This window comes from Vidua macroura, chromosome 3 (assembly GCF_024509145.1).
Source record: "Vidua macroura isolate BioBank_ID:100142 chromosome 3, ASM2450914v1, whole genome shotgun sequence".
Classification (NCBI taxonomy): Eukaryota; Metazoa; Chordata; class Aves; order Passeriformes; family Viduidae; genus Vidua; species Vidua macroura.
In genome coordinates this window covers 63,609,846-64,186,561 of record NC_071573.1, presented here as the reverse complement: position 1 = coordinate 64,186,561, position 576,716 = coordinate 63,609,846, and the positions used below count along the sequence as shown (strand labels likewise).

Sequence of the window (576,716 nt, the reverse complement as noted above, 5' to 3'; positions counted from 1 at the left end):
TGTGTGTGAAAGGGTGACATGAATGTTTACCAAAAGCTCACCTGCAGGTTGTACCAAGTAATCTGATCAGTGGCTGTAACCAAGTCAACAATGACAGATTTGTTATTGAATCTAGATGTTGGGGATCAAACAGTGCCAGAAATGGTGTGGTGATACTGTAGGATTAATGTCAGAAATCGCATCCAGCTTGCAACTGGAAGAGTCACATATATCATTATTGCATTAGGTATGACTTGAATTAAGCTTGCCCAGAGAACACTAAGAATAATACTGTACCAAGAAGTACCTATGGAACTGTTTATGAAACTACATATCAAGGGAAAAGTATCCTTCAGGAGGGGCTATGTTAAAGAGAAAAAAATTCCTGTGTGTCTTATCAAGAAGCATGATGTGGTACAAAGTGCCACGTCTAGAGATAAAATGTGTGATGCTGTGTGTGCCAGCAGGGATCCACGTCACACAGCAAGTAAAACAGACTTCCAGTGAGGAACTACAGAGTTATCTGACCATGTGGACAAAGCAGGTGCTAAAAAATATCAGGAAATGATAAATGGAAGTAATAGGAAATGCTTACTTGTTCGGTAGAAAATGAGCTCTAAACAAGATAAATAGTTAGAAAAACACACAGACAGACAGAAAAGTAAGCCAGGAGAGTAATAAGCCAGTGACAACTTTTCAAAGGCTGGATTTTCAGGAGCAGAAGACCATTCTTTATGAAACAAAACAAGGTAGTATTTCCAGTCAGATGAAAGCTGCAACTTGCTCTGAAAGAAAATTCAACAAGAGATTTTAAAGCTGGAGATACTAAAGTTTCCCATAACCACACATAAAAAGATGAAAACATGTCCCCACATTTGGCAAAGGAATTTTCTGAGTACCTTCACAGCACTGAATCCATCCTACAGCATCTCTCCCATCAGGATTTGAAGAAAATAGCTGATACTAACTTGGAAGGCACTCAGCTTCCTGAGCTGTAAACTGAACGAGACGTTTGGAAATCACAAACACACATACTTTGTGCAGCCAAACCAAACATTACCTGGTTTTCCAATGACATGAATTTGCAGTTATCCTGGCATAGGTAATGCTAGTATAATGAAAGAACTGAGATTTGTCATTCTACATCTCATCTGAAGTTGTGGTTCTCATCCATCTGATGCATGTGCTGGGATGTGTTCAAGGACAAATCTGATCACCTTCTCCTTTGGTATGCAAGTCTGAATATTGAATTCAAGAAACCCAAGGCACAGCTCATCACTGAAAGCTTTTCAGGCTTATATGTCATTCTCATATCTGCATTAAAAATGATTTAATGAACAATTTTGTTCCAGGACTGCATTCATACATTTTTAATAAAATGTACATTTATTCCAACCTTAGCATTCTTCAGCATTCTGTATTAATTAGGTACCAAAACTGAGGAATGTTTAGTGTCCTAACTCATCATTTGACTAAGCTTACTGGAAGTATTGGCTCAGTTATGAATTCATTATCTTTTATTCCCTACATATCTTGTGGTGCAAATTTCTATAGCAGTGAAATATGTCTGAATGCTTTGCTCCCAGTTAATGTGGTACTAATATAACAATGAAGTTCATTACATTTCCAGATACCTTTTTTGCTAACACAAAATTAATGTTTGAACTTGCTTGATAGAGTCCTGAAGTTATCTAAGTTTGGTTTGTTTGTTTGGTTTGTTTTTCCAAGTTAATACAGCAGTTAAGATATTTGTGTTGGCAATATTGACAGGTGAAATTTTTACTTTTGTCTATCATCTGCTTATGAGACACTGTTTTTTCTAAATCACAGATTAATTATTGCTACTTACAACTACACCTGTGGAAGTCCATCTGCCCCAACAGTAAGGGCTGCATAAAGGGTTGCAGAGAGGAAAGGAAAGCCCATCCAAATGCTGTCCCCAGGATGTGAATGCCCTCCTGACACCCATCCCCTCACAACATACATTTGAAGTGTTTTAAAGGCCAGAGCAAAGGCTATGCAGCTAAAAAAAGAGGACATTTTACCTTAGACTTTATACTAGTCTCCAAATAAAGAAATAAATTATTCTGTCAGTCTACAGTAGATAAGATTAAAAAAAAAAGGGGGGGGGGGCTAAATTGCAGCAATTGAGAGATAGGCCTGACATTGGGAAAAATGTACTGATTGGATAGTGAAACTCTGGGACAGATTGTCTAGAAAAGCTGTGGAGTGTCTGCTGCTGGAGGTTTTAAATGCCATTCAGACAAACATCCATCAGGATGGGGGAAAGATAAACTGAACAATCTCTTAAAATACCTTCTAGGTTTTTTGGGGGTTTTTTTGTGTTTTTTCTTTTTTTTTTTTTTTTTTTTTTTTTTTTTTGTGGTTTTTTTGGTTTTTTTTTTTTTTTTTTTTTGATTCTGTGAGTAGGCTTGTCATACTGAAGTATTTCTCTGATTAGGGTCTGATGCTATGCCTTGGCTCCTGTAAAGCTATTTATCCTTATGTTGTTAGAGACCTATGATGATGAATAAAAGACAGATGCCTAGTTTGTTCTCAGAAGCCAATTTTTCAGCCAGTTGGGATCTGGATTTGCAGCCAGATTTCCTACAGAGCTCAGTTCTAGAAGTTCTTTGTTTCAGATATAATGGGACTTTCTAGGTCAAGAACCCTGTCATTTTCTACAAATATGCTTAAGTAAAGAACTCCTGTCATGCTCCGAGACAGGGCTGCATTCCTATAACTCACCTAGTTACAGAATGAGATCTAAGCTGATCCTCAACTTCAAGTGGCTTCCACTGAGATTAAAACTGTGAAGATCTATTAGTTATTTGTAGTGAGAAAAGGTCATGAACGAGATATTTAAGGTTCTGGGAAGACCTTATAGCAGCCTTCCAGTACCTAAAGGGGGCCTGTAAGAGCTGGAGAGGGACTTTTCACAGGGGTTAAGGATTACTTTTCACAAGTGATAGAACAAGGGGTAATGGTGTTAGACTGAAAGAAGTGGGTTTAGATTAGGAAGAAATTCTCTCCTGTGAGGGTCATGAGACACTGGAACATGTTGCTCAGAGATGTCGTGGATGTCTCATCCGTAGAAATGTTCAAGGCCCATTTGGACAGGGCTTTGACCATCCTGATCTGGTGGGTGGCATCCCTGCCCATGGCATGAGAGTTGGAACTAGAGGATCTTTAAGATACCTTCTGACCCAAGTTATTCTATGTTTTTTAATCAGTTGCTAAGTCCCAGTTGTAGTATAGGAAGTTGTTAAGTCACAGCAGACTTCAAAGATTAAGTCACACTGAAGAAAGTATTTCAGGAGTCACAGAGCCTAACATTGGTTGATATTGTTCCTGAGGCTTCCACATTAAGTCACTCTGGAGGCACACTATGAACTGACAAAGATGCTTGTTCAGACAACCTATAGTTGTTCTTATGCTCTTAAAATGTTTGGCTGAAGTTTCTAAATTGATTCTGAAAATGGGACCTAGACTTTGAATTTAGCTGGTTTTGATTTACGTGCTTTTGACAAAATTGTATTTAGCATTTTTCAAAAGCTTCAAGGACACATTTAATATGTCCCTACAAAAACACTGCTGAAGAGGAGTGGATGTGAGTGTATACATTCCTGGTTATATGTACTTTCAAACATATTTCTCGGCTCTTTAGCTGTATCACAGCTACGTAAGACAAACTGTCTTAGAAATTTGATCCTAAGTGAACAACTGTCCTGAATGAATGCCCAGAGGAGGATGCTGAGGACAATGTTACTCTAAATCAAAGACAAAAGCAAGAACTGTCTAGGCTCTTAAACCAGTTCAGAGAAAGTGTGATACCAGTGTTAACTCTTAATAGAGTTATTTTCTTATCCACCAACATTTTTTTTTCTAAGTTTTATTTCTGCTTTCTATTTTTGTTCCTGAATCACTGGTCTATTGCTGATTTTAAGCAATTTAATTCTGAACGTGAGTTAAGATGTCTGATATCAAACACCTACACAAACACCTTTGTGCCTTATTTGTGTTTTAATTTTTATTTCAAATCAGGTACCTAACTGCAGTGCTTGTAGAATTGCGGAGCACTTGGATTTTAATTGTAGCAAATTCAGGCAAAAGAGACTATAAATGCCTCAAAGAAAAATAATAGTTTCTAAGTGCAAGTGAAAAGATGCTGAGATTTACATAATGGATTTAGTCAGACACCCCTACTGTTTTATAGAGGGAAAAGTGCATGTGCACAATAAATAAATTACAATCTGCCATCAGTAGGTTGCATCTAATTGCATTGATGGCTCCATTTTTCCCCTTATGATTAGGGTGGGGTAACATGTTGGAAAGCACATATTTTTTCATTATCCTATTTAATTGGTTTGATAAATCTGCTTATAGATGACAGAGTTTTTTATTGATTTTACCAAGTTACTTATATTTAAACCAGATCTTTAGTGTGTTTACATGCAAGATCTCAAAATACTGAAAAAAAAAAGTTATTGTTGTCTGTGGCTCAGATAGAACATGACCAATATCTTATTTTTCACCTACTCTGCCTTTGGGCTGCCTTGCTATGTGTGCTTTTCATAGTGTCCACCTCCTAAATCTACTCACTTTTAGTGGCTAAAGCACCTCCTTCCACCTCCACACTGTCCTCCACGAGGGTGTTTTGATCTATCTTCCAACAATTCATTGCCAAAATGGTTTTCTTAAAATGTTGTTCAAGTTCAGTGAAACTTAATATGGCAAAGTAAAATTTAGAAATTGTTACATTATTAAATCAATTTTTATGGAGACTGAACCTGTCTTTAAAAAGGAAGTGCATAGAAAATGGAGAGTTTTTGATGAATTTAATTTATTTGGCTTCAATATTTCTTTATCCTCTTCCCTCAAAGGTGTTTTTTGGACCTTTTTAAATTTTAAAAATGGTAAGAAGAATGCCTTAAATATGGCCAAAATGGGGAAAACAAAAAAAATGGAATGATAATGAAAGTTTCCAGATAAATTCTCTTTTTTTTTTTTTTTTTAATTAGGAACCTTTATTAATAGCCTTTCCTGTCAAAATTTTTAACATTTAATTTTGGCCAGCTTGCTCCTTTTGTCTATTCAGTGCATTTATGCTCTGGAATAAAGGAGAAAATCTAATACATGTGTTATGCTTTCATTTGCAAAACAAAACTAAAGCAGATTAAGGATTGTGTTACTAGAAGTCTGCATTAGGTTTGTACAGCCAGGTTTTGGTAGCAGGGGAGCTACAGGGATGGCTTCTGTGAGAAGCTGCCAGAAGCTTCCTCCATGTCCAGCCGAGCCAATGGCAGCCAGTTCCAGGATGGACGTGCTGCTGGCCAAGGCTGGGCCCATCAGAAATGGTGGTAACACCTCTGGGGTAACAGATGTAAACAAGAGAAAAAAAATTGTTGTGCAGATGTAGCTGTGGCCAGAGAAGAGCAGGGTGAGAATATGTGGGAGGAACAGCCCTGCAGACACCAAGGTCAGTGCAGAAGGAGGGGCAGGAGGTGCTCCAGGCACCAGAGCTGGGATTTCTCTGCAGCCCACGCAGCAGACCATGGTGGGGCAGCTGTGCCCCTGCAGCCCATGGAGTTCCACAGCGATGCAGAAATCCACCTGCAGCCCACGGAGGAGATCCACGCCAGAGCAGGTGGATGCTGAGAGGAGGCTGTGACCCCAAGGGAGGCCTGTGCTGGAGCAGGCTCTCCTGACAGAGAACTGCAGACACATGGAGAGAGGTGCCCATGCTGGAGCAGGTTTCCTGGCAGGACTTGTGATCCCATGGGGGACCCACACTGGAGCAGCCTGTCCTTGAAGGACTGCACCCCGTGGAAGAGTGACCCACGTTACTGCAGTTTGAGGAGGACTGTGCCTGTGGGATGGGCTCACACTGGAGTAGTTCGTGGGGAACTGTCTCCTGTGGGAGGAGACCCATGGGGAGGGGCAGGGGGAGGACTCCTCACCCTGAGCAGTGGCAGAAACAATGTGTGATGAACCGACCATAATCCCCATTCCCTGTCTCCCTGTGGCACTCGGGGAGGAGGTAGAACTGAGAAGGAGGGAAGGGTGCAGAGAAGGTCTTACTTTACTTCTCATTATCCTGCTCTGATTTTCTTAGCAATAAATTCAATTAATATCTCTAATTTGAGCCTGTTTTGCCCATGACAGTATTTGATGAGTGATCTCTCCTGGTCCTTATCTCAACTCATGAACCCTTTGTTATATTTTCTTTCCCCGTCCAGCTGTGGGGATGAGGGAGAAGTGGCTTTGGTGGATGTCTGGCGTTCAACCAGTGTGAACCCACTACAAGGTCACAGACAGGATATATTATGGACTTGATTTTGCCAGACACTGGAAGCCTGCGGCTTGCCTTGCACCAAGTGAATTTAAGGCACTTGTCACATGACCTACTCTTTTATTAGCTTAGTTGCAATGGAAAAGGCAGAGCAGAAGCATCAGAAATGGAAAATGATAGCAGGGAAAATCTGGCAGATTGTTCCACAGGGGTGATGGAAACTGCTGTTCTGAAAGGCTCTCTGTGGAGGCAATGTAGAGGAAGATAGTAAGAACAAAGGGAAATGAAGATTTCAGAATAATAGAAAATAATACAAAAAGTGCACAAACTATTTCTGGAGCAATAACTGCTCTAAGAAAAAGGTATCAACCCAGATGAATCACATCTACAAAAGGGGGGTAATTTAAAGTCATTTTATCAGACAAAGAGAAATAAGCATTTTTAGAGAGTGATTCAGTCCTTAGATAGATAGCATATCTTTCTCTCTTGTGAGACATCTCAAATCACATAATGAAATTAAGATTGAACAGAGCTGGGGCACAATGACTGGGCATTATTTGAGTGGTCCTTCCAAAAGTTTCTCCTTAAACTAGGACATGGGAAGTCTGATCCCAGCACAGGAACCTATAAAAAATCCAGTAAACCTGAAAAAACTCTCTTTAGCCTCCAAAAGAATGACAATTTTGCTACCGAAGCATTGCTCACTGCTTGGACCTTGCTCACTGCAGAGGGCTCCCTCCTGCTGCCAAGCACCTGGTGATGGCCTGCAGACCACGCAGGCTATCACTGAAATGTTTCCAGGAGCCCCCCTATTTGTCTGTGAACCCATCCTCTACTTTGTTCTGGTGCATTCTCCAGATATACCCTCTGAACGGAGCAGTGGCCTCAGTGCCTTTTCAGTAATTCAGCCCGTGTGCTCTGGCTTTGTCACCTTGGGAAAGGAGCCCAATACAGTACTAAAGAGCTGCCCTTCCCATAGGAAGGAGGAGGTGGAGGAGGTACATGTTGCAGGCTTGCCCGTGTTTGCCGTGTCTTTTGTGTAAGCTTGATTTTCACAGGTGCATTTGCATCGGGAAGGTCCAGTCCTACAGACAAAGGTCAAATGCTTTTCAGTGGAAACTTTTCCCAAAAGAGACTGCAGCATCAAACTTTCCTGCATGAAAAAAAGACATATTTCCTCAGGGAAATATTCTGCACAGAGAAGCAAGATATTGTTGCCCTTTGCAATATAAAGCAACTAAAGACATGCCTCCAAACACGAGGCCACAAAAGGAGGCTGCTTTATTTTGTTCCCAGACTTTTTGAGCTCACAGTGCTTCATGTTAGGAAATTCGATCTCAAGAGAGGATCGCTCGGAAAACCACCGCTTGATGAACAACATCTCGCTATTGTCACGCCCTCGAGACCGGACGCTTGGTCCGACTCCCGCGGGATGCTCCGTGGGGGCGTACGCGTGGCCCCGCTGACCCCGCAGCCTCCCGGCCACCGCCCCGCACCGGGCCACCACCATCTTCTTCCGCGCACCTCCGGCGCCGGCGGCAGCGGCGCAGCTCTGCAGACGCGCCCTGCTCCGCCGCCGGGAGCCCCGCACCCCGCGGGCTGCGCTGCGCTGCGCGGGGAGCGGCGGAGCGCCCGCCCCGCGCTGCCTCCGCGGCCGGGGGCGCAGCGCGGCGGGCGCGCCCCCGAGCGGGAGCGGGTGCGGGCCCGAGCGGGGGCGCGCGCAAGGCGGGGCCGCGCAGCGGGCAGCCCCGCGCCGGCTGGTGCCGTCTGCGAGCCGGGGCGGGGAGCGGAGGAGGGCGTGGGAGGGGGGGACGAGCATCCTCCAGGCCGAGGCTCCGTTTGGCTTTCCGGGCTCCGCGCCGGCGAGCGGGAGGCGCTTCGGCAGCAGTACCGGCGAAGTACCTGCGGATCGGCTTTCCTCCTCCTCACTGGCTTCTTTTAGTTTGGTGGCGGTGGTGCTTTTTTTTTTTTTTGTTTGTTTGTTTTTTTATTTTTTTCTCCTTCTTAACCCTTCCTCAAATTCAGGGAGACGCTTTTGAAGCGGGGTGAGCGCTGATCTTACGTAAATGGTGCTGCTTCGGGGAGGGCATCTCCCCTGCCAGCCCCGGGCCAGGGGAGCATCCTCGCCCTGCCTAGCGACCGGGTTCCTCGCTGCCGCCCTGCCCGAGATCCGCACCGGCAGTGGCACCGGCGGGGGCGGGCGGTGAGCAGCAGCCGGCAGCCCGCAGCCCCGTTCCCGGCGGGTTTCGGCGCCTCCGCGGACCGGCTGCGGGGATGATGCGGCGCGTTGGACCCCGCGGCGGGGAGGGCGCTATGTCAGAGAGATAACGCGCCTCCGCCAGCAGCCCGGGGGCAGTCTCGGTGCCAGCCCCGCCGGGACCCGGCTGCCTGGGAGCCGCTCGCATCTCGGCGGACGGACTGGCCGCGGCGGCGGGGCCGGGGAGCGGCGGGGCGAGGCCCGGCGCGGCGGGGGAGCGGCGGCCGGCCGTGCCGGGGCACCCCGCCTCCGGGGGCCAAGCGGCCGGGAGGCTGAGGAGCGCAGGCAGCAGAGCCGGGGAGAAGGAGGACGGCAGCGCCATGACTCATTTGCAGGCAGGTCTCTCCCCGGAGACTTTGGAGAAAGCCCGGCTGGAGCTGAACGAGAACCCCGACACCTTGCACCAGGACATCCAGGAGGTGCGGGACATGGTCATCACCCGGCCGGACATCGGCTTCCTCCGCACCGACGATGCCTTCATCCTGCGGTTTCTGCGGGCCAGGAAGTTTCAGCACTTCGAGGCGTTTCGCCTACTGGCCCAATACTTTGAATATCGCCAGCAGAACCTGGACATGTTTAAGAGCTTCAAGGCCACAGACCCGGGCATCAAGCAAGCGCTGAAGGATGGTTTCCCCGGCGGGCTGGCCAACCTGGACCACTACGGCAGGAAGATCCTCGTCCTTTTTGCTGCCAACTGGGACCAGAGCAGGTAAAAGCAGAGCCAACCGCCCACCTCAACCCCTTCTCCACCCGGGCAATGCGTGGGAAAGCGGTGCCAGAGCAGAGGGAGAGAGGGTGGGCAGCAGGGACACACCCGGCGCTGCTCACAGGGGGTTGGGCAGCAGCCTGGAGGGAGAGAATAAAGAAGAAATACGTTTTGTGGCTTAGGGCCCTTTCAACCAGTTCATCCATTGGGGTGTGAATTTTGGGAGGCAAGTAGACGCTGCTGGAGTTCTCAACTGTCTGCTAGGAGGTTGACACCCTTCTGCCTCCCCTGAGCCGAAGTGAGCTGGCACATAGATGATGTGCTTATCCCCCAGACAAAGGCTGGTTGCACTCTGGGCTGGTCTTCCTGTTTCAGCATACATAAAGCTGCTCAGGTTCCATGGGAGAAAGTGGGAGATGCTGTGTGTAGAACAGGAGTATCCATCATGGCTTTTGAGCTGAAAAGTTTGCCTGTGCAGGAAGCTGAGACTCTGAATCCTTTCCCTCAGATGAAGAAAGCGCTTCCTGAGCCACCTGAAAATGCCAGGATGGAAGCCTCTGTAACCACTTTCTCCACTCATGCTGCTCCCAATGTCAATTCTCTGCATAATAGGATCCAAATACACAAAGCTTTGATAGCAAATTGAAGACTAGTCTCTAGAACAGTTTCTGTTCTTTGTTTTTTTGGGACTATCTAAGCTGAAGATGCTTTAGTAGGGTGACTCAAGGGCTGTCTCCCATCAAGGCCCTTTTTAGCAATTGGTTTGATATTATGTCACACTGTTTATTCTAAATACATTGTGGGGGTGTCACACTCAGTTTCTTCTGCAGTCTAAAATTATATCCACAAAAATGACTTGATTTCAGTACATTTAAATTCTCTAAAACCTGTGTCTGTAAGCACTGCACTGTTTTCTTTGGCTCCCAACCTGAGTGTTTAAGAGTTTAAGATCTGATTTCTCAGTTTTTAGTGAGAAAACTTAGAATCTTGTAAGTTGCCATCCTTATTGCCATCAACATAGTGCTGAGTGCTCAGTGCAGATATCCTCAGCTCAGCTACTTTGAAACTTTGGGGGGACTCAAACAACTGTCAGTGTGGATAGAAAGGACAAAATCTGGGGGAGAGGCATGTTTAAGTTTGCCCTTTAGGTGTTTGTTTAGCTGTCCTCTTGCGGGCTGTGTGGATTGACAGCACAGGGAGCATTCCCACCCCTCCCTGCCCCGGCTGGTGTTACAGCTATGGACACGTCTCTGTCCACAGGGATGCTGGGCCACCTTGGCTTTCCTCTCCTTCAGACATGCCAGCCACACCCACACTGCCTATGGGACAAGTTTCCTCTCCCTTGTTAAGCCGTGAATCAAGGGTTGGGACTAGGAGAAAGCTGTCTGGCCCAAATCAAAACTGCCCACAGCCACAGTAATGACTAGAAAGGGTGGATGAGTATATGTAGAGCTGGGGCCAGCGTCCTTTTTCTGCTTTGCTTTTCTAGCAGATGGGGCATAAAAGCTGAGTGAAGAGCAGTGGTGATGAGGCTAAGGACTCACTGAGTGTGTTTCCATTCCCAGATAAGGACTTTCCTTGTTTCCCACATAAGGACCAGGTCAACTTTTAATTTTAAAAATGACTCCACAAGCTCTCAAAAATCCCTGAAGGAAGAATTAGCAAAGAAACACATGTTTAGGACTTTTATTAGGTTGTATGTCTACGATGAAGAAGTTCCCTTGTTAAAGGTAGCATGACCTACTGTATACTGTTGTTTCTTATTAATGGAAAAATCCTAAAGCTTTGTGTGACACTTGTCATATTACTTGACTTGATCCTAGTCAAAAGAATACCAAGAATTCAAGTGCAGAGATAAAGTAGCATTTAAAGTAATAATTGCCATGTAGAAAGAATAGGTTTATTTTCTTCTTGATTTTGAAGATGCTTATATTTAAAGTACATGAGCTCAGCTGACACAGCAATTGTGGTTTTTTCATGAACTCCTATTGGTATGATTAATATTATTTATGCCATGACACCAAAGTGGCTGGGGTACACTAGAGTACTTAATGGATGTGTTTGCAGTTGGGTGCCTACTGCTTTTGAGCACCTGCATGCTCATGGCATGCTTCTCTGCCTGAGCGAGGGATTTGTTTTCATGCAGACCACTCAGACAAAGCAGAGAGAGCTGAAGCCCAGCTGCGGGGAGTGGCTTGCTCCAAGGCACATGACAAGTCAGTGACACATCTGGGAATGGAGCTAGGTCACTTTCTTTTCTAATTAATTTAGTGCCTTCCATTATCTGATGCTCAGTGGCTGAACCTGGGGAGCATTGTGGAACTTATGCCTGGGCTGCTATGCAATATGTCTCAAGCTTATGCTTCAACTGACTTGAGATCTTGCAGTACATAACCCAGTGTTCCTCTTACAGTAACAATAGGAGGATTACTTATTGAAGCCTGTCTGGTTAGGCTCTTTTTGTGTGCTTCATAAACTAAGTTAATAGAGCACAGCAAGCCTCCACTTTTATCATATACGTGCAAATTAATATGGCCAGGATGTAACAATTAGGAAAAAAAAAAGTTCCAATTTGTTATTTAAATGAATGGCAGACATATTAGAGATGATTTATATAGCACTGTCAGCCTATGATTTACATAGTTCCAATTAGAAAGAAAAGTGTAGGAGGCAAAAAATTCCTGTGGTAAAACAAGCCTGTGTACTAGATGTTAAATCATTAAATTAAAACAGGGCCTGAAAATTGTACCAGATGTCCTGCCATCTGAACAACCCAATCAGACATGTATTTAAAACAAACAAACAAAAAAGGGAAGGTGAAAGATGATGCACTCAGTAGGCCAGCAGTTTTTCTGTGACCCAGGCTAACTCTCCACCCTGTCTTTTCTATGGGGAAAACGAAGGTCAGTGGCATTCCTGCCAGGAAGCTGGATAGCACTCAGGGAGGGATCAACCTTCCCTATTAGCTTCCAGATTGTTGATTCTTAACTACATTTGGTTTGTAGGTGTCTTTGTGCATTTGAAGACTCCCTTTTTCCTAATGTGTCGAGCTGGTGAAGTTCTTTTTCAGTTAATAGTGCACTTAACTTCAGCTCTCAGCTGCAAGGGATCTGTTGTCATGCATGGTCTTGCGTATGCTTCCTGGCACCTGGACACACAGTCCCCAGGAATATCAGTCCATTTTGATGCTATGTGTTTGAAACCTTATTAATTGTATCAGGTTTTTCCCTAGAAAGTGTATTAGAAAAGCAAAATGATACCTAGTTCTGTCAGTGTCACAGTGACCCAGTCAGCTCACACCATCCTCAGTGAATATGGAAATCCCCTGCACCTATTTACTGCTGATTCTGCTCTTGCATCAGACAGTTTACAGCAGGGCAAAGACGGAGTCCATGGCTTTGCTTTCAAAACTAGGTTTTCACATGCACAAGTGCTAGAAACTTTTCCCCCTGTTAAATGAAAATTCAACTTCTGTAGCTATGAGGAGGCTGGTCTGCTCCTCAGCTCACAATAAACAACAGGCAAGATGGCAAGGTATTTTTCAAACTGTGATGGAGGCAGTATGACAAAATAAATAGCAATGCTAACAGTAGTAACATATTAACAGTAAAAAACCCAACTGTTTAGCAGAGTCAGTTTTTGTTTGGAAGTTATATCTTCCAGATGATAACTATTAACTAGTGTAAACACTGTAATTTTTGCTACAGTTACTCCTGCTGACTGATGCTGTTTTATTTTTTCCTGGTTTTCCCCCAGGTATCCCTATCTGCCTATCATAACCTGTATTTGGACTGTAGGGGTTTTGGCTAGGGAGCTTTATGATCAATGTAAAATTTAGATCAGCTGAATCTTCATCTGTGGCTGTGACTGTTAGACACTGGGCTAATATGTGGCATAATGAATGGTATTAAATCTGAATCTTAAAGCTAATCTGGTAAAATACTTGAAACTATTTCTATTTTTTCCTTTGCATTTTTTGTAACAGTGGTGGTGCTTTTTTGTATTTAGAATAAGGTATCCTCAGGGCATGCTGCCACTATTGAAGCAGAATAGCCATAAGAGAACTTTCAATCCCCATCTTTTCAGCAATCAAATCTGTACCCAGACTGACAAATCAAGGAGATATGAGGCATCATTTCAAATTACTCCTTTGTGTATCTTGAGGGCTCTTGTTTTGGTGAAATTCTAAAAATATTGAGCCAGAACAGTACCTTAGAGATGGGATGATGGCTAAGAAACTTGACCAGCTTTCTCTTTTAAATCACAGTGACACAAGAGCTCATTTGACAGAAGCCTTTTCTTGTCCAAATGGTGAGGAGCTTAAAATACAGACTGTGCATTCTTTATGTGTTTCAGACCTTCAAGAGACATATGGCTCAAATTCAAGCAAAGGAGACTTACCATTTATCTATTCTAGTTCATATCCTGAGAGGCAGATTCATGCCATTCAATCCTAATTCTCAAAATTACTTCAAATTTCTTTCTTTTATGGAGGAGATGACAAACAGCCATAGAGATAGTAGGGCAACTCTGCTAAATCAGATTATCGGTTATACAGGGCAAAAGTGAATTGACTGGAACCAGACTCTGGTTGAACAGACGATATGGTTAATGCCACTCATCATCAAGAGCATAAAGTATTGAAAACAGCTGACACAGCTGAGTTTGACAGGAGAGATCTGTACCCTGCATTCTCCCTGTCTCTTCTCTTCGTGTTGGCCTGGTGGAGATCACAGTGTATGCATAGAAGAGGATGCGTAGACCACATAACTTAGAGGTAAAGGTGAAAGGTCCTGGTGAAGTATTGCCAAGAGTTGATAGCCATGTCTTCCAGACTGTTTTTCCCAGAAATCCTTGGAAATACTTTGAATCTGTCCATGTCCCACAAAAAAAAAAAAAAAAAACAAACCAAAAAAAACCAAACAAACAAACAAAAAAAACCTTTTCTTTTCTATAGAAGGGAAATTGCTGCCACTGTTAAATTACAAGACAGTGGGATACTCAGTAAATTGTTTGAGGTCTTCTGTTCTTGACAAATAAAGACCCCTCAAAATTTCCCTTGAAGGCTGTGTCACTTTTGGGGTAGAAATGGTAACTGTCCCAAAGCATTTGAAAGAATCACTGTCAGTGTAGCTGTTAACTTGTCGTACCTTCTCGGGCTCTATTACTTTCAAGTCAACCTGAACAAAAAATTTCAAGAGGTAGCAGAATATGTCTTGCACACCAGTAGCTGCTTCAGTCAATCTTGAACTAGGACTCACATAAAAAAGGAACATTAAGAGTGCATTATATATGTGATAACATATTTCCAGCATTTGTTACTCACATTAATAACAAGACTAAAAAACTTGTCCAAGTTTTCCATTGAATTAAGCATGGTTCTATAAATAGAAGGCATTAAATGCATTTAAATTAACTGTGAGTTTTTGATTATCCTAGCAATTAGTAATATCTTGCTAGCTACAATATGTCCCATATGAGTCTGTTTAAACAAGTGAATGCAACTGGATTTAGCCATAAATAAATTAGGATTTATTTATTCACAGCCTAACTTCAGGCTGCTACAGAACATGCACTGCAGCCAATTGGGCCCAGCACACCCTACATATCTGACAGCACTGGGGCAAGTCATTAGAAAACTGTTGCCAGGGTAAAATGAGTGGCTTGCTGTTCCTTAAGAACACGTTTTTACTTAGCACAGATTGGTAAGAACAAAACAGAACCATCTTTCCCTCTGACTGTACACCATAGTATTTTTTTCTTTTTTTTTTTTTTTTTTTCCTTCAAAGTAGAAAGGCAGTCAAAGCTGCCTAGGACCAAATATATTTCACACTCACTAGCTTGTCCTATTTTCCTCACTTTTGACTGGTCATATATCTGTATCGGTATGGAAAGTAATTTCAGTGTGGAACAGAAGTTTCAGCAACAAAATCCAGAGTAATTTTTTGCATCTTCTTTTTATATAGGATTTTGATTTCCCTAAAGTGCAGCTGGGGGTGGAGTGTATTTTATGTCAGAGCCTGTGCATCCTAGTGCTGGCACAAACAGTGGTAGCAGCGAGGTGAAATGTCGGACAACATGGGGCTGGAGTGGATAAAGATGAGTTTTTGCACAAATAACTCTGTGCTGTGTGAAAGCTTACGTGCAGTTTCTTCAAATATGTTTTTTTGCTTGAGCTGCTCAGCTGATATTTTCAATATTCAGCGTTTTGCATCACATAAGATTTCATCTATCACACCAGGTTTACATTTCTGGCTTGCCTTAGCACATGTTCAGAGTAAAAGCTGTTTTAAATACTCACTAATGGATTTGTCTTTCTGGTGTTTTGCACTGTACTTAAATAAAGTATTGAAACCAAGAGAAGAGATCCAGTACAGAACGAAGATAGCTCCTACCTTCAACTAATTGCCCTGAGGTGGGAAGCTTGATTGTTAGTGACATGTCCCCGTGTACTCCTGATGTAGCTTTTTAGACTTTTAAGAATACTTCAGGTACCTCCCTCTGGCAGAAAGTGTTCTTGCTTGCTTTTAGCTGAACCTGTTTTGTGCGGGGCTTCTCTCTTATTTTCAGTGAGTAAACATATATATTATTGTTATTGTGGACTGTATTTCTTACACTAGCAGACCTACAATTGGAGTTATGGTGGTGGTGAATATGCTACAGATTTGTGGAGACCCAGCCCTGTGACTGTTATCCCTGTGGCAGCTGAAATCCCATTCCCATTGCTGCCTGACAGTTTTCCCGTTGACTTGAATTAAACACATAATCCGGTGTATTTCTGTTTTTGTTGTATACATCTTGTATTGGACACTTAGGTATACATAAAAAAAGCACTTTTGGGTCAGTCTTAGAGACCTGACTGGCCTCATAAACAAAGAATCTTTATGTCTGGTGCACGAGATTTCTAGCAACCTTGTGCAGCTAGGAAGCTGTTAATCCAAGGCATGTGAAGTCTCCTTAAACTCCTTAGGGAGGACATTAGAGTTGTATATCTGGAACTTGGGACCCTTATTCTGGGACTGAATGTAGGGTTCTGCGTTGTGGAACCCTTCTGGAGAATGATATCTTTTGAATGGGACAACCTAAATGTCAGGTAGGGTTGAGGCTAATTTTAGAATTTGAATATTTTTAATGTTTATTCCTTGTATGAGCTGTGGTCAAAATTGTCCTCAGTCCAAGGCATTCCAAACTTCCTGTAAACCTTAGATCTCAGAAAAGGAAAGCATTAGAAAAGAGTTAAACCTCAGAAAAGTTCAAAGGAGTGAATATGAAAAATTTTATCCCTGTCAATCAAACAAAATTAAAAAAAGTATCTCTAAAATGAAGAGAAGAATTTTGTTTTTACAAAATTATTTTTTATGCTTCCCTTAGTGTTTTCTGGGGAAAATACGCTTTCTCCTTTTTTGATCCCTTTCCTATGAATGCATAATTGGGAAGGTCACTGAGTTTTAGTTGGCTAAATAAACAAAGATGGAAAGATGCGAGGAGTCAGCTACAACAGATTAATTTCATTTGTGTTATTTCCTTTTCCAAATATTTTCAAAATACAGTTATGTTCACAACAGAACAGTATACTCATTGTATTAAAGCAAGTTGAATTCAGTAGAATTTAATTTAATTTCTAAGTAGGCACACATGCTCTTTGTTGCATATGCAGAATGGTGAAGAATTCTCTAGGGACTCACAATTTTGAAAACTTCTATTTGATGCCATCATGGGAGACATTTAAAGGGCTTTGCTTAAAAATATCTGTACACTGAATATTTAATTCTTTAATTTCTGGAATATTTGTATTTCTGATATTTTCAGGCTTAACTTTCTAGTGCCTAATTTGATATTGTGGTGTGGACTGGCAAATTTATGTCTGTTTTGGTAACTGTTTATAAAATCCTAAAATGGTTTGGGTTGGAAGGGACCTCAAAGATCATCCAGTTCTAACTCTCCTGCCATCTGCAGGGGCACCTTCAGTAGATAAACATCTCAAAGGCCTAGTGTGTGTTACCTTCTACTTTTAAGATCCTTGACTAATCAGCCTTCTGTACTTGTGGATTTAAGAGAAAAAAATTACACAGAGAGTGGGATAAGGAGAGCATGTGGAAATCCCCAATTTATTTGGTAATTTTTAAATACCTATTATTTCATTTCCTTAGAAAAATATAGGAGGAAACTTTGGATCTACACTTCTGGTATTAGTCTCAGGTTTTGGTATCATTATGACTTCAGAAATTTGTGTAGAAGTTCTTATACAGACATGTAATTCCACATAAAGATACTAAGGCAGCTTAGGATACTATGGAAAAGTTCAAATTTGTTTTTGATGTGTTACATATTTGTAGTTTGTTCTGGCTGGCTGATGGTCTATGGGTACATAATCCTGCTCCAGAAGATGAGCTCAATGAGTTAAGCTTTTGAGGATTTCCCAGCTTTAGGCGCTCCTGAGGACACATTTGTGCTCTTTGATTTAAACTTTTGACAAAAGGAGAGTACTCAGAACTTCTCCACTTCTGTGGCTGTTGCTCTTTTCCTAACCAAATCTCCTCTTCGCATTCTCAGGTACACGCTGGTGGACATTCTGCGTGCCATACTTCTGTCTTTAGAAGCCATGATAGAAGATCCTGAGCTGCAAGTCAATGGATTTGTTTTGATTATAGACTGGAGCAACTTCACCTTCAAGCAGGCTTCCAAGCTCACACCAAGCATGCTTAGATTAGCCATAGAGGGCCTTCAGGTACCATTATTATTTTCTTTCCTTTCCTAATTCTTCTTCATTTTGTAGTTTATTACAAATCTAGGTTGATAAAAAAGACTGAAGCAAAACAAAATTCCAACAACTTATGAATAGCAAGGCTATTAACACCTTAACGTGTGGGTGTACAGGCAAGCTGCTTGTGACAAAAGTGTGAACTCAGCTAACTGCAGTAACTCCTGATGTGTAGGCTCCTTCCTTGCTATAGATATGAGGTAATTTTTTTTGTTCCAAAGTGACTGGCTTTCTGTAAATTCAGATGGTAGCTTCTGGAACAGGAAGTTAGAAGTAATCAGTTTATGTTGTAATTATGCACAGGGCTAATGAAATAGGGGTTGCTGCTGCCACACCAGGTTGGTTTTTTTTGTTGATTCTTTTGTAGACAGGCTCTACATCATTTGTCATGAAAGTGTGGGGCCCTGTGATTGGACACAGTTAGCTGAGACTATTTATTTACTCAAAGTTCAGCATGTGCTTGGCTATTTTTCTGGGTCAAGATTAATCTGAGCAGCTGCCTCTGGGATTGAGTATGCAGTGATTTAAATTCTTTTCATCTCATTTTAAATGCACTTTACATGGCACAGGCACATTGGTGAAAAGGATACTGCATTACTCGCATCTGTTGCCCATGGTATTTTATTCTTGTTAAAATGAGAAACTAAAATGGTTAAGGTAGTGGTTTTCTACACCAGCCTGAGTTGCCATGTTAAAAATATCTGTAATTCACTCCTGTGTCAGTGTGCCTTGCTTTTAGAAGGACATGTATTCCTCCTCTGTAATGTTTCTATCATATATACATTTTTATTACTCATAAAGCAAAATAACAGCCTTACTTTTGAACTTTTTTCACTGTGATAGTGTGATTTCTGAAGAAACTTGTATAGCAGTAATAGTAGAGTTTTAATCTAACTGATGAAATGGGTCAACTAGTATTCAGCCTGCTGTTGCACACAGAAGGGTAGTGACATGAGACAAAGATCTCAGTTCTCATTTTGTTGTGTTTCCCTATGCAACAGTGTGATTTCATCATCTTCACAACTACTTTAGAAGGCAGCAGAGAGACCTGTGCTCTAGAAGTACTGCATTTCCTTTTATTGCTTTCAAAGTTGCTTTCTTTTTTGTGCTTTTTTCAAAGTTAGCCATTGTTTTCTGCTTTAGAACGTGAGCAAATGCATCAGTAGTCTTTGTTTTCAAATGGTGGTGTTTCTTCTTGGGCATTATTCAGAGATTATTATTTTGAAGAGAGCTGCAGTGAATAATTGCGTCTGAAAATATGAGGGGTGACCTACCAAACTTCTGGTGGGCTCTAAGACTCAGCCTTCTCCTGCCATCGATTGGTTCATGACTGAATTGAGGAGAAGTCCTTTGGCTTCCTTAACTTACCCATGCCCCCAGCTTTGTAGTTTCGAATGTTCCAAGTCTGATGGTGGCCAGCACATAGTGGCACCATTTTGTGCCCAGTGCCTTCAGTGCTGTTTATTGCAGAGAGGCAAAAGTGGGCGTGAAATACTCCAGAAGAAAGAAGGAAAAGACAATTTAATGACTGCCTTTTATTTTGAAGGAAAATGCATAGCAAAAACATAATTCTGAATGATGTCAAAGTAAAAAGTGCTTAATCAGGTAGAATGAAAAAGAACAAGAAAAACTCTCACACACACTATTTATTTATGATCTTTGTAAATACTTTCTATTTAATCAGAGAAATGAAATTTACTTTGGCTTATAAGATTTAACAGGGCTCAAGATGCTGAACTTTACCATTTGGAGAATTTAAATATTTGTGTTGCTCAGGCAGAAGGGGACAGTGAGAGTGGGATTAGTGACCACTGAATTTGATGTTAACCAAATCCCTTTGCCTCCTGAATGAAATCTACTGAATTTGCCTTATATTTGCTTAGCTTCCATGGTGAGCAGAATACTCATTATGGTATGTACCAAAGACTTTGCAAGCGATGGCATTTTTTGGCTTTTCACAATGGCTTAATGTTTAGGAAATTTCTTTTGAAAGTAAGAGAAGTAAATATACAGTTTTCTACTCTATAGAAGAAGATGAGTTCTGGTATATCCTTTGCATATGTATTAAAAGGGAGTGTGAAAAGAATCATACCCTAAACTTACCTGTATAAATTAGGAAAACTTCCTAGGTAGCTGTTTCCAGGAAAAGAGACTTTTGATCGTGACACTTACAGGACAGTGATTGTCTGTAATCTGATGTGAAATTGTAGCATACCTATCCGCAACAGTACGCTACCAAACAATTGGTGCAGTGTAGGTCAGTGCTGTTTTGTAGGACAAATGGTTTTGCTAGACAAGAAGAAAACTTTATGTGAAGATGGGGGCACTCAGCCAGGACTCTTGATGCTCCAGTCCTAGCTCATACACTGGCTGCGTGCTTTTGGGAAAAAGGAGCAACACTCTTCCTTGCAGATGCTTGTGCCTACAGCACTCCTGTTGCTCCTCATCATTGAGAAGGAGGATTTGCACTTAGAGCTCCTACACCTTCCCCAGTGTGAAGTCAGAAGAAAAACATTTTTTGAGAGCTGGAACACGTGCCTCGACTTTACGACTTTGTGTTGACTCTCCCTACTGTATTCAATATGTGGATATTTGTGAGTTCCAGTCTTTAGGTGCCCACTTTTCCCCATTCATTGATTTCTGTAGCCAATCACTGATTTTGGGCTTGTGAAGAAGCTCATGGTATTTAGCAGCTGTGTTCCTGAAAGCAGGGACTGTTACAGCGTTGTGTGCTTCAATACCTCAGTGCCTGGTAAGGTCTCTTTCAAAAACTTTACAAAATTTTCCCTCCTTCACCAGAAATGGGTTGCAATCTGTGTGCTTCAGCTATTTTTCCCATAGAAGAGAGAACTTCTGAGAGCTCTGAAGAAAACCAGTCCTGAATTTCCATAGACAGTGATGAACTTTGAGCAAAAAACCTAAAATGTATCAGATGGTTTCTGTATAAGGAACAATTAAATTGTCTGTAATTCATCTGGATGGAAGAAAAAAAAACTGTAGAGGGAAAGTACAGAAATCTGTAAAAACATAGAAGCATTTAGCAGCTTGGAAAAGACCTCAGAGGCTTGGCAAATCCAACCTCCTCCTTAAAGCAAGATCCCTGATGAGGTCAGACCGGAATACAAAAAAGATCGTGGGTGGCTAGAGAGAGTGGACAAGTAGCAGATGTTGTTTGTTTTTTACATTTTAAGAAATTAGCATCATCAGGTGATGAGGTGGAGGAGGCCTGGCTCTTTGTAAGACACCTTTGTACAACATCTGGGTAACTTGTGGAACTCTGTGCCATGAGGAATTCTGGATGCTCAAATTTTAGCTGTTTAGGGAAAATGAAAAGAGAGATGAACTGAGGATTGGTAAATAGATAAAAATCAAGTCAAAGTTCAGAATTCCTTAGGCTGTACAAAGTTGGAGATGTGGTGGATGCTGAGTGGAAATATCACATATGTTATTCCAAGTTGTAGCTGCTCTAGGCTCTCTGTTTTGGCCTCTGTTAAGGACAGGATATAAGGCTAGGTGGACTTTTGGTATGGCATGATTAAGTCAAGTTTTGTTTATTCCACTCCTTTCTCCATTCTGAAAACCTGCTTTCTGTTTTACTGCTTCTGGCACTGCCCTGATCCTTGCTACCAAAACACCTAGCTGAGAACTCCTGTGAAGAAAGAGGGAGGAAGTTCTGGGTATGATTATTTTCTTTGTGATAGTCCTCTTTACATAAACCCCTATATGGATTTCTTTTTTTTTTTTAATTATCAACACAGCGATGTTTTCATAAGGCAGGTAAAAACTGTTTCAAGGACTGAAAATTCAATTTGAAAATTATATTGAAAGTTGTAATTATTAACTCAGACAGCTTTGGGGGTAATTATAATTGAGTTTTGCAAAATGGGACACTATAGGTATGCATGAATCACATTAACTGATTAACTGATATTTAGTATTCTAAAACCTGGGCCACTAATTCCTTCTTAAATATTGATTTCTATTTAGTGCATTATAGTAGTTGCGTGCATGACAGACTTTTTTCATGCATGTTTTCACTCGGGCAGGCTGTACATCTCAATGCTTTGTAAAAGTGTGTAGTTGACTGAATGTGAATGCTTCTCCTCTAGTTAAAAAGCTGCTGGAAAAGAGACGATACACATTTAAATGGGGAGCTGAGCATATGTGGACAGTCAGCATTGTTGCAGAAGACAGAAGACTCTTGCTTCTGGGAGAGGGGTGTTTGGGAGAAACAGTGACAGTGTTATGGGGGACAAAGCAGGTCTTTTAACTGTCTCCCTTTTTTTTTTTTTTTTTTTTTTTTTTGTAACAGAGGAAGGATTCATACGCTAAAACAAACTCAGTCATGTAAAAATGAAAGCAAACCAGAAAGTTAAATGAAGGCAGCATCCTTGCAGCTGCAATTACTTTCAGAAACATCTTTCACACAGCTGTTCTTGGGAGCTGTAAGAACAATATCCCCAACCAGATTTGCTGCAGCAGTGCAAGGGGGAAGTACCAGACACAGACCATGTACAGTCTGGTGATGAAAGTGACAAGACTTCCTACTCCCATTTTCTTTAAGTGTGAGCTCTATCAGTGTCTTGCAGGGAATCTTGCTGAACATCAGGGTTGGTTCAACAAGGAGACAGAGTGCTTAAATTTTGCCACCTGGTTCTGGACTACATCTATTCAACCAGCATGCTGCAGTGCCAAGGATTCCTGAGACAGGAACTTCCAGAGCTAAGGATGCCACTGGAAACAGTATCATGACTTCATATAATTACATGGTCACATGCTCCGTGCAGTGCATAATATTGTTAATAATGAGCTGAAGGAACAGTTTGTACTAGCAGTGAGCAGCAGTGCACTGCAAACCTCAAAATAGAGCTTGGAATTGAGCTCTTACTCAATGCTTGAATTCCCTACCATTTTTGAGAATAGGGTCCTGACACTTTGCATATTGCTTGACAGAATATTAAAAAGTAGCAGAATCAAGCTTTTAATGGGAGCATCTTCCATTTTCAGGAAGTCTAGTAAATAATTTCATTCAGTTTTTTTTTTTTTTTTTTTTAAATCAAAGAATTAAGTTGTTTGTAAATGCTAGGGTCCCCTGCACTCAGTACTTCCCAGAGAACAGAGAGACGTGCTTGTAAACAGCATAATTTCATACCAGTTCAACTCATGTTCTGTAGCAACAGCAGTTAAATGAGATCTTTTTCCTAAGAGCTTGTTATTTTCAAGAATTTGCTTACACTTGGTCTTCCTTACTTGTAAAAAGACCATAAAAAGGCTTAGCAGCAATTTACTCTGGAAATAGGGTGGAATGGAAGTGATTGTTATTTCTAGCTCCTCACCTGCTGTCTTGGATGGGCTTGACCTGCTGGGTGAGAAAGCTCGACCATAGCTCGAGTTCATCTACAAACAGGCATGTCTGTATAGACAGCCATTATTCAGTGTGGTCCCAGTTTTTAATCTGTTATCTGAAGACAGAATAATTAATTTCCTTGCTAGATTCTTTTATGATGCTCATAAAAAAAAATTGTTGAATGCCTTTGGACTGTTGATTTATATATTCTCACAAACACACTTTTAAGATTAGAGGATACCATAATCTTTTTTTTTCTTCTTATTTTTCTATCCCCAGTTGAGAATAATTTCACTGAAAGATTACTAATAAAGTGTTTTCTAATTTGGGGTGCCCACTGTGACAGGCTATGGTCTGATTTTCAGTCATGGTTTATATATTTGGAGTCCAGCTGACATTTATTTTTGATCAGGAGGATTCAAGACTTTAGTCTTGATCTTGAGCACCCAAGCTAGGAGTCTGAATTCTAGCATGGCTAAATTAAGAGCTTCTTATTAGATTCGCTTTGAATGCACATAGTGCCACGTGGGCTGCCACCTCTGAAACAAATGAGAAGAAGCAGCAAACTAAACTCTCCTTTCCCCCCAAGAAACTCTGCTCTGTGGCGTCTTATTGAAAACTGCAAGGAAGCTTAATGGAGTTAAATATCCACCCTCCAAACACTGCTGCTGGAGCTAGTGGAGTATCTGCCTGCAGTAGGTTGTCATCCTCCATGTGAACGTGAACAAAGACAGACAGAGGGCTCTTTGCCAGTGGTTAGCAGATATTTGCTGTAAGCAAGGCGTGATTAGTTGTGGGGAGCTTGGCTTTTGTTCAGACATTTTGATGGCACAGACTCTTCTGCTCATTCCTCCTGCCCTTTTTGCTCTGAGCAGGCTTTGCCACAGTCCTACTGTTTCCCCAGTTCCTCAACCCACTCCTGCTGATGTTGTCTTACTTTGTACTAGTCTTCACTGATGTGGTTTTTTGTCTCTATTCTGATGGCATCCTCCAAAACCTCAGTCACCACAGATGAGTGCATGACACATTAAGTTCATCTTAGACTCCTTAGGAAATTTCAGCCTTTTGTGATCTCACTGGCCAAATGCTCTCCACATCTGGCTTCCAATCACATTCAAACTTCCCATCTCCAAATCTTTTTGTAACCAGTGTTCCCATTGCTCTTCATAGCAGTCATGAAAGTAGTGCTGGAGAGCAAGTCCTGGTCTGTTCACATACCAAGTGAGTCCTTTTGACACCAGGCTGTTAAGGGAACTCTCCTTTTAGTTCCTCCCACCAGAGCTGGCCTGCTTGGTGCACATGACTTGTTGCTCATGGGGCCATGCAGGAGACATTGGGAGCTTCTGAGGATGTTACTGGAATGACATGGCATGATCTAGAAAAAGAAGAATTTTTTTAAAATCTGATGGTCTCTTTTACTCAACAAATTAAATGTGGTTAGTGTAGAAAGCAATGAAAATGCTCATAATTGACATTTTTCCATCAATTCTGTCAACAGAGAAAAACTATTGCAGAGTAAAATTATTGCATCTTGAGAGAAGGAAAATAGAAGAGGCTTGTACACGAAGGCTGCTTCTTTCTTGAGATTTTGCTGTTTTACTTCTCTTTATCAGGAAACTGAATCTATCTGCATTAACTAAAGAGAGTGACTAAATTGCTCTGATTATGCTCAGAAACTAATACAATACTAAGGTGACACAAACATGAAGGGCTTGTAGCATAAACTCAGTATAGGCAATTAATTCTTGTCACTGTGAATGACTTTCTGTTGTCTGGTAGACTACACTTCAACAACTATATGGTTATAACTATTCCTCAGCTTCAGAATATCTGTTTATTTTTGAAAGTGATTTTTCTCAGTCAAGGTCTAAATATTTCTCTTTTCTTCAGTATCTTAAGGCAATAAAGGGAATAAATAGTAGTATTCCTTGTAAGGTCACTTAGAAATCAAACTAATTTGTTGTAAATTGTAATGTTAGAGACAGAAGACATGTTTTAAGATCATAGTTCACCTTCCTGCTAAGGCAAGATTATCCTGTGCATTATATTTTCTAGTGCTTCTCACAGTTTAATTTAAAAGCTCGAAGGCAAGTCTGGCACATTCTTTGGAAACCTCTCTAAGACTTCTTGCTCTTCAGATTTCCTCTCGGCATTAGTCCTAATTTTTCTATTTCAAAATGTCAACTCCTATAAAACCCTTTGCTATTTCATTGTGTGCTGTTGGGCCCAAAGCAGGAATTGGTATGTGACTCTCAGTAACCCATAGAAAGGAATTGTTTTGATGCAGTACCTATCTGCAGCAGCAGTGATTTGGATTCAGGACCTCAAGAAGTTCCTCCTGACTTCTTTGGCACTGGAGATGTTGAGATGTGAAAATCAGCAGGATCCTCTTTATTTGGAGAGCCTAAATCTGTTTTTTTTTTTTTACAATGTTCAATTTACCTGTGTTATCAATCCATTTTATATACGCATCTTTCATGTTTACCTCAAAAGTACATACTGGATCATTTTGTAATTATTTTTTGAAACCAGTCTAACCTTTCTTTTCCATGATGCCAATAAATTCTCTGTGATCTTACTAGGCTGTGCAGTTGTCTTTATGTTAGTGTCTTCTGCACATGCTGCCCATGCATATAGGGCCTCTGCCAGCAAAGTCTTACAGTGCTCAATCCACAAAACAATACAATGTATTTTTTTTTGTGATTTTGGTTTATATTCCTTAGCAAGTGTTCACCTCCTTTGGCAATTATTTTTTATGAATCCAATTTGCCTTTGGTTATAAGCAAAATTTTGACTTTGCTTATAAGTGTTTACTGTGCAGGAAGAAAACTGCTGTCATTCACATGTTTAAAAAAACTGTGGGAAACTTCTCTGGGGGCAGCACCATAAAAAATGTGAAATTATATGGCTAGTAAAGGTTTCTCTCATCTCATGTTTCCTAATCATAAAACAATTTAGAAAATTCAATTTTTGTATGTTTCAATAGGCATAGCTGTTTAAATAAGTGATATTTTGGTGGTGATCTAAAGTGGTTTAGGAGCTGAAAGTTTAGATATATAATAAATGAAGAAAATTGTATTTCTGAAGAAAAAAAAAAGGTTCTCATGAATCCTTTATAGCTGTTAGAATCTTTTGGGATAGGGCTTCCTTTTTGAGAAGAGCTGGATTTCAACCCTTGGCCACTTCCACCTGCGAGAACATTATCTGGAAGGAGAAGCTGATTCTGCTGTGATTCAGGGGAGGGCAAATTATTTGACCAAAAGTTTAGATTAAATAGTATAGTATAAATTTAGAGCACTGCATCTTCTGGCTGAAGGCCACCGTACAAAGTATGAAGAACCCAGGGCAAATCATCAAGTACTGGTAGTCCTCCAGCATTCTCAGAAAGTCTTTGCAAGGTACAGCCAGTCCTCTGACATCTGCAGTGGATCTTTCTTCTCTTTATGCAGAAGCCCCATGGATTGTGCTCCAGACACAGTGAGTGCATGTAGAAACCTGGAGCATTCAGTAATTTAAGTGCAGTTATAAACCCAGCCTTTGCAATAGGGGTTTTCAACCTGCAGAAGAGTATATGGTGAAAATGTAGATTCATTTTGTGAGGAGATGGAAAATGTTTTGAAGGATAGTGCTTAACAGAGGGGAAAAAGAGGACACTAAGTATGTCAGGAGAAGACAGGATAATTATGAAAGGCTAGACCAAGGTGTTGGGCAGAAGACAGACCTAAAAACTGCCCTTCACTTTAGATTTTGAAATGTTTAAAAGTAGACAATTATGTCTCCTATTTTATGGTTGTTATCAATCTCATTGACTAAAATGTCATCTCTAAAACAAAATTTTAAAAGCTGTACTGACGTGCCATTGGAAAATAAAGATTAACATTTTTGAAATCAAAGCTGTCACACATCTGCTGCAGTAACTGACCTTTAGCATAGCACCAGATATTATCATTCCCCTCTAGTTTTAGTCAATGAGCACACCACCATTACATGGTGACTTTGACAGGCACCAAGCATGCCTTGAGACTGTGTTCTTCCTCAAATTCTTAATTCATTTTCCAGAAGAATTACACGGGTTAACTGCATACCTCCAGCAACATGTTTCCATTATGAGGGGATGCAGTTAAATAGTTGTGATTGATGAGGGATTATGTATCAGTGAGAAGCTGCCTAAGCCTCTTAACCACTTATTTTCTCATCCTTTATTTTTCAGTGGTTTGGAGATGTAGAACTGCAAGCAAGGTTTGACGTATGTTTTGGGCATTAGCTGGGATCCATTGGGTCATGCTTTTCAAAGTGTTTTGTTAGGAATATTGAACAATTGATTTTCTCTGGAAAACGCTAGGACGTCTTCATACCATTGCTATCAGTATGATCCAATTCTGTTCTCCACAGAAATTCAGCAGGAGTGCAATTTAATGAGACCAGTGAAAGGAATCTGACTGCTCTATTTATAGCACACTAATTGATCAGGGTAGCCACGTTAGGAGGAAACTTCAGAGAAAATCAATGCAGTATCAAATGAAAGTAGCACGCAAGCCTTTAAAGGCAGCTGTGTGAAAGCCAGTTAAAAATGAATTTATTTGAAGATCCATGGGAACATCTTGGACCATGTGTGTTCTTGCTTTAAGTTGTAGGAATGAAACCAAACTAAGCAGCGTCTTACATGCAAGGTAAGCCTTACTGTGTATTTTTTTCTTCATCCTCTTGAGACTCTGTCCCATTAAGTCTTCTTGGTGGATTGTTTTAATTTCATATGGGGACTGCAAATGTCTTCTTTTAAGAGCTCCCCTTTGACAACCTAATCCTGTTTTTGTCATGAGAATGACAGCCACACCGTGTAGGAGGACTGCAGAGCCTCTTGGCTGTCCAGCACTCAGGCACAGTTCCAGGTCTCATGGCTTTCACTTAAATGCAGGGAGAAGATGGTCTGTCTACCTCCATTCTCATTCCTGTCATCAAAATCCTTGTAATCATAGTAGGTACATGAAGTGTAACTGTTTGTACTCATTGCTAGTGTTTCTTAAATCTGTGTAATCAACCTTTGCTTCCTCCCCTAATTGCATTGTTTCCTTATGAAATCTGCTATAAGTCCTGAACAGCCCCTTATTCGCCATCCCTGAAAGTTCTGGGTTTGTGGCAGATATTCTCCTTTACTGGTTGTATCTCCATGCTGTGGACTGACTGCCCATCAGTACATTGCTTTTGGGCTGCTGTAGAAGAATGAAGCAAACAACAAACTACCATGAAGGAATTTTAGCAGTAACTTGATTCAGAAAGGAGAACATATGTACACTTTGGTTACTTTGAATGTGCTTTTTGTTCTTGTGTTGGTACGCAGACGGAAGTTTTACCTCTTCCCTAAAGGATGGCAAACATGACAATGATTACTAGCAAAGCTGTCCAGGCTGTCAGTGTGTCTCCTTTCCTTCAGTGCTTGAATGTGCTTGCAATTAAATAAATAAAAAAAAAAAATCTTGCTTCATTTTACAGCGTGTAGGATGCAGCATTTAGAATGCACATACTTTTTTCAGTAGAATTATTAAAGGCATGGCATCATGAAGTAGATGCATGAATAATTCTGTTTTTCTGCTGCTTCATAAGAAAGGAGTAAATAATCTACACCTTCCATGAACAGTTAATTTCTGTGGGCTAGTTTTATGTAGAACCAATAGCTAAGCATATTAATGGTGCTGCATCTCCTGTTCATTCAGTTTTGAGCATATGTAGTGGCATGGAGTTGTGGCTTGATTAGGTAGATGAATAATGTCAGAAATATTGTCAATTATCAATATGGTCTTCATCTTTCTTTAAGCCCTGACTGCGAATCCCGTTCCCAATGACATCAGCAGTTGCCGTGGTGAACTTTCATAAGCTAGTCTTTAATCTTTCATTAAATCACAGGCTAGGAAAGCAGACATGAAGACTGAGATGAAAAAATGTGCATCTGCAGCACTGCTGTCTCACTGAAAAACAGGAAAGCCACACTTCTGTGTTTTTGGAAAAGATAATTTGCTGCATTGGTGAGCACACTTTCTCAGCCAGTTACATTGTCTAAGCAACACCATGCAAGGAGACTTTGCAGAATGTAAACAGAGGTGGGATGTGTGGGGCTTGAGAGCAGCTGAAATCGAATATGACAGGGCCTGAATATGATGAATGACTCAGCTCTGTCATGTGCAAGGTTTGAGAATGGAGGTAAGGCTGGCAGGTTTAGGATGTGTTTTTCTTGCTACATTGGGCTTTAGCTGGACATTTCTTAGAGCGACGTGCTGCAAATTATTGTTCAGAAGGACACTGGGAATATCTCCATGTGCGCTAACCACACAGAGGTGATGTGTGAACTCGCACTCAGACTGACACATGGGAAAAAAAGAATGGGACAGAGGGCAGAGTACTTCAGGGCCCATGTGAAGCAGGGTGGGTCTTTTGAGAAACAACTCTGAGTTGGGAGGGCAAATGGAAACTGAGTGGTTACTGACAAGCCCCCAAGTGTTTGGTGTACTGAGCTGAGACTGGAAGAGTAGAAGTATCTGTGTTGTGAGGGACATAAAGGTGCAATATAAAGCTTTTGTTGTGGAACAGCTCCCCAAAATAGCACTTTGGGCCAAAATGTAGCTGTCTCATTCTGTGCTATTTTGTCTAATAGGAGAAAATTATTCCTCCCCATGAAGCTTAATGTGCTTATGTCATTACAGCGTTGTATCTCTAAGAATGCCATCACAGGAGCTGTTACTGGCACAGGTTTTCTTAGCAGCTCATTTGTGCCCAGGTCTTGGTCTACCAATGCAAACTCTGTCCCTGTTCTTTTTGTCCTAAATTAGTCCTTCCTTCTGTATGGGACCAGATGTTGAGCTGGTGTTTCCCTGCGTTTATTCACTCAGTGCCTGCTTTTGGGGAAAAAAAGTATAATCTCAATTTTTTTCCCCACAGTATAAATGGGAAGCCATTATTTTGCACTTTGCAAATGGAAAAAGAATGAAAGAGGCAGGGAACAGACCTACAATTGCTTTGTTCTATTTTGCAAATACAGTAATTGAAAAAAAAAATAGAAAAGCAGAATCTGGAGGATCTGGTTTGTTGGGGTTTTTTTTACACATTTTAAAGTTGAGATTGATTTCCTTTAAGGTTATGAAGTTTTGCTCACAAATCTTTTATGCTTTCCCCGAGGCTTTTTATTCCTGGATAGGTTTTTGACAATTTAAAGTTAGTCAGAAGAAGTACACTAAGCTGTAATTTATGTTGCTAGGCATTATTACCCAAGGCCCTGCCTTCTCCCACAGAGAAGCACACAGGTGAAACTGCAGAATAGAATTATCTTTGCCCAGGTTGCAAAAAGAGAAGTTGTCTGTGAGAGCACTCTGTCATGTTTTCCTACCAGCATCAAGTTCACACTTATGTCCTTGAAAAATATAATTTGCTCGGATGGCAGACTGTCACAGGGCCGGGACATAGGTTATTGCTGTGAGATGAGAGCCTTTTGGCATTCTTCTGAGTCACTGGCACCATCTGTCCCTCTTCCTGAGGTAGGGCCGGATGGAGTGAGTGCAGCCCTGGCGTGCTGTTCAGCTTTTTATTTGGCATTCCCGACCTTGCAGCAGTCACAGTCTGATGAGGGGGTTGGTTTGGGATGATTTGCTTTGTTCCATGTTCTGCAGCAAAGCCCGGGCATAATCTGCTTTGACTCACATATTGTATTGCAGGAGACATGCTTTGCTGCAAAGCAGATGGTTTCAAAGTGAATATTTTTGCTATTAGTGCATCACATTAGTCCAGGTGTTGTTTGCTTCTCTCGCCCCTCCTTGTTCAGAACCTTGATTTTCTTTCCAACATACAATAAAAACTTAGAAGGGAATTCAGTCAGAATTCACATAGATCACAATTCTGGTCACCCAAATAGTGTCAGCCTAGTTTCCCTTTTTGCTTCTATTAGGTGGATGATATGTTCCTGTCCTTTCTCTCTTGGGTTTGATCCTTTCAACATGGACTGAAATTCACAGCCCTGGGCTCATCAAACACATACTGGTTAAAAAACCCTCAACCCTTAGAATAACTTTTGGGCAGCACAAAATGTAGTGGTAGGATATTAAAGATAACAGGGTCAGGTTTCCCACAACATTGTATGTGGAAAGACGTGGTGTTGGTCTTGCAAACACTGTGGTGTTAGAGGAGAACAGGACTTTACAGAGAAACCCAGGGCTGTGAGTTTGCTGGCTGAGTTCATTATGAGGATTGCTGCAACGCTAGAAAAAATAAAAACTGAGTGAATTTGAGCTTAGTGCTGTTAGTGAGCTTTCAGACAAGTAGTAATGATGGGTGAGGCTTGGCAGTGGAAGACACGAGTTGAGGTTATATGTGTATTGACACAGGAATGACACTGAAATGCTCGTAGGAGAAGGGAGTTCTCTAGGGATGATGTTCAGTGTGAAGTGAGCAAGTAATAAGTGCTGGAGTCTGTGAGGGATGAGGTGAAAGGTGACCCACAGCACTGAAACCTGGGGAGGACAGTTTGCATGGATCAGGGAGACTGGGGAGAAGGCAGAGATAATGGCAGCAACTGTTTCTTGAGCAATAAATGTAAAATAGAAATGGGATGAACAGCAAGTTCTTTTAGAATGTAATGCATTTATATGTTAATGAGAAGGAACAGGAGGGGTGAAAATAGGAGCTGTCACTGCAAGAAAATATCATTGAGCATAGAGTAAGAGGAGTTGGTGCTAGAAAGTAAAATTTCTATGTTTTTCCCCAGGTAACAGGTGAGTGTGTTGAAGTTGGGAGATGTCCAGACTGTGAAGTGAGACTTGTGGATAGAGGCTCATATTTGTGTGTGCCATTTGTTTTTCTCTCATTTTTAGAGTCCTTAAATAGATCTAATTTCCCTTAGTGTTACATAACATTGAGTAAAACCTAGCTTTTCAATATCTTTAATTAGTTTTAACAACCAAATTTCTCATTAACACATTTAAAGTAATGAATGCAGCTCTCCATCCTTGCAGAAAAGGCTCAGTGGTTACCTGCAGTGATTGTGCAGGTGACTTCCACCAAAACTGATCCAAACCCTATTTCCTCTTGAGCTAGAGATAATGCTCCAGTGCAGGAGGTCCAAACTTTCCCATCCATGATGCTGGTGTCTTTCTGTGTCTTTATGTTTTCTTTTTATTTTCTGTGCCAATCTTCATGGTCCTGCAAGCTCTGGTGCAGCCTCCTGTGCTTCTGAAGCCCTGCAGCTTTGGAGAGTTGGCAGCGGTCACCTGTCCATGGAGATCATCAGAGTTGATGTCAATTTGATGTGGATTTAAACAAAGCTAGGCCTGCCAGGTTGGACAGAGAGTTACTTGCTTGAATTTCAGAATTTTGACTTCTGGTTTGATTTATGCTTCAGGCATAATTTCAGATCACTCATTTGAAGAGAAAATATCTTCCCTACCTGGCTGGAAGCCATATCCAGGGCAATGCAGTATGATCCTCACTGGGAATACTTTTAATCTGCAGAAATTGTAGATGATGCACACACTTATGCACATGCTTTGATAGTAAATAGCATCCATACTTGTTACTGTTTTGTGTAGTACTGAAAAGCACATGTCAGTATGATAGGTATGGATCAGGGAATAATTACAGCTTGTGTGGACTATTTAAAACTATATTCAGCCTACTGATCATGCAACAATGCCTCTATTTTATAAACTTTGTGCTCTATTGGAATAAGCATCTTAAGGTCTTTGCTCTGATGCTGAGTTATATTGATCTGTCAACACTTGTTTAACAATAGTTTTATAGAAAAGATAATAAATCTTTTGCAAACACATCTACATCTGTATTTATGTTAGTGTCAAAGAAAACCAACACAATGAGGGAGAGTTTTATTTCAAAAGTATAAAATGCTTGTAAATCCATTTTTTTTCTCTTTGAAGTGCAAAACCATGCAAAGGTCTTGATCATATTTTTTATTTACTATGAATTCAGCTTGTTTGTTAATCTAGCTCCTGTTCCCACTGGGGTTGTGCTGTCCACCCTGCTGATGATAGGGAACAAGTTGTTTTTATTATACACATATGAAGCATTCAGTAGATACTCAGTAGTGGAGAGCTGTTTTCAGACAGGTACGTTGTTCTGGAAAAGGAGAATCACATATCCCAGATGAGTTACTCTTTAAGACTATAAGAAATAGTTATTATCATCAACATTTACAACCCTGCATGTGGTTTTTATTTATTTTGGATTTATCAGTTGTGTACTCAGACAGGACTTGATTCTCATATGATGCAGAGTTCAGCTCCTCATAGGCAGTTACGTTGCTGTAACTGAGGTTCTCCAAAACCCCTGCATGCTCTCACTAGATCTGCTTATCTGTGAATGAGTTCTGGTGTCCTTCCCTTGTGACCGATATTCAGATCTGGGCTCTTCTCCCTCACTTTCTCCATTTACCAAGTGTCATTACTGATCCCAGGGTTCTTGTTTGAAACCTTTGAGTTACCCGCTGAACTAATTGGAATATGGACAGAATTAATTAATTATAACTTACCTTAAATGTAAATGACAATACATTTCTCAGTGATGTTGAAAAGGAACTGGGATGCTGAAGACCTGATGGCTAAGAAAGTAATAATGATATATGCTTTGCATGAAGAATTGTTTATATCTTGCAGCCATTTCTAGTCACCATTACACCTCTACAAAATATGGACAATAAAAATTTCAACAGGGATGATATGAACAGAAACATTGGTGTAATACCAATTTTTGTAAAAAAGAAGCTGTTCAATAGAGGTCACTGTAGTGGACAAAAACATCTCTCAGGACTCCTTATTGTGTATTTACACAGTAGACCTCATAGTGCTTGAGTAGCCACTCTGTTTAATTTATGGTATTTAAAAGGTTTAATCTATGTGATGAATAGAATTTTAAAAATCCATACCTAACATATGGAATTGAATATGTTTGTTTTGTATGAAGCATAATAATTTAAAGTTGCTTCATGTTTTCCTGAGTTTCTTGCTGAGTGTAACTATGTACTAATGAAACAGACATGCCCAGGGCTGCTTCCTTCTGCTATAGTGGCTGTGTCCTGACTATTATTATTTTTGTTAACCTAAGCATATAGCTACATTCAAAGGTCATTTTGGAAATGGTACTTGATTTCTGTTTACCTTCCAAATTGTTTGGGAGAGGGATGGTGGCTATAAATTACTCTAACAGTTTCACAGTGTAGATAATTGAGTTTCTCCTCCATGAATGTTTCTGGGCACTGTTAATTGTGCATTATAGATGCTGCTTGAGATTTTGTAGAATGTTACTTTGTGTATCTTGCTACTTCTTATGGTACATGTCATTAGGGAAAGGCCTGGCTCTGTAGTTAGAAATGATGGAGTACACCTGATACAATCAAACTACTGCAAGTCCACTGTGAGTTATATGTGAAGAACATTGCTTTGGAGATCTTTGGTGATCCTGCACTCACCCCTGCAGGCTGATGTAGCAGGATTGGAATGTCACAGAGTTAGTCAAACTCATCAGACCCATCTGCTATAAACTCTTATTCATAGTGATGACATGATCACATCGTATATCGGATAAGTTGTCGTGTCTGGTGTTTTCCCATTCTTGATGACACTTTGAGGCAGTGAAATGCTGCTGTAAAAATGCTGGAGTCAGCTGAAAGTATAGAGAGGATTTAGATAGGCAGAATGAGATTCCTTGAGTTGTTATATGACCAAGTCATTGAGGTTAATGCTTCTCTGTATACAATGGCACCATGGGACTTTATACAGCCAGAAATGGTCAAGAACCTTCATTACTTTTTTCCTGCTGAGAGCTGGCAGCTTCAGTGAGTACACCAACTGTTAGCTGTGCTGGAACTTTGAGGCAGAGTTGAGTCAGAGGAGAGGAACCAATTACTGAAGTGCCAACAACCATTGGGCATCACTTTGGGTTCCTCCTGGAGGTCATTCTTCATGGCCTCACTTTGCAGGTGAGTTCTCTCACAGTCACAGGACTGGGTGATGAAATTTGCAGCAGTGTGACAGCTTAAAATAACAGAGCAATCTGTTTGAATACTGAGGGTGTCTTAGGACACACAGGATTGTGCTTGTCTATGATTTATTTAATCACATAACTCTCCATATCAGATCTGCATGAAATTCAATTTCTTATCCTGGTGTAAGCTTGTGTTGTGTATGATCACAGCAAGTAACAGAATGATATCTGTTAGAATAGCTCCAAGATGCTGCATTCTTATCCACAGAAACAAAAGCTATAGTTCACAGAAACATTATAGCCTTTGACTCTAAAGCCTTTCAAAGAAGAATCACAAATTTTCCATAACAACTAAAATAAAATGTTTATGTAAAATATCTCCCTTCTAGAGATTTTTTTACTTGAAAAGTATCAAATGGGTCAAAATTGAAGTGTTTAATTTTGGGAAAGCTGCCAGCATTGAGTGGAGCATTCAGATACCTCACATCCCCATTTACCTCTAGGCTGTATCTGTTCCTGGCTCCAGGAGACACCGTTGTGCACTGTAGGAAAAAATATTTCAACCAAATAACATTGTCTTTGTAAGGAAATGGAAGCTTAGAGCACTCAAACTACAGCTCCTGGGGGACAGTAGCAATAGCTAGCAAGAATTCTAAAATAATTTCCCTGCTTTATTTTTTACATCTACCTTCCCTCCCTCCCTCCCTCCCTCCCTCCCTCCAGTGAACTCAAATTCTAAGGTAGCCTTTGCATTTTGTATACTGGCAGACGACTGCTGCATTCTTGTCACAGAACATTTAAATATTCATGCTGCCTTTAATTTTAGTGCTGAAAGACTGTAGTGGATACGATGATGCAGGAATTTGGGCTCGGAAAACGGAAGATTTTTTAATGCTTCAGCTACATGTGAAGGTTTATCAGCCAGACTCCAAAATGAGCAGAGCTGACTAAAGTACTGCTTTAAATTATCTATTTCAGTAAATACACAGCCAGGATCTTCAAATGGCTAAGCATACAGCTGGTGTCTGATGTACAGAATGTGGCTTGAAGTGTTGTTTATTCAGGATGAGAACAGGTATTATAGATCTCTAGTAATACATTGTACGCATATATACACATCAGCAAATTTCTTTGTCTGAATTGCCAAAACTAAGGTTAACAAAGAAACATGTTAAAAATCATCTTATGGTTATTCCAGCCTGGATTTAATTACATTTAAGGAAATTTAAGTGATTTATCTGCGTGTTTCTTATTTCCCTGTGTGCTGGCAGTAGGCAGCCTGTCCCCTCACTGCCAGCATCTGACTGATTAATTGGTCTCTTGCTTGATCTATTTTCCTTTTTGTTTATGTATAACTTGTTCTAGTGCTTTCCCTTTTTAATATGGTAACATCAAATTTGTTTACGGTCTGTGAACTAATGTGGATTAAAAGTCAAGCAGCAGCAGCAGCTCTAATACATAATTGATCTACCAGTAGGGCACAAGGAACTGATTCTTGTTCCTAGATAGGAAATGCGTTTTTTGTCCTATGCTGATAGCCTGAGTTCTTAAATTTATGTTAAAGTGAATAGACTACTGGAAATTGCCCAATTATCCATGTTAATAATTTTTAAGAGATTAAATTGCTGTTTGAGGCATAATGATTTTTATACACAGACACACATGCACTGTTTGACACGTTCCTTTTAGATTTCAATGCAGTTCTGTTCATCGGCAATTGAAGATGTCTTATGTCTAGAAAATGTGGTGCATTTTGAGTCTGTATCTGCATCCTGCTGTGACCCCGCACCTGGTAATACCTAACAGAAGATTTTACTTGCTTAAACTAGTTTTTGTACAGGTGCAAGAGCTCAACAACAGCATCCATTTGTGAAAGGATAGGTTGGAAGAGACTGTGTCTGCTTGTATTAGCATTGGCTCTGATTTTATTTCAGCTTGTCCTGTGTTGCTGAGGAATGACTCTTGACTGTTCAGTTAAGCGGAGGTAGAAGCTTGTTTACAGTTTAATGTTTAATGATATTCTCACTGAAGTGAGGAGTTTTGTATTTTCAGCCTCCTTCTGAGGTACACATGGTGGTCACAGCAGGGGACTTTACAGCCGTAGCCTGCACGACGTGGATGGCGGCTGCACGGCTGTGGCACTAATAGCGTGGATGTGCCGGACAGCACGGCACGATGCCCTGTGTGGTGCTGATGGATGGGAAGCAAGAGACAGCCAGCAGGGCGTCTCTGCCTTCCATTAAGTTCACTCACGCATGCCATATGCCATCATCCCTGTTCTGGGGATTTAATTCTCTGGGTAGCATCAACCACTAGCACTGGAGTGACAGGAGTAGAGGAAAACAGAAAATTTAAGCCATGCTGTAGAAGAGGGCTGCAAATCAGAATGTGGCTAAATCAGAGAAGTAGAATGGAAGGTGAGGGAGGGAGGATCTTTTTGTGTATATTCTTACACTTTCTGTAAAAAGTAGGTTACACTGGTCTAGTATATTGCATTGCACTTAAGATGCTACAATTTGAATAAAATTTTAGCAGTAGAGCAATAAACATTTTGCAATCTCTAGTTATAAACATCTGAAGATGTTACATATGCAAAAGCAGTATCTTTGTAAATAATGCTATATTTAGAAAAAAGACATACTTCCAAATGCAGCCACCCTTTGTAAGGTTGCTAGAGCTAAAAGTAGAGCAGCAAATTGTCAGTTTCAAAATGGAAATTGAACTTCTTTCCTAGAGGTGTGGTTAATGAATGGAGTTAATTTGACTGTTGCTGACTTTCCCTGGTCTGTGAACTGACCATGTTGTCCTCTGGCATTTCTGAAAAGGTGGGCTCACTAGTGGGTGCCAGAACTAGGGAAGCAGCTCATTCCCACCGTTTGGAAACTGAACTTGTACATCTTGTGCAGACAGCTTGGCAGTGGCTACATTTTCTAATTCTGTTTCAGAGAGTGTGATGCATGAAATTTCAGTGTTTGCAGGTAAGGTAAGCCTTTGTTTAGGTGGAGAAAGCCAAGCACATTTTTACAGTAACTTGTTAAGATGAGTGACCTCAGCCAAACCAAGAAGTTTGAGTAACTTACATAGTTTTTAATTGCCTTTGAGGAGTCTGTCCTCACACTGATTATGTCTGCTGCTGAGGAATTTCAAAAGTAGCACAGCTGTGGTAAGTGGTTTGAAAAATACCAGGTAAAAAGACTATTTAAGCTCAGTGATTTTATACTTTTCATCAATGTCTAATTTGTTTAGAATTATGTGCTCTTATATGGTTTCTTATGTTCAGAAGGAACATAAGTTTGTTCATTCAGTTTGTTCTCATGGCCTCTGATCCTGTCACTGGGCACCACTGAAAAGAATCTGGCTTCAGCTTCTTATACCCTCCCTTCAGGTGTTTATGTACATTGCTGAGATTCCCCTGAGTTTTCTCTCCTCCAGGAGAGAGTACAGACTTTCCCAGCTCTCTTAGTCTCTGTCCATATGAGAGATGCTCCAATCCCTGAGTCATCTTCCTGACCCTTTGCTGGACCGTGTCCAGTATGTCTCTGTCTGCTTTGTACTGGGAAGCCCAGCACTGGACCCCACGTTCCATACAGTTTCAGAGTTGAGTTCTTTTCTCTGTGGGTATCCATGTGATGTGAGCTGAGGCTACTGTTGTTTTCTCTTTTTGAGAATACATTCACATGGGTGTATGTATTAATTTTAGCAAGAAGACATGCACATTTCTGGTTTTGATCTCCCAATTCCTTGCACATGAATTTTCAAGAGCTTCAAAAGTGTGATTTTAGGAGAGATCCCACCATCACATTTCTTCATTACTGGCATATCCTGATAGCTCAGCAAACACATTAGCCTTGTCCTAGATATGTATGGTAAAACATGTAACTATTTTCCCAGTTGTTGTGAATCTCTGGTTTTTATTGGAAGATTTCCTCCTTAGAAAGGGTGTCTCTGTCCTCCAGAGACACCCATCCTTATATGGCTTTACAAAGACAGGGGGTTGATGTCTGAAGTTAGAATTCAGCAACAATGATTTATGGTCCTCTAGAGTAATAACTTGAATGACAGTTCTCCCTCAAACAATATTGAAATACCCTGGGCTCCCAGGCACATATTGCATGTGTGTACCACCAGCAGTTATTCAGGAGTGCAGAAGAAGAGGGAAGCTGAAATGCAGTTAGCATGTAGGAAATCACATTTTTTAAAGAACCTCTGTAAAGATAAAGTGTAGCTGAGCAGTTCAGACTAAGGCTTTCCTTAAAGCTGAAAGGCTGAAAGAAATCTTCATTCTGTACTATGACAAAGATATTGGAACACTTTTTGGAACTCGAATTAGATTTGTCCTGTGGGGAACTGACCTCTTGAAACTATGTATGCTGCATAGTTCATGATACCTCTACTCTTAATAAAATATAATACTTATTAATGGATCTCAAGTCAGTTATTCAATTTCCTCAGTAATTTAAAGCTTAATTATGCTGCATTCTAGATCTCAGTGGCTGTCCTCAGCTGATTTTTCTCAAATCACTATCACTCCAATTTTACGGTTTAGTTCAATTCTCAGGACTGTCATTTGCATGGAGTGACAGATTAAAATTGGATGGCTAAAATGATTATGGCTCTTAGTTCTCACTGCAGTGATGGAGATAGATTCCTCATAGTATGAGGAAACACATGGCTTATTAAATAACTCTTGAAACACTATAGTTTTCAGTTTATTGTATTGTTGTAAATTGAAACTTACAAAGGGCTAATCAAATTTTAATGCATCTTGTCTGAAACTGAGAGTTGCATTTTTGGAGGAGCTTTCAAAAATAAATTTGTAGGCACCGGTTTGAAGTTCTCCATTTCCAGGGGAGAAAAAGTGAATATTATGGTAGAAGAAATGGTATCTTTCAACTCAGTAATTTACTGGCACTGGATAGCTATACAGTGCTATTTGAAAACATGCATTTTTGCCTCTGTGCAGGATCTTTCTTCATCTTATCCATCAGCAGACCTGTGTGCCCCATTGCCTGGACAGGTTCAGATTAGCTTGCAAATTTTGACAGAAGTCAATCCTGAAAAACTGAAAATCCTTAGTCTGGGTCTGGTCCTAGGAAATTGTCAGCTGGAATGATACATGTAATTGCATGGAAGATATAGGATTTGGTGTTTATTTACTCTACTTGAGTTTAGGTCTGCACCTAAAATCAGTCTTGACATGTGACTGTAAAACATGGGTCCTCTGTGCAGGAATATGTTCTATTTCTCTTTCCCTACCTTCCTGTGAAAATTTTGAATAGAGGCTAGAGAAGGAACAAGATGAATGGTTTTCTCTTGTGGATCATAGTAGTATCTTGATATCTCTCCCTGAATTGCTTTTTAATTTAATCTCTTCAGCTCCTCACTTTTATCTTATTTCTATGGTTTCTGCCTTGCCTTGTTTCTTTCAATCCTCATCTTAACATTATCCTAAAATATCCCTTCATTCCCAGGTGCTGTTTAATCTACTCAAAGTGGTCAGGTACAAGGAAGGGGCATGGTATATGATAGCTACTAATGCTCCTCTTTGAAACGACCTCAGGCCTGTGGGAAGCTTTCTGCATGATGAAAAGCATCCTGACAGCAATCCTGTGGTCAGCAGTTTGGCAGAGACCAGGGGCTGTTTGGACAGTCTCACTGTCAAAAAGAGGGTGACTTCAGGACGGGGGTGGTAAAGCTGAGACGCTGGTGTGGCATTTCAGATCTTGCTATGCAGTCCCTGGCCAAAGACTTCTGCCTTCAGGAACTGGAGTATGGAATCCTTTATGGACAGTAATTTTCCACATTATTTTTATTCCACCAGTATTATGAAAGTATTGCTACTGTAATTGCACAGCAAATTGCAGTATAGTGTTTTTTTCTCTTTGTCTGTAACCTTAGTCTAATAAGACATTCACAAGCTGCCCGGAAAACAGACTTTTTTTTTTTTTCCCTATGGGAATTTCCATAGAAAAAAATCACCATCTGATAATTGTCTGTTATAAAGAATGATTTTATCATTTCAGAATAGAAGAACCTACTTCTACCCTCCTTCTTACTCTCTTTCTGGCTTTGCTTATTTGGAAAATAGCATCAGGCTGTAAAAATTTTTAGGTTCCTTTCCCTCTTTTTAATATCTCACATTCCAAATTAAGTGTTAGAAAAGAGGCAGTGCTGATAGTTGAAAACAGTATTGTCCTTGAAAAACAACATTTTAAATTTCTTCTTTAAAATTAAGGCCTTCATTTTCAAGGTTTAAACTAAACAAATAGGGCAAAAAACAATGTTCAAAACCTCAAGTTCCTGTCAAAATGAAGGAAAATTTCTAAAAGAATTTCCCAATTTCTAACGAAAACATTAAAAAAATAAGGTCAAAACCTATTGAAGGTAATTTGTGAATAAAGTAATTTCAAATTAAAATGAAGGTTCTACACAAAATACTTTCTTTATCAAGCCCACCTAATTAAAAATTGGAGTTATATAATCCCTTTATCCAAACAGTGAAAGCACAAAATCTATGTAGGTTTTAAATTTTATTATATTTGTATATAAACATGCAGACACATATGGTCAAATGACTTTTAAATCCCACCTAATTAATTTAAACAATATATAATTTTTATGAGTAGCATATTGAAATGAAAGGTGGAAGACTATTTAAAATTAGAACAGATACTTCAATAAAAAAACCAATAATCTCACTGCATGGATAACATCTCTCTTCTCATTTCATTGAACTTAATATATTACTATATGAGTTGTAAGATAAAATGACTAATAGAAATGAAAAGGACTGCCAAAAGTCAAATTGCTTCATTGGAAGCTTCTTAGCCAAATGACAACATCCAGTTCTAGATAATTAAATCTTATTTTGTAGGAATATCACTGAATGATGCAATTTGCCTTTAGGTACTGTGCTTTTGGTTGAACACAGTAACAAAAATTTATTTGGGCACTTTTTGTTTGTCTTAGAAATGGTTCAACATTGTATAATAAAAATGAAAAGCTCAAACTAGAAGAGAACAACATGTTGGTCTTCCAGAGGGAAATCACTAGTGCAGCTGTTCCAGGGGTCAAGCAAAATTTCACCACCTGAATCTTCTTTTTTGGATCTGAACCTTAAAAGAACCTTAACAGAGAGGTACAGAGGGAAGGTCTCCTGTTCTTAGACAAGCTGAAGCTTAGTTTCTTGAGAATTTACTAATTTTCTCAAAATTAGTTAGGATGCCAGTCTTGTTGCATGTTTGGTGATTCAAAGCTGTTGACCAGTTTCCAATCTTGTTGTGCTCCTGGTCAGCTTTCTCCCCTTTGTTTCGGTGTCAACATTATCCTTTGTTTTGAAAGGTTCTTTCCTCACCTGTTATTTATTCTCCCTGGTGTGTTTAGCATCTGTTTACTTAAAAAAAAATCCAACCCAAATTCTTTTAGATGCCAAATATTCACTTTCCATTCTCCTAGTCATCCAATCTCACCACTGGTTCCAGTCATGTCTTGAGCGTAGGTGATCAGTCTTGACATAAAAGTTTGTTTGTTTTGAGGCATTGCAAGTACTCATGTCATGGCTGGATGCTGGAAGTTTGGTATTAGGAATGCCTTGTTCTTTCCTACCTTTGGTGAGAGTTACAGTTTGGTAGCAAGACGGGTGTCCTTTCCTGATGTAGATGCCAGTGACTCTTTGTTCCACTGGTAGTTCACCTCTTGGATAATAAGGATGTGAACTAATCCTCCTAGTCAGAGCCTTTTCTTTACATGAGTTTCCATAGTCTTCTCTCTAACATGCTAAAAATGAAGTTTAGTTGTGATGCATTTTGTAGCAGACATTTCAGTTTCCTTCTAGTGGAGCTTTCCATTATAAAGATACCATTTTGGTTCATCATCATAATTTTTTTTTTTTCTCCCTGAAGTGCTTGGCTTTTCTGAAATGCTAAAGGAGGACTAATGTATTGTCTTGAGGAGTAAGTCTTAAATCACAGTTAAGATATTAATAATTTTGTATGCTTTCTTTGAACTTACAATTTTTGTTATGAAGATAGAGCTGTTGCAGTTTTGACTTTGTAACCTCTTGTTGTCTGCAGATGCAACAGCCTGAATTCATCAGAGCACTAAAGTGCAGCCTTAAGTAAAGGGTGTGAGTGTATTCATTATGTTTGTCTACACTGTTCTTTGAAGGATGTCTCTAGACTGTCTGCAAAAAGAATCTCACTGCACATAAGGACAGAAAACCCTCAAAAACAACCCCAGAGCACACATGCCCAAGCACTGTCTTGGTTTTAATATATGGCAAGACGTGTCCAGACTGTTTGCTGTAGATGTGTGGCATACTTTTAAGGCTCTGATGACAATGGGCTGCCAAAACACCTTTGGGCACACAGTGGTCACAGCAGTGTCTGAGACTAGATTTCTAAAAGCTGTGCAAACAAATTTGATTACAGTACTGAGTTCAGCTAGGAGGGCTGCTTCATTAAAAGTAGACTTCAGAGATGTGAATGTAGACAGGATTCTCAAGGAGTGAAGAATGTTGTGGCCTTTAAGAAGTTCTTTGATTTTTTGCATTTGTTAAAAATAAAATGATGGGTTACTTTTATGATAACAGTCCTGATACCATTAAGAAGACTCGCATTGATTTTCAATAGGAATTTGGCACTTTCTTCTCATAAGTACTCATAAGTTGAAAATGTCATACACTGGTTTTGCTGTCACTACCTGTGCTGTAAGAGTTCCTTAAGGCCAAAGTGGAGCAGGGGACCCTCTGTGAAACCCTGAGAGCTGGCTCAGGTGATGGCCGAGTACAGCACAGGGTGGAATGTGATGGCTGGCAAGTGTAAACCTGGCTTCTTAGTATATGCCAAGGGTGGTAGTAGGCAACAGCAGATGGGCCCTTGGAGAAAAAGGTTGTAAAGATAGACTGTATAAATTATGTTTGGCTGAGAGGTTAAAATTGCTGTGCTGTGAGTGCACAGAACCATTTCACAAGAGTTGAAAACCCAATTCTGGGACTGTTCTGCTATGCTGCCGGTGCACTGGTAGTCCCTCAGTGCTGCAGACAGTAGTCTAGGGGCATGCCTCTTCCTTGGCAGCCTACTGTTAATTGTCACTTGCAAGCCTCGTGTCATGGGGCCTGTGGTCTCTGATAATAACTGCTTGTCTGTGTCTATGGCATAGCCATGTCACAAACTGTGCTCATCAGAGAAAGGAAAAAGTTATGCTCTGCTGCTGAAACAGAGGTTACAGTGAATGTGAAGAAAAATCTACCCACTGTGTATACATAATTAGTTATTTTTTGCAGTTTGGTAATACCCCATCAGATTTATTACTTTTCCAGTCAGAAACACAGCTCACTTTACAGCTGATCTCCATTTCTTACTGTTTTCTGGCAAGAGATTCCTTTTACTTAGAATTCATGTGATTCATGGGTTACAGGCTCATCTGTTGAAGTACAGTATGTCTGCAGAGGCAGTTGTGACTGCCACCATGCTTGTAACCTAATCTACATAAATCCCCAGAAGAATCAGTGATTTGAAAGGAATTCCTACCTGCTGTTTGTGTAGGATGACCATCTGTCTGGCAAATCCCCATGTGGAAATCAGGTACATCTGAGAAGAGCAAGGCAACCTTCTGACACCTGTTTTCTCCAGCAGATATAGTTGCTTATTCTGCTGTTTTATTTTTTCAGAGGTACTTTTGAGATTTGCTTTGGGATCTACTTTCAGCAGCTTTGCACTGTGTACAATGGTCATTCTGACCAAATCACCCTTTTTCTTTTTTGGCACAAATTTTTGTTGGTCCTAATTACACCTTAGTAAGTGCTTCTGAATCTGTGCACCTTGGTTCAGTCACAGACTGATAATTACCTATCTTCTTTAGTTTCAGAAAATGCTTTCAGAATTTCTGAGAAACACTGTAACAAACTGGCTTTTAAGATCAAGTGGCATCTTCTATTTGAGGATCATTCCACATATATTCATGATCCTCCATGTAAATGGTTTCCAAGATGCAGGAAAAGATAATAGATGTGTCAAAGTGGTACTTTTTAAGGATAGTCCTTTTGTCTGCTGGAAATTTTATATCTTTAAACAGATACAGAGCATTCTGAGGCCACATTAGAATACAAATGCTGTTGGCACTCTGCTCTGAATCTGTGTTTGTACATGCCAGTGTGCCTATTGAGATCTTCTTATTCACAAATTGTCCTTAGTTTCTGTGTGACTCTCAGCTCTGCTGAGATTTGTGCAGCTTTAAGTATGTGCTCTTTTGTGCATGGTATGCAGCATGGAGCCCCTGATTTCTTTGCTGGAGAACCAGCTGTGATAATCCAAATAAACACAACCTTCTGTAGATGAATTGTATCTCCTGTAACTAAAGGTTAAGGTGTCATCCAGTGATTTATCCTTCCCAAATGGATTTGTTGGATCACTGTGATACAAACATAATTTACTACCATTTTTTGCGCATCGTAGCTGTATCCTCAGAATGGTGTTTGGGGATTTACAATACTGAACATGGTGAATTGTGTGTCAAATTATCAACCATCCTGTTTGATGTTTAGCTAGTGCTGACAGGAATTGTGCATTTAGCAGAAAGAGGCTTCTGCAGCAATCTTTTGATAGGATTGTTTTCTTTCAAAGCTGCTGTTAATCAAAAGTTTCTGGAGAAAAGCTGCAAAACATTGACTGTATTGACTTGTGCTCTGGCCAGCCAGATGTGAATAGTGTGTGTTGCGGCTGTCATCCTCCCTGTAAATTATTGTCAAGGTGCTGCCTCCTTGATGGAAAATCCAGCAAGCTGTTATAATTGGAAGGCAAGAGGTACCTTGCTGTAAAGAGCCTCTGGGTTAGGCGTGCCTGACAGGATGTGAATGGATTCTTCGAGAGGAGTAAGTGATTCGTGCTCCGTTATTCCCGTAGGTCTAAACACACTCACGGAACGAAAGAGGTTCTGTGGATATGCAGACAGTTGCACTTTTTCAAAGTTTATTCCTATCTGGAAACACTTAATAAAGATTTCCTTCCTGCAGTTTCTGCTTTCCTTTTGTGACAGTTCTTGATTGGCTGGAATAGTTTACAATTCTTTTCTTGGCCATTTTTTTGGTGTGTGCTGTATGACCCTATGCTTCAAGTGGTGCTTTGCAGATTACATCGAGGCTGCTGGGTGCTTCTACAGGTCCTCCTCTCTTGTCTCGAGAGGAGGCAAAATAGGTCTGTTAGCACAAACCACCATGTCAGACCATTTGATTGCCTCCTTTTGAGCCTTTGATCCCAGTGGCACAGACCTGAAGTTGCCTTTATTGCATCTACATAGGAGGAGGAAGAGAGGAGGAAGAGGAGGAGGTGTAGCTGGAAAGGTTGTCCTTGTTTGTTGCCTGTATAGTCAAATGGGAGCTGCTGCTGCTGCTGTGAGGAACCTGGTTGTGATCTAAGTGACTGCCATGGCTGCCTATGCTGTGTCACGTGTTGAATTAAGCTTCAAATGAAAGCCATTTATTTAGGAAATCTGTATAACTAGGAGAAGGTTCCTCACTGAGAAGGTTCTGACATAAGCCATGAAAACAAAAGGGGGCATGCATCAGCTGCACCTGTTTACACCTCTTTCCTCCTTCCTCAGTGGTGCAACTCTAGGAAACATAGAGCTGGCTTATTGCATTGTTTGTGCATATGATCAACCAGGCAAAGACAAAATGAGGACAACACAGGGAATTTGAAAATTGTATTCCAGGACAGAGTGGCTGCCCTCCTGAAACTGCCAAACCCTCCAGCATATTCTCTCGACTTAGAAATTGAAAATGCATATCAGAATCTTCTCCTAGTGAGTTATCTGCCCTTTGTGATTTTCAGCAAGTAAAAAAGTAAAGCCATTGCTTTAATACAGATATGCTATCCTTACATTTAAGTTCCCAGAAGGCCTCTGACTATGTGACAAGAATTACTGTCATGGATATTGGATAACGGTTTGTGCATAATGTTTAATGCAGTCTCAGTTTTATGAAATATGGATAATATTGGAGACATTTTGAATAGTAGTTTAGATTTATACTTTCTTTTTAAGGTGGAGACGAGGGACATTTTTAGCGCTCTTCAATGACATTGGAAGAGTTGAGATTGTTACTATTAAAAATGATTAAAATCCATAGAAGTGGAAAAGAGAAAAATACATTGCATAGATGGATTATGGGCAAATCATAAATGTTTAAAGCATTTCTGGAGGTTAGAAATGCTGTGTCTTTATTTGAATAGCAAAGCTATCTCAGCACACTTCCTCCACACTTACTCTGTAAGTGTAACTCTTACAAGGTGTGTTGCTCCTTGGTGTGAAAGGTTGGAACTCAACTGACAGGATGCATAATCTTTCTTCTTGTTAAAGGTTCATTATTAAGATGAAGGCATTCAGAAAAAAAAAAAAAGTATTAGATGATTAGATGCATGTGCTACATATGTTAAGAATCGGCTCAAATGGTATGTATTTGTTTTGTGATACACAGGACAGCTTTCCAGCTCGGTTTGGAGGAATACATTTCGTCAATCAGCCGTGGTATATCCATGCCCTCTACACAGTTATCCGGCCCTTTCTAAAGGAGAAGACACGAAAAAGGGTATTCTTCTTTTTAATTGTCCATTTCCTGGCAATTGTCATCAGCAGATGCATCATACTCTAATAAAGTAGATTAACAGCTTGCTATTGGTATAAAATGTTTAAATATATCTGTGTTGTAAAGGGTACCTTCAACTGTTTTAGAAACTTATACAACATTATCCTTTAAGGACACAGTCAGGCAGTACACTTAAATGTATTTTAAAATGTAAGCATACGCTTGCTCCTGGGAGTTATATAAAAAAATACTGCCAACATTACAGTTTCTATTAAGATTGTATTCAATTCAGTTCTGTTTAATTTCTGTTAAAATTATTTGTGTCTTTCTTTTAAAAACAGAGTTAGTGGCTACAAAGTCCTTTCCTAGTGTGCTTCCCTTGACATTAGCATGAGCTAAAATACCCAGCTGGCATCTACTAGTATTAGTTTGCAAATACTAATTTGAATGAAAACCAATAAAAGGGAATTTGTGTGCATGCATCTGTGCATAAGCATGAGCAGCCTCTGAGATGTTGCTGAATTTGTACCATTTGCATCAGTGCAATTAAATTAGAGCTTGGTGGTGACAGCGTATAGAATGATATTATTTCTGTAACAGGAAATTTGTCATTCAGGAAAACACAATCAACATCATGTACAATGGCACTACCAAGAACATGGTGATTTTTTTTTTTTTTTAATGGAATCAGCTCCCTAAGCTGCTCTGTATTTTTTCTCCTCAAACACACTCTGCAAGGCCACAATGATCCTTGGTGTTGAGCTGTTTTTTACTGACAGATTATGCTTGAGAGGCCTCTGGTATTTACAGATTTTGAACTATAGATCACAAAGCCTTTTATGTAATATCTGTTATAAATATGCAAATGAAGCCCCATTTTGCAGGATTCAGTTGCACTCTGTTGACTGCAGCTTCCGCAAAGAACATTGTAGTGCCAAATATGTCTGAGGCCTTTTCAACTCAAGTGCTGCATATGCATAACTAGGGAGTAAAGTGCAGCTCATGGGAGGATTACAGCATTAAAAATAAGTGACAAGGCAGTTGAACATGGAGGCTTATCAGTTAGCATCTAAATTTTTATTTAGAGACCTGAATCAATGGCTTATATTTTCAGAAATGCTGACTTTTTACAACTGTTTTTTTGCCAATACCAAATACCTATAAAAAGTAGTCAGGTGGTTAAATATTGATTTACAGTTCTAAACTTAGTGTCAAAATGTGAAAGTTATGACCTGCACATAAAATTTAAAATAAGCTTTAAAAAAAATTATTAGATGCAGGACAAATGATTGGGAAAAAAAACCCTCAAACCCAAGATAATTCTCTTTAGATTTTTTTATCAGGCTTATTATTTATCTGTTGCTTTTATCCTAAATTATTATGTATTTTTTTAATTTGTCATGTAGATTTGTAAGTGATAGTTTTATTGCGATAAATACAGTACTAGGCATATATAAAAACAACAGCTAAGAAGTGAAACACTTGGCTGTAAAGGCACCATAAATCAAATAACTTTCACCATTAATAAATGTTCTTTCACAAAGGATAAATTCCTTTCTGAGATGGATGAAAATCACTGGTTTTCCACGGTCATACTAGCTTTCCTGGGTCCACAGCTGACTGGGAGGTGGTCTGAAGTAAGCAATAAAATACAAGCATATATTTATGCTTTTTGAATTTAACTCTTATAAATCATACTAAGGGTATAGCTGCCCAGAGTAGTCCCTGCAAGATGAAGTGGAACATGAAAGATCTCTGAGGAGAAACATTAAAGTTAAACATAAACATAAATACAAGTATTTGCATCATGCCATACTAATATACAGATATATATGTGTAAAATATATATGAATATCAGTCTAGCAAAACATTGATGGAAAATATCAAATAGTCCATCAGCTATTCCATCAGTGTTGTCACAGGGATTATTTTACTGTTATTACTTACTTCATGTATTGTCAGGTATAAATGGCAGTTACTGGTATCACTAGATTAAGGAAGAAAATATTTCCAGCACTGTTATCATTACACTGCACAGTTTATCTTATTTATAGAACTCATGGCTGCATGCTGAAAGTCAATATATATTCCTTGTTGTATATGGTGAATATTATTTTTATTTACTTGTTATAATCTTAATTTCTTCACTTAATTCACAGAATTAGGGAGAGCAATTGACAAGAGATTAACAAGGCAGTTTGTCTATCGAATATTCTGTCCATCTAGCTACCAGATACCAGTTCTTACCCTCCCTAAGTCCCTTTCCCTGCACACATTTTAAGTTATATATGTTTTAATCACTTCGGAGATTTATGAACATAGTATGACCATGTTTAAGGCAGAGGTGATGTGTGTTTTCCTCTGTTAGCCCAACACAACCAGAATGTTTAAATTGTACAATATCCTCCTAATAATGATGATGTCATTTGGGCTTTGATGTTTTTTGGTGATACCCCTGTGTTTTTACCTGCATCCATACATACAGATATTCCTACATGGTAACAACCTCAACAGCCTGCATCAGCTCATACACCCTGAGATCCTGCCTTCAGAGTTTGGAGGAATGTTGCCCCCCTATGACATGGGGACGTGGGCAAGAACACTGCTTGACCATGAATACGATGATGACAGTGAATGCAATGCGGACTCCTACAACACTGCTGCGAAGGATATAGAAAAGGACCTCTCTCCCAAATCCATGAAAAGGTGAGTTAAAGGCGCTGTTGTCTTCTTGTATTGCCATAAGATTAACATTTGCCTTCTTCCTCCTTTATGAAGCTGTAGGTAGTTCAGTCTATTATATAGGAAGACAATTGTTTTTTTTCCCCCTTTCTTAAAAAGATCAGTGTTGATGAGAGACCATGCTGTGATTATTACACATGTGAGTTGTGAACTCAGTGCAGCTGATTATTTCTGTGGTGCCATATAGGTTGTGTACACAGCACTGTCTTTGGAATAAGCTGCTATCTCACCTCAGCCTACAGTACTTATTAGAGAAACAGTGCTAGCTAGAGTGAGCCTCCGTGCAGAGGGTAAATTTGGGCCAATTATCTTTCTGGGTGGTGATGTTAGCTCTTATCTTCCTCTATCTCATAGCCCACTGCCTGGTATCCACCAGCCTGTAAGTGCCAGGATATTTACGGCATCTGAACCATCAGTCACAGTGACTGCATGCCTGAGAAAATATGAGGAGAACCAGGACCAAAATCAGTGCCAATTGTTATACTCAAGTCTGGTAAACATTCTGGCATTCTGATATTCTTCTCTTTGAGAAGGTACAGTGTAATTGCTTGCTGCATTTTACCATTCAAAATAAAGTATAGGAAGAGCTTAGTTACTTCTCCAGTAGCTATGGAAGCAGTGAGGTCATTAACTTGGAAGGGGTGAATCTGATCCAAGCTTGCCAGGGCAGTAGGAGAGAAAAGGGCAAAGATTGCAACTGTGATAGAAATCGTAGCAGAAAGGGCAGCAGAAAGGGCAGCAAAAGTCAGAGTGCAGCTTATAAGGGACAGGCCTAGCAATGGATCAGAAAAGAACAAACAAGGCAGAAACCAATATATAAAGTCATTAAAATTAAGTTAGGATATGCTAGGCTGAGAACCCAGTTTCAGGAGACAGCATGTGATGCAGAAGGGAAAGAAACTCTGGCAACAGATCAAACAGCATGAAATATTTTCAGATTTCTCAGCCAGGAAGATGATTTTGGCTGGAAAATATTGCCTAGACTGGGAAGGACAGTGTGGTTTAAAAAGGAGATATTTTTGTGGAAACAGAGGAGAAAACATAAGATTGCTATAGGAAATAAAAAAAAAAAAAGAAAAAAAAAACCCAATAAAGTTTAAGGATTTTATGTTGAAAAAATCTTCACTTTATTGAAAGTAGGAAATATCAAAAAACTGGATAGGAATGAGCTAGGATAAGAAGTTAAAAAGGGTTCTGAAACGATATGACAGGGCTGCTGGAATGGCTGCAAACCTGGTCTAAAATTCCCAGTGAAGGAGCTTTGGCCATAAATTCCCAGAGCCTCCAAAATCCCCAATGCCCAGATATATAAAGCTAGAATTGTGTAACTAACACAATTAATGGAGAAAATGGGACAGAGAAAAAGAGCCAGGGGAGGGGAAAGGTGAGCAATACACTTATATATGATTTGTACATAATACAAGAATTATGAGACAATAGAGAAGCTGTCTTAGACACAAACATGGAATGAATGACCTGAAAAGCAGAAGTCTTTCTGCTGTAAAATGATGTTGTGAGAGTAAATAACTTCATCCAAGAGTGCAACAAAATAAAATATGAGAAGGCCCGTAATAAGCAGGAGCAGCCTGTTTGGATCAGAGTTTTCCAGATTGTCCTGGGCAAGCATACTATTAAGTGGAAGAACAGTGAGTTGACCAGATTCTTAATTATTTCTCAAATAATTTTTATTCTCATTTAACTTGTTCTTGAAAACTCTTTTAATACAGTATTACACTTCAGTATAAGCTTCAAATTGATATTCTTTCAGTCTGGGTGAACTAACTGAATAGGAGACCTAGTACAGAAAATAAACATGTTGAAATCTGTACCTATATAATATTATGCTAAAATTTCTTCACCTTCAATGCATTCCTTCTCAGTTAGCATGCCTCCAGCATCTGCTGGAATCCTTGTTCCCTGCTTCTGGACATAAAAATTACTAAGTAGACTTACTGTGCTAGTACTAAGACTGAAAGAAAGTCCCAAGACTTCAATGTACTAAGTGCACAGACTCTGTTAAAACACGAATAGAAAAGTTATGATAAAACAGATAAACTCAATTTCATTAATAATTAAATCTAACTTGTATTCAACAACTGATGGGTTGTTTCTCAGTTTCAACCCACAGTCTGTATGACATGTTAGTGCATAAGATTTTTAACATATAAAACCCCATGACTAAGGCGATGAAAAGTGCTTAGCTTAGAACAAATTTCTCAAGCATCTAGCAGCTCTCCAACAATTATCTTGTTTAACTTGGCTTGCCATTTTAAAATTAGTTTACTTCCTGAAATAATGTCTTTTTAAATCCAAACTGCTACTGAGAATTCATTCCTTTCTTCCCCCCCCCACCCAATTTCTTTTTGCCCCCAATGTGACCCACTGACATTCCTCCAGATCTCCTTGAATTTTTGGTGAATTGGATGACCTCATCTTGAAAGGAAGGTTCATTTGGGGGAGGATGATGGAGATAAGGAGGAATTAATGCCACCTTTAGCACAGACCTCTGGGGAGAAGTTGTTTATGTCATCTGGCAACACTGCAGCTGTCTCAGCAGTCAGGTTTGGCCTGTGGCTGTGCTCACCCATGGCTATCATCCTGAGGCACCCAACTGGAGACCTGCATCCTCCTCTCACCTAATCCAGCAGGGCAGGTGTCTGTGTTGATAAACTTTGCAGAGGAGGTGTGGTTTGGTTCCTCACCTCTGCAATGGGACTTCGTGATATAACTGTCGTATAACTCTGTCCCGCTGTGTTTTCTCAGCATGTATTCAGTAATGTCTGTAAATTTATCAGGGAGATGTAGGCAAAAGAGAAGGAGCTATAGACTTAAACAAATGTTTTTTTTCTTTTCATATACCTTCATTTGTGAATTGCTGCTGAATGGGATGAAGCATGACAGTAAATTTCTGTTTAAAACTGAGTGCAAACTATTTCTCCTTCTTCTTTAAGGCATTTGGGCATCTGAACCTACAAACCATAGATCAGGATTTCTGCAGTTCGATTTTCACATTTGCCTTGGCATTGGGGGTTTTGGAGGCCCTGGGAATTTTTGGCCAAAGCTTCCTCACTGGGAACTGGAGGCCAGGTTTGCAGCCATTCCAGCTCCCCTTCAATTTTCCCCAGATGAGAACTGGAAACCCTGTCTGCTCAGTCATTGGCAGCTGAGGAAAAGGCTCAGTTTTAGCAGTTACATCCAGTTGGCAAACCTTTGAAGTTAATTTGCTTCCACAGCAATTTTTATCATGATGAACTGGTTTTTCCATGCGTGCAGCTTCCCACCAGCAAATTTTCAATCGGCTTTGCATTGGCATGGTACCTTGTGAAGATTTCAAAAGAGGATTTTTAATTCAGTGGTTTAGTTTTCTGCCTGAGGAACTGACTAGTGTTCAGGATATGTATTATTGTACACTCATAATTTAAAAAGTTTAATTTATCCTTATCACAAGAGAGATGATCATATTTTTAAAGCTAATTTTCTTGATTTTAGTATTAGTATGAGAATAGAATAAATATTATTAGAAAATATCCTTGTGTCCAAAGTTTTTACCTAGGTTTTAAATCAGTTTCTTTTCTTGTGTTTTTGTAAGTCTTCCTTAGATTTTTTTTGAGAAGGACTTCATCAGCCTCATTCATTGGTTTCACTGGATGATGCCAGTTTATAAGAGGGGGGGATTGACTCCATATGCTTATCTTAGGAACGGTTAGAATTTGTAAAGGTTTTTCTCTGCACTGTAGACCTCTAAATGGGCAAATCTGTAGCAATGCTGCAGGTATAGTGTGCTTCCACTGATCAAAAATAAATGCCTGCATTGTAGAGATGTACACATGCTCTTTAGTCATCTCAAATCTTCTTTACAGAAGGAAAGAGAAGTAGGCATTTCCTGCATGAGATTTTTCTCACTAAAGGAAATATCTAACCAGGGTTGCATTTACTGTACCCCAGAAGTGTCTGCTTTTGGATGAGCTGAGACATGGCTGATGTGAGACCCCATCTTAACATTCCAGGCTTTGCTTAACAAAACAGGCTTTGTTTTCAATGGAACATTTTGATTTTGCTGGAGACTCAGTTTTCCTCTTTGTCTGTCACATATGGCTGTTGCAGGGCAGTGGTATCATATTATGCTTCTGGGCTGAATCAGAGAATCTAGAGAAATTTTACAATCATCACTGAATTTGCCCTGCCCTGTTCAGTTGAGCTGAAAAGGGGGTTTGACACATTTGTCTGCTGCTTCAGAAATCCTGCTAACCATGGCACTATTCCTAGGCTTGACTTAGGATCTCGACTGTTTAATTAAGTTGCTATTCAGAAAAGGAGCAACCTGTGCTTCCAGCTAACACATCCCGCTAATTGCAGTGTGTGATTAGCCAGCTGGGTGGCTGAATTGTACCTTCTTTGCCAGCCCACTGCTGTATAACCTTCTGGAGAGACCGTCAGTGCTTAAGTCACTACAGAGGACAGCTTAGTTTGCCCTGGTGTGTGGAGGATACTCCCTGCTTCACGATTTCACTGAAGAAAGGATCCACTTTATTCCACCTTTTGCTTCCATATTTACAGATCAACAGTAAGCCCTTTAAAGCCCTGTTATCCCTCCATGAAGGTATTTCCTGATGATTTGCAATGATCAGATGCTTGGATAATGCTGTACCCTTATTTTTAAACCCTGACAGAAATTAAAATAAACCAAAGAAAGCTGAGGTTTACCCTCATTTGTCTTGATCTAGAAATGTCAAATAAACATGTTCTCCCTCTGCAGGTCTCAGTCAGTTGTGGATCCTGGGGTGCTGAAACGCATGGATAAGAATGAAGAAGAAAACATGCAGCCTTTGCTTTCACTTGACTAACAGTTTTTGAGCACTGGACATGAACTGAGGTGGAAGGCACTGCCTCTCAGCAACAAGCAAATCATTGGGAAAGAGTGTAACAGCTGGAATTCTATTTACTCATGTTAATGTAGCATATTGGCAGCAGGTGTTACTATTCTGCCTGAATTCTGGAAGCCCTTTGGTGAAAAAGAAGTGGAGAAAAAAAAAGAAAATTAAATAAAAAAGAAAAAGAATCAATAATTTATTCTGTAAGTGCCAACTTGTTTGTAAATACAATATAATCCTCCAATTTTACTTTGTAAGTTATGGTAAACAAGTGCTATGGAAATGAGTGACTATTAAATATGTCAGTGAAGCGCACCATAAAAAAGAGAAGAAAACGTGTGTGTTCTCACATGCACACACATACACAGAGAGAAACATACTGAACAAAGAAAAATATCAAAGCAAATTAAGTGTTGTCCTTCCCATGGGAAGCCAACAAGTACATTGACTACTGTATTTTTTTCTGCAATGATCACATAGTGTGCTAAGATAAAGATGGAATATAAGTACTTGGGAGATGTTGTAATCAGTGCAATGTTTTCTAACTGTGGGAATTGGTTTCTCAAATAACACTGGGCTCTAGGATTGTTACTTAGCATAAACGATGTGCATTGTGAGAAAGATCACAGGTGAACTGGAACCAACCCTTGAATAGCTTTGTCATTTAGCTGTATGGGTCTCTGAGGTTTATTCCCTAACTTTTCATTTACACAGGTAACCTGGCTTGGTACCATAATCTGGGTGTTGTAATGTGGGATACATTGGAGTTACTTCTCTTTCATTTTGGGTGCATATCAAGAATTTTTCCAGAACTCTGTTCTCTCTTGGAGTGAGACATTAGTCCTCTAACTACACTGGAATAATCAGTATCTGAAAGTAAAGCCTGGCAGCAGAGGTTAGTCACTGAATCCTGTGCACTGGGAGACTGGATACATATATATATATATTTTTACCAATCTCTGACAAGCATACAAGGTGACATTGTTAGATAAGTATATTTCATTGAAGGTTTATACAAGAAATCATACCTATTCAATGTACTTAGATATATTATAGATTGTATATTGAGACACTGTCATTATTAATGTAGTAAAACTTTCCATAGATCAACAGCATCCCACTCCAAGCAAAGATTAATAGGAATAAGTTTTAGTCAAACATCTCAGTCTATAGTTTAGGACACCTTTGTTTTGGTTGTAGTGTAACTGTATATACTGAACATGTGCCATAATAGAGAAATACATTTTACCTCAAAAGGGCAACAGGTTTCACTAGGGATTGGGTAGATCAGCTGCAACATGGGGCTGTGTCATCTCTGTGTGCTGGCTGATGTGTGTGCAGCCTGTGGTGTGCTGAGGCGAGAATGTAATTTCTTATTAGGACTTAAATTGACAGTCAGAGTGAGATGACACACAGGGTGACCAGCAAGACATCTGAATAATTAGAGGTATTATAAGAGCATGTTCAGGCAGTGCAGGGATTAGTTAAGAAAACACTGACCCCACTGGAGGTGATAGTTCACAGCAACCCTGCCTCCTCAGTGCTGGAGTTCAAAACATTTCTTCTATCACTCCAGTGATCGGTGAAGTTTCCAAGTTACTGGTTGTAGGTCACCTCTTCTCATCCAGGATGATTACAGCTGTAAGATTTGGTAGGCTGAGATGGGTGAAGAGCAGAGAGTGAAGATTTGAAAGTCTGTCGTCTCGAGTTGAGCTGTAACTCTTGTGGTGGCAGCTTCAGCGTTTCTCAGGGCTGAGACGAACCTAACTCTTCCAGCATCACCCTTGATTAGCCCAGGCAACACACAGATAAAGCTTTCCTACTTCATAGGGCATTAGCAGCACTGATAAATAGTGTATGCCCTAATATGCCATCAGCTTGCAGGAACTTGTCTGAACAACTGATTGCCTTTCTGCTTTCCTAATTCTGTTTTCATGATATGTGTTAGGAAATGAAGAGAGCAAAGATATGGAGCCTGAACTTCTTATCAGTCTCTTCTACAAGTTGTCAGTAGTAGAAACTGTCCCTAATGCTACTTCTGCAGTTTGAGAGACTTGAAAAAATGATCAGTTCTTATATACTATTTTATTCAGTTCTATTTTTCACATTCCTTGTAAAATCATGCTGTATAAGTGAGATGTGTCTCCAGTATTTGCATAAGTGCCATTTTTGAATGTATGTTATATATTTCCACACTTCTGGTTAGTAGAATAGTATATTACCATGGTTATGATTTAAAAATTCTTAGCAGATAAAACTAAAGCATCAGTAGAAATTTTCTCCTTATAAGGGCTTCAGTATTTAGTCAGTACTCCACATTTATACAAGCTGTGACACAGTGGTGATCAAAATCTTCATGGATCCTTTTAGATACATGGGACAGACCAGTGTAAGACAGCAGAATGCTGATTTCAGAGTACACGACCTGTCTAATCACAAAATGCAAATCTGTTCCACTGTATGAAGCTTAAAATTTGTTTTGAAGCTTATAAATTTTTGCTTGAAAATCCTTTATTTGTGCACTTAACTGTAATTTATGTAATATTTTCTGATGTCTGATTTCAATTTTAAGGTAATGAGTATGAATACATTTTTCCAGAAAGTGAAAGTAGGATATATTATAATTTTGTGTAACTGGGACCTCATCTTTCAGCAAGAACAAAATTGCTTTTTCAATAACATCCTCTCTTTTAAAGAGTTGGGCTACAGGTCTTCTTGGCTGCAGCTTTTATTTCACTGAATCAAATTCTGACAGTGGTAATTGCAGTTGTGACATTGAAAAAGAATATGGAAATGGGTAAGAGAAATAAATATACTTTACCTGCTCTCACTATTCTTTGAAGGCATTTCTCTTTTACATATCAGGGTACATAAAGGGTTCCACCTTTCTTGTAGAAAATCTTTATAGGTAGTTAAATTTTTATTAGATGAATTTGGACTGAAAACTTTTTCCAATCTTTATTATCATAGGAATTGCTGTCTAATTTTTATAGCAGAATTGAAATGCTAAAAACAGAATGCACATGCTTGGGAGGAACTCTTAATTTCTTACCTTTCTTGTGTATTGGGTGGAATAAAACCTTGTTGTAATTATGCATGCTGATATGCATATAAAAATATCCTGCAATATAAGGAACTTAGTGGAGAAACTGCATATACCTGTCCAACTACATAAAAAAAAAAGGAGAATTAAAAAAAAAAGGGTAAAAATTGATAAGATCTAAAAATATCCTATTACATGATGACTTTTCCAAGACACAAATGCTTAAAAATATATGGAAAAATTATGGAAAATTCCATGACCAAAACCTTGTAATCAGAGATGTCAATAGACTCTTGGTTTTATAGCGACAGGTAATCAGGCCCACTAAGCTCCAACAAGTACACAGACTCCTTCCCAATAGTAATTAGTTGTAAAATAGTTTGAGATGTCTTTACAGAAATGTAAATTTACTGTATAGCATATTTAAGATGTTTTGCACTCTACAAACATGCTATGCCTACTCACAAACTGAAAACAGAATTAAAGAGGAGTAAAAAGGACCTCAGTAGGTCACTGATATGTGGAGGAGCAAATTCACTTTAATGTCGCTCTCAAATGTTTAGCTCAGTACCTTGCATGGAATGCTCTTTGTATTATTTAATCACAGTCACAGCCAAGCCTAAGCACATTACCTGACAAAATTGTAACCTGACAGTATTTTGTTGATGCCTTTTATTATTTTCCTGTTCCGTTTGGGAAATTAAAGTTTGTCAAGCATCATAAGAACTACCATTTAGCATTACTTGGAAAACACTTTGCAATAAGCTTTGGTCATATCCCTGTTATGATATTGTTTCTGTTATGATTATCAATGTATGTATTTGTCAAGTTTTTTGATAAAGTCATGTTTGAAAGAGCATGCAAGAGAGAAAAACCCAAAATCAATCAGGCTTCAGGATTTTATTTAGAATATTAAAATGGAATTTTAAGGGGAATTTGGATTTTATAATCTTTAATTGTGTCTGGGGAATGTCCTGCTGAGCTATTAGAAGTGTTGGGTTCCAAGAAAAATTTGGAAGGTAATTATCAATGTGAAAGACAACAGCAAAGGTCTCAAAGGATTGTACTGAAAAAAACATTTAAATCACATGGCTAGCTGGATCAGGTCCCTCTAAAGAAAGGTATTTTGCAAATGGCCTGTGAATGTGTACTTCTGGTGCTGAGAATAATTCTTTTGTCCACAAACTTCAGAACACTCTATGAAATTGAGAAAATAATAGTTATCCCATTTCTCAGGTAGTAAAACAGGAACACAGTGAGTTAGAGACATATCTCAATGGAAGAATTTTTTCTATATGGAAAAGATGATATTTGATCACTTTGACTGTAACAGGAAAAAAAAAAAATAACGTGTCTCTATTTTGTGTAAGAAGGTCTTGTTGATTCACTCATGTCTACTTTCTTTAGAACATTTTACCACGAGACCTTTGCAAACCAGGGGTGATCTGCTTTCCTATGGAGTTAAATCTGAGTGTACATTCAGCCATTTCTGCTGAGGAAGTGGCAAAAAGGGTGTATGTCCCTCGAATCAATTGCCTTTCTTCCCTGCCTGATTGTTGGGAAAAAAAGGTTGTTTAATCCAAAGACTTCCCCAAAAGGAAATTTGCCCCGTAATGAATTCTGTCAGGGACAAACCAAGATACTTATCTTCCATTAACTATACAAGGAACTTCAACATTTTGTTTAAAGGCATGCTTAGGTGACCTCAAATGAAAGTGCAAGCCAGGTAGATAGAATCTCATGTCCTGTATTGCCTTGTAACTTTGAATGACCCTGTGTCAAAAGTCTGTATTTAGCAGACTGACTTGGACATTCCCTTCAGTCTGCATTTCAACTTTCAGTTGTGTAGGAATTTTTTTTCCTATCAGCTTTTGGGATCTTAATTTGTTTCCTTCATAAGCGTCTGTTGGCACAAAATGACACTGACCCCTGTTGGATTGCACAATTTGCGAAGTAGTTTTTTTGTTAAAAAATAACAACTTATGCAGTGCTGGGCAGTGGTGAAGTTGAAACATGGGTGAGAAGTTCCCACTCTTTTGTCACTCCTCCTCTGGTGTTTTGTGTGTGTAAACTGCTTTGATTGATAAATGACACTTAACACTTGCATTATACGAATTTAAAAATAGAGAAAAAAGAAATTTCTGCAGTGAGTTCAAAATCTGAATTGATCAGCTACTGCTATGGAATCCAAAGCTGGGGGGGAGGAGGCACTGCAAACAGGTGAAATAGAGAGAACTCCAAAGGAAGATGCTGATAATTCCTTATGGTACACGTTTTGTTAAAATGTGGCCAAAATATTTTGTCTGCAGGGACTGTGGTCAGCCAGATCTGTTCTGTCTGAACCAGTGGCTCACAGTAAGTCCTCTCAAATAAAGGTATGACAAAGCTTCCTTTTGCAGAGAATTCACTTCCAGAGAATTGACATATCTGTCAATTTGCAGTAGACAAATGGCAGGAGTTAATTAGGATTTTTATTTGATATGGAAATGTGGCTGTGATTCCCTAAAGAGGCTGTCGCATCATCAGCAACAAACAGCAGTGCCTAAAGGCAGGCATCTCAAATCAGGTCCCTTGGTTAATAAAAATTTAAGAGTAGAAAAAATCAAGGGGAGAGATAATAGAAGATGATAAAACACAATAATTAAAAAATCAAAACAGAAAGAAGCAAGCTTGCAGTGGAAAGCTGTATGAATGGCAAAAATGATGTGATAGAATTTGCATTAACACTTCCAAAAAATTAATCAGTAGCCTGAGTCCCCCCACCTCTACATTATGAGCAGAGTTTCCATTTTTTCACATGGTCTACCATGTAGGGACACGATGGAGTTTCCCAAATCTTTAGAAAAGTAGTTGCCATGTAAAATGATAGGTGCTGTAGCTGAGCTTATGAACATGATTTAAGGGGTCAGAACACGACAGCAGAACGTGCTGTAGATGGGTCCCAGGATTATGAGAAATGCTATGTCCTACCTGGGTGAAGAAGTTGTGGAAGGAGAGAATGAAAGGAGCCCTACGGCTGTAAGGAAAGGTGGCAGGCCTAGGGAGGAAGCAACATTAGGGATTTGGAGTGAACTGGTTAACCATTTGAATTATGAGGGAGGCTTTCACCTGCTCAATAATATTAGAGAGGACTTACAAACCCCATGACGCATCTGTCATCAGGAAGGAGAGATAACATGTTTCTCGCTTTCCCACACAAACTCAGTTTCGATATATTTAAACCTGATGCATATGTTAAACCTGAAGTGCCTCTGCTGCTCCACAGTAGCTCCCAGGATGTGGGTATCATGTAGCATGCAGGAGCTGGAAGGGTCGAGCCCCCCAACCTGTCCATAGGAAGAGAAGGGAGGGATGTATTCTGCACAGCCCTGCTGCAGAGAAAATTCTGTGGGAGAATTCAGCCCTTGCTCGAGTTACTGCCTGCCTTGCCCTGACATCAGTATCAGCACCTACTCTGTGGAAAGCTGTGAGTGGAAGTGGTGTGGGAATCTCCCCTGCCAACTTCGGTGTCTTGTGCAAATTATGCAGCCTTCGAGCTGTTGCTGATGATCTGTGTCCTGTGTCTCTAAACAGTGCTGCTGGTGGTGTTAATTGCAGCCATTAGTCACTCTGAGCAGAGATGATTTAAAGGAAACCGACAACTTTAAGCATTACACTTAATGCCTAAGAATATTAAATTAGTGATTGTTACAAGTAATGCCTAAGATTATGATAACTTAAAGACTTCCAGGGTTTGGTTGCATTGTATCCTTGATGGGAAGTGTATAATCACTTTAAGTATGGTTGTCCCTGAGGTTCATGTGCATCTTTGATGCAGCAATGGTAGAAGGAATTAAATAGTAGAAAATGTCATTCTAAAGCTGTCAATATATTCAGAGGGGCACATTTAGATTGCTTGACACTATTACGAAAAATTGTTTTGCACTTTGCTAGTGTTCAACTTGAGAATAATGGCTCTTTAAAATCATTTGCTTCTCTAGCTCTTTCACCCTATGGATTTCTGTGTGAAATGTGTTCTGCAAAACATTCCCAGCTTTTCATCCCTTCTCCTACCCTCTTGTGTTCAACAGCATCCTGTCTTCTGTGTGTACTTTATTCTATGAATAACGGAAGAAAACTGTAAAAAAAAACTGAACACACTGAAAATCTGCAGAGTAGATCTTGAGGACCAGTATTTTAAACATGTCCCTTCTATAAATCTCTGGTTGACAGGATGAGATGGCAAGTGATACCAAGGCCAACCACATCATAAAGGAATACAAAATGAAAGAGTCTGGCTATAAGTGCAGATGACACAACTAACTCTTGTGATTTAAGATGTTACCTTCCCTGACTTTTAGTTGTCACTCTTCACATAGGAACTACTGCCCCAACTTTTAATCAACAACGTATTATGGAAGTACTCGTGTCCCAGTGAAGGCTGTGCACAAATTGCGGTAACTCTGTTGATTCTGCACTTATGCAAATACAAAAGCACTCACATAATCTATTAATACAGCTTTGTTATGAGAATAATGATTAACAGCTAGTCATGGTGACATCTAAAATTGCAGATTGGTAATCTGTGCCTTAAGGCTCTTGTGATCTGTAGTACTTGCATAGCAGTAACTACTGAATGATGTTCTTTTTGCATGCAGCAATCTACTTTGGAGCCTTATGGAAAATATTATAGCACCATATCAAAATTCAAAATTAAATTACAGGAGTAATTTACAAACAATGCTTATATCCTCAGGATAAAATTTGTTTTTCTCAGTTTAGTATTGTTAGGACTCAGGGGGTCTGAGATTTGTAAAGCCAGGACAAGTTTATTAATCATGTTCTTTCTCTGTAAAGTTTCAATAACTATTCTCTTTTCACAACTTGTTGTCACTTTGAATTTTATTCTTGGACCTAGTGAAATGGTTAATTTTGGTCTGTTGTGTTCTAGCCTAAAGTCTGAAGATGAAGCAATTTTGTGAAACATCACTCTTTATATTGTATATTTAAATATCATCAGTTCTCTGTGATCAATGGGCTGCTTTGGAGAGTGCTACTACTTTTAATCATCACTGGTTATTGAGGAAAAATGACATTCTGTTAAATAAAATATGACCAAATGAAAATTAAAATACATATATATTTTTCGTGTTTGTACATGGGAGTGTTTGTCTGGCTTCCTTGTGCTAAAACATATATGGAAGACATATTTTAACTGGATGAACTGCATTTTTTTTACCAAGGTATTGAAAGAAAAATACTGAGTGGTATGTCAGCATGAAAGTCTGGTAACACTGAATGTCTCTTTTCACCCATCAGTAAGTTTTAGAGGGTTAACATATTACACATTTACAATACCATTTTCAACTGTCACTTGGAAATCACTCATCTCAAAGGTGAAGATCACGTAGAGATGCAACACAAGAAAAGCTCGTTTCCCATGATAATTCCTACTCTCCTGCCTCTAAGCTTCGTCTGTAGTGTGTTCCATAGCTCCATCTCGTGTTCATTGACTTTTCTTTTGATGCCACACCAGGGAGAAGTGGTGTTAGCTCTTCACAGAGATGTGCCTTTCTTCAGGAAAACATTTCTGTTCTCAGGAGAGATTAACCAGCGTAGGATAGAGCAGGCTGTGTGGCATTGGAGCACTGCCTGCTGAATGAACATATTTCATTCTAGATTTTGTTTTTCCCATGGGAGGAGAGGCCCAGTAAATTACAGTAATGTGTTTATGTGCTTCTTTAATGTCATTTTTGTGGTATGCCTTGCTTTAGACATACGAACATTTATTCATCTCTTCTGTACATTTTCCGTATCTTTTCTTTGGTTTACACAGATTTAAAAAAAAAAAAATAGGCTGCAGTAGCTTCCTGTTTCACACATAATTTCAGTGGTGTATGCAGATGCATTCCTTATACCATCATGTTGAAAAAATGTTGATGATTTTTCATCTCTGTGGGAATATAGTCCCTCAGCTCCCAGGTGCTGCATGGCTGTACATAATATATAAGCTGTTGCTGCACAAGGGTGCATTTCATCATGACATATCTGTACAAGCTACATGCCACTACAGCTCTCTCTCTGCTGCCTTGGAAATCCCTCACTTGCATCCCTCTGACAGCAGAGTTGAAGCCCCTATAATAATGTGGTTTGCAATGCCTGTGTTCTGAGTTATAACCACTACCCATTTATATGTTGCCAGGTTGCTTTTCCCTGCAAACAATGTGATCCCAGTGTGTGCACCTTTGGAGTGTGTGTGTGGGGGTGTGTGTGTGTATGTCTGCTTATCTCACCCCACCTCCTATGCTGGACCCCCTTCCCTAATGTTGGTTTTCTGTGGGAGGAAGGCAGAGGCCTCAGAGCTGGCATCTTGTGTTGCCATGTGACAGCATGTTGTGACACGCTCAGGTTGCCTGGCTTTTATGTGCAGCTGGCTGGGGCATCCTGCAGTTCATGTGCGACTCCAGTACCTTTCGCTCCTACCAGGAGACCAGCCTGTGGGCTGGAGGATGGGGGAAAGACTGCCAGACCTGCCTTTATTCTGAAGGAGCTGGGAGGCAATGGGGACTTACACTGGGGCTACACAGACATTTTAGACATGTAGTACCATAAAACTAGGTAGGTGGGCAGAGGAATGCTTTTTGCTCCTTGTGGGCAGGAGTTCATACATGACCTCCAGTGAAAAGGAGAATGTCAGTGTGACTCCCATCAGTGTAGTGGCATAGCCAGGAGGATGTGCAGGAGTATGGGAGTTTTGTCTGTGGGGTTAATTACCTATCATGCTACCACAGCTCTGGTGCAGTCCAGAGTAGTGCTACAGTGATAAAGGGTAGAGGAGCAGATAGTGAAACTGGGAGCTGTGCTAATAGTTTCAATAGTACTGGCAGTGTTTATACAAATCTTTGTCTGTTGAGCACAATATAAAAAAGTAAGTGTTCACAAAGCCAAAAATTCTCTGTCTCGGTAGCAAATAAAGTATTTCATCGCATTGCCTGCATGATTCTTGGCAGTGCTGTTTTCATTCCCATGAGCTGAGTAGTGGGGAAAAACAGCCCTTGGCCTTGCAGACGTGTCCAGATGGTTGGCTAGTCAAAAGCCCTTCCAGTACCTGAACCCTGACCAACAGCATCCTTTCCCCTCTGGACAGATTACTGGGCTGTCAAGAAATCCTCTTCCCATCATCCATCAGTTTAACTGCTGAAACCCCTGGAGATTAGCAACTGAGAAAGTGTCTATGTAGCAAAAATATGTCAACATTGGTCAAAATGGAGGTAATATTTTTTTACACTATCAGTCTCTTCCATTCAGATATACATTATATTTACAGAAAAAAATTAATGAAAAAATATTATTTAAATATGACTGTTTAAATTTTATCTCCAGCAGTGGTGATAAGCTTATGGTTTGATAGCATTAATTTTCATTTCAGTCTCTGAAAATAAAAACATTTTTTAACAGACATGTAATTTCTTCCTCATGGAGAAATGAAGTAAAAATGAGACTGATTTTAACTATATCCCATTCCCAGAATCACCAAATAAAGTCTAACCCTGATGAAGAAGCAGTTGGGATGATGATCTTCATGAGTTTTTTTTTTTTTTTTTTTTTTTTAGATTTTGATGTATAAACCAAAATTTATAAAATTTGAATGTGAAATATGAAACCTCAAATACATTTCTAAATAAACACAATAGTGAAAAATAACGTGTTCAAAGCTTTACAATTGTTTTGTTTTATTTAATGTTTATACCCTTTTACAGTTCAGATCAAGAGACCACAAACCAAGAATATACCCTGAAATCTGAAAGTGCTCAGAATAAAGTATTAGGTACAACTGTGCATTATACTATCAACTGGATTTTTTCTATAAAGGCTCTAGATTATCATTATTAGATCCTTTTAATGCTCATATAGCAAAAACCTCAAGGAGAAACAAATTGCCTTGTTTGCAGAAAAATTAAAGAAAGGAAACATGGACCTGGCACATCACAAACTTATCTTTTTTGATTTAATTTCTTGTTCATGTGACTTTCTTTTCTTCTTTTAAAAACTGTAGCCATGGATCTCAGTTCATGTGCTGCATCAATTTCATGCACCCCTTTACATGCAGTCTAAACCACAATAGTCTCCTAAGTTGTTTTAGTGTCCTTAGAACCCTTTGACATATAGTGTCTTTTGAAAAAAAAATTACAGACTAAAGTTAATAATGAAATTATGATGCTGCACTCAGGAGAGTGTTTGAAAAAATGCTTACAAACTTACCTGTCAGATACACAGTCTCTTAAAGAGATGTGCTTTGCAGTCACTTTAGGGAATGAGGGTCTTCAACCTCCGAAATTAAAGACAAGGGAAAAGGAATATGTCTTCTAGTAATACAACTTTCTACATGAGCAGATACTGATTGTACAAGAGGGAACAGTTTAAAAGGAAAAGAGGAGAGATTTAAGTTAGATGTAAGGAAGAAATTCTTTACTCAGAGGGTGGTGAGGATGCTCCAACCCTGGAAGTGTTCAAGGCCAGGTTGGATGGGGCTCTGAGCAATCTGGTCTAGTGGGAGGTGTCCCTGCCCATGAGTTGCAACTAAATGATGTTTAAGGTTCCTTCTGATCCAAACCATTTTGTGATTTTAAGATTTAGCCTACTGATAGTTTCTCACTATGATAAAACTGCCTCATTATAAGAATTTAGTAAAATACAGAGGCAACTGCTATGCAGTGTGGGTTAATTAAAATTCAGTCATTAACTGAGATTGACCTGAAGTCACAATTCCTGTGAGTAACATCCTCTGCCACTTGATGTTTGGTGGAGAATCTTGCAGAGGTTTTCAGGGAAGCTGGGAATGTGACCTGGTATCATTGCTTTTCCCCCTCTTTTAAGTTCTCTCAAGTTCATTGCCTTTAAATTTCTCTGCTAATGTCCTGAATTATGAAAGGAAGCAGGTGGATCTACTACAGAGGAATTGCTTTAGTCTTCATTTATTGCTATTTTCCTGTCTTCCAATTTTATTGATGATGAGGTGATTTGACGCTGTTGAGCAGGACGGGAACAAAGAACTCCAGATCAGAAGGCAAAGAAAATGAACTCTCTCCTTTATTTCAAATGTACCGCTCTATATATAGAGAACATCGAGAAGACTAATTTCACTGGTCTTAGAGTAAAAACATGTCACACCATTGGTGTGCAGTGAATGATGCACAGAGGCAGAGCATATCTATAAACAATGTGAATAACAAGATAGATTAGAGAATTATTTACATTCTTTCCCAACTGTATCCCAGGCTGTTACCTGGTTAGAAAACCTTTCTTTTTCTTTCTGACTAAGCTGAGAATACCCACAGTGATTTTAGTGTGACGGTTTTTAATTTGTTCTGTTTTGTTTTGTTTTGTTTTGTTTTGTTTTTTTTGAAGGGGAGGGGATGAGTCCTTTTTTCTGTTTCAAAGTAATTCATCAAGTGATGTTTTCACAATACTGCAGCTACAAAAAATTATTTTTGACTGTCTATTCCTGCCAGTTTATTACTCAAATACTTTCTGGTTTTAATGATTAAATATAAGCACCTTAAAAATGCATAATGATGCCAATTTTCTGCCTAGTTTCCCTTTCCTAGAAGCACCTTAACAGTGCAATATAAAGCCCAAGATGACAGCAATTTACACCTCTGCAGAGACAATAAAATGCAAATAATGTGGTTTGTCTTGAATATTTTCTGCTGGAAAAAATTAATTTTATCCTGTTCTTTATTCTCACACATGGGGAAAAAAAAACACTAATAAGATGATCACTGTTTATTTATTTATTTAGTTACATTTTAAAGGTCAGGTAAGAATTTATCTACTACAAAAGGCTATCAGGGAAAGTTGTGTATTGGTTGGGCACCATATAATGAAAAGGCACCTGCCTGCTGCCTTTTACTGCTGCTTGTTTGCAGGGCGATATTTGTGGCTTTCAGACTGCAGAAGTAAGTTTGTGTTTGGCTGAAGTCATTAAATAATGAGGGGCCATAGAGACCAGTTACAACATAGCTCCTTGGTTTGCATTTCAGATATGGAAACCTCTTCTTTTTAAGTAGTGCTTTATAGGGTTTTAGTTTCCATGGGATTTTTGTCACATAGCTTCACTGAACAGAACTGCTGCACCTAGGGAGAAAAGTATCAGTGCCATCAGAGAACTAATTTTGGGAAGGCAGAGAATAAAACTGTCAGCTTTTTCATGCTGAGAGAGTTTCCCAAGGGACTTTTTATTTTGTGAGGAAAACTACCAGAAGCTAGTAGCAGTATTGGTATTGATTTTAATGTTCAAGTTTGCAGTCATTACTTACAAGAGCATTTCGATTCAAATGACATGACTTTGATTTTCCTTCTCAAAACGGCTTTGATTTTAAAATTGATTTTCTGTCTGTTTATAACCTATAACTAAAACAATGTATTTTTTTTAAAATCAAGCATGCTATTCTGATTATAAAGTGTTATCATGAATGATTAGCATTGCGCTTTTTAAAGGAAGTTTTGTTTTCATATACTTTTTGGTTTTGTGTCTAATTTGCCAAACTATCACAATTTCTCATGGAAGAGAAGATCTTAAATTGAATGTGCTCTGTGCTTGACTTCTGTCATATAAAGTCATAAGTCGCAAATATATATTGGTTCCTTTAACAAATGAACTGAAATAAGATCAAAGAGCCTAAGAGGACACTAAAAGTCACTTACTTCCTGATTTACTGAACTAGAAAAATAATCACGTCATTAACTCCCATCTTAAAATGCAAGACTAGTCTGCTGAAAAGTTTCGTTAATGCTTGCACCTGCTCTATAAATTTAAGCAACACACTGCTCAGCTTTATTGCCTCCATCCTCAGATAGTGAGGTCCATAATTCCAGGGCACAGATGATTAATGACACCCTATTTGGATTCCTGCATCTATGTGATGAGTCAGGCTGCACGGGACAGTTTTAAGCCTTTGAATTTTTCCTATCTTTCTCTATTTTCCTGAGTGAGACTGGTCAGAATTTGTCCAAGAAGCTCATTTCTACTGAAGATTTTGGATACAGCAAAGTGGAAACTGTAAAACATTTCAATGTCATCTACATTTTTGAAGTAATTTAAAAACAGTTTAAATAGGTTTATTTTGATAAAATTATTCCTTTGATGATGTGTTTGTTAAAACAGTGGCATAAAATACTTCTTCTTAAACTTGGATATTTTGTTGTGCTAAAACCTTTGGGATTTTTATAATTAGTTATAATATGAGGCAAGTAAAATTTCAAAATCCATGTATCTTATGAGCTAAATTTCCTTTTTAATCTTTTATTTGGATCAGCATCTCTTGTTTGCTGTAGGTGCCTTTCAGGAAGGTCATGATTTGATCAGAATGTGCCTCCAGTCCTTCAGAACCATCTTCATCCATTCAAAGGTTTGTTTATGTTTTTCTTTTCTATTCATCCCTCTCAAAGCCTCATCCTCTGTCACCTGATGACAGCCAAAGACCTCAACCTCAGATCTTCTGAGGTGCATATTAATAAATAACTTTGTGGCTCTGCATCTTTCTTTTCAAAATCCTACAATTCTGATATGGGTGTCAGAATCACTCTCTAATTTTTCACTTTCACATGTAAAAACCAGCAAATTTCTCAATACTATGGTAGACAAGGAGCCCATGTGTACCAAGGAAGCAAAAATAACCACAATGGGGAGGGGGAGGGGTAGATAAGAGAGAGGGAAAAGTGAAGATCTAGAGAAACAGTGATAACCAGGAACTAAAGCATTAGGATAAATAATGTCATGCTCAAAGTATTATTCCAGCATGTAATGGTTTCCTTTCCTTTCTGATCAGCTCTCAACTAAAAATCAATTTACTTTAGCAGAGAGCACAACATGTTATTTTGTTATTTATTAAAAAAAAATGTATTCTCTTTGCAGCATTGTTGACTACCATCAATAGTCAGTCTAGAAAGTACAGTATTGAGCTTGCTTGCACAGAGAGAATATAATAGAGCTAAAAATGTTTAATAGCAAGATAACAAAGATGATGTAATGGTATTTGCACATGAAGAGTAAATGCGCTAAGACAGTTCAGCCCTGAAAACAGCCAGTGGGGTTTGAAGTATAATAAAAGCCTAAAAACTCATGAGTAATTTGGAGAAACTGAATAGTCTTCTGGGTTTTTTTTTTCTTACATGAGCAAAGAGTCATCACACAAAATTATCAGGCTGCACATTCAGGATACATAAGAAAGAATGAGTCTTCATTCACCCTCTAATTAAAATATTTTCACCATTACCACAGAGCACTGTAGATGCTCAAAATATATATTATTTAAAAATATATTCATAAAAGGATTATTTATTTAAGTTCATTAAACACAAAAGGAGTATGTCCACTGTCTCAGAGAGATCTTGAGACACAGGGCTCCAAGTATTCTGACAGTTCACCAGGGGAGCATGCATTCCTGCTTGCAGCGCTCTCATATCTTTCCTGGGCATCAGCTGCTGCCCACTGTCAGAAACAGGACTAGGCAGACCTTTAGTCTTCCCCAGTATGGCTTTTCCTATGTTCACTAAAATAGCTTGTGTGCTACAGGTTTATTTAGTGTCCAACACTGTGATGGATTTGAGATTTGATGGTTGTAAGAGCTGTCCTCTTTTGGGATTCTTCAAAGACTGTTGTGCTGCAGGGGCTTGCTATCATTAAGATAGATGTGGTAAGTTCACATTACCTGACTTTAGACGTCTATATGTGAAGTAATCACCTGAATCCCTGCTCTGATCAGTGTAGAAGAGAATTCATGGTTATTGTCATCTCCCCTAGGAGATAAGCTGTGCACCATGAAACACAGAGCTCTCTGTAAGGGCAGCCAAGAGATTAACTCTCACTGCCCTTGACTGGCATCCACGTTGGAGAAAATGGGAGGGGAGAACTGGTAAGAAAGGGGGGACTAAGCAGAGAATTGTATTCTGGTTCTGCTTCCGCCCTCGTGGAGTACACTGCAAAAAAAAAGCAGGAAATGTGGCTTTTGAAATTTTTTTTCAAGGAGAGTGGTGTATTTTCTAAAACAAGAGTGCAAGGGCAAGTCAGCTGGAAAATCTGTCTGGCATACAGACTTCAACCAGTTTTGGGGTCCACAAAGATGTTAAAGACATCTTTTGTTATCCAGAAAGATCCTATTCTTCCTTTGTGAGTGTAACATGTCTGTAAAATATAAATTTGGCTAGAAAAATGTTAGTTGCCTGATTGTCATGTATTTTCTCCAAAATCCCAGTTCTATGATTCAGAATGATATCTAGGAATGAGAAAAATGCATTTAAATCACTCCTGCTCTAAAAAGCTGTATAATGGAAATGAAACTGCCTAAGAGTAATATCAGGCAGGAGGGATACACAGAGCAGAGCATCTGAAGTGTGGCACAAGGAAGAGTGGGCTGCTATTGCTTAGGTTCAGAGGAACAGGACTGTAGCTCCTGGTGGTTGAATTCATTCACAATAGAATTGTATCAGATGTATGACATATTATTTTGAGTATTCTGTGTTCAAGATAAAATAATCTGTCTTTCTGCCATATGGGAAGAAGTTTGTTACATCAATGTTTTTCCTATCACCAGTGAAATACAAGTTCCCAAATATCTGTGTCTATACTTACAATTATACCTGCACCTTTAACTCTCTATATATAATTTTCAAAGCTGAAAATCATTCTCTTGTTGATCTGCATCTGTAATAGGTCATTGTTTCTTCATGATGACACTTAAATTGCTCACCACTTCTCCTTCAGACAAATTAAATGTACCACAATGGAAGGTACTCCATCTGCACCCTCATCAATAAGGAGGGACAGCCACTTGTAAGACACCATTCATCCTATCCTAAAGCAGAAATCTTAGCTAGGGGAAGCTGCTGGTACAACTGGCAGGGGAGGCATAATGGGAATCTGAAACAGTCCAGGCACTGCATGGAGGCAGTCCACAGGAGGAGAGAATTGCTTCTTTAGAAGTTATTAAACAATGAAAGAAGCTGTTTTTATACCTTTTATGTGTAATTAAGAGGTAGGTCTCTAAAGGACAATTCTTGCTTAATAAAATGCACTTAATAAGGCTTGCATCATCAAAAAGGCCCTGCTGCACACACATCTGACCTCTCCTTCACCTCCTTCAGATGTATCAGCTCATGCTAGAAGTACTGCAATGTTCTCCAGCTGCTCTTCTGAGAGACAAGGCAAAAGGAATGGACTGTGACATGGCAGGAAACCTTTCTGCATTGATCTTTATTATGGTGAATATTCAAGTCCTCAGAAGTGTTAGTAATATGAGTTTAGGCTTCCTGAACAACTGATCTGCATGGTGATGGATCAATAAAAGACACTGCAGTGTCTCTTAACAAATTGTGCCTCTTTACATTCAACACATAATGAACATCAAACTAGCTTATGAGATGAGTGTATACTACAGTTTGACATTTTTCTTCTTTCCTTAAAAAAATAAAAAAAAAAATTACAAAAATCATAGAGTCCCGTGCTGGATCCATGGACTCATTGCCTATAAATCTGGAGAGTACTTCTTGTGTTGTCAGCTAAATCTCTTCCTTGAAAAAATCAGGCTCTATTCAAACAGCAATGGAGACTCAAAGACTTCTCTCAGAGGCTTCACTCTAAGGTCTCACCATCCTTTTGCCGAGGGGGTGTCATAACCCAGAGATCTACAGCTGTTTTAAGTGGAACAGTTGGAACTCACCACATGTTTAAATTTAAAATTACTCTATTTTTCATAGAGTGAAGGAAATCTTCAGAATAAGCAGTGCTTACTCATTTGAGATTGCAGTACCTGTAACTTGGCTGGGAGATCTCAATAACTCAGATCTTTACTCTGAGCAATGAATTTGTGTGTTTGAGCACTAGCTGAACATTAACTCATATGGGAACAGGGAGTGGAGACACAGCTCTGGTTCTCTGGACCTACTGGTCAGTAAAGGAAGGATTGTTATTTGCTGCTTGCAGCAGTCAGAAAAAAAAAAATGGTACTCACTTGTTCTGTAATTTAAAAAGACAACTAACCACATGTGGAGGATTTAAGGCAGGAAAAAAAGTAAAAGGGAAGTGAGAGAAGGGATGGCAGCAAAGTATTTCGTGTATTAGGATGTCTATCTTAATGTGTTTGTTGGAGCTTTATCCAATATTGGAAGCTGCTCTCAAATTTAATAGTTCTTTAAGTAGCCACCCACCCTTTGTCATGGGGTATTGCAAGCAGCCAGGGGCACTGCTTGCTGTGCAGACACAGGAAGCTGGAGATGGATGTGTATGGTTCTTCAAAAATTGCAGGCTGCATAATCACAGCCTATTGCTGGTGTGTCTGAGTTTGGCTATTTTTTCCTGAATTACTTTGGGCAGCATCAGAAAATTTGGGAGCCTGAAAACCAAGTGTGGCCTGACAGTATCCATCTCAGCAGGAATCAGAACTCTCTGTGGCCCAAATTTATTTCAGAATGGCAACTTGCTCCTCTTAATTTGAAAAATATCCCCTTCTTTCTGTCTTTCCATGAGCCGTCTGAGCTTGTAACACATGGAATAGCTCTTACTCTCTTGTACATCCTTATACTATGTTCTTCTGTCTCCAGCCATGGAATTGTCTATACATCTGAGTTCATGTTGTTTCATTACACAGTCACACTTCTGTGAAGTGTTAGATGGTAACAATGTTGGCTATAAAGGTTTGAAGGATATTTTCTTGCTTGTTTTGAGAATTCTGTGATAGGGCCACCTAAGAATAATGAATGAAATGGAAATGGTATCAGTAGCAGTTAAAAGGTAATTTAAAGAATTAACAGCAGGGAAAGATAATGCTGTACACAAACTACTTTATACATTTCAGACCTTCTTTTTAAATAGAAGCAGGTGGTAGCTTTCCTATTGTGAATCCAATGCCTTTTACTGGAAATCAATCACTCCTTCCATAGGAACCCATTAGAAACTTTAATAATAGCAATCTATTGCACTTCACTGATAGGTTTTCCAGCAGTCTAATCTTCTGGACTTGTGTTTACCAATGATTTAGGATGGCTGGCTTCTCTAAAATACATTAATTGGTTGTAGTCCTACTGTGTTTAAAGTCTTGCAAAAAGATGTTGTATATTGATCATAGTCTTCCTCTGGGATCCTGGGGAATCAGCCTGGGGTGATTTGGAGTTAGCTTGGTTTCATGCTAGAGGATAGGTGCATTATTCATTAAAAAAAAAAAAAAAAAAACAAACCAAAAAAACCAAAACAAACCAAAACAAAAAAAAAAAAAAAAACACAAATAAGCATCTGTAAATGTAAGGGAAGGAAGAATTTATGAGATATCATATTTAGGTGATTTTGGCACTTCAGACTGCAGCTTCAGGCCCTCCTTTGAGAAAGTCTGCATTATTTTCCCATCCCCTGTGAAACTGCAATCCTCTGCTTCACATCACGGTGTCTTGTATTGTGTCTCCAAAAGGGATTAGTGAGAAGAGCAGGCTAGAGCTTGGGTCTTCAGTTTGGATGGCATGGAGCTCTTTGAAGTGCTGGGAGGCTATAAAGGACAACTCAAAACATCTCTAGGAGTGGTAGACATTCTATTTCTAGCTATATCTTTAGCTTTCACTGTGATTATAACTTGCATGCAATTGTCTCTGTCTTTGGATGTGAAGACAAAGCACCCTTTCAGCTGGGTGGGGGAGGTCCTTCTCTCTGTCTGCTTTAGGAAGAGAACAAGAGTGTGTGCTTAGTGTGATGCATGTGTCTGCCCGCTCTCACGTATGGGCTGGCCAGGGGTCAAATTTCTTGTCTGATATAGGGATGACCTGAAGGAACCTTCCTGTCAAATCCAAGTGTATGAGAGAGAGTATAAGGACTGACCATGCTATTGTATTTGTCAAAATTTGATATTTCAATATTTAAGAAGGTATTTACTGAGTGTTTTAAATAATACTTATTCAAGCAGAAAAGCAGGTATATTTTGGATGAGTACCTAAAAGTTTTGAAGACAGTATTTGGGCATTGGGCATAAGTTCATTTAGTGGGAAAAAGGGTTCCAGTTAGTAGAGTAACAAAACTGATTTATCTAATATATTTATGCATGAGTCTGAAATGTTATTGTGAGCAGTCTAAACTAGTTAATTGGAAAGTTTTAACATCAAAAACCGTATTAGACATTTCTGTGTTTTCTAAGCAGCTCGAATCTTAATCTTCAGTAGCGCTGTGACTCCAAGGGTAGTAGATTTGTTTTCAATAAATTGTTATATTCTTAATCAACAATAGTAGTTTATATATGCCTATTTCAGCTATGTAATCTGATGAAAAGAAGATGTTGAGGATGGGGGAAGTTGTTTTTATCGCATAAATCTATAATGTGTTGTTTGTGTTGTTTATATTGTTTGTAGTAAGAAGAGAAACCTTGTGGGTCAAGATTTGTTATTGTTAGAAATCTTATTTGAAGATTTATAAAACTTTTATCTTATTGTTTTACTATATAAACATAAATATTTTTTAAAATATCAAGAATGTGATGGGTGTGCAAAGATATATTTTACTGAAAAAAAAAAACGTATTGTAGCAGTGCAACCTCCCTGTGCGGGGAATAGCGTGCTCTGACTCCATGTTGCAGAAGGCTAAATAAATTGCTTTTATTAAGCTAAATTATATTACATTAATACTATACTATATTATAACTATATCATACTAAAAAAGATACTAAAGAAAAACCCATGGCTGTCTCCAGACAGTCACGACACAGCTTTGACCCAACTGGCCAACCAATCCAAACAACCATCACTGGTGTCCAATTAGCAAATCACTCTTTGGTAAACAATCTCCATAACACATTCCACATATGCCAAAAAACAGGAGCAGCAAATAGAGGTAAGTATTGTTTTCTTCTTTCTCTGAGCTTTCTCACTGCGTCTCACAACTTCCCAGGAAAAATCCTGGGAGAGAGACTCATGTCTCTCTCTATTCAGAGAATGTGAATACCACAGCGTATCTGATTTATGCCTGTCTAAATGTCCAAAAACATGCAGCCATACATCAGGCCTCATTGGTGAGATAAATACTTGCATTTTTTTTTTGTAAGAATGAAGAAAGTTACCAGGCTGTGGGGCAGCATGGATATGGGGTTGAGTCTGCTGCTTCATCCTGCTGGGATGGGGCACTGGGCAGAGCTGATACCAAGTGTTAAGGAGCAGGGGCAGAGGGAAAGGGGCTGCACGCACAGCAATGCTTTGCTGCCCAGTGCTGACAGCACTGTGACACAGGGAAACAGGATGTGATGAGCAACTGACCGTGAGCAAGGTTGCTGCTTGTGTGTGAAGATAGTGGCAATTGTTGGAAATTTCTCTGCCAGTATTCATGTTGTTACCAGTGTCACATAACAAAGTACACGCTTGTCCCCAACCTTAGCTCCACTATTTGCATACTGACAGTGTCTTCATTAGCCCCCTTTCACCTCATCATCACTCTGGAATCTCATGCTCAGTTGCTAATTCTGTCTGGTTCTCACCAAGTCCCTGTTTCATATGCAGTATTTAGTTTCCAGGCCTGGTCCAGATGCTTTTGTCTAGAGATACTTGGCATTTAAAAAGATCATTTATTTGAGAGGGCCCAGACTGACAAGTTAGATGTCTACATCATTATTATCTGCTATTCTGACAATCGATGTGTCATCCACACATTTTACCAACAGTGATATTGTGTATTATTAGAGAGCATTAATAAAACATTATTGAATTAATCCCTGTACAGGGATCATCCTGTTAGAATATTCCTCACTTCAATATAACTCTCCATTGACAGCTGCATTTGGGCATCTGCCAATTAGTGTATTCTTAATCCATTTAATATGCTCTCTACCAATGTAAAAGAGACTAATTTTGTAATAAGACTCATATGTGGCACTAAATCAAACACCTCATGAAAGGCAGACTTTACAAATTACTTTTGTCAAACAAGTTAGAAATCTCAGAAAAGAAAATCATAGCTACAGTCATTTTGGGGATTAAGTTACAGAATCTGAATCAAAATATCTTTTAAAGAGAAAAGTACTAAAATATTTCTTTAGGGCTAATTTCACTGAGGGAATTTAGAATCATGAGTGTGACCTCTAACCCAGGTGCAGTCCACTTTCAGCTAAGTTCATGAAGAGTGAGCTGGTATAAGGTCTAGCATCTCCAGGAGAAGGAATAAAAATACCTTCTGTTCTTCTCTTTCTGCCAGTTTCCCCCTGAATACACCGCTCCTCAAATATGAGAGAGGTCTTAGTACACTGTGGTATTGGAAAAAAAAAAAGAGTGGGAGCTTGAGTGGCTATGCAGGCCCTCTGTTCCAGACATACTTAAAAAATACACAATGGCTCTTCCTTATCTTCTGAAAGAAGGATGGCAGAGCAGGACAAAAAAGAGGTGCAAAACAGGATAAAATGCCTAAATTCTTCCCTGCTCTCCTTCCTTCCATCTCTGTTTCTGAATGATTAGTTTAGATGTCTCCCAAGTCTGCCTTTGCACAATCCATTTTTGGACATCTGAAAGAATATCTGCACAGGTTGCTGTCTATCACTGTGCATGTGCAGCCCCCAGTCTAAGCCTGGCAAATGTAAGTTTCCACTGGTCAAGCTGTCATTTAGCACGGGACTTTGCTAGCATTAATATACTTTAATTCTTCAGAGGGAGCAACGTTATGTTGCACATGGCAGGTATTTGCCTTCCTGGCCCTACTGCCAGAAGTGAAAATAATGAGCTCTGGGGTCTTCAGCGTAAGGACAGGCTTTCAGTGCACTAAGGTTTTTGTGCCTCTAAGTATCATCATTTGGTAACAGAAGGAAAATCTACCTTGAAAGTGTAATATGAAATCATTCAAAATAACATCACGTTAAACATTTTTTTAACTTGCCTTAATTTAACATATGCCTACAAACTGAGAACAGTAGCTGCACCAATCTTATAAATTTTAATAAGCCAGAAACAACTCTTAGGACATTCCATACTAATAGTGATATTATGCAAAATAACCACATAGAAGGAAAATCATATAGACTTTTGGGAAACATAATATTCCGTCTTTCCAGATCTATCCTGACATCTATATCACAATTTTAAAATGCTATAATTCCCTTGTATATGGCATCAGTCAGTTTTATGATCTTTAAGGTAATTTTATTGTGCAGGTCTTCAAAGGTTTAGTGTGACTCTTGTCAGCCATTCCTTCAGATAATCATTGTTGCTAGAGAAGATGAGAGGAAATGGATTTAAATATCATGATCTTGACAAGTTGGAGAAATGGTCAGAAAATCTAGGTTGCAGTTCAACAAGCCTGAGAATAAACAGTGTACTTACATGAAAAAAGAACAGAACACAAGACAGGGAAAAGGCAGCTAGAAGTTCCCAAGGAAAGGATCGAGATATATCATGAGTAGAACCATATGGACCAAAGTCAACAGTCCAACATTGTCTATTTCTGACAGTAAACAACATTTCATACTTAGGAAAAAACTACAAGACACAGGAAGGACAGAATGCCACCTCTCCTGACATGCTCTGCACTTCTGGCACTTGAGATTAGAAGCTTAGTGGATGGACATCTCCAACATCATATTCTAGAATGCTTAAGTGCAACTTCCAAGTTTTATTCAGAAATCTCTGGACCTGTTATTATTTCTGCTATCCAAATCATCCTGTGGCAAAAGGTTTCATAGTTTAACTGTATCCCTCATAAAACTTGCTTCCTTTTGTTAATGTTAAACCTGCTGCCTATAATTTCATTTTATACCCTTTAACTTACATTTTATAAAAATAATATACCATACTTCTTATTCATGTTTTCTATTACTTTTTTTTGATTAAAAATAATTTTTAAAATTTTAAAATTAATTAAATTTTTAATTAAAAAATAATCCACATGTACTAATTGTTTTTATAACTATTATTGGGTACTGGGCTTACATTTCCAAAGAATTGTTCACAGGATCTCCATAGTCTCATTTTTGAGTCATAAAATCTTATTGCAAGCTGCTGCTATACATGCAGAATTACAATTACTTCATGAGACTTACTTTACATTTATTGTTTCCTCCTGAAATCTTTCCTGCTTTATTATGAGACTCTTCTTCAGCTATTTTCAGCCAGTTTAGCTGTGACTAACATGAATGTGAATGCCTGTACTGCACCCCAGGTACTAACCCATGTCTGAGTCAGGAGTGGATCTGTATACCTAAATCAGTTTGCCTATGTGCAGAGCCACTCACAATATAAGTAGGTATGTGTGCAGGTATCTGATTTGTGATTACCCACCTGACACTTATACATATATCAGGCATCCACAAAGATCTATATTTGCCTGTCACCAAAATTCTGGTCCCCAGTGAATTAAATGTCATCCTCATTAAAAACATAACTTGATGCTGAACAAGCATTAGATGTATGTAGTTCAATCCTTAGATGTATGTAGTTCAATCCTTAAATCCCAAAACTGAGAGAAAAGTCAGTTATAACTCTGCATGTTGGTGCTATTGATGTTGAATTGTTTTCAAAAAAATTAATTGATATCTCTGGAATGGAGTCTGTAAACTGATTAATGACCACATGAACATCATGGCCTGGACCTTGTAGTTTTTAGACAAGACTGAACTGGAAAGAAAAGTTGAAAAAAAAAGCTTAAAGGCAGTGCTGCCATGTGTTCTTTGTGGACAGCTGTGATTACCATTTGTTCAATTTTATAACTGTGAGAGAATTACTATAGAGCCTTCACCCAAAATGTTAAAGGTAAACACAAACCTGGGAAAATAATTTTCAAAATGTAGTGTTCCCAGTTAGGCATGAGTTAGCTGAATGCCTGACTGCACAACCAATTGGCACATTAAATTTGTCATGGTTTCTTATTCAGTTTGGGTAATTGTGCATGCAAATGAACAGGTACTCATATAACCTGTAATTTCCATAAGTAATTGACATATTTGCATGTGTAATTACTTTCTTTGAAACTGAAACTCAAATTTTGACTATCTTAATGTTCATCAAGAGCATGAGCTTTGGTCCTTTCAGCAGGAAATGAAGTTTTGTGATCCACTGACAAATTGAATTCACCTCAGAAAAGTGGAGAATTATCTCACCAACCTAGATAATCCTAAATGGTTGTCTTTCTGATTTAGGAAGGAGGGGTATCGGACTGCATCAGCAGTGATATGTGACAAGATCCTAGCTAAATGCAAACAACCAGATTCTAGATATAAAAGTATTATTCTTAGTAGCCATTAAGTCTCTAAAGGTTTTGTTTTGTTTTTTTTTTTGTTTGTTTGTTTGTTTGTTTGTTTGTTTTGGTTTGGTTTTTTTTTTTTTTCCAGAAAGAATAAAAATGGGAACAGTTGGTCAACTCATCAAAGCTTTCCAGACTAAATACCATATATATATGGTATATATACCATATATAGGCATCTATATATTAATGCAAAAAACTTAATCTCATCACTGCTGTGAAATAAGCAGCATAATAGAGATAACTCACGACTATAATAGGAACAAAAATTGGTATACTAAGGTCAGGGAGGACAAATAAGGGAGAAGCAAAAAGTATTGTCTTGCATATACAAGATAACGTACTTGGTAACTGAAAGTACAAAGTATATCCCAAAAGTCTCTGGTTAATAGCTAAAAAGAACAAGGAAGTAACACTGCAGGTATGTAGACAGATCTTCCCAATTGTCCTGGGTTGGCTATATGATGGGAGGGAGAGAAGGGAGAGAAGTAGTCTGAAAGACAAAGTAGGAGCTTAATGGCAGGTATGAAAAATGGTCAAAACAGAAACAGGATGAAATACTTGTTCTTTGAGACAGAATGTGGTGCGTGGTGGATCACAAGATAAACATAATGGGGTTGTGCAGCTGTGAACATCATGTCTGAGACATATTATCAGCAATGCAGCCCACATGTTTCTATTCCTCTCAGACCCCTGTTGCCAAGCTACATTGCTGTGGCTGTTACACTTTGAGAAAGGCATGAGAGAGTCCAGGAGAATCTCTAGAAAAGGTGGCCTTTGGGAAATACTGAAAAAACAGGATCTGGAGAAGACAGAATAGAAAATATTTGGGACAATGTAATAGAATTTAAGCATATGGAAGTGTGCTACAAAAAAAGAGAGGATAAATTGTTTTCCAAGCTTTTGGTAGATAAAGAAACAGTGATAAGGTTTGTTTTCATTAAGAAATGATCAATTTGGATATTAGGAAACGCTTCCTCCTTATAAAAGAAAATGACACTGCTAGTCATAGATTTGCTCTGTATGAGCAGGCATCTGCAGTGGTTGTAAAATCTTAACTGCTGGAGATATTAATAACAATTTCACCATATGTCTTTCATGAGTGACACAGGGATAATTGATCCTGCCAGAGCTGGGCTAAATAATATTCTCAGGGTTGTTCCCAACTGTTCATTACATAATGCTGCTATTTTCTAGTTGTATTTAGAATTATGTATTCTTAGTAATGGCATAGTCTTTAAAAAAAAACAGAATTGAAAAATTTTAATGAGTCAGCGGGATATAGTTTCGCAGTTACTCTGAGTAACTTTCGCAGTTACTCTTTCTCCTCTGGCCTCTTTATTTAGTGTCTGTTTCCAGAAAAAGAGTTACTTAGTGTCTTAATACGCTTGCCCCTTTGGAGGGTCCCTGAGGACAGTCTGCAGGTAATTTCAGTGTCCAAGAGAGAAACAGTCATGAAGGCTTTAGCCCTCTGAAATTTGGCTAATCCAAGCAGTCAGGGCTGTCAGGGTTGGATAATCCTCAAGGTCTCTCAAGAACAAAATGACTCTGACTTTCAGTCTATTTTTTGTCATTTCTTATCCTGACTTCAAGCTCTGAGTGTTTCTGGGAGGCAACTGTGGAAATGGTGCTAACCCCTGGACTCATATGCTGCATTTCTGATAGGAGCTCATTCTGGCTCTCATCCAAACACAGAGAAGCTGGAACAGGTACTGAGGAGGGAGCACAAGTCAATACTCATACAGGCAGAATCTTCTGTCTTTCTTGAAGTTGTATCCATAAAAGCCATAAGCAGTATCAGGCAAAAAGCTGGGAGAACACCAAAAATAAAAAATTTAATAAAACAGGTGTGACAGATTTTAATGATTACTTGATTTAATTATTTTTAATAATTTGGTTATTTTAATGAAGATTTCATAAAGAAAGTAATGAAGATTTATACTTCTGAATCCACTACCTCTGACTCAAATAAATAAGACTCTGCTTTGTCTTACAGCAAAACCTGCCTGGTATTGGTGAGTGAAAAGAGTCTGAGTGAAAGCAGGAAACAAAGGGGACTGGATCTAACAGGAGCAGCCAGTGAGCTTGGGTTAAGGTGTGTTGGCAGCTTGGAGGCATCCATCTCCATCCAATTCCTGGCAACTTACTTGAATGGCTGGTGTCCAGGGACCAGGCTGCCAGATAGGGCAGGCAGTGGTGATGAAGTTTGTGTTAGCAAACATGTTTGTATTCTGGATCTGCAGAAAGAGGTTTCTCTAGAACTGATAAAGAGGAACTCTGCTGAGTTAGGCAACAATGAATACCTGTCAGCCTGGTACATCACCTGGGCTCCCAGAGCCATACCTGCTGACCACTGTGTACCTGCAAGTTACATGCTGGGAGCAGTGACCCTTGAGAATGATGTGAGTCAGTGGAAATTAGAGGGGTTTGCCTCACTGAAGGCTGTCAGATCAAGTAGGTGTTAGTGTGACTCCTAATTTCCCAGTGATGCCTGTGTAGCAGACACAAACCAGGTTCCTTCATTGGAAGCTTGGCTGTGGCTACTGCTTCCTTTGGGAGAGGGGAAGGGAGGATGACACATTCACCATTTATATGGATAATAAAAAATACCTTTGCAAATTCAGATTCAAAGTCATAGCCATATTATTCTAGCTGTTTTTTCAAACTCTAAGGATCTCTGCACTATTAAATTATGTGTCATATATTAACACAAGCGCTCTCTTCAAAATATGAAGCAAAACAAACTGATATTTAAAACTCAGTTTTGTAATTTCTGTGGGAGAAAGATCTTTTTATTTGGTATGTTGGTATTTATTTGGTTTTATTTTAATACTGCTGTAAGACCCGTTTACAACTATCAGGATTTTTCCTTGTAAGTGCCTCTCTTCCCTGGGCTAAAGTAATTACATTTAAATGATGGTTTTCCTTTCAGAAACCTGCAGAAGGACAAATATTCACAATGCAGTGGTTTCATAGTAGTCAAATTTCAGTCTGACTTGCAGCAATCTTGATTGTTTAAGGAAGTGCTTAGAAGAAAATTGTTCTGAGCCTTTAGAAAACATAGGCAGATGCTGCTTTCATTTTAATATGGAGTTTAATATTTTCATTTTAACAAGGAGTTATTGCTATGAATTAAATTTACTCTTATGTCTCAATCTGTCATATGTATCTATATGTCCATGGCCAAATCCTGGGTCAGGTTTCTTGTCATTCAAAGAAGTGGCATAGTGTGTGACTCCTAAAATTTCTTAATAGTAGGCAGCAAAAAGAAGTAGGCTGGGAGGCTGCAGGTGGGAGGCATCTGGAAGTTTTCTTTAAAGGAAACCTTTACTTCGTTTTCTACAGAAGGATGTCAACAAGTGTCTGTCCAAAATACAAAGAAAGTAATATGATTGACTTAAAATTTAGAGCTTTGTTAATGAGAATTCTTCCGAGATTAAAGTGATGTAAAGCAGATCTACTAAAGGAAGTATTTTACTTACAAGCAGCTGATAAGAATTTTTGTACATTACATTTGTATAACTTGTGTAGCTGTAGATGTGATAGTAAGAACTTGAAGCAAGACTTTCTCTTCTGTCTTAATTTTGCTGGATTCAGGTTTCTATTAAAATGTTTCATTGATAGGATGGTTTTCTGAAGTCCTTTCTTCCTGACGTTATCAAAAGTTAAGGCAAATGGAAAAGATCACTGACCTTTGTATTATGGCTAAGGAACAGATGTCCTCTTTTTCTCTAAAATTGTTAAAACATTCCAGTTTGTAGGGGCCTACAATGATCATCAATTTATTTTTGATAAGAGGTTTCCTGCTATTCTAAAGTAGTGCATTAGCAATGACAGTGCCAGCTACTGGTGCAGGAGGTGTTGGTAAGGTTGATGTAGAGATAGATCGTGAAGCCCTGGAACAGGGGACCCAGGAAAACTTACATCTCTGTTACTGGAGAGATTAAAAAATAAGACATGTAAAAATCTGCTTGCAATAATTTAGGCACAGTTTATCTTATCTATTCAAGATTCCTTCCAGTTTAATTTTCTATTATTTATTGATTTTAACCACATATCTCAAGCTGTATTGTTTTCTTTCTTTTTGTTTGTTTGTTTAGTCTGGTTTTTTTTCTTTTGGTTATGGGTGGATTTTTAAAATTTTTGTTTATTTCTTTTAAGCTCCATCCCACAGAACGGTGAGAACGTTAGCTGTCAGTGAAAAAACTTAAGAGTAACTTCCTACCTTCAGAGAAAGGCTGGAATACTTGACTCCAAGATAGCCTGAGGACACAAGACAAGGAGGATTTAACAATAAAATTCAATTATCTGTTAATTTTGTTTAACAATAAAATTCAATTTTATTTAACAATAAAATTCAATTCCTCAGCAGAACTGAGGAACCCTACTTTCCTTTGGACTCTAGCACGGCATTTCTTGCTCCTCCACCATCATAATTCCAACTTTCTGTAACTACTCTGTGTTCCCTACCATTATACTGCCCATTTTCCTACAAGCCCTCCTCAGTTGGTCAGAATAGGAACTTTTTTTTCCTGACAGATCAAAAGGTGCTGATCTTCCTCAGGAACCCCATTTGCTAACCCCGTTTCTTTATAATGGTGCTTGGTCAAGCACCAATTGATCCAAAGCTGAGAAGGTGACTGCTGGCTGCTGCTGCTGTGGGGCAAGAAAGAGAAGTGCCAGTCAACCCCTGCCCTTCCACCACCTGGTGCACCTCTGGCACTCCACCTGACTCGTGGTTTTCCCTGCACTTGCAGGAACTTGGTGAGACCCCAGTACCTCTGTCAAAATGTGATTAATATTAGTTAATGTGCAACAGTGAATCTTGGAGACTGATAGACAGATAGAATGATGAAGTCTCAAATTAGATAAAATTAATCTTTACAGTTTTAAAGATATTGAAATTTTGGAAACCTGGGTCATGGTTTTTGAACCAATGGAATTGTCAGATCTGAACAAAATGTGCCTTGTAATAAACAACTCTACAATCTAGTATCTTGCAAGCCCTATCACTGGCTTCCTTAAATTAGTGTCTTTCTTTGCCAGGAATGTAATACCACTCTTTTATTTTAACCTTAGTGATGTGGAATTGTTCTGGTAAACTAATATATCTTTCTCTGGAATCGAGAAAACTACAAGTAGTTCCCAGTCACATGAAATAAATTATCTCAGAGGTGATAAAACATGTCCTGAAGGTCTGATTCAGAATTTAATCACCATAGAGCTTGATGTACTTGTACCAGAGGATGTTTTGGAAATATGCATATATATTTACACCACCTGCTCACAGGAAAGGACAAAACAAGCTGATACCTGGTTCTTGTTAGGACCAATTTGTTTTTTTCAGCTGATGTGGATTTTATTAAACCATGGTTTCAATTATTTTGTCCCTGAACATAGTGATTTTAAATATCATATTTGGAATTTAATAACCTGACTGCAGTTTAATAAGTGTAGAATCTTCTAAAATATTTTGTGTATGTAATATTGCTTTTGATAACTGTACTGAAAAAATACTGTATTATCACAAAAGACATACCTGAAATATTAATTTCCAGCATGATGTTAAATAATATGAAATGATGATGTTAAAGACTCAGAAACAATGCTCAGAAAATATTCAAATGTAATATTGCTGAAAGACACTCATTCAGATATTTTTTTTATTTCCCTGCCATGATTTAATGTGACAGGAAAGAAACCCCAAAGACTCCAAAACAGCATAAGTTCATGACTTTGCTGTGTTCACTTAACCACATCCAGTTAGAAAAACAGGTCTGGAAATCATAATTCTAAGACTTAAAATTGGAGGATTTTGGTACATTTGATGATGATCTGTTCTTTTTTGATTGCAAGTATAAAGTAGGAAATGGGCATGAAACAGACCTGTTATCAAAGACCAGCCTGAAAATCATATTTGAAGGCTGAGTGTACCAAAAATAGCATTTCTTCAATGTTCTGCTTTTTTCTGTAGTTAAAGCAGCAGTAAGTGATAGTGGCTTTGACTGCTGTACACTTATCTCTAACCTTATCTTGACTTTATATTCTCAGAAGTATTTGGTCACTTTCAGACCAGAAAAAAAGCTTAAATTCTTATTCATAGTGAGGTTAAGATTTACTGTTGCCACATTCTCTGTCACGTCTTCCTGGACAGGAGAAGTGGAATGAGCCCTGACATAGAGCACATGCCCTGGTGGAGTGGTGCTGTTGTACAGGTACCTCAGCAGCTCTCCTAGGAAGTTTGGTAATGTGGAAAGACAAAATCAGCTCTTTTTTAAGCATTGTCTCCTTTCAGTTCTACAGCAGTTGAAAATGTATTTCTCCCCTGGGGCCAGAGGGGCAGAGGTGTGGGGTGCCCAGGGAAGCTGTGTCAGCTCTGGTCTGGAGGTTTCCAGCCCCAAGGGGGTGCAGCCCCGAGCACCCCCTCCTGACCTCAGTGCTGAGCATACAGTAGCAGAGCTGGATCAGGAATATCCCAAGGTCCCATCCCAAAATCTGGCATCAGTTTCCTAAGCCATTGAACTGTAGTGTAAGGATGTATGATACTCAGAAAAAAGACTCCTAAAAAACATTTATACAAGAAAATTTCAATGACAGTATTTACCAGAATCACTTTTGTACCAGCTCTATCAATAATGGAAAAATTGTGTCCTGGGCAGAAGAAGAGGTGAGGGGTCTGCCTGAGCTAGACAGTATAGACTTGTTCAGCAGACAATTGAGAAGACTACAGTTCATGTCTTTCAGATGCTTCTTTTACAAATTATACCTTTGACAATGCAGACAAGTTCTCCATTCATGAGAAATGAATCCTGTGGTGACTTGTAGCAAAGTTGTTTAGTCAGGTGAATCTCCTCTTCTAGCCTCTTCCTCTGGGAGCCTTGTGAATGACTTTGCAAACTCAAATTTGCCTGCACAGAACACAAGTTGTCTTTAAAGCCTAACTGTTACTGCAAGTCATGGAGGTGTTCTTTGAAATATATTTGCATACCCTGCCAGCAATGATTTTCTCCACTGCAGAAAACCTGTGCAGATTAAGGAATTGTCTCTCACAAAGGAAGATTTCTGGCATTTTATCTATCCCTTTCATAAGGAAATGGGTCAAATAAAACTAATATATTTGAAAGAGAGTCAGTTTTTTAGGGACAGCTTGCATTTACTGATATTTGTGCATTCAGCAATTCATATTTGAACAGACATAGGGAAAAGCAAAATGATGGGCATGGCTAACCTGATCTCAGTGCAGAATTTTTAAAGGCTCTCTTCTCCTATCTTATTTTCCTCTGAAGCTATAAAATGATGGGTACTTTAAAAATAATTGTTGACATGAGCCTTTTGATTTTTCTTCACCACATCAACATATTATATAGGAACAAGTGTGTCAATATTGTGAGGAACGTTGCTCATTACAGAAAAGGATTCTTGTATCTGTATGGTTTCTTTTCATCACAGTAACATAGGATCGCTTTATCAGATGAAAACAGTGGCTCCTCACACCCTACAGCCTGACTGTTGCCCTAGCTTATATCTCAGGTTTTTTAAAAAACAAGGAAAAATTCCGTAATGCACCGAGGCTGTTGGGCAACTCTGGATCCCAGTTGGATATTGGCAGGATTTCTGACTGACCTCTTTACAAGACATGTTTCTACATCAAAAATTTTGTTATCTGTTACTTCAGAGGCATGATTGCTATTGTAATATAATTCACTCTTTTGTATAAATAAGACCATAATATTTGATGCAATATAAGGCACTTAAAAAAATCTACAAATCAATGTGAATCTGCAAGAGTTTTAATTAGGCACTAATGAGAGAGACCAGGAGTCATGATGCTTTTGCATAAAGAGAAAGACAGAAATATTAAATCCTTTCATTATTATTATATTGCTCCTTTCCTTCTAAAACATCCCATCATTTTAATCTCTGTTTCTCTGATACTTGGTCAGGTTCTTTTGTTTACAGCTAAGATCATAGGAGTATGCTGAATCAAAATAACATCTCTGCTGAAGGGGATATGAATGCATTATTGTTATGCTTCTGACCTTTTGCCAAGAACAAAAATACATACTCAAAGACAAAGAAGAACTGGATGTAGCATCAGGGTTTCTTATGTAAAGCTTCCAGTTTGCTGAAGCTGAAGATTTACACTTTTAATCACTATTGGACCACGTAAAAAATTTTGTCTGGTGTGCAGATGGAAGGCATCACTTCAACAGGCCTGTTTCTGTAGAAGCTGCAGCTACCATACTGTGAATGGATAGCTGATTAATCAGGAAGCTGGCTGGAAAGCAGTGTTTAGTTCTCTTTCCAGATCTCCCATAGACTTGCATGACCTTGGGTAAATCACCCTTTCTAGGTCCTTGAAGGAACATCTGCTGTTTTATGTGTTTCACAACTCCTGTGCAATGAGTAGGAAGCCATATAGATCAGCTTTTTATGACCTTGATAATGATTTACTGTGGTAGGAACTTAATTCAACACAGAGCAGGACCAAGGCTGGAATTTAGGCTAGGGGACTCACAGGGCAGTTATGGTTAGGAGGAAGCTCTTCAGGGGGTCTGGTACTACCTCCTACACAGAGCAGAACTGTTTTCCAAATTATATCATTTTACTCAGGAACTGACCAGAGAAATCTTGAAAATCTCTGAGGATGGATCTTACGCTGTATCTCTGGGCACCTGTTCTGGTGCTTACCATTCTGATGGTGGTTTTCTTTTTTTTTCCTCACTGGAAATTGTGATTGTAGTATCTGTGAGAAGACCCTGGTTTTGCCTTTTCTGTAACTGCATTTTAGGTTGTGGAAGATTGCAATTAGTCTTTACTCTTAGTCTTATCCATGCTGAAAAAAGCCCTTCTTCCTTCAGCATTTCCCCATGCAAGCCTTTAACCATGTGCCTGGCCCTTCTCTAGCCTGTCTGCCAGTCACACCTCTTTTACTGGGGTGGCAAAACAGGGGACAGGACAGCGCATACTTCAAAAAATGTCAAGAAGAGGGGAATAACCATTTTCCCCAGGTCCCTTACTGTATGCCTGTTAATGCAGCAAAGCATGCTGTTAGCCTTCTTCATTGCAGGGATGCACATCTGCCTCATATTTAACTTGTTTTCTAACATGTTTTGTCTGCAGAATCATTACCTAGCCAGCCAGTTGCTAGCCTGTACTGTTGCACTTCCTTTTTCTGTCCCAAGGCATTCAAAATTATCTTTGTTGAAGTTTAAATCTTTGATCCCAACTTTGAGCTAGTTTTTGGTCCAGCAAGTGATTTACCCATCTTGTAGTCTAGTCCATATTCAGTCTATATCCCCAGATTTTACAGTGCTTATTTTTAATTTGTTTTCTGTATTCCTAGTTCCATTGCTATAATTTAAAATTTTGCTCTCTGAGTGAATGACAGCAAAAACACACAGGGGAAGAAAGTTTTCCATTTTCATTTAGCAGTGAAGACGAGTGATTTTTGTGTCTGAATACACTATCAATCAGAAGCTGTTCTGGACAACGTCTATAGCATAAATATTGCAATGTTATTACAGGGACAGAGAAGTACTGAGTCAGGCTGACTGGGTAATAAATAATGCCCACCTTAGCTAGTGCCAGAAATCACTAATAAGGATGTTTCTGAAGATGGAAGAGGAGCGCTGTGCATCTGCACAGGAGGTCTGGTTCTGAGTACTTTAGCTATGAACATCCTGGCATGTCCTAAAGGCATCAGAATGATTATTTCACAAGTTACAAGTGGATGCCAAAGATTACCTGTCCCAGCTATCTCATTGACTGCTCCTTTGCTGCCCTCCCTCCCTGTAGGACAGTTACCATTTTGTGCAGGTTACTGATTGGGCATTAAAATTCCAGAGGAATAATCTTAGCAGGAGTCAGCATACTCAATTTCCTTGAATCAGGGATGTTGAAAAATTTTACATGCAGTTTATTAAATTTTGTTCTCATTAAATTAGAATTCTATTAAGCATATTTGATTCCTATTGCTATTTATCCTGCTTTCTCTGGAGTAAAGTATTTACTGGAGTCAAACATTAATGTTATCAATCAAATCAATTAACATTATTGACCAAATTTGCAGTGTTATTCCTACCATATATTTAATTCAGTAAGAGTTCTGACCTCAAGAATAGGTCAAACAAATTTAAAAGCAGTGGTCTGTTCACTCTAAATGGAAATTAAATACTTGATTTAACAGAGTAACTTCAACACTATATGCACAATTTTTGACCATATTTCTATTCCTCCATAATGGAAAAAGATTTTGTTTGAAGAGAACAATGAAGCACTTTTTCCCTTATGAAGGGAAGAACTTTAAAGAATCATGTTAGCAGAGAGAAATGGAATATGTAAAAGCAAAGCTGCCTGAAGGAAGAGGCCAAAGGAGACAACCATTAAGTAATTGGATTAACCTCTATTTGGCCCTTTTCAGCTGAGTGAGATTTATTTTGATAACATGTTGTTTGCTTTCTTCCAGGTTTGCACACAATGCAGCAGCCATTCTCAAAGACTGGAAAAGAAATTGAAGCATGCATCTCAGTAAAAGTCCCTGTCTGGATAATAAAATAATACATTTTTCAGTAACTTGAAATCTGGAACAAAATTGTTCCAGTAGCCATAACCTGAACGATACACAGATGGAAATATTTTTTACATAAAATTCTTTATAAATTGCATCTGCAGGGACAACCTCAGGAGGAAATGATAACTTCTTTCATTTTACTTGAAAATGGATTTAAGAATAATAATAATTTAAAAAATTTATTTTAAATTAGAATAAAGCATCACAGTCTAAAACTTTGCAAGTTGGAAGTTCAAAGCATCTTCGATTCAAATAAATTATATTTTGCATTAATTTAAAAAAATTTCACCAAGATCTAAAAAAATTTATTGTGCTTAGATCAACTATATTAAGCCTAATTTAGAAACAAAGTTATTTCCAAGCAGAAAAATGTAAGAGTTTTGTTAGAAAAGATCAAAATGGTTAATTTGGATGATTTTGAAAGTTAAAACTCAAATATTTTCTTGCAATATCTTAGCCTTCTCTATAGATATATAATATCTCTAACAAATATATGCATTTTATAGGAGCTGTAGGAATTGCTTATTTTTCTCAGAACCTCCATCCTAATTTGTCTAGTTTCTGCATATGTTGCTTGAGGAGAATTTCAGCAACGACATGGTGCATTTTCCATTTCTGTGGATGGGGTGTTATCAGCGTTTCCTTTGTCTTCTCTGAACATAGGTCTGGTGTGAGAGTGGTCCAGCCTGTGACCTTCAGCTGTATCCAGCCATAGCAACTGCATCTATTATTGAGATAAGGATGGGTTTGGGGCCAAGGGGAGGCTGACTGGTGTTTGATTTGAAAGGGATCAAAGCACTGCCTATGGAACAGATGGCAAAGAGAATATTGGGACTTTTGACTCAAAGCAGCAAATAGGAATGAAGCTAATTCTTTGCTGATATTAGAAAATCGGAGATCTACTGTGGAGGATGGGATCTAGTTTTTCTCCCTGTCCTTCACTCTCATTTAGTTGTGTGGTTTAGCTTATTTCTTTAGTCACACATTTAGTATCTATTACTTTGAGCTCAGACTTTGCAATGATTTTTATTAAGGACTATACTTTGCAACCATCTGGAGACTGAAAATATAACAGAATTTAAGTCTGTGCTCATTCAGAGCATATCTTTCTGGAGTCCACACACTAATGTTTCTGTATTTGTATTCTCCACACAGTAGGAACTAAATAGGATTTTGTTTAATTTGTTGGCATTGGACCAGCCTTTCTAAAGCATCTTCTGTTTCCTCAGGCCAGTCTGTTATTGTTGTGGTCAGGACAAGTGTTCCACTCCTTGCCTCTGAGCTTCCTAGTTGCCCACAGAGGGCACTGCAGTCAGCAGCCTTCCTGGCAGGATCCTGACTTCCGAGGTGGGTGTGACGATGGACATGATAAAGGAAGCACAACCTCTCTTCCGTGCTGAATGCATGGAATTCCTGATGCACTTTCACATGTTTCCACAAACTGCTACAAAGTGATAGTTTAAGGCTCAGGATCTTTGAAATAGTGTAAGGACAAGGAGTTTGCCAAACATTTTGTCCAAGCATTGAGAGTCAGAATTTATATTAAATTGTAACAGATAGTATCACGGTAATTACTGTCCCAATATCATGACTCCAGCATAAAATCCTTTTCATAAACCTATCAAACTTCATCTTAAAACCAGACAGTTGTTTTTGGTTTTTTTCCCTCCTAATAATATAACATCTGGAAGGGCTGGTTCAGAATCCTTATTCTAATGCTGTTTAAAGTTAATGACAGTGCCTTCTTTTGTTTTCCATAATGTATTGGTGGTTTTCTAGGCAGTTGTCCTCCTTAATGTTTCTTGAAGATTTTCTTCAAAAGCTCGAGTATTTAATACTGTTAGAAACTTTGTACATGACTGTTTATTTATATATTTTACAGTCCCATCCCTTTCATTGAGAAAATATTAATTTCATCTCATAAAATGCTTTGAATGAAAATGGTGTATTTTTCTCAGCTAAAAGCTTTCTGGTTGAGTTGCCTGGGATAGGATTTCCATGAGAAGATGCATTTCTGGATCTAAAAGATTATAACGTATCCAGAGGCTTATGCTTCCTTTGTGCTCTCACAGATTTAGGCATAACATTGAGCAAAGTCACTGAAATATGATAATATTTTTCCATTCTTCAGCTTTTTTGGTAACACTTTATCATCAGAAACTGTCACACTTTCTGATTTTACACTGATGATCCAATGCTGGACTAATTACAGAGTCTTCAAGGAACACAGAATGCAAACCAGAGAAAAAACATTGTTAGAAGCTAAGTTAAAGATTTACAATTCTTCTCCCTCAATTATTGTGCAGAATTTGAGCTCAGAAGAAACAAGGCAGTAAAAAATGTAACTAAAATTCCATAAATCTTACAAATAGTGCAGCTTCGTAAAATAAGATTTCCTATTGCAAAGTCACTGATAAGCCTGAAGGAAATTACACGGACCTATGTGAGCTTTGCCTTTTGTTAGAAATGTGGAGCAAGATCTGGGCTTAACTTGTAGAAAAAGTTACTATCTATGTGTTTAGTTATGAAGCAAAATCATATGTAACTTCCAATAGGAAAGACATATAAAGATATCTTTGAAACAACCTTTTTTCTACTGTCCTTATGTTCTGCATGGAAGTGCTTTGATATAGGACCAAGAACACAGAGATTTCCATCTCTCCAGTGGTTTCTTGCCTAATGCATTAGGGAATGAAAACATTTTAGACAAATATCAAGAGGAATTTTCTTAAGTTTGGGGATTTGACCAGACCTTTCACCCCAAAGGATCTTATTCATATTCTCACCATACCATTTTCACCCAGCAGAACCAAGAACTGGTGGTTCTTGTTTAGAGCCTTGTGCATCACCTTTTGCCTGGATGCCATTCTATCATTTCACTGCCCATCCTCTTTCATGTTTTCATCTGGAATAGGAATCACTGATGCTAAAGATATCTCATTTCCATCTAAATATGAAATATCTAGAAGGTACAGAATAATCTGCTGTCCTGAGCCTTATCAATAGAGGCAATGGGTCATTTCATCTGTTTCTGCCTTTGCTAGCATTCCAAAGCATGTCTCCACAAGAAAGTAAGGAACTGGAGGTTAAGAGTTGATAGTTTGATGCCAGGAAGCAGCACTGAATTGTTTGACTGTGGAATGATTTATAGGGAATGTATGAGTTTTCATGAGGAAAGTAGAAAGAATATTTTTTCTGGTAATGTTGTATATATAACACATTTTGGGAGAGAATAAAGCAGAGCAAAGTCCTTACTAAAAGTCTGAGAGGGTCTCACTGGAGAAAATTTGGGGTTTTTTTATCTCCCTCATCAGAAAAGCAAAAAAAAAAAAACTGTTCACCACTGGATGTCTCCACATTTCTCCACTATTTCAATGGATGTTTTCCACAATGTAGCCAGGACATTACTTGTTGAATTATTTATTTTCCTGTAGAGGATGTGAAGTCACAGTGACCCCAGTTTTCTCTTGTGAAACGCTCTTCACAAATAACTACTTTGAAAGTCAGTGCAGTACATAGGTGAGATGCCCTAGGTATGTTTAATTATTTAAGTTAACTTTCATCCTGTTTTTTCAGCAGTCTTAGCAATTTTAATATGCACTTTTAAGGGAGACTGTTACAAATGTATCATCTCTCTTTGCTCTGAATAAAGTGCTGTTTTCCCTCATTTTGAATTTTTTTTTTCTGATTTCGGGGAACGTAAAAGGAAAGGTTCATATCTTAGAGAACTCAAATTGGACTTGGCTTTAATTATAGCTAATAACTGAATAATGCGTTAGGAAAGATGTTGTGAAAACCCACTTAGGGGAAATTGACATGAAGTATGTGGCCATGGTGAATAAAAATGCTTTTCTAGTGATTTATTCCAATGACCAAATTGCTCTGCCCTCAGGAGCTGAAATCTAAACCACATAAACAAATTTTGGTGGCTTTTCAGCAAACAATATATAGGTTTTAATAGAGCAGGCAATGGATTCTGGGCCAATTATTATTTATTGTCATAATTCTAAATCTGAAGCAAAGATATATTTCATTTAGATCAGTTAGTATTTCAGATGAACAGCAGACATTGTTGTTAGGAGAAACAATGTAGCCCAAATAAGAAGCTAGTTGTTTAATGTTTGCTTTAAAATCTGCTTTTTTTTTACAGGGAACTGCATCAGTATTTTTTGCCTAGACACATTCTTTTGTGCATGTTTGCATAGCTGCATCATATGGATAACTATTCCGTCAAATGCCAGTCCTCATTCTCATGCTTTTTCATTTCAGAATTATTAGCTATCAGATCACAGTCTCTCTGTGAGCAGCCTTCTACTTTGTAGTCCTCAGTATCATTCCTTCCTGTTACTCCAGTCTTGAGGGTCATCTAGTTCTTTCCTATTATCCCTGAATTGATAATGTTATTCTTTATTAGGACTTATAAAAGTTTTATTATTACAGTCCTAGTTATTTTGTTCTCAACAATGTTCTTAGGAAATTAAATTAATTTTGCTGAAGAACTTTCTTCTGAAGCATCATTTCTGTAAATGTGCTCCCCAGCCTGGCATATTGATTTCCAATGTGTTACAAAAGGAATCTTTTTCACACATGAGAAGCAATTATAGTTTCATTTAATGTCTCATCAAAGTTCTTTCTACTAGAAAATTGAAGAAATTCAAGCCCCCCTAGCACTGAAGAGATCAGACATAAAATCAAGTATCTTTCCTGTTTGGATAAATTGTCTACATATTTTAAGACATCACAAGTTGAAACAATTACATGATCCTAGAAAAAATATTAACATTCAGCAGTGGTATCTAGGACTTAAAATTTAAATCACAGAGTGATTTATTCTAACATGTAATAACCAGAGATATCAGTGAGGAACTGAGAAACAAGTCTGTCACAGTTACAAGCAGCATAATATTTGAGAAATTTAAGAAGGCATCATGCTGCATAAACACTTTTCTATTATATAAAAAACATTATATACTATACAAGTTCTTCATAAAAGGTAGCAATTATATGTCACAGATGGGAGTCATTCCACTGCATAAAAATTTAAGAAAAGTGCCCTTTTAGTGCACAGATTTTGTGCTTTAGCCCTTCATTTTGAGATTTATCCTGGGGACAATTGCACGATGCTTTTGGATTGCAAAGAAAAAAATGTTTGGTTTCAGAACTTATAGTTAGAGGGGGCTTCATTCCAAATGAAATAGCTGGAAAATTAATAAAAGAAGAAACTGTGAATGTTTACCTGAATTTGACTGATAGGGACAAACCAATAAAGACATGAGAAAGGAGAATTGTACTTTCCTAATATGTTACAAGAATATATCCAGAGAAATTATTAATTTATTATTAATTAATAATTTTAAATTACTAATTATTAATTATTAATCCAGGCAGGCTATCTTGCTGTTTCCAGAGGTTTTAGAAAAAGGGAAGAGGACTCAAAGAGAACTATTGCTGTCCCAATGCTGATGCTTTCAACACAAGAAAAATTATTGTGGGATAAATCTGTTTCATTAACATATTCAGATATTTTAATTCCCCATCAAGAAATTACAATTTAAACACCAAATGATGTCTAATCAACAGGTTTTCTGATTTTTGCCAACTAGCTCCCACAAAGCATGATGACAAATTACTTCTTCTAAAATAAATTTCTTCATACTTTTGAAGCTTCTGTTCTAGTGAAAATTGTTCTGTGACAGGCAATAGTACCACTTCTATTGGCATTATTTCTCTGGCATTCCATAGATAGAAAATAATTGCTTGTTCAGGCAAATACCACACTGCTGATACTGACTGCACAGTACCAATATGATTCAGCATCTGTAGATGTTTTCTTTGATTTCAACTTTATATGGGGTTGTAAAAGTAATTAGTAGTTGGACTAAAGTCTGTGGGAGTTTTCTAAAATAACTATAAGTGTTTATATTTGGAAACTATTGGCTTGTAAATTATGAGATAGAGAAATCTTTTTTCTCCAGTTATTTCAGTGGGGTTATGCCACTTCCATGCTAGCAAAAGTCCACTTAATTAGCCTGTAGGAGTCATACCTAACATTTGTATTATTAGAACAATTATTTTTTTGTTATTTCAGAATAATTGTATTAAATTTAATTTGAAAAGTTCTTGTATTGTTTTAGTTTAGTCATTTATTTGGTTGCAGACTTCATAAATGCTTTTATTCAGATGGATTTAAATTCAACCTTGGAGTCTTTTCAAAATCAAAGTTTCTTGAAGAGAAAGTGAAATAAAGAGTCTCCTCCACAGAAACTGTTCTTTTTGCCACTCTTTACTAAATAAGGTTCAGGAGAATCAGGAGAGGAAATAATGGATATGAAATATTGTTAAAAAGCACCAATTAACAGGAATTGTTGCAAGAAAATATCTGAGGTGAAAGGCTTCTTTGACAAGTAGCAGAGTTGGTTTGGTTTACATAAATTAGAGGTTTGTAATTTATTTGCCATTAATTGACCAAATAAAAACAAAGAGAAGGTGGAATTAATTAATGCAGCTGGAAATTGGAAAATTACCAAATTTTACCTGCTATTTCATTACCTTTTTTGACAAAATATTATCATCCAAAGAGAGTTATACACAGGAGATAGCAATATGAAAACAATGAGGAAATAACAATATATTATTTAATCAAAAAATTTCCAGTTTGGTGCAGAAATATTACTAAACCACCAATCTGCAATTTTTATAGACAGAGCTTAAGTACTAGAAAGCTTGCCATAAAGCAGAATTGTATGAGCACTTCTTTGATATCAGTTTATTAAGGATCATTGATCAGACTTTATGACTGCTCATGACTGGTTTTTTTTCAGAGGAGTTTATTCTGAAATTGACTTTCTTCCAGCAAATGTCACAGGAAGTGGTGCGTAGGTGAAAGAGAAATGGCCTTATTGGTGCTTTTCTTGGTGCAAAAACATGTGGAGATGGGAACAGCAGTAAGCCATCCAAGTGGTGATGCACTTCAGAACATCTCCAACAGGGAGTGTCTTGAGCTCCTCTTAATTTGCTGGAAAAATGCAGTGTGCCATGGAGTAGGGTTGAAGGGCTCATGATATTGTGGGAGCAGGTTTGGCAGACATCTGAGACATGGAAAATCACAAGACTATGGAAGAGAACTACTGTCATGGAAGGAAATGGGGGTTACATTTATTCAGCTGCTGCAGAGCAACACTAGTTTTTGTCTCCTTTATTTAATTTGTTCATTCTGCATTAATAACACTGCTCTCCACTATGATCTTCAACAAATATCTTTACCTTTCTATTCCTTTGCTCTTATGTGTAATGATACTAACTTTCTTTCCATATTTTAGAGAAGCACACAATTAAAAAAAAATGTTATTAATCTGCTGAAGAACATGACTCCAGGTGAGTCTATTTAAAATAATAGGGCAGTGCAAAGCCTATTTTGGCGAGGATGTACCATGAAAATTTTGTATAGAGAGAATTAACTCCAATAATGTGTTGCTGAACTAGTGAAAAAGAAGGTTTGATTACAAAAATGTTTTGGAAAGAATCTTGGAGATGGTGGAGAATGGTAGGCCTTTTTAAGAAAGAAAAAATCTACTACAGTATGATAGGTTTAAGAACGGAGAAGAGTGGTACTGGAATGAGTCAATTAATTGCACAGTGTATATCAGACAGCAAATGTCAATGCAAAACCTAGGAAGTTTCAAAAAGCATGTAAATAGTCACACTGATTAATCATTGGTATTACTTTTTGAAAGGACTGGATTAGACCTTTGGATGTTTTGACAGTGATTCTTCATTCATCTTCATTCATCTACTTCTTACAAATCACAGGAATCACGTGTTTCAGACACTTATTTGCAGCTTGTATTTATTATTCTTTGGGAATATGTAAGGAACTTAATATAGGTAGCTAAGTTTGCCTAGGCTACCTCTCTAGTTCATGGGGAGTGATAAGCACTTTCAGAAGGTGATTCAGAGCAATCAGAATCAGTTTCTATCTTCATAGGCTCCAGTAAATGTTTATATATTAATGGAATAGATATACCCCAGTCAGGATGTATCTGGTGGGAGGGAATCACTGTAGTGTGGTAACTTATTTGTTGATGCACCAGAATATATCAAGGGGAAAAGTGGTACAGCTCTCAGATCACTTCTTAATATAGCTGTTCTCTAACGAAGAGAGAGTTGTGCTCTTAATAAAAAAGAGCCCAAGTGTTCCTGTGCCAGAGCTGTATGAGAAAAAACAGACTCAGGATCCCACTTCAGATTCTGTCAGGGCTTTCCTAATAGCATCTCATGAACACTTTGTTGAGATATATCGATCTTAATGAAAGCTGTTAGTTCAACACATTATATACACAGTATATATTCAGATGATCAGTCCTTTTCTTCTTTATGAAATCTCTTGTTCTATGATACATTTTTCATTAGGCAGTTGAGTCTAACATTAATTATGAGCCAGATTCTGAGGGAGAGTCAACAAAAACACCTGTCATGAATGAGCGCAGCTGAGCATTGACAGGCTGTTAAACATTTGGGATCTTTCCCCTGGGATTTCCCAACAGAAGGGTCAAATGCAGATGGACTTAGCTCTACCTTCACAGGGCTAAACCTGAAGACACTTCCCTCTGGGAGCATCAAGATGAATCAGAATCCAAAGTCGTTTCACCTTGGAGCCTGCTAAAAAGGTGCTTTCCTCATATAAATGAACATTCTTTTCCTGGTAGCATGTCAATGTTATTGGTCTTACAGAGGATACTGGGTTTTTGCTTAGTGCATTTCTGACATGTTGTAGTACCAGGAATTAAAATACTACTGTTAGTTTTGCTTTGGTATTTGTGTGGTCATTGGATGTATCCCTTGCAAGCACCTAATTAAAACAAATAAATCATGTCAAGGATCACCACATTTGCTTTACTCATGATTGCTTGCAATATAATGGAGGACAGACAACAAAGCTTCAGCAAAGGTCAGTGCACAAAATAGCCAGTGGTGAATACAACTATATTCATCCAAATGTCCCCTCTAGCTGGAAGTATTTTGCTGACAAATAACCCTGGGAGATATGAGGATACACCCTGATGAGTCAGAAATTGTCCTTGCCAAGCTCAAAGACCCAGTCAACTTTAAATATTAGGGAGAGGTGAACTTGTACAGAGTCAGCATGCACAGGAGAACCTTTTCTTAATAGTATACCATAAATTAATCACTTAATATTAGCAGATTACTGCTAGTCCAAGTATGTGGCTTTTGATTTAAATCAGCTTTTACTATGTCAGTACACATTCCAGGGCCAAACTGAGAGGTCTGACATAGTGCCTGCCCCATTGCCCCATAAACATGATAGGTGCTGAACTGTAAACCACATGTGTTCAACAGTGGAACAATTATAAATATTTATAGGCTTTCCACTAGAAGCTGGGAATTTGGCTATGCATAAAGATCTGTTAATTGCAGAAATACATGTGAAGGTCTTACTCCGCTACCCCATCTCTGGAACGTGCTAATTATGTGAGCTTTCAAACAGTCCTCCTGCAATCCCCACCTAGTGTTCTTAGGACAGACCACACTGCCCATCAGAGATGTTGCAAAGGGAGGTGGTGTATACATGTATGTGTGTGTTTATGCCTGTGTAGGATGCATGTGGAGACCTGAATATCTGTCACTGTCATACTCAGCAAGGCAAGTGTGACAGTATTTTATCCACTGAAAAAATAGAGATGGACTTTATACACAAAAATTTAAAACTAAAAAGTGCTGATGATAAAATCAAGAATGGCCAGCAGCATACTGGCTTATATAATGTTGGCTTTTTTCTTCAGGAAGTGATTTGGGAAAACTATTGCTGTCTCAGCTGGCTGCACTGTCATGTGGAAATAATGCTCAGCCAGTAGCAGACAGGTCTGGCTTGAAATCAGCTTTTAGCACTGAGTTCTGCTATCCCATTGCTGTTCCCTTAACCTCTACAGCAGTTTGATTATAAAATTTAGTCATGTGGCAATAACAAGTTCTCTGAACACCATGGTGTGGAAAATTAATGGTTAATTTTCAACAGATGTCTGATGATGGATTATTTTTGTCAGGACATGAATTGTTTTATTGGGTTCTGCTGTTCTGCTGTGCTCTTAGGCCTCATATCTCATTACTTCATCCTATACTTTTTATTTTCACAGCCATAAATTTGGTAAGTTGAAATACAAGGTATCAACTGCAGTCTATAATTTTACACATGAATGATTTTTGTGACTGATTTTACCTAATCTGCTAGATATATACAAATATCTATCTAGATCTCTTGTGGTTCTCTAGTTTGGTAGAGGGTTGTGCCTCTCTATTGCAGAATAGTTGGATGTTGTCAGTCTGTATGTTTGCAATCTGTGTGTTGGAAGTATTCAAGCATTTATTGCAGCTTCCAGGCCTGACATATGCAAAAGGCTACTGTATTTCAGTTAATGGCCATATTAAAATTAAGCCACTTGGGCACAGCCAGATTTTTGCGAAGAAGCTGTCTCTATGGAAAGAACTTTTAAAAGGGAACCAGATGTTTAATTCTGAATTATTTCAGAGAATAACAGAGTTTATTCTTAGTGTTTATTAATAAACACTGGTAACAAAGTACATGTTTCTTAAGAGTCAAGCAGCATTGCACATGTTCACTATACTGGAGTCAACAGTCTGCAGCACATTAGCCTTGCATTCTAAACCCCTGATATAAAGTGCCCCAGAGGTTTATTGAAAAACCACTACCAGAGAGATCTCCCATTTCCTTCAGAACTGCAGATCTTCAGAGCTCAGACACCTGTTCTAAAATAAACACCTAAGCAAGCGTACCCTCACAGGAAATCTGTGTTTTAGATCATTTGTGCAAGTACTAGTGGAAATTAACATTAAATTATACTTGCATTTCTTGACAAATTTTGAAGATAAGAAAAATTATACCAGGAAAAGATATGAATGTTTAGTGCACTTTTGCTTTATTTCATTCCTTTATAAAACAGCACAATTAAAGACATCCCAGTTTCAGTATTTCTTCTCTGATGAATGACAGTGTAGGCTTGGGCTCATCAGGTTGAAAAAAATTGTATGATTTTGGATTCAAGAGAATGCCATGAAATCAGGAGTATCATTAAGAACAACAGTAGGAAATGACTGTGCAATACCTTCTAGTACACAAATTAGGTCAAGCAAATGAACCTAACAAGTGGCAGGTGAAGACAAAATAAAGGCTATGATTCCTCACAGGACATGCTACTAAGCAGTGGAGCCCATTCACTCCTAAATGTTTTGGATGTTAATATTTTACAGAGTTTAAAAAGTGGTTAAACTCATGAAAGAAGAATTTGTTTAAAATTACTAATTAGAAAGAAAGCCTCAGTTCAGGAAAGTTATTTCTGATGTTTTTGATTTTCCAAGGAAAATACTATTATGCATCTACTTTATTCTTACTATTTCCTAGGCATCTTCTGCCATTGGACTAAGCAGAGCAAAAATATGTCTATTTTTCTATTTGGGTGGAAAAAGTTTCTAGTCTGGTTAAGTGGTTTTATTGCCCTAGTAGAGACTGTGCTTACTTTACCTCATCTTTGGTGTATACTGTGTGACTTTTTCATTTAGATTGTTAATTGTTCATGGAGTAGACAGGAGAATTGAAATCCTTCCGACTTCCCATCCCAGGTTATATCTCTCAATCTAGTTGACCCTTCTGGTGTAGCTAATGCAATGCAATGCACTGCAGAGTTACCCAACCTTCCAGGGTCCTAATCCACTCACTCACCTAACTTGCTCATAAACTTCAATACAACTATAACTTAACAAGTATGCAAAATGAACTCTGCCAAGCACTCCTTTGCTTTCAGTAGTTTAATGACATTAGGTGATGCTCCTTTCCCCTTTTTCATGTTTCATCTTTCCTGTGGGTTTATCCTAGCTTCATATCTGGAGAATGCTTGCAATTGCCAGGGAAACTAACAGGTTTCACCTCTTATCTCTCCTGACTGACTGGGCCACTCTTACAGCATTACAGTACTTGATTACAATTGTCTGCAAACATTGATAATTGTAATGGATAAGTGCTCTAATCTGAGAGTAATTTACTGTTTATACCATTTGCATGTACGTGGCTTTCAGAAGCTGAAATCTTCTGTAGCTGATAGCTGTGTACTATCAGAAGGCTGAACAGAAATTGCACAGTAGATGTTAATTAACTCCTGAGAACAACTTTTGTAAACTAATACTCCTTATTTACATATTAGTACAGGACAAAAAAAAAAAAAAGGAGTCATAAGAAGGTTATGTACAGGAAATAAATTATTCAGAATTTGAAAAAAGGCATGGCACAAAATACGATGTATTTGGTGTAGAGAATTCACTAGGGACATCTGAAGAGGCATTCAGTGTGATCATGGTGGCATGGAAAGTTACCTCAATCTGTTGAATAGCTAAGAGACTGAAGAAGAAGTTAGAATGTAGGAGTTAGTCCAGTTGGTGTGGGATGGACAGCCCCACCATATTTTAATAATATCGAAATAAAGACACATCTCATCATAGATGCCATGTTGGAAGGAGAATGTGGGGCGGTTAAAATGCTACTGTTGGCTAGATAGGACTTTCATTTCCCCATCAGAGAAAAAGGGAAAAAGTACTTTCAATTTAATTATTTAAATTGCCTTTTTTTTGTCTGTTGCACTCAGAGCAATTATGAATTTGGACATATCCTTGACTCACTGACTAGCTCTTTCTTAAAACATACATAAGGAGAAGAAACAACAGAAAGCCACATTTTAAGGACAAGATGATGAGAAATTTAAGCCCTGAACTTCACCCAGTGATAGAAGCACTTGTATGTGATGTGACCCCATTCAGTGGTGCTGCAATTCAGTAACTTGCAATGTGGGTCACTATTAACCCTTCATGTACATGGTGCTCTGAATGCACTCCATATGTGAAGTATTTATGAAGAACCTTAGCATAGCTATGTGTTATCGCAAAAATGAATATGCATATCAGTATCTACATGTTAAAATTTTGCATAATAAAGTCTTTTATCACATGCTAAATGAAGCAGACAGAGCATTCATAAATTATGTGTCAATTCCCTGTTTTTTATTAATAATTGCTGTCTCATTGGAACTGTTCCTTACCTAGAGCACAAACATGCCAAATGAAGTTTATTTTGATTTATTAATGAAGTCTTGCTAATTTGATTTTAGTTATAATTTTTCATTTAAGTGAACTTTTCACTGCTTTTATTAACAAATTATTGGTAAAAATAATTAGTAATAGAATTCCTTTAACAGTATTACAGTATATCTTTATTATACCTTAATCACTCAAAAAAGGTACCTGCAAAAAACCATTGCAACCACAAATGCATTTATGATGAATAACTGAATCACATTGTTTTGACTGCATTTTCATTATGATATTTTTTGTAAGACAAAAATTGCTGACACATGGAATCTTAGTAAAAATCCAAGTTTATCTACAAAGTGTGAAAAATGTTGAAAAAGATGAGGAAAAACCTGTAAATTAAGACAAAGATAAAACTTTTCAATTTTATTTTCCTATTTTCTCTTCATCAATGGGTTTACAACCTTTTTTACAGCTTTTTGTTCTGAAATGCTTAGAAGACTGTTATTAATATGCAGTTTTTCTGATGTAAAAATCTTTTATAATAGAAAGGTCATTTTATCTGATAGAACAGTATATTTGTATAGCTTGTTAAAAAATAATTCAAGAATATATTTAGTTACAGGCAAAACTGTGTGAATATGGTGTCCATGAATTCATGCTGTCACACTGGATGTATTGCAATGTCTCTGGACATTGCAATATCTTGTGTTGGGATGGTTATTCAATTCCATAGACCCATTTAGAGTTTGTGTATAAATATTATGTGACCTGACATCTGTCACTGTTGAGGCAGGATGGGAATAATGAAGATTCCAAGTCAGAAGGCGAGAAGAGAACATCATGCAGACCAATTTCATTGGTCTTAAAGTAAAAACATCTCACACCATTGGTGCGCTGTGAATGACGCATGGTGGCAGAACATATCTATAAACAATGTGAACAACAAGAGAGATAATGAATTATTTACATTCCTTTCGAACTCTTTCCCTGGCTCAGCCTGGTAGAAATATCTCCTTTTCTCTTTGACTGAACTGAGAATATCCACAGACGTAAATCTGTTTCTTTGAGGAAGCTGATTTCTTCAGACACATTCCAAATGTGCTTAAGAAACATTGACAACAATGTCAACAGTATAGTGAAATTGAGAGGTATAATGGCTTGTTCAGTACAATAATAAAAAATCCAGTTTGTTTTTTTTTTTGTGTGTTATTTATTAAAACTTAAGCATGCTGTGAGTATGTGTGCTGGTTTTGGCTGGGCTAGAATTAACTTTTTTCACAGTGGCTGGTATGAGGCTGTGTTTCGGATTTGTGCTGGACACTGGGTTTATAATGTAGAAATGTTTCTGGTTTTGCTGACCAGGGCTTACACAAGGCCAAGGCTTTTTCTAGTTTTCATACTGATACACCGGAGAGGGAAGTTAGGGATGCATGGAAGGCTGGGAGGAGACACAGTCAGGACAGATGACTGTGGACATTTGCACTGCATTGGGACTCCAACTGATCAAAGGAATATTTCAGACTATATGACATGATGCTTAGTATATAAAGTGGGGGAAAGCAGGGAAGTAATTCCTTGTTTTGCTTTGCTTGTATGGGCAGCTTTTGCTTTCTGTATTAAGCTGTCTTCATCTCATCCCAAGAGTTTCCCAGCTTTTACACTTCTGGTTCCTTCCCTGATGCTGCTCGTAGGGGAGTGAGCAAGTGGCTCCATGGGGCTTGGTTGCTGGCTGTGGTAAAACCATGGCAGTATGTGTGAGACCTTGGGTCCTGTGAGGGTCTTCAGTGCTCTCTATGTCCTGGAGCTTGATTTTTCCATGATAACCATGAAGCATCTCAAAAGGTTTTGACTATTTTACACTTTGTCAGAAATAGACTTGTAGATATGTGAAGGTATCAGACCAAAAAGGAAGGTATCTAATGAGTTTTATAGCCCTAAATTTTTCTTAAACCAGTTTTCATGTATCTAAGTCCTTCTTTATGGTTCAATAACTAGAATAATTACCTTCAAAGCTGTTGGATATAGAGAAATATATTATTTCTTTGTTCTCTACACATTCAGTATCAATTTAAGTGCTTCTGTTTTATCAGGATATTGAAGGATAGTCAAACAATTGTCTCTCCTTATAACAAAAAAAGGTGATATGTCTTCTGAGGTCCAGATTTCAGACTTCCTGTCCTTATAATTTTTCCATGCTCTTGATACCTCTTTGCCTATCTCAACATGATATATCTGAAAAAGTATGTGTTATTTTTTTTTGCTTTTTTTTTCTTTTTTTGCAAGATGAAGAGGAGAATTGGAGAGCTGTTCTACAGTGGGCATGGCACAGGTTTTTTTTTTTGTCTAAAAATAGATTTAGACAAAAAAAATACAGTGTTGGCACTCTATGTGTTACGATAGGTAGGGGTAAAGTATGTTCACTTTCATTAAAGATGTAGGAAGCACAGGACAACCATGTACTTAGAGCTCTAAATTTGTCATTCACTACAGGGTTGAGTCTGAAGAAATATCTTGCACTCTGGACAACTGATGAGCAAATATAGCTCAGTATGGGATTGCTCTCCCCAGCACCATTGTTGAGGAGCTCACCACCAGGGTAGGAGAGGTTCAGGGACAAATATTCTGTACTCATGTGGCAAGGGGCACACCTGACTCTAGTATTGCCTGACAGGCAGGTCCACTTCAAGGACATGACCTCCCATTAGTCTGAGGAGTGGAAATGTTCCAGTCAACTCTAGCAGTGCAAATTCAGGCTTTCAAGTTGAAAGGAAGGTGCCAAAGTTTTATGACTGAACTGAAACATTTTTGGCTATAGTGGTTTCATTGGTGTCCCTGCAAAGGAGAGAAATGGTGATTATGAAATGGGTGGTTTGAACCTCTGTAAATCCGAGACTACTGTAATAAGTCAAATGAAAAATAAACAAAACTCCTACACAGGTAGTATCAGTAAAAAAAGAAATGATTCTCTGTTTTTATAAGATCCAAAAAAAATCCAATAATCTTTATGTTCTACATAATTTTGTGGGAATGGGGAATGTCAGGGGATACTGTAAAAATATTTTTTTAGAGTTTGATCTGATTTATGTTCTTCTTGTTTGAATACCATCTGTGTATATTTCTGATTTTAGACTGTTTCTTACGTTATTTTCTTTTGTTCTTGAAGAGAAACAGGAGGGAAATGAAAAGAAATCTATTTTTTAAAAGATCAGGGTCTTCGCAGCCAGTTCTGATATTTGGGCTTGTGTGAGAGACTGGAATGTTAATGGTTGATGACTCAAACTATTGGCCACTTGCAAAAGCAACAGGTGCACAAGCTTTGACAAGATAAAGGAAGAGGCTAAAAATCCTGTAAGGTGGGACAGTGCTTTTATTGAGCCAAAGTCCGTCCTTACACAAGTGACTCAGCTCTGAAAACTCCCCTCCAGGGAAGTACCAGGACATTTATAGAACTGAAGGTATTCTCTTTTCTGATGGGCCATAATTGGCTCAACCATGCTGATGTAAGAGGCAGCTGTACTGTATTAGAAGATGTTATAAAACATCAAGGACTCTTCACTAGGTGAGAAGAAAAATACAATTACAAACTCTAGTGGAATCTCAGTTCACTAGGTGACATGGAATTAAAAGGGTAGAGGGAGTGAGAAGAGAAATTACACTAAGGTACCGAATCTGAAATTAATACTTTTCTTTTGGCATCTAATCCTGATGTAAATACACTGCATTGCACTTTTTTTTTTTTTTTTGTACATCAAGATTATTGCCATATACTAAAACCAAATCCATTTCCAGCTTTACTTCTAGTCACACAGTATCACAGAATCATAGGTGAGTCTTACATGGCTTTAGTCTTGTGAAAGTTACTGAGATCTGCTCTTAACAGCAAGGGAAAAAAGGCTTGTTCTTTTCATGGGTGATTCATCCCACCCCTCAGATTTTTATTTTAGATTAGGTGAACTCATCAGCAGTTACCAGTCTTTTTCATTGACTACAGACTTATCATTAAATGCCTTAGACTGGACACCTGACAAAACAGAGATAAAGTGAGACAAATCACATTCAGTGCCTTTTGAGTGATACAGTTTTGCATTCACTCTGAGATTTAGCTTTTCTTCTATATAGCTACATGTCTTCACTGTGACCAATTGGGAAATCAGAAATACAGCCTCAGAGCCTGCTCACAGTTTGTTCTATAGATTTATTTTCATAAAGACTGAAGTAACAGAAATATATAATACAGGTGGATTTTTTTTTTCATTCCTCTACAAATTAAAGCAGCTCCAAATGCAGAAGTTAGTACATTTGCAGGAATCTTCAACAACAGGATTTAATTTCTTTATGTTGGTGCTGCTCAACATTCCTGAAAGAGCAGTTGCGCCAGTGGGATTCACAAAGGTTTTACTACTGAAGTGAGATCTGACTTATCAGAAAGAAACTGAATTTATCCCACTGTTTTCAAAAATATCTGAAAATATGCCATATAGTTGAGTGTCTGAATGCAATAGTTTCAATGAAACACCTCAAATGCTGTTTTAGAAGCTGGTTAAATTTAAAGGTGCATATAATTTCTTGTCACTTCAGGTATTCCTTGCTACAGCAAGGAAAAGAATAAGGATATATAGACTAAGTCAACCATAGCACTTAGGCTAGAATGGGGGCTGTGAGGCAATTATCCTTGCTCCTAGGCAGGATCAGCTATTACAGTGTCTCTCTTGACATGTGTTTATCAAGCTTTTCCTTTAAGAGTTATGAAAATTCTGTGGGGTCTAAAAATTTCCCATTTATTAACCATTTTTACAACTAGACAGTGGTATCTAACATTTAACCAAAACCCTGAAGTATTTTTATTTTTTGCTTTGACAGTTGGAGCTAGGCAGAGAATCTAATGTGCTCATTTTCTTCTTTTTGTCCTTACACATCAGAATTTTAGCCAGCAGCCAGAATCACATTTCTGGAAGTAATACACCATGCAGATCACAAGAGTTAGAGCCTACTCTGCAGGAAACAAATATTGTTAGATATGAATATTTGTTCCACATAGAGAATTCCTAGTATTGTTATATGAGGTTTTACTTTTTAGCAACACAAAGGCAGAATTATTAAACCCAGGGCTGCTGTTTGCAAGAACAGATAGTGGTTAAAAAGACTGAGTTGGCTTCTATTCTGTCATGAGGGACTGGATGATGCAGGCAATGGAACAAATATTTCATAGAATCTTGTGGAAAGCTGAGATAGGAGCTGCAGGAACAGGAAAAGTTTTTATCAGGCTCTGCACTTCTCTTCCTGAGCTTAGATACTCATCTCATGGGATAGAAGTGAGTTTTTTTTTCTTTGACAAAGAAAGAACAGTTGCATTATCTATTTGTTCCAATATAAAAGAAATTAAGCATATGAAGAAGCCTTTGGACACATTAAAAGAACAGAAAAGAGCAAAATTAATTAATTTTGGTAAGGAGTTGGTTTTCTGTCAGACAAAATGATGAGATCTGGGGTCTTCTGTGTTCCTTTCTTGTACCAGTGAGAGTATAACAGAAATTATTTTCCATTGAAATTGAGTTGGGGAATAGAATTCATTACATTTTTTGTGTAATCCTACATATTTTTAAGTTTTTAAATTAGATGAGTTACTGTTTTGGTTTTGTCAGTTTTCAGATTAAAGCAAGTATTAACAAAATATTACACATTGGACTCCTGATAGTTAAAGATAAGGTGATTTTTTAGCTAAATTATCATTCTCATGGTATATAATAAATAATAAAATAATACATATTATTATTTTTATTATATGTTATTGAGATGTGTGCCAAACTCCATGCAAATATGTTGTAAATGATGGTTACAAATAACAACAATTAACAGAGGAACCAGACTAGAGGAGTTGAGGAGCACCCTACTTGTGTGCCTTGCTTGACATGAGCTAGGCTCTGACAGATTCATGAAGCAAATAATTCCCAGTCTTCACACACATGATGAAGCTCATTTCCATAAATACTTCCTAGACCATATATGGTGGGTAAGCAAATTAGTTGCCTGTGAAATGACAGCAGTTCAGGGCCCACGAAGAGCCAAGCTTTCCAGCACCTCACAGATGCAAGCCTCCATTGTCTAATATCCCACGCGTGATCATCAGTTTTCCAAAGAGCACTGGAATCACACTGCACAGAGGCATTTTTTTTCCCCAGAGGAACTAGCAGTCAAAATTTAGGGTGATGTATGTCCATCAGTATAGTACGGTACAGACATCTCAGTGTATTTGGGTGCTTGCCAGAAAACAGAGAATGAAGGAAGAGAATGCTTATTTTTTGGAGGGTCAGCAGATTCAGCTGCAGAGCTTGCAGATTTATGCTGGCTAGGCCAGATGATTTGATCAGGGATTGATATCCATCAAAGCTATTACAAAAAAAAAAAAAAAAACCACAAAAAACCAAAAAAAAACCAGACACAGCCTTCTTGTGGTTTGCAAGGGAAATGGCTTGAATTCCTGTTTTGAACATTAGAACTGGACATCCAAAGATAACCCTTCAGAAATACTTGCAAAATTGAATGCTACTGCCCCAGAGAGGAACAGAAAATTCTTGAGAGTAGTAAAGTCTAACTTTGTAGCAGTGACCTTATGGTTTCTTGGTTTCCATTACCTTCAAATCACCCAGAGCCTCATGTCCCTTGTGTCTTGACTTTGGTCTCATCTTTTTTCACTGTTCTCCTGATTCTCATTTCTTCCTGGGGTGAACAACTACTTGCAGATCTGATCTCTGAGAGAGAGAGAGAGAGAGAGAGGGAAGGAGTGGAAGAAGGTCTTTCTCAGGAAGGAGAGGTTCCACTAGCACGGTTGCACTCGCATTTGTGTCCTTAATCTCTCACTATTATGTGTGTGATTGTTGCATCCCGGGTTGGTTTAGTTAGGGTTTTGAATAATTGTTAGCTAGCTGGTTCTATATACCCCCATATCCCCCACAATGGTTCGCTCCGGGTCACTTACCATTGGTGCCTTCCCATGTCAGTCTTGTGGCCACCCCCTGTCCATTCCTGAGAGTTCTGTGTCTGTTACCCCATCCTTGTATTCCCATTCATCCCAGAACCCTGTACCCACCCCTGTTGTGTTCCCATTGGCTGCTGTGGTCCACATCACCCCCCGTTGCCTGTCCCCACTGGGCGAGGGGGATTTCCGACCCTGTCTGCCCGCCCCCTATAAAACCCCACGGTTCCTTTGTCTCGTTGCCATCTTGTCCACACAGGCGCTGGGGGACAGACGCCGCCCTCCACCGCGGCCATCACGTGGCAATAAACCTTCTCCAGCCAACTCCAGGGCAGGGTGTGCCATTCCTTCGCCTCTTCATCTCCCTTCGCCGGTTACAGAGCATGGCAGCCCACACCGGAGGCTCAACCCCAGAGCTCTGCAGACACACGGCAGCCCCGGATTCCCGGACGATACGCAGAGCCTAGCCGGGCTCCCCGAGCCGCCTGGGACCGGGGAGAACGTAACTCCGCATGTGATTTTCCACTCAATAGTTTTTCTTTGGGCGTTTTTTTCATAAGTTTAAAATTGGTTTCATAAACCAGTGCCTAGTTCGGCTGTTTTGGAAAACTTTCTATTAAGACAAAGTCAGTTTTCAAACTTTTAAATAGTTTAAGTTTGTTAATTTTTGTAGGAGGAGGGGTTGGGGAAGGCAGTCTAGGGTTGCCATGGGAAACAGCAGTTGTATGAGTTCTCCACCCCCTTTTGTAAGAGAATTGTACCCTCCCCCTGTCCTGTCAGTTATTGTTCAAGTCTGCCCCTTAGCCTAGAATCTTCTCTGTTCCACGTTTTCCCTTTGGTTCTTCCACCAAGAACACTCCTTTCCCTTTTCCCCACTGGTTAATGTTATATTTCCCCTCCCTTTAGCCTTCTCCCGATTGTACCCTCGAATGCTAAACCCTCCTACCCCTACGCAGTAAAAGAATCCTCACCCCGCCCTTCGAGGCTCTCGGAATCTGCCTCCCTTCTGCTTCGTTGTCTCCCTGTTTGCCCCTTCTGCGACCCTTCAATAAACGAGCAGGATTTCAGCAGCCCGAGTGTCCCTCCCGTTCTTCTGGTGGACCCTCAGATGTACCAGCTATCCGAGCTTCGTACCGAGTGGCTAAAAGCCCCCACGGCTTGGCAAATTTTAATATACAAACCTTAATTTTTAATGTACAAATATGTGCACATTTAATATGATCTAAGTTGTTGTCCCAACTAAACATCTCAGTACTCCAAAATTAAAAATATTTACAGCTTTTCCACTTTGTCATCTCCTGGAGAATAACAGTGATGGGGTTTATTTGAGTCTGTGTCTCTTGAAGTTTTTCTCAGTAGGAAAAATCTGATTTTCAAAATGAAATACAATAATGATTAGCATAGAGTCATCAATGCACTACATTGAAGTGATTTATTCAGATCTCTGCCTCAGGTGAGCCTTTACAGTTGCCAAAATCAAATTTCAAGAGTCACATATAACAGTAAATTGGTATAGGTTCATCAATGTTCATGGGAGAGCAGTAACATAAACCATTACTAAAGGGGCTGTAGTTGTTTGTGGAAAGAAGAGACAGGTCTCCATCACTGGAGACTGAAACCTCTTATAACTAAAGACAGCATGGGAGAAAGAGAGTGCTTAATCTACAAAACTTTCTTTAGTTTGGCTGAAACAGATTTTAAAGTGTTGCACTATATTTCAGCTTGAGTTATTATATATAACTCCATATAAAAGGCCACAGGTTAAAATATAAGGGCCTATTTCAGCTTTAAATTCCAGGATTTTACAAATGTGTGCTGAGAGAGTGTGCTTAGGTTTCTGCAAGGGCATGTCCATAGGACTCCAGGTGCCTTGCTGCATCCACACACACAGACATTTCTTCTCCTCAGTCTCTGTGTGCTTCTTTTGATGACTGTCAAAGTGCTGATAGCTAGCTAGGGTGTAGCTCCACTAAATGTATTTTTCAAGTGATACCTGTTAGAGCCATCAATAGGTAAGAAGTCAGACACAGTGTGAAAAGCATTCATTGCTGGCATCTCAGAAGATCGCACCTCTGTTGTGTATTTCTGGATTTAATTATTGTTTGCTATCTTTTAAAAACAAGGTTTAAAATGTGTAAAATTATTGGAAAAGGTCTTCCTTTGATCTCATTAAATGTATCAAGCAATTTAATTTGAATAATATTCTGTCACTTAAAAGTTTTGGTTAAGACATTTATATGACCAAAATAAAAGAGGGGTCTGATCTAAAAATGGATACCAGAATTTTCTCAAACTGAGAGTTCCACTACAAGCCTAAAGTCCTCAGCTCCATCCTACAACTGAGTTCTTTGCACCTTAGTTGATATTATTTATACAGCATACCAGTGTTAGAGAAAGAGTGTTAGAGAATGATTTTAACACTCTGACATATTTATTTATCTAAATAAAAGCAGAGAAATATATATATATTTGGAAGAAAAAGAATGACAATGATTGCATGTGATAAAAGACCCCTTCATAGCAGAGGTCTCAATATGAAGGGTGATTGCTGTCAAATGGGATCATACCCAATCTTGTTAACTGCTCTATTTCTGCAATTTTTTTTTAGGGAATTTGTCAAATACGTTGCAGAAATCCTTTTCACGGTAGTCTGCCAATCGCTCCCATCCATGACACAGCTGCCCACAAACAGATAAATTTGTAAAATATCCCCATGAAATGTGAAATGGTCTCCCGTACCTGGAATAATTCTAAAATATTCTTGCCCTTGATTACATTGACTTGTCATTTTCTCTAATTGTAATCCACTGAAACTGTAGGACATCAACAACATTCCTATCAGATGAAAATGTTAAACTATTTGTTCCTTTAAATCATTAACTTTTGGGCAAATTAGAGTCATGCTGCTGGCTTTATTTTCTGGAAGCTGAAGCACCCAGATGTTTCATTTTCATGACATTCAGCATTTAATAACCTCACTGTTACTGGTACTAATTTTCTAAATGCCTTTTCGGCTTTTGTTTTGAAAATAAACACATGACAAAATGACTTTGGTACTTCAATTTTCTCTCTAGTCTTTGGGGAAGATTCCAAAATAATTAGCTAAATGATCAATCAGTTTAAAAAAAGTGAATTCAGAGCTGGATCCAAATGTCCCTATAATCTATAGGATTCTATTCACTTCTATTACATCTGCCCAGAGATGATAAATCACTTGGCAAGGCATTAATAGGAAAAAACACTCTTGATAATAAACTAAAAAGGAGAATGATTTGTACGATTTAAACAGTAAAGGTCTTAAAATCTTAGAAAAATGAGTATTTTAGTTTTTATCTTCAACTTTTTTTTACATTTTTTGTGACTTTAAAAGAACTCTTGATGTTATTTGACTCATCACTCCAGCTCCTGCTCTAGTTTACTAATTTGATTTATCAGAGAACATGTCATTCCAGTTGGAATGTAGGTATGCTAGTATACCTATGTAATCACTTATGTGTAAGACAGCAGAACACTGTATTGACTTTCACACTCAAAAAAAGCCATCAAGCAGTAGTGATTTATTCACATTTTCTCAAGGCAGACTTATACACACTCATATCAAAGCAAAGGAGACTCAGCTGTTTTGGGGAAGGCTGGCTGCATGACTTTGGCAGGAAGATGCAGTTTAGAGAGGTGTATGGAAGGTTGTCATCAAGTTGTCTTCATGCCTTTTCTTCACTTCTTCACAAATGCTTCTTCTAAGCCCTAATTTTACAACATGATACTCAAGACTTCTCCTTTTCATTGTTTCTTTTCTAAAGGAAAAGAAACTCCACAGGAGCTGGATTGCATGATAAATGTGCATTTATATCTTTGTCATTCAGCTGGAAAGTATGCCTCGAGTATTAATGTTAGCAGCTTTATTTTCCCATTTCTTTGACAGGTTCAAAACCAAAAAGACCTCCATTTTGTAATACCTCTCTTTAGAATTAAAAAAGCAGGTGAATTAAATGTTTCTGTTACTCTTTATCATAACTAAGATTTTTCAGTTCAGTGATTCAGTTTCAAAGATTGCTTTTTCTTGTAGCTGGAGCTTAACATGGGATTAATGGAAGAACAAATTAAATTCTGAGCAAAATTTACCACAAAAAAATGAAAAAAAAAATCAAATTATGAAAGCAAATATCACACTTAACAGGAAGAAACTTCTTATTACCTCTGCTACTACCCAAATTCAGTGCTTTGCTGTTTCAGCCACCAGCAATACTATCTAATACAATTTTATTGATGACTGAGACAAACCCCAAAGGCTTAAGACATGGGCATGCTTGTTACCATTAGGTATTCTGAAAGAAAATTAATAGAACATTTCAGGTAAAATCAAATCTGGGAAGGAGTATGCCTGTTGGCAGAGTATACTTTAGAATTACAGAATGATAGAATGGTTAGGATTGGAAGGGACCTTAAAGATCATCTAGCTCCAACCCTCCTGCCATGGGCAGGGACACCTTCCACTAGATCAGGTATCTCAAAGTCCTGTCCAACCTGGCCTTGAACACCTCCACGGATGGAGAGTCCACAACTTCTCTGGGCAACCTGTTCCAGAGCCTCACCACCCTCACAGTAAAAACCTTCTCTCTAATGTCTAAACTAAACCCAACCTCCTCCAGCTTAAAGCCATTCTCTCTTGTCCTGTCACTACATGCTGTTATGAAAAGTCCTTCTTTAGCTCTCTTGCAGGCCCCCTTTAGATATTGGAAGACTGCTATTAGGTATCCCCGAAGCCTTCTCTTCTCCAGGCTGAACTGCCCCATCTCTCTCAGCCTGTCTTCATAGGAAATGTGCTCCAGCCCTGTGGTCAACTTAATGACTCCCTTCTGGACTTGCTCCAACATGTCAACTTCTTTCTTGTGTTGGGGTTCCCAGTCCTGAACACAGTACTCCAGGTGGGGTCTCACCAGAGAAGAATAGAGGGAGAAAATTAGCTCCTTCGATGTGCTGGCCATGCTGCTTTTGATGCAGCCCAGGATACAGATGGCTTTTTTCACTGCTAGCACACATTGCTGAGTCATGTCGAGCTTTTCATCTACCAGCAACCCTAAGTCCTTCTCCCCAGCACTAGTCTCTTTCCATTCTCTGCCCAGCCTAAAGTTGTTTTTGGGACTGCCCCAAACCAGGTGCAGGACTTCACACTTGGCATTGTTGAACTTCATCAGGATGACCTGGGCCCACCTCTCAAGCCTGACGAGGTCCCTCTGGGTGTTATTCCTTCCCTCCAGTGTGTTGACGGCATCACACACTTGGGTGTCGTCAGTGAACTCACTGAGAGTGCACTGAAACCCACTGTCCATGTTGCCAATAAAGATGTTAAAAAGCACCAGTCCCAATACTGATCCCTGGGGAACACCACTTGGCACCGCTTTCCATTTGGACATTGCACCACTGACTTCAACACTTTGAGCATGATCATCCAGCCAATTCTTTATCCACCCAGTGGCCCACTCATCAGATCCACGTCTCTCCATTTTAGAGACATAGATGTCATGTGGGACAGTGCCTTTGTTCAAGTCCAGGGAGATGATGCCTGTTGCCCTTCCCTCATCCACCACTGCTGTAACCCTATGGTAGAAGGCCAAGAAATTTGTCAGGCATGATTTGACTCTAGTGATGCCATGTTGGCTGTTACCAATCATCTCATTATTTTCCATGTGCCTTAGCACAGTTTCCAGGAGGAGCTGCTCCATGATCTTGCCAGACACTGAGGTGAGACTGACTGACCTGTCATTCCCTGGTTCTTCCTTATCTCCCTTTTTAAAAATGGGTATTATGTTTCCCCTTTTCCAGTCAGTGGGAACTCCACCAAATTGCCATGACTTCTCAAATATGTTGGATAGTGGCATAGCCACTTCCTCAGCCAGTTCTTTCAGTACCCATGGTTGTATCTTGTCAGGTCCCATGGACTTGTGCACCTTCAGGTTCCTTAAACGGTTTTGAACTCGGTCTTTTCCTGCAATGGGTGGAGAAGAAAAATGGAACAACTTAGGTTTTTCTTAATACAGAGCAAGAATCAAGCCAAAGGGAACATAGGAGCCACTATTTGAGCAAGAACATATTTTTTCCTTTGAGAATAAGGAACTCAGCCAAAGAAAAATGCTCAAAGTTTTAAACAAATTTTATCTAGTGAGTATTGGTAAAAGAACTGTGTAATAAAAGTGGTATCTGGAAAGTGCATTTTTTACAATACTTTTCCCTAAGGAAGCATTACTGAATGAATTGCTAGGCTTTTGGACCAGGCAAAATAAAATGTATTCTAAAAATGGTATTAATCTCCATCATAATAAAAGACAAAACTAAAAACTGAAGAAAACTCTTCTTCAGTGTGATAAGTATTTACCACATTAACTAACACGGTTCTTGAGATGTGAGGATTTCAGGACAAATTGTTGTGTGGAGTATGTATCACAAATGACATGCATACACAAAAATCCATAAACCTAGAGAAAATCCAAAAAATGTTAGGTTATTTCATTGTTTAATCAAATTACTAAGAATTCAGTGTTGGGAGGTGTACTCTGTTTTGCCCATAGGTGAATAATATGTATAATCCTTATGTATTTGGCTAATTGGGCATTTCTGGAGAGCTCCATTCGGGATAAATGGATAGTATGCAAGCTAGATATCTAATGACCTTTTCAGGTGTACAAATAATACATATTTTCAATTACCTTTGTAATTCTTCCTTCTGGAAAACTAAAAGATGGCAGAAATATCACTTCCTTTAAGATGAATATTTAGCAAATACTACTTTCATGTGTGGTTCCTGCCTAGGAACCCTCATAAAGCATTTTGTATTTCCTTTTATTTCATCATTTACCAGCCCCTCACATCTTCACTTTCAACACTGCTACTCATGTAATACTTTCAATTTTTTTCTTGGCTTCCGAAATCTTCAATCCCTGGAAAGAAGTGCTACAAATGGCACATAACTGAGGGCAATCAGATGCTGAATGTCTTAAGTTCAAAGCTTAAATGACCAGTGTTCTCCCTAAGGGAGTAAGTCTCTCATTTCTTACTATACTGAGTGGTGGAAGAAAAGTTTTGAGCTAGGAAAGGGCAAAGTGTTTCATCTGCTCTCCTGAGTGCCTGTGTCCTAGCACATAAAGACATGTCTCTAAAACTGTGCTTACTGCACTTCTATTATGTTGTCCTAGGGTATTTATCATAGCGAATTAGTCATCTAAACAAGACTACACTAAGCAGTCAGTTGCTTAACTGATAAAATAATCTAGCTGCAAAGTTCTAGAGTTGGGGATTGGCGGGATAAATTTTTGTGGCAATGTACAATTTACATATGTTCTGTATTGTGTTCTAAGTGGTGACCCCAAGTGTGGGACAAATAGCATTTTGTTGAGAAGGAGGAAGCTCATGAGTCAAGCTAAAGACTGGCAGAATGTTTACTAATTACTGTTGTGAACAAAGAAGACTTGGGGAAAATAAGCTCACAAAAATGTATAATTTAATTATTTGGATAGTGGGAAAAAGAAAGGCAAACAATAAATTAATCTTTCTCCCCCTTTCTCAAGCTTAAAGTCACTCCTTCACACCAGTCTCTGCCAGTAATGGTCGGCCCACAGTCGTTCCTCTTTACTGCTTTGTCCCTCTCAGACTTTCAGCCGCTCTGGCATGGGTGTTTCACAGGCTGTAGGGAAACCTCTGCCCTGGTTTGGAGCACCCCCTCTTCCTTCTCATCTTTTGATCTTGTTTTACCTTCTGCTTCTCACTCTTTTTGTTCCTCCTCTCTCTCTCTCTCTCTCTTTGTGGCATTTCCAAACCTTCCTTACAAATGCTTTCCCCGAGGCATTGCCATCATGGCAGCAGGGCTCAGCTGTGCCCTGAGCTGGGTGCCTTGGAGCTGTCTGGAACCAGCTGTGTCCAGCCCAGGGCTGCTCCTCACAGAGGTCACCCTGCAGCCCCCACCAGCACCTGGGCACCTGCAGTGTTGTGCTCCAGCACAGTTAATCACTAAAGAAGACTAAGTCTTCTAATCCAGACTTTTTGACCTTTTCCCTCACTCACTGGTGCTATAGAAATGAGCCATTGAGAAAAGCTCTGTTTTGCTGGAAGGTTTTAAAATGGATGAAACTGGACTCCAGCTGTGACATGGGTAGAAGTGTGAAACTGACCAGAGACTGAGGGCTGGGGATGGGGTCTGAGGGCTGCACCAGCAAAAGCGAACAGCTCTGGGTCAGGCAGCAGTGTAAAACTTGCCTCACTGGTCTTGCTGGAAATTGACCACTCCTATTGACTTCATCGGGATTTTAGCACCTCAGAGAAAATTGCACAGGCAAACTGCTGAGTGACACACCTCACGTGGGATGGCTCACCAGACTCTGCAGGGCAAAGGACTCTTGAAGCCCAGTGCAGAGCAGATCATCTGCCTTAACTACTGCTGATATAGGGAAGCCAGAGTTCCTGTGGGGTGTGGGAGTAGGGAATCTCACCATTTTTTGCACTCTCAGTTTCTTAGTGGCCATTTTAATTGTCTGAACTATTAACTTGTCATTGAAGATCACAGCTTTGTCTGTACTGGTTGTGCAGTTGTATTATAAATAAGGACTTTGATGAACATAAATGATTTGGTGTTAATAAAGTCCTACCTTGAATGAGTGGGGCAAACATTTAGCTTTCCATATGTCAGAGTGTAATCAATAAAGTGTGTAAGAAAACTGGCTAAGTATTGCTAAAAGCCCATTAGGAGTAAATACAATGCTGGATTAGCAATTTTTCCAGCCTAAATGCATCTTTATAATCAGAAGGTTTCTAAAGCTTGCAGAGGTAAACCCTTGTCCTGTACTTTTGAATTCACAGAACAACATATCACAGCCACTGAAGCAGGGTTTATATTTTTTATTTTCCAAAATGTATAACAATCAGCAAAAGTTTGTGCAATATTTCAGGCTATTTTGAGTAAAACCATGCAAACCAGGAAATTTTTTTAAGTTTCCACGTGAATTTAAAGAGAAAAATGCTTGCCTCTCTGAGAGTGAACCTGTATTTTCTGTTTTTCCAGGCAGTGACGTAGATTAGGAAACAAAATTAAATGACTGATTTACATCACTTATGCAATTATATTTACTGTCTATATTTCCAAAGCTTTCAGATATCTAACATTGAAACATACCTAATTGAAACATTATGGAAATGAGATCCAGAACAAATTCTTGTTATCTCCCATCTCATAGAGGAAGGAAGGATTAAGGCTAACTATAATGAAAACAAAATCCAAAAGAATATGAAAAAAAAAATAAAGGCTTGTAGTATATAATTTTTTGTTCTGATTATTTGCATTAGATAAAATCTTGAATTAACTGATTTTTCAGAAAGTTAAAATCTCAGTTTTAAGACAGCTTTCACAGTAAAAACCCAGGGCAATAACATCCATCATAATATATACAAAATGACAAATTGGGAAGGAAAAAGTTGCTGGAAATATAAAAAGAGATACCAAAAGAAAATTGAAGATCATTATTCTACAATCAAAAAATTCCCTGTTGGCAGTGTTATCTCCAGAGCAGATTTCACAGGGGTCTGTGGGGGCATTTACCATGAACACTCATATCTCATATCTATGGTGTGATTCTACATGGGAATAGCTACTTCTAGATCAGGACCTGTTCCTACCTCATTCTGGTCACCACTGCCTAAACTGCTTGTTGCAATGACAGCTTTTGCAGCACATGAGCTGTGCAATATCAGAGCACATTAAGACCAAGGATCCAGTTCACGTAAGGCCATGACCAGTAATCAGAAAATACCAACTGGACCCAGCAGTGTAACAACAAAGCTTTCTGAATTGCAGTAATCTGTCAAAGAATCAGTTGTCCAAAACTTACAAGTCAATTATTTGATTAAAGTAAGATGGATGGGCAGGGAAAGTGTAATAAGAGGGACGAGGCCAATGCTATCTTGGTCTATACTAAAAATAAAAAAGTGATATACATGCCAAAGTTTTTGGCATGTTCAGACTCTACAAGTAGTAAGTGTGCACAAAGAGGATCATGTTGCTTCAGCAGGCAACAACATAACTAAGGTTACTGCTGTATATTTCCCAGATTAAATGCAAAAAATATAGTAAGGAAATGCAAATAAATAGCAGCTTGCAAAAATGCATTATTTACATTGCCAGACATAGATTGGTGAGATGCCAATTTTCATTCATGTGCCTTTAAATGGATCAAATACCATCTTGTCTCTTTTTTAGGGCAAAAATTTCTTTATTTCTTCATAAATACACAAAAGAAGGTTGAGGACAAGACATCTGCTTTCAGTTCTACTGTAAGCCATTTACAGGAGTGTACTGTGAGGAAGTTTTTCATTTCATCTAGTAAAATGAGATACCTGGATTATTTCATGTGTTTATATTTCATTTTTTTCTGATTCTTTTTTTGTTTGGGTTTGGTTTTGGTTTTTGTTTTTGTTCACTGATCTGAGATAGCATAAAATTCACACAATTACTGCAAATTTGGGTTGCTTTAGCTTTGCAAATGGCATCTCACATCCTAGCTTTTCATCTGGCTTAAGCTAATAGCAAATTGTTGGCTGGTATATTGTCCATTTACATGGCTTTTGCTGCAAAACAATCTGATTGAGCCACAGAAGAAAAATGGAAGCACTATAATTACTTCAATTGTTTTTTCGGACCTCCATGTCAGTAAAACAGTGGTTTTCCTAACCTTTGCCAAGTGGTTTCACTTTCTCTTCTCACTTAGGGCCTTAGGAAGAGAAGAGCTTGTATTTCACCAACAGGCAGGGCAAACAGTCCCTTTACAGTTTCAGGTTAAATAGAAATATTCATCATTAACATGAGTGGAGTCAACTCACTGATCGTGTATTGACCTGCTCCAAGTAAGTGTGAGCTTCAGGCTACACTGGTCAATGACACATAAAAATAGCACCAGTCACAGAGCACATTTTCATGACTTAGTGAGGCATTTTCCTGTCAGCAATTTGATTGAACATTAAGAAGAAATGGTTTAGGATTGCAGCTAGTCTTGCAATCTTGCTGATATAAGAGCTACATTCAACCTTTCACTCCTTAGATAAGATTAAATGGAAAACAGACTCACTTCAATGCTGAGCATGTAGGTAAAGAAAAACAAGAACGAAAGAGGCATGAAAACACACGCACATGCTCACACACACAGTCATATCAATGCCTTGTTAGCATTGCAGCCTTTCCATGAGAAACTGGGCACTTTTACATTTCTATCTTTGTTAAACACCGTTCGTTACTGCTTGTTCTGCCGCTGCCCCATGGAAACATTTCCAGGTACATGCGTGCAAGTGGATCACGTTCTTGCAATGACAAGTACCACTGTAGCTACTGTGGACCTCAGCAGAAAGGATAAAGTGCAAAATGTCAGTGATCACAGGACTCAGTCTCTCTACTGCCCCGGTTTCCTTGTCTTTCTCTTGGAAGTCTTTGAGTGAGTCTTTTCTTCCTTGTTTGAAGGGGGATTAATAGGAAATTGCAGCCCAAATCCATTAGGTCCATTTAGGAAGACACATTGAAAGTAGCGTACAGGAGCTAGGAAAACAAGGAAGAGATGATTAATGCTTATGGTTTCCAAACTGGGGCCATGAGTCTATTCCATGTTCTTTCAAAAACATCTGTATTATTTCATTCCCAGTAAGTCAGTTATAACATCAAAAATCTCTAGTGTGATCACAAGCCAGGTTTCACATATCAACAAGATTTTAGCTAAAAAGCTTAATGAGAGATCTTGTAGCAGAAGATGAGAAATTAGGGACAATTTCATATTTAAATACATAATTTTTCTCAGAGTTATAGTCCTACTTCTCCCAGAATACTTGCATTTTGGGATAACTGAATGTAAGCCCCCAAAACTCACACATGTATTTTCTGGGTTTTATATTTCACAGTGACTTTCAGATACATTGAAGATTTCCAGAAAGACTCATATTTAATTCATATCTAACTCATATCTATTTTATTAGACTTCAGGTGAATTATCTTTTATTGCGAATAAAGGGATCATAAATAATTGTACCTATTTTCTGACCTTTCACAGTCATGGATGTTTTCTCCCTTTTAATTTTTGAGTACTATGCATGTAGTCATACTTTCCATCATGTTTTAAAAGCTTTCAAGAACACATACTTTAGCACAGATGGAATTGATCTAATTTGCTTCAAAAGCTGAGTTTTGCACTGTGAGATTAACATTGACAAGATTTTAAAAGATAACTATTAATCAGTTAGGTGTTTGGGAAAATGACTGGAGGAATGTTGGCATTGGAAACAAGTTAGTTTTCATTCAACTGATTTTCTGATGGCTTTTTCTTTCCCCTGCTGTTCATCCCATACTAAAAAAAAAAAAAAAAAAAAAAAAAAATTAGCTGTTCCCTGCTACAATTCTAAACTGAGATTAGGGACTCTAGGGCTCCCTGCATTATAAACTAGGGTGCAGGCTTTATTTATTGACTTCCAAGTCCCATTAAATCGTGGAAAACAGACCAGTGGGTCAGAAATGCTGATATATTTAACCCATTTGTATTATCCTCTGTGTTTTTTTGTCTGACTCATGCAAAGGTTAAGTTTTTTTTTTGTCTAAAAGCACACTTTAAAATAAAATTGGAAATTCGATCCTTCTGGATCTAATGACTTACTGCTTTTACTGCTTTTTCACTAAGTCTAAGAATGGAAATTATTTTTTCCCAAATTCTCAGTGTTTCTGTTTCTCTGTGAGATGGATCTCAGCTTTTTTTTTTTTTTTTTTTTTTTTTTTAATAAAACAGAGATAAAGCAACTCCCCCGATTAGAGTTCACAGCCCAAATGTATCAGACCAAGGTTCTCCTGTGAGGCTTGACAAGCCATGGACTGGGTAAATGTGCTAAGTCCTCCACCACTGACCTTTCTATGTACACACTTGGGCAGAACCAGAAAGTTTCTGAGATAAAATTTCAACAAACTGACTTTTTTCCATTCTTAATCTAAGGTAACTTTTATGAGTAAAATTAACTACAACCGATGTATTGCCACAAAACGCACTATGATTAAAACTGGTACTGTCCTACCAAAATACTTGGTCAGAGATTTTTCAATCAGATCTTTAAAAAAAACCCCACAAACACAAAATCCCCTAAAATTTAATCACAGTGGATGCAAGTTTGCCAAAGAGAATTCCTTAAAGGAAGAAAAATGCCAGTTACAAATTCACCTTTTACTGTTAAAGAGAAACTATTTCTATGTATTACTTTTATGGATACAAAAATGAAAATAAAAAAAGTCAATTACACTCTTCTTCATGAAGAAGGCAAGTAGGGCACCATGCACTTTCTAGCCCAAATAAATAAAAATAAATATTTTACTTGTGGGTAAAAACATTATTACCCCTCTTTGTTTTAAATGCTCTCAGAATGCAAAAATGTACCTCTTTTTCCTTCACGTGTATTTGCAAAGTTCTGTAAAAGACTAACATACACATACATACTTGCAAGTATTTTAAACATGGTTAGGTTATTTATGCATTGCAATTATAGCATGCCTGACACCACAGTGTTTTCCAGAGGTGTTACCTGATCATTATTCTAAAACCACTAGTAAAACCAGTTGCTGTAATCTTCTATTTGAAAACCTCATGTATAATCTATTGTTAAAAGCCACTAAATTCATGAAGGGGAAAGGAAAGGGCAAACTTTAAGATTTTTGCAGCTCAGCTATCTGCTACAAAATAATTATGTGGCCCATGATTCTAAATTGGAAAAAAAAAAGGAGAAATTAATTATTTTGAAAAATATTATCTAGGAATCATGTTTACTTGGAATGTATAATGCTAAATATCACTTTATAATTGTTTATTTGGAATATTAATGTTTTGTTGGGCTATTTCTATCTGCAGTGTTTGTGAAGTGATACCAATTTTTTGGCTGGTATGTACTCATGTTGATTTCAATATGGTGAAGTGATATTCAAATGTTTATATAGCATATTACTTATCATCTATCTTTAGAAAACATCAGAAAAATGTTGCATAAAGAGGAAGTTGAGGAGAAATTGGGATAATAGTAATGTTTTTTTGTTAAATTTTTCTGCTAATTGTTTTCATAAGAGTAATATAATTTGTTTCCAATTTGTGAAACTTTCAGTGCTGAAATTAGCTACAGGCTATATAGATATATATTTTTTTTGGCTTAGATCATCAAATACCCCCAAAACTCCCCAAAACTCTTGCCCAACAACAGGGTATTTTGTTTATTTCTCTGCCTGAAGAGTAGAAGCAAGATAGGATAAAGTGTGCAAATGGAACAGGAGTAAGAACAAGGAACTAGAAAAGGCAGGATATGTAAAACAAGTTTTAAGGTAAGGAGGAAAAAAGAATCATGCTTCTTCCAGGATGTGCTGGTTTTGGCTGGGGTAGATTTTGTTTCCTCTGTAGTAGGTAATATAGGACATTGTTTTGGATTTCTTCTGGAAGCAATGTTGGTAATTCAGGCATGGTTTAGTTCCTGCTGAGCAGGACTAACTCGATCAAGGCCTTTCTGCCTTTCACCCCACCCCACTAGAAAGGGGGCAGCGTGTGCACAAGGACTAGGGGGGGAACACAGCCAAGGCCGCTGACCCCAACTGACCATAGGAATTTTCCATATCGTATGGCATCGTGCTCAGCAGATACAGCTGGGGGAAGAAAGGAGGGGAGGACATTTGGAGTGGTGGCATTTGTTTTCACAAGCAATGGTCATGCATGGTGGAGCTTTATTTTCTTGCAGATGGTTGAATGCCCGCCTGTCTATGGAAAGGAGTGAATGAATTCCTTGCTTTGCTTTGCTTGAGCATGTGGCTTTTTGTTTTATCTATGACACTATCTTTATCTCAGCCCATGAGCTTTGGAAACAACTTTCTTGTTTTCTTTTCAACAATCTACAAATATGAAAAAAAGTTTGTATTAATAATTTTAAACTGGATTTTCCTTGGAATTAATCTGAAATATTTCATTCTGAAAAGTCGCCATTTTCTTCAAATGTTCTTTTGAGGGTTGGACAAACTAAAGGCACAATGCTTAATGATTTTATCTTAATACTAAGGCAATGTTTACACCTGATTTAAAACTTAAGCAAAATCACTTGATAAAAGACTGAACTATTTTTATGTATTGTAGAGTATGTGTGATCTAGTGGCTACACTTATAAGAGTACAAGATTTGATAAGCAAAGTGTTATGCTTCCAAATGTAGGTAGAGAAAGATGTAATTTTCAGGTTTTGAAAATAGTCAAACTATTAAAAAAGTATTTTTCTGATACCATCTTTGTAGATTGTGTCTTATTAATTCTCCCAGTGCAAAACTACTCACTTATAAATGCAAACTTCATCATCATTCTACAATGGAATGGATCCTTTATATTTTAGCTAATTAAAAAATCAGAGCTTTGAAATAGACATACTGCAAGTTTCCATATTTTCTGGTATCTCATAATTGGTTTTCGATGAATTTCATACTTTTTAAAAACTGAATTTTCTGTCTCTATCATATTCAAACGTTTTTAGGTAAAATAAAATCAGCTGCCCATATAGTAAATCTATACAGGATGAAATAGTTTCATTATTACACTTTTTATTATGGCTTCTTTACAATTTCTTTTTCATGTTACCCTTCTTAGGCTGCTTTATCTAGCAAACCTCAGCTGCAAACCATGCAGATAAGAAATTCATTCAGAAAATAACAACATTTTTGGAATTGTGTCTGCAACAGTGTTATGATACAAACCAAAGTCAAGAGAACAATTTGAATTTTGGCATGCAAATAAGAATACAAATACATCCCACACTGCTTTTGCAATTCCCACATTCAATATGAATGCAGAATGTGTCTTTTAAACTGAAGAGAGTTCTTACTTTTAATGTATTGTCTCATATCTTCAGAGCAAATGTTACCAATAAAGAAAAAGGAGGAATAGTAGGAGAAAAATGTGGTTTAACAGTAGACATATTAAATAGACATTATTATCAGCTTAAGCAGGAAAAAAAAAAAAAAGCTGTCTATCTGGGCTATACTTTTGTTTAGGATGTAATTTATGAGAATTAATATAATTACTTAAATTCCCCTTATGAGTGTTACTGAGGAAACAAAAAAGTCAGTGCTGGAAAATTGTCATAACACTTTTTTAACACATTAGAACCACTACCCTTAGGTTAGGAAATCTGGTACCTAAGATGAATTAATTTCTAAAAGGCTGGAGGAAGGGACATTTGCTTCTTTCTTGTTCACTTTGTGAAAGGAGCAGGAACTTTCTTTCCTCAAAAAAAAAAAAAAAAAAAAAAAAAAAAAAAAGAAAAAAAAAATTCCTTTAAGTAATTTTTGTTAGCATGCAAATCAGTCAGAGAGAGAACAGCCAAGATGAGTTCCAGAAAGAAAAGAAACAAACAGAACCCCCTGGATTTAAAGATTGTATGAAATTGTTTAGGGCTTATATAGTGGAAATGCTAAGTACCTTCCACAGTTACTCACTAAAGCATACAAATATTCAATGGAGCTTATTTGTGCTCTTGATCTCTTAAGTTATATGCATGCCACACAGAGGGCTGGGTTCAAGAAATGTGAGGAATATTGCAAGAGCACTATCCTGGTGCTTTCAATTCTTTATCAGAAAGGAGGAAAACATCCTAAAATAAAATTTAATAATCCTAAAGAGTATAAAGGTGTTCCTCTTCATGTATTACAATTATTAAAGTCTCCTTTCTATAAGGGTCACATAGCAGTTTTTAATGCAAGTTACCAAATTAAATATTCATTAAAAAGAAAATTCTTTTATCAATAACAGTTTGGTTATTAAGGGAAAATTACAGACAATGTGTGACAATTGTTTCCTAGTTTGAATCCAATTTCTTCACTCAGAGGCTGTCCTAATAGAAATAAACAATTCAAAACCCACAAAAATTCAGACAATCATAGCATTAGAAACTACTATTCGGTAAGCAATTACAAATAAAAGAAAACTTTAACTACTACACTCATTTACTTGTAACTGCTTCTCAGGAATGCACATGAAGTGCAAACGAATTTCAGCAATCAAAACTGAACCACACAACAGCAAAAAAATTTGTTCCAACTTGACTTGGTAAACAAAGATTTTTTTCACTTACTACAGGGTCAGGGAATAAAAGCAAGTACTTCCCCCCTTTCTCCCCTTCTTTTCCTGTCAGTCAATTTCAGCCCTGTTATGTAATATATCGGTAACATTACAGTATGACAAAGTGACCAGACAAAGCAACAGGGCAGATGGGGAAGGGAAGTCATGTGGAATCTTTTATAAATATCACAATATTTTGCCTTCACACTTGCTAAAAAGAAAAATGCAAGTCTTTGTGCTTAGTGGCCCTGTGCAACTTTTAATTATGTCTTAATTTAATCACATTTAATTAATTCTTATGTCTTCAATAGAAAAGTTGAATGCTGAGGGCCTCTGCAGGAGACCAAATACTGTTTTCTTAGGTTCACAACATGGCCCATAGGTACCTGCTATTCAAAACAAAATGTTTGGGTCAAAAATGATATTATTTATTTTTAAATAAATTCTTTTCGACTCCTTTCTTATTGATTATGCTACACAGTCATAGTACTGTAATTCTCAGAAATGTCAATGCTTAATGGGAAGAAGGATGGGAAAAAGAAGAGAAGAAAACATTTATATGTCCATTACAAATAAACAAGGAATACCGTTATCACTTCAATTCTATATATCTAAAAACATCCTCTTCAAATGACATTTTTCTAGCATTGTATAGATAATACATAGACAGGAAAAATAAAGCAATTATACTATGAGGATGCCTCTTTTGCATCTTATTTTGTGTCTTGAATAACAAAAGAAAATGTAGAATATTTGGAAAGTAGCTCCCAAAGCTACTTTCAAAGTGTCTGTGATGCAATGCAATTAATTGCATATGTTTGCAAAGACCATCCAAGTTTCCATATCCTTTTTATCAAGGGGTCTGTCAGATAATAAGTTATTTAATGAAAAAGGGCTAAAGATGTTTGAGGAACAGAATTAAATACTAGCAATAACATTGTTATGATAGCCATGAGAATTCAGATTCTCCTTAAGAGCTCTTTTTCAGGCATTGGGGGACTTCTCCAGCAAGGTCTGGAGAAAGTAAAATAGATTTATTCTACAGGAGTTAATATGTCTCTTCTCACAAATAATGAGAAACGGTGAGAAAAAAACACCCAGAAGATTGCTCCATATGGGTGTCTGTGGTCCCAGTTTGCCCCCAAATTTTGCTGAATACACAAAAGAAATCAGCTTTTATCAGTGTTTAAGTATGGAAAAAAAAAGTATCATTACAAAGTCAGTAGTACATGTCTCTAATAACACTTTCTTAGTATAAAATATCATGAAAATGTATCAAATCAATTGCATTAGAAGGGCACTCTCATTATAGTTAATGTCATTAGAGGGGAAAATATCACCACAGTAAAAATATATATAATATTAAAGGAACAGAACTGGTTAAGAACAGTTATGATCTGTCACTTGTCAAAGTCAGTTTTTGAAACATAACAACAAAGCTCATAGAATGTAATCTTTATTCTAAGAAAACCAATTCTGCAATTGAAGGTGAAATTTATTATTTTTGTCTTTTAGCTTGAGTGTGATAGATTACATCTAACAACCATTTAAGGAAAAAAAGTTGCATTTTGTTAACTGGCTCTTGCCTTGTCTAGTAAGAAGGCTAAATGGATAAGCTGTATATTTATGGAATATTGTTACATTCCATGTTATGGTCACTGCACACAAACCACGTAATTCTCCCAGAAATGTGTGAATATCCCCAAAGTGACATTCCCCCAAAAGTCATTAAAAAAATTCTTTTTGTTAGACAGTAAAACCATGCAAGATGTAACAGTGCAACACATATGTGGTAATGCAGACATTTCCAACAAAGCATAGCAATAATCAGAGCACACAGGCTTTACAATTTTGCTAGCATTGAGTTTTCAAAGGAGTCCAGTACTGGCATGATTTATTTTATTACTGAAACATAGGAGCAAATGGATGAATCATTCAAAAAATTATATATAAGAGAGACCAGAAGTTATTGAATTTTTTCACAGTACAACAGTAATACTAATAGTACAGTGGTTTTGGTGGGCAGCAAAATCGAATTGGATTCTCTTGCTATTGCTCAATAAACACTGACAGTGTCATGGTAGGACACACTGTGCGCTGGACATGAAATTTAGGCATGTTGACATGACATTGTCAACTTATTCCTATGTCCAGTACATTCAACAAAGGTAATTTCAACGTATTGCATGAAAATCATTGTTTCTAAATCTTTGTCATTCACTTAAAGATTGGTTTAAATTTTACATATAAACACATTTATGTGCACAAAAAAGGATAAAACCAAAGAAGAGGCAATCAGGGATCTTTTTATTTTAATAAGAAAGGATACCAAGTAACTGGATGTTAATACCATATATTTATTTCACTGTAAAGGCATGGGATAGAGAAAGGACGGGAGGAGAGGAGAAGAGAAGGGAGAAGAGGGAAACAGTGTATGATAAGGCAGTTAAGCAGCTAATGAAAGGGAAGTTGGTGTTTGAATGAATGATTTCTTCATTTCAGTTATCATTCTAACTGAAATCTTTATTAAATAAAGGTTTGGGGGCTTTTTGGATTTTGTGTAGCGTTATGTTCACACACATGTCTTCCTCAATGACAATACCTCTGCTGGGAACAGCAGGACTTCTTTTATGACAATAAAAGCTCAGTAAAGAGACAGTGATGAACTATCTGATAAACTTGAACTGCTGGCAAACCCTGGTAGAACCAAATTCACCCTGCTTAACAACAGGCACTGGAGGCACTACCTTCTGGATTTAGCTCTAGCCATGTGACATAAGGCTGAGAGGCAATTCAGATTCTGAAGGGATGAGTAACCCATTGGAGAAGTTCCTCTCTGATTTACCATGGAGAAAATAAGCTCTTTTCTAAGTGCTTAAGATTAGAAAAGATCAGATCTGTGCCTGTGTGCTACTTACAATGAAAAATGGAGCTAAATTAGAATGTTTTCTTCACCCTGAATTTGCACAGTTCTGGAAATAAGGAAAGACAGGAAGAAACTGTAGGAACTCAATAGGCTGTCTTCTTAAAATATTTCACAACATCTGCTGCCACTGATTTAAAAATTGTGTTACATAATTAGGATTTTTCCACTGGATTTCACTGCACTGACAATAGTCTGGGAACATGAACTCACTCCAATATCAGGAAGCCTGGTTTCAGCTGATAATTTTTTAAAAACAAAACCTATGCTGATGAAAAAATATGACAGCAATTACTTTCCTAGAGCTGAAGAGGGATTTGAAGAAATGGCCATTTGTCTGAAACAAAGATAAATAATCTCTGGCTCAGAGAAATGCTGAAGAATTACATTTTGTATATAACTTTACTTCCACAAAGTATGTAATGGGAATACATAATATGCACTTTTTTTCTCGTCTTGCAATGTGATTCAAGAAGATATGCCAGTCAAACTAAAGGGCAAAATGAACATAACAATGTTCACTAAGATACTAGATGTTTATGGGTTTTTTTTTTTGTGGCAAAATTGTTCAGAGACTTGTACAGACATATTTTTACTTCATTTGACTTGAAATAAATTTCATATATATTTACAAGTGTTTAGAGACTATTAGTTTAGTTTTAAAATGATGTTTTGACCCAGTTAAGGGGAAAAGAATGAACTCATTGTTAAACAGGCATAAATAACATTACTAATTGGATTCATTTTTCAAATTTAAGCAAAACAGCTTCTCTCTACTAGACCAAAACTGGTGTGCTAAATCATAAATTTTTTTCATAGTCTTTCTCCTTTTCCCATAGGCTGTGACTCTTGTATATTTTGTTTCACCAATCTGTCCTGCATTTATAGAAAACATAGGTGTTTCTTTAATAATTTGCTAGACAAATAAATTTTGGGATTAACATAAGAAAGAATCAATTAATAAGTTAATTGTAAAAAAGCCACAGCTTTTGATTACTTTGTGCATTTAAAAATTTTGCTTATCCTCCAATTGGCTTTTTTTTCCCCCAAATGTCCTTTATTTCTGGGATCACTCTCTGTGAGTTTTCCCTTAGTGTATTCTCTGGTAGAACTTTTTTCATCCTCTTTTGGTATAGAAAACCACTCCAAGCTCATGGGGCACATTATCAAGTGTAATGGGAGAGGTCTAATAATGTTTGCGGACCAACAGGGTAGACTTAGACACTTTGAGCAAGATTTAGGTTGAGTACCAGCGCCCACATTTGAAGTCATCTTCACCAAGCAGATCTTCAATGACAACAGGAAATATCTCTCCAGTGTAAACTGCAGAGCTCTCCAAATATTAAACTTAGTGCTGTGCATATGCATGAGCCAAAGGAGCCATCTCCATGCATTACTAGGTGTGCCTGGGAGCATAAAAATTAATCTGTAATTATTTTACCCAGTAACCATTTTGAAGTATTTTACATAAAGAGGTTTCTGAAACAGAAACAGACCTATCAAATAGATGTCTTGTCTATTCACCTCAGTACCAATGACTCTTGTATTGATGGATCTGGAATTGTGCAAAATTGAGAGGAACAAGCAGCTTGCACTCCACCTACATTATTTTGTAACTCAGAAGCCATAGTGCTCGGAAAATAGAAACTGTAAAACTGAGGCTTTCCAATTGAAGAGGGCTTTGAAAGAGTATCATCTTAACCCCTTTGAGATTGCACGATGACTACAAAGGTATAGAGGATCTATCATTGTCTCTATAATTTTAAAAGCAAAGTACCTACAGCTGCATTTTGTCAAGGGCCTGATGAAGGTGGCTTGGTTGTACTCAAAATATGTCTGGCAGACAGGAATTGAGATTCAATCTCAGTAATTTCCAATTGTGAAGAAATCTAGACAACAAACAAACTCAAGATAAGGTAATTAAATTACCAAATATAGCCAAAAGTAAAAAATAATTCAGGGCAAGGGATAGATGTTAAAGAATCTCGTGGAAAAAACCAAAGTGCTTGTAGATTTTCACTGTGAAGTTGTTTTGTTTTGAAAGATAAAACGTAAACCTTTGGGCATTTAAGTAAAATCTCTTGAATTCATAATTTAAATTATAATCTCACTATGCTGAGAGGTTATTTATAAACTCATCATTAACATAAAACCCAACATTTTGTTCTCCTTTTGATGTGTCTTTACAAATTTTGAGTTTTAAAACTTATTACAATTATTAGAAAATTTCCAGTGTCATTTAATCAGTTCCAGGACAGATCCTACAGTTTTCATTTTACCTAGTTACCAAAATTTGGCTGAAATTCCCACCTTGGATGTCTTTTTTACATAGAAAAATTGAGCAAGATTAATTCAAGGTACATTAAAAAGAGATTGATTAGTTCATATAAAATGTTGTGTAGATGTTCATTCAGAATTAAAGCAGCCTCAGTGAAAATTTCACCACAGGTTAAACTAAATAAAATCAAGGTCACCTTAGTTCTTAATAAATGACCACTGCAGCATTTAGCATGTGCTCTTTAAACATATGCATCTTCTATATGGGTAGTAATCCTCCATGTCTTCATTTAGACAAGCCTGATGAGATTTAGTCTCCAAGTATTTGCTTAAAAGCCAGCTTCAGGATAATGGAATGACTAATAGCAAATTGTTGGAAGGCCTACATATACAGGCTTGGTCCTCACAATTCTGACCAATATGAAATGTTGAGACATTCCTGTATATCCACAGAATGGAGGATGTTCTACATGGACTGTCCTGCAAGCATCCTTAGTGCACAGTTCATCCCGCTCTAATGCTGAATTCTTGTACTGGAGTGTGATGAAAATCTTAATGAGAAAAACCTACAGAGACACAGGTCTTGTAAATAAATGAGAATAGATCTTTTACAAGAAATTCTGAAACTTCTCAGAGTGTTAGTTCCTTCTAATGATATTCTAGCAAACAGCAGACTTTCTTATGTCCAGAAAACAACAACATAAATATTAATGATTTATTGCTGAATTCTGGTGTGAAAATTCTTGTCAGTACAAGTTCATGCAGCTGAATTTCTGGAAGAAGCTGCTGAGAGTATATCAGAACCATCATACATCTGAGACACAGAGACTGGGAGGCAATAGAATAGAGAATATAGTATATGCAGTTCATCACCTGTCTATAGGTGAGAGCTATCTGCACTGCAGAGATGAAGTTTTGCCTTCTCTTTTGACTATTCTGCAATATTTTTAAAGTTGTTCAATGCATCTATATTATAGAATATTACCAGTATTTGTGCTTAATGAATTTGACAAAACGTACTACTCCAAAACGATGAAAAAGATAATTTTTTACTCTAAAGTCTTCAAATGCTCCATAACCAAGGAAAAAAATGAAGTTATCTTATTCTTTTTGAAAATAATTATATATGGGAAAAATCTCACACATTGCACTGCTGACAAGTTTACGTTTCCTCAGCACTGATGGAATCTCCTTCATAGTGTCCCAAATGGCTGTCATATCAAACCTTACATCAAACAAAACCTTCTGCTTTTGCAGATTTGGAAATCATCTTTTCTTTGGAAAATATATTACTAGACAGAAAGGGCAAAGCACTGAAACAACCTCAGTAATAAACCAATTCCCACATGCTTATAATACATATAATGAATTCATTCCCCGTAGTTGTTAAGGTTTTCATGTGGTGATTAATATGTGGCATTGAATATATATTGATACAATGATGAAATGATTGCTCTTTATGCTAGAAAATGTTTGAGAATAGGTATTGTATTTGAGAATATCTATCATTGCAGAAGTATATGAAAAATCTAGCTGAGGTGCTTTTCCTTCCATAAAAGTTCTTGCATAGTGTGTTCATATAAGCAGTGTTCCAACTCTGCTTAATGTTAATTTCAGTTTTCACAAAAGTACAAGTTCCTTAATTAAGCAGTAAGTATAACAGTTCTCACATCAAAGGTAAGTTTCAAACCTCTAATAATGTGTAAGGGTAGATGCATAAATTATGTGCCTATTTATGACACACCTACAAGGAAGTTATCATGACTAGTTTGGTTTCACTTGACCTTGAGAGTAATCCACACTTTTTTCTAATTTAAAAAAAACCCTAAAAAAAAAAAAACAACACAAAAACAAAACAAAAAAAAAACCCAAAAAAACAAAACAAAAAAAAACCCCCAAAAAACCACAAAACCCCAAAACATGTGAGAATAGTATCTGTTTAATCAGTTCTCACTTTTCATGCTCTTGCAACACAGTTTCTCTTTATTTCTGCCACATTTGCACATCTGTGGGCAGTAAAAACATCAACCCCTTCAACTAACTTTATTATAAATGCAATATACATCAGTTCCAAAGTTTTCATTCAAGAGGGCAGTTGGAAGGTATTAGGATAAATAAAATGAACTTTTGATCCATTTAGATTTTCTTTCTCTGATGTTAGCTTTGAAAAACCTATAACATGTATAAGTGTACAGCTGTTCATATAAAGATTATGGCAGATAATCCTCACTAGAAAGTTGAATTTTTACGCTCCTTAAATTTCATTCCAAAAGTCAAAAAAATTGCTTCTGTGTGCTTGCAAATACATTTGTTATAAGATAGAAATAAAAATGAAGTTCCAAGAATTCCCTTTTTTATTGCTGTTGGTAAATTTCAGTCTCAGTACAGGTGTCAACTGTGACATTTAGGAGAGAAAAAAGAAGAGGAAAGCACTCTAATTAATTGCTTGCAGATCTACAGGAGAGTGAAATTTAGTGTCTACTCTACATCGCACCATTATTTATGAAAGGTAGAGTCGTGCTTAAAATTCTGTTCAAATGTGGTGCATTCTAAAATTGCAGCTATATGCAGCTTTTAAAATTGCTTAATCTTCTTTATCTGATTGCTTTTTAATATCAGGGAAAGGTTGAAGAGTTCTGAGCAAAATCTAAGAACATGGGAATCTATTCAGCTTTTGAAGGCTGAATGAAGATTTTCTATTTAGAGTTTTAGATTAGCTCAGAATGTGTAAGTCCTTTTCTACTTTCATTTATCAGAAAAATAAAGTTAGTGTTCAGGGAACTGGGGAAAAATACAGGCTTAATCTGCAAACAGAACAGGTGAAAGTTATCAAGTTCCAATTCAAGTATACATCACCTAGAACTTGGTCTAAACGGTTAAATTCTCAATTTGAGCAAATACCGAAAAACAACATCCAAAAGAGTTGCTTTGATGTTCTTCTGGAAACCTTTCATCCATTGTCTGAAAACTAAGTATTCTTTTTGGTGGACAATGAGTATTTTAAAACCACTTACATAGTAAGTTCTGTTTGCAAAGCAGTTATGAAGAACTGATTTTGCACAGAACTGCTTATGATCTGAGAAACATCCAGTCGAGAATAATTGCCCAGTGACAACATAAAACTGAATTAAACAATCATCATAAGTGATGTAAATGAAAGTCACAGAAACAGTTTTTGAATGACGCAAACTTTGTAGGAGAGTGGTAGGCAAGAGAAAGTCCAGCTAGCGAAAATGTTTAGAACATTTTTGTTTTACACTAAATTTGAGATTTTGATGCATAGAAGAATTCTTTTCTCTCATGGCAAAATATTTGGTTTAATGTACTGATTATATATTGTGATTAGCACTTTCTGATCTATAAAAAATTCTGTGTTAATTAAATAGCAATACATGGCATGGATTCTGCCTTCTGTATCTGTCAGTTGATAACAAAATAATCAAGAGGAATAAAAGTCTATATATGACTCCATATCTCTGTGTTCCTGATTAAAGAAAATAAGATGAAAAAAGTAAAGCTGTTCTTTTTTGTAAATGTAGTTGCCCTTATAAAATAAAGTGAGCCATGTGTGCAAATACTTTCATATAATACACATGGTAATAAATGCAAATTTTATTTAGCACTCAATTTGTACTCTCCCTTCCTTGAAAACAGAGTGTTCTGCACTTGTTTTATACTTAGGTATCTTTTTTACTTTTCTATGATTTAAAGTTTCTACATATGGATAAACAGATATTTCTAAATAAATAGGTACATATAACTGCACATATGTTACACATTTTATATCATGATTGTAGGACTCTAAATTATTGTACTTACAGTAAAGAAGTCAAAAAAGCATATAAAACAAAGTAGTCTGGATAATTACAAGTGAAATACTTTCACCAGTAGCTTAAGACTACAAAGTTGCATTAGGAGGAACCATATTCACATATATAGCTCATATTTTCTGTGTAAACCAGTTAGATGTCAGGTGAGATTAAAGACTTTGATCCTTGTCTGTCATGAATTAATGCAGTTTCACTGAAGTCATAGCTATTAATTTAATTTATATTGGTCAAGAATCTGGAACATATATTTCCTTTTGCTGTAAACTAGTAAAAACATGATTACACAATGGAGGGAGATTTTCTCCTGAGATGCCCATCTTTATTTACCATTTTTGATGGAGTTGAGTCAGATTGTGATGGGAGACAATATTTATTAATGCGACAGAAAACAAATTGAACATGTTTCTCCCCATGTGACTTTGTTACAGAAAAGATTTTCTATGAGGAGAAAATACTGCAATATTAATTAGAGACCTCTTGTTTTATAAGGTAATCAGACAAATATATGTTTAAAATCTAGAAAGGTGATAAAGCAATACCATTTCAGCAATTCATTCTTCACAGGAACAAGATTTATGGTTTTGATTTGCCTGGCTTGTCTCACATCTTGTTTCATAGACTTGAATTAGAAATGTGAAAATATTGCAAGTGTGATGTCCCTTAAAAAAAAAGAAAACACCCAAAACAAACCAAACAAAACCAAACAACAAGCTACAACTTTCCTGAATCCTTTACAATAAAGAAAAATCGTGTACCTGATGTCAGGTTTTGATGTCGTGGATCTTCTTTTACTGGTGGGACACATTAAAAAACATAGATAATAAATTAATCTACAGTTTCAGGTCAAAATGCTGAAATAAATTTTAATAAGAAACATGTTTGTTTCTTGGAATAATCTCTCAGATAAGAATTTCTATAAACCATATATTTTTTTAAAGCCTGACTCTCCTAGTAAATAATTTAAACAGATACATTTTCTGTCCAGTATAACCATATAAGCAAACTGCATCTAGACAGTAGTTTAGTAAACTGGCACCAGCGCCATTGCTATCCTTTGAGGTTTGAGATTTCAGTGTGCAAATTTTATATGCAAGTCTTTGCATTTAACCAATATAGAGAAGATATTTATGTCTTCAATCACTTACCTAATAAAATACTGTAATTTATTGCTATTAATTATCTTTAGAGGTATAACAGAAAGCATTTCTCTATTTGCATATTACTGTGAAGAAACAATCAAGGCAGTGCTGTGGCCAAGAGGTTAGCCAGAATATGGGTGATCACGAAATCTGTCTTGTGTGCAAAAAAGGGCTTCTTGTGTAGTTATTGTGTATCAGTGAAGTTATTTTAAGGAATGAAGCGGGTGACCTAAGGCACCAGAGAAGCTACGGAGATGAACTTTGCACTACCTCTTTAGGGAGCACAAGAGCAGACTGGGTGGGGCCTGCTAATCCTGGGCTGCAGTGCTGGGGGCTGGACAGGTCCCTGCTGTGCCAGCCAGGGAGGGTCACAGGCAGGGCACCGCTGCAGCCAGACTGGATGTGCTGATGTAATCCTTGATACTCCTACGCAAAGGATGCACCACACATTCAATTACTGGGGATTTATGTACAATTTCATCATTTTGGTTTACTTGCATGTATGTAGAAAGACTAAAAAAGCTCCTCTTTCTAATCCCATAAAATCCCCCAAACCTGAATGTTTGCATTTTTATTGCTGTTTGCAGAGATTTTCATCCCTGTATTACCTTTAGTTTTTTCATCTTTCAGCTGTTTCTTCGCAGTTGCTTTTTCTACAAAGAAAAAGTAGCACAGTTAAAACTCGGTAAACTGACTGTTGAATAGATCTTACCTAGAGTTTTCAAGTAAAATTCTTTGAGAATTCTTTGAGAATTAACACAGATATTTTAGGGGTTGCCTCAAACAAATTGCAAACATGCATTGCCTCAAACATGCAAATTTGCAATCTCATACTATTTTTATTGTGATCTTCTATATATATATGAACACATAGAATAAATTCCTACCTTCTTTTTCCTTAGTTGTCTTTGGTTTTTTTGTGACTAGAAAGATTTGCAAAGAAATAATGTTAAGCAACAGATATCAGAAATACAGGGCTTTTACAGTGAGTACATTGTGTAAAGATTCACTGGTAATTTCCCTGGAAGAATTACTGTGGTAAATGTGTCTCATAGCATGTTTACAATGTCTGTAATATTGCAACAGTGCCTGCTACGCTTAGTGGCACTAGAAGTTCTGGGCTTTGTGTAGAGTGGTTAGAAATTGTTTGAATATTGCTGATTGCAGAGTAGTTTAGAAAAATCCTGATAAAGACTTTAGCACTTGAATTCTGCAATTCCTTAACTACTGCCAGATTTACCTATTTGTTTGTTGCCAAAATACACTAGGGAAGGACTCTGCCTATTGCTTGCTTCTTACTCTCTTTCCCAGAGTGATCTCAAACATATGAAAGAAACAAACAAATAAAAATCCCCAGCATATGGAGCTAGAGGGACCTTTAGAACTGCCATATGTGATCATTCAGAAGTCCTGCAGCAATAGCTTGTGATTTATTTTATTGGGAGGGTGTTTTTCCTAGTCTACATTCTCTTAGAGCATGTGCTGTTTCCTTTTCCACATCCTTTTTCCCCAGCTGCAAACGCATTTGGTCTGTGACTCCATTCAACCAATCAAGGCAGATTGAAATTAAGCAAAGTATATAACTTCAGGCACCTGAGCCCATTTCAGTATTCACTGTTGACTACAGCAGAAAAATAGCTGGCTGCCTTCAAATGGTTCATTTGCACTTTGCATCATCCAACCAGTCTTTCAGGGAGGATCACCTGTGTCTAGCTCACCAAAACTTGCTGCAGAAGGTGAACAGTGAAAATCACATAATCAGATGGAAAGAAGAGCCTACGGCAGCGACATCTGTAGCTGCAGTGCTGTCACTTGACCCATGCTGCTTTACGGTATCACTGTTCTTTGCTGATGAGCAACATGCATTAATCAACACTGGTATGCTCATTAGTTCTTTCCATGAGGCATACTAGAAAAATGCAATATTTACCTGATGTTGGGATTTCAGCTGTTGGCTCTCCAGGAAAACCAGTAATGAAGAGAAAGGGGGCGGGGAAGGGAAGGAAAAGAACAAGAATTTCAGTATCATGTTTCTTCAGGGCAAGCAACCATTTAAACAGATCCTCCCTTTCATCTGCAACTTTTCTGCAGGGTGTTAATTTACAAACAAATGTGCCTTAACAATGGGCGTGTATGTAGAGTTTCACACTGACAGCTAAGAGTCTCACTCTGATGTACTATAATCCAGCATATAATGATTCCTGCAAATGCAAACACTGTGCCAACCAAAGCTTTCCAGCAAACAAATATTTAAACAGACTCATTTTTAAGTGTGCCTTTAAGGTTATAGCTGACTATGCTATTTTCCAAAAAAATGTATTCAGTTTAATTGTTACCTCTCTTTTCTTATCATCCACCCTTCCCAACCAAAGACTGACACTGACCTTGACTAGCTGGCATTGACCCCTAAGTGTTTCTTCCACACTAGCAGTTTCACTTGCCTTTTAAGAATAAAATCTCTTGGGAGATTTTGACCTAGCACAAGAGAAGCATATTATAATACCTAAGACAATTGATGAAAATTGGTCCATCCAATGGATAGAAATTCTCTGGTGTAAATCATCATCATTCATTTTAAATCAAAGAAATTAATTACATTGTAACTTTTAATCCAAGAATTTTTACCCATCACTACTTCATTAGTCCCAGTTTTATGTGAGAATACAATTTGAAAGAAAAAAGAAAGCCTCTTTTCCTTAGAGCAGGACAAAAAAGGAATAAGATCACAAAACATTTAAGGGTATTTCTTTGACTGAGCTATCTCTGTACTTTCTTCCTGCTGAGATTTTGCTTCAGATGAACATGAGCTCACACCAAAGTGAAAATGTTTCAGTCAATGCTTTTTCCAAAGGAAGGCTGAGCAATTAAGCATCACTTTTCCCTAAAGCATCCCAGGAAACTTTCACTCAAGTCTTGGCCCATAAGGAGACCTGTAAATGTCAGTGCTCAATGCTTAGGCACCACAGGCATTCAACAAAGGCCAGTTTTGCTGCTATTAAATGCTAGCATGCTAAAGTCCTTTAATATTTACCTTTTTGCTTATGATCTTACTCATAGCTTCTTAAAGATGACACATTACTGCATTGTGACCCATGGAATAATTAATACGATTTTTCATTTTCAGAAGAAAAAAATAAGATTTTTTCTGAGGTACTAAATCTAGGAAAGAGTTTCATGCTCTGACTTCTTAACTGAGGGATTTGGATGGGCCCAGTTACATGCATTTACCCTAATATAGGATTAATTTATTTCCTTGGACAGTCAGGTATGGGAAGACTGTTGACCTGAAGGGCAGTAGGTTTGACCCTCTGTTGTATGAAATGTAAGGGCCATTTCCCCTTGTCAATGCATCAACAAACTTCCACTTACTCTGAGAACATTGGGACATATATTACTCCTGTTATGGGGCTTTTATGATAAACCTAAGTGGGAATATAATTTGCCAATTCTTAGGGTAATTTTTAAATATCAGCCTATCTGTTCTTCCTCTTGACTGCAAATTACAGTTTGGTATTCCTGCATGTGTAAGATCTGCCAGCAGCTTTGTTTTCTGTTCAAGGTAATGTCTCACAACTTGTGATTCTTTAATCAGTATGCAGGGAGTTAATTCTGTTTCATTACACATTCAAGTTTGATGTATGGTCAATGGCTGTCAAAGACTCTGCTGTACACTAAAACAGAAAGAGTGAAAAATAAGATGATTTACTAATTGCTTTTAAAATTGAGTGAGTGGCTGTGTGGTGTATACTTGCCTGCCAGGTTAGATCATGGCAGCAAGTTACTACTATGAAATTGTCTGTGTCATTAATTTGGGTAGTTTTCAAACTCAGACTTATCTTTCTGCTTATACCTGCATTCCCTAATGATCCAATTTCTTTACTAACTTAAACCACATTTGCTTTTACAGTAAGACTGAACAAGATACAATGTGTGAATGAATTCAGCCCAGGATAAATATATTAATTTATTTTACATTCCACTGGACCTGAACTCCAAAATCAGTGGGTATTTCATATCCATTGCTACATCTTATACTGAATTGCACAAAAGCTACATGGCTTGTATGGTAAGTACACTGTACATCTGGCTAAGAAATACATGAAGCAAAGCTATATAAACCTCTATAACTAAAGAAGGCAGTGATCCAACTAAGTGTTCTCCTTTAAGTGGAGAAAATAAATTTAAAATAGATAGCTCTGGTGTTTAAAATCTTAAGCTTGATCTATTCAAGGATGGTTTACTCAAAAAGGGGCACTGTATAGAGAATTACTTTTGTAAATGACCATAGGTCTTCTTGTTCCTGTTTTTTCCTTCTTTTTTTTTTTTTTTTTTTAAAGGCACTGTTAGCTTTTTAAATATTTTCAAGCAGCAGAATATAAACTCAAGAATGTGGTACAAACATCCCCCTGCAAAGGTCATTATTCCTTATAATGAATAATATTATTATAATAATATTCCTTATTATTATAAGGCTGGCTATTCCTTATATTCACAATATACCAGGGTAATGTAGCTCTTGATAAAAAAGCATTGTAGACAGTGATTTTTGTGAGGAAAGCATAAGGAATTAGTCACTTAAATCTGTGATGAGCCTCTAACAGTACTGAGTGCCATCAGTGGGTCTCTCAGATAAATCACTGCAGGAGACATTATAGTAATGTCAGTAAACAGATCCAGAGAAAACAAGACTGAACAAAAGTGATTAATAGAATTAAATAGAACAAAATTTTCTTAAAATACTGGCAAAAATGGAAATAAGCCCGTGGATAGCTTCACTGAGAGTAATAATTTTGCAATAATAACTTGAAAATGGAACATCGCAGTTCAGGGCTGAAGGAGATCCTTCAGTGTAAGCACATTACTGCGGTGTTTGCTTTTGTTCTTCCCGGCTGCACGCATTCCAGATGCCTTGTGCTCACACTTTCACTTTACATCTGGGGTTCAGAGTAACACTGTTTTCCTACAGGTGTGTAAGAGCAGGTATTCATCCTCTCTAACTTTAAGCACCTAGCACAGGTGACTGGTCTAGGACGTTTAAGTGAATCATTTTGCTTTGCCTTGTCGTCAGCTTACTTTCCACCAGAATAACACATGGTTTGGTCTTGATGTGCCAGGCACAGCACCAAAAAACCCCCACAGATCCTGTGCTAAAGAAGCAACAACTAATTAATCTTTGAAGGTCCATGCTTCAGCATTTTCACAATTCAAAGCACGCAGTACAAACACTGTCCTTCTAATTCTTGTCTGACCAAGAATCTATGCCACAATAAGCATAGATCCCAATCTTCATCTGTTCAGAAGCCTTCCTTAAAAATGACCTTATAAAGGACCTTATCCCATGAATTCAGTGGAAGTTTTTGCAGTGTGACTAAATCCCCTTGAATCCTCCTTAAAACTAATCTAAATTAGAAATATTTGATTCTATTCTTTAATTTAGGTTTTTTATTAAAAAAAGCTTTTATTGGAACAAGGCCAACAACGTGCTTAGTGAATTAATGATGTAAGTAATTTCCAAATGGTAAAAAAATTAAGGAAAAGGTTGTCTAATTCAGTTATGCTACATGCTATTTTCTTGTTTTCAGTAATCAGTATATTTGCATAAATATAAATTATACATCTACACTCATCTAAACCCACCAGAATATCAGTTTTGCTACCTGTAATTTATGTTATTTTTTAGAGAGCAAAAATTGCAAACAGTTGACTCTTGCATCTTCACAATATTGCATTATAAATGTGCTTGATTTTGTTGTGTTTGGCTGTCAGTAAGCAGAGAGAATACAAGGGTGTCTGTAGTACAAGCAAGAAAATAGCATTATCTAACATGACAAAATTGCAAAAATGCAAATTTAGAGAACATGCATCTGAAAAGAAGGCTTATATTCCATAAGAAATAAGTCATTACACGTACTTGCAGTGTTTTTCGGTTTCACTGGGAAGTAAAAAGAGGAAAGAAAAATCGTCAAAGCAGTCAGGTTTGGCATAATATTGTTATGGCAGAGAATGGCTTTATTTGTTCTATATGTTTCCACATATCAAACCACAATTTTACTGATCTCACAGTAATTAATAACAATATAATAAGGAATGATATTAGTAGGGGTGCTCTCATTTACTGTAATTGTTTTGCTAGAGTTAAGGATGACTAATATTAACAATAAATATTTTAAATCTTCACTTATTTCCTTTCATGAAGAAACCTGGAGCAGACATTTTTTAAACCTGTGATGATAGTCTACAGTGAAACTGAGGAATGCTCCTTCCTATACCAGCATCAATTTTGCTCTGTCATGTGCAAGTGCAACTGTGCATGAGCTGTGACAGCAGAGACATATACCACAGATTATGGATAGTGCCAGATTAAGATCTAAATCCCATATCATATGATGCCTGCAATGGATGAAAATTTAAGTATTGCTCATCCTGGGAGGTTAACTGTTTTGTGAAGTCCAAATAAAAGGCAGACCCCCACAAATAATTAGCAAAATGGAACCATTTAAAGTAAGCAGTTTCAGAAAGCAGTTCAAAGTCTTTGGTGACATATGCCTTTGACATCAATGGAATTACAGAGGCAGAAATTTGACCTTTGATGTGTACATATATCTATATCTTAAAATGACGAGCAACATTACAAGAATGTACTGTGCTGTTCAGTTTGTGGTACGGCATGTCAGGGTCATTCTATACATCAAAATAGATTACAGGACAACGGTTTTGACATTTGTCATATGCAATTGTATTTCACTATTTCTTTAAATAAAATTTTCAAAACAAATATGAAAAATAAAATGCAGGAGTACTTACCTGGTTTTGTAAGGGGGACATCTTTTTCATGTCTAACTGCTTCATGTTCTAAACAAAAAACAACAGAATAACAAAATTGCCATCATGTTTCTAAGTTACATTTTTCTTTTTTTTTTTGTAAGAAGGATTGCAAGTATGTTTTTCAGAATTAAACATTTCCCTTCTCTTGTTTCATGCTGTTATTTTGAAAAAGAAACCCATAAATGAAGGGTTATTAAAAGATTATCCACTGAGGGATCTGCCAGAAAATAGCAAAGTTCATATAGTACTGCACACACCTTCCCAAATATAGCTACTATTAATGCTACTTAGAGGCATGCACGTGTCTTAAGGAAGAAGTAAGTTACTAGGGTCTTATGTCATTTCTGAAATGTAATTTTTATCTATTTTCAAATTTGATTATTGGAAAGAAGAGTACAGACTAAACTCATTCAGAGCAACCATTCACTCATCCTTTGTTCTTGATTCAGATATACTTGAGTGGAATTCCCAAAGTCTTAGACACATACTATTACATACAAATAAATTATATTTAGGTGTGGAAAATGCATCTTATCTCCACATGTCTGCTTCCTCACCCTTCCTCCTATCTTTCTACTTCATAATTATTACTGAAAAAAATTATAATTTATGTTATGCTGCTGGAAATAGAAAAGTTGAAGAAGCTTTTTTTTTTTTCAAATAGGTCTAGCAAACAAAAATCAGACTTAGAAAAAAAAAACCACCCCACAGATGTCATAGCACAGTAGCAGCTATGTGATGGAAGCTGGGGCCAAAATATATTTTATGGCTGTGGAATCAATGGACAGCTCTGCTGGCCTTGTTTCCAGGTGGTGTTCCCACAGCTCAAGGACTGTGCATCACTTTTCTTTTGAGAAATGAGGACCCAAAAGCATGCTGTAAAGTGGAAAGTGCTGAAAATGTGAATGGTATCTGAAAAAAGGGCAGTATGCCTCAGCCTTTCTGCTACTCAGATGAATAATTGAACTCCTAGTAATTGTGATTTCAGGTGGGGAGACAAGTTGAGAAATGCTGAGATGAAGACATCATATGGAATTTCAAATGGGAAATGCTTTTCTGAAGCATGAATGAAAAATTAGTTCAGTGAAGAGTGATTAATTTCCCATATCTGGACTTTTTTTGATAATTAGATTATTTGGGCAATTAATGGCAGTTTTAATTATTATTATTGTAGTTAAATCTGCATTCTGAAGGTGTCAAAGGTGTAGAAAATCAACGAGCAGGCTGTGTGGTAAGTTAAGGTATTGACTCTCTTGAGTCCTTTTTGACTGAGAAGAATTCAGGATGCAGTTATATTAAATTAATTTCTATTTTTCTTTTTTTAGCTTAGCAGGAACATTTATTCAATCCAGGTGATTTTTAATAGTGATTTTAAAAGACTTGTAACTCCTATATGAATTTTTGTTGATGGGTCTTTTGATATGGGAAGCGTAGAATGAATTCACTCCTGCACTGAAGCAATTGGTTTTGTCAAATGAGCTTTTAAATAGCAATGACAACACATTATGTTAAATGAAAGGAATGGGAGACATGGTGATAAAGACTCTATAATTTTAAGCAAAACTAGAAATTGCCAAGGGCATGCTCTCTTATGTTAAAGTAAAAAAGGATACACATATCCAACAATTTTAAAGGAATTTTTCTGATTAAGGAAAGAATAACATACTTGCTGGCTTTGCCTGGGCTACAGAAGACAAAAGAGGTAAAATTGTAATAGTTAGATACATAAAGAAGAAAAAATATACTCTTTTCCCCCCTTTCTTTTTAACATTCAAGCATTTTATCAGAGTTAGTCCTCACTTGTTCTTAGCTTCCCCTACTTGTGCAGGGATGCACAGCATTTGAACCCCTAAAGTTTAGACAGCTTTGTGTTGACTGCCAGTGATGATGAGAATGTTATAATTCCTTGTCTGACTCTTCACAGCTTCTAGAACATGCATTCTTACATGATTTTTTTTTCCTGTCAGCATTACATTAAAAAATCTTAATCACAGATAAAACCCAAAGATTTAGAGTATAGTCCCAAAATCATTTTCTCCATAGGAATGATCCAAAGTCCTAATCCATCTGGTAATTTATCCTCATATTTGGGATCCTTTCAGAGGTCTGATTTACAGCTATACCTCATTTCATTAGCCCAGCTCTGGCTAATGAGAGGTTGGAACAAGCAGCTAAGGAGCTGAAAGGCCTTGACCTGTCTTCATCATTGGAAAGACAATTCTTAGTAGAAACTGAAATTTCCACTCTGCTGGTTTTGCTTTGTTATCAGTTACATATTTCAAAACACTGTAAAAAATAATGCAATGCAAATGTACTGCACTAGATGAGTGCTGAATAGCGTTTAATGCCCCCCCCCCGCCATCAATCAGGAGAGAATGGAGGGAATCACTTATCCTTACCTGACTTCTCAGTGGGAGTAGTCTTTTGTTGTTTCATTTTCTCCTCTGTATCATGAAAGCAGCATTAAGATCATAATGTGTTAGCATAGGTTCATATAATTGGATAAATATTTCTATAGGTGATATTATACATATGGTTCACAATGACAAAATAAATGCCTGTCTACAGCATAATTATCCCATTATAGCACTGCAAAACAGCATGTAGGCATTATGAGTTCTGACTGCAAGGTGAGATCATGTTCATGGAAAAAGTAAATTACTGTAGCTAATGTCTCAGCTGCTGGAAAACAGCCGCATACCCTTCAGCGTCTTTCAGGCAGGCACTCAGGTGGAGGCCATCCTATTCCTGCATCCATTACATCTTTGCCAACAGCACCTGCCTGAGTGTCTAAGTCCAGCAGTTTGGTATTTTGGTATTAAACAACACTAAGAACTTCTAGATGCCCTCTAGAACTTTAGAGACTGCCTAACTACAAACGTAGGTGGGGGTATCCACCTATGTCTGCACTCTGAAGATGAAAAAGATATAGAGACGCCCAAGCACACAAGAGCTCACAGAGGGAACATGGGACAATCTGAAATGGCAGTCCATGCCACCTGCTACTGGACAAGCCTACCTAGACCTAGCTGGGCATCTGTCACAAGACCTTGGAGCAGCCTTGAACTTCTGCTAATCTTGTGGTAAAAACTGCCCAAGCCCACATGCTCTTGAGCTGCCTGTGTTTTTGCTCAGCACAATTCTCAGATAATGTGGACTCATGTCAACATCGGCCACCAGACTTGAACTTCCTCTTTGACTAAATTGGTGGGATTACACCTTCTAATCAAGTGGGGTTTGTTTTACCTTCCCAACATCCCAGTCAGGTGGAAACTGGGATGTTTGTGTTCAGATTTCTACTCTGCCCAGTTTGGTTGATTTTAAATTCACCCTACCTCATCCTTTTGTATCTCTACTCCATTTTATGTCTTTTTCCATAATTAAATTCAAGCTCCTCTCCTAACCTCTACCTTTCAACAATCATATACATTCCTAAATTCTTCTTAAATGTGCTTAAGACATGGTCAGACTGTATTTGCCATTCCTCTTGCTGAAAGCAGTTTGCAGCCATCCACCTCTGGAACCTTCCTTTCCACTAAGACCTCTGGAAGGCATCAGATCAAAGCTGACAATGACTGTGTGGAGATCAGGTTGGGCAGATATCTCTTGGTCCCCTTCTCTTGCTTGTTTGGTCTGTTTCTGGAAGAAAATCAGTACTGATGGGGTCAAATATAGGGAGGGATAAAGTTCTCCAGTTACTAATATTTTCTATTATTTGGAAATTAAACATAGCTCTTCATTGCTATGCTTTTCATTTGTTTTCTGGTATGTGTTGATTTAATTTCTCTTAATTTGTATTAAGTTTAGGGCACTTTTATCGCCCTTATTCAGGTATTGTTACTGTCAGTTTCTTATGAAAGCTGTGAATTAAAATCTCATCTCCATGCTGTGAATGTCTGTGGAACTAGAAATGTTTTATAGCACAACTAGCAGCTTGAAGATGCAACTTATTGAGTGAAAGTGTCTTTTTTTCTGCTGTTAGAGGAGCTTTAACATATAATAGTGCATTTCACTAATTTAGACTGGGACATTAAACTTTCTATATACCAACACAGAAGAAAACCTGGTATGCTGCCTTTAAACAAAGGCCCTGTAACATACCCTGGATTGACATGTAAAAATAAAAAAGCTTCTCTTTCTTTGGATATAATCCTGACTCTTTTGAACACTAAATAAGATATTTTTCCTTTCCTAATTCTGTTGAGAATGTACAGCAATATTTTCTTTGTAACTCTGGGATAACAAGTCTGTGAGGAAATAAGGAAATAAGTTTGTGAGTGGATGGCAAATCTGATTCATTTGGAAGTAGGGGCAGTGTTTCTTCCCAGAATGAATTTATCTTGAAAATTGGACAGGCATGTGGATTTGCATTCATCTGGGAATGAACACAGTAATTCTTTCGTATACATTCATCTACCTATTCTGCAACCTAACCACTAAGCAAATATTGGTCTGCTGATTCTGCTGGAGAACACTCTGATTCCACTGGAGAACACCCTGGCAGAATTATAGGTGGTGGCTGCTTGGCTTTTTCTCTGAGTTTCCAGCCACTGGTTGTAGCCAGAAGGGAAACTGAAGGAGTAGAATATCCAGACTTAAGGAGAACAGTCTCTATAAGGGAATACACTTCAAGACATCAGGAAGCTTCATAAAATTGATCTGTTCACCACATTCAATATGAGGAAAAGCAGAAAAAAAACCATATGATGAGGATAAAACATATTATTTTGCCAAGAACAGAAGTAATATTTCTAATTTTTCATGTATTCTTTTTTTACCATGGGGAGTCTTTCAAATAAAAAATTAAACAATTTTGAGGACTTCATAAAGCTATAAAGAGTAAAAAATAAATGTTATGAATATTTAAAAAAAATACTGATTTTGAGTAAGCCCAAAGTTTAAAATTCTGAAATCTTCCATTGAAGGGAATTTATTTGCTCTGCAGGGTTCCAGTTTTGTAGCCCTACAAGCATTAATATTAATTTTTCCTCTGATGTACCTAATTTAAATGGAAAAAATAAGGCTGTAAAATTTTCTCTGTGTATTGCAGGCAGTTGCAGCAGAATTACATCAGGAATGAATTCCCTTGCTTTGCTTTCTTTCACTGACATACACAAAACACTCTAATTTAAACTTTTCTCTATGGGATCAATATATTTTCTGAAATTCCGTAGTATTTCATGTGATAGTTGTAAGTCTGATGGCAGGAGGCATAAGAAAAATGGTTTGAAGCTGCACTGAATCAAGGTGAAAAAGGAGGCCACTGTTTTGTACAGAATGAAGCTTTTATAATTCAAGCTGTTAGCTCAAGAGCACTCCTTGGCACACAGCAGGCAGAAGCACTATTACCACCAGTGCCTGCAGATTAATACTTCCAGTCATGAAGTGAAACTCAAAACAGCCACTGTTCTCCAAAGCAACCATTTATCATCTGAGAATAGAGATTTTATGCTAAAGGAAATTTAGCAAGCATTTTCCTATTTTTTTTCCCTTCAAGCACCTAAATACCAAGGGCTTGGGCTCTGGAGTGTACTGTAGTATGAGAGAGTAAAATCCTAATCAGTCCAATATACTGGTTTGTGACACAGCGCTCTGATGTTTGAGAATGCCCTACCAAGACAATTTATTTTGCTGCTGCTATGTGGACGAGATTGGGCAAATTGTGCAGCAGGACTGATTTCATTTAGCAGGAAAGGTGAGTGGTCATGTCACCCATCCAGGCAACCCACTTTCTGGCTACCACTGTGGCCACCAAGCTTGGCTTCCTTGTTCCTGCCTTGGCTGAATTCACCTAATGCCTAGTGCATTAGCTAGCATTCTGCTAGCTGTTAATACACAAAAAGTGATCAATAAGTTAAATAAAAAGCTTGGCTTATATGACTTAGAAAGAAGAAGAGAAATATTTTTTCCCTATTGACTCAAAACCAATACATCTTTACTAAATCAGATCCTTGAGGCTTCCAGAAACCTGAAAATGACTATGAAAGTATTTAACTTACAAGGTAGAATATTGTACATTAGAAAAATGAATGAGAAAAGTACTAAATACAGAGGATAAATTTATTTCTTAAAAAAAATAGGAAACAAAAAATGAAATAAAGCCTGCTTGCTTACTGTTGAACACATAAGGTTTAAATGGTTTATTTAATCACTTATTCATGAGCACTTCATTTCAACGTGAAGTTCAAACAGCAGCACTTCCAGCAAAGGTCAATGGGATATGGATACTTGCTTTCTAGGCCCCACTAATTCTGGACTGGGGACTCGAAAACTACTTAGGAGTGATGGTAAGCTGAGCATCAATAGCTGAGTTTTCTGTGAGGTTTCCCTCTTAGTCTTGGTAATTCACACCAGACCCAGCTGTGGATCCTTGAGTACCTTCCTCCTCAAAAAACATGATTAGAACAGAGCTCTGATTTGAAAGGGGGACCCTTTGTCCTGCTCACTGCAGCCAGCTATTACTTACAGTTTACCTGAGTACACAGTCAGTCCAGGATTAGTATTGCTATTCTTAGTGCAGCTCCTGCTACTTTTGAGTTTCAAGAGCTGGAGGCTGACTCTACTGCAGAGTGTGTACTCAATGAGATTGTAGCTTCTCCTTTTTGGGGGGACCACACTCACTTAATGTAATAACTAATTTACTGAAAGGGTTGAGAAGGGTTAATTCCCAGTGCACATCTTTGATGTAGTGCAGGGCATTAAAGCACTCCTTCCTCACACTCTGGGAAATGGGTTTTGCTAATGCTTTTTACTACACCAGTGAGAAAAGTCACAAGAACAGTCAAAAACTGACAGCCAAATCCTTTCAGTTAAATGTCACCCTCATTTTTGTTCCTCTCCAAGACACTGAAAAAACCCAATGGCACAAAGCAAAACATCTGTGCCTAGCTCAAGGAAGTGTCCAAGTTTTGCAGACCACACATATCTTTATGAAGTGGATCTGGCTGTATATGGAGGTTACTTTACCAAACCTACCTTGCTTAGTCTGAGAGACAGCTTTTTCACGTTTGACACGTTCATGCTCTGAAAATAAGAACCCCTACATTAGAAGGCTTTTTAATTTTTAGAAGATTTTAAAAATAAAAGATTCTCATTGTAGTTTTAAAAGATGACTTTGCATTACATATTCCCACTAGACTTGTGAAGAATTTTTTGATACCTATAATTCTCAAGAAACAATGTTTAACTATTTTTTTCCCTATAAAATTAAAATAATGAAAATTATTTTTAAACTTTTTAATGTGGTTTAATTATTTTCTGTGGATTTTTAGAAATAGAATAGAATTTCTAAAATGATTAATTGCTTCTAGTATTAATTGTGATTGCTATCACTGATCTTCTGTATAGAAAATTTCTCCTTGATGTTTAATACAGAAATGATGGCAGTTTTTATTACAATAGAAGTGGGATTTTCTTGTGAAGAATGACAAATAAATGTTCAATACCCTGCATAAAGGAAAAGGAAAAAAAGCTTTCCATGTTTTTCTTTGTCCTGGATTTGGCTGGACTAGAAATAATTTTCTTCATGTTAGCTGGTATGGGGATCCCATAAATATATTGTGAGGCACTAACAATAATGGGTATTATTCCATATTACAATATAATGTGCATGCAATTTTGTGCTGTTTAAAAACAGTGTGCTATCCAAATCCCAACATTATGAGACAGAAAATATTTCAGAGGAATGTTAAAAGTATGTTTAATTCTGATGTGTAGCTGTGAAGTCTAAGCTGTGCACGAGGTGAGCATTGCAGCATACCAAGAAATAAACCTCTAAAACTTGGACCAGAGGCCTGGCCAGAAAATTGCAGGGACCTTTCTCCATCTGTGGTCCCCTTGATTGTTTCCCAGTGCAAAGCTGTCATGGAGACAAAGGGCATAGGTGGGTCTCAGCTGAATTGGAAAACAGTTTCCATGCAACCTGGAACCTGTCAAACACACCTGGTCCTGCATTAACAGAAAGAGCCATTGAAAACCAGTCTCACAAGTCAAAGTGTTGTGTGGGTTTGCGCTGATGAATTCCACCGTAAGCTGCTAAAACTTTGCAAAAATAAGGAAACACCTTCCTTCTGAAAGTTAAAATAACAATATTCTATATTGCCTTGGTACTTACTGTGTTCATGTGGGTTCTCTGAGGAAGCTAGAAGTAAACAAAAAGGCTTATTTTAATATTTTTGTAGCTGTGATGCAGAATTTAGTTCATTTCTTAGTGACATTTTAGACATAAAATTTCAGTGAAATCTGTATTGAAGTGTGCAATGGTTACACTGTCCACCCCAGATTAATAAATGGGACACTTAGCTAAGGAACACAGGCACCCTGGATTTCTCATTTAGCTAATATTTGGTATAAACACCCCTGGAAGGCTCTGCACCTCTTCTGAGGGCTGAGTCACCCTCACTAAACACTGACTGTATACCAAACCTAGGGAAACTACCTAGCTAAGTAAGGTGCTTAGGTTACTTAGTGCCCACTAAGAGACAGGGCAAATTCAGACCATAAGGTGCCTACTAGACAAAGACAGAAAATGAATTTTAGTTTGAGTGAGGAAACAACATCTAGGGCAGTCTAAAGATGACAGTCCCTGACAATGGCACCTGCTCTATGAGGACAATGATTTCAGATGGCTTCACTGATAACTCCAAGAAGCAGAAGGACATTTGAAAATGTTCACTAACTTCATTAGGCCACTTCTAAACAAAAGAATTTAATTGCTGCAACTTCTAAAGTTTGTGCCATTTCATTTTCTGCATTTTTCTGGAAAAAAAAACATCCCAGATGAAATAAAACTGAAAACCAAATTAATATTTTCCATGGATGTTAAGACAACATTCCTCAGGTAAACAGAGAGCTTGGCAGCTGTACCCAATACCATTATTGGTTCTGCAGAAGGAAGTGAAATGTCAAGAACTAGCCCTCCAGCTGGATTTTTCTTCTTGACTTTTGCTACACAGCTGTTGTTTTCAAGAGAAAAAAGGCTCTACCACCTGCATGTCTTCTGTGTGTGAGAGAGAGTAATCCCAGAGAGAGATGTGGCAGGGCAGGGGCAGGGGATGAGCTGCCTTTGCAGCCCCTGCAGCACAAGCATAAAACTGCTGCTGTGAGCTCCCAGGCTGTGATTCACTGAACTCCTGAGCTCACCAGCTCCCACTTGGGACAAAAACTGCTGTGCATGTGGGTTTCTGTTTCACTTGTTTTCCCTGCAGTATAAAATCCACTCCCATTTTATATCTGGTCTCTAATCCAAGTTATTGTTGTGCATTTAAGGAAACAGCAACTGGAGATAACGTACAGAACAAAGTGAAAAAAATTCAGAACATTTTTGTGGGTAATAAAGAGTAAAGATACAAAGTAAGTGTATATGCTTGCTCTGAACTGAGGAATCAGAAATAGGAGTTCAAAAGAAAAACAAATGTCCTAGGACAAAGCCACATTTGTTATTTTTATGTGTGTGAGTAAATATTTTTGTAAATTTAGGCTCATTTAACACCGTAAAACCAACCAAAATGTAGTTCCCTAAGCATCATAAGCTGAGGCAAATTCTATTGCAATTGATTTTCCGTGAAATATGTCAGAAATTTGTAGAGGAAATTTATTTTTTATTGTGCCAAAAGACATAGTGAGATATGTTCAGGAAATATGAATTTCAATTTTCAAAAAGGAATTTCAAAGCAAATATTTAAATCAAATCTGAATATTAAACCATTAGCTAATATAATGACTTACATAACTAATACAGACTATTGTGTCATATAACTCTTTCAGTAATCATCCAAAATAATCAGAGCTAGCAATGAACAGTGTTAATTTAAAGACTCTCTACTGACACTGCTTAGCAATTTTTACAAACAAACTTTTGTAATAAAATCCTTATCTAGGATCTGTCTAAAATCAAAACAAAACCATTACTCCTTAACTTTCCAGTGAAGCCAATACAGTTATTTCCCCTTTTATGCTGGTAAATATCAATCACAGAGAATATTTAAAGCAATAGGAACTTAGCTAAAATCTGGCCCCTGAAGTTTGTGAAAGTATCTCTGTTGTCCTTTTCCATCTTTTCTGTGGAGGCCTCAATTAGGCAAACTTGTATAATGTTGGCATCAAGACAGATTGAAGACTGAGATTACTGCTATCTGTGCTTTGCCTGAAAGTCCATCTTCCTTATTTCTGGCATAAAACTCAGAGATATTTCTACCAGATATTTTGATGAAATAATGTAGATATTCTAAAGTTAAAAGTCTCTAGAGTGTTGGTTATTCTAAAAAAAAAATCTATATTTTTTTCTATAAAAAAAGCCAAAATGAAACACCAAGGTAAAATTTTGAAATGGTATTAGGGCCATAAAAATAAACCTGTATATTTTGCTAACTGTGATTTCATTCAATTCACTATTAATGTTATCCTTCTTCTGTGTCATTATCTCATTAAAAAATGCAACTCAAATGATGTACAGACTAAGCAGAAAGTTAAAAAATGAAATCCCAAGACCATTAGATTAATTTTTACAGTAACACAATTATCTATAACATGGATACCTTGATTTTTTTTCTACTTAGTGAAAATGGCAAGACAATAGTCCAGGTCAGACTCTGCAAAGTGTGTAATGATATATGTAATTTAGCCTAAAGGGTGAGAAATTAAAAGCTATGTTATGCAGCTCTGGGAATCACATACACTTCATGTAGTATCTTGCACTGAAAGTGCAAACAAGCAATTTTGTTTTGGCCATTGATGGCGAGAGGGTGTTGAGCTAAATCAACTCCTGGTCTCATTTCAAATAGTTGTTCTGATGTCATTAGCTAACAGGACTACCTGCTGGGTAAAAAAGTACTTATTCACAATGGTAGAAAATTCAGTCCTAAGTAAGTGTTCTGTCTTCATTTATTTAATACTTAAATTGTGCTAGACGAGGTCAGATTTGAATAGAATGAAAACAGTTGGATTTTTGATGATGTATTTGAAGCTACATAAGAACTAGAACAATGAAATTATATGGTTCTACTCTCAACAAAAATTTGCAATGTCTTTTCTGCCATTCTAAATTAAACTTGGAAAACAGGCTTCATAGATTTCTTGCTGGTTTTCACTTCAATTTTTTTTTTGCTTGCCTGCTACTCTGAAGGCCGCAAAGGTATTAATTATATATAGAATATTTTTGTAAATTAGATTCTGATATGGGTTCAGAAATGAAATTCTGCACTTTATTGAACCATAAATTGGTAAGGCTAAAAGCAGAATGTGCTTTTTGATTATAACGTCTATTTTCCATTTATAGTAACAAGGTAACAGTTATTTGCCATTCAGACAGCAAATACATTTGTGAGTGTGCACATTCTGTAAGAAAAGAATATGTTGTGCAGGAAATAAAAGCTATGCCAGAAGTACTTGTTTTAGTTAAGAAAAACAGAATGATAACACATGCAGTAGCTGGGGAAAATTATTTCCAATTAGATAGTAACAGGTGTATTATAAATAAGAAATTTACTTTCCATTAGAAAAATTAAGAGCCTGGTTTATTTCCCATTAAAGCCAGCACAGAGACTCTTTGCCATGTTTTGAACTGGACATTGTATGAATACACACACATAGTGTTAATCTGTAACTACATTACAGGCCAAAAGAGAGATCAAGATCAACAGGAATCTTCTAATAGAATTATCAATATTTGAATTGTATACCTTCCAGTTTATGAATCATGACAAAGGTAAAATTTGATTTTCCTATTTAATATGAGTTCATTCTACCTGAACTATGGGCAAACAAACTATTTGTCCTTTAGACAAATTAGTGGACATTTCTCCCAGATTTAAGTTTCAAGAACATAAGAGACCACATCATTGTGCATAATTTAAATAAGACAGTTTTGGTCTAGTTAGGTCAAAGTTTTTCAAACTGTAAAGCAACTCTATTATAAAGAAGTCAAACAGAATAAAATACATTCCTTACATGTCTCAGATAATAAGGTCAGAAAAAAGGGGGATTATTAGGGCTTACCACTCTGTTAAGGAGCAGTTCCCTACATTTGTGAAGTTGTTGTCTTTACTCTTTGTCATTCAAAGAAGTCAAATGTTCGCATATGTTTTTTAGATCGGCAGACCTGATCTGTCATATCTGCCTGTGTCTCACTCAAGTTCTTCTGGCTAAATGAACAGCTGGCAGACTGTGTTGCAAAGCCAGCCTACCGAGCATATGTCTAAAAAAGTGACTCAAAAACCAGATTAGCTGCAGCAGGATTCCTGGAAAGAAAATGGCTTGTGCTCCTCCTGACCTCTGCTCTACATTAAAAAATTGCCTTGACAGAGTATGACCAAGAGTTACCCCATGCTGAGTCAAAATAAAGAAAGCAAGAATTGTGTGGTGGTGGCACAAATAGGGGAAGTTGGTATACGATTAAAATACACTGCATGCTGTAAAAGCCTTGTCCTCACAGGATCTCTCAATTCCCTACAGCATCCATTTTACATTTCTGGCTTGCCTTAAACCTAGAATTTTCCAGGAGATTTGTCCAGATTTCTAAACATTAAGGAAATATGATACCACATTAACATATCTGTAGGGAAGCAGAGAGCTTGATCTTCTTTCTCCTACTCTTGGTCTAGGAATGCTCCTCTGAGTCTGTGCATCTCCACAGATTTCCTTGGATCACTCTATCAGCAGTGGCTGAAGGATGATAATAGGATAAATTGTTAAGACAAACCCTCCTAAAATGCCATGGTTTTCAATTATTATTAATACTTAACCACTGATATTAGAGCCTGTATGGTATTCACTTGCAACAGACTGATCTTCCTATTGCCATTTTCCACTAAAAAAAGCTATCAGGCTGCTCTCACAGTTCTTTCAGCTTTATTTTCTTTACCAGAGCAGCCTAGCCCAAGATATTTATCTGCTTTCCTAGAGCTGTCGTGTTTGTGTCCTTGCTGTTTGGTTTGTTTTATACCTCAGGGCTACATATTGAAAAATGAGCTGACTCTTGGTTTTGGAGGATTTTGTTGACGTTGTCTAGAGCAACTTGTTTTTTAAGACTTTTTTTTATAACCGGCAGTTCAAGAGTACTTTATATAACAGGGAAAACCAAAAAGTAATAGAGAGGAGGGAAGGTAAAAACTTTATAATGGTGTAAATATACTACAAGTAGCAAAGAAGTAGAGACATTTCCAACATTTTTAAATGACTTTTAATAAGAGGAATTGCTTCAGCTTCAATCTGAGATGCATGCCTTTAGGAATCATTAGTAATGATCCCAATCTTTCTCTCTTTCCCAAAGTCACTTAAACAATAGAAATGCTCTGGGAAATGTAAGTTGTTGAAACAGCAATCTTGCATGATGGCACTGAAAACTAATATCTTTAAAGTACTCTAAGTCCTAATATCCCAGGAGGACAAATCTTCCATCGACAGAGCTGGAAAGAATAAAATTTCAGTCAAATGTAGATGAGGTACATCTGCTGCATTAATGTATTTCATCTTTAGGCACGTGTGGTGAAAGACCTGAAGAGCTTCCTCTCAATATCATCCTCAGCTTCTGACGTTTTCATGTGCTGTTCCCTGAAACTGTGGGATGGGAACATAGAGATGAGGGAGAGTATGCTAACAAACTTTCACTTTTAGAAATATCAGTTTTACATTTGCATATAGCTACGGCAAAACACAGTGGAGCTTGGGTTGTCTTTATTGCAACATGAATTACTGACTCGCAAAGGGCAACTAAGTGAAATCAGGCAGGCTGAAGTTTATAGGACGTTAGAATGATTTTTCAGAATATAGATGTTAGTTTATGCAAAAAAATGTTCACCACTCTATATAAAAAAATTGGAGCCAAAAGTAGCACCTCTTGCTGATGTTAATATTTGTTATAATTTAACCTTCAGTCATAATGCCTGTTATTTGTGAAAGCTGGCAAACTAACCCCCTTGGGTCCAGATTCCATACAAATACTTTGAAAAGGAACTTTTTAGCTGAGGTCCTTCTTATCTATGACTGGATTTGTAAAAGTATAATAATGGCTGAAAATATATTTACATATGTTATTAAATAAATGTGAAATGATAATAAACAAGATAAGATGACTATGGAAATCTAGAAAAAAAAGAATTTTGGAGGAGAGATTAGTTGATATAAGGAGTGGAGAACAATAAAAATTAATTGGCTTTTGAAAAAATGGGCTTTTCCCAGTGGGCTACTCAAATTAACATGGTGATTAAAGCAAAGGGCTAATGACTAACTTCTAGAGGCATAACACACTGAACCATCTTTGTTCCTCATGAAATGCTGCTGATCACTGCTTTTGCTTTAATTACGGCTCCAAAAGTACATTTCTGCAAATGATGTCTGCATAGGTAAGAAAAAGAAAGATAGATTGACACTAGAAGAACTATTCATTCTGGAATTGCATCTGAATAGAATAATTCTGAGCTTTTATTTGCACACATCTTTGTGCAGAGCAATATAGTATTAGCTTATCCCACGGGGAAATTTTTAGCCAATTAAACATGTGTTATGTGGAGACACAGGTGTTCAAGCAGATTATGCCTACTGACAGATGTGAGTATTTCTGACATGATGCCAATATATATGTGTTACATCTAACTTACAGTAACAACACAGGCCACCAATTACACAGAACACTCTTTCTTCAGAAATCCCAGCTGTTTCATAATCATTGAAACACTAGTTTAACTAACTCCTGTTTTTGGTAGCAGGGGCTGATTAAATTACTGTTGTACTTTAATGCAACTAAGAACAATTAACACAAGTTGTAATCGTAACTGCAATTGAAATGCTATGCGAGGTCTATCAGTATGAATCATTTTGCAGGTTTGTTCTTATATAAGACTTAAAAGAGTGTAATCTCAATTTTACCTTGAATAGATTACAAAGTTGTAACCAATTGTCAAGATTTTTTGGTTAAATCCTACTAAAAATAAAAGTATCAGCATTTTTTTGAAAAAAACATGGATGCAAGGTAGCATCATTAGTTTTATGTTCCAACTATGAGTACACAGAGGTGTTAGGTAGATAAACATGGAGATTTCACCTTACTGTTAAAATGTCTAGATTAAATATTTGCATTAGATCCTCCATCTAAGTATAATAAGAGTGGATATTCAATCAGTTTTTAAGATCTACAAATGACCTGCTCCTTCTCCCTTCTCTTTCAATGTCAGATTCTTAAGAGAGGAAAAGTTGTAAATTAGCAACAAACAATCCTAATATTCATTGACATTTGCTTTCTGTTCTTGTTACTAAACCTAAACTATGTTCCCTGTTATAATTAAGTGAGAAATAGAAATATCTCCAGAGGGATAAGTAATTGCATTCTGACACAGATACAAGACAGATGAAACACTCTTTGCAGATGCTTATTTCTCTCTATCAGCCCTAAACTGAGACTAGGATGAACAGTTTCAATGTAGATTTAAAATTTTAGACATCTAAATTTGCATGAGGTAAAGTTTCTTAATGATTACATTAACCTGAGTATCTAAAAAATTTCTTAAAATTTATGAATTCAGTGAATAGTCATGATTTTGAGACAGTCATTCTTCTACCTGCTTATATTGAATGGGTCATGTCTTATCCCACTGAAGTATCTGCAACATGGGAAGTTCTGTCCATCACTAAACAGAGGTTGTGCAGATCGTTAAGTCTCACACAACCCTGTAAAATGGACATAAATTATTTATGCCCCTAAGATAGTTGAGACAAGGCAAACAGAGGTCAAGCAAATTTAACAGTTGACCAATGTAATCTTTTCAGATAATTTTCTTTATTTAATATAAATTAGCTGTTCATCAATATTCCTTGAAAATGCTGGGGACTTGTTATATTAGCATGGGAAATCAAAGCTCACCACTGCATGGGTAGCCATCTATCAAATTGAAAACAGCTTTAGTCAGGAGTGGATTTCCATTGAAAAACATCTTGTTTGCAGTTCAAGATTTCTGTAGAGTGTTCTTCAGTAAAATCACTTTATTTAACTCTTAATCTGATGCAGGATGACAATATTAACTACAGTTCGGAAGATCCTTTGGGCTCCATCTTGTGGCTATTTCAGTGATTGTTACCTTTGAGAGAGCTGCCTGCCTTCAGCAGTCAAAATATCACTAATAGTTTCAACAGCATATTAGCATATGGCTGTATTTATTATTTTCTAGTATATAATACAGAATTTTGGACCCTATTTAAAAAAAATTGTTTTTAAAGTATTTATAATGATTTGGGGTTTTTTAATTCCTTTGTTTAGGACTAAAAGTCCTATTAAGAGGCTGTGTAACACACTTTGCAGTTATAGAATCAGATAATCTACCTTCTTATCCTTTGACTCTTGTTAGAAAATGGCAAAATGAAGCTGTTATTCATCTTGAACCAGTGGCATCTGCAGCTGAGCAGAAATCCCATGCTACCATGGCCATTTGCTTTATGAATAAGATGGCTGACTTTCAATTTTTCTGGTCAATTACAAAACTAAGCAGTTCTGAAATCCCCCCGTTTTGTTTTGTTTTGTTTTTTTTTTTTTCAGTTTGGAAAGCATCTTGATTTTTATGTATATTGAAAAGGGATGCCAGTGTGCCTTGGCCAGTTTATTCCACATCCTGTATGAAGAACAGCAGTTTCCAAGCCATACAGTACCATTACAAGGAGTACTAGAAGGAAATTGTTCTTTACTGAATTGAGATGTGCTCTCAGAAGCAAGGCAGAGTTTGTTCTCTGTCTCCTGGTCATTAGCTCCAAGTAGGCTGGAGAAACCAACTCCCTGGCAGCTCAGGTTTATGAGTCACTTTCAACAGTGAGAGTGTTCTTACACATACTTGTGTTAGTTAATGAGCAACCACAGGGATTGTGTCACGGTTGAATCCTGTTTGGTCCACTAGAAACACAGATGTGAAGAATCTTTACAAAACAAGACTGTCTGACAGCGACTGGAGAGATAAATCACTACTCTTACTTGCTTGACATCCCCAACTCAGTCCATGTCCTCTATAGTCAGAAATAAACAGGGTATGGGAAGCATGAATTGAAATAAGAAGTTCCACTTTATGCAGAACTAGGAAAACTTAAAGTTTTCTTTGATCTGGCTCTATTCCAAACAAGGATTTTTGTAACCCTCTGTAGTTATAAAACATTTTTGAAATATGAAAATACTCTTTTGGTTTATAAAAAAGTAATTACTAATATTTCTTTCATTTAAAAATAGCAATTAAATGTGAAAAAATGCTGAAATATTTCAGCATGTTACATTTCTGTTTACTGTTTTCTGGGGATGCCCTGGAAATTATGGGATTTGTATCAGTTTACCAACCCCTGGGTCTATTTTAATCAGTTTGATTCCTTGCTCACATGCTTTGAATTATTAGCAAGGGTTAAAAATTATTCTCTACTGGCAGCCAGATTTGCTCTTGGGAAATTTAGGAAGTGCCGTCCTCATGCAAAGGTTTTCTGCCTCTTGCCCTTTTGGAATTGACAACATTTACACATTTCTGTGACAGCTTCTCTATCCCACACATGTTGAAAGAAGGCATAACATGATGCTGGAAGGTAAAGCTGCCCATTTTCTAGGACTTTGGTCACAAAGTCCTAGAGACCTAACCTTTGAAAGAGAAATAGTGAATGCCTAAATTTAATGCATTAATTGTGCCTCAAGGTTCCTGTTAGTATTGGAGAAATCAGCACAATATGTAATTTTTCTCCATCTTAATTTTGTTCTTTTCTGTCTCTTGCCAGCTCCTTCAAGTCTGATTTATGCTATGCACAGAATGTACCATTGACTGAACGCATCATTCCATCTTCTTCTCTTTTATGATGCCTTGTCACTCTGTATGGCTCATTATTCTTGTTTTTCTAGATGAGGGATGTATTTGAATAGGACAAAATAATTGGAGAAAGCTTCATGTAGAGTACAGTGTCTGTGTGCTGTATGACTAATGTGAGAAATGGTAAAGTGCAGTTTGAACTGTGCATGTCATTTTAGAGCGCTGCCTGGCTACTTCTATTATTTTTGCAGCTGTGCAAAAAATACTGTATCCTTAAGCAAAACCAGTGAACATTACCCTTTTTTATTGCCAGTCAGAGGAATACACATGCAGCCTAGAGCAATTTCTTATGATAACAGAATAAGCAGAAATAAATAAAACCTTCTCATATTTGGAGTTAGCTAGTAGCATGCAGTATTTTCCATGTGGGACCTGCAGAGAAGGGGAAGCTAGATGAGAAAGCATAGCAACTAAAGCATGGCATGTTCATTTTTTGGAAGAGGCCTTATTACTTCTCTTCAGTTTTTCAGTTTAGCACATATCTACTAAAGGCAGGAACATCACTGAACTAGTTTGTCTTAGTCACTGGAAGATTTCATTTTTCTGGCATTTTTTTTTCACTAGAATCACTACCTTCCTTGCTGACAATGTTGGTTATGATCTCAGAAAACCAGAGGGTGGTTTAATCAAAAAAATAAATAAAGGGATGATAATCATAAGAATGACTAAAACTGAATTTCAGTTCATACTTCCATGTTTCTGTGAAATAGGTTGGTGGTAATCAGCAGGATGAGATACAGCCTGATCCAGGTGCATGAAAGCAGCCTACACATACTTGTTGCAAAATCCTTTCAACTAAGAAATCAAAGGAAATATTTTTAAGCAAAAGAAATATAGAAAAGAAAATGAAATGGGAAAATCAATCTAACTTCAAAGACTGTTCATGAAAAATGCACTTTTCCATCAATTTTGTTGGGGAAGATTATGGTTAAGGGGGAAGAAAATCCTACCTGGTGAAAAATGAGCACTAGGTATTTAAAACAAATTCCCTTGGTGTTCTGTAAAAGAATGGGCCCATAACCTGACAAGGGTGAGAGAAGTAGCACCCTTAACAATTACCTCATTCTTTTCTTTCCATCGAGGATGTAGCAGTTCATGTTTTTGAGCTCAGCAGACATTTTGATATTTGAAAACCAATGGCTCTATGAGTAGCTGCCAGTTTTCTGATTCTCCCTGCTTCATGTCCTACCTTTCACGCCTCAGTTGTTGCAAATTAATCCTTGGACAAAATGTCCTGCTTGATACCTATTAAGCATGGTTGTTTTTGATAACTGAAATTAATTTTATTGTTCTGTTAAAGACATGAAGTGAAATTTTGGCTTCAGTGGAGTGAATGGGAATTTTGCCACTAACATCAACACAGCCAAGATTTCACTCATGAGCTGATAAAACAGTTGAGACTATAATTTTTTTTTTCCAGTTCAGTTAACAGCTCTGTACAGGGATAACAGAAAAAAATAATAAATTAGTAGGATTGAAAATGTCTTAATGTATAGACAGTAAAGGATGGCTCCATTGTTCAATTATGTGAATCACAGACTTTCCAAATGACAAAAGACATGCCCTACACTCCCCCCACCAAATCTCCCATCAATAAAAAAGAGCTATTTTTTTTTCTCATTGAATAAAAAAAATTTCTCAAATAATCCTGAGAAATATATGGATATGTTCTGAAAATATTCCCATTGCTCTATTTGGTAAGAAAGACAAGATTTATAAGCCCGATACTCAATAAAGTTGAATAGGCTAAAAAAAAAAATCACCTCAGTGCAAATAGCATTATTCAAATATTATTATTCAAATAGCATTATTTTTTGCTACTTGAATAAAATCAGAAAATTAGGAAATAAAGGTTTTAACTCAGCAAATCTTATTCCAAAAGACAACACTATAAATAGATATTTAGGGTCTGATAAATACATTCTATTTATCTTTAAATAAAAGTAATACTTTAGGTTCTGATTTAGGGCAATTTTTCCCACTAATCTGTTAAAATATCAGAGAATGACTTCAGCAAAGGTTACATGCAAGCTCCATATATATGTGAAAAGAGGAAATTAAATGTGCCTAGAAAAGCAACTTCTGCAAAGAGCAAGCAGCCAGGTCAGCATGCATGGTGCACTGCAAATTTTGTTCTCTTTGACAAATCCTAATGTGGTAACAAAGGCCTTTCATTTTCCTCCCAGCCAGAATGATGAAGTGTCTGGTACTGGTCTGTATTGGCCTGTTTTAGAAAGGAGCTACCAACAGTGGAAGTGACAACAGTGTTATCACAGCAGGAGCAGATAAAGTTGGCTGATGGTAGCACACGAGGTGCTGTATGTCATCACAACGCTGTATATCATTGCAATTGTATCACTGAACGAAAGAAATGTTTCTCACAGCAGTCACAGCCTGAAAGACCTTTCAGTTAAGGGAAAAAGATTGATTTACCTTTCTTCTCCCCCTCCTTTTTCACTGCAGCTGAAATAGAAACAAAAATACAGTGTTTTCAAAATTGAAGTTAATAGCAGTATCAGTAAAAATAATTCAAACACCTATATGAGCCTTTGTGTACATATATCAAACCACACATATATTGTGCAATAAAGGAATAAATTTTTTTGCCAGATGAAGAAACTGAAGCATTTCCTGACAGACACCCAGCTCTGCTATTGATGAGAGCTTATTCCAGCTTTCTACATTCTCACACATAAATTTAGTCTTCCTCCTAGACATTGGTAATGGGAGAGAGTCATAGAGTGAGTATTTCAAAATCAACAGTGAAGGAGTGTGGCGGCTACTTGCCACGACCTCAAGCAGTCGAGAAGCGCCGGCGAGCACTGCCCGTGTGAGGCCGGGTGGCCACCACGTGAGAGGGCACTCCAGGGAAACGGCGTCTGCCTCCCTGGTAGTGCTGAGCGCTGCGGCGTGGGTAACGCAGCTTTGGTAGCGTCACACGCTGAGAGGAGACGAAGAGACGAGAGAAGGACACTTGTTTGTGAGCCCAAAGAGTCTTTATTCCCCCAGGCGTGGTGGGAACAGAATGCTCTCAGAGAGGATGCAGTGACAAAATGCCCGAGAACAAAGAATGACAACAGGTTAAGTAGGGGGTGGAAACCTGGCTCGCCCAATGGGGACAAACGATAGAGAAATGTCATCAACTATAACAACCAATGGTAACATAACAGAGGTGGGTACAGAGTCCTGGGACAAATAGAAAGCCTAAGGTGGGGTGATTGATACAGAACTTTCATGAAGAGGCTGGGGGTGGTCACAAGATTGACACTCAACAGGGAGTGAAAAACCTTGACTGACGGGACTAAATAAGGAGAAAACAGGAGAGGTGAGAAGATTGACAGGTAACTGTGGATCCAGGTGGTGGGAATTCCCGGGGTAAACAACTTGGAACAAACCACTGTGAGGGGAAAAATAGGGGAGTACAAGGAACAAACATAACTAACATTAATAAAACACTTGACTAAATCAACCCAACCTACAACAAAGGAGGAGGATAGATTGAAATGGCAAGGCATAAAGGGGTAAGAGGAGTATAGAGAAAAGTTATGAGACATCATCGGTTTAAGAGAAATGTGTGCTTTTTTGCTATTAGAAATTGTAGTATTAAAATGGAGAAGAGACTGGAAGAAAACTGATACTTTAAAATTTAACCCAAATTTTAACAACCTGGAATTAGCTTCTCAGTGGAAGGTGTGATGTGTGCCCAATATTCCAACTCTAGAGACAGAATAAAAGTCCCCTAAACTCAGCACAGTATTCCAATAAAACCTTTCATACATCTACAGTGAGTGCTGTGAAATCATAACACAATTTTACTAAAAAGGATGAGGTGGCTAAAATGAGAGTTACCTGCATTTACAGATGACTGCCACAACTCTGACAGAGATGAGCCAAGCTTATTCTTAAATCTGTTCAAAATCCATGCACTACCCATTCCCCAGCGCACATTTATAGGACTGAAACTTCTAAAAATGTAGTTACAGATGTCACTTTATTTTGAAATGTCTCTTAGAAGCAGTCTTAGTAAGCCTCTGCCTTAGGCTAGCATTTGCAGGCAAAAGAAGAGAGAGGAATTAAGATTCAGAGCCTGTACTTCCCAGAAAAGGGTGTTCAGCACCCAGCTGCTGATATGAATGGATCTGCTGTGGCTCTGGAACTGGAAATGAAACAAGCAGAAGTGTAACTCTGCCCTTTATTGGATAATGTGCCCTGGTACAGGACAGAAATCAAGGATAATGAGGTCAGGAGAGGATAGACACTCCCTAGCAGTTTCAAATGTTTGCATTTTGTGTGCTGATCTCTGTCTCTTCAGTGTTCTTAAAGTGAGAAATCATTTTACTTCAAACTGTTTGTACATTTGGATAAAACGGATTAAGAAGGAACTGGTTGAACCTTGAATTACTAAAATGCAATTTATCAATGGCCTGTGGCAAAAATATTCTGATTTCAAAGATTTTTCATGTTTTCTACTACTTACCCTCCTTTGAGAATTAGATAAATTTTAAGCATCTCAAGAATGTGCTCAAAATAAAAGGTTTTGTGACTAGAATTGGTGAAAACCTGGCACAAGGTTTCTGAGATCTGGCCCTCTTTGCAATCACTTCCCTTTTTTAGGTAAAATGTGTATCAAAGCTGTGCTGTGCACATTTCACAAACTCTGGTTACAGAAGATTGAGTAGTTTTTACCCCCAGAGACTGCTACAGGAGTCTCAATGGCTTTTGAAAGGCATACTTATATAGCCACTTGAGGTGTGTTGAAGTGACTCCCAAATCAACAGAAACCCCAAATATTGAGCCTCTGGGAAGGGCTTATAGGTGAATGTGCAGTGCACCTCTGGGCTCCTCCTGACTTCTGTGCTGCTGCCTTATAGGATGTGGCTCAGCGTGCTTCTGCTCCCCAGGCAGAGCTGGGCCCCTCCAGGCCTGCAACCGCACTTACGGCTGGCCAGCTTCTGTTATCATGCTGTTATATCCTGTTGGGACATCTGCTGGAATTTTCACCTTGGCCACAGTCTTTCTGATGGAATGTACTGTAAATACTCAACAAATCTCATGAGACAGAAGAGGCCTCATTCCGACCACAGTAGCCAGTAGCATTGCTCTGGTCAAATCCTGCTACTCAAACGTAAAATGATAAGGAATAAATGAAAAAGAGCAGAAAGCTGTCCTTTACATTGCTCTTTCAGAAATTGAGCAATGTGTCTGAATTTGAAAAGCAGCAAAGGAACTTGGTTTGCTGTTGATAAAAAGCCATATTACCTGCTCAATAATGTATGGTAGCTAGGGAGGGAAGGGCATGAAACGGAGAACTAGAAAATGTGGTGCTCCAATGTAAGAGACACTCTTGGCCATGTGCTTTTTACCCTGATTATTTTGAGAAAGAATAAATTTTGGAGTCAACTTGCTTTGCTCTGTACTGAAAAGACTTGTAGTTCTTGAATTAGGAATTTGTACACACAAAGCTATTCAAAGAGGACTCTATTAGCAGCCTTAAATCACAGTCTGTTTTTTCTAGGCCTATCCAAATCCAATCATAATTTTTCAGTTAATATAGATAGATGGTATACAAAGCAAAACACATTTATCAAGAATATACACACAATTTTCTGGAATTACAAATCTAGATTGACAACTATTCCAGAAACCAGAAATGAGCATCGTCATATTTTAGGTTTTGTGAATAGGTTAAAAAAATCATTACAAGCGATGGAGGACCTTGTTCAATTTTTTTTTTATGTAAGATGGGAAAAGAAAGGTAAATTCCAGTGGTGAAAAGGTCAGAAAACTGTGATAATGCAGTATTTTCAAGGAGGAAAAAAAATGTCAAGTTTAAGATTGTTCTATTTGGACTTTTATCAGAAACTTGAACCTTGATCACCAGCAGTCCTTCAATCTCACACATAGTGGTGCTTTCAAAGGACTTTTTTTCTGAGCTGTTGAGCAAACACAAACCTTTCCAAAATGTGACGATATCTTGAAAGCAGCCAAAGTCTTGAAAACACTGGTTCCTACTCAAAAGCAGTCCTTTCTATAGAGCTTTATGACCCAGCAATAGCCAGAAACAGATATTTAGTCTAAATACTGTCATAGAAGTGTCTTCTACAAATTCTCCCTTTATTTTCTTATAAGAAGCAATTGGTTTCCATCCTGAAACAGAAAGTTTAACTTTATTTTTAAATGTTCAATTATTAATTATGAAAACTACATTTCCATACAGATATCCAGTTCCTCTGTGTCATTTTTAAAGAGCCCTTGACATAGATTTGTGATTTTCAGTCTTATCATGATCATACTAATTAATCTCAGAGGAAATTTTGAATCTATCCTATTTCACTTTGTATGAGAGTTTTGTTGTTTTTCCTAGCCCACTCCAGTGCCACATTATCATGTAAGGGTTTTGTACACAACACTCTAGACAAGATGCAGCTTTGATTTATGCAATAGCTTAGAATATTATATGCCTTTTTCCTAATGCATTTGCATATGGAAGAAAGTTTTTCACAGACTTGTCTGCAGCAATACTTAGGTACTTTCTTGAATTTACATAGTGAATTTAGAGATAAATACTTTAATATTTTTCCCTCCACTACATATTTAATTCTATTTATTGACACTAAATTTTCTTTGACATTGTGCTGTCTGTTGACCTCGTAAATTCAATGTATCACAGCCCCTTCTGATCCTGAATTCTTTAACTGATTTTGTCATCTGAAAATTTCATTACATTGCTATTTCTATCTTATCCTATTAATTAAGGAATATAACATGAATCCAGACATGGAATCATAAGCAATTTTTCTGTAAACAAGCTGCAAGATGAAAATTAATCAATTGTTCTCTGATTCCTAACCAGATATTTATTTTCTTTAATCCTGTAGGTCTTAGGCAGCAGCTTCTTGGCTTCTGCAGTAATTCTTATAATGAAACTTTATAGAGGTCTATTTAAACCATTAAATAAATGCTGTGCTTATTACTTTATTAATATATTGGAAACACTAAGACATAGTTTCCATTTCTAGATACAATGCAAGCTGGAACTCCATGTTTTCCCAGATATTTGGTTTTGTTCTTAATTTAATTATGAATTCACCGAATTTCTGACAGGTTTTTAATTTCTGAATAACTCTGGAGTAACTTAAATGTATTTTCCCTGATATGGTAACTGTTTTGTCTGAAAGTAATTGAAGTTTTAACTAAGTTCTTATATTTATTTTACTTAGAAACATGTAAGCTGTGGGGAAACAAGATCAAATGCAAACTCATCCCATGAGTCAGGTACTCTGTGATAACTGTTCATATGCATGCTGTTATGCTGAAGTGAAAACCACCTCATGTAGACAGCTACAGCAAAGCTTCTGGCATTCACTGAGTTGATACTGTCGTTGCCCATCTCACCATAAATTGTCCATCTGTTCATAGCTTGAGAAGAAGATACTGTTTTAAAATATTTAAGAGCCATATAAAGTGATGTTTCTCTCAGACCTTCCTAGAAGATATTTTCTTTCCCTCTTTCAGTCTTTTTGAGTTCAGAATTTCTCTTATTCATGTCAAGTGAAATCTTACTCATGTTAAGAAACTGCAGTTAAAAGAACCAGTATAGTGAGTATCAGAGAGGAGAATTTAGCCTTTAAATTGGCTGGAGCATCTGTTATTTAGAATGATTCTCATTCAGTAGCAGGAGAAACCCTTTTTCTCCTCTGGTCCAGATTTTAATGAACAGTTTTGGAGAAATAACCTCTTATTCAATTATATTCATGCATTATCACTAATGGGCAAGAATGATGTTACAGTTGAACTCCCTCATAACCTGCCTATCCCTTTTGCCTTAATTTGTAAGACATAGCTGCTGACCTACTAAGAAAAAAACTATTCGATAACCACCAAAAAGTTTACAGTGTTTTTCTCTTTATTACCAGCAATGCCTTAATGAGAATACACAAGGATATTGTCTAGAAGGAAAGTGTACAAACTAGGAGTTGAAATACTCACACTGTATGGATTATTAACCCCATGTGCTGGATCTGGCTACGATAGGATTAATTTTTACAATAGTCAGAAGGGAGCATAGCCAGGACTCAGAGGTAATTCTATACCACCTCACATAATTTTCTGGGGATTTTCTGGGGAGGTAGAGATGGATTCCAGGTTGGGTAGGTGGTGGACAGAGAGGTCAGTTTTTGGGGTTTCTGCAGGGAACATTCACATGTGAATCACTTGCTTTTCTTCTTGTACACTCTGCTATTAATATAATTGCTCTTATTGTTCATTGTCTTATTTCATTGCTGTTTCCAGCAAATTGTTCTTATTTCAACTCACAATCTGTACCTTTTGGGCTTCCAATTCTCCTCCCCAGCCTGCCACAGTGGCAGAGTGAAGGGAAAGTGACTGAGCAGTGCGTGGTTTGGAGTGTTCCAGTGGGAACACTAAATTGAGGAATGCCATTCCTAAATCACCACAGTCGTCTCTCTGTAAAGTCACATGGTAGAAGTGGCAAAAGTGTGGTAACATTCCTGAGCAAGTTCCCTTTGACTGTGTATGGAGCCTGGTCCAGTACAATTGGGGCCATAAATCCAGAGAGACTGTGACACACTTGAGAACTTGTGCGAACCTCATGAAGTTCAACAAGGCCAAGCACAAGATCCCGCACATGGACTGAGGCAATCCCAAGCACAAGTACAGACTAGGCAGAGAACGGATTGAGAAAGCCCAAAGGACAGCTATCTGGGGATGTTGGTGGACAAGAAGTTCAACATGACCCAGCAATGTGCATTCACAGCCCAGAAATCAAACCCTCTTCCGGGCTGCATCAGAAGCAGTTGGGCCAGCAGGGCAAGGGAGGAGATTCTGTCCTACTCTGGTGAGATCTGAACTGCAGTTCGGATTCTGGGGGCCACAACTTGAGAAGGACATGAAGAATTCCAGTGAATCTAAAGGAGGCCATGAATATGATCAGAAGGCTGGAGCATCTGTGCTATATAGACAGGTGGAGAGAATTTGGTTTGTTTGGCCTGGAGAAGAGAATTTTTTGGGGACACCCTCTAGCAGCCTCAGGTAGCTGAAGGAGCATACAAGAAAGATGGAGAAACACTCTTTACAAGAATGTATAGTGACTGAACAAGGGGAAAGGGTTTCTAACTGAAAGGGAGTAGGTTTAGATTAGATATTAGGAAGAATTTTTTTACTGTGAGGGTGATGAGACTCTGGAATAAGTTGCTCAGAGAAATTTATTGATGTCATCTCTGGTCATCTCTGATTGCCCAGAGATGACCCATCCCTGGAAGAGTTCAAAGTCAGGTTGGATAGGGCTTTAAGAAACTTGATCTTGTTTGATGTGTCCCTGCCCTTGGCAGGGTGAGTAGAACTAGATGACCCTTCCTCATTTAAACTATTCTATAAGTCTATAAGAAAAATGGCAATAAAACAGAATAAGCCTGATTCTATCAGCTCTTGAGAAGCAGATTATCGCAGTCAGAGAGAATCCTTGTTTCTGATCTAAAATAATATGTGAAACAATAATATTATGCATCAAGATTTATTGAATAAACATGAGAAAAAAATAGACTAATTTCTGGGCCTCTCACTTCAAGGAGGACACTGAAGTGCTGGAGTGTGTCCAGAGAAGGTCAATGAAGCTGTTGAAGGATCTGCAGCCCAAGTCTTATGAGGAGCAGGTGAGGGAGCTGGGGGTGTTTAGCCTGGAGGAAAGGAGGCTCAGGAGAGACCTTACTGCTCCCTACAACTGCCTGAAATGGGGGTGTAGGCAGGTGAGGGTCAATCTCTTCTGCCAGGCAACCAGTGCCAGAACAAGAGGCCATAGCCTCAAACTGCACCAGGGGAGGTTCAGGTTGGACATCAGGAGGAATTCTTCACAGGAAGGGTTACTAAGCACTGGAATGGACTTCCCAGTGTGTTGAAGTCACCATTCCTGGGGGTGTTCAAAAAACAACTGGAAATGGCACTTAGTGCCATGGTCTAGTTGACAATGAAGTGTTTTGTCTAAGGTTGGATTCAATAATCTTGGACACCTTTTCCAGCATAAATAAGTCTATGAGTCTGTGATTTTGTGATTCAGAGGACTTTTCAGGATGCAATTATGGGGTTCTGGTTGTAGTAGCATGTAGCAGTCCCTAACTCCAGGAAATATCTGAAGTATCTGTAGATATACTTTCATTTACAAACCTGTTTTTACTACCAAAAGTGTATTTCTACATACCTATGCAGGTGAATATTATTCAGCTTGAATATTTTCCTTAAGGAAAAGTAATAAAAAAATCAAGTGTCAAGCCATGAGGACAACTTCACATTTTGTAGTTTGCCATAAAACATACTTTATATAACCTACTTTTTGCAATTAAAATTTTAACTCCCTTTTCTAATTTGGTGTGCATTCATATTATGTATGTTACTTCTGTTCTTTTTTTCCTTATTTTCTAGCGTCTGTTGAAGAATATTTACAGAGAAGTGCTGACTCAAAATGGGAATTTTATGCCTGCTGTTATGACTCAGTCTTGGTTATATATGTGTCATTATGTTAGTCTGACTTTTAAAGCTCTGGTATTTTCTTGAAGTATTTCTTACCGACAGTGTGAAGCAATGATGTTATGCAATGGATGGGTCATTTGAACAGGCTGATACTGAGATTTTTGCATACCAAATCTATCTACATTTTAGTTCTCTATTAGTTCTCTCATATTAGTTCTCTATTTTATATAATAATTCTACATTGAATTTCTGTGAATTTGGTTTTCACATTACAGAAATGTATTTATCCTAACAAAATAAGTTACACTGAGGCCACTTCTGTTACTGCAATTTACACTAGATTTGACAGATTTCTGTAAAGTAGCAAGTGCTAATACAAACACTGCTATTTTTCAAGGCATTTTTGGTTGGCTAGTTTAACCTGAGATGTCTTCTGAGGAAGCACCCTATGCACTGTCAGTTGGCTAAAAAAACCAAAGTGCTCATAAAGGTGACCTCCTCTCACACTTGGTTACAGGGCAATGGCCACAAAATTTCTGGAATACTTTTCCCCAGAGAGGCTTTTCCCAAACTGTCTGTCTGATGTATGTGGCATGTCACTTATCATTGTTAAGAAAGAGAGGGTTAGTGATGTGCAGCATCCCACTTGAATGCTTAAAGCCACTTTACGCATTGGGGTTACACTCTTCTGACAAAATGTCAATGTCTTGTCATGCATAGTCAGTGTCACTTGAGTTAGTTGTATTTGCTTTTGGAAGTGTTGCACTTGTTTGAATCCCAGAAGCTAAGAAATAGCATATCTGTCACATGAAACAGAAAAGACAGAAAGAACTTTTAAAAACCTGCAGCCATTGAGCTGAACTGCCTCCAAAGGAAGATTGTATAAGATTTGCTGTATCACTAACTTTGATGACTAGCAAATTACTAAATCCTGTTGTTGACATAAAAGTGGTGTCACTATGTATGAGTATATAACCTGAGATCTTCCCATCCAAGCTCAACTTTCCTACTCAACTTGTTTCCTACTCAACTTTTCTGTTGCAGTCCTGCTTCAGGGCCTTGAAGGATCTATAGTCCTGCTCACTCAGCAGACCTAAGATACACAAGACTTAGAAGGCAGTTGGCCCAATTGTGTGTCTGACAGAATCCAATCCAAATATTTTAAGTTCTTATAGAGTCAGCTAGAATCAAAGAGAAATGCCTACTTCAGGTGTGAGATATCATTTGTTCTCAGTGAGCTGTGCAAGGCATCAAGTACATCCACAGATGACATACAAGGTTGTATTCAATCCAGTAGGAATAACTGAAGTGGGTAGTGCTCATCTTGCTTGGGAAGCTGGTAAAGGCTGTGCAAACCCAGGGCTATGAGTCCATTGCTCATCCAAATATCCTGCTGTATATATAAAACCAATCAATTCTACTTCAGACTTCACACACACTTTAGCAGAACAATCATAGGTGTCTCTGTTGCATCCCGGAGTTTGGGTTTAGATTAGGGTTTTTAATTTATGTTAAAATAAGTCAAGTTCTGTAATCCCGCGTTTCCCCCGCGTTGTTCCCGCCCGCGGTTTCTGCCCCCATGTTGCCTGCTGCCGGCTCTTACCCCTGTGCTGCTCCTGTAACCACCCTGCCGTCCGGCCCTGGGAAACCCCGTGCTAGCCACACGATCCCGTTCAGCCCGCTCTGGCTCGGTGCCCGCCCCTGCGGGGCTCTCTGGTTGGTCGCGGTTGCTGACATCATCGCCACGGCAGCCGCCCCTATTGGGCGGCAGGCCGTGGATCCTCTCGCCCCGCCCCTCTATAAAGCCTTATCCCGCCGGCAGTCAGACGCCATTTTCTCCCATGCGAGTGCCGGGAGCGGTCGCGTCTTTCCATCGACCCGCGCCATACGTGACCAATAAACCGTTCCTGCCAAGCACGGAGTAAATGGACAAATTCCTTCCTCTTTGCCGGATCCCTACCGCACGGTAACAGCGGTTGGCCAGCCCACGCGCCCGAGACACGGAGCCGTGTCCGGGAACCCGCGGCAGCAAACCCCGGCAGCACGTGGAAGCTACGCCACAGCCGGGCTCCCAAGAGCCGCGTGCCGCCGGGGAGAGCAAAAACCCACGCCGCAATTGGCGCCCGAACGTGGTGCCGAGGCCAGCGCTGAGCTGATCGCGTGGACGGAGGTTCACCGCGGAGCTCCAGGAACAGCGCCGGGAGCCGCCGCCGCCGGCCAGGGGCCGCGCTGCCGCCAAGGGGGGAGCGCCGCCGCCAAGCCAGAGTGGGCAGCGATCCGCGCCAGACCACAGCTCCGTGCCGGACGGAAACCGAGAGCAGGGGCTCTCCAAAGTACGTCAGTGAAGTCTCCGTCGCCCACGAGGGACCAGACAGTGTGTCCCGCGTGGGACAGGAAGTGCAAACTTTCGCAGCCAGGAGGGCAGAAGAAAGAACACTTCCCGGGACTCCCGGACCCTGGTAGCAGCTTTTCTTTGCAGAGACTTCAGTCTGGTAAGTATTAGTCGTGGAAACGTGTCCAGCTAATACGGGGAGGGCTGGCCGTGTTCCCGAGGTTGGGACGTGCAGCGCGCAGCACGAACGGCAGCCGCTGGAGTCGCCTGCGTTTTTTTGCTTTTTTTTCCTCTTTTTTACTGCCCCAGGGGTGAGGTGGTTTGGGTGGAAGAAGCATGGGGACCGTGCTATCTGCCCAACAAAAGGAATTTTATTCCCAAGTTAAGGAAATCCTTTTGGTGAAGGGCCGATACCCAAAAAGTTTAGTTAAGAAATTTGTCCGGTGGTTGTTCTTTGCTTTCCCCCGTCTGTCTACCGAGGACGCGCGCAAACCAGAATTTTGGGAGCAAGTGGGAAAAAGGCTAGCAGAGGGGATCGGTAGGGATCCCTCCATAGATGACTGCTTCCCTAAATTCCATTTGCTGATCACAGATGTAGTAAAATCAGACCCCGCGCGAAACTCGGTTGGGGAAAGGAAAGAACCATCCGGAAAATCTGTTACTCCCTCTGAATCTGTTTCCCCATCCCCTTCTCCTACCCCTTCTTCCCGTAACCTGGGTGGGCGAGGGGGGGCACCCCGTCAGTCTGAGACGCAGGGCAGCTCCACAAACGTGGACCGTGCGCCTGGCTCCCCCAAGCCACCCCGGCGTCCCTGCCTTAGCGAGATCGGTCGATTCGCTGAGGCCACGACCCTAAACCCCTTTTCCAATCCCTTGTTCCCAGTTGAAAATCCCAGTTTCGGCGCTACCCCGCGCAGTTCTGTTTCTTTAAATCCCTTTCTTTGTTCCTCTGAGGAGGCCGAGGCCACGTGGTCGATCCCTTTGTCTTCCCAAGATGGAGGGCGGCCACATGGCAGGGTCTCTTCTTCCCACAACCCCTTTCTGTTCTTTGTTCCCGGTGTCCCCGCCTTTGACCCAACCCCCACCTGCCTCCCTGTGGGCGTGGGCGCCGCCCCCTCGGGAGTTCAGGTTGCTCCCTCACCCATTGTTCCCCCTCGAATGGGTGTTCCCTCCAGTCCTTTGCATGTCGTCCCTGCTGAGTCATCGACTCCGCCCTCCTCCACCGGGGAGAGCTCTGCCATCTCCACCCCGCTGCCTGAGGGAGGCAGCCCCCGTCCTATTGCCCGTACCCTGTCCCCATCTTCCCATGGGTCCCGGAGATCCGGGCGGGAGGGAAGAGGGGGGAGGGAGGAGCGGGAACCCCTACCCCCATCTTCCCATGGGCCCCGGAGAGCCGGGCGGGAGGGAAGAGGAGAGGGGGGGGGACGGGAACCCCTACCTCCAAGTTCCCATGGGCCCCAGACGTCTGGGCGGGAGGGAAAAGGAGAGGGGGGGGAATCGGAGCCTCTGCCTCTGCAGTCCCAGGGTTCCCGGAGACCCGGGAGGGAGGGAAGCAGGGGGATGTGGGTTTCTGAGCATTTTCCAGATTCCGTGGAATGGGTCGAGCCGACAGATGAGAGGCATGTAGAGGGATCAGAGGTTCAGGACAAGTTTGTCCTGGAAGCGGCATCCATGAACACTGCTGCCTTGGATGCCGTGCCTCCAAAGAACGCTGGTCCGAAGCAGCCTCCAGCAAGACGCCAGTGCTTCCACTGCAATCAAAGAGGACATTTTGTGGTTCAATGTCCGTTTCTGGGCAGGGCACCCCCAGGGACAGTGGGAGGGGGGAGAGGGGGGGAGGGAGATCCCATTCCCCCAAAAAACTGAAGAAACAACGCGCACCTGCCTCGCGTGAAGATAAAAGTAAGGCAGGCCACAGCACCTTAAGGAGAGCTGTGAGTTACCAAGTAACTGTGCAGGTGGTAGTTCAGAACATCGGGGTGCCTTTGAGCGTGGCAGATGACCCCACCAATCGGGGGGTTGCATCAAACCGCAGGCGACGCAAAAGAAAAAAGGACCCTACAATCTCTTTAAAAAATGTTTTCCCCAAAGCCCCAGTCTGTGTGTGTCCCAAATCCCCATGTTTGTAATAAAGTTGTTTCCTAGTTTCCCTATCCCTAAACACCCTGAAAAGAACCAACCCCAGCACCATCTCCAGGCCCTCTCCACCTGCGTAGCAGTCACCGCAGTTGCAGCACCAGAAGAAGCTGGGAGAAGAGGCCACCGCTTGAGAGACTGAATCAACACCACTGCTTTCTTTTTATATTTTATTAAGCGGGGAGATGTTGCATCCCGGAGTTTGGGTTTAGATTAGGGTTTTTAATTTATGTTAAAATAAGTCAAGTTCTGTAATCCCGCGTTTCCCCCGCGTTGTTCCCGCCCGCGGTTTCTGCCCCCATGTTGCCTGCTGCCGGCTCTTACCCCTGTGCTGCTCCTGTAACCACCCTGCCGTCCGGCCCTGGGAAACCCCGTGCTAGCCACACGATCCCGTTCAGCCCGCTCTGGCTCGGTGCCCGCCCCTGCGGGGCTCTCTGGTTGGTCGCGGTTGCTGACATCATCGCCACGGCAGCCGCCCCTATTGGGCGGCAGGCCGTGGATCCTCTCGCCCCGCCCCTCTATAAAGCCTTATCCCGCCGGCAGTCAGACGCCATTTTCTCCCATGCGAGTGCCGGGAGCGGTCGCGTCTTTCCATCGACCCGCGCCATACGTGACCAATAAACCGTTCCTGCCAAGCACGGAGTAAATGGACAAATTCCTTCCTCTTTGCCGGATCCCTACCGCACGGTAACAGCGGTTGGCCAGCCCACGCGCCCGAGACACGGAGCCGTGTCCGGGAACCCGCGGCAGCAAACCCCGGCAGCACGTGGAAGCTACGCCACAGCCGGGCTCCCAAGAGCCGCGTGCCGCCGGGGAGAGCAAAAACCCACGCCGCATGTCTCTAATGTGATCTTAAACTTCAGTAGAGTTAAACTCAGCATAATTCACACTAAACATTCAAATCTTCATTCTTGTGTTTTGACAAGCAGGAAACTATAAGACTGTAAGACAACACAACATCGATTTTTATGTTTCTTACAGTGTTTTAATCTATAGGTCAAAAAGTTAGGCCATGTAGAAAAAATCTGCCTGAAATGAAAGTTCATTTCTGAACATACCTCATACTTTCTACTGCTATACCATAAGAAAAATCTTGCATATGTTCTATCAGCTACTACAGGAATAGGACTTTTACTATAAAGAAAAGAAAGATTGTAGAGTTGATAATTTCTGGGTAGTAACTTTCCTTTTCAAATATATTGAGCTTCATGTGCAGCCAGTGGAAGTCTACAGTGTTTAATTAAACATGTCCTTTCTTGAAATAATTCAGTTTTGGAATTTGACAGGAGCTCTTATTCACCAGTTGTTTCACTGTCTGATCAAACTGAGTAAATGAAGTCCTTTTTAAATACTTATTCTTTTTATAGTTGAGTGGGTGTTTGACACTTCACTGAAGCTAATTCATTAGCATTGCAATTAAAACATTTTTACAGACATGTATTTCTTCTTTACAATTCTTGATCTTTTGAAGTAAATAGGATTTTATTCTCATTATTACTTAAATAAATCAATCTTCCAACCAGAAATATTTATGAGAAGAATTAGAGAAGAAACTCAATGATAAGGTCAAGAGTCAAATGCTTAAGGGTCTAATTAATGTTTAACTGTTCATTAACTATGTTGCATGGACATTTTTGCAAGAACCTAACAGGAAGACCATAGGCCTTGCTTGCCTCAAGCTTGAAATAATAAACCAAGTTCTATTAAACCAATAATCAATATATAAAAATCTGCCCATACTTAGAATCATAAAATTAAAATTGTAAAAGATCTTTAAGATCAAGTCCAAGTGTAGTCTAGCACCATCATAGTTTTTTTGCTGCTAAACCATGTCCTCAAATGCCATATCCATAAATTTTTAATACTTCCAAGAAAGATGACTCCACCACTTATCTGGATGGCCTCTTTCAACATTTTCCAACTCTTTCTGTGAAGGGTTATTGCTCCCTGTTGGCTAAAGTAAACCAAATGGAATGATACAATGATGTGTCCCTATTTTTTCTAATGCCCTGGACCTTGATCTGACAATTCAGGTTCATCTACTTTGACTACTAAAAGGAGTTTCAGACTCTTTAAGCCCTAGTTCATTTTCACAGAAATATAAAAAGGTTTGGGTTGGAAGGAACTTTAAAGATAACCTAGTTCCAACCCCCCTCCCATGGCAGCAGGGACATCTTCGAGTAGGTCACATAAATCAGAGCCCCATCTGACCTGGCCTTGAACACTTCCAGGGGTGGATCCACAACTTCTCTAGGCAACCTATTCACCAACCTCACAGTAAAAAAATTCTCCCCATATCTAATCTAAACCTACACTCTTTCGGTTTGAAGCCATCCCCCCTTGTGCTGTCACTACATGTTCTTGTAAATAGTCTCATTCCATCTTCCTTGAAGACTCCTGTAAGGTACTGGAAGGCCACAATTAGGTCACACCAAAGCCTTCTCTGCTCCAAGCTGAAGAAACCCAATTTGCTCAGCTTTTCCTCATAGGAGAGGTGCTCTATCCCTCTAATTATCTTGGCGGCCTCCTCTGGATTTGTTCCAGCAGGTCCATGTCCTTCCTGTGCTGGGGACCCAAGAGTTGGATGCAGTGCTGCAGGTGAGGTCTCACCAGAGCAGAGCAGAGGGAAAGAATCACCTCCTGTGACCAGCTGGCCACACTGCTTTCGATGCAGCCCAGGATACAACTGGCTCTCTTGCCTGCAAGAGCATATTGATGGCTCATGTCCAGCCTCTCATTCACCAGCACCCCCAAGTCCTTCTTGACAGGGCTACTCTCAATAGCACTTTTTTTTTGCTAGCACTTAAGGCTTTACTTTGATTCTGAATGATACAACTCTACAAAGTAATAGCTGATTTCTGCTATTCTGCTATACACTAGGTGAAATAGCTGCACTAAAAAACTTGCAAATGTTGTCTTTCATAAGTTTGTCAGAGAAAATATTGTCTCAATATTTCTAGTGTTCCTTAGGGAAACTCTAAAATAGGAAGCAGTATTATTCAGTTATCTGAAACACTTTTCAAAACCAACTGGAAGATTTCAAGATAGACTACTACATTCCTATGACTGTTATTAGCTAACAAGATATTACATATTTTTATCCATGTTGAATTATTTACACATTTAACTTGAACAACTGTTTTATAATGAAAAAGTGGCATTTAGTCCACATATGCAAATAGGATAAAAGTAAACTAAGTTTTGTTTGAATTTGTTTGATATGAATAAATAAACTTGAACACAGCTGGTTAATTATAATTACAGTGCCTAAATATGCCTAGTATTTGAGATGTATTACAAATTGTAACTGATTTTTATTTGATGGCTAGTTCTGATATTTCAATATAAGAAGAGAGAGAAAAGTGCAATCAAACAATATGTAGAAGTAAAATGCAATCTGAAATTACTAATTTAAATAGAAAGAATGAGACACAATCAAGAAAAAAGAAACTAGTTCCTTTTGACTTTAGGGTCTATAAAATACCATGGCTACAACTTGCTTGTATAGCCTCATATACACCTGTCACTTGTTCAATCAGGTAAAAAGAATGTTCAGCAGCAAAGGATGCCATTCAAGGATATTTAGAAATAGCAAACCAAAGAAACTAGGATTTAATTTGTGACTCCTGGCACAATGGATTTATTTTCTCAAGTGAAACTTATGTTAAGGCTCAGTTCAATTTGGGATTGTTACCTTTTTCCTTAGGATTAGTTGAAGCCTTAATATCTTTTCGTTTTGAAGAGTCTGAAAAAGAAATCAAACACCAAAATGAAAGGAGAAAATTAGCAACATAAACATACACTGTGCTCATTGGTACTGTAACAAATGTGCATAACACCAGATCAGCCAAATGCATGAAAGAGATGTATTAAGAATTAGAATTTCCATTTAATTCAATAAAAGGCACAAACAAAAGTTGAAAGCAAACCAAAAATAATTCCCACTAAATTTGCTGGCAAAATTTCTGCAGGTCAAACCATGCACTCATTCCTATGCAGCCTATCATTTCAGCCTGTCATGTGCATTCAGTAGCAGCTCTGTTTCTAATTCACTCAGAACAGACTAGCACTCCCACTGCAATATTGGCTGTGCAGGTCAGACAGCAGTTAAAGAACACCACAATAAGAAGTGTTACGACTTTATTATTTCTGAATCATGTCAGACACTGCTCCTTTCAATATATCAGATCTTTTAAATGAGAAGAATCTAGGTTTGGTCCCTTTTCACCAATAGCCTGTAATTCAAAATATATCAAAACTGCACTGAGATACCAGCAGAAGACTTGTTATTTGCCAGCCACATAATTATAAGACATTACCTTTTTCCTTTAAGGCTGTTGGAGGCTTCACATCTTTTCTTTTTCCACTCTCTAGAAAGAAACATTTAACATTTATCACAAGTCAGGTTAGGGAAATAAGATGACACTTGAATAGAAAGCAAGTCAAACAATTTGATATGTGGAGAGCAATGGAGATGTGATAATTAAATGGATTTAACAGCATGGAAATAAAGAACAGGACAAAAAAACAAGGTCATCCATTCATCTTTCTAGTCTTGGATATGCAAAATAATAAGCCTTCAAAATGTCATTAGTTTCTCTGAATCTAAGGAAACTGTGGAGCCCTCTCTCATGCAGGCAATGAAGAATTACTTAAAAAGAAGAAAGAAATTCTACAGAGCAGTTAGCATCAATGATTTTTTCTTTTGCTGAACCCAAATAAAAATTAATCCACATTGATACAATTGAAATATTAGGAATACTCCTCTTAAAAGCCAGAGGCTGCTAACAAAGGTAAGTGGGAGTTTTTTATTCAAGAATGACAAAAGGACCAGCTACTCATTCAGGACTCCAATACTCTTTTAATATTGAAGAGGCCATATGGATATTGCCTGTGAACAAAATTTCACTTCCTGTGTATATATAGCCTTTTAAAATGACAAGCACACTGTCTGTAAAAGAAGAGCAGTGCTCATGTACAAATGTACATTCATATATTTTATGTCAAAATTAATAGTTCAGGGACTTAATTGTATCTTTAATTTTTTTTCTTCAGTATATGACAAAGTATTAAAGGAGATGAGAAAAAAAAAAAACAAAACTGATATTCTAGTTCTCCCTTTCTAGTAACTGACAAGACAGAAATCAAGGACAAAAAAACCAAACCAACCAACCAAACAAATCCCCCAAAAGCCCCTCCAAAATTCAGGAGTTAGCTAAGCACAAATAAAGGAAAACTATGATCTTCTTCTGGTGCTCAGATGAGCCACAGGGACTGAGAGCAGTGGCATAGAGGAGAATTCTCAGCCACAAGGGATGCCCTGGCTTCATATCCTACAGTTTTACAAGGAATAACATTCCTTGCAGAAGTGTGTCATTTTGTTCTATATCTATTCAGCAGCCATAATCTGGACTGCATCAAATATGTCCAGCTTCCAAAAAATGGAACTTTGTAACAATTTGGACTTCAGGTATGCTGTTCCAGCTCAGGAACTAGGCACAGTACTGATAGCCTTTGCTGTTTAAATTTTTCAGCTGTTTCAGTATTCTCCAGAGAGTGTTCGATACACATTGTGTTGCTGCAACTAGAGTTTGCTCCAAATAGATGCTATCAAGCAACCCATGACACCTGTGAGAACAGTTAGCAGTGGTCTTGCAGCTGAAATGACTAGAGACAGAGATGTATGTGCCTGCATTGCCAACAAATTAAGAAAAAATCTTGTCATATCAGTCACCCTCAAACACCTGGATGTGACAGTAGCCTCAGTCAGTTTCATTCTCAGACACCCACATTCCTGAGCTGTAGCCACATGAACCAGAATTAGTCTAGTTCCCTTCAGTAATGTTCCCACTAAGGGATTCAGACAACTCGTTTTTGACAGACTAACATCTAAAACTGGTATAAAAACAAATTTTATTATTTTCCCCAAGATGTAAATTCAAATATCCGTATTTAAAAGAAGACCAGATGATTTCTAGGGATCCTACTGGGATCTGTACAGCACAAATATTATTAAAAACAATATGATGGCTAAAATAATCTAAACAGGAACCAAGATGGGTTTGGTTTTCCACACTTCTATATACCTACTCAAGAGCTCTTTCTAGACTGAAAAATTGTTCTGATATTCAGGTCTGGATTTCTTAACTTCTTCACTTACCTTTTTCTCTTATGCTCTCTGAATTCTTGGGATTTTTTCCTTTCAGGGAATCTGTAGGAAGAAAATTATGTTTTTGAGACTTAGAAGACAAGAGTAAAAGAAAAGTCAAAGAAAAGTCAAGAAATATTTAAAAACCAAGACTAAAATTGTGAACATAAATAGATCTTGACCTCTCTTTATATCCTCTCTAGAGACTCTCTCATATTTTTAAGGTGCAATAACATTAGTAGCAAAAGCAAGAATAGAAATTGCTTTTGGCAACTGTCTGTAAAGACCACATAGAAGAGAGAAATTCAAAAGAGGGAAATGCAGGCAATAACACAAGATTAGGAATTCTTTGAGTCTTATCCAAAACTTCATGAAGACAATTTCTGCTTTCTCTGTCTGAAGACTATATCTTTTGCCTCAGTCCTTCAGGGAATATGCATTCAGGGTCAGCAAGCACAGGAAAAGCATACACTATATTGTGTAAATAACTAATGTTTAAATATTTTTTTCAAGCCACAGTCTCTTGACATCTTAAGTGTTTTTATCAGGGAAATTTGGAGAAAATATTTTTTTCCAAAGTGAAGAAATAATTAGATAGGCTTTTGAATGTATGCGGTTTGACTGAGAGAATATCACAGCCTGCAGAATACTAAATCGACCCAGCTGCATTCCATCTGACAGGATATAGCATCTAAGCATATAGGAAAAAAGCATGCCATTTATTCCAACTGAAAGTAAATCAAATCTTCAGTAAAACAGAAAAAGCTAAAAGAAGTTCCTTTACAAACTAATTTTAACTCTGAACATCCTCCTGGCTGCAATGGTACCAGGAAGTGATCCCACTTATCCATCTGGATTTAAGTGTGAGTTGTAAAAGAAAAAAATCACTTCCAGGGTGGCTGGAGCTCTTGGATAAACCATGCTGCACAGGGATAGGTTATGAAATTAGGAGCCTGATCTTCACTGCAGCAGGTGGACTCTTCTTCATGGGACTGAGAGAAAATTTCTAGTGTGAAGCCTGAAACCCTTTGAGGTAGCCTCTGTGTTGAGTATATTAAAAGACTTGAGGCAACAGCTGCCCCACTTGATCACTTTACTCTGGGCACACTGGTGATCTCAGTGATCAGCAGCCACTCTTGCAGCCACAGCCACAAATCTTTGGTCTTGTGGATTTTGTGCCATATGCCCATGCTGTTTTTTTGCCATCCATGTAGCAGATCTCTCTCAGATTTCCTATAATATGTAGCTCCTAAAGAAGGTTCAGCACTTTTGAGTCTTACAACTTTTGGATGCAACTCAGTGCAGGACACTTTACATGGTGCACCAAGTTCCCCACTCATTGAGCCAAGGACACAGAGATCACCAGGTCTGCTTTTCTTCCAGGGAGCAGGTTTTCATTTTCAGAAATTTAAACAGCTACTCACTGATGACTTTTCAAACTTCTGCTATCAACTGACCCCTTTATTGCTGGTCACAGAAGAGAAAAAAATAAAGCTGGGTCAATGCTTTCCTTCCACATTCTGCTCTGGGGGTGAAGCTGGGTCAGGTTAGGAAGATGGCATAGAATGATGAAGCAGCAGCAGTGTGTGCTATCCTCAGGATAAAGATATAGTTCTCATGCAAATGACAATGATGACAGATAAATAAATGGAAATAGACAGAAATGTGAACTGCTACTACTCACAATATAGCTCCATATTTAAGGAGAAAAAAGTGTGTTACAAGTTAAGAAAAAAATGTCACAGGTAAGATATTATTTCATGTTACTTTTGCTTTAAAGGAAATGTAAGTACATTGCGTAACAAGTATAAATCAGCTCATTTGTTTCTTTAATGACAGTATACTATAACACATATGGCAAGAAAGAAATACACACTACTGACTTATTTTCCCTATCAACCTGTGCGTAAAAATAAATAAGTTTAGTATCCACACATATCTGCCATAAGAAAATATTCAAGGACATCCCAAAACATGTCAAATGCAAAGAAGAAGAAAAAAATCATTTGTATGGAAAATAAATCATGGAACACAGAGTGAGAAGGAATTTATGTTATCTATACAGGATAAATGCTGTCAATAACTCAGCACAATGCAAATATCTAACAAAAACCCATTGAGGAGTTATATATGAAATATTACAAACTTTTAGTGCCACTGTTACACCCTCTGGATGAATGAAGTTCTACTCTGGTTAGCTGGGTAAGATACCTACCGAAAAACCATGTGACGAGTTATAACTTAGAGTTTCATTAGCCTCAAGTTATGCTTACACCAACAGAAAATCACTTTTTATATTTGTGAGTACAAATGGGCTTCTTTACTCGTCTTTATTGCAGGGAAGAGCTGAAAAGCCAGTTATAAATTCAGACAGAGTCTTGAGATGTCCTGTATCACTAAGGAGTGGAAAACATATTGTTCCAGTGCTCTCTTTTAACTACTCTCAATAAAATTAGGCTCCAAGACTGAAGACATTTTATTCACCTCATAAAATAGATAAAGTAACTTTGTAGGGTTATGATCTATAGAGTATCTCAGCAACAACTCCAAATTCAGGGATTTATTTTTCCTTTTTCTGCTTTAAATAAAACCACTATGCTTCAGTTTGTGAAAAATAGCCTGCTTCGGGATAAGGTTTTTGGTCTGGACATCATCCTTGTTCAATCAAACTTAGCCCATCCTTCAAAGGGAATGAGGTGTGATGATACCTCTTTTATTGCATAAGGTGCCAGACACACATTAATCACCACAAGTATTTAACACTTCACCTGGAAGTGTTCCTTTATTTAGTTTACATGAATACTAACAAGCTCCCAAGATACATAAATAGGAAGTATATGCAGTCTTAAAAATCCTTACTTTCCTGTGTACTTTGATATATTTGTATTTTCCAGAAAGATCCACTTTAAGAAAAAAATTGCAAAACACCAAGTTGGAAAGAGTAAAAAAACCTGTGACCTGGTCAATAACATTTACAGAGGCCCACTCATGAGGCTTGAAGAGGTCATGGAGAGGGGAAGGAATGGCATGCAAACAGGCTTTGATTAATTTATGAACCACAGTTTGGGCAGATATGATGACTGAAATGGGGGACAAATAATGTGAAATATACGTTTATGCAGCAGAGTAATCCACAATGCAATAAGAAAATACACAACTAAGAAAGGCACCAAGGTTTCTAGAAGTTTCTCCCCACAGCTTTGTAAGTTGCCCCTATAGTCTTTGATGTTGGTATATTTTCAGCTGAGCTCTGCAGCTCACTAATTAGCATCCTCGTTTTTAGGCACAGGCACAGAATTATGCCAGTTTGATGCCTATTATGGGAAACAGTGATGGCTGAATCAGTAAGAGCTCTCAGGATCTGAGGGACAGGCTCAGCTGGGCTGTATATCAGTGCTACTGCAGGGGGTCAGGAACCTGTGATGTCTTTACAGATATATTCAGCAGCTAGTTTTCAGCTGTATTGACATTTAAAAGAAATTCCTACCTGCTCTTTTCTGAAGGTTGGGTGGAGAAAGTCTAGCCTCCTTCGTCATGTTAGAAGGACCTGTAATTACTAATTACTAACAACTTAGTAATTGAAGTTGTTGATAAGTGAAACATGAGCATAAGAGACAAAAAGCAGTGCTGTGGCCACTCTCAAAAAAGGACACACTATGGAAACTTTTTCAGTGCTGGCAAACCACTATCCATGTGCTCTAAAGAATGTCTTATCAAAGAGAAAAAAGTTTTCGGTCTTCTCTCTTTTTTTCTCCTCTCCCTGCCTCCCTGTAATCCTTTGAAAGGAGCAGCAGGCTGAATACATGTGCTCCATGCAGGGCTAGAGGGGGCAGAGTTGTCACTCAAGTGCTTCTTTTAATTTTCCAGCACAACACCATCAAGCAGACACAGATTATAGGCAGTCTTTGGAGAGGGCCACAGGACCCCATAGAGTTTGGATATACAGTTCTGGTCCAGATAACTAAGCTTGTGTAAATGCGGCACGTGTACATTAGGAGTAGAACACACACAGAAGCACAATATATGCACCATAGAATTTGCAGATTGTCATAGTTTAATTTAAATTTTTGAACAAAGAAATGAGTGAATGAAAATAGCTTCTAGGATTTTGAAAATATGTCTAGCAATAAATTATTCCTCCTTTGCTGTATATGTTTTTGTCATCTTTCAATACTGCTTGAATTTATCTCTTCATTCAGTTCTTTGAAATTGTATAGAATGACTGTAACTTGAAATAATTATAGACTAAAGTCTACATATTTCAGACCACATCTATCTATATATAGCTATAGACATAATGGTTATAGACTATAACTTAGAATAAATATTAACTTGACTATGGTAGATCTTTTTATTCTGAAGTTGTCAAATAAGACTTATTCATAAGCAACTTCTTCCAAATAAAGTTATTTCTAGAAAGGAAGGAAGAAATAAGATGTGTAAAAAGCACCCAATAAAACAATTGATGAAAGGAAATTTAACTGAGTTAACCATCTACTCTGATCAAATTGCCAAAAAAACCCCAAAAACCAGGAATACAAGAAAGATTCAGACCAGCTCTCATGTTGCAGATGGTTGACTGGATGAATCTCTGGGGTTTTAGCTATAACTTTTAAAGAGTATAGAAAGCATATTTCCCACTCATGTGCTCATAAACCTTTCTTTCTTCCTAATTTGTTCACATATTTGTGAAAGATTCACTTCAGAATTTCTTAACTGGCCCTTATTAAAGACTTGTCATTGTTCAGACCTTCTTTGCAAGGTACTTAACTATTCCACAGAGTGGTTTATGATACTGATGTAATTAATTTTGAGAACTCTGAACTTTAATTCTCAATATATTCTATTTATATTCCCCCCCACCTTTTTAATGCTGTAGATCCTGTAGAATATTTTAACTAATTTAATTTTGATAGGTTAAGATTTATAATGGAAAGATCGATAATGATTGCTTAAAAAATTCGCATCTTCATTCTAGTTTGTGTGGTTTTAGCGAGTCCAATATTTTATTATGCATTCTTACCTTTTTCTTTCAAAGATGTAGGATTCTTCCCTTCCTTTTCTTTAGCATTTTCTGTAAAAAATAATTTATTAATCTTCAAGCTAAGGTGTTAAATGGTTAACATCTAATGCCTCTAGGATAATGATTGATTGAATGATTGGTGGTTTCCAACTGACACAAGATACCAATTAAATGTGTAGCACAAAATTAATTTTCATCAGTTTTAGCATGCTCACAAAAAGAAACAACAAATTTTCTTAAATTTGATGAAAGAACAAAGATCACTCAAAACTTATTTCACTTTGCAGCTCATAATAAATGTTAACAAGTGTTCCTAAATTCTGAGTTTAGCCTTCTAAATTTTCATAACCAGTGCTCTCTTTGCACTTCTAATTCAGGTAATGCAAATTAAGTTGCATCATAAATTCACTGAAATAGTATTATGGTTATAAATTCCTAACTAAATCATACTTTAAAAACTGAAATGCAATGCATTCCAAGTTGGTTTTTTTTCTTTTTTTTTTTTTTTTTTTTTTTGAATGCACATAGATCTTACAGTTATATACAAATTCGTCTTGCCACATTACCTTTATTTTTTGTGGCAGCTGGAGATTTCAGTTCTTTCTCTTTTCCAGGATCTGTAAAAGAATCAGTTACACCAATAAAGTGACAGTCAGAAGCCACAACTGAGTGAAGTAATGAGATTTAACCAGAGGAGAGAATGAAGCATATAGATTGCGCAAGAGACTAAAAGTATACATTGGAAGGCATGGTTAAAGTTGAGTTATTGGAAGTTTTGTACAAAATTCACCGGGTATCATTCAGAAAGTTCAGTGCACAAAATGTGTTTTGTAGATTAACTATTGTAGATTTAATTAAAAAATTTGCAAACTTCAGCTTGTATGAGACAAGGACAGTTTTTCAGTGTTCTTAACCAGAAAGGTCAAAACTGATGCTTTGCCAAGTTTGACTCATTGGAGCTGACTGTGGCCTACTTCCCTCATCTGGGATTGCCCATTCTTGCTGAGCAAGGCCAAGGGTCTTCTTATTGGATCTATTCTTTTCTAAAGGCCTGAAAATGCTGATGCTGATCAAAGTGAGTGAACAACACAGCAGTGACAAATAGGGGGTGAAGAGATGCTTTCATCCTGCCTACAGACAGGTAGAGAAGATGGCTAGGCCACACTAGCCTTCCTCAAGGAAGGGTAGTCCCCTGAAAAAAGCATAAGAAATAATTTGCATCAGATAGAAAACAGAACATTTTCAGACAAAATGTGAGATCATTATTCTGGACTGATGAAAGATCTCCAAAGCTTTCGACCACAAAATTAAAAAGGCAGGCAAGACTGTCCCAAAACAGTAAATTCAAAAAGATCAGAGACTTGGATTTTGACTTCCTGCATTTTAAGTAATTTAATCACCTAACTGCTGCTTAAATTGTATTATACATGTCATCTGAGAAATGCTAATAGGTGTTTTCTGGAAAAACTTAAAAGTACTAGGTTCTCCATCACATATGAAGCAAAAATTCCTTCTATTGAAACACTCAGCAGCAATTCAGTGCCAGGAAGAAGTCAAGACTCCTGATGAGGAGGAGTTTGTGTTTAGGAGATGGAGGTTGTGTTTAGTAGATAGATATGAAAATTGCATAAGCTACAGTAGGTAGTTTTGGTGGTAATTGTTTGCTGCCTTAATGACACACAGTTCACAAATTGTGTCTTTTATTATAAAAGCAGAGACTGTGTCCAATAGCAATTTATCTTGATATCAATAAAGCTTCTTGTTCATGTCTTAGTATTTGTCTCTGACTAAGACAAACTGAGGTGCTGGGGAATCTGATTTGAGGGAATCCATAAATAATAACTTTTTATTTATGGTAGAAATAGCCGTCAAGTGGAAAAACCTAATTTGCTGTTGACATTGAAAGACCTCTTCTGTTGGGACTGATATCAAGAGATAAATTTTTCATTATTTTTCTCCTTCTACACTGTGTTTCTAAAAAGGCAATACTAGATACTTCCATACAGTATAAATTTAAAGGAGAAGACTTGGGAAAGAAATCTGTTGAACAAGGTCAAAAATGCAATTTTATTGAAATAAAGCTGTCTCTTCTATTCCTCATTACATCTCAGACATCTGCTTCAGAAACTGCTCCAGCTTTCCTGCTTTGATCTTCATGTTTTATACTCACCAATTTATTATTCAGGCCCTTATTTTCAAAATGAGAAAATACACAAATTTACTGCAGACATCTGTAGGCATATTTGGTGGACATATTCAGACATATTCATAGTTCTAATAACAAAACAATTTTTTAAATATTAAGTTAATCACAGAAGACTCTGCAAAGAGAAATAAAATTCAGTGGGAAGACTGAAAAACATTTTCTTCTATGCTCGTGCGTAATGAAAAATTCCCATGAGGTTCATGTTCAGTGCAATAGTGTCTACAAACAAATGAAGCTGAAGACAGAGCTTCAGCCAAAATAAGTAATTTAAAGCATGTCATAAAGCCTTTACTTTCAGAAGCCCACCAGTAAGAAATTAAAGCTGTTGTACACCTCCTTTATTAAGAGCACAGTTACTCAAACTCTTGTGGAAGATGTTACTTTAATAAGTAAAACTATAGCTTACTTCCTTGTTTCATCTTTGGTTTATCTGGAGAAAGAGAAGGGAAAGGAAACAAAAAATGAAAAGAGAAAAGTAAAAGGAAAGGTTAGAATACATGTTCACATGGGAAATTTTTTAAAATATAATCAACTACTGAAAATGTATTTAAATGCATGTTGACCCTAAGTGCTTAAATGTATCTTGAACCTCCACTGTTTCTTGACAGAGTATGTGAATAAAGTTCATGGTTCCCACCTTTTGCCTTTCATGCATGCACAAAGAACATGAAACCCCCATGTCTGATATGATCTTCTTTAACTGATGGCAATTCTCCTTTCTTAGTCCTATTGGATACCACCAGCAAAAAAAAAAAAAAAAGTTTATCATCTCTTTTAAATATTAATTCTCAGTAACAGGCATTAACTTGCTGGAAACTATCTGATATTTGCTCATGACATTTTTCAAACAAATAGAGATAAGTGCCTTCTTGCTCATCTTCTAACAGTAACAAATATTATCTGTAGTTTGGCTTTATAACTAATAAAAGACCATTGAACTGAGTTGTTGCTACAATCTTTCAGCCCATTTCCAGATGTGGGGGTTTGAGGTCAAAGCTGCAACAATCACTAAAACCTTTATCAAAAACAATGAAGTTATGTAGTGATTGCTAAGTACATCCAGCCTATAACACTCCAGATTTTCCTGCAAGTCTTCTTATACTGTTTTTTGTAGATTGCAAGTCCCAGTTTTGACCAGGACTAAATCCCTCTACTTTCTGAAATGTGTTCTGATGCAAATTCTGTGAATAATATAAGCACATGGTAATATTCAGAAAGCATCCAGAAAGGTTTTTTTTGGCTTGTTTGTCTTTGACTGATCAATGTGTTGGCAGCAGCTCCAAACATATAGGGTACAGAAATGAGAAGCAGAGGGAATTGCTGTGTGAAAGTGTTTGTGCTCACTTCTGTGCATCAGAGGAACTGAGCTGCTGCCAGCACTGGGAAGTAGCTGCAGAAATAGTTGTGACAGACATTACATGTTGCTCTTATTCCTTTGACTTGGAGAGACTAGATAGTGCTGGCATGGGGAGACAGTGCTGCTGCTGCTGCCTGCTGTCATGGGAAACAGTTTGCCGCCCTTTTGAGTTCCTTGGGTATCACAACCTGTGGTTTAGAAAACCCTGCTCCATGCCAGCCATGTGAAACTATAGTTTGTACTGCTCAGTCTGCGCTCTTTATGACACAGTTAAAATGTTTGGCAGATAAAATCCCAGCTAATGGTGGTACATTGGAGAAAGGATAAATCTTACAGCAACCACACACCTCATTGCTGCATGAGGCAGACAAAAAGAGAGGAAGCAGTGTAGATGTCTAGAGGAGCACTTGTGTGGCAATGGAAAATAATGTGAAGATACCCAGCCTAACAATGCCTGAAATCTAGGCCAAGGCCCACCTAATTATAACATTTTCCATGACAACTACCAAGCAGCTGACAGCTGCTGCAGGGTGTCTGTGCTGGCTTCAGTAATCGGAGTAAAGCTGAAGCTGAGAGACTGGAGAAAAGGAAGGGATAATAGCTCGACTGACCAAAGCTACACCAGTAAATATGTCTTACACCTTATACTAAGTGCTACTGGCAAGGTCATCATCAGGACTCTAGCTGCCAGTTTGAGATTGAGTAAGTACAAAAATCACCTCAATCACATAGAGGAAGCCTGAGATGATAAGCTTTGGGCATTTAGACACCCTTTTTATTACTTTACTTCTTACCCTGCTAACCTAAAAAAGAATGGATTGAGTTTAACAAGTGTACAAGAAGCAAGTATGCAGGATATAATGCTGAAGGTAACAATAATAAAAACAATAATAATAATAAATAATATAAATGTATATAATAGGAAAAGACACATCTTTAGATGGTTTAAAGCATCAATCCTCTTTTTGTGTTCACTCAGTGGCTTGAGTTTTGTTTTGGCCTTAGTGTAGACCATTCCTTGGTATTCCTGCTGTTGTTGGCTTGGGACACTGGATATAGGCTTTGTGTCCCTCTGAACAATGTGCCATTCATACCTGGTTCTTGCAGCCTTTCTTCTGGTGTTCCCACTCAGGCATTCCCACTCATGCCTTATCCATACCAATCCTAAGATTTTTGTGAAAAATTTCTACAAGGTCTGGTCTCAAAAGTTTTTGCGATTCTCTGCAGTGGACCTTTGTGGCTCTTCATGGGGCTGATGTTTCATCTGGGACAAGAAGGGTGGCTGAGCTGCCTTCGGAGAGCCTCTGCCCCTTTACTTCATTGGAAGTTACTCTCTTGGAGTAGCAAAGGCTAATCCCTGTCCAGGCTACAGGGGCAGGAAGCCTCTTGCAAGATCAGTAGAACACTAAGTCCCAGCACAGAACCTTTCATCTGAAGTGGGCAGCCATCTACCTGAAGCTTTTTGTTGGGGTGGTAGTTTTGTGGAAGTGGGACAATGCCAGTTTTATAATGGTAATTCCCTGTTGCTCTGACAAACACAGTAGAACTCTGAAAAAATACTGGTGAACCAACAGATTAAAAGGTTGCTGTCATCCAGCTCTCTGAATCTGAGGTTATTGTTTCTGTGCCATTGTGTTTTAAGAGAGATAACACCAACATGTTTTTTTCTTTTTACCTTGCACTGCTGCCTTTGTTGCTTTTCCTTCTTTTTTTTCAAGTCCTGCTGCAAATAAAAGATATGGTTTAAGTAAGATTTTTAGTCAGAGGTGTTGCTATGTCAAACAAAGTTCTTCTTAAATGCTTACATGTTATTTTCAGTCAGAAGTTTTCAAAGATTTCCAATAATGAGATTCCCCCCAAGATATGAATACATAATAGGTAATTTTTATCTGTCTGAAAGAAAAGCAATTTCTTTTTTTTTATTTTCTTTCAGAAAATAAATAGTAGGTCTGATCAAACAGAAGATGGGGCTGCCCAGTGCAGGGGGCTTGGAAGTAGATGGTCTTTAAGGTCCCTTCCAACCCAAACCATTACATTATTCTGTGATGTCAAGTGAAACAGGGGATAAACTGCAGCACATCTTCTGTAATGGAGAAGAGAGCAAAGCAAGCAGATCTTTACCTTGCCCAGCCATTTGAGAGTTCCCCAAGCAAGCATGGTTTTCTGTTTGCACCAGCAGAAACTTCCACTCTGCACCCCTGACACAGCAAAACATTGCCCCATATTCTCAGCTTTAAGCACATAGTTAGTCTCAGTGAAGGTAGCAGGCCACAAATGCACTGTATGTTATGGCATATAACTTGATCCTTCTGAATACTGAGATTTCTGTGGGCAAGCAAGAAGTGTGGATCAGACCATTTGTGAATCAGAGCTGCTTAACCTTTACTGACACCAGGGGAAGCAGCTGTAGCAGCCCAAGCCAGGATGCATGGACATATCCAATTGCTTATTCACAAGCTTGGCAAACACAGTTTGTAAATTCATTTACACATATTGGGAGACAAGGGATATTAAGGATGAAACTATCTAAGAAGAGGTGGTGCAAGAAGGGGTACCATTAGATTTTGCTCACATTAATATGGGTATCTTTTATAGTTTCTGACAATTTACCCTGCAGGTTTGGTGATGTACAAGATTATCTCTTTAGGACAACATATATATTTCTTATTTCATTGAATTATTTGGGGTTAAATATTGTAAATCTATAAATATACATGTTTAGCTGTAAGTGGCACTTCCAACACTTCTGTTAAATCAAGTTTTTGTGGCCATAATTTGCAATTATTACGATAAATAAAATCCTTGCTTTAATTTAAAAGGCTATTGTCTTACAGTGTTTGAGACAAAAAATGTGGCATTAAGAAAATAAGCTTCACTCTCATTATTTGAAAGTAATGTAAAGAACAAACAATTAGCATAAGTGGCAGGATGTAAAGTGGACAGTGAAAATTAATTTCTATCTGATGAGTATAGAAAATATCTGCTGCTTCAGGGTTATTAGTACATATAGCAACCTCTTAGTTTGTTATTTCACCCTGTCATTTTATTAGAACAAATCACAATTGAAAATTAAGAGTCTGGCTTTTAGAGAGAAAGTAAATTCCGAGGGTCATGTTCTGTTATCATTATTTATCCTGAGAATGTCAGGGAATTCAAAGGACCTATGAAGTGCCTCCATGTGTGCTCACTGCTTGCCTGCTTCCTGGACTGCAAGTCTGGCCCCAGGGGTGCCACCAGGACATGCTTTCAAGAGCATTCTGGAACTGCTGGGCATGATGGCTCAAGCAGATCAGCTCAGTTAATAAGCTATGGCCTGTCTGCAAGGTCTGCTAGTGGGCTGGTGGCCAAAGGAATGATCTTCTGCTTCCAGATTCCCTGAATTTGAGATTCAGTGAAAAGTCAGGTATCAATAGATGAACTGCTTCATGTTGAGTGGGATGAACCCACTCACAGGCATCAATTACTCCCTTCTGTGTGAGCACATGTTTGTGAGCAAGCTCCATGTAAATAGTGAAATATTGCACTTCTGCACCTCAGTTACCTCAGGGAACTTATTTTATTGAAGATAATCTTCAATTTTCCTGAAAATAAAATCTAGGTTGAAAATATATCTGACTCAATCCTCAAGGATAGAAATGGAATACTCCCTTTTTTTTCTAAGTACCTAATTTTTTATTGGTGTTCATGGACACAGAGAAAGCCAAAAAGAACCAAAGACCCTTAATATTTATTGTAGACCTCTGCTATTGTCATCCATATTACCTGGGCCCAGATCAGCAGTACTACTTATACTAACCATGGATTAGATTCTGATAAGCCAAGATGAATCTGAGCATTGAGCCCTGCCACTGAGCAAATCAATATCACAGTGCTTCTAAAATGCTTATTGAAGTGGTCAATATCTTGAAGAATAAGCCTATTTGAATATGGAAAGAAATATATGAAAAGGGACACCAGAAACCTGTCCCATACTCATTTCAAAATATATTTTTCACATTAGAACTGCAAAAGCAGCTATGACAAGAGTTAAATGAGTTATTGAGAACTATTATTTTCTTCAAAGCATTTTTATCCTTTTTAGCTGAAATGAAAGGAATTTTGGTTTGTAAAATTTCTGAAAGCCAGAATACTAATGGAATAAAAGGGTTTTTTTTGTTTTTTTTTTTTTTTTTTTTTTTTTTTTTGTTTTTGTTTTTTTTTTTTTTTTTGTTTTTTTTTTGTTTTTTTTTTTATACTGAACTGCAGGCTAGAAGAGCAGTGCAGCTTTCTGAGAAAATGAGGTGTTTAGTCATCAAATGTATGTGCTGGTGGTAGACCGAGAGTGTGGTTATCATGGAGGTACCATCCATTCCTTGAGAAACATCGAGGCTGCTATAACAACCAGTTATAGATATATTAACAGTATTCTGGCTTTCATCGCATTCAGTAATACAACACCACTTCCATGAGTGAGTGCTTGTAGAGAAGAACTTGCTGAGACAGAACAGAGCTCCAGTAACTTTTGGGAACTGCCAAGTAATATCATCCAGACATGGCAGAGAAGTATCTGGGAGGACAAACAGGGCATTCTATTATTCCCTTTGCTTTTTCAGAAGAGAGGCATGAGCTACTTTGGTGATGCTGAGAGATCTTTTATCATCAAGGTAATAGTTGTCACTTTGAAAAGTTTGTCACTTTTTACCCATCCATGTAGAGTCAGTGTTTGGAATAAGATTCAGAAGGTTTGGTTGTCTCTGTTTCTATCAGAATAGAGACAAGATTTCTGAGTAGGTCAAGATGTCATCTCTTCCACTGGGCATTTTCAAAGTTCTTGCCACTTCTGAATGGCAGCCTGAAAGATGATCTTTTTGTGAAAAATGATCCTGTTCCAGGTATTCCCTATTTGAAAAGTTGATCTTTTAGCCATATGACTTAGGTAATATGAATGCTGTAATACATTATAATTTTCTCCTCTGTAGAATGGCAGGCATTAAAAAAATAAAGAAATACAACCCTCCATCCCAAACCAAACCCACAAAAACTCCTGCATGAAATAATACAAAAAAAAAAATGAAGGTAAAATCAGGAATTCATCAGGGATTTATATTTTCAGTACAATATAGTTTCAAAAAATAGATTAAACAAATGGAGAAATACTCCCACATCTATTTTGTCATTTCTCAGCAAAATTATTGACAAGTTGGCATAATGTAAATCAAATGAGCAATTTACTTTATAATTGTTTCTCTGATTCCATCATAAACTCTTAGGAAACAAATGAGAGCAGATTCAGCAGATATTATTTTATGCTGAAAGTGGCCAGGAGAGCAATTCATCAGACAAATATTTGTGCAGTCTCAATAGTTGTAGGCTACAATCAAATTTGTCAGAATATTCTTATCCCAAAAGAGACAGGTTGCATAACTAGCATCAACATCAAAAATATGCATTCTAAAATGTCACTGATTTTATAGCTATTTTGAGATATTTGCCCAGTGTGATGGAAGACTGAAAAAAATCATTCCCACTGGAAACAAAAAACATTTCACTCACTGAACCCTGAGGTCAGAGGCTCCTTATTGTGACATCACAAAACTGAAGAAATCATTAACCTAAGAAGTGTATGTTATGGTTTAGGAACTGTTCTGTTATATGGAGAAATTTTTAAAAATTCATTCTCTAGTGGCTTGTGAGAAAATGCAAAAAAGCTCCATGTGCATTTGATAGTTCATAAGAAGTACAGGGTAGTGGGAATGTCCCACACCTCCTTCTATGCCAGCAGATTGATTTTGTTTAATTACCAAAGAAGATAATTTCATCAAAAGCCTTGTTTTTTTCAGAACAGAATTGTTTGCCTTCCATGAATATGCTAAAAAAATTTTACATTTGCCAACACCTACTGAATACTGAAAATCACATTCTGTCCAGAGAGCTGCTAAGTCTCTAAGGACTAACAGGAGAAAAATGAGAAACAAAAAAATAAATAGCAACAATGTAGAACAAAGAAATATGGATTGAAAAGATATTATTTTCTTGAGACTTAAAGAAAGGTTAAACACTACTTAATGACTACTATTAAACACTACTGCAGACAAGAATTTGTCTGCATCACAAAAGAATATAGAAGAAAATAACAGCATTCCTCTGTGATCCTTGCTAAGTGGCAAAAAGAACAGCTGTAACATTTTCATTTAAATATGATTTTCCCCCTGGGGTACAGGCTATGTTTGAGTTTCAAAATTAGCAACGTAAAGTTAAATTTAGATGACATGCTAACAAGAAATTTTTAAGAAATCAACAATTTCCCCAGAGTTAAAATCAGCTAATTTTTATTTAATGAGGAATAAAGCAAAGTTGTCATTATTTATACACTGGGGAACAATTTCAGGTTCAATATTACGTTGATCCTATAGTAAAACTAAGATGGCTGAGGCCAACACCTTCAGTTATGAGACTGTTCTTTTGACAACAGAAATAACAGAATTATTCCTATATTATATAATGGAAACCCATTGTTTCTACTTATCCTTAATTAACTGAACTACCTAAGACTTTTTTTTTTCTTCCTATTTGTCTGAAAGGGAATGCTTATAAAAGTATGGTGGTCATTGACATGAATAAACATGGACTACAAATGAAGGGCAGTTTGTAACCTGACATTCAATTTTCCATTTTTGTTTAAGTTACAGCTGAAATCTGTAATGTTTTTGAGGGCAATTTGGAGCTAGTAACTTACACTGTATGTCTGTAAAAACCAGACACTGATGTGAAACAATTAAATATTTGCTGTATTTGCTCAGCTTGAATTTACGTCCTTGATGTTTCTCACCAGCCCCAGTTCCCTGTGCCTTGTGGAAAGGAGGAACCTTGGAGCAAGCATTGATGATCTCACACCTCCTACCTCCTGCCATCAACAGTTCACGTATGAAAGGCAGGCAAAACCTGTTACACCAAACCTCCCTGCAAAACTCCCTAGACTCCTTAAAGAAAACAACTGTTCAGTCACTGGGTTTGTCCTGCAGTTAGAATGGCAAAAAGAGAAATATTGCTTTGTGTCATGCCTCTGTAGAAGATTGGTTACTTCTCCTTTCTGACTGTCACAAAAGCCTTATGGCTTGAGTTAGGGTTAGAAACTGAATTTCAGATTGTTGGAGAATTACAGTTAGTCCATGGAAAATTTGAGGAAAAGATGCCTGCTTTGAGATGCTGCAAGGAAGACACCATTATAATTTAAAAAGCTGTCTGTTTCAAATAAATCATACTGTTAAAAGTTTTTTTCACAAGCAGCTTTCTTTTCATTACAGTAAAGCTAACAGCAGCATTCTTCCATTTCAATTTTCAAAACCAATCAAATTATTCACCTTTTGACTTTGGAGTTTCTACAGCTGCTGTAAAATAAAACATTCACAGAAACAAATTGCATAAAAGAATACAGGAATAAAAATTGATCCTAACACCTCTTCCCTTTATCAATATGCTACTTATCTATGCAGAGCAGGATTTCATTTTTATGTAGACAAAAACTGACACACACGTGTGTTGCTTGTTTAGATAGTCTCATGGCAGATGACTAATTAACCTGCAGATTAAAAGCAGCGGGCGGAAAACAAGGCCAATGGGTAAGTTATATATGGAGCTTCAATAGCTCTGCTATTTTCAAGTGTGAGGATGAGACAAGGAGTAAAATAGGCTCCAGAATGAGCATATATTAAACATAGGTGGGAGGTATGCAATAGAAATGTTTTTTTAACAATCTCAGTGGTTTGCAGGAGCTAGAAATTTTTGCACTTTTTTTTTTGTTTTGAGTTTATTGAAACTTCTAGAATTGATACAGAGGAGGATCCAGTTTCAAAACTCTTCCTCTATATAAGTTTTCTCAGTTTCATTTATTTACTACTCTTCACAATTGCATTAACTTAATGCAAATTAATTGAACTACCACATATCTCTTTTTTTTTATTATTCACACCACTTTGAAGCACTGTGACAGGCTTTTATGTTATAGAAAAGGACAGATACATTTTTCTGCAAATTGACTTTCTACTGTAGGTATTTCTTGCTCTGAATTTGCATCTGAGAAAATAGAGTCATCTGATGAATGAGTCATCAAGCTTGGCTATGAAAGGAAAAAATCTTTATGCTCTCCCAAATTTGGATAAGCTGGAGAAGTGGGTTCCACATGGGAACAAGAGCACCTTGCTGCAACAATAAAATGCATGGGTGCTTGGCATAAAAAAAAAAAAAAATTAAACAGCCTACTTTTCTACTTTTTTTTTCTACCCTCCACATTCTGAACCTTGAATTTTGTGTTTGTTTCTTCATCCATTTACTGTAACTTTCTTTGAAAAGAGAAAGCTCTTAAAAGATAAAATAAAAAATTATATCCCTCTTGTTCTTCTCAGCATTTAATTAGATCTCAGTTCCAGAAGACCGAATGGTTGCTCCACATCCATTCAATTGCTTAAGTAACTTTAATAAAACCAGCAAAATTATATTAATGGCTTCATTTTTTTAATCCCTCTACATAACCCTGTCTCAACTGATAATCAAACCAGATAAATGAGACTCTAAAACTTACAATCTTTTACAGGACTTACCATGCACTTTTGCTTCTTTCTTTGTTGTTTTGCCTGTAAAAACAAATTTTAAAAAGTATAAAATATTAATGATTAATATTAATTATGACACTAATTAATTTAAAATATTATAATTTTTTAAAAGTAAGATAAAAAGGAGAGAATATTCACCAGGTTCCATTATTTTTTCTTTTTTATGTGTTTCTGGAAAAGAAAAAAAAAGTGTACATTTGGTTTCTTGTAATGCTTTGTTTGATTACCTTGGACAATCATCTTTCATGTTACTATTGGCCATTGGATGTGACACATTCCTATAGACTCTCAGTTCAGTGAGTCCTTCCCTGCTTTCCAGTATGTCAAAATAAAGCCTTTATATTTCTAATCAATCTCTTCAGTGGTTTTCACACTGGATACACAGGGTCAGATTAGCTGTTAATAAGGGAGAGCAAAGGATTCAACTTTTATAATAAGTTTCTAAAAGGAAACCATAAAAACGTACGTAAAAACATCTGCAGTTTTGCTTCAGGGTGGTTTAAATGGAGGTCTGCAACCCAACTATATGTGCTTGAGGACAACTACTTTTTAATGGTAGTTTCTGTAATACCTCTTTCTGTGCTGCAAGAATGTGCTTTAACGCCCCCTCACAGAAGGAGCAGGGCAGCCTGTCACAGATAGAGACTGAACAACATCTAGCAGCCAGTGCTGACATTCACAGTAGCAAAAAAAAAAAAAAAAAAAAAAAAAAAAAAAAAAAAAAAAAAAAAAAAAAAAAAGTTAAGCTTTTTCCATCTGCAGATGCTTTTAAACAGCATATGGAAAGGCTGTGCTGTGCAAGTTTGGATCCACACAGGAACATTTCCTAAATTCAAGAGTATCTGAGCTGACTGATCACAAGATAGATCATAGAATCATCAAATCATAGAATATCCTGAGCTAGAAGGGATATTATTGAGCTCTAACTCAGGATATTCTATGATTCACAAGGATCATTGGGTCTGCTCCTGTCTCTCCACAGCATAATGCCAAGAGTCACACCATGTGCCTGAGAGAATCACCCACATGCTTCTTGAACTCTGTCAGGCTTGGTGCTGTGACCATTTCCCTGGGGACCCTGTTTCAGTGCCCAACCATCCTCTGGGTGAAGAACCTTTTCCTGACATCCAGCCTAAACCTCTCCTGATTCAGCTTCAGGCCATTCCCTCAGGTCCTGTCACTGGTCAGCACAAAGAAGAGATCAGTGTCTGCTAGTGTTTCCCCTCAAGAGGAAGTTGCAGACAGCAATGAGGTCTACCTACAGTCTCCTCTTCTCAAGGCTGCACAAGCCAAGTAATTTCATCCACTCCTCATATAACTTCTCCATGAGACACTTAAGTATCTTCACAGTCCTCCTCTGGATGCTCCCTAATAACTTTATATCCTCATATTGTGGTGTTCAAAACTGCACACAGGACTCAAGGTGAATACTTTTAAATACAAGCTCATTGCTTACCGCTATCCAATGACTGTATTTTCTCCAGGATTATTACAGGTTATATTTATATTAAAGCTGTGGTATAGAGCTGAGCAACATTAATGTTTAAACAGCTTCCACTCTAGAATCAAGACATAAAGTTCAGTGTTCAAAGTGGTTCTGAATGTTGTATCCTCACTAAAAGCAACCTTATTCACAGATGTGACCTATCACTCAATTGAATAAGAAAAAGGAAATAAGAACTGCCAACATAAAATTAAATATACTTATAAACAACATTAATATGAATAATATTTCCATTAAACATTAATTTGTAATCAATGCTAATACTGACTGCACAGTGGGCAAATAAAAGATATATAGTTCATGGAAAGCTATAAAAATTAATATTTGAAAGGACAAATTGATCTTGAATATTAAAAACCCCACAATTGTTAAGTTTTAAACAAAATATGTCATTACTCCATATTCCCACCCCAAAAAAGCTTGCATTGAACAATACATTTCCATTCTATCTGAAATAAAATACTCCTTTTTCTCTGAGTTTTTAAATCTCTCTGAAGAGTCATCTTTTATATATTTTAAAGAAAAATGTAGTTTCCAAAATAAAGCTTTGAGCCAAGTTCTACAAGCAAAAAGTTATTTTTCTTTTTTTTTTTTTTTTTCCAAACCATTTATGGAATTACATTACAACTTCAAAAACTATATCTTTGAGCCAGAATGTACATTTTAAAGCATCAAGATTAATTGACTGAAATAATGAACTTTAATATAGGCTCAATATAATCTTAATATAGTTATATAAAGAACATTTTAATGTATTGCTTTCATAACAAATGTTAAAAATATTGTAGGCTCTTTAAAGACACATTTTATATGAGAAATGAAGTTTTAGTGGAAATGATGGAGCAGGTTTATGTTGTCAAAAGAAAAGAGTAATGGTTGTGATTTTCCCCACAATGTGAAAAAGTGATGGAAGTAGAGAGCAAGGTGGTGTTTATTGCCTGGTCTTGATGGCATCCTACCCTGGGTTGCAATTCTAGTACAGGTCAAGGAGGAAAAATATACCTAAAACTGAGAGGACAAAAGTTTGGGACTCAATGGCTTGGCCACCTCAATGCTCTTAATCATGGCAACATCTGCAGCTTTGGTTTTGTGTAGCCTGAGTGCTCTTCAGACTCTGCACTTGCAGATATTTTAGGACTCGTTCTGGAAATTATAATTTTCACTGGTATTGTAGGGGTTTCTGTTTGTTGCTCAGGACAGCTTCATGGAAACTAAAGGAAATGTAATTCAGTCTTTAGTGGTTCTGAGGCAATTATTTTTCTCTTTCATTTTAAGATCTCTCAGCTCTCAGGAGATCAGGGAACAGAATGATCCTAGCAACACTCAAGTCAGTGTTTTGGCAAAGTATAAAATAATCCATTTATTTAGCTTTATTTCACATTTTTGTCTCTAAACTGCAAACATTAGGCAAGGCCTATAGAGCTTCTTTCATAATAGTTTTATTTCCAGAAGCATATGAAATAAAATCCTTTTCCATGAGAAAATGTAAAAAAATGAATAACATAGAATTTGACATCAAGCATTTCTGGGAAATCTGACATGATATGAGATACCAGGTGATTCATGTCTTGATATTTGAATGGAATGAACTGAAAACTTTTATTACACCAGCCATAAACTGCAGGAAATTTCAGACCTAGGTCTTCCCTGTTTGCTAAAAGTTATCGTTCCTTGATCTCAATGTCTTATTCTTTACTTTTGTTTGTACTTTCAAGTAGTTAGTGTGACACATGAAAGGATATTGCCATCTCTAAACAGATCAGACATTTGCCATGGGATTTGTCATTATTTTTATGTTTAACCTTTTTTGCATGTATATGAGACAGTACAGCATATTTTTATTCAGGGGAGTTTTGCTGGTAATATAGTATTTTTCTACCCTGAATGGAATTGAGATTTGATTTAGTTTGACATTTTACCATCTTTATTTTGTCTTATGCTTTAAACAAATGGCTTTTATTTTTTTATGAAAACTGGCAAAGTTATGTATAAGTTGCTCATAAAACCATACAAATGTGCTTTTTTGCTTCATTACTAGTGACATATTCCTAGGCAATTCAGAGTAGGTGGGAGAGAGAAGAAAACCTGAACCTGCCTCTGTAGCTCTTCCCTAAGCCACATTATTCCCTAAAGCAAAAACAGCACTGAAAAGCATCTAGGCTGGCAAATTTGCTGAGGTGTATTTTAATCTTTAGTACCAGAGTAGACAGTCACAAAGTGTGACCCTCTGCTACCTGACAGGAAAGAACAGTTGATTTCCTGTCATAATTTATATAGGTATGTGCACACATGTATGAGTATTTGTGTGCACCTGTTATTTCCTAATTCAGATAAAGCATTCATGTCCAAGAATGGTTCAGGAAAAGAAAAATTCTATTGGGAATGACACATATTGGAAAAGTTGAAATAAATGGCATTTCAAGTGGATATGCTGTTGTGTGGGATGCACCACATGTTAATTAATGAATACCATTTTATTTGCACTCAGTAGCTGAGTGCTTTCTGTAATGTTGTTTATCTTTTACCACAAATATTTCAGTGAAACCTACTGTTGTCATAGTCTATGCAGTGTCTTAGGTACTTAAGTCCATAGCAGAAAGTTAGTTTGGTCTTATAGTTTTGTAATCTTGGTTTTATAGGCTATACATAAAACTTCTTGGAACTTCATATCATGTTGGTTAAATAAAACCAAATGAGACAGAGTGGTAAAGCTTTTCTGTGGTAAAAGTGCTAAAAAGTAGTAAAGTTATCCTGTCATTAAGAATATTGTGAACATAAGCATTTAGATAAAGACGAGATCCCTTTAGTCCCTTCTGCTGAAGGGAAATGTTGCAATATATGTTCAGTCACGTAGTTAGACCTGAGATAATCCACATGAGAAAGTCTTGCATCAAACTAGATTTTTCCTGTTCTCCTGTTCCCAAGGCGTATGTGTTTTCCTATATTTCACTGCTATTCTTATTTTCTTGTTCATTGTAGAAAATCTCACCACTGTTTTATGCTTTGATTTATAAAGATCATGAACTGTACAAATACATTTCTTTCTGAAATAAGAACACACCTCTTACATCGTGAAATCATGCCACAAATATACTCACTCCTCTATATATGATCATCTTTTGAGGAGGGCAAAAGTTTTCCTGATAGATTTTTATGAAGAAAAGGAAAGCAGGTTACAGTTCTTTGTATCTTTTTCAGAAATCTGCTACCTTGTTGGGAAATATCTGATAAAAATTTTGTGCAAAAAAAAAAAAAGAAAGAAAAACCTGGATGAAATGCAACTGCGTTCAGTTCCATCTCTTTGGTCTGAGGCTTTTCTTCACAGGCAGAAAGCAATGGCATCAATACTGTCCATCATAAATTGTAGATATAATATGAGAATATATGTTACAGAAGAGTCTAATCCATACCACTGCTCCCCTGCAAATCAAGTGGCATTTTCATAATGATCACAATGAACTGGATGAGGCCCATTTATTTCCATTATCGCAAAATGAAGTTGGTACCACTTCCAGAACATTATTACCTGGAAAGATAATTATATCCGTAGTGTATGCGATAGTCTGGATTCAACAAAGCTTAAGCATGCCCTTGAATGCTTGGCTAGGTGACCCACCTGGTGCAGGCAGGAAAGGCTGTGGATGTTGTCTGTTTGGACTTCAACAAGGCCTTTGACACTGTCTCGCACAGCATGCTCCTGGAAAAGCTGGCAGCCCACAGCTTGAACAGGAGCAGTCTTCGCTGGGTTAGGAACTGGCTGGATGGCCAGGCCCAGAGAGTGGTGGTGAACAGTGCTGCATCCAGCTGGGGAGAGTCACCAGCGGTGTCCCTCAGGGGTCTGTGCTGGGGCCAGTTCTGTTCAATGTTTTTATTGATTACATGGATGAGGGAATTGAGTCTTTCATTAGTAAATTTACAGATGACACTAAGCTGGGAGCATGTGTTGATCTGTTGGAAGGTAGGAGGGCTCTGCAGAGGGTTCTGAAACAGTTGGATGAATGGGCAGAGTCCCATAAGACGAAGTTCAATAAATCCAAGTACCGAGTTCTGCATTTTGGCCACAATAATGCCCTGCAGTGTTATAGGCTGGGGATGATGTGGCTGGACAGTGCCCAGGCAGAAAGAGGCCTGGGGGTTCTGGTCAACAGCCGGCTGAACCTGAGCCAGCAGTGTGCCCTGGTGGCCAAGAAGGCCAGTGGCATCCTGGCCTGTATCAGGAATAGTGTGGCCAGCAGGAGCAGGAAGATCATTCTTCCCCTGTACCTGGCACTGGTGAGGCCACACCTTGAGTGCTGTGTCCAGTTCTGGGCCCCTCAGTTTGGGAAGGACGTTGAGATGTTTGAGCGTGTCCAGAGGAGGCAACGAGGCTGGTGAGGGGCTTGGAACACAAGCCCTGTGAGGAACAACTGAGGGAGTTGGGGGTGTTTAGCCTGGAGAAAAGGAGACTCAGGGGTGACCTTATCACTCTCTACAACTCCCTGAAGGGTGATGGTAGTCAGGTGGGGTTTGGCGTCTTTCTCCAGGCAGCAACTGACAGAACCAGAGGACACAAGCTGCGTCAAGGGAAATATAGGTTGGACATTAGGAAAACGTTTTTATGGAAAGGATGATAAAGTACTGGAATGGTCTGCCAGGAGAGGTGGCAGAGTCACCATCCCTGGATGTGTTTAAAAAAAATTGGATGTGGCACTCAGTGCCATGGTCTAGATGAGGTGTTAGGGGATGGGTTGGAGTTGATGATCTTGAAGGCCTCTTCCAACCTAGTCATTCTGTGAATTCTGTGATTCTGTGAACTCAAGATTGAGTTAAAGATATGTTAAATCTTTGTTGAAATTGGGCCCAATTCTAGGCAAAAGTGCACTCAAATAATTAAACAAATTCAGGGCTATGAAAGTTTGCCAGCCTCAGAACAAAGCACCTTAAAATGACTTTTCTGTAAAGAGTGGACACTTATATAATCCTTTTAGCTCTGATTTTTTAATTGCACTTAATTTGACACTCTTTTATTGATATTATTTTTACTTTCATGTATGAATAAAAAAAAATTGTAGTTTACTTGCTCCCCCTGCCTTGCTCTTAAAGTAGTGCTGTCTTTGTATTAGCAATACAAAAGTACTTTGATGCATAGCAAATATCTGGTGACAAAAAAAAAGAAACAAGACTGCATTTACAGTACAAGTGTCTTCACACACACTGTGATCTGAAAGGAAGTACTGGAAATTATTTTAACTCTATATTATCTTGAAAGAGAGAATACACTAAGGAAAGTATAAATGCAAAATAATGTGCCAAGCTATGAGACTCGGAATTTCAACATCCTAACAAAAGTAGGAAAAAATATAATGGATTTTAGGCCATTTACTCAAAAACATTTTAAAAATTGGTGAATTAAAACTGGATTTCAGATTAGAAAGCTTAGTGTAAAATAAGCTATTTCATGCTCTATTTAAATAAATCCTACGTATAAAGAATTCATGGTTGTAAAGTTAAGTCTTCTAACATCAGAAAATTCTTCCCCTTACAGGGTGTCATCTATTGTGACATAAGTAAAGAATTCATTTTTCCTTTCCCATTCACAGTCAGATAATGGCTCAGCTTACATAATCCTGTGGACAATTTAAGACATCATGTTCTGTAATATTTTCTCGAACTTCAACTGAGATGAAAATGTCAGTGGGTTGAAATGATTTGTGGAATACATCTCCATCCATGTAATAGATTCTTGTAAATATTAAGTGGCTAAGTGATGGACTACTGCACCAGCAACAAGATTTTAGCTGCTGAGGGTGCAGTGCATTCCTGGCGTACCACAAGCAGAGTCAGCTCTGAGGCTTCAATAAAGCCAAGTGGAAGCACCCTGGGACAAACAGTTGAGGACCAAAACTCAGTTTCTCCTTCCTTCGGCATATTGCTGAGGATTGAGCTCAGATAATCTCCATCTACTGTACAAAAACAGGCAAGACTGGAGCCATCCCATTGAAACCAGAAAGAAAATTACTAAGTCAGAGAAGATACGATATTTAACTTCCCGAAAATCTAAGGTGGGACAGAGGAAGAATTATGCTAAAATGGACTGAAAAGAAAGCTTTGGTGATTCAGAAGGACTGCAGAATGATCCTGGATCTAAATTCAAAGATCCTGAGCAGCAGTATTAATACAGGTAGGGCTTCATTATTTTGTTTAGTGCTGCATAAACACCTGCTATCTGAGTGAAGATATATTTTGTATAAAAATAAACTGCAAAGCTTGTCCTTCTGCATTCAGTAAGTTACCTCTAACATTTGTCGCCAAAAAGATAGTCTGTAAACCCGGAATATAAACCAGGAATAGCTGTGCTTATGTTCTGAAAAAGTCTGAGAGGGTTACCTTTAGGAAACAGAAAATTGAACTGTCTACTCCAGCTACCAGAATAATTTTCTTGGTAACATAGTACGACAGAAATACATGCAGAGATGCTTTCACCAGGTGCAATGGCTGCTTATGAAGAGAAATTTCAGGGCACACAGAGGCCCTCAGACATAAAATCCTGAAGAGAATGCAGGATGGAAAACTTTATAATGTCCCTACAGAGAGAGAAAGAGACAGGCACCTTTTCCTTTCTCCAAAAGTACTTACAGGGGGTGTAAACTTGACCCTGATTTTCAAAGTCTCTCCTCTTGGACTGTCTACACACATCTACACAAGATGAGAATACATAGTTTGATGGATGATGCAGAGAGTGTGGGGCTATGACTAAAATACATCCCTGACATGTGACTTGAGACTTGAATCTGAGAAACCTGACAAAAAATCCATTATAAGTTTGCTTGTTCCACTGTGTTGCTAAATTATGCAATATAATTGCTGAATTTTATTAATCTTCTGTAAAATATGGTTTTAGCTTTCTATATACCTGTGTCCTACATGTGATAATTAAAAGATAATCAATAATCCAGCTCCTTGACAAATTTTTTCTACATTTCAGACATACCTACTGTGCCATAAACTTCTGGGTTTTTTTCCTTTTTATGTAGATTAAAACTGGTTAGACCTCATGGCAATAGCTTTCCTGCTGCCATTTTAGTTACAATCATTTATCTTGAACCAAGAGTTAAAATAACCTCCCTGCTAAGTAAATAGTGCCCATTGCCAGTAAAACCAGTAGTGCTTCCTTCTTTGACAGAGTGATCTGAACCTATACAACCCATCCTCTAACCAAGTTTTTCAGTATAGCCTGCATTCCAATATTCTATACTTACTCCATGGACCTATTTCTTACATAATTTCATACAAAATGTCCTCTTTCTGCTTCTTACAAACAGTGAAAAGATTGGTGGCATAATAAAGTAATAGTAGTTCTGGTACAACTGGCAGTCACTTTGGGAGATTGGATGCAGCTGACACCTGAGCACTTAAAATTAGCTATTGTCTGTCATATTTTACTTTATTCTTTCTGGATCCAGACTAAATTTTATTGATTTTCAAGGAGGAAATTGTGCTTAAAAGTAGTTTCTGTTATGAACTCAAATCAAGTGATGAAAAAGATTTTTTTTTGCACGTCTGTGGAGAGGAAGATGAGAAAAATTAGGCATTAAAACCCAGTAATTAGGCAGTTAAGTGACGGTACAAAATCTGTTAAACATACTGTAAAATTAATTAAAAATTTCAAGACCATTCCAGCGAAATTCTAAGCAGCAATTAGGATTTAATTTTTGCAGTGTTGAAAAGAGTTAGAACTGGTTTTCAAATCAGGCAAATTATCAGGGGAAAGCACTGTCACTGGTGCTTAGAGAAGGTGCAGGAGTCTTGCCTATGAAAGGAGGCCATCTCCTGAGAGGGACTCAGAGATGAGCTGTTCCCATCCCTCTCCCTAGCTACAGGAGTGCCACAAACCAGTGGCACTGAGGCTCCTCACTGCCTGCAGGGGAATACAGTCAGCCTCTGGCTAATTTAGCTGGAAATGCTCACTGCATGGTTTCATTGAGTCTCTGCTCCATCTCCTGTCCTGCACCTCCATGCATTAGCTTTTCCCACAGTGACAAAACAGACCCAGCAAACTCACTAAACCGAGGTGTGATGGCTCTGCCCCACCGGCAGCTGGAACATTCATCCAGCAGAATTAACTACAGCTACAGGGCATGAGAAGGATTGAGGTGTGAGGGTCCAGAGGGATGGCAATAAGAGGCAGATTTCCCTCCTAGCGCCCTCTCCTGACAAAAGATGTCAGGATGAGGCATCTACTCACCACCTACACCCCTGGCTCTGAGAAACTCTTCAGAGAGAGTCTGCTGGGCCCAGCACAAGGGGTGCCTGAGGAAATCCTGTGGAAGAAAACGGTGCCACTCCTCAGGGTAAAAGGACAGACTGATATTTTGTAAGGGTAGGTCACTCTCAGACTTGTTCTGCTGGCACAGCTGGGCAACAATGCACTGTGCAGAAAAAAAAAGAGGGAATGCCTGCAAGATTTAAAATGGGAACAACATAAAACAGAGTTACTGAGGAAGACGTGTAACAAAATATCTTCAACTCTGATTTCTCCCCTTAGAACAGCATCACTTGCATATATCTACTAAACTGTTCTGCTTTACAGCCAAATACTGGGATCTCAAGCCCAGTTTTCGATGACAGAGAGGTGATTTTTTCCAAATAGAGAAATCCGGTAATGTTTGAAAATAGCCACTTTCAAAATTAAGTGATGGAAATTTATTGAGACTGGTTTCCTAGAGCAACTGTCAGCTTGCAGATCCAGAAGTTTTTATAGACTTCCAAACTCCATATTCACTTTCTTTGCTTTCTCTGTATACATGTAGGGAGATTAAAATAGTGTGTTGAATTAGGCAGGGATTTCTCAACCAGTGACATTAAGATCAGGAACATATGTGGTGTAGATACACTGTGAGATGACCAGCTGTGCTCTCAGTCTGTTCAATCTGTTAAGAGGAGTAAACCTTGAGCTTTAGGCATTCTTGGGTACAGGTTGTGATGTAATAAGAAATGTGTAAGAAAATGAAATATGAAATTGGATAATGTATTTAATTTACTGTGCTAATAGGCAGCAGTCTACTTATGATGTTGCCAAACAAGCATATTTAATATTTTGCTATGGTGAGTTATTTTGGTGGTAAATTAATTTTCAGAGAACTGGAGGGGAAACTAAAATGTAGAACTCAGAACCTATTGCTCTTTACAATTTTTAAGGCAAACTAGATATTTTGAAATGTGTCAGAACAGACAAACTTGTTTTATTTTTTCATAAGAAGCCATGCCAGTTTTCCTCCTTTCTTTTCCTTAAGCAGATTACTGTCATCGCCATTCTTGCCAACAAGCAGACTCATTCGAATATTTTTCAAACATGAACACAAATATTGGATGCAAGCAGGTGGAATGAATTAATTATAAGCATATGGTTCTAACATAATTTCTACAGAGTACTGTTGAGACTTCTAAGGGTCTAGCTATACAACACACTCTGGCATCAAAGCTGCTTTAAGAAATTATCAGTGACATGAATGTAAATGTTTGTGGAGCCAGACTCATTGACAGGCTGAACACCCTGCCACACACACATTCCTAGCACAGCTTTCAGCTGTAAGCCATGGCAATGGGATGGTTTACACTGCTCCCCCTGTTGTGTTAGCAGAGATGAACGTGGTGTCAAACAAACACAGCAGGTAGGGATGGGGAGCACTGGTGGGGAAATGGTGCTTTCCCAGGCCAGTGTCACACAGTGACAGCCACACAATTTGTGCTGCAATAGCCCACATCCTCTGTGATTCCAGGCTGTGAGTCCTGTGGTAGAGACAACTGCAGGTGTTCCTGGCTTGCACTGATCCTTGACCAATTCCCACTCACCCCTACTGATGAAAGTTATTACTTCCTTTTTCAGTGGAGGAGAGCTCTGAAATAGACTACTGAAACAGCCTGAATTAGAAAAAGATAGCCAGAAAACAATCTTAAAGGAAAAAAAAAGAAAAGCTATCTTAGATCCATTCGGGGGAATCAGCTGGAGGCAAGAAGCAGCAGAGGTAGTGTGGGCTGGCCACTGCTGGGATGCCAGCACCAGGCACAGCTCAATGGCACAGTCTGGTGCAGCACCAGCTATCCTGCTTTAGACTAGAATAATATTATGGTTTTATACTCTCCACATTTTCATATTGGAATTCCTGAGGGGTTTTTTGATAGTTAATATAAAATGTAGTCAAACTACAAATATAATGACTATTCAGGTTGTTATTCATTATATTGGGTTTTCTTTAATTAAGCAGATATGAGATGTGGCATTTTTGAAGATGGCTATGAAGCAGATGGGATCATAAATAAATAAAAATTATTAGATTTTTACAATCCCATCTAACTTCAGATAGGAATTTATGCCATTATTTGTTTAAAAAAAGTTTGCTTGTCTTTTCAGTGCATATTTATGATTATCCAAGAGCTCAATTTTGACAACCTACTATGACATCAGCATGTTGAAATACCAGATCCCCTTCTCAAAGGACTCAAATACAGATTCATATGGAAACTAGTTTCTGTAAATATTGCTTTTAAAATCAGACTTTACATTCAGATTATTTTTTTTATCTCAAGCCCTGCAGAATGGCTCAATATGGCACCTCATAGCTGCCATGGGAAGACAAGAAGCAAACATAATGTTAGAAATCAGTGGTAAATACTTTTTTCTTAGCAAATATTTCACATACGAATTATCACAATGATTTAGAGCAAAACAGACCAAAAATCACCCTGACAGCTAACAAAAACCACTGGCTCATGTGCAATCCAGCAGATGGTGCTATGATGTAATAAACTGGCTCAAGAGTACAAGAAATACACTGCATGCAAATTTTTTTTTTTCCCTACCTGGTGCTGCTGCCTTTTTGATGGCTGGGTTGGCTGCAGGAGCTTTTGCTGGCTCTTAAAAAAAGTAAAAAAAAAAAAAAAAAGAAACCATTTATTGCAAAGCATTATATTTTAAAAACCCTACAGAAATCTGAGGAAAGGCTTCCAGTGAGGAAGACTGTAACAAATTTTTTTAACTGAAGAATTAAACAAAGAGATTACCTAAAGGGAGAAGGGCTGAGTTGTCTTCAATAAATTCAAAGGCAGCAACAGAATTACCAGCTGAAGGGCTAGTAAGCTCTGGTTGTTAGGCATTGAATCCCCTCTTTCAGCTTTTTCTGCTCATTTGTTCAATATCTATTGGCAAAGCAGAGGAAAGAAGGCACGTAGGGGTTTCAGCATGGCCTTGCCCCTCAGGCAGCAGCTGTGTGCTGGGAGCCTCTGCATCTGATCTTGCAGCTAGGAGAGCAGAAGGTCCTGGACCAGCCTCTGGCAGCTGTTGAGGATTCACTCTTGTGAATTCAGTAGTGTTACCTCAGGGGATCCCACAACTATTCACAGTGTCATCCTTTCCCCTAATCTGAAACTGGCCCTGGTTAGAAGAGGTGAAATTGGTCTGCTTTTGCAAAGTACATCCATTGAGTTGGCTATACCAGGAATCTCCCTCCATCCTGAAGAATGGAGGAGCATTATGAGAATGACTTCATTTTTGATACTGCAATTGAAAGAGCAATTGCTGTATTCTCTTAGCAGAGAAACAAGCCTTCTCCAGCCATTTACCTGTTCTTGGTCTTTTCAAGAAGCATTTGCATTATCCTGTCTTTGTTTGTAGAGCATGTCCTTGCAGAATGAAGGGCCTAATGACTAATGGTGTGTGCATCCCCATTTGAGGAATCTTAGCCCCATGTAGAAGAACCTAAGTAACCTACTAGATTTATTCACTCTTTATTACTATTTAGTAATTGCTTTTATCCTCAGGAACTACCAAAACAACCTGTACTTACACCACAATAGTTTAACAAAACTGCACCAATGGTCATAAAATATTTTTTTGTATCAACTAGAAGGTTCTTTAAATTAAAATTCACGTTTTCATATCTTGAGAGGAAATAACTAATCATTTTAATCACAAGCTGAATTACAGAATGCCAAAAAATGTTAGTTAATCCTGCACATCTGTCACTGTATTATTATAAGGAAAAAGAACATGGCTAAATCAGGAATGTAATTTTGAGTCCTTCCCCTCCAGTCTTTTGAGAAGTTCATAAAAGATGCATCAGATTGTCTTGTGAAACGGAATGAAAACAAAATATAGTTTACATGTGCAATGTGGATTGCATTATTTCCATCCATTTAAAAGCCTGCAGCTGATAATTATATCCTAACTTAGTTATTATCACAGCGTTGTAATTATCTGGGGTGCTCACCCTTCCTTCAGGCAAATTTGTAGGAGACCTTGAAGAAGAATTTACTTAGTATCCCTTTTCTGAGTGCCTGTTTTTGCAGAAGAGCTCCAACACACATGTTCTACAAGTGTCAAATGGACCTAACATGAAATAGCAGGACTCTTTCATTTATCCCCTTCTGAGCTCTCAGCTAGAGTATGCTTGACATTGAATTTTTAAAAGTTTTTTTCATAACATCTGTGAAAACAAGCTAAGGTTTCTTTGTGTTATACAAAGATTTTGATTTTGATTTTAAATATTTAATTTTGAAAAAAAATAAAATTAAGGATATGTTTGACTAAAAATTTCTGTAATTTATATAACTTTTATATAACTTTTTAATAGCATTGAAACAAAAGTGCCCAAAGTTTAAACTGCCTTTGCAAGCATACAATTTCCAGTTTGCTATTCACAAATTATTTAAGTGCTAATGATTCTGCATCTTTACATCAATTACTTTCAGCTGCAAATTCCGATCTGCAAATTTCTCTCTTGTGATGGAGATGGGAAGTTTTGCTATGACAGCTGCTGTGGAATTCTCCAACTAAAGGAATCACAGAATGGTTTGGGTTGGAAGGGAACTTAAAGATTATCTCGTTCCAAACCCCGTGCCAGGCAGGGACACCTTCCATGAGATCAGGTTGCTTAAAGCTCCATCCAGCCTGGTCTTGAACACTTCCATGGAGGGGACATGCACAGTTCTCTGTGTAACCTGTTCCAGCACGTCACCATCGTCACAGTGAAGAATTTCTTCCTAATATCCAATCTAAACCTACTCTCAGTTTAAAGCCATTAGGTCTTGTCCTGTCATTGCACACCCTTGTGAGAAGTCCCTCTCCAGCTCTCCTGTAGTTTCCATTTAGGCACTCGAAGGCTGCTCTGAGGAATTATGTGTGCAAATTAATAGGTCCTTTAAGACCTGCTTGAAAACAGGTTCTTATTTTACTAACAGGTCATTACTTGTAGAGTAAGTCTATGAAATGTTTTGTTAGATATTTCTGCAAAATTTGCAGAATAAGAACCCAAAGTATAATTTTTTTTTTCATTGCCAAAAGGAATCTCTTAATAAATGGCTGCAAAACTGAGGATGGCAGGAGACTGTTCTGCTATAGGTCACACATGGAAATGAGAGTCAGTGCACTCGTTAATTGTGAATTTGAATCAGATTTTGAAGCCCCATATTTTTCCTAATTTTTCTTATATACTGTACTATCAGAACAGAATGATGAGCAGATGAAGTCTTACCAATGATACTGTCTTACTGTCCTTACTGTGTTGAGGCATTGATTGCAAATTTGCAGAAAAGAAAGACGTAGCTCTTCTCTTTTAAATGATACCAAGCTTTCAGAGCATTTTTTAGCTATTTTTTCAGAGGAGCACAATTCCCATCTCTCTTCAGCCACAGAAGTTTCTCGGTTGGAACCAGAGCTACCTAGACAGGTGGGGCCCTTGTTTTGCATTTGTGAAGATAAATTTGATGTTCCTCAGCATGTTCAACTCTGAGCCTTCTCAGCCAATTTATGAAAATTGCTGCCACTGAGATCACATTCAGCTGAGACCTCAATTTGACATTTCCTCCCCTATGAAACCTTTGTTTTTGAAGACAGTGGTAGGAAAGAGGGGAAGGCAAAACTGTCAGTCACAAAGAGGAGTGTGCACTTAGAATTAGGATAAGAATGGATTAAGAAAGTAGGAGGCAGCTGAAGTCTAAACATATCATTTTTCAATTATAAATGGTGTAGCTACTTTCTTCTTTGTATTTTCAGTAACTTAATAACTATTCTTTTTGGATTACTGAAATGAACTTTTGAAACTGCATGTCATATAAAAGAGATAGTAGTTTCTTACTTTTGAGTTCTTTGGACACAGCAGCTTCTTTTTTATCTGTAAGAGAAAAAAAAAACAAACACATATGCATAAAAACATAGTAAGGATAAAGGTGGACAGAAAACTGTAGTGTGTGCTTTAGAGGTGAAACAGCTTATTTGCTATAAAGTGCATTGGAATGATACAGTGATTCATTCCACTTCTGTTTGTTCCATGGTACAGTGGCACTAATTGTACCCCAAGTGTAAATATGGGAAAGCCTGTGTGACCCTGAACACTCTTGTTCAATTTTGGCACGGTAATCTGTGGGGTTCATCTGTGCGTGGCTGAGTTACCATGGCTTACGTGCAGCAGCTGAGCTATGGCTGCTCACCATGTGCATGTGGTCAGGCTGCAGAAACACAAGGGAGGATGTGCTCGTGAGGAAAGGCGCTCTCTTCCTGCAGTTGTGGACAATCACACAACTGAGGCCTACTTTAGATGATTTTCCACTTAACTTCTATTGAACTTAGAGGGACTCAGCCCTACATATGGTCCATGGAAGAGCAGGCAAAATTCATCCCTGGTTGACTTGAATAAAATTGAAATTACTTAGCTGAATCAATATGCAGCGTGGCCAAGCAATCTACCAGAAAGATTTTAACTAGGCTGTTCAGTCTCACTTAAGGTTGGATTTTTGGGCAACCTTTTTGCAGGACTTTTTTTTTCTGATGGCTGAGAGATTTGGAATTTTTACTGAGGTGATATAAGTGTGCAGAAATACGTAGAGATAGCTTCTCTCTCTGTTATAATTTTTGGTGCTATTCTACCTCAGGGCTTTTAGCTGGGTAAAAAATCATCCTTTTTTAGAAACATTCTTGGTGCTTCACATACCTGTTTCACTAGTCTCACCTGCACAACCAAGAAATTACTCATGGGGATCTTGTGAGACAGGAACAAAAGCATGCATAGAGCAGCCGTAGAAGGTACTCCCCTGGATGGTTACGTGGAAATTAACATCCTCTCTAATTAACTATAGTGTTTCTGGAATGTAGGCAGGATAATTGTTATGTCCACAACATATATGAATGATAAATGAATTGTGCTCTTAAACACTTATATAAGAAATACTTCAGGGCAGAAACTGTCAAATTAAATTCCTTGCAAATCCAAGACTATCCCATTACTGCTAATAATACAAATATGCTTCTTTTTCTGTTGCTTTCTAAATTGCTGTGAAGAAGTTGATATGAGATAAGGTAATGCAAATGACTGCCAAGTAGTCTAATAATCTTGAAAAATTTGGAAGAAAATATATTTCTGCTTGGGTAATGTGTTGCTCTGAACTGAAATATTTCTGGGTTAATCCTCTGCTTCCACTAACTCTCTGTGAAAGCATGTTCTGCAGGCATTACTTCAAAGTATGATAATTACCACATTTAGATGAAATTAATCATGAAGCAGCTTCCAGTCATGTTATCTGGCTAAAGAGCCTATTGAAGCCTTCAAGAAGTGCCTATTAGTTGCCAGATATGGAAATTTTGAAAGGTATATATTGCAGTGATATGAATCATTTATCACAATAATCTTCCATTGCTGGAGGTTATAAAAAAATAAATAAATTGACACCATCATTTACAATAACAGACTGGATCTAAATAAAGCCTTCAAGTTCTTTATTTCCTTTTTTCATATAAGTTGCCATTTATTAGGGCAATATACTTTCATATATTTTAAACCCATAATTTATTTTGAATGAATCAATGTGTTTTCCCATCATCTGAAATATATAACATAGAGTAAATATAGTAAATATAGTAAATAGCTGGACAATTTTTCCAGTAAGAAAATCTTATAATTTGGGGGGTTTGTGTATTTTTTTTGTTTGTTTTTAAAGTGCAGAAAAATTACCAATACTTGATTCCAACAGCACATATTAATATGAAAGTATAAATAGTGTTAGGATATTCTTTTCAAGCCAAGGTCTCACATTTGATTTCTTAAGCCATATTTATCCAGCTAGGCTGGAGTGATTTACAGAAAATTGTCCAGAGCAGGTTTTGTAGGACCTTGAACCATGGAAATACCTTTGAAGGTATATAGCATTTACATCTACACAGTTCAATGAAATAAAACACCTAGTTGCAAAGAAATTAAGAACTGGTAGATCTTACAGAAGGAAGGAAAGCTGATCAGGACTTCTGAAGCCCCTAAATATGGTTACCTGCCGTAAGGCACAATTAACACATAGCTTATCAACTCAATGGAAAACACCAAAAATGACTTGGCCAATGAGTTATACTGCTGCAATTTGAGACAGTGAGAAATTTGTCTCATTCATTTTTCCTTTGCACAGGTCTAGGGTTTAACTTTTAAGCTATGAGAGTGTGGCTGCGCACGTGGCTTATATACAATCAGGTTTTAATATTCATTATGTATTTTTCTTAAAAACAACAGCAATATGTTCTCTTGCTTCTTGGTGGGTATTTTTTTCATGTTAGTTAAGAAGAAGAATTTCCAAAAAAACCCAATTTCTTCAGAAAATTCTGAAGACACATTTGATATTTAGGTTTTCTTAAAGGGCTCCTGTAAACCACCAAATACTTTGCAACTCAAATATTTGGGTACCTCTGACAACTCTATCCATTTCCTTTCCTTGAAAAAAACTGCAACGAACTTTAAAAGGCTAAGCTGATAAAATAATTCATCATCTGTGGAACACTGTAAAACACCCTTTTCTTTTTACAGTTATTCTCCAGAGGTATTTGAAGACAATTGTATTCTGGTCTATATTCTCAAAAAGTAAGCATGCTTGTACAAGCTCTCCTCAGGTGAATGAACAGGTTTTTCTTTTATTGACTCTTAGTCTTTAGTGAAAGATTAAAGTATGGTAATACTTAAAAAATTATTTTATTAAAAACCACCAAATATTTAAAAAATATGATCTTTGTTCTTATCTCTACAGGCTAAAACGATCAATTTTGAATTCAAACTAGGAACTAGCATTTGGCAGCGGGCACAGATGTATCTCAGTAGAACAGCAAAGCTGTATTTTATTTTTTTGCCTCTTTTTAGCACGTAGCTCGATCTTTTCCTCAGGACTCGATCAGCATTCGTTTGAAGTAAACTACCAGTACACAGTAACTACAAATGACATCTAAACTACACATGGGGCAAGAAAAAAAATCCCTCTAAGCTTATATAGTGCCTTTCATGGCAGTGAGTCCCTAGGAGGTTGGTAATAAGCTATTAGACAAGGATGCCCCAGTGCACTGGTACAGTTTGGTTGTTTGAGTTTAAACAAACTTCCAAAATGGAATATTTCAAACACTGCTATGAAGTGAATTCCAGATCTCAGCTTCACAAAACTTTTACACCTTTTTAACAATGGATTTATAATACAGTGTACATTGTACATTTCAGAACAGGAGATCTGCTCCATGCAACCTATAATTTTGATAACTAAAAGGAAGTTCTGGGAAATAAATGGATCTCAAATTGTACTCTCTTGAAAGGCTTCTCTGTGTCTTTTTTCCTAGAAATCTCCCATTTAAACATACCTAGGGGTATTAAAAAGACCTTAAAGTATTATTCAGATAAATGAGTATTTCAGAGACAGTATATTGATAACTTGGATAATGATGCACCATGTTAAAATAGCAGCTAAAACCCTTCTAATTAGAAAAATTCTTGAATATATTGTATCTAACACAACCTTTCTATTTGGAAGCTTACAAAAGAACATGTCAGTAATATCAAATTTGCAAACAGAAACTAATTTCAACATCAGTGGGCAACCACAGTGTCCAAGTTGAATGGTAGATAATATCCCAATCAAACATGCTGAAACCCAATAGATTCTTCTGCTGTTGGTCTGGACTAAGCACCAAGACCCTGGAGGATTACCAGATGCCTCTGGAAGATATGATTCACTGAATCAAAAACTAAAGAAAAAATTAAAATGTTAAGCAGTTACTGAAGAAGGAATTCTCACCCAAAACCTCAGCTAACATGTTCAACTTTGTATGTGATGATCACATGCTAGAATGTACTTAATCAAATCGCACTGACTGGCTAATAGTCTACATATACCCACAGAAAATAGGTTGTGTAGCAGCATGTAGCTACAGTGACGAGTGTGATCCAGGGACAAGGGTATTCTTGATTATTCTTCTTTTTTATTCCCCCCATGCCCCATCCTATGCCGGGGGGAGCAGAGGGACAGAGTCTCAGGAGCCCGAGCAAAGCCCAAAGGACCTAGAGCCGAGAGGCAGAGAGAGCAGAGAGAGAGGCACGCCCAGGGCCGTGGGTTTTATCAGGTGTCCCATGGGAGGAGTCTTAAAATCAGATTACAGGCTCCTCAGAACGGGAAGGCTCCACAAGGTTGTGTGATGAAAATTCCTCACACAACATGACCATAGTTCTCCAAGCAGAATGTTCCTAATGAGATTCACACAAATCTTTTCTCATTGGTATTCAATTCATCTCGTGATTAAAAGTAAGAGAATAAAAAGAGAAGATGGCAGAAAAATGAACAGGAACTTCAAGAATCAGAAGGAATTGTGTTGAAAATAAAAATTATATTTTCCAGTGCTTTGAAGTCAAAACTGTGTTGGTTTTTCAGAAATAAAACCAAAAACTCCTGTCTGTTATTACCAAAAAAGCACAGTCAATCAAGTGCATGCTTTGGGAGCTTGGTTCTGGCTTTGCAAGTACAATGCAACAGCAGAGTTTTCATGACATTGCATCTTAGAAGTATGACAGCTAAGGTTCCCTTTGTTGCCCTGAGCAAGGGTTCACATGACTGGAAATAAAAATGATAGCAGGTGGCATCTGATGGCTGCGAACTTCCATCATGTGAATGGAAAACATAATTAAAGTCGCCTAGAGACCAGTCTCACTACTGTCTGCTCCCAATCTAGCAGATGTACCAGAATTTAGAAACAATTTATTAAGTGGCACAATTTGCAGCTAATGTGATTTACAGTGGTAAAAGAGGAACACACCCCAGATAGCTGAGCATTTTTCAAAATGAACTGCTGTTGACTATATATAGTAATTAAACAAGAATTGTCAAACTTTCTATTCAAATATATTGTGGTTTAACTTTTTTTTTCATTTACCTGGAGTTCGTAAAACTAATTCCACAATATAGAATTGATTTCAATTAATATTCCAACAATTCTGAGAAGTGTTCATTCCTGAAATGCCTTTAAGAATTTCTTACTAAGATGCGTTTTAATTTATATTATTTTTGGTAGTTTAATTTTTCACTAATTACATGGCATTACTGAAGTAATCTTTACCTTACCACATCTAAAAGCTTTTCAGAGTATTTTTAAATTTTGATTTCAGTCACTTCTGAAACAGCAGATGCCCACATATAGGGGTGTTATATCAAAGTAATTACATCTTTCTGGTGTAATGTCTCCATTTTACGATAAGGAGTTTAAAAATTTTTAAGAATTCTTCTTCTTAGTAGACTTAAAATCTATGAAGACTCTATCAAAACTGCTTATGCTAATCTAGGATTACATTTTTAATATGACCGAACCCCTAAAATTTGACAACATAAAAGAGCTATTTAGAAATATCAACATTTCTCCCACATGAAAAGTTCTGTGTTTGGACCTTGATTTTGTTCCCTGTCTTAATCACTGAGCATGATATTGCCATATGCTCTGTGACAACTTCTGGCAAAAACTCTTGCCTTTCCAAAATTACATTTCTTGGTGGGCATGAGAAAGACATCTTATTTCGCCAATGAGGCTGAAGTTGTGCACAAGGGAAAGCAAGGTACAGTGCCACTACTGCTTCAGAGCTGTTCCTGACCCATTACACAACAACAATAAACTCTCTGACCAGAGTTTAGCTATCTTGCTTTGAGAATAATGGAAATGACAGGAAAATTCACTGTCAGAGAACAGTAAGCCTTGAATCCCAGACTACAGGTTTTGCATTTCTATCTTTTGCCTGCAGAGATTTCCACATGCAAAAAAAAAAAAGGGAAACTGCAGATAATGCTATTATAACTGGGCAAATAGGCAGATGCAAAGCTTCTCGGTGTTAAAATCAAATTTCCTCAAGCAACATGAGGCTCAACTATAAGACAGAAATTTAAAAATGAACTGATAACCTATGCAGTATGTAAAGATGATTGAATAATGTAGAAAAAGGAAATTTTAGAAAAATAAAATTCCTCTGTTTGTTGTTGATTACAATGGAAAAGTGGTGATAGTACTCATAAATGTAGACAGACCATTTTCACTGAAGCAGGAAAAAACATGCAAAACTTTCCATTCATTCTCTGAGAAGGGTATCTTTTCACCTCAGCATTGTCTGTATTTCCTCTCCACTCAGAGTAACAGGCTTTTTGATAGTTTCTAAATTTCTTTGATGTCTCCAAGTCCCTTCTGATCACCAGCCCTTGGAGGTGTTATTTCCTCTGCAGTGTCTCTTCACATCACCATTTGCAAGGCAGCTCTATACTCTGTGCAGCCAATAAGTGCCTGCAAGCCCTGGGCACCAGAGCATCAGAAGCAAATAGTAGCCTAAAGCCCCAGAGCTTTTCAGAAAGTGCTTTGGCAATGCACATAAATGAAATACTAAATGTTATCTCAAACAGATTTCCCAAGATCATTAAAAAGGTTTGCTCAATAGAGCAAAAAATAAAGCAAGTAGAGGAGGGATGTGAGCAGACAAGTGATTCAGTTACAGTAAGAAAAAACCTGCACTTTGGGAATGGCCAATTTCAAGTATAACAGTGGTTCATGGTTGCACTAATTGGTGATTTCTCCTTTCTACTTTGTAATTCCTGGAATTAATTCAGTCTCTCGTACTGTAGAGCAGGTAGAAACTTGTCCATGTTAAATACATGCTCACACATGAACAGTATCCTGGTTTGTACCAGAAATCCTGTGGCCAGACAGACTAGGGCATGGATCATCTCCCTGTACTTGATACAGGTGAGGCTGCACCTCGAATCCTCTCTTCAATTTTGGGCCCTTCACTTCTTAAAAATCACTGAGGGACTGGGATGAGTCCAAAGAAGGGCAATGAAGCTGGTGAAGGGTCTGAATCACAAGCCCTGTGAGGACCAGCTGAAGGAGTAGGGGTTGTTTAACCTTGAGAAAAGGAGGCTCTGGGGGGACCTTGTCACTCTCTCTACAATTACATGAAAGGAGGTTGTAGCAAGATGGGGATTGGCTTTTTCTCCCAGGTAATTAGCAGTAGGACAAGAGGAAATGGCTTCACATTGTACCAGAGGATGTTTAGATTGGATATTAGGGAAAATTCCTTTGCAAAAAAGAATGCTCAAGCATTTGAAGAGGCTGCCCAGGGAAATGGTTGAGTCATCATTCCTGGGGATATTTAAAGTGTATGTGTGTTCACTTGGAGACATGGTTTAGTGGTGGATTTCACAGTGATGGGTTTAAGGTTGGACTCATTAAGCTTAAAGGTCTTTTACAGCCTAAAAGGTGTTCATCAGGCATGGTTTAAAAACGGAAAACTCAGGAGCATGATATGAGATTGCAGTCATCCACACACAGGAAGCTGTAAGTACAGCTAATTACAGAAACTGCAGCACTTTTGAGAAAATGTAGTGTTTTTTTATGTAGCAAATGTGAGTAATAACATTACTTCCTAAAAACTTAGGAATCAGATATTTCCCTAGAATAACCTGTCATTTGAATTAGTGTATATATTATCAGAGATGAGAATTTTCTTGAGCATTTTTTATCTTTCCTTGAAAGAGCTGGAGGATGCACTCTAAGCTTTTATTAATAAAGCTCAGCAGCAATACTGTTTGAATGATTCAGAAGAGAATTTTGTGTTAGAATGGGCTTTGTTAAGTGCATGTATGCTATGCATCCTTGTGATATCTCTTTCTGTACTCAACACATTTCCATTTGTTTCTGTCTGTTGGATAGATAGATGTACAGATGGCATCTATAGGCATTATCACTAAGAAGAAGATATTTTCTTATCTCTGAACACAGATGCTGTCAACATTCTCACTCTTTGAGAAGGGAAATCTTAAATAAAGAAATGTCCATCCATTCATCTTTATAGGTGACACAATACTCTAATTACACTCTAGTAAGTGAGGCAGAATCTATGAGAAAGCAACTTCATGCAGAACATACTGCAATCAAGCTAAAAATCAATGCTTTTCTAACCACAGTTATGTATGGCTCTTCTGTTAAAGAACATTTTCCTATTCTATTTTCCTAATCATTCAATAATACTTTATTTGACTTAGTCTCTCAGAGTTACATATAGCAAACCACAAAATTGGCTCGGCTTCTTGGAAAACAGGTCAGGAGAACAAGCACAGCCATTGGAACATTTACTGAAAGGATCATAGCTAAAAGTGAAAGTTAAAGGCTTATATTTTAAGTCAGAAATACTTCTGATCTATGAACCTTTATAAGGGAAAGGCACACAAGAGACTGAAGTATACTTTCAGTTCAGTGACATGAATGTCTTTATCTAATATGTACTCATCAAAACTCAGTAAAATCTTTTAAAGCTTTATTTTAAGGTCAAGGGAAAAATATTTTTTTCTTTTTAAGTGTAAAGCAAAATAAAAGAAAGAAAATCATCCTGATCTCAGACTCTGAAGATTCCTCCTGACTAACAGTGAGTCAAGCCATGAACTTGTCTATTTAGCAACAGAAGAAAATAACACTGCATAGTTATGTCATTTCAAACTGGTAGATGTATCTGTGCACGGACATTTAACATAGAATAATTATCCCAAATATCAGGCCTGCCGACTCAGATACACATCTTATTTTGAGGGCATAGAACAGTTTTCCTTCATTAAAGAGATTTACTTTGTATTGTTTGAGGCATAGGCATATTCTAATCCTGTTATTTCTGGATGTGACTGGAAAAATAAACATTACATTAATCCCCAAACAGCATAAAAGAGTTGAGGAAATAAATTAGATTCTTTAATTAAAGCTATGCCACCCAGCTGCTTGCACAGCACAGGTAGTTCTTTCTACATACCTGGAAGTCCAAAGGCAAACTGTCTATTTGGTTACCTGTATGGGCTTTAGATTATTTATCACTTTCATGCTTGATTATTTCTAGCATCATATCTCCCCAAAAAGTTCTTTATGTGATTAACAGTACACTGTCAGAAGAGGTTTCCTGTCAGATACTAAATTACTCCTCTGCTTTGCTCAAGGAAGGTTCTCTTGCCAACTCATCAAAAAGTGAGTGGTAGTTCAAACCAAAGCCTCCTCCCTTTTATCTGTATTTATTAAAGGATTGACATTTCTAACTCTTCGTCAACCAGATCTTACCAAAATCATTCACCATTTGCCGCTCTCACATCTCTCCCTACTTTGTGTAGTCCAAGATGGAAAAGAACAAACACAAAACATCAGATCTGGATGGAGAAATACTCTGTGTTGACTTGGAAGCATTCAACTCCTGATACTCAGCAAAAGAGCCACTGAAATGTGCATTGCATTTATTCATCTGCTACTAACATTTCATGGGCAGGGCAGCTGCCGCAGACAGTGAGACCTTTTTCTGTGCTGGAGACCTCTTTGCATGACATATTGGAGGGGTAGGGGGGATGAAAAGTAAATAAAAGTATTGCCAATATGGAAATTACAGGGGAAAATACCGTTGCTATTCCCTGGATGGAACCTGGTCAACATATCCAACCTCCCTCACACAATACAATCTGAGTGGGACCAAACAGAGGGTAAGAGTGGAGTGGAGACTGCAGCCAGATTCTGTCAAAACCCTTGCACAGGAGGGAACTCGGTGGTAGTTTAGTGGATTAGTCACATAAGAGCTGAAAACCAAGAGAGATTAAGGAGGAAGACCTGCTGTTAAACTCTGGTATAATAGCTTTCCTTGGACTGATGCATGTCTCAAGATTATCTCAGATACTATACTGAGATACCCACCACCAAGGTACCACCACCCCTCAATGAGTAAAGGTAAAGATCCATGACTAAACTCACTTGAGCTCTGCCTGAATGTATATAAATAATACAAAAGTAAATTAAGAATCAGCAGAAGTTAGGGAAGACTCCATCATAACTTCTGGGCTCAGTCGTTGGCCTGAGCCTTTTGTCTCCCCCACAGGGGCGCATATTGGGTAAGAGCTGTGTTCAATGCATGCTGAATGATCATCTCCTTAGTACATTGCTTTGAATACATTTTTGCAGTCAGTCACTATCACTGCCAATCCTTCAAACTAAACCTGTCACAATTTTATTAATAGAGTGCTATTCTGTGAACTGTTAATGTGAGTCCTTAATGGGTGCTAGCAATCACTGGCAGAGGTAATGATGTGGAGATCCAGGATGGGGGGGGGGTCTCTCTGTTTGGCTTGTGACCCTGAACAAATCAGTCCAAGCACCCTTTGATCTGGCAAAATGCTCACTGAAGAGTCCCCATAATGGGACACTGACAGGGTGCTGAGCACAAGGGTCTCAGTTTTCCTGGGTTGCGGACAGACTAATCAAACATTAAGTGTTTAAGAAAGGCTCCCCTTTTCACACGACAATGAGCAAGGATGGGAAAGGATCAATTTCCACTAAAGCTGATTCCTAGTAAAGTAAGCAGGAGGTGAGTCTTCCACCTGAGAGTCACCACATCAATTGCAATGGAGAGTCAATCTTAAGACTGAGTCAGTTCTTATTGTGAGGTGAAGGAGACACAAGGGGAAGGCAGGAAAAAACTTGTTTCTAACTCTTTATCTCTTTGCATTTCATCTAATTTCTATCTTTTGAACATTGAAAGAGAAGCATGTCCTGGAAAGGTACAAGCGTTTGGTTTTGTTCTGGTATAGATTAATGTTACCATTCCCAGTTGAAAAACTCTTTCCATAGGTAAAAGGGCACAGAAATGCCATGGTGACTTTGCAGCCTCTGTACTTTTTATAAAAGCAGAAGAGGTGTTTAGGAGCTCAGTTCTCACAGAAAATCAATGGGAGTTGTAAGTCTGGCCTTCCATGATGTGTTTGTACATCCACCAGGATATATATGCCGCATCTTTAGGCATGCTTTGAAATCATGTTGTCAGTCACTGATGATGATGGAGCATAGAATTCAAAGTCCACTGAGTGCTTTGAAGTTTCAGTGTGGGACATGTTTGAGCTGCCTTTTGTGCTAACAACAAGTCACATGGAGACCATGGGAATTTCCTTTCTGCTGTGTTTGCATATCTATTCTCCCAGATTTTTTTCCATTCTCCCTCACTGTGAACCTGTTTTTATTCTTCTGTTTTTATCTGTTCGGGGAGATACAATTTGATTTTTACTAAATAGCCATATCTGTCTTGAGGATTTCTGGAAATGTCAATTAGGAAAGCAGGCTTTTCTATTTTCCATGGAAGACTAAATACTTAGAGGATGACTACCAGTCATGTGTTCAGCTTAAAAAGGCTTATAAAAGTAATGCAGAAAGGAATTTCTGTTTTTGCAATGAACATGCAAGGCAGTTGTGTCCAGCTGCATTCCTGCATTGACTCTTCATTACATTCTCTTTTAGCTTATTATGTATATCTCTGAGGGTATACCTCTGTAATGCTCAAGGCTAGAACACACCATCAGGCTCTCTAGTCTGATATTTTGTTGTCAGAGACTCCTATATTTCAGCTAGGCACCTGTTCAGCTGATGTGTATTTTTCATTAGGTAAACAATCATCTTCTGCAGACACCAGGGAAAGCAATATCCACTCTGTGCAGTGGGTAGTTTATCACTCTTAGTGTTAAGAACATGTACCTCATTTTCAGTCAGGATTCAGTTAGCTTCAGCTCCCAGTCATTCATTCTTGTTTAACTGTCCCTACTATGTTAAAGGGAGCTATTGTAGCTGGAATCCTTTTTTTTTTTCTTTTTCTGCAAAAGTACTTAGTGTCCACAATAACCAAGTCACCTCTTTCTGAAAAGATGAACTGAATACTTTATTCTTCTATTAAAAAAACCCCAAAATTCCATACTTTCTAAATAACTCAAGTGACTTTCTTTTTTTGTTCTTCCTTCAATTTTACATGCAATTTCCAGTCTCTTCAGTGCTTTTTATACAGGTGATGTGTGGCCATGGTCAGTGTTCCCTGTTACAAGATTTATAATTTCATGTCTGTATGAAAAAGTATCAACCTCAATTTTGCATTCACCTTATCAGTAATAAAGCTACCTTGCAGATGTAAATGTAAGTGCCAATATAACATGAGACAGTAGGGAACTGGGCCCTGAGGTTAGAAAGACTATATTTGGGTGTCAAAAGAGAACATAACTCTGAGTAATGGGATAAAATTAAGCAAGGGAAAATTTAGGCAGACTGGAATGGAATACTTCTTAACTGCGAGATCTGTGAGATTGTAGAATAATCTTCTGTGGGAATTGATGGAGGCCCAGTTACTTCAGACATTTAGTACTACACTGGTTAAAGCACTTGAAAATATTCTGTAAGGAATTATCCTACATTGCCAGAAGGAAGGATTAGATGACCTAGTAGGTCATTTCCATCTCTTCTTTCTGTGATTTTGTTGTACAAAGCCCCACAAACAGGAAATTGTTATCAAAGTTAAGAGATGACCCTAACCCCTGTTTGTGTAAGAGAAAAAAGAATAAATTGCATCACTTGCTGGTAACTGTGCAGGAATCCTAATCCAGCATTTCTGTGGGTTGGTAAATGCTACCAGTGCTGATGGCTGCATGCATAGTTTGTGAAAGCAGAAGCATCTACTAATGAAAAAATGCCAGGAAACTGCCAGTGAATTTTATGAATAAGATGCTGGAGAAAAGCAGTCGGAAGGAAAAAATCAGAATGGGCCTGACATGCAGAATAGGGTCATGAGCAAGTTATTAGTCAGGAATGGATTGGCCTGTAGTAGAGAAAATGAAACCTGAAGCTGCAGTCATCCATCTGGGAAAACTAGGTGCTTTTGTGTATGGGCATTGATTCATATAATGATATTACCAATTGGAATCATAATTAAGATGAAATCAGAGCCAGGGGCTTTGCTAAAGGCTGTATAAACCCACACCAAGCTAAACCTCTGCAAAAATGTATAGATGGATGAGCAGTCTAGCAGAGAAAACTGTTAAAAGAATATTGATAAGAAACAACTTAGAGGAGGATCACACAGTTCTAAGGTCCTTAAGTTCCTCCTTTGTTTTGTGTGTGTGCTTTAATGTGGTTTGTTCCTAAACCAGCTTTCAGCTCATAACACACTGTGTTTCCTTAATTATTGCTCTTATACATTCGTCTGCATGAGGAATCACAAAGCAACTCATTGATTATTCTTTCTGTTGCTTAATTTTTTACATTTGTCTCTTCTAATCTTTCTAAATTTAGCTGCAAATAAATGCAAACTGTAGGTTCCTGTACTGGGTTCAGCTGGGAGGGAGAAGTTAATTTCCTTCATAGCAGCTTGTATGATGCTGTGGTTTGGATTTGCTAGCAAATTTGAGTTTTGGCTATTGCCAAGCAGTGCTTGCACAGCATCAGAGCTTTTTCTTTTTCCCACTCTGTGCCTACTGGGAGCTGGGAAAAGGTTGGGAGAGGACACAGCTGGAACATCTGAACCAAATTACAGGGAATACCTCTGTATCTGGTGTATTCCCTACCATATAATGCCATGCTCAGCAAAAACAATTGAGAGTAGAGGAAGAATAGGGGACGGGTGTCCTCTGCTTCAACTGGCTGAGTTGATTCATTAATCTCTCTTTGTCTCAACCCAGGAGTTTTCTCACTTTTGCTCTTCCTGTTCTCCTCCCCTTCATGTTGATAAGAGGGGAGTGAATGAGTAGCTGTTTGGGTGTTTAGCAGCTGGCCAGGGTCAACTCAATACAGTGTCTTCATTAAAAATAAAAAGATAAAAAAAGAGTCAGATAGGGTTCTACCACTCAAAACTCCTACCTTCTGCTTGCTGTAGCAGCCATTCTGAAAACACATCTGGTCAATCCAAAATGTGTGCACTTTTATGTGCACTCCAGTTCCTAAGTAACTCAGTTTTTTACCTTTTCCTCAGAATTTGTTTAATAAGAAAGAAAATTAGTGAATAAAAATGTTTCATTTTCTGTATGTGACTAATCACTTTCAAAATACCTTCGACTCTCTTGTTTTGATTTCACAATTCCATTTTTTCCTTGTACACAACCTAAATTGTGACAGCCTCTACATCTCATTGGCTGTTGCAGATCTTACATTGTGGCCTCCTCTGAAACACACATCATCCTCCCATCTGCTGACATGTGTCGTGTGACATCTCTCAGACAAGGGAACATGAGACACATCACAGTGTCCAAGCTGGGCTGCTTAACGTTGTCAGACACTCAGCTGCAAATATACTCCTGGCACTGGGCAGGGTAGGGTGAGGAGTTTCAAACTCTGCTCTTGAGAGGGAACAGAGATGTCTTCCTATAAATGTCTTCCTACAGCCTATTTGCTCATCAGGAAAAACCTAGAATCAACATTTGTATCCCCAGCGAAACATTTAATCTATTGCAGTTAGATCTGCCCAAAGCTTTTCAGGATGTGTGGTATGCATCTACTTCTCTAGATCAGTGGGTTAGCCATGCACCTTTTTTTCCCTAATTATAACTTTTGTCATAAGATATATTTTAATTAAATTTTACTTCTCTGGCATTACTGAAAGTATTTACATTCCAAAATTATTCTTCAAAGAATAGTGTTACATTTAGATGACATTCTAACATGTTTCTAGCCATGAAAGCAGTAGGATAAGCAGCATGGGGAGGTAAGTAGTAGGTTCATCATTACTTCAGCAAACTCTTTTTAAATAGCCATATTTGAAAGCAAACAACAAAAAACCACTCAGGCATATGGATTGCAAGAAAAAGATAATTTGCCACCAGGTGTCAGTAGTGGTTCTTTTATTGTAATTGAAGGCTTAATATCAAGACTGAAAAGGTAGAAGCTGAGACAAGATAATCACAAAATTAAATGCATTTTTAAAATTGCTGTTCAGAACAGGAATTTAAAAATGATCAAAGGAATTTCTCTTCCTGCCTGTATAGAGGGCAATAATAAAGAAGATACTATTGGTGTATAAAATTGTCTTTTTCCTCAATTTCCTACTGAACCATTGTGGGTTTGTTTTCAAATTGCAAGGACTGTCCTTTAAAGAAAATGCATCCATGATCAACCCATGCAAAAGTTTGCTGGCACATGGTCAGTCATGTTTGCTCGTGTCTGGTCACTTCCACTCTGCTCTACCTACTACTAACATTCTTCCTCCAAGAAGACAGACTTAAAGATAGATTTTCTTGCCGTCTCGATCTCACTGGGCAACAGAGTAGCAAGAATAAGCTGGTTATTTCAGTTTTGTGGCAGTCATAAGATACTGTTTTCAATTTTTATGTCCAAGATAAACTTTTAGTTTGCTTCTTTCCTGACTGCAGAGAGACTTCACTTGGTTGTTATAGTGCCATAATTAAAATGTACCTTGGTGTCTGTAATTTTAAGCCCCCAGAGACTTTTCCTATTCAAGAGGCAAAGATTTACTGTGGTACCTAAAGAGAGAAATCACCACTCCCCTCCTCTGCTAACACTGCCTGGTGTGAAACATATGACACAGTATCACGCGTCATAGATATATCCTTACCATATAAATATCTTTATCAATGATCTGGATGAAAGGATCAAGTGCCCCTCAGTCAACTTTTTGGACAATACCAAGTTGGGCAGGAGTGTTGGTCTGCTGGAGGGCGGGAAAGTTCTGGAGAGGGATTTGGGCAGATTGAATTGATGGGCCGAGGCCAATTGTATGAGGTTCAACAAGGCCAAGTGACAGGTCCTGCACCTGGGTCACAACAACCCCATGCAGTACTACAGGCTGTTGGAAGAGTGGCTGGAAAACTGACTGACAGTAAAGTACATGGGGATATTGGTTGACAGCCAGCTGAAAGTAAGCCAGCAGTGTGTCCAGCTGGCCAAGAAGGCTGATGGCATCCTGACCTGCATCAACAATAGTATGGCCAGCAAGACTAGAGAAGAGATTGTCCCTCTATACTTGGCATTGCTGAGGCCATACCTTGAAACCTCTATTCAGTTTTGGGTCCCTCACTTCAAGAAAGTCATTGAGGTACTGAAGTGTATCCAGAGAAGAGAGACAGAGCTGGTGAAGGGTCTGGACCACAAACCTTATGAGTGGCTGAGGGAGCTTGTGTTGTTTAGCTTGGAGAAGAGGAGGCTTAAGGTAGGACCTTATTCCTCTCTACAACTACCTGAAAGGAGGTTGCAGTGAGGCAGGTGTTCGTCTCTTCTCCCAGATATCAAGCAATAAGACAGGAGGGAATGGACTCAAGCTGTTTAGGGGAGGTTTTGATTGGATATTGTGAAAAATTTCTTCACCGAAAGGGTTGTCAAGCCCTGGAGCTGGCCTCCCAGGGAAATGGTTGAGTCAACAGCTCTGAAGGTATTGAAAAGATTTTCAAATGTGTAGGGATACGGTTTAGGGTGACTTGGCAGTGCTATATCAATAGTCGGACTCAACAATCTTAAAGGTCCTTCCCAACCTAAATGATTCTGTGATTGTGTGGTAGATACAAAAAATGGGTATGCAACCACTGCAAGCTAGTTCCTTTATTTATGGAGTGGCTCCAATGCTCATTTGTAGGGACTTGTATGCTCTGTTGAGAGCATGCACACACGAACACAACAAAATGGAAGTCAGATCATGAACTGGGACAAGTAGATCTGAACACCAGAACTGCTAAGGGAGGTACCTAAGTGTGGTGGCCTTTAAATATTCGTCACTGAGGTCAGAACCAAGGGATTCTTGAACACTAGTCCTGCTGATAAGGCTTTATGATTTTAGCAAAATCATTTTCTTCCTAGACATCAGTTGCATTGTCTGATGGCTCTGGTTAATCACAAGGGAAATAGTGAAAGTGTACAAAAATTTGGGATCTTTAATCCAGCTAGCACTGGTTTAGCTTTCAGAAGATATGTATAAACAGAAGATAAATATGTGGATAACTGGCCTGGATTTCATGTCTGTACCTGAATTTCCTCATGGAAAGTGGAGAAAAAGACATTGATGATTTTCCTAAAGCAATTATAAGATTTGTTACCAAAAAAATGCAAATATAACAGGAAGATCATTAATGACAGTTGAAACAGAATTTTAGGTAGGAAATGGTGTGATGATTCACGCTGATTATCATTATTGCTTGATAAACTCATTTTAGCAATGTGATTTGTTTTGAGAACCAAAACAAAGTGGGAAAGGAATTTGCAACAAAGACAAAGGCTGATGTGAATATATTTTCTAGGAAAGCTGATTCAAGAAGGAGCAGGGAAGTTCCAGACTCTGTGAAAGGGACCATCAGGAAAAAATCTGCAAGTAAACTATTAGTACTTGAAAGCACCAGTCTCTGTATATTCATTTTCATGTAGGGTTGGACACCAAAGCTTTAACACAGAGGATCCCTTTTCTCAGTCAGGTTGCAGACTGGAGCCCCCTGGGCTGATGTGTCCCAAGCACGATGACAAACTTTGGGAGAGCCTGCCAAAAGCTTATATCTGTTGAGGTGTAGCAAACACCTTAAAGGGGATTTGGAAATGCAGCTCCTTCTCTATCCAGAGTAGCACTGGATAGATTTTTGTAAAAGGTTTTGAAGTCTGACTCTGCCAGACCCTTGTGTCCAATGATTATGTTTTTTTAAGTTAGACCTCTAAGTTTGTAACAATGGAATTATCTATTTTTCAGGACAATTAACACAATGCTTTTATATGAGCTGAAGGTCAGAGGATTAATGTGGTTTTATCTACAAAGCACTTTTAAAAGCTAATTAAGAATCATCCAGTTTGCTCTGTACTAAAGACTGAGAACATTTCATATTAGATGACTCTTGATCCTCTGCAGCAGCAGAGAGGAGGGAGGGAGAGAGAGAGAGAGTGAAATGGGAGAGAATTGGAGAAAGAGTGAGCTGGCATGCAAATAAATATATCACAGGGATGCAGTTAATGAATAACAATAATAAAACCTCCATTCTGGTAGCAGTAGAGATAAAATTGTCTCTTGGACCAAAGGACCAATCTAAAATATTAATCTGAAAATATATTCAGTATTTGCAATTACAAGCATTCCTTGTTAGAGCAAGAGAGATGGAGAGGAATATAGAGAGGTGCTTCTCTCAGAACATTATTTTAGAGATGTTTTTATCACTTAGTGCTTTCAGAGCACTCCTTCCTCTCTCTCTCTCGAGCCTGACAGCTTGTACATGTCACCATTCCTCTATAGGGAATGCCTGGTTAACGGGCCTCCAGCCAGACATGAGTCTTCTGGGAGAAAGCATGCAAGGGTATGGAGCAGTGGTGGGACTTGGGTGTCAGGAGGACCTCGGAGCAGAAGGAGCTGCCCACTGGTGTGGGGATGAGTGTGGGTGGCAGTGAGAAGGCAGTTTGCCATGAAAACACCTTGGCTTCATGGATTGCAAAGGTCAGGGGAAGCGAAATGCGACACAAACCAGAGACATTCAGAGGCAATGCAAGAGTTTGAAAATCAGGGTGAGGAGTTTATTTTCAATGCAATGGCCTCTGCCTAGCCTTTTAAAGGGAAAAGGTAAGAAAACTGGAAACTGTTCTTTGCTTTTGGATACTTATGTATTCTGCTGATTCAACTGCTCAGAGGTTGATTTTCTGTGTCTGCCCAAATTATGTAAAGACATCGAGGTACCTCATTCCAAAACTGGGGTATGCACTACTATTCCGTTGATCAAATATGTCAATTATTTCAGGCTTAAAACATATTAGGGATAACAGTGGGTACTGCCAATGGTAGAAAGTGCACATACATTCAAAAAACAAGCTGAAAGAGGAATAACAGCAACACGTGTAGCTGGAATACATTATGAATTGCCATCCTCTTAGACAAAGGCTAGTAAACTCCAAAAATGCAGCAACCTACAGAGCTAATAAAAGGGATAGAAATGTGCAGATAACTTGGTTTGTCTAATCTGTGTCTTTCTAGCATTGGTAGGATGACTCACTGGATTTAGCAATTGCTTGTGAAGATGAACATATTAATAACTTTATGCTGCAGCTCTGCCATAAAATGTAATCTTTTACAATTCTGTATTCTCAAGTGAAATACAAGCTTAGAACCAGAATGAAATTATGAAAGATATTTGAATTGTTAGATTATGTTCTTTATAAACCTGTGTTTATACATTAAAATATGCAACTTAACTAGGAAAAGAATATTCGCTTTCATCTCTATCCCTTCTTCAGTGTGTACAGCTCCCTACTATAAAAGTCATATTTAAATATGGGGCTACCAAGATAGTTTTCCCCGGTAATCTGTGCATTTTTGTATTTTCCCAAACATAAATTACTATTTTTCTTCCCATACATAAACACTTGAATAAGAAAACTTATGCAGTCCACATATGATTCAGTGGCAAAAAAAAAACCCGGTTGCTTATTGAAATTTGCATATGTAAATCACAATATTAGTAAACAATGGGATATAGATCTTTTCAGCTTTTGATAACATTCAGTAGATTTAAATAATTAGAAAAGAGAGAACAAGGCTTGCCTTGACAACATAGCAAATATAGCCCTGAATAGTTACATCCTATTTTGAACCTTTCTCCGTGGTTTTAGGCATTGCACTAATCTACAGAAATGTTAATCTGAATACTTGAGGGCTTGTAGAATGTTATATAGAAAGTGACAGATAAAGCATCAATTGGAATCAGTGTGTCTAGGTATTCAGATGGTGACCAACCACTATACTGAGCATTTTGTTTCTCCTTGATTTTAATGAGACAGTTTTGCAGGCTGTGTCACTTACTTGAGACACTTTTGCATTTCTGCATTAAATATACTTGCAGATTTACTGAAGTAACGGAATAAAAACACAGCAGTTTTAGTGTAGACAAGATCCAAATTGCTAATTTCTAATCTTACTGAAATATTTATATTTTTATGCATGAAACAATCAATTAGGTTTAGGATATTCACTAACTTAAACTTTTAAAAAATTCTTTTCTGGGAATGAGTAAAAAGTCAGAAAATAACCATCTATTTTCTCCCACACTTAGTGGTTTTATATGGCAATATTTCCGTTTATTACTTAAAATGTTCTGTATGTATAAAATAATTAATGGAAAAATATATACTCTCTGTTCAGTCTTTGCCATGTAGCTTTTGAAATTAGTTATGCTCTTGATAGATTTAGTGTATGAGGGAAGGCCGTGTTTGTAATTTATTTGTAAATGTATTTATATTTACAAATGTATTATATTTGTAAAAATCCCAAGATAACAGAACAGAAAATTGCATGTATTATATATACATATAATATAATATAATATAATATAATATAATATAATATAATGTAATGTAATGTAATGTAATATAATATAATATAATATAATATAATATAATATAATATACAGTATATATCTATATATACACTGTAATACATATCTATCTATCTATCTATCTATCTATCTATTTATCTATCTATATCTCCACTTGGATTCTTGAATGATAATGAACTACATACACCCTTATCTCAAATGCTTAAAACTTGAAAGTGATTACACTAAATAGTCAGATATCATTGCAGAGAAAGTCAGAGTTCAATTTCTTACCTGCTTTTTTAATTTCAGGGACAGCTGTCTTCTCATGAGCTTTCTCCTTTTTTCCTGTTTTTTCTAAGATTTAATTAAAGAGAGTGATTTGATGTGGTAGAACTCTGAATCATACACTCAAATATGCAGTCAACCAAGTCCTGGTGGGCACATACTGAAAAAAATAAGCCTTATTTGGGAGTTCAGATATTCCCTTATAGCACTTGCACCCAACTGGCCACAGAGCAATCAGCTGAAAATGAAAATTAATCAGTATGCATCAACTATGGATGATTTGGACCCTTAATAATTCATCAAAAGTTAGGCAAAAATCATCAGTGCATGAATGTGGCAGCTTTTAGCTTAAATTCCAGTAGCAATGAGATCATTAAAAAATAATGAATGACTTAAATATTTCGCATGAAGCAACACCTTAGTGGAATTTAGATGTATTCTGAGAATAATATGATTGGAATATTATTTAGATGGACATCATGACTTTGCAGTTTGGTCACTGTAAGTTTCAATTGTGATCTGTAAAATAAATAGATCTACCCCACCTTCAGAAACTGATGTACCATGAATGGAGTGCTATCTTCCCTGAGCTTTGTGTATTGTAGTATAACTATGTTCTGTTATATATGGGCTCCATTAAATTGTTTAAAAAGCCCATAGATGGCCACCAAACAGGACATTTCATTTGTCAGAAAATGAGTGTAGGTAATATTGGATGCTGAACACATTGAATACATTAGACACTAGATACAGAAGAAGTGGAAACATGCAGATAGTGACTGAGCAACTAAGAGAAGGACAACACAGCTAGAAGTATAGGATTAGCCTAACAGAAAACAATGGGAAATGAGGCAGAAGTGTGAGTAAAAGCTGAGTGAGGCCAGTAAGAAATGTTTCCAAACCATACCTTTCATCTTAGTTTCAGTCATAGTCTTCTTTTCATCACTCTTTTTCTTCTCCTCTTTTCTCTCTAGAAATAGAAATTGAAGTTCAGATGGCTATTTTACACAGAAACACAGAAACAACCATGTATGTATTTATGTATGTATGCGTGTATATATGTATGTATAAATGTATTTGGGATGGGGCATCCACTAACTGCAATATGTTCAAGATTTGATAAGCTGGTCACTTATTGCCAGCAGCTCAGAAGTACAGCTTAATACCCAGAGAGTGAATGTGGTGCTAAGGATAAAACTGGAACAAACTTTCACACCAGATTATTACTTAAATATTAATTCAAAGAACTATGCCCATTAACCTGGTGTAACTAAGAGTTTATTGTGGTGACTCAATAGCCATTCACCTGCTCTGTTTCTTTTGTAAGACCTGACTGAATAATAACAAAACTTGTACATGGTACTTGGGAACACGTGTAGAATGCCATGCAGAGCCTGCCTATATAATATACCTTTATAAAACTTTTTATTAATTGTATCTTTGAAATAGTCATTACAGGTCTTCTGTTATTCATGGAGAGTTGTTGTTAAAGCACCATCTACAAAACAACATGACATTATTTCAAAAGCATCTGCCTCTATTTTGGCAGTTATTAGGGCAACAGTAGAAATAAGGAGAATCTTTTTTCCTTTTTTAAAACAAGCTTAAACAATTTAGTTACATATTTCATGAATGTTTTGAATTAGAAAATTGAGAGTTTGGTAAAGGATATAAGAAAGTTATGTTTCTTATTTTTCCTTTGGGAAATGAATTCCCTTTTTGATGGGAAAGAATACAAGAGTACAAGACTAGCTAATCTAAGTTATTTTTTAATTGTTCATCTATGAAAAGCTAAATTTGTTACTTTCAGTTTGTGCTGCACGGCTTTAGGTATTGATACCCAAATATAGTTAGTGAAACTATAGTTTTCTTTTTGTGATCTTTTACTGTTACAAATGTGGATAAGTAACCAAGATTTATTATCTTCCAAAAGATAGAATCATAAGACTTTAAGCAAGAGTCTTTTATTTAATTGAAAATAGCTAAGGTATAGGAATATTTTAAAATCCAAGAAACAAATATACTCCTGTCCCTTGCACAAAACTAACATGAAGATAAAGGAAAAAAACAAAACAAAAACTAACTTACTTTTCACTTCTCTAGGTACCACAATAGACTTTTCTTCTGCATGGAAAAAATATATACAAAGAGGGGGAAAAAAATTAAAATTTGTAGAACATTTTACCTAAACTAAAAGATATATGTGTGTTTGATTTTTGAAAAAATGAAAATTTACTGGGTTTATAGAGTACCTGAATTCCAAAGTCTGTCCATACTGATTTCATTAATAAAGTTATTTTGCCTGTTGTGGAGGTAATGTATTTATCAATATTCAGCGTCTCCTCAAATTATACTTTTGCTGATTTTCTGGCAATTCATTTTTATATTAAGCATAATATAGATGTATTCCACTTCTTTCTTGTTTTAAACAGATTTATTCAATGTGATTCTCTTGTTATTGTCTTCAGAAAATTCTCACATTTATAGAATGTTTCTCTGAGTTTTACATGCTTAATTCTTCCTTCTGAAACTGAGCAATACACTACACTTCGAGCTACAAATTCCTCTTGTTGTGAGGTTTCTTAGGTATGTGTAGAGCATCAGAGTAGTGCTCATCCTACACTAACTTGTTTAGAATTTCATATTCTTGTATACTTTAATATTCTTCTTGTTATTGCCTATCTCTCTCTCTCCCTGACACATTTCTCCAGAGACTTGTGCTAGGGATTGTACCTGTCTGGTTGAAATGGAAGTCTCTTCACCTTCAGATTTCAGAAAAGCTGTTCCACAGCTCCACTTTCCTGTACCACCTATGACTCTTCAGTGGATTATTTCCACATGTAATGTATATCTCCTCTAATTTCTAAAACGTAGTTTAATTATTTGCATACTCTGCCTGAATTAATCAAAACTGTTAAATATATTAAGTGTGTGTCATTTACTGACAGAAAAGAGCTTCCTTCTGTCTTCCTTCCATGACACTTTACTCATAGTAATTAGATGTTGAAGTGCTGCTTGGACTTCTGTAATGTCCATTTTTTTTGGAGTACTTCAGTTCTGATGAGTTAGATTGATTTTTTCGGTTCCTTAAATTTCTGGTGCTAGGTGACACACGAGAATAATTTGTAAGCCCAAGGTCCTTACAACAAGATTCTCTTTAATCCAAGACCATTTCTTCCTTTGAACTTGTAGCATTTTGCATGCCTCTGGGGCCCAGAAAAACCACATGAAATCTGCCTTAATTTGCATAGCAAGGTTCAGAGCTGTATGCATCTTGAAAACCACAAGCTGAGGCATTGAGCTTTGCGAAGTGAAGCTTTGTATGGAAGATGTACAGGAGGTGGCAGGGATGTTGACTGCCAATAACCTAAGCAAAGATGATGACATCCCTGGCTGCAGAATCTTCATTGCCAAATCATTCCACCAATTAAACCCACTGACATAATTTTCTTCCTTCAAGCTCTCAAGTTGCATTATTCAGTGTCCAGGTAACTTTGAGATGTCTATATTTATTATGAAATTTCTGGGGGATGATTACATAGAAGTATTAAAGGACTGTGACCCCTATTTCCCAATTATGCTGCCTAATGCAAGATAAGCATTCTTGCTCAAATCTGAGAAAAACAGTCACTGAGCTTCCATTCACATCTCATCTCCATCTAGCCCCACTGTTGCCCCTAACAGCTACCAATGAGAGAAATTTCTGTAAATGAGAATGATGGACTTTGTAAATGGGTATTATGGAAAGAGCTATTTATGACTTAAAGAAGTAATCCCATTTCTTGAATAAATTTATTTCCTCTCAATTTGAGCAGCTCACATTTAGAATGTCGGATATTAAGTGTATATTTAACACCAGCAAAATTTGTTATTTCTGAAGCAGTAAATGTAGTGGGCTCTATGCAGATATGTACACAACTAATTTAAGAGGCAGAGCAAATAATTATTAGGAATTTAGGCAGGTCTTTTGCACTGTGAAATATGAACCCCATCTGTTAATTGAAGCACTTACTTTTTTTAGTAAGTTACAAAACTACAAAGGGCCAACTGCATAAAGAGGGATCCTAATATGCACAAATTTTGGGTTACTCAAGGAAACACAAGGTGCTTTGGAGGATTTGGCATTGACTACAATATGAAATTCAAGTGCAATTATTGTTATTGCTACTGTTTCTTAATTAACAGGATTGCTGCCCACCAGCAGCATTAGTCCTGAGCCATGCTTCATGGACAGTGTAAGACACATACAAAAAGACCTCACCTTTAAAAGCCTGCAATATATTTACAAGAATGAAATAAGGATATATGCAGCTGGAAGGCTACATGACAGAATCAGTCAGCAAAGCCAGCAATGAACTTTTCATTTAGTCATTTTTTTTCTGTAGACTCTTATACTTTATGTAGTATAAGAAGTAGTCTAGTGAACATGAGTATTGCAAATTAAAGCAGTGATGAATGGGACATTCAGGTAAAAAACTAATTCTTTGGTGAAAAATAAAAAGAAACAGCATAGAATAATTTTCTTGCAAAGTGGCTGGATTGAACAGAACAGACCTTGAAGGAAAGTAACCTCTGAGATGGAATTATTTATTTTTTAATAAGGGATGAAGGACCAAGGTCGGTAGAAATGCAAGTAAGATTCAACAAAGACCAAGAAATGGGGTGTTTCAATCTGAATTTCCTCCACCCATCTTGACAACACCTTGTCTTTTTGTTATTCTCTTAGGAGAGCAGCTAATTCTTGGACGATGGTGGGAGGGGAGATAACAGAAGCACGCTAACAATGCAGCACTTGAAATCAGGCCTGGTAAGACCAGCGTGCTACTCTGCCAGTGCTGAGTGGAATCTAAATTTAGGGATGCACATGAGTTACGGGGCATTGTGTCACAGGAATGCTGCACAGGAACTGGAAGAAGAAGGTGCTCTTAGAGCTTCTTTACCATACTGCTCCAGATGGCCCATGTTCCTATGGAAAGTCTGATTCTGGAAGGAATTGTCAGCTCATCCTATCCTGTCTGAGAAACTGAGGTAAGCAGGGAAGGAAAATATAGCCACAGATTCCTTCTGGTAGAGAGGCATGCATATAGCAAACACTAGCCAGTGGGACTGAATGCCAGAAGTTTGGAGATGTTTGGGTTCACATTAGCTTTCTAAAGTTCAGATCCTTATATGAGGCTTATCTGCATTTATCCTGACCCTCTTGTCAGGAAACCTAAGGAGGAGAGCTCCTATGGGAGACTTGGGATATTTATTGCCCGACTGTGAAATGCTACAACTTTTCTTGCCTACAGATTCTAGTCCTGGTACAACTCAGGAGCAGTAGAGACACATGTATACTCATTGACATACAAAATAGAACAAAGCAAACATTAATTCAGCTTTTCCTGAGAAACCATAATTCAGACTGAACACAGTGACTTCATTTAGGATAAGACCTAATTTCATTTTTGTCCAAGCAGCTCTGTACACCTTAAGCTGTCATTGGCATAATTTTAAAAGACCATTCAAGCAAAACACAAGCTGCCTTTTAAATTTTTTTTTCCTTATTAATTTTGAAGGGATTAAATTTCTTTGTTTTACTTGGTGACTGAAATCCTTTCTCTGCTGGACTCAATAAAAGTTTTGCTGTTGATTTCAGTGAGAGTTTGATATCCTTTTAAATATTAGAATAAATCATTACATTTCAGTTTTTGATGATATTTATTTTCTTTCCCCTTGGCCTGTTGCGTAGGGTAGAGACTGACAATGACTGGTCAGTTGCACTTTTGGTTCTAAACAATTTAACATCCATTCACAAAATAGAATCCCCTAAGAGTTACAAAATTTTTATAAACAATGCAAGGAGATAGTTCTGGTTAGTTTAGGATGTCATGGAAACTCATATCTTTAAGATTAAATCTAAATTTCAACTAAAAATTGACCTTAGCTGTCTCTTTGAAAAAAAAAAAAAATCTCTTTCTGGGGTAAGAGAGTCCTTGTTGGTCAGGTTACTTTCTCTATGAGAAATAATTCTGTTTTGATTCAGCCAAACTACTGAAAGGCCAAGAAAGATCAAATAGTATTAATCTAAAGTTCCTAAAGTTCTTAGAATTGCTTCTGTTCACACAGGAACACAAAGAAGTCCATGCACACATGCACATACGTGCTCACTCTAACTTACAGGTGAGTGCTTAGGCCAAAATGAAGTGCATTTATTTGCAAAGCTCTGTTTAAATGACACCACCATTTTTTTTCTGCAAAAAAAGGAAATACAATTCCTTTTCATATTGAGCAAATGAAAGACTCTTGGGGCACGCAGATCACTGGAGATATAGCACATCCTGAAGGCCTAGGCAATCTCTCCAGCTCGACTCTGCTTTTTTTGAAACTGCTTCACTGTTTTTAAATCCCAGTCTGAAACACTATTTGGCAGCTGTGAAGATTACTTATGGAGATATTTTTGAAGTCTGCAGAATCTATGCAATAGAAATACCATGCTTGAAATTCCTAATGCTTTCATGTGACCTTCATAAACGTTTCTTATTTCTTCCTGTAGTGATTGTAGACTCCTTTTTCATGGCTCTGTTGCATTAAGCACCAGAACTCTTTGTTAATAGCATGGGCCATATGTTGCCCTCACTAAACAGCACAGTGTAGAGCAAAGGAATAAAACCACAAGAGAGATGAAGCCAGAGTAGGCATGGCAAGTCAAAAAAGAGGCCAGGACAACTTCCCTGACAAGACCAGCAACAGAAACTCTACTGGACAATGGTCTACAGTAAATATGATGCAAACCTGATTATGGTGAATACTTAAATTTCCAGGGGAGCACTGATTTTTTTATGGTACAACCATTACTAGTGAGAGCCAAACCAACACAGCTAAGATATCTTGGCTAGCCTTCTTGATCCTTGTGACTGACATTCCTACTGGACAACAGGAATCAATGTTAGGACCAATTCTGTTACCAGCACTGGGAAGGGTTTTGCTGATATTTTTTATGCAGCATGCTTTTGGGCAAGCATGTCTGAGCTTTAATAATGGGATGATGAGGTTATGCAGGACCTCTTTGTAAGAGTTTCTGTTTTCTTTCCAAAGAAACATGGGAGTTTTCCCTTTGGAAGCCCAGATTAACTTAATTCCAGTAAGTGCTTTCCATTTGCAGCTGCAACATATGCAAAAGACTATTGTTTTTCTATAACATTTAAAAAGCACTATGAAAAGTTAAAATAATATTCCGAGGTATTTGTTTGTGTTTTATTGGGTAAACTTTGGTGAATATTTATTTTTAAATGCATACGCTAACATTTTAAATTGTATTATTATAAATGATGAGAAAATATAATAAAATGTCTAATCAAAATATACATATCTTTATACATATTTTTTCTTACTCTAATAAGCTTTTTTCTCATGTCTGTTTAACTTTTTGAATTTTATGATAGAATAGAAGTAGTACAGAAGAGCCTCATGTCATTAAGGAAAATGTCAAGGGCTTTGTGAAACAGTGAAGATTTAGGGTATTTTCATTTCTGCTAAATCATTAGAATTTACTGCTTAAATGTCTAATTTAAATCATTAAATAGTTCACTTTGAAATCCTTTTCATATTATTTCAAAGGTTTACTGTCTTCAGTAGAGACTCATGGAGATATAAGGCCCATATTTCTCAAAAAAAATCTTGTTATGCTGTAAATACAGCAATGCATTAAAGCTAACTAAACTGTTCATCTCTTAACCTAGATTAAACCTAACCATTGTACTATGATCTTTCTAATAGAAATATTTTTGGTTTTTTCTGTTTTTATTCTCCCTTGGATTAAAATTTATCAGAAAAATGGATTTTCATCCACAACTCATGTCAATATTACCAAGAATATTCTAAATGCGGAGAAAATTTTCAAAATTGTGCGTTTTTTAAAGGGTTCTGTTGTGTCTTGAATCATGATCTCTCACTGAAAGGAGTTTTTAAAGGTAATTGATTCTATAGTATAGAAGAAAAACAGAGTTTTTTAATAGAACAGAGTTTTTTTATAGAACAATCCATGTACAGAAGAGAAGGCAGACATTGACAGACTGTACAGAAGAAGATTGATTTGTACAAGATTTATACACTCCTGTACATCAAGGGAGCTTTGTTAAAATTTGTATTGACTTCAGTAATTTAGATATTCTTGGTTATATCCCTTAATGCTCATGAACAGAGATATAGGCTAGAAATTCTTTTTAAGACTGTCAGATAATTTACATTCTATATTAGCAACACAGATGCAGTTGCCAATTAAACCTCCTCAGGAGTTTTGTGGGAAGTTAAACACATTTCATAACAACTCTCTTTACTACATTCTGTAAAACTTGTAATTAGAGGATTCAATGACCTAGAGAAAATACTCTTTGTCCTCATAGATCCTCTGAAGATGTTATAGATTTTTTTTTTTCTCCTAACTTATTATCACAGATACCATCAAGATGACAAGGAATGGCCACTATACTTCAGTCAAGGAAGGGGGGATATTTCAGAGCTTGTCATGAATCATTAACAGATCAGAATGGTAATGTTGATGACTCTTCCTTGATAAATGCTCTCCCACTCAAAGATACAGGAACAGACTTTTAGGACAATATGACTTGGAAAATCATACTCAGATACAATGCTGTTCAAATGTTTTTTGTCATACAGTGCTCTCCAAAGTGGTAAAAAGCATAGGTCTGCTTGAGATCATATAACATATACATTAAGATTCTTTCCACCAGGAGAAGGATTTTGATAGAGGCTTCTCACAAAGGTGCTGTGATTTTGTGAGAAGGCAAAGACATGCTATTCTGGAACAATTAACATGAAGATTCACCAATAAGTAGCTAATCCTAGTTACTAGCTGATCTTAGTTTTTACACTGTTATCAAGTTATCATATGTTATTAAGTTACACTAAGTTTTTACACTCTGTCTAACTGCAGAGTCTTCCTGAGTGATTACCCTGCCATGTCAGAGAGGGAAACATGAGAGGACTATCAGAAAGAAAAGTCCTTTTCATGTGAATGTAGAAATGGAGGAAAGTAAAAGCTGTGTGAGCCGAGCAAAAATTCAAGACCTAAGAGAGAGAATCACAGAGAAGCAGTATACACTGCAGATAAGTTTTAGTATGTCAGTGAATAACAAAATAAAAGAAATCTAGAGTTAAAAGTGGTGTGGAAGACTACAGCCAAGGAAGAAGAAGGATATTAAAGTCAAAGTTCAGATAGCCATGGAGAACTGATCTGTTCAAATTACTGGTGACACCAGTGTCCTGACATGGCAGCATCAGTGTCACCCAAGCTGAGAACACTGCTTCCAAGTACTTGTGGAAGCTCCATAAAAAGATAAGATAAAGAATTTAAAATTAGTTCTTTAGTTCCTAGTTTACCAAACAAGGTTTCCAAACTTGAAATACAAGTAGATGTTATATATCAATGCCTTTATCTTCACAAATTCCTTTACTTTCTTTCTCTTGTTCACTGTTACAGAATCCTATATTTTGTTTTATTATTCTCTGCTGCTCGTGATCTGAAAATTCAAACTCTTCATTGAAGTTTTAAGGTAAGATCTTTAAAAAAGCCAACCAACCATGAAATAGGAAAGCAATGATCTGTTCTTTTCTTCTGACCAGATTAGTACAAAACATTTTGCTTTTAGACCAGGACATATCTGAAAATTTCAATTCATACACACACTTCAATGCAGTTTATTGCTTACTACTAGAATCTAGTGTACAAATTGAGATTGTCTTAAATTATTACCCCTTTTCTAAAAGATTTACTATGGAGCTGAAGGAAGAGAAAAAGGCAATGTCAACGGGAAAAAATGTGACATTTAATATATAATAACAATATGCTCTTTTTCTACGGCCTCAAGAATTCAGCAGAGCATAATTTCTACAGGACATTGGATACTATCCAGGAAAAGCATTCCATTGGAAGGTATCAAATACTCTAAAAAACTTTAGAGGTATGTGGCACATATACACCACTATTTCACTATTACATTTATCAGAAAACAAGAATGGTCCAAGATTACCTAAGGCAGCAGTGGCAAAATAGAGCGATACTGAAAACCTGTCAATCTAGAAAGAGTACGATCCTTTCAGCCTTCACCAGCTGCATCATTACATATATAATGTCTGAATATCATTGAGTTGGAAAGCCTAGGGTGTAAGTAGATTGGTTTCATAAATTTTCTGTGTGATAAACATTCTGTTACTTCCTACAGTTTTACCTTTTTTTCAGAGCTGGTTTTCTCTGTCAAAGGCTAAGCCAGTCTTTGATGTTATATAAAGTATATTTTTTCAATTAAAAAATGCTTCTATCTGTTCTCTATTCTGACAACTTATGATACTATTTTCAACTATATTTATAAGAAGAATCTTTTGCTTCAATCTGTCCCTTCTCCTGATCAGTGATATTTAGTGATGTACCAGTCAAAAAGGTATCTAAGCACTAAGAAGTCACATGCAGATGTATCTTCAACTATTTTAAAGATTTAAATTTGTCTGCCTACTCCTCTTTTTTCCATTCTGACATTTTGCCAAATATTTTCATAAATTACTTTTTTTTCCTCTAGGGCTGAAATAAAGCTACAGGGTTTAGGGTTCCTCAAGGCACTGTGGCATATTTTCTCATATATGGAAAACACAGAATAGTACAACATAACAGCTTTTCATGATAATATTTTACAAATAATTCTGCCTTCTTAATGTCCCTCAAATCTCTTGCATGAAAAGTATTGTATCCTAGTGACTGGCCTTGAGCCTTAAAGGGAATTTAGTTATATGGTTCTGAGCAGATAATCTCCCTAAAATTTGTTTGCCAAATAGGTGTCTAATTCACAGTCCCAATTACCTGAATTGCATGCATAAATGAGCTAATGAAACAGACAAATGTGTAACTGGTCATAAACAGTAATTTCTATGTGCAATTGCAGTAATTGCATGCTCCTCATGATTTTGAAAATCAAGAATCTAATGTTAATTTGATGCTAGTTCATCTTGTGTAACAGTTATATTTAAAGATTAAGTTTATCATTCAGCAAATGTGTCACCTTGTTCTATTATGTCTTTTTTACATTATGGTTAATTGACAGATAACGGAGTTTAACATTACAGGGATTTCTTTCTGCTGATAAGCAGGGTTCAAACATTTTCCTAAAATAAGCAAGAGTGCAAATCTATTTCTATACTGTCTCAAAATAACCACAATTTTATACTCCTTTAAACAACATGTTTAAAAAGAAATAATCATTTGACTAACAAGATTTTTGGGGAAAGACATAATAATTCACATAATTATTTTTATCCAAATATTCTAATTCACAATAATCACATTACAGAAATATCTAGTTAATGTAACACTTTGTTTTGGTCATGGGTCCTGGCAAAACCTAAGTCTCATTTTCTGTTTTCAAATGCAGGAAATCTTGTAGCTCTTGTTACCTACTCTCTGCCACCCCATCTGTTCTTCACTTAGACTGCAATTGCTTTCTGGGTAACATAGAACTAAGACCTCTATGAGAGAAATTAGCAAGTGCCATGGCGTGACTGAAGGACTCAAGTATCATATGAAAACTGCTACATAATTACACTAAAAGACTCAGATGTTTTGTACTCTTAAACTGTATGGTGTAAAGACCAAGAAGATATATTGCAGTTGTCGCTCTAAGTCATCACACATAGTTCATTTTAAAATTAAAATGAGCATTTCAATCACTTTACTGTAATGATCAGACTATAAACAATATAATTCAATTGCAGGGATTATGTTTTAGTCTTCTGAACATAAAATCTGACTTTATTTTTCTTTCAGTGGTTTTAACAATAGCACTAGCGTTGATAAATGCAGAGCCAGAAATATTACATTCATTATTACAAATAAGGCACAGAAAAATTACTGAATAACAATAGCTGAAAGAATAATCCAAAGTATATTAAGAGGATAATGTTGATTATGTTTATAGTTAGATAGCAAGTTATGGCTGAATGCCATTCAAAGCATTTTACATATTAGGCCTCAATCCCATAATCTGTTTCACTCAGGAAATCCCCCAAGCCATCTGTGAGATTACTGTAAGGAACATTTAGGTTTTGTCATGCATATGTCACTATGTCATTCCTGTCCCAGGCCTAGTAATGTGATCACTTTTGTAATATAGGTTATATTTACAAAAAAAACCAAAAAAAACAAAACCCAAAAAAACCCAAAAAAACCCAAAAAAACAAAAAAAAAAAAAAACCCAAAAAATTAAAAAACATCAATTAGAACAAACAGTCAAGTTAATAACTAGAAGCCAATAAAAGTGGAAAAAACTCAAACTTGCCTTCAATAGCTGCTGGTTTCTTTCTTGGACTGTGTTCTAGAAGAAGACGAGGTGGTGCGAATTCCTTATGTCCTGCACCTAAGAAAACAGATTATAAAGCATAGAAATGTATTCACCAACAGGCTGAGCAGTTTCCCTGGGAGGCTGAGATCCCTTCAAAATGGTTCATGTTAAAAATATTACTGTGTGCATAAAAGCTAATATCTTTCAGACACTGTAAGAAGGAAACATATTTCTCAAAAAATAGAGTAATTTATTTTTAAGAGTCACATTTGAAACCAATGAAGTCCAAATGACTCAAACATATGCTGAAATGCTACAGTTCTGTTTTTCTTCCTGATACTCAAAAGATAATAATAATACTATAATAATAAGGTGGCATACTCATGATGTCTCTTCTACAACAAAGCCTTATTTTCTTCTGTCAAACAAATGATCTTCAGTTGCTCCCTAAAGTCCACTTAATGAGCTCCTGGAAACACCAGTAAAAATTATGATGTTTCTCATCCTTAAGGCTTATTCTTAATTAGCCAATACCAACCAGGTCATGCACTGCAAACACTGATGAGGTTCTGATTCCAGCTGCTGACTAAAACACCTCTGCTCTCTCAGTGTTCAGATGGGACTTTCTGTACTGTCTTAGCCAATGTGCAGATATCTTGTTTTGTACAAAACACTTTTCATTTCTCCACAGATTCATGAACATATTTAATGTACTATTACATATAATGTAATATTACTTATGCTTATTTTCTAGTTTATAACATATTTGCAATCTCCTTATTTCCTTTTATTTCACTGGCATTTAATCTCAGTAGCTATCCTATCACTGTCATTCGGAAAGTGCATTTTTTTGTGACCTAAGAAATAAAATAAATAGTTAAATATAATATTGATTCAGTCATATGCACCAGCATACATTCACTACACCAAAGTCCACATGCAAACAGACTGTTAAAGCTCAGCTCCAGCTGCACATCAGAAACTCAAAGCCATGCCTTATGCTTGATGATAGACTCAGAAAAGAAATTAAGGTTTTAGTGGGCCTTGGAAACTGCAGCATCTTACTTACCCCTCTCGTTTTGCAAAGGTGTGTATACTCATGGGAAATGCATGAGAAAAACATCATCTTGAAGGCAGCAGTGGGATTTTAGCATCGTGGACTTAATGTTATTGCATCTAATCAACATATGTACAATTGCAGGCACATAATTTGCAAGCATGTAATTCAGTTCATCCAGTAATTTGTATAAAATATTAAACATAGAGCTGCTCAAACTTGACATGTGCCTGAGTCACTGACAAAATGTTAATACATTGATAAAAGCAATGTATTGAAGGTGTTTTGTAACAAATGGTAATAATCCTACATTTTCCATGTATTTCCTGTCTTGGCAATAAACCCAAGTGGATATTTACCAATATTATCACAGAATAACTATAGCCTTAACATGAATGTTAGGCAAACTTCAGGAATCCAGATATTTAGCCATGATTTTCCAAATGCTTTATGTCTGGAAAAAAAAAATCTTGAAGTTGCAAAATGAAATAATGAGCTGCTGATTACATTTGTTGCCAACCAGAATAGAAAAGTTATATTCATAAACATGTCAACACACAGAAACTGAAGCAATTGAATTTCCAGTTCAGAATGAAAAGAAAAAACAACATAGCAATTAATGAAGAATGGGTAATCTTATTTTTCCTTCTACATTTGATCAAAGTCCTAGAATAAACATTAGGGGTTTTTTTCCCTTTTTTATTCGCTGGTTTTTTTTTCCTTTCCAGAACTAGACCACCTATTCCCCAGTTAGAAAAAGTGGTAATTTTTATAACTTGGACAAATATTTTGTGAAAAAGGATAAAGGGCAGTGGCTCAGAATGTTGAGTAGATGAGTAATGATGAAGGATAGTCAATAATTTGGACTGCAGAGTGGTATCTACAGTGTGGGGCAATGATCTAACTCCTCTAGGTCAAATTATAGGCTGGCCCCATTATCTCCCGGTGCTTTGCTGTGGCAGCAGTTTTCTAATGATAGCACCAGTGTGCGCATAATGCCAGTATGATACCACTTATTGCTAATGACTTGTCAAGTTCTATTTTATAGCTTTACAAGTTTTAAGCAAATAATTTATTTCATGCATTTGCATTTCATGCAAATTGACCACATGATCCAATATGAGAGTGTTTTAAGTTTAAGCTTCATAGATCAAAACCTTTCCCTTAGGCTAAAATGTTTGTTCTGAGCAGGTTCCCATCTACTCTGATAAAAGGCTTCTTTAATGTTTTCATGTCTTATTAAATGTCTCTCTATTCACTTTGATGGGAATGTAAAGGACAGTAAATGAATAAATATTTTATCATTCTTTTGATGAAATATGTTAAAGGGGATAACCTAAGTCAAATTTCTTTTCTTTTCCTTCTTCTCTCCTCTTTAAGTTATAAAGCACAAGTGTTTTTCTGTAGTACAGACAACTTATAAATAGAAATGAGGAATTGGCTTCAACAGATCACACCATTCATACTAATGATGTCTACTATTTTGACTCTGGCAGTGGCCAGTTGGACACATATCTATGATGTAAATGAGAGAAAGGTAGGATGTATTTAATGCTCTCAGTGGACAATCAGATTGGTCCATGAATTACGAGAAGTTGTTTTCCAGATTACCACTATTATTGCTGGACATACACTTATCTCACAGCTTTAAAAAAAATGCAGCCACAAAAAGCACTGCAAAATTATTTGCTTTTCTTTTCCAACATAGCCTTCATTCTACTGCTACTAGATAAGCCACTAAGGTTTATTTAAGCTGTTTAAAAAAAGAAAAAAAAAAAAAAAAGTAAGTTTTGATTTCTCCAAAAGATGTAATTGCAAGCACAAAAATGTCCATGCATTTGTATGCCAGTCTATCCCTAGAGTTGATCCACATGTCCATGTGTCATCTGTCCATGCAGTTGTGCTATAGGTATCTCCTTCATATATGATATTTTAAAAAGCTGACAACAAATTACATCTGATGACAACTGAAAGAGTGAAATATATTTGATTTAAGCTCATGGGAATGATCTCACAAGGAGAAAAAGTGTCACATTAAGACATGAGTACCTTCCTCCACAGCCTGAAAGGAAAGAGGCTGCTAGGATGAGTAGAAGGTTTAGGACTCTAACTAGTTAACACGAATACTTCACTGAAAATGAGCTACAGTCCTCAAGCTCTGTGAAACTTCTGTCATCAGTGTTTATTAAATTGCTGGAGATGTCTTGAAGAAATTAATCCTGGCTTGGTTTATTAATATTTTAGATTTTTTTATTGCATCATAAGGAATACAAGACAAACTTTAATTACCTTAGTTTTCTCAATCTAGGAAATGTCTTTCTACATGTGCCAAAATGTGATGTTTGAATATTGTGTATAAATTGATTTGTTATGATAATATCAAATTATGTGAGTTTTCTTTCTTTCCTGATCTTCTGAGTTCAACTTGTCTGCAGCGACCTTAATAAAGTGTCTAAATATATCTTTCTAGATACAAAGAGAAAATATTTGTAAAATGTATTATTATTATTATTATTATTATTATTATTATTATTATTATTATTATACTGGCATTTCAGACTGATGAATATTCCAATTGAATATGGAGAGAAATAATGCCATCACAGAGTGCAATATATGGAAATACCATTCCTATGGCTGTTCATTTCCTCATATCCATATACCAGTTCCTTGAACAGCAGGAATTCTATGGTCCAACAGCACCAATACCTTGTTACAGTTTCTCAGTGCAGAAAAATGTCTTCAGATAAATCTCATTCTGCTCGGATATGACATCATTCTCTAGTGATGGTAAAAATAATTCAAATAAAGTAATTGTCTTTGCAGAGTCATTTGTTATGAAAAGTAAATTCCAATCAAATGTTTAAAGAATGTTGGAACAAGGCATGGATCAGCAGAATGAGGCAAGACTGCCAAATAAGGTTTTAAAGGGCTGAAAACGTAATGGAGTGCAACCCTTTTGCCCAGGCTTCCCATTTTGAGGTGTAAGTTGCTACAAGTTAAAGGTGAATCTTTCCCCAGCTTTCAGTCATTACTCTCCAGACATTAGGCTGTGACTGTTCTGGGGAAGGGTTTCTCTGGTTAGTATGTGTGCATGAAAGGAGCAAACTGTTTTTTTCACTAAGAAAGAACAGCTGAGGATCAAGAGGTGAGATTATGTAACTGTACTGAATAATGCAAATGCTCATTTTCTGGAATGTATTATTTGAAATAAAATACTGATGCCCCATATAGGCATTCTTTCCTAAGGAACACACTGTGACAAGGATTTCATGCACACTGGCAATTAAATGGGGCCTGGAAACATTACTGGGCTCTGGAATTCAGATATACATATCCTGCAACATGTTTTTGGATAGCCTCTGACAACTTTGACTTGTGCCAAGCCGCAGTGTGTCAAAAAATTCATTGGCTCAATTCAGGAATTGGTAGGGGCCAGGGACCACTCCCAAAAGATAGCTGAGATACATCCAACCCATTTTGACCTTGAGGAAGTGTACTGGATGTGGATCTCTCTATGAGAGAAAAAATCACATTCAGAGGGAGAACACTTGAGTTTGATTTAGTAATCTAGATGTGGCCACATAACAAAATTATGTCAAATGGGGAAAAAACATTCTAAACAGGGTTTTAATGACCTATTTTGAACAGATTTTTGGCAGGGGAGGATGGAATTAATGGATAATAAAATTAGACTTTTAAGAAAGTATATTTTAGTAGCCAACATATATTTCAGTTTTTTAACTGCATTCATGAGGTGGCTCTTTATTAAATGGTTAATTGCCCAACATTAAGTGAAACTCTGATTTTGCATAAGGTTGATGCTATTACTTAAGAAAAACCTATGCTACAGTTTATGCAGTGATTCCCAGTAGCAATGCAATCTTTTAAATTTTAGTATTGTCACACTGACTATCAGCCAGTTTCTTCTGCAATGCATAAGAAAGGAAGAAAAGGAGAGATTACATGGATAATGACAAATCTATCTAGCTGTGTTCCACTATATCTGTGTATTTGAAATCCATTAACAATGACACAAATAATTTTGGATCTCTACATAGAGTCTAACTTACGAGTAAAGCACATTATTGTGAGATACTCCCTCAACACACAGGCAATGAAACCAGGCCAATACAAATAACAGACTAACAACCTTGGGAGTCCATCCATCTCTTAGGCTGAAAGCAAGCACATATAGGTTAAAATTGAGGGTGTAGGAACGAAGGATGCAGACTGATATTCTAAATGCTCTTTTGAAAGGGAGTAAGGGGAAGGATTGAATTTCTCTTCTCAAGGCACTAAACAGTAAGTACCAGCAACTTGGTAGACTTCTATTTTTAATGCATAAAGATTTGAGTTAATCCTTTGTCGTTGATAATGGATTCCTATATATGTTTATGTAGTAATAATATAATATATGCTATATACATGTGCATGCATTAACATATAAATATATATCAATATTTATTTAGAACAAATCAGAGAAAGGTTAGGGTTCAAAGGGACCTTGAAGATCATCTATTTCCAAATTCCTTCTATGTTTTAGTGATGTTTCTGAACAGAAAATACTTGATTTGGCAATTAAACAGGTGTGAGAATCATTGTTGCAGACTCCTGGAGGTTGTGTGAACATCAGTTGCTGTGTTTTCACTCAGACACCAAATCCAATTAAAGTCACAGCTGGGAATTTGTTTGATATATTTTTTCTTTTCAGTGCATTTGTATCTCACACAATGCAAGTGTGCATAACAAGTGTACAAATGAGGTAGGCAAGAGAGGCACGGGTAGAACTATTGGTGTTCTGGGTTTTTTTTTCCTGTTTTAAGTTAAAGCAGATACTATGGGTCCAAAAATGCATGCAATGTATTTTAATTGCATGACAGAGTTTTCAGTTTAATCTATTTACAAAAATATATCTGTGACAACTCTCTTACATAGATTTTTTACCATGAAATCCCTCTTTAGCTCAATCCATATTTGTGAAAAATGTTCTAATTTTTATGTTTGTAAGACTGAAGTCATTAAGGAGTTAAAAGCTAAGCATCAACAGTTTTGTCATTATACGTTAAGTAAGAAGTCACATAGCCTTTCTTGACATTAAAATAAAATAGAATTGGAAAAACTGAAAATTGAATTTGCTGCCTTCACTTTCTCTCATTATTTATCACGGGCAGTTAGCAGGTAAAAATAAACCTACATGTTATGTCTAGAAATATCAAAAGATGGATCTCAAAGAGATCCTTCTTCAAAAAACTAAGTACCAGGACAGTGGAAATTATAGATTATTGTGTGGTAATGATGGGTTATTATATGCATAGTGCAGTACAAAAGGACTGTAAAAGCAGATTTTAAAATGAAAAGACATATTCAGTCTTTCTCTCTCTCTCCCCAAATAACCTTTAATAAATTGGTATCATATACAGTGACCCTTAGCGCAATTAACATGAATATCAGAAGTTGGCATAGATGGTTTTTTTTCACAATATGAAATATCCAATTAAAACAGAAAAGAAAACACTGTAACTATATACTTGCAGCTAACAATTAAACAGAACAGAGGGACCTTATAAGCTGTTATGACGAAAAGTAATAGACACTGACTATATGCCATGTGAGCACTGCTTAGTAATGTATGTTCTTTGCATTTGGTTTATCTGTACATATCATTGTTTCAATCCTTAGTCCAACTACATCTAGGAAACATTCAGAGTTCATGTCAGAAAAGCTTAAGTGATTGCTGCAAGAATAAGAATACTTTATGTTGTCTTCAAGAAAGAGTGCATATGCCAGTTTTTACAAAACAAAAACAGCCTAACATGGATCAAATCAAATTACAGATAAAATTACAAATTGTGATAATCTCTCACAATTACAGGTATTTGTATATAATAAATATATTTAATATAGAAATCACTGGAAGTCAAACTAAATCCAAGTATCTCTGTCCCCAAGCCACAAAGTTTTTCATATCTCTGAGTATTTTTGCTAGAATGAGACAAACAAGGATTATGTTACCTGTCTTGTGTATACTTGACAATCACTTAAGACAGTGAATCCATAGCCATTTTTCAGAAGTTAGAATTTCAGTAATGCAGTTGGAAGTTAGAGGAAAAAGAACTGAGAGGTTTTACTAGATCAAATATCAGAAGAGGACCCAAAGGTGCAGAGGTATGGGCTCCTAACTCCTGTTTATTCACTTCCATTGAAATCACTGGGAGCTAAGTTCCATAGCTATAGTTATAAAAAATACTGGAAAAAAACCTGCAAAACTGGAGATACTCATTATTTTAAACCAATAAAGCTTTGGTAGCTACTGATTCTTCTTTCCCTTTAGTTTTGCCAGGGAAGATGCTCTATCCTTTAAAGAAGTTATTTTTAGAATAAAGGGTCCTGGGATTCACTGTTATGAGTTTTAACCTTTGTGCTCAAGGCATCCTCCATGATTTTTGAGTAAATGACTTAATTTACCATGTCTTTCCATTGAACATATAAATGGATCTAACAGAAATTAAAAAAAAAAAAAAAATTGAACATTGTAAGTATACGGCAACTAAAAATTCCAAATCTTAAATTCCGTCAAAGTGGAAGCTCTAAGGCTGAGCTTTTGTTCTTATGGAAAAATTTTTTAGGTCTCTTTTCTTTGACTCATTTGGATATGGAATATCTTCAACATTTATTCAAGAAAATATTTCGCTCTCCGTTTCTTCTTCTCCCCTTTCATTCACTCCCAAAATACTATAGCACCTGGAATGCATTTTTTTTCCAAGTGGCACCACTGTTTTCTTGATTGCATCAACAGCTGCTCCTGATAATACAATTTAGAATTTTATCGAAAACTTGTCATTTCAAGTCTTCATTTGAACAAAATTCTTGCTTGCACATTTGCAGCATATTTCTTGAATGTAGGCTGACTCACTACCAGACATTAAAAAGTTAACTTTCAGACAGTTATATCTAGATAAGTCACCCAAGGGATCCATTTATAGTCAATGGAGAGAAATTGGTACCTTCAAAGGGTGATTCATCTTTTCTATCTTAGGCATCTTTCTTAGGATGAAATTGTCCTCTGGAGGCCTCCATTTCATACCACTAGCTATAAAGACAGCTAAAGGTTAAAGCTGGGCAATTAACTTTTGGGTATCCAAGTGAGGTGCAATGAATTGCAAACATTTTATTTTGCAGTTGTCCATAAAGATGATGCTTCATGCCACCAAAATATTCCAGGACAAAAAGAGCCATGCATGGTTTTTCACACTGTAAATACTGTTGGTAACACATTGCTCCGCAAAACTTATATGCTCACCAAAAATTATATGAATGAATCTCACATACAGGAAGAATTTTGTTTTTAAGCCTAACTAAATAAAAAACAAAAAAAAACCACCAAAAAAAACCCCCAACCCCCCAAAAAAAAAAAAAAAAAAAAAAACAAACAAAAAAATCCTAAAAAATTGTTTAGGTATAATGTGTGTGGGCACTGAATATCTTTTGAAATCTCTGTAATTTACTTTGTCAGATAATACTGGGTGTATTGAAGGACAAAGTGAAACAATAGGAAGGAAGGTGAATTGTCAGAGGGAGGAAAAGAGGTTCCTGATGAAATAAAAATAAAGAAGTTTTGACTCATTATAGATATATGTAATAAGTTACATGTCTTTTTGACAGGGCAGATACATGCAGGAAGAAAGCTGACATCAAAAGAAAGATGCACCTGAAGAAAGAACGATGAAAGGAATGGATCTGCCACAGCTTACAGTCCCAATGGCTGCAGATGAGATGCATATGTAGGTGGGCATAAAAAAAGGCAGGGAGACCATGTGTTGCTGAGGCCAAAGCTGAACAATCTTCTTTCTGCTGCATTTCATGTTCTCAGACCAGAAGAGGTCTGAGACTGCTAAGCTGAAACACTTAATGATGGAATGTATCTTGTAAAAGTATTTGTAGATCATTTCTATGCTCTTTTTATCTATGTGATATGGTAAACTGGTACCATTACTGTTATTGCAAGTGAGTCTTCTCATTTTACAGCAGAGACAGCATAGAATTCTATTCTGGGATGAGAAGAGTAATTTCTAGTTTCATAATAGAGATATAGGGTATTATTTTTTAACAAAAAATGCAGGAGAAAACTGGAAGCCCTTCAGAGCACATCTTTTCCTTCTTCATGATGCTTCAGTGTATTCAGCATCAGGAGGTGTTTAAAGGCATATTGCATAGATGTCAGCTATTTTCCTTGTCGTTAAAGTTGAGAGACATTCAGTGTATGGTGGCTAACTTCCCTAAGAATTTTCAGAATTATATTCTAAAGATAACAGATTCATTAGCTCACTTATAATTTTAGAGTTATATAACCTGGGCTTATAAAACTGACTGAAGGAGGAGATTGTGGGTTATCGTGTTTCATCAAAGGCAAATGCTCACTTGCAACCCATGTAGGATTACTGCTTTATTGAAATGGTTGGCATTTAAGATGCCGTTGGCCATCTTGTTTAGTTTAAGCAACTCTACAATGGAGCCTTGCCTCCAACTTACTCTGACAACTTCCCTGTATTCATTCCAAGTGGCATGACCCTACTTCCATCTGCTATGCATTTCCTGCATACACTTGAGTAATGATAGGAGTTCATCCATGAAAGTCTCTTGCCCTCTTTGGTTTCTTATTCATTGGGCTGCATTATTTTTGAGCCTGGAGGAAGTGATCTTCAAATTTCAACCAGGTCTCTTGGACCCCTCTTCCCACCAGATCTGTTGTTGTGGGATTCTTCCAAGAAGATCCCTAAAGAGGCTAGTCATATGTCCTGAAATCCATGGTTGCAATCTTCCTTGCTGCCCTGCTTCTTCCCTGCCCATTGCAGAACGCCACAATCTCATGGTCACTGTGGCCAAGGCAGCCCCCCAACCTTCACATCTCTGACAAGGCCTTCCCTGTTTGTCACTATGAGGCAACCACCACACCATTCCTTGTGGGATCCTCCACTACCTCTGTCAGGAAGCTGTCATCAATTTACAGGAGCTTCCTGGACTGTTTGTGCCTCACTGTGTTACTTCTCCAATAGATATCAGGGTAGTTACCTCCCAAGAATCTGTGCCTGTGACTTTGAGGCTGCTTCAAGCTGCCTGTAGAATGCTTACATTTTTAACTTACTTTTTGATCAATTATGACAATGAGTCATTAAATACAATTACTATTTTACAAAGTCCCTTGCTAAACTTATTTTTACCTTTTAAATAGGAAACTACTTGTTTACTATTAGCTGTTTAGGATGTCTGTTTTGGCATTTAACTTTTGCATTTATTTTCTAAATAGCTTACTTTTCAAAACTAAAGTAGTTGAGTCTTTTGATGATCCTCCATTGAAATCACCCTTCATTTGAAACTTGTTTACTGAACTATGTGAAATATTTTTAATACTAAATAATAGCAATAAACATAATGCAATTATGAGAATAATTTTGTTACTCTAATTTCTCTGCCTTCACATCTTAAATTGGTTTGTTTCCATTAAAATCGAAGATTTAGACTAATTTCCATCAGCAAAGGTTTGTGGCTTTCTGTTGTATCTCATAATTTTGTCCCTCAGAAAAAGAACTATCAAAGAAAGACATCCATTCCTTTCTTCAGAAGCAGGATACCACACATTCCCTTTGTAGGTGTTTCCAAGAGAGTGAGTGGTTTGAAATTTTTTGGCCAAGTTACAATGAAGTGCCATAAGAGTGTTGACAGATGCAGCTTCATGTGCCAGCATCTGGCTCTGATTCACAGTAGGATGATATAAACTGGGAATAACGGGTAGCTGTTTTGCCTCTGTGGGATGGTGTTAGGATTGTATGCTGATAACATTCCCTTTGAGAGATCAATGTCATTTCAGAGTTTGACAAAATAGACAGGTTTTGGGGTGGGGGAGGCAGTCATAGGCAAGAGTGTTGTTAAAATGGGATCAGTGGATATCGTCTCATATTTTCTTATAGCTGAATAGAAGTTTAAAGAAGCAATATTTAACTCTAAATGACAGATAATTTTTATTGTAATAATTGCACATTAATAAATTAATTAGAAAACTTTTTAATAACTCAAGCTTAATTTTCAGTTTCTCATACGTGTATTTAAAATTACTGTTCATGAATTCTTTCCTTTCAAGCTCTTTGAAAAGTATTGAAAACTCTCCCAGGATATTACTAGAGAAATAAATAGTTCTTTCATTCAATCATCGCCATTTTTGCCATCCACAAAAACAAATGGGTTGGCAAGGGTTTCATCATGTGAACAGAGTTTTGATAAACTGATGGACAATTTACTGTCATCTCTGAAGAAGAATCCAGACGAGTCTTTTCAAATTTTGGGGTACAATATTTCCCTCAGTAGGCAGTAAAAAAGTAAAAAGTTTAAAAAGTAAAACTGGAAACATCTCACTGCCTCCCATGTTTTTCTCTAGTGTTTCTCTTAAACAAATATCTGGCTTGCTTGTTTTCTACTACTGGGGACAGCGCTATTGAGTAGCTCGCACCAGAAAGCATCTCTCCATATGAAAAAAAATAATATACCTTTAGCATTTATTCTCAAATTTGAAAGCCCATAACTCGGTTGAAAATTTTTCATGCTGAATTTTTCCAAACAGCAAGCTAATAATATGCTTTCTTATTTATTATGACTGATTTTTATTTATTTTTCTAATTGCGCTTCATTAAATATATCCCCAGGGAAACTATATCAAAGTTGTCCCCACGTAAATGTAATGTAATAAGTCGAAATGTTACTCCTGTCATTGAGATATCCACAACACATCCTCGTCTAATCAAGTAGGAGTGACACTTAAAAATAGTTCAAGAGCCTAAAGCGTTTTGCTATCTGGACAGCGGAGGGCAAGTGTTTAGTTCCAGTGATACAGCCCACCCATGGCAAATACAGGCATTTTTACTTTCAAAGTTTGTCTTTATTGTTCTAGGGGTTTTTTTGTTTGCTTGTTTGACTGGTTGGGTTTTTTTTCACAGTAATATAGTCCATGATCTTTCAATACTGATGTACCTTTATACCAGTATCTCCAAATTTTTTTGAAATTAAATGGCAAGTATCATACTGATAGTCTTGAAAAGTCTCTTGCCATATTGTGTAATACAGTAGTCCCTTCTCTTTGACAGAATATTTCTTGACAATGAGGAAGAGGTAAACCTTGGAAGAAAATTGTAGACATGAAGGATTTTCAGTCTACACTTTCCAGGACCAAGCAGTCTGTAAGATTCCCCATGGATACTCATCACAATTTGCCTTAATTTTTTGACTCTTCATGTTTGTCGGTGGTGGGAGTGGGTGGTGGGGGGGTGGGGGATATGGTGTTTATGAGCATATGTGCAAAAGGTGAGGCTTCAATTATTATTTTAATGAGAAGGTGGGATGACTGTTTGACCCTATGGGATACTCTTTTGCAATGTACACATGCCAAAAATCCTGGTGAATTTCTCCAAGTCATATATTTTTTTCAACCGTATAAGATAAGTAAAATTGTCTACAACACATTGGTTTTCATATTGGCTTTGAGACACTGGCATGGAAATGCACAATAAACATGAGGGTACGTTGATGAAAGGAACTGTTATGGCCACATTCCTTTACAGTCTAGCTGTTATTGGAAACAGCTATGTAGTCGTACAAGCTCCATAGGGCAATCATGTGCTTCAGTGCTAAGGTTTTAGAAAGTCCAAATTGTGAATAATACCACATCTGTGTTCCCACTGTATTTGTTGTGAATTAAGCAACTGTAAAAATCATCCAGTAGTGAGTTGGGTCTACTGTGAAATGCAAGTGGTTTAGCCAAAACCAGAACAGAGTAAAACTATGCATGCAAAATAAACTTCTAAGTGATTAAGAAGACAATAAATGTTGTCTACTTGTGATGTGATTTTGTTTTCTTTTTAATAACGAAAACAAAATCACATCACAAGTAGACAACATGCCTGTGAGAAAAAAAAATGCATTTCATGACTAAATACCCAAGACATGCTTATCACTCTTAATTCAGCATGCAAAACGTGCTGAGGTGCCATGCAGAAAGACAGACATGCAAGAATCCAGTTTCAGTAGTTGCAAAACAAAAAAGACATTTCATCAGAACAGCTCCTTGATCTGCTGGACTAGTGACTGGCAAGCATTGCAAGGAAAGAAGGGGAAGAGTAGGAAAACAGGCTTATGGCACAGGGGCAATAAAATAGAGTAGATCCAGTTAATTTAGAGCAGCAGCATGTGCTCTCTGCTGAAAGACTGACCAATTAGTGCCCCTGAAATCTCTCGACATGGGTGGGGGTTTCAAAATCTCTAACATCAACAAAATAGTTATGAAAACAAGTTTTAAAATTTCTACTAAAAATGAATAATAATAAATTTTCTCCTACCAATAAAGAAATAAACTATGAATAAGAACATTTGGAATACTACTGAGGACAAAATACAATAATATTAAAAAAAAATAAATTATCAAATACATGGAATAGACTATATTGATTAAACTATATGTCAGTGACCTCCTGCATCAAAAATGTTGTCTTGAACTTAAGAAATACCATTAGTAAAATAACGGTACCAATCAGAACTAATCTTCTTAAATAATCAAGCTTTCCACCTAAGGTTTTAATCTTTATAAAGAAAACTTGGAAAACTAATCCTGAAAGAAATACATATTAATTCTTCCTTCACAGGCAGACAAAAGGAGTACAAAGCAGTTTGGGCAGAGTGATTTGGTAATGTTGAGACAGCACTGCCTTTCCTGAGCAACTGTAGTCCAGGGACAAATAGGACCAGAAAATCTATGAAAGGTGGTTCAGCAGTTCCTCTGAGAAATTGCCATTTATCATTTATTAGCATGTTAGACAGAAGGAAAAAAAAATATTTTTAAGGCCCATTTCTCAAGAGATAAAATCAGAAAGCAGTTTTTTATACTGTGTGCAGTAGGCCTTAAGTGGCATACCTATAAATATATCAGTAGAACCCAACCGGTCACTGTTGCAGTCATGATATTCATGGGAAGGACTTCTGGATTAGAAAAAATTATTTTATGGCTAAAACTCCACTGTTATCATTGTAAATAGCTGAGAGCCTCAAATACTTCCCTTTCATAAAAATTAAAATATATGTCTTAGAAGTTATTTCATATTGATACAATTATTGTGTTTTAAAGGAGGACATCCATGAAATTTGTAAGTATTAAGGACAAATACTAACCAGTGGAACAAGAAAACCAGCTAATGCTGCATGAAGCATCTTAGCAAAAAATTCTTCTTTATATGGCTTCCTTGAATTCCCTGTGTACATTTCATTCATTTTTTATAGCTAGACTGCAGTGTCATGATGAAACTTTGAGCAGGTGACAAATATTTCAGCTTCAATTGTTGAAATCAACATAAGAGCATTAACTGACCTCCAACAGCTCGATGTGACTGACAAAATGTATTATTTGATATATTTTAAGAAGTGTATTTATTAATGAAACTTAAGGAACTGAGCTTTACTTTTAATGTTAATTGTTTGAGCACTATAAAATGCCATATTAAGTGGATTACTTTTTTATAAAATCTTTCTTAAAATTTATAGAAAAATAAGAAAAACCCTAATCTTAGAAGAATATATATGATTTTTTATACAAAAGTATAAATATATAAATATATAAAGTATATACTTTTTATACAAAAGTACTTTGTAAGAAAAAATGCTGAATGATATTACTAATAACAACATTGTAAATTTTGCCTAAGGAATCTGAAATTGATGCTTGATGCAATAAATCACAAAAAATCCCAATATGTCTATGCAAAGGAATTTTCTATGACAATTTTTTTTTCTCCTTCACAAATGGTAATGTTGAGATTGATAGAAATCATTCCTTGTTTGAAAGAATTGCAGTGTCAAGGTGACTGTAATTTAATTCCTCAGCTGATTTGCACTCAGAACTCTTTTTGGGACAAAGTTCTTTACTATAAAATATATAGATAGATAAAAAGATAAAACATACCAGATTGTAAATCTAATTGGATATTAGGGTTATTAAAGGGTGTTTTCCCCACATTTACCTATTCAGTAAAATGAATTACAGTATTGCTTCTGTTCACAAAAGGACAGTGTAAAATGAGCACTTTGCCTGAGAATAACAGTAACAAACTAATCGAGTACTGTTTGGTGGCACTCTTCTCAATGATTTCCATAAATCAAGGCTGATCATACCTGACCTCTACTTTGCTTCTCAGAAACACTGAGTAGTGTTTCTGGAGTCTGGATGTTCCAGCATTGCCTTTCACAGCTGGTGGGTTGACTAAAGCTTGTTTTGAAGGCAATGCTTTTTTTTTTTTCCCTCCACAAAAATGCATTTGGCTTCAGCACAACAACCATCTGCAGCATTTAACTTCAGGGCTCAACAAGTGACTTGAGAGGTTAAAAAGCAGTCACTTTACAGGTGCAGCCCCAGGTGGGCTTTGAGAGAGTTCTAAGGGGTAGTACTTTTCCACTTCACCTAAAAATTAGATTATTTAAGTTACTTTAAGACGTATTTCCTCTTTTTGGAGCCTAAACCTGACACCCTAGAGCTTCATTCACTTGTAAGGCCATCTGATCTTTAATTTGTGGTTTCTTACCACAAGTCTGTCATAGCACACTGGTATGACACAAGACAAACACTGGAAGGGAAGAGTCATGTCCTTTATCTCCTGAAATTCAAGTCACTACAGACTTCGTTCTCTATTTCACTGCTCCCCTTCATGGTTTTCCCAGTTTCCTTGTAGCTGGAAAAGTCAAAACTGAAAAAAACCAAACTGTCCCTTCATACAGCATGTCTGCTCTGCCTCAGGAGAGGGTCACACAGGCCAGGGAGCCTCCCGCGAAAAAAGGCCTTTTTTGCTGCTGCTTGTAAATGTCAGGAGAACTGTAAAAAAGATCTTGAAGATCTCCATGAAAGTATTTCTTATGTGAATTGTTGATGGTACAGCTGTGTAAATCCAGAAACTAAGTCATTCACATTGGTACAGGGTGTTATTTTTTATATCAAAGCATGACTGAGTCTCTGGAAGTTTTGGCTAATCATTCTCCTCCTCTGAGTCCAAAGCAGTCCCTCTGTTTATAACTGGTTGTCTTTAGAAGTCCTAGAGGAGATGCAGTATTTTGTTCTCTTTTAATGGAACCCTCTCCCTGCTGAATCCCAAGCTTGTTCATTTTCTCTCTACAAAAATCTGTGTCCTCCCTCTCTCCTTTGTGAGATTCTTTCTTTCTCAGCTACATCCTTAGGACTTCCCAGTTCTGTCTGAGCCTGGGCATGTCAAGAGAGGATGTAAGCCACAAGGCAGAGATAAGAAAAAACCAACCAATTCAGAGGTGTACCAGTGGAGAACTTGTTGAGCAAATAACTGAACAAACAAAGCTGGTAAGGTTTAGAGTGTCCTTAAATATTCTCTCCTTAACTCTTCTCATGAATATTATTGATTTTCATTCCTAGGGTTATGTCTCTTTACAGTATGTCTAGACTTCAGCAGGAAGAGTATTTATTAAATAAGGTCAGTGTCTACTGACTTAATATTATGAGATGATGCTCAGTCATCATCAGTAGCTCTATCTGCTTTTTTCAGTGAGGAATTAAGTGTCTGTGTTAGAACAGATTAGCATGGAGATGTGGGAAGAGAGAAGATAAAGCACAGAAATGGTGGATCAGCTAAGGTATTTTATATACTAACAACAATGGAAGTTCTATTTTTGAAGCATTTTGGAGTTAAGCCCTGCTATTTGTGGAGAAAAAAAAAAACAACAAACCAAATAATAAGCTATTAACAATAAGCTCCTTCCTCTTGCATCTCAGCCAAAAGAAGCATGGAAAATTTCAGCAACTTCTACAGCCTTCCATTGACTCTACTTTTAACATAACCTTGATTTTAATTCATGCATTGTAGACAGAAAATTAGAAGCTTTAAGAAAACAGCCATTAGCTCTTATGCTTTATTAAAACTATTTGCACACTCTGTTGCTCTTGTGAGACCTTTCAATAATAAAAATCCACACTTTTAATACATAAAGGAGCAAAAACTTGCAGGGAAACAGAATATTAGAACAGAGTTCAACGATATAGGAAAGTACCTGGATAAAAATCCCCTTGCGCAAACATGTCAATCACATAGCGACAGAATGCATATTGATCTACCAGAGCAAAAAGGAAAAGAAGAGTAATGAAGAAAGTAAATTTAGAATGTCATTTGTATTTAACAGTGAAGATAAAGTGTGGCAGTGCAAAGACGTCTCAGTAGCCTTTTCATATGTAGTCTTATTATATATTTGTGTTTTTTTCCTGACCTTCAAGTGGTTCACATTTAGAAAGCGACAATTTGTTGCCCAGATCTAATTCAAAACCTCTAGCCAAGAACTGTAGAGCTTCCAGTGTCCCAGAGCTACCACCTCATTTGCTGGGCCAGCTTTTCTTGGCATATATCCTAACCCCATGCACAAGTACAGTGCAAACTGCTGCCTGGCTACAGGTCTCATAGACTTTTCATCATCCATGAAGATCAATTTCACAGACAGCTGATAGAAAATTTTAAAAAAGGGTTTTATATCGCTGTGTTTTTTAATATGTTTTTACCTGTATAATAAATATGTATATTTAGTGAATGGTCATATAAAGAGAACTTTGTGTACTTACACTCACATAGCAACAAGATTTTCCACAGAATTCTACTGTTTCACAATAGAATCATTTTCCAAACACTAATCTTTACAAATACATATGTATATATTAATTTTGTGTATATACATACATACATACATATATATATATATATACACACATTTTTTTAAGCTACACTACTCAGAAATTAAGCCTTCTGAATCTAAATAAAATGCTGATTCCAGAAGTGTTGATTGTCTATTGATTTCTCCTATACATAAACAGAGCTGGAGAGCTTAATAAAAATTTCTAACATTAAGAATGGTGAGGAAAAGTTATCAGCTTTAACTGGGCACAGAAGAATTTCAATATTACTGTATTCTTCATCAGGCCAGAAAAAACATCTTGTTGCCCCAGTGGACTTTAAGGGGCATTTGAAAGCTAATGTTGATGTCTAAATGCCAGTTCTGGTTAGCTAAGTTAATTCTCAGTTGTCCTTGACTGAAGCATATTCATCCATCTGTCCAAGTCTCTTCTAGCACAGTTCCTACACTGCAGAAGTTACATCTCTTCCTCTCTCCACCTCCTTTGGCATCCCTGTCCTACTCACAAAGCTGCTTGTTGGCCCATTGCCAACTCTACAATAAAATTATGCTGGCTTTGGAATAAGTAAAGTTTTAAAAATGGCATTACTGTTACATTTAAGTGAAAACTGTAATTCCCAAGTATTTGACACTTGTTATATTATTGACTTTCATACATAGGTCACTGCTACATCAGTATCACTTGATGCTGAGGCATTTATGTTGTCTGATACAGCAGTCCTTGAATGAAGAGCTACACCTTTCAAGTCATTATTTCCTATGCAGATGTAGAAATTAGAAAAAGGTTTACCAACTCAACAAATATCCAAACATTTTTTCTAGTTGATAGAAGCCTAGGCAGCTGTTTTGTGTTAGTGAGATAGCAAGGGCAATACTAGTCAGGATTGTAGAGTCTGGGGCATAACTTTCAGCATGTACTCAGGGCTGTGGCTGTAAATATTTCCATTAAAACCCTGAATGAATATTAATAATAATTTTTACTTTCATATTTGGGAATTCAATTTTATCATTCTGGCTGACTCCAACTTTTTATTCCTTCCTTAAGGCTATGGTATCTGCCCTAAGTCTATATGATAATTTTAAAAAAAAAAAAAAACAAACCAAAAAACAGTGTGTGTGTGAGAAAACACATACAGATCTGTTTTCTTAAGCCCACCTAAAGCTACTGAAACAAGCAAAGTGTTTGCACTGACTTTGACACTGTTGCAATAGTGCCTCAGTGAGTATTGATAAATAAAATGAAGCAATGCCAAGACTTTAGCCCAGAAAACAAATGGCAGGGCACAGTTCTTGCTCAAAAAGCTGCTTTTCTTAGTTCTCTTTTGCCAAAAAAAGCTGCCCCTATCCTTGCTGCCTGTTGAGAAGATTTCCTGGACCATCTGGGACACTGTACAAAAGACTGCTAGAGGATACAGAACAAAACTATGGCAGGGGACAACACACTATGTGGACAGTCCCAGGGCAGAGCACAAGCCTGTGCTGGTTCTATCTGAGTTGTGATATAGACATAGCCTGAGGCCCTAGAATCACACCATTTCATTGATATTAAAAGAATCCATTCTTTAAACTATTCTTCTGGTTTATTTGTGGGCTGTAGTAGTATACACCACAAATAAACCAGACTATGTGGCTGATTTTTGTTTATCTGTTTTGTGTGGCTGTTGTGGGGGCCTTTTTTGTGGGTTTATTTTGTTTTGTGGAAATGTAATTTGAATAAACTTTTTTAAAAAAGCCTTAATCTTGATTGTACCTCAGAAATAAGATTTTGTATTAATTTCTCCTCATATTATGTCTTTAGCAACTCTACTTAAATATGGGATTTATAAAAGAAATTGAAGGCAGAATGTAAAACTCTAAATAATAAAAATATAACTTCCATATGGCATAGCAAGGTGCACTGTAACATCCTATTTAAGTTCATAGGAATGCTACCAATCAATAAAGATTGAAATCTAAGGAATTTTAAACGACCATGATTTTTCAATTGCCTCTTCATGGCTAAAAATCCATTTTGATCTAAAGTCCCTTATTAAAAGGAGAATTTCACACTTTAGTTATCACCTATAACTCTATAATGATAGCACAAATATCCATATAAGTACTAAAAGATCACATCAAAATTTAGGACTAAATTCTTACTGATAAAAATACTCATAGATGTTTTTGTCATTGGACTTAATGTGATGTACCCAGGAAGATGACCTATCCTTTTTAATTTTAATTTCAGTATGAAATGATGCAAAAACTCTTGTGTGATCACTGCTGTATTTTTTATGGTTTCAGATAAGCTGGCAGAACTACTCCCTTGAGCAAGTAAAAATTGCAGGATCAGGAAATCTCTGCAAAACTGCATTGATTTTAAAATTATGTTCACCTTGGGTCACAGTGGGACTGAAATATAAAAATGAATTTTTTTAGAGTATCCAGCTGGGCAGCAGTGGTTTATGGTGGGAAAAGGAAGCATGACAGTAGGAAATGCAGCTTTCACTAGATGTGCGTAGCCCTGTCTCCAGTGATAAAGGCAAGAGGCTCCTTCCTTCCTCCACTCCATCTGCTTATTCTCATTTTCACCTGCTGTGATTCCATGCACAGTCACTGGGTCACACTCTAAAGCAGCCTTGTAAAGTGATCTGTTAATGTTTGATGTCAAAGTGGATCATTTTGCTAATATTTATCAGCTTAAGTTGCTGGGAAACCCACAAAAATCCCAACAAACAAAAACCCACTACTATTCTATTGGTCTCTGTAATCTTTGATCCCTACTTAAAATATTTTGTTGTTATCTGCACAGCATTTCTTTTTGAGAGCTTTATCCTGAACAGTATGGAGCAGATCCCACTGTGCACTGAAACTCTGCCAGAGCAAACAAAAAATTGAAAGATATTTTCACCTCCCAAGCAAACTGAACAATTTGCTGAACTTTGTCCTTGATCACAGCAATCAGTGTGATAGATGCTGCTTTGATTCCATGCCTCAAGGTCCCAATATATCAAGTGAAAGACAAAATTAACTGGAATACAAATAAATGTTAAAAAATACTAGTTCAGCATACTGTGTATGTCAGAAAGTGGGCTATGTCTCAAACTCTCAGTTTTCTAGAAAAGTATAATTTAGGCAACTCCTAAGGGGTCCAGAGCAATGGTTATGAAAGTCTGAGAGAATCTGATCAGGCAGACTCAGATATCCAGGCAGGGATGGCTTCTTTGATGTTTAGGCACAGCAATTTATCTGTGGTTAACAGCTGAAAGGATCAGATAGGCTCACTATGCAACGCTGAGCCGCCTCTTTCAATGTCAGAATAATCCCGTGGCTGCAGTGTGGCAGTTCCTACAGAGAGCCAGGTCCTGCTGCCTTCATTCATACAAAATTGTACTTAGTGCCATGGAAATGCCACAGGGAAATCAGGGAACCAGTCTGTGCAGCCTGGGAGTAGAAGAACCCAGGATTACTCTGACAAAGTGGAACATGTAGTTAACACCTTATTAACTATATGGTGTTGATGCATGTTGATTCTTTGTTTTATCACTTAATTTCTTCCTTACACTAGAGTAATAGCATTTCTTTCCTTTTTGGAAGAAATCTGGAAGTTGTTCACATTAAATTATAACAGGCAGGTATGTCGCTATGTTGTACAATACTTGACAACCTGACAGTGCCTCATACAATATGATGTTAGATAAACTACTACATTCCTTTTACACTGTTGCTACTATCATTATGGTTACAGAGGACATATGCAGATGTAGAAATAAACCTAAATTCACAATAAGTCATTGGACAGTCTGAATTTTCAAAAATAACTCTGCTTGCAATCTACTACATTAGATGCTACTGAGCAAATCCATGAAGTCTCAGATCTATCTGAAGAGAAATTGGTCCTTGGTAAAGAAGAATTTAAATTAAAATGAAACTTTAGCCATGACAAACTTCTAGATCCTTCTGAATATATACATTAAACTTATTTCATTTTCTGTAATCACGTCCTAGCAGTGTGAGGTTCATGTGGAATTTATTTGTACTGCACTTTTGCTTTTCATGGGTGCACTTTGGTCCTTGACAGATTTAACTCCATTCTCTCTCCTTCTTCCCTACTACCTTTTTAGGATCTTCGTCTGCTTCCTCCTCGTTTTGTTTACCTTTCTTGTCCGATTTAGTTACAGTCTGAAGAGCTTTCTCCTCCTTAACTTTCGTTTTGGCTTTTATTAACCCAGTTTCTGTTGTTTTTGTCTCTGCCTGCTTGACCTTCTCTGCCGTCTTTGCTTCTCCTTTTCCATCCTTCACTTCCTTTTTAACTTTTGCTTCCACTTTAGTGCTCTTTACTTTCTTCTCCTCTGCAGGTAATAAAGAAAAAGCTTTCAGTGTCATTCTCTGCCCCCAACATAACATTTAGTGCCATTTACTTTATACTATGCTATTAATAATGAGCATTTCATTAATAACAGCTTGGTAAGATCTGATGAAAACTATAATCCCCTCAAACCAGGCAGAATTAAACAGAAATATGAGATCCAAAGAGGTTTTATCTTCAGTGCTATACCACGAACTTGGCTGATGCTAAATATAATAGAATATGGCAAATAATATTAAGTGTTTCTAATATGATAGTTTTTCTGGTATAAACTAGGGATAAAATGTTGGTTATTAAGCAAACAAATATGGGAGGTACTATATGTACAAGTTTAGACTTCAGAGTTAAACTCTGTTGTAAGCTGGAAAAATAATGTGTGGTTATTTTTAAGGGTTGCTTTCATGAATTGATTCTCAGTCTCAGTCCAAGAAGTTTTGAGTTTTTGAGTCTGAATCTATACCAGTTCTTGGGGCTGAAAGTGTCTGAGACCAATTCATGAGATGCCCTTCAGCAGAGTGAGGAGGCTTCCAAGGAGAATTATTATTGATACTGTAAATATCAGTAACTGAAGCTACACAAGAGTTTGATGAGACCCAAAGCATTCTTTCTGCTTTTATGTGTCAGCAACTTTTTCTCACCTGAGACATGCATGCTTCCAGTATGTGTGTTTCTAGTTCACCCCAGTGGAAAATCCAATAGTAGTATAAACTACCACTGGATATGTTTTACCTGTTTAGTGCAAAGTTCATACTCCCATTTTCTTCATAGATCTAAATGTCTCCATCCTTGAGGCAAAACTTGTCTGCTACCAAATTTATGTTTTCTGTAAGGTTCAAGACTTCTATTTCTGTTAAATCACTGAGATGATTAAACTGATTTTATCAATATGTAAACTGGAATATCTAACTATTGCAAACCAGAATTCAGATATTTATATAAGAGCATTACTACTCCCAGACAAAACCAGGTATTGCTGGCTAATGGAGAATTAATTTCCTTAACTAGTTATGAAAACATATGTCAGATCACTTTACAGGTAGGCTTCATTGTTTTTCAGTGAAATGGTGTTTCATACTTTTATTTTCAATTTGAAATTTCAACAGATTTTGAAAAGGATCAAACATAGAATTAACCCCTGGATGTTCTACAAATATTTTAATTCTGATTATATATTAATTTCATTTTAGTTTCATGCAGCTGATTTTTCACACACATTTACAGTCTCTGCTTGAATAAAATAAAGTTTATGCATTTCAATGTCAATTTAGGTTAAAAGGCTGTAGTATAGATAAATAGATACCTTTGGGAGGAGTTTTCTTTTCAGCTTTTTCATGTCTTTCAGGTGCATCTTTTTGAGTTACTAGAAATAAGAACAACTGTGTATTAGGGAAAAATCTCACAAAGAGCAAGAAAATATTGCCAAAACACAACATAATCATTGGAAATTTCACATTTCCTTATGATTCCTGTTTTTCAGTTTTCAAAATTGTTTTCAGATTCATATAGCAGGGTAAAAAACTTCAAAATATCTGTTTAGGCTCCTTTACCAGAAGACAAGTGAGTCACACAGATCTGAAGCTTACTAGGGAATATTTTTACTACATATTCCAGATGAAACAAACTTGCTCATGTCAAGTGCTGAGCACGGGTTTGGCTTTATGCTCCAGCCAACAGGAAGCCATGTGGCTGTATTTGTCTTACAGAAAGGTGTTTTTCTTAGCTTGGGCTCATTGTCGACAAACACAGCCATAAGTCCGGTGTTCACTTCAGAGCCCAGCTTGAGTGAGTTCATGTCTGCATAAGATACACTGTGTAAACACACACACAACTGTGTTCCAGAAAGACTGTTAAAATTTTATGCAGACCTCTATCTTTGCCCTCCTGGTCACCATCCAGACGGAATACCAGAACAAACCAGCCTTGAGAATTAATTACACTTCTTTCAGCTGATAACTACATAAGAGCAACATCCTCTCTAACTGAATTACATCCTGGAATTCCAGCCTGTACAAGACTTGATACTTAGACTTGGTTTTATTTTTTTAAGATGTTTTTAGATGATGTGTTTGGAAAACACTCATATCACTGAGGCTTTCTGGAGCCTTTATCAGAGTCTGAAGAATTACCTTGAGTCTTTGCAATGAGCATAAAGAAAAACTGCTGACTCTGTGGGAAGTAGCCACACAGTTTTCAGTATGTCCATTCCCCAGAACTGGCCAGAACTTGAACATTTTCATTTCCTAGGGACTACAAGTGGTTGAAACAGGCCCTCAGCACTGCTGGTAGCTAATCCAGTTTAGAGCAGACCCCTGAGGAAAGGGAGGTGGGCCTGGCAACAGGAAGCTCAGCAACACACTGCTGGCAGAAAAGCACCTTTGGACATGCTGAGGAAAACTGTCCTGATGCCCCGATGCCATAGGGGCTCATGGCAGGGAAACTACCCAAGAGAGGGCAGCATGGCTATGTCACACTGCAGCCACAAAGCTTCACAGCTGCAGTGTCCAAATTCTTCGTAAAATTTTCCAGCCAGTGGCTGGAGTAATGGCTGCTATTAAACACATTAAGGCTCTGAGTGATTATTTGGTTAGCTAGCACAAGATAAATGGGTAAAGAGGCTGGCTGCTTATTAAGACTATCTCAGTGATTCTTGGAAGTTATTTACTTTTCAAGTCAACACAGACACTATGGGCATTTATTTTCTCTGGCTTACTTCATCATTATTTCATTTTATGAAAAAAATCCCACACATTCAAGCTATACACTGAAAGTAGAAAAAAATGAATAATATCCCTGTAAAAGAGAGACTGGACAATGGCTACCCTTCAAAGATCTTTAAGGCTTTAAGTCTTCATTCTGATTTTTTTTCTTCACTTTTACTTTCTGTTTTGCATTTCTTCTATGGTCAAGTCAAACAAAAGAGTGATTTGTATATTTACATCCATATTGTCTGAACATATTCAAATTAAACCTCGTTAATTCATGCATCTCAACATCATGGGATTAATCTCAATGCCATAACAAACTGGCGTGAATATATGTTGCATACTATTTCTTCAAGAGTCAACTGAGGAAAATAAGAAGAGACTGAAACTGAACTTCATTATAGAAATATCTGCCACAGAGAAATAGCTAACCTCAGAGAAAAACAATCAAATGCCAAGCAATAATTAATGTTAGTCTTTAAAAAATGGCATAATAGAGCAGAGCAAGGTATTAGATTTTTAAATTTCCCTGTCCAAACCATAGCCAAAGATGGAATTATCAGTTAAAAGAATAGTGAAATTCACCCCTCACACACCCATGACATTGCTTCAGAATATATATGATAATTATTAGATATGTAAATCTTAACCAAAGCCACTGCTGCCATAGAAGACAGTGCAAATCATATACTGAAATTAAATGTTATTGAAAAAAATAAAGGCAAGAAAATGAAATTCTATTTTTGGATATGACGGAAGATCCAGACTGAGAGATAGTAAATACTCTTGTACTAGGTCTGCATCAGGTTGAAAACTAATACATAAGAGAAAACCTTCTTTGCAAGCAAATTGCTGAATCCCTTTGTGGAAAAAAAGGCATCAGGGAATGCAAAAAAAATTGTCATAGGTTTTATTCTTTGACTGCATAAGAATGATTTGTAATAAACTCTGTGCATCAAAACAGGAGAGTAAAGCAAGAAAAATATGCTGAGCAAGACTTCACTCAGGCTGATCAAGACCTGCTCAAGCAAAAGGGACAACACTCAAAAAATGTTCAACATGAACTAGAAGAGCTTTGTACTTTAAATACTTATCTCCACACTCTCCCAAGATTTCAAGCACTTAAATTGTACAACTCTTGATGATGATCCACAATACCTTTAGACGGTGCTTTCTTTTCTTGTTTTTCTGGCTTTTCAGGTTTCTCTTTGTGAACAGCTAGAAATAAAACCAATAATCTTAATGGTCATTAAAAAAAAAAAGTTGCATTTAAATGAGAAAAAGGACCAAGAAACACAAGTAGGCACCATGGTTTGCATGGTATGCAAAGAATGAGAAAGATTGATTCAACTGCTGCTGTTTGTTGTTGATGCCAAGACAAGGGATTGGAACTTTCAAAAACTTATCTGCCATCACTGAGGCCTTTGCCATTGGCTGGAGGAGCAGCAGCCTTTCTAGCTCCAGTGTAATCCCATGAAAGAAGATAGTTAAGAAGAGTCATACTTATTTTTATTGGTTTTTTTTCTTTCTTTAATATATTTATGTCCTATAATTTATTGATTTATTTTGGTTTATTGTTATTTTTTAGCTTTCTTGTTTATTACTTTGGTTAATTTCTGAAGGATTTTCTGAACTCCACAGAACAACTAACAGTTTTTCCAGCCATGAATGATTAAGCACTATAATTAATTACAAATCTAATTGCAGTGACATTATAACTAATGTTCTTTGGGGCTTTTTGTTTGCTTTTAATTTCCACCTTACAAATTGAAATTAACTGCTCTGTAGTGCCTAGATTTCTGGCTCAGGTTTCAGAAACCTGAGTTGTGCGGTAGTCACTGAGTGGTGGGTAATCTGAAATATTCTCTTGTGTGGGCTCTGATTTGCTAATTTTTGGGGATTAATGTGTGCGCAGTAACTTGTCCATGGATGTGCAGAACTGATATATGCATGGGCTGATGTGCCCTGAGCTGACCTACAGGAATCATGTGTATGAAAACACACAGTTCCCTGTTTGAGCACAACGTATGAGATTATCCTAGGAACACAAAAATGTATGCATAAGCATGGAGCTGGTGTTTAAAAAGAAAAACAGTGCTAGATACCTATTTATTGCAAGTAACTATTGAAAAGAATTAGCCCTGGCTTATTCAGTGGCTATACAATGGCTCTATGCAGTATTTTATTTAAAATGCTTTTTTTTTCCACGTGACCTTCCTGATTACCTCTGTGAAAGGGCTGTCAGGTGCCTTTTTCTTGGATGACCATAGTGTCTTAGCAACCATTCTTATTGCAAGTGTTAGAAGTACTCAGTGATTATTATAAGATTACACTAATCCAGAGTACATAATATATTATTTCCCTTCCCCAGAAAAAACCAAACCAACAAAAAACATGCAGAAGGAATATTAAATGCTACTTAGCGTGTAAGGCTGCAAACTTTTTTATGATTTCATTATTTTTATTAATAATATTTCATAACTCTTTTTCTCCAATCAAGGGGATACATAAATGGAAATTGAGTGGAGAATTAGCTTTCAGGTACCTCCTAATGTAAAATAAATTCTGACATTAAATGATTACCTGCATGCCTTTCCTTTTTTTCAGGTTTTTCTTGTCTTTCCAGTTTGTCTTTACTTGTCACTAGGAAAGAAAGAAAAATAAAAAAATTTTTAAAAAAGTGGAAAAAAATTAAGAATTCAAAACAATTTCACCAAGATAAGCCCTAGGATGCTAAGTGGCAGAGTGTGTTACTGCTGAGCTGCCCCGTGCATATTTTTACATTGTACATCATACTACAGGGATGTGAGCAGGCAGCTCTGGCTAACGAGTTACTGCCATGGTAACATACCTCAGCTGTTTGCTGCATAACATCATCTCTTGCAATTGGCTGTCAATTCCAAAAGAATTCAAGAAAATTGTTGGTTACTAAGGCACAGCTCACAGTAAATGCTGCTGCCTGCGACAGGACGAGGGCTTCACCTTGGCCACCCCATACTCTGTCAGACCCAGATTGTAAAAACCCTGGAATCAATCTCGGAGCATAAGAGAATCACATGTGCAAATGATACATCTGTGACTTGCCAGCTGGCTTGAAAGGGTAACCAGTAATGGATATGGATGGTTAGTAATGGATACAGACACAGTCATGGACACTAGCTGAGATCAGTCCCTGGCAATGATGGTCCCAGAACCATAATTAGATACCCAGTATGTGCAAAGTAAAACTAACATTATGACAGTGGAAACTGCATTTTGCTATCCACTCATTCACAGAACATTTTCCACTCATTTTTCTTAGGATTTTACACCTTAACATTCCAGAAAATGAAAAATAAGTGTGCAAGTTTTAGAGCACTTCTGAAAGAACAGCTGTGAAAATGCAAGGCTAGCTTAAGTCTAACTCCTGTGGAGATTTCATCCAAGTTTAGTAAAACGCCTTTTGTCTAACATGAGGAGATAAGAAACTTTTGTTACAGTACCATGAATTCCATATGCAACTGGATGCAAAAGAAAAGTGGTAGGCAATATTCAGGCTTCTAAATTTTTAAGAAATATATTGATGAAATACATGAGAATATGGATGACATCTCTGACTGAGACACTGCTAAGTGACTGAGACACTTCTAATTACTCTCCGTGTCATTAAATAACTTTCTTAAACTTCATTCCAGATGTTGATTATAGATTAGAATAGGATGCTATTTATACTCTCCATTATCTCAATATTGAAAAGGCAATGTGTTTAATGTAGACAATAAGCAGCAAAAATACAGGGATGCAGTCTCTAGAGTCTCCCAGTCCCACTATAATGAAATGGACCTTAGAAAGACACACATTCATAGTTTTGAAATTTAATGTACAGTCTGAAAGTAATGTTTATTAGCACTGTGAATAGAGAGAATGCTCTATACACAGTAGTGCTTCCATAGCAGTTTTGGCAAGACTTCACAAAATAAAACTAATAGTTCACTTCAAGAAACAATACCACTAGGTAGACAGAATATTAATAGGATTTATGGCAAGCTAAGAAAGTATAATTGTCATTTTTTTTACTGGCTGAGTTTGCCTGGGATAATTTTTTCTTTGTTCTAAGAAACTTAATAAAGCATTAAATATTGTTCTCCTGTGAAATCAAGTTGAAGAGTTCCACAGGTTTTCCATATTATAGCAGAAGTCTTAAAGATAAATTCATGTTTTAATATGGGACATTATTTCCTTTGCTTTGTCATTTTTCCAAACCCCAGAAAAAATTTCCCACATTATCAGCATTCTGTTTTCTACTAATAAATATTCATTCTAACAGGCACCCCAATTTATATGCCTGCCATTAACTTCTAAAATCAGTCTTGTTAGCTCAAGGCATTTTGAATTACTTCTGTGAAGTGGAAAAGCTCCAATCAGAGACTGTTAGAAAGGCCTAGTCAAGCGCAGCTTTCAGGAGGTTCATCTTCACTCGTGTTCTTGGCCTGAATAAGTCTGCTGTGGCTGGATATTCAGTCTTCCCTTTTCTTTTTTTGGTATTTTATTATCATTGGCCTGTTTGCTCTTCCAGAATGTTTTTCTTCCTCCAGCCCAAGACTTCATTAGCCATAAGTGAGTGCAAAAGACATGTTCTCAGAAGAATTAAAAGTGTTTTGACAAGTAGGTGCACTCCACCAAAATTCCAATTTGCTAAAATATCCTCACGAAAAGAAAACAAGATGGTGGCTCTTGTAACCCAGAGCTAACTCATGAGACTCATGAGTTGTGGGTGGAGAGTAAGCAGTATCCTGATTTTGACTCCTACAAAAGATCTGTAATTTGTTGTTGGCATACACCACCAGGAAATTATAAAATTCTCTCTAAAACCTCTCCCCAGTGTCTCTGAAATTAATCTGGAGGAATTTATTTTTCTTTCTTTTTTTTTTTTTTTTTTTTCCTAATTTTTTTTTTTTTTAGCAGATTTCCATAGGAGAATGTCTACAGGGACCATTTCCAGTATGCTATAATTTACTAATTACATTTTGGTGTGAAGCATTCTCAAGAGCAAATAATATGCTTGGATTTATTCAAGAAGAATAAAAAGCACACCTATTTGTGTTCTGGGCATTTTTTACATAACTTACAAGTACAATAAAGACTCATTAATTAATACCTGAATATAATTTCAGCTTTTCAGTACAATGATGAATTCAAATTGTTTTTAAAAACCTTATTTTCCTTCCAGCTGGCTTTCATAACACCTCCTCCATCCTTAAACATTATTGGGATCTACAAGAACAGTCTAAGAGTCAATAGATTAGACTATTTTGAATCACTGATAAAAAGGCAAGGAATATCAAAAGCTGAATACATACCCTTTGGGGGTTCCTTCCTCTCAATTTTTTCTTGTTTTTCAGGTTTGTCTCTGTGTGTTGCTACAAATAATAAGCAAATAAATAAACTCCAGCTCACAATAAATCTGTAATCTAGATGTATTAATCACACTTATTATCGCATGAAAGTGATCAAGGAAAAGCATTCATAAACCCAAATAATGGATTTTAGCTCTGAGTCACAGGTACTTGATGATGTATAGACCTTCTGAATATTAACATTTAATTCCAGGTCCAAGAGAAATATTTTCCTTGAATAAACCTTCAGATATCAGACTATATTTTTCTGAAAGAAGTGATTATTCAGCAACCTCAATCTAATATGTCCTTTCTCTTTTGGTCCCATTACACAACCACTCTGACTCTAGGATTTCTGACAGAGGAAATTATTTTCAGCCCTTGACAGCATTGCTTTCTATTCTTAACAAAAAACCAGCCAGCATACTGCTTTCTATGCTATTTTGTTCTTTATTTTTAGCTGTCACTTCCGTCACAGGATGGATTAACAAGAAAACATCTCTTTTAATCAGAGTGTAACCTCAGGAAGAGCAGCTGTTCAAAACACAACCAACTCCATGCCCTGCAAGAGGCAGGCAAACATGAGTCCTTATAGACTCCGTTGCCCACCTAGGTTTCAGACCATGTTATGAAGTGGTTCAATCCCACATACTAATGATTTCATTCTTAGTAAACCCTACTACTAAAAGACTAGCATTTTTCAATTTCAGGGAAATATTTTTTTTCTTTTCTGTACCCAGGCTTCTGGGAAAAAGAAAAACAAATTCTGATTAGAAGACAGTGAGCTTTATAAGCAAGCACATTATGCTTTTGTATCCATTCATTTCACCAGCTTTCCAGTGAATGACATTTCACAAAAGTGCAAGCATTTTTTTGTTGGCTGAGTGTTTCCACATTAAAAAGCAGGTTGTAGTCATTAAGAAAAATCATTCAGAACATTCAGTAACTTCATTATGTCTTATATGTGTTTGGATTATCCAAAACTCATTTTCAGCCATAACAAGTAAATTACTGTGTTAACAAATGGCCATACAGTTAAAAAAGATTGAAGAGAGATATTTCAAAGCCTTTAAAGAATGTGGACAGCAAATTTACACTAAAAAAACCAGACTGTGAAGAAAACAGCAGCACCAGCAATGTATTATTGAATGAATTACATACTGCGACTCATTCAGATACTTTAGAACATCTAGGAGCATACCAAAAAAAAATCATTCTCCAAACTCAATATTTTTTGCAGAAATTGTAGCATGCTTTACATCTTGCATTTGTATTAGCAGATGGTGGCTCTATACAAAACACTTTTGTCAGTTTTGGCTGGACCAACAGCAGAGTTTTGCAAACAATGGCTCTGTGATGGTCAATGTGAGTGAAACATGAGCTTCTGCACATTCAGACAAAAGCTTTTGTAGTCTCTATGCCAAAAAATACAGCTGAACTATGCAGAACAGATTGATAATCAGAAAGCTTGTTTTTATCCACAGGACATCTTACTCATGTACTCTTACGAGAGATTATTGTGGATTTTAAAAAAATTATTGTAGTTTTTCCATAACAATTCCTTATTTCATGATTTGAGAAAAAAAAAATAACAACAACAACAAGAAAAAAACCAAAAAAACCCAAAAGAAATCAAAACAAACAAAACTCATACCCACACAGCAAACCCATAAAATGAGCCTTGATCAATACTAACTGAATTGAATGTCAGTAGAACTGAAAATGGACAAAAAAAAAATCTAATTTAAATTTGTTTCACATCCTCAAAATTATGCAAACAGCAAAAATGCAAGGAAATACTATCTGTGTGGATTACAACTTAAACATGAAGAAGGGATCAGTTGGCCCCTTCTTGAGAAAGAAAAGTAACTTGATGTATCTGGGCAGGGAGCCTGGAATGTGGATAAGCAGAGACCAGGCTGGCATAAGCATAAGCTATTTTTCTCTTCCCAATTATAGGCTGAAGGTGATCTCTGCTTAGTTTGAGAGCCTTATCCTGTGTGTTGATATCCCCATAGCCTCAGAGGTTGCTAATCTCAGATTGTAATGTTTATCATTACCTCTTATGGGCACTGTCAGAGCTATGGCTTCCCTTATTTGGGAAGGGCAGGTGCTGCCAAAAATTAAAGTGTTCATGTTTCAGGGCTGTGATCATTGGCCATTTTTGACTCTTCAGTCACCAACAAAATCCACGGAAACTTTTGTTCTGACAAATCTAAATCTGGTATTTCTTAACATATTAACTCTCCCCTGAGATATTTTCATGTTCAACTTCATATGTAGCTATAAAAGCTCTATAATAAAAAATACATCACTGCCTACAGATCTTTTCCATATTTTGCCACTTGGATATATTTTTCTTTTTCAAGGGCTTAACACATGCCCTTTCTCAAGCCCACAATTCTAGGTGAAAGTATTCAATTTTAGAATTAGCCAGGCTGGCCATACTGCCATGTTTCTGTGAAAAAAAAATTAGAGTTGATTGGATTTTCTTTTCCATATTAAAAAAAAAAAAAAAAAAAAAGGTTGAAAAGAGCACAAGCATACAAAAGTGTTTTTAAGGCTACTTACTGTTCAGCTGAAAAATGCTGAAATTAAAACTGTTCATTCAATTTGAATTCAACTATTTTACTAGCTTTATGATATATTTTGTAATTAAAATATCACCTCTTTTATTACTTTTTGTACTAGGATGCTGGTGACATCCATAAGAGAAAATAATAACTATACTTAAAAACCAAGTAGATTTTTATGGCAATTGTGGAAGCTAAAATTTTTCTGCAAATTTAAAAGAAATTTTCTTGGACTTCCTTGCAAATACCAAAAAGTCATAAGCTCAGACTTAAGTGTTATTAATATTGGAAAAAAATATAACACCCCAACCTAATTTTCACTAACCTAGATTTTGGAAATTGCTGAAACATTTTTGCATGTCTTTGGATGAAAATTCAGCCTGAGGCAAAAACATGAACATGGGAAATCTCATCCTAAGTGACTGGAGTGTGATAAATTTATAAATAATCTAAAATAGAAGCTTATAATGGAAAATTTTAAGGAAATTTAACAATGTATTCCAGACTTAATATTGCTATCTACTTCACAGAGAAATAAAAATAAGAATATTGCTATCTACTTCACAGAAAAATTAAAATAAGAAGCATTGCATATATGTGGAAGGATTTTCCTAATTTCAATCATCATCACAGATTTTATTTGCATCAAATTGAAGACATGGTGAAGGGGGACGTGGTTTAGTTTTTCTTGGATAAAATTCTCCAACAAAGACATTCCACCTTCCAAAACAGAAAGAGTGAAAAGAAGAGGTGTAGTAAGGCGCTACTTCTGTACCTGAGAGAAGCAAAAATATTTTCTAGCTGAATAAGTCTTAAGTCTGCTGCTTAGTACAAAGCCAGGTGATGAGTGCAGTAAGCATGAAGCAGAGATTGCTTGCTCCAGCTAACAGACTAAGTGCTTGTCTACAGAGCTGCACTCTCAGGAAAGTTAAGATAAATGAACTAATACAATGAAGTTAGAGTGCATTAGTCAGAGAGCATTAAATCTCTGCCGAGATGCTTTCATTCGGAAGCAAAGCAACTTTAGATGGCTACAACTTAATTCTTCCTGAAGGAACACTGAAAAAAAAGGGGTTGGTCTGGAGAGGGGCATACACTCCCAAGTCCAAATACATAATTTAAGGAAACTGCAGCTATGTTGCCATCTGTACCATGTTCTCCAGTTTAAAGTTAATACAGGCATAGTTGTAGCCGTACCCTGAGAAATCAGACTAGACAGAGTTGTCTGTGTACAAAATATGCCTTTTAACTTATTAACTTGGTGAAATTATGTGCGGCTCTAGAACACTAGGATTTGTATGGTTTAGCTCTATTTATATATTTAGCTGTCTCAAATACTTTGTCTTCCAGCTACAGCAAATTAACCATCATTACATTGTTTTCTTTCATACCTCATCCCAACAGCAATGTATTAGTGAAGTGATTTTGGGAAAAGCCACACAGTAAATAAATGTTTTCCCATTCCTTCTCAATGCCTGTTTTAATTAGAGCTATTTCCCAGAAAGACAGGGCAATTCATTTCACTGGTGACATCAGTTTTCCATCAAAATCAGAAATTGTCATTGAACCTTCCATTAAATAGAACTTCTGTATTTACATATACTTTTATCTCTATATTTTTAGTATTGTTCTTATTTATTGTCAAAACAATGCATAATTAACTCTTATTGATAGTAATAGTACTAAAAATTATATTGCCTATTTCTTAAACAGGCTCCAGCAGTGACTCAGAGTCCTGCAAAATCTGTCTAGAACACAATATCTAGATGCTCAGGAGAGTTGAGTACAGAAAGACAATCAATCCCTTGTGCCTCTGCTGGCTGATGAAGCTCCTGGTCATGCAGTCCAGGTGCCACTGCACTTGTGAAATTACTAATATCTCAAAAAACAAATTGGAAAGACCTTAATATGTAGTGAATTTGTGCTTATGTGTATGCGTTATCATGAAATAATTTGATTTCAGGGCTCTTAAGCATGACCAATGGCTTTGTGAAATTATTTCTCAGAGTATTTCTTCTTTCCAGGATTAAATTTGTTACAATAATTGAAATAGACATTATTGCTAGTAGTCTATCAAAATATTTAATTAAAAGCAAATTTTAGGGTACCAGTTGCCTGGTTTTCAATACTGTTTGAATCTTTTAATTTCAGACACTTCCATCTGGGATTTTTATTCATTATAACCGTTCCTCATGTTTCACTTCAATCTTTCAAAAATTAGGCTTATAGATTGAACTCCCTTGTAAACTGTGGGACTTGTACTCAGAGGATTTGACTATTCAAAAATATAATTAAATTATTTTTAAAACTCTAGTGTTCCCACATGTTGGGCAGAAGACAGAAATGTTTTTTTCCATTTCCTACTATTAAAAATATTAATTTTACTTCTGGATTTTTTTTTTCTGTTAAAAACAATAAAAGACTTTATTTGTATGTATTTCCTGAAAGTACTTTAGGAGGTAACAGTAAAATTCCCTAAGGATTCATGCCTTTATTACACTGTAGACAGAGGCCAGACAGAAAGTTTTCTTGTCATTGTACCTCCTGTGTACAAGTTGCATTGTTGGGATAAAACATAAAAGCAAAATAGAGAAAAAAATTTGTTTTGTGCTTTAGCAACTGATTGTATAACTAGAGACAGTATTATCAGGCACATAAATAATGGAACTTAACTAATGACACCTGAACACTTTTTTTTTTGGCATCTTACAATTTCTTTGTAATAATTTCTGCAATGTTTGTATTGTTTTGTGTAAAGAAATGCACTTTTGTATAGATGAAATGGTACACAAGAGGCTGTTTTTGGTCAAGATTGCAACATCATTTGTGTTTTTAGATTACTTTGCTTCAAAACACCTTAATTGGGATCCTTGCTAATGGATCTGAGTTCATTATTGCCTGGCTTTCCCACTGGTACCCTAAAAAATTCATTTTGATAAAACATGACTTATTAAGTAGTTGGGAAACAGTTCTAGGCAGTCCAGATGACCTGATTAGCACAAAACTGGGGCTGAAAAATACTATAAAAACATTTTACAGAGGTGTAAAATACTATAAAAGCACACTAAGAATACATATAGAAATGAATATAATTGCATGAGGGAGGGTGTATGTGTATACACAATGTTTTTAATAAGCCTCCTTTCTGCTTCCTGCTGCCACTATCAAGCTGAGCACCGGTGTGTTAGAGGGATGCTCATGAAGTTTTATGTGGCCCAGCCTTTGTGGAGGAGCTCTGTTAGGCAAAAAAATCCTTCAGATATCCCAGAAAACACCTTTGTTTATATGACCTTTGAAAACCAGTCCAAACCAGTTCCTCTGTGCATTTTTGGAAAGTGCCAGTTATAGGAGAATAAACAGTCTGAAAAAGAGCAGGTTCTTAAAATGGAAGTTTTTCTTATCTCTGATACACACCTGGCTCACTCTTAGCTATGACTTCCTAACTTGGATGGCACCCACTGGCCTATAAATTTGCTTTTTTCCTTGCCCAAAACACTTCATGCCTTTTTCACCAGAGGAAGTTCATCAACACTCAACTTTCTTGCACCTTTACTAGAAAAAAAGATTTCTGGAAAAGTTTGGGCAGGAGAATCTTATTATGAATGTGCATTTTCCATCTAGCTACACAAGCATAAAATTACTTTTTTTTTTTTTGTTAATGCTAAGGTATACATAAATTTTTGATCATTTGCAGTCTGTGCCAACTGATCTTTGAATGCTTCGATGATACAACAGCAGTAGTTAACCAAGTTAACAAACAAAAATTATGTAGTTAACAAAGACACTGTATGTTACACAAATATATGTGGGAAAACAGACAAAACAATCAGTTACCTTTCACTGGTGCTCGTTTTTCAGGTTTCTCTGTTTTCTGTTTTTGAATTTCTGAAGAAAAAAGTGCAATGCAAATTTGTAAATATGAAAATAATTTTCACAGAAAAAATATCAGATGCATTCTCATATTAAAAAAATAATTTTAAAGTGCTTAAAATATTACAGCTGAACCATGGCTTTATCACCTGCATAGTCAGAGTTATATACAATATAGTTCAATTTTATATATATATATATAGGCAATATATGTGGATAAAAATCACAACATTAAGTGTCTTTAATAATTATTCTGTTTTTAATTGAGACATACAACTACTTCTAAAGGCAAGATTAGGTTTTGTTGATCTGTAATAGCTATACAGAAACACATGTTGGTCATGATTCAGAAAAACATGATTTACTAAACATTTTTTGTATTTATCTTGAGTTGTTTACCAAGATTAGCATTTTATGTTTTCCAAATTACCTTTGGAAGGAAAAAATGCTATTTTCACTACATTTTCTAAAAAAAATTTAAAGCTCACATACTGAATTGGTATCTCCAACACACAATAAAGGTAGACTCAATGCTCTATACAAACTACAGAGATAAAAAGTTCCCAGGTTAGGGATTGTGGTCTCGGAGAATGACTCATTTTGATCATGCTGTACATCAAAAACTGAGAACTGTCTTCTTAGAGGAGGAAGGGGTACAGTATTTATCTGCCTTTGCTATGCCATTCCTTTTGAACGAAATTTTTCAGCTGTAATATTGATATTAAATTGCTGCTATATACCTCCACATAAATTTTTTTCCTACTTTCCTTATTGTGTCAAAACCAGGATAATATAAAAAAGGTAAAATTTTGAATTTTTGAAAAAGCAAACTGAAATTAAATCAAATGTGCATAGCCCTCTTTGCACACAGTTGTAGAAATTCAAAGAGCATTTATTATAGCTGTGCAATAAAGTCATTAGGACTATACAGAGTGCCTGGATTATCATATTATGCACATATTTCCTGCAGTAGGAAACCACTCTAAAATGAAATTTGTATGAAATTTGTTTTTGACAAAAGCAAAAGCAAATCTCTCTAGACTCTGTAGGAGATGCCTTCTTGTGTGTCAGTGTTACCTGTGGTCTGCAGGGTCTAAATTGCAAGAATACTGACCCCAAAATTAATCCAACAGAGGAAAAGATATGCTTATTGCATCTCAAGTCTAAGAAGCTACTCAAATGCCTATTGAAGACAATGGAAATATTTCACTTACAACCTTAATAATTTTCTCAGGATACATATTGCCAAAGAAATCGGGTAGGAAACGGAATTTTCCCGCCCCAGATATTTACATAAGTCCTTGAAAATAATGCAGAATGTTTTTATTGTATAGTATTTGGTATCTGAAATAATTATTGTGTGTGGTTTGCAAAAACAAAACTATTCTATGACATCGGGCTATATTGTCTTCAGATAGAGAGAATATTATTTCACTGTGATAAAGAGCAACAAAAGGTAAAATACATCATTGTTAACCACTAATGTATGGAAACATAACTGAGCTAATTATATGATGTCATTAGGCTAAAATAATTTTTTATTCACTTCTCATCTTGCTCTTTTCAGTCTGGGTGTGCAGTTCATTTATAGTTCTATAAACCTCAAAGGGTGAGAATAGGAAGAAATATACTCTACTGATTTACTGTATTTCAGCTGAGCCTGGATTATTTTTCTTTCAAATATGTGAGGATATTTTATTTCTATCGACTGAGAGAATCCTGTTGCTGGATTTTCGAACTTTTCCCACTTGTTTCGCTTAAATGGCTACATGGTCTAGTTTAGGTAGCATAAGTGGTAGGAATAGTGCAAGACAGGAACAGATGGAAGATTGCTCCCTAATTCTGGGCACATCTGAGCAGTTTTCCATGCCACTGTTCCAGACTGCCTCCAAACACTGACTCAGGGGACGTAAAGAAAGCTGAGTCACTTCCTCTGCATTGCAACATTCAGTGGAGCCATATCTCACCCAGTTCTACCAGTCACCCTACATACAGAGATGAATATGAATAAATCATATTCTTCAGTGAGAGTCACATAGACACATATTCCTTGCTTGCTTTAAAATGCCTCACTCTGCTGCATTTCTACAATATATTGCATGTCTCACTACAGAAAACAGGCCTATTTTTTTGAAAAAACAAGTATAAAATAATAATAAATCTTTGTTATTAAAAAAAAAGTTTTAAAATTACTTTTGATTTAGGCAAATTACTGCTAGTTTGACTGCAAAATATCCATGGAATAATGGCTCTAGATCTGGCTATTTAGATCAGGTTCACACTGTATCAGCAGTGAAGCTTGCTTCAAATAAATATTCCAGTAAGTTGCACAAAAAGATACCTTTTTAGACAGCCACACTGAGAATCTCATCTAATTTTCTGCTACAATTAGGATACCACACATGACAAAGAAACATACACAATATGCATTGTGTATATATATATATGTATTATACTAGAAGTGAAGTACATTTTCTTAACACACAAGTGTGTGTATATATACTTTTACACACTGCAAAGTGTCCCATCATTAAGGTCTCTTCACAAACTTCCCATTACAGCCTGAACCATCATAAAAAATTGCAGCCTGAATCACATAGATTCTGACACATTACATCCCAACCTTTCCCAGTACAAATAAATCTAGTCTTAATAGAAGCTAAACTGAATCAATCTACAAAACAGAAAATAGTAACTATTTGTTAACTTCAAAGTATTTAAAATCAGGAAACACATTAGATTATTGGAAACTTTTTGTTGTTTTATGAGAGTTCTGATACTCACCTGCTTCATCTTTTATGACAAATAGCTTTAATTTTGTAGTAATCACATCATATCTTATTGCTGAGTTGACAAAGTGGTTATAATATCATAGAGGACTTACATGGCCAGTTTAAAGTATGTAATTCATCTCTATCAATGTGATACATTGTTAATAAATCTTAAATATTACAAATTCATGTTTAGAAAAATGACAGAATCAAGCAGCAGCAAGGATAATCTTTGTCACCACAGCAACCATTCGGATTCTTTATGAGATGACAGCACAGTTTATTAAATTATTGTAAGGGAGAAGGTATTTTAAAAGCCGTATTTCATTGTTTGTTTTCTTAAATTATTAGGCAGACATGAAAAATTATCCTTCCCCTTGTGTTGCTTGGGTTTTGAATAGATAATTATTTCCATAAATATGGACACTGCTTGATGCTAATTTCTCTAGAGCTCGGATCTTGTGCAAATATACAGAACATACAGGGTGATTATTTTAAATAGGTCCAAGAAAGAAACTTAGGAATCTTCTCACTGACCATGTCAAGATGCTGAAAGGAGACACACTCAACTATATTGCTGTCAGGCTGATTTATCTGCATCCTGTTGACCCAAAACAGACCTTACCAATCAGCTGAGGATCAGTATTGCAGGAAGCTTTACTGGAAATCCCTGCTGAACAAGAGTGTCTGGGCAGCAGCTTCCCCACCCCTCATGCAGCTAATTTTCATTAACAGTAATTGACAGTGTCTAACAAGAGCGCAGCACTGGCTGTGCACTCCAGCTCTAAGATCAGGATGGGAGAAAATAATTTCAGTCCTTTGAATCTGTGTGAACTAATGGGTCAGCACTGTGCAGGTTTATATCAGTGTGAATGAAGAGCACATGTTAGGGCATGAGGAGATTCTCCTGGCTCCTGGTTCCCTTCTTTGTCTGCCTTTGTGTTTCTGATTTTGATTTTTTGTTATGTCCTTTTTTATAACATAGTAAAATTGATAGCATTATTCTCAGCTATTTTAATTTTATTGTGTTAGAATAGCATTCATGAGCCTTAGCCTACATGAATTACTTTAGGTACCACATGGAGCTATGACATGATATAAATATCTCATCTCTGTAACACAGGAGTTCAAACTTAGAGGGATGCATTTCTTCTCTTACTGAGAAAGCACAGCCTTCCATCTTGCTTCATTAGAGGATAAAATGGTGAGTAGCATTCTGGCATTGTTGAAACAGCACCTATACCTCACCCTTCACTGAGTTTCCATCTTATAGATGAAATATACCTTTAAAAGGATCCCCAAAACCATATTAAAAACGTCCATGATATAAAGAGACAAAGTGAGGAAAAAAAAGAGTCCCCATTTGAAACACAAGAATGCTTTACCCAAGGTAACCCAGAAAGTCAGCAAAAGAACTGGGGGTTTACCTCTGAACCTGACATTCAACATTACCATCCACGCTTAAAGCCAACCTGTTTCTACTTAAATACTGCAGTGAAGAAAGAATGTAGTTCTAATATATCTAGTGTTTTAAAGGTATAATTGAGCAGATGGAATTTTCTATGAAATAAGAATAGATTTTTTTTCCTAAAAAATTTTACCAGCTGGTCATCTTTTTCATCAGCTGTTACAGGTAACACAGCCATATACACCTTCAGTGCTTTGACATTCCCTCTACAAAAGAGATTACAAACAACTAAACGTGAAAAGGAAAATTAGTCCAACTCAGAGTCTGATGAGCCAGAGGTCAATAATTTGCTCTTGAGCAGTTAAAATCCTTACAGCTATTGCCAGCAATTTAGTGGGGATATATCCTTGCTAGTTTATCAGGACTAATTGGTAGCAGGCAGCTGATTATCCTGAAGAGTTGGTGGAAAGAGATCCTGAGGGCAAGGCCAGAATGAGTGGTGTTAAGAGCTTTAGAAGATGGGAGAGATGTAATTTCTAATGTGTTTTTAGATCCTGTCTGTGTGAAGAATTGTAGCCAACTCTCTTGCTGTTGGTATCCTCAGGAGAAATTTACAATTGTGCAGCTGATGTCTATTTTTAATCTAGATAGTACCAGCTGGTGAGGGTGACAGTTATCCTTGCGGGGCCAGGAGGAGAAGAAAGGAAGCTGTGCATTAGAGTAACTTCTATCTGACTACTAATACATCAAGGAGCTGTGTCTACAGGCAGAAACACCCACAGGAAAACCAAAAAGCACCTTGCAAGAGGAAAAAAAAGCGCAGGGACAGAAAAAAAAAAAAAAAAAAAAAAAAAAAAAAAAAAAAAAAAAAAAAAAAAAAGCAAGCAGGAAATATTCAGTTGGGGAATTAAGTTGTGCCCATATCCAAGAACCAAAGACAGTGTCACAGAAGGCCTTAAATACCAGCATTCAGTGTTGGAAAGTCTGAGTGACATGTATGGCTTATCCAGGTGACTTCCCCACCAGCTTGCTAGGAGCACAGTCTTATCCCCAGTGTTTTCTGAGATCCCTCCCTGTTCTGGGGACTCAAAGCAACTTCAGGCTGGGGTACATCATAACTTTTCCTGAAGCCATGCATCATAAGAGCTTTCTTGAAAATGCAACAGGGGACAAATTGCTCCTATCAATGAAAATGCTGAACAGTTTGTATGCTCATCCACAACATGAGGAGCTAGAGCACAGTGCCTGTTAATTATTATTTCAGAATTTTTTAACCACCTTTTTGGAAATTACAACTACAAGTTACAATGAGAATAAAGGTTTCTGGGAAGGGAAGGGAAGGGAAGGGAAGGGAAGGGAAGGGAAGGGAAGGGAAGGGAAGAGAAGGGAAGGGAAGGGAAGGGAAGGGAAGGGAAGGGAAGGGAAGGACCATGTCAAGTTCCATTTGCCTTGTTAAACTGAGGATTTCCTTTCCACCAAAACCTAAATAATAATTTTTTATTATTATTATTATTATTATCATTATCATTATCATTATCATTATCATTTTATTTCTCCTCTGGTAAGGTTTCCATTTGAAACATAAAAGCAATATCTTATCAGAAAGGTTTTTACAAGGAGGGAGGTACTTGCAATTATCTTTGACTAATTGTCCTGTAAGCAGCACTGGCATTCTTCAGGGAGCTCATATGCAGACTTTTTATGGTGGAATTTTAATAACTGGGCTTTTGAAAGAACTGAAAGTGGAAGATATTAAAAGTTTTCGATCCTAAACATTTTAACATAAAGTTAAGTTTTATTCTTAATATATATAAAGATGTTAAGGCTGTGTTTTTCATTCCCAGACAGCAGTCCTATGCCTTTAGGTTCTAAAATCAAAAAAGGAGTGCTGCTTTCACTTTGATTAAAATCAAAAATCAAAAGACAGACCACTTCTTAACTCAAACAAATCGGAGATAGAGTCATGATCAAAACCAGTGGAACATGAAACTGTCTTGGCATGTTTGTCCTTATGGATGCCAGTCTGTAAAGATGTTATTGGTCCAGTGGTAAATGATATTTTTCATAGCCAGTTTTATCAGTCTGCATTTAATTGGGTGTAATTTTCTAAAGAAAAAATGCAGGCAAGGCCTGTAGACCTCTTAGAGTAAAATTATGTATACAACTATACCTATAATCTCTAATCTTGATTTGCATCAAAGAAATCTTTTTCCGTATGAATCTATTTAATTGTTGTTTGGCTGGGTCTTTTGGTTTTCTTTCTTTGTTTCTGAAAGGTGTTAAAAATACAATAAAAAGAGATCACAGACTCAGTTACTCTACCAAGATTTCAAAAACAAGAAATCTGCAGATTCTACCTTACCATATTAGTCTGTAAATAGTCATTCCTTGACAAATTCAATCACTTTTGGATCCAATCGATTTTATTTTAGGGGTTTGGCATGCAGAAGAGAGAAGTTTCTGTGGGTCATGAGCATGGGCTCCATTTGCTACATCCTCTCCTTGGCACAGCAGTAGCTGTGAAGGGATCTGAGTTCACTCAGAAATATGCAAACCCCCCAGTTTTGATGCTGTGGGTTTAACTGAGTTTTGGAAAAGTTGTTCATTTTCCAGGTCAGGCACAGCAGACTCCAGCCAGTGGGATCTGCTTAATACCCTCTCATCTGGGTGAGAACCTTCCCCTCCATTACTGGGGCACAAATTAAGATTTCCATGAAGATTGCATGGATATCTTCACCTAAGGTTTTCCCTAATTTAAGAGGATAACTTCAACAGTTGCAAAACTCTCTTCTACACTTCTGTCCAGGGTCCCTACTAGCCTTGTGGCCCAAACCTCTCTCTTTCTCTTCTAAAATATAGCTGGTAAGTTTGTATTGAAAAGTTTCAGGTCAAGCTGAAAACAAATCACTATTCTGGAAAAGACAAAAGAACTATAATTGAACATCTCTGTACCCTTGTGGTGCAATGCCTTTTTTCATCTGAGTAATATGGAAAATATTTTCTTTCTTTTATAAAATGCTATTTTATGGTGGATATGCAATTGTTGTATTGATCGATGTAAGTAAAACCAGATGAAATTGTTAAAAGAACATTAATAATGGAAATGGATGCCACAAAAATGAAATGCAAAATATACATATCTGGAAAAGCAGTTTAACATCTGAGAATTGAACCAATCAATGATTTCCATCTTTTAACACAGAGTGTACTTTACACAAAGATATGCAAAATGTTTTATAGTAAAGTGTAACCTAGGGAAACAGCAAAAGCCTTTTAGTGAGATCTTTAATAGCAACTCATGTACAGAGAAGTGAACATTACCATAGAGGAACATAAAAGAAACTGAATTCAGAAGGCATTATCAGTACAAATAGGTATATACTTTAGGGATGAATGGAACTGTGTAATTATTTTTTAAGACACATATATGACAACTACACTGGTAACACAGTTTTCAGGTTGCTCTTATGGTATTCTGAATTTATTTTCTCTAGTTCATTTCCAAACTGTCTGTAGCCTTGTATTCACAAGAAGTTGTAGATGGATTACTACCATGCAAACACTATGTCCCTTCACTAGGGAAAATGTTTGGAGTATGGAGAGCCCCCTTGGGAAATTATAACTATTTTTTTAACAGTTCTGATACACTTCCTGGGGCATTTGCACTGGTCACTCACACAGCAATAAGGACTTCTGTCCAATCCACTGAGTCAGCTGGGCTTTTGATCTAATCCTACATTCTTAGGTACTTATAGTTAAAAACTGTCTGACACATATGATAAATTGTAGGACTAATAACTTGTTCACTTGATCACTGCACCAAAAAACTATGCAGGAAATTGTCTGGTCTGAGAACCCTTCCTATTGGGAGCACTTTCTTTGTTAGCACAGATCAATACCCAGTTCTGAACAAGCCAATAGACTGTGCTGAATAAATTCTGACTGACCTAAGCTTGGGGTGGAGAAGGGGTTAATAGGAGTGGGTGTTTGGCATCAGGCCTGGGGGAACTATACCTTGGCCAGAGCTGCTGAGGGTGAGTCAGTGTAACTGACAATCCCCTTAGAAGCTGACATGTCTTTTAAGAGCATTATGTGTCTTCAGAATATTAATAACCAGCCTAATACTCTGGCAATGATACTCTCGTTTGAACTGAAGACAGATGGATAAGGTGCTTCACCAAAAGTTTATTTGTCTTTTACATAATTTCTTGCGACCTTTAACAGAAATTTCTAGTCTGTGTTGGCTTTTTGTCATAATTTATGATTTTTTAAATCACATTTTCCTAAGAAAAAAAGTAAAAAACCATATTTTTCTGTCTCACATATAGACTAACTCACAGAAAATTAGAGATCCATCTCTACCTGAAGGAAATGTTTCTTTTGATTGTAGGTAAGACTGATCTTATGCCAATAATAAAACTTTTTGATAATACAGAGATGGATAACTGTCAAAATGGTGCTTTATATCTTTCTTGCTTTTTAATTGAATAGTATTTATAGAAATTAAAATTATTTGCAGTTTAATAAAGACCTTTTCAGGCATGTTTTTCAGTGTTGAAGTGTTTGTACTTCTTTACTATTTACACATCTTTATTTCTAATTTTGTGTTTTCTCAACTCTTTTCCAAACTCACAACTGAGGCCAGTAGTGTCCACAAAACAAACAAACAAACCCCACTTTCTTTTTTATAGCAATAATTTCTAGGAAAAACATCCAAGCATACAGCTCTCAAATAATAGAATGTGTCTCTAAAGGTAAAACTAACCCTGAAAAAATGAAGAAAGAATTATAGAAAAAAATTGAAGCTAAAAGCAAATTCGGCCTGAAAGAAAGAATTAAACTTCTCTGTCATTTGTGAAAGCACTCAATAGTTTTTGTATGTTGAGAATATGCATTTTCAAAGACTGCAAATTCCCCTCGAGAATAATCTTTCACTATGTCCACTGAAGAATACTGCTTTGCCAGACAATATTAAATGTTCATTCTTTTCAAATTATTGAAGATAAATATTAGTGATAAGTCTTGGACTGGCAAAAATAATTGCAATAAAAAAAAGGTGCTTGAGAGATATTTTCATATCTTCAAAGGATTCTGAAACTGATATTAATCCCATTGCCTGTGGAAGTCCATTGTCATTACTTGTACTTCTATTATCTTTGCTTTTAATTTACATCCCTAGGAAAGTGATCTTTGCCCTCTTTGGGATCATAATTATGATTAGACTTTTCCTCTTTCATGGCTAGACAATGTCCTTGCCACTCCTCTTGAGTTTTTTTCCAATATACAATTGTGTTGTGCAGTCTTATTTTTCAGTTACTATATTCCATTATTAAGTAAATTTTGCACAAACATTTTAGCATTCAAAAAAGCCGCTAGAGTGAAGGCTTGTCCATTCAACAAAAACAGACATGGAGATTTTTCAAAAATTCTCATTCTATTCATGAATACCACAATAACTGTGAGTTAGATCCAATACAAATGCTTAAATATCAGGCACAGCAACCATAGTGCACATTTCCGGAGTGAAATTGAGAGAGATTTTCCCTAACAATGTGAAAAAACATAAATCTGTTCATATTCTGGAGACAGCAGTAGTGTACTGTGCAATCTCACTGGTATTTTTTTTTTCTTGTTTAGAATGTTCAAATGCCAGTGTCACCTAAAGAAGGATCCTGCATAAAGCTATAGATAAAATTACTGCTCAGAGTAGAAGGGGTTTTGATGCAGAAATGGCCCTTTACAGGTAGGCAGAAAAAACTCCATAACCAAAAAATTTGGTTCTAATTTTATGAATAAAACTAACATTTTGACACCCAAAAATCCCCAGATCTATTTGTATAAATGGTCCTCTTTTGGGTCCAGCCCTAACAGCAGCAACATGGAAAAATCACCAATTCTGTGTCTTATTTTGTTTTGTTTTGTTTTAGAAAGCTTTTCTTCCGGAAGACTTATTTATGGACCATGTAAATGACAGCACAAATTAGTCGAGAAAAGCTACATGGAGAGATCTGCACCTTGTGCTCAGGGGAATAGATTGTGATTTTTGTGAGTGCTACCTGCAGGAGCTCACCTGAGCCCCCAGCTCACCTCCCAGGGCTCTGCCTTCTGTGCTCATGAGCTACAGCTCTGGGAGAGAATTTTACTGTGCCTAAACAGAAAAACTGTTCACTAGACTACACCACAGAGCACTCAGAAAACGTCTGACAAGCCTTAGACTCTGGCAATTAAGCTTCTTGATGTTTATATAGTTTTAAGAGAAGTCTGCAGAGAGACAGGAACAGCTCTGAGGGGCTGAGAGGCGCCAGTCACTGAGGAGACACATGCAGTACTCTGCACTGGCATTTCCAAGGGACTCATGGCTTCAGGCCACATATGTTGTATTTCTGTATCTCAGTAAAAGAGGTGACAAAATCAAGTATAAACAAGGCCAGATCCTGGCTGCCAGAATGAAATGGAGACCTCCAGTGACCTGGAGATGGTAAGTTATTTGAGGATGTTGCTATGTGAAAGCTTATGGCATTACTTATGACAGAAAGGAGCACTATCTTCAGCAAGCACAGTCAAGAGAAAGTGTTTTGCAGGTAGACAAGGATGAGAATGCTTATACTCTAAAAGACAGAGGGAAAATCTTGAGCACACATCTAGGAAGTGGAAAAGCCCACTCAAAATTTGTTTTACTCTTCTGGAAGGTGAAGCATGTTTGAATTTGGGCCTTTTCACATCTGTGTGGCTGCATTATCCTGTAAGGTACCAGATCTGGAGAAATCACCAGGTTCTTGTCCATTTCCTTTATACCAAAGATAGAAGACCCTCTCAGGATTAATGTGCAGAACCAGGAGCTTTGCATAGTGAGGAAAACACTCCCAATTGGCAGTTAGATACTCAGCTCCTTGGATGGAGCAATTTTAGGTCCAAACAACTATACAGTAACTTCCTATTGCTTATAATTTAGGCAGCCTTGAGCTTGTTTAGATGGCTTCTCCAAATTCTGTTTCTACATCTTTCTGTCTCAATGCAATGGGTAAGGCCTATGTCACTGATTTCCAGAGAAGAACGGATTGCAACGTGGAGCGTGGTGCTGTCCATAATGTTTTTATGGATTATGCCTTCCTAGCCATGCAGTAACAGCACTTTCAGCCTAGCCCCTATCCTGGTCTGTGGTGAGAAGACATATTCCACCCACGTACATCCTTGCCAACAATGTGCTACAGCTTCAGGCTCTGTGCACCTTCTGTAAAATTAAAAATGCACCTGTCTCTATGGGAAAAGAGACAGAGCTGAAGGTTTTACAGTGCTTACAGATGAAATAAAGAGAGGGAATCTTTTCCTACACTCTCTGTAAGTTTTCCTAACATGAGTCGTTGTCAATAGAAAGATAACCTGCTCCTGGTCTTCAAGCCTATTAATTCCTTGGGTTACAGATTGAGACTGACAGATTGTTTCATTAAATAGAAGCCTGATCCCATTCCATTTAACTTCAGAGAAAACTGGATTGTAATCTCAGAAGCAACTGGGGTGATAGATTCTTCAATATGGGCATTTTCCCCTTGAGAAGTTGATGGATGCCAAATTCAGTTCACATAGGGCTGCTTACAAATCCTACTATTCTTGAGCTTTGCTCAATATGGAGAAAAAATATGCCCTAGTTTTGAAAAGATTTACATTCTATCATCAGTAATTCCAGCCTTATAATACATTTGCATTTTGATTTAACAGAAGTTGAATGTAAGTTTTATGTTTCAGCAAAACAATTTCAATATCAATAAAGATTGTAATATAAATCCTACTTCCTTCACTTGTCTGCTTTAAAAATTCAGTGATAACTGAGTAATTTTTTCAAAAGATTAGGACGAAGTCCTAATTTAGAGGCCTGTGTTGGCTTCAGGTAAAATGCTTGACGGTACCTCATAATTATTTCTCACTAAATATACTTTCCATATTATTATTCCTGAACTTCATTTCTATACAGACATACATATAACTCCTTTGCATTAACAGAAGTCCCACAAGCATGACAAGTATAAAAATGACATTTCTATAATTCTATTTTTATATGAAAATTTTTCAGATTTTCTGTAATAATTAAATAATAACAAATGATGAAATAGTAAAGTAATAATGAAACAGTAAAGAATCCTTACAAATTCTTACAACAAACAGCTCAGTAAATATTATTAATTGTGGTTTGCATTTAAGGGGTTTGCTAGAGCACAACTGAAAAAGTTAGTAGACTGACAATGTAACTATTGTCAGAATTTATATCACAGATATACAGATAATTCTTAAAAAGATTACAAAATATTTTCCCTCTATTATTAAGCAACTGACCAACCTTTTTTCAGGGAAGGTTCCACTTCACCTAAACCAAGAGAAAAAAACAGGTGTCAGAGAAAAGATTAAAAAAAATCCAAACCAACAAAACCTAAACAAAACCAAAACAAACCAAAACAGAAACAATAAAAAAACCAAAACCAAAACCCAAACAACTCACAAAAAAACAAAAACAAAAAAACAACACATTTTTTCATGTTGGCTCATTTTATTTAAAAAAAAAAATTTTTCTTCTTTATATGCTAAATGACAAGCATCTATTCTGAGATTCTGGATTTTTCATTAAAAATCTAACTTGCCATAGAGTTTTGGGTAGATAAATTCAAGGTGCAGTAGTAACTAAGGAAAAATCCAAATCTCTATTTGTGCTTCTGAATATTAGCTTGTGACTACAATTAAAATTTTCCTTTACTTTATGCTTGTTTCCACATTTTAAGGAAAGGCTCACTGGTACTTTTAAAATTCCAAATAAAGTACATATCAAATTTAACAAGATTGTAAATCTAGCAATGCTTCCAGTGAAACCCAAGGCAAAAAATAATCTATTTCAGTGTAACTATAAGCACTTGATTGCTGTGATATGTTATTGCATCTCCATGTAAGACACGGAATTTCAAGGAGTGATCCTGGCCAGTGTGCAGCCTCAGCTGCACTGCCTACAGCGCAGAGTGGGCAGGGTGCTCAAAGCACTTAATTTTTATGATATAGTGCAGTAAGGCCACTGCCTGTTCACACTCCGGGTTGATGATGAAATTCCACTTAGGCAAAACACTGCTAGACCTAATGTTTCCAAATCTAGTGAACATCTGGTCTCGAATTTTTGTCTGTCAAGTATTTTATGACTTTTCCTACTGCCATTAGCAGTTAGACACTCGAGTGTTTGAAAATTTGCACGTGCTTTGGGAGCTAAGAAATGTTAAAAACTCACACTGATAAAATTTTACCAAGCTCTCTATTTTTTATCTTTTCTGTTTGTCAACCTTAGGAGAGACTGGCTTTCTGCTAGTTATAAATCATATCTCAGAATAGGATGCCCAATTCACAGACTCACATGTAGCAGCCTATCTATTAGCATTCATATACGACGATAATATAAAAAGCTCATGCACATATTTAAAAGGTAAACACTGGGTAATATCTCAGGTTTCTGAACAAATGGGTAGCAGTCAGTTTCAGTACATGTCACATTTTAATTATATTCTAGTGTAGCCAAATGGAATATAGAATAAACTACCGTGAAATGAAGATGTCACTCCTAAACTTATCGCTTGTCAGAATGACCAATATGATGTGACGTGATGATCCACTACTGACTGTGATCAGTCTCTGTCCATACAGGGGAACTATTATTTTTTTTTTGTTTTGTTTTGTTTTGTTTTGTTTTGGTATGGTGTTTTGTTTTTTATTAACAGAAGGAGAGTATTTTCCGAAATCAAAATATTAGTAAGTTACTTTCATTTGTCTGATTATGTCAGATGAAGAATTGTACCATAATGGTAAAATAATTTCTAGTAAACTGAATTATTTGCAACATGCCATCCAAAATCATGTAAGTTCAGTTGAAATGTTATATATTTTTTTCATTTCAATATATTGCCCCATTATCAATATGTCAAATTGAAAAAAGTTCTAAATTTCTTGATGTATCTTGTATATTTTCCAGGGTTCTTTAGATTCTTGCTGATTAAAAGAAAGTAGCTGTTTTCATTCTCTGAAGCAATATCCTGATGCGTATTTTGGTTGTGGCTTTGAAGTCGTATATAAATTAGTGTTCTTTTCTTCGAGATGTACTAATGGTAATATTTAATTCTGACAGCTTTTCTGTAATAGTACATTAAACATGAGATGAAAGCTAACAAAGAGACCAATTTACTGATTGGAATAGCCAGTGGATGCTTTATTAGCAACAATCTTCACTTTTCCTTTCTGTTTGACCTTATTGTCTGTGATGTTAAAAGCCGAGTAAGCCTTTTTAATGCATGTAAAACAGCAGTTAGCGCAGTTACAGAAGTCTTTACATTACAAATACCTTCATCACTGTCATCATCATCACTCCATACGATGTCAGACAGTAAAGAAAAAAAGCCATAAATCCAATCAGAAGACTCTTCCAGTGTCTCATGAATGATTCTCAGTGGTTCTGTGCTGAGCTTGTGAACAGATCTTCCTGAGTGCAGAGTTTAAAACAAAAGCGATTTGAAAAAAGAACCCAAACCAAACAACTCCTTCAGTAATAAAAGTTCATTTTATACAGGACTAATTATACTACCTCTTTTAGCAGAAACAAGGATTGTGAATGTTAATTTTTATTATTCAAGCATTTGAGGACAGCTCTCCTTCCTGTGGAAGGCTGGTATATACTGTATCTTACTGCACTTGCTGTTCACAGAGTGATTAAGGACCTAGTGTAAAATTTGGTTTGATGATGTACTCCAAGTTCTGGCTCTCCTTCTGGGGCTTGGCTGAGCAAAATATAAATACAGATTTCATTCTAATATTCTTCATTTTAGATAATCACTTCATTTCAGTTTTTAACCTGACTCAGATCCCCTGCCTCTTGATGCCCATCTAGGATTCAGTCCCACTCATGTCGTATCTCCCCACTGAGCTCCTTCATTCACACAAGTCCTGGTTGAAGAAATTGGTGAGCCTCGGGTCTCGGGTTAGCTGCTCAGACAGGTCACATCATTGTCATGGACCACACATACAGGATGGGAGGAAGAAAGCTATGCATACTCAGGCCAAAACTAACATGAGTTCAGAATAAACAGGGATACAAATCCAGATAGTGGCACAGAGACAGCTGCTTTCAAACACATACCCCTGTGATTCTGGTTCTTCTCTCACAACTTTTCTAGAATTTCTTTCACATATACGTGTGCACATGTGCATACTTGTTCTGATCTCACTGCCCCTGTAGACAAGCAAATTGGGAAACAAGGAAGCTGTGCAGTTTCATGTCCTTCACCTTCCTGGAACCTCTGATGGAAGTGAGACTTCTGCTGCCCACTGTATCCACACCCAGGCAGTGCAGCCATCAGTGGGTTATACCGGTACTCCCTTAAAGGTTTTTCCAATTTGGATTTCACCAGATTTCTCTGTACCTTACACACTACTTCAGAGGGACTTTCCCATCTCTGACAGGCTTCTTCTTGTGACCATTCTGTGCAGCAATTTTCTACTTTCTTGAACTTTGTACCAAACATTGCTTAGGAAGGGGTAAAAGCCTCCTTCAGTCTACAATTCTGCCCACTATACTTGAAACTGCAGATTGAGTCATTGCCTGGTCTGTGCAAAGCTTTCGCACAAATACAAACAACTGAAGGTAGACTACAAATTTGATTTGAATTTTTGGCCTAGTGTTGCTCCTAGGAGTTTTGATAGAAATATGTATCCTGAATTTAACATTCTCAAGATGGGAACCATACCTCTGTTGTAAGTAAATATTTTAGTAGGAAGCTAAAGACAAGTCTCTTCAGAACTACTTCTGATTGCAGTGTTCTGACTCACATGGCAAATCTCAGCATTAATCAGATACAGTCTCACATGGACTTGCAGGCTAAAAATCATGCAAGGTGCAGGCTTAAAGTAACTTCTTCAGTGACAGCAGTATGAACCGCTATTTTCTTAAAGCGTTGTAACAAAACTTAGATGTAGCTTTATTTGAAATATAAATGCATCACTATGCATGTTCATGTTATTTCTAATTAATTATTCTGAAACACAAGAGACCAGGCTTTCTATTGGTTTGCATCTGCTTGTTGATAATGCAGACCAAAGAAATATTATAGTTAATATTTTGTGAATATTGTATTATAGTATATGCTGCTGAACAATCAGACACATCAAATAAATTAACGGTGTGACATGATGCAATGACAGAGTTGTAAAGAAATTAATTTAGTGCACTACTGTGCACACTATTTTATTCAGAAAGATTGAGTAGTAAACCACCAAATATTTACTTTGTTTAGCATGACACTTATTTGCATTGTCTTCATGCATTGAGATGTAGAGATTTAATTTTTTTCAAGTGATTTGCCACAAATTGTCTTCTCAAGCGTTAACCAGAATAAGGAATGCCTACGCTTAGGCTCTTAAAAAGTAAATTTGTGACCTGACCCCGATGTAATTTACACTTTATTCTAATCTAGAGGTGCAGGTGCTAAGGAGTCAAAGTGGACTAATAGAACAGGCATGGCCAGAGGTGTCTTAGCATAATCAAGATTTTGATTCACAAGCAGGGATGGTTTAACTTTGGACAGCTGCCTTGATTTTTGTTGTGGCTATCCACCCTCCTATTACCCACTGGTTGCTTAGGGAGGGCTCAGTTGCTTTTACAGCCACAGATTTTTTACAGCTGCAAGGACTACAGCTATAAACTAAACAAGAATTGGTATCAATTTATTTTAATATACTGGTCTATCAACTAGCAGTTTAAGAACTGTTTCTGCTTCACAGGTAGCAGAGCTGTCCCCCCAGGCAGGCAAGGGAAATGCTCAGAGAAGTGCAAGATCAAGAGCAGAGGAAATTATTCCAACCACCCCAAGGCAAGCCATCTTTGCTGATGAATCAGTCTTCAACATCATATCCTGGTCTTTAATTCATAACATCTTCATACCACACTCTGAAAAGGGATTAGAAATTATAAGTGTCCAGAGGCAAAATTGTGTATCCAGTCATGCCTATGCTAACGGGCACAAGTTGCAAATCCTGTTTAACATAGAAAGTTTAGAAAAATCAGTTTGGAGCTGTGTAGAGAACACTTTATTGGTATTTGCAAAATGAAATTTTGTATTCAAAAAGTTACTGTGAGCTCACTTGAGGTCTGATGCAAGTGGCACAAACCTGGAAAATTTTGTCCTCTTGCACAGATCTTCTGTTTAACTTGTGTTGTATTTCCAACGATTTTAAGAGTAGTGCTAATAGTAATGATATGTTCTAGAATTCTTAAGAACACCACACCAAGTAATGCTGAAGTGAAAATTAAGACTGATTAAATCCATGATTTTAATTTTCCCAACAACTTTGACAACACCAGGTGCTACAAGCTCTCTAGTAGAATGAAATATAAAGGAAATGAAACAATTCTGGTGTTAACAAGTACAGAGAAGGATTCAATTTGCCTCACATGTATGCAAAGAGAGACAACCATTTCCAGAAGATTTGCATACTCTTGCTTCATGAGTGAAGCTGAAAGAATGCAGATTTTCATAACAAAGTGTAAGCTTCATATTTTTTAATTTAGAGATGTCCAGCAATTGAAAGTATGATGAGATTTTTTTACAATAATCTTGTAGTCAACATATTTGACTGGATTAGCAGTCTTCTATCCAACTTCCTATTTCTTAGCAAATCTTAGGAGACTAATTATTTTAAAAGTAAGCTCACAATATATTTCCTTTGCTAACATATGGTGTGTAATATCGAATTTGTAACTAATCTACAGCTATAATTAATATTATTATAGATTAATATAATTGATCTGAACTGTAATTATTACATCATATACCACATAAAATCCATTGCTCTGGAAGTAGAGGGGGCAGGATTTTGCATTTGAACTTTAAAGAGGCTATTTCTCAGAATATTTCTCAGATAGATACAGACTTGTGAAGTTTAAGCTTTTGTTTAACTTTTAAATAGGGATTGAGCTAACTTTTTAGTCTTAGATAAAATAGTAAACAATTAATAAATGCCTGTTGAAGGAGGGGAAATGAAGTAAATGGTTACTTAGGAGGTTAAATTTGGACATGAAACATACAATTAATATTGAAGAATTTAGTTGACACTATGTAATTACCTTTAATCACAGTTTAAATTCAGATTATTCTATTTAGTGAAATATACCTGGAAGGATACTTAATCCCTGGTGTTCCTAAACTACCTGAAAAGCCAGTGCAGAAAGACATTGCAACCTTCAGAAGGCAAGTGTCTCTCTTTCCTCTGAAATCTGTTTTAGGGCTACATTAATTCATTTCCAAAGATACCCACTCCTTTCCATTGACTAGAAAGGAAGTCTGAAAAATTAGCATGGGCATGTCACCTTAATTTCCTATTGCTGAGGTATGTGACATGGACCCTGCTAGTGATGCTGTTTCAGATTCAAATCCTTCTTGTTATTGTACACTGGCTAAGCACTTAGATTTGTAACTTTACATTCATAATTAATGCCAGGTCTATACAACTATTCCCCTTGATAAATTATTTACATTCCAGAACAGCACTGATTCTACAAAAATGCATTGCCAGAATGTTTTGTTTGTCAAAGTATTTTATTACCTGGTATAGTTTAAGAGATGTTTTTCAGATCAGTAAAAATTCCTCTTTCCACAGCATGTCACTGCTGTGAACATAGTAACAGTTTTGTTGTTTTGTTTTCAGAGGAAACATCAGAATTGCAGAATCTTCTGGAAAATGATGACATTTAGAAGAGTTAAAGCTGACAGAGGAGGAATTCCAATCAAATGGAAGGAATTTGTATACTACCTTTCAAAGAAATCTTATTCTAGGACAACGTAATTGAGTTTGATTGGAGAATGTTTGTTAGTTGTTGGAGATATCTGGAAGATTATTTGGATTTTCTGCACTAAACACATGCAAATATATTTAAAATAATTATTTAAGAAATAGTTTATTAAAATGTGTTATTGGTATTAAATACGTCTAAAAAAAATCCCTGAGTAATTTGAAACACCACAGCAAGTGCTACGATTCTTTGTGGCTCTCTAGCATTACTGGTACAGAAACAGTAATTTGATTAAAAATGTGAGAACAGTCCTGAACAATTAATTTCTTTATTTCTGAAGTCTCTCTGGTTCACAATCTTAATTCCAAATGATTTTAAAATCAAATTTTTAATCTTTATGGTAATTAATAGCTCACATTTAACACAACTCCTTGAAACTAGGCAATGAGAAAGACCTCAAGTCCTGCAATTGGCATTAGGCATGTTCTTGGTAACAAGAAGATAGAAGGCAATTTTCATGAAATGACTAAGTATTTTTGAACAGAAAACCCCTTTTCTTCATCAGGACTGATAATGCATACTTTAAAAGTGATGTTTGGATACAAGAATTGAGTAATCACATGGTATAATTTGCTGTAGCCACTCGAGAAAATTTGGTTATGTTTAATAGTCTGTGTTATTTATTTCTGTGAAGTGCATAACAAAAAGTGACTAATTGATTATCTGTGCAAATCACTTCAGTCATTATTCACATCTTAGTAACTCTGCCAGAAATGTAGTTTCCTATCAATCTTTTTTGCTTGTCAAATGGTTAAATGTATACTCAAAGCTCAACCTCTGTTAAGGTGGCCTTTTTTTTTTTTAATGAATTGCAGCAAATTGGTTAATAATCCTTGGATTTTCATCAATTACATATTTTGACTCCAGTGAATTGAATGCAATTAAGTTACAAATGATAGTAATTATCTGGTGCAAAGATTGATCTATGAGATATAAACTACTTCATTGACATTGACAAGGTACAGCTGATGAAGACAGAATTTCTGTTGTCCTTGATACAATACAAAAGCCTAACACTAGATTGTGGTAATAAAACATCTTCTATTCTTAGTAAAATATTCTACTATAAATATAGAGACCTATATTTTAATTTGAAAGTTTATATATTTGTAAGTTTCTTTATTTCTACTCTTTGATCTTTTGAAAAGTAGCATCTAAAATACTAAACTCAATATACACATAGTCTTCTATTAGTACCATTCCAGTTTATCAACATAACTGTTCTTACGTCTTACATTTCTATTTCATAGACTAACATTTTTGTCAAGCTTATAGCTCTAAGCCATAAACAGTTAAAACTCTGGTTGGTACCACTGAATTATTAGTATAAAAATACTAATTGAAGTTTTAATTATATTACATATAAAAACTGTCCAAAAAGTGCAGAGTCAACTTTCTCAGTAATGTCCATTTAATAAGTACATATATTGTAAATATTAACAGCCTGTGGCTGTCTCTTTCTAATATCAACCTTAGATAATTATATTGAGGTCAAGTTCATAGAGAAAACCTCACCTGAAAGTGAAGAAAGAAGCAGTTATAACTAGAATCACTTGCCAAAATTTAGAAAGAAATTCACAAACTCTCACCAAGTAATTGAGTAATTTCAGGTCCATTTGATATAGCCCTACATGTGGATCGGAGTGTATGTTTAGGGTGGGCTTTAAGTGTAGTTTATATGACTTGATTTGATAACAGCTGGAAGGTTTTGATTTGATAGTTCAGATTTTCATTAAGTGGTGTTTTCTGAAACATATTTTATCTAAAATATTTTGAAACTTTATTTTTTCTCATTCTATGGGTTCAGTTCTCTGACTAGGAACACAGATCTTTAGATCTGTAAGGGCATCTGTAATGCCCTTTAAAGGGCATCATAAGTGTAAAATTAATACCTCAGTTTGACACCATTTCCTGAGACTCTCCTGGCTGGGGGCATCTCTTAGCTGTCAGATCTACGTCAAGCATGACGAGAAAATGAGGCATAGGCTGCTGCAAGCCCCAGCCAGGTGGAGTTTGGGTTAGCTGAGAAGCAGTGTTGCCATGTGCTGGCTTCTGCTCGTGCCCATGCTTTGTTATCATCCACACACATATTCAGAACACTGCAGGCAGAAGGTCTTTACCAGGAGGGAAACAGGGATCATCGCAATGCTGTGAATAGGTGGCTATACCTGATGGCAACAGCATGAACCCCAGAAAGGTCAATAAAAAAAACAAAGAAACACCATTAGCAATAATGAATGTTCTCAGCTGTCTCTTGGCTAAAGGAAGCACTTAAGGAGTGAAGTGAGGAGTTGTTTAATCTCTATGGGGCTCCTGTTATGTTGCAGAAATTTGAGTTCATTAAAAAGAGAAACAGTATGCTCTAGATGTAAGATAATACAGTGTGAATGACAGCAAGGTAAAAACGTGGTCAAACAAAGCACAGTATTTTCACAAGTGACAAACAAATTCTATTGCTGAAAAGAATATATTACATATAGGTGATTCTAGTTGAGTTACTTCAATTTCTTCAACAGAAAATAACCAAAGAATTGCATCACTGCAATTGTTACTGGAATGAATTACTGGTTTGATTTGTTTGTTTAAAATTAGAAATTTCACAGATACCATTATGCACTGCAAATTTGCTTTGTATTTTGTGTCCCATGAAGCGTATTTAAACATGAATTCTCCTATTAGATTTTTCCCTATACATTGAGACAGTTTCTGGAATTTCATATTTTCAACTGCATAACCTTGCAAAGTTTGATCTATCAAAATTTATCATCTTTTATACACTGAACCTTTTGGGATGAAAGCAGCACATGCAATACTGCAATAGTTCATAGACTGACATTCTTTTCAGTATAAACTCATTTTCTAGGAGTTTATAACTCAACTATGAAATCCGCTGCAGACTGAAACATAAGAAACCAGATGTCGTCTGAGCAGCCCTTCTTTAAATAGAAATCGGGCTTAAATCCCTTTAAAGGATTTTTTCATAGAAGACAGAAAAAATGTTTTGTAGGTTTTAGGTACATTAATTGAAGTCTTATATAATTCAATTAAGAACTTCATTAAGAACTTTGAAACAGATAGGATGTTCAATCATGCTTTGAATTGACATTTATAAATATGATATAAAATATATTTCAGAGTAGGAGGTTTGTCTAAGGCTTTGCATGTTTGAAAAAGAGAAAAAATTATATTAAGTTCCATTAAGTTTGCTGGTTGTTTAAACTAATCCAGAAGTTCATTCTTTTTCCTGACTAAATACAAATATATTTTCAGTTTAAAAACTGGTGTATATATAGTCATAAAGCACAAAAACAAAAATAGGTACACCCTTCTTTTTGCAGTCTTAAAATTTTCCAGTGAACATTAGCCCAACAGGGTGACTACAGCGAGATGATACTGCAGAGGAAGAATGTATGTGCATATGCCTTATAATTATTATATACTCCCCAAGGCCAGACAAAATCCATCCGTGACTGCAAGGCACTAATAAAAATGACCACAGGTTCAGGCAAGGAAATGATGACTTCAGACCGTGTTATTCAGAAGCTAGTATGGGAAGCACCACAACATTTGGCCAGATTTTTTGCATTAACTTAAAAGATTAGAGATATATAATTAAAGAAAGCATCTGACTGGATGGGAGCTCCATGCACTGTTAACTCTCCATTCCTAAAGGCATTACCTCCACAAAGGTCTGACTTTGTTACAGGTCTCTAAAAAGCCTCTTTATTTGAGCAAAACAAATTAGCCCCAACAAAGAGCATACCTATGGGATTTTTCTACTTATCAAAACAACATAGCAAGCTCGTTCTACTAAGTGCGTCTACTAAGTGTGTTTTCTATATGTTCACCTATATTATTTTGTAGGTAATTTTGGGTTTCATAGATTGGGTGAGGCTTCATTAGGTTTGATTTAGTCTGGCCTTTAGGTGACTGGCTAAATCACTGTCAATTTACTCTGAATTTTGAACACTCTGGATCCGAAATTAGGGGGATGTTAATTAGCTGTAATTGGTCACAGAGATGGCAGGGAATTTTGAATGCTCTATTAGCCCATTAGCAAATATAGATTCCTGGGCAATCAAGGACTAAAATAATCTTAAATTATTGAGTTGCATTTACCAATTAAAATGTATAATCCAGTTATGTGTTCAAGAAATGCATGAAATACATTCATTAATTATGAAGCCTGTTAAAAAGGTGAGTTTTCTAACACAAAGGGTGGAAGTAATGAACTGTTGCAAAGCACACATAAAGCCAAAATTAACTTTTTTCATTTCTGAAAATATATTAGATTTTTCAATGTGATATACCACTTATTCCATATTCATCACACTGTACTGCATGAGATTTTTGGTTTCTTCTCTCAAGCTTTTGCAATGCATGTCACCTTCATACCACATTCGAAATATTTCAGTCATGTTCATAGTTGTTCATAACTGTACAATACAGCATGATAGGAATGCAAGCTTTCATTTGATTCCTCAAAGGAATGAGCATAATGCACTAAAGCACAACACTGAAAAATTTAATTTCCTTCTTCTGGGTAGATAGAACAGGAGTGAAACTTTCAGTACAGATCTAATTCTTGTCTCATACTTTCCTTGAAATCAGCTGTTAAAGCTAATGCTAATTTGTGGATTCTATCCATGTCCTAACTTCTGAACAAACTGACACATAACCACCCAGGAAGCAAAGCTTTACACATGCAAACTGTGACACAGGGCCCCCATGTTATATTTTATGTCATAACCAGCACCTCCTGAATAGTACAGAGTGCTATAGAGTTTACAGCCATCATGTTCTGGAGGTGTAAAAATACACAAAACTGTGTCTAAAATCTTGCTGTGAGCAGAGCTTGAATTAGTGTAATCTAAATTCACTTACCTAAACCCTAAGTGTTAAGCTCCCTCAGCCTCCCTCAGTTCTATAAGGTACTTTACAAATGCTGAATAAAGAGAGCCAGCAAAAAGTAATTTACCACATCTACTTTAGGATGAAACTAAACATCTCTTTTTCATATCATTCCAGGACAAACGTCATCTTATATAAATTGTCAAAATTTCACAAACTTGATAGTTTACTTTTAAAAAGATGTGAAACCATAGCAATCAAGAAGTAAAATCTAAGGGTTGGCACTCTAATCGCAGATGGTAGTGTGAAGTTCATACTGATAAATTAAAACAAAATATAAGAGCTAAAATACTTATACTGATAATTTATGTATTTTTGGAATTATTTGCCTTTCAGGTAATGAGAGTAAAATTGTTAATTATTGAAGAAAAAGAAAGCTCAGGTTCAAGTTTAAAGTACTTTCTACTTAGCTCGTGTAGTGTTTTTACTGAGCTCCATGAACCTCTGTGTACTCTAGGCAACTCTTCATCTAGGGGATTGCACTTCCTGTATTTTCCAGAGGTTAGTGGCTCTGTAGTGCAATCAGGGGAAAAAAATCCATTTCTGTTCCTCAGCCACACAGTTCCCTGACTGGTTTACCAGGTCAGCCTGCTCCTGCTTTCTGTTGCGCTCACTCCTGTGCAGCGCAATCACTGCTACAGCTCTGCTATGGAGGCGGTCATTTCTTGCACAGAAACTTAGTGAGAGTCCCTGTGGGAGCCCCTAGATCAGAATCCTCTGTCGGCTCTTTAACTGCCCTTCAAAAATCTTCAGGCTGCTCCTCAGTCACCCTCCTGTCTCCTCTAGGCTGAGTTCAGCTCTCTCAACCTGCCTCATTCATATGCTGTCCATACTTTCTGAACTTGAACTTCATGGAACTTCAGGTAGAGAAATGGGAAAGAAATTGAATGCACTGGCTTATGAAAGGCAAGTGTTCTTTGAGGAAAAAGTGTTCTTTGAGGTTTTTTTTTCTGTGTTTTATGGATTTAAAAAGCACACAGATGAATATAATTTCTTTGGCATCTCTCATGTGCATTTGAAAACTAGAAAATTAATTTTAATCATGCTTGCAAAACTAAATTTACAGTCCCAAATTTAACTATTTGCTCTTTTTTTGTAGGTCTGGTTTTTCAAGAACAATATCAAACCCAAGACAAAAAAATACTGGGTTTTAATCATTTTAAAAAATCATCTGGGTTTTAGATTTAAGGAGCCACTTAGAAATTTGTCCCAAATTCTACTTCCTATATGAAAAGGAGGCATTACTTCCACTGTAGGCAAACTGTCCAAAAGTGAAAATCATTCTTGTATCAATAATGCCAGCTACATGATTCCATGTACAGTCTTCAGTTATTTCCATGGTACTTTTACAAATCACTGGGTTTAGCGCAAAAAAAAAATCAGTAAGAAATCAGGAGTGGAAACCTATGGGTTAGGATAACAGCTATGCAACTATTCTTATATGTATGTAAATACAGAAAACAGTCTTATAAATCCTGGTCTAAAGAAGTACAGCAGTTCCTTCTCTTAATGTTTGACTATCAAGACCTGATTTGAATGCTGGCTTAATTAATCACTTAGGAACAGAAATATTGCTGGGAAGGAAAAGAAACAAACTCATGAGCTCTAAATACTGAAGTATCTTTCAGAGACCTTCACAAAATAAAAACTCACCCTGCAGATTAAATTTAACATTGTTTGATTTCTACATCTTGGTCTGAAAATGGCAGTTTCCATCAACATTTTTGAGTTTTAAGCTCATTTAACCAATACAATGTGAACAGAATTCCATCTGCTTAGAAAGTTTCCTTCAGACTCTGGTACAGATACAGATTCTTATTGCTTAGCATTAACCTGACTTGTTTATTGAGCATGTGTGACCTTATAGCAAGCTCAGAAATTTCTGAGTTTAAGAGTTTAGTCTGTTATGCCCTGGTTCTTGACTGTTCATTGAAAACATATTAAGAACTTGATTAACTTGACTGATTGATTGACTGATTAATATTTAATATGGAAAACTGAAGTTGAATATAACAGTTTCTCTTAGTTTGTCTCTCTGTTGTAGCATCAAGTGTTTGGTGTCCAAACTAAAATCTGATGCTTATTTTGGAAGGATGTCTCAAAAATAACTTTATGTTTTCCTGGTACTGCAGAGATGTCCTTGTGAAAACAAAGACAGATGAGAAGAAAATTTAAGAAAGTTTTGTGGTACATTTTCTCCACCTTTCAAGCTCTGTGATGTCTATTGATCCAGGATTTGTTGTTTTCTTTCAAGATCTATATGTGTTTCAAAAGCTTTCTAAGTAAATCTTGAAGTCAATATTGATATATAACAGGACAAAAAAAATCTATGAATTTATCAGTAAACTAATAAAGTCCAGGAAATTTACTCCAAAACATCAACTCAATTTCTTTTGAATTAAAAGGCTGAAGTCCGAATTTCAATTCCTAGTTAATTATTGTGACAGATGCGATAACTTTAGGGCTGGAGTTCTCATTTAAGGAAGACAAGGGTCCTAATAATTTGTTTTCTGATTCACATACATTTCCCAAGTGTTAACAGCTGTTAGCCTCACAAAGGTTTTACTGCTGAATGCTTGCTGAACACTACATATCCTTTACATACATAGGTAGTTAATTTATTTTCCATTATATATCATTGCCAGATAAAGGCATAAATATTCTATTTCTTTTTATTTGCTGCTCTTTTTTTATGTTCCTCAATTAGAATCACAGTCCTTGTACTGTGATCACAGTCCTACTTCATCTTCATCTTTGTCCCCTGTAACCAATATGTACCATAAAGCTTGATCTTGTTCATTTATCTAGTCAAGTCTTAAAACTAGGCTAGATTATTGAAGACAAGGGTGTGCCTTAGCTAATATTAAGAATCTGGTCCTCTGTACTTATGGTTTTTGAAGATCAGTTTTAAGGTTAGCATGTTCTTTTAAATTTTTCTGATCACTGAACTGTGTAAGCAAATATCAGAATACTCAAGGCAACTATTAAAGACTATATTTTTAAAAATATGAATTAATGCTAATTTAATTTTTCTAGAAAAAAATTATATAGAAATTGGAAAACAAAAATCTGACCTTACATGCTCATATTTTATGTTACTATCAACATATTCATTTTCCAGGATGAGGATGAGCTGCAAAATGGAGAGACTTAAACTATAAAGGTGTATGTGGTGTAAACAAATGTGTTCTGACATTTCTTATAATATTTTCTCTCTTGGTAAACTCAGCAGAGACACTGTGCTGTCCCCAAGGAGGTGAGCAACAGGCATATTTCTGTAATAGATCCTTCTTAATAAATTTTTAAATTTGAATATACAAGGTGTCAAACAGAATATGCTAAGTTTTACCTGCTAAGTCTTTGTAATCCACCAAGTCAAACATTACAATAGCTACTGCTGACCAGGTAACAATCAGAGCAACAACAAGAAGCCATGCTGCTGGTGAGCTGAATGTTGTCACGAGGTCTTCTGTCACTGATTTCTTGCCCACTTTCATGGATGATGAAGGAACGGATCCGTTCTTACCATCTATTATTGTTGTGGTTGTAGACATGTGTCCTGTACAAACAGACAAAACAGAGGAAAACAGTGTAACTTGGAGCCTTAAAGCCAAGAATATGAATGCTGTTTTGAAACTGTTTTGTCGTCAGAATGTTTAAAATAAGTATAAATGTTGTATTGCTAAAAAGAGGTTCTTGGACTTTCTGGAAGAAATAGTCACAACCAGCCTCTTTTATTATATGACATTTTTGAGTCTGCCACAAATAGCTACAGGCCTAGGAGAGTGATTGATGAAAGCATAAAATATTATTACCCTCCAAAGGATTGTCTTGTTATGGGCTGTAGGCCAGATTCTCAGGTGATGTGATTAAGTGAACTTCCATTGACTTTAATGGAGCTAATGCATCTATGCCACTTGAGGTTTGGCTGGAATTCTGCTGTGAAGGACATATCAGTAGCAGTTGAAATATATATACTTCATTTAATCTAACAGAAACACAAATGTTTTCCATGTCCAGGATCCTTAAAAGTTGTTAACAAGATTGTAGTTGATTTTTAAATACCTTTTTTTTGTGGAATTTTCACTTAATGAAATAATCTCCTAAGAAATAAGAGTTACATTGCCAAAGCAGACTTGATTCCAAAAGCATAGGTTTGGTAATAAAAAGCTGGTAGGAAGTTGAATGTTACTTAGCTAAGGGACCAGCTGACAGTAGTAATGGACAGTAACAGTAGTGACTTTACCTACTTCATCCTGAGGTATTAAAAATGCTAATTCTGGACACAAACCAAAATTATGGTAACTGAAACCTAACTGTATTTGAAAGCTCTCAATCTGCTTCATAAAATACATTTTGATAACCTAAACACTCTAGGGAGGTAATTTTTTTTCCCATTATATACAATAAACAATAGTAAAAGTACTCCGAACACCACAGTTCAAATTAGTAGAAAACCACAGTATCTCCACTTAGTTTACAATATCTTCTTGTATGTTACAGTTCAAATCTTCAAAGATATACTGCATGTGTTCTTGGTCTGGTTGTTGACATCAACTTGCATAAATTAATTCCAGTGATTTAAGAGACCCTTGCCCATACAGACATCTAAAATTTCAAGGAATCAGGTGACACCTGGTTTGTGCAGATCTTTGCTTTTTGCTTGCTGTTCACTTGTCACGGTTGATACAACCTATAAAAATGATATTTTCTGTGTGACAGAGTTGCTCTATATGAAGGTAAGCAGATTCAATTTCACTTTTGACATAGAAAATGATAAATAGGCACTGAGAAACTTTTGCTGGAGCTAAGGTAGAGGCTGTTGAAGACTTTCCAATATTTACCATCACAACGTCTATTTAGACTCTCTTTGAGAATCACAACATTTATATTCTTAAGGAAATAAATGAAGAAAGGATTAAATCATTAATATTACCATATGTACATACATTTTTCCTTCTTATTTTGCCTAAACAAATCTTCTGATCCTTATGCTAATGAATACTGGTTTTGTTCCTTTCCTGTAGAATGTTAAAACAATGTCCTGACGTGATAATGAAATGCCCCTTTATTCATCTGACAAAACCATATAAAATTGGGAAGGATAATTTTGGCGGAAGAGGTTCCCTAATTCTTAACCTGTCATACCTGTTGAGTTTTCAAATTCACATCCTAATCTGTTATAGAATTCTTTATTTTTTTATTTTATTATGTAGTGCATTGTATTAATGAGTAGTTGCCTTAGCTCTGCCTTTTAATTTTGCTTCTGCACAAGCATCAGTGCCTTACTTCCAGCCCTGAAAAACTGCTCTGCTACACAGCAGAGTTGTAAAAGCAAAACAAGATTGGCATATTACATGTTTTTTGTTACTTATTTGAAATTTATTCTTATTTATAGAATATTTATTCTGCTTATAAATAATGTTTATCTCCTAGGATAGAATGTATACAATTTTTTATAAAACCATCACTGCTTCCATTGCTCCAAACAAAAATTTTAGATCAAACAATTCACAGCAGGAGGAAAGTCTGTCAAATGACAACTAAGAATAAAGATCAGCTTCCTAAGTCAAATTCAAAATCAATAGCATATTGTTATCCTACTGCATACACGATGCAAGTAATTTGTGCATGTAACAGGTCATAAATGACACATTATGCATTTTTTCCCCTTGGGGATATCAGTCAGAGTTTATGGTGTGTAAGAGAGAATAGAAAGGTACTGTCTCATCTTGACAAATCTGATTAGTACCACAGCATGTCTTCAAGGACATCCTAGTGGCAGATATTTGCAGTTATAATACAAACAATCAAAACTCTATGTGTGTATACAGATACAGACTTATAATTACCAGTCAAAGGATCATTCTTCTAGGTTTGTTGCTATGTAACAATAGTTCCTTACTATTTAATATACCTAACTTTTCAAACTCAGACCACTTTGCGTCTGCTTTGGTGAAGAAAATAGTAACTGGTGATTTATCAATCAGAGCAATGCTGCAGAGACAGAGCTCAAGTATGCTAGAAGGTTATCTATGACAAGCTTTTGGCTATTGATGTAGTCCAGTCAGATTTCCCTTTAAAAACTCAGGATGTTATACAATAAAATCGCTGTTGTGGCATTCATTAAAGTGTGAGTGAACAGCTATTAATTCAAATTTGACTGGAAGTCAAGCTAGGAAAATACTGTTATACTGCTGGACGTTCCTGATACAGGTGCTTGCAGTGTGATTCAGGGGCCTAAGAAAAATCTCCAGTGTTGTTTTACATTATCAAAAACATCCTCACAGGACTGGCAGGCAAAATCTACAGGACAGTAACTTTGGAACTGCCTTAAAAAAAAAAAAAAAACAAAACCAAAACAGACAGGTTGCCCTAAAGCAAATAGAAATTAGATTTTTATGTCCCTAGATACCTATATAAACAAAATTGACTGGAGGATTTTATCTGATGACTCCTGAGAAAGACATTGTTTGCTGCTACATAATCTCATGTTAGTTGGATTGTACATTCATCATCATTTCATGACTCCAAAATGAAGAGGCAGTAATACTGAGATGATCTCCCTCTCTCCACAAGCATTCTATTATTGTACTACCCAAGGTGTTATCCTCTTGCTTTTCTCTGCCTCTTTCTTGCTTTTGGGCATCTAGATGCTCTGTTCATTTCTGTCCACCTTCTACCAGTTCTAACTTTCCCTGCAAGCCTTCAGTGATAATATTTATGAAGCTAAACAGAGAAAAAGGGGATGTATACACTATGTTTTCATTAGTTCAGTCAGCAGTGGTTTTCCTTTTTCTCAGAAAAGTGCCAAAGTTAGGCAGAACTCCTGCCCAAGAGGTCAGTGAGGCTTTGGGTGCCCAGTGAGGGACTGAGAAAGACAGGCATTTTTTGTTGCTTTGAAATCACCTATGGAGCCTATTGAGTTCTACATTTACAAGCAGGTTAAAATCAGATTGCTGAAATTTTCTAGGTATCCTTGCCATCCATATAATAAACATTTTCTCTCTCAAGACAAATTTCTGTGTCTGTATTACAACCAGCCTGAATCCAAGTCAGTTTGCTTTTGATGAGCACTGCAGTGGATCAGGAGATTCATGAGCAGATCAGTTGTCCCTCCTCTGGGAGAGGCAACATCCATCACAGGAGTGGAGGGTGCAGCTGAAGGCTGCTACAATTTCAGCCATCCAATTTTAATCCACCGCCACATGTCTGCTAGAGCCTCTTGGCACTTTGGGTTGTGATTGGTATTGATTTTCAATGAGGACGGGAACTTTAAAAGTTATATATATATATTTCTATAAAAAGATTACTCCAGGGATATATACCTCTGACTGCACATCACAATTTCTCATGCACACAGGACTGCCCCATCAGGTCGCAAATGTCATCTTTACATCAACAGATTGATTTGCTAAATTCCAAACAGCTAAAACTTCGAGATTCTTACTATTCCTCTGGTTTCAGAGTTGTCACTTAGAATACAATCTGAAGACCCATAAGGTCCTGTAAGTATAAACAAACCTTGACAATTGGTGACTTTGAGGAGAACACCGTGTGACTTTCAGAATCCAGAGTGAGCTTGTAGTCCTGGCAGCTTAGGTAAAATACCCTTTGTATTTGTGGGCTGAGGCATTATCTCCTTAAAACTTAATAAGGATAGGAGTCCATGGTTAAGGATGGGGACTTGATTTTACAGTTCAACTGCTACACCTTCTACTACTCTAGTAGAAAAATGAAACAAAACAAAACTAAACATCCAAAATGAATAAATAAACCGATTCTGCTCAGACTCATTCAGGTGAAAAGAGTAATTTTCTGTATTTATGTCACTTCGTAACTATTTTATGTATAACAATCTTATTCTGCCAATAGGACAAAAAAAAATAAGTAAAATATTTAATGAGCAATGCCTTTTTAAGGCTATGCATATTAAAAGCAGAGGGCTAGTCACAATACTAAAAAAAAGAGGTTGTTCACTTTTAAATAATAATATTGTTGCTAGGGCAATGCAGTTGGGATGTGAGAAACCTCAGTGCAGTCTGCTCTAAATGAGAGAGCTGGTAGATTTTGATATGTCTGTTGTACTCCCCAGATGAGCACTCCAGTAAATAGGCTATAGAGTGTTCTGGATTCAGGTCATTAATGGCTTCTGTTTGACCTATCCCACTTCACTTAGAATATTTAAATACTAATTAAGGAAGCAGGAAAGGGAAAAAATGGCTGTATAAATCAACAGTGTATGTTAAGCACCAGCTCAAGCCTTGGGCTTTAACATGGTGACCTTATCAACCCAGTGCTGTTGGGATCAGGCAGACAGGAGCCTCAGCCTAGAGTAAGTAGGGTACCACAGGGAGAAGAGGACAAGGGATTAGAACCCTTCAGTGAAGAAGTGGGCAATGGATATAAGATAATCTGCTGCATTTTTTTCAAGCTCAGCACATCGCGCTTAGTGGGTCCACAGACATGCAGGCATCACAATAATCACTCTTTCCCCACGTGAGAAAAAGAATTTCCACCACAAGAAAGGATTACACCTACACCTTATGCCTGACTGTGACATCCTCCTATTTCAATATCTCTGCTAGGGTTTCTTCTTCCTTGGCTTATATGAACACAAAGGAAAAGACAGAATTATTTCTGTGGTCAGTAATTAGTACCTTACAATAAAATATTAGTAATAATATTTTTTCCTTAAGCAACCTAATGACTTTTTTCATGCTTTTTGTCTTGTTTATATATTTATGTGAAAACAAAATGCTGAGCAGAGAGAAGAGAGACCTTCAAGACCCACTGCATGCACTGAACAGAGAGCCTCTATCATCTTATCTGGCCAGCATCAGGGACCAAAAATGCAGATACTGGACAACAACCAAGAGAGTGCAGAATATTTCAGAAGAGAAAGAGCAAGAGCACTGCAGCTGTTAAAAACTTTTGATCTCCTCCAAATAATGCTAAAGGATGCAATTAAAGTGGATTTAAAACTATTTTCTATGGAAGATCTGTAGCCCTGGCAAACTTCAATAGGTTAGAAACTCAGCTAGATCCACTAACACAGATCACGATTTCTATTGGACATACATGGAAATATCCATACAAGACTTTTTCTAACACAGAGAAGGAGATAGAAACAGGGAAAGACAGCTTAAGTAGGCAAATTGAGCTTATCTTTGAAAGCTCCTCTCTCTCACTGTTATCTGCGACAGACTGTGAGTAGGACAAGGATCCACAGTGCAGCCCAAAAATGGGGGATGGGCAGCTAGTGTAGGTCTTCTGAGCATGGATAAGCTTCTACAAACTTTTGAGCAGAAATGTGAAAATTTAAAGAAAAGCTAGTTTATTTAGAGATGCAGCAGAAATCTTTTCTTGAAATTACAGACATTCAGCAATTTCTTCTCTTTTGTGTCAAATTATATCTCTGTATATATGACTGAGCAAAGGCCACTGGAATGCCTAAATGGAAAAATAAATAAAGGAGTTTCACAACTGATACCAGAATTTACACACTTTTAAATTCATTACACAATGTACCAAAGTGTTGCTTTACTGTTTATATAATTAAAGTGCAAAGAGAAAAACCCTCTCAACACCTGTGTATATTCACAACTTCTCAGACTTTAAGGTAGTTTTGCTGCAGACTAGAGGCTTAGAAAGCTGTGTGTGGGACTGTATATGAGAGAACATATGCATGTTTATCAGTGACTGATAGTTATAAAAATGTAATAATCTTTATGAAATGTGGAAAGCAGGGCTAGAGATTATGCAGCAACCAATTCTACATGACAAAAGAAATAGAATAGAGTTTATGGAATATGGAGAAGATGGTGTATGAAAATTAGCTGAATGATTGGATTCAGAAAAGGCACTTATAATTATTATGGTGGTTGGTGCTCTGTATGTTTTTAATTTCCTTTTCTGTTATTATATCTGTATTGGTTTTATTTTTGATCAATACAGAACATCTGATAATTTCAGGAAGTAGATAGTATTAATCTTTCTATTCATTGTCCAAGAAATTATGTACACCAATCTTTTCATTTCATCGATTTCAATAAGCAGCTTTTAAAAGAAGAGATACATTCTATCAAGCTGTTTTCATTATCAAGTCCAAAGAAACTGTGTACTTCATACAGTATCAGTAAATAATACTAATAGCACTAATACTAATACTAATACTACTGCTATGGGGTGAAAACTAGAAACTCTTAATGCTGTCACTAACATGTGACATATATTTTGGGATGGTAATAATTGCAGTTGCTTAGGGTACTGTGGTGGGTTAACCCTGACTGGATGCTAGGTGCTCCCCAAAGCCATAATACTCCTCTCCTTCCCTGGACAGAGGATAGAAAATGTAAGAAAAGGCTCATGGGTTGAGATAGGAACAGGAAGAAAACAGGCACCAGTTATCACCATGGGCAAAACAGACTGGACTTAGGGAAATTAGTTGAATCAATCAGAATTGGCAATCAGAAATATAATTTAAATCTTTCAACTACTCCTTTAATTTAATTTCAAATTTTCTCTGCATCCTCCCTGCAGAGGTGCAGGGGGAGAGGGAATGGGGGTTGTGGTCAGTCAGTTCATTACATCTTGTATCTGCCACATTTTTCCTCAGAGGGAGGATTCACACTCTTCCCCTTCTCCAGCATGGAGTCTCTCCCATAGAAGACAATCCTCCGTGAACTTCTCCAGTTTGAGGCCTTCCCATGGGCTGTAGTTCTTCACAAACGGCTCTAGGGTGGGACCCTTCTCTGGGGTGCAGTCCTTCAGGAAAAGGCTGCTCCAACACTGATTCCCCAGAGGGTCGCACTTCTGCCAGGAGCTTGCTCCAGCATGGGATTCCCATGGGTTCACAGCCTCCTGTGGGCACACACCTGCTTTGGTGTGGAGTTTCCAGGGGCTGCAGGTGAAGATATGCTCCCCTGTAGGACTGCAGGGAGCCAGCCTGCCTTACCATGGGCTGCACCTTGGGCTGCAGGTGTCTGGGGCACCTTCTCCTTCACTGACCTTGCAGTCTGCAGAGCTGTTCCTCTCACTTATTCTCTCTCCTCTCTCTGGCTGAAGTTTTTTTTTTATTATTATTATTATTTCTCCTCTTCTTAAATCTTTTATCTCAGAGGCCTTACTCTCATCATGATGGAATCAGTTTTTGCCAGTGGTGGGTCTATCTTGGGGCCATCAGATATTTGGTCTATCAAACATGGGGGAAGCTTTTGGCAACTTCATCCAGGAACCACCTCTGTATCCTCCTCCACTACCAAAATCTTTCCATGAAAACAGATACAGTAAACTCCTACAGGCTATGTGGAAAAAAGTAAAGGATCTCAGTAGAAAATACCTAATACTAACTGAAAGCATCCATAGCTGTACGATCAGAAAATTGCTTTTCAGTGTTGTACAACCAGGCTGCACTAGGGACTGGACAATTACATGTAAGGAATAAAGACTCTTCAATATGAAGATAAAATCTATGACTCAGGAATTTTCTTTATTTCATTTCCCTGAATACTGAGCAAGTATATTGGCAGGGCAGAGTCTAAGCATTTAAAACAAAACTTTTTCCTCAATAGTGGCTGCTGAAAAAGACAAGATACTTTCAAACCTTCATTTTTCATCTGCTAAAATTATTTGAATGCATGTATCTAATGTTTTTTTTTTTTTGTTTTTTTTTTTCCTGAGGGTACCTGCAAAGATTGCCTTAAAAAAACTTCTATATATATAAAAGACTGGTTGTACCGCATGTAAGAAGTTGACATATGTGCCATGCAGATTCAAATGATAGATTTGGACCTTTGCTGTACAGAAGGAGTCAGAATTCCCTGAGGGCAATCTGGACTTCACCTCCCTACTGATCAAGGAGAGAAATTCAAGCAGTAGCAATAGAGCATGGTTTGTCTAGAAAATCTCAGAGAATGGAATGGGGTAGTAGGGAAGAAATTCTGGGAAGCACAGCTGGGAAAATCAATTTGTTCTAGCAACCACTGTAACTGATAAAAAAGATCACTGGAAGATTTTGGAAAGGGAGAAAAAATATATATAACTGCAAAAAGGTCTCTTCGCTCCTGCAGGAAAGAAACTTGATTTTTCAGGAATGCATCACTGGGCCCTGTTGCAGAAATATGAATACTAGCTATTGCTTGTTCTAGAATAGGCCAAGATATGAAATATAGAATTAGATAAATTACATATGAAGATCCACCTATTTGTACAGATGTCCTTGAGAACTTCAAGGAGGGGAAGTGAAAACCAGTTTCAGCCAGACTTAAATTACACTGTGCTTTAAAATACAATCAGCAGTAAAATAAGTTAACTCCCTCTCAGCTGATATACTTTTTGTCTTCAGAGGGCCTGGTTAGGTCAGCAGATATCTGAAGGATTTAGGTGTCCACATCCCATTGAAAGTTCATACAAAATGAACCCTAAATCACACTAAAAGTTGAACTTCAGAGATTTGGAGCTGACTTTTCATCTTTCCTTACATGTTTGAATTTCATACTCTAGTAGAGCATTGATTGACGCTTCAAATTAAGCAGAAGAAATCTTGTCTCATAACTTAGCAAGGAAGTGTGAAAATGTCTTCACTCCAAAATTACTTCTAAAGAACATTAGACTGATATGAGCTTTAACCTTCTCCTCTGTGGGATTGTTTCCTGTGTGCATATGCATTTCAGCATGTTTTTTACATTATTCTTATTATTCAAGTACCTCAGACAAAAAAAACATTAGCAGTAATTAAAAGTTCTTCTGTGCGGTTAGTCTTATATGACTGATTGTATTGTGAATGTATCTGCAATAATTCATACCTGAAATTATTTTAGAAATAATAGTAAGGAAAGAACTGAGGACCAGGTTTAAAAGATGATGTTTTATTCCCAGTTTTATTGGGAAATTTTAGAGATTTTAATTACAACTATATCACTTTTTGCAATAATTTCCTGAGATATTAACAGGCCACAGGAATGAATAATAATAAAAATAGGATAAATTATTTTATAAAATCAAAACTGGAGGATGTGCAGTTGATAACAGGAGAAATGTAATTTACTGCAGTTTAAACTAGATACTAAGATATGGAAAAGGGACACTGGGCTACTTCCTTTCCAAAAAGCACCAGATTTCACCTTTTCATGATCTGAAAGTTGGAAATTTACATTTTTCTCTTTTAAGTATCTCTTCAGTTTGATATGTTTTTTACATTGTCTTAGAAATGTGATTATTTTAAAAATCAAATGTTTCATTTCCAGCTTCTCAGTATGCAGATGAGATAAGAATGCAACTGAATACTGAACACTCAATCCTAAACTAGCAGCAGCCTGAAAAACCATTATTTGTTTGGTTCCACATCTGATTTTTTTTATTGATCGGTAGTAATACCTTCCTTTCTTTGGAAATAAATTGGTGCTCTGAAACAGTAAAAAGTTTTACCTTCCTGTTCATCTTAGCAATCTGACATTTCAGAAAGAGATGCCAAAGGGTTATTTAGACACACTTCTGAGTTGATATAAGCTGAGAGGTACATCTTATCTTTTAAAATGTCAAAATGAAAGTTGGAGAAAAATGATTGCCATTTATCTCTAAATAGCAGTAGACTTTCTGAAGCAAGAGCACTGTGTGCAGTCCCCTTGTTATTAGATTTTGGAAACTCAACTCTACACATCCTTGAAATATTCAGAAGGGATTAGAAAAAAAAAATTGACTTTTCTTTATTGTTGAAAAAAAAAATCTGTTCTCATCTGCAAAATTATGACAGTCCTAATAAATAATGAAACTTACTAGAATAAATAGTAGGTTCCACACACTTATCTTCACTCTGGACAAGTCTACCAGTATAAAGAAACTCTATAAAGACAATTCCAGCTCTATGCTTCCTCTGATGGAAGGATTTTCTCTCAATTTTCTCCCAAATAAATGTATTGAGTAATATATTTAATATGATGATTTGCTTGATTTCTTTTATTCCAAGCTAACATGACTGTGAAGGTTGGAACAATTTTATATGTCTTAAAGTACTGGCATTTACAGATTCTAAAAACAAAATTAGTTCTAACAATAATTAGTTATACTCTCTGCAAGTTATGGTGCAAGTCTGAGAAGTCTTCTATATGGAGCTACCGAGTCACTACAGCACTCAAATATGGAGTTCAACACATGTATAGTTCGAATGCATATGCTCATAAGTCATATTGAAGAAACTTGGTTGCAGGTCATTTACCAGAGACAGAAGATGAAGGTAAAAAACCAGAAATGGTTAGTTATATAGTACATATATATACATACAGAGAGAGAGAGAGAGAGAGAGAGAGAGAGAGAGAGAGAGAGAGAGAGAGAGAAAACAAGATTTTTTGAAGTCTACCTGAGGAAAAACCAAAATTCCTTCAGTAACTGTATCTGTTCTCTCCATGCTTCCTTCTGACAGCCCAAATCAATCTGCAGAATGAGGTCATGACCAGGTTTTAGAAATTGTTAGCAACACCTGAGTTTTAGCCACTAGTGAATTAACAACAAATGAGTCTATTAACGAATCTGTCCTGTACCCGTACCTAAGTCCAGAGAACATATAATATTGATGATTTGCACACTGTTACATTCCAAAAAAGAAAAAAAGCAAGAGAGTTCCTTAGAAACATAATGAAGAGCCTAAAGGTTGGTTTAGGGACTCGTGTCTGTGACCTGGATATCAGGTCCCAAACCCGTTTATTATAAGGGAATAGAGATTAACCATTTGAGTCTTCCTATCATACCTCTTCCAACCTCTGCAGAGTAGACAAGATGTTATAATAAAGACCTGAACAGACCACATAAATATGAAATTTGGGTCTCTAACTTATCCCAGTGATAAATGCAAGAAGTGATTACCTGGCTACATTATCTGGCTCCAGAAATTGAGCCAATATTTATAATAATTGCTAGAAATATTCCCCATTAGGAAGTGAGATATCCATGTGGCATTTAAAATAAAATTTGAAATTACTGGAAAGTCTGGATTAAAATCTATGCACAAGTAAGTACAGTTCCACACCTCTCTACTCCTACTTGGCAAAAGAAACTATGGAATGCAAATTCAGCTTTAGGGTGTCTGTTATGAAGTTTTCTTGCAAAAACGAGTGCTTGAAAAGGAGCACTTTGATGTGTGCACTTAAAAAGGCTATTTGTTTCATTTCCAAACTATGAGTGAAGTTCCAATTTCTATGTCAACTCTAACTTGAAATGCCATCCAAGTTGTATGATAGCCATGGGAATATGCATGGAACATATCAAGAAATGCAAGTTTATTAAAGTACCTTTTTTTCTGGTGTATATTATAGGGCAGGATATTCTCTTTGCTTAGTCTTTTCTAGTGTATGATAATGGTTTTATAAAACTTCTGTGATTGACAGAGAAAGAATTAGCAGAGTTATGAACTGATTATTACAGCTCAAGGTTTTCCTGTTTCCTACAAAAGATGCTAGCTCATTTTTCCTTCTGACAGAGTAGATACAAATTAATTTTTTTCAAATATATATGCCATAACACTCAGTATTATTAATCTTCATATAAAGAAATGAAAAAAAAATAGATTTTTTTACTGAGCAAAACTTGTGAATAGTACTACATAACAAATTCCTAACGTTGTGAATATATCCATTTTTCAGTATAAATTTGCTGAATTATAAAATAAAAAAATAGCTTTTTCTCTGTGTCTTTGAAAACATAAAAATTTATCCATATAAAAGATATAATCAAGGAGGATGTTTTTAGTATGGGATTTAGGCCTCAGGAGAGGAAAAAAAAATTAGATCCATGGTTTAGCTGTTAGGTGTCTCAGAGAAGTGCCATCTTAATTTTGAAAATTATTCACATGAAATTTTTACTTGTAGGCTAACAGTCCTTTAAACTTTATTAACAGTCCTTATTCAGTGACTGATAAAATAAAAATATTCTCTCAATGAAAAGATTCCTAAAGCAGAAGATGAGTTATTTTAAAAATATATCCATATTGACTGTGTCTAAAATATTTCTTTACCCTACTTACATTAAGCTCCTAAATACATAACCCAAACCAGGAAGAATATATTAATTATAAGCTTATGTGAAGTAAAAATTATTGTTACTGAGAGACATATTTGTAAAATTGTCTTAGTATAACGTTCCAAATTCTAGAAAAGAAATTGAGAGTACATATTCTTGGGCAGAGCATAGAATCAGAGACTCCTTTAGGTTGGAAAAGATTTTTAAGATTATCCAAAGCTCAGCCATTAAGTCTGAGGACTGCCAGGGCCATCACTAGACTGTGTTCCCCAATACCACATCTTTTAAAGACCTCCAGGAATGGTGACTCCACCATTTCTCTGGGCAACCTGTTCCAGTATTTAACCTCTCTTTCCATGAAGAAATTTTTTCCTAATATCCAGCCTAAATCTCATCTGGCAAAGCTTAAGGCCATTTCCTCTCATCCCATTGCTTGTTACTTGGGAGAAGAGACCAAACCCCATCTGGTTACAGCCTCCTTTCAGGTGATTGTAAGGAGCAATAAGGTCTCCCCTGAGCCTCCTTTTCTCCAGGCTAAATAACCTCCAGTTCCCTCAGATGCTCATAAGGGTTGTGATCTAGAGTCTTCAACAGCATAGAATTTTGCAAATTTATCAATAATTTTAATTGACTCTCATTGCACTTTTCTAATCAACATTGGCATAAAACAGAAAAAAAAGTGTTGAAATGTCTGAGTTCCTCTTTCTGGGCAACTCTCTGCCCTATGTATGGATGAGGAATCCATTTCCTTATATTTTTGGAATGTGAATTTTTCTGAAGTTCATAGCTTTTGCAATTCCTGTGACTGCTTTATAATGTTGGACATAGGGTTCAGCCTAATTTGGCAGTGGAAGACTAATTAACATGTAAGAAGACTTCAGCAGAGCAGTCCTCAGAACACAGTGATACATCTTAGAAGAGAAGAAGACTTTTCCACTTGTTTTAATGACATGATCAGTCCCAAAAGCTTTCATAATGTTAAAGCTTTGCCTCAGTACGGTTCAAAAGATTTTATTTCAAGTTTAAAAAAAAGCCACCATCTTGAGGAGGCCCCTCAATGTTATTATTGCTAACTGGAACTGAAAGTGAGCTACATCAAGGAAAAATTTTGACCTGGTTGGAATGATAGTTTCCTTATTACCTCCCATGGATTCTAAATCAACTAATCTTTAGCATCTGCTGTAAACATGCACAAAGTCATCACAAAAACATTCAGCCATTCTTCACGAGCTGTAACACCTCCCCACATTCTCTGTAGAGCAGATCCATATAGCTCCAGTATTCCTAGCCCACAGTAACAGCAGGTGCTGCAAAGTTTCCACCCAGCTTGAGCTCCTTGCGTGAACATAAGACACTTGCAGGACCTCTGTAATGTTCCTGGCATCTTGCCTTGACCTTTGTTATTTTCTGCTTTGCTCTCTGACTGTTGGTGGGATAGGGGAAGAAAAGAACAAAGTTGCGTACCTGTGCCTGAAGTTCAATCATGAAAAGGTTATTTATGCATCTTTGTCTTAATTTTGTCCCAATGGTTTCCATCTGACAGAAAATACCTTTTGTTTCATACAGATGAAATAGAGATGGTATTTTTTTCCAAACAACCTACCCTGTGTTCACAAGTTTTCTAATTATGCTCAAACATGTCCATATAAACGCAATGTTCTCTTATTTACTAAATCTTCACATAGTCTCAAGTCATATTCAAATAGTGGATTCCTATTTTGTGTATTTTTATAGATTTTCAAATTTGGATTTAGTTGCCCCTAGTCTTCTAATATTTATCTTCCCTCTAGATCACACTCTTTGCAAGGCCATATTATTTCATTCTGAAAAAAGACAATGGGGATCTCCTAACTTCTGGCTTACTGCTTCTCTATGCTAAACATAACACAGGCTTCCCATGAGTATAGTTGTCTTCTTCAGGTTTATTTTAAGCTTTATCTATACATTCAGCATATGTATAAAGTTTCTTGAACATTTCCAGCTTGGATTTTAAGAATACCTAAGCTACTGCTACCTTCTAATTTCAGGAAACTTTCAAGCAATTCTCTGATATGTCTTTAGTATTAGTACAGCAGTTTCAACTCATAACTTTGCCAGTATAATGAAAAGACATAGAGATATCCTCTGCAGCAGAAGTTGATGGTCCTTTCTAAATTTTTAATAAAGCTTTTGCGAGTGACTTAGTTATTCTGCTTACATGTTTGCAAGATTTTGCTGGCTATTATATTCTAGTCAAAGGCCTATTCATCATCTAACCTTTCTTTATTAATTTCCTTTTCTATTATTTCAAAGAGTGCAGCTTCAACTGTAATAATGTAAGAGCCAGTAAATAAAAAATGCATGCTTTCACAACTATTGAAAATTAACAGTTACTTTACAGTCAATATTTCAGCTTTACAGCTTACTTTTGCTATATTCTTATGGTCATGTAACTGCTAATCTTCCTCTCACTAACACAATCTATGCCCCCAGACCTACAATACATTCACAATGCTATTGAACTCTTATGGTGGAAGACAAGAAAACGCACAAGTAATACATCTTAGAAGAGAACACATCAGTGATGCATCTTAGAAGAGAAGAAGATCTTTCCACTTGTTTTAATGACATGATCAGTCCCAAAAGCTTTCATAATGTTAAAGTTTTGCCTCAGTACAGTTCAAAAGATTTTCTTTGTTTGTTTGGTTGGTTTGTTTGTTTGGTTGGGGATATTTTGTTTGTTTAAGATAATGCTTTGTTTAGACCTTAAGCCAAGGATCATGTAGGAATTGTGAAATAAACTGTATAGGATGATCTTAAAGAACTTTACTTACATACCGCACAGCATCCTGTGCACTCCTCAGGACCTGAACAGGCAGGGTATTTCTGGCAGGTAAGTGGAGAAAAGCTAAAGTGTCTTTATGGTTCTTACATAATTGGAAACTGTGACAATAAGAGATCAGTCTCACATACAGCTGAGCCTGAACAACAGTCCAGATCAACAGCTGGTTTTTATTCATCTTGCTGATCAGGGCAGGAGCAGTATTAAGAGACATCTATGAGGTATGTGTTATAAGAGAGAACTGTAGCATTTTCCCTGACCCCAAATAGGCAGGCTTAGGTATGTGGTCTTCACTCCATTTGCAAATGTTCAGACCTGGAGCACTACAACATAAAAAGTCTCTTTGGTATTTACTCTTCAGAGGGTGCCATTCCCTAACAAACCACTATACAAATGGACATTAGACATCAAGGGCTTGTTAAAGTCACCATTCCCATGATCAAGTATTGAAAATATTGATAACAAGCCTGCATGTATGAAAAAGAGTAAAATCTATTTGTCATGGAGAAATATTGGCATGATTTGTACCATTTCTGTATTTCTGTCCAAACTGATCCTTCAATTCACACCACCTTTAGTCAGGAGCTACTTTTTTTTTCAGAAAGAAGTATAGATTAAAAAGAATTAGAGCGCTGAAGCATTTGCAGATTCATATAATGGATATTTTAGCAGGTAAGTTTTATACAGAATAAATTCTGATGATATCTTCAGAAGCATACAAGCCATTAAAATGATATTTGTAGAAGAGATCCACAGAAAATTAATAGTCTGTATGTTTGGAAGTTCACATTATTAATATCTATGTCCAAAAAAAGTGTTCATTAAATTCTGGTTTTAAAATCACTGAACAATAAAATAATTTACTATTTCCTTATCTTCCCGCTTCATCACCCTGGCATTTAAGTAAGTTGTAAAGCTAAAACAAAAGTTATGTTTCTTCAACCAAAAGTAAATCAGAAAAGTACTAAAAGTTAATAAAAGACTCAAAATATGTGCTTTTTCATATAGAATACATACTCTTCTTTTTCAGCTGATGAGACACCACTACAGTTCTAGTTCTATTCAAAGTGATTCAATCACTCTGAGAATAAAAGGTAATATTTCTATATTTAATGTGGCAGGAAACCTTGGTTCTTTCAATTACAATAATGAAAGGCATGAAAGAAAGATTGAAAGCCAACACAGATAATCCTGACTGTGGCTGAAAACAGGTGAATCTTTTCCAAAACCAAATACAGAGTTTTAGCAAATTTCATGCAGACAACATTCATTAAAGGCCCATGTAAGTGGGCCAATCTACTTTTTGAAGACTTATATAATTAGACAAAGTGAAATTATTCTCTACAAAACCTTAAAGACAACAAGGATGTTGTTAGTAATAGCGACAAAAGGCTATTTCAAAGGCATTGACTGGAAATATTCAATGAGTTGGCAAATGTAAAAGAGTTTACAGTAAACATTAAAAGTGGAATAAAAATAGGACTAAGATAGGGAAAAGCTTTGAATGTTATCTTCAAGAATTGGAGTATAGAGAATGTATTCTGTGAAAGCTGAATATATTAGCTGAGTTTTCATTCCCACTAACTTGAACCAGTTCAATCTATGGGAAGGTGGGTCTCACTCGTATATTCCTTAAATAAAAGAAATAAAGAAATAAAAAGGAAAGTTGTTTCAGTGAGGAAACTACTGAGACAACTACTATATTAAAATGTACTTTGAAAAATACACTGGAGTTTCTGAAGTTTACAATATGCTTCTACAACCTAAACTTTAAGACCGGGTGCAGTTCTTTAGTGAAGTGTACAAAGTCTGAAGATTTTAACATCTTCATTTCTCTGTCTGCAGAATACACAGCATATTCTGATTTCAAGTGTGTTAATGTAGCTTATGCTTAATTTATATTTACTTAAGTAAAGTATACCCTAAAAGAGAAGGGGCTTTGGTATTGCTTACATTCAGAGGGAGCAGGAAGAGAAGAGAAGAGAAGAGAAGAGAAGAGAAGAGAAGAGAAGAGAAGAGAAGAGAAGAGAAGAGAAGAGAAGAGAAGAGAAGAGAAGAGAAGAGAAGAGAAGAGAAGAGAAGAGAAGAGAAGAGAAGAGAAGAGAAGAGAAGAGAAGAGAAGAGAAGAGAAGAGAAGAGAAGAGAACATTGAGTACAACCGGAACTTCACAGGCTTTTGTAAACATTCAATTTTTTAGCACACTTTATATATTTTCTTTCTTTTGATACCTATTTTTGTGCAAAAGAAGAAACCTATTGGTGTGGTTTTTTTTGAGTTGGTTGCTTGTTTGTTTGTTTGTTTGTTTTTGCAGATTGGAGATTGATTTCCATATTACATAGCAAACTACAAACTGCTCACCAGGCAACTGAGAAAATGAGTTGTCAGGGTGGGAAGAAAATACAGAGAATGTTTTAAGGATTTACAAGCTTTTATTTCACTACTTTCTACTTTTAACACAGGGACCTAATATAATCATAACTATTTCTTATGTCCTGTGTATCCACAAGATCCAGAATTCAGACTCCTGCAGAATTTTTTTGCAGACATTGTACGGGACAAGAGGAAAGGTTTCCCTTCCTGCTTATTTGCATAATGATGGAAAAACAGAGAGATGTGGAATTGGCTAAAAATTAGATTTCTGGGCTAGAAAACAGACACATGTTATAAGGTGCTTTTTTGTTCTTAGTTAAATAGTTTCACCTGAAGAACAGCTGCTTCCTCCAGTGGGACAGACACTAGAATTGCTCCAATGCAACCAATGTACATCTGTTTTCAAAAGAAGATGTAATTCATATCTGCCTACCTGAGCATTTTCAGGGGAAGATGGAGCATCTGGAAGTTAAAATTGTATTCACATTTGAGAAATGCCAAGAATATGTAAACAGCTTGATGAAAGAACAGAGGGGAAAGTGGCAGAGTCTGCAGATACAAGGAATAAATACAACTTCATATTTGCAAATAAATATTCTGCATTCACAGCTCTGAATGTCTCAGTACTATAGAGAAAACAATGGAGAGTTAGTTAAAATTTTAGATGACGTTTACATATTTAAGGCAAATTTCTGCTATACTGAAAAATTATTTCAGAATATGAAGGTTTCTGATATTTGATAATAAACTCAAAAACACTATGACTACAAGAACTAAAAAGTACTGTGCTGCCTGTTGTGCTTGAAGTAGCACTGATTTGAGGTAGCAGAACTAAGATTTAATAGACAAGGTGATTAATGGGAGTACAAGAGTTGGGGAAAGTGAGGCATGAAGGTGGGTTGGGGAGGTGTGTGCCTGTGGGGAGCACCAGCTCAGCTGCCCGCTTCCTTGCACCTGGGGACATGGGACCACCGCAGCCATCCAGCGCTGGAAGGAGAGGCATCCCACTGCAAATGGCTCTGGCAGGGAGTAGTGAGGAATCTCATAGGTCCTGAAGCCTACCAGATGTGGTCATCTCCAGGAGAATGAAGAGTGGAGTAATCACTTTTCTTCTTCTTCGTGTTACTCATGTAAAAAGCCCAGTCATTGAGCAGAAAATGTAAAGCATGATTTAGATATCAGAACAGAGCAAGCAAGCACTAAAAATATTCTCCAGAATTTAATCACAGAATCATTTAGGGTTAAGATCTCTAAGATCATCGAGTTCAAAACTTTGACTGATCACCACCTTGCCAACTAGACCATGGCACTGGTTGCCATGTCCAGTTGTTTCTTGAACACTTCCAGGGATAGACTCCCTGGGCAGTCCATTCCAATGTATCACAATCCCTTTCAATGAAGAACTTATCCTGAAGTCAAGCCTGTACCTCCCTTGGTGCAGCTAGCTAGAGTCTATCTCCTCTTGTCCTATCACTTGTTGCCTGGGAGAAGAGGCATCTCCCCATCTCACTACAACCTCCTTTCAGGAAGAGAGAGATAAGATCTCCCCAGAACCTCCTTTTCTCCAGGCAAGGGAGGGTGCTTTTGTATAGTTGTGTAGTTTAATATTCACTTTAGTAGCACATTGAAGCTTAAAATAATTACCAAAAGGATTTTATTCCATAAAATATTAAGGAAATCAAAGAATCTTTAAATTATTTTAGGATTCTAGTGTAGAGACTGTTTCCAGCTGCATGAAGTAAAGTCATTAGACCAATGTAGCCCTGACCTTTTTGTTTTCCACAGGGGAAAAAAAATAGATCCAGTGCCACTTTATAGTCCTGACAGCCTCCACAGATGTGGTGTTATTTCTGATCTATACTTAGAATGATATACTGCAGAGTGGATAGCAACACTGTTGTAAAAGTTAGTTTTACAACTGATTAACTTTCCCTTTTGTGAAACTGCCCTTAGCATTCACAGTATGAAATGTATTTGCCTATCCTGATTGATGAATTAAACAAAGGCAAATATATGCTGAAGAGGAGTTTTCTACTAATTAGTTTTTAAGACAAAATCCTAACTCACATCACTGTTTTTGCTGTATAGTTAAAATTATCTTAATTCATTAACTCTAGCAAACTTTCTGATTCCCCTTCCCGATGCACTAATATCTGCATATGCACACTTTTATTCACATTTAATTTTAATTTTAATTTTAAGTGTATGCTGAAACCTCATCAATATTTGTAGCTAAACTTGCCAAGATTTCCTGAAACTGCATTTGCATATATCTGTAGATGTTTTCCATATAATTTCCAAAGTTCCTTTCTTTCCAGAGTAACATTACATAGTGACCTAGCAAAATTTCCCTTGTGACTGTTCTTACATGAGCTCTGTATAAAGAAAACAACACATCCTTGGACACTTCTGGTTCAGTAGGAACTTGCAGGCAAAATACAATCAAGTTGTATTACAAAATCTATGGATATCTCCCTTGTGATAAATGAAAGGAATAGGCATGGAACCGTGTCTCTGGGCAGAGGGACACACTGCACTTATGTCTGGAAGGAGAAGAAAGGGAGAGAGTAAGCTGGGAGAATTTTCACTTCTACTTATCTGGAAATTCATCACTTCATCTGGTTTGCTAACAGTGGAGTACAGCATTACATTCTCTGGAGCATTTCACTTGGCTTCTATGGAATCAATACAAAATCACAATGTTAGAACAAGAGATGCATTTTAGGATAAATATATCTCACATTCTGCTTGAGCATCTAATAATAGGGCAGCTCTTTTTTTTGCTGGGAAAAAAAAATGCTGGTATTTAGTTTTAAGTTGTTGTGCCTCTTACTAAAGTTAAAATTTTATCAAGCATATTTACTGATTAAAAACAAAAAGAAAAGGTTTTTGTGCCCTTCCATCTTTGAATCAGCAAAAACTCATGTTCTCAAAATTCCCTTTCTACTGAAAAATAACATCTTCATCAACTTAATAAAGTGTGAGATAAATGTAGATTAAAGTAGTAGTGGTTCTGCTCCAACTCACAGGATGCAGTTAGCCATCTAGTCATGTAGCTGTCCCAGGCAGGTGGGGTTCACATTCAACCTCTACCACAGATTTTTTGTTATAATAGTGTTATACCAACATTCCTGGTAAAAAAAAAAAAAAAAACAAACCAAAAAACAAACAAAAAAAAGGCCAAAAACAAACAACCAAAAAAACCCCAACAAACTAAATCAACAGTAAATATGTAAAAGGGTGAGTCTAACTTTGGATGTCTCTCTGTAAAATGCTCACATTTTCTACTCCTATCATGATGGTGATGCAAAAAGCTTCTAGGAAAAAGAGTTTTAACGTTTTCCTTAGAAAAAGCCATTTAAATGATACTAAATTTATGTTGTAGTTAGAGTTTAAATATTGGGATTACAAACTATTTAATGTATATAACCTGAACTGTACCTTATACATGAGTTATCACCTCTTTGGAGTGTTAAGGTGAATCCTACACCAGATGTGTTCATGTACTAATACAGCTGACTTCATTAAGAGTTGCACGGATAGACCTGAAGTCAAAATTAAGGTCCTACATGCTATAGGAGGAAAAGGTCAATGCAAAATAAGGACCTTAACATTTGAATAGATGTATTAAATTATGCTTCTAAAAACAGTAAAATAGTTACCAGAAAACTATATCTATGGTAATTGTGTCAGCTGTGAATAGCCTCTCAGCAAAGACTGGAATAAGATTTAGCCTTCCTGACATGCACAGAGAACCACAACTTAAATCTACATAATGGAATATAGGAAAAAATTGAGTTGATTTACATACCAAAAGAGGCTACAAAGGCTTATATTCATTGTGCCTTTGACAATTTGACTCCAGGCAAAGGTACAGAGATACTTTTGAAGTTGTGAGAACATAAGCACATACAGGGAGTAGCAGGTCTTTACTCATTACATATTTGTAAAGGATTTTTTAAAACTATTTTTGAAGATAGAAAGAGGAGACTTCTCCAGTGAGAAAGTTTTTCTGTGCCTGGCATTTAAAGGTTTCCTTTCTTATGGTAAATGCCTTTGCATGGCACCAAGCAGAACTTCTAGACCAGATACAAGATCATATTGTGCTCTCAGACTTATTCTAAAAGAAGGTCAAATCTGCCCCAGGACCCAAGTGAGGCTTATTTGACACTTAAAGCCACAGCTTTTTCATTCTGATTTGTAAGGAGAAAGCTCAGCTCTGACTATGATTTTGAGCAACTGAACTGATTTGAGTGAAAGTATAACATAGGTAAGTTTTAGCATATGGACCATTTGGAATAAAAAAATAAAATTATTTTAAAAATATCACTACCTCCTGTGGGTTTTTTTTTTTTTTTTTCTATTTAGCCTCCTCTACATTGCATGACCTGTTTTGTTAGTTCATCTCTTTTACTCAAAATACAGTGAGTCTGAAGAATAGTGTAGCTACTTACAGTGTGCTTTATGATGTTTGTCTCATTATGTTATACGTTTAGAGGAGGGGGGCAAAAAAAGTATCAGAAGCTATGAAGAAAAGGACAGAACATGGAACAGAACAAGATCTGTCAGCAGTGTCCTCTGGTATTTTTGCTACCTATTGGTGTCACTATCTCTACCATTAGTCAAAGATTTCATAGCCATATACTTCCTTCACAATTCCCGAAATAGACTTTCTTACATAAATCAAGTGTGCTATAGGCACATATTAGGAAAAAAAACAGAAGCTAAATCTTGCTGGTCCGTTTTGACCACATAGAGCTTAAATACACTCCCACTCAGGAATCTAAAGTCTGAATGGTTTGTTCCAATGCACTGAAGCAAGACATACTATATAAAGGTACAGGGATATGACTAAAATATTAAATAATTAAAAAAAATGTTTAAAGTTGATAAAAGAACATGATGGTGGGATAATATGGATAATAAGCACTGCTGGTTGTCCATAGCTTTAAGCTAAGTGTTTATATGCAGTGAGTTTATATCTTCTTGCTTATCTGCTTCATGTACTCTATGACCACTCTGGTCTGCCAATGTAAAGCAGCAGGGATATGAAGCCCGTCTGTCTCTGCAACTTCTCTTCGACCATACCTTTGCTTTGCTTTTAAATCAGTAAAAAAACTGTGTTCCTCTTTTACACCTCTCTGAAGACATTTCAGTATTACTGCTCAACAATACTCCTTTTTAAGACCCACTAAAATGAGGCTGCAGTGGGGGAATATAGGCAGGGAACATATTTGCTGGTGCTTTTTGAATCATAAACGAAAGTTTTCTATAAATGTCATTTTAAAAAATGCCCTTTAAAATTAAAAATGAATTTAAGAAAACCTGTGCTAAGGACCACACTTTCATAATACTACAATTTTCCATTACTATTTATAGAAATCACACTTATTTAAACAAACAAACAAACAAAAAAGCTATGATCAAGTCATTACACTTGTGAAAAGAGTTAAAGAAATCACTGAATTGTTGGAAATCACTGGCTAAGCAGATGGAGTCAAATTAAGGCAGCCTTTTTTTGAGAGTATAGCCTGCTTGCAAATGCAAAGAATCTGTTCCTAATTTCAATTTATTTTACTATTTGAACTCAATTATTATCTTATTTATATCAAGGACTAATAAGGATAAAAAAAAAAGTGGGAATTTTCCTTCCTTAACCTTTGAATAAATGTAATGTTTGAATAAACATTTTATGAAAGAAAATGAGCTCTCTCAGTTATATATTCTTATAGGATGCAGGCGCCAAGAACCTAAATTAGAAATAGCGCCATATTTGTTTAATAAATCATTTAACTTATCAAGAGAGCTTGTATTTAAAATGGACTTTTCTATTTAACCTATTTCTATTATCTAAGTATGTAAATATACACATATAAACAATTTTTAAATAGCTGGGTTTGTATCATTTTAATTGAATTAAAATTTCCATCCTAATGAAGCTTGACAGAAACCACAAGTAAAAATGCAACCATTATCTAGCAAAAGAGAAATGCACCATTTACCATTCTCCAGCATTAAAAAACAACAACAGCAAACAAAACCCAGTATGAAAAAGCTGAGAATCTAGATAAATTACTCCCAAACTATAGAATTTTTTATTAGACAGATATTTAGGTTATATTTCTCTCTAAAAGGCACAAATTTATTGAGAAGGGCTGTATTTGGTTGCCATATTAGTCTCTTTTAGGAAAAAGAATGACAGATGACATTTGCAAAAAACTTGAAAATTGCTGTTTTGAAACCCAGGTTTCCTGTTTGTTGATTTAAATAATGATTAAAATTGATGATCTAAAAGTCTTTTCAAACATTTGGATTTAAAGCAATTTACTCTCTACTACTGTAATATGGTTTACCTGGTAAAATGAGCAGTTTGCACTAGTTCAATCTTCTTAAATAGAGAAGAAACCAGTGACTGTCAGCATCAGAAAGGAAAAAGTTTTTCACTTCTGTAAATGGATGAGCTGCGCCAAATGGGGTAACTCTGATTTGTTTCTCACTCCTCAGTATGTCCTGAACTGAAGCCAGGCCTGTATTATGAAATGTTTTAAAGTAAAACAATTTCTGCTTTCCAGAACTCAGCAGTAAAAAGAGAATAAATCTACCTCTTACTCCATATTTATATTGCAGGCAATGGGTGAAAGAACTCAAACTATTTCTAGACTAGATTTTTTTGCATTGTTTAGGTCTCTGAAACTGTAGGTTTTGATTTCTGAGAATGCAAGTAGTTGCACAGATTTCATTTTTAGGTCAGTGGTAACTATTTTCCCAATAGCTTGAAAACGCTAGCAGGATTTGCAAAACATTTCTCATTATATAAGTAACGTTAAAATATGTTCCAAATACTTAAGATCACAAGGTTCTTTGTGATCTTTCAAAAAAAAAAAAAAAAAAAGTGAATAAATATTCAGACCTACAGTCCTGCCCACAACAGGAGCTAACTGTACACACACAGTTTTAGCCTGTCGTGTACTAACACTATGCATTAGCTTGACCCTCTGGTTTATAGGTTTGCTCTGATGCCCAGAGCTAAACCTCTGACTCTCTAAGGGGCTACCTAAGGTAATGAATTGTATATAAGTGCTGCCTTGTACCAACTGAAGGCACATAAATGCTTTATGGGCTCTGAGTAGCATTGTCCACAAATTCTTAAACCTAAAAGTGAAGCTAACCAATCTGGCCTGATGCTTGCCTCAACAGGCTATAAGAAAACATCAAGGATGAAGCCAAACCAGCACACTTGTACAGGCCCACAGTCACAGGGGAATATAATTTTTAAGGAATTTCAGTAAGAATTTGGAGCTTCTGTTCCCCACAATGACTTTTTCACAGGCAGGCCTAGGTTTTCTGACTTTTTTTTTACTTTGTGTAATTAGGCTATTGGTTTTACCTGGTTGTTCTGAACAAGAGCAGACAATTCTTTCAAAAAAAATCATAGCTAAAATTGTTGTATTTTCTATACCCTACTCTAATAGGTACACTATCTTCTTCCTTATCAACATTGAAAGGTAGAAAAAGAAGACATCTTTCCATTTTGAAAATTTGCTAGGTGTAAATAGATTTGATATAAACATCCTAGCTCCAAGCATAAACAGCAGTAAGAAAGGAGGGTAATAAACACCTCTTATGCCTTTAGCCATCAAAATAAATAATCTAATCCAATTTATTCATCTAGGTCCCTGTTGCAGTCAGCACAACTGGCACATCTAGCAGCAACTCCTGAATTACCCTGAGAAGTAGCTATCTGCCTCTTGCTTCTAGTGTGCCTTCATTAAACATTTTGCCAATTGAATACCTCTTTTAGCTTCTGACCATCACACTCATGAAATAATTGGGATTTTACCCTCTGGCTCTTGTGTGTTGTTTCTCATACATTAGTAGTTTCATGTCTGTTAATCTTCAAGCATACACATCTTTTTGCCTTTTGAAATGGTTTACATCTTAAAACTTTTCATAGTTATCCAATAGCTTGAGAAAAGGGCTGAAATGCAGAAGCTAATTTTGATTTTATCACTGACAAGCTGTGTGTATCCTTGGGGCTAGCCTGTCTCCTTGCAGCCTGCTCCCAGACAGAGGAAATATGTAGTTGCACAGCTCTCAGCAGCAAAATAAGGACCAAACTGTGACTCATTGTCACATTTCTATTTGACTCCTGCTTCTCTCTTGCTCCACTGGGGAAATAAGTTGTGGCAGACAAACAGCTGGCACAGAAACCTTGTCTTTCTCCTCTCCTCACCTTCCTGGATTAGATCAGTGCACAGTCTCCAGAGCATTGCAGCAAGCAGAGCTGAGTCTCTGTTCATTCTTCCCTACGTGGGAGGATAAAGTGTCAGGGGATGCCCATCAGCCTTGCACTGTGACCTGCAGGAGATTGGACTAGAAAGGACCAGCTATAGGGCTGGTGCTGGAGCTGTTGTGCACATACAGATTAAGCTGTACATTGGCAGAAGCCATTTCTCAGAGGTGTCAGCCTTTTTCTGTTCGTGTTTCAGTGGTGGCAGCTCCAACTACATCTGCCACTGAGTCCAGTGTTCCTGTGTTCACAGACACAGTGGAGTAGCATAGTTTGAGATCCATGGCTTTTTAGACAAAGTCTTAAGTGGACTGCAGAAAAGATCCTGGCTGCTACAAGAATACTCAGTAACTACTTAAATGTAATAATAACAAGAGCAATAATTAGTATTCACTGCACTAATATGACTAATACTAATATTAATATTAGATCCTGAGAGTATAGCAAAGGCAGAGTATTTAGTCTCTGTACTGAGTCTTTGTACTTTTTTTTTAATACAATTTTAAGGATTTCCACTTTTTAATAGGACATTTCTGTGATTGCAATGACGTGTAATATGAGAATGCTGAAGATAATCCTTTGGAATCTTCTCCTTAATACTTGACAGCTAGAGACATAGGTCCTGCCAACTTTCTAAGGACATTTATGAATTGCTGTCTTCAGGGATCTCATTTTGTCTTTCACAGTGTACATTTCACCAGTATTTCTGCAACTAACAATTTGTAGCTGTGTAAAAGAATAAGTAGCACATGTGGGTTTTGGTACAAGTAGACACTGCAGGGTAATTGCTTATTGGCTATATATTTAAGTTACTTAATCTCACTGTCATTATCATGCTGTTGACCTGAAAGATATCCCCATTGCTTCTGTTCATCTCCAAACAGATCGTTGTCCTGACACAGGCTGCCAGAAAGAGAACCCTGAGATGTGCACCAGCACATCCTGCCAGGCCTGGGCCGTCTCTCTAAACCAGCAACCACACTGTCCATGGCAGTGCCGGCATTGCTGCTGTGCCCTGCTCTCTGATGTGTCAGCATGGTACCCCAAAAGGCAAGGAGCCCAAGTGTCTGGCTCTGTGACTGACAGTGGAAAAAAAAGTTATAAATACCTGTTGCAAGGAGCAAGTGGTTTAGTCTGAGCAAAGTCATGAAGAGCCCAGCAAATCACGGGCTCGGAGGTAGGATGGAAAATGAAATAAATTGTGTGAAGTAACAGGTAGTTGAATTGTTTTTTGTTTATCCAAACTATATGTTGCTGAAGTTTATATCTAAACTTTCAGACTGTGAGTGCTAGTACTAGCCCCAGAGGAAAACAAACTGCAGTGAAATATTAGCTCCAGGCTGAATTCTTACTTTTTGCCATAAATAAAATTTCCATCTTGTGGATACAGTGTTTAAAAATCAGTCAATCACCACAAGTGCATTCGAAGTACATGAAAACAAAATAAAACTAAGCCAAACATAACTAAACTAATTATATCATTTATTTCCCTGTCACGTGGAAGGTCAGCTTACTGGGGATCTGATGCCTCTTATCATCTAAGTCTATGCTCTGTACAAAAAGTCCCACAGAAGACACACACTGTTACAGCTGTAAAAACACTCCTGTAAAAACACTATACAAACAAAATAAAACATTTTCAGACTCTGATTTCTTTCATTCTGTGGCATTTTATTTCATTCTAGAATCTTTAATTTTTCTTTTTTTAATAAGCTAAATGACTGAAAAGTCAAACTGGTTGTAAAGTCTTATATTTTTTGCAATTAATTTTGGATCAAAAATCTCACTATTTTGGTTATTTCACAAATTTGCTTCAAAACAGCTACAAAATAACCAATGTTTCCAACAAACCTAGTTAAGAACATCTGAAAAAACGAGTGTTAGTATTTGGGTTAGGGCTGTCAGGCTGAGCCACCTGTTTTGGCAGTATTTGCAGCCAGAAGTAAATTATAGATCAGTCCAACTGCTGATTAAAAAATCACATTGCCTCCATGATGTGGCTAACCAGACATCAAGCAAGGATTCTGCTAGTTGATGTAGTCCTAACATCAGCCCTTAAGAAGGAAAAGGATCACCTTCTAATAGCACTTAATGCAGATCCTTTTACAAGTATGAACAATAAAAAATGGGAAATGAAAACTACATCTTTCATGCACTGAAATAACACATAACCTTGAGAAACAGAATAAAGTAACTCTCAGAAGATTGTTTAAAAAGTATTTTTTTGTATTTTTGTCATTATTAAATTGGGATAAACAGTGCAAATAAAAGTTGTAGTGAAATTCAACTAAAATAATCAGTATTAAAGAAGGTTGCTTTTTAAATATATCCTCCCCTCTGACTTCAGCTGATAAAATATTGTTATGCATCTAAAATGTTATTTAAATATGAATAGTCAGGAAATACTAAAGTACATTAAACATTCACATTTTACAATATGTATTTATTGGTTAAAGCAATTGCCTTTCATTTTTGCAGGCCAACATCTGGCATATTTATTTCAACACAATTTTCACTGACTCCCTTAGAAGTCTACCTAAATAAGGATAGCAGAGGGGTTTTTTTACCTTTTACCCTTCAGTAACTTCATGTACAGTTCAAAAATACTCTGTGTTCCCTATGGAAAAATCAGGGCCAACAAATGAAGCTATTCTGACTCTGGTAAATCTCTGATTATAAGGGACTACCAAAGCTTTTTCTGAGCAAAGGCTTGAGAATAGAACACCCTGAACTTCAGGCATTCTCTGTTTCTATCACTCTAACGGAGCTAAATAATGGTGTTCTGCAAAGGAAACTAAGGTTATTTTTAGAGGTATACACAGAGCTTGCTTCAGTAACTTGCAAAAACTCAGCCTACAGGAGTAAAAAAGTAAAAAAAAAAAAAAAAAAAAAAAGCAAAAAAGCAAAAACAGGAAAGAAAAATAAAATGGAATCCTGGAGTGAAAATATTATTTGCTAAGAACAACAAATTATTTTGACATGCCAGTTCAATTATACTGCTAAAGCACATATCATTTTTGGTTAATTATATTTGAAAAGAGTTACTGTACCTTCTGCTGTTATCTCGGCCATGATGATGGTAAGGGATACTCTGTTTAAAAGGTCAAGATTTACTGTGGCAGCTTAGATAATACTTCTGGGTTGCTGACTCTTGCAGGAGTTGCAGAATGAGAAGGAGTGAAGTCCTCTGCTTTTTCTAATTGTGTTCCTTCTTCTTTTATGCTCCCTGAAATGTCTGTTTCCTCTGCAGACCTGGCCTCCTAGAACAATCCAAGGCCTTCCAGAGGCAACACTTAAAGCTCAGTCTAAAGTATCAGCTTCTAACAAAAATAGCCATGCCTCAGAGTGAACCTTCAGCACGTTTTTCTAATATCCTTGGAACTATGCACATCACAAATAAAATGTAAAAAATCGCAGTTCTAAACAGGACAGGAATGCATAGAGAGGAAACAAAAATCAAAAGAACTGGGAAAGAACTGTTCAATGCTCCTACAGCCTTGCTAGCATAATTGCAGTTCTTTGGGGGGTATGTCAGGAAACATGAAATATAGAGTTCAAAGTAACCTTATCCATCCTAGTACAACTTTATTCTTAGCACACTCAGTGCTTAGCACATTCTTCCTGGCCTTATATGGCTTGGGGAGGGTCAATGAAGCTCACCGCTGACTAAGGGGGAGGGTAAATTTAGGTGATTTTCTCCACTTCGACTCTTAGTTGCAATTCAGAACCAATTAAGACACCACTTTAAACCAATAAAATTGGCTTGGATTTTTTTTTTTTTTGGTCCTTTTCTGATGTGCTGCAATTATCACACATACCTGTGAAGTTCATCTAAGTATTACAGAACACTGCTAAAAATTTTAATAATAATATTTTATATAGTCTAGATACGTGAAGGCAATATGCAAAAATATTAATTAGACCAGATTTGTTTTTCTGTTTCTGATTTATGGAAATATTTAAGTAGCTCAAAAATTCTGGGATTTTTAGAAATACTTTATAAAACTGAAAACAAATAGATTCTTAAAGCATTTAGAGAAATTAAAATATTAACAATTCAAATAAGAATAATTATTTTAAAACCTGAGCAATCTTTTCCTTGCACTGCTTACAATTCCACAGCTGTAGAATTATGTATGTGGTCAATGGCTTGAAAATGAAAGTAGCAGAAAAGTGCCCTCAAGCCAGCATACCTTTACATAAATGTCATCGTCACATGAAACCAGAAACCATCTTAAACTGCTCTTGCTAGTGAACCTATAGTCACCTTGTCTCTGCTACATGAGTCGGCATTTACACTTCTCATCTTCCCCCAGGAGATATAAGCACCTGGCTCTCTGGCAAAGTCTGGGGAAAGGAATCTATTTATCCAATGCACAAGATGGAGAAGCAAAGGTTCATTAAGCAGCAAAATCACCACCAGGTTTTTTCTCTTCCCTCTACTCTTAACACACTTCATACCTGCCACCTGTCTGAAAATGGTAGCTTTTTCTAGCCAAAGCTTGCAATCAGTGCTTGAGCCCCTTTCTTCTTTAGCTCTGCTGACGAAATGTTCTGCACTGACAGGTTTTGATTACTTGATGCTAGGTACTCAGTGTTTTTCTGATCATTCCTCTAGCTCTCTGTTTGCTCCTTTAGCCTGTTCTTCAGTAGATCCTCCTCACTAAGACTAATAAAGAGATTTTATATAAAACCTTATTTCTTCAAAAATACTCTTTCATGAGTACCAGAACAGTCTGAGGAGTCACATTCACATATCAACAAAACAGCTGCCCAGGTCAGTGGTAGGTAAAGGATGATACTAAGGCAAATCCCTTGTTCTTCTTAAATATATCTCTTCTGCTGAAGCAGTTCCATTTTATATGAACAGTTAAATATTTGGGGTCACCTATGTTTTGACAGCTTTACTACTTTCTTGAGAAGTCAGATTATCTGAATACCTGAAACAGAGCTAATCAATCCTGAGAAGTCAGGATTATTTTCACTTGTATTCCTATTCAAATTGAATAAAATAGTAAAGTCTTCATTTTGGAATGTGGGGAGAGAGATAAATGGGGAAAAAAAAATGTCTGAATCTTTTCTTGTTTTATGTAGCAAGATCCTGAGACTGTGGACTATACCCAGATATAGGTGTTTGTATAACTATTTGTGCATGATTGCCTGTCCCTCACCATTTTACATTTCAGCTCCTACCACCTGCCCTCCTTCCTCCATGCCTTACTCCCTTGTTACTATTTATGCTTACCCTCAATCATGGGCTCTTATTCTGAAATCAAAATATAAGAGCAGGAGAATTGAGAGAATCCAATTTGAAACCAATTTTCCACAACATCAGCCCAGTGGCCAGAGAGAGAAGTGGTTGGTACCATCTGCATCCCTTGTATGCACAAAATATTCATTCTGGGAAGCAAGTTAAAGATGACATATGTAACAATATCTTACATATATAAGTGTGGCTTTAGGCAACTGTATGGGAAGTTACACAGTTGCTCCCTTTAAGGAGGAAAAAGCCAAGGGATCTGGGTGCCATATTTACTAGAGATAATCACAGCCTTTGTGGAAATACACAGAATTAAAATAAAACAAGGTGTGTGTATGTGCATATATGTTCAATCTGAAAAACAGACATTGCCATCTGGAAATTATAAAGAATGTCACATTTATTCTTTAGAAGTCTAAGCAGCCAAAAATCTGAATTTTTTTTAGGGCAAGTTTGAAGTTTTTGTAAAAATCTAAACTTTAGCTCCTGATTCGATTTAGGAGTTTCTTTTAAACTAATCTGTAAAACTCACAGTATGCAGAAACTGCAAAATTTATACGAATCTTCATGCAACAAAGTAAACATATTTTCCTGACCTAGTTTACATGTTGAACATTTCATTTTAGTGGGAACCTTTTCTGCCTAACCTGACCAGAAATATTCTTTTGTAAGACGTCCTTTCTCTCTCCTTGCTTCTCAAACAACATGGACACTGAAAAATCTAAAACTCCTTTGGTTCTTGTGAGTGATATCTAAACCTGACACACACAGGTTTCCCATAATTTCTTCTGATTATGATTTGGGCACAATGAGAAAATGCTCCTGCCTCAAGTTAGTGATAGATATTCTGCTCCTACTCACAGGGTAAATGAACTGTCCTGGGATCAGTTCTCACATTCAGTGGTGGGAAGGGAGGGAGGGAAGTGTAGAAACAGCTACAGCCTCACACCAGATTCCTCTGATACACAAGTCTGTGTTAGACAAAATAAAATGACAGTTCTCTTTTCTCTATAATTGCCTGGATAGGGAAAAAATTAACAATACTAGGAAGAGGGGAGAAGGATGTACTATATGCTGCTGCTAATGTCTGCATGTAACCATGTGCCTTGAAGTCAGATAATGCATATTTACTTAGGGCTCTAACTGATGGAACAAAGTAAAGCAATTATTTGAGCAATTTTTTTTAGGAAAATGCCAGAGGTTTACTATTTGTCGGTTTCTAATGCAAACTCCTGCTTATTAGTGAAAAGTTTGGTTGTTCATATAATCAAAGTAGGAATATACAAATACATTATAAACTCATTTTTGGGTTGTCTTGATGATATTATTAAAAAGGGAATTAGGAGAGACAACAGTTCACATGAATTATGAGGTAAAGACAGGAGAGACTTTGATACTGATATAAGAAAATATTGGAGGAATTGAGTATAATAGTCATTCAACAAGAAAATGCAGGACAATATTTGAGGTGTCTGCTAACATGTTACTGATGAATTCCCAGAGTTTAGTCCTGCTGAGAATCAAACTATTAATAATAAAAGAGTTTTGTATCCCAGTGCATGCCCAGCAGCACAGCTGGGTCAAGGAAAGGAAACTTAACTTTAACTCTGATACACCCAATTATATCCCCAGATCAGATGGGGTATGTTGTTATCAGAAACACCCAGCAATCAACTGATAAGAACTAAATATAGGATGAAAGTATAATGCCAAGGAGAGGGTGAATGGTACTGAATCTAGTGAGTAACAAAGACATAAGCAGAAGCAAATATAGGTTAGAGTGATGTCTGCCAACTGAGCTTTGATGTGCATATGCAGCTGGTTTCCCCCGAAACAGACTTTTACTTTTCACACTTTATTTTTGTTTAGGAATACTGTTACTTCTAGATGAGATTTTCATTCAGCCCCACTGGTAACACCGTGTTTTCCAGTATGAATAGGAACACACATTCTGGTGCCTTTGAAGACTGGATCAGTCAAAGATGTAGCTTTGACTTTCTATGGACCGTTAGACAACTGTCAAGTAATTTTTTTCCATGAGTGATTGATGTTTCATAATTCATGGTTGCAAGATTTTTGGAGTCAACATGACAAAAATATAGACATATTCTGGATATTCTGAAGCACACACAAAATACAAAACAAAGCAAGACCTTGGTATCACATCTGATCTAGGTTAAGTCTTGGCATATGTATGTTTGTCTCATAAATCAATTTGCACCATTTTTCAGATAATTGCATACACAGAACATTTAAACAAGTTTTTATTCAATGTAGGAGACAGTAGTTTGAACTCCATAGTAGATCATTTAATGTGAACTACTGATGGACAGATAAGGAGCTCTGTCCCTGTAGGCTGACTGGTCTGAATGCAAATCAGCATCTGCCTGGGGACAGCTGACAAGCTACATGGGGGTCACATCACCTTGGCACTCTGAGCTCATTAAAGGACACTTCCAAAGCTATATGGTAGAAACACAGCAGGTACAAAAGAAAATATCTGTGATAGTGACTATTCCGCTGACCCATGGATGATGTCCCTATTAGTCATTGCACTGCAAAACTGCTGAAGTAGCTTCAGTCAAGGTGTGCAAATAATGAACATTTTCTAACAACCAAGAAGACCAACTGATTATAAAACTACTTCCAGGAAGCAAGATCATCCTACTTAGTCTTCTTACAAGATGGCCAAATAGGCAGTCTATGGCAGGAAATCAGACTAAAGCAGCCCTCTGCTTTAACTATATAAATTATATTATATCACTATATAATAAAAATTATGTTATATTACTATATTAGTTATATAACTTGCATTACTATAAGCTAGGTTCAGGGAGGTCATTTATTGCAGCATGTCAAGGTAGACTGCATTTGGATGACCTTTAGCAGTTCCATGTTATAGGCTTTTCCTTTTCCTTTGATTATCCTTGCTATTCTTACTGAGTATTGTTTTATTAGCACCTGCGGCTTTACTTTCACATCTAGAAAATCACACAGAAGCTGTGTCACAGACAAGTTCTATGACACTGAAAAAGAAATATCTGGAGCTGATCCTTTTTAAGAAACAATTGCAAAAAGTACACTATAAGAGTCTTTTTCTTCAGGACTATCTCTATCCAAGCTTGACCATGGACAGAACATAAAAAGTTGCCAAAAGATTATTAGAGATGGGGATTGGCTCTGACACAACATGAATTACCACTGTCAAGTACTGATTGAGAGCTGTTCAAATATATCAAAGTATTTGGTGTCGGGTCAAAGCAAAGAAAGGTGACTTCAGTTCCCATGACTTTCCTTGAGAACAGGAATTTTCTGAAAAAATTCACTGACTTTCAAAAAAAATTATTTGAAACCAAGTTTTTATGTTGAAAGAACTAGACTCAGAAATATATCACACAGAAATACCTAGACAAAGAGCAAAGTTGCTCCTGAATTTCAAATTTCAAACTCAGCTCCAAATTCCCAGTAATAAATTTTAAATTTGTCTTCGCATCTTGGACTTATGAAATGTTTCAGTAGAAATTTACATTTAGTGGTTTGGTTTTTTCCAGATATGACCATAGTCAGGCACGTTGCCAAAAACAGATGGAGAGAAAGAAAATTTAGAACAAAAGTCTGATGTGAAAAGACAAAGACAGAGAAATATTTTCATGCCAAGTCTTGAGGAAAAAAACATGGAGTAAAAGTATCTTCAGTAATGTGAACCCTTTTTGGGATGCTTTAAACTATTTGCTCAGTCTGACCTTCACAACCAAGGGGAAATCTCATCTTCCTTTCTATTTAATGGCTTATTCTTCTGCTTGATATGGTACCTTATTTACCATATGGTCTTAGACACTCAGGCTAGACTGGACCTCCCCTAGTCACATTGCCAAAATATTTGCCTTGTAAATAAACCCAAAGTGTCAGAAGGTCCATCTGGATTTTGGCACTTTCATACTTTTCTGAGAGTTGACACTCAGTATCTAGGCACAGTGAATTAAAAACCATTTTCAAGCACTTTTTTCCCTGGACATTACTGTGTGCAATACAGCTGCAGGTCTAAGAGTGGTTTTGCCAAGAGTTTGTGTGTCCTGTGTTTTGTGTTTGTTTGGGTTTTTTTGAATGTCAGGTTTTTCTGCTATTCCCAGGTCCCTGTTTGCCCAGGGACATCAGGACCTGCTTTAGTTATGCATTTCCACATATACGATAGATATCAGCTCCTGGCAGTGGATAAATCATTTTCTAATGAAATAAAAATCCTGCAGATGAATTAACTCTATGTGCCACAGTCACCCAGCCAGCAGTACAGAAACATATGACGCAAAATGCTGAAGAAGAAATTGAATCTGTTATTTGTCACAAATATACAGAGAGACAGATAGAGAACAAAGGAGAAAAATATAAAGCAGTCAAAGTATTTCAGCAATTACCATCTCTAAGAAAGACATTACATGAAAGAAACCAGATTTATAAAAAAGTTTGTTTCTACAACAGCCATAATTTTTCTTTGTAATTCCTCTTTCTTTCTCCTACATTCTAGTCTCAGTCTTGGAGACATCAAAGCTGGAATTGCAGATGAAGAATCCACTTTATTATTATTACTACTATTATTTATTATTATTATTATTATTATTATCATCATCATCATCATCACTATTTAAAAAGAAAATCTAATCTGGGAGCTTTTTCATTAGGCAATTTAGCTTCTCTACAGAGTAGAAGTGGAAGACATGAATTAGTAAATTCAACCTTGTCAATGCTGACAGCTGTGACTGCACTGAAAGAAGTATGTCTAAAAATTAAAGGATCTTTTAAAAGGAAAAATAATTTTGAGCATTGATGTCTTTACAACTCATCAGAGCACATATATATTAATTTTCCTTCAATAATACACCACCATTTGTCATTGTCAATCAATTTAGATTCCTGCCCAAGCTCCAACTCATGTCCATAGTCAACTTCCTAAGGCAAACCAAAAAGAATATTTTTCTGCAAAGCATTTACTGAAAAGAATTGCTAGGTCTTTCTTTCTCGTGTCCAGTCACCCTGAAAGAGCAGAACATAAATAGACCAAATGTAGAGGACTACAATGATCCTTAAAGGACAGTTACACCATTTCTTTTCCCAAATTCCCAGTTTAAATGAAAATAAAAGCATTACCCCAGAGGCACAAAGTAGAAGATCCTCAGCTGCGTTCCCAGAACTCAGAAGGCAAGGCAAGGGCATTGGGGACTTTTGGAAGCTCTCAGACGCATTCCCAGGGCCTGAGGAAAGCGTGCAGCGCTGGTACAACTGGCACAAAGTGCAGCTGCCAAGGAGCTGTTGGCAGGTGTTCCCTGTGGGGTGAAGGGCCCGTGGAGCCAGAGCCGGCAGGGCAGCACGTCGAGCTCTTGTGCAACCGTAAAACAATCCAGACAGGGACGCAAATATTTTATGGAGGATCTGGCTTCCAGTATAAGGGCTTGTGCTTGAGATAATTTTGTGGGTCTGGGAAGTAATTAGAACAATACTTGTGGTTTTTTTTATATTCATAGGCAGTCTGTGAAGTGGACATTTGACTAAAATCCTATCTTTTATGCCTTATACCATAAAGATTTTTCTCTCTGGTCACCTCTGCTTCTTGCACGTTCCTCAGCTCCCTGGAAAGTTCAGGGTTTTGCACAAATTCGTGTCAGGAAAAAGGTTTTGTGAAGAAAATGTAGCCTGAATATCTGGATTGTGCTTCACCTAATGATGTTGCCTTATGATCAACAAGGAAAAATCATGTTTCTTGTTACAGTAGAACAGACAATTGAAAAGGGGTTTTGGTTTTGTTGTTTTGTGGTTTTGTGCATTTTTTTCCTTAAGAGAGGGAAAGTAGTTAGGTTTCTAGTCAATCTCTGAGGAAGGCTGACATAACAATACTTCTATTTTCCACATTTTCAGAGTAACCACAAAAAAATGTTATCTGTTCTACAAATAAGAACCAGAGCATGACAGCTGAATGGGGCAAACCTTTGGTTCAGCTGCAGAAATAACAAAGGCCACACAACATCAGATACACAAACACAGGACTGAAAATACAATCCACCAGAACACGCATTTTGCGCAATCAACCAGAACATACATTTTTCACACATCACCAAACTTGAGCTAATGCTCAAAATCATGTTTGTGACCCATATTCAGCAAAAGGTGCCTGACAGAAATGTGGGTGTTAGCCCAACAGCCATGGGAAGCTTCTGCAGAGGCAGAAGACTGCAAGTAGTGAGTTTTTCATGCTACAAGCAGAGTTATGGTCCCAGTTCCCCTATGTTCTCTGAGCTGACAAACCTGCTCTGTAAATAATGCCATCCCACTTCCTTTACAGCATTTGTCAAATGAGTCCTTCTTACCCTCATTCTCCCCACCAGTAAATTTTGGTTTTAGTTAAAAAAAACCCCAACTTTTCATTTGTCACAGTAGTACTCTGACAGCAACAGGCAAACACTTCTGGCAGACTAAATCCTAATGGTCTTTTTAAATTACTGAGTAATATTTCCAGTTTTCCACTCCATACTAACACCAGTGGATTGGAACAGAAATTTACTCTTGCTCTTTTCCTCCTAAAAGACTGACATCAGTGCATAACAGAAAGAGAAAAAAACTCTTTTACATTGTCTGAGTAGACAATATCTATCAACCCTTTTATTGGAGTCAAAAACTGTGGAGAATCAGGCACTTAAATCTGGTGGTCCTGAAGTAAATTCATGTCTTGGACGATCTGGGTGTTTTTTGAGGGGTTAATTTAAACACACCTGTCACTCTTAAGAACAAAGCAGTTGGAGTATATTAATATTCTGCTGAATTATTTAAAAGATATGACTAATGCTTCATGTACCATAAGACTGTTATCTGCAAAAATAACATCTGTGTCAGTCATTGCTGAGTGGTTAGGATTTTGTCACTGGCATTTATCAGTGTTTCTGAGTCCTTAATGGGAAGGATTCTGCCAGGTTACCAGCTGTCCTGCACCTTCAGGTGTAAAACCCAAACTACAGGCTCTTCCACATTGCCTATTTTCATCAGGGATGAATAAGAGTAAAATTTGGAATCTCCTTCACTAGGAAAATCTCATAAACTTTCTGATAAACTAAAGACTGGAGTAGATATGTTAGACAGTCTGGTGTAATATAAGCATTCTTTAAAGAAGGTAAAAAATGATCCCACGCATTTTTTTTTACCTGAGTCCTGGGAAAGAGCAATATTATCTGATGCAATAGTTCAGGGGGCTGAACTGAATACAAGCTACTAACAAAAAAGACTTCTCATCACAGTCCTGTGTCAGTGATATTGTGTCTTCAGATATGTATAAAACTTTCTTCAGTTGCCCACCAGAAATGAACCATCACTAAGAAGAAAAAAGAGCAAACACAACATTTAATTTATGGTACAACATACCCTTCCCCCTTTCCCCTCTGTGATATCAGACGAAAAATATTTGGCTGTGCAAGTTATTTCTGATAATTATCTGGAAGAAGCTTTCTGTTAGTTGTTGATCATGCATTGCGGTAGAGGTTCTGTCACCAAAGAACCTCTTTCTCACCCATTTTGATCAATTAAAGGCCAATTTTCAGAGTTTTCAAAGATCTCAGCTAAAGGAAGTGAGAACTGTGAGAATTTTCAAAACCAAAATTGATTATGTTATGTACTTTATTGCTTGTATATTTGCATTGTATATGCAATCAATAATTGTAAACATAAGTATTTAATTGAAAATATGCATATGCCATGATTATACTGAAAGATAATTTTATTGAGTTATTGAAAGTTTTGCAGTCACTTGATCAGTTGTCCTTCATCAAATGCACAACATAGCTGGGAATTTGAGGCAGGTTATGGAAAGAATGTGTGAATGAATGAATGAATGAATGGTAGCCACACATTTTATTCCTTTATTATTTGCTATTCTCAATGTAACAGGGCATATAATATCAGTTATATTTCCTTACAAACCTTGTGGTCCACTTTTATTTATTTATTTATAAAATAATCTTGTCATACACTCCACGAAGATGAAACCTTATTTCCATAACTGAGAGTATTAAGATATTGTCTCTCAGATTTTATTTTAATTTTGTAAACTTTTCTGGTTTGCTTTATTCTTCTTTGGAATACATTGTATTGGATACACTGTACAAAATCCAGTAGTTTGTGATTTGAGTGTTATCTAGTAGTCTCACACAGTGGTAGCAGCCTACCTCATCATAGTGACAGGTTATGTAAATCCCAGGACAAAATACTGTAAAATTCTGGACTCAAAGAGTTCCATCAGTGGTCCAGATGTAAAGCTATAGAGAGGCCCAGCTTGAACAGTAGCAGTGTTGTGGTACTTGTGTCTAAACATGCTTGAATGCAGGGGTCTACTGCTATAGCACCAGCTGCGGGAGGCACAGCTAAGTGGTTACCTTGATTTTTAGATTATGCTACCCTTCACCAGAGGAAGTATTAGACATAAGCATGCCTTTGGGAAACTAAAAAGATATGGGAACATTAAATAATTTACAAACTAAATGTTCTGATCCAGGTGCATACTGATGCCCTGGTCATGAGAACTATTTTCTGACAAATTTTCAGATTGGGCAGCAATTTATGTCCACAACTCTAAAGAAGAGGTTAAGAGCCTTACTTGAATGTGTCTCTCTTAGTTGTTACAAATTTTGCATTTCCATTAGCATTATTTCAGTTGTGCCACAGGCAAATAAATTGAAACATTAAGATGTGAAATCTAAATTATTATTTAACAAATTTGTGCAAGAATCTGGATCCCAGTGTAACAATTTTACATCTGTGATTGCCTCCTGTGCCTGTTGCTCAACATTACAATAGTATAGGGAGTATTCATCTGTCATTATTAAAAAAGAAACAAATAAGAACTATTAAAATGTACACTCAGCATGAGAATTTTAAATACTTTGACACATTTTTGAAAAAAAAAACCCCACACTTAGATGCTATTTTTCAAATAATTAACATTATTAATGCACCACTAAAAAGATTATTTGCATGATTTTTAGGATATATAATTAACACAGTGATTTGTATGAACACTTTAGTCTTGAAAGGGTTTTAAAAGGATCTCCTTTCAAATCAAGCTTCTATTTTTACAGTCACAACCAATAAGGCAAAATTAAATACATACGCCTTGCTCTTTATACTGTTCATACTTATGTTACACAGAGACTGAGTGTATTTTGAGGCTGTTTAGAAGGAACCACTGGTGAGAGAAATACTGTGCTTCAGCCTTCTGACAGCCACACAATGTAGTGTCATTGAGGTGGAAGAATTCCAGTGGCAATTGAAATTTTACTCGTTGTTACAGAAGATAATGACTTCTCACACCTTATGATTTCAGAGACAATTCCCAGCACTTTGTACCTGCTAAATTCAGAAAAAAAGAACCAAACTTGGCTGCATAAACAAGTATGTTTAGAAAGTGTGAATGCCAAAATTCAAAATCAAAAGGACATTATATGCAAAATAAGGGTGGCAGATGTACTATTCTCTTATCCTTCCTGACTTGAAAATAGAAAAAAATAATCAAAATTTGAAGTTTTCTGTGTTATGCACACATCCCCTTAAAGATAATATAGGGTTAGAGCCCTGGTGATCTCAATGAGCCAAAGCAAGCTTTTAACAACAAAAATCCCCTCATTTTCTTTGATTTTTTTATCTTTGGTTGCTGTGCAATTAATACACTAATTTTGCAAAGAGAGAAAATTCTGAAGAATCTCCTAACATAAAAGGGAGAAAATCTAAGACAGGAATTCAGCACAGTATTAAAACCTGCCAATGAAATACCAAAAAACCCAGAAATAAGAAAATTATGACACTTGATGTGAGCAGACTTGTGTATTTCTTCTGCTGTTAGAAAAATCATTCTTCAGCCAAAATGTCAGCTCATTGGTTAGATTGTATCAATATACTGCAGCTGTTTTACAGATCAATATCTACTTTACATTCCCTTCCTGGCAAATTTTAAAACTGTCACTATGTTTTGGGGAGTCAGAAACTCTACTATCACTGCACTTGATGACTTGTCAGCTGAAGGCTTGGCTTTTTATTGCAAAACCAGGTACACACATACTTGATTGCAAAGAATTACTTTGAAAGTTATTTATAAAATGACAGCCTCTTTTCTCTCTCATTTCCCTGCGGAAAACTTTGCATTCACAAATTGGATCTTTTGTCTTCCAGATTTTCAAACATTTCCTGAATCTTTGCAATGTCAGATTGATTCTGTCACTGAGTTTGAGGTGAAGTTAGGCACTTCTTGATAGCCTTGTTTCACTATACTATCTCAAAGTCCTTATTAAAAATATTTTAAATTTATCATTTGTTCCTTCAGCTTTAGAGATCTTCTGCCACAAAAGAAGCACTGAAACAAAATATTTCCCTGGTATTTTTCACACATCTACTGTCCTCTTACAGTTTGCATACACTGCAAGGACACACAGTCATTCTGCCCTGCAGACCTGCTCCCTCTGTTCCCATCAGATTTTGCCCTTACTCACCTTGGAACACCAGTCCCACCAATGATAATCCAAACCAGTGAACACTATGAGACTGCTATCATTTTGAGCCCCACTGCTCCAGTGAAAGCTCTCTACCACCCCAACAATTCTATTCCTTAGCTCTATGGAACTGAGGTGGCTACATGGGCTGATGAATAGAAATGGATCACTTTGTGTTGCAAGGACCATCAGAAATGAGCTGTACAATTGCCATGTTGTAGTTGCTTAGACTGGAGATGACCAGCACAACACAAAATATCTCCAAGTCTATCAGTAGTTAGGCTAAGCTGACTTTTTATTGGAGAAGAAGAAAATCATTATCCTAATGCAGTTCTTTTAGTCTCTATCACCAAAAATTCTGCTTCAAACATGGGCCAGACAAAGGTAGAACCAGCCACAGGCCTTTTGTTCCCTTGTGAGTCTCCAGGTACTGTTTCTAACCACATGGAACGACACCTGTTACTTGAAGCAGGGTTTTTTTGTTATTTTAATACACTATATCAGGGAACTTAGAAGCAGCTGCTGACAAACATCTTCCCTCTGAATGCACCCAGCACCATGGAGAGAGCTGGCAGCTCCCCCTTTATGTTTATAGTGGTCTCACATAATGCCAATAGCTTCTTTGATGACTGCAAAATCTCCAGTAACTGTAGATATATATCCAAGCTTACAGTCTGCAGATGTAAGGTTGAATATAAGCACCAGTCAAAATCAAAACCCACTAAATACCTTATGCCTTGATTTCAATGTTTGTCCCATTTTGCAAAACAAAATTATGGAGCTGATAATCACATCCATCCTTTGAGACCTTCACTGTCTTTGCACACCTACCTACTTCCAGCTGACTTGACAGCTGGAGACAGTGACATCAGTGTTTGTACTCTTTCCATTTTAGGGATTCAGCTCACTCATCTCAGTTCTCCCTGCCAAATCTCCTTAAGGATCAGAATTCAGGTGCAAGATATGGACATCTCTGTATTTCAAATTTGAGCCTAAAGTGGAGACTAAAAACTAAATAAAGGACAAAGCCAATGGTTAAAATTTACTGAAGAAGGAAAGATTTATTATTCTGAACAAAGTATTGGAGCACTGATAGTGGTGGATAGTATCGAAAAATTCCATGGGAAAGCTTATTTATAACACCTCTAATTGAATGTACAAAGTTATACTGGTTTTCCATTGCAAAGACTTGAATACAGTCTAGTTACAGCAAACTATAACAGTGCATATCAGGACCAAAGGGACCTGGGAAACTACTTCTGCTCTCACTCTAGGGAGCTGAAATATATCAGGTTTTAACTCTATTGTGAATGAGCAGTGATATCAGTTTACCCATATCAACTAGTGTAACCAGTGGTTTGGAAAGAGAGAAAAAGGTTTTCATGAGAATTGTGATAAATAGAAATATTCCCTTCCAAAATAGTCCTGAGATTTTATCCTTCATTTAAGCCTTTTCTCAGGACTCCAGACTCTTACATGTAGTTTACAGTTTACCGCTGACTCAAATTATCCTTGTGGCTCAGAGCATATTGAAGGTGCCTCTATTATTGACAAGGTTCCTTTTTTAAGTTTATTAATTATTTTGGTAGCTTATCTATTACTGAAATCACTGAAGATATCATCTTGACATGCATTTCTTTGCACCAAGATATAATGAGTTAATGAATCAATTTGCTTCTGCTGTATTTCTGTCTAAAGTAAAAGTATGTAATCTCTGTCTCTGTCTCTGTCTCTGTCTCTCTCTCTCTCCCCATCTCTCTCTTTGCTTTATATATGGATGAACCTCTTGGCTGAAAACTGTTTTGGGGTATCTGAAAACTGAATAAAAATAATTCTACTAATTTTCACTGACTAAAAACTAAATCATAATATTCTCCTACCTAGTATCCACATTTATATTATATATATATAATGATAAATATTATTTTTATTGTAACTACTACTGCAACTAAAACAGATTTTAAAAGTTACATGGAATGAAAAGGAAAGTTTGAAAGCAGAGGATTAGTTTTTAGCAGTTTCTTGGCAGGTCTCTATGGAACAACTCAAACCTAAACACCCTAAAGGGATTCAGAGTTTAGTGACCTTGTATTGCTCCTAACCTGAATTCAAAAAGACAGTGCTTAGTGTTTAGTGTTTCAGTAGAAAGGCGGGTTTCAATACGCTGCAACCAAGCCCTTATTTCTATATCTGACCTCTCAGGAAATATGAGAGAAGTAGCAGGGGGAATAGACAGTTGAAGCCCCCAGAAATGCAGTTTTAGAATGCAGTGGGAGATATCAACAGGAAATTTAATAACAGGAAGCAAAGGGAATTAATTTTGGAGGGAAGTTGCTATATCCTCCATCTGCACTGCCATTGAAGAAAACCATTTTGAAGTTTTTTTCTACAGACACCCTATTCCCAGAGGTTCAGTGAACACTTTCTAGGAAACAGCACTTGATAGGGTCAGTAAAAGGTGAAGGGTTTACAGTGCCTGAAATACAGTAAGAGTGTCTAAATGTCACTTCTTAAGTCAACCCTTTTGCATCCTGAGTTAGACTCTTAATTTTTATTCCATTGGTGATTTCTTATGGTTTTTTTTTTCCTAGTAGCATAAGATAACAGCTCGAGTAATAAGAAATTAATTCTTCATGTGTTAGTGACAACCAGATGTTCTGTCCTAGACAGGTAGAAGAATAGCAATGGCAGATATGAAAAAAATATCTCCTTAGAACTTCAAGCACCCTGATCCTTCTTGTTCTGCATAAGTATATCTATTCCCTGTAGAGACTTTTATCATGTGTAAGGCAAAAATAGTAGGAAATACTTTCTGTCACATTCACTAAAATATATTTTAAATGTATTTGAACCTGGAAACTTTGAAAGAGTGGTTACTTTTTTGGTAGGCAAGAACAATAGGTATAAACTACAGAATTTTTGTTATCTTTTCCCCACAAATATTATCAGAACTGCATTTTTTGCATAGATAATGGTTGATCTATAATTTTTATTATAACTATAGCTTCAAGTCTGTAAGAACTTTGACCTTATAACTCAGAGGAACAGTCTAAAGAAAAGGTAAAACATGAAAAACAAGAATGAATATTTTGCCATGAATAAGCCAAATATTTCTACTAGGTCTTTTCAGTGCTCCAAATTGAGAATATTTCAGTACTGAACATTTCTTCCATGATCAAAGTAGACATTTTTCGTTTGCGGCTCAAGACTAGAATGTTGTAAATATGTCAGTATCTTAAGTGTCTGCATTCACTCACACTGGAAAAGGGATTGTATAGCTCACTATTTTTTCTCCCTGCCAACTCATTCCACAGTACACTGGTACAAAGAGTTTTTGTGGATATGGAGTTTTGCCAAAGTGGTCATTAATGGCCATCATCATGTGCCCACTGTCCTATACACAGGCTAGAGAAAAAGAGGAAAGGATTTCCACCTCCCTCTCACACTTATGCAGTACAGCCAGTGACCAAGCCCTTTTTAAAAAAGTCAGCCTATATGAGACATGTTAAAGATCCTCAGAGAATGGCATATCTGCAAAAAAAAAAACTTTATTTCTCATTTTTGAGCCAGAGTAGGACAAATTGTAACTTACAGTGGTAAGAACTGCGGAAGAATGGGAGGATCCTTGATATTAAGGGGTTCCTGCCAACCCCACGACAGAAGGAAACTACTCAATTTTTAAAATATTGATGTTGCCTGACCTTCCATTTGGAATCAGGATCAGGATCCAGGGAGTGCTACAGGAGCCTCAGAAGGGATGATTTCTCTCCTTAGCAATCTACTATGCATCGTTAAAGAGGTAGTACATATAAAGTCTTTCCATGTATGGAATTAATGATTGAATGCCCAGTTTTGAACATGACTAAAAATCCTTATTGAGATGCCTAGCAACTCTATTTCCAGTTGCATACTAATTTGGAGATTTGTAATAGCTAATAATAACACCCTGATTACCTTTGACACTCTTATAAGATACCACAAAATGGTGCTTTTCTCACTTCCAGTGGACCCCACCATGGGCACTGGGATAGCCAAGATCAATCACATGCCTGCCATTCTCCATCTGTCTCTGTCCTCAAAATACCTCAGGACTGCTGCAAAGTTTGCAAAGAGCCTTCTTGTTTCTGTTTTCCTTAGTTTCTGAATCACAGGACCTGGAATTTTCATAGCCTTTATGCATCACTAATGTCAGTCTTTATCTCAAGATCAGGGAATCAAAGTGCAGGTTAGCTCATGTCAAATAGACAAGATTTAATATTCTTCTCTTTATTTCTTATTTTTTTATCTTTTTTTTTTTTTTTCATTTAATAGATATATGAAATCATATTCACAGAGTGGAATTTACCATTTTTGTCAAAAATTTCTTATATTTGATTAGTATGGTGTTATTTTCTATATATTCAATGATCAGTTACCATTATATAAAACCAAATAAAATAGCAGAAAAAGCAGATATAAATCTTGAAAAGGTAGAAAAATGTCTAAATAACAATAAATAAAAGAAATTGAAAAATAACTTCTAGAAAACTTCCTTAAATTTAAAAAACGGGGAAAAAAAAAGGAAAAATTATCAATCAATGGCATACAACAGGGAGTTTGATTATAACATGATGATAATTCCCCCAGGCCTTCGCAGCAGTATTCAATCCAAGTTATAAATAACATCACAGTAAATGCTAACGGCTGAGTTACCCATTCATTTTCCATGTTATCACTGTGAAGATTTAAGGGATACATTCTGGACAATGTTCATTGTGCCTGTCTTGCAAAATGAGCAGAATTCCAGATAGAAAGCTAAACAATTGATTTTAGAGAGGAAAAGCATTCCTGATTTTTTTAACAAATCTTGAAATAAAAGGAATTATTATGGAAAAATCTCACACCTTCTTTCATATACAGAGTGTAAAAATGTATTTTCACCTCTGAATCATGTGTACGAGAATGCCAGAACTCTAATAATAGTCATCATATTTCCATTAGTGTTTATATTTTCTATTTAAATTACTGAACACTGTGTGGCAGATGGAAAGAATACAGATTAAAAATGTGTTAACAGTAACTCATCATGCATTCTATAAGCTTTGGGAATTCTTGAATCAAGAAAAAATCATGAGCTTTTAATCAGTTTACAGAAAGTGATAGGAGTAGGTAAAGGTTATTAATAGCTGAAGGAAATAAGAAACATTTGCAGTCAAATAAGCAGATTGCAGAGAGGGTTTTGTACACAAACTATATTTTAGTAGTTTTCAACGGTGTATATTTTCACCCTCAAATTCAAATTAATTTAAGTTACAAAGTAAGGCAGACATAAATACATTCTGGGAAGGCATCATTACAAACTGAAACTCCTTAGAGGACCAGCATACCATGTGTCATCCAACTTGACATATTCTTGTTAATATGCACTTTCGGTAGATTTCAGAGGCAATATTTGACAGGGTCCAGATATCCTGTTCTAATCTTTCAACTGGCACCTTAGGCATGGAGATGTGAAAGGTAGCCTGGTTTATTTGTTTGAAGTTTCTTCTTTCAGCAAAGATACCAGAAGAAACTACTTCTTCCTGTTATAAAACTACAATTTTGGTCCAGAATAAAAGTGCACTCAGAACAAAAGTCCAGCCAGAAAAAAATGCTTCTACATAGCTCTATGCAACTGATGAAGACATTTTTCAGGAGCTGATCTTTGATGATCCTTGTGGGTCACTTCCAACCAGGATATTCCATGACATGATTTTCATATTCCTTGTCAATATATAATTCTCAATGTTCATGATTAACAAAAAAGAAAGTATAGAAAGCATGCAAACCTTGGCCATGATTTATATCTCTGTTATAGGATGGGCTTTGTTTGTGGTTCTTACAGCTCTGTGTCATGAAATAACTTTATTGCTGCTATTTCCAGGCATAAGAAACAAAACCACAGAGAGAAAAATATATTTACCAAGATCATCAATTATCCAACACCATAATTTGGAATATAAACCAGATTTCTTGGGTCTCAAGTCTCCACACTGTTTCTAATTTTTTTTCGCCTCTATACTCTTCAAGAAGCACACAATACAAATACTTTTTCGTCTATGGCTCAAATTATCTAATAAAAACTATGTACATTTGCTATTTTGTTGTAGTGCAAAGCTTGTCATAGGATCAAATCCACTTAAAGATCATTTCTATTTCTGTTTTTTATCAAAACACATGCTTATATTCTATGGTAAGTTAAAAAAAAAAAAGCAATTCAAAAATATTCAGAAAACAAATTGAAATAATCACAGGGAAAACATAATTTCCTGTTGCAAAGACATCCACTTATCTTCAGATATTCTTCTTCTAGTCTTATGCCAGATGTGAATTTGGCGTGCACGCCCTTGCATACAGCCCTATTGCAACATTAATCAAGTGATTAAGAGAGCTGTTCATTAGTACATCCTTTTACTGATCACTGTGACACATTAGTCATAGATAAAATGAAAATCAGAGGCTTGCTTCAAAAACTGTATTGTCATTTCCACTGCAATGACAACTTCTGCCTTTCAGTCCGCAAGAGTGGAATTGCACTATATAATCTGGCCTAGTAACACTTCCATCTCTGTCTAAAGGCTGTTCTATTCCAGAGCAATAGTGTTTCTTTTCAAAAAGAAAAGAAAGAGAGAAAGAGAGAAGGAAGGAAAGGAAGGAAAGGAAGGAAAGGAAGGAAAGGAAGGAAAGGAAGGAAAGGAAGTAAAGGAAGGAGGGAAGTTGCAGAAGGAAGTTGCGGAAGGAAGTTGCGGAAGGAAGTTGCGGAAGTTGCGGAAGGAAGGAAGGGAGAAAAAGAAAAAGAAAGAAAGAAAGAAAGAAAGAAAGAAAGAAAGAAAGAAAGAAAGAAAGAAAGAAAGAAAGAAAGAAAGAAAGAAAGAAAGAAAGAAAGAAAGAAAGAAAGAAAGAAAGAAAGAAAGAAAGAAAGAAAGAAAGAAAGAAAGAAAGAAAGAAAGAAAGAAAGAAAGAAAGAAAGAAAGAAAGAAAGAAAGAAAGAAAGAAAGAAAGAAAGAAAGAAAGAAAGAAAGAAAGAAAGAAAGAAAGAAAGAAAGAAAGAAAGAAAGAAAGAAAGAAAGAAAGAAAGAAAGAAAGAAAGAAAGAAAGAAAGAAAGAAAGAAGACAAAAAATGCAAATGGATTTTTAAAAATTATTTTTAAGTAATTCTTGAATTGAGGGAAATATTTGTTGTTAATAATCAGCCAGATACCTCCTCCATCACTGGTAAAATTGATCTAAATTCTTAAAAGAGCCCTATGCTACAGTTTTCATTTTCCTACATTTGCTGACTAATTTATGCAAATCACTGAGGACAATAGATATGAGGAACTGAGTGGTTTTTTTGAGTGGATTCCAGTAAGAAATGGACTTCATAGAGTGATTGGTGCTATTAATAGTCAGAAATAAAGTATTTGTATTACCAAACACCAATTTTTGAGCTATAAGTGAAAAATACCAGCAGTTTCCAATAACACAAAGACAAATTATACAAAACCTAATCCTTTGATGAATGACATATTACTTCAGATTTTTAAAATTCAGAAGTCTGTAAAGTCCATCCCCTCTTCCCAGACACCTTCGGCTTCATACTATACCAACATGGTTCATCATATAATGACAGAAGCCATTTAGGTATTCACCTGCAGTCATGATTTTGGCATTTTGGAGCATATTGACCAAGCGTTTGGAGCTCAACAACCCCACAAGTGACCTTTGTGTCCTTCTCAAGGATCACCTCACAGCCAGTGACTAGTTCCCTAGGGTGGATCTGTGACTATTGCAGTGCTGACATCTACAGAAATCAGATTCAGCATGACAATGGAAGGGTGGCCAATATTAATCCTTAAAAGGTGTGTTCAAGGAAGAAATTTTAGTAGCTGAAAGCAGAAGCTTTTTTTTTTTCTTCTTGTACAATTAGCTAGACAGCTCAGACACCAGTGGAAAAAAAAAAAAAAAAAAAAAAAAAAAAGATTGAGTTTTTTGTCCAAAATTGGATATGATCTAATCTAAGGAGTATGCCACATTCCTTCAAGAGAGAAGCAGACCTTTCAATTTTGAATCAGCGTGGGGGCCTAATTGAACAGACTAATCTTTCCCCACAATCTTTCCCCAACTCAAATTTGTAAGATAAATGGATTTGTAAATAGATGTTCATTCCACCAAGAAAAGATAGATTCCAAGATTGCTATTAAAGAAGTGACATTTATTATTACAGTCTAATTGCTGCACATTCACAATGCCATAAAAGTGTGAAAGGGTGTGCTGTTACTTTTAACTGGCAAGTGTGCTTTGATGTTAAATACATGGAACTATAGGGGATGAAAGAGTTATAGTGAAATTCAACAACTGTAGCATTACATGTAAGCTTTGAGAAAAACAGAAACATACAACTCTGTTACTGACAGGTAATCAAAATACTGACTACTCTTCACAATTGTTGTAAAAAGGGATTTTTTTAAAAAAAAGTTTGTTTTTTTTTAATATAATATGTACTGCTTCTTTGAAGATGACACAAAAAACCAAGGAGAAGCCAGAAGAATGAAAAGTATTAACAAAAATCATATTTAGTCTCTTGTAAATCCTCTTGTCTCCAAAAAAATGAAGGATAGCCCTGCATTTTATTATAGGTTTTATCAGTAGATTCAGATCCAGAGCTGTGACTTAGACCTGAAAATCTTAGGCTGAAAATGAAAGACGCACTTTACTAATAAACATGTAGCAATTATCATGAAATTAAGTTCATTCCACATTTTAGCTAATCACCATGGAAACCTATATTCATTGGCGCCTAATTGGAAATGTTCCTGACCTGGAAAACACTGTAGGCTTAAGACTGCATAATTTCTTATTTAAGTAATTGTACTATTCTATGTTTGTGACAGTACACCCTGAAAATTTTGGCAATAATCCCAGAGAAAAATCTTTTTCTGAGAAGCCTGCTTCTTGCAAGTATTTTTCACAATCTAGTGGGACTTCTGCCCTAGAAAGTGGCTTCATCAAGCCACTTCTACTGTTTGTGACATTAATACCTGAATACCCAGTCATAGGTGTTACAGAAGGCTTCTGTCCTAGTAACTCCAAACTGAAAAGTCATAAAAATAATAATGAAGGTTATGTCTTTCTGTCGGAAAGAAAACTGTGGTGCCATGACAGCATTAGGAAAACTCCTGCAAAAAAATTGTTCTTCAGGGATTATTCAGCTTGCCATAACACAGTAGAGAAGAAAGAGTACAGACTGGAAAAAACCACCCTATGTAAAGGAAATTTTAGCTAAGAGTCATGCCACTAGACTGAACTCCAGAGTACTGCTACATTACAGAGGTACTGGTGTCAGAACCAGCTGTTTATGAATCAGTTCTGGTTCATCTACAACCACACTGTTTGATTACCATGCAAATTCTTCCCAAGCTGTTAACAAAAGCATTTTTAAATGCATTTCTTTCATCCATTACTGTCTTCATGAAGTAAAAATTAAGCCTTGTTAAGCAGTTAAAAAAAAGGGCACAAAGCACTTCAAACTATTGGAGATAGTTCTGGGTTCTTTTTCTTTCCATGAATAGAAATATTTAGCAAACTAAACTCTGTTTTCTGCTAGAAAATTAATTAAATGATGAGTCAAAAGAACATATTCCTCAAAATTACAAATCAAAATTACAAAGCTGAAATGTAATGTGATTGTGTGTGAAAGCCATGATCTTCAGACGGAACATAATATATCTATCTCTTTTTCAAACACATCATCAAGTAAATAAAGTAAGAAATACACAACTCTTTTTAATTTTCAGGAGGCTAAGACTCGGTCTTGCATATTGGTAGGATATTGTGCGATGAAGACATTGGTTTGAATTTTCTCTGTGTACAATCAACTTTCTAGATTTAGTGGGGAGCATGGAGAAGTAATGCAACTCTTTTAACATTTTGTGAAGGTTTTTTTGGATCAGCTACAACAAAGGTGTGGAAGCACAGAAAACACACATTTACTCTTTCTATTCTTCTCCTGGTTTGGACTTTGTCTCTCGCTCTCATCACATACATCCTACTCACTGCCTTCTGTATTTCATGCTCATGACCTGCTGAGTATGTACTCCTATTTTTGCTATGCACACTGCTGGCTACAAAGAGTCCCATTATCATCAGGTTATTTGCAATATACATTTAATTCTCTCTTTTTCTTACAGTGAAAATTGCCTCAGGTTCATGTTCAATCTTTGCTGGTTTTGCCTACTGGTGGTGCTGCTGCCTCAGGTTAGATATCACCAAGTCCTGGGTATCCAGGTCCCTGAAATGCAGTGCAGTCTCTTCTGTGTTAAATGCTGCTGTGGAAAGCTGCTCCCATCCCTTGTCCCTTCCACTTATGACTGCAACTTTCTGCTGTCACTCTTGGCCTGTTTTTTCCCCTATTCCTTCCACTTTCTCAAGGAATAATCAGCATATAATCCCATCAGACTCTATGAGCATGAGATGATAAAATGGGGAACCCATTTTCCTATTAAGACCATGGTCTACAATTGTCATATGAGAAGTTAATGTTCTTTTTCTAAAAAAGTGTTCATTGCAATACTCATTGCACTACACTCGGTACTTGTTTGCTAAATTTGAGTTTTTGTCAGGGTTTTATGATCTCAATAGCTAAAAGACCAAATAGTTCTTATTTGTTCTTTCAGGGAAGCAGCTTCCTGTTGGCTGTGAAAATCTTACATTTGAGACGTGTTTAATTGATTTAAGTGCTTTATGTATCTGTTACAGTGACTTTAAAACCTTTCAAGCCTTTGGAACCATTCCCATGAGACATCATGGCCCAAAACATTAATTTATCTGGCATTTAGAAAACCTTTAAATTTTGTTTTAACAAACTTTGAAGTTTTGATACAGCTGATAACTGACGTTTGGGAGCATAAATGTTCCCTTGCTCTTCTCCTCAGAGCGTTACGAATAACCAGTCTTCAAATAAGTAAATGCATTCATTAATTTTATTAATGTGTCTCTCTCTCTGAATAGAGTTCCTTTTCTCTTGAAAATGCTTGTCAAACTTTGAAGTTTCCTGTTATCCTAACATTTAAAGCATTCAGAGTACTGTTAGCTTTTGCCAAAGTATTCTTCCCAAGTCTTTGTATTGCCCTCAAATCAGCCATTTCACTCCTGTAAATACTTACACAATGAATAAATGCACATATAATGCAGTTGTGTTACAAAATGAGCATTTTTTGAGACTATGGTTTTAATTCTTGTTCTCAATCATCTATTCTTGTAAATTGAACTCTAGAATGTAAATTAGAGCACATATATTTTAATTCTAATGGCTCTCTTAATGTTTACATGACTACCAGTATCTTCCTTTCTTTATGTGTTGCTCTGTTAGGATGGCAAAGGGATGGCAAAGTGATAACTGGGAAATAAGGGGTGTTTTGTAATTCAGCTGTGTAGAAAATGAACGCAAGAAGTCAGAATTAGAATTCATTTATCAAAAAGCAAAAAAAAAAATCACTTGGCGTAAAAATAATAATAAATATTTATTATTATGTTCATTGTTAACAGCAGACTAATAGACTTTGTTTTGTTAATTTATATAGAAGAAATAAATAAAGGGCTGGTTCCTAAAAGGTGTTTGTTGTCAATTCTTTCCCAGAAAAGCAATGATTGAGAGACTCTCCTATGAGGTATGAGAGAAAGATTTTCACTAATTTAAACAGTAAAGCTCAGACTGGGATAACCAGGAATAATATAGGAAGTTTTCAGTTTTCATGTCCTATGTAATATGACCAAGTACTTTAATATTCATCTAATTCATTTAATATTCATCTAATTGTGGACAAAATGACCAGCTGTGTCATTGCCTTTCTTATTTTAAAAGCCAACAGAAATATTCAGCTTACATCATTCACCATCTTGGAATGCTCTTCCCATTGGAAATAGCTGAGCACGAACTTGTTTTGGAGACCTTGTTCTTGTGCTGGAGCAGCTTTTAGAGGTTATCTGCAAATGGGAAGGCTTCTCATTGAAATTTAACTTTTTGAGACTAAATACACCATTAAAAAAACAGTGAAAAGTTAATTGAGTCAAAAGTAATACTTATGAAAGGAAACAGCTCCATGTGTTCCAGAATATATCCTTCTTTATACTTCCTTCTAGTGTTTAATCTTTCTGAGAGTCTTGGTTTAGGAATGGTGTTCCTAGTTCAGTGTTCCGACTGAAACATTCCAAACTATGTGCCATTCACTCATTACTCCCTCACTCTCCTCCTGAGGCTGCTGGAAAGAAGAATTGAAGACACAAAAGACAGAAATTATGGGTTGAGATAAGAACAATTTACTGGAAACAGTAGTGAAACAAAAATGAAACAGTAACAGCAACAATATTTGTAAAAGGGTGTAGAAGAAAAGTAAAGCATTCTCCTTGCAAATATTCTGTCACTTAATCAGAATTCTGCAATTGTTCAAGGGTATACTTCCAAACCATTGGTGAGAATAGCCCTTCAAAAGCTGGCCTGTTTTCTCCCACCTTTCATGCCACTCATGACTATTCACCCTCGGGGCAGACCTCTGAATTACGTTTCTAGAAATCTCTGTCCGGAATCTAAATGCGGAGTTGACTGTATCTTGACTCTAAACCTGGTCCAGACCATATTGAGAATATGTAGCACATATAGCAACAGCGTGCCTACCTTAACATCCAAAGGGAATTTGGAATTCTCAAAAGCTGCTGTAACAGATCTGAAGGAGAAAAAGGGTGAGAAAAGCTGGGGAAAATCATCCTCCCTTGTTCTCTCCATAGACTGGGTATGGTTATTAATAGATGTCAAAAGGTAGCACCCAAAGAAAGGGTAGGAGAGCAACACTGAATACACATCCCAAATGACCCTCACTGGCCTTGATGTTCTCATGTCATAAAGTTCTCATGTCGTAATCTGATATGACATAGTACAGCAACATAGCAATCCTGACCGCTCTCCCTGCTCTGAAAAATAGCACAGCTTTGGTTCCATGCTGTATATATGGAAACATATATAGGGCTGTGTACCACAACCACTCGAACAGTCCAAGCATTGTGACCAGTGTCTTTGGTCATAACACAACACATGCTTAGATCAAATATTTTCCAGCCCTCTCACCGGGCAAACCTGTTGTTAATCTTAACACTTCATATCCCACACTGGGTGCCAAATAAGGTGGTTGTGGATTAGGAATGGTGTCCCCAATTTAGTGTTCTCACTAAAACACTTCAAACCATGTGCAGTGTGCTCAATCCCCCCTCTCTGTCCTTGTTCCCCTGTGGCGGGATGGAGAGGACAATTGAAGGCACAAAAGATAAAGGTCATGAGTTGAGATAGGAACAATTTACTGAAAACAGCAATAAAATAAGAAACAAATCATAACAGCAACAATATTAATGGAAGTGTGTAAAAGAAAGGAAAACAATTCACACAGGAAAAAAGCTCACTACGTGAGAACCTTCAATTCCTGAACCACTGCCACACTACCCCTGACCTGAAGAGAGTAAGGACATAAGGTGACATAGAATAACTTCTGTGTCCTAGCCATGCCCAATCCTGACTACTGCTAAAATATACCATCTTGTCTGGAACCAGGACATTGAGCATAACTGAGCTTGATTTATGTTAGAAATGTGTTTTCAAATAATGAAACTTTCTTAAAATCAAAATTTTAATTCCAGAAATTGGTTCTGGGGATAAAAAGTTGCTGTGTGAACAAAACACATGTGCATCCAGCTAAGGTAAGCCCTGTCTTTTATGGTGGACAAAGAAATGCAGACAGAGGGATTGAAATCACTGTACTTTTTAAGAGAGGGATTAATTTTAAATCCTACAAGTAAGAGACAAGAGAAAAGACATATTAATAGAATTCTGAAAGCAGAGAGGGGATGGCAATTTCAAAATCTTAAAATACCCATTTTATAAGGTGAATTTATATCCATCCTGTTATTAAAGTCTTTTAATGGCTTATTTTTTTCTTCTCTAAAAATGTGTTTAGGAGCTTGGACAGTACAATGAAAGGTGTTAACAGAAAACCTAGAAAAATATAGTGGTGCTGCACTAATTCAGATGGAATAGGTTGACTGGACTTTACAAAGTTGTTCTCGTAACACTTGCTTTATAATACTGTGAACAGTTAAGTAAAGTTCAGAATCTGAGTGTCATGACAATAAATACTATCCAAAATTTTTTTAACCTTTATTAAACATAGAGAAATAACCAGAGAAAACAGTTAAGCTTTATGACATATAAGGAACTAAAAAAGGCTCATTTTAAACAACATTTTTCCCATTACTTTGTTCTTTTGCTCTAAAGCTTTTAGAAATAGACTTATATCTAGCTTCTGGATGGTAATAGCTGTCCATTTGGGATAGAAAAAAAAAAGGAAAAGCACATTAAAATAAGATTGTTCTTGCAGTCTGTATCCTTCAGAACAAAAGAGGAGAAGCAGAAGCAATGGGAAGATACAAAGAGCAGTAAAAAAGAAGGAAAATTCAGATTCTGTTTCTAACTTTCACTTTTGAATTATAGACTAGATTTAGATTATAACTACTTTTTAAACTACGATGAAAGGCATGCTCTCCTTTTGGCTGATCTGAAGAGGACATATTACTGCTTTGGACTTGCATAATCCAGGGCAAGACTCAAGTCCTGCACTGGGGCTTCCTTTCCCTATTTGTCTTTGGCAAGGTGTCTGAGGATATGTAAGTTTATTTGCCCATAATGAGAAGAGGTGATCCAGTGGCCTGGACAGAGGTCATACGGTTCTAATCCACCCTTCAGAAAGTTGATGTGAACCTTCTGTAATAGGAAGGCTCCTCCAAATTATTAGTACACTTGGATACACAAAGAGCTGGGAGGTTGCCTTAGCTAATCCACAACGTTCATCCCCCCACCAGACAGATGTCCTTTTCTGTTCACAGCTGTGCTGCCTGAAGAAGATCCTTTTGTCAGCCAGAAAAGGTTGACACATTTGCTCACTAGATAGTCTCTGTGTGGGGTTAATAAAACCACCATCACCAGCAGGATATTTCTTCAGAAGTGTCTAGGAGATGAAGCTGGTATGTTTAGGACATTTTTCACATCTCAGTCTGAAAGTTTTGTGTGTTACAGTGAAACCCCAAAAAACTTGGGTGTGGGACCCTGGGGAGTGTATCTCACTTCTTTCAGTAAAGAAGTTTGGTGGGATTATCTTGTCCTCTTATTTCTTTTTTTTTTTTAATCCACCAAATGCAGCAATTTTTTGTCCCACACTTGTCATACTCCTGTGTGCCAGACATGAATTTGGCACAGTTCTTTGTGGATAGTTTTGTCTGTATTTTTTGTTTGTGTGTCTCTGGGTTTTGGTTGGGATTTGTTTGTTTGTTTGTTTGGAAGAAAATAACAGCTTCACACAGTCAGTATAATACTGGCTTAAAAATCTCTGTATAAGGTGAATTTAGAGAACCATAGATTTTGCATAGTAACCCAATTGCAATAATTGCACTGACAAACCAAAGCCATTAATTGAAGAACATGTCAGAAGACAATTGTAATGAGGTTAAATGCTTCTGACAAAAGTGAATCCTTTTATCATATGACATAACTTGGGAAAAAAATGTCAATCCACATTATGTTCCATGGCTGTAACATTATTCTTCATAGACTCGGACATGTGCAAGTGAGTTATATCAGAAGTTGCATAATACTGATCTTTTTACCCCTGAGACTATTGCAAATGTCTATCATTAAGGCAGCTACAGCTAGCCAGTCAATGTCAATCAAAGTCTGTAAGGCATTTTACAAATCAGTCCCTACTGATATATAATGATATATGAATTAAAAGCAGGAGAGGGAGCCATTTTTCATTGTAACAGCTAAGCTTACGATTAGCCTATTTAGGTACTTTTTCTGTATGTGCCATGTGTATGCCATGCATATATTATTACTCAGTGCATTTTAATTAAATAACACAAATGCTGGAAGGAGCTAACACTAAACCAGAAATTTTGTTTAAATATGCTATATGTATGGAGGTAGGAGGAAAATAACATTTCTTTCTTTATTCTTAACTTCATTTTACCTTCATCATTTGCTTCACATTTCTTCACACACACACAGAGACTTAAGTTATAACCAAAGCCTTTTTGACAATACTTTAGGGCTACATTTGGAGATTTAAAAAAAAAAAAAAAATTGGGTAGAGAAAGTCCAGAACAGAAATATCTACCTCGCTCCTGTGGGTTAGCTTAAATCTCATTATGATAATTGATTTACTCCCACATTTTACCAAAGAAGCTGAAATGAGAAGCTAATCCACACTTTTCAAACAATTCCTTGGGGTTACTGTTGCACTCCTGTAGTAAACCTAGCTGAAAGTATGCTCCTTTTAGCTGTGTTTGTGTACCCCAAAACAAAAACACATGGTCAATTTCCTCTTCAGGATATTTGACAGAGGACAATGGAGCAGAAGAGAAGTTGGAAAGATATTCTTGCAACTGTACTGTAGCTTCTCTACTCTCTGTCTAGGCATCCCCCAAAGCATAAAACATCAACTCAGCATCTGGCTTATAAGCTACAAGAACAACAAATTGATGCTGTGTCAGGAGCTGCTTTGCTCTAGTTAGATTAGAAAATTTTAATTATTTTAATTATTCTTTATTGTAGTAGATTTTAAGTAGGGAGGTATCTTAATTTATCTTATTTTCTAAAATGTATCTCTTTCATGTATAATATTTTCTGTCAGAACAGTAATCCTACCAAGATTGTTGTAGAGTTATTCTCATGCTACATGATGATTTTTGCATATCAGATCTTAAGTATGTCAGACATTGATTTGTCATTTGTCATTTGTTTGACCTCTTGTACTCAGAGAATATGATGGTTCCATTAATTAACACTTAGATGTTTATGAATTTTAAAATTATATAATACCACAAAGAATAAGATTATTTTCAAGGAACAAGAATAAAGAAAATTTTAAAAAATAGAAGGAAATTACACATTTCATATAACTGTCAAATAGTTGCACAGATCTGCTAGAGTACAGAAGAATAATCACAAGTAAAAGATAGAATTGTAGAAATTCTCTTTTTAGAATATTTCCATTCCATTCTTGCCACATATTGTGTTTTGAATCTTCAAAAACAGTCAAAGGATTTACACATTAAAGTCCTCCTGGAAGTGTCTTTGAAAGTCCTCCCTAGGAGAACAGCCTGGAAGGAATTTTGTACAAGGAGTAATTAGGAGCTATGGTGTACCTGCAAGCTGAGCCAATGCAGAATAACACCATCTGTGTAGCAGCTCTCATTCTGCATAGGAGTTAGTCCCATAATGTCACCTTTCTTCACTCATTAATCTGATTGTCCTCATTCCACACTTTACCTACTCCTGTGTATTCATCTACAGAGAGAAAACTTGGACTCAACTGATTGCATCAGTTTTTTTTTTCTTATATTTATTTTTAAATTTTTATTTTTATTTTTATTTTATTATTTTATTTATTATTTATTATTTTTATTCTAGTCTCTTTTTTTGTTCATTGAAAATTCATTTAATGAGAATTAAGCTGTTTACTAACTCTTCATGAAGTGACATTATTTGTTTAATTGTAATATCCTGCTACCAGTTCTTCACATAAAGCTGAATGTTGCATGAGTGTGATGGAGCACAGGTGCTACGGTGTACCAACTGACCAGAAAAGGTAGAAATAAAGGCAAAAAATAAAGGCAAAAAAAGGATTCACAGGGATTTCTAAAGCCATGGAACACTACAGAGTAATATGTAGAACAAAAAGAGACAAAAGAATCAATATAAGTCAAACTCTTTTGGGGAAGGTAATTTAAAATGTTTTACAGCTGTGATCTACCATCACTCTAGAGAATTCTGTACTGTTAATAAAATAAGGGCAAAATTCCTGAAAGACTTTACACGAGATCTTATTTTATGGATATAAATTAAGAATAAATGCTATTAAAATCAAGAGTTTGAGAAGAGAGTTAACTGTTCACTCACAGGGTAAATACAAGAAAGAAGTACAAGTGATTTACAGTGAAGGACAGAACTGACATAAAACAAATTATTGTACAATGGTGAGGAATTAATTCAGGCTGGAAATTAGAAGCTATCTAATGATCCTGAGAGCTGGTTCCAAAAGGCTCAGCATGTGACCCAGAAAAAGAATCCATTTTATTCTGCAATGTGAGAAACTTATGATGGTAGTTGCACGATAGTTAGGTATTTGGAACTGGGAAAAAACAAACCAAACCAGGAGCAAACACCTTCTGTCAACTGTTTGGTTGACCCGCTACTTATCTTTACATACTTAAACTTTAAATAGCAATTATCTTCTCACTTTACTTTTGGACACTGCAAAGGAGAATCCAAATCAAATGCAGCTCACATGGTAGAAATAATAACTGAGTAACATTGAGGTTTAAAGAGGGCTATTTAGTGAAAAGATTAAATTATGATAGTGTCTGCCATAGAAAATTTCAGTAAATATGTCAGAGCCAGATGAGTTCAGAATCAGTAAGAAGAGGCTCAATTATGACCAACTTATTAGGTAGAAATGACCCAAGTGTGTAATTTCTGAAAGAGATAAAATTAGAGAAAAAATGGGAAATAGCATTTTGGAAAAAAAAGAGAACTTAGAATTCACTCAAACCAAACATTTTCTTTTTCTTTTTTTTTTCTCCAAGAGAAACAGTGCAGTTTAACTCCTTACTTTTCAAGCATCAAATTATCCTAGGTGTTTCTCGAGATCAGATTTACATAAAAACATTGGTGCAGTAGAATTTATTAGGGCCAAATAACAAGAACCACATAATGAGAAATAGCTCTTTGAAAATTAATGTTTTAGGGGGCCTTTACTATTTGTTTTTTTAATCTAATGTTTTAGATCCATGTAGAAGGAAGAGATTATTATCATGCGACTGTCCTGTTTGATTCGTACTATCTCAATTAGATTAATACATGCTGTAACACAGACACTTGTAAAAATAATTGCTTGGTAAAACAGGGCTATCATGGATATAAACATTCCAGTCATCTTGATGCAATTCAAAGATTTTTGCTAATGAATGACTTGAACAAAATTCTGGGTTTGGCTCACACTCTGTGATAACAACTTAGAAATTGGGTTATATTGTTATGCAACTTATTTAGTAGGCTTACAAAACTAGCTAAAGCTATACAACAATGATTACCCTGCAAGTGTAAAGTTTTTATAGTCCTGTTTCCAAACTCAAATATCTGGGTAAAGTTTCCATTTCTACAAAGCAAATATAAGTAAATGAATAAGAACTGCCTCAGAACATGATCCCATGGGTGGTTGGGGACAGTTTCTTCTTTGGAGTCATTAACCTGAACCTTCATGGCAGACATTTGACTTAAATTCATCAATATCCTTGAAATATTCAGCATTTTTGTCTAAGATATATGTATTTGATTAAGACTAACAATAATATACATTAACAGGACATCTTCCAAAACAGTGACATGGAGAGTCACTTTGAAAATTTTTATTCTTCTCTGCCTAAAGCATATTTGAACTGCCTAAAAATTAGTGAGAAAATTGTTCAATTACACTGAGACTCTAAGGAAAAAACAAATGTTTTTCTCTGTATATAGAGGTTTCCTTCAACAAATGGTAATGTAATATTAAATGGAGAATTGTCATGACATGTTCTTTAACTGGTATTTAAAATTATATTATTCTCTTCAGCATCAACTCAGACTTTATTATAAATAGTGCTTAAGAATCAAAGTCAGCCTTTGATTGAACACTTTTCCTTTTCACTGAAGTGGACATTAATCACATGGATTCCTGAGCTACACTTGTCATTTATAAGCTTTTCTGATGTCTTCTATGCAGCTTTGATAATAATCTTAACCAGACCCCATCTTCAGACTCTTGTGAGACTGGATCTAGAAACACACCAAAAGACTATTACTGCTAAATTATACTATCAGGTATAATTTAGCTAATAAATTATAATTTATTAGTCATGTAATGAGATTAAAAACCCAATTTCCTCATAGACCAGTATTGTGACTTCAGTCATGTTGAATATATAGAATTTCCTTTTCATATCAACTGTCTTAACACAACCAAATGTATATTTCTGAAGTTTAAGATTTTACTGGATGGCTCAACTAGCTTCATAATACAGGAAAAAAAAAAATCCATGGAATTACTTGTATATTATGGAATTATCTCCCAATCCAGGAAGAGATTGGTTGATATGGCTGCTGCCTGTGAAAGCAGCTGGCTTCTTCAGCATCTGATTATTGTAGTATATTAAGTGGCAACACCCAATCACAAGAATTAAAAAAAAAAAAAAAAAAAAAAAAAAAAAAGCATAGGCAGCAATAAGGAAAGCATTAAAGCATTACTTATTTGAATATTCCTGTCTCTACATTCCTCTTTTTGTAATGTTTCAGCTACTGGGCTCAGCCAGACATACTTTATAGGACTTGATGCAAAATAAATTCTATGCTTCTACTTTAGATAAGCTCAGGTTGATGCCATGACATTTATTTTCACTTGTAAACAGACGTAGCATGATTCATTCATATCTATTTCGCTCAGCAGTTTCTTGCTTTTTTTTTTTTTTTAACCATGAAACTGGAAGGAAAAAAGGAAAATTAGGGATTATCTGTATTCAGGACTACTATATTCTTAATATGGAAACAAATTATTCACTGCTAGCATCGACCCATCTCTTAAGTAACTTTTGCATACTGTCCTAAGAATATGGTCAATTTTTCTTCAGATAATTTTATGGACCAAATAAGCCATTGGAAATAAAAATGCAATGTAAACATATAAAGCATATAAACATATAAAAAATAAACTTTAATTCATAATGGACTTAGACAAAGATGATGGACCCTTTTTTTCCCCCTGCTCCAGAACTAAAACAGAAGATGTTTTCTTTCTTTGGTGCACAAGTCATTATTTGTGCTTGTGTGATGTCAACTTGCTCTACTTTTGCAAGAATTTTCAGGTTCAGCTACAAAGACTTTCAGAAGGAATCAGTTGTTTCCAAGGCCAAAGCTGCAGCTGAAGAAGTTCCAACTCATTATCTATATTTACATTCTATTCTGTCTGGAAATGTATTTTTATAAATTTCCAGCCTTGCTGTGTTTCTTTCAAAGTCAAAAATGTGTTTCAATTGACTTCATTGTGAAAAAATTATCCTTGTAGTTTTTAAGGGATAACTCGACGTCACAGGATCATAGATTCACAGAATAGCCCAGTCTAGAAGGGACCTCAGAGACTATCAAGTCCAGCCTTCCATGGGAAAGGCAGAGGAAGCCTAGATGAGAACAATTAATTCCTTTCCCCTGTTAGCCTGCTTAGATATGCCTCATTGTCTATTCATTTTTTTTATTTAATGTCATTTTATTTTGTTTTATTTTATTTCTAAAAGTTTCACATCTAGAAAAGACCTGCAGTCTTGCAGAGGATGGATGGTTATGGACATAAGAGTGATGTTCTCTCAGAGAAATATCTTTTATGCATATATTCTGAGACTTACATTTGAAATGCAATCCAGCAGCCAGTAAATGTATGTAGGAGCTCTTTTGTAAGACACAGGGTGAAATCCTACTTCTCTTAATCAGGTAGAACCCTTCCAAACTAAAGGACCTGACTATTAACTCTGCTTTGAAATGGAAAACTTGGCGGGCAGAAGATTTCACCACTTAAAAGAACAAGGTATACTGATATCAGTTATCTTGGAATTCAGTTGGCTTTCTTGCTGCAAAGGTTGTACTAAATATAGAAATGATTTTGAGCTGAGGACAAAAACCGAAAAAAATCTGCAGAAAATTGTGGTCTAGAAAAGGCTTTTTGCTTGTGAAACTTCTCACGTATTAGAAATTAAATAGATGCTTAATTAAGGTGAAATTCCACTTATTTACAGGAATTTTTTGTTAGACCAAAATCTCGTGATTTAGGAGAACAATGGTTGCCAGATTTGGCTGATTTGTACTGTGAGTCAGAAAGAACAAAAAAAGAAACATTATTCCTTTTTTCCACAGTCATTCTCACACAGTCTTTCCCTCCCAGCTTAAGAGCATTAGTTCAAGAAGCAGAGAAAGAAAAGGAAAGCAAGCATTCATCTAAAACAAATTTCAATATGTTTTTTGGCCAAAAAACAGGTTAATATTTTTGGCAACTTGCATTTTTCCCTCTGCAGCTGGAATTCAGCGGCTCATAGCTGTCTGCCAAAGCAGATGCATAATCTAGGCCACTGCCTCACAACAGCTTTTGTGAGTGTTGTTAAAAGAGGCACTTTCTAGATAAATACTGTGAGAATCTTAAAATTAGAGAGTGTGAATAAAAAGGACAGAACTCACTTGTCCGGGTTGGAGCAGAAGAAACAGCTGGTTGCAGAATTTAGGTGTAGAGATAGTTTCTCATTTGTAATAAATACATATTATTATTTCCTCACTAGCTACCCATAAAATAAAGATCAGCCTGGTAGTTCCAATTCTGAGGATGATCTATTGATGAAATCAAGCATTTTTTACAATATTCTATCAATATGAATGCAATCATTATGTGATCTTGAATATGAGAAAAATTAAATCACCCTAAAGTTTTCTTGCTCACATTCCTAAATCTTTTTCTGTCAGAGTATTGATTTTATAACTTTCTTTTTAAATAGATTTACAGTGTGGACATGATACTTTTCACTCCCCTCTTTGATTTTCTATTTGCTTCCCTCTCTTTTTCTGTCTGTCTTCACACACACATATGCATGCATTTATCTATCTATTCAAGAAAATACTGAGAAATGTCCTCCTATTTTTGAACTGGGTGGAAATGAATGCTTTGTACTGAGGATTTGGGACTGTCATTTACTCAGATATCTTCTTTGAAAGCACACTCTGGTAAACCGAAACCATTCAACTCATCAGTTTCAGTAATGCTCTGTCCAAATCTAGTAGTTCTATGGAGCTGATTAAAATCTCCTTCAAATCAGAAAAAACTTGTGAACTTGTAATCTGTTACATACAATTAAAACAGTCCTGCATTTTGTTCTCTACCTCTGGAGGCCATCTTTTCTCAAAGTAGGAGCAGCTTTAGAGAAGGTGGTTCAGGGCAAGGTTTCATAGCCTCTCTGGGAAAACAATTCCAGAGTTTGATTGCACTCACTCTGATGTTGCTCTTTCTATTACCTATTGAGAGTTTCCCCTGCTGTAACCTGGGACTTGTCCTTTCATAGCTGTCTTCCAAGAATAGTCTGGCTCCTTTGTTTTCTGCACACTCCCATTAGATGTTGAAAGACTAAAAACCCCATTCAGAACACAGTTCTCTCAACCTCCTCTCATATGTCATGTGCTCCAGTCTTTAATCATCACAGTGGTTCTCAGCTGAATTTACTCCAATTAGTCAAAGTCTTTTTGGCAGCAGTGCTGTGTTGGAAAGCCCATCATGAAGAAAGCCCCTGAGGGTAGGCGTCACAAGTATTGTTTCTTTCTCTTCCACAAGCCAACCATTCTTCTTTGTGTTCCAGCTTATGGGATGTATTTTTAAATAGAAATATTTCACACCCAGAAGTAGTCTTTCCTCTGCATAGTGCAGTTCCCAAGCTGATACCTTTTCCTGGTACCAAAACAGTTAAAGATGTTGATACAAATAGGTCCATCTAGCACCTTATTAGTCTGAGTGTCTGCAAAACAGTGAAGTTGGTTAGAGCTTCCTAATTAGGCCTGGTTTCTTATGGAGTAGCCTTTTTTCTTTTTTTTTTTTTTTTTTCCTCTATTAATTCCCAGGCTTCTGAAGAAATGGTTACAGAAGCTTCATGAGCTGATCAGTCATGTCAAACTTCACTGATTCTCCATTAGGTCAGTTCAGGTGCATTTATACCACAAAAGGTGGATCTCTGATTTCTGCACTGTCCAACAGTCATTTTCTGTAGATACATGGATTCACATACTGTGTATGTATCCATCCATCCATCCATCCAATGGTCTATATAGTACAGTTAATCTAGATGTAAAAATCCACTAACACAAAAAACTCCCAATCTAAACCACAGAATTACTTCTTTGTGGCCATTAATGGTGAAATAAGCAGTACATTAGATGTGAATTAAACATGACTTCCATACCAGCTGATGCAAGGAAGACCTTGGCATCTACTTTGTTGTGCTTTTCATGCTAAAATATTAATTCTGTTTAGACATGGCGTGTGGAATGACTCTGAGACTTTATTCTAAAACAGGCAGTATTGTCTAAAAGCTTCCCTAACTAATAACTATTTTTGACATCAATTGTGGAAAATAATCAATATGCTTTAATGCAATATCCTCTCAAAAAAAATAGTTAAACACACATACTACTACATCATGAATAAAGGCATCAGGAGAGGAGAGGAGAGGAGAGGAGAGGAGAGGAGAGGAGAGGAGAGGAGAGGAGAGGAGAGGAGAGGAGAGGAGAGGAGAGGAGAGGAGAGGAGAGGAGAGGAGAGGAGAGGAGAGGAGAGGAGAGGAGAGGAGAGGAGAGGAGAGGAGAGGAGAGGAGAGGAGAGGAGAGGAGAGGAGAGGAGAGGAGAGGAGAGGAGAGGAGAGGAGAGGAGAGGAGAGGAGAGGAGAGGAGAGGAGAGGAGAGGCTTTTTGCTCACTAGCTAATCACCAAAGTTATCAGGGAAGAAATCAGAAAGTCTTGAGCATGTATTCGGTAAATCTTAACTATGTGTAAGAGTTAGCCAAATTCATGGCTGCATTCATCAAGCTCATCAAGCTCCTTTCTCAAGAAGCACTTTAATGAACATATTGTAGTTCACATTGTTTTAAGAAAAAAAAGAAAAATAACTATAGTGAACTACAGTGGGCATCATTTTATGTTTTTATATTCCTGCCATGAAGATATGTGTTCCTTTTGTACTGCCTGACACATGTATCCCTGAAGCAATAGCCACATGAGGTCACTGTTGTTCATACATGAGTCATAAGCTCAAATCACTAAATTTTCAATTGGCTGAAACCAAGATGTGTGACTGAAAAATAAAGTTGGCTGTACTATACGTTAACAAAAATCTATGTTTTTGAGAATTTATTAACATGGGAAATACTAAATACAAACATTATATGCATAAAATATAAATTTGTGGCAAAGTACATTTCTCTCTCAGGATTTTTTATTGAGGTGCACGGAGAGAAATTTCTGCTCCTTGTTTTTCTCTTGTGGAATGTGTTTAGAGAATTGTTTACTTAGAATGAGCGCTTAGTTGGATCATAGTAGATTGTTTGGGCCTGATGGCCAATCGGATCTACCTGTGTTTAGGCTCTGGAGAGCAGGGTTACGAGTTATGAGTTAGTTAGATATGATAGTTAGAGAAAGTAGCATGTAGTATTTAGTACCCTCTTTTATATACTATATTAATGTATTATATTATAATTATAATAAAGAAATCATTCAGCCTTCTGAAATGGAGTTAGACATCATCATTCTTCCCATTGGGTTTGCCAACATCTACAACATAAAATAACATTAATCATTTCTTTGCATTTGAAAACCAGTTAAAAATTATCTCATAATGGCTGAAAAGAGCATGGGCGTTATCAACTATATCTTCTAGAACTTTCTCTGAGGTAGTTATTCAGTTGTGCTGGCATAATAGCATAAAAATTTCAAGAGACTTGGAACTTTGTAATTATATAATTGCTTATCTTTAATGAGAATTTTTTTTCTTTCTGCTTTTATATGTAAAGTTTATTGTCTTCAGAAGCATAAAAATGCAAAAAATTTAAATATTACAAACCATGTGAGATGGTCTGGCATTAGATAAGCAAGCTATTAGACAAGCATTGTTACAGCAAACCTGTGCACTGAACTGCAGCGCAAAGCCATCCTAGCTCTGAATTTGCTTACAAGTTTTTTGTCGATCCTTAAAACATATTATACCTATTATGCTGATAGACCCTCTCTGAATGATTCATCCATTCATGTGATTATATCAGCATACATTATCATAGCAACTTCTCTCAAAAGATTACATAGCATATATGATGAATTCAGTGTTATGAGATTTCAGAGAGAGTACATTTCTTTTTTGTTGAGTTCTTCTCATAAAAGAATAAAGTGTCATATTCACCAGTGCTATATAGTCATGAAATTAAAAACCTTATCACGATCAAAATCATCAAGAGAATAGAACAGAAATAGCAATCAAAAATGTCAGCTGAATTTGAAGAACTGCATAATTAAAATCTTACTCCCCAAACTGAATCAAAGTCACATTTGTATGCTGAGATTCTTTCAGGGAGGTGGATTTTTTTATGCTGGTGTATTTATCAGCATGCATTTGGATGCAAAAGCACGATTTGTTCTACTAATAAAATAAAAGATAACTTTAAAAGTTGATTAGTTTTTGCTACATCTTTTATCAAATTACCATGCATATTAACTTCTACATCTGAGCATTAAAAACCCTCACTACATAATGCAATAAAAGATTGCTTTAATGGAACACTAACACAGTAAAATAAACCCATATATGTGCTCAACAATTCTTGCATTTAGTTTTTCATCTGTAAGCAGGTGAGTAAATAAAAATCCTCATATTATCCAATTATTTCATACCTTTGGATTCCCATATGGGATTTTAGAAATCACAGAGAAAACTTAAACATTAAATGTGTTCATCTTCAGCAAAAGAGCAACAAAACAATGAGTCTTGGACAACAGAGCCTTCCCTCCTTTCCTGGCGGGAAAAGTGTGTCAATACAGGACATTATCCCCAGTTTCTATTGTCAGTATGTAGCCTTAAAACAAGAAAAAAAATGTTCTCATAATTAAATAATCATTAGATTAAACTCTACAGCTGATCTGACTACACATAATATAACCTCCATGTTTATAGAAACAAAACATGGTATAATTACAAAATATAATTAACTATACTAATTAAGCTATAAAATAACAATAACTCTCAGTAAGTATATGACTACAATTTGCTGCTTAACTCAATTAATTCATGACCGTAAAGGAAGGCTAAAAGAACTAGATGCAGGAGTGAAAGAGTTCATCCAGCCTCAGAAGTCAACTAAATTTTGAAAATCTCTCTGAATAATTGGTGACTGACCAGTAGCGGCAGCATGTGCAGCAGATGGTTGTTCTGCGGTGAGAATGGGTATGAGTGTGCATGGCTGCAAACAACATTCCCCATAGCTAGGGGCCCTTCTGTGATCTGAAAGGACAAGTAAAGTTTTACCTCAAAATTTGTTAGCAGGATCCACACAACGGCAGTTCAACTAGCTCTTAAAGAGGAGTCAGATAATTACCCACTGAAATGTCTGATTGACAAGGAAGCAACAGCTGGGTGTTTTCACTTGCAGAGCACAATACATATAATTACTTAATGCTATGATAGTGCCATAAGGTAAGAAGAAAGGAACCTGTTTCACTCCCTAGACTCAGATCCCTACCATGGGACAAATTAATACTTTTATTTTGGCTCTTATGACCAAAGGGATCTTGATACATTGTACTAAAAATTGTCTTAATGAATCCAACCTTTTGAACCATACCATCTGTCAATTGTTGTAAAAGATAAATATACAAGAGATATTTTCAAGAACAAGTCATATGACAAAAAATTCAATTTAATGTTTCTTAGTTGTTTATGAGAAAAACATCTAGTGAGTCCCTTCTTTCTTTTGCTATCTTTTTTTTTCTAATAAAGTATTTCTGCCTAAGCAAGGAAATGAAGATACCTTCTGCTACCTTGCCTTTACTCAGTAATCAAAACCCTTACTGAAATAATTTATCATAGTGTTAGGAGCATATTTTTGAGTGAAATCCCCTCAAGATATTGGGAACACATCACTGGGTTCCCCATGAAAAAGTATTTTTTTACTAGAAATACAAATTATTGCACCAACTACTACTCCACCTAAAAATTCAGCTACCCAGGGGACTATTTTCATCACTGAATGTAAGTGTCCAATGTGTCACTCCAGCAGATGATGATGGGGCAGGTGGAGGGCTCTTATATTCATTTATTTCAAGTGAGATTTAATTTATTCTCCACCTGGTCTTTCACTGAGAACTTCTCTCCCTTGCCTTTATAACCCACTCCATTAGGGTGTCTGGCAAGTCAGTGAAGAGGACAGAGGGTAACATAGTTTTGTGTGAGTCATATGCTGGTAATAGTCTGAGCTATTTTACCGTCTAAAGTAGCACAGCTCTTTCATCTCACAGGTAGTTTTACTACTGCTGGTTAAAGGTTTAAAGGAATGTATGGACCAGTCTATTTTAGGGGCAGCTGACACACAGTCAGAAACTACATTGGGAAAATTTCTGTCCAGTGAGATTCAAACATTATTTAGAAGCAGCAAGCAAAAAAATCCTTTCACCACAACCCTGTGATCTCAAATGTAGCTTTTAAAAATGTATCTCTATAGCTTGTGATTTATAAGATCAATTTGGTAGTATTCTTTAGAAAATCTTTTGATATTTCATAGTTTTAGTTGTTCAAGATTACATTTATAAGAGAAAAATTAACACAGTCTGTTTCACCCATAACTCCTTCATATGAATCCATAAATTTAAACATATGTATTATATATTTTGCCTTCCAAATTCACCATCCATCCCCAGAGATGTAAAGATCACTGCTGACATACACAAATCAGAATGCGAAGTCATTCAGAAGTCTATCAGAAGGTAATAGTAATAATAACAATAATAATACCATTATAATCATAATTAACCTTGTGTATAATATTAATATGAAGTAAAACTGTTTGTTCCAACTGTTATGTAGATTTTTGAAGAGCTTACTCTCTGTACAGAAGTTTCTTCTTCCATACCATGGAATCCAAGTTTAAGAGCCACAAAGGCACCCCCTGTCTGATCACCTATCACTACCATATCCACAACTCATATGTATCTTTTCTTTAGTTTAGTCTTTTAATCTCCATTTTACCAAGATTCTGGAGACATGTAAATAGACAATTACTTATCATCAAGGCATTTTTGAAATAATTTTTTACTTGTGAAATGTGTGTGTGCACACATTTTTTTTTTTCTTTTTTAATAAATAAGGTCACAGAATAACTTAGATTGGGAGATGTTTCTGGAGGTCAACTTGTTCAGCCCTCCTTGCTCAAGGCAGACATACATTCACTAATTAGGCTGGAAATAGCAAGCAATTTATTTATATTAGCATGAGGACAGCTGTGGAAATGAAGCACTTTTGTGAGAAAATAATCTGGTACTGTGCAATTTTATACAATAAAGAACACCATATCTCAGCTTTCTAATATATATACATTTCTCTTTCCTCAGCTGTATATATACATACATCCCACATATAAAGATAAAAACATGGAATTTGGAAAGATAAAGAAAAGAATGTATATATATATATATATGAGAAATTGCATTTGTAAAAAGTATATTCTTATATGAAATGTTATAAAATAATACTCTTTTCCTCATGAAATAGGGGCAAATCCACAGACCCTACTAAGAGATATAAAAGGGGTCAGAAAACCACTTGTCTTTTACTTAGACCAACCTTTTCAAACAGAAGTATCATAAAATGGAGCCTGGACACAAGATGTGACATTTTGAGAACACATCAGCTGCCCCTCAGTGCATTCTGTACGAGTTTAACAAGTCAGGCTAACCTGGGTGACAACTAACTAAGACCCTGCTAATGAGGCTGTAAAAATTGGTATCCTTAGAGATTTCTAATTACTGACCTCTACTGCTCTTTGGTCATTATACAGGGAGATATGTCCCTGTGTGAAAGCTTGAATGTTTGAAATAGATTTTCCAGAGCATAGCTTTCTGTAGTAAATAGAAAACAAATGTAGTTAATCATGCAGATATCAGCAAAACATGGTACATTATGCCTTTGTGTTCATGCAGAAAGAAAATGTGTCTGATGTAGATGTTTAGATTTACAATAGTTTAATAGAACCAATATTTGGCATATTCAAATACCAGACTACAAACAAATGTGCTGTCACTCTGAAAGCTTTCATATGGTTGCAATTTTCAAATTAGCAAAATGAAAGTTATCTAAAAGGCAACATATTGTTATACTCTAATGGGCCACTATGGCATAACTTATTTAGTCATCTGTTCCAGCTTAAAATCAATTTCTCCAGATTTTGGATTCAGAATCCCCATAGAGTTTTTACAATTTGGCTACTCCTTTCTCTTTTTTCTGGGCTATACTATAGGAGCATGTATACCACAAGACTTGGCAATACATCTATGGAAATGTATTGCCAAGTCCATTGTTTAGGTATTTTTTTACTGAACTCATCACCCCTAGTGCACCAACAGTGTAATGCAAAGGCTCCCTTGTCATAGTTATCACTGCATACTGGAATGCAACAAGACTGATCTGAGCCTATTCACAGAGAAAATATCTGATCTCAGCACACAGGGAGAAGCTGAATGAGGCCAGATTGCAGCCAATTGACCTGAAAGGAAAACATCCAAGCTCCCATATTAGTTCCATTGATGCCCTACAGACTGAAAGGCATTTATATTTGTGATAATTTCCCTGTGCTTTTTCTCCAGACATTTTGTTTTCCTAGTTTAAAGAAGAGAACATGAAAAAGGTTGCCATCTTTATTCCATATACATAACCCTAACTCAGAAATGTTGTTTTCCCAAATTCAGGCATCTTTCCCTGACCCAAACTTTAACTGCCCACAATGTAAATGTCCATATATGAAACTGTTGTTTTAAACAAACTGGCTTTATTGTCAAAGAAAACAAATCTGTGTAGTCAACACAGAGTTTAGTTGAGAAAGTAAATGCATCTATAGCTTCCCTTCATTGTTATTACCAGATCTCTGTTGACTACAGAGATACTGCATGATGATTTTTCAGATGATTTCTAGAATTACTTCAATTTTAATAATGACACCATTGCTCAGTGTAGCTCAGTGTTTTCATCTGGAAAAAGAATTGAAAATCTGATCTTTTTCCTCTGAATTTTCTCTGAAGAGTTGTTTCTTTCAAGCATCAGATATTTTACTCCTACATATCCAAGTGACTCTCAGATTTCATTTGGATCTTCCTTTACAAAATAAGAGTATACACAAGTGAGGAGGTAAAGTTCTCATCCATGAAACTCAGTGATAACCACAACTAGAATATTAGACTCAATTTCATCTTGGAGTTCTAGGCTGCTATCTGTTGAAAGATTGGCATCTGTGTGCACACACACTGGATTAGGTTCCAGATTTAGATTCTTTTACAATTTTGGGGAGAAAAAACAGAATTCTGAATTAAATTGGGCATTTATACTGGTCAGATTTTTCAGTGCTGATGAATGATCTAGGTGTCAAATGCATACTGCATTTGATCTGTCACTTTTCTTGGTGACTTTTATCCAAAGCTGCTAAAAAACTTTAAAAGATTCTTCTCAGACCTGCCTTAATTTTTTTTTTCAATCTAATCCTAGTATAGAGATTTCTGGAATTAGTCATTTGAAGTAACCGGAAGAGGAGTAATTATGTCCCATGTTAATGAATGCTCTTTACATAAGTCAAGCAAATATTTGTTCCCCTTCAAAATGCAGTGCACTTTCTCCTAGATCATGAATATGCCATTTATTCCCCTTATTCTAAGATTTTATTTTAGAAAGAAAACCAAAAAGATTTATCACTGATTCAGTAAGAGCCATCTCAGTAATCTTAGCTGTGCATAGGTAACCTTTTCATTTCATGGTTATATGACTTTTATAAAATCATCATATAATTTTATATCTCTTTCTTTTGTTTTAAAAGTAATTATATCATAACCATTAAGAAAAAATAAAACACAACTGTGATTATACTCAAGATATTTTCACATTATTTAGGTAGGGTTTGTTGTCCCTTATATAAAATTCTAGTTGAAATCCAGCACAGTTCTCAGGATAGAGTTGGAGATTTAGACTTTTTTGCTTCCAAGACTGTATATTTAATAATACTATGATAAAATACACCAAAATTATTTGGAACAGGAACCAGAAGATGGAAGTATCTTCTCTCCCAGGTAAGGACTCTTTTCAGTGGTTTGCTACAACTGGTTTCCCCTTTCTCCCATATCTCTGCAGGATGTCCCATTTTTACCACGAACATGAGAAACCTTTTACTACTGTGGTTTAACTGGTGATTACGAGAGTTTCCTTGACAACAGAGCAGTGCATAGCTGCTTCTCCAGATTAGTCTCAAAAGACTTAGCAGCTACAAGCAAAATACAAAATTATGTGATTAACAGAGGTGAAAAAGTTTATTTAGCCAGACTATATACAAGAGACATGAAATCACATTTTCCTCATTGGCTCACACTTTATAAGACATCAATGACCAATTATGCCTTCCTAAATGAAATTCATAAAAGACAAATTGCAGAAGGACATTTTTTGATTGCTTGTTTCCATTTTCATATACCAACTGAAGACTGAGGAAATGGCTATTAGCAAATCTTTGTAGTATTTCCTGTTGATTTTTTATTTGTATGAAAGATCTAAGAAACTGCTGCTCATAACTGTATTTTGTAATCTGTACAGAAACTGCCTCTTTCAGACATTTTATTGAGGCTCTTTTTTGAGGCTATCAGTGCTCTGTTCTGGAGGTATGGCATTGAAAAGGAAAAATCTTGATTATCACCCCAGGTTGTTCCCTCTGGTTACCAACATTTACACAGAGCAGACCTGTGAAATCTTCAGATAATAAGAGTGAAGCAAGACTTTTCAGTGTGCTGTCTCACCTCAACTTGCAGCTCCCTAAAGCACTCATAAATACACAGGCATGACCTAGTGACTTCTCTGGGGTGCTTCTCTGCTGTCTTCTGCGGCACAGCATGTGGAGCCCTGAGGCCTGCAGCATGCTGGTTGGTATTGCTTGGAATGCATCAGAGAGCCCATCTGGAAAGTGCACTCATTTCTTTTGCAGAGAAACTGGAACATGTGTGGAAGTGTGGGGAGAAGAAAAGTTTGGAGAAGAGGTGGCACATGGTCTTCTCTTGTCTCATCAGGATGACCTGAAGCATCTATGCTTGGGCTTTTCTTTCTACAAATCAGTACTCCATACCTGAGTCATAATGCAGCATTCATGACTCATACCTCGTCTTTCATTTCTTTCTGCAAATGGAAACCTTAAAGCTTTTAAATATGTACTTCATGATTGACCTGAGAATTAAAAACTTGGAAGATCCAGATGCATCCTTTGTTACATTGCTGTTGTGTATTGTACCATGCTGTTTGCTACGTTTTCCTTTCCTACATTAAATCTTTTAATCTTATCTAACTATAAGCAATGTATCACACAAAATGCACTTTTATTCATTATGCCAACAAATACAATGAAAATACTTCCCAGTTTGGAACACAGAGCATGTATCACGTCTCGTGACCATATAACAGCAGCACACTACATATAAACAAGAAAATAAAATCCCTTGGCAATGTATCAGTCATCATGTACCAGCTCTCTCTCAAGACAGTATAACATAAAATTGCTTAATAATCACCTGCTTCTTTTTTTTTTCCAATTAATAAGCCATACCTAAAAGTTCTCTATTAAGATATAATGTAATCCTCCAAAATTTTCCCATCATGACTCAAGGAAACATCTGAGAATCTTGTGAAAAGAGGTTTTGGCCTATTTGAACAGGAGCATGTTTCTTTAATATATCTCTTAGCAGCCACGGATGAAGGAAGTTTAGAAGCAATCAAAAGAAGATTCCAGTGCCTGTATGTTCTTTGACCCAATCTGTTGGAAGCATAAAAATCGCTGTTCAAGACTGCAGTTTTTGGAAAATACAGGCAACTGGGTGTACTGTGGGGTAATTTTCTGAGATGTTAGAAATCTTCACATTGCCTGTATTACCATATGAATAGAGGGAACACTCTTAAAGATAAATATAATGTTTATAGACATTTATATGTCAGGTCAAATGGAAAAATTATTCTCTTTCATTGAGAGATAATGATTACTTCTTATGACTAAATTTTATAGTGCTGCATTATTTACAAAGCTTTGAGCAGACATTAAAATAGTCATTACCAAGGGGAGGATTCTCCTTTCATTCTGTCTATGTTCTTTCACATAAAAGAACATATTGCAAATGTAAACACACTTTGAGCTGAATATTTACAGTATTTTTAACACTCTTTCTGGCATCTTTCTGACAGATGACTAGCTGTGATATAAGAAAAATGTTTTTGTGACAATTATTTTGTGTGCTTTTTAGCGAGATTTTCTTCTGATACATGTGCTGTCAGAATGCACATGCACAACATATTTATGCTCTGTTGACCACCCAGATTTAAGGTATACCAGCTGAATATAGGAAAATGGATGCAGTCGATCTCAAATGTCTATGAATCTCAGCTCTGCCAAGTGAAGAAATCCAGGTAGATTTCTAATATTTACAGCTTGACTGTTCTGTGTTTCTGTTCTCTCACCTGTATCTATTTACTCCATTTGCATGAACAAGAAGGAAAAAAAGAATCATACACAGGCTATTATCACAGGCAGGATTAGGATCTTCAGTACAGGTGAGGTACACCCTTTCAAGTCTGGACCTCCCTTGAATAGCTCCGAAAGACAGCTTCTCTGAGACCCAGTTTTATACTCATTTCTCTCTGCAGCCCTAGAATCCATACGTGGAACAGGCTAACAGCAAATGTTAGCCTATACAACCAAGAAGGCACTTTTCCCCTCTGCTGGTTGCTCATCTGATCTAATAAAAAAGCCTGTGAACCAAGGAAAACCAGATGCTAGCTGCTATCTCTGTGCAGCTGCAGATGGGTTAGCCCAGAAACTGAGCTCACCAGTGCAGAGCTACTTTCTGCTTCCCAGCACATGAAGGCAAAACTCTTAATCAGAAGTTTCAGTTGGCTGCAATGTTGTTAGAAATTGCGTGGGCCCGCATGAAAAGAATAATTATGACTGAAAAGGGTTGTAAGGGTGAGCTCCACACATCTGTAAAATGCAAAAAAGAAGGCCTTACTCCTTTGCAAAAGCCACAGCCCACAGGGGAGCAGATTATTGCTGTGCAATTGATGTATCCATAAGCCGATTGCGTGGTGTGCGGGGTGGATGTGCAGAGATATGAGGGAGGGAAGGAAAGCCTCTGGTCTTACAGGCTGACTGTGCCTCTGGTGGGGAGCAGTTCTTAAAACTGTCCCACAATGCTGACTGAGATGGTGACTGCCATATGTGTGCTCTAAAAAGATCACCTTGAATGAATCATCCAAAATAAATGTATCAAGAAGAGATAAAGCAGACAAATGTGGGGGAAAATAAATTCAACTCATACAGGCTGGTGTTAAAAAAAAAATAGTAACACTGATCATATTCCTTTATTTGTGATGATTTGCATTATCCCAGTCAGCTCTATCCACTCCTAGAATCTTGTTTGATGAAATGAAAACCGCTTTAGTAATATAGTTTGCAGAGGGCATGGGGAACAAGATTGTTTATTCTTATGTTATAACTTTATTATGCTGCATATTTACAGGAGAAGTTGCTTACTGTAAGAAGAAAAATGAAGGTTTACAGCTTGGGTATTCACTTCTGACATTTGGGTTTTTTCACTTAGGTTTCATTTCCCATTTCAATCTTAGATAATTAAAAAAGAAAGCTACATATAGAATCAAGAATCAAGTTGAAGATTCACTTGACATCACCTCTGGCAATGTCAAAACCTGCATGACTGAAGTATCTTCATTTCTCAATTGTTTCCAATATATTTTGATCAAATTGATATAATCAACAGACAGCAGAAGTGGGAAGAATATCCAGTATCTCTGAGTCTTCCTCTCTTTTAGCCTGTAGACAGATGTTGAATGTGCAGCTTATGTAATTTTTCCCCCCCAGTGCTGTTCGAGCAATAACCAGACTACTCTGACTAATGTTCTGAGAATCAAGAAAAACAAATAAGTGGGAAAGAAAGCCCCAGGACTAGCAGAAAAGATCAATTTGAGAGTTTCCTGCTGGAATTATCTGCAAATGAAGCTTGGAGTTCTTAAGAAACTTTGGGGTATGGAAGGGATTTTAGCAAGTGAAGAAAGAACTTCCGTGAAGCAAAGAAAGCTCGGTGGCAGAAGCAAGACCTAGAGGCGGTGAGACCAAAGAGAAAGTGAGTCAATATGTGAACAAAGAACACATTCAAGAGTATCAGGGAGTAAAACAACCAAAGGAAAAGTGACGAAGAAAGAAAGAAGAGGAACAGGAATACAATGTAATTGGAGACTACAGTTTTACTCTGGATGATTTATTTATGTGAAATCTTCCTAACATGTATTGAAAGATTACTCCAGGCTGGTTAAACCTTCTTAGGCAAAATAATCCTGAGAAATAAACTGAAGGGGAGATTTATTTTGGCCTTTTACTGAATATAATGGTAGAAATGGTACTGAACTCTTGCCCTCAGAAATAAAGTCTTTTACATTATTTACCCTCTTATTCACTGTGGTATTCACTATCATCTACTGCTCTGTTTCTTGGGGGTCAGTAAAAACAAGAATGCTTTTGCATTATTTCCACAACTATAGAAAAAAAGGTAGCAAAATTAGCATTTTCTCAAAAGTCATCAAGTCAAATTTAGTCTACCTCTGTGTGCTTCTAGAATAGGTGCATGGGATAGTAATACCCAGTAGCTGGCTGGAGGGATAGATGGGAAACACATGGGAGGAGCATATGTATTGTTAGGTGAGGGCATAAACTGAAATGTACCACATGAACTTCAATAACAAAGAAGAAACAATACACATATTTTCCTAAATGCAAAAATAGAGATGAGTGTTTTGCATCCACGTAGCAAATAAAATAGGTCTCTCAAGCAGGAAGGGTTTGCCCAGAGATAAAGAAACACCCTGGACCATCAGTAAAAGACACATGGAGAAGGGAGCAACAACAAATCTTAAATAAAAAGTTACAAAACATACAGAAAAGCATAGGAACAACAACAATAAAACCCCAGATTTGGTGGCTGTAGGAATTGACAAATCCTTCTCATTCAAATCTAACCTCAAGGCAGAACATGAAAAATTGGTAAGAGCATTAATTGGAAGAAAACTGAGAGAGCTGACATCTGCCACGGCTAAAAAAAAATGAAATTAAATACCTTTGAAATACTCAGTGAATTTAAGAGCAACTGAAAAACTCTGCAATAAATCTTAACAGGATGCACAAAATAGGAGCATAAAGAACACAGTTTTTAATGGCCTAGCCTATTTAATGTCATTTCTTAAATGCCCAAATGTATTAAACATTTTATGATACGGTTAAAGGCCCAATCTCTGTCCTGAAGAATTCCATTTATATTTAAAGCACAGCTTAGGAAAAAAAAAAAGCATTTTACAAAAAGAATTGGAATTGGTAGTTTCAGACTACACTGTTCAGCTGTTTGCTTGTTGAGCTTACAGGTGTCTCAGTAGTATTTGAAACCTATATTTCCTGTTGGAAAAAACATATCAGAGATTAATTTTAAATAAAGATTTAAAGAAGGAGAAGATAATGAAATGTGTGAGAGAGAACAAAATAAACCCTAAATTTCTAAAAATAATCAGATAATATTACTTCTAAATAATCTTCAGCACAATAACATCTTGCTATCATCTCCACATATTAAATCTATCTCAAATCTCTGTATCAGCTATATAGTTAAAGAAAATCACCGTTCATGAAAAATAAATAGAAAGGATCATCTTTAAGTAAATAGAAATTGGTTTGCTGTTATCCAAATGCTGAGACACAAATTGTGACATTGCTATTTGATAAACATTTTAAGCCAGTCAGCAAAACTTGATCCATTAAAGAAAGCCCTTTCCTGACTCTTTGTGAATTAGGTTAACCACAGAGCTGGAAGCTCCTCTTGTGCTGTTTGCTTTCCAGGCACAGGAGAGGAGCACCATAAGAGAGACCTCTTTGCTTATATCTTCCCTGTTAACAATGCCGAGGATTTCTGCCTAAGAGCCAGAAGGACCTGAAAATTCAGATGGCCACCCCTGCTTTCCCCCAGTACAGAAGGGAAGTGTGTAGAAGTAAAGGTATTTCTCCTGCCTCTGTGCCTCTGACCAGGGAACTTTCAGCAGCCAACCCTGCCACACCAGGGCTGGGGCAAGGATTATCAAGGGCCCCAGTCTCACCTGCAAGATTGCTGTCTGGCTCTCCAGCACACTTCCCCATCCACCCAGCCTGCACAGGGGAGGGCTTTTGGAAACCTGAATTTCTTCTCAGCTCTGATTTACAGCCTGGTTCCATGCAGAGTTGTACAATGTCTCTGGGAAGGCGCTCCATCGTGGGGGATTGAGAGGGTAAAAACAGGAATTCCTTCCACTGATCTTACTACTAGCATACTACTAAATATAATGGGAAATTAAATCCTAAGACTTGTGAGTGATGTCAATCATGGTTAAAGAAGATGACAGATTCTGGAAAAATTCATACTGCCTATCTTTGACAGCACTCTGCACTTGCTGTTGTAAATTCACTTTTTTCCTCTTGACATACATTGCATTGGGAACTTCCACTGCAGATTTTACCAAGTCGCAAGGCACCAGAGCCCTTTTGCAAGTGTTGTCTGAGAAGAACAAACCAATAACAAGAGGGAATGATGGAGGGATGAGGGGAAGAGAAACATCAAATGTAGCAAAAAATGAAGAAACTTAGAACAAAATTAATCAAAAATCCAAAGGATACGAGAAATAAAAAAAACTTTAATTGCCTATATTGCAAGGCTAGGAGCCTTTTCAGTAAACAAGAGCTGGAATGGCTCATTTATGAGCATGAATTTTTCCTAGTTGGCATTACTGAAACTTGATTGGGTGATCTGCATGACTGGAATACTGAAATCACTGGCTGTAATCTATTTAGGAAAGAAAAAGGGGAGAAAGAGTGCAAAAAGACACTTCATGTCAAAAATGGCTCTTACTAAATGCTGACAGTGTAGAAGTGACAAATATTGGAAGTTTGGGGTGACTATTTAACTGGCAAAGTACAAAATACCAGCTGGGATTGGCTGCAAGTTACCATATCATAGTAGGACACCCCAGGCTCAGGTGAGCACCTGTCTATAGTGAAGGAGAGCTAAATGGCCGTGTAATCACAGGAACCTCAGCCTGAGTGACATATGCTGAAGAAATTATGATGCTAATTGTTAATATTCTTCTAGAATTCAAAGTTATAGGTAAAAATTTCTAACACATTACTAGGTAAAAATCATGATTGTATTAGTACAAATTCTTAGATTTGATTTTTGCACAGAAAACAAAACCGAGTCAGCAGTGATCCTGTATTGCTTTTAATGGGTTGATTTCAATGAATTGATGGCAATTAAGGACCATATTAAATGGAAGGGGAGGGAAATAGGTATCACAACATAATGAGCCTACGTAGAAGTAGGAACCAGAGAAAATAGATAAAGAAAACAAAAGTAAAAGAATACACAATCATTTAATAATGGACCTCACCAGATTCAAGTAAAACAAAATTAATCAATTACAAAATTGAAAAGGCAGTAAGACTTGCCATGGTTGCTAAGGTCAATAAGAAGAGAGACTATTTGGGTTTTTTAAAAAGGATATTAAAAGCAAATAAAAGAGAAGAAAAATATTGGTTCTGCACTAGCAGATGGGAAATACAAAATAAAGGATAATAATGCAGACAAATCATGTGTGCTCAGTGCATAGCCCCATTCTCTGTTTAGGAGGGGAGAAAGTAGAAATTTTATCATAAGGTAAGGCTGAAGTATTTTCTATTCCAGTGGTCACTCCAGAGAATTAAAAGGCAGTTAATAACAGCACACATTTCCAAATAAAAAGATCCAGGTAATTTTCATTGAAAAGTTTTAGAAAAATCAGGTAAAGAAATTCTCTGAACCATTAACGTTGATTCTCAATAAGAATTCTGGAGCACCAGAAAAGCCCCAGTGAAAAGGAGGAAAGCTAATGTTGTGCCACTATTTTAAGGGGTAAATGAGAAGACTTGTCAGTCTAACACTGATTGGAGGAAAATTGATATAAGACTCCAATGATATAACAGCTGATATAAGACTCAATAAAGAATTAAAGGTGGATTATTAAGGCTGATCATCAATAATAATTAATGCTGATCAACATGAGTGTATGGACAACAGACCTTATCAAATTAACTTGATGGCTTTTACTGATGAGATTACAAGTTTGGATGATGATGGTAACCATATTGGTTCAAAAACTTTTGATTTTTTCAGCTCATATTGATGACCATTTAACGAGGAAAACTAGAAGGATGGAAATTCAAAATAGAGCATATTAAATTAGCAAAAAATCTAGCTAATGATACATCTCAAATTAGAAATTTAAATGGAAAACAACTTCTGAACAAGTCAATAGCACCTTGTACCTAGCTATCATTTTAAATATTTCAACATAAAAGGAAAAACAAAGCAAATTGCTATCAATAGAGTTTGAAGATAAAAAGATAGCTTCAGTGGCATATGGGGAAGAGGACTGGTTGTTTTATGTAACTTGGGTAACTTGGCAAGCTGAACATAAAGAAACATTTATCTGAGCAGGGGAGAACACAAAGTCCTATAGCCAGGAAAAGGCATAGCAATTCAGAGGGAATCCATGGAGAAGCCTATCTCAGGAAACAGAACTGAGAAGGAGCTCTAGAGGGCAGAGGAGATGAACAAGATGGACAGGACATTTCATGAGGATGATGAAAGCAAATCTGAGGCTTTTTGCATTTGAAAATGCTGCATTCCTTAATAACATACTGTGTTCACTTCCACAACCTGAATTTCGAGAAAATATTGAACCGCTAGAGAGGATTAAAAAAAAAAAAAATAAAAAAAATCAGTGCAGATGATTGCAGGACTGAAAAATCTACCTGGTAGTATAATGCACGGGGAGACCAAGGTCTTTATCTTATCAGAAAGGAGATTATATATTAAAATGGCAACAGTCAAGACAAGCTTAGAGAGAGAAGAAAAGAACCTTTTTGATTTCTAAAGGGAACCTTTTAGTGTTACTGTTAGAAGTTGAGCAAGAAGCAGTTCTTTAAAAATAAGGTTTAGACTAGAGATAAAATGTAATTTTTGGATATTATTTCTTCTACTGTATCTTCAGGATTTATTACAGAATGCTTTATGTAGTTCTTGTTTTTAGAAAATTCTAAATAATATCTGGAACAGTATTTCCCAAATTTAGTTCAATCAGAAATCAGCCCAAGGAATTCCTATCACCTGTTGCAGAAGGCCAGTCTGGGTAAACAAAGGGACTCCATTTCACCTAGAAAGCCATTAAAACGTTATAAACAAACATAACTCGGGTTATTCTCTCTCTGATGTGTCATGTGAGTTACAAGGCCACCTATGATCTCAGGAAAACAATAGGGTTTTCCAAGATCGGAGTCCAGAAGAGATCATTAGACCTGCTGCATGCCTTTTCCTTCTTGCAGCTCACTCTTCATGAAGCCCATTGATTCCCTGCGGGGCAAAGAGAGACCGCGTTAGGCACGGCTGCCTCCGGTACCGTGGTATCCACGCCGGTTTCCTCCGTCCCTCGGCGGCCTGAGCGGGGCGGTGCCGGCAGGGCAGGGCAGGGCAGGTGGGAGCGCTGCGGGCTGGGAATCTGCGCATCCACAGCTATCCGCAAGAGCGGCCGGCGACGGGCGCCGTGTCTGTGCATGAACGTAGTGCCCTCTCTTGACGGGTTTCAGTTTACAAAGAATATCAAGGCTCGGCTGCAGCTGGACGCTACTAGAGCTCTTCCAACTGCTCAGAGCTTTGGAGATTGTCAGTACGACGGTTCATTCTACTTCTTCTATTTGCTCGTCAAATCTCCTCCTTGAATACAAGCCATAATTTTACCCCTCTCTCCATTTTTCTCCATTTCAAAGACCATAGTCACACTTCTGTCACAGAAGAAAGCATCCTTCTGTTTGTCAAACGTCAGGATTTTAGTTTCACTGGCAATCAAAATATTTGCTGAAAACAGAACCTGTTTATTTCAGAATTAAAATATGTTAAAATAATTTGTTAAATAGATTACATTAAATACAAGCTTGATAGATGAAAATTAGATTTGACAGTGACTTAAGGAAAAAAACAACTTTCAATAATATTTATAGCAGAATGCTTAAAAATATAATTTTAATGGATATGTATCCATGATTTCATAGAATAAAGGAACCAAACAAACAAAACAAAAACAAAAACAAAAACAAAAAAACACCAAAAAAACCCCAAACCAAACCAAAACAAAACAACAATGGTCACAAAGAATAATCTGACCTCCTCACTGGCCAATTTTAAATGTGAGAAGAAATTCCAATGCCATGAAAATGACTTCTCCCTTGTGTTACCTTGCCCTAGGCAAAATGAGAACACATTTATTTTCCAGATGAGGTATATAAGAAGCAGAATGTTTAATCGACTTGCTAAAGGTTACACAAGTTTATAGGAGACAGATAAGAAAAATCTACTGTGTGGATGTCCAAAGTACCTAACATATGAAGTGTTTCAAATTTCTGTATGCAGATCTACTGAAATGTAGGATCAATAATATTAAATTAACTATACAATGCTTTAATGTCCACAAGTGAGAAAACATTGACTAAAAATAAAGCAGTGATAGCATTATTAGACTATTTTTTTCCCCAGAAAGACTAATAAGTGCACAGAAAATTACAGTGTTAGTTAAGAAAAACATTGTACAAACTGTGTCCACAGAGGCAATGATAAGCCTTCAGGTCGACAATTTTGTTAACCATGATCCTTTGTGAAGCAAGAAAACATGGCAAGGAATTCCTCCTCCCCTCCGATTCCTATTTTTTCCTATTGTCCCACAGAAGGTGGAACAGTATGAAAAATGCCAAAGCTATTGCATCCTTAATGTCTCTCCAGCCCGGAAAACAAACTCAGCAGCAAGGATGCAGTGGCAGCACTTGGCTGCTATTGATCTGTGGCCCCAGAACAGGGTTTTTGCCACTTGTGGTGTGCTGCAGCTGGTGGCCCAGGAAGGTCAGACACCCTTGGACACTATTCTGCTAATCTCTGGTCTTACCCTGTGCTGCATCCCACTGTGCTGAGCACCTGGGTTCAGCACCCTCCAGATAGGTTCAGCCTTCATCCTCATATATAATTCACTATGATTTTCCACCAGTATTCATAATGGCAGGTATGTGATGGCTGCATTGCCTATGAAGTCAGTATATGACAGAGTGCCAGGGACACATCATTCTCTTCTTCAATCTAACAGCTTGCTGAGCTTTCCCATCCTATTCCCTTCTCATTTTGAAAACTGGCTTGCCCTTTGCCTGCACATGAGAAGGGAGATTGCTACTACCATTACTTCATCCACTCATTACCAGAAATAAAACGCCCAGAAAATTCCCTTACTGGGTAGTATTGCTAAGTAAATGACACATCACATTATTTCCAAAATCTAGTCACTTAGAATCAGTCAAGAAACTGAATACATTAAATGAATGGATTATCCTTATTACTGTTATTACTTACATCTCATCTAAGGTATGGATATTGTTGAATAAGAAAATAAAATCTTATTCTTTTCTTCACACCAGTTCCAGAGACCCTATATTTCTCTCCATAAGGGAAAGGGAGACTGTTTCTATTCCCAGTAGCCAGAGTGCATGACATGCCCTCAGATCTCCAGCACAGGTTGGTAGGAATAACAGGTTTTGGAAATAGGAGCCAGGGACTTTTTCATTTTTGTAGAAGCTATGATGTATCACTAGGCTTTCAACTTCTATTTTTCATGTCATTCATTAAATGATGCCCCACCTAATTTATCTCACCCTCTAGCTAGTTGTTGTCTGGTGACTTTTACAAGTCTTAAATTCATGCCTGAAAGGGATAACACTGCTCTTCTCATTCAGTTAAAACAAAGACTTACTTAGAAAATGTACACATTTAAACCCACTTAATGTTTCAAATATCATTATTTTCAGTAGCAACTGCTTCTTAGTTAAATGGTTTTTCAGGCATCAGACTATTATATGACAGATGATTTTGTCACTATGCAAAATGTGAAACCTGTAATCAACTTGTTATGGCATTTCACAAAAGTATGTGACAGTAAAATAAGTAAACTGTCATTTGGGCAATCAAGTCTTGAAATCCTGCAGGAGGTAAAAAAAAGTACCTGACATTCAATCTTCATGGTAGAGATGATGTTCAAAAGAATCGTTTAATACTGCTACAGTCTTAGAGGTTTGAATAGAATTTTTATTGCAGTGTGCTTAAGCCTGCAATAATTTTGTATTATGTTTTAATCACTTATTATTTCTCCCTTAATTGATTCTTTCCTCGGAAAGTCAACATGCACGTCACACAGCAAGGTGTGTCTGTTAACAAGGTGTTGGTTAAATTGAAACAATATTTTCCCTTTACTATTGATGACAACATTATCAATTACAAAGCATTTTCAGACTGGTTTATATGAGAATGGATGCAGTAGGTAGGAGCCCATGCTGATTTACTGGCACCAGGGACAGCCTGGGGAGGTGGTGCTGGCAGCAGCAAGCTCCTACATGGCTGGAACACTTGGGATGATGCGCTGCTGAACCCACACTGTCCTGGCTTAACGGATGTCACCTGAAAGTTTTATTAAAGTAAAGGGATACAGAAGCTACGATCCATAAGCCACTAGTGGCCCTTCCTGCCGGTCTGTTTGGCCTGTGGCTTGTTCTCCCAAGTCCTTGTTCTCTTCTGTGGCTGCTGGTTTGATGCAGCAGGCTGGCAGCTGCAGCCCTCCTTGGGCTTCCCTTTTGCCCAGGTGCTCCCCCAGGCTCAGGGAAGGAGCAGGCTAGGGTTAGGCTTCAAACCAGTTAGTAACTCCTGTCAAATCACGGGGAAGGCACTCTAGGGGACACGGGTTTCACCATTATGCTGCTAAAAAGGGTGTTCCCCTCTCGTCTCCGAAGAGCAGACATCCTGAGTGTACAGGCACTAGCAATGAGCTCCTATAACTGGAAGTGTAAAATGAATCTGTAACCGCCTGTTTCCAGTCATTAGTCCACAGACTTTGGAACTGACCTCCTCCTGGAAATGAGTTATAGAAATAGGAATAAAATTCCACTTGATTGAAAAGACTGAAGGGAAACAGGGAAACCTATTTTTATCTGGCTTTTTTTGTTTGGTTTGGTTTGGCTTTTTTTTTTTTTTTTTTTTTTTTTTTTTTGTTTGTTTGTTTGTTTTTTGGGTTTTTTTTACCTCTTTATGATTACAAATCAACTGGTGAAAGCACTGTAACCTACAAGTTAATGTTTTGCATGGAATAACCTTCAGCGAAGAGCACTGCACAGCCTGCCTTCGAAGAAAATTGGTTTTGTTATGACAAAGTTATGAACGATTGAAAATTACTCACTGAGCACACATAAGAGGCCTTTTGTTAAGTCTAAGTAGGAATGAAAAAAAAAAGCATTGCTGTGTGTACACAGCTGATTGTGCTGCATGCTGAAGCTGCAGGGCCCCAAGAACAAGCTCAGACTGGACTCAAAAAGGCCTTGACCTAAGCATTTGACCCAACGAGAGCTCAATCCTGTGGTTCACTTCGAGTCCTCTTGATAAAAGAGATTAAACAGATAAAAGTGACATGGAGAAAGGAAGTTTGTGTGGACAGATAAGCCACAGACAAGGGGGAAGTGGATAACAGCACAGAAATAGACACATTTACTTTAAAGGTACTTAGGAGAAGGCAAACAAGTTGAGATTCTTACTACAATGCAAAGGTATAGGAGAAGGTGTTGAGAAGACAAAAGATCAGGGAGCTTTGGGAAACTGTTAGAGTCCATGGAGATTGTAATTTTGGACTCTTCCACTACTGCCCATGTTTTCCTTAGGAAACCTCCCACTGTAATGAACAACCAGATCAGTTATGGGCACAGACAGAAAACTGTTTGCTTCCTCACAAGAGTCCAAATGAGTACAAATTGCCCTTTCTGTTAGCTTCCCAGCTCCCAATCTCAGATAATGAGATACACTGTTCTTGCCACTGCCATGTGCTATAGGATGACCCTGTTTGAGCAGGGAAGTTGGACCAGATGACCCACTGTAGTCCATTCCAACTCTACCCATTCTGTGATCCGGTAAGTGTAAGCATGATACGCTGAAGAAGTCAAGAAAGACTGTGTGAGTTCAGAGCTACCTGAACTATTCTCTGCCACTTGTTGGACATCTCTGCTTTCTAAGCCTCAGTTGTTACACAGCTTTATTTGTTCTCAGCTATGGCTATCCCTAGTAGTTGCCTCCTTAATCCTGAATATGTCCACTGTGTTTGGTATTCCCCATGCCCAGTGATTTGACTGGTCCACACTGTGTCTGACAGCATAGAGGCTGACAATCAGAATAATGTACTTACGGAGCAGAAGACAAACACTGACACTTTTGTGTGTGTTTTGCTTCCCTGTGGAGTGATCATTACAAGAATTTTAGGAGTCATAACCACTCATTTGACAGTTTGCCAATTATTTTCACAAACTTGCTTATAAAGTGAGAGCAAGCTACATGGGGTTCTAAGCTCCCAGAGACCTTCCAGTTTTACAGGATATTTCCGCTGCAAACAGATATCCACATGAGCTCAGGAAACCCAGTGATGTTCCTCAAGTTCATAATTGTTGACATCTTGGATAAAACTACTTTTGTTTAATGAGCAGCTCAGTAAGAGTGACCTGGTCCAAATGCAATATCAGTCAAGGTGGTTGGGGATGACACAGCAATTAACAACCTTTGGAGGCTGATTGACACACCAGATCTTGACACATAATTTCCTACCAACTTGATGTATTCTGAACGCTTTTAACAACAGAGGAAGGCCGCATCAAGTCACTAAGTGCAAACGCTCCTCATCGTAATTGTGGGTAGAACCAGTTCCCTGACACCAATTAATATTTTTTTTTTCTAAATAGGACCAGTCTTGTCCTTCTTTTCCTGCCCTCACCCTCTAGCCCATATCCTCTGTCTCGGACCTCTCCCAGCGTTCTAGGTCAGACTCTTTTGATCTGCCTCCGCCCGTGAGCTCTGCTCAGGGTGGGAGTGACCCCGGTGCTGCGGGCAGGTGGGGGCCGGCGTGTCCCCGGCGGTCCCGGGGAGCTCTCCCCGGTGCCGGCTGCAGCGGAGGAAGCGCGGCTGGGGCGGCTTCCCCTGCACCGCCGCCCGCTGCCCGCCAGGCGGCAGCAGCGCGTGCCGCCGCGGAGCTGCGGCCGCGCCGGCTCCGCTCCGCGCCCGCGGCCGGGCCCCGCTCTGCTGCCCTGCCGTGACCGCGGGCCGGGCCGTGCCCCGCCGCCGCACAGGCACAGGCACAGGCACAGTCCCTCCGGCAGGGTGCGGCGGCAGGGCTGCGGCGGGCGCCGCGCGGTCCGGATGAGCTCCGCGCGGGGTGGGCGCGGAGGTGTCCCGCCGAGACAAAGGCGCCCAGGAAGCTGCAGCCGCGGTCGCCGCGCCCGCGCAGACAAAGCGGAGGCGCCCTCCGACGCTGCGCCGTCTCTCCGCGCCCTCCCGCGGCGGAGCCCCCAGGAGAGGGGTTCCCACAGCTGGGGCTGCCTGAGCCCTACCGGGAGGAGGAGGATGAGGAGGAGGAGGAAGGCGGGCGGGGGTGCAGCTATGCCGTGGGCAGTAGGGAAGCCGCTCTGCGAGCGTGAACCGAGCTTAGCGCCGCCGCCTGCCTCGCCTCCCCGTCCGTCCGTCCCTCCCTCCCTTCTCCCCTCCTCCCCCCGCCTCCCCCCGCCGCAGACGGCTGCGAGCCCGGATGGTTTGCGAGCGGAGTTGAGGGGGCAAACTTTGAAGCCCAGATGCCTCTGGGGCTGCGCGGCAGAGCGCGGCTGCTCCTGCAGGCACCTGCCGCCGCCCTCCCCCCGGCGCTGCCGCCCTCCGCGGGGGCGGCCGGCCCCGCTGCCCGCGACCGCCGAGGCGGCGGGCGCTGCGGCCGCGGCTGAGGGCGGGCGGGCGGCGGGCGCGCCCCCATGCGGGTCCCGGGCTGGGGAGCGCCGGCGGCAGGCGGGAGCCGGGCGGCGGCCGGGCGGTGCTCTCCCGCCGCCTGAGTGGGCGCGGCGCGGGACGGCGGCGCGGGGTGCCGGGAGCCATGGGCTATTGCAGCGGCCGGTGCACGCTGGTGGCCGTGTGCGGCGCGCAGCTGGTGAGTGGCGGCGGGGGCGGCCCGCGGAGGAGGGGGGGAAGGAAGGCGGGAGAGGAGGGGGCGGCGGGGCGGCTCCCCCGCTGCCCGGAGTGGGGGCTCGGGGAGGGGCAGGGTGGGAAGGCAGCGCCCGCGCTTTGGGCGAGGAGGGGCCGGGGGGGCCGGGGTCGGGATGCGAGCGAGGCGGCAGGGTGGGAAATAGGGGCTGTGTTACAGGTAGTTTGGTGGGCACTCTGCCGGGGAGGCTGCGGTGGGCGCACGACGGAGTTAATAAACTCGGGCAGTTCTCCCGAGCTTTGAGTCAAGTTGGTACCTGGTTTCCTTTGACTGGCCCCGTGTAAGGCAGAGACGCGTGTCAGGGGTGATGCGCAGCTTGCAAACAGTTTGCCATACAGGTGTGTGTCTGTGTGAAGTTGTCACGCCTGAGCTGTTCTGCAGATGTGTATTTTTTTTTTTTTTTCTTTCAGACTTGTTGTCCAGTGTATTTTAACACTGTATCATTATGTTGCTACAGAACTCAGCCATATATTTATATTTACCTTTGAAAGAGACATGTGGCAGCACTTGTAAGCTCAGCTACCAGTGAAACTAGATTGAGTTTAAAAAGTAGGCACTGAGATACAATAACAAAGAAGCTGCCTAAAAATAGATCTGCTTAGCAAGATGGTTAGGCTGTGCAATTGTATTGTGGCACTTTGAAAGAGACTGGGGTTAAAGTTAAGGAACTCATATCCCTTTCTGTAATGTATAGAATGGGTTATTTCATTGTTGTGGAATCAGATACATGATGTAAGAATTCCTGTAGATTTGGATGCAATGACATACAGATAAAAACTTATCAATGGAATATGCCCCATTTCTCATTCTCATTGTATTGAATGTTCATGTGCTGGCAGAACAGTTGCTGGAAGCACCTTTGTTAAGCAGTTAACCTCATGGCAAAAATGAAATATTTCATGGTACTCCATCCCTCTACCTCTTAGTGAATAGTTTTGCTGAGAAAGTGTAAGTCAGTGTCAATAGCAACCAGCATTGTTGCCAATTTCTTTCCTCGAGGCAGGTACTAAGAGAACTACAAAAGAAGAAAAAGAATAGATTTCAGGAATCAAATCAGTAAAACAGTACGTAAGAAAGAAAGATGTGTTAGCAGGCAGAAATTCGAAATGTCTGTGATCTTTTCATCAGTTGTCATCAATCCTTAATAATTTTGTATTTTGTATTTTGGAAAACGTTTTATTTGTATTTGCTGTTCCCTACCTAAGTTATTTAATTCTTTGTAACTGGATGTATCTTATCAGACATGATTTATTCATGTATATTGTCTAAGAAGGCATCTTGAATTGTAGTAATAGAGTGAATCTTGAGTGGAATGATAGGAATGTAGCCTTTTCCAGCAATTTGGAAACATAAAATTAATGACTAAAGTTCTTCAGATCCATTTAGGTTTCAGAAGCATAGTTTTATTTTCCACCAAAGGGGACAAAAATGGTTTAAATTGTGCCTCTTACAGAGTTGTTGGTTTTTTTTTTTTAATGCATTTAACAACCAGGAGGTCGTGATGACTATAGAATGTGCTAGGATGTTAAATTGTTGTTTTTTTTTTTTGAAAGTCTGTGAAGGAAAGCATATTTGCTAACTCATGGTGACAAAAAACCATGCAGAACTCATGAAAACATCAACAGAAATTCCCTGTAGGAATGTATCAGCAGGTGAACGAGCAGGTAAGCTGAAGCAGAGCTGTAGCATTACTTTCTACATGAAGCTTCCTACAAGTGATTGTAACCTAGAGGGTCAAATAAACATATTTTTAAAAAATAAATACTGTTTTCTGGAGTAGCTTAAGGAAATTTTTAGAGAATCATAAACTGAAAGACAGCTTGAAAATTTTTATTGAGCAAGAAAAGGATGTGCTAACAGCAATGAAAACTTCTGAATCACACTTGGCCTGTGTCATGACATTTAGATAGGTTAAAAGCAGGAGTAATCATATAAATGAGAAAAAGGAGATGGAATGGAAAAAACACATTTTATTAAAATCACGTGTCATATTCCTTTATGTGCCACATACCATCAGATGGGAATAGGTTATGAGTTTTAAGTCAAGGAGATTTAATTCTCCTCAGTAGGCCCATGGGTGATTAGTTGGTTGTCAGTACTGTTTTAGATGAAGACTACTTAAAGGAGCAAATGCTGTCAAGATTCATCCTGAAATTATCAGCCACGTTAATGAAGATGCAAGTCAAAAATAAAGGATCTAGTAGTTAGTCTCCTCTGGCCTGAGGAGATGGGTGTGGGAAGCATTTCCACACTGATAACTATACTTTAAAAAGAAGTGTAAAACTTGAAGACTATGTGTTACTGGTACCTGGGATACAGTTTTAAAATGGTCATATTTGAGTAGAAAATATACTTTTGTTTTGGGGAAAAAAAGTTGGTAAGAAGAAAAGTTTCTTTCTTTTTTTTAATGTAAATATCTTCTTCCATCTCTACAAACCTACAGTGTGGTGATCTAATTGGTCTTTGTAGGCACTGCACAATAAACTGTATTGTGGAATACTGCAGTTCATTAGAGAGGCTGTTGCATATTGTACATACATAAATGATGTAGATGTCACAAATGGGTAAAAAAGGGGGTTGTTTCAAATACTGGTGCAGGAGTAGAGCTGCAATAGCTTGAGAGACCCAGAATTATTTTCATAAATGCATTGTAAGTGTTCATAGTTAAGGCAACATACTGTATACCATCAGATTATCAGAAACCTCAAGGAACGTTTCTGCTCTCAAGGGCATACTGATCATTGCTCTCTGCTTATTAACATACATATACCTGACTGTTTGTGCTCTCATTTGTACTATGGAAAACAACCTTTGACAGCTCATTTTCCTCTGCATTTGTAGCCAATGAGAAAAATTAGCAGCAAGTAAAAGCTAATTTTGCTCATGTTAGGAGCAAGGCATTGCCTTCTGTATACAAAATTAGTTATCTCTCTCTCTCCATATATATATATATATAAAGATACCACTTTTGGTCTCTTTTGCTCACTTCCCTTCTGAAGAGAACCCTCAGCAGAGGGGCTCTGGTGGTTTTTGTTGTATGGTAACTATACTGGTTGCAATAAAAGACTTCTCTGCTATTTCATTTTGTCCTTTAAACCTCTTTATTTTTGGGTGTTTCCTTTTCTAGTAATAACTTGCATCAGTAGCACTAATGTATTGTTGCCTAGTCTTTTTAATAGCAAGAGCAGCAAAGGTGAAACTGTCAAGATTATTTTGCTTTCTGGAAGTTTTCAAGAGCCCCACAGAAACCAGTTTGAAACTTTCTTCTTTCCCATTGTTACTGATTGGGAAAACTTGGAGCATGACAAAACAAGAAAAAGTACAGCATGTTTTCAACTTAGAAGGTCTCCCCTCCAAGTGCAGTGATGAGGAAGGACAGTATTTCATAAGGAAACTTTAAGTCCCTAGTAATCATTGCCTTATTGTTTCTCACCATCAGACAAAGATGCTATACTCCCAAGGCAAATTAAATAACAGATAATTCAGCTTTTACACTCCCTTCTCTCAGTTTCCATCTGAATTTGCTGAACTCATTTATCTAAATATTTCTGTAAAATTTGCCCATTCTGCCTGTTTTTCTTTTCTTCCTATTTTCTTAAGTAAACTATATTGCTGTTCAGATACTCCAACTAAGTATCAAAAGCCATACAAAATTTGTAAAGAAGCCATATATATTTGCAAAGGGTCCGTTAGTGATTGTGAGGTACTCGACCTGTTGCTCTAAAGAAGTAAGTATCATAATGTACATACATTATCTGAATCTCTGTAAACTTGTATCTTTCACAAACACCATGATGCTTGTAGAATCTCTCCTTCCACTTGCTAACACTTCACAGTTGGGGCTATGAGCGCACTGAGACACAAGCTCATGGTGACTCTTTCTGAACTCAGTATACTGTTACAGGTCTGGCTGAAGCCACTGTCCAAATCTGTCGTGCTGGCCAAGCAGAACGAAAAAGATACCCAGATTTGGTTGGTTTGCTAAGAGGCCAACTCTTTTGAGCTAATGAAAAAAATGATCAAAATGCAAATGGTTTGTATTGTCCTTGTTCTGTGCTTTTCCACAAATGAATAATGTTAATTAAGAGAAAATTAAAATACTTTGTTTCAAAAACTGTTTCAGCTGAGGAAATTTCTATACTTAACTATGAGACTGGTGTCCATAAACACATACTTAATTGCTTGTTGGACATGGAGATAAATATTTGAACTGCAGCAAGTAGAGTGGTGGAACATAGGAAATGAATTACATACAAACTAGTATGGAAAGAAGTATCTACTATATTTCTTCCATGACAAGAGGTGTCACAAGACATAATCAATATTGCACATTTAATATAAGACTAAAGAGTTCCTTGTACTCTTCCAATTCTCCCTTGCATTATTAAAAATTGGCGCATGTAACTGAAGAGAACAGAGCATGATACTTGAGGTAAAAGTCTGCCTTAGTCTTGGTAAAGTTTAGTCTTGTAAAGTTTAGGTTTGCCTTTTTAAAATATGAATAGCGAACATTCTTATGCTCATTCAAACACTTCAGGAATGGTGATCATGACAGGCTCTAGTCTATATCACAAAGCTACAAGTTTTAATACAGTTTAATATAATGAATATCCTTACTTGGAGAAAACCTCATGTTTTAACAGTTTTGAGGTTTAATTCTCAGAACTTTCCGAGAGTGAAGTTTGCCGGATTAGAGCTCAGCTCCCACTGAGAGCAAAGCAAAGGCAATCATAGTGGATATTCTTTAGAATTAGCTATCCTGAAGTATTATGCAATAAAGTACATATTTTTGTTAATATAGGGTCTTACACCATGCATAGTGTCAGGGTACTTAGCCATAGTACACCAGACTACATAACTAGTGAACGTAGAATGTCTTTTTTTTTTTTTTTTTCATTTTTGTTAAAGTGAAACAGTAGTGAAATTTTGTGACTTTGTTTTTAATTGCTGGGTTTGGGGAAGAGGTTTTTTTTCATTTTGCATGTATGTTTTGATTGTGTTTCATTGTGACTGCTGCCAATGGTTTTCTATAGAAGCTTTAGGAGAGAAGTGTCTGCAGTGGAAAATTCTGATGACATGTACATGTTCCTACATTTTCTGCTAGCAAAAGGGAAATGAAAAACGTGGGCTTTACACGTGGAATGGGAAGTGATGTTATTGCACTTAGCCTGTGGATCTGTAGTTTTATCAATCTGCAAAGACTAGAAAGAATTGGTTTCAGTTTTGGGTAATGCTTAAGTGCTACTTTTGAAATTGTGACTATGTCAACAAGTTGTCCCTGTCCCTTCTTTAATGTCCTGCTTTCTTTTCCTCCTTTAAAGTTGCTTTGTTTCAATTTTGATAGGAAAGCGAAAGTTTCATTGTATCCAAAAACCTGTGGTCCTACTAGCAATGAAAAGGAAACAGTCTGTGAATAGCAGACTTTCAGGAGATGTGTGTTTGAGAGCTATTGTATAACACTAAGGAGTAGATTTTGAGGTGTTGCTGGAAGACAAACCAGAAACTTGATTATGAATTCAGAGAGCTAACATCTCTTGTCATGAGAAAGCATACAGCAATGTTTTTAAGTTTGTGAGACCTTTGTAGAAAAATAAGCACTTTTAAAAAAAATTCTTCTTTTGAGATAAAATACCAAGGATTCATAACCAAACTTTTTTTTGTTCCTTATAACTTGAACTCAAAAGGGGTGATGAATGCAAAAAATGGATGCCTGAGGTAACAGTTCATTGTATAATTTAATTTTAGTGGCTTGACATTTGCTATGAATGGGACAGTATTATTTTTTGTAGAAGCGTAAATGAATAATAATGATGAGTAACTGGTTATGCACTTCAAGAAAAGTGGGGTGTGTTAAGTTACAGGGGTAAAAGATTTAAGACCAGCTGGATAACAGTTTTAGTTCACTGCATTTTGAAGCTCCTTTAGAGTTCAGTTAGCAGACGCAACGTTTTCATACCGTATTGTTTGGTAGGAAGGAAAGGTTTAAATAGATTGAGAGAAGTTGATTGAACAACCTGGTTACGGGCACCTAGAATATCTAACAAAGTTACTCTTTTTGTATAGCCATGGGGAAAATTTGTGACAGTAAGAATTAGTTTCATATTGACAGAGACTTGAGCTAGCACCTTGAACAATGAGTGGTGTTGGGTTTTTTTGTTTGTTTGTTTTGCTTTATTTTATTTTTCTGTTGCTTTATAAAAAGCACTAAGTAAGCATTTTAAAAATATACCGAAGGTTCCCTCTAGTCAGTTTCTAGTCAGTGAAGGGAAATATCTCATTTTGTAGTTAACAGCAAGAACAGGCTCTGTGGTTGAAAACAGAAACATAATATTTTAAGTTGGTAGTGATTACTGTCCCAAGCTGGACCGTGAGAATGTACACAGTGCAAAGTGCAGCAGATAAGGTGTGAAAACAAGTACTTGATTAGTTCCAGAAATTAATCTAAATCCATATGGGTTCTTCTCAATACTTTGGTGCATTTGATGACACAGATGTCAACATCCAGTTTCATTTACCATGACATTTTTAGAAACTCCCCTGAGCTTAGGGAGTGGTGAGATTCAGGCTGTGTTTGCTCTGGAGGCTGATGTCAGTGAACTATTTGTGCAGCCGAATACACTCCAAACTTCAGTTTTGGTCCCATGGTCCCACTGAGCTCAAGAGATTATCCCAGGTGTAAAATGTCAAAAGAGACAACAGATTCCTGTGGTCTTTTGTAAAAGGTATTTCAGAAATTTTGAATTTTTACAGGATTTAATTTAAGGTTCTGAATTCAAATGATATTTTATGGAGAATAATAATAGTGACTATTTTCAGATTTGGATGAGGACAAGACTGTTGATGATCTGACTAAATCAGAATAATCTCTCTAGGCTTCCCTGCAATCAGAAGAGGGAGTCCATCAGGGGATAGGTCAGAGTACCTAATGTTGTTTCTTGGCTTAAACTGACCATTAGAGTTGTGCCTTAAGTAAAGTGGTATTACAAATAACGTAGGCTTTTTGGGAGTGGGAGAGAGAAGAATCACAGACCCATTGTATGATGTTAGTCATTCACAGTACTTATTTTTTACATTTTCCTTACTCTTGCATTTTGACTTGTTATTTTGGTGAGGAATGTTTGATTTTAAGGACAACTGTGATCTACAGATTGAGCAATGCTGTTTTGGAAAGGTGTTTGTTTCTTCATTGACTGTCAAGAGAAACTAAGGACCTTGCTTCCACTGGAACAATGTCAGCCTTTGTGCATCCTCCCTTATGATCCCCTAAAATATGATGCTAAAATCACATGGATAAAACCAATTTATGCTCACTTTGGGGTTTGGATGATTTTTCTGTAGCTTCCTACAGGAGTGAAGAAGACAGGAAGCATTGTAAATAACATGTGATCAAAAAGAGCGTGCTGAAAATGTAATAACTTTAAAGAATCAGATAGTTTATTATCATCCAGATTAGTCTTCATTTATTTGTTTTATCATGGTGGGTGAAAGTGAGGGACTGTTGAGTGCTACCTGACTTGTAAAGTAGAATGGGTGCAATAGTTGAAATTACATTTTCTTGCCCCTGTTGCAAAACAAACATTTCACAGTTCATCATTTTATGTCCTCTCCCCAGTTGTACATGTACCAGCTGGATGGCATCTGAGAACCATTTAAGCATTTTATCATTCTATAACCCTCTGATGGAAATGACATTTAGAAGAAAATTACTGATTTCTGTGTTCACTAAAGAGTAAACATGCATAGCTAATGGTTCTATTCACCACAGATCATACTTATGCATTTTTAATAAAAACTTGATTTTAATTCATACATAACTTATGAGAAATGTTTATCAGTTTGGAGATCTGCTGAATGTTTACATGTATCTGGATACCTTGAAAATATCGCTCACTGATGCTTGGATTAAGGTGAATCTTTACAGACAGCTTGGGTCTTTGCTGCCTGTGGAATGACGTAAAGTATTTAGGAAATGCTGATTATTATACTGATTGCTGAAAACAGTAAAAAGCCCCATTTATTTTACGTAAATGAATCTCGTATTTTCCTATGCTGTTTGAACAAATAGGTTTCTAGTATTAGAGTTTGGGGTGGCAGTGTGTGTGGTGTGTGGGGGCTGTTCTTCCTTTTTTTTTTTTTTTTTTATTTGGGATGTTAGGCAGAATCTCTGGTAGAAGGTCACCAGTTACATGTAACTGGCAAGTTACCAGTTGTGTGAATGGGAATAAGAAAAGTCTGTCATATTCTATATTCATACTGTAACAGATTGAGTACTGATTTTCTCTTCACCCTTCTTTTCTTATGAAGGATTTCTCATTAGTGGAGTTTTTTACAGAAAGCAGCATGTGAGGTTAATTCTGTTATTTCTAAGATGTATGTTGAAATGATGATGCCTGTCATGTTTATACATTACATCACCTTTCAGAAATCAAAAAAATACGGCAAAATTTGCAGATAGTGGAAGAGAGACTCATGATATCTCATTCAATCCTGTAATGAACAGGCTCTGAACCACCTTCTGGAAGTGGCTGCCTGTTTTCATCGACTGTATAGGCCTCTCTTCTGCATGCACCTTTATTAACTTCATTATACAGTTAAGCCTGCTTATTTTTGATGATATCTTTGTACTAAAGAAGATTAGATAGACTGCCAAACTCTTTTTTTAGAATTCAAGCAGAACATAATTGAGTGATGCATAACATTTCTTCTGGATGAATGGAAGTCATGCTAGAGGCCTAGAACAAGGGTCAGAAGGTTGCCCTTGTTCACCTTGAGTAGCATTTACTGTCACTCTGAGTAATGCTGCAGTAGTGAATTAAATTGGTGTACAAGAACAAGATAGTATTAAGAGCTAGAGGGTCTTGAATCTAAGGTACTGACTAATATTTGTGTAAGAAAGCTTAGCTGTCTTAGGAAATTATGTCCTTCCTCTCCAGGTGACTCATAGTATGGGTCAATTTACTAATTAAAAATTCCTTTAAACTTCTTCATAGACAGACTAGTAATTGGCCCTCAACAAGTATATTCTTGTTTGAAGATAAAAAGCTTTTGTGAGGAGAGGAAGATAGATGCTGCGATGCTGCTTTAGAACAATGCATGTCTCTTTGAAAAGCCATTCTTCAATTATTAAACAAAATGTAAAGTTTGCAAATTTTTGCCATGACGGACAATGGCTTAGCATTTTTCATTATATTCTGGTCACAGTCTTTGTGGCAGGGTGTTCTATTACAGAGCACAGAAACAAAAGGAAAAAAAAAAACCCATTGTGTGTCATTGCTGCCTTCACAAAGCCAGAAATACGTTAAACTCAAGGTACTGTTCATTGTGCTCTTGAGCCACTAGTGACAAAGGTGCTGTAAGTACCACTGGATATGAGGGAGTCATATGTCATTACATCACTGTTCAAATTGGCAGAGCAAATAGCATTAAAATAAATTAAAACATTAGTGGCTAAAGGAATGCAAAACAGTAAGAGGCTTGTCTGAATAAAATACAATATAGAATTTAGATATTATTTTTGTCATAAGTTATAAAGTTGATTTTACCTTTTCCCTGTCTTTTCTTTTTAATTTACCTTTAAGTTATTGTCCACACCCATTTCATGCCTTCGAGGCCAGTTAGCTTTTATTTTCTTTGAGACTTGAAGCAGTCACAGGCAGTGACAGCAGCTTGGTAACAAGCCAGATGATGGCACTGGTTGTGTTAACATAAGATATGGGCTTCAGTATCCTGAAAACAGAGTTCACTTTCTTGGATTTTATCAGATGGGCTTTCCTGAGCGTGGAGCTGGCAGTAAATTTGGTACTTCTAGAAGGAAGCTCACAATAAATTGGAGTTGGATGCAGTGTTCAGCAATATTCCTAATAATACCTGTTTCTAATACTGGCAATGTTTCAGACTGTTTAGAAGGCCTACTGTCTGGTACAATATTTTTTTGTTTTTTCTTTCTTTTTTGTAAATGAAAGCCATAACGCAGTGGTGGGGGTCATAGTAGCAGGTACAGAAGTAAAGTTATTGGCTTCAGCAACTGGAAGAAATGTCTCTTGTGCAACGTGCTAAACTGTGCTGTTTCAGATGCATAATAAAAGTTATTTATGGACACCAATAAAGTGGTATCTGTTGTATAATATCACAGATAGGCATAAGGATAATAACAAAAGGCAGCTGGTTTAGTAAGCTCTATTTGCTGCAGAAATGTGCTGTTCTTTGTGAACTGAAATAAAAAAACCCATGGGAGAATGTTGGGGTTTTTTTCCTGCTTCCTGGCATTTGCAATCATTATTGCTTTGCAGTGTGCTTTTAAAGAAAATTATGTGGGTCCCATATCAGTATTATATTTGTCATGACTAGCACCTTATTAGAGGACAGCTGCTCTTCTCTGCCTAGCACATGTATGTAACTACCACTGATGATAATAGAAGTTGTAAGTATAATCCTCCTCTTCATTTCACCATTTCATCACGGGGGATGCTGAAGTTCTCATGGTTTCAGTTAAATAACGTAGATATAAAGCCAGGAATGAAATAGTGACAGATCTGCAACTATTCAGTCGCTTGTTCAGAGTTCATTGTCTGTAAGGAGGTTTTGAACTTCCAGCAATTATTAGCTGGCCTTTTTAACAAGGTGAATAAGAAAGGCACTGTCCAAATGCACAACATCTGAGTCTTTCAATGCATGCTGAGTGTCTTCACTAGAAGGCCAGGTATTCAGGACCGCATCAGCCCAAGAGCAGTCCGAGGAAGCTTGGTGTGCTGGAGATATTTCCAACTTGTAAGCATTTTGTGGTATCTCCTCGGTCTCTCTTTAATCCAATCAGGATTAAAAGAAAAGGAGTGACCAGCAGGTTTTTCCAAAGTTACTCAGATGCTGTAATGATGCTTTGGCTGCTGTCACTTCTGCTGAGAAATGGACTGAATTGGAACAAAGAACATAGGAATGGCACAGTGCCATCATAATGCTGTTAAGAACTAATGTAAACTCAGCTGGAGAAAACCATTTGCAGTGAACAGCAAGGTTTATTGACCATGGCAAGCCCAAGAACATATTCTCAAGAACTACCTCTTGGCATTTTAGCTGTTGTAATGTGCTGCATATGTAAATCTGTAAGCACTTGCTTCTCTCGGCTCAGAGCTGCCTGGTGGGCAACCCAGACTGGTCAAGGAATGTAAACACATGCCTCTATGTTCATGAAAGTTTCTTTTTTGTTTTTTGCTTGCTTTTCAATAATTGAGTAAATTGGAAATTCTGCACTACTTGGGGTAACTAATTAGATTTCTTGGTAAGCACAAGCCCTGACTTTTTTTGGAAGGTGAAAATTATTCATCTTGAAACTGCAGCATCTATTCCAGACAGTTTCCTTACTAATTTCAGATAAGATACAAAGCTACAGTGATGAATGGATTGAACAGTTAATATTTGACATTTCCTTTTATACTTATGCCATTTAAAATTAGCTGACTTTTGACAAACTGCTAGTACGTTTTTATATGAATTAGAAAACCTAGACTTACAGTAAGTTCATTGCTACCTGTCATTTTGAGCTCTCTGGAAAATGGCTGTACTAAAGGTTCCAGCTGCTTTGATGTTCAGCATGAGTACAATGATACTAAATTGGGTGAAGCTGTTGACTCCCTTGAAAGCAGAGGCCCTGCAGAGAGACCTCTATGAATTAGAGGGCTGGGCACTCACCAACCATATGAAGTTTAACAAGTACAAGTGCCAAATTCTGAACCTGGGATGGGGCAACCCTGGATATATGTACAGGGTGGGGAATGAGACACTGAAGAGCAGCCCCACAGAAAGGGAGCTGGGGTCCTGGTCAGTGGCAAGTTGAGCATGAGTCAGCAGTGCCCTGGCATCCAGGAGGGCCAAGCTTATCCTGGGGTGTATCAGGTACATCATTGCCAGCCTGTCCAGGGAACAGATTGTCCCACTCTGCTCTGCACTGGGGTGGCCTCACCTTGAATATTGTATTTTTGGCACTACAGTATAAGAAGGATATAAATCAATTAGAGAGCATCCAAAGGAGGGCAACAAAGATGGGGAAGGGCCTTGAGGTGCGGCCGTATGAGGAGGTCACTTGGTCTATTCAGCCTGGAGGAAACTGAGGGGAGACCTCACAGCAGCTTCCTTGTGAGGGAAGGAGGAGGACCAGGCACTGATCTCTCCTGTGGTGACCAATGACAGGACCAAAGGGAAAGGCATGAAGCTGTGTGTCAGTAGTAAACTTCAAAAACTTTATTAACTTTTTTTTTGTATGAGATATATTTAAGAATGAAAGCTGGTGATACCAACAGGTGCCAGAGGAGCACTTCAGAACAGCCCTCTGTGAAGTTTGGAAGGTATGTCTCTCATAACAAGATGCCAACCTCATTTTTTTTGCCTCTATGGATTTCATGAGAACATGACTCTAATCTCTGCACCCTCGACCCACCTGCACAATTTAGGACAAGATTTTTTTCTGCTCTCATAGATGTCTCCCTGTGTTGGTAGTGCCCTGTAGTGTGACATACTGAATGTCTTCCATGTAAGCTGTGAATGGTCGCATCCAGGGGACCAAGCCATGCTGGCACCCTTCATACCTCAGTGCAACGATAGCCACTGAAAGTTTGTGCTTGTGCAGAAGCCTGAGACTCTTGCACTGGATTGTCTTTGGTCTTCTTTAGCAGTGTGTTGTAGCTTAGAGCTTTTATCCCATTTATCTTGAAGATGTGAAATTTGTTAAGGAGTGTGCTGAGACATGCTTGCTGAGCGAAGGAATGATTAATCTTCCTGGAGTGTTTCCATATAAAGCGTCAAATTACATTTATGAGGAACCTCTACATCATAGCCATCCTAGGACTTATATAAGGTCACTATACAAACACAGCCACCAAAATCTCTTTAGAACATCAAATTTGATAGAGATAAAATGTGCTTAGTGAATTTTTTTTAAAGGTCAAAAAGGTAAAGATCATGTATTTACTTCAATTGAAATTCAGCAGGTCTTAGGTTAAAGTGAGGGATAACAAAATAAATCTCTAGAATTATGTTATACTTAGACAGAATATTGATCAATAATTGTCTCAGCAGGAGCTGATGGTGAGCTGAAAATTTGTTTACAAATTTATGTAAATATTTCTGATTGGCACATCTTGTGCATAGTTGAACGTAGGTTTACCCTATATTTTTGTTCCATACTTTGTCTCCACATTAATGCTTTAGGAATGTTAGACTATAATAATTTTTTATTAAAAGCATGTTAGAAAATTCTGCAGTGTGAAAAAATAAATATTTGCATGGACATTATTAGCTTACTAATTTCTTGAAGAAGAATGTTTTACACTGTAGTGGTTTTAATGGATACCCCACAGACTGAGTACTGCTACTATAAGGAAGTTGCCCTTGGAAAGGGAAGCATTTTCAAAATGATCGGTAGGAAGATGTGTCTGTAGAGTCCTTCTAAGGAGAGTATTCATACTTGAAATATTTCATGCACGTATTTTCTAAAACTTTTCTTCTTGTGTCTACACAGTCTCCCTATGCTTGTAGAAGTAATACAAGGTGCTTCCTTCCTATTTAGGGTGGGTAATCACAGTCTTTCACTAGTCAACTAGTATAATATTAAAGTAAGTATTTCTAGTGCACCTTATTGGAGATCTGTGTCATTTTCTGTACTGCTTGCTTTATTTGCTGCCATACTCTCCCATGCATGCAAGCACCTGAGAGGAATTCCCTCCAGGTACCTACCTCAGTGCCTAGGCTACCTTTCAGGATGGTGGAGGCAGGCAGGGTCCTCTATGAGGTGAATTCAGTACTCTTTGTTAACATGTAGAAACTTAGGTGCTTTAAATCATGCTCTGAAAGAGCAAGTATCTCCATGAACTTGGTATAGAATATTGAGTAATAAATTAGGTGTTTGGAATCCACAGAATACTTGTGCTTTTTCTGCTCCCATGCACATTTGATGTATACTTGGTGCTGAATATAAAATAAGTTAAAATATGGATATTTTTTTCTTTTTTTTTTTTCCCTTTCTCTTTACCCCCTTTTATATTTCACAGAATCACAGAATGGTTGGGGTTGAAGGGATCTCTGGAGATGATCTCTCCATCTGCATAGTCCAACCTTCCTGCTAAAGCAGCCTCACCTAGAGCAGCTTGCACAGGATCATATTCAGGCCAGGTTTCATAATTTCTCTGGACTGCCTGTTCCAGTGCTCTGACACCCTCAAAATAAAGAAGTTTTTCTTCATGTTCAGGTGGAGCTTCATATATTTCAGTTTGTTCATGTTTCCCCTTGTCCTGTCACTGGGCACCACTGAAAAGAGTCAGGCCCCATCTTCTTGACAAGCACGTGCTTTGCCATCACCAAATTTTTTAGCTATATTATCTCCTTGTGGATCTGCAGAATACATCAAGGGAAAAAAAAAAAAAGAGGCTATTTCACTATTTCTCGAGGTTTACTCATGCAATAAGATGGATGTAAATTAATTGTAAACAGGAAAACTGTAAAACAGTTAATAAAGTTCATCTCCTCATAATGGTGTTTGAGTCTCTGCTTTCCAAGAGCTGACATGCACTAACGAGTATGTGACTGTGATTTTTTTTCATACCTTCTTTTTGTGACCATTCATATATTTTCACTACTCAAGTCCTACTTGTTTTACTTCCTTGAAATGTCTTAGAAGGAAGAAAATTTGCATGGAGCCACTTCTTAGTTGGTATATTTATATATTAGCTTGCCTTCTGCTGCTGCCATGAGCTATAAGCTAAGCTATATAAACAGCAAGGATTGCTTACTTAGTAGCTACTAATAAACATGAAGTATTTCTGGATGGAATCACTCTTTCTGATTCTTTCATAGGTTACTGAGTCTGCATGAATTTTCTTGATTGCAGTCAGTCAGTGATCTAGTTGGTGACAAGGCAATGTGTAGCCAAATACACCCATCTGTAAATATCAGTTCTATTGCAGCATGCCAGAAGAAAAAGAGGTAGAGCTGTTTCCCCCAAATACTGCACATCTTGAGGAAATGCACCTTTAGTGAAAGAAGATCCCTTGATAATAACTGAATGAAATGACAGTAAGGCTTATTGAGTTCAAGAAGTGCAGGTAGGAAAATAAGAACTGGTTTCTGCTATAGTAACAGCTACCATGGGATAAGGGAGTGAAGGAATGGGGAGAAGAGACAGAGGGAAGAGAAAAGAAAGAAAATACATAATCAATGGGACTAGGTTTTATTTGGGGAATTTGTTCTCAGAGGGGTTTCTTTCCCCTAGACGAACCTCTTTTTACACTGGTCTGAAATCAAAAAGGACAACAGTTTTTCAGGGATTCGTGGTTCAGATGAGATAAAGAGGTTGAAGGAAGCAAGTCAGTTTGAAATATTTATTCAATGTAAGTATATACATACAGGAAATGTATGTTTATGTGTTTATCTAACAGCAAAAAATATGTATGTCTCAGTGATGTGGGAAGATGTCATACTTGACATTGAATAAATGTTTTAAGCAGTGATGTGTCAGGTACTGCAGGTGTACTGCAGTGCATACATGATGACACTGAATGTGTCATAGAATTGAGTTACGAAGAAAAACTCATAACTTTACCACTTGAGCTGGGAAATCTGGCTTCTGGGGAAAAGTAGATGAAGCTTAGGCACAGGCAGATTCTTAATATCTTGAATAGAGGGTGCATATAAGCAGTGGATTACATATCCATTTTCAGCTCAGTGTTGCAACAAAGGAGACAGCAGCTTAAGAAAATATGCCTGGATGAAGTCACAGCTCTGAATGTGTGTGCTGTGCATTTTTAAAATAGAATCCTGTTGAATTGAATAGAATCATAATCTCCTACGCTGCATGGGTGGTACTCAAGACTTTAGGGGAATGGATGATAAGTCTGATACTAATGGAAGTCTATTAGAAAGAGATATGAATTTATCTTGCATGTGTCATGGGTGAATTTGTCTTTAGCAGACCTACAAGTTGAGAAAATGATAAATGTTTCATATTTATGTCATTGAATTAAATGGGAAAGGTCCTTCATTCAGCCACTTCCTACTATTATTATCAGTGTTGGACTGCTAATTTGGGAGAAAAAGGAAGGAGAATGGAAGAAAAAAAAATAACCTGGGTGATGAGTGAAGATGTCAAGACTCAGGGCCATTCTGGGAACGCAGAAATATAGAACTGCTCTTCAGAAGTGATATAATCTCCAGGAGCAAACACAGATGGAGGGCTTTTGCTGCTGGATCTTGCTGACCAGGGATCTCTGGACATTCTTTAGAGGCATTACGTCTGCAGTCTGGTGAAAGGAGAGGTTTGTTGGTAGAGGGATGGACAAGCTATTGCGTGCCCACCGAGTTGGCTTTATTATGCCAGTAACCAGTATTGCTGTCCATCAGAAATTATGTTCCTTTTGGTGGAGAAATACCCTGCATTTCTGTTAATTCCAATCACCCATGGCTTATTCACCTAATGGAGAAATCAATTCAGGTATTTGAGCAGTGGGGGTAGAAAAGCACCATACTTTTAGCTTATGTGTCCTATCAGCAAGCATACAAAATTAAACTTCATTTTGTAAAAAAAAAAAAACCATAAAAGTACTTAGCGCAGGAGTGTAAAAGTTGTGATAAAATCTGTGGGTTACATTGAATGTATTTAGAAACTCTACTAAAATTTAAGCTTCAGCTCAGATTTTACAATAAAGGAATCAACATAAGTTAGGCACCCTGTGTAATGTCAATTAGACACTTTTATTTAAAAATTGTATAAATGTTGATTTTTAAAGCCTGCACAAACAAGACACATGGTAGAGGAAAGAATGGATTACAGTTGAACAACTATGGTATTTTTAAGGCTACCCACAGTGAGGGAGCATTTGGCTAAGACAAGGTAATAGTTTGCAGGTTTCTTCTACTTAGGAAACCTGCTCTTTTTTGCTTTTTCACTCACTTATCTTACAAAAACATAAAATAAATGTCCTTTTCCATTTTTCCTTTCACTATTTGTCAAGCAGTACATGCTTTATAGTTGCTGAATGTATAATAATTAATGTTATTTTGATTTTGTGGGAAGGTTAATTCTGGCTGTATCAGCTTTTAATGTTGCTTTTTCCTAACTTGATTTCAGTACTCCTTTAAATGTATTTATGTTTATTTCCTGGAGTTTATCAATCATCTCCAAAAAAATTTTGATCAAAATTTAAGTATGCACTAAACTCCCTTGAAGCTTTAGTGGTATCATACTGATGCACCTAGGCTAGATCATTTCCCCTTAATTCTCTTTCCTATACTTGTCCTTACTTACTTTATCTTCTACTCAGACCTAAAGATTGGATACTTTCCTGCTTTAGCTACTTGGTAAGCTAAGAAATAATCAGTATAGAGGAAGCTGTTTAGATCAGTTCCATGGATGTGCCTTAGGTCCTAACATGGGCTGCTTGCTTGGTTTGTCTGCTGTGAACAGGGCATGCAGAGCAGGCAGAAGTACTCCTGGGTCATTTTGAGGGTGTGGAAGGCTTCTCATTCCCCTTCCTGGCTGTGTTTAAGTGACCACCCACTGCACACATTAGGTGCCTACATGGGGTTAAGATCCACACTTGCAACCTGTGCTTGAGTAAGGAACTGAGGTTGCTCTGTCATCCCCGAGATGATGCTTGGTCCACGACACAGTGTGTCTGAAAAAGGAATAGTGGTAGCTGTAGGGCTGCCCAGTTTCCACATAGTAAATGACTTGTTTGTGTGCACAAGAAAAAAAATATCTGTTTGTTTGCCCTCCTGAGAAGTTGGGAGCTGAAGCCTTCATTTCTCAGTCCTTTTCAGAGTGAGTAGCCTTGCCAGCAGCCCAGGACCAATGGGAACTATCCAGCTCTTACTCAGTTTAGACCAAGAGCAAGACAGAGAAAGAAGATGCCTGAGCTCCCTCTATGTAAAATGGAAGAATTCCCTAAAGAAATGTACATGGACTCAGCTCTTTGGACCACTCTACTAATTTTCTGTGATAGAGTTATAAGATGCATAAACAGTATTAAAAGCAGATCTCTACTGGGAATTTGTTTAGTGTGGTATAGAGTCAGGTAGAAGTAATCTTAGTCATTCACCCAGAGTCATGACATCAAGAAGAACTGGATCTGAGTCCTTAACCCTTGATGCTTTCCCTTTCAGGACTGATCTTATTTAATTTCTTCTTCAGTAAAGTGGTTCAAAGATTAGCTACATTAATCATCTCCGTTACCAAAAGAGTAGATTTAAGCTCCAGGACAAAAGCCTCTGTATGAAGAGAAAGGTCTTATTAAAATATCAGCTAAAGTCCTTGGAAGATACCTTATAAAGACTACTGTTGCTACAACACCGAGTTGCTTTGTCAGAGAAAGCAAGATTATGGTAAAAAGATCAAGCTTAACTTTTTTTGGTTTTGTTTTCGTTTTTTTTTTTCCTTGCACTCTAAATTATGGGTTTTTTCTATCTTCATCAGTAGTTATCTAAAAAAAGCTTCACAAGGGGGAAATATCTAGCTTTCTTCTGCTTGGTTACTGCTCATGGTCTGATTTTATTCAGGGAGACATTAAGTCAGTTACTTTATGTTCTGTGTGCCTAGGAGAAATACTGAATAGGTTTGCACATGGACAGGGTGATAATTGTCATAACATTGCTCCTTTCTGTTCATGCTCTTAGCTTTGCACCCTTCGTGCAGGGCAGTGCTGTGAGTATGTCACCTGCCACAGACTTTGTGAGAGTCCTTCAGATGTGGAATGCCACACAGGAGGGGCTGGTGGCAGCACCCAGAGCACCATCACTCCTTGCCAGAATATGGCCTTCTGCCTTTGAGTATCCCTCTATGGCTGTTTTCTTTCTCCTTACAGCAATGTCCAGACCTGATGAAAATACTCTGATGTTGGAATTAAGATTTTTTTTTTTTTAGAGTCATCTTTCCTAGGTCTTCTTTTAAATGTAGCTAGACAGTGTTTTGCACAGAATTGTGTTTTTGTTTACCATTGTCCCATATTTTACATTATTCTTATGGCTTCCTCCCAGCTTCAGGAATTCTATGATTCTATCCCTGGTGTCCCACAGACAGAGCTGAGCAGTTAATTTGCTGACCCATCCTACTCTTTAACTGTACTTTGAATCTGAGGTAGAAAAAGGACGTGGTTTATTTCTTGTCTACCCATCTGATTGCTTTGTTTTAATCTTACTGCTGTCTGCCAGACAGAAAAGGGAAAAAACGAAAACACCACCAACACCACAAGAAAAACCCCAAACCCTTACTGTTGAAATGTATCTCTTTATGACCTACAGTCTTCCTAAGTACAGTTCTGGTACTGTCAGATGGGTGTTGTGCTTTCTGGTCTTATCAATGGTCAGTGATCTTCATATTTCCTCTGTCTTAATCCAGGCAAGTGTGCTTTCAGCAGACCAGTTCTGAGTTTGTGAAAGCAAGACTCAAGTTTTTAAAAGCTGCCTCTGTTTTCAGTGACTCAAATCTGCTAAAATTTAAATATAAAATGGACACCTGAATTCTGACAGCTTTGAAATTCTTAGTTTATGGAGTCTCTATAGCTAAAGTAACAGTCCATGAAGCCTGACAATTGATTAAAGGAAATTATTGGTAGCCACCATTATGGTTTTGTTTTCATTGGTAATAACATTAGTGTAGTAGCTTTGCTGTCTTGCCTCTGTTTTTCATCCAAACTACCAGTAATAAAAAGTATGATTACTTCATTTGGAAATGTGCTGCTTGCTATAATTCCTGTAATCACGTCTGTTTTATTTTCTTTTTCTTGTCTTAGTTTTACTTCTTTTATTATACAAATAAAAAATCATCAGAAGATGATGTTTGCCATTTGTAAAACTTAGGCTGCATCTTATTTTGGCAAACACCTCAATCAGGGATCTTTTCCAGTTTTGATTTTTTATTTTACTTCCCATTGCTCACCTATATTAGCATTTGTAAATATTGTCAAAAAAAAAGAAGAAATGTGGTAGAAAACAGTTTCCTGGCTACTTTTAAATTTCTTCCTTTTTACTTCTATACCATCTCCCAATAAAATTTCGGAGCATATATGGCTGACTTCCTTTTCTATATGAAGGGATTAAATACTGTGTTAAATGTTATTTGTAGAAACATATGGGTAATTATATGCGTGACAGATGCTATCTCAGTATCTTTAAAATATATTCTTATCGGATTGTTTATTCATGTACTAGTTATTCTCTCTTCAAGGAACACTGATAAATAATAATATATGGATGCCAGTTGCCGACCAAAGTATCTCTATCACTCTCCCTCCTTCCCTGGACAGGGGAGAGAAAATATAACAGAAAACTTGTCAATTGAGATCAGGACAGGATGAGATCACTCACCAGTTACTGTCATAAGCAAAACAGACTGGCTTGGGGAAATTAGTTAAATTTATTACCAATAAAATCAGAGTAGGATAATGAGAAATAAAAAGCAAATCCTAAAACCACTTTTTTCCCAACCTTTCCTTCTTCCAAGACTCACAAATTCTCTACTTCCTCCCTCCCTGTTGTGGCACAGCAGGACAGGAACTGGTGGTTGCATTTGGTTCATCACATGTTGTCTCTGCTGGTCCTTCCTCTACAGGGAGAGGACTCCTCACTCTTCCCCTGCTCCAGTGAGAGGCCCCTCCCATGGGAGGCAGTCCTCCACCAACTTCTCCAACATGAGTCCTTCCCACAGGCTGCAGTTCTTCACAAGCTGTACCAGTGGGCCCCTTCTGTGGGGTGCAGTCCTTCAGGGCCTCAGGCCCCCTGCTCCAGTGGGGATGTCCTTTGGGACCACAAGTCCTTCCAGCAAGCCTGCTCTGTTGTGGGCTTCTCTCTCCATGGGTCCGCAAGTCCTGCCAAGAGCCTGTTCCAATAAGGGTTTCTACAGTCACAGCCTCCTTTGGGCACTGCTGGGGTTCTCCAGGGACTGCTTCACTCCAGGGACTGCACTGCTCTGCTGCCCCATGGATCCATGGGCTGCCAGGGCACAGCTGCTTCACCATAGTATGTGCCATGGGCTGCAGGGGAATCTCTGCTCTGGTGCTTGGAGCACCTCCTTCCTCTTCTTCATGGATCTTGGAGTCTGCAGAGTTGTTGGCCTCACATGTTCTCTCTCTCTCTAGTCAAAGTTGCTCAGGTTTTGTTTTATTTTTTTATTTTCCCCCTTCTTAAGTACAGTATCTCAGAGGCACCACCCCTGCTACTGATAACTGGTTGGAAAGCAAAAGGATCCTTTGCCCTTCATGGCGCCTTATCTTTTGCAGCCTACTACATGAAAGGTTTGTGGCAAACAATAAAGTATTAAGGACATGCTTTTATAGATTTGAAAAATTTCTTAAGCACTGTAGTTTGCTGCCAGTGATGATGCCTGCTGAGATGGAAGTTCAGATGATAGCAGTCTTGAAAACAGAGCTGAGAAGGTGACTTGGCTTTGAAGTGGTCATCCTTTAACTAAAGGTTGAGGGAACAAGTCACCATGCCTGTTCATTTTAGAAATCTGTTCACAAGGGCCAGCCTGTTATCACTAAGCTCTATGGTAGTGTAAAATGGCTTTGTTTTACTACCATATATGTGATGTAGTAACTGACATGTAGAGTTTAACCTCTGAGGGCCAATCTAGAAAAGTATAAGTTTCTGTTGCTCACAAACACTCTCGCTCTTGTTGTATATGTATACTCTCACAGTGCATTGCATCTTCAGACTCTTTCACAATGCTAATCTAACTCATTACAATATTTAAAGGACAGCTGTCTCTCTGCATTTCATATGAACTGCAAACCTAAAGTTGCAACATTGATTAAGCTGTAATAAATAATTGTACTGAATTTTGGTGTCAATTGATTTCTAAATGCAAAATAGTTGTCTGAGAATTTTTTTCTTCAACATTATTTTCAAGGCGCAGAAATAAATACTGTTGGAATGATCAAAGTGAATCACTCATGTTTTCCAATTTAAACAAGTATTTTGAAATGCTCATTACTAAGCTATATGTGAATTTGGTCTGGTGTATTAACTTTCGAAAAATATACAGGCATGTTTAATCTAGAGCAACAGTGATCAAATCTGCAGCTATTCTGGTAGTGAAACACAGTCTGGGTTAACACCTTTATTTTGGGCTAATCAGTCTATCTATTTCAAGGAATTTCTCAGAGTGTTCAGATTTTAATTAAAGATTTAATTAAAGATAAAAATTGCAATTGATAGAATTAATTTTAATATTTACTTTATTCTTCACCACCTAATATATGTGTTTGCTTCACCTAAATGTATGCTTAGCTTCAAATATTTTTGGTGTTTCATTTATTCTTTGACTTTGACCTAGAAATTGTAGCACATACTCTAAAAGTTATAATTGATTAATATTGTATTCTTTTCCATTACAACTCTTCTTTAAATAGTGCTTCAATATTCTTACCAAATTATTATATACTGTTCTTAAAATATTTTTCTCAATGGTTGAAGTGATATTCAGGAAAAATTTACTTATAAATTACATCTCAGACTTAAAAGATGGCAGAACACAGAGGACAAAAAGAAGAAAAAAGTGATTCCTCAATTTTGCTCTTCTATCAAAGGTAGTTTTCAAATTTATTATTAACAAGTGCTAACTGTTAAAAAATGTAACTGCAAAAAAATTTAGATTTTTTTTATTACTTTTATTTTCCCTAACAAGATTCTGACTTGAAAAGGTAGCCAGAGCTTTTGATAAATAGGGATACAAGAATAACAGAATTCTGAAGCAATTATCCGGGATTCTGTCTGATTATTTTGGCTCTCATTATTTTTTAAAGGCAATTTTTATCCACCTACTTTTAGTATGTTCTAAATATGTGCTGAGAACTGTGTGATCATATGTTAAAGACAATATCATTATGTATTTTAATGGTGTATCATAATCTCTGAATATTAAATCTGCAGAGGATGCCTCTTGACATTTTTCTAAAATTTGCATGTGTATTTTCTTCAGACTTTCTTATCAATTTTTTAGATTTTTAAAATTATTATTATTATTATTATTATTATTACTATTATTATTATTAAGTGCACACTACATGTTATGCACTGACCACTGACATGAAATTCTTCCATTTCAACCCCTGTTAGCTGTTAGTGGGGTGTGCAGAGTCTGTTACAGCTGTTGTGTGCTGTTTGTCTTCCCTCACGTCAGTCATTTGTAGTGTCTAGTGCCTGCAGAGTGCTCTGTGGTTGGGTTTCACAGCTGTGTGCTGGCAACTGAGGAGCACTGAAACATGCAAGATGTACGGTTTCATTGATTCTGGGTTATGCAGAGATGTCCATCCACAGCCAAATGATACTTCCTGTGAAACATGGAGTTTGACTATGGAGCTGTAAGTCTTCAGCATTACCTGCTCTCAGCAGGCAGTTAAGGGTCCTTTTGTCAAAATGTCCTACCTCCAGAAACAGCTGCTCAAAATAGCCAGTTCTTGCCACTGATGACATGCTCTGTTCATTCTTCTGGCTGTCATATGATCTACTATTAGTAACCTTATAACCTCTCATATGAACTGAGGGGTTTAGTGGAAACTTGGGATGGGAAAGAAAACTTCAATTTCCTGGATAGGCTTTAATATTAGTTATGATTTCAATTTCCAGAGTTTCAGCATCTTCAGGGTCTAGAACAGTGCTCAGTGTATTGCAAACATGCTGGAGGACAGCAGGACTTCAACACCAGCATCTCCTGTGACATCATGAGACTTACAGTATCTGTACCATGTATCCTGCCTCATACTGCACCAAATGTCTCCCACCTTCATCTCTCTGTGCTGCACAGGGTGTCATTTTCCCCTTCCCACTTCTGTACTAGGTTTGTCCACGTCCCATCTGTTGTATCCTTGCAACCCACCTACTCTTAACTCACTCGCTTTCCTAACTTGGCCCCCTTAAAATAAAAAGGCAAAGATCTCTGCTCCAGTATATGGTTCAATATTAGAAGTGATAAAGTATGATGTCTCTCTCTCCTAGTATCAATTTAGTCTATCTGGACCACAGAATCGAGCCCTTTTTCATACCTCACTGTATCTGTTCTTCTTTTTCTACTTTCCCCATTTCCACCCACCATGATCCTCCCCATTCTTCCAGGCCTCCTTCTTCATTTCAGTCCTGCCTCATTTTTCTTCTTACAGCTTTTTTTCTTCCCCGTTCCTTGTTCTGCTTTGTGGGTGTCAGGCTGCCTCTTCCTTCATTTGGTATCATTTGGCATGACTGAAAGCAAGTTAAAACAACATTTTATTGCATTGACACAGAAAAAAACCCAAGAGGATTGAAGTCAGGTGGTGCTGTCATCTGTCAACCTCTTCTGGATATTGCTCTTCTACCTCAGAGACACATTTGAAGCAGTTCCTGATATTCATTGTACGTAGGCACATCAGGTGGGATGTGTGTTGTAAAGATCCTGGTACTGTTTCAAGTGAGGTCTGACATCCTCCCTAGATTATCAGCTCATGTATGGAAGAAAGATGTGGCTATTGGAGCAGAAACCATGTCGGGAGTCCAACTTTTCCTCATAAATCAACAGCCTTGGAGTGAAAAATGCCTGATGTCTAATGTGATAATGCTGTTGTAAATGAAGAAGGTTTGACTGGTGAGACCAATGGTGATTTGGAAGCAAGAGTAATTTCTCATGTGTACTTGTAATCTCTGGCATGTGATTTTGTTCAGTATATGAGATGTGGTTCTTTAAAATACAAAACAAACATGAACTTAAACTGTTAAACTTCTAATTGCATAATTAAATTTTGGAGAAAAATGTAATTATTGGAATGTATTTTCATCTGACTTTACAAACTGTAAGGCAACATTCCAGTCCACATTTTGAAATTATTACTTTGTCACTTTCTAAATAAGACAAATGTAAATTTTTAAAGAGTGTGTATTGAATTCTGGTGCTTCCTATGTTTCTGACAGAGTGATTAATAAAATCACTGTGTGATGTTACATCACACAGGCTTGAATAACATCTTTTGGAAGATTACTTCATTCTTACTCAAAATGAAAATACCTCTGTGTGCCTTAATGTACACCTTATTCACAGAACCTCATACTATTTGTTCTATTCATTCTTGACTGCAAAAACCTCTGGTTGCACTAAAGAAATGGGAATAACGCTGGATTTTCTAAGATACTGGAAGTCAGACCAACATCTGTTAATGGATGGGAGTGATAGACATAGCAAGTATTTGTCATGGTCCCTGGCAGTTTCCAAGTCAGAGGGGGGAGGTGCTTAAACGCGGCTGAGGCCAAGGGAAGTCACAAGGGGTGTGTCCGTAGTGGGGGTGAGCCATATGCTATGGGGTCCCCATCTGACTGGAGCTTCACTGGTACTGGTGGAATTAAGGTTGATTCATGAAGCGGCTACTGAGTTCCTGAGGGTGCTGTTGCTGAACCAATCCTGACATTGTCTGAGGTACCCCCTCAATAGCATAACAGATACACAAAGGTAGTTCAGTCTCACTGTTAAAGTGATTGGTTTGAATTCTGGGCGAAGAAGATCCTGAGTCCAAAATTTCATCAGCAGGCCCAAGGTCTGCAGTCATGGTCCCTTCCATGAGTCACTCAGCGGTTTAAGCAGCTGTGGAATTGCAGAGCAATGGCCACAGGCAATACCGCAGCTGTCACGCTACCTGAATATCATGAATTCATTAATCACAATGTTTGTCGTAATGTGATTGTCCCTGATCTGGAGATGTGTAGTTGCCTGCAAGATTGTCAGGACTGCACTTTGACTCCCCGTGGAAATAGTTTTTATTTACTGTATAATTAATTGGTAAGTTAAACAGCTGAATAATACAAGGCCTGACATTAAGTTTGATGCTGGTTTTCTGGCAGCCCTTCAGGGCAGTGCTCTTCCTCTGAGCCTTCCTAGAGTAATTAAATATCATTAATCCTTTGAAGAACTTCCCAGGTAGGAAGGAAAGGAAAGAGAACAGTGGGAGCAGGGAAGATTCAGGAGAAACAGAGCAGAGTGAGAGTCCTTAGCGTGGGGAAAGGGGGAAAGTGGGGACAGGATAGGGACAGTATTTGGGGCAGCTGGAGGTAGTTAACACAGCTCTTTCACAAGAAGCTGAGAGCAGCTAAAGATTTCAAGTGATTAAAAAGCACAAGCAAGTTCTGGATGCATTATAGTATGCTCTGTATATTTAAAATCACATCCCTTTGTCTTTCTGGTACCCTTTTTTTGGTAGATATACTTGTAAGCATTAGAAAAATGTTTTAGGAGGTTGAATGACCATGTTTTCAGATGTGGCCATTGCTTTCAGATAGCTCAGTTTTAAATGTATGACTTTAAATACACCAGGATGTAATTTCACTGGGGTTTATAGCCACAGTTTCTGTTTTCTGTACTCTGAATTTTGGATGCAGCAGTTGATTTTAAACCACAGATTTACTTGGTGGGATCCATGAAGTTGTTGTTCCCTTGCAAAATTACTGGCCCAAAATGAACTTCCAGTCCCCGGATGATGGCATTAGGAAAAAACACTAGTTTTTGAATGAATGTAATATGTGCATTTTATTCAATTCTGAGAGAAAGTAAAAGAAATATACTTCAAGAAGAGGATATGATGTTAATTTGCATCACTGAAAGTTTGTTCTAGTGGAATTTACAAGTTCCTTATGAGACTGTCATTTATAGAAATTAAAAAGTATTTTGTGGCTTACTTATTAAGTAAGTTAAGAATAACAGCTTTGCAGTTTTCATTGAGAGTCATTGATAATAACAAGAGTAGAAATTTACTCTTCACTGAATGTCTATGTAATTCAGGCTTTTTTCCCTCTCAGCAGGGATAAAAAGGAAGGCAATGGGTGGCACAGGATGTATTGAATTAAGAAGTTAGAAGTACAGAAGTGAGTGTGGAATGGACCTTAGGGCAACAATCAGAAAGCATTCAAAGAACAAGTATGTTGATGAGTTTATATCTAAAAGGTAGGTATTTGTAGACAGATAGATTAGATGAGGGATCAGATACTGGAGCTCATGGATTTACACGAGGTAATTTCTAGCAGAGAGGGCTCACTATTCCTTTGGGGGTCTGTTTTGCTGCTATTCTCCAATGCTATCTCTGATCATTTACAGTGAATATTATTGGCAACATGTGGCAATCCTGACAAGGATCTGGTTATAATTTTATGATAATGTGCATTTTCTGTAGCTTGCTGTTGTCATTCTTCATATGTCTGTTTAAAGTGCCTGATTTTTGCTGCGAGCGTAAGTGCTTGAAGCTAAATTGGGGCTGACTGCTGCCACTGCTGAGGGTGGGAGGGCCACAGAGCAGAACATTGCAGCTTTTGACCTGAAAACATGCTGAGCATGATCTCCTCAGGGAGCCAGAGCTAAAGGTCTGTGGTGCCCCGAGCACAGAGTGCCGCAGCTCTGGCATATATGGCATATATGTCTTTGTGCCTTGCTGGGTGTGATCCAGAGTAGGGGGTGGAAGGACCCTTTACTACATCTTGGGTTTTTTAAACTTTGTTACCTTCTTTTCACTGCTCTGATGGAACATCAGTGAAATGCTGTACCATTTATTTACAATGCTGTATGTATTCATTAGATGTGCAGAATAAAGTAGATATACAGTGAGTCTGCAGGGAAAAAAATAATCAGGGAATCAATAGCTGGAGAAGCACTGCTATTAGGCTGTCAGCTGTTCTCAGCAGAGTATGGCAAAGCAAACTTCAGCCAAGTGACCTAGAAAGACGGATGCTTTATCAAGGAGTCAGCCTGCTTCTCAGGCGATAAAGTATTGCAAGTGAACGGTCAGTGGCTCTGTTGCTGACCTGTGTGCTCGCATGCTCTGTTGCAGATTCTGCTCTTGCCCTGCCTTTGCTAAAAAAACCACATAAACTCTTACAGCTCACATGCACAGGAAAGAAGTTATTTCACTGGAACAATTTTTATTTAAGTTGGCCTTTTCCGTATCTTTCCATAAAACCATCAAGGTTTTTGCTAGTGTGCCAGCAGGTAGGCTGAGGCTGCAGTCTGCTGTGCTGACCAGGGTTATAGCTGTCTGATTCACTGAGGTATCTTGACTGTCTGTATCCTTCTGCTACCTTCCTTACATGCCATATGCTGTTTGCTTCATTTACTATCATACACTGTGTTTTAATTGTGCAGAGTCCTGAGATCTAACATGGATTTTACATACTACAAAAACACCGCTATTACCACCACTATTACTTCCTTATATTGGAGTTGATGTAATCATCTCTCTGTCTGAAACTAAATTTTCAAAGCAACACTGTAGTATTTAATACTTTGAAATTAGGCTGCTTTCAAAGCTCTTACATCATACAATCACTAATCCTGAAGCATTGCTAGCACTAAAAATGGGAAGGAAAATATTTCAGGTATCTTTATCAGGCTATGGATTCTCCTAGCTCATCACTTCTGTTGATTTTCAAGCACAATAGCAATTCTTAGATCCTTTAGAAATTCAGACATGGGGCTAATTCCAGCAGGAGAACACACTTTTCACAGTATAAGCCATTACCAGTCAAAATGCTTTGATGATGTAAAAACTGGAGCCTGCTTTGTCCCCAGCCTACTGGCTAGTGCTCTCAGGATCTCAGCAGCACCTGCAGTCTTCTGAACACATGCATTCTTTTCCAAAATATATGATTGTGTTCAAAAATACATGAGTGCTGTGCCACACTATTTTCTACTGACCTGCTTTGAGTAGTAGGCATGGTTTATCTTGAACACTCCAGAGGCCTGCTGGAAGGACTATAATGCAATTAATTAACTAAAAGAAATATAATGATGAGTAAAGAACAAGATGTTGCATGTGCATCTCCCAGCTTCATAATGTGGGCAATCTGAGTTTAAAAACATATTTAATATATTCTTTTTTCTTGGTATTTAATTTTCCCTATTTCTTCACCTGACTCCAGAAAGCTCATAATTGAGAAACATAAGGAGGCCCACATGTTCATCAGTACTACTGAAGACGCATGATTTATAGCAGGAGAAAGGAGTTATGCTAAGTGCAGATCAACTGCTACTGGTCACCAGGGTTTTGGAGATACAGCATCAATGGTACAAAGGGACTCAGAATTCACTTTAATGCTTTTCAAGTAGCACTTGAACAGTAAGAAAACTAACTGGTGAAACATTTTTGCTCTGTAACACAAGAGTGTAATCAATAGTGTAATGCACACATATAGATGTATAGGTGCATAGAAACACCTATCTGTGGGCACATGGATCTGGGAAGTTCCAATATCAAAGCAAACCAAAAGAGACAGAATAAATTTTGACATGAAACCATTGCACATTGCTTTCTTTGGCTTATTATTTCTGCTCTGACTGGTTAGTGATAACGCCTTGCCAGATTGCATATGTCAGACCTTCAACCCAGGCTCTTTGATCAGCTTATGATGATATTCTCCTTCTCCCCACCTACCCTTATGCTTCTGGATATCAGCAAGTCTGTAATATTTTTCTTTTAAATTTGACATTTGAGCATTTTCACATTGACAGTTTGTTTTTATGTTGCAAGAATGGATGTTTTTGCCCCCTTTTTGGCTTTTTGGGGTTTTATTTAATTACTACCCTTGACTAGCCTAGCCAGCTTGTTTCTAGCAGATTAGTTCCTTATCTGCCAAGATAAAGGCAATCAAAAGTATGCAGAACTTCTCTGTACAAACTGGATTATTATTACATCAAGCTCTCACTTTCTGTTTTATAAAAGATTTACTTCCATAGCTGATTTACTTCCACAGCCTTTTGCTTCCTTCCCTCCCTCCTCCTGCATTTCCAATCTTGTTTGTGGGACAGACAGGCTTACTGGGGGAAAAAAAAATCCTGTCCTTCACTGCCCTTTAAAATTAATTCCCTGTAGTCTGCAAATGGCAGAAGCAAAAAGTACTTATATTAAAATCTGTCGCCCTGTGGGTTCTGATGATTTTAGAAATCTGTTCAATGCACAATCCTGGAAAACCGTTGTGTCATCCTCCTGGGCATCAACCTTTTACAGATTTGTTTACTACTTTTCAGAGTGGAAACTTAAACAAGGATCAAGTGAAATCCTTAGAAAGTTGGTGATCTCTTCATTAATACATTTAAAGCCTTTGGGCTGGCCTACATAGTTATCTGTTCTACTCATGTGTTTGCAGTTTCAGAGACATTTTGTGAAATTTCTAAACGAGGAAGATTATATTACTAATATGTTGGGGTTTTGTTCAGTTTGGTTGGTTGGTTTGTTTGTTTATTTGTTTTTCATGGAAGCTTTTAGCTCTGTAGAATGTCACCTAGTTTATTAGCTTCTGGTAAAATAACTGCAAATATCTCTGTTTTTCAGTCTCTCTTATTCTTTATATATTCTTCCTTTGATTCCTGCATCTGGTGTGTGAATGTTTGGTTTTCATGTGGTTTTCAGACACTTGTCCTTTTAAATTATTTAAAAACTGTATTTCCACATTGTCTTTTCTGGATATTTATTTAAATTCTTATTCCAGTAGAATGTCACATTGTCTTACCTGAAGCCAGATAGCATCTTTTGGGGTTGTTTGGGGGTTTTGCTGATTTGTTTGTTTCGTTTTGGGGGCAGGTCAGATTGTTGGCTCTTGTGCTCTTACTACTGTTTGTGATGATACTCCTATCACTGGACTACAATAAAATCTTTAAGCAGGCTTACCGTGGAAGCATTTTTTGTTGTTTTCTGTCCTCATGTACTACAGACAAGAAGAGATACTATGATTTGTTCTGTTTTCTCTTTGCACAGAGACACTGGAATGAAGGATTACATTCAGGGTAATATGAATTTCCTGGTTGTTTTGTAACAAGATTAAGGGAAGGGGTGGGGGAAGGCCAATCTACCTACTCCAGCTAATGACTATCTCATACCCACCGTTAGTGGAAAAGAACGTAACATGGAGAGCAGCGGTTGAGCTGGTGAGGTGACTGGTATTCTTGGGAAGTTGTTTGATATTTGGAGAGCTCCCCCATGAAGAAGACGAAAGGCAAATTATTTTTCTCATAATATGAAACTTATGGTATAGGAAATTGTTCTGCCACTCAGTGTTTCACTGATGGAGTAATTAATTTTCATCTTGGTTGTTTACCCCTTCAGTGCCATGGCACAGGATTGTGTGTGTGACTCCCATGAGTTGTGATTTGCAGGGGCTCAGAAGCTGCTCTGTGATGCTCTCCCTTGGTCCTTATGTGTGACCTGGTCACCTGAAAGCAGAGCTGCATAAAGAAGCTGACTTACCCCAAGGTGCCATTTGTACCTCACAGAGAAGCAGAGATGTGGCAGTGGCGATAAGAGTTATCCACATCTTACAAACTATCTCCTTTGGCTCCCTGAGGTGTAAGGTCTGACTGTTATCTCCTGCCTGGATAAATATTTTGGTATGAGTCTTGAAGGCAGGGGGCTTGGGGCCCCTTCTTAAATGTGTATCATAGCTAGCACCATTTGATTCTGTCATTTTCCTCTGGCTGCAACTTTTCAAGAGGCACAACTTTTTGATCAGACCAACCAATTGCCAGAAATAAACCAGATCAACACCTTAGTTTTGTGTCCTTAATTAAAAATAAAATCCTCAGACCCTGAGTGATTTGAAACATCAAGAACAAAGGAGTCAGAAAAGTTAATTACCAAGAAGGGCATGCATAGACTAAGATGGGAGACAGATTGTGTGCATATGTATGTATTACTTTTGTTGTTTTTTTTTTTTTTTTTTTCTTCTCTCTAATGGAGGTAATAAAGAAGCTAAGATGAAGTTTAGTAGCTGACAGGATGAGTGAGGAAATGTGTGGATTTTGTCACTGCCATTTTAAGACTGAAATCTAGGAAAAAGGTAACTGACAAGTTACAAAATGTTAGCATCTCAGTGTAATGTGGTTGATAATTTAAACATACACATTTAAAGGTTCTGATCCATAATAAAGTTGAAATACGAAAATGTGAAGTTCGGCATTTTCTCCCTATTAGATTTTCCTCTCGAGGGATTATATTTTAGAAAGCAAAGGTGTAATTATGACATCAAATTTATTATTTTAGTTTCCATACTTAAATTATTTGTCATTCCAAAGTAAATGGCTATCACAGAGAATTCTGTATTGAACTCATGTGTTTTAGCTTTAATTAAACTTTTGTTATGTTTTGCTTTCGACTTTTGATTGTGGTAATTTATAATTTATCTGCTCTATGATAATCCATATCCACTAAGAATAATATTCTTCTTAATTAAACATGGATGGATGGATGGATGGATGGATGGATGGATGGATGGGTGGTGCTTTCTTACTTCTCAGTGAGAGCACCTATAGGATATGTCTGAAATGCAGATGCCTTTAAAATACAGGTAAATGTAATTTAACTGATGAAGTTACTAGCTACTCCTAACACCTGTGAAAATAGTCTCCCTCCAGACTGTTTTAATGTCAGCTTGCTATTTGGGACTAATTGTGAACATGTGATTATCATCATATATTATGTAGTACAAGAAAATAAGGACAAGGTATACAAGGTTGATTGAGTTGATAGCCTGAAATTACTTACTCTTCAATTTTGTTTTGTCACTTTCTTTTTTCATATATTTACAATTTATATAAATAACCTATGTCTGTGTTTCCTTTGGCTTGGTATTCCAGACAGAAAAAGAGAACATAAAATCTTTGCATGAGAGGAATAATTTTCTTTTCCAGAGGAAAGGAAATTGGTTAAAGTAGATAACATAGAAAAGCCAATTTTCTGAAAAGACCATAGTCACTTGCAAACGGCCCACAGGTATTCTACCTTTGTTAAGTATGAAGAGTATAAATGCTTCATCTGGTTTTGGGTGTGTGCACATTTGTCAAAGCCTGTGTCTGAGTCTTCACTGAACTTTGGATCCAACACAAAGTGGTGGAAATAGTCTGTGTTGGCCATCTAAAAGCGTAATTCTTCCTCTGTGTGCAAATCTAGACACATGGTGTTACTGATGGTGGAAGAATGTACATAAAACTCATTGTTTAATAGCATGAGTTGCACCTGGGATGCACCTGGTTGTGTGTATAGACTGGGGAACAAGATGCTGGAAAGGGACCTGGGGTTCTGGTCAGTGGCAAGTTGAGCATGAGTCAGCAGTGCCCTGGCAGCCAGGAGGGCCAAGCGTGTCCTGGGGTGCATCAGGCACAGCATGGCCAGACAGGCAAGGGAGGGGATCGTCCTGCTCTGCTCTGCACTGGGGCAGCCTCACCTTGAATATTGTATTTTTGGCACCATAGTATAAGAATAATAAACCTATTAGAGAGCATCCAAAGTAGGGCAACAAAGGGAAAGCTGTACAAGGACGGTCAGCGGTCACTTGGTTTGTTTGGCCTGGAGAAGGAGGCTGAGGGGAGACCTCATTGCAGCTACAACTTCTTTGTGAGGGGAAGAGGTGGGGCAGGCACCGATCTCTCCTCTGTGGCGACCAGTGACAGGACCCAAGGAAATGGCTTGAAGATGTGTCAGAGAAGGTTTAGATGGAATATTAGAAAAATCACAGCCTGACAGAGTTAAGAGTTTGGACAGCGCTCTCAGGCATGTGGTGTGATCATTGCAATGGTGCTGTGCAGGGCTAAGAGTTGGACTTGATGATCCTTGTGGGTCCCTTCCAACTCAAGATATTCAATGATTCTATGATTCTATGAATAAGACCATCACTTTATTGACAGTCAAACTACTTTCTGAAATAACTATAATAAAACAAAGTATAAAACCACTTCTCTGTGTTACTTCTATGCTGTGAGTGAACACTCCTATGCTGTGAGTGTTGAATTTTATGTAGTTCTCACTTGAAAAGCAATTCTCTGAAAATTACATAACAAGGTTCCATTTTGTTTCATCTTTTTGCCTCTCATAAGTGCACACTTTACAAGTAAAGCCGTATTTTTTTAAAATGCATCTTTAACTGTCTCCCAGCATATCTGGGACTGAGGACTGCAATTCTGACCACTAGTTTATATTACTAGAAGGTTTTCCAGGTGAATCATGTTCAGGGCCTTTATATTTGCACCAGATCAGAGTTAGCAAGCTGTCCTATTGACTCAGGAATGAAAAGCTCCAGTTTGTGCTGTCTGTGTTAGCTTGGGAGGTTTCATAGGACTAAAGTGCAGCTTTCATTTTCATATTGGTTGACTGTATACTGCGCTAGTGCATGTGATATGTAATACTATGCTTCACCTTGCTTCTGCAGTAGTATTTCTTTAACAATTCCCAGTGAAGAGCTGTGGCCTGCCTTATGGCCAGTTTTCTGCCAAAAACTGGGCTGGGGTCATTGCAACTGATTCCTCCCTGAAAAAGGCCTCAAGAAGCTTGAAGATATTGGTAGAATGATTGTGCTGGAGGAGTTTAGTAAAGAGACTGCAGAAAATGATAGGATGATGAGAAAGACAGAGTAAAGGCAGATGTCTTTCCAGAATTCATGGGGCTGAACTGTGGTGCAGACTGCAGTTTGTTGCTAGAGAGAGCAGTCATGATGCTGACTACTTAAGCAGAATGGACCTGTTGAGTAAGGACAACTTTCCCACAATCAGTTTTTAAAGGTATTTAAATGCCGGCCTACTACTGATTTCACTGAGTTAAATGCTTAAATAACACCATTATTTAACACACATTGATATATTTGCTGTCTTGTGTGTTACTGTTATCTGCAAAGGCATCTAAATGGTGGGAAGAGCTGTGCAAAATAAAAGATACACTGAAAGAGAATATCCTCATTTATTATAAAAATGACCTTTGGAAAATAAATAATATATTAAAAAAATTGCTGTCAAGGTAGTATGACCTACTACATCCATGCTAGACACCAATTTAAACAGAAATTCTGGTTAAATTGCATTTTATTACCGACGAGAATTTTAGTCCTACTTCTCCTTGTGTATTTGTCAAGCAGGAATGTAGAACTGACAGTATTACTAAATGGCAGAGAATTTTGTTGTTATGCATCAGTGTCCTGGCTAGAATTCTACGTTCTCCATCAATCCTTGTTTTCAGGATATTATAGATTATATGTGGTTGTTACAGGGTTCTGTTATTTAATGGCATATGGTAATTATAACACACTATCTGATGTGACGGTAGGCACATGCATTTGTGTTGTGCATTAAACACCACTACTGCCTGACATTTTAGGTCTCTCAGCATCTGGAATGCACATGTTGCTATTCAATGTCTTAAATTAATGTGATGCTATCCTAAGTAGGTGTTCATTTGAATGTCATTACTTTAATTGGTCTGCATAGACTTCTGTCAAAATTGTTAAGGCTATTGTAATGTTGCAGAGAAGCAGTAGGTTGAATGTGCTGCTTGTAACCTGTGACTGTAAATGTGTTCCTAAGCAATTTCCAAAGAACTATTGTGTTGGAAGTTTAGGTAGAAGTATACTATGATCACCAAAGTACCTGAATTATTTTAAGGCCAAATGACCCATAATTTAATCATTAATTGTTGTTAAGAAAAAAGTGGGGAAATCTTTTTTTTTTTACTCATATGAAGATTAAACTGAATTCTCCCCAGTATGTGTGGTAGTATTTGCAAGTTAAAAGGACGTCTTTGATCCCAAACCCCAGTTGTTCTAGGAGCATGTCACTCATGTTTTCTTCAGGATTTTTCTGTGTTCCTATAAAACATGAAATTTTCTCTTCAGCTGGTAAACAGGCTTTTGTTGTTTTATGAATATGAAAAATGATAGTTTAATTAGAATATAAAATATGAAGAAAGGAACAGAAATGCTGTTTATTTTATTTATATTTAATATAGATTAAATTATTCTTAACTGAATAATTTGTCACTTTTACAGCATGAAATGTACAAGCATGTATAAGAAGCTTTTTGTCTGATGTAAATTGTTTGCAAATGGTTTTCTGAAGGCATGTGAGTGATGAGTATCAACTCTAAATTGCTTATCTGCCTTATTTGTCTTCAGCAAAGGACAAATACATGGTCAGTCCCATTCTTAATGGATGGTGTTCTTTTTTTTACTCTGTGTTTTACCCATGAACCACCGTGTCAAGCTAATACAAATTCAGTTTCAGGGCATATTCCATCTATATGATACAGTCTCCTAAATCCTCAAATTCAAATTTCTACATAAGGCAGGGATTAAGCAGGCTGGTTTTGCAGCCAAAGTTTCTGTTTGACCAAGGTAGAGCAGCTGTCTCTCTGGACATGGAAATGTGCTTCACAGACAGGGAAATGAGTCCAAGACATAGGTCTCCATGAATACAAATATTGGGGTTCCCAGTTTATTCAGCTAAAAGCATCAAGCTATTTAATTCTTTACCAATTCTTTACCATTTGGCACATCTGAAATGCAGAATGTATTTAACTTAAAATATTAGACTTTAATATCTAAAATATTCAACTGACATCTTACTATGTCATCACTGCATATAAACACAGACTGTAACTGTGATTTTTAAGTCTGTCTGTTCTGTAGCTGGTAGTCCTTAGTGGCTGTAAAGGAGTTATAATCATGTAAAAAATTTGATTAAGGATTTTTTTTTTTTGAAAACTACATGTACTTTTTTAGATTGCCCATAATGGCTCCAGTGTGTAAACATGTAATTATGGAGTTTTCTTAAATGCTTACTATTTACTCAATAGGCCGTGAGGGCTACAGAAGAAGCTCTTTATTGCTTTGCAGATCATTGAACTTATAGACTGCATAATAGCTCCTTTGAAGTCAACATGTGCTGTTTTAATGTGGGTGCTGTGTGGAGTCCACATGCCCACATCTCATTTTAAAGAAAGAATAGTAAAATGATCTTCTCTTAATAGAAAAAGCAGTTGCTTCACACTATGGGAGGCTTCAAATGTTGTTTTGGATTACAGAAACCCTTACTGATTTAGGCAGATAGGGTTTAGGTTTTTGTTAGGTATTTTGTGATTTTTTTTTTTCAGGCTGTAATGACCCCAGTTCAACATTTTTGCAGCTAAATATGACTAACTGAATATAGAACTTCATGAAAGAAAAGATTTACATGATTTAACATTTGGAACATGAATAAAGCCCTGCAGAGAGACCTTGACAAAGTAGAGGGCTGGGCAATCACCAACCATATGAAGTTTAAAAAGGGCGAAGTGCTGGATTCTGCCCTTGGGATGGGGCAACCCTGGTTGTGTTTATAGACTGGGGAATGAGAGGCTGGAGAGCAGCCCCATGGAAAAGGACCTGGGAGTCCTGGTCAGTTGCAAGTTGAACATGAGTCAGCAGTGTCCTGGCAGGCAGGAGGGCCAAGCTTGTCCTGGGGTTCATCAGGCACAGCATTGCAGCCAGGCAAGGGAGGGGATTGTTCTTCTCTGCTCTTCACTAGGGCGCCCTCATCTAAAGTTGTGTGCAGTTTTGGGTGCCACAATATGAAAAAAAATACATTAAGCTATTGGACAGTGTCCAAAGGAGGGTCACGAAGTGTGGCAACAACGAAGCTGTTGAAGGGTCTGGAGGAGAAGCCTTATGAGGTGTGGCTGAGTACACCCTTCAGCTTTGAGAAGAGGAGGTTGAGGGGAGACCTCATTACAGTCTTCAACATTCTCATGAGGGGAAGCAGAGGGGCAGGTGCCAATTTCTTCATTCCTGTGACCAGTGACAGGACTTGAGGAAACAGCATGAAGCTGAAGTGGGGGAGCTTTAGGTTGGATGTCAGGCAAAGGTTTTTCACCCAGAGGGTGGTTGGGCACTAGAACAGACTCCCCAGGGAAGTGATCACAGCACCAAGCCTGACAGAGTTCAACAAGCTTTTGCACAATGCTCTCAGACACTCTTGAGGTGTCCTGTGCAGGGCTAGGAGCTGGACTATGATGATCCTTGTGTGTCCCTTCAAACTCAGCATATTCTATGATTTTATGATAATCTTTAGGAATCTGGTTCTATTAGGCTTTCAAGTGCTGATAGGGGAAGGTTGCCAAACTGGGGATCAGAAAGGACAGGAATGGTATTGGGAGGGAGTCTGTTTTGCCTGCAGTTACTGGTAATAGTCAACACTGTTTTTCTTCCATTTAACTTCCCAGTTTCAGTTCTGGACCTGATCACTGAGGTGCCTGACATGCAAAGAACTAGGACTGTGTTCTTAATAAGCCTCTTTCACCTCTTTCTAGGCCAGAGGTGAACAGGGAGAGGGCAGGACCAATTTTCTTCATTAACAGGGGAGAGAAATGCTGTGTAGATATGTAGAAAAAACTAAGCATCAAGAAGGACCATGTTTGAAGCACTTGCCAAAGTGGAGGGAGAATCTAGCTGGCAGTCCATGTTGGGGAAGAAAAGCATCTGGCAGGTGGTGTGGAGACAAGAATGGGAGAAATGTTTTGTTAATTCTTCAGAAGTCACAGTATGGTTTCTGTGTTCTAAAAGCTGGCAGCAAATAGAAGTTAGTTTAAAGAAGTTATTTCTCCAGTAAAAAGGGGAGAAAATGCACAATATTGTGAAGACCTCAGTAGTGCTCCTGAGCAGTGTGGGAGCAGAAGATCAAAGCTTCCATTTTCATTGTTTCATATAAGTTCTCTTATATTTAATTAGCTACATACAGATGTACAAGAAATTATGTCTGAAGAGTAAAAGTGATAAAAATTCAGAGTCTTGCAAGACTAATGAGCTAAAAACAGCATATATTCTGGTGACTGAGAAGAGGGTATTGTTCTGTTCTTTAATAAGAGCTTATGTCTACCAAGTGCCTGAAAGCAAAATCAAACTCCATCACAAACCAAAGCTTTTTGCAAGGAAAAGAGATGGGTCATTTCAATGAGCATATTGCAAATATCTGAATTTCATGTGCAAGTTCAAAGAAAAATGTTTCTCACAAATGAGGAATGGATGAATTTGGAGAGTTACTGTGGCTAAATAAGAAAGCTAGCATTCAAGTTGGAGAATTTAATTAAGAGTTCTTGAACTGCAACAATCTGTTAAGATGTTTGAGATGAGTGTGTTGCATATGAAGAGTTTGCTGTAATTTCAGCATGGATGTCAAAGTTAGATACAGCACCATCAATTGGGAATAACAATACTGTCAGACTTTATGTATGCCTTTCATTTTGCTTTTACGATGTAATGATGTTTCGTTAGCTGACTAATTTGTTGATGTTCCATTGTATAAAAAAGACCATTAGATGCACCAACATAAAAACCTTTTCTATAAGTCATCCACAGAAGAGTTAATTAAAAGGCAACATTGTAAATATCTGATTGGTTTCTAATCCAGTTTGTAGTTTGTTACTAGTGGCACTAATGGGCATTGACTTGGTAGAGATGAATAATGTTCCATCTCTTCTCAGCTCTTGAACAGGCCTTTTCCAGAACCATCAAAACAGCCACAAGCTGCACTGATTGAAACCTTTACTGAAACTATTGCATTACATCAGGCTCTTACAGTCTAGAGCTTTACAGAATTACCCTCTTTAAAAATGTGTAACATAATCATCTATGCAAAAAAAATAAAAAGAAAATAAATAAAAGAAGACAGATCCTCCTATATTCAGCTTGGGGGTTTTCCCTCCTAAAATGAAATGAAAGTCACTGAAAGAGGTAAAAAAATGACATCTTAGTTATCAGAATTCTAACTCTCTTAGGGACAGGTTGGTAGACAAATTCATATCTTTCAAGATGATAACCTTCATTCGGAAGAGCATTGTTACAAAGATTTTGTGAAGAGAGGATAGAGAAAAAACAAAATATCCCTTTCCCTAGGAAGTGGCATGTGAAATAGGGCTGCATATTTAAAGATGACCCATCAAAATAAAATTGCTTACCGGTGCAATGGAGGATGAAAAAGCAAATTGTTCTTTGGAAGTGTCTGTCCAGTTCAGGCTTCTGTCTTACGTTGAAATTAATTGTCCACAGGATGAACCTGTTTGTTTCCACTCATCACAGGCAGCATGGAATTTCTAGTTCAGATATAACCAAATTATTTATAGGGTTTTGAAGTCAGATGACACAGTTTTCACCATGACTTTGTTAACTATGAAAGCCCTTGTGTGTCACTTTCATTCATTGTATATTGAATGTATTGCTCAGAAATCTCCGTAATCTTGTGCACAGCAACTTTTAGAAGTTAATTCTATTGCTCTTTGTAAGGCAAACAAAGAAAGTCATTGTGTGTTCAATATGAAGCCTACTGTGTCAAAGTAAGCAACATTTCAAAATGTCTCTCAGTAGAACATACATCAGCAGAAAGTGTATGGAAAACCTTTCATCCTAGCAATGTACATTTTGCTAATCTGTTGTTCATTCCAAGACTGATTCTTCCTTCAACTGCATGGATAAAATCATACTCTGTACCCCATGTCCAAACTCTGTTAATAATCCCCTATTGTTTTGTAAACACCTCCAATAAAAGAGATGAAGTTGTATTTCTAGTATCACTTAAATCAATCCCTCTTTAGAATGTCTGTTTGAGGATTCTCTGTTAAAAAATACAACAAAAAAATAACCTGTGCAGGAAGCTCACATTCAAAGTCCTCAGGCTGCACCTAGTTTCAAAATACTTTTGTTTCTGTACTCCTGTAGCATATGAAAACACCAAAACTACCTCTAAATTCTTCAACTGTGAAGTCCTGTGTCATTTTACTAAATGAATTTTTTTTTCAGAGGGAAAAAAACTTCTCTTAGACATAATCTTTGCTATCTACAGCTCTAGAAGCAGACAGATGAAACACCCTTTGCAGTGCACTTCTTAAAAAAATGTCATGGGGAAGGTTCATCGATCAGGGAACGCAGGTGGCCTGGAAAGTGCCAGGTCAGTGGACAGCACCTGAAGGAGAGCTGGGACTGGAGCTCTCCTTGGAACAAGTGGTCATCCTACGCCACAGGGGACCGCAGGAAAATGCTGGAGATGTGTAGGTAGAGCTGCACATGTTGAGAGTGTGGGTGATTCAGTCAGACTGACATGGTGGGAAGAGGGACTGTCATTAAGCATGCCAAATGGTCAGAGCTGTGTAAGCTGGAGACATTACTGACATTCCTGCTTCTTGTTCATACATTCCCCTGCCTCTACTCTGTATCTCTTCATCCATTCCTCTCCTACAGCAGGCAAGCAGAGAATGGATTGAAAGAAGCGGTTGAGGAGGGTCAGTAATTTCACAGAGTTGAGATTCAGCATAACAATGAGTCACTACATTTTATACAAGCGAAGTCTGAAGAAATTTTCTTCTTTGGGCTGTGCACTAAGAATTGCTGAGGTGATTCTGTTTCCATTCTGCCATGAGCTCAAACTTGTGGATTTTGTATAATACAGGGTAGTTTGTGTTCATTCTTATTTTACTTTAAGAGTTAGTGATCATTACTTTATTCTTTCTCTGATTCATCCTTGCCTTTCCAGACCTATTGATTTTGAAAATGGCAGCACGCTACTGAGCTCCAGCCATACATCAGATTTGTTTCTCCCTGTTCATGAATTACAATCGTATGACTCACCCAGAGCTGCCAAGAAGATAATTGAATCAAGTCACCATTAGCTTCTGGAGTATAATTCTCATCAGCACATATTGGAAGTTTTATGAACTTACTTAAAATGCAAGACAAAGAAATCTGAACCTGTTCACAAAATACTGAGATTAAACCCAGTCCCCAGTAAATTAAAAAAAAAAAAAAATTAATCAGCATCTTCACGTGCTTTGAGAGTCTTGAGGGAAAAGACATGAAGTATGGATTGGTTAAAAAGGAGGAAGAACCGGGCTTCTAGTCACATTTGGAAGGCATTTTGGAATTGCCATTAATGGTATCTGTGTGTCTCAGGATCACCTGCAAAACTAACAATGCAATTTTCTACACTGGGGAAGAAATAGTGATGAAGACTTTGTAGAAAGAGTTAGTCCCTTCTCTGAGTACTTGGCTAGGAATGAAAAAGGGAGAGATTTGTAAAATGTTACTTTATAAACCAGACTATGTGAATGAAGGGTTGTGAATTCCTGCAATGGGTCCAGCAGCTCTGACTAGGTAATAAGTGGTGGCTTGGGAGTATCATCAATAAATCTGTGCAGACCTTTTCTGTCAAAATGTTTTTTTCAGAAAAAAGCCTTTTTTTTTTTTTTTTTCTGACAAAAAAGCTTTGTCATAATTACATTTTTGGTGAAATTTGTAGAGTGAACTATATACAAGCACCCATACTGTCATACCAAGATACATCTTCCTGGGGTAGCTTGTGCTGAAACATTCCATAGAAGATGGAACTCAGGTTAGTGCCTCTGCTGTGCTTAATTTAAAGCTTGGACTCACAGGTGTCAAGAAGGTGTGCAGATCTCAAGATTATTTTCTGCTCAGTATTTTTGCCTTAGTTTATTTTAAGATTTTGGGTTAGTTCCCATGCTGGTAGAAAGATTTTGAAACCTTGATAGTTTTGTGGAGTAAAGCTCTGCTTCTCTCTCATTCTATATTTGCCAGCTGGTGTACAGCAGAGTGATCCCAAGGCTGTACATGTAATTTGCCAGTTGAAAAGACACATTTCAGCAGTCCTTCTCTTCCCCTGTGCCACCTGGAACCAAGGGACTGCACCGTATTTGCCAACACTTGTGTTAATGCTCTTGAAGAGGCATGCAATTTTGTTAATTGTGTTTTGAGATTGTATGAGACAGAAAGAAGTTGTAAATACTATTGAAGTTAAGAAAATGATTATTAAAAAGAAGAGCAAGGGGTGGTGATATCATTCAATTTGACAGTGGAATAGCAATTTGCTTTTGAGCAGTGTACTAGAATGGTTGTATCATTTTGGCTCAGGGAGGTGACAGTTCAGTTCCATACATGGTGTAATGGGGCATAGGCACATTTGAAAAGGTTGCTTAATTTATTGGTATACTTTAACAAGTTTGTCAAGAAGCTCCAGAGCTTGGAGTAGGGAAGAGTTGCTAAATAGTGAACTTTTGACAGAAAGCTTGCACAATGTTGCTGAGCAGCACACAGAACCCTATCTTCATATTTTCCACCTGAAAATTTTTTAAATATTCTGGGGCAGCCACAGTGTTTTTGTTGAGGTTTGTTTTTCAGTTCTTTTCTAAAAGTGATCTGTAAAAACAAGATAGAAAAGTTGAATGTTGTGGCCTTAATCTTCCACTAGCAATATGTAGAAATGGAACTATTACAATTAACAAGCCACATAAATCTACCACTAAGGTGCATTCTGGTCTGCATTATCTTACCAAAATTCCTGTCATTAAACTGGAATGAGTTTTGTCCTTACACTGTTTCAAGTAGGACTTGAGTGACTCATAAGCTTTGTAGTCATTCTCTGCAAGATTTGCTTTTGCCTCCAGCAGACAACAGAGCACAAGTTAGATAGATAGAAAGATAGATGGATAGATAGATAGATAGATAGATAGATAGATAGATAGATAGATAACCTAAACAGGAACATATGAAAATGCTATTTTGTAAGTTTTATGTTGAGTTCTTAGTCTTCAGGTTGGCAGAGATCAGATTATCATATGTGCAAGACATCTAGAGAAAGAGCTAGTTGACTTCTGACTGATCATGCCAGAATGTATTTCTTTAGGACCCTTTATTCGATTTCATCTCATCTATTTTCTCTATCTTTGTTATATCTACAGTAGAATTTATTAAGAAGTCTACAACTTTTTACTTTCTTTTTTTTTCTCTTTATATGTGTGGCACATTCAATCATGAATATTTTTAAAATAAAAAAATAAATTATATTATTCCAGTGAAATATGAAAATTTCTATTCTCTTCTTGTTTTAAAGTTTACATTTCTTTTTCTTCACAGATCTCTTATCCTTTCAAACCTCTCAGAATTTTACAATAAAACATTTATGTACAGAGAAAGGAAAACACCCAAGCTCCCAAAACTTCAATAAAATTTTACAGAAGGTTCAATTAACATCACCCAAGCTCTCCTTTAATAGGCTTCAGTTAATCCACGCGATCCAAAAGACATTAGTGTGCCCAGTGTCTGGAAAAAACATCTTCTGCTTTTGGGAACGTGGTTGTACCAATCATTAAGCATTTTCTATTGAAAGAAAAGCATCATGTTTTAAAATCTCATAGTCTGAACATGCTGCCAGTAGTCATAATAGGATTTCACCCTCTTCCTCAACTATTCATCTCTGTAATTAGGACTGGGTTTTAAAACTAAATGATTGGGTTTGGCAAATGTTTCAAATCACGGGAGCTGTAAGGTCAAATAACTTTATCCTGATGGGAAAACATGGTATCAAAACCAGTAGACAGCCATCCAAGTGCTAGTTAGACTGCTCACACGGGAATTCAGGTGAAATTCTTGAGCCACATAAAATCACATCTGATGACTGCTGAGCTTAACACTGCTGTGGGAATTATGGCACAAACCTCAGCAAGAGCGTTAGATGGGCACTAGTACAGCAGCCTCCAAGTCAGAGGGAAGGAGATGTGTTAAAAAAGGATCTCTGTGGAACAAATACAGACTTCTGAAAAAACACAAGATTATGTGTCCAAACAGATGATGGCTATTATAGAAGACACAGCTGGGACAAAACCTGTGCCTTATTACTGATACTGAATATCCTATGAGAAAATGCTGCTCTTTTAAAACATAATTAGGAGCAAACACTTTAAGCTGCTGTGTTACTCAGAACTAAAATGATCTAGTGAGATATCATATATATTATGCAAGGAGTTTAATAAAAATTTCATAAAAATTTGTGTAACTTGGCAAGAGAATTTTTCCCAAATGGAAGGAAAGATTATCCTCTAATCATTATTAAAAAAAATAAAATTGAAATAAACACAGGATACATTCAGGAACTGCGCAGCATATCTTAATAGACTATTACAAGGGAGAGGTTATATGTCATATATTTAGAACAATTATACCTGAGAAAACAAAGGAATGCCTTTCTAGCTCACATTTCATCTGTTCTGGGTCAAACCTGACTAGTATTTGTGAATTGCTCTAAGCATAAGAGGGACTAATGGCTTTAAGCAGAAATAGGATAGATTTAGATTGGATTTTAGGAAGAAATTCTTGACTGTGAGCAGGGTGAGGCACTGGAAAAGTTGCTCAGAGAAGTAGTGAATGCCCATCCTGGAAATGTTCAAGGCCAGGCTGGATGGGGCTCTCAGCATCCTGGACAAGTAGAAGGTCTCCCTACCTATGTCAGGGGGGTTGAAATTAGAGTGTCTTTAAAAGTCCCTTCTAAACCAAACCAAACCTTTCTATGGTTCTGTGTATCTGTGATTCTAAGGGTCATTTCTGGGGAATACTAAAACCAGACTGAGTTGCTAATTTGAAAACAGACAGGCATTTTCACTAGGAAAATAAGATGATGAAAAATCTTGTGAAGATGGTGTGAATTTGACATATAGAGTGAGCTGCTTCTGATTCCCAAAAATAGTGGTTCTTCTCTTAAGAGATTGTACCCTCCATTTCCAGAGTGATTTTATACCACCAAGGAATTAAAAAAGGGCCAAATCCATGAACTATACAGAGAACACTAAAATGACATTATTCATTAAGACTGTATTTTTTTTTCTCTTTACATATTTCAAATAATTGCGTGGAATTTATTTTCTTAAGAGCTCAATAAATTAAATATAACCCACCTACACCATAATGACATAAAAATATGACATAAACATAACATGATAGAAATTCATCTTGTTAGTGTATCTCATCATATTGTCTAAAAGCAGCAGCAATATAAAAGATAAATTTAGGGTGTATTAAACATTGAATGGTTCAACAGATATTGCATGCATATGCCAAAAGAACATATATTCTTCACTGTTTGTGATATGTATATTTTAGTGCATGCTGTTGAAATATTTGTAAAAGTTCCAATATACATTTGTCAGACTGAAAACTTTACTGTGTGGACTTTTCCCTGGGAATTTTGTTACATTAAAAAAAAAAAAAAAACAACCGAACCGGGATATCCAGCTGGTATTTCAGCAGTAGCTAATGAAACAGGCATAAAGTATCAAGCATAAAACCAAACTGTTAAAGAGCACCTGTGTAGTCAGTAACTTCCTGCTATCTTCTTGTCAGGAAAAAATAATACAGAAATGCTGATTATTTTTTTTCTAGTTTTGAAGTAATTTGTTTTGTTCAATTATTCTGTCCATTACACTAACACAGGATCTCAGTTATTTTTCTTGGTTAATTACTGCTTCAGAATGGACAAGTGGTTAGCATAAAATATATGCTTGATCCAGAGAGGTGATTTAGCAATAAATCTGATTTTTTTTTTCCAGTGACAGAACAATAGGTATCTTTCAAAAGCTACTGTGATAAACGCTTTCTATGGCCTTTCCAGAAATGCTTCTTCTTTCAATTTTTGGAAATCATTTTCAGGACGGATTTAAACAGAACTTTAACTACCAAGGAGAACATGTTCATTTGAAAGCTCCCAGAGCTGTCTGTGAGGCTGTATTTTCTCTGCAAAATACTGTGCTTGAAATCCCTACAGATTCTTTAACTTTTCTCCTTCAGAAGCGAAAAAGAATGATAAATTCTTGTTTTCAAGACAAATCAGCAGAATATCTCTGCAGCTCCATACAGACACCTGAGATCATCTCATGCTTGTCTAACCATGCTGCATGGTTTGCAGCAGGATATAACTAATTTTTTGGTCACCATTACACTGGAAGTAGATAAATGCAGATGTTGAAACAGAGGTCAGTCCACAGCAGTACACTGCTATAAGTATGTAACAAAGCTGCTTTCTTGCCATGCCCATCTTGACTGTTTTCATCGCTGTGACTCGCTTCCTTCTCCTCCCCCCAGTAACTTCCCTTAGATTCATGCACAGAAATAAATTTCTACTGTTAATATTCTCTCCACATCTATGTTCAACTATTTGTGCATATGTGAATTTGAGAGTTTGACTTCCATAAAATTCTGCTAATAATGTGCATTAGCAATCCATTAGCCTTAATCATCTGTTTAGCCCAATATGGGTTTCCATTAGCACCCTTATGGAAACTAAAATGGAAAAATAATTTCCTCATGAAAGACAGAAAAGGAAAGATTCAGAGAGATGAGTTCTTTCATGATCTGTACATATCTCTGATCAGCCAGCTGGAAAGGCATGATCATTGAAAAAGTTTGGATTGCAGACTACTCAACGCTGTTTTCCCACAAGACTCTGTAGGTGTTTCATTCTTTGCTTCCAAAATGATTTTTCGTAGGTACTCATGACGTGAGGACATTATTAGTAACACATCAGCCACTAGTTTAATTCTCTAAATTCTTTCATAGTTAATCACCAAGTGAGTTATGATGGTTGAAGGTGAATCAGAAATTTCCTGCAAGAGAAGAATTTACCAGTCTTTCAAAGGGCTTGGATATTTTTGCCTTTTCGTGTTCAGACAGTGTTTTTTTCCCTTTAATTTCTTAAGTATTTTAAGTTTCTTCTCTATATTCTTACTACTGTTAATCTTTTCTGTGCAGGTTATAACTCTCCATGATATTGCAGGCTATTTGTAAGGAGAAAGATTGCAGGGCTGTAACATGAAATTGTCAAGGATCTACTGGTACTAGTGTTTTGCCCTCCTTTAAGTCATTATGATTTTTTGTCTCATTTGGTTTTCATTAATGTTCTTAAAATATCTACCATAGGCTACAACTAAGAGTCAAGAAAATTGCACTTGAGGTTTGGGTGTACCGTGGGCCTCATGATTGACCATATTATCTAATGCCCTATGTGGCTGTTTATGAATCTCTGAGAGAAAAAAAAAATATTTTTTTCCCAAATTTAGTTAATTTTGAGATTTTTAAATTAAAGTGCAGACAAAACCTTGATGCCTTAACTAGTAATTTTCAGCCACTTTTTTGAATGTATTATTCTCTGTGTAAGAAGAAACATGTCATATATATATATACATATATATAAGAAGATGACATTTTATAGAATCCCGAGTAAATACAAAATATTTTAAAAAATCAGGAAATGTAGGCAACTTATTACATGGCTTTATTTTTCTCACTTCTCTAATTTTTAGTTTTTCCTCTTCAGTGAGGATAGATTAGGGAAATTATGTAGTCAGTTCTGGTATGGCTTCAAAAAGTAATACCAAACATTAGCATCATGATAAAAATGTCTGGAAAGGGATTACTACTTTGCTAGAAGAAATAGAAGTAGTTACTTCTTGGTCATTAGGCTTTAGTTCCAAGGGAGAGTACTATGTAGGTAGTAACGATAGAAACTTTGTCATCTATCTGTGGGTTGCTCTGGGTGTGTTTGCATTTGGATATATTTTACTCCTTGGGGTTTTTTGATGCATACTTTATGAAATGAATAACATAATCTAACATACATCAAATTAATAGCATAATTTAGCATACATCCTTGCCTTTATCTCCATGGGGAAGTTGGAATTCAATGGAAATGTTACATAGACAATGCTGAAATAAAGCAGCTGATGCTGGTAGAAACAAAAGCAATCTTTTCTATTTTTTTTTTTTCCAGGTGAAATTACTGGTACTGAAATAACACTTCAGCAATAAAACATAAAAGTGATATACAGTGGGAGATCATTAAAAAGTATCCTGTCACTTGAATCAGACCATGTATTGTAATGCAGATTATACTGATTTGCTGCAAGTTTCACATTAAAACTAGACTTTCTATCAACTGAGCACAAGTACTAAAACTCTTTGAATTACAGTGGCAAGCAGCAGGGTAGTTGGTACAACGTCTCTCTTACCAAAACTTGAGATCATAAGGATATTAGCAGGAGGTTTTCAGTCTTTTTCTGAAAGCTTAATAAATTATTAACTGAGTCTGTTTCTACTATTTGCACTATTGCTGCTGGATAGTTTTCTTAAAAAGAGCAGTGAGGTGCTGTGCTTTTATTTTTGTTGTAAAGTAAAATATTGTTCATGTTGTTCTTTTCAAAGATTAAAAGATATTATCTCAGGTAGAAGCAAGATACCCTTTCCCAAGATCTAAATTTAAATCTTCCGTGTTATGGTTCCCTGCGACTACCAAGGCTGTAAGAACATTCCTTGTTGGTTTTTGAAAATGTCCTAACTTTATCAATTTTCCCTTTGGTAGATACTGAATCCCACAGCTTAGAAGGATATGAGCAAGAATAGGAAAAACCATTACAGAAGGCATGCTAGGACTGTAGATGAGGCTGCTGGAAATATTCTCTAAAATCATCTGTGTTGACATTTGAAAGTACCAAATCCAATAATGAACTTTTCAAAGTTAGTCTGATTGGTCTGAGTCATGCAAAATAGAGATTTCCTCCCTTTTAGGTGCTGTGATTCCTCATTTATGAACTGAAACCTGTGGAAGTACAGACCATCCCTCTTTTCATGACGAGTCAGAAAAGGTTTTGGGAACATCTATGGTGGTTATGTCCTGCTTTAGGGAGCTGAGGGACAAATTACTAAATAAATCTACTTCTGGAAAAGGTAAATAGCAAGAAACCATGTTAAAGTTTCTTTAGGTTGCCCTCCTAGCAAAAAGGAACCTGATGGTCACAGAAACAATCTCTGTGTGCAAGAAGTAGCCTTGAGCCAGAGCAGAGATTGCAATGCTGTGTGAATCTGCTTACAGCCCCTAAAAGGTGAGCTACATCAAAGACTCAGCTTAGGGAAGCAGAGACAATTAAAGAGAGAATGAATCGAGGGCTGTACTGAGCACCACTTTGGCAGCCTTTGGCAAGGAGAGGTCAGTTGTTGAGGACCACAGGAAGCAGAGCTTCAGGCAGAGCAGGCACACCCCCCACTGACTTCTGCTGCTGAGGACAAGATCTCAGCCTGTGTGAGTGTGCTGGAGTACAAAGTACTGGTGATTCAGTGCTCATCTTGTCTTGTCAGCTCCTCCTCTGTCACAAAAATCAGATATCTGAGAGCTGGTACCAGGAAATGGAAAAAGACCAGAATTTCTCGGTAGCTGCTGGTGATACCTTTGAGGATCAACCAGTACCACTAAAAACTACTGTACATTTTCATCAGTTTTCAAAGAAATTCCATTTAGTTTCTACTTTGCCTTGATGTATCATTTCAGATCTGTCAGATTCTGTCTCACATTAGATCTGACTTTGATAATATTATTTCACCATTACTTTTCCTGACTTTTCAACTAAAGAAAAGGAATGCCTTGTGATTTCATTTTTTTGCTTGATTTCATATTCTAGAGCAGGCTTGCTGTGTATTCATGTATTCTTGCTGTTACTGAGTTTAACCCTAATAGAAGAGTAGCCTTTCAGGTTGCATGTCCCTATAGGAGAAGAGATACAACATGAACAACTGCTTTCCTTCCCTAGCATTACTTTGTCAGCATACTTACCTTCCATCTCAAGGAGCCCTATTTAATAATGGTAAATAGCTCTTTCTCAAAGATTTGTTTCATCTTGGGAAATTTTGCTGTGCCTGTTGTGATGGTACAAAGTTACAGAGATGGGAATTTTCTTGTGGTATTTTCTTAACTGGGTTTTGGACCCAGTTTGCTATCTTCTGTCAAATAAACTTATGCATAGGAAACATGCTGCAGGCAGTTCAAATCATCCTACCTAGCCTTAAGTACCAATTTCTGTTAGTTCCTGTCAAAATTCTACCTTTTGTGATTTTGGAAGGATTCTTATATTAAAAATGTAGCTGAGCTCTACCCCCATATTGTGACAAACCTTCAGCTGAATGTGTATTGCTTTATATTTACATGGTGATTTTGCATGATTTTGTGGATTTCTAAAGAGAAGGAGGGGAGATTTCTGACCAGGTGCAAGTCTAAGAGCCTTTCAGCATTGTTAAATTGCTGATATTTCAGTACAGGTTACTGAACACTAAAAAGTGTTGAAATTGAAAGACAGTTCAAAAAGATTACAGGAAATGCATAATCTAAATTGCAGACCTTAAGGTAAGAGGTTTGTTCTTTAGTGGTGTTGGTTTTTGTGACTATAATGACATCCATGAGATTATGTATTTTATAAGTCTTTTCACCTGAACAGCCTTTCCTTTTAGATAATGCAGTTTCATGCAGACACAAAGAAGAGAGAATTAATACTATTTAAAAATAAAATTTTTGATTTTGACTTGTCCTCTCATCGGTGATATTCTGTGTCTCTGTTTCACATTGGTTTTATTTTTTCTGATGTTCAAAATTGCTAAATAAATGTTGTAGCTCTTGCCTGATTTTACTATGTTGGTGTCTTTTCCAAATGTTAGATTTTCAGCACACTATGGGATCATGCCAAAAGTAATCATTGCTTTTTTCAGTGTTAAGATCACAGATTTGAATTAATTGCTGTTGTGTTATTTATTACTGTCTTTTAGAAGACTTAGTAATATATTTGTATCATGTCATAGCACTTCTGGAGTAGAGCTAAATTAATGGCAAATTTGTGGAAGAGAGCTAACTGCCAAGAGATCTAGCTGGCAGGAGAAACCACTGAAGGTATCAGTCTGAGTTACAGCTCCAGTGTGGTCTGTTCAATATGGAGTTCATACAGAGCAGACTTAGATGTGCCAGTACCACAAGTGACATTAGGGGTTGTTGTAATTCTTTGATATTCAAAAAGGGCAACTTGATTTGTACAGTTACAGGTTATAAATTCATTTTTTAATCAATGTAATCTGTGTTTCAACTCTCACCCCTGATAGCACTGAACAGTATGAGAAAGAAGCTCATATTTTAGATTCAGGTTTTCTTGCACCATATTTCTATCAGCTGGGGTCACACTTTCCATCTTTTCAGACATGTAAATGAAGATTTTTTTCACCCACCAATTACTAAAAGCTAATCATCTCATCCCAAGAGGCTCATTCACTTCTTTTACCCAATGGAGAAAAGCATCAAGTAATGGCAAACATCTCATGTCCTTATGATGAAATGAAACACATTTCATATGTGCCTATTTCTCTCATTGATTAGAGAAGATTAATTAGACTAGAGCTCAGCTAGTCTTAGCTAACCTATCACTGTTTAATTTAGACAGAATCATTGTATTCTTGATCCCTACTTCCAAGTTCATAATTTGTCACTGAAGGTTTTTAGAAGAGTTGAACCAAATTGCAGGGATGCTTATTTAAATAAACCCCCAAAAATTCCATTTGACCAGGAACTGAAAAACATTTCCTTAGCTACAGGATAGGCAGGCCCAACATTAGAACTCTTCCTTAAAAATGTATGGTTAAGTTCTGGAAGTAGTGTTTGACCAATCTTGAAATTGCAAGAACTTCACCATATTACTGTAAGATCATGTTACTAAAGTGAGAGAACTGAAAGGAAGGGTTAAAGGAAAACCAAAACACTTAATGTGGGTTAGCTGTTGGGATACCTTAGATTCAAAATAGATGTAGGGATCCTGCGTAGGCTGGAAACACACCCAATAAGAAAGAAGGATGAGAACCATCATGCATGATGTTCATGCGTGATGACCAATATCTCACTTATTAATTATCCTTTAATAAAAGAGATTTTGTACTTCTTTTATTCTTTCATGGAGATAACTCAAAGCATGTGAAGATAGAGAGCTTTGTCAAAAGATTAATCACCAAGCAGTAGTTTTGCTCATGTGATAGCCTCCAAAATATTTCTAATTAATAAAATGAAGTATACAGCTTAGCAGCTAAGGGTGGAGGCACTAAAGCTCTCTACAGATGAAACCTATACTGAGAAAAAAATTAAGCAGCTTATTGTAGACTTGTACATATTTTTGAAAAGGTAGAGGTATGATAAGTGTGAAAGTCACAGTACCTTTCCTAAATTATTCTGACAGTTAAAAATGATCGACCCTAAGAAATCCAGGCTTGCTTATTTGTTGACTAGCTAAGCTTAGGATGTTCTTTTACTTGGGAGTCATAAAACAATCTGCACATTGATAAATGGGTAGTGCATTTTCACAGTTGTTTTCTATATATAAACAAGCAAAGTCTTGTTAAAATATGGCAATAGCAGCACCAAAGTTTTATAATGACTTTTTTTTTTCTGCATTCCACAGCTCTTTTCTTTCAGCAATTGTGTACCACATTGCTTAGTTACATGGAGAGGAAAATCTTTGGGTTTTTTATATCTTAAGTAGACATAATTTCATTTGATATTCCACCTGTACTAGAAATTTCCCTTTCAAGCATTAACCCTAGGAAGCTTTCCTACTTCTGTCATATTGGAGTTCCTTCTTCAGCTTTTTTTCATGTAGAATATACTTTTAATATTGACAGAAACCCAACTGCAAAAATGTTCTCACCTTCAATTAAAAAAAAAAAATACCCAAAAATCCTGAACCCCAAAACAAACAACACACAAAGAACAAACCTAAAACATCAACTGAGCAAAACCATGGAAAACCATTGATGTTTAGAAGGTTTTCATGTCGTGACTTCTGGATTGCTTGCCAAGAGGCTGGCATGTTCTACTGGGGATTTCAGTAGGCAGCCACAACCAAAAATTTAATTGACAGCCAAAGAATCAATCTAGTCAGCTTCATTTGTGTTTAGGAGTTGGTATAGAAGATACCTGTACAAGCTTAGGGAATTCTACAACTTTCCTTGTTTGTTATCTACCATGCAAATACTTTGTAGTTCATCTTCCTTGTCTTGCCAGTGTTGCATTGTTGGTGTCAGTAGCAAGGTCAACCCGAATTGAAAGTTCAACAGAAAAATGTGTGAACAAAAGTATAAGAATTCCTGCCTAGCAAAACAATCCAGCATAAGCATATTGGCAAGCTCTGTATGACATGAGCTGGGATGAAGCTTCATGCAAAGCTGAAGTATGTCTCGTTTGGTGAGCGGCAGTAGTTAGTTATTGTCTCATTTGCTGAAAGTGTTTTGAAGTGCAGCCTTAATCATAAAAGCAATATTAATGTTTTGTGACAAATGTGGAGTTGAGTGAATGTTTATTTACTTTTCAGGACACACAAAGAAGCTGTGTAAGTGGCTATTATTTATCCCAAGGGTCTCAAAAGTTACAGCAATCACAGGAAAGCAAAAACCAGGAAAGTGCTAGATGGAAAAGGCAGAAGCAGTTTCAACATTCCTCTAGTATTTCCTATCATTCCTTTCAGTTCTCTGTTGCTTTCTTTTTTTAGCCTCTTTCAGCTTTTCAGTGATATCTCTGTACCCATACCTGGTAATTTCTAGCAATATTTCCTCATTCTTTTGCTTTCAATATGCCCTGTTTCAGTAGAGACAGTACAGATTGCTTAGTTTTGGGATGGAACTTCAAGCATGACAACTGGCACAATTTAAACTCTATTATTGAGCTGCCTCCTTTATGAAGTATATCACCTATAAAAGAACTAAAGAATATATGAGAGGGTACTGATTATTATTATTATTTATTCACTTGGTTTATTATTTCATAGGCACCCTTCTGTGCCATTCAGAAAGCAGCTGTCAGACTAAATAAAAATACATGATAAGGAAGCCCTCATCTTTTTAATTGATATTAATCTAGTTGCATCCAACCATAAAATGCTCACCATTGATGATATGGCAAATAATGTGACTGCAATTAGTTAGCAATTCAATGTGCCTTTCAGAAAACAGTCTCCAAACCTTCCTGAAAATAACTCTCTTCTGCCAAAAATGATTTTTTTTTCTTTGAGACATATGCAGCTACTAGGTTTTAGAGTCTCATCAGATCTGTATTCTGAAATTTTTTATGCTCTTTCTGAAGTTAATGTAGAAACCTTGGTAGGTGAGGCAATGGATGCTGTTTTCAAAGGGGAATAAATAGCAGTGAATATAGATAAATATCCTCGCTTATAGAAGCTCTTCTGAAAACATTACTGGGGAATGTTTACACCCTTTCTTTTTATCTTATGCCAGTCTGACAAATGGATTTTCCTGAAGAGTGATATTCCCTGTAGAGCTAAGTAACTTGTTTCACATTATTTTAAATGTAACATTCCCATGATTTTAAGATAGTCTTCTGTTTGTGTTTCTATTTTTTTTAAATATTTTCTGTTAAAAGGAACATTTTATTACAATTATTCACTAAATTTTAAGCCACAAAGGGTAATCAGGCCATTAGCGCACTACATGACATACCTAAGTGATTCTGGAACATCCTTTGGTAAAGTCTTCTTCTGTGCTTCTGGCTAAAGATGTCAGGATTTAAGTATCCTCAGTCACTGTGCAACTCTACAGAAGTTATTTGATCTGGATGACCACAGATTATTTATTGTATATTTTGCTATATTCAGGAGAGAAATAAAAAACAAACCCTAGAATATAGCAACAAAACTAAGATTAAAAGCTACAGCTGAGAAAAGCCCTGAGGTAGGTAGAGTGTGACTACTTCTGGTTAGCTTTCTTCTGTTTCCCCACCAATCCACCACCTACCTTTCTGTGGTGCAAACAGCCTTGTCATTGCTGTTGACATGGTAAACAATGGTTTATAATTTCCAAGCTGGTGCATCTGGATTTAGATTGTTGGATGACTATCATTACCCTTATTCCTTTTTTTTTTCACCTGAGTCACTTTGATTGATGGGAATCATAGTGAAACATGAAGGCAAAACTGTCATTCACCTGTTGTGGCAGTTGATGGGCCCCTCCCAAGCTCTTACTGAAGGGTCAAATGAAATTGTTCCCTTTTCCCTTAAAATTTTTATTTTACTGTGCTTGAGGTACTAGTCTGAAATGAGACATTCCACAAAATAACTCAGACACGCGCTTCTCAGTGCATGTAAAGATTAATCCTGGTTTTACAGCTGGTTCCCTATCTCCCATCAGGTTCTAACAGACCAGCTGCAGCTGATTCCCCTGGTGGGTTTTAAAAGCCTGATATATTTTAAGCTGGTAGAGGAGTTTGGCTTCTGGTTATCTCTTGGCTTTTGTGCATGTTCAAGGCACCTTCCTTACCCAGCATGTTTCTGGGGCAGTCTGGCACTTGAAGTAACCCCACTGCTGAAATTTTGCTGCTGCATTGACTGGTGTACTTGAAAGTCTGCTTATTTACTGATTCTGCCTTGACTGAAGATGATTTCTTCCCTGCTCTCATAAGGGGGAAATACCATTTGATTATTGCTTAATCTCAGTTAATTTATGTGGTAGCATATCTCTACTACAACAAGATTTAGAATTTTTACTGGGAAACTCTAGGATCTTTTTTCATCAATAAGCTTTTGCAGCAGAGTGAATAAATTTCATATTCTCAGCACCCTCGAAGATTTCTTGAGCTCCTGGTTTCTGGTTCCTCTAAAATCATGTAATGGTGTTCTGTTGAATCAACTAAACATGGTTTAGTCTATGTATTTCTTCTTAGTTGTCATTAACTTAATTGTGGTTATGCGTGTAAGAGAATATAAGACTTCCCTTGATTTGCTAAATTTATCTTTATGGAGACATGCATGACCTTTATTAATGTGGTACTTTTGCACATTTTTCCTTTTCAAGAAGTTTCTTTGAAAGTAAAGTTACAGGTGTAATATATTACTGTGGCTAGGCATAATGAGATATCACTTTAAGAAAAAATTATTTTTAGTTGTCACCTAATGATCCCTACCTTTAATTTAAGTACTCTCTATGGAATAACATGAGAATATTTTTGTCTGAAGGCTATTTCTATTAGGTATATTAAAATTATGTGTAATTTATATAAGTTAGCTTCTCTCTTTAATAACTGTTTTTGCCTATAGGATTTTCAGCACTTTTACATACTTCTTAAAATTATTGATTCATTTGATCAATCCTGATCAATTCCTCTGAATCCTCTGGAAGTCGGAGATAATTAAAAATATTTGAAAGTGTTTGTTTACTTCAATGATCTTTTGAACTATAGAATGAATACAGCACTTATGCAAGAAAAAAAAAATCAGATTATGAATGTAATGAGGATTAAGTGCTTCTAAAAGGCAAGTAATGGATAGCCACAGCATGACTTCTTAACACCAATGGATGAGTGTAACCAACAGCTTCATTTCTCTGTTTTCAGCAGTTGAAAGCAATGAGATACTTTCCATCTTTTGTGTAATAGTGTCCTTGGGCAGAAAAAAGAAAACATGAAAATGGAAGATATTTTAAATCTAAAAGCATGAGTTTTCACTAGGTCAGTGAAACTTTAGCACAAAATTGACTGTTGTGACTCCATATAGCGTGTATTTAAGGGCTCAAAAGTGTGAAACCTTACGGCTTTTTTTTTTTTTTTTTTTTCCTTTGAGATGTAAATAAAAGCTGTTCTCTAATTCATTTGGGCATTGGTTTTTGTTTAGTTTTGTTTTGGGTTTCTTGAATATATTGGGGGATTCTGGGTGGGGAGAGTTGGGGTTTTTTCCCCTGTAGGAATAGTAATAGATGTGAAAGAGTATTTTTTATTTTGTAAAGCAGAGCTCCTTCCCTGTCCTGCATGACCCTTAGTGTCAATTCAATGACCTATTTTGTGTTACTTATGTGGACTAAAAATGTGAAGAAAGAAGCTACAATGTAAGATTTACATTAGAATGTTTCCTTTTCAGCTAAATTCCCACGTTTGCACAGATGAAAAAACATCTCTTTCTGAGGACAAGTGAAAGGACCAGAATGTTGATTTTATTGGAGTAACTGCTCTAGTTGAAGTCAAAAGTATTTGATTTTTGAATTTTTTTTTTTTTTTTTTTTTTTTTTTTTTTGTGGATTCCAGTACTGTGTATTTATTTTAGATTCATTTGACACTTTAAAGAGCACCCATCTGAGGTTGGAAATGCCTTTGACATTTATGGGAAATACAACTGTATTTTAAGCAATTGTTAATTTTTTTTTTTCCATAATTATAGAGGCTAGGACTCAGCAAAGCATGTATATAACTAAAATCACACACTTAAATGCTCTGATGAATAGGACAGCTTGGCTATGTCATGGCAGTAAGGGAGAATGAAATGGAAAGGCCATGGTCTCTTCTCTGTTTGAGTCAATCTGCCTGGGCACAGACACCAGAAATTGGATATATTTTGCTATGTTGATGTGGGGCTAGCAGAGCCAGATTTTCCTTCTCTTAGAACTCCGCCAGAGAAATGTGAAGAGACACATGGCAGAAACACATCAGCCTGCAGCAGATCCTGGGACACTATGGTATCTGGTGAAAATGAGAGAACAGAAAGAGGAAGTGAAGATCTAATGTGATTTGTGAGAGCTAAGCAGCTGACCCTAATCAGGGAATGGCAAAGGCTATCCTTATCCTTACCTTAAGCATTGCTCAAACAAATGCAGAGTTAGAGTATTCAAAAGATAAGAAAATGAGTGTCACTTAATTTTTTTTTTCTTCCCTGTTTGATTCATTGGGAAGAGACTGTGCACTCTAGTTGAATTGATGGATTCTTGAGACCAGTTTACTGCTTCAACAGCCTTTGTTCCAGTAGTCACGCTTAGATGAATGGCCTAACAAAAAAAGGGGAGAAAAAAATTTCCCAGTAATATTCCCTGTAGATCTTGGATTTTCTTAGTGACCTACATATCTTTTTTTCCACTACTTTATGCTTTTATTATATATATATGAACATGGGAATTCTGGTCTCTTCCTAAATAAGAAGCAAAACAGTAAATGTACTGTTATAAGTGTCATGTTGCAGCTGTGTGAGGGATTAAAGTGAGGTATAGGATCACCTAAATTATAATTTTTAAGGAGAAAAGCACAAGTAGCATTGTTTTAAATTGCAGCTGAAAACAGTGAGCTGAAGTTCTTAAAACTAGCAGCTCTGTATTCACTTCAAGCTTTAGTTTATGAAAAGCACATTCTGAATTGTCAGTTGCAATCACTAAATAAAGCTTGTCATCTGAAAAGCGAGGAATCCACAGATTAATGTCACACCTGTAAGGTAATGGAGCCTTCCAGCATATGCTGTCCAAACAGGTGTTGGGTCCCAGCTCTGACCACTTTTAGTCTAGGGGAGGTCAGGGCTGAAGCAGATGGCTTCTGCTGAATAACTCAGCTAAGCACAGGATGTGTCACAGTGACCCCCAGACTACAGATAAATATGCATCCATGTGGGAGGCTGACATTTGGTTTGGTGCCTCTAACCGGTCTCTGTAGAAAAATAAATAGCTCTACAATTAAAGAAGGGAAAAGAAAAAGTGACTATAGGATTATGTTCTCATTTTGTTGAGAAAATTTTAGGTCACAGAATCCTACAGTAGAGCTGTAGTCCTCCTTGACAGAAAGGAACCCTTTTCAATTTTGTATCTTTTGAAGGCATGTTTTTAGTACAAAGTTTTGCAGGCTTTTAATAATATATTCAGCTTTAGCCTTTTCAAGGAGGAGGAAATAGTGCAGGCTATCCTCAGTTTATAACATCTTACAAAAGAAAGAAGAACCAAAAGAAAGAAGTGCCTGTCAGGGATCCTTCATATAATTTTCTGTGGGAATTTCATGACTGAAGATTGCATCAGAGCTGATCAGTTCCTATTGTGTAATTCTACCTACCCTTCATGTGTGCAGAAACAAAAATTGATATTGAAATTCCAGCATGATTCCTAGAAGTTCATTAAAATGGAGTAACCAATACCTCTAAAATGATAGTGCAAGTAGTTTGTGTTGATCTGTCACATTGCCAGAAATGTTTCTTAGGAATTAACATAGTGTGTGCCACTATGGGCTGAGGCAGACAATAAGGATATATAGTCATGGTGGGAAAGAAAGATATATTACTAAGTATTGGAAACAATAAAACAAGAACTTAAAAGAATTATATTGCCTTCACTGTCGTCTTAGAACAAAGACTTTGATAAGGGACAGCCACAGATAATATTGAGGTTTGGTCATGATCTACTCATCCAAAAATGTAATATAGGAAAGGATTTGAGAAATGGGACTGGGAGCTCTTCAAAGATTCTATAGCTAGAGAAAAATCTGAATGAAAAATAATTATTTGACCTAAAAAACAGAAGTGCATTAAAAATAATAATGTCCCAAATTGGGATAAAGATTCAAAATTTTTTAGTCTTTTCCACAATATTAGAGTGTTCTTGGTTTGAAATAGAATGAAATAATTCTGTAATATTACTTCAGTTTTTTGTATTATTGCATCACTATAGATAAATTCCCCCACATGCCAAATGGTATTTTAAATCAAAAATGGAACTTTTCAGTCTAAGAAATTAGAAGTAAGATTCTTAGTTACTTTCTGGAGTTTTGAATGTCAAAAGCTGTCTTCAAAAAACAGCCCTTTTCTTTGAAATAAAATGTTTTCTAAAGATATTATGTAGCATCCTAGCTAGATTTGCAAACTTTAGTGTTTTGGAATGAAGCTTTTCTACCTTCATCTTAAAAGACACAGTAGACTGGCTTTATCAGGAAACTCTGCCTCAGGTATTAGTACAACACTTTAATTTGTTAGAAAGCTTAAGGGAACAGGTAACAACTCAAGCAAAGAATCTGAGATGCAGAAAAGTAAATACTGTATACCAAGAAACAAATTCTGAAAATGAATTAGAGAGATAAGAATTCTTGTACTAGAAATTTTGTATCTCCAGGCTTTTTTAAGTTCAATAAATATAGACAGATGCAGCTTCAATAGTATTGATATTAATAAATGAAGACAACTGTATTCAAGTACACTGAAAGCCTGAAAGTTATTCCCTTCCTTAAAGAAGATATTGACAAGGAAGAAGAAAAGCCTGCAGTTTTTTAAATACCTTGAAATGTTGAGGAGACTCCAGGCACTGCATTTCCATTGTTCATTTAATGAAATAAGCTATTGCCTACACATCCATTAGAACATAAAATAGAAATAACATCTTAATTGTTAGGCAGAGTACTAAATAGCATAGTAGAAGCTGGAACAAAGTGAGGGGTTGACTTAGAAGTTTCATTCTTATGTCAACACTTATTGCCACATGGCAATAAGTGTTGACATAACACAAAACTATTAACACAAAACTATTTCTTAGCAGTGTTTATGCTTGCATTATTTTTACCCTTTTTCTTCATCTCCTTGGTTCTGTTGGTTTGGTTTTTTTGGGGGTTTTTTTGGTTTTTTTTTGGTTTTTTTTTTTTTTTTTTTTTTTTTTTTCTGACAGTGCTGTAAGTACTCTTTTGTATGGCTTCATCACTTTCCTGCTGACATTATCTGCTGTTGGAAGTTCGTATGGCGGGAATTATGCATGTTTTCAAGGAGTCACATTGTATAGTATTTATCTAAAGATGTGGAAGATGTAAGCTAATCCCTCCCTGAAAATGTAGCTCTTTAGGTCCCTAAAATAGTCTGTATAACAGACAACTGAAAATCCTTCAGAGAGAAGGAAAAAAGAAGAGTAGAAATATGTTATTCCATTATATAGAATTGACAGTGGCTCCTACCTAATTTTTGCAAGGAATGTGCTTGTGAAAGTTGCTAAATAGGAAATTAAGCCCAAGCAGAGGAAGACATTTATAATGAACTGTCTGTAGTGATACAGACATTTCCTCTGTTTTCTGACAACTTAGTCTCAGTTGTTTCTTTCCTGGAGATCTGGCCACACCTATTATTTCAAGTGAACAACCCAAAACCACTGAAGGTGAAAAGCTCTTGAAACAGAAAAAATTCAAGGCTTATTGGTCATATTTCTTACCCCTCGCAGCCTACTGTGATTGTTGAGTGAGTTCTGTCCTGCTGTGATTCCAGCAACTTTCATCACCTCTCTGAGGAACAGCAAATTCTGCATTGCCTCTTCTGAACCTCTGTGAAACCTCTGTGTATCTTTTTTTATCATCAGCTCTGAGGTCTGGCTTTGAGGCTGTTCCCTGCTTGTTTTAGGAGCCTCTTAATCTCTGTTTTTGCTGGATGCCCCTAGCTTACTGTGTATTCTGCCTCCTCTATGCTGCAGTCAAACACATCACTTCAGGATCCTCATCTACTCCCAGCTGAGAGGCCCCACACCCCTTCTCAGCAGAGAATATGCAGTGTACATGCCGCAACTGGCAAATGCATAAATCAGGAGGGGTGCCTTTAATCAGCCTCCCATTGGCCATCTCAGCAATGGGTTAACATGACAACACTGCAGGCAGCTGCACTGTAAGTTTGAGAAGCCAGGTGGTACCAGGAGTCAGAATGGTTGTGAGGAGAATTCTGAAGTGGAGTTACAGCCTCTTGTTCAGCCCAGAATTTAAGAAGAGGTGGAAAGACAGAGTTAATAATAACAAAAAATTAAAGAGACAGATCTGACCTTATGAAAGTCTGTTTCTTCTTTGTAATACAAATATAATATTGTTTGTTTTAAAGGTGTTTGGCAGTCATTCCTGTGGATTTATTGAGTATGGGAGGCAAAGCCCCCTGTTTTAGGAAATGGTGGATGATGAATAGCTGCTTCCAGGTAAAATCTTCAGTCCTCAGATGACAGCAGAAAAGACCAGAATGATGTGCAGAATCCATCACTTGGTGATATGCTTCTATTAAATAAACAGAATGGTTCACCTCTCTTTTAAACATAGCATCTAATAAAATAACTGAAAAGCATCTAAATGTTTCTAAGTTTGATTGCTCGTTAATACTGATAAAAGCTTGGGATAAAAAAAAAAAAAAAAGAATAAAACACTGAAAAAGAGTATTTAGACCATTATAGAATAAAGCAATGTGTGATGAAAAAGAGATTTGGAATGAACAAATTTACAGTTGACCAAAGTATGGCTGCCACCTGTCCTTCAAGTAAAGGAGAATGCATCTTCTCAGTGCTGTTACATTGGACTAATGTACCAAGGACTACAAGACTAAATGATGACATCTGAGTCATTTGGCATATATAAAATAGACATTGAAATAAGTCACTGTCTTGGGGCAAATATATCTTTGAAAACAAATGATTCTGGCTCAGCATTTATTCTTGTTTAGTTCTTTGTGCCCACCTCTGTTCCGTAGCTGGTTATAAAAAGGCATGAGTGTGTGTGCCCCACACATGCTGTGTAGATAAAGCAGAGGCACATGATTCACAAAACAGCAAAGGGACTTAGTGACTTTGTAAAAATCAATGTGAAAGTGAGTGGGTCATTTTTAGCCATTTGACAGTTCTGACTTTGTAAGTGGGTCACAGCATTGTAATATTAACGTATTACAATGAACTTAATTACATGCAAGAGCAGGATTGTAAGGAAAGGATTTTAACTGTAGCTTCAGGATGTGCAGAGTTCTATGAGCAGAAAAACAGATGATTGATATCCTTTCTTTTTTTCTTTTGTAAAGGAGCCAAAATCATTTCATCCAAAATTGTTTTACTTGGATGTATAGACTGCAGATACCATTTTATAATCCTTAATCTTAATGGTTAAGTGGAGGGTGTCTTGTTGAGTTTATGCATGTATAGTTGGTTTTGCTTTCTGAAAAGCAGATGGAAGTAATTTGAGAGAAAGAAGATTACAGAGAGAACCTGACCTGGACTTCACTCAAACCCACAAACCTTGTGGAGAAGATAAAATCTGTGCTTTGAAAGATCTTGCTTTAAAATACAAATCTTTCTCCCACATTGATGTCAGCAATGAAGAGCTTATTTCACAGAGGTTTCTGCTTTTAATTGTAGAGCGCTACATCAAATTCCAGAAGATAAATGAACATGGAATGAATTTGTATTGGCTCTGTCAGTAACTAATCTGACATCAGCATTTTAGCTTGTGGACAAAAGCAGCTTTGAGATCAGGAGAAGATTGCGTAAGAGTCTTTTCTTTGTGTTTAATTTAAATGTTAAATTTCTATCAGCTCAAGCACTGTTATTAGTTTAAAAAAAAAAAAAAAAAAAAAAAAAGGAAGAAGAAAAGAAGCTGATGTTTGCTTATTTTCCAGAATGTGCACACATGCTGTTTTACTCAGACCTTTACAAGCTGCTGTTGGCTAGCCATACACTCCCGAGGCTGTTTTATTATTGTTCACTCTTTCTACAGAAAACAAAATACAGCAACTTATGCCATGACATTTTGTGACATTTCCAGATATGAACATCTGGGAAGTTTAGTGTGACAGTGACAGCAAAGCTGACAATGATTTTCCAGTGCCATATACAGCCTGGGCATCTGCAGTCATTGCCATTTTATTTTCCTCTCCCTCCCTCCCTCCCTCTCTCCTTCTCCCACCTAAATGCTTAATGCAGCCTTTCTGTGTTTTGGCCTTGAAGATAGAATAATATCCCACATTTATTTCAAAGCTGTACATAGAACATTGTACATCAAGTGCATCACAAATTGGTTCAGAGCAAAAGGGAAGAGCTTTCCAGCTAGCAAGAGGAAGCGCAGCTGCACAAGTTGCTCTAATTGCAGACATTGGGTGGATTTTATCATCAGATGTCTACTCTGCATAAAATCGAAGTTAAACAGCTAAACATTAATTACTTCTATTATTACATTTATATATTGAGATAAAAGGGGGGGAAACCCAACAACCTACACATCTTGGGTAGTAAGCCAAAGCAAGAGAAGGGGGAGGGGGGGGAAAGGAAGAAAAAAATGCTGAATAGTTGTTGCATTTGAAATGAAAAATATCTTGTTTCTATGACGAAAGGTGCACTGGAAGAAGGTAACATTTAATAAATGACACAAAGTACAGCACTAATATGGTTAGTTAGTAAAATAATGTAAAACAAATAAACGTACATTGTAACTATCTAAAGGAATTGCTGTAGCCTAATGGTGTGAGGCACAAACACTTAGTCAACATGTTCTTATGTCAACTTCATTTTCAACTTATACTATTTATTTGCTTTTTTCTGGTCTCTTAGACGTCTACAGAAATTGTGTTTTCTAAGGAATATTCTCCCTGTTGCTTTGAGAGACAATACTGAGTAGCATTACTAAGAACAAGAATTACATAATCTATCTAGTGTGTTGCAACATTTTCAGCCACAAGGCCCTGTTAAAGCCTCAAAAAATTGTAACAACAAGCCTTTAAAACTGTATACTATCTTTTAAAGATAATTTCAAGGAGTAATAAATAAATAACTCCCTATCTTAAAAAAATATTCAAATGGAAGATTTAGTATCCACTGAGCGTTTTATGCTGTACAAAGCTGTACTTCAGTACAGGGCAACAGCAAAATCATTTACCTGTAATTATTGACAGTGGAGTCACTGTTCCTGGAGGTTGATGTGGCACTTAGTGTCATGGTCTAGTGGTGTTGGGTCATAGGTTGGACTCAATGATCTCAAAGGTCTTTTCCAAATCAGCTGATTCTGTGATTCTGTGATTTTTGTTTGGATTTACTGCAAACTAAATCTGTTCTATGTTCGGCTGTGTTTAGACACAACAATCTTACATTTTTTTCTGTAATTATTAGCCTTGAAATATTCATAATGTTACTTTAAAAAAAGGGCTAAGATGAAGAAAAATGTAAGGTACTAAGGTCACCAAGTAATTTTCTTCACTGAGAACTTCATTCATATCCTCTAGGAAAATTTGTACTCACTCTTTTTCAAAATTACTTTACTGGAAGAATAGAAACACCGTATCGAGTCCAGTCCACATCTCTGTCCCAGACTGGATGGTATTCCTAGAAAAGGTATCATCTTTTTTGGATGGAAAATTGTCTTCCTAGCCTTTATTAACAGATACCCCCTGAAACACAAAGTTTTACCTTCCTTGAAAGATACTCTTTTTGTGAAAATCTTCCTAATAAACTCATTCATTAGAGTATATCCTGAAGGAAAATGCTGAAGTGCAAAGGCTATAACTTGTCAATTAAAAACCAGAGAATTGAGATATTGGACCCATGGAGTAATTCCTTGCTCAGAGCAGGGGCTCCTGGAAGATGTTTCCATGCTGCTTGCTGGTGAATGTTTGTCTGGCCAAGAGACAGCAATGACTTCCAATAGATAGATGATTTTCTACATTCCCCTGAAAATATATATAATGACTCAGAGAGAATGTCTGGGTTTTATAGACTGCCATTAGCAGTTGTCATTTCAGCCTGAGACAATTCTGATTGAAATAAAGTAATTTCCTGACTATATTAAAATAAAGGAGATTGTTATAACCTTAACAGGAAAATAGTGTGATGAATCAGATTCCACAAAAGGTTTCTTTTTCACCTCTTCTCCCTTTCCATCTTCTCTTCTTCCCCCAGGTTTCTCTTCATTGTAAACTTTCAGACATCTTCCATTTACTTTTCAGGATCTTTGTTTTATTTTGCTTTGCCCCTTTTTATCCTCCTAAAAACCTAAGCAAATTGATAGAGCAAAGCACAAATACAGTGCCAACGGCTTACAGAGAGTTTTCCTTAGAAAACAGCAGGCAGTAGACTTGTATTTTCTGCTTCACAGTATGGGGATGCAGCAAATACGACCAGCTGTTCCATGGAGAGTTTTGGCTCAGTGAAACCATTTTGTACAATGATGCTCTGGCCTGGCCCCAAACTTTCTGTCTCCTAAGCTCCCTTATGCAGCGCACTGGAGAGGTCAGTTGGCTGAGGGATGCAGTGTCCCACTTCCCCCCCACCCGAGCCCCAGGCGTCACCTCTGCAGTTTGAGCCACCTGTGGAGAAGAAATATTCTTTCTGTTGCTTTCTGTTGCTTTTGGCCCCTGTGCATTAGTATCAGCAAATACAGGGTTCTTTGTGTCCTCTTCCTTTCCTAGTGGTTGGTTTACAGTTTTGCATCATCTAAAACACCTACTCTGCATTTTTGGCTTGGTTAAGTGACCCCCTGTTCACCCTGACCTTTGCTTCCTTCTTTTGTGGCAGGAATAGCAAATTTAGTCCTGTTCACAGCAGCTCTTTTTTTCTCCATTCTTAAGCATTTCTCCTGAAATTTTCACCCTTTTGAACTGGCAACTACTTTGTAGCCTCTCTAAAGATGTTACTGCTTTTTTAAAAGATGTTACTTTTCTCATCTGCATTAATGGCAAAAATCTGTCCATAGATTTTATTTTTTAAGTTAAACTCTGAATTAGTTTTCAAATTATTTCTCAGGTTTTTGTGTGAATGTTGCTACAAAAACCCAGCTGTCTTCCATGTGACTCCTGTGCTGTAGTCTGACTGCAGACTAGTTTGTGAAAGTACATTTCTGGAAGTTTAAAAAATCCTAATGAATTATTCATGCACTGAATATTACCATAGTCTGTGTGGGTATTATTGATACCCATGGGTGAGCAGGCTGTAGGGCCACTGGCATAGCCACAGTTTAGAATCACTTTATTTGCTGTGTAAAAAGTTGCCAACCAAGGAAGAACCACGGCTGATGATATACCAGAATTGAACCTGAAAGTAGGAAATCTTGTGAAATAGGAAATACTTCAAGCACTCTGGTGATGGAATCCCAGCTAATCTGTCATAAATGCACCATGGTTATTTTCGGGGTTAACCAAAATCTAAAGCTTAGAGGATATTTTGGCATCTGATGGAGTCTGAAAGAGAGAAGATTCACTTGTCACCTGTTTGCTACCCCTACAGGATGCTGGGCACAGTATTTTACATTACTTAAACTCTAGCTTGTTTCTGTGCCTTATTTTTGAGAGAGATTCCCATAGACTTTTGGATTTAACTTGGTTCTCCCTCCCTACCCCAAATATTAAAACCCACACAGACTGGTACTAGAAGTGGGAATTGCATCGCATTGCTTATAAACCTGTATATAAACCTATATAGATTTTGAAGGATATATTAAGATAGTTTGTTAAAAACTTGAATGTGAATTTTGCAAACAATTTAACAAAATACACATGAGTATTACAAAAATCAGGGAAAGTTAAGAAAAATCATCTGTGGTTTTTCAGGCCGTAGCACAAGGGACAACATGTTAGTTTTGGTTTGTGTGCCTGATCTGTCAATACATTTATTAGGGGTCTGAGCTGCCTTACAAAGCCCCTGCTTGGGACTGCACACATACTGTTACACTCTGATTTTCCCTCTGACATGATGCTAGCTTTCACCCTGAAGCTCAGTATTATTTTATGCCATGTGTTAATTTCCTGCATGAATGCCTTATTTACCTTCATTTAGAGTATGCTGCAGGTGGAAACAGAGCAGTACTTACTGGCAATATTTTTGGTGGCAAAACACTGAAGGACAGCTGAGGGTCTTGCATAGCTCCAGGGTATCACCACTGTGAAAGCAATTTGGAGGTGTGATTTGTCATTAAGGAGGACTGGTTTCTTAAATACTGGTTCTTCATAGGACTAACCATAAATACAAAGTTTTGCAGTCTCTTCAAAGAGAACAGATCTAATAATTTCTGTTCTCCATTCAAAAGCTACTCAAGTCAATGGGAGTCTTTCCTGGAATTCCAGCCAGGGTTTGATATGGCTCTCAGGAACACTTTGTTTTGTTTGAAAGTGTCTGGTGAGAACAACTGAACTCTTGGGGATAAAGTTACAGACTTATGTAGTAATTGAGTAGGGTTCTCTTACTAAATTGTTCTTAGGTATCAGTAGCTGTTCCAGCTATTTTTTTTCTTTCCTTGTAAGATACAATACTTAGTGCACATTACTCTGTCTTATGAGCATGTTACATGTATCTATATGATTTATATTAGTTTTCCTATAAATCAGGTGCACCGACTTCAGTACTTGTATTTTTAGCGTGTATTCAACAAGGGCAGCTCAATAAGCAAATTCATTAAGACAACTTTACCCAATACATCAACCTTTGTAAAAGATCCGTTCACTACTGTACCATATAGAGGGATTGTTCCTTTGCAGAGTTTCTAGTTTTTTTTTCCTTTGTTACTTGGGTAGGTTTTGATTTTCGATGTTGTCTTCTAGGGACTTGCACTGTATATATGACTTTTTGATTGTCTTGGAGGCTTTCTATTTGCTTTGCTCTGCAGTCAATGGATCCTCTGTTAGTGAGCTTCCAAACAACTGAGCTGGTGTTTTTGAAGTTGTAAGGTCCACATTTCTTCAGTTACATTTAATGACTAAATACATGGTTAAATTTGTTAGGCTATTTCAGCAATGTACATTAAATTTTTTATTTTTCCATTTTCTCCTTCACTATTCTCTTCAAGGGCTAATGAAACTGCTTTTCTGTGTTTAAAACTGAATTCAGCAATGGAGAGGGCTTAACATTTATGTCCGTGTGAGCTTATGCACTTGCGGTATTGGCTGGTTATTAGAAATAAATATTCACATGTATATGAATGCACGTATACCATAATTGTAAGAGAGTAGAAAAGGGATGTAGCTAGGTATAAAGTATTTTTTAAAGCATTTATGTTATGTGCTTCTCTTCACTTCTCCTTCTAGGAGCACAGAAACACGGTTTGTGTTTGCTTTGAGCTCAAATACGGGAACTGCTTAAATTACAGCCACAAAAACTTCTTATTACCTTTTGCATTTCCACAGCAAAAGTGCAAGAAAATTAAAAGCAGAAGGAAATACTTTTGAAATGAAGCTTATACAATAATAGTACAGTAATACATTTGTGCAGCCTAGAACTTGCTGCCATAAGAAACCATATGAGTCAGAAGTTTAGCACAATTTCTATGGACGCTCAAGTTTCATGGCACTTCACTTCTAAATTCAGATATAAGAAGCAACTTTACCTATTGAAAGATAATTCCATAATTGCCAATTTCATGGTTTCTTGCCCTTTTCTCTGATGCTGGTTGCTGTCAGAAAGAGGGTATTGGACTCAGTGAATTGGTCTGAATCGCTGTGACAATGGCTGTTATTGTGAGGAAATGATGATTTCTGCTTGTGTCTTACCAATAAGGGTACTTCTAACATGTATGCACTAGACTGAGAAACATTCTGTGATAACTGAAAAACATTGTGTTGATTTTAGAATGCACAACTTTAACATGAAAACTGATCAGCCTGTTTGTACCTTTTTAAAAGAAACATGATTCAGAGTTCTACTCAAGCTAATGAAAGTTCAGGGTTAGTAAATAATGTAGAATACAGAATGGATTAAGCATTTTAGATGAGCAGTTTATGACCTTTTCAGAAAAACAAACATGAAACTTCTCCCAAATTTCAAATTTTTATCACAGTGATTTTAGGTCTATAACTTGGGCTTCTAGGCCATATGGTAATACAAATAATAAATTTTTTTTGTTTGTTTGTTTGCATTTTCTTCTTCTGTGAAAACATTTTCCTCTAGGTGTCCCTAGTACAAGGAATTAATGATTCTTAATTATTAAGAATTAAGACAAGATTAATGTCTTCTGGTTTTAAACTTCAACTATTTTCCCCAAGTCAAGCATTTCTCATACTGTAATATTTTCTTATATTTTAAGGATTCCTGACTAAATACTTTTAGAAAATAGATAGCAAAAGATAAAAAGGACTCAATATACTTTAAGTAATCTTGATTCCTGCCTCATATCCACTTAAAACTGATCTCCAGGATATCACCAAGGTATCTATAAATGGCTGCAGAAAGAATTTTGTTAGGGCTGTCCTTGAGACTTAAGAACAAAAAAAAACATTCAAACCTTAATTTAGAATACAAGCTGATCCCTCTAGTACACTTGAATCCAAGATAATTCTTAGAGCTTCCAGAAATTTGTGAGAAAGAGAACCAAATTTTTCAAAATTTTCCATGAGAATGTGCATCAAGCCTCTAGATTGTTGAACATGTTGCACACTTCTCTGCTGTTGAGAAAAGAGCTTTCATTAATGAGGCCTCATTTTGGAACCTGTAAAAATATCTGGCAAGGACCTTGAATTGTCATTGCAGATTCAAAGGCAGGAAACAACAAAATATATACGTATACTGTGTGCCATTTGTAGGGACAGAACAGACTGATGCAAACTCCTGCTGAGAGGGAGCCAAGATGATCAGATCTGCTTGGTTGTAACATTTATTCATTGGCAAGCTTGCAGTTTAGAATGTCAAATTATTAGGTCCTTCTGGCATGTTATGATTTTCTTAATTATAATAAGTTTACAGATTTTGTTGATGAGGTCACCACAGGAGCATAGAAAAGAATTTAAATCCCTAATTGCTGAGGGACAGTGAGCAGCAAGAGCACCTTTACAAACAGCTCTAGATGCTGCAGTTACTCTGTTACAGTCAATGGAAATCTGTGTGGTAATGAGCCACTGTCTTCTTGGCTCTGGAGTTCTGAGATCCCAAGAGCAGTGTAGTCATCAGAGAAGGATCTTGCATTTGGATGATGCAGATTAGTTCTGCATGAAAAAGGGCAATGTCCTTCACACTTTGGAGGGTTTATTTGCTATTTTTTTCCTTCCAACGTGTATATGACTGCAGAAAAAAAGAACAGAATTTTCTGAAAGCTGGTCCATGTACAGGGTAGGAAAAAAATAGAGAAATTTCTTCTTAGGAAGGCAGAAGACCCTAGTACCTGCTCAAGGTATAATGAAATACTCAATTTCTTATTGATTTAATCTAGTAACAATCCTGACAAGTCTGTTTTCGGTTACCATTTTGCAATGTTTGTGGATTTGAGTCACTTTTCCTTGCATTACAAGCTACCTTTTCTCAATCTTGGTATTGACGTACTCAAGAACATAGACTTCAAGGTCAGAGAACATTGTAGGTTGCCTCATACCTGTCCCCAACTGTTTTATCTTCCCCTTAGAATCCACTTTTCCCAGAATTTGTCTCTAAAGGAAGTGGATCTTCTCTGTGATCTTCAAGAGGGGAGGAAGTTACTCATGAATAAGGAAGAGTTTCTGTTCACACTGTTTCATGATTATCCCACACAAAGGAGGGCTTGAGAGCCCTCCCTCCCTTCATTACACTGTTCTAACTCAGGAAGACCTCCAACACTTTGTTATATTTTCAGATGATAGTAAATACTTGACAACACCTACAGATCCATTTGCATTTTTTTGTATGGCAGGTCTTCCTAACTGTGTCTATGCTAGATAAGCAACATGACCTGAAAACATCTTACAGACACAATTTAGAGAGTTGACAGTTCTTTTCATATTTACTTCTGATACAAAGGTCCTGGCAAAGTAAAGACAAAGAGGATTATTTTTTTTACAAAGATCATGATGATCTGTGTGGTTTAGGAGATAGAAACCTTCATGATACTGTCTTTTTATATAATTGATATAAGAACATAATGTCTATAGAAAGACAGACCTAAACTCTTTGTAGCCTATAATGCTCTTTCCAACACCTTAACAGCGGGAACAGTGCAGTTAAAGGCCACTCATGTAGTGATACTTCCCCAGAATATTCTCTGCTTCCAGGAGGTGATCCTGAGACTACCTCACTTGTTTAGAGCATGGTGGCAATAACACCAGGGTTGTGAGTTCAAGCCCTGTACAGGCCATTCAGTTAAAGGTTGGACTTGATGATCCTTGTGACTCTCCTCCAGCTGAGAATATTCTGTGATCTCAGTTATAAATCAGAGACAGCATCTTTATAGTTAGTATGTCTACAGGGATTTCTTGAACTGGTAAAGGCTTTCCTGTAATTCCTGGAACTTTTGTCATTCTTTTTTTTCTTATCCAGATCTTGAGTTCTTGTTAAAAAATGCATCCCTATAGATCTCATTTGTTTGCATAATTTCACTAATCATCTGTTTAGGGAGACCCTAATCTCAGTGTTTAGATGTTTCAGTCTTTTTATGTTAAAAAAACAACAAAAACAACAACAACAAAAAAACCCTTCTAGATTTTCCATCAGACCCCTAATTATTTTGTTATGAAATTTATCTAAAGATTACCTAGAAAGTTTTGAGAGATTATAAAGGTATGTGTTAAGGTAAGTGGGATAGTGCGTCAGGGTGATACAGTTCCATCAAGTTGGAACAAGAGATTTTACTACCTCTTTGAGAGGCATCTCACTCACTGGCAGATTTATTTAAAGTTTTATGGTCTATTAATTAGAGGAGTCCTCCACAATACATACTCATTCTGTAAGAGTAGTATTTTGCAGTCTATTTTTAGGGTAGCTCCAAATCCCCATGGTGTTTAGCTGAAGTCTCTGCATTTAAGTCATTAAGCAAGCATTACAAACTCTGAATGAGAAAGAAAATCTACTTGCTTATGCAGCACCAGGAGTTCTTGTGCATTTGTTGTCCGTGACTTTATAATAATGCATACCATACTGTGGCTAGCTTTTCTTTCTCTGTATTACAAACCATGGTAGATTGTGTTCTGCAATAGACAAAGACCTGAATGTAGCTTTACCTTTCCTCTTCTGGACACAGAGATCACAATGCAACCTTTGCCAGGTACTGCAGCATATTCCCTTACTGACACTTTGAAACCTGGTAATACTTCATGGACTGTTTTATCCTTGGGATGAAGAGCAAACTTGTCAAGAAGCTGTATTCATATTTTCTATTAATCGCTAAAGTCTATTTTTCTTTCAGTTCTGGGCATTTCTTTAGTGCTTACCAGTTCAGCTACTTTTGTGATTCTTTTGAATGTGTTTACACTTTGCTTGACTTTGAGAAAAGTGTGATTGTTTTCTCAGTCCTGGAAATCACTTATAGCTTCACATACAGAGAAGTAAGCAAAACCAACTTGTTTTTGCTTGGTTTTGCTTGTTTTATCCCAAAGAAACCATATTTGGATGAAATATAATTCCAAGTATTCTCATTTTGCTTAATGCTCTGCTGCAATGGTTGGGAGAGTTAAATGGTATAATCTTCAGTACTCATCAGAAGCTCTGGGCAAGGAATGAACATTTTACGGCTTATCAATCAGTGACTGCCAGAGACCTTGCAAAGAAAGACAAGTTTTTATTGGTTAATGCATTCATTTCTTGAGAATTCTAACCCTCTAAACATAATATATGTTACCGAACAGGTGAGCAAAGTACCAGCTACCACATTAAGACAAATCTGACACTGCACAATCAACATTTTTGTAGAAAATATTTAGAGCTTTTCTTTCTAAGTAAGCTGTATAGACCATCTGTATGAAAAATAGCTCTAAAGTATTCCTGTGCAAATATGTGTCTCTGTCTAGCTAAGTCCTGATGTCAGAATGACTGGGATATGTAGGATTAGCTTTCTCATCATTAATAGCAAAATTTAAATATCTCCTTAAAGCCTGTGGATGAGTGGAGGTAACTTTCAGAGCTGGCTTCTGCAGCCAGTGCAATTCATGCCAAGACATTGGTGCTTTGGGGCTGGGTTCACTGGCACTGCCTTCAGCCTCCTATCAAAGGCTTTTGATATCTATTGGATCCTTCTATTTGATTTCTCTGGATCCAAACAGATCTGCCTTAACTGCTTTGTCACTATCATTTATAGGAGTGGAACTATCAAAATGGCAATGTGTGGACCAGCTGCACCAAGTATCTGCACAATGTGGCAGAGAAGGTCACACTGCTTGTCCTTACAAACACCAGCATCTACTCAAGTTAGAGCAGTCAAGTGAATTGTCTCTACAACTGAGCATACAGTCCCTTTACTAGGAGGAGCGTCCTGGTTTAGGAATGGTACTCCCCAATTCAAGGTCCCCACATCACTCACTGGAAACAGCAATGAGATAAGGAAACAAACAGTAACAGCAGTGATACTAATGACAGAGAGTACAAGAAAACAAATTATTCACATGGGTGGAAAAAACTCTGATAATACACAATGGTGGGCTAGGTAAATGCTACATGTACAAGATAACTTTCTGCTTGCACTTCATTAATATGAGAGAGATAATCAACTCTCTCATTTAAGAGAGATAGTCTCTTAAATAGGTAAGATTTAGATAGTCTCCAGTATCTTCACCGCAACAAAATGATAAAAAGTAAGGTTGCAAGAGAATATTTGATCCCATCGATCAAATCCAATACATCCACTATCTGAACTTATTTAAAAAAAACATTTAATCAAACATTTTTCTAAAGAAATGGCCAACATGTGAGTGTTCTTTAACACAAAAGTTTTAGAAGATGAGCCTGGTGATAATAACAGCCATTGTCAAGGTATAAGGAGCTCTAACATGGAAGTACACTAGCTAGAATTTTTGACAAATTAAACTATTGTATTGGATTTCAGCATAAAATACCCTGTAATAGAGTAAAACCTATTACTCAGTTTCACCTGTTAAGTGATTTACTTTATACAGATAAAGTATCACTGGAAAAACATTCAGACATTTAAAAAAAATAATGAGAAGTTATGCCTCCCTAAATCATTGTGTTTGTGGTTAAATTCTTTATTTTCCTGTCTTATTCTGATGCATTTCAGAACTTATACCAGGTAAGGTAAGCCAGAGGTCACTGGAGACAGAAAACTCTTCTGAGTGTGGACGTAGGTAATCAGGAACTCCAACTCATTCCAAGATTTTCCTTAGGAGAGAAGGACGGTGCAGTTGTGTATCACATTCAGCAGCTATTATTTTGGAACTAACCATCCAAGAAAAGTGGGATAAAATACCTACTTCCACAGAGATGTGAAGACAAGATCATTTGGAACAAAGATTTATCAACTTTCAAGGGAGGTAAATATTAAAAAAAAGGTGGGGAAAAAGGCTAGGTTGAGATAATCTTGTTGAAAATATTTGGAACAATAAAGTTGTGTTAAAAGATTGAGTCTGATGTCTTAAGAAACCTAGAGCCAAATATATGCACATCTTCACTTCCACAGTTCTGTTATCTTTGATTGCAGCTAGCCCTTTCCCCAATGGAAAATGCATGTTGGTAATTGTAAATCTCCATATGTGATATTATTGTGAAGAAAGACAAAGCTGGAAAAATTTAGTGCCATAAATCCACTGACTTGCCTTCAGTCTTATTTTTAGGAAATAAGTCTTAAAACTTTACATAAAGCTCTCTTGCTGTATATTGCTATTGTTCCTGATTCATTAAACACTTTCTTGCTAAAATCAAACTTGTGGATTTGTGCAATGGTTGCTGTAGTATCTGGAAAGACATTATTCTTTGAGTCAGTAAGCCCATAAATATAAACTGTAACCTTATGGCTGTTCCATGAGAAGAACATCTGATTACAGTAGATGAAGCAAGTAAGTGATTAGAAGCTTTTCTTCTACTTTGATTTAGGATTAATTCTCCTTGATTGGTTTTGGTGTGTCTTCACCCCATATAAGCCTAAGTAATTTGTAGCCAAATGTGAAGGTTTTAACTGACCTTTGTTCAGTGCCAGCAGGGGTCATAAGGAGTTATTGTAGGTAAGTGAACTGCTTCGGTTGTTGCTTGGTTTATTTTGTACAGCTGTTAGCTCAGGTGTTTTGTGGAGAATCACTTGACAATTTAAAGAAGAGCTAGTTCATACTCCTGAATCTGGCCAAAAAAGAAGTGTTGTGGAGAGGTATTCGAACGTTTTCCATCCTTCAGTGATTTAATTTCATCATCACCACAGAAGCTAGACTGGTTACCAATCTGAGTGAAAAGAGAATCTAAAGGCTATGAGATGCTTCTAGATGGACACATCTAAAAGCTTCAGCAAACTCAGGTTAGTGATTTTCTATGAGGAAACAAGAAAGGTGAAATTCTGCATGTATGGAAGGCTAGCACTGCAGTGGTTGTAATGTCATAGCTTTATATAGATGTTTCAGTGGCCAAGGGTTTAAAAAAGTTCAGGTAGTTCTTCACCTCTGGTAAGGGTGAGTGGTTTGTGTGGGTGGGTGAATTAAATTAAATTCCATTGTGAGTTATTCTTCTATCCCTTTTTGGAAGGTCTCTCTTATTATCTGAGGTCTGTTACTCAGAGTGTGTGGGATGATGGCTGGAGTAAAATTGCATTTTTTTTATCTGGATGTAGGAGGTTTACCAATGGATGTGGTTATTTTATGTGACTTTTTTAATGGTAGAAAGTTGATGCATGGGAACAAAGAGAAACCTGTTGAATTGTAAGGTAAATAGAGGGTTAAGGACTTCAGCAGGTGTTACTGTGCACTGCTATCTCTCCTATAGACTTGTAGGGCTGATTTGCCACAGGGAGACTGTGTTAAATGGCCTGGGGTCACAAAACCAGGATGTGAGTGAAAATCCAGAGTAGTAATGGTTACTGGGGTTTTATCTTATTATGGAAGTTGCTGTTTTGTTTGTATAACCTCTTAGCGATAAAGACTGGACTAGTACTCTGATCTCTTGAGGCATGGAGATCTAGCAGGTTATAGCCCACACTGTAGTGGGAAATCCTGAATAATGGTTCTTAGAGTCTCAATTTAAATAAATTTGTTTCTCAGTAGAGTGGTAGGAAACAGATAGGGCAAGAGGAAGTAGCAGTGAAGTAGTATGCCCTAAAGAAAATGATAAATAATCTATGCAAATGTGCAAGATTAGTGATCTTTTCCTCTTGAAATGCAGTCTTTTTATGTATCTCTCTGTATATGTATACATAGCATAATGGTGGCTTGTTTGCTTACACAGGCTTAGAAAATGTCTCCCCTGAAGTCAAGGGAAGAAGTTCCTCTGACTAATAGAATTAAACCTTTGTCATGTTGCATGGTCTGTGCACACTCAAATATTTAAGCACTTTTGCATGAAGGTTTCTGTGTGATTTTTAATATAGGGATGTGTATTTTGAGGTTTGCTTTCAAATAGTCTGTTGCGTATTTAAAATTATACTACATCAATGAATTAAGTTGTCAACTTGTTTTTGCAAGTGTCTTGGCTATTAATGGTCAGAGTTTACCTACTGTGAGAAGTCAGACTAGGCTTTGGATAAGCATAGACCAGATTTTTTGGGTGACCCAAACAATTTCTGCATATAGAAAAATAAGTAAGAAATCATAGAATAAGAGTAAAACCATGTACCTGTGGGTATTGTCCAAATGCTTCTTGAACTCTGTCAGGCCTGGTGCTGTGACCACTTCCCTGGGGAGCCCAGCCACACTCTGAGTGAAGAACTTTTTTCTAATATCCAGTCTCAATCTCCCCAGACACAGCTTCAGGCCATTCCCTCAGGTCACCACAGAGAAGAGATCAGTTTCTGTTTCTACACTTGCCCTCAACCAGGACCCTTTTCAATGGGGCTGCTGTCTGGTCTTTTGTTCCCCAGTCTGTATGTACATCCAGGGTTGCCCCATCCCAGGTGCCAAATCCAGCAGTTGTTTTAACATCTGCTAGTTTAGTGTGCTTAAGCAATAAGGTGTATTTTGTTGATTATTCTAGGGTAAAACATTTCTTGCTTTCCATGTGCATTTGTGAATATGCTGTATATCGTCTTTGTTTTCTGCAAATGAACTGAAGAGGGACAAAGGACCTTCTTTGCATCAGAAGAAATCTTGTTCCCTTTTACTGGTTGGTTCTACCTTCAAGTGAACCACAGTGTAGGTTTAAGTCGTAGGGAAAAATGGAAACATATATAGTTTGACCTGAGATTTCATAGTGAGAGCAAGAATAGATCAATATAGAATTCCAGCTAGGGAATTCTAACTTGTGAAGATGTGACCATGATGTTAGTTATTTGATGTAAGGTGATAATTTTTTTTCATTTTTAAGAAATTGCTTAAAGGCTAATGTATTAAAAGCTCTTCTTTTAATGAGGAATCACTGGGTGAAATTCCTTGGCCACTGTTCTGGAACAGGTAACTCTAGTTAATCACACTTAGGGCCTGCATAACCAAAGACAATTTTTCTTCCTTGGGTCCAAGCTAGTAAACATATCCTTGCTGAGGATTTAGCAAGTGAATAGTTGTGTACAGATTTATTGAAGCTATGATCGTTTTTACATAAAACAGAAAAATAGAAGCACTGGACTTTGCATTATTGAATTCTATTGACCTAATACCTCCATTGCTGGTGGTCTAGAAGGTGATCTAAAGAAATATTTATGTAGAAAGCTAAATAAAGTAAAATTTTCTAGCTTTATGACAAACCTCTACGTATTCAGGAGAATAAAGAAATGCTTCTGATCAGAGTTTTGGAAACAATGGAATTTCTTTCTTTGACAGCAGAAAAGATCAATTAAATTTTTTCATCCTGTACGCTTAGTCCTTGACTTAATGCTCTCAATCAAGAAAAGTAGGGTTTTTTTTTCCCCTAAATTAGCTTACTGATGAAAGGAAAATTATGATCTCTCCAAAATGCAAGCTAGTGTTAGAAAAAGTTAGCAGTCAGCCACTGAAGAACAGCTGTGGAACAAAGAAAATGGGATCAATTGTGGTTGGAAAGATGGTCTTGGTTAAGAACTTTTTCTTTCTATCTTGCTTAACTTTGTGAAATAGAAGCAGGTCTGCAAAATACAAATTTATAGCATGATATGTAAATTTGAGAAATGGAGAGTGCTGCATTTTGAGAACTTATTTTTGCGTGCTGGAACACAAAATTAAAATATGAGATAGCTCATCTGCTGATCAGTCATTGTAATGTGGCTCTGCTAAAAATCGGCTAAAGAAAATCAGTCTCCTGTTAATTTTTTCGGTTGGGAGGTGACTGCTTTTTTGTTTTGTTTTGTTTTGGGTTTTATTTTGTTGTTGTTGTTTTTTTGTTTTGTTTTATGTATATTGCAATATTTTTGAGAATGTACTGGTTACAGCTGGAGAATATTTTGCAGATCTCTGGAGTTAGTGTTCAATTAAAAAGATATATTACACATAAGAAATATTTTAGATTAAAAGGGTTTATTTTGGCCAACTAAATTACTGTAGCACCATTTAAATCTGTAACCGTGTTTACAGTATAAAATAAAAATCTTTAGGGTTTTTTGTGCTTCTGGAGACCAAAGCTTCTGGAGGCTTTATAGCAATATAGCAATTTTCCAAGATATAATATAGCAATATAGCAATTTTCCAAGATAAAACTACTTTTATAGCTAGATTCCCAGAGTGGGAGCTGCCTAATTCTACGAATTAATACTGTAGCTAAAGAACTATAAGAGACAGGAAGAATAAAGTTCTTGGAAAATGAGGATGATTAAGAGAGCTACCCTTCAAGTGTGCGCAGTCTTTAATCAGCCTTAGGATACATGCACTTTACAGTGTTACTCAGCCCATAATCATATACATTAGTATTTATAATCTGACAATAATGGAAGATTAGCTGTAACTGGGAACCATTCATTTTAATTGTGACTCCATTCAAATGAGGGGAAAAGTATCTACCCTTCAGTACTGGACCATGCTAGGTAGCAGTGTGGGCGGTTTCCCTAACACTGTGGGTGTTGTGGCTTTCTGTTTCCCATCTCATGGCTTCATCCTACTCTTTGCTCCAATTTTTGTACTTTGGTATAGTCATAAAGTGATTGCACATATAAAGAGGCAAAAAGGTAACATATTCTCATGGGGCTTTTTAATTTTAATTTTTTTTTTTTTTACATTTTGTTTCTGTGTAGGACCAGTTGAATAACTGTTGTCAGCACTTTGGTGCAGGCTAGGAGGATGTGCTTTCTGATGTCTGAAAAGAGAAAACCCTTGTGCATTTTCAGGCTGATTGGAGATGCCAGAAATACCAGAGAACTGATACTCAAATGTATTTAGGAAGCTAAAACCTAGTAAATGTGATTACAAGTGCTTAAGCTCTTTGTGAAAATCTCAGCTTTGTGATTTGAGACGTTCTTCTCTCCCAAACACTATGTATGTGTGGTGGAAGAGGAGGTATCGTGCTTGATATGAATAGGGAAATTGACAGAATGGGAACCTCTCTGATAACAACACGGTGAATTGAAGAGGCAATCCATCAACAGATGGAAGTAGAATTAGGGAGGTGGCAGCCAGCAGAAGAGGGCAAGTAGGCAAAACTGCAGGCTCTAATGCTTGATGTTTAAAGCTTGAATTCCAGCATCAGCTGGAATTCTATGTATTGTCTTGTTCCAACTCTCTCCTCTAGTTAATTGCTTGAGGGCGAGACACCCAAAAGCAAATTAGCTCTCAGGACGAAAAATGTAGACAGCGTAGATTGTTTCATTCAAATCATTGGAAGTGAAAAACAAAACAGAAAACTAAGTCAGTTTCAGTGCTGCTGTATTTCCCCTATCATCTAAAGCTTCATACTGTTTTTAGAGTTTCTACTTCAGCTGCCTTTTCAGAGGCAGTTGTGAGAAGAACAGGCAGTCAAGATGAAAAATGAGAACACCAGTGTTTGTAGGATTAAGGTTTTGGGAAACTAGAATTAATTTCAGCCATAATGTTTCTATTTGCTTGGACTATTTCTATTTACCAAACTATTAAATCTGTGATTTTCTTGCTGTTTCTACTTGGAGAGATGCTTGCAAAAGAATGCCTGAATGAGATCCCTCATAAATGTTTGCCCTGTTTCCTACTTTGATGGTTAAAAACACAAATATCCCTTTGTCTTCTGCTGCTATCACACTATACTCAGCCTGTTGCCTGGCTATGTGGGAATTTTCAGTTGCAGTTGGGAGGAAGTTATGGCCCATTGTGGGCACCAAAAACATCAGATAAAAGAACTGTGGAAAAAACATCATTGAAGTTTCCTCAACATCCCTGACATCAATTTTAATTTCTCATATTTGTTGCCTGCAAGCCTCTTGCTGGCTGAGAAAAAGAGGGTATTGTCTCTCATCAACAGAGGACTGTTTGCCAGCCCTTTGACTCAACAGGGGAATTCTGAGCTTTTGCAAAATTTGCAGTTGAGCAGATGGACAGCACAGAGGAGGCCAAAATGACACAAAGGGAGCCCTTAGTTTGTAGAGCACAGTCTGGATCTGTCTCTAGATTATCAGCTCAGCAAACAAGGCTGATACAAAAAAAAAGAAAAAAAAAAAAAAAAAAAAAAAAAAAAAGGAGCACAGGTATGAGACTGAAAGAAAATGCTGTCATGTATAAGAGCACAAAATGTGGGTCAAAACTTTTAAACATCCTCCCTAGTTCTTCAAGCTGGATAGGGAATGTGAAAATTGGAAGACTTATACACAAGAAGCTTTGCTGTGCTTTCTTACTCAGCACATGCCTTGCAGTTAGCAAACACACAGATAACTTTTGAATTTTTTTCCACCAAAAAATGTCGAGGCATATCACTGTGACCTTGCAAGACATAGGGTTCCTTTCCAGTACAGCTTCACTTAAGATTTTCTGAGCAGAAAGCACTGGCCTGTGGAATCTGGCTCAGACTTCACAGTGACCTTGAAAAGAAGATTAATGCAAAAGGGTAGCCTTTCCTTTTCAGAATTAGGAATAGAGAAGAAGTTAATTCATGGGAAAGGGAGAGAAAAAAAAAATTCAGAAGCACACTGAGGCTTAAGAACTCATTTGGTCATCTCCCTCCCCAAAGGCTTCTTCCTTTGTTGGAGGCTGAGGTATTGGCACTTGACCCACAGGACTTTAAAGGAGAAACTCATGACAGATTGTTCCCAAAGGACTTCTTTGATACTTTAGTCAAATAGTCATAAAAATTCCAGAGCTGCTGCTGGAAAAGCAGGGAGGGGCAGGGTAGGAAATAAGCTGAAAAAGGAGAAAAGCTAATAGTAAAAAAGAGTCTGATTCTTTCCCCTTAGGACAAGACAAGTAGATAAATTCAGAGGTCCTTGAAGGAAAACTTTGAAATATCAATGGTGTGGCATTGAAAAAAAAACCCACCCAACCAAATCCACTGATTATACTAGAGCATTGCTCTTCTGGTGTAATATATGAAAAATAAATTTATAAAAAGTAAAGATTCAATTGACCGTATATTCTATCACTCCCTAGCAGTGACTCCTTACTTGATATTCTTCTGGAGATAAGACATTAGCAGTGGCCTTGGCAGTGAAGAATTAACCCTGACCCTCAGTGATCTGGTTTCTGTAGCTCTAGAAAGTCAAGGTCTGTGGGGAAATATATATGTCAGAAAAAAACCCAAAAGGTTTTATGTAATAATAAAATAATATTTAAAACATATTGTCTTTCTTTCAGCCAAATCAGGTAAGGCATGATTACTGAAACACCAAACAGATATTAGCCCCAAGGGGACAGAGACTAGGAAATTCAGTCGCCTTTTTTCCCCCTTTCTGTTTTATGGAGAGGCTCCCCAGGAGTAGAAATTGGCCTGCTTTAAGTCAACATGAGATGTCATTTTTACTCAGCAAAAGGAAAGCATGCCCAAAATTGGAATGAGATTGCCTACATAGAAATCAATGACCTTTGTTTTAACATGATATGCAAAGGAAACTTCACCAGTGAAATGACCTACCATTATGACATCATCAACTGAATCAGATCTGGCAGTAAAATTTCTAGATCACATAGAGAGGGCACCCAAATCTCTGCTCAGAGGCCTCATAAAGGATTAATTTAAACTAATTCTAGATACCTACAATGTGGAGATGTGTCCGCAACACCTGATTTCTTAAAAGATTACACAATAGAAATAATTAATTGGAATGCAATTTGATATATTTGATTATTGTGTTTTAATTGTATTTTATTGTATTTTAATTGTATTTGATTGTAATTTAATAAAATGGATCGTTACTAAGTAGTGTCTGTTTCACTCTCTGATCTCAAAAAACCCCAAACATGAAACAGCAAACCAACCCAAAACCTATGGTGAGCGTCTTAGATGTAGTCAACTACAATAACCTAAGAATAGACTTGTTAAATTGATGTGTTTCTGAGATTGAAGTCAGTTATGTTCCTTACTGATGCAGAGTAAAAGCTGCTCCCAAGTTTGTTTTAAGGAACATAAACTTTCATTTTGGGCACCACAAGGACAGACATTCAAGGTTCAGCATGGGTGAAATTAAAAATCTGTGCCCTGAAGTACTTGCAGTGTTAGACAGCAGTCCTATCAATGCCTACCCAGCTTGGTATTTTATGTTGTTGGGATTTAGTGGATGTTTTACTGGTTTGGTCAGCAAAACTTTTCTTAAGATGTTCTTTCCAAGTTGAGCTGAATCTCCATCTGAATCTCCATAAACATTTTCTGAGCCTGTTTCATTCTGAGAAACATTCAGTTATGCTTTTGCTGACCTCTTGATATCATGGCCACATGTTTCTCAAGCAGGTGTTTGTATGCTGGAAATTTAAATTGATTATCAAATTACTTATCCTTCACGGAATATTGGATACTAGTGTCCTGAAGTACTGTTTCAACATGTAGTGTTAAATCCTCAGCAGCAGTATTACTGCACTATTTGCCACTTGCAACCTTTGGGTCAGGGCCAATGCCTGATTGTGATCTGTACAATATATTCTACATCCTGGAAGTTATAGGATGAAAAGTGACTGCACAATTTATAATTCTTCCTAAAAGTATTTGAGATAGCTTAGTAAGGTGCTACAGCAATTAGCTGTAGTTTTACTAGTTGAAATTAAGTTTATGTGAACTAGGGTTCCATTCCAAGCTTCTGCTTTGTTGCTCATAAACTTCTGTAATATTTTCCTCCTTCTCCTGACTTTTTCCAGTCATCTTTCTTGCCTAAATGTGGTTCTGGTGGTGTTTTATTGTGGATTTTTAGCAACATTAACAGTTCTACCATTTGTAGTGTATGAAAGGTAAGGGAAATAGCCTTTCCTCTTCAGTGACTCTTTGGATTTGTGCTTAAATGTTCCTCTAGTCAGTGAGGTGGGGGATAGAAAGCTGAAATTGCCCCTACTGTGGAAAAGCAAATTTTTTTTTTTTCCTGGTGAAAACTGGATTTAGTTTGAGCAAATGACGAGGAAACTGCAAAAATACACACATGCAGTTTTTGTGTATTTTAAATAACCATTTAAATGTGATTTTTATCGCAGAATATATTCAAATAACTGTGGATATTAACCAAGGATTTTGCAATGGAAAAGCTGTCAGTTTTATATCCCAAATAGCACACACAAATACTGAGCAATAGCTTTTTGCTTACAGTGTTTCCATAGCTCTTATTTTATCAGTGTCAAATAGATCACTTCATTTTCAATATGTAGCTGTTCCACGTTAACCCTGGATGTAATCAGGCAACTAAACTTTGTACAAGAGGGAAAGCTAATATCCATAACAACATATCTAATTTTCATGTGAGTTTACATGTACATAGTTCTTCTTGTGCTAGAAAACAATCTTTATTTCATTTTTGTAAGCTTCAAATACAAGTTTTTGTTAGATTCTGCCAGAAAAATATTGCAGGCTTCACAGCATCTCTAAATCATAGAGTGGCTTGGGTTGGAGGGGACCTTGGAGATCATCCAGTACCCCTCCCGCCCCCGTGCTATGGGCAGGGAGAGCTTTCACTAACTCAGGTTGCTTGGAGCTCCATCCAACCTGGCCTTAAACACTCAGACATGAGAAATCTACAGCTTGTCTGGGCAACTTGTTCCAGTGTTTTACCACCCCCACAGTAAAGAATTTCTTCCTAACACCTAATCTAAAGCTACGCTTAGTTTGAACCCATTCCTCCTTGTCCTGTCACTAAATGCTTTTGTAATTACTCTCTCTCCATCTTTATTGTAGCCTCCCTTCAGGTATTGGAAGGAATTAAGTCACGCCATAGCCTTTTCTTTTCCAGACACAACAGCTCCAGCTCTTTCCTCATAGCAGAGGTGCTCCATCCCTCTGATTGACTTGGTGGCCCCCTTCTGAAATCTCCAACAGGTCCATATCCTTCCTGTGCTGAGGACCCCAGAGCTGGACACAGCACTCTGGTTAGAATCTCATGAGAGCAGAGTGGAGGGGCAGAATCACAACCTGCTGGTCATGCAACTCTTGATGCAGCCCAGGATGCTGATGGCAACAAGGTTGTAGAAATTAATATAATTGATGTGAATTCAATTCCTGTGCCAATGTTCTTTAAATTTTAGCTCTTTGGTGTCATGGGAATTGTAGTGGAAAGGTTAGTCAGTTGTTGAAATGAATATAGTGCCATTAAGAAGATACACACTGATGTTCTGACAGTAGATGTGTTTTCTTTTGTGCAGTACATTGATAAAAGATTTCATTTTTATGTACTTAAAAATCAGTGTTCTGGAAAGTTAGAGTTTCAAAGTGAGTTTTGTACAACCATGGTTAAAATTCTGTGTTTGAGATTCCTGGGCTGTGATCAATGGTGTGTTTTTGAAACTGAGATATGAAAGCAGAATTAGTGAAAGATGCATTGCTTATCATCTCTCTTTTGGGCTTCAGATTATATTCTGGGGTTTCTGATAACTCCTATGACAGTAGCATGATTGGTTCTTTTTAAAATGCAATATATTTCTATAAATCACATTGCTAATTGTGTTTGATGTAAAAACAAAATGGTGAAATACTTTTTTATCTATTACCCAGATCTTTTAATGATAAGTTTGTTCATTTTTCAAGAATGGGAGGAGGGAAGGCAATGGAAGTGGAGAAGGCCCAAAATATTCTGTAGAAAGAGATGGGTGTATCATATGGCAACATCCATCTTTATTGACCTACAACTGAATACCCCTTGTCTCTCATTAACATCAAGGGGAAATTGAAACATTTCCCAAATGCCACCAGAAATAAAGAATATGAATTGGTTGATACAGTATTTTGAATAATAGAGTGCAAAGCTGTTAATGAGCTGTTGTGTCTCCCTTCTCTAAGAAAGACAAGTTGCTTTAATCAGAAAGGTCATGCATGTCAGATAGCATTACTGTTTCCTGTGTTCACTTGACTCTACTTCAGTCTGGGGGAATTAAGCTTTCAATGAACATTATTAATAGTTAAGACACATGTCTGGAGATGTGGATGCTTCTGCATTCAGCTCTGCTGAAATTTCACTTTTGATTTATTGTCTTTGCTGTTAAGTACTGCTTAAATAGAGCCAGCTTATATGTGTCACCAAAATCCCTAGAGTCATGCAAGTGTTAAATTTATGGCACAGAAAATTCCTTAGGGATCAGTGAAACATAGCTAGTTTTACCTTGAGTTTGAACTCAAGGAGCACTTTCATCATCCCTAAGGTTTAAGTGATATAGTCATATTTCTTAGATATGTTGGAAAGAGAATGGAAGAGTTGTGATTCACTTAGGTTGAGACTCAATTAGTTTGGGGATTATCTGTAGATAGCAATTCCCTGCAGGTGGTCAGGCTGTCCTAGAGTTTGTAGTTGTTTGTTGATCCAGGCACCTGTTTGGAGGGGGTGCTCCAAAGACACTCTAAATACAGACTTTACTCCTTCCCCCCCATCCCTGCCCCATTACATTCATAATTTTTGTGGATCTGCAAGCTGTGTTGGGGCTGACCAGTATTAGTCACTGCATAAACATTTATTAGAAATAATAAGAAAATTATGAAATTTAAAAAAATGTTTTGAATGGTATTTCACAATAGGATCCCTCAAATAACAGAAAGCTGCATGTGGGGTAATTTCAGAAAATATCTTTATTTTTTGTCATATTTGGGAGGACTTTTTTATGCTTGAAATTTTATTATATATGTGTGTGCAGAAAAAATGTGTTCATCCATTAGGAGATCACAAAACTAGTTTTGCCCCCAAAATGGAAAAAACTCTGAAGTGGGAGAAAAACCCCACCATTGTTCATTGAGCCTGCAAATGTTTGGTGAATTGTATCCTGATGAGCGTTTTACCAGTACAGGCAGATAATCTTCCTGCAAACTCCTCTAGCCAGAGCAGGAAGATGTCTGTCAGATTCCACAGGAATCCCTGTCCTAGCAGAAACAGTGTTGTTGCTGTCTGAGTTCTCTTGATCTGCAGTGAGCCTAGACTGTGTAAAAAAGTCCTTTATCACAGCTTGAGTGGAAAGGGAGGATAGTCATCTTGTGTCTGTTATTTCTATACAGGTACAGGGAAGAAAAAAGGAACAGAAAAATGAAGTGGAAATATATGTAGCTCATTGTTATTAGTGTAAGCCTTTTTACTGGACTGAGGAAATGGTCCTGCTACAGGAAAGGTTGATAAAGGCTAACACAGGAAATGATTGCTTTCAGAAATTACATGGCAATCTTGCCATATTGTTTCTTTTAATTGTCTGGGAAAGGCTGTATTTTGGGTAATTTTTTTGTTTTTCCCTTGAAGTTTACATTGGCTATGTTTTGTCTCTTTGGTTAACTTCAGTAAAAACTGGAGGTTTCTTTGCTTTTTTTAATTTTTTTTTTTTAATCCTAAAGTTTCTTCTGCTCCCTCACCTAAGCCCTTTCTTTAGCCCTTTAGTGCAGTGAAAGTTGGTTTTTTTTTGACTCTGCTCTTGAAAACCACATCATAGAATACAGTTTGGTGGTTTAGAAAAGTAGATGAACGTGCATAAACCCAAGTTTAGAACAGGGTCAGTGCAGCTGTGTAGGAGTGTATGGATGCACACTTAGAGCTTATTAGGATAGATAAAAATTATAAAATCTTTACCTGTTGGAACTATTGTGCCAAAGTGAAATGTGCATCTAGAAATCACTGAACTTCCATTCAACATCCCTTTTGAAGTAAAAAAAGCCCCACATCAGTCAGCTCTTTTTTTGCTGTAGCATTGCCTGTGCAAAGGCTGTGAAGAATAAGAATATTTTCAAAGGTAGGGCTGTCCCAGCAAGATTATTTGGGCAGGCCAGAAGTACAGCATCTTTTCCATCAAGGACTATGATATCCTAGAGGAAGGCCACTAATCCTTTTTTCTTGGTGTAAACTCTTGTCCACATCCATTTTAAGATATTCTCAAATATGTTTGGATACACAGTGAAGATGATTCTTCTCCTTTTAAAATTCTCTTCTTATCTGAGTTTGCAGCTCTAATGAAGATCTATATTCTCTATACAAATTTTCATCTCTTTTCATCTTCACCAAGAAGGATGGGAAAGTAGCTGTGCAGCCACTAATTACTGAGAGATTAAAACAGTCTTTGTGATAAGAAAAGAACCTCAGTACTATTTTTTCAGGCCAAAATTTATAAAGAAGCTAGCAACAAATACTCATTTTTTGATGGCCAAGAGGTAACACCATAATTGAATGTGCTACTATCTCAACACAAGGGAAGCTATAGGATGTGACAACTCTGATTATGTTGAAAAGCCAACAGGGTTTTAGCATCTGCCAGCTCATTCCTGTTTGTGATGTGACAAATATCTTTCCCAAAGGAAAGCTGGAAATACCTACATTAACAGTACCCAATTCTCTCTCTCCCTAATTAATTTTTGATGCTGAGGAAGAGGAGCCATAGCAGCAAGGATGCCTATAGTTTAGCTTTTGGAACGTGAAACTTTATATTATACTGGCAGAGTGAAAACTTGAAGTTTCCCAGTATAAATGCTTTAGATGATGGAGGAAAAAGAAAAAAAAAAAAAAAAAAAACTTCTTCCCCATGATATCTTATGCAAGAGTGGCCTGGCTTTAATGCTTAATGAAGGAGAAGACTGAAGATTAAAAATAGTAAAACTTTTCTTCTCTTGTTTTTCCCTTTTCCTTTACTTACACTGTTTTTTATAGAGGTATGGTAGTTAAATGAGGGCATACTATCCAATAGGGTTTCAAACCTTTGGAAGAGAGATGCCAAAATGCCATTGTTAAATCTCTGTAGCCTTCTATTGTGGCAAGACTGATAGGAGCAAAAGCAGCATTTTACAAGTAGTATAAGAACATCCCTCAGGACACCTGAGATGCTACAAGTCAGATTAGACTTGTCCCAGAAATCAAAACTCTGAACTTGAATGGGTATTAGCGCAAGTATCAATCTTGTACCTGTAGAACAGAAGAAGGAATGTGATAATTTAAAATATAATCGTACTCTCATGTCCTTTGTCTTCAGTGCAGCTATTATTAATAATACACAGGTGGTTATTCTATTCAACTATGTTCCACTAGATTCAAAGCTTAAATAGTTACCGTTTCAGATTTCCTCTGATGTCTGTAATTGTCTGTGTAGTACTTTATTACAGCAAAAAAGTGGTAATAATAATAACAACAATAATAATTCTGTAAAAAAAAACCTTAATAACATTTCCTACCCAATCAGCCTTAAGCTACATTTGCATTTGTCTTGTTGCTCTTATCCTTCTGACATGTTCAGATCAGCTTTAGTGCAGGTGTGGTGCCAAGGCTGCTGCTGGACACCTGAGCATTGGGAGCTCTTGGAGCTTTGCTTGCCCTCTAGTGGCATTGGAAGGGCTGGGGGTGGCCAAGGGGTTACACTGCTGGCTGACATCCCTAATCCTGGGAGTGGTCACCAATGAAGAGGTAAACCCAAGCATTTTGTTAGCAGAGCATCTTCTTTCTGCCTTGTGTTTGAAATTGGAATCAATTAAGTACAGGAAATAGGTTGAATGCAAAGAACTTTCTTCTCTTGCATACACTCAAGAATATTCTTTGACTGTAAGGGGAAAAGCTGTTCTTCCAAATGAAGTTACTGTCTACAGGGATGCTCAACACATTAGAGAGAGAAAATTGCAATTGAAAGAGATACAAGCATTGTCTCATTCTTGTGTTACTAGAAGGTTACTTTAATTTTATAAATGACACAATTTTTTGGGACATTTTTGCTTCTGTGATTTCTATAGAATAACGTCTATTACAATTCATTACCTGTCTTTTAATTTAAAGACATGATGAAATTGCAATTGCATCTCTGCAAATTTCCTTAGCTGTCACAGAAGAGATAAACATTTGTTGATTTGCCTTGACATAGTATCTTTTTTCTCTAAATTGTATTTTGATACATTTGATAGCTGTAAGTATCTTCTGCCACCCACAATTAAAACTTTCTGTCTACAGTGAAATGGTTACACTCTGATTTCTAGAAAAATGATGAAAATACCAATGTGATTATGCAGGAAACTCAGCTGCAGAATAATGCCTTCTATTCATTGCTCTTTGGAACTAGATGCAATTTGTCACTGCTACAGATACTGCTAACTATTGTTATCCTTCACTTTTTTTTTTTTTTTTTTTTTTTTTTTTTTTTTTTTTTTTTAATTCAGTCCTTCTAAAATTGACTATGTGCAGGTTGCCATTTCTTGAACCAGCACAGATTGTGGTCTGTGTATGTGTAAGTCATACTCTTAAGGACCTTTTTTCAAATAAGTACGTCTCAATTTCAAGGTATTTTCAGCCCATTCTCTCTCTGCAAGTATAAAACCTCTCAGCTGTACCAAGCTTGTTTGTAGCCACTCAGGTTGTTTTTTTAGGATGGATGCTGATTATGTCTATATTCAAAATGATTTCTGAGTCTTTGGAATGAGAACATGTATTTCATTAAAATGTTTACACATTTTCAGGTGCTGCTTTTGCCTAACAGCTAGAATTCTCAAGTATTTGTGTTTATGTGTATGAAGAGATCAGGAGATGAGGTGCTTGGATGAATATTCCCAATAAACCGTTTGCATGCAGTCACCTGTTCAAGTAAGCCAGGATTTTTCTGGGGTAGGTTCCTCTGTGCCAATAATTTCTTGAATATTTATAACCAGGATGAGAAGTGACAGCAGACTGTCTACATTTACCTAGCAAAGAATTGTTGTGCCTGTGTTAAACACCAACAACAGACTACCTGGTTTTCCTGAACCTTGAAATATTCAGTCACTTGTCAGCTTCTGTGTTCCCATGAGGCTATACAGGAGTAGCTCCTTTGGATAACTTGTTCTAGCTAGGGAAATTATTTTTATCCTGAGTAAAGTCTGGGTTGTTCCTAGTGCATACACATGCAAAGCAGTACTCAACATTTTCTTTTTAGTTGTTTTCATCAGATCGCCTCTCTTTCTGAGTATTAGGTGACATTTGCCTGTGAAATAAAGTGTTAACACAAAACCAGCTTCTCCTGTAATCTGGGGAACTAATATGGAAATTCAATGGATTTGAATGTTTTGTTTTGTTTTCCAAGTCTGCTGTATGCTTGATTCATTAATAAAAATTCATTTACATGCTACACTGTTAAATTAGTTTTTGTAAAGAACAGACATAAAAGTGTGGAAACATGCTTTATCGTATTGCATATCTTGAAGCTGTTTTGCCTCAGCAGTATATTAGTCCCTTTTGTCACTGTTTTTCAGATAGTTTACCTTTCTTTATGTGAGACATAATGCTGAGTAAGACTTAATACTGAGAAGAGTGAAGAGATTGGTATGTAGAAACTGAAAAGCCAACTAGAATTCTTCATAATGGCTCTATTACTGCTCCTCTCGTCATCTAAGGAATTTTTTTCCTCAAAAAAAAAAAAAATTGTCAGCTTAGTTAAATGGAAATGCCTCTTTGAAAAGTTTTATTGCCAGCCCTAGTAGCCCTTTTCATGTCTGTGTTTGCACCATTGGCAGCATCTGCTTGGCTGCATAAGAGTTGGCATGTCTCTATGAGCTGTAACTGCATAATCATTACTGTGTTGAAGTAGTCTCGAACAGTCTGATCATTGGAAAATTACTTCTTGTTTTTGGAGCTACTGGTACAGAGACTTCTCTGTCCTAGGCAAGTGTATGAAAAAGCATACATTTTGCTATCAGTAAAAAATGTATAGCAGAGTTCCTAACCCAGTTTACTAGCTTCAGGCAAGTAGTTTGCATGAAAAGTTGAATATGGCATCCTGGCCTTTATCAAAAATGATGACTTCTCTAGTCATCAGGACTAGAGAAGTGCCAGGACTGGCACTGGTGAGGCTGCATCTTGATTATTGTGCCCTGATCTGGGCCCCTTAGTACAAGAAAGACTTTGAGGTGCTGGAGTGAGTCCAGAGAAGAGCAACAGACCTAGTGAAGAGTCTAGAGAGTGAGTTTTATGAGGAGCAGCTGAGGGAGCTGAAGTGGTCTAGCCTGGAGAAAAGGAAACTCAGGGGTGACCTTCTTGCCCTCTTCAACTGCCTGAAAGGAGGTTGTAACCAGCTGGGGACCAGTCTCTTCTCCCAGACAACTAGACAACTTGACAGGACAAGAAGAAATGGTCTCAAGGTGTGCCATGGAAGGTTTAGGTTCAACACTGTGAAGAATTTCTTCACTGAAAGGGTTGTCAAGCACTAGAACAGGCTGCCCAGCAAAGCGGTGAAGTCACCATCCTTGAACATGTTCAAGGAAGTGCCACGTTCAAGGATGTGGCACTTAGCACCTTTGTTGATTGACATGGCGGAGTTCACTCAAAGGTTGGACTCAATGGTCATGGAGCTCTTTTCCAACCTTAATGATTCTATATAAACCCACTTTACTGGAAGCTTTGAAGTTGGCATGTGATTCACTAGTATCCATGTATAATTTATGTGGTTTTTTTATATGGTACAAATGTCATTCTCTTAGATCCATTTTTCTGCTTATGAGTTGACCTCTTTAATGTCAGTACTAGACATATGAATAGAATCATGGTGATCCTAGGGTATGTACATCTTTTCATAGCAATTTTTCATAGCAAATCAATTCCAACTGGCAACAACCTCAAATCAGAATGACAAGAGAAATGTGACAATAGACTGAGTCTGCTTGGAATAGATATCCCAGCCATAAAAATATGTACACAATTCTAGAAACTAATCATGCTCTCTCAAAGGAGAGCTTTGGAAGGAGGGCATGGATGACTGTGGAGAGAGACTGCTTAGAATCAAGTAATGGTTTATGGGAAATGTCAAACTGCACTTAGCTGTCAAAGCTCATCATTTCATCCTGCAGTGGACAGTGCTACTAGAGTTTGCACTTGTGGGGGGATAACAATTATGCTATTTCCTTTGAAGAAATGTAGAAAAGCATCACATGCAGTGAAACTGAGCATTACAGGATGCATATGACTGTCATCGTGGTTATAAATAAAATATAGCCTAGAAGAAGGTAACCTGTTATTACTCAAATATCATGAAAAGTTGTGCTGGAGATGCTCAGGAGGATGGTCAGAAGGAGTAAGTTCAGCCTAATGAGCTGAATCTCTCCAGACTGACCATTTGTTGCAATTTATATTGGTAGGCAAAAGACAGCCTTCTGTGATTATCTTCCATCTTGTCTGGGAAGTCTTTAACAGATAACACAGAGAAACCAAGAAAGAAGATAATGGTAAACTGCATTAACATGGACAGCTTCCAGTGCTGCTGCTTGGGCATTAAAACTCTTAAAGGATCTTCAGCCAGGGCCTCTGACAGACAATGGGTAACAAAAACATTTCCTGCAGAAACAAGTTATTTCTTCGTGATGCCCTGGGAGCTACCTTTCATACCTTGCTGGCATTTCTGTCATACATTGCCACTGCAAAGCAGCAGCTTTAAAGGTAAATGGGCAAGAAGTTAAGTTACCAAAAAAACCCAGAAAAACAAAACAAAAACAATCAAAACAAAACATCAAAACAAAAAACCAAACAAAAAACCCACCCCAAAACCACAAAAAAACCCAAAAACAAACCCAAAAACCCCTCAAGACTGTCACTGTAATATCTACTGAGTAGTGTGATTTGGTGGGAGGAAGGTCCTACTTGTGTTGTATCCAGTAGTCATTGTACAGAATTCAGATGCATAAAGAACACTTTGTTATAATGAATATTAATGAATGCATATATTGATAGGTAGAAAATTTTCTGAGAAGTAAAATACTTATTTAAAGTATTTCAAGCAGACCATGAAATTAAGTACAGCATGTAGTCAGCCGTGTGGGAAGTCCTCTTGACCCTTTAGGTAAAACTTAGAGTGTCTGTTATTTCTCTGTCAATTTATATGGCATGGCACCTGACCGCTTTACAAGTTTGAAATAATTTTAAATATTTCTGTGAACAGGTTTCTTTAGATTTTTATTGCTTTAGTCACAGTGTGTGGTCTGAGCACAATGAAGTAGAGAAGTAGAAAGAATTTTGTTTTCATAAGTGGTCTCCACAAACTGTTATTAAAAATGCTTTACAGAATGGCTTTTAATATTTCTTTACAGGGAAAAATACATTTAATTTCTGGCTATATATTTACATCACATCTTAAAATCTGCATAGTAAGATGGGTTTCTTGTTTGTGTTTTACTGCTGGGATTGAGAGTTTAGTCATTTTTAAGACTTGAAAGCATTTCAGTTTGTGAGATGTAAATAATGTTAGTGTTTTCACACTCTCTACATTTAAATAGGTTTAACAGCCACAGCATCGAATTTGCAGATACTTAATAATGAGGCTCCACATAAGATGAGTTTTTTTTTCAATTCTCTGATAAAAAATTATCTTTGTGTATCATCTGATTCTGCATTACCAAGGAAGTTTTGTTTTGTTCCCTCAAGAAAGACGATGTGGGGGTTTGAGCATTTATTTTGATATGTAGAACTAAATTCTCCAGTCATCAGAGTTAGTGCAGGACTTGGCACCTCACAGGATTTATTAACATAAACCAAAGGAGAGAGGTGAAGATGAGTTGTCTTATTTTGATCTTTCCTTTTAAAACAACAAATGAAATAAAGCTTCAAAGAAATGGAAAACCAGTGCTGAAGTAACTTGAGGCTGGACTGTTCACAGAAATTGCTAGCTGGTAGTCTGAGCCATTAAGAGTTAACCAGATTGAAAATCTCCATCATGTAGAAATTCCATTTGAAGTGCATGCAAAAGCTTGTAGGTGCAAAGTTTGAAAGCTTGCAAACCAAAACAGCAACTTCTTCCTGATGGTAGTGGAATACATTAGGAAAATACTACTACATCTACATCTCCTTCACATTTATTTAGAAGGCAGCAGCTTTTTGGTTTGATTTTTGTCCTCTTATCCATATTTGGGTAAGAATTGAAGTGTACTTCAATATGCTTTAAAAAACCAAAATCAACAACAAAGACTTCCTAGGAAATAACAATAGAATAGATGCTGGCATTTGTTGTCCTCTCCAAATGTCAAGATATTCAATAATACATTCCCTGAGAATTCAGAAAGTATAAACTGGGGAAAAATAGCAGAACAGACAGTTTCTACAAGGCATATAAGGACAGACCCACAAAAAAGGCCTAACTGAGGTGGGAATATAAACGTCCTCTGAACACAATGTCTGCAACAGCTTTTGAAAGCCAGCTAGTACATCTGAGCTCTAGCAGGCCATTAGCTGAAAGGACAACTGCATGCATTTTTAATGTGCTTCATTTGGATCCTTCACATCCTGACCAGTGTTTGTGACTCCTTGAAAACACTTTGTAAAGCTATTATGGTATTTTGTTTAAGAACATAATTTCTGTTTGGAGAAAAGCCACTGAATAGAATGGGAATGTTGTTCAGACCTTTTTAACATGTTGCAGATAATGGAAGGAGTCCAAACTGGCATCTTCAAAAAGTATGCAGTTACCTCTTCTTGAACCTTACCTGGAAAATAATGTCTTTCATGATGCAGTTTGCAAATGTTTGTATATGCAGAGATAAACATTCTGGTTTTTTTTTTTTTTTTGGTTTGTTTTTTTTTTTTTTTTTGGTTTTTTTTTTTTTTTTTTTGGTTTTTTTTTTCTGAATGCCTTTGTCATTGACATACTGTTATTTTATAAGACTCTGCAGTGGTGGGGCTGGGCAGGGGCATAAGTGCAACCCATTTTTTACCATCTCTGTACATCATTAGAAATGAGAAAACAGCAGTGTCTGAATATATTTATAGTAGTATGACAGAATCTCAACCCTGCTGAAGTAAATAGAAATTTATTAAGATTACAGCAGTATCAGGATTTGATTTTTAATTTTCAGTACTTACAGTTTGTTCACACAATGCTTTCCCTGTATAGATTAGTAATTGCTTGCTGCCTCAAAAGTTTTGTTCAATCATATCTGGAAGAGAGGAGATCCCTAGAGCAGCTGATATGTGATGAGCTCTTTTATAGAAGCTGACCAGTGATGCCAAGGATTGTACTTCTGCTGTCAGGTCTGATTTTTAAAAGGGATCAGAACCCAGTGTGATAATAATGTTAATATTTGGTGTTGAAATGAAGCTGAACGTATCTGAGAATCTTGGCCCAGGTTTGAGTTGCAAATTGTCTTGTGAATTGTTCAGGTGAGAAAACTACCAAGTGAGAGGAATGATCTTTGGAAACTAATGAAATGAAACATTCAGTATGAAGCAAAAATATCTCTACTGCCCAATTAAAAGGTTTTACTTAAAATTAATCTTTTTCCACTTGAAGTTAATCTTAAGAGCATAGAAAAATTCTTCACAAGTGACAATATATTCTATATCTAGCATTTAGTTTAATAATATTCTTATTTTTATAAAGGCAAGAGAAGTGAAATCCCATCCTGATGAAATGAAAGGGAATCTTGTTAAGGTTTTGTAGGATACTGTGGCGTTTTGATTTCTGTCTTCGTCTTGGACTTTGTTGAAAATCAGAAGGAGGAGATTGCTTGGTGATTTTTTTTTTGTTTTGGTTTGGTTTTTTAAAGTTTTTTATGTCCTGGAATGTGTAAGATAAGGAGAAATCAAAGTTGTCTGAAAGGAAAAATATAAAATTGTTTTTGATCTATTCCAATAACAGCTTTCTTTTCCAAGAAATTACATGCCCTTGAATGTTGAAATTACATGTTCTTGAATCAATGAAACCTAAACATGTATGTATAACTGTATATTCACTCAAATAACTTGAGTGGTTACTCAGGTACTAAATGAAAAGGGGAACATAAAATATTCCAGGCTGGAATGTTAAAATATTAATGAATCATGAGTTTTAACATCATGAGAGGTCTAAAAATATATTTTATATGTCTTTTATTCGCATTCTGCTAACAGAATTTTTGGTAGAAAGTAAATTTCTCTCTAGCCTATGGTACTGTCAAAGTAACTATGAACATACGCGTAATTTTATACTGTCATCACAAAGTAGCATCATACTGAAACCAATAAAGAATCTTTGCTTTAAGTTTCTGCTCCAAATATCTGCGTAATTGTGGAAACTTCCACAGTATAAAGTGTACTTGGGTGTGATGAGTTGGACATATAGTGTTGAAACTTTTGTTATTACTTAGGGTTTTGTTTTTGCAAGAAGCACAACTGTTGTGAGAGAGCAGAGGAATTACACTAAGGATATGTCTTGGAAAGGGTTGACAGCCCCTGCAGTTTTATACTGAATATGAATTCACAAACACACTGCAGATGAGAAGGTGCATTCAGTTGGATTATAAATAGACTGTAGTTAGCTTTGAAATGCATCCATTTTATTCTGAGCTTCCAGAAAAGTCCTACTGATATGTAGCTGCAGTGAGAGCTCTAATGTTGGTAATAAAGAGAAAATGACAGGAGTTTTATTTGGAGTCTTCTGACAGCTGTAGAAGAAAAAGAAATCCATATGTTGTTGTGGCACCTTTTTTCCCCCCTACAAACAGTGAAGGAGTAGATTAAAAAACTTTCCATTCTCAGAAAACAGATCTTTTTTTTTGCCAGAGAGATGTGCTTGGTGTGACTGGAAATGTATACAGTTCTTGGGCCGTTTTCTTCACTCTTCCTTTCTTGTGCTCAAATGCAGCAATCCCAATGTAATCCAGAAGAAGCCAGGTACTGTTCTTTGTTATGGTCTAAGGGAGGTGGAATGGCAAGACCTACGCTTTTGCTTTTGTCAGCAGAGCTCTCAAATACCTCGAGGTGGTACTCACCTGAACACACTGGTCAATGCAGCATTTTTGTGATGCCAGCAGTAAAGTCAGTGCTATGTGCTGCCCAGCCCAAATTAGGAAATTTTGTCTTGTAGGGGTTGACTAGGATGACTTGGATCTAAGAGTCAGCAGAGTCTGTTTAGCGTACCTGTGGAGTTGCTATCAAAAGAATATTGAATAGTGTATCCCCATCCTAGGTGGAACAGAAGTGTATCAAATTAATCATGTTACTCTTTATGTATTAAATAATATTTCTCTGTAATCTCCCCTGATTGCCACCTGGAGCAGACAAACATTTCTTCTGCTTCCTTTTAAGTACATACTTTACTGACTGAGTAAATACATATCTCAAAAGTGGGAAGTTTTGAATTCAGGTGGTCATTTTTAGCTTTTTAGGATGTGACTGATACAGTCCCCTCACCAAACATGGGAAATGGTAATGTGTGTGTTTTGCTGCTAAACAAAATCAGAGCACAGCAATGTTGATTCTCCAAGTAATTTGATGTTGCAGAAGACAGATGTTAATGATAAACCAGTGGAGAGCTGAGAGCTTTCAGCTTGTGTCAGCAGCATGTTGGTCTCCAGTTTTGAACTCTATCTAACAATGAACTATTTTTAGAGGGAGCATAAGGATGCAAGGCAGTGCAATTACTGCCTTTGCATGGAGTGCAGAGGTCTTCAGCATTTAAAATTTTCTACTCAGCATGATGGGCTTCCTCAACACCCATACATGACTCCTTGCACATTCTGGGATCTGTCTTTGCAAAGTTAAGAGAGAAAATGGACACAATATACAGTCTGGTGTTGCAGATAGTTTGCAATGGAACAGAGAATCAGTTTGTGCCAATCTGGTGGTCAGCCAAGGTCCTTTAGCATGCAGAGGACTTTCAGGTAGCAGGTGAGCTGGTGTATTCCTAGGTAGACACTGCCTGATAAACTCTGAATCTTGTGGGCTTTCTGCAGCACTGACATAATCACTTAGACATAAAGTAAAACCAGATGTGTTTAATCTGTAAAAAGGAGAGACTACTGGTATTCCTTCTAAGAACATACATGCTGTTTAACTGATGCCATGAGAGCTATTCACCCCTTGACATGATCATTTTTATAGCTTCCTTGCTGCTAGGGTTTCCATCATAAAGTAACTAAATAAACTATTTAATTTGTTATAAGTTCTTTCATGTCCATGCACCTTTTTGTTTGTCCAAAGCAAACTGCAAAATTTGCAGTCCTCTGGGTCATAAGGTCTCACATCACTATATGAATCCAATTATTAACATTGTTAGAAACAAAATCACATGAAACATTACAAAACTAATACCAAACAAAATCTATCAATAATTATCTGTGTTCTTTCACCTCACACTGCATTCAGAGCAATTTTCTTACTCTTCCTCAAACTTCCAGGCAAGCTTCAAGCTTGTTTTTTCTCCAAGTCAGATCTTCATTCTTATTGGGTGTTTATCAGTCTCTGTTCTGATGCCTGTCCCTCTGTCTTGTTCATAACAGATGCCAGAGCTGTGAATTTTTTAAGGCAACTGCAGCCATTGTAGTTGATTAAATGTTTTGGGGCAATATCAGGTCTCTCATACTAAAGTAAGAATATGGTCTTCAGTTTTCTTATCTCAAAACACTGAAAACCAAAACATAATGTTATTGCAAAATATTCTACCAGTCTGTACAAAAGGTCATATTAGCTTCAGAGCATGTTTCTTGTGATTATTTCCTGAAATTAAAAAGCACACTTGGTCATTGAGGTACAATGAGCATAGACCATAATGATACCACTTTTATGGCCACATTTCAAAGCACAAATACACTTCATCTTTTTGATCCCTTTATTCTAATGTTCAAAATAAATGTTAGCCACTGAATAAGATTCTATAATGCCACATGTAAAGTTTGTTTTTTTTTTTTTAACCAAAGACCTAAGGATCTTGTTCCATTAAACAAAAAATAGTAGCAATTTGACAAGGAGGGCTGGAGCTTTGAGATTTTTTTCTCCCACTGTTGCAATAATTAATTGCAGTGTGCCATCAAAGAATTTTATTGTGCAGTTTGCAAACAGCACAGTTGTCACTCAAAACAAGTAATGAATTCATATATTTACATTGCAATAGCTAAGGTGTCATGATGATACATATTGTCTCTGTAAAAATGTTTGCTTAGCTTTAGAAAACCTTCTCTCCTTCTAGGAAAAAGATCCTCTATTTTGGTGGTCTTTCTTTTGATAGCATGCACAGCAAGATATTTAAAATGTAGTGGATATCCAGGGTGGGAATGAGAGTCAACAGTTCTAGTAGTGAGATTTTTTTACTGGGATCTTGGGGCTTGTACTAATGAACCTTAGACACTTTCTATATTATCCAAACACTGGATGGTGGAAAATCCAACTGCTTTGACTACTTGGAGTATTTCTCTTCTCAGTGTGGGACTTTTGGAGAATATTTTGTATTTCCTATAATCTCCACTCCCCTGCTTGAACTTCCTTTTTGCTTGTACAAGTTAAGCAACAGCTGACTTGAGTCCACTCAAACACTTTTTTTTTGCTTTTTCAAGCAATCAATCTCTCATCACATCTGTAGAGAAATTTCAGGAGTCTGTAAAACTGAGAAAAGCCAAAGCAAAACTATAAGTGTGGAGTAATGTCGTTTAGTATGCTACATCAGAAATAGAATTTAAATTAAAGGCTGGATTATAGATGCATTGACTGTACTTAGCATCTATCATGAGCTATTTGTCTATTCTATGTGTATAGATGCATATTTCTTACATAGGTGCTATACTTAGTTTTATTTTAGTGGTGCTAATTCTCAATATATCTCTATTTAAAACTGAAAGACACCTCTTTGAAGTTTCTGTTCTTTATTTTACACCTCTGCTCACACTTTTCCACCCAGTCCAGTCCCCAACCAAGCAAATCTAACATGTGCAAGGCTCGTGAATGTTTCTCTTAGATTAGGGACTCTTTTGTGTCCCGTTTCCCTTCTTTTAAAGAAGGAAAACTGAGATATGGAGAAAAGTTAAGCTGATTGGTCAGCAGGGAAAAATATGGAGCAATGCTGCACTGAATTTTGCATGGAAGTGTTGCATGATTTGACAGGGTCATTTCCCATTGGGCAGTCAAGGCTGGAATCTGGTTGGGTTTTTTTCCATTCTCTCCATTCATTGACTCAAACATGCCCTCCAGAGCGCTGGTTACTCTTTCTTTGGCTTAGGAAAAGTGTGACAGCTTCAGCAGGAAGATGAAGCACTCCTGAAGTACCTGTTGATAGAAACTTTCAAGTTTTCGTATGTTCATCTACTCCTGAGCATGCTTATCTTTAAACATGCAAGTTGCGTAAAGCAATATTTCCTTTCAAGAGAGCTCTTTCTGAAATTTGTCAATTTTATACTGTTTATTGTATCATCTGTCCTCTGCCTTTCCCTCATAATCTGTTGTGATTCCTATCATTACTATGACTAGCATAGGAAGGTATGACTTCCTTGAATATTTTTACATGCTTTATGAGTTTGTAAAGACGGAGGGATTTAACTTCCTTTGCTTGCTTTGTATTTTATCTGGCAGAATTCATGTATAAGGAAAACAGCTAGGTGATCCAATCTGTTCACTGTCTCTTCCTTATGCTCTGATATCAGAGGACAATTTTATGCTATATTAATGTACAATTAATTCAACTGTACTTTCTCAAAAAACAGTTATGGTATTTTTAACTCATAATTCTTTTATATTATAAACATTGAATTATCTGAAACTATGAGAGAAATGCCTGATCAAAACATTAAGGATGTGTTCAGGAGTGCTCTTTTTATTTTCAAGTAATAGGAATGTTCTTTCTATTTTTTAAGTAATAAGGATTCTTCTGCTAGAAAGAGCCCAGCCAGAACTTCCTTACACAGAAATGGCTGGTAGTTAGAAGCAGGATCTGATTTATGCTGGGAACCCAATTTTGTGTGGAGTCACTAAAGAAGAGAAATGAAAACCCCTTCCCTTTCTCCAACCCCTGCTGTGCTTTCTGCGAAGTTAAGAGCAATAAAATATTTTAAAGCTGTCCTCAGACACCCTCATTTGCCTTGGAAAGCTTTTATTGGTAAGTGCCTGCTGGCGGATACTGTAGTTTTGCAGGCTGAGTTCACTGTACCACAGTAGACTAAGCAGCACCCTGCATGTGTGATACATCACCTTGATGCTAGTCAGCCTGTCTCATAAGCTGAAGCGTTTTACTGGTTGATTTCATAGTTCATTAAAACACTTGCATTTTCCTCCAGCAGCTGAGTGGCAAATAAAAATACCACTGGGTTGCAGAGACTGTGCTACTAAGTAATTCTAGCCTAACTGGCCATGCCTCTAGTAAGCAGTAAAATTTTTAACTGTGACAGCACAATTATTAGTAACGTCTCATTCATCTTGTATCCACATTCCTTGAATTGAACTGCTTTTTCCTTTGCCTGTTATTTAACATTATTTTAAATTATTCCCTAAAAAAGAAAAAAAGAATGGATTTAATTCATGTCCTTATGCAAAAGTTTGATGCTCTGTCTTCAAAGAATTACATCCTCAAAATGTAGATGGAAAATAAAACTGAATTACTTACTTATTTCTGAAAGGGATTCTTATGCAAGGCTTGATTTACCTTGATTAACAGCAATTTACCACACATTTCAAAATGTGTTGCTAGTATTTTTAGCTCAAAATAGAGATACCTTAGAATTCCCTACTGCATAGAACACTCTATTGAAGGCTGCAGTTGCTGTTTAATTTTTGGAGATACAATAAGATTTCATTTCAAATAGATTTTGATAATAAATAACCAGTGAAGTGATTTAGTGTTAAACCTATATTTAGTCTTTTCATTTTTTGTAATCACTGCCTTGGCTAACACCTTCAAAATGCATTTTTTATCAAAGTAGTGTGAGGCTTATGAAGTAAATATAATTTCCTTCTTTTTCCTGGAAAGGGTTAGGTTTAAAAGCAAATCGTATAAGCAAAATGTTGGCTTCATGGTGTTAACTTAAAGCATTAAATGCTTTTTCAAAAACCTGAAAGCACAAGCAACAGTCTAAAGCAGGCCTTTTAGGTATGTTTTTCTATAAAAATAAGGGGGATTTGGTTTTACTTTTTGTTGTCTTTCTTGGAAAAACACCTCCTAAAACAGCTTCCAGAGATCATAAAAACAAATGTTGATGGTATGCATTTGTAGAATTAAATAGCAGAGATTTTTTTTTTCTTTTTTTTAATAATTCTACTTTTCCATCTAGCACTTTTGAAAGATTAACCAGAAGAACGGTTACAGTGAACTATGCCTGTAGTAAATGCCATTTCACTTTAAGGTTTTGAAAATTTCTTCTGCAAATATGAAGGATCTTTGTGCCTGTTGTCAAGAACAAGCCATTGACCATCCCTGGAGGTAGTGCAAGGCACACAAGCTATAGTGTGATTCTGAGTACAGCAAGGTTTGAGGTTTTTACACATTCTTAGAGAATTAGTTAGTTATGTCCTAGGGCTATCGTCCTTTTTGAACTTTTTCCTTTTACTAAACAAACAAAGTTTGGTGGAATAGGTATACATGAACTGAGGAAAACATTGCTAGCAGGTTAGGACATAATGGCAGAAAATGTGGTGGTAATTCCTTTGCCTTCCTACCCCAACAGCCACCCTTCCATCAACACAAAAAGGAAAAAACAAACAAACAAGAAACCCAAACAAAAACAAACCCACTCAAATCCCCTAAAAAAACAAATGAAAAACCAAAACAAAAGAACCAAAAAAGCCCAACCTACTAACCAAACAAAAGATCCACTTAACACATAAAAATTAGGATATTCATTTTGAGGTCTAAAAGGAACAAAAGAAAGAAGCAGACACCCCTGAAATATTTTTTCATAATATTTTCCCTTTTTTTTTTTTTTTTTGGCTTTTGTTTTGTTTTTGAGAGAGTATAGAAACATCTTGACTAGAAACACAAGCTGTCATGACACTAGGTACATTTTAGTGGGTCATTCATTTTCAGAGGCACCAGCCCTTCCACTGTGTATGTGACTGCCATAGAAATAAGGTAGCCTGCTAAGCTGCCAGGTGCCAGGGAGATTTCATGCAGTAGGAGTAGGGGCTGGGTGTGTTTTAGGACCAAGTTATCTGTACGTGCATGGGCAGGAATAATGATTAGGAGCCAAAAAAACCCTACTTGGTCTCTGCTTTTGCTTCCTTAGCATTGGTTTACTTAATAATTTCTACTCCACAAACTTCCGTAGGGGCAAAAAAGTGAGGTTGACACAACCGCCTTGCTATCTATGGATAGCAGATTTTGAAATGCAGCCCATTAGAAAGATTAGGGAAATATTGAGCAATATGCTTTTCAACAGGTTAATCTGTGAGCAGTGTATCAGGTTTTTCTGGGTAAAACATAGTGACAACTAATGAAACAATTTTTACAGGAATTAAAAATTGACTTAAGGTAGGAGTTGAAGCACAGTTCCTAAAAGCAGATACAAGACTGAAATATAAGAGAATTCTATAGGAGAATGTATTGTATTAACAGCAGGGTAACTTCAGCCATTCTTTTTGTTGTTGTTGTTTTGTTTGGGTTTTGATTTTTTTGTTGTTGTTGTGTTTTCTTCCCCCCCATTGTTTACAGTATTATGGACAAATTCTGTGAAGCAAAGCTTTACTGTGTGAGTTAAGGCTGGATACAGAAGTGGCCATTTAGAGCCTGTAATGTTTTTAAGATTAAACAACCCTTTAAAATGTGTAAGATCCAGCCTGGCAAGGATTGCAGCTGGGTGCTTAGGGTAGTGGCAAGATCAGGGTGCTCTTGTGAGATCTGAAAGATAAGACAGAAGCAAGCCAGCATCCAACCAGAACATCATAGCAGAAAAATGAAATAACAAACTGCCATAACTTTCATTACTTAGAAAAGATATCACAGCATAGAGATTCTGTAAGTAATTGGCACACATGCATGGTTCTAATGGTTAAAAAGTTAAAAAAATATGGGTAATGCACTGTTTCTTAGATGTTCTTGGACTTTTTTTTTTTGTTTCTTTCTACTGTTGCATATAATGAACTTGATTTTTTCAGATTAGATAAGAAAATACGTTTTTAAAGTAACCAGGAATAGCACTGCCACTGTTTCAAAAGTCTAGGTAGAATTAGAGATTTTGTGTTCATGTTTATCTTTAAAATACTTTCTTGAAATATGTGGATTTTGTGATAGAGGATAAAACATCTTGTCCTAAGACCTTCTCATGGACTGCAATTGTCTTATGAAATTCCGTATTGCTTCAGTGTATGCTGGATCAGGCTCACAGTAAATAAACTTGGAAAAAATCTATAAAATCAGTCAAACACATAATTTTTCTTTTTAAAAGAAAAAAAAAATTAAAATGCTGATTTTTTTGTTTAGATTCAATTCTTTGTTTTCTTTTTTTTTTTTACTTCAGTATTAAACAGTCATTAGCATACATTGCTTTGAATGAAGAACTTAGAAAAAAAATCGCTTCAAAAATTGCTGTCCTGTTCTATTTTTATTCTATAGTTTGCTACTTCCACTTTAATTAATCTAATTTTAATACTATATTGAATGTTAAAAGAAAAGTAGGTTTTTATAGTTCCATCCTGATTCATCGAACTGCATCTCATAGTTCTCTGTCAATACAGAAAACATAAAGCTCTTCCTGGGGTTATTCTGTCTTTTCATATGCTCTTAAAATTGTCTGTCTGCACTTAAGAGTTTTTTGTCTAGAGCTCAGTTGGAACCACCTGCCTGGGAGATAAAGTGCATTTCCTTAGGCTCAAAGTCAGCTTCTGATAGACTGCAGCCAGACCTCATTTCTTACAATTTTTTCAACTTAATTTTTCCTGATGTTTCTCCAGATCATGATTTTTCTTATTAACTCCTCTCCTAATGGTACCACATCACCTGGGGTGCTTCAGCACTTCATTTCTACTTGGGCTGTGTATTCTGGTTCAGTGATGCAGGTTGATTCCCATTCATCAGTAGCACAGTATAACACCTTCCTGAACAAATCCCCTACTTTCCTAATGTACCAAATTACTGAAGCCAATTTTGGCCGCCTCTTTACATTTCTTAGGCTGATCAGTGACTCTTGAAACCTCTTTTTGGCTTTATGGAGCAGCAGACCTTCCTACCTGTCTTATTTTTATACAGGCAAACTAAACTAAAAAGGAGCAACCCAGGTGCCTAAGCAGGGGCATCAGAGGAATACACAAAATATAATCTAAGACATAACAGAGGCTGGGCAGCTAGGCTCTGTGATTAATGGGGGACACTTCAGGACTGGCAGCTGGAGAACACTCCGGATACTTTAAAGCACTAGATACATGTTTTTAGGCTCTCAAATTACTATGCATAATTCCTGCTCTGAAAGAAAGTGTTATTGCAGCTAAATAAAAATAAAACCACTTGGTCCAAAATACACATTTGATTTTCTTTTTAATTCAGTTATTTTAATGGTCATAGTTGCAATGCCTATTCTAAATGCAATGTATAAACTTGACAAAATGTGTCTGTTTGTGGTTAGGTCTTCTGAAAAATTACAAGAAATATTTGAAGTATAGTGAATGAGTTTAAGGCACAGAAAGTCAGAAAAGAGCTCATTGGTTCTAGTTAACATGGAAGAAATACTTTTAATGCAGTCATTCTTTCTGAATATGCTGTGGTCCTGCACTGGAGGGAGGTAAGGAAATATTATTAAAATATACAGACTCATGCACTTTAAGCTTTACTTCTCTTTAAGCTCCCTTCAGCCAGTGGAGTTAAATAGCACTGTACTATTATTAGAGAATTTAATTTTCTAGTCTTTGTACTGCTAAGCTATTTTAATTTCCTGATAGTACCAAAATATAGACACTTTGAAATTTCAGTTTTCACTTTCTTGAAATTGTGAAAGTATTTTTTGTGGAATCCAGGCTTTCATAAGATGTCTTTTTTTTCATAAAAGAAGATCCCAATCTTGAAGGGAGAGTGCTGGGGGAATGAATATTGACTTGTATTAATGTTGGAAATAAAGTAAGGCTGAAGCATAATTTTCTTTCAGTGAAGCAATGAAAACGAGAAGAGATGCTTAAAAAATGCTAATGAAGGACTCAATTATGAAGAAACTTCAAGACTCAAAGCACCCAGGAAATTGCCACTTATTCATATTGCAGTGAAACACATTTGGTCCTATTGGGTAATTTTTTTTTTTTTTTCCATGAGCTAAAGACATCATTATTTCAACTATTTCATAGCCTTGACTCCCACACACAGCTGCACTGGTATTTGGGGTTGGATGTGCAGGAATAAGCAACACTGTGGCAAATACTTTTGCCAAACATGGTTAGAAAAAGAGAAGAACCTGGTGTATCTCAGGAGAACGAGGAAAGTAAGTAGGAAAAGTTGGATGCACGGTGACTTCTGTGCTCAAGGTTTTGTTTATGAGTGCTATCTACCTTTATATGTTGTTTCATCTGTTCTGCTCAATGGAGAGATTGCACACAAAAAAAATTGTGAAGCCTTATGCTCCTTAGAATAAGGTTTTTGTCTGTGGAGTGACACGTCTGTTTTAGACAAAACCCAGTAACAGAGGCAATTGGCTGATAACTCTATTCTGAGTATTTTCACATCCTAGTTTGAGATAAAACAGCATTTAAAAAGGATGAAGCTACTAATGATAACTCTAGGTATGTTCATGGCATATTCTTGACGAGAGCAGAGCTCTTGTCCTTTGTTTTTACTATGGTTCTAGGCAAAGGCATCTGAAAAGGTTTGGCTAATTTAGTGACCAATGTTACCTCACACTTGTTCCATTTATAGACTAGATGAAGAACTGTTTGATAGAGACTCTATCATTAATGACAGACACAAGCCCACAGAAGAAAGAAGCTTCTAAATTATTAACTGCCTGATCAGCAACTCAGTTGGGAATTTCACTGGGTCATGAATGCTGACAGGTTGTCAGGGAAACAGGAATAACTTAATCAATAGCCTAGGTTGGAAGATGAAATCTTTTAACATAGTTTTGGTGTCTATTAGCTGAGCTGTGTTTGCAAATGGAAAACACAGTAATTTTTTTTTTATTCAATACAGGCAAATTGAAGAATCACAGAATGGTTGGGGTTGGAAGTAACCTCTGGAGACCATCTAGTCCAAATCCCTGCTCAAGCAGGTTCACCTAGAGCAGGTTGCACAGGATCACATCCAGGCAAGTTTTTAATATCTCCAGATAAGGAGACTCTACAACCACTCTTTGCAGCCTTGGACAATTTAGGTTTTAATTTAGAATCTTGATCTATAGATTCTGGTTTGATTAATGGGAAACTCCCTGGATTTTCATCATTCTCCCCCTCCCTCATCTTTTCTCCTGTTCCACCCATTCATTAAAATATTCCTTTGATATCTTGGCAATTTGCAAACAATTAATAGTGTTTTGAAGCTTGCTTTAGCTTCCAAGTGTGGTGAGCCAAAATTCAAGGTGGTTCAGGTATCATCATTTCTGCTTAGACTTTTATTTAGACTGCCTTCTTCGCTAGCCATATGCCCATCAGGACCAGTAATAGGTACTTCTAATGGCTGAGGCAGCTTCCTTTTGTTCTGGGTCATAAAACAGCCACCTGGAAGAGCAAGTTGAGACTCATAGGCATAGGTGTTTGACTGGGAGTAAGATTCAATCTAGGATTTTGAGAAATGGGGTTGTGATTGGCATGATGACTTTCCTGCCTGCATTAGCGCTTAGGCTGTAGAAAGCTGTGAAATGGATTCTGTGGCTCTGAAGCTCTCAAAACTCTCAGTGACATGCTTATTAGAATGATTGCTAGTCCATAAAGCTTACATGTTTTTCTGAGTATTTGCTTATCTGGAAACCATCCTTCTGGAAGAGGGTTAAAACAATTGTTACAAAAGAATATTTGTATTTCGAAACTTTATCTGCCAGGATAACTGGTCACTCTTCATCTGTTTTTTTTTCCTGGTTTTAGTGTGTATGCTAGCATTAGTTAGGAAGATGAGGCAAAAGTTTTCACTCACTGTTTTTTCACTCATTTGACTGGACATGTAGAGAGTAAGACAGTATAGGACCATCAATGACTATAAATCAGTATTCACCAAATATTAAAGGATCTGTTATTTAGCAATCAATCTCTTGAAATTTTTTGTATTAAATAAGAGCAATCATACCACTGAACATTTATTAATACCGGTATAGTTCTCAAATCTCAAATAGAATAATCTAGATTTTCTGGGACAGTTTGCAAGACATAAAACTGATGGGAAGCCTGGAATCAGAGGGCATGCAATAACCTTTGACCGGCGAAATATCAAAGATGAGGTTTTAAAGTTTTAGCTGTCTTCAGAATTTCAGATTTAACCATATTACATTTACACAGCAGGCTCTTATGGTACCTGAAGCCAGGTTTTCCTGAATTGTCATCATTATAGATAGAATACTTACCAAAGTATTGTTTATCTTTTACTTCTTCTTGTATAAAATTTTGTACCAGTCTGATATTCTTGGAGTGGACAAATTAAAATACATAGGAAAATTATGTCCTTAGGGCTAATTTTTACCACTCAAATTTACAATAGAGAAAAGTATGGATTGCTGTTGTGACTGTTCCGAGTCACTGCTTCTCTTTTCTCACCCCTTCATGTACTTCCTTTACAGTGCTTGAAAGGCTGAACTTTCCATCAGCACAATTCTGCTGTATTTCTATGTCTTAGTGTTGCCCTAACAATGGAGAAAAATTTGATTTATTTCACTCAACTGGTTGTCTAGAGCCCCTCTATACTTATGAGAGGGAAACAAGCAAAAGGAAGCAGATTGTTCCATCCCACGGTGTAAATACTTGCCTTTGGAGCATGTCTGCTCACTTCATGGAAATGCACATTTCCTTCTATCAGTTCAGATAACTGAAGTGTTTAAATCTATGTCTGTGCAGATTAAATACACCAAAATGACAAAGTGTAGGTAAAATTATAGCTTTTAACTGGACAGGAAAGTAAAGCATTGCTCAATCAGACATTCTCAGATTCCAAAGAATTTTCTTGTGGATTAAAAAGCTTGAATAAAATTAATATTCCAGGTAGAAATCTACTATTTCACATAACAGAAATTTCCTTTATTATGTATTGTGATATGTACATTACTGGATTCTCCTTCAGCTGGGCTTCTTTTCTGTTAATATTTTAGGGTTTTTTTGTTTGCTTGTTTACATTCTAAACAACCTTATTCTACCCATGGTCACTAGAAAAAAAATCACTTTCTTCCCTAGACTTCTTGAATCCTCTTCTTCTAGAAAAAAGTGTAGTTCCTCATCTTTCTTAAGTGTAGGAACAAATTCCCTTTTACATTTATTAGAAGATAAAAAAATCTGCAGCTCCTTTTGGTTATATTTTTGTTTGATTCTTTTACAAGCAAACCTTTTACAAATGTAACACCAATAAAATAAACTCTCTGTGTTGCCTGTTAGTAAAACGGGGAAGAAAAACTATACCCCATAGTATTCAGGATCTTCAAATTCATTTTTTTCTCTATTTCAACGTAGTAGTTTTTAACTGCTAATGACAGCATTATAAAGATTGGCTTCTGAAGGGGGGAATAAAACTTTAATTTTTTTCTGCTCATATTCTCTCTGCCATCAGTTTATGGTTCAGAAACACAACCATTTTGCTCTTCAGGACTAAATTAATTTGATGCACTATCACAGTGCATTCAAATTATCAAAGTCTCATTCTTGCCCTAAAATATGGTATTGAAGTGAGAATACTGATGTGCTTGCATTTCATGGATAGCTCAAAAATACTGAGCTACAAAACTGCAGATGAAATTACTCACTTTTTTCTTGTAGGTGATTATCTTTTTTTGCCTTCCTACCATGTATTAAAGTATTATTTCCCTGTAGGTTGATTGTTTTCCCTCTTGCTATCTAGTCAAAAGCTTCAATTTTTTATTCTCCATAGTGATCACTTAAACTTGGGGCCCTGGAGGTTTCACAGCTGAAGAACTGCTTTAATATCATATACAGTTAGAGGAAGTTACAAAAGCCTTGCACACAGTGTGGACTCAAAGAGGAATGCAAGTATATTTATTAATGGCTTTTAATGGGACCTCTTTTGGTAAATGAAGATCAGATTACCGAATGGACTTTGATATCTTTTATTTTTTCAGAGTAATACTATCACTGAAATATAACACATGCCATTCATGCCAGCCCATAACTCTGGTGACCTTCACAACAAAATTGTGGATTAAAGAGGAGCTAGACTATATGTGCATGTGAGAACAGTGCATATATACAATGTATGTATGAACAACAGGTCATCAACCTCTGATGTTTTTTCTGAAATTTTCATTATTGTCTATTCCCTCAAGTTTCTATGCCCTGCAGAGGTATTCCTCAGCACCTAGTGTGACTCGGGGTAGCCTAGTGTTACTGGTTAACAATAACAATGATTTATTTTAATACACACACAAAATATCATTTCATACTTCAGCTAGCCTCCAGTAGTGTCTAAATGGTGAAATGTTTTTGCCCTATGTAAAATAACAGCTTGCATGACTTCAGTGCCCTTCATGTTTTGTTTCCAGCACTCAATCTCTGTTACTGAAGAATGGCACCTCATTGGAAAGAGAAGAACTCAGTATCTAATTAGAACTAGTGATTTTCAAAGCTGATAAACACCTACTAAGGATCAGGAACTACAGAGGTCTTCAGGCAACTTAATACCATTAATATACTCACTTATATGCAGTCAACAATAAGTGCTCTTGTATCAATTGCTAGTGTCTCAGAACCTCTTGGTAGTTTTGGTTGGTTGGGATGTGTGCTCAAAATCAATGATCTTTTTGTCCAAGAAAGTTAAAGTGGCTTATTCTTCATCAGTGGTGGCCTATATCCCTTTGCAAAGAAGCTTTTGTTGTGTCAACTGATACCAACTACTCAAGAGTAACTTGAGTGATACAAAAACATGGTAATAGAAAAAGATCATTACATAAAGGAAATCTTTAAACAGTAATTTAAAGAGTCATTTTATATGCATTACTAGACCTTGGTGGATGATGATTAGGGAAGAATTTTCTTATTTGTTTCTGTTTAGACATTTGCTGCAAAAGAAGGAAAAGATACTGTGAAGTACAAACTGATGATTGCAGGTCTTGCAAGGTCTGCATGAAAAGCATGGTGTGTAATTAGCACAAGAATGCTTTGCATAAGGCACAAACATGAATGTCTGAATTTTGTGTAGCAAAGACTAAGAAGTTGCACAGATGAAGAGAGATAACATGAAGAAAGGATGTTTTCTGTGCTAGCATTTAATAGTTACAAGTGCTTACAATCTAGCAAACTTTTCAAGAACAGGCAGTATCACTTTTCTAATACTGAAAAAGCAAATGGTGCTATTAGTTCATAGCTCAAAAGCTGGGTCATCAGCAGCTGGAAGATTTCAAGGAAAAGCAGTGGTGTCTGACAAATATTTGGATTAGAGGGGCCATTGGTGCCTTGATCCATGTATGCTTACTCCAGCAAAGGCTCCCAAGGGCTTTTTTTTGTACTTACAAAATTGCTGAAAATACTTTTATTTCTATATCATACTGCTTAGGCAAAATAGAAAAATAGGAGTTTTTTCAGTTTTATGAGTTATAATTTCCATATTTACAGATGGAACTCAATAATTATGTATTTATATTATCATCAGTAATTAATTTTTGTCTGCCTAGCATAGTAAAATGTTCAAGCATGGTATGTTTAATATCTTTTTACTTATGACTAATTATCAAAGTGACAATATTCACTTATTTCAGTTTTACGCAGGGAAGTACCGTTATGGCAAAATGCTCATTTATCATTAATATGGGTAGTTGAGGAGGCTGTTTCTTCATTTTATAATCCTTTCACATTACATATTACATCATATTAATAACATGTTACACTGCTATTCTTACAGCTACTTTTGGGCAGTCAGGAGACATCCCATTTTATAGTCCATATACTCTTTAATCCTTGGCATTCACTGAATGACTGCTTCTCTTCCTGGAACTAATTTGGAGGGTTAAAAGGATCAGGATCTTTGCCATCATTTATTCTACTATATTAAACGATAAATAAGTGAAAAAATTGTGCTCTGGTAGTTTTCAATTCAGACCCCTATGAAAGTGACATGTTCCTTGCTTCTGTCAAAGTTTGGAAGTTTTTCTTTATCTGCTGGAGTTCCTTAACTGCAATACACATATAGGCCAAAAGTAAGAAGTTTTTGGACTGAGGTCTGTAACAAAATTTCTGTTTCTTTCCACTTTTTTCCTCACTTGCTTGTATAGTAAATACTATTGTGTATTTGTTGGAGACTTTGGGAAAATTTTTGACTTCCACTGAGAAAATGGATTTTTACTTTTGACTAAAGAGGCACTTCCTGGTGCTGTGTATGTCTTTATTTTTTTTTTTATTTTATTTATTTTTTTTTATTTTATTTTATTTTTGGAGTTCGAAGAGAGCTTAGCAACCATCAGACTCTGAGGATGTATCCTACTTGGCAGTTATACTTGCTTTTAAATTTGAATAGTTGAGAGGGTTTTTGTTTGTTTATTTGTTCACATTTTCCCCTAGGGGTGACATTCATAGTTACATTGTGCTGTCTTTAGAAAAGCTTCAGTTGGCCTTCAGTTTGGCTCTAGTCCATACAAACAAGCTATTTAGCATCTGAGAGGAACAGCCCCAGGATATCTAAGAACACCTCTTCAGGATACAGTTTACCTCCTAATCTCCCTTTTCCTCTATTGATGCCCCTTCAGGAAGCTTCTTATATCTGTAATAAACTAAATAACGATAAAGTGGAATAAAAAAATTAACATACTTGTTTTGCCATGCCAGAATAACAATACTGAATGGCAATTTACAGGATGAAAATATTCTTTTAGGGCCTAGAGCCATATTCCATGGACACACATTAAATGGTAAAACTCTGACCCATGAGCTTTCTCTGTTCAACAGAAAACCAGGCTTGGTTCATGGTGGTGGTTGGTTCCAGTGAGATATGGACCCATGGAAATATACTACAGTGCTAATTGTTTATTGCAGTCGTGACAGAAAAAAATTAAATAATATTGGCAATGAAATTCATACTTTGGGTTGTATCTGTTTGGACAAAATGAATCAGTTTCTACTTTTTATTATCATATATGTTTGTTCTTGTCTGAACAACTGCAAACCTCAGGCACAAGATCTTAATTCTTTACTGATAAAAAACAGGGATGGTAACCTAGTTACTTTTGTCTCAAAGGCTTAAAAATGAGGCTAAGTGGTTCTTTTATGGTGATAGTGATTATGGTGTTTCAGCTTATTCTTTTTAAATTGCATTTAACTCATTTTTAAGATATCAGAATTTATATAATGCAATACTCAACTAAACCAAGGTCGGGGTTGCTACACAAATTCCTTTCCTTTTTTGCCTGTTTCTCCCCACCCAATATGTAAATAGTACTTAAAATATGTTAGCATTGTCATGAAGATCCAGCGTGTGCCTGTGTTCTGTTTATCTCATTGCAAATGCAATAGAAGACAATATTTAGCCAGTGAGTGCTCTCCTTTATATCTAGATATACAAAAGGAATATGGAATGATTTTGTTGCTAATTCCTCAGATATTTAATTCTTTTACTTGTATAAGTAATCAATGGATTTCTTGGGATTTTTTTTTTCTTTTTTCTTCTTTTTGCAAGATTTGGTCTTTTAAAAAATCTCATTCAAGACAACAGCATGACTTTAATGGATTTCAATAGCTACACAATCTTTCATCAGTATTACATTTTGGAAGAAGTATCCAGATTTTATTCCTAACAAAATTTTCAGTACAAAAATTTGAACTACAATTTCTGGCTGTGTCTTGTCTATTAAAATTGTTCTTCCAAGTAAGGCAAAATTTTCATTTAGAAAAAATACATCTTGACATACTTTACTGAGAAAACAGACATTTCTAGGAAAAGATTAAAATCTTCCAACAGTCACCTTGACCTAACTATTTTGTTATATCATGTTGGAAGCACTTTTTGAGAGATGCAAAGGGAAAGGAGAAGAGAAAAACCCTCTTGAATACTTGATTTTGGGTATTTTTTCTCCTTTGCCCATTGCTTCTTAAACATCAAATTTTCTTCATAAAAATTAAATGTTTTTTTCTTATTTACATGACTAAATTAACATCATCTAGGAATGAATTAATGGTACTAAATAGAAGGACTGTTGAAGTACAGCCACTCATCTGTCTTTTAGAGCTCATGCCTTGTTTTATTTATAAGTGATGACATACAAGTGGAGATCATGTTGTACTTCCCAACAGATTGCCGTGATTTAGGAATGCTATTCCCTAGTGTACTGGTCCCACTAAGATTCTCCAAACCACCAGAGCATGCCACTTCCTCTGCAGGGGGTTGGAGAAGAGCATTGGAGGCACAGAAGGTAAACATAATGGATTAAGATAAGAACGATTTACTGGAACAGCAACAGTATTGATGAGGAAGGATACAAGAAATGGAACAATCTACACCAGAACCCCCCCAAAAACCAACAATACCTGATGGTTCCACCTGCCAGGCTCACTCAACCAGAAGGAACCCCTTCTCTCCACGCCTGTGAGGTGGCATAGAATAACATCCAAGCCATAAGCCCTGGCTGCTGCAAAAATGAACCCAGTCCTGGCCAGAACTAGCACACAGATAAACCAGAATTACTTCTTAAAGACAAGAAAATAACTTTTAAAAAGACATTTTGGCCACTCATTCATTATCTATCTTATTTAGAAATGGTGATAGGTCAATTCTTCAGACCTTCCTGCTCTGATATGTTAGTGACATTAGAAATGCTACTTTTGTAGTGTGTAAAGCGCCATAAGAGTAATAGATTTTCATTACAGTATAATTCTAAAAGTGATTAGAGAACTCTAAGGAAACTTTATTGCATGGTCAAAATAATAACTGTAATTTATATGTGTGCTTATAAATGTGCTGGGAAAAGTCTCTGCTTATAGGTAAATAACTTGCCTTTCTAGGCTTGAATGAATAATAGAAGCTGCTGTGACTGTGAATAAAATTAAACAAAGATGTTGATTAACACATGGAAGATAGGGAGCAATTGTAATTCATCTAGGTCATAAAGGAGATAACCATATGTGGAGAACAGTAAGAATGCTAAGACCAGTAGCCTGATTTTACTTGTGAGACAAGTAGTGTCATAAAAACTAGCAGAGCATTAAGTGCACAGACATGAGAAATATTGAGTTTAAAGCAGTGTGAGAAGTTTCATTTATGGAGGGAACAAACCCTTAAAAATCTACTTGCTTTTTTTCTCCTACTAGAGCAAAACTGTGAAATCTCGATGAAACAATATTTTGGTAAAATAATCCAACACTGAACAATGGGAGTGTGAATTACTACACAGACCTAGTGATGTAACAGTAGTTCTAAAAGAGAGAGACTTATTTTTTTTATTCTAGATATGGTACAAAGCTAATAAATTTTCCAGGAACTTTACATTTTATTGATAGTATCCACATTTTGCTTATTGGTTTCATGATAGCCCAGACAACAATAAAGGAAAATGCCTATTATGCCTATTAGCTAGCCTTTGTGTCCTTAAAAATAAAACAAAGACAATTAAAAAATACCAGAACAAAACCCAAAACAAATCTAAAACCCTCTAAAAATTATAGTTTTGAGTGTTTTTTTTACTAGAAATTAGTATCTTCAATTCATTCTCCAATAAAAATTAGACGTATCACTTCACTGTAGATTGAATGTCATTCTGAGCAGTAAAAATACTTTTGAATGAAGACCTACTGTCAAATTTTAATAAGTGAACCAGTAGCCTTATCTTCCAGGTCCTGCAGAGCTCTGAGTCCAAAACAAATTCTGGCAAATAGCTGGGAATCATGGATACTTTAACAGTTTTGGTAGGGGTTGAGCTTTTTAATATATTTTTAATGATTCCATAGTTCTGGCTATGAATTTTTGAATTTACTAATTCTTAGAAATTTGAGACAGTGACAGTGATTAACACGTTTGTGTAATTGTAATTTCTGTTTGGGTCTAGGAAAACAGAGCATACACTGTCTCTTTTTGAGAGGTACCTCTTCTGATGCACACAAAATTATTTCTGAGAAGGAATCTTAAATATTAGTGATCAAGAGGACAACATAAAAAGTGGTATTTTCTGTCAAAAATGTTTAAGGTTTTTTTTGGTCATATTTGAATTGTGTTCAGAAAGCATGATGCTGGTTAGTTTCATGAAAGTTCTAAAGCATAGAGATTCTATTTTGGCATGTATATGTAGTGAAACTTCAGGTTTTTACTTTCTACTAATACATTGAATCTACTGGATTTAATAGAAATACAGCAATGACTTCCAGGTCATTAAATAGAGCAAATTAACAAGTATGTGCTATTCTGTCCTTATTTTCCAATCAAATCACTCTTGAGTGGTGTCACCTTGACTGTTCCACAAGCATAGCTGCCATCAGACTTTGGGCTCTGAACATTTGTAATATTCATATGAAAATGAACAACCAAAGTTTTTTTATTCTACACAATGAGTGCAATAAAGGAGGTTTGTGTGCATATACCAAACAGCTGCTGAGGTGGGATTCTCAGGTACTAACACAGATAAGCAAATTTAAATTGACTTATCTAGTGAGGGTGTAGGACCCCTGACTGTGTTGTATGAAGTAACAGGGCTGCTGAGATCAGAAATAGAAACAGGTAATTTCATACATTTTTTAAAAATCTGAACTACAGAATATTTGAAAATTTCTATAAACTGCACAAGTGAAAGGATCTTTGTAAGGGATAAATGTCAATAGTAACAGCAACACCAGCAACTCTGTGTCTGTAGGGGAATTCTCTCTGAAACAGCGAGCTAATACATGACTGTACTTCATTCAATGGCAGTATTTCCACTGACTTTAGTGGTTTCTGGATGAAGCCTTTAATATCTGCCTTAATCTCTGCATTGAATTAATTTCCAATTTTTCTAATTATCTTAACTTTCTTCATTTCAGAAGGGCAGTTCACCTTGGACCTCATGAAGTAATGATTTTATTACGGATCAAATTAACATTTCCTGTCACATAGCTCGTTTCCTGAAAAAGGAAAAGTTCTTCTAGGATGAATAAGATCAAGTGTCCATCTAACCTACTGTATGGGCAGAAATCTCCTATCCTCAGGCACATTGCGACTCTTACAATATCTCCGGACCCTAATTATTTCCCTTTGTATGGGTATGGTATATTTAAGCAATGTGCCTTTAGTATTTCTCAGTTTAAAATTCATGTGCCACATAGAAATTGACATTTAAGTATTGAAAACCTTGCATAGCCTCTCCCACGTGAAGTTCAGCTGGGTAGTCAACAGATCCATGTGGATCCCTATAAGGAACACTGATCATACTTCTTCATACAGAATAAACTCAGTTTGTTGTGCATTCAGAAAGTGTATTTGGGTGAAAAGGTAGAGGACTGTAAATGTATATAAGCCATTTGTGCATGTCAGCAATTCATACAGAAAATATTTGTGGTCACTTTCTCAAACAGCTTTTGCTCCCAGGGTCTTGTGGCTTCTCGCATTGTGTGGGGCTTGTTCCACCCCATGGTCAGAGTTGAGTGACAGCACTGCTGACACCCCAGAAAAGCATATTTGTAGTCCTGGTGCCTTTATCTGAGGGAACTTGTCTTCTCCAGGTTATGTACAGTTAGGATCTGTCCCTGGGTGAAAGAAAGATCAGAAAATCCCGATGCTTGCAAAATTTTAATCAATTAAAGACATAATACAGAGTTTTCTTTTTCTTTCAGCTCAGAATGTGCTATGTCTAACACAGGCAAATAATAACTGTATCATTAATCATTAATAGGCCAGTAGCAAAACACAGGATCAACTTAATCCTTTTGGACATTGATGAGTGCACACTGCCACTTTAAATAATGGCATAAAAGGCATCATTACTACCCAGTATGGATTTACCACAGTAAATGAGTTTGAGTTACTGTATATATTTGCACTCCATACCCTGTTATCAATAATAGTCCTCATGCCTTACAAAGGGCAACATGAGCAGGAAAAGAATAATTGCCATTCTGCATGAAGGCAGTTTATTGATGAGGTGGACAGAAGTAATATTTTTAGCCTGCTGGGTGTCCATCTGTAAGCAGTTTCCTGGAGCTGCCACTTCTCCTTTCTCTGGAAACTGTTATGGCTTTTTCTGTCCAATGAAAATAATGAGCTCCATCTATCAAACAGAGAACAAACAATAAACTCTATACCTTCCAATTAATTTGTTTTTTACCTCTGTTTACCATTGTGCATGCAGTTAACTATCCATCGTATTATATGCATGTAAAGCGTACAGTACTCAAAAGGTTGAATCTATTAACCGTTTTGCTAACAAAATATATCTGCATGCCCTCCAGCTAAACAGGAGACTTGAAAAAAAAATCAATCCTTTTGAAGTGCCAGAACATAACAACATAGTGTGCTATAAAATCATACCATCCAATCTAAAGTCTGTATCCTCTGTTATGTTCATAACGTATAGTCCATAAAAAAACCTTTTCATGGCAAAAGAATAATGCATTTCAGTCAAAATATGCAGTAGTGAGTCATTTCAGGATATAGTATGTTTACATTAAATGTAGAGATTCCTCAAAAATACATGGCTCTGGTACTTAAAGTCAGAGTGGCTTCTCACCACATTGTAGCAATTTACTTTGTCCTAGCTGTATTTTCCTCTCTTAGATGGCTTTCCACTGTTTTTTGCCCAGGGATTTTCAAAGACTGTGGGATTGGCTATACCACATGATGACCAAGCTGTATACTCCTTTTGGCCACTGGTGTGGTAATTGTGTTGTTTCTGTCAGTGTTGTTTTTTTTGGTTTGGCTTTTTTTCAGAACATTGCTCTGTTATGGGGCTTTGCTTTTGTATTTCTTTTGTATCATTAAGAGGCGCTTGAATCTGGATGTTATTCATTTCCTTATCAGGTTTGTGTGCTATTTCCATGTGTAAAACATGAGAGTTCAGCTTATCAGGACACAGATGGCACATCAAAAAAATCTGAGAAGCCAACTAGACAGAAACACTGGTTTGTCTACCACCACACATGAATATACACACACACAAAACAACTGAGGAAATCAACTCCAAGGTGCCAATTTTTTCGCGCCAAAAAGCCTGGAACAATGAACATGACTCACAACAGTACAGTCATCCTTCTAAGACTATGCCTGAGGAAATTCTTAGTGTTACAAAAGCTAGAAAAGGATTCATGCTTCAGATCTTGGGAACCTGGCTGGCTGACTACGAATAGTTTTGTATGAATGGCTTATGCACTGTATCATTGCCATTAGCCACTTTCAAATACAGTAAAATTCTACTAGGGAAGAACTTGCTTGCTTTTTGAAAAAGAGAGGAATCTGTTGTGAAGGAAAGGGTTAGTAGGCTTCAGAATTCATGTGGCAAAAGAAAAATAAGATGAGAAAGAAAGAAAGCCAAGAAGAAAATGTCTTTCTATGTGTTTCTGTCTAAATCAAAGCAATTTCTAGCTGCCCTAAGTTAAACAATTGGTAGATGACATTTTATGCAGATGAATCAATGTGTTCCCAATTATAGTTGTATATTCAATATCTAAGATGCAGTCAGCATCTTAACTAGTTTTTTTTTGTCAAGCTGCTCTGAGCTCACTCACAAATATGTTGTTGAGAGAAGTCTGTACTTTTTGAATAAGTGTGAATTAGAAAGGTAGATGTATAACCTGAGAAAACTTGTAGATTCATCTTTCTTAAAAATGGATGGATGTGTTCAGCATTGGCTACACTGATAAGGATTGTTCTTTGTGCCACAAACCATCATCAGCATGATAATAATTCAGAAATGAGCCCAGGTTCACTAGGAGATTATGTGTCTAACTGGTTCTGGCCTCAGCTGTTGGAATTGGTACATCTTTAAGAAGGAATGTCTGATCTGGTGCTCTTCTGTTATTTCTATCTTGATATTGGACAGACACATATGCTGAGCTAGTATAAATTGGCACAGATCTATTCAAATGAAACCAACAACCCTCTACAATACAGAATGTCTATTAATCATGAATATGTTATTGAACATCTGATTTACAAAAAGTTCTCCACTTCTCTGCATTCTTGGTTTTTTTTTCTCCAATCTTGTTGAGGTTTTAACTTCTATCATTTACTAATGCATTGGTCACTACTGTCACTCTGCCTTCTGCCTTTTCCTCTGAGCAAGTTAGTATATATAAAGCTGCTACAACAGTCATGGAACCCAATGTAGTTCATTCAGTCTGAATTTCAGCACAGTTCCTTTAAAACCCATCCATACAACATTCTTTCCAGTAGGATCACACTTATTTCAGTAGGGCTGGAGGTGTTTGATGATGTTGATGTGTACATTCAACTTCACTGTGCCATCTCCTGTACGTACATTGCAATGTATATAATGTGCCACAGTGGATTTTAACATTCTTTGCTACTGTGTTTTTGTGATATCTCCCTGGGTAAAGGTTGCTAGTAACACAAAGTACATGAATACTCTCAAGTGACAAAAGGCAATAGCTCACTAAGACTGCTGTGGAAAGGTATGTTTTCATGCAATATATTTGGAGCATCCAAGTACTTGGGTCCTAGTGTTTCAGTGTCAAATGGGAGGGATGTAATTTACTGAATATGCTTGTAAAAATTTTATATGATGTGCGAGTTCTCATATAATGAAAGCTAGAAAGTAAATATTGATGGGACTCTTTTGCTTATATAAAGGACTACTGCTGAATTAGGTAAATCTTATTGAAAATCTTGTTCAAAGGAAAAGGATTTTAAGACCCAATTCTTAGCTGAAATAACTGAAAGAACTTTACTGAAGCCAACAAAAGATACATGAATTTATACTTTCCTGAAATATGGATTACCTTTTGTAAAGGCTTAGAAAAGGACCTGGTGAAATAAGAATTTGGCTAAAAGATATTTCTACAAGATAAATCTGTTTCATATGGTCAACCTTTTTAAAGCCAGAGTGTTTAACAATTCTATTCTCTTACTATTTATAGTTCACTTCAGACCATGAGCCATCAAGTAAGGACAAGAATTTTTTCTTGAGTTACTCTGAACTGACTGGTTGCCAAGATATTAAGGGGTTTATGGCACTTGATGAAATTTTACACATGATGTTTTATATCCACTACTCAAGAGTCTGACTAAACTTGCATGCATCTACTGTTGGAATGTAAAATTACGAGCACTAGATATATATTGCCACAAAGAAAAGAATATTTAGTGTGATTTGTTTGGGGTTTCTTTGTAATTCAAGATAACTTAAAGAAATTGTGCTTAATAGGGCAGAAGTGTTTCGCTGCTGCCTAGAGACAGTATGTAAAAGCACAGTATTTTTGTAAGGGTTCTCTAAGGGGAGAAATGCATTAATTTGAGGAATCGATGCTTGTTTCTGCAAGATTATTATGGTAAAGGCTTTGCAGAGAATTTTAATATGTGTCACAGGCTTTCCAAAAGAAGGCAAACTGTCATTGACTGGAATAGCTTGGTGTCTCCCAGTACTGTAATGTTATGCTGTGGGTTTTTGTTTGTTGGCTTTTTTTCCCCCCAAGTGCTTCAAATGTTTCATAATTGAATAATACAGCTGATAAACTTCAGCAAGGAAATGTGTAAAAGAAAGGTTTTCAAACAGAATGTAGACTCTTCAAACTGTGCAGGAGATAAGCTGCCTGGACACAGACCACTAAGGCACTTATACTGCTTCATACACCTAGCAGTTCCCTCACCTGGTGTTTTAGATATGAAATCACTTGCATTAGGAGGATTACTTGGAACTTAACTTTATTAACTTAACATGCTTAAGTTGTTTTCTAGATTGGGATAAGTTTTAGGAACAAAGACCAAAAGAGTGCTTTCTTTAGGGAGAGAGTTCTCCACTATGGGAGGAGGAAATGACCACATATTGATCATTTGTATTCAGAATGAAATAGAAGTTCTCTGTGAATGTAACAGGAAGAATTTCTGTAGGAAAACCAGATCAACCATTATAAAAATGGATTTATGGATGTACCTGCTGTTTCTATCTTAGTTTGATCCTGTAATAGTTTTAATTAGTTGCTCCAAAGGATACCTTAAAAATGTGTAATGAATGATCCTTAAGCAGTATCTATCCACTGCTGCATGATTAATAGATTAATCTAGAAGATTTAAACTAGAAGATTAGATGTGGTATTAAATGTGTGATGAACTGTGAATTGTCAAGAAAAAGAGTATTTTAAAATTAAAAATGCAAAAAATAGCATAATTTCGTTATTAATAATATTCAGATCTGTTTCAGATAATATCATGGTATATTAAGAAAAAATAGATGTACAACCATCTTCCGTGACTGTTTCTTTCTTTTCAAGTTTGTTTCTTAGAAAGGGAAAATATTAACCTGTTGGAGAAATGCTTTCATAGAAAAAATAGATTCTTCTATGAACTTGGAATCTTGATTCTTATCTCCTTTTTAGTGATGGTAATTGTAAAATGCTTTACCCAAGTTTGGACTTTCAAGAGACACTGGAGAGCCATGGTCCACAGCATATTTGCAGGAAGCTGAGGAAATCTAGTGAAAACCACAATAACTAGATAAAAGTTTTGTTTAGTGAAGAAAATCTTTAAACATTTTGTAAAAATATGTAGATATGTAGAAAGTGTGACTTTTAGGAGCTGGGAAAAAGTTCAGGCATTAGATAAGGTGGTAACAAGATAGGCGTTGCAAGATAGAAGAAAATCTGTAAAGAGCCACATTTTTGTAGTCTTTTGTAGTGCTTTGTGTTTCCATGTAGGTTGATACTCATACATCTGTGAAACAAAATCCAAAGTAGAGAGTACTTGTAAAGAAAAAAAAAGTACTTTAAACCTAATACTAACCCTGATATGTAAGTCATATGTATATGACTTAATAAACCAGGTCAGTAATGGAATTAGGAGCTGTTACATACCTACATATGTCTACTTTTGGGTACTAAATTGCTTTTCAAACCATATAAAAAATCATTAAGTACAAGTGCTCACAAAAGAATAGGTGAACATATGTAAGTATAGAACCTGAAATTCACATTTTGCTGATACAACTTTGTCGGGTAGACAAGCCCTGGCTAACTTTGTAGCAGATGTTAAAAAGACATGGTGGGACAAGTTGTGCAGCTGTAACTTCATCACCTTTTAAGCAATAGAGGTTATTTTCAAATCAGTCCAATCTGATACAGAATTATTAGCTCATTTTAAGAAAAAGTCACAGGAGAAATGACAATGCTTAGCAGACAAGAGGAAAGTAAGAGGTCATAAATGCACAGACAAAAGAACATGTATTTTGTTAAGGATATTAGAAGCAGGAGGGCAAGGAGAAGGGCTCTGGTTAACAGCTGTGCAGTGTCCTTACTTTTTGTGCTTCATCATTATATCTTGGAGTAGTCAAGGCTGTACCATACTGGTGATGATTCACCATTATGTCAAAAGAAATTGGTTACAAGGAATTAAGAAAATAAACTGCTATAAAAATCCACCCCTAATGACAGTTTTCTGCATTACTTAAATGGTCAGAAGGAGCTACAAGTTGCACATATCTTTTAATATTTTTTAGACATTAACACTTAACTTAGGAAGTAGATTGTTTTGAAGTTTACTTCTGTATTTCTGAAGGTGTTAGCAAAAAAAAACAAACAAAAAAAACCAAACCAAAACAAAACAAAACAAAAAAAAACTAAAAAAAAACCAAGCCAAAACATGATTTAAAAAAGAGGAGAGTAAAATTCTTGAGTAATGGAACTGTGATGTATAAAATTTACCCTGATCAGCTTAATTTAAGGCAAATATATTTATCCAAGTTACACTAAAAAGAAAAAAAATTGTAATGTGAGTATGACCAATACTCACTGCAATAATTTATGTCAAAGAGAGCAGAAGCAAAATAATTCTGCACTTAAAGTTGAAAATGCAAGTACATAACTTCCTGCAAGGGAGATCAGGTCTAGTTTCCACAGCTGTGGTCCACAGATATTAAAATAAACAGAGCTTTGTTTATGGGCATAATATTTGTATTTGTTAAAGAACATAGAAATCAAATTTTTCCTTTGGAGGTGTTAAACTTGGCTGCTTGGTTAACAAAAGTGAATGCCTCTGCTATTCCCACCAGGGCTCAGGCTCCTTCTAGTCACCTCTTAAAGTAATTAGTTTCTCACATTTATAACTGAGACCTCATCTGAGTTGAATTTATCCTTGCAACATCTCTGTTGAGATCTGGTTATCCAGACCTGAGTTTACCCCCAAATCATTTTAAATGTTATTGATCTGCAGGAGCCCTGAGAGACTAATCCTCCCTTCCTGCGTAGAGGAATCACACTGCTTTTTTTGCATGTTAGGTTTTATGCATGAGAAATATGGCGAGTTTTACCTGTAGGATTTGCTTTTTTTACTTTGCAGAAATGATGAAAACTTGTTACGGGGCATATTTTAAAGTCATCCTTTTATCCGTTTTCTAAGGTAGACTTTTCTTGTACAAAACAAGGAGTAATAAACATTTTATTTTGAAAGAATGAATGCTATAGATGTGAAACTGTGCCAATAATGTCAGTATTGTGTTATAGGGTTTTGAAAAATGAAATATTATACTCAAAGCAATTAACAAACATCAGATTTTTATTCTAGATGCTGGATGTGATTAGAAACTGTTAATGAACAATTCTTCATTCCAGCTGTTCTGGGAACAGGTTTTCATGCACCATACCCACCCTAAGCGTAACTTTATTGCTATTTATTTGCACAGCCCATCAAAACAGCATTTTGATTAATAGGCTTTACTCTGTTAGAGAATCACCATTATAAACTATGGGTCTCTTTATTAAAACAGGGAAGTCTAAATCTGTAATGATTCTGTTTGCACCAAAAAAAGTCTTTGGACAAAATTCTTATTAAGCTTTTATTTATAAATAATGTTTCGAGGTGCATTTTGGTATTTTGTTTCATGGAATAGACAGTTTTTATATTTATAGTCTGCAGTGGTAATTGCAAGAGGAGCTAAAGTTTGTTGCCTTTCAATTCTCCAGTGCAGTGTGCTTTCACTAATTTAAAAGTAGTTTGTTTATTGTTAGAGGGTTTGTTTGTTTGTTTGTTTGTTTATTTGTTTTTTATATATCAGTTTCAAACCCTACTAAAAGAAAAAAGAACAGCTTCTGACTTTTTTTTTTTTCATGGTGAAGAGTCTCTGCTGACAGTACACTGAAGAAACTGTTTTTAGTAAGAAATTGAGGAATGTAGCAGTCTTGGCATGGCCTGAGATATTTCAGATTTTAGTGCTAATCTACTGGGAATCTACTGATTCTATTAATCACCAGTCACACCCAAGTGATAAATTCATGGTAGTTTTTTTGTGCTGTTTTCATTCCTGTTTATTATGTGATACTTAAACTACCAAAAACTATATTCCTATTTAAAGTAGTGCTGTCAGTTTGGAGACAGGAATTAAAGGTTTTACACAGAATTTTTCTCCATGTACTTTTTCTTCATGTTAACTTTATAAAAGAGCTTTGGTGTGAATGTGCTTCTAGTATTTTAATCATTCATAGACTTGCTTGGAAGCAGCAGCCTCTCACTTGATCATGTATTATCCAAGTGACATGAAGTAATTTCCATATTAGCTTTTCCATTTGCTTACAATAGTTTTATGAATGACTGTTGTGTTGATTCTCCCCTACTGCTTCTCTCCTTTCTCCCAACCCATCTTTTCTTTATGCACAGAGGTTAACTGAAAACCTGCCTCCTAACGCAGTTGTGCTGCTCCAGATAGAAAGCTAGGGCTTCCCTTGTCATGGAAGCTAAAGTTTTGTGCCATTAACTGTTTCTGCTCATTGATAGATGCAATGAGTAGAGAATTGCAAATGTGTTGGGATATCTGCATCACTTTGTGCTTTGTACTAGGTCTTTATTCTTCGTTGTTTCCTTTGTCATCTGTTGTATCACTGCAAATAGAAAAGATGTACCATACAACTGAAAAAAAAATATTTAGATGTGTGAAGTCATAGAAAAAGGCATGATTGACACTCATCAAGTCAATCATTCTGTCCCTGGAAAGCATCATATCTTCATCCATCTTAATTGCAAGCTCTTAAAATCCTCTGATGTTGGAGGCAATTACAACATTTCCATGCAATCTGTTACAGTACTTCAGTGTGTTTGTCAGGAGGACATACACACAGGTATCTATTTATATCTGAGTATTATTATATATCCAGGCAACTTAAAACTCCTTCACAGGATTTACAAACCCATTTGCTACTTGTCCACAGTGGAGTGAGAGAGCAGTTAATTCTCCTGAGTGATGCAGCCTTTTTACATGTTTAAATCTGTTGTTATATTTCCAATTGTCATCTTATGAACTGGCCAGCCCCTCTCCCTCATGTAATTTTATCACAAATATGGAAACACCAGGCTTTCACTACGTTTCAGATTGTGAGGTTTGTTTGTATTTTAATCATTATTATCACAAAACTTGGGCGACTGGCCAATCCCCCAGGGGCTATGCAGCCCTTCAGAAGGACTGCAACAGGTCAGAGAGATGAGCAGAGAATAACTGTTTGAAATTCAGTAAAGGCAAGTGCAGGGTCCTGCACTTTAGGGTGAATAATTCCAAGCACCAGTACAGGCTGGGGGCTGATCTGCTGGAAAGCAATTCTGCAGAGAAGGACTTGGGGGGGTCTTAAGGCAACAAGCTGTGCATATGGCAGCAGTGTGCCCATGTGGCCAAGAAGGTATCCTGGGGTGCACTAAAAGAGCATTCCCAGCAGGTCAAGGGAGGTGATCCTGCCCCTCTATTCAGCCCTAGAACAGATTGCCCGGAGAGATTGTGGAGTCTATGTCTCCACAACTGGAGATATTCAGGAACAGTCCTGTGCAATGTGCTCTAGGATGACCCTGCCTGAGCAGGGAGGCTGGACCAGATGACCTACTGTGGTTCCTTCTAATCTGACCCATTCTGTGATTGTTTTAATACTGCTTTAAAAACAGTGCTATGTTATAATAATTTGTTTATTATTAGAGCATTGACAAGCTATTTGTAAAATTTGACTTCAGAAGTAGAAATACGGAGGTTAATCTCATTGATCAAAGATCTTGGGGTTTCTTTAAGAGATTTTGCTTGATCTGGTTATTGTAATTATATTTGCAAAAATTAGAATTTTAGCACAGAGAATAATTATGTGCTTCTTGGCATTTATTTATGCATACACACATACATACAATATGGTTCACATTGCTTCATTTTCATATTGAGTTGGACAATTAGTGAGTCTGAAAAGAGAGAAACATGACCTATGTGCTCCTTTCTCCAAAAGTAATTTATATCATTAAATGCTGGCTCCTTGTTCCAGTGGTGTCTTGAGTGAGTGCAGCAGATGAGGCACCAGGCACTTTATGGATGTGGGGTTTCTGAGCTCATTTAAAGCATCTGGTTTCCTCATCATGCCCCTTCTCCTCCTGGGCTTCCCAGCTCCCCTGTGTCTGGGAGCCAACAGCAGCAGAGTGAGGGGGTGTCAGTGGTGCTGGGGAACCATGTCTGGGAGGTGGAGGAACAGAGCACAGGCACATCACTGCTGTGTTTGTACACCTCAGCACCCACCTCTCCCCAGATGACAGCCTTTCACTGTATGAAGAATTATTCTTTAGAGGCTTGCCTTTCTTATGCTAATCAACAGAGCTGATGTTATATTCTCCCCTTTTTGCTTTTATCATCATCTGCTTAGCTTATTTTCCTCTAGCATCAAACTCTCTCCAGCTTTAATTTTTCTCTCACACAGATAAATTGAAAGCTGCAATTATTTACAGAGTGAAAGGAGGGAGGAAGCACATTAATTTATAAATAATTTTAAATTTACTATTCATTGAAGGTGGAGTAGAAAGAGCTCTGGCCTCTATCCACTCAGCATGACCAGAAAACAACAGACCTGTTTAGTCAGAAATTGTGCCAACTATTCCAATCTCTTACAGCAGCCTTGTTCTACAGGGACCATCTGAAAGATGAGGTCTGCTTTTCCCTGACCTTGCACTGTTTGTGGCTTTGCTGCTGGAAAAGTCAATACCTCTTCTAGTTCTTACACTGATGCTTTTTTCTTTCTAGGGGACTGGGTTATCACTGTCAGTGTGTTTTGCCTAGATCAGAGAATCCCCTTAGTGTAGCTTTTGGAGTGGATGGCTGGGGAGTGGTGGCCAGGAGACAAACATTGGAATATTTTTTATAGGGTATTAAAACTGCCTGTGGGGTTGCTCAATGGAACTGAGAGGTGGGGGGAAGAAATTAGCACATGTTCTTAAACTGTGTACCATCAAAGTATAGAAGACCAGATGAGTAATTTATAATGAGCAATAAGCAATGTGTAATGAACATGTGTGGAAGGGAGAACATGTGAGTACTACCAAGGCTGTGGTTAAGGTATGAACAAAGGAACACAGTGGTCAGAATGGTTACTGAAAAAATTTGTTAAGAGTAGGTAGAAGAACTACTTCAAAACTGCGAGCAAATTTCCTTGTATTGGGTTTTTGTGGCAAAGTTTAAGTAGTGGGAGTGCTACAGGGTTGGATTCTCTGAGAAGCTGCCAGAAGCTTCTCCAGTGACTGACAGAGACAATACCAACAAGCTCCAAGATGGACCCAGGGCTGGTCAAGGCTGAGCTTGTCACCAACAGCTAGAGTTCTTCAGGGTCAGGGAAGAAGGAGCAGGAGGAGGTGCTCCAGACTCTGAAGCAGAGGATCCCCTGCAGCCCCTGGTGCAGACCTGTTCCCCTGCCTCAATAGGTCCATGGTGGAGCAGAGATCCACCTGCAGCCCATGAGGGACTCCACACCAGATCAAGTAGATGTTTAAAGAAGGCTGTGATCCAGGAGTGAGGAACCCACGCTGGAGCAGCCTGTGAAAAACTGCAGCCTGTGGAAATTAATCACACTGAACAAGTTGGTGGAGGACTATCTCATCTCTTAGGGGCCCCATGCTAGCATGAGAGAAGCATGTGAGGAGTCCTGCTGCTGAGGAGGAAGGAGCACCAGAGACAACACTTGATAAAGTGACTGCAACCCCCATTCCCATCACCCTGCATGGCTAGTGGGGAGGAGGTATTGAACTGTCAGTGAGGTTGAGCATAGGAAAAAGGAAGAGGTGGAGGCAAGGTGTTGCATGATTTAGTTTTTATTTCTCATTTTCCTGCTCAGGTTTGATTGGTAATAAATTATTTTCCCCAAGTTGAGTCTGTTTTGCCCATGATGATAACTGCTGAGTGGTCTTTCCCTGTTCTTACCTTGTCCTGTGAACCTTTCTTTATAGTTTTCTCTTCCTTGTCCAGCTGAGGAGAGCAGCTTTGGTGTTCACCTGGCATCCAGATGGAGTCAACCCACCACAGTCCTGTAACATATGGAATAAAATTAGGAATATATAGCTTGCAAGTGTAAGGAGCATAGGCGGAATGAAGTGAACAGCTTTTTTCCACCTGGGTTTCACACAAACCCCAGAAGACATTAAGAAAGGTACAGCATAAATAATCATCAGCCTTGGCATATGCAGTATGCTTATATCTAGAGAGTTGCGTGGCCCTGTGGAAAAGATCAAAGGCTTGCATGCCACTTTCAGAGAAAATGCCAGGAACCTGTGCCCTTTAGGCAGCTTTCTTAGACTGGGTCCTGGTTCTGGCAGCAGCTGGGTGGTGGAGGCAGGGAGATATCTGCCAGCTCTGCGTGAGCACATGTTGTGTAGTCAAATTGCAACCTTGAAACGTGACAATGCATGATAACAGCTCTGTTGTTACTCATGCTGGTGATCACTGTGACAATCTGGTTCTTTCTTCCCACCTTTAGGTCTATGCCAAAATGAGTTTTAATTATTGTATTTGCTTTGGGATAGTCTCTTCGATGGCAATACACCAGAATCCAGGCTACCGATTCCTATCCAGTTTTCCAAGCCGTATCTTAAATTATTTTTTTCTGTCCCAGCCTTTCATGCAGGTGATGGTGAGGGATGGCCAGGGCCATGCTCTGTAGCAGTTAAAGCTAATTTTTAAATTACTTGGATTTGCAACATTTCATCTCTAAATAAGCTTAGAAATTAATACAGGGACAGGTGCAGTCTTCAAAATTCAGCTGTGTTCACTGCAGACAATACTCCCCAACTGCTGGTTGATGTTGAGTGCCTAACTTTTACCACCCTCGGAGCTCTACAGTTTAAAATTAGCTGATCTGGTTCATTTGTGCCTGTTGATAAAGTAGATGAGGCGTGCTGGTGAGATTTCTCCCTGTAGAGTTGTGAGCTGCATAAAGGACCTCTAGAAATGAGATAAACATGCAAGAACATCTTCTCCTTCTTTAGTCCACATGTCCTTATGGTCTCCCACTCAGATGTGGCTCTTGGTAAGCAGGGAATTGTTGTGTAACTGAGGGTTGCTACACATTTGTGTCATGTGGTTTTGAAACTGGTCCTTTTTGGACTGCCTAGAAGGTGTGCAGAAGCCTTTGGGAAAAGCAATGTAAAATGGGGATCATCTTGATGCTGAGACTTACTGGTGCTACTCTCACTGAATCAGTTCTATGAAAATTAATTTATGTGGTATATTCATTACAGGAGCCTACTTTGCAGCTGTACTTTAATAACTATTCTCCACTCTTCCCATCAACAAGAACAAAATACGTAAATAATGCTCTGGAAAATGAAGCAGTGGATTCTGTGGGACTTTTAAGCCTGGATAATTTAGTGCAGGAAGAGAGCTTTGCAACTCAAACAGTACACCACACTTTTCTAGATGGGTCCCTGTAGTGTCATAACAGGAAAAGAATGACCTGCAGTGGACAGCAGGGTTTTTCCATCAGGTTTAAATACTGCAACCTGTAACTAGTGGTATTTTTCGAATGCTGTTGACCTCTGTGAAAACATTTGCATGCTTTATCTACAGGACTTAAATATCTTGCAAGAGAAAAAGTGTAGTATGCTCAGCATGTAGAAATTTCAAATCTTGGATCAGTACTAATAGTATACAAATCCTTTTGTTTGGTAGGACTATTTTGAGTTCCAGACTATTTCTTTGAAGATATGAATGGGAAGTAGTTTTCAGCCTATATTTTGGGAATTGTGGATTTGTTTTAATAACATGAGTGCTGGGATGCAAAAGGACTCACTTGGAAATAAGTAAGTAAAGTGATGGGGGAAATCAGAGTATTTGACTTACTTAAAACTTACTTACTTAAAACATCACTTAATCAAAGTGATGTTTTATGGTGCAAACATTTAGTTAAAAACCAACTTATTCTCAGCTGACCAGATTAGAATTTCTATAGAAAAATGTGCATTAGAGGGTGTAGTTTTGCAGCACCTTATTTTATAACTAAATTGCTAATGCTGGTCATCTTATAAATGCTGTTAGAGAATTGGTGTAGAAGCATTATTATTGCTATTCTCTTTCTTTTAGATGGCAATATACATAGAACAAATTATCATCCATAGTCTCCATTAGAGACTGTGAGTGGGGGGGAGGCTGCTATTTTCATGTACCAAATGAGCTTTAAAAGTTACTATATTAGTTCTCATTTTAGCTAGTTCACCTAGACCTGGAAGTTAATTATGCCAACACACAACTGATCTTATAAGTATGCAATGATTCTTCCTGGCAGGAACCTCCGGACCAAAAGCTGGAACATTCTTTTCCATTGTAAAGGAAAATACTTCCTATGGTTTTGTATAAAAAACTGAAAATCTGATAAGATGACAAATGTGAATATATTATGTGTTGTAATTAATTTTACTGGAAACATCAGTTGTACTGAAGTGTATTGACAGAAATCACTAATTGTCTGTGCTGATAGAAAGCAAATTATTTTTAAATGTCATGAAATTCAAAACAGAAATCTAATTGACAGCCAACAGCAGAAACTTCAGTTTTAAAACACTGAACTGTAAATTCTGAAGAAAAATTATTTACTACAGGAACTAATATAGAGAGTATGTCTTTTAAGAGTTGCCCATTAATGCCAGTTTTTTATCAGTTCTGCATTCTGTTTCCAGAAACTAATAATAGATAAAATAGCAAATATTCACCATCTAAAAGTATGCAAGTTTTAAAAGAAATTATTAGAATGAAACTACATTTTAAAAAGTGCTTTTTAATCATATTCTCTAAAGGTTTTGTTAAATCAGAACTTTTAACTTACCATTTTGCTTATGCAGGCAAAACCAACAGATCTCTTCCAGAGTGAATGTTAACCATTAAAACTGATTTAATATAACAATTTAAACCTGCTTAAGGGGCAGGCAAAGCTTCTCTCTCCACCTCAGTCTTACACCTTGTGGACTTCCCCCTTGCTTGCTCTGGAACTTATCATTGGCTTTACTGGGTGCAATTCAGCTCACTAGCTTTTTTCAGTTTTTGTGTTCAATATTATTACTAGATGAGCTTTAAAGTTTTGTTTCAACACAAACCATTCTGTGATCCTATGAAATTCTGAACTTTAAGAAGCTGTATTTTAGGGTGTTGCCCCTACTAGTTCCCTCTACCTTTATTCTTCTACCCTTTCTTTTCTACTACTGTGTAAGTGCCTAACTGTAAGTGCTGGTATCTGCAGTACAACTCCTTGGTCTTCTGCAGCATCTCCGAATTTGAGGCACCAACCTATATTCCTTCTGTAGGCTTCCTTGACCTACTGTGACTGTTCTGTCCCTTGAGCTGCTGTGTTTTAATCTGATGAGCATAAATAGCATTTGGTAGACCATCTCTGAGTTTTGAGACTCCTTCCTGAGGAGCATAGGCTCCATGTAATACCCCTTTCATAGAAGGGTTTCATGAGACACTGATCTGGCACTAGCTTACACATTGCTCAGCTGACTGAATGACTGGCTGCCAACAGCAGAAAGAAATTTATCTTCCCACTCCTGTCAGAGTTGTCCTACACAGTGGTCTATGCAAGTACCACTTGAAGAAAAGAAAAGCAGCAGAAATTCATCCGAGGGATTGTGGCAAATTTTGAGGGTAGATGGATACACAGAATTCAAGCACTTTGTTAAAAAATAATAGATAAAAGCAAGTGTCAGTAAACAAGAAAATTTGTTGAGGTATAAGGAATAGAGTGGGCAGGTGAAAACCAGTCAAGGTTTCCATGGTACAGTGTCATTAGCTCAACTTCAGGAGACACTACAGCTGAAGAGAATGTCCATGCTCTTGCATCTCCAAAGCAACATTTTGCAAGGTAGAGTGCTCACTCTAGCAGGAGGCAAGAAAAGCAAAAAGAAAGAAAATCCTGCAAATTAAAATATTTCCTCTATGTTAACCACTCTGACACATTCATAATAATATTTTTTTCAGTATTTGCAGATACTCACTCTCCAGTCTTCTTATTCATGTCTCACATGCCCTGTCTGTACAATGCTCTCTGTGTAGAACTTGTACGTCAAGTAGTAAAAAGGCATTCCTTTTTGGTTATTATCTTATCTGAATATCTCACTAGCTATGGGGACTTATTTTAGTAAAAGTATGAGGCTGGAAGTATTTTTGTGTTCATTTTCCATTCCTCTCAACTCTCTCTTTTTCTTCCCTTTTTAAAAAGTTTTGATGATCATCTACTGCTTTAAGCTCATTCACATAGCCAAGATTTATATGGATTGTGCTGACCCACTGTTAGTATTTTCCTTACTTGAGAGTGTGACCGTCTGGTGAATCATGTCCATTGTTCTATCTTGGGAGACAATGGAGCACAAGATATTTTGAAATTTGGGTAAAAAAATACTCCCAACAGGGACCCTTGAAATTGACGTGACATTTAGAAATAAAAACAGAGTTGGCAATTTTATTTTATATGCATATACATACATTTCTGTGTGCATGTACATGTGTTTACATATCTACACCGCTTTTTAAAAGTTATAGACATGAGCATCATACATGTAGATACAGGGCTGCTAATTTGTAACAAACCTTAATGAACTGTCATGGTTAGCAGCTCTGAATATAACCTCCAAATCACACAGGCTTACTTTCTGACCTTGCTCTTCAAGCAAAACAAAGAAAAGCATGTTTAGAAAAGAAGGGTGGTGTTTTCAAAGGAGCTTTGGATGAGACTGGAAGAACTTATGCTTTTCTAATGATATATTTGAATTAGTTTAGTTTAGGTACTTGAATTGGAATATTTGTCTTAGTCTTCCTTTATCTCTCCAAGATATATGCTAGCACATTTTTCAATTAAAAAGAAAGACTCTTGGGCTGAGTTACTAAATTCCAGCATAAATTTTTATTCTGAAATTATAAGCCCCCAAAAATAGCAAGGGGAAAGATTATAGCTATCTGACACTACCTTATCTGTATAGCTGAGAAGAGCATCACTACAATAAAAGAAGATAGCAGTGTCTCTCATTGATTGTTGTTTGATGAATGTAAAGCAATTTACTGGAATGCAATTAGCATTTGCAATTGCATTACCGTGGGATTTTTTTTATGCTGGCTCTGAATTGAAAAATCTATACATTTTCTGTCCATGAGTCATTTCTTAGGAAGCTTCCTTTCACTTGTAAGGTTGTGCATTGCTGTGGAATTAGTTTTTCAGAGTTTTTATAAGAAAAAAATATATGTCTTGGAAAAAAAAATAGCTTCTAAATAGAAATATCTTAGCAACCTTAAAATAATTTAATAAATGTGTAAATTAAAAAAGCTTGAAGTACAAAGATTAAATAAGCACAGCAGTGTCCTGAAACAATAGGACCTGTGTATGATGGCAGAGTAACAATAGTGCTAAAAGCAACAATGCTACCTTTTAATAAACATTCAGATTGCCAGTAAGAAATGTGCATGCATGCAAGTGCTCAGTTAGTCTGTGCACTGTTCTGTCTACACTTTAAATGGGTGTAAATTTAATTATTTTTATATCACGCAAAGTATAGAGCGATTTTAGAAAAAAAAAAAAAAACCACACACACACAAATGTGTTGATTCCTAGTTTGGCTATTCTGTGGACAGGTAAGTGAATTATTTTCAGTGCTTCAGGAGAAATCAATCCAGGTGATATGGAGAGGGTATAAACGAAAAATGTGTGTGTGCTGAAAGGGGTAGTCAACATCCTCCTGATGTTAACACATGCATACAATAGCAAATATGATCTCTGCAGTGCTTTTTAATGGTTTCTGTATGTTATGGACCAAGGGCTGCTATCCTACTTCAAAGACAAACATAGGGATTTTCTTCTATGGAGATCTATCTGGGAATGTCTGTTGCTTTAAAATCACACTTATTTTTAACACTATCAGCTAAAGTATTCCTCCTGTAATTGTATATAGTGCACCATAACCACTTTAGGAGAAGCTTCCCTCTTATGTGTTTGACCTTAGAGATCTTACAAGGTCCCATTTTCTATTGCATCTTATATACCTTAATTTCTGTGAGGTATAGAAAGAATTGTTACTGAATTCCTGGAGACTATATTAGCTTTACCAATGGCATATTATCTTCCGAGTTTTCTAAGGATTCCTGTTTTTTTTAAAATAGAAACCTTGAAAGAAAGGAGAAACTCCTTTGTTCCTGTTCCTGTTATGTCTTTATACATATAATAAAATGCTAGACCCAGTCAGTTCTTTTTTTCCACTGAAAACTTCCTTCAATTTTAATGGGTACAATGGCATTTTTAAGGCCATTGTACCCATGAGGTTGGCATTAATATTTTAGTGGAGTTGGAATTGTCTGTGTCACTACTTTGCTTGAGAAAAAAAGTTGTTATCCCCATTTATCCACATTCACTGCTGTGGTCATGCTGTGCACTGGCATGCACATTTAAGGAGAGGCTGGAGGTTTTGGGACACATCTTGTGCTGGTAATAAGCAAAGCACTGCATTTCTACCCTTCACTGGGGTGGCAATGCAGTGCCCACTTCCTTCAGATTTTGCTCTGTTGCACTTTAATTTAGCATCAATAATCAGTTAAATACTTCATTGTCTCACATTTTGTCCTTGAGGAAAAAGACTAGATACTTTTGCCGCACTGATACAGCCTCAAGTTTTCTGTTATTTTTATGAAGACCTAAATTGATCAATATGAAATGCAAGATGCGAGGAACAAGGTAAAATTTTGACTGTATGAACAGAAGTATTATAATTTTCTAAAAATAATAAAAAAATAGATTTTCTATTTCTCTGGCTGAAGTACCAGAGACTTAGTATTGCTGTTTGAAGGCTGGATATGTTCTTAATAATATTATTATAGCTTTCCTGAGGAGGGAGATTTGTATTTTTTATATATTAACTTCTAAAGTTAACCTGTTTGTGCCTCTCCTCCTCTGTATTGCAGTTTTCTTCAGGTTGCATTGCTGTACCCTTGGTTGCCTATCCAAAGAGTGCTAAGGCTAAAAGCAGATAGTGGCTTTGTCCAGTATGGGGCAAAATGTTGTTCTTAAGTGCTGTTTTGTGTTTGTAAGGCTGGTCTGGCACTTTCAAATATATTCTTCTAAATTCTGTCAATATTCATCTGCCATTCTTCTGGAATACAAGTATTTCCTGGGCTTTAGCAGAGTTCAGCGTTTGAGTGAGAAACTACTGGGACTGTACTGTGTATAATACTGGTAATTTAGTGCAGGGTGATTGTCATGGTTGGACACTGGCGCAATGCCAGCGTCCCCATGAAAATGCACCTTTCCTAAATAAATGCTGTGAGATGTTATCAGGAACAGAGCAGAGCAGGCCCAAGCTTAATAACAAAGGAAAAAAACTTTATTAAACTACTACTAATACAGAAAACACATAAACTAAATCCAGGATGAAGACCTTTTAAACTACCCCTCCTCCTCCCAATTCTAAAAACACCCAGCCATGAAACATCACCCGGGATTCTTGATCAAATTACCACCCTTCAGGTAATCTATACTCAAACTATCAAGGGAGAGAGAAGTCTCTCTTGTACCACAGACCCCCAGGAAACACAGCTGCCCCCCTGTGTTTCCCTGTCACACATGGCAACCGCCCGGAAAAAATCTGCCAGTGTGACACTCTCCATTCCATGTCACAGTGCTCTCACTACCGTGCATGGACAGACTGCTCATAGGGCTCCTTTAAGGATGCTTTGCCACGGACCCAAAGATATAACAGTTCAGTTTCTCATCCTGGGACTACAGTCCCCCCCATTTTCCCCTGGGGCCGAGGGGTCCAAAAACAGGACTCATCTTCTTCCCGAAGACAGAGGGTATCACCATTCCCTCTTCAGCTTTCTTCGTTTCTCGCCATTCTTGTGCTGCTCGAAGCTGAAACAGGTCTCCTTGGGTCACCACTGCATCCCCCTAAAATGCAGTCTCTATTGCAGGAGAGTTTGGTTCAGTCCATGGCTAACAAGAAAAGTCCAGCCAAAGCTACTTCATCATCTCTTCCCACCTAAATATTTCTTCTTCTAACATCTCAGTTCCCGGACTATCTCTCTTCCCCTACAAATCAAGGAGGAGTAATACTTTTAAAAAGCCCTCATTTCCTGGAAAGGGTTAAAAGTTCAGACTCCCTGGACGGCTGATATCTCAGTCCGGTGTTCTACCTCCCACGCTGGCTGTCCCCCCCCCGCCTTCTCTTTCTCCTCTGCCGGCAGATTTCCAGGTGCCGCCGGGCTCTCTGTCTCTTTCCCTCTTGGGGGGGGCAAAGGCATCTCCGCTTCTCTCCACCCTTCCGTCCACAGGAGCTGGCTCGGTTCCAGACCCTCAGCCCCCCTCGGCCTACCTGGACAAGGCCGCGTGGCTTCCCCTCCCCCACCCAGCCTAAGGCTGGGCAGGGGGGGAGTCTGCACTCTCTGACAACCGGAACCAAAAGAGACAGTTCTCCTGGGAGTTCTTGCTTTTAACCCCCTGTGTTCTCAGAGGCGTGTCCATACTTTCAGTGGTCACTCCAGGTGCCAATATCCAAACCTGACCACTGATTGGTTTGACCCAACTTCCTGGAAAAAATTCACTTCCATGTCAAACCACGACATCTACCCAGTTTCCAGATTAGAGGAGATGCTATGCCCCTGGTTTTTCTATTCTATAAGCAGTGACATGTTGTGGCAAGAGTGTTCCAGGCAGCTAAGTTACTCTGCTCCTGTGGGATCAATGCCTCCTGGTTCCTGTTAACTGACTTTACAGGAACCAGTGCACCGCAGGAGACAGGAGCCCCTGTTTGCTGTGATATTGATTATTTGATTACTGTTGTCTTGTCTCTGTGAAGGCAACAGTTCGTGTTCCATGAAAGGATGGGACTTGTGGCTTCACACAGAGACTTCTCACTGGGGCAGAGGCTGGTCTGTGGCACTGTATGCAAGCTCAACAACGTTTTGGGAGCTTCTAGCTCTTGAAGGAAGTCAGTTATCAGTGGAAGCCCAGAGCCATTGTTTCACATGGAGGCAAGAGTGTAAAGATCATATGGGAGGGAGTATGACAGGCAAGCAGGAAGCAGGAGATCCTTCATTGTAGAATTTAAATGATTCCAGGAGGTTATAAAATGCCTTCCCACTTGCATGTGAGGCAGGCATCCTAATTTATGAGGCCTAGTGTCACTTTCCTTCCACCCACCCCATGCTCTTGAATCATTGTGTACAAGGATCATTTTGGCTTTTTCGGGTTTTAATCCTTTTAAGGATGTTTACTGGATGTTAAAGGGTGACAGCTTGCAGTGCCCTTGTAAGAAAGTAAGTCCGTGCTGAGTCAAGGCAAGCTCTTTGCAGTGTTTTGATTTCATTTTGACTCTGGTTTTAAAATTATTGGAAATTACTCAGAGGAAAGAATGCATTGTGGAAGTCTTACCCCTCTCTGCTAAATACTTCCTGCTTAAGCCAGCAAGGCTGTTATACAAGCATTACCACATCAGAGGTATTTAATGTGGAAGCTGGAGGATTTTCATTCAGGCTAAGTGCTCAAAACAGGCCAATGAGTTTGGGTGTTTTAAGAAAAGATAGCAGCTAGAAAAGTTGGATTTGATTGAAAATACAAGCAAGACATTTAAAAGATAGTGGATAGAAGAATCCTAATGGGAAGAAGAATTGCTTTGTCTGCAACTTTGAAAGTATATTTGGTTTACATAGCCAGGCTTTGGTAGCCAGGAGGCTACAAGGGTGGCTTCTGTTAGAATCTCCCAGGAGCTTCTTCTCTGTCCAACAGAGCTAGTGCCACTGCTTCCAAGATGGACCTGCCAGTGCCAACCCCACCATCAGTGGTGGTTGTGCCTCAGGGAAAACACATTACAGAAAGGGGGAAAAGTTATTATACTGCATGGGCAGTTGGAGAGAAGACTGACAATACATGAGAGAAGCAACCCCTCAGATCCTTCGGTCAGTGCAAAAGGATGAGAAGTAAACCAGGTACAGGAGCAGAGATTCCCCTGCAGCCCCTGGTGCAGACCATGGTGAGGCAGCTGTGCCCCTGCAGCCCAGGGAGGTCCATGGGGGAGCAGAGATCCACCACAGCCCAGGGAGGACCCCATGGCAGAACAGGTGGGTGCCCAAAGGAGGCTGTGACCCTGTGGGAAGCCTGTGCTGGAGCAGGCTCCTGTGAGGATCTGTGGCCCCATGGAGAGAGGAGCCCACACCAGAGCAGGTTTGCTGGCAGGACTTGTGACCCTGAGGGGGCACCCGCTGGAGCAGGCTGTTCCTGAAGGGCTGGCCCTGTGGAAAGGACCCAAGCTGGAGCAGTTCATGAGTGGATGAAGCCTGTAGGAAGGACTCACGTTTAAGAAGCTGGTGGGGGACTGTTTCCTGTGGGAGGGATACCATGCAGGAGCAGGGAAAGAGTCTGAAGAGTCCTTCTGTGGAGGAAGGAGCAGCAAAGACAATGCATGATGAACTGATCACAACCCCCATTACCCAAAAGAGAAGGATACACACCTGAATTTCCATCTCCTAAAGGATCACAGAACAGGCGGAAATCTCTTAAGGAATGTTAAAGTAAACAGAAATGCTAGAACAATACTGCACAGACATGAAGGGGAGGCAGTGGCATATCAAAATGCTGCAACTGTATTTAGTCTTAACAAATTAGGTGTCTGCAGAGGATCTGGAAGGAAACTCACAGTGTATTCCAAGAAATACAGGACTTTTTTTAGGAAATGAGTTCCACTGAGACTTCCTTGAATACTATTATTTTGATACAAAATCAATGAAATCACTATTAGCCACTCCTTCTCTGAAAAAAAGCTAAATGTTTGCTTGAGTTTTCTAATTAATTATCTGTGAGCATAGAAAGATGCAGTAGTATAAACATATGAAGGCTCTTGAATGGGATGTAGTTTCAGAGGGTTTAGGATTGAGTGCCATTAAGAATAAAGGATGACTGAGATGATCTTTGGGACAGTACTGATTTTCTTATTGTTTCCAGGGTAGAAGTTTCCAATAAAAATAAAATAATGAACAGACCAATATAATCAGTTTGTCTTATTTGAACTTGAAAATATGCTTAATTCTCAATTTGCATTGGGTTTGGGGTTTTGTTTGTTTTTGCTAGGGGTTTTTTATATCACAAAATCTTTTCACAGCTTCAAAGGTTTTAGGGTTTACTTTTGTTTATTGTAAGGGTTACTGCTTTAATTCCAGTTTGAGCTGTATTTCATATCTTAATGACTGAAAAGACACATGCCTTAGTTGTTCTTGGTCTGAGTAAAATGAATCATATGAATATGAATATCACATGAATTTCAGTAATATTAAAATATCCATATCATTATCTTATACAATAAGATTGATCACTGTGTAGCAAAGAAATGCAAAACATGCTTTAAAGTCCATTTTCTTGAGCTTCTACATAGCATAAAAATAATTTCTACCTTGATTACAAACTAGAATATTCTGAGTCCTTTGGGGTTTTATACTTCATTAAACATAATCTACTTTCTACTTCTTCAAGAGTATAAGTCACACCACTTGAATTGTTTTTGGGTTTTGGTTTTGTTCAAGTTTTTTCTGTAATATAAAATTGTGTTTGGGTCTCTGGGGTTGTTTTTAGTGTTTTTAATTTTTTATTTTGTTTCCTGATTGGGTTTTTGCTGTTGTTAATATTAAAAAAAAATCTTTGTTCCTAGGAGAAAAAATACGTGGGCTTTAAAAGAAAATGTTTAACATTTGGAAACTCTTTTGCATGTAGAAGGTGCTATGAAGCTGTTTAGTGATTTGAAATGTTAAAACATCTGTCATGGGAATGAGTGAATGAATGAGCAGTTGATTTTATCAGGCAGGTAGGAGACAAAAATTGTACAGATGCGGTTAATTGTTCTAAATGCACCCATATCCTCAAGCATCTACTCTATTGTTATTGCCTCTTCTTGTAAATTTGCACTCTCTTGTTTAAGAATATCTACATATTTTATTGAACATTCCTTCTTCTGTAATAGAAGTATGAGAAGCCTTCGGTCTGTCACTATACAAGAAACAGCTGTTAAGAACTCCAATTTTATTTTCTTCCTTTTGGAAAAAAAAATAGGAAGTGATCAGATTCTTCAGCAATCTGCTTTGTATTAAACATCAAATTCAGGAGTTCCCAGGGGTGCTGTTAGATGTACTGTGATAATGGCTGCTGTGCCATTGGAAATAGCAGTTGGTGAAGCTGCAGCATATACACAGTAATGTGAGTGCTCCTCTTTGTGTGGCTGCTGCACATTCATACCTGTGCATGAGCATTTTTCAAATCTCTGCTTGTCCTTTGATCGTATCGTTTCCATGGGTAGTTTGTGAACTATACAAGATCATTTGTAGGAGCTGGGAAGGCTTAGTTTAGAAAACACAAAAGAAAAAGGAACACCATCACCTGTGCCACTCTCACCTCCCCCCCAAAAAAAATCAAAACCAAATGCAAACCAAAACAAAACCACCAAGAACAAGTAAATTATTAGCTAATGAAGTAAACAAAGATGTTTGCATGAATAAGTCATTATTCTGTCTATTTATTAAACTGATTGCCAGAGGAAATGGAAGTGATAGACTACAGTTGCAGCTTTCCTCCTACCTCTGATGTCTTGCAGCACTCTGCTTTGCATTAGATCATGATGGATTGTAATGTTGTCTTTGCAAACTCTGTAACTCTTTGTGAAGTTGCTGAGGTTGTTGTCTGGATTTAAACAAATGAGGATACAGAAGAAGAAGCAAGTGTGTAGCCCCACCTGTCAGTTTTTTCAATTAAAACAAAAAATCCTGATGACTAGGCAAACAGCTCATGCTGGCATACATTCACAGCTATTTTTTAATGGAAAATTAAGTTATGCTAATTGTCCTGTTACAAGATAGGCCAAGCTAGTTGTTTGTTTTATTGTAGAACATACCGTTTCTTGTTCTAAGAACTTATGTGTATGTTTTCTTTGTCATTGCTTCGTCACAGGATTGCACCATTAAATTAAGAAGAATGTCCCACCAGTGATGCTTTTACACAACATTTCTTTGAGTTCCTAAACTGTAGCAAAAATAACAAGTATTTAAGATCCACAGAAATGCTTTTCCTAAGCAGCATGGGGCTGCTTTCTGACATGGACAGAGATTAAATGTTCATCTTCAGATGCACCCTTGAAGATGGGAGAAAATTGAGAAGAAAATATAGGTGTAAAGCATAATTCCATTGGCCTAGATAAAGGACAGTTTTCCTACCCAATTTCTATTGCATGTGTATTTTTTTTCAGTTCTGTAAAGCCTTTCAGTGAAGGAAAAATGTCTGACCTTTTAATAATTGGATACTGACCAGCAGTGTATGAAGTTTATCAAGGGCTTTTATGATAATCAGACATAAATTTTCATACTTGTTAAGTATAAAATGAAAGAGCATCAATCCATTTAAATCTGTCAGGTATTTGTCTAAGTATTCTGAGTATTTAGAAAGACAAAGTTGTTTCTAGACAACTTTATAATATCTCATTTCAAGTCAACTTTGCCTAGATATAAAGAATTCTTTTGGAATTTGCAAAAAAATTCCTGAATTGGCCCCAGGATGAGAATGGAAGCACCTGGCTTGGTTTCACAGAGAGCAAGATGAAAGCTACCAAAAGGCTCCCAAATGTTCAATAATGTTCCATAAAAGAGAAATAAACTTGTAGGTAGATCATAAGTAATTTGTCATACTGACTTGCTGTCTGATTGAGACCTACTGAAAACAAAGCCTTAAAGATCCTTTCTGCTTCCAGCTCATTTTCCAATTGATCCAGGATTCCTTACTTTCTGTCCATTCTCAGGGCCATCTCACCACTGCAGGAAACCTTTTACTTCTCAGAGCACTGTCCCAACAGCATGTTGCCTGCCTGCTTTCTCCTTCTTGTCAACAGCCCCACTGGCTCTGCAGAAGTTTCTCCCAGTCAGACATGCTCGATTTCCTTCAGAAAAGAGGTGTTTTCTTTCTCCCAGTAGGAATGTCAGCCTAGCAAAGAGAGATGGGAGCATGGTAAAAAGATGGCTGCACTGTTACATTGTTTTAAATAATATATAGCTAATCAAACACTTGTAAATTTTGCACTGGATATGAAACAAATTTATATGGCACCAAATTTTAGCTAAATGTGGAGAACATGTTATTGTTTCTTACCTGGCTGTCTTTGTCATTCATCTACTGTTCTTGGTGGTGGTGTTCAAAATCCTTTGACAAGTTCCTTAGCCTGCTGTGTTCTGAGAACAGCATGTTTTACAGTAGTAGTGTGATCTTGTTACATTTTTCTATGTCGTGCATACCTTCTTCAAACAGAGACCATTACAATCATTACAGTGTACTACTTGGTGCCGCGTTTCTGGAAAGAGTCAGCAGTTTTAGTCTTACTTCTTATTTAATGACCATTTCGTATGCCACCAAATTTGTAATTTTTCCCCATCTGCAGTTGAATTTTTTTAACTTCATATGCTTTACAAACGTGTCATTATCTTATTTTAATCATTAACTGAATAGTTAACCTATAACTCATTTTTTCTTCAGAGTATCTGAGGTTTTCATGCTGATTTCTTCTAGATACAATTCATAATCACAGGACCACTGAGCAGTTTGGGTTGAAAAGGGACCTTAAAGATCATCTAAGTCCAACCTTCCACTAGACCAGTTTGCTCTAACCTGATTGGTCTTGAATACTTCCAGGGATGGGACATCCACAACTGGAAAAGAAAGTTGATAAATTTCTTTAAAAAGTAGATAAACATGGTGCTTCTTCTCTTAATCTGCGCAAGCTGCAGATGAGATGTGGTACACTCTACAATCTGTCCTCTCAGTTGTGCTGATTTGGTGTTCTCATGCACCATACTGGGATTGCAACAGCCGTGGCTGTGTAGCAGAATCTACAAGCAGCAGGCAAACCAAGTCTCAGTGCTGGTAACTCCAGTTCTAGCATATATATTCTGTGCTGCACATCTTAGTCTCACTCATGTTTTCTTGGTATGGCAACTGTCTGATGAGTATAATTAGTGAACTGCATTTGAAATAATAAACATTGTATCACTGAAGGGAGTTTTCATTTTCAGGTAACGGGGTTACCTTTGAGCTGTCTCTGGTGGTTGAAGTGTCTGTAACAGCCCCTGACAGCCTGCCTTGCTCGGTGCTTTCCCTGGAGCAACAGCTGTGCTGCTGCTGTCATCCTCAATGAAGGGGCAGGTTTTTTGTGCTGATTGAGGACCTGTTTTCGCAAAGAAAATGCACTAAAAATCTGAAAGCTGTTTGTCTCTCTTCTGCACCTGGTGTTTTAGACTTCCACTGTGTAAATTGCAACCTCTTTTTGCTATGTCATTATTTTTTTTTTCCTCCAAAGGCTTAGCCTTTATAATTTGAATAATAAAAATCATAGAACCAATTTGCCAGTGTCAGAAAAAAATCTGTAAACTCTACAGAATATCTGTATTCCATATATGTCACCTCTAATTGCATAAATTAAAATGAGCATTACTACTGGTAGTTGTACTAGTAAAACAGTAATTTTGCTAGAGCTAAATTACTATTTTGAATATTTGAGAGTTGTGTTGTCTTTCAGGTTTGCTCTTGGGGGGGATATTAATGCTATACTTAAAGAGTAGTACCTATAATACCTACTATAGATTCACAGCCGGCTTCTCTGCAGTTTCAGAGATTACGTTAGAAGAAGACATCAGTGTACTTTCAAAGTTCAATGAAAAACCTATGCTCCTCCTGTTTCAAAAAGGAATAAAAAATAATCTAAGGAACTCCAAAGCTATATTTAATCCTTACATTATCCTTGAAGATTACAGTGAAAGGCTAATTTTCAGCTGGCCTACACAATTTTTCCTAGATATCCTACATCCTTCATAAATATTACAGAAACATTCCCTGATTTCTGTGTAGAGTTACTCCCTATGATAGTTGTACTTTGGTTTTGTTTTTTTTTTTTTTTCATAGCACAAACCTATGATCCTTGTAAAGTAACAGAGATGCAGTGAAATCTGTGAGCAACTGGAAATTCTGAGTGAGTTCATATGTACTTTTCAGGAACTACTTTTACAACTAGGCTAGTGCTTTTGTAACTTATTTAAATTATGGTTCATAGTTTATTTGAGCAATATTTTAGTGATGAGAAAGCTTTTCTAGGTAATCTGGATATGGTACTGCACTAATATGATTTCATGGAGCCTCTAACTAGATAAAGAAAATGCAATCATTTAATTAGACCAACAGAATTTCAACTATGATGAAGTTTTGAGAAAAAGGAAAAAAAGCTTCTCTCACCTAAAGCTTTCAAGTAGCTGAAAATGTTGGCATAAATATCTGCTAGAGGACAAAATGCATGATATACTAGAGCCATCAAAGAATGGACATAGGAACTGATGAGGAGAAAGAGTAAATGTCACTGAAATAGAACAGATAATGGCTTTTTGCTGCTGCATAAAGGCTGAGGCCACAAGGTGAATCAGAAGAAATTTCAAAACAGGCAGCATTGATCCCATGATAACAGTCCCATTACCATGATTTCATTTCTATGACACTGCTTGATAGATACAGATGCAATCATTTAATTTCCCATTTGCTGGTGCAAAAGAAGAGTGTTTCCTTAATGTGTGCACAGTACCCCTTTCCTTGCAGTCAAAGCTCCCACTCCTATCTCTGTACCAAGGATAACACAGCAGGACCCAGCCTGATGAAAGAATTAATCTGTATTTTGCTTTGAGGCGACCATGTGTGATTGTGTGTTGTATTTTTATTGCATATTTTTGCAGCCAACCTAGATGCTTCCTGAAGTTTCATGATCCTTAAGTTGTACTGTTAGTAAATTATGGATGTTCATCTACCAGTATGACAAGTCATAAATACTGAAACTGCTAAGAAATATAATGCAGTCATTTTGTCAAAGCAAACCCAAAAAGGAATGAAAAAACAGTTTTCAAATGGAGGAAGCAAGTTAAACCAGAGAATTCACACCAAGGTATTCACTTCATTAAAAAAAATGTGTTTGGGGAATTATGTTTATTTTTTATCTTCAGAAGTCCAAAAGTAAGTATTTTCTTTCTAAGAAATATTCATCATGAAAGCAATAATTAAACATCTGTCAAACACTTTAATGAAACATGGATTGTGTATGTGTTATGTTTTTTTGTGGAGTGAGTAATGATTGTATAACTGTGATTGTTCAATGATGTAAGTAGGAAAATGCTTGTAAGGAATCTATATTTTATTAGAGCAGCTGATAGAGTTGGAGGAGGGAGTCAGACAAGATTTCTGGCACACAAACCCTTTTTCCTGCATATGTTTCTTCTGTCACTCAGAAGTGTGGTTCGAAGACTAAAAAAATATGCCATACAGCTTTGCCAAAGTAGTTATGGTTTTTCTTTAAATTTAATTTCTCTAGATTTTAAAAATATTTCAACTTCTGAAGATGTTCAAAGTATAAAAAAAGCTTTTCAGTCTTAAAATAATTTATTTCTGATTTTGCCTTATGAATATGTTTCTTCAGACAGTCTTGCTGGTACTGCACTGGAACAGGACTAGGAGAAAGAGATCACCTATTTTGCCTTAGTATAACTCAGATACAATTCTGATGTCTCTGGATGGTATCTTAGGACCAATGAAATTACTACACAAGAGACTCCCAAGTAGCTTGATAGATAAAAAAATCAGAATAAATAACTAAAGAATATGAACCACTAACTTTTAGGTGATGTTAAGTGTACCTAGTTGTCCACACTTCCATTATTATAAATAAAAAAGGCATTAGACAATTAGAATTCTATATTTTTTTCTCTTTTTTCCCCCGTGCAGTGAGGAAATGCTTAATTGTTGCATCAAAACTATTGTCTGGATCAATTAGTGATTATTCAGTTCTGTAAAGACTATTATTGAGAGTAGCCCAGCATGAGACTGAAGTTATTTAGCATTTCTGTTCTCTAGAACAGTTACAGAGAGAATTTATTGTGAGCACATATGGTCACTTTGTATTATTTCTCATTCATTCTGGACAAACCAGTCAATGAATGGAAGATTAGGGAATTCAACGTGTCAGAAATTTTGTTGATGCTTTCACACACGAAAGTTGAAGCTAAATCTGTCTGGATTTTGATGTCCATCTGTTCTGGATGTTTGGCATCTCAAGAACTATCTACATCTCAATATATTACTGGAATTCTTATAAAAGAGAAGGCATTTTTGCTATTCAGGAAATGCTTACACCATGGTTTTAATTTCATATGAGGCCTCATTTGCTCTTGTCTTTTTGCACATCCTTGATATCTAAATTTTACTTTTTTTTATACAAATGCCAATCTGACCTCAAAAATAAATATGATATCTTGAAGATAGTCTGCATTATTTTGTCATTGAATAAACCATCTCTGTTTACTGCAACATATGTATATAAACCACTGACCAAACACTAAATTGCAATGTCATTGGCACCTTTGTGCCATCATCTTCCCCCTCTGCTTTTTTCTTTTTTTTTTTACTTTTCTCGTCTACATTTTTGTAGCTTATTAGAAAGAAAATTTCCTTTTATTCCACCTTTCTCAAATAATTTTCTTCCTTGAATAAGACTTCTCCCATCACTACACATCCTTAATAATTAGGGGATATTTACAGATGCCCAAACCAAAGCAAAAACAGTGAGGTTGTTTCCATAAATTGTTCTGACTGCCCTCAGTTCTTCCAATTTTTATCTTTTCCCTGCATCTGTGTCAAGTGCCCTAATCCCATTGAAGACTGTGTATGGTCACAGAAATTTTACTCCCATTTAATTATCACCCTCCACAATCTCATTAGTGACAGTGTGAGTGAAGTGGGGATAAATCTCTTTGCCTTGCAGCTATGCCCATTGCCTATGGTCCCTTGCATGGAAGAGCATTTGAGGTTTGGCCCTATCTGAGATAGCCGAATTACTGATGCCTGCTGAAATTATCAGTGGTAAAGTTTGTTTTTCTCCCTGTTCAGTAACTGACATTTTACTTAAAAACTGGTTAAGATTCACCCTATAATTACTACATATTACAGAAAGGCTCTAACAAGAAAATGAAATTAAATCAAAGCATCTCTTTTTGCCTCCTATCATAATCAAGAAACTTTCTTGTAGTTGAGCTAAGATTACTATGGCCTTCTACAGTAAACATGCTGCCTACAACAAACCTATTCCAGATTCACTTTTCATTGAAACTGAATTCTTAGTTTTCTTGTATTCACTTTTGGAATTCAATTTAGTAACAACCTCAAAACTAATTCATTGTAGATTGGGAGGGAAAAATCTGAAATACTTTAGCTGAATCTACCACAACAAATCAATTAAAAAGACATGTAGAATCAATTTTCCTTCAATTTACATCTTTTAAAAGATATAGTCAAACATTAATTTAAATTCATGTTCTCTGTTTTGCTTCTGGTGGAATCCTGAATTTATCCTTCATCTAACTGAAAATTTGAATAGGTTCTGAGGCATTTTCCTCAAGACCACCATGTCCTAAAATGCCCTTTGCATCATTGTTGCTATGGCATTTCAGGAGATGACATTAAGTCCTTTAGCAGAAGTAACTAGAGCACATATATAAAAGGCACTTTATACAGGTAAGAACAGTGTATAGTGTTGAATTGGGTATTTTCAAATACCATTTTCAAAACCATTTTTCCTATTTTCTAGAAATAAAAAGTAATATTAATTATTTGTAGCATACTCGTAAGGAAAATCACTGAATTCCCAGACAGTGTTTCAGAAAATTTCTGTTACCATTTTCATAGAAACACAGAAGTCGTGTGCCTGTTGCTTTGAGGTTGCATAAAATGTGTGATTATTTTCACTAATATTAATGGCAATTATAAAGAGCAAACACCTACATTACTTGGAGCTAAGACTCTAAACATAAAGCAGGACTTGCAGGCTTAGAGTTAATGAAGTATGTACATCTGTATGTTGCACAGCATAAGCTGAATGTGATAAAGAACTTGCTGAGGTTTCATCTCATCAACAGAAAAATTTTTGGAAGGAGATGAAGCTTTGAACTAATATCAGAGTATGTTTTGCATGCTTTAATAGAGAGGGTTAAAGGAAAATAAACAACCATGAAAAGAAAGTTAAAATATTTCTGAGGTACAGAAATAGAAATACACCTACGGTATTCCTGGTTTTAATGATTTTCAGTATATTTTCTGCCTAATTTTTAAGACTGATGCTGTGTTTTAGCAGATGACAAGCAAAATAGATATTTTGCAGAGCATTATTACTGAAAAGAATGATAAATATGTTGCCAGGACTGCTAAAATTTGAGATAACTCTTCTATATGAGATTTAAATTTTCCCCTGACCCCTTAGCCTCATATGCTGCTCAAGTACATAATAAATGGAAGGAAAGAAAAATCACCAATTTCATGGTATTTCAGTAGCAAAGCTGTTTGAACTTCTAGGCCATTGTTTCATGAAAACAAATGTAGTGGGGAAATAGGAAATAATTTTCTCATAACTGCTATATTACAGAGAACTGGTAATGCTTAATTTGTTTTGCCTGTTTTATGACAAAATCTGAGGACAAAGAAGTCACAGGCAAGCTGGTAGAGAAATCAGTCTTAAAGCAGACACGGTGGCGAGGCTGCACATGGATGCTAAGGACAAAAGTAATTGGAATAAAACCTACACCTCCTCAGCTCGCTGTGTTTTATTTGTAGTAGTCTCTGAGAAGACTTTGTAATGGTTTTCTGTAATTTTAGTAGTGTTAATGAAATAATAAAAATAATTAATTCAAGTAAAGGATTAAATTTTTCAACAGTGCAAGAAATTTTTCCCACTAGTCATCATAGTACTGTGTTTACCAAGGATATATAAAATAATTTTTATGCTGAATGTGTTGCACTAGGACTTGATTAGGATGCAAAACAAGATCCCTCTTCTGCAGATATTTTTCCTTTTATAATGTGACCTGTTGCACTGGTTAAGAGCTCAGGTTGACAGGTTCCTTTATTTTTTTATTGATTCCAAGTTTTTAAGTTATTATTTATATAGGATGTGCTAAATGGATGTAGATGCAAATCCAACTAAGTAATGAGGCATGCATATATTCTTCTTAATAATCTATATTTAAGATCTCCTTTCCTTCATGAAGGCAGGTTGCTGTATTGCTATTTATAGTGGGGTTGAAAACCTATGAATATTCATGATATCTAATATGTCTTATATCTGATTATTGTGAAAGAAGTTCCCATAAATAAATATTTAAATAAACAGATGAACTGCAGTAGAAGTATAATGCATACCTGTGTTCTCCAAATAACAGTGAAGCAGGCACTTCTAGTGAAAGATAAACCTCTGAACAAAACTTCTGTTTTTACACCTCTTATTTTCTGAACAGAATTATGATTATGGCCTGTCTAATTAAAATGTGAATATAGAAAAGTAGTCTAGAAACACATAAACAGAAAGAAAACAGGTATTTCCTGAAAAGCCCTAAACTTGTTTTTTTAAAAATCTATATTCACTGTGATCTCTATTATGCTTCATGCTGCATCATAGTTTATATCATAAAGAGGGGTTACATGGATTTTTCGTGTCTTAATAGGCCCTAAATGCAAATATTCAAGACTGAGTGGGAGATGATCTCTGGGGCCATAAACTGAAAGCAGATGAATGTTTTGAAGTGTAGTCACAAATAAAAATAAAAGGAACTACCTATATGGTTCTCCCATTCCAAAGTAGTATAAAAAGCCATTTAGGAACAATTTAAACTGTCAGTTTGTAAACAGAAATTCAAACATTGAAAAGAAAAATGGATCTCAAAAAGCTGAATAAAGCAATTATGTTCTTGTGGGTGTTCTGACTACTTAGGGTGCACTACAAATTCAACTTAAATGTAGTTCCTATAGATGCTTTCAGATCAAACAAACCTGAACTAATGGAAACTGCAAGTTACTTTCAAAATCTTTTCAGTGGTAACCATGCACACCACACTTAAAGTAGAAAATATTCTCTCCTTCTCAGTACTTACTTAAAAGGCGTGTTTGGAAAAAACTTATAGTTTGATTTTTTTGTTTCCAGTGACCTAAGCAGAGTTACTTTTTTTTTTTTTTTTTTTTTTTTTTTTCTCTCTAATGACTGCAGAATGAAGTGCTACAGTATCTTTAAGTGTTTGGAGTGTTTTGGTTTTTTTCTTTAGGGAAGGAGGCAATGTTTTTTGCTTTGTTTCTTGCCCATTAAATCTTGTGAATGAGATTATCACCAGGGATACCTGTGTCTGAATTCTCACAAATGGTTTATTGAGGAGGAGCAATTTTATTGTTATTTGTGTTGAGTTTGGGCTGTAATGCTCCTTAACATTCTGTTGCACATTTCTGCTGGCAGTGATAAGAGGAAACTAGAGAGTCTGGGGATAGATGCCCACCAAACAGCTGGCTTGGCAGCTCCCGCGGTGACTGCACTCTTCTAATATCCCTTTCCCTCTGGGAAGCAAAGTGCTCCAGTGCTCCTTTCTCAGCTTGGCAAGTTAGGGTGCTTGTAGGACATTTGCTAAGAGTCCTTCTGTCTCTATCTCATTTGACCCAACACTTTGTGAGCCTCTAGCAGACACCTTCTCTGCAACTACCAGTTCAGAGTGCTTAGTGCACATCCTGAGCAAAAGCCCTGGATATGTACAAAAATAAATTTAATTAGTTAATTTTTGGAAAAATCCTTGCTACTGCTGACCAGATTGGGCTACTGGCTGATGTGACATCTACTTGAATCTTCTTTTACTTTTAGCTTGACACAATTTACCTAGCATCAACGTTATTACTTCTGCCAAATATAATTTTAAAAAAATCAGAAAAACTAGTACAGTGTGATCCTATTTTAGGAAAACAAAAATTTCTTTATGTTCAGAGTAGCTAAAGGACTTGTTTGTTAATTTGAGAGAACAATAATTTTCAATACAAGTTTCAGGCAAGTATTATGCAACAGAAGAAATGATCAATGAACTTCTGATGCCAATAAAAGCATTACTTTCTTTGTTCATCTCTCCTGCTCTGTTGCTGCTCTCTGCATTGTACCAACTTTTTTGCTAGTATGAAAAGCAACATTTTTTTGATTTTATGTCTGGCTTTGTTTTGTTAATGGTTAAGTCTAGGTCCTTGATTTATCCAAGGTGGTTCAGCAAACATATTTCAGGATCATATGAAACAAGAGTCACTTCCTTGTGTCTTCTCTGAAAATATTCCAACTAGGATTCATTCATCTGACCTTTAACAAGTACCCCAACCTAGTCCTATAGGCAGAAACATTTTGTCCTTTTTGGGTACAGAGGGAGTCCAGAGGTCAGGATGGGATTAAAAGGGATGCCTCTCTAGGAGAGCTTAATTTAAGATCAATCTCTTATTTTTCTTTAGTATTCACTCTTTCCTGATGAATCTGACTTGTAGTGTAAAATACTGACATGTAGGGGCTAAGGGCAGTTAATTTTTATTCATGGAGGTGCTCTTAGGAATCAGGCTTCTCTCCTACATTTGAAGTCTCAGTAAGGCAACTGTTTGAAGAGCCCCATCCTTCCCTGTAGCCTTTCACACTTACATGTATTGTTATTGTTAACAGCAGAAATTTAATTGTTCTTTTAGCTATGGTTCCCCAAGTACTGTTACTGCAGTAACATCACTCTAGTTACTTTTTAACATTTAATGGTTAATTACTTGTCTCTCTTATTTGTGCATCTCTTTTTTCTCACCGCAACTTGCCTTTTCTACTCCCTGTTTGCTTACATCTGTTTTAAACATGGCCACAGTATTTTGTCTTTTTTTTGGTCTTTTTTTTTTTTTGTGTCTTTTTTAATGCATTTGCATTTGCATTAAAAAAGTAATATTAAAGGGTCTTAAACATAAATGTAAAAGAAAAAGAAACAACTTAGAATATATTTCTTCTTTTGCTTAAGATTTTTTTTCTTTTTTGCCACTTGATTCTGTGGTTCTTTTAATGTATTATTTTCTTCTTGCTTTTTAAAGATAAATGCAGCTTCCTAATAGACTATGTTGCCTTCTCTTAGTACTTTAATTGGTATTATACCTCCTTGACCCAGAAGAACAAGGGCACTTTTTCTAAAGCAAGCAAATTATATACTTCAGGTTGTGTAGCAACATGGTGCTGATGAGCAACTCCTTTAAAGCAGTTCTGCAGAAAGCACTTTGAAATTACAATATACTGGGATAATAAAAACTACATTTTTTAGCATGTTATTCTTATGTTTCTGTTAACAAAGCAAATCTAATCCCATTTTTAAAGTCATTGTATACAATTTTCTATTCTTAAAATCATATCTATAACATTTCAAATAATTTCCAAAATATTGTAATAAAAGTAATTATTATTATTCTGTTTTTGCCATTATTTAAAATCTTTGGGTATATTATGAAAGTGCAAGATAAAACAAGATAATAATAATAAAAAAAAAGACAATTAAGTATAGGGACAAAGATAGCTGCATAGTACATTTTATAGCAAAAGCTCTAAACATGTGCAATTGGGAGTGGAAATTAATGTAAATTAATGCTTCTTATTTATGGAACAAAAGCAATGTTGGTTAATCCCAAAATTTTGAGGTGGCTTAGCAGCAGCATGAGAGTTCAAACCATCTCTTAAATTCCATTGGGATCAGGGCAGTAATTAAAGTCGCCTTCCATCCCTCCGAGGTCTAACCATTAATTCCTCTTTCATTCTAGCAAAGGCAAGATTCTCCTTCATGTTGCTCATAGCCAAAGACCAGCAGAGCTTATGGTCTCTGTAACCAGGGCACGGGATGTGGGAAAACAAGGGCTTTGGCAACGGGAATAAATTGCCTGCCAGCATGGGACTGTAACTGAAGCACAAAGCTAGACAAAGCTCACCTTCCCTCTGCCCAGCAGAGAGTCATTTGCAATGCTTTGTGTCAACTAGCACAGGCATGGAAGAAGATGTCAGCTTCACCTTTGTTAATTAAGTGCTGAAGGCTAAAAATATTCTCCTTGTATGCAATGGAAAGACAAGATAAGGTACACATTCTGACTCCCATGTGCTGCAAAACTGGTAAGGTTGCATTTGCTGAATGGCAATTGAGTTAAAAGTGGGAAAATTTAGCTTCAATGCAAGCTTCAGAAAGGAAACCCGGAAAGAACCATGCATTTTACTTGCATACAGAAAATTTCACCTCCCACACAATGAGCTTTAATGGCAGCAGCGTGTCCTGGTCCAAACCCACAGACAGGGTCACAGGGGTCTCTTTAGCTCTCTCCAGCTGCACACCATTGAGAGACGAATAATACCACAAAGGAAAGAGAGCTATAGTTCTGTTAGCAAAGGCTTTCTGTCACCTTTTGAAACTATGTCTTCTTGTAGCAATTCAGAGACACTTGAAGCTGGGAAATGGTATGTGTATTTTGGAAGGAATTAAACTTTCTAAAGATGTATAGCATTAGGCAGCTAGCAAAAACTCCCATATTTCAGATTTTTAGAAAAGACGAAAATAATTGTGCCATGGAAAGTCACTTGGCAGAAACGCATTTAGCACTTTCTATTCTTGCTGATTTTTGTCTAGTTTAAAATTATCTCAGCTACTCTGTATTGAAAAGCACTACTATGGTTTAAACTTGAATATTGCTTTATTTGCATTCTATTCAAAAATAGCCTAAATCAAAAACAGTGAAGAAAATACTGAACAGAGTAATTAAAAAAAAAACCAAACAAAACCCAAGCCTCGTCCCCCACCTCTTACAGGTTATTGATTCCTATGGGAGACTTAAGCAAAGTTATGAAAAATTTAATGTGTTGATGGTGATCTTTTCTCTTCTCTGACACTAGCTGTCTGGTTACATCAGTGTAGCTACTCTGTCAGAAGGATGCTGAAGTGTGTGATCTTTCAGGTCAGCTTTCCAGCAGATAAGTGACAACATTAGCTTCACATGGTCCTTTTCTTTAATATTATAAAACATTAATATTTTATTTACACACAAGCATCTGTGTTTGGCCAGAGGTAGCCCATTAGGATGCAAGGCAATAGCATCATCTAATACACCCACATTATGTTAAATAGTCATGGACACTAAAGCTAATAATAAATTCTGGTTTTGATATATCTCTTCCATGCAGGACAGCATATAACCCAGCTAAAAACCAGCACATGCTTTGACTTGAAGGAGGAAACGACTAAGCTATCAAGCAAATCAAGCAAGTTATCTTCATATGGTGTCATGTCCCAGATCAAATGTTACAGACCAGTGTCTACAGGTTGTGTTTCTCATGGGAATGGCTGCTATATTCCATCCCTGATGTATTTTCTACCTTTAATACTTAGTAAAGAAAAATTTCCTGGGAGAAATATGCTTTTCAGGCATAGAAGTAGAAGAGTTATTTGAAACTGGATTTATGCTGATCCTGATGTTGGTTTTGTTTTGAAAGGCTTTTTTTTTTTTTTTCAAAGGTGTGGTAGGGTCCAAAGTTGGATGGATTAGCACAGGAAGTTCCAAAGTTTACAGCTAAATAGGAAATGAAAAGCAAATGTAATCAAAGATCAAAGCTTTCATATTGGAGGAAAATCTCTCTCTTAGGGCTCAGCATTGGTTTATTCGTGTGAATTGCTGTTTCTGTCTGTTTTCATTAACATATTGAGTGACTTAAAAAAAATCTCTATCTTGTCCATGTAGTTAAGTAAACAGATTTGGTTTTTTCGTACATCACTGAAAGTTCAAACTGTAAGGTACCTGAATCTACCTGTGGTGACAAATTCTAAATACATTCTAAACCCTTTTCCAGTATTGATAATTCCACCTGTTCTGAATAAAAAAAAATGCATTTGAAAGCATCTTTAGCTGATTTTATTGTCAGTGATGGTCACCCATATATATGATAGTAGGATTAAGCCCTTCAAAGTGCCTGTACAGGGTTTTCTGATTGTTTGCAACTTTCAGCATCCATTAGAGATATAACCAGTTGCAGAGTCAACATTTTTTGCTACATCACCTATATGTCCTTGTGCCATGGAGTCCTTCATACATAATAATTAAATATTTTCCTTTGCTGGTAATCTAAATACTTGCTCTCTTTTCACTCAAACCTTCTTTGACTAGGTGACTTTTTACAACAAAAATAAGAATGTATTTAAAATTTTAAAAGAGATCCATAGTTATGAGAAAGAAAACAGCATTACCAAAAATAATAAAAGACCATGTTTTATTTAGAAGATTTCTTCATATACAGATTAACAATAGTACTTAGAGCTTAGAACAAGTCCTTTAAGAACCAGAGAAACTAAGTTTAAGTTATCTAAGAAGTGGAAGCAATATTAATAAAGGGGTTGCTGTTAGTAAAGGGCTAAAGTGAGGATGTACAATGCCTCCTCATTTATTCAACACACAGAGAGAAAGGAAAAAAGGTGCTGGAAGGATTTAGCGATCTTTCAAGATGAACAATAGATTTTCCAGTAATTGGAGGTACATGAATTATGAAAAATTCGTATACTTCATAAGATGAGGAATGAAAGACTGTAGTTGAATCAAAGTATGCATATCATAGGAAAATAGTATAGATTTGTACTCAATAGCCAAAACAAAGCAGACAAAAGAAAAAGGAGAAGGAATGTGATGGAGAGGGAGAGTGTTCTATTCATATTGAAAGTTTGGTATGTAGGCTAAGTTATTACCTGATACAGTAAAGAAAGCCCTGGCAGGTTTATCAAGGACTGTTCAACTTCAATGTAAAATTTATCTTTTGGAGTCAGAGTGCACCACCACCAGATTTTTAAAAATTTCATTTTATTTTTTAATAGGCACTTGGAACTAGGTCTTACAGAGAATTGTTTAGAGGTGTGTGGCCACTGAGAAAGTCTACTGTCTGGGTCAGTTTCATAAAGAGAATTGTGCGACAGCAAACTGTATCAACTAGAAAGCAAGTCAGTAAACAGATTTGTGATGAGATGAAAAAGACAATCAGTCAAGGATATCTGGATGAAGAAGAGTACAAGTACAAATGAAGAGGAGTTAATTAAATTGATCACCTGTCACTCAGAAAGAGTAGTGATAATTAAACTATTGTCATGAAATCTGATTTATCACAGCAGCAAATCTCAGAGCAGTTATGTTTAGTGATCAAAATAATAGTTAACAAAAGTAATGTTTACCTTTAGGAAATTATTGCCATAAATTATATAATGTCCCTCTTGCAGCTTGATGCAGCCTTGCATGTCCTGTATTCCATCATGCCAACATCCTTACATTGTGTCTCTAATAGTGGCTGGCACAACCTCGAGAAAGAAGGACAGTGTTGATTTATCATGTTCTCATACTGTTCTAGGACTGTATATCTGTATTTTCTGTTTGCTGGCAATGAATGTGTTGCTAGTTGCTAGTCTTAGTTACAGAAGATGAATCTGCATCCAGCAGATGATGCAAAGTAGATTTTATACAGCCCTCCCAGATGACTATCCCCATTGCACTTGCTGTTACTAAAAGAAATCATGCATATGGATTGAGTACACTGCTGGAAAACCTCTGAGAGGATCTGTTTTTCTCCTGAGGAAGGCATCATCTTGTTTCCTAGCCTGTAGGAATCACTCTGCCCTGGCATATTACCTCAGCCTTGGTTCCACCTCAGGAGAAAGCATTTCAAGGGCATTTCAAGATGCAGTTAAGTCCATACCACAGGACTGAAATCCAGATATAACACAATGCATTTCTGTCACTGAGCAAGAGAACAGAGTGGTTCTAGTGCACCAAGTGGGTTATGCAGATGCACCCTGTGCAACCCTCCTGCACCACCACTTTCTTTGTCTTTTTGCCAGACCTACCAGACAGATAAAGCTCTGATTAAATTTTGGCTTTAGAAAATGTTGTGATTGCCTACAGAATGCAAGTTTTATTATTTTTCTGACAGGCCAATTCCTAGTTTTACATAGGTTATCTGTAATATGCCATATTCTACTTTTTCTACATTTTACCATAAAAGTCCATCCAGTGAATTGTCAACACAAGATGAAGGACAGATTTATTCTTGGTACACTAAACCAGATTGTATCTACAGAGATATGTGGATAAGGGGTGGATTCTCTTTGGCACATACAATATTTAGATCAGGATAGCTATGAATGGCAACTTGAGCATATAAACATCTTATCTATGATCATTTCCATCTATGACATGACACAGTTTTCAAAAAAAACCAGTACATATTACCAAAGTCTTAAGTACGTAACTGTCCTCATTCATTTCTTGCATGAAATCTTTTAAAGGATGTGTATTTATGGTGGCTGTTCCACCTTTTCCAGGGCATAATTTATATTTTGAAAGTAGCACTGGGCAGAGGCAGAATCTTGTAGGCATATATATGTTTAATCTGGGGAATAAGTTCTTGTATCAGGTTTATTTTTCCCCATGGTGTCTACCCACCATCAGTGATTTGTTTAATGAATGCATTTTAGCTGTTGCTTACAAATCTCACAGGATTAGAGTTCTTAAATATTTTAATGTCATTAGCTGCTACTGGAAATCTCAGTGTAATTCTGAATAAGATAGTTGTACCAAGGTGTTCAGTGTTCTTTTCAGTCATATATATTTTTCCTGAATATGCATTTTAAAGGGAATTTACTTCTCCTACATACACATGAGAAGCTTGATGGCTTTCTCCTCAACTGAGTAACCTTCCTTAAGACAAAAAATAGTAAATGCTGGTTGCAATTATCCCTCTATGGATTATGCCTTATTCGTGTGTCCTTTCTATCAGAGTCTGGGTTTTTTTACTATGTGGAGCAAAAATTATTCTTGATCTGATAGTTTATGGTTTTTAATGTGAAGATTTTTTTTTTAATATATATAGGCCTTCGCAACATAAACAGTACAACATAACACTGCCCATGATATTCCTATGTTTGGCAGCACACAGCATCATGAGATGATTTGTTTCATTGAAGGATTCCAGTCAGTGTCTTTGAGAACAGTTAAGAGTATCCACACCAAGGAGATCTCTTGGACACAAAGAGATACTTGCTCTGACATTTGTGCAGGTTGATACTGTTAATTGTCTTCCCAGAGGCTTTATTTTCCAGTTCTACTAGGTTTGAAGATAGTAGTCTTTCTTCAAATATGTAGAATAACAGGTTGAAAACCGCTGTAGTTGCAAGAAGCAGGAATAATGTCTCTATTAATAAATCTTTAACCATGGGGATAATATTCTGTACCTTTACTTGGGGGGCTGAACCTGTCCAGGGGGGTGATTTTTTGAGCTTCACAGATGCTGTGATGGGAGTCTTTGGATTTTCTGTCTTTTTATTGGGGATTTTTATTGGGTTTTGGGGTTTTTTTTGTTTTGTTTGTTTGATTGTTTTTGTTCTTGGAGGGTTTTTTGTGTTTTTTTTTTTTTTTTTTTTTCTTAGTTGATTCAGCAAAGAATTTGCTGAGAAACAGGGTTTGCTTTTCTTGACTTTTAAATACTATATAAGTTTCCATGGCAAATTCTGCTTCTTTGACTTGAGACTAGACATCCTGGTAGAAATACTCTACATGTTCTTTTTTGTATCATAGTGTAAGTTCTTCAGAGCTGTAAAGACTAGAAATCTTTCTTCTAACTTCATTCATGGCAGGAAGTAGAACAGGGAGGAAAAAAAATCAGTATAATTAAAAAAAAACCTGTTTGCTATGTACAATTCTGAAAAACATTTGACAGTTACCTGTAAACATAGTACTTGACTATATCATTCTTTCTCGCTCTCTCTCTCTTTCAATTTATAATACATATGACAAAAGTAGGAATAACTTTCAGTTTGACTTCTGTGAGAATAATTGATCAGGACTGAATGCAATATTCATAGTTTAGCCCAGCCAGTGCCTTGTGGACTACCTTTAATATTTCCTTTACCAGAGCCAGAGTAGGGTTTAATTTCCAATCTTTATGCCCACATTACATTTATCACTTATAATTTACTAATCCACCAAATTTTGTCATCTTGTATTTTTCTTAGATTTTGTATTTGTCGCATAAATTTTGTTAGTTATTAGTTGATCTTATTCAGATTGTCATTTCTATTACTTCTGCTTTTGGTTCAAATTATTCGTCTCTTCTGATACTGAAATTGTCCTCTGAATTTTGTTCCTGTTGTCATTTTTACCAAAACTGGAGTTCTGGGAGAAGGAATACAAAACAAGAACAAGAAAGCAAGTGACTCCAGATATTCTCTGTCCTATCCTCTCTGAGTTAGCGTCTATATTTTGGTGAAGAGGGTCTGAGAAATGGTTTCTGCCATCTAGAGAGCTCTTTTGGTAATGCACAATCTAATATATGGTAGTTGCTTAAAGTGCTAAATACTATTTTTGCTGCAAGGCAAAAGAAAATCAAGAGTGAAGAGAAAATCCTTCCTGTAGTCTTCTGAATTCTCATTTTAAAGTATTAGTTGAAAAATGATACAATTTTTTAAACTGCTCATGTTGTTGATGATGAAGATTACTTGGCAACTGACAAAGTCGATGCACTTGTATGCACTTAATGTTTCATTTATGGATTGATTTGTTTTATTTAATTAGCTATGCTCTTGTATTCATACCCCTGAGTCAGTACAATGTAATGTTTATGGAAGTGCACGTGCCCTTGGAGATTTACTTCCAGCCATTGTCTTGTCTTCTGAGAATACAAAATCCATATGGTGCTATCCAAAAAGAAAAGTGTTTATGCTGCCTTAATGCCAAATTAGTTGTCACTACATTTGAGTAAAAGGTGAACAGATTGAGGCAAAACTAATTATAATCTATTGCTGCTTATATTCTTTGTACAAATTGGACATTTACATTTTTTAATAGCAATGCAGAAGATCAAAGTACATCTTTGTTAATTTTGCTTATTATTGCCATTTTTGCTGGTGCCATAAACTCCGGTACTGACAGACTGGCTGAAAAAATAGCTAGAGAGCTAATTGCTTGAAATAGGTTTCATGAAACTTATTAGGTGGTGTTGTAGTTAACACATATGAAAACATGAAGAGAGTACTGTATTGGGCCCCTTTGTTTTTACTGAAAACTTTGTTTCTTTTAAAGAATAAACACAACCTGACTGAAACTATTTACAAATTTCTAATGAATTTTTATTTTAAAAGAATTCATTGAGATGGTGGATAGCTTACATATAGGAAATATTTTCAAAATGCACTTTTAAAATTATCAAATTTATTCCCAAAAATCTATTTCTAAACTGAATACAATATTTGATTCCTAAGTAGGCAAATTTTGTTTGATACAAACTGGTTGCTTGAACAAGCACAATTATTTCAAATTGATGTAAAAAAATATTCCTCCTCCTTTTAAACCTACTCAATCAAAACAATATCACTAGAATAAAATTATATTTCATAGGCTATGATGTTCATGGAAGAAATATTGACATTTAAGAATGCATTCGAACAGTAGTTATAAAATTAATATGAAAATTGGTAGGAACAGAAGGCTGTTGGAGATTGCTAAGGAGGTCTTTACTTTCAGTACTCTACATCAGCAGACAGGCAGCAAGCAGCTATACACATCATGATGGTCCACAAAACCTCTGCCCCTACAAAACTGGCCACAAATCATTTTCCACTATCTTATATCAATTCCAAGACTTAAAGGATTGAAGATGAAGACAGAAATTAAAGCAAAAGCAAAACCAAACCAAACAAAAAACAACCCCAACTAGTGTGCCACATTAAAAGAAGTGTAAAAAAGAGAATAAAGGCATTGCTATGTCATAACTGCCTCCCTGCATGCCTGCAAGTGTGCTGTCCTCATCATGCATCGACTTTGGAGACAGCCACTGACATTACAATTTCCATCCAATCCTCAAATCTGGAGATCAAAGACCCTAATCAAGTGATCTATACATTGACCAGATAACTCTAAGAGCTGAAATCTTGTGCTCTTTGTTTTATATATCTGGTTGACTGACAATCCTGGAGTGTTTGATGCAATTCTCCAATCCCACAGTGTATAATTGAAACAAAAAAATCTCAGATTATTAAAAAATCTCAGATCCTTTCTGATCATGCTGGTAGTCTTAAATATTTGGGAGAAGCAAAAGGATACAGTGGAGTTTAGTGTACTTCAAGATTCAGATAGGTATTTGTGAAATATTTTTCTGTTCTTGACTCCTCTCTGGCCAAAAGAAAATTATTTTCATTGACATGTGAAATAAAGCATTCAGAAGAGTCCTGGGCCACATTTCTAGGCTCTCAGTGCCCATTTGTGGGTCGCAGAGCTTGAAAAAGTTAAATTCCTGTTTTCAATTTATCAAAAGTGTGGCCCATGGTGACACTGATGACCAAACTTTTTCAGAGGTCAGCAGCTGACATGCTGATTTTCCCTTGAAAATCCTCTCTTGAGCATGGCAGTCAGAAAATTCTGGTGATTGTGCGTTCCGCAGGATATACGTGCTGAAGCTTCCAAGCAGAATCAGTTTGAGTGTTCTTTACTTGTAAGTGGGATCCATCAGAAGATTTCTAGAGTATGTTGTGATCACAGATGGTTTCATCAACATTAGTGATGAGTAGACTTGATAACCTGTTTATGTGTGCTTTCGCATTAGGACAACATATTTCTGGAGAGGAGTATGGCTGGACCTCACTGTTTTCAAGGAGCTAAGAAAATTTTCAAGCTGAGCATATTTTGTATGAACGCCAAATAGTCAGCTGCCAAGTAATGACATTTTAACTTGTAAAACATAAATTAGTCTGTAAATAAAAACAGAATATTCTTGGTAATTTTAAATAGCTACTATCTTTCTTGAGTTCCAGAAAGCCACATTAATATCTTTTACTTGTAAAATATGTGATTGGATTCATTCTTAATATCTCAAATACAACCTTGTAATTTAAATGGATTTTTTAATGTGTATTAATTTTAATGAATGACTGGGAGGTTTATTGGAGGGAGGTAAAGTAGTGTCTCTGAAGCCTCACTGGTTAATCAAATTGCTATCAATAACCTTTGATAGTCTAAGGCTCTATTCCTAGATGATTTCTCTCATCATTATCCAAGATGTTAAAGAACTGACACCTGCAGAAGTTTGCTTTCAGATGCTGGTAAAGGTCATGAATGTAAATCTTCCCCCCACCCTACCCCCCCAAAAAATTCTTCTCAGTAGAGGGTGTAACTACTGTGTAGTATGTCAAATCTTTGCTCTGTGTGCATTTGGCAGTGAAAAGTCATCATGGTCTCACTTCAGTATCTATTGGTCATGGAAGGAAGACTGAGGGAAAAAACTGTGTGACCTTACTCAGAGGCCTGCTTTCTCCATGAGCAAAAATAGAGAAACTTTCATACAATTATCACAGAGATTCAAATGGAATGAAACAAAAGATGGGATATTTCAAAAGCAAATCAGAGGTACGTGGACTAGGAGACTTCTTTCACCATTTCTTGCTGGAAATGGTTATAAGCCTCTTTACATCAACTCCAAATTCTTTTCCTCTTCTTTAAACTTTATCAGTCCTGTAGTTCAATTTTTCAGAAAAAAACGTAGATAAATGTACTGCAGACCACTGCAGTTGTAGTTTCCATTTTGAAAGCATGGGTTTAATACCAAGAAGTTAATTCAGTTTTCTAAATTAATGAAAAAAAAGCCCCAAAACCAGTGTGAAAGCTCTCTAGGAGCAGGAATAATTCAATCCTAGGTCCTACACATTCTAAACAACCATCTAAATAATTTCACTCCTAGTTTCTCTATCTTTTTCTTGGATCATTCTGACAGACTGCAGCCTGGTCCTGTTAGATTATGCATTGTTCTTAACACATTTGTGGCAGTCCATGACTTACCCCTATTTTGTGTTATTTATATGTTCATGCTTTCTTGAAAATCTAACTAAGCATATTAAATATGTGTGTGCATCTATATGTGCATGTGTGTCCATTCACATTTTTGTGCAAGTACAGACTATTAGGAACTTTGGAGGGATTGCAGCAAATTCAGAGTAGGTCGAATTAACTTGATCTTTTGTATTAGTATGACATTTGGGTATTTGATCTTTCGAATTTTGCTAGTTCAGGACCAGAGTCACAAAACTCACTCTCATTCTCCACCTTTTTTTGCTTGTAGTCTTGGCTGAGAAATTGCATATCAAGTGGGATACAGAACAGAAATTACCTATGCCTACTAGAAACACCAATTTAAGGTTTGAGATATTTTGTACTGGTGAACAAATATGAGCTGATTGGCAGCAAGAAGACATGTAAAGGCTGTTCTGCAGTTTACACACCATCTTAGTATAAATTGAGGTCTTAATGGTCCACACTTAAAGATAGAAAACAGTGTCATTGTATATAGACAGTTGTATCTGTCTGAATGATAGAGGGAAAATGCAAACCTGTTTTGTAGTTGTCTTTGTGATAGCCTTGGGGTTGAAACTTTGAAATCCACAGCTCCCTCTGGTCAATATGAACACTGCATTTCCAAAAGCAAAAAAGGTTTTGAGAGTAGGTTTTCCCTGGTGTACTTAGTTAAACACCTTCCTTCTCATCTTGCTTTGTTGTGCTCTGGGCTGCACACCAAATTGGCTGTATTTCAGTGCCACCAAATGTGTACAGTTTGATAAGCACGTTGTAGCAAATCTTCAGGACGAAAGTCACTGTATAAACGTCAAATTATTTACCCATTTTAAAGCATTTTATCCTCCAGAGCTGTAAATCCAGCACCATTTGCTAACACAAAATTAGCTTTTTAATGCTGTAGGACCCTATAACACTAACACATATAACAGCATCCACATCCTTGCTAGGGGGGAGGAGGGGAAAGCAAAGGTTGATGTGTCTAGGTGAAGCCTCAGCAATTCAAATGCTTTATTCACACTGGATTTAGAATCAGATTAACAGGCCATACTAGGTCTCAGTTCAGCAATTCTATCATCCTGTCTTCTCTTATGAGCAGCAGAGACCAAATATTCTCATGTACATATACTCACCACTCACAGAAATCAGCAGGAGCAGCAAGCAGGCAAAAAAGGGAAGAATGGGGCACACATTGTTTGTGTGTATTATTATATTTGTTTCACAGAAGATTTATGACTTCTTTTTTTGGCAATTAGTTGTGGTCACCTGAAAACTTAAAAGAATTGTGGAAAGCTTAATTGTGTATTTCCAGACTGGTGATGTATTACACACTTTGTGTTTTCACTTTGATGGTGTTCCACTGTGAATTTTTTTTTTTTTTTTTTCCCGACTATCTATTGCCTTTAGCTTTCTGTTGCCTAAATTTTTCTTACTACTTTCACATCCTTTTCTTAGAAGAAAAAAAAAAAAAATCAATAAGAAGTGCTTTTAGCACTGGCACAGCATAGTGGTTTACTGCAGTGTAGGTGCTGGTGGTGCCAAGACTGCTGACCTATATATTGGGATTTTGGTTAAGCAGCAGATAATCATATGGTATTACTTTAATATGTGTCTCTATCTGGACATGTTTGGAGCTGGACTTTGTTAATACATATTTGCTTTAGGCTCTAAAAGAGGACCTAAGACAGAATTTTGTTAATCATTTTTCAAATGCTTCTCAAAGAAGCATTTTTTTTTTTCCACATATAAACATATAAATTTCTATTAACAATATAATGCTGAAAAACTGGGGACAGAGAAATATCAAGTATAAAAATACATTCTGTCTTTAATGGATTTTTATTGATAATGAGGTAGGATATTACTGCATGTTCCTCATTTTAGACCAGTAAATATACTTCATTTTTTGGGACAGGGTCCATTTCCATTCAAGTTAATATGCATGAGATTTAAAATTGTAAGGTGGAAATTCCAGCAAGAACTTAGGATGATTTTCACAAGTCATAGTCAAAAATGCATCCTTGCTTGTCTATAGCCCTACTATTTCTACCCCACATTAAGTGCAGTTTGGCAGAAAATAATGAGAGCCTCAGTCAGACTGGGGGAGATAAGGGAGATTTCTATGTCAGTTGGAAGACCTCAACTTTCTTCAGCCCTCATGGACTTGAATTCTTGCCTCAGCTCCCCTGGTGGCCATGCAGTTGTGGGCAGGACAGGAATGGGGTCTACCCCTGTGTGGAGCTGGTAACCATGCGGCTGGGACTGTAAGGGGCAAAGGACGAGGAAGGGAGGAGCAGCAGGGAGTCCAGCTTCAGCAGTCTGCAAAGGCTCTGGCATGAGTGGGATCCTAGGCCAGTTTCTGAGCATAGCTGTATACTTTGCATAGCACTCACTGTACTGAAGCAGCAAACACTCTCCTTGCATCTTATTAGTTACTTCTCCACAGCAGAGTTAGACAGATTCTTGGCTTCCTTAAAGACACCCAAGAGGACTTCAGAGTGAGAAAAAACATCTGAACTAAAGTGACACTTAATATCTGATTTTAATCTGGTTTGTTTGATTGATCTAATCATGGCTTTCATTACCTGCCTTGAAAAACATTTAGGAATGTGGACTTCAGGTGGAAGGTAAGGGCAGCCGCTGTTCAGCATTGAAACTCAATGAGTCAGGCTGGGTTTTCTTATTGTGGTGAGAATCTCATTTTCCTCTGCTCAGTTCATTCTCTGCTAGTATACCTTTTTTTATTTTTTTTCTTTCACTACAATTATAGCAGCCAAATATCTTTTGTCTTCCTTTAGTGTTGTAATGTCTAACTTAAATTAGGAGATGTCAGTCTCCAGATGGTTTGAGATTTTCACAGTCCTACGTTAAGCTGTAAGAGAAAGAAATTTTAAAAAATATTATTGTAGAAACATAAAACAGAGTGTAGTGTTACTACACCAGATAGAATTCTTGCTCTGTAAGGAAGATGTAGCTTGTCACAAAGCTGTGAGGAAAAGTCTCACAAATTCTAGAGCCTTCATTTTCAAGCTTTTTAATTGCTGAAGTTTCCTGGGATTGATGGCTGCAGAGGCCAAGAGTAGAAACTAAGATGCTGAATGGTAACTGGGGGGTTTCAGGGAGGTTCCTTGAGGAAAACGATACCTCTATTTCTGGAACAAAATAAATCATAGTAATTCAAGTAAAAATGGCTACCTGAAGTGATCTTTTAAATACACTTGATAATGAATGTGAAGCCATTTGGGAGATTTTTTTTTTTTTTTAAATTTACTTAATATTATAATTTTGCCTTTTTAATTCCCACCTAATGAAGATAGCTTGACTTTAGACATTTTAGTAAGTGCTTTCTATGCAGATATATGGGAATACAAAGAATTTGAAGGCATTAGAGAAAATTACACTAATGAAATGCCTAACATAGATAAATGCAGGAAGCAGTGTTTTGCATTTTGCCTGCTTATTTATTGTTCACAGAGACAAGTAAAGGTCATCTTTTGCTATGGCATTATAACCTTGGCCTCCTTGGTATCAAAATGTTAAATATTGTAAAGACATGTTTCTGTGTGATGAGGATTTTAATTATAATACATCTTTATGTTTTCATTTTAGCACCAGTCCATTTTCTTTCCATGCTGAAGTTTTCAGTAATTTATTCATGACCTTTAACTGCTTTAAATAAGCATAGATTGGGAATTATTGCTTTCCTTGCCATTGGAAGTGCCAAGGCAGAAGTGCCTTGAGAAGCTTCACAGGATTTTATTAATGTGATACACACCTTCCATTAGAATAAAACATCTGAAACTGATGGGTTTGCTCATCCTGGTGTTATCTGGAGGATCAGTGTTTAAAATCACTAGGAGACTTTTGATCTAAGAAAAGCAAGTGATCAGACCACATAAGGGTATGAAATTTATGATGAATAATCTGGTTTGTTTAGGATTAATTTTTATCTTTGCGATTCTGCCTTCCTTCCCACTAAAGGTGAGTTAGTACAACAGAACAGCTGAGTTCAAAGCCTGAGTAAGAGAAGGAAAAATTCTGCCCATGTATGAATGTATGGATAGGATTATAAAGCATATCTACCCTTGTATATATAACGTATGTTCAGAAACACAGATTTTAAATTTATTTCTTCCCAAAGTGCCTTTGTCATAGTGACCACTGCGGACACAAACTTCAAAGAAAGACTTAGAAAGTTGATACTTAAGAACTGTTAAGACTTCTACATAATTAATTTTATCACTATGCAAAGCTGGACAACCTGGTAGCCTGACTCAAATGGAAAGATCAGGAACCCTTCTCCCATACCCTTTTCTACCCTGGGTAGCTCCACAATCCTCCAGTGGAGTAACTTGGAGACAAAGGGAAAAAAGGAGCAGGGAGAAAGAGATTGATGCCCAGTGTCTATATGAAGATAGAGGCTGTGAGAGGAGGGAGGGAGATTGAGAAGCAGGTGTTCAGTTCATGGGCCAAGAGTAGAGGAACAAGCACTCAAGCACTCAAGTCTTCAGAAATGTGAATTTGCTTGTGTCAGATTCTTCGACATTTCAATAGGTGTTGACAGCACCTTCACAAAAATCTGCAACAGCTGTGCACTCCCTACAGCTGCAGCTCTTCTCATGTGCCAGGAACTGAAACATTGGGATTCGTGTCCCTTAGTGTTCTCTGCAAGCTTTCAGTCTGCATACATCAGGAAACAATTTTAATAGGATATTGCAGGATATACCAGATTGTGGTTCTAAACTCGTTTTGAAATAATGAATTCAGATGAGGAAGAATCTAAGTTTACATCTGTGCCACTGGTAGAGAGAATGGCAGTGGGAGGATTTCAAAGTTAGGGTCCCAGAGATTTGAAAGTTAGGGTCCCAGAGAAGGATGCTGGAACTAAAAAGTGAGAAAGAGATCAGGAAGGCTAAGCAAAGCACATGCTATCTCAAACCCTTTATGTTAGCAAATAACTGTGAAATATTGACAGTGTGCACATTTCTTAGAGAGAATGGTAGAAGATGGAAACCTCTTGGTATACTTTCTTCCAGCAGAGCATTCTCTTGTGGATATGTACTCGATAAGCACTTTGGTGACCTGTACTTCATATTGATGATTTGAGTTTGTGAACTTAATATTTTATCTTTGGAAATCATAGCGGCATTTAGGTTAGACAAGATCTGTAAGATTATCAAGTTCAACTGTTAACTCAGCACTGACAACTCCACCACTAAACCACATCCCCAAGTGCCACATCTAAATATTTTTTAAATACCTGCAGGGATGGTTACACTACCAAATCCCTAAGCAGATGAAAGGAATGAATTATTTTAATTATTGCCTAATACAAGTTCAGATCTCTAATGTTGAACACATTCTATAACTGTTAACCGTATTTAATATATTTATTTTAATAAATGCTTTTTAATGTAATTTGATGTCTGCATTTTGTACAGACAAATGCAGTTAACCTGCCTTTTAAACTTATTCTATTTACGCCTTTTCTCTAACTACTTGCTACTCTGCAATAAAGTATAAAATAATGTTTCAGAAACCTCTTCAAGTCATTTCAAGTTTTGTACAAAAATTTACTCAGGTCCTAAATTTAATTTACTGCTGAAAGAATGACATATTTTTAGGAAGGATTAATTTAGATTTACAATAAACTCAGTTGCAACCTTTTTTAGGGGAGTGGCAGTTCTTGGCCTGTTGTGTTAGAGGTCATGAGAAATTCATGTCCTATTTCTTTTCTAATGGCTAGGGGATATGCTCCTTGAAAGCAGTAGAAATATTTTTTTAGTATAATGTCTTGTGGCTCAAGTAGACATTTATTATTTTTTTAATGTAAGGTGTGATACAATGGAACTGAAGGATACGATTTTGATCTCAGCAGTATGAATTAATAAATGTACTGTAGAAAGTCATTTACTGTGATGTGCTTTATTCCCTAAATATTTGTATGGCTTCTCTCCACTCACAGATTCTTTTAACAACAGGATTACCTTAATATCGTAACAAGTTCTTGAACAGTATGAGGCCCATGTGATGCATGATATCAGTAAATCTTAGACGTAGTTGCAAAATTTAGCTTGAACTTCCAGATTGTAACACTTGACAGGTATGCCCAAATCCAAACTTACGTCCTTGAATTGTTTTTACACAATCAGTTTTTACTGTATTAAATCCATGACCAGTAAGCATTTACCATTAGATGCCTGGCACTTTTACCTCAAATAAAATCTCATAACAAGTCAATTGAACTTGACCCCTACCTGTCTACAGTCTCCTTGCAGGTAGTTGAAGAGAATTCAGCTGCTGTCAACAAACATCCCCAGGTCCTTTTTCTCTGGGCTGCTTTCCAACAACTCCGCACCCAGGCTGTAGCACCAAAGAGGGTTATTATGGCCAAAGTGCAGACCCCATTACTTGGTCTTGTTGAATCTCATGCTGTTGGTCTCAGCCTGTCAATCCAGCCTGTCCACATCCTTCTGCAGAGCTCTCCTACCCTCTCACCCAGCTTGGTGTAGTCTGCAAGGTTACTAAGGCTTCACTCAATCCCCTCATCCAGATTGTCAGTAAAGGTATTGAACAGCTCTGGCCCCACACAGATCCCTGGGGGACACCACTACTGAGCAGACACGAAGTGTCTTCACCATTCACCACCTCTCTCTGGGCCTGGCCACTCAGACAGTTCTTGGCCCAGTGAACAGCACACGTGTCCAAGTCACGGGCTGACATCTTTTCCAGGAGCTGGAGAAGAGCTGATTGTAAAAAGAATGGAAGGAAATGTCAGGCCTGTGAAGATTAGGCAGAAGGGTCTGTTCCCCAGATGGTCAGTGCCTTGAGATGGCCTACAGAGACTGAACACAGTTGTTCTGGTAGCTGTAAATGTTTCTATAAATCTCCAGCAGATTCTGAACTGATGTTTCAGTTGGTGGTGACCAGCAGTCACCTGTCCACTACCGCTGCTACTTGCTCTGCTGCCTTAATTAGAAAAACTGTGTGGGAGATCTAAAAGTTCCCCAAACAGCCGATACTGGAACATAAATTTGAGTTAAATATCGGGTAATGGGGTATTGTTTTGCACTCTGCTTTTAAAATCAAACTAGACAACTGAGAAATCAGTTGCAGAAATAAGAATACAACTAAAGTGATGAAAGCAGAGCTTAGCATTTAGAAACTAGAATGCTCTAGATGCTTCTGCAGTGTCAGTGCCCTCCCCTTCTAACACACCTGTTAGGTTTTTTGTTGTTCACACTTCAGGCAAAGAGAAGGATGGGCCTACTCCAGGAATTCATCAATACCGGGTAATGAAACCAAAGTATATTTTTTTTAACTGAAACCAAAGTATATATATATTTTTTAACTGACTTCTGCATCCATTGTTGCAAAAGTTGGAAAGCCTAGGCTAAGTAGGCAAAGGAATGTAGAAGAATGGGGTTCACTTCAGGATAGAAGGAGATGGCACTCGCTCTGAGAAATTATGTTCTAAGCTTGTCACTAACACCAAGTTCCTATCTTATGCCT

General features: G+C 37.1%; 3 protein-coding genes across 4 annotated transcripts in view; 2 read left to right on the top strand and 1 right to left on the bottom strand.

The window, feature by feature from the left end:
- Nucleotides 1-8,274: 8,274 nt before the first annotated feature.
- Nucleotides 8,275-63,687, top strand: CLVS2 (clavesin 2). Its single transcript, XM_053974267.1, has 5 exons — nt 8,275-9,237; nt 17,788-17,962; nt 47,788-47,898; nt 50,381-50,601; nt 55,394-63,687. Exons 1-5 carry the CDS (start codon nt 8,849-8,851, stop codon nt 55,479-55,481), a joined length of 984 nt encoding a protein of 327 aa, XP_053830242.1. The 5' UTR covers nt 8,275-8,848; the 3' UTR covers nt 55,482-63,687.
- A 59,165-nt stretch (nt 63,688-122,852) lies between these two features.
- TRDN (triadin) lies at nt 122,853-397,642 on the bottom strand. Its single transcript, XM_053973292.1, is given in 42 exon segments — nt 122,853-122,995; nt 138,342-138,385; nt 139,330-139,378; nt 139,613-139,648; nt 140,656-140,682; nt 144,637-144,657; nt 145,530-145,577; nt 147,217-147,234; nt 147,950-147,994; nt 152,526-152,573; nt 153,664-153,690; nt 165,797-165,826; nt 182,008-182,058; nt 182,633-182,679; nt 184,470-184,524; nt 189,485-189,535; nt 190,051-190,101; nt 192,097-192,120; nt 194,723-194,770; nt 200,388-200,414; nt 201,774-201,806; nt 213,979-214,032; nt 217,251-217,294; nt 220,390-220,435; nt 237,820-237,882; nt 238,721-238,783; nt 250,137-250,208; nt 267,295-267,354; nt 272,058-272,252; nt 273,570-273,629; nt 276,130-276,189; nt 277,555-277,614; nt 280,311-280,370; nt 286,754-286,804; nt 299,301-299,327; nt 301,329-301,466; nt 307,949-307,990; nt 314,089-314,298; nt 344,490-344,499; nt 350,646-350,751; nt 350,753-350,961; nt 397,487-397,642. Coding segments are annotated over 42 exon segments (2,709 nt in total).
- Nucleotides 397,643-404,031: 6,389 nt separating this feature from the next.
- Nucleotides 404,032-576,716, top strand: part of NKAIN2 (sodium/potassium transporting ATPase interacting 2) — a 519,234-nt gene continuing 346,549 nt past the window's right edge. For both annotated transcript variants that reach the window (XM_053973640.1, XM_053973639.1), the window contains exon 1: nt 404,032-404,110. In XM_053973640.1, the coding sequence (XP_053829615.1) occupies nt 404,057-404,110 (54 nt within the window). In that variant the 5' untranslated portion in view covers nt 404,032-404,056. The remainder of the gene's footprint in view (nt 404,111-576,716) is intronic.

What these genes read in the sequence shown, in the direction of transcription:
- CLVS2 (XM_053974267.1), top strand. Translation starts at nt 8,849, where the DNA reads ATGACTCATTTGCAGGCAGGTCTCTCCCCGGAGACTTTGGAGAAAGCC. An exon ending in TAGCCATAGAGGGCCTTCAG is followed by an intron (nt 17,963 to 47,787) that starts GTACCATTATTA and finishes TGTGATACACAG; the next exon opens with GACAGCTTTCCAGCTCGGTT. An exon ending in TCTCCCAAATCCATGAAAAG is followed by an intron (nt 50,602 to 55,393) that starts GTGAGTTAAAGG and finishes CTCCCTCTGCAG; the next exon opens with GTCTCAGTCAGTTGTGGATC.